Source organism: Zalophus californianus, chromosome 10 (assembly GCF_009762305.2).
Source record: "Zalophus californianus isolate mZalCal1 chromosome 10, mZalCal1.pri.v2, whole genome shotgun sequence".
Taxonomy (NCBI): domain Eukaryota; kingdom Metazoa; phylum Chordata; class Mammalia; order Carnivora; family Otariidae; genus Zalophus; species Zalophus californianus.
The window spans coordinates 88,108,949-88,611,427 of NC_045604.1; the positions used below are offsets into that span (position 1 = coordinate 88,108,949).

Below are 502,479 nucleotides of genomic sequence, written 5' to 3' on the forward strand. Positions count from 1 at the left end.
TTATTTGACAGAGAGATAAAGGGAGAGCACAAGTAGGCAGAGAGGCACGAAGAGGAAGAGGGAGAAGCAGGCTCCCCGCTGAGCAGAGAGCCCGATGCGGGGCTCAATCCCAGGACCCTGGGATCATGACCTGAGCTGAAGGCAACCGCTTAACCGACTGAGGCACCCAGGCGCCCCATTTGTCTGGGTTTTTTAACAGTGTAAGTCCTGCATCCTGGAAACCCCCTCAGTCCTAGGCAAAGTGGGATGGCTTGGTCACCCGATGCAAGAGGCACTCCACAGATGTTGTGGCTAACGTAATCCTTATTATAAATGCAGAAACACACACACACTCCCACACATGTGTACTGACGGTTACAATATTAGCTGCTGCCCAAATATTCAAAGCACGTGTTACTTGGTTGCTTTCAAAGTTCTCTCAAAACCAAGTTAGACTTACTGAGTTCTTTTGGGGTGCCATGCTTGCGTATCTGTCATTTCATTCAATTTTCCCCCAAACTCCATGTTGTTCCCATTTTGTGGACAAGAAAATCAAAACTGAGCAAGATACGTAAACTTCCCAAGTTGATGCGACTCCTAAGAAACAACGATCCAAGTCGAAGCCAGTCCTCATGACCCGAGTCCAGTGCTCTTTCCACAAAGGACCTGACCTGAACACAAACATTTCTGAGATCCTACCATGAGCACTTGCATGGCACCAAGTACCTCCCTTGCTCCTTTTTCTTACTTCTCCCTCAAAGTTGGGCACTCCATACTTTCAAAATAACCTTGTGGTTGCTCATCTCTTATTTGTACTCTCTATCATTGGGCATATAGGCAGGGGCCACTTTTAGGCAAACAGGCTTGAGCAATGGAATGTAGGTAGGGCCCACAGCCACCCCCTGGCTGAATACAGAGAGGCCCATCAGATGACCCACCTCAAAATATCCATAGGCCCTAACTAACCAATGGGCTACTTACAACCAGGCACTGTTACCAAAAAGGGGAGAATTCTGTATGTTCCCACACCTCCCTATCTTTGCCTTTAAAAACAGCCCCCACCTGCTACTTCCTCTGCACTCCCACCCATCCCTGCCTTGCGGTGTATTCAGTAAACTTCTGTCTCCTTTGTTCTGCCTCAGGTAAATCCTTTTAACCTCTGTGCCACCAGCTTCCAGCTGATCCTCACCCCACATTTGGGGGCTCCTAACCAATCAGACATATACCACATTTAGACACCATACTATATACAGTTTCAAAAAGTATCTGGAATAAATGAATTAGAGACAGGGTTTGAGACTTTGGTTTAGACAGCAATGGGGTTATTACCAGGCCTCCTATAATGGGGCATGAAACCCAATGTCCCACAAAAACCAGCAGCTGTAACTGAACAAAGTGAGTAAGTAGAAAGGGACTGGTAGGATGCTAATGAGCCTCATGACCCCATGGGTGAGTAGGAGACATGTCTCCATCTGAAAGTTAGTGTACTTTAAGTCTACCTGTGTTCAAAAATATCAAAACAATGATTATGGCTTTCAAGTACTGAGCTATATGTATCTGCTGGTACTGTGCTAAGCACTTAATGAGCATCATTTCTAAATCTACTCAACAACCCAGAAAATAAATACAATTATTATCTCAAGTTTTATAACTGCAGAAACTGAGACACAGAGAGGTTAAGTAACCTACCCCTAGTCACTCAGCTAGGTTGGTAGCAAAGTTGGGATTTGAACCTGACTATGGAATCTGCTCCCCAGCTTTAACCAAAAACCTACATATGGTCTGAAGAAAGATAGAAAATAAATAAAATATCTACTAAGGAGAATGAAAATGCTATGTTCCCCGCCCCCCATCCAAGCCCTGGCCACTTCATCTGCACCAGAATTATCTGACTTAACTTTCTGTTTGATCATTCCCAAGACAGATGCAGGCTTCAAGTCCCTCAATCCCTCAATTCCAAGTACACAGGGTTGCCAGATAAAACACAGGACACCCAGTAAAATTAGAATTTCAGGTAAATAATTTTTTAGTGTGAGTATTCAATATTTGGGACATACTTACATTAAAAAAGTTACCTTCACTTTGAACTGGGTGTCCTGGATTTTTATTTGCTAAGACTGGCAATTTGGGGGAGAAGAAGTCAGCTAGAATCTGGGTGTTCTCTCTCTGTGTGATATTAACACCTTAGGGTCTCAATGTGTTGCTGGGAAATTTTCACACATTTCTTATTCAGAGCGCAGTGCTCCTGGTAGGTCTTTCCTAAGACCTGAAATGGTTGCTTAGCCAGAGAAAGTAACCTTTGAAAAGCATAGAAGAGGCTGCACATAGCTTTATTTTATTGAGCCATCAATGGTCGTCATGAGCTGAGTCCTGATGATATGGAGAAAGCTAAGATCCTAGCCATCAGGGAACCCATCATATGGTGGAAAAGGCAGCCAACACACAAGAAAAAAGCAAAACCTGGCTGTCCCTGCAATGACAGAGGTGGGGTGGGGGGTAGTAGAGAATTCACAAAGGCACCCCTAGATGGCACCCTTGAACAAAAATTCTGGGGAAGGCCCCAGTTCAGCTTTCCAAAGCAATGCCTACCAGGGAATGACAGTTGTAATGTTTTGTTCTAAAGGGAAAAAAAACCCACAACATTTTAGGTGGGGCACCCATCATACTGCAGCAGAATAAAATGCATGAAGCCACACAGGGCTGCCCGAAACTTAAGAATTTAGGGGCATTTATCTGTCCATGTCCTATCTCCACCATTAGCTCCCCTTTTGTGGGCTGTTGTGGAATTGGACGGGATCCCTTAACTTCATTATTATTGTCCCCAAGCTTATTTCTTTATCCACCAGCCTGTTTATTTCTAGAGATATTAGTGGGTAGAAGACTGTACCATCAAATCTTTTTGAGTCCCTCCTATACTCCAGATAGGTACTAACTTCTTTACAGCTATTTTTGCATCGGTCCTCACTAAAACCCCATGACTGTTTCCCAGGCTGCTATGGACGTAGGTCACAGAGGAAAGGTAGGTCCACCGAGGTCCTTGGATGGAAAATGCCTGAGAACTATGCAGTAGCAGGCCAGTGCTGAGGCCTGTCATTTTACAGATGAAACCCAGGCCCAGAGTGTTAACTCACCCAAGGTCACAGAGTAAAAGTCAGCCCTGAGATCAGGGCCCAGGACTGTTGGGACCGCAGGACCCCCGGACCCCCCAGCCCATCGTCTTTACCAGTAGCTCTATGACAGTATATATATATGTGTGTGTGTGTGTGTGTGTGTGTGTGTGTGTGTGTGTGTGTGTGTGTGTGTATACATATAAGATTTATTTATTTAAGAGAGAGAGTGTGCGCGGGGAGGGGGAAAGGGAGAGGAAGCAGACCCTCCCCCTCCCCAAGCAGGGAGCCAGAGGCGGGGCTCGATCCCAGCACCCTGGGATCACTACCAGAGCCAAAGGCAGATGCTTAACCAACTGCACCACCCAGGCACCCCTATGGTTCTTAACAGGAACAGTGGTTCTTAACAAGAAGATTGTGCCCCCTCACAGGGCATTTGGCAGTGTTTGGGGACATTTTTGGTTGTCACAACTGGGAGGGAGGGAATGACTACTGGCATCTAGTGGGTCGAGGTCAGGGACGCTGCTAAACATTCTACAAAACACAGGGTCATCCCCTCAAAACAAAATTTTCCCGCCCAAAATGTCAATAGAGCTGCCATTGAGAAACCCTACTCTATGGGCTGGATTTGGGACCAGGGAACATGTGTCCGGCTCTGACGTGGAACTGAGGGACTTGGGTTTAGACTTTTTCAATTATAAAAAAATGGAGAAAATAACCTCACCCATCTTTAAGAGTCTCGCTGGCTCATGATATCTGCGTGAGAAGTAATGGCTAAAACCTGCCGGTCAAGGCCGTACCTCATCCTTGGATGTCCTGGGCTCCAGGAATGTTTCCAGAAGAGGTGGTTCAGGTGTAGGTATTTAGGCAGGGGAAGCCCTAAGACGCTGCGCAATCCCGTGCTCAGAGGCCAGTCCACCTGTCTCGGCGGTGGCCTGGGCACTCTCACTTCAAGCCAAGGGTGTAGGACGGGCCTCAGTTTTCTCATTTGTAAACTATTCAGGGCCTGTCAGGGTGGCTCCAAGATGCCGGGGGGGGGGGGGGAGGGGCGGGGGGAGAGTGCGCTTCGCGGAGCGCGCGGCCACAGGCCTCTGTGCGCCCTCGCCGGCTCCCTCCAGCCGTGGGCGGGGAGAGCCGAGCCCAGCCCAGCTGTAAGAGACGCGGGCAGGCGAGGGGCGGAGTAAGGGGCGGGGCGAAGGAAGGGGGGGAGGCGGAGGCGGGGGAAGGCGGCAGCCTGGGCGGGGCAGGAAACAGGGTCCCGCTCCCGCCCTTGCCCACGAGAGTTCTTCCCTTCTCTTCCTCCTCCCCCTGCCTCCCTCCTCTCCGCCTGCAGACCCTGGTGAGCGCGGCAGCCAGGACCGGTGAGCTCGCAGCTTGGTTGCTTGGGTACAGCATGCCCGGGCTGGCTAGACCCCCTCACAAGGGAGGGGCAAATGGAGGGGCGCCGGGCGTAGGTTGAGCAGGCAATGGGTGTCCTGCGCTGTGGCCCTCTGTCCGCAGTTTAGTATAAAGGGAAGTCTTACCCCTTCGAGTCCTCAAGACGGGCTGGGAGCGCACGCACGCTCTCACACACCCTCACACCCACCATTAGATTTGGTAAAAGGGTTGCCAGCCCCATCCCACCCCGGAGACCCTGACCCTTTTTGGAAAACTTGGCGGGGGAGTCTCCAAACCCTCTCCCCAGGATTAATGAAAATGGGTACACTCCTTCCCACAGGTCTCTCTTCTATACCGAGGGAACCCCTTTCACTGCAGAGTGGGGCGCTCCAAGTAACAAAGGTGGACGCTTCTCCCCAAATTAATGACTCCACTCCCGCGTGAACCCCCCTTTCTCAGCCTCCGTGCGCGGAACCTCCTCTCCACCTGCCTCCCTTCCTCTTCCCCTCTACCCATGGATCCCTAAGCTGGGCGTCTGGAGGCTCCCCTTCGCGTTTTCGAAGGCCGAGAGACTGGAAGCAGATGGGGAGGGGGCGGCCTGGGTAGGCCCGAGCCGCGGAGCATTCCTTTCCCCCAACAAGTGTTGCGCCGCCTCTCCCTTCCAGCAGGAACGGTCGGGGTGGCCGTTAGTCCCGGGAGCGGCGAGTTGGCCAGTGATCTTGGGGATCAGCCTGGAGGGAGCGGAGAAGGCGGGGAACTTGCGGGCCGCGCGGGGTTTAAGGGGTTGCTGCCTCCCCTCCAGAGACTTCTCAGTTCCTGGGGAGACCTCCTCTGTAGAGTGAGTGACAAGGGGGTCTGGGGATTGGTAGGCAGGTGGATGTATTTGACGGCTGTGGCCCATGGCATTCTACCCAGGTTCGTTCCCATCGGACTCCCCAAACCGGTCTGGGTGGCCCTTGGGTTCCCTAGGCCTCTGAAGACCTGTAAGGGGAGCTGGGCTTGTATCTGCTTGCTGCAGAGATGAGATTAGGGGAGCTATATCCTGGGAACGTCCCAAATCCAAGATCTGTGCCAGTTGCAGCTTCAAAGACAGAATATGGCTGTGGAGGGGTTAGTTCTTTCCTGTCCAAAGGGTTCCTGTTTGACAGAGGGGGTTGTAGCAGAGGCTCTCTAGCTGGGGTGATGAAAATGTACTTTAATCTGCGTTCTAGACCCTATAGGGTCTAGTTAGTAAAAACTCCTCCCCCTTAACTCACATAATTACCATGTGGTATAGTCAACATGGTAAACAGATGTCAACATCACTCAGTTAATTTTGGCCACTGTGACAGGATCTCTGAGGCTTTTTTATTATCAGTAGTCAGGTCATTTCTAAGGGAGAAATTGTGTTCAACCCTACAGTTCTGGGAAATATAAAATAAGAACGATATATTCGTTTATATGAAAATCCAACAGGGGTTAAAAAATATCTTATTGAACAAATTGGTTTTTAACATGAACTTAGGACAGTCCTGGAAATTAAAGGCTTTTGAGTCACAGAGTATAACTGTGGCTTAGTCCGCCCTTGAGACACCTAACCCATTAAGTGGAGACTTACAGGAAAATAGAGAATGATTTATGTGGTTGGAAGCCAACCTGTTTAGTGTGGGTAGTAAATAAAGAAATTGGCCACCATCACTATTTAAGAAAGGCTTTCTGGGGGGAAAAAAGGCAATGGGACTTGAAATGGTGTATTCAGCTTTCTACTCTGTTCTTTTTTTTTTTTTTTTTTAAGAAGTTCTACCATATTCTTTGCAGCAGTTTGTCAGGCTAAAAAAATAAACATAAGTCCCCAGAGATAATACCATTAACATTTTGGTATTAAATGATCTATATATATATCCTTCTAGGTCTTTTACTATGGAATATAAACATAAAATACATTTATGTAACCATATGGGATATCTTATAATTTTTTTCACTTATGGACATGTTCATGTCACTAACTAGATGTCTACATTATCATTTTAATGACTATGCGATACTCCATTTTATGAATTTATCGTTAACCAATTTCCTACTAATGGACCGTTAGCTTCTTTCCAGTGTTTTGCTGTTTATTATATTCTATACATAGAATTGCACTGCACATCCTTTTTGTATGTTTTGATATACCTATTTGATTATTTCCTTCAGATTCCTAGAAAATAAGTTGTTGGATGAAGGCGTGTGCACTTAGAAATTCTGATAGATATTGCCAATCCACCCTCCACCTATTGTGTGAGGATACTAGAAGCTTTTGTTGAACTAGCTGGGTGAATACTACTAATGGTTCAGGGTACTTTCTGTTTCACCAGTGACAGCAAGAGACTGGGTGACATGAGAGATTCGACTGCGCCCTGCCCTGGACAGCTTAATGGTAGAAGCATTAATCCCTAAAGAGACCGGAGTGGGTTTCAGGATGGCAAAAGAGGAGCCCCCGAGTACCTCAAAGGACTTGCAGGAGCTGCAGAAGAAGCTGTCTTTGCTGATAGAATCCATCCAGAATAACTCAAAGGTCAGTTTCCAATCAGGCTATGTAATGGAAAATCCCAAAATAACAGCAGCTTAAACACCATAGAAGGTTATTTCTCTCTGAAGTGGGAGAAATTTGGTCAGGAATCTTTGTAATTCACCACCCTGCCATGGTGTCTAAATTGTGATCTTCAAACTCATTATCCAAGATGGCTGCTAAAGCATCAGCCATTGTATTCACATTCCAGGTAATAAGGATGGAGGAGGAAAAGGGAGAAAGACTTACAAGCCACCTCTAATTTAAGGTGACTTCCTGGAAGTCACACACAGCACTTCCAATTACATCTCGTAGACTAGAATTTAGTTGCATGTCTACCCTCGGGGTAGATGTAGTTCTTTAGCTGGATATAGAGGGTGGGTCTCAGTCTGTACCACAGATACCATACTTTTTTGTTTTGTTTTCTTGTGAATTTTGCCCTGTTACCTGAGACTGAGGGGCTAAAGCCAACTTTAGAATTTGAGTCCAGTTTTCCACTAGAACCTCAGCGTCCAATAGAAGTATGATATGAACCACATATGTAATTTAAAATTTTCTAGTAGCCACATTTGAAATGTAAAAAGTGGGTAAAATTTATTTAGCCAAATATATCTAAATATCATTTCAATATGTAATCATAAAGTTATTAATGAAAAAAGTTATTGAGATGTTCTGTATTCTTTTTTGTAATAAGTCTTCAAAATCCAGTGAATATTTTACACTTAACGACACATTTCCATTTGAATTAGCCATTTTTCAGGTGTTTAGTAGCCATTCTGGGGCAATGGGGCTTGAGATAGCATATTCTACTTTCTCAAATTTTTATCTTTCTTTCTTCTATATGTCATTAAGCATTTTGTCAGGGGAAAAAAACAGCTCTCAGAGATAATACTAACATTTTGTTGTATTTCCCTCTAGACGTTTTTTTCCTATACAAAATACCCATAAAATACGTAAGTGCGTGTAACAAAATGAACTGGTTTGTGATCTATTTTTTTGTATTGGACAGCATGGTTCCCCTCGGGTCTATTTGAAGAGACGGGACTTTGCAGTCTAGAGAAATATACTCTATAGAGATCTTTCCTGGACTTGTCCCAAAATGCCTCTGGCCCTCTTTGTAGTGTTAGCAAGCTATTTTTAAATTGGCCAAGCAGCTTTCTAGTCAGCAGGCTGAGACTCTTGTTACTAAAAGTTAGCTTAGTAAGAAAGGTCCTGCTTATCTGCATGTGCGTTTGGTTCTCATTATATGTGTTAGTTATGTTCTCTGGGGGCACCTCAAACAACTGCTGAATAATGTCTCCTAGGGGAATACAGGATTAGGGACTGGCAAATTTCTGGTCACAACATTTTCATCAACTGGTAAGTATATACACTGTTGTATGTGTATTTCTGTTTAAAAACAACTTATTTAGTATATGTTGTTGATTCATTAACGTTAAACTCATGGCCAATAGCGCTATAGCTCTTGCCTGAACAAAGCTTATCTAACACACCTATTTCCTCTTAAGGCGGATCACACCCTTATGAAGGGTGAAGAACACAAGATAGTACTTCTGCTATTTTAAATGGTTAAATGACCAACAAAAAATATAAGATACGAGAAAAGGTGGCACTAAATATACCTTGGAAAGCATAGTTGTTTAAAGAGCTGAAATAAGAGCATTGCCTAGTTGACCTCAGCTGAGAACATGTGTTTCAGGTGACTTAAATTTTCCCATGCTCTGTACATGTTCTTGAAAGCACCACAAATATTGATTTTGGAGCTTCAAATAAATTTTGGTGAGTAGGTGAATTTGCAAATATAGAATCTGCAAGTAATAGGGATTGACGGTAGATTGATGAACCCTGATTGAGCACTTACTATATGCCAAGCACTGTGTTAGGCATTTGGTACATCTTATTTAATATTCATGTCTACATTCTGAAGTAGACATTTCAAAGCATATGAACTTGGGTTTCTTGGCATTTCTTTACTTCGTTGTTGTAGATCCTCAGTCATGGTCATTGGAATAGATTTGGGCTGGATAACTTCTAGGCCAGCCAACTCCCAGAGTGATGGGACAGATTATCAGCTAAGCCCTGATGTTCTTTGGATAGTCCTAAGGTAGAGTAGTTTCTTTTAAAATTTTGTATTATGTTAATTAATGTGAGTTGTGTTAACTCAGTAATATTGAGGAAAAAGGAAAGCAAATCACCTGTAAACCCATCAGTAACAAATCCATTGATGGTGATTATTAGTAGTAGTAGGCCCCTTCAGTATGTAATGGTTGTAATTATGGCAGATATAGTCCTGTATTTTTATTTTTGTTTAATATTGCATATTGGTGTTTTTCTATATTGAATCTTAGGTCTTCCGAACAGTTGCTTGGTAGTAGAACCTTCCATCAGATTGACATAACCATAATTTACATAAACATCCCCTTGTTTCTGGGATATTTAGGTACTTTCTTTCCCCCAGATAATTTTTAACCTTTCCTCAGAGTTAATAGGCCCTTGAAATTCCAGAAAAGACCAGATGGGCTTCTACATGGAGTGTTTGTGAAACAACTCCATAATTTCTTCTAGGAAGCCTCTGGAATGTCAAGTCTTCATTGACATAGGCTGAGAGAGTCAGAAACCCGCTCGAAATAGCTTAAGCAGACGAATACTGAGACCTGCCGGGACTTTGGGGAAATGGGAGACTATCTTAGAAAACACAGGCTAAAATTAATTTTAGCAATATATTTTATATAACACAGTATATCCAGAACAATATAACTTCAACATGTAATAATATTAAAAATTAGCAATGAGATAGTTTACATTTTTTAATAGATTTAGTGCAAGTCTCAATTCAGATACTAAATTTCCATTGAAAATACTTTCTCTCTCTTCAGATTTCATAAAACTTACATTTGAAAAACTTATTTGAAACATACCTAATTTGAAATGTAATTCAAAACATTCCAGTGACTGAAGCATCTCTCAGTTTTTAAATAGAAATTAAAGTGAAAAATCCAGTTCATCGGTGACACTAGCCACATTTTAGGTGTGCAGTAGCCACATGTGGTTGTTATGCTGGGGGGTCCGGGTGTAAATTCATAAGCCTGGCCTTCGAGTGTTCCAGCCTCATCTGCTCCCCACTGTGGTTACTGGGTCTCTTGATGGTAAGGACCAGAGAGAACAGTTCAGTCTGTCAGAGGATGCCTGGGTGGTTTTACTAAGAATACATGCGGACTTTAGAGCCAGAAAGCAATCAAGACTTAGGACAGCTCCAGGGACCAGCCCCGCTCCCGTGACCCCTCCTTGCTCACCTTCAGCTGCCTTAACAGGAGAGTCTCATTGGGTTCTGATTATCTGAGCCAGGCATTCCTAGTATAGTCATCTCTGGCTAGAGAAGTTGAATAGCCAAGTCTGGTAGCTTTTCTCAGGAGTAGCTAGAGGCAGTATAGCTGGTGGGCATTGTGCCACGTTTTGTTTTGTTTTGTTTCATTTTTGTGGCCTGATTGGAAGTGAAATTTGTCAGGCCTAGAGATTCTCCTAAGGAGGCAATGCTGAAGCCCCAAGGCCGATGGCAGTGGCTTCTTGGAACAACAGCCTTTTCTACTTAAGCAGCATGAACCCTGCACTTTGATCACCATCACCTTGAACTACAAAACCCTCATGTCTTCCAGCTGGCCCCCAGATTCCCACCATTGGAGTCACCAGGAGGCACGTGTGTTTTGGGTAGTGGTACCCGTGATCGCCATAGCTTGAATTTCCTCTTCATTTCAGCTGCTATAAGGCCTTAAGGAATGAGACCTGGGAAGTATTTTTTTTTTATGATGTTATGTTAATCACCATACATTACATCATTAGTTTTTGATGTAGTGTTCCATGATTCATTGTTCGTGCATTACACCCAGTGCTCCATGTAGAACGTGCCCTCTTTAATACCCATCACCAGGCTAACCCATCCCCCCACCCCCCTCCGCTCTAGAACTCTCAGTTTGCTTTTCAGAGTCCATAGTCTCTCATGGTTCTTCTCCCCCTCCGATTCCCCCCCTTCATTCTTCCCCTCCTGCTATCTTCTTTTTTTTTTTATTTTAACATATAATGTATTATTTGTTTCAGAAGTACAGGTCTGTGATTCAACAGTCTTGCACAATTCCCAGCGCTCACCATAGCACATACCCTCCCCAATGTCTATGAAGGTTTTGATGGGGAAAAGTTCTGGAATGATGGAACCTTTAAGACAACAGGAGCTAACGTGTCAGTAGTGAGGAGAGAAACGGAATGGGGCTTAAGAAGACGGGGGGAGGCCATCCTTGTGGATTTTCTAGGGCCAGCTCTGCGTAAAGCAGCCCTCCCCCACTGAGCCAGATCAACAAACTCTCTTGCCTAATGAAGGAAGATAGCTTGTTCATTAAGCCTGCAGTAGTCATCAGGCTGTGGCCTCACTGTGGTATCCACGTTGACGACATGCAAGCATTTTTTCCTAACAAGGTGGCAGCCATTGCAAGCATTTGACGTTTAGAGTGAAAAAATTCATCTTTGAGGGCCTAGATTTTGCCACCTGGAAGCTGTGTGACTCTAGGCAAGTCCCATTCCTTTCTCAGACTTTCATGTGTATACAGGTCACCTGGGGCTCATTAAAAATCACCTGATTTAGCAGGTCTGGGGCAGAGCTTGAGATGTTGAGCTTATAACAAGCTCCCAGGTGATGCCAAGTAGCGAGGACTTAACCTCTATGTGCCTCGGTGGCCGTGGCTCTGAAACCTCAGCATGCAGTAGGAGATAAATCGTGTGGACGTTACACCCATGTGCACACGTGCCGAGGGCCCCTTGGGAGGGTGTGTGTGAAGTGTTAGAAACATGACCAGGGTCTTTCCTCCTTTCACAAGACTTGAGGTTGGGTGGGACCCACAAACTTGCTATCTGTCTACCGCTGCCTTAAGTTGTTGCCAGGGTGACTCATGCCATGGGAGAATTGTTAGTGTTGACTTGTTATGTTCCTTACGAGCCCTCCAACTTTCTAGCCTCTAGTTATACTTCCTGTAGCCCAGGTGGATCCATCAGCCTGGGGTTCAGACATGGTGTTCAGTCCTGGCTCTTTCTCCCTTGCCTGCAGGTGGTTGCCTTCATGAAGTCTCCGATGGGGCAGTACCTGGACAGGCACCCTTTCATGGCCCTCACCGTGCTGGTGTTTGTGGTCATGTCAGCCATTCCTGTCGGGTTCTTCCTGCTCGTCGTGGTGCTTACCTCCCTGGCTGCTTTTGTGGGAGTCATTTTACTGGAAGGTATCCTGCTCATCTGTTCAGCATCTTTGGAAAATGATTCAGCTAGGGGCACGGGTATTTATTGGGTAGCTGCCACTCTCATCCAATGTTCCTGTTCCTGAAAAGGTCACAGTGACCGAGGTGGATTGTCAGAGTAGTTACAAGATGGGCACTTTGGAGTCCACATTAGAATCCTACCTCCACCAGTGTGCTTTTGGACAAATTACTTACCCTCTCTGAACCTCAAACTCCTCATATGTAAACTGGGGAAATAATAATACTGTCTCAAAGAGTTGTGGTAGGGATTGAAAGTTAGAGTCCCATAAAATGTTTAGCAGAGCCCATGGTACAACAGAGTGGTTTCAGCACAAATGGTAACAGTCCAATTTATTCCACACCTTGTTATTGAACATGTGTTGCATGCCAGGTGTCTTGCTAGGCACTAATGTTCCCCCTTCTCCACCTTTCCTCCTGAGGTCACACTGCCAACTGTCACCTTCTCCCTTTGTTGCCAAGGTAAAATTACTGAGAAGGCAGATCTGATTGGCTCAGTTTGCTTTTTCGTGTCAGATCACAAACCACAAGATGCTGGCCGTAGAGCTGGTTGCCATTGGGTCATTGGTTTATCCTAGGGCTTCCCAGAGCTAAGAGCACCCAGAGTTGTTTCCCTGCCCAAGGGACTGTGGATAAGGCAATTTACCCCTGAAGGAGAAGGTGGGCATCGTCGACGGATGGGCAAAATACAGCCTGGCAGAGAAGCTGCTGAGTCAATAGTGACGGGTAGATGGACGGATGAATGAATGGGCGGAGGAGTGAAAGAGGATTGTAGCAAAAGCAAATTTAGGAGAAGGGAGCCACTTTTGGTCCTGTTGTGCAAAGCTCTACAGAGGACAGGATTTAAAGACATGTAACAACTTTTGTTTCCTTTGGGGAAGAAAAGACTTTCTAAACAGGAATAGCACATACAAAGCCTTTAGAAAAGTAATCTAGAACTTGAGTGTGTGTAAGTTTACTTGTTTTTTGAAAATGCAGACTTCCAGGCCTCATCCAGAGATGGTTATTTAGTAGTTCTGGAGTGGGGTCCAGAAATCAGAATTTTACACAAGCCTTCCTGAGGCATCTAATTCTGATACAGTGGTTGTCCACCACACTTTGAAAAACACAGATCGAGGATTTTGTAAATCTTTGTGAAAAAGCAGCACATCTATTTATATTCTCTGACTTCCTTCCCTTTCAGGGTCCGTCCCTGAAATTGTATCACTGTAGCCATGAGGTTGGAGTTCTGAGCTCTTTGACCCCTCCCAAGGCAAGGAAAAGGGTGTTTGCCTTGCAGTGAGGCCCCCTCGGGTAGTTAGGTTACCTCCTTTTTAAGTGATGCTGGAAATCTGATTTTTATGAGAAATCTCCTCACTTAAAAAATCTGATTAACTATCATAAACACCAGTGGCTTGGGATTTGGCAGCTTTCAGTTTGTTTTAGCTGAATGCTTCTAACTGTGCTCTCCTCTAGGACTGGTCATCTCTGTGGGCGGCCTCTCACTGCTTTGTGTCCTCTGTGGCTTGAGCTTCGTATCACTCGCCATGTCGGGGACAATCATAGTGTCCTATGTCATGGTCTCCAGCCTTGTCAACTACTGGTTTCCTCCCAGGTAAATACATGTTAATGCAGTAATTTAATCTTTACCATTTGGGAGATTTTCACAAATACTACCCTAACCCTAGTTGGATGTCTAGAAGTCAAATTGTGAGAGGCCGGTGTTCTGTATAGTTTTCCATACACATCAGACACCAAATGAGAATTGACAATGGAGTTTCAAACAAACAAACAAAAATACTGTCATCATCCACCACACACAATTACTCATTTTGTTGTTGTGGCAACGCTATGTGAAGTAACTGTTATTGATTCCTTTTAAAAGACGCCATTAAATTTACAAAACTTCAAAATAAGGTGTTTTTTTGCGGGGGGCTACAAGAATAATGAGCCACCATTCCACTCACCGTGCATATATCTCAGGATGATACAGGGGGCTGTGAATCTGCTGTTCCCAATGTCTATCTTCATTCTCTGCTCTTCAGAATGTGAGTGTGTCACCATACTGAGTTTGATCTTGTGTTTGATGGTATGGATTTTGTTCCTACATTATGGCTCCTAAACGCCAGCTACCCTTCATCTGGAGCCTCAGCTGAAGGAACAGTGATCTATTTAAATACTGGAGGGAAAACCAGCTATGCTGGAATTACTGTAAGACAGTCAGTTTGTGTATAATGGGCCACCCTCCTGAGCGATTTTCAGAGATGATTTTTTTTAATGCTTGATTTTTATCTTTTTATCTTTGTTGAATGTAGAATCTAAGTTTCAGGTAGGATGTGACTCCATTGTGCTTCCTTTAAGCTCTTGCTTAATTGATGATAGTGGCTAATACCCATCAAGTACTTGCTCCGGCCAGGGACTCTGTTATGCACTTTCCAGGCCTTAGCTCATATAATCCTCCAGCCACCCTGTGAGGCAGGTTCTAGCTCCATCCTATGACCAGGGAAATGAAACCAAATCCCAAAGCAAAGTGTAACAGAGAAGGGACTTAAATGCAGGTCAGTTAATTCCAAAACCTCTTAACCAAGATTCCAAGTGATTCCAAAACAGGAGTCAGCAGACAATCTCTGTAAGGGGCCAGATGATAAATATTTTAGGCTTTGCGGGCCATGTGGTCCGTATTGCAACTCCTTAACTCTGCTGCTGTAGCCAAAAAGCAACATAGTCAATAAGAAAACAAGTGAGCATGGCTGTGTTCCAATAAAACTTTTATTTACAAAGACAGGCAGCAGGCTGGATTTGGCCCAAGAATTTGCCAACCCTTGCGCTAAAAGAACCAATATCCTGAATTTTGTTTTTCTATAGAGTAGCCCTTGAACTTTTTTTTAATAATTTTTTATTGTTATGTTAATCACCATACATTACATCATTAGTTTTTGATGTAGTGTTCCATGATTCATTGTTTGTGCATAACACCCAGTGCTCCACGCAGAATGTGCCCTCTTTAATAGCCATCACCAGGCTAACCCATCCCCCCACCCCCCTCCCCTCTAGAACCCTCAGTTTGTTTTTCAGAGTCCATCGTCTCTAATGGTTCGTCTCCCCCTCCGACTTACTCCCCTTCATTCTTCCCCTCCTGCCATCTTCTTTTTTTTTTCTTAACATATATTGCATTATTAGTTTCAGAAGTACAGATCCGTGATTCAACAGTCTTGTACAATTCACAGTGCTCACCATAGCACATACCCTCCCCAATGTCTATCACCCAGCCACCCCATCCCTCCCACCCCCCACCACTCCAGCAACCAGCCCTTGAACTTCTTACCAAAATGTTATCCTGTTGTTACTCAGGTTAGAAAATAAAATGTGAAGTGGGTATAATTTAAACTAGCTCAGGGCTGGTTGTCACAGGATTGCCTGGTTGATATCCCTGGAATTACATCCAGCTCCTTATAAATTGTTTTGATCACTCTCAGTCTTAAAGGGGTTAAAAGGAGAAATAATTGGCTTAAATTTGGCTTATTGAAGCTGATGCTTCTGAGCCAAAAATCTCTCCCTGCCTCTGAACCCCGCTCTGCTATACCACAAGGAGTAACAAAATCTGAATACCACCTGTTTGTCAATGAAGAGATTAAAAAGATTTCCAAGCTTTGTCCTTGATCTCCTTACGCTCACCTCGTCCTCCCAACTGAGGCACCTGGACCCATTGTTTTAACCTGGGTGGTGGTTCTCAAGCTTTTCGTTCTCGACACATTTTGCCTTCTTAAAATTACTGAGTCTTCCCAAGGTTTTGTTCATGTGGTTTAAATGGACCAATAATTACTGTAGTAGAAATTAACAAATTTGAAAAATACTCATTTAAAAGGGATATAAATAACATCTCTATGAAAAGTAACTATATTTTCCAATATAGAATGAAATGACTGAGTTTTACGTTTCACAAATAGCTTTTTTTTTTAATTTAAGATTTTATTCATTTGTTAGAGAGAGAGAGAAAGTGCACACAAGCCCGGGGCTGGAGAGGGAGAGGGAGAGGGAGAGGGAGAAGCAGGCTCCCCGCTGGGCAGGGATTCCCCAGTTGGGGCTCAAGCCCAGGACTCTGGGATCATGACCTGAGTTGAAGGCAGATGATTAACCAACTGAGTCACTCAGGTGCTCCTATCTTTCACAAATATCTTTAATGTCTGCCTTAATAGACGTCAGCTGGGTTTTGAAGACCCAGCCTCACAAATGTGTGGCTGGCAAAGGGAGGTAAAGCTTTTTCAGAGCACTATGGATGTTCTTCTTTGATAGTACACCAAAACTCAATAAGTGGTAGTTTCTTAAAGGTTAATTGAAATGTGACCTTTTTTACTTTGTTGTATTAAAATCCCCTTGTCTGTCTTGTACTTTTTTTTAGATCTTTTACCGTGCATGTTTTTGTAACTTCATGCACTGCTCATTTGCAATACCCAAATTAGAATAGGGGGAAGGGGCATAATCCCTACCCCTGACTCAGTCTGCCCTGAGTTTCCTCATCTATAAAATAGGTATAGCCTTAAATCTGGTGTGGTTGCAAGAAGCAGCTAAAAATAAACCAACAAAGAATACCATATATTCAGCTTTGTGCACTCTCAATTAAAGCTCTTCAAAGAGGCCCTAGAGCTAACCATTTCCTCTTGTTACCAAACAGACCTCTGACACGACAAAACTCCAGTGGCGACTGTCAGCTGGCTATGAAGTCCGCAGACTTAGAAGGGCTCTACCAGGAATGACCGGCCCAGCGGAGCCAGAGCTTTTTCTAAGCACTTCTCGAAGGCTGTGGATCATACTCAGCCCTTGGGATTATGACTCAGAAGGGGGCTGGGTGGTCAAGCACTCCTTGGAAGTGGCCTCTGGCTTTTTCATGTATTCCTAGGATCCCACAAGGGCCACTTTGGGGGTCTTGTTGCTCTTGCATGAGTCCTGTGGTTCTGTTGGCTGACCCACGCTCACATGAGAATTAGCAGAGAACTGCAGTGGCTCAGCACTTCCTTGCCTTTTGCCCTTCCTCCCCAATGTGCAGACTTGACCTTGGCCCAGTCCTGAGCCTCTACAGCCTGGCAGCTTGACCCCAAAGACTCAGTCTTGTGTCCAAGGGCCCAGTTTGGGGCAACTGTGGATTTTTTTTTTCTTTTTTTCAAAAATGAGAGAGGCTGTTTATATCTTCACTTATTTGAAACAAGGTGGGGAAAGAGCAAAACAGATCAAGCTCTTCTGCCTTATTAGCTTTTTATCAGAAAAATCAGCAACATTTGGCAATAATGGCTTCTCAGGCAGAGCTGGGTAAAAAATAGAGTCCAAAGTTAACTTTATGGCCAAGGGCACTTTTGAAGAAAATCTAAAGAGTTTCCATGTTGAGTACTGTTAAGTGCCGTTACTCTTTAAAATATTTGCACTTGATACTTTTGTATTGTTTGAAAGAACTTGGCTTGTTAAGCCATTTCTGTAAAAAGTCCTATGAAAATGCTAAAGGACTAAACAAGCTTTTAAAATCCTGCGGGATTTCTTCTTCAGTGGTCTGCTGTGGCATTTTATTAAATATTTATGTAGATGAGCTTTTTTTCTTTACTCTTTATTTCACCCCCTAGACATCAGACCCCCCCCTTATTCCTTCTCCGTTGATTTCATGGCAGATCCTGGGTAACAGGGCTCGTGATAGACACTCCACCCAAAGTGGCATTAAGCGGGGTCGGGGGGTGGGGGGGATGGGAGTGGGGGGGCGGGCAGAAGGCGGGAGTTCCTTTCACTGAACTAAAAAGCCAGGGGGTAGATTTTCAGGCACTGCTGGATCCAGGGGTTCAAGCGGCATCTTGAGGCATCTCTCTCCCTTCATCCCTCAGCATTGCTTTCCTCGTGTGAGCTGCTTTTCCAGTCAGGCCCTGCATACGTGGAGGTCCCAACAGCTCTGGCTTTATATGTCAGCTTCTGGGTTTGGCTCTGATTGGACGGACTTGGGTCATGTGAGCAATCCTGAACAATCACAGTGGTCAGGAGGGTGGACCTTGCAGATGGGGCAGGGCCACGCCATAGGTTCATGCCGGAGCCAGGGGATGGTTTACGTCAGCCCCAATGGTTTTGCATAGGGTGGGGTGCATACTCCCAAAGGAATATGAGACGGAGAGGAAATATTTGCTGGGCAGATGAAATAAAAAGCCTGCTACTTGTCCTACTTACAGGACATAAAAGCCTTAATCTGGAAACTTCTGAATCCCATGACAGCCACGCCTGTCCCTAAAGGTGGCTTTACCTCTTAGAGAAAAAGAACTGCGTACTCCTGCCAGCACATGGAGTATTAATAATTGGTGTTTATTAAATTTTTCTTTTCTTCATGCAAGTGTCTGCTCTCATCTGTCTATGCCATCTACCCAGCTGGGCAGTAATGAAAAATGAAAAGGCCCCTGGCCTCCAGTGGTTTACTTCCTAACACAAGAGTCGCTTAACAAGTGTATTAACGGTTGCTGTAGAACAGTTTACGACAAACTATAGACTTAAAAGAACATATGTTATCTCACATTTTCAGGGTGTTAGGAGTCCTGCCTTAGCTGGGTCCTTTGCAAGACTACAAGCGCAGTGTTGCCAGGGCTGGGTTCTCATTTGAGGTTCAACCGGGGAAGGATCCACATCCAAGCCCACATGGTCATTGGCAGCATCCAGTTCTTTTCAGGCTATAGGGCACCTCACACATGGCAGCTTGCATCTTTGAAGCCACCAAGAGATTCTCTTAGCAAGGCAGGCATTACATTCTTATATAGCATAATCACGTATGTGTAATCACATGTATCTTGTCACTTTCACGATATTCTGTGGGTTAGAAGCAATCACGGGTCCCAACCATGCTCGAGAGGGGAATCACACAAAGGCATGTGTACCAGAGGTCAGGATCACAGATTCCACCCTAGGTCTACCTGCTACAACCAGTAAACAAAATATTAGATTGTGTTAAGTGTATCGGAAGAAAGTAAAAGGGTGACAACCAGGGGAGGCCACTTTGATCACGGCAAGCAAGGATTTTCTCTCTGAACCAAAGAATGAGAAGTTACTGCCATGCCAAGAGCTGGGGGTGGATGTTCCCAGCAGAGGGCACAGGGACACAAAGGCCCAAAGACTGGAAAAGAAATGATGTCAGTGTGGCTGGGCCTGGTGAGCAAAGGGCAAATGAAAGAGAGCCAGGAGCCCATCATGCAGGGCCCCATAGAATAAGAAATTTACATCAAAGAGCAAAGGGAAGACCATGCATTTTAAAGGGACACAATCAGACTTGGATTTTTAAAGATAACTCCATGGTCAGTGGATCAGGAGTTGAAGGCCAGTTAGGTCTGCAGAGGATGGTTGTGGTGCCACACGGGGATGGAGGTGATGGAGACCTTCCTAATTTGGAGAACCGGCAGCATTTGGTGATGGATTGCATGTGGGTGATGAAGGAAGGGAGGACATAGGATGGCACCTATGTTTTTTAACTTGAGCCAGTGGGTAGATAGAGACACTTTTCTGAGATGGGGGCTGGGTGAATATTCAAAATCTCCTTTGCTCATATTAAGTTAGGCCTTTTTAACATGAATAGGGTGTGTGAGGTAGACAGCTTAGAGTGTAGGTCTGGGCTGGGGATACAAGATTTGGAAGTGTTTTCAGTGCTGAGGGCTTTACACAGCCATCTTATGGAATGCTTTCCTAGAAGTAGCCAAGAGATCGTTTTAAAACATATTTCTGATTACGTGAACATCCTTGCTTCAAACTCTGCAAAGTGCAGGGTGCACTTGGGTAAGAACCATCACAAGCTGCCCCTGCTGGCTTCTCTTTTTTTTTATATCCATCAGCCTCTGGATTTTAGAGGTGAAACTAAGATTTAGAGCAGAACTGACTCACTAATTTGGCCAGGAAATGTGGCATCTAAATCATGGCTTTACAGTTCAGGCTTTCCATCACATTGCCTGGAGCCCAAGGCCTTTGCTGATCAAAGTAAAATAACGTACAGAACCCAGCAGAGTGCCTGCCCCAGAATAGAACCATAAAGCATAGTTGTCAAAACACACAGTGCACCATCATTTAAAACTTAGTGGAACAGGAACATGTGAAAGGCCTATTGTTAGCCAAGCTTGGAGGAATGTTAGGACTCCCCGATTATTCAAAAGGTGCCTGCCTTTTAGGCATTGTTCAATGTGTGACTCATTTGGAAAGGTAATTTATCCTTAGAGCATGAAAACCGTGACTTTATACAGCCAGAATGTTAATTTATCAGTTTGTCCAGGAGCCTGTTTTTGCCATGTGTTGGGCACTATCTTAAACCCTCTACAAATCAATACACATTTTCAGTCAGTCCTCACTACCACCCATTTTAGAGATGAAAAACCTGGAAGACTGAGAGGTTAAGTTGTCAAGGGTACTCAGAAACAAGTGGGATTCAAGCCCAGTTTGCCTGACTGCAAAACCCACCCTTGTAGCCAGCATGTGGTTCAATGTCAACTCCACCACCTGCCTTTGTGTCCTTCTGGGATTTGGACTCATGCCCTAATATATGCTGTCTCTAACAGTACCCATATCTTCGCTGCTGTGTCAAAGAACTCCAGGGATTGCCAGTTTCATAAAATGGAATGTGAATGGTTGGCTCCCCCTAGAGTTGTCCCCGTAGACAATGGTCCCCCAAGACCATTTCAACTAGCACCTGTGCATGACTTCTATTGTCTGCTTTGCTTAGAGGATTCAGGGGTGCTGGCTGGCTCAGTCGGTAGAGTGTGCAACTCTGGATCTTGGGGTTGTGAGTTTGAGCCCCACATTGGGTACAGAGATTAGTTAAAAAAATAAAATGTTTAAAAAGACCCAGGAGATTCAGCGCACAGTTGCAACACTCTGGCAAAGGCATGATCAGGTGTGAGTTGTCACGAGAAGGTTGAGTACTTTCACGTAGGTTTTGCTGTGCTTCCTTGAGCAGGAGAGAAAAGGTGGAGATAGAGGGGGTAGAATTTGAGAATAACCTGCATTCCCTTACCTATGCCATGGTACCCCCAAAACACATGTGCATGCGTGCATACACATATCATGAGTGATTAAATAGGCATGCACACACACACACACACACACACACACACACATCCTGAGTGATTGGTAAGAGTTGTGACAATTATGAATTAATGAAGTGCTTTCTTTGCCTTCTTGGGGGAAAGGTGTGGGGATTATATATAAATCTGGTGTGCCTCTTGAGTATGTCGTTATGGTGGATAGTATCCACATGTGTGGCAGAAAAGTTCAAAATCAATGATGTTGGAGCATCCCCCTTCCAAACCTCCCACTTCAAAAGATTTCCACCTTCCACAGCCCAGCTCCAGGTTCATACCTCCGTGAAGTCATGTCTTGCTATGTACATTCTCTTTATACTTACAGCCCTTGTGGAACAGGCATGGTGAACAAATGACAACCTCTCTGTGCATTGACTTCCTTAGTCTGTAAAGAGAATGCCGCCCAACAGGAGTCTTTGGGAGACTGAGGCAAGTGATCTCTAGATTATAAAACTGCTACAACACCGTGGAATAATTATACCCTTGCTCGACTAAATTGTCTCTTGTTTGCTGCTATTCTCTTTTATTTGTCCTTCCTTCTATCCTCCCTACCTGCGCCCTCTCCACCAGTGCTCTGGGGATGGAAACAATGTCTGCATATTCATTTTGGGTAGCCTAGAACTTTATACATAGAAACCCCTGAACATCATTTTCCACTGACCAGAAAAGACCAAGAAGCGTGAATCCAGAGCCTATTTCCCGGGACATTTGGCAGCATGTGGAGGCATTTTTGCTTGTCATGACTGTGTGTGTGTGTGTTTGGGAGAGGGACTGCTGCTGGTTTCTGGGGACTTGAGGCCAGGGATGCTGCTAACCATCCTACAATGCACATGACAGCCCCTTACAAAAATAATTATCTGGGCCCAAATGTCAGTGCCGAGGCTGAGAAATCTTGATGGAGACAAACAAGAATTAAGAACGTTAGGCTCGGTGTTGGGAAAATTGGACAGCCACATGCAGAAGAGTGAAACTGGACCATTTCCTTACACCACACACAAAAATAGACTCCAAATGGTTGAAAGACCTAAATGTGAGACAGGAGTCCATCCAAATCCTAAAGGAGAACACAGGCAGCAACCTCTTCAACCTCAGCCGCAGCAACTTCTTCCTAGAAACATCGCCAAAGGCAAGGGAAGCAAGGGCAAAAATGAACTATTGAGACCTCATCAAGATAAAAAGCTTTTGCACAGCAAAAGAAACAGTCCACAAAACCAAAAGACAACAGACAGAATGGGAGAAGATATTTGCAAATGACATATCAGATAAAGGGCTAGTATCCAAAATGTATAAAGAACTTATCAAACTCAACACCCAAAGAACAAATAATCCAATCAAGAAATGGGCAGAAGACATGAACAGACATTTTTCCAAAGAAGACATCCAAATGGCCAACAGACACATGAAAAAGTGCTCAACATTGCTCGGCATCAGGGAAATCCAAATCAACACCTCCATGAGATACCACCTCACACCAGTCAGAATGGCTAAAATTAACAAGTCAGGAAACGACAGATGTTGGCGGGGATGCGGAGAAAGGGGAACCCTCCTACACTGTTGGTGGGAATGCACACTGGTGCAGCCACTCTGGAAAACAGTATGGAGGTTCCTCAAACGGTTGAAAATAGAGCTACCATACGATCCAGCAATTGCACTACTGGGTATTTACCCCAAAGATACAAATGTAGGGATCCGAAGGGATACGTGCACCCCGATGTTTATAGCAGCAATGTCCACAATAGCCAAACTGTGGGAAGAGCCAAGATGTCCATCGACAAATGAATGGATAAAGAAGAGGTGGTATATATATACAATGGAATATTATGCAGCCATCAAAAAGAATGAGATCTTGCCATTTGCAATGACTTGGATGGAACTGGAGGGTGTTATGCTGAGTGAGATAAGTCAATCAAAAAAGACGTGTATCATATGACCTCACTGATATGAGGAATTCTTAATCTCAGGAAACAAACTGAGGGTTGCTGCAGTGGAGGGGAGTGGGAGGGATGGGGTGGCTGAGTGATAGACATTGGGAAGGGTATGTGCTATGGTGAGCACTATGAATTGTGCAAGACTTAAATCATAGATTTGTACCTCTGAAGCAAATAATACATTATATGTTAAAAAAAAAAAAAGCAGGAGGGGAAGAATGAAGGGGAGAAGTCGGAGGGGGAGATGAACCATGAGAGACGATGGACTCTGGAAAACAAGCTGGGGGTTCTGGAGGGGAGGGGGGTGGGAGGATGTGTTGGCCTGGTGATGGGTATTAAAGAGGGCACGTTCTGCATGGAGCGCTGGGTGTTATATGCAAACAATGAATCATGGAACACTACATCAAAAACTAATGATGTATGGTGATCAATATAACATAATAATAAAAAAAAAGTGTTAGGCTCAGTAGCAGCTGAGCTCGTCTGGATGAGGCTGGAATCGGCCAGGTCTGCACTAAAGCAGTTACAGTAATGGCATCAGGAAAACACCTTCACATTTGTGAAGGATGTCAGTTTTCCAAAGATGTTTCATACCCATTACCATTTTTGACCTTTCACAACAGTTTTGCAAGTTCCCTCTGTTCCATCTTCCTGCCATACTCATCAACTGGCAGGAGAGGAAACTGGGCCAACAGATAAACCATTTGCCAAAGGTCTCAGAGCTGGCTGGTGACTGTGCCACAAGAATGCCATCATTGGCTGCCGGCTCAGGCTCATTTTGCTCCCCTCTCCCTGCTTTTTTGTTAAAGCAGAAGTGACAAGGATGAGACACAGGGAAGCTGGACTACTTGGCAGGTGGGAATTGGAGAGCCATCTAGGTTAGAGAGGGCAGTGGGTGTCGTTTGGCTTTCCAAAACTTGGGAGGAGACTCAAGGCCCCATACACATGCGTAGGAGACCTTATGCCCCTGTGTAGGTGCTGGAGCTTCAAGCCCCATTTGAAACCCTTAAAACAAAAAACAAAACAAAACAAACAAAACAAAATAAAAACAGCAGGTGGAAATGGAACGTGTTTCCTAAAGAAAGTGCTTAATTGTTGAGCCAGAAGAGGGAGCTCATATCCAGCAATCTGAAGCTGGCTCAGCAGAGAACAGCACTGAGAACTGGAAGAAATTTTGGACTTGTGCATCATAAACGTAAATGTGCATTCGTACAAGGGTCCTGCTAAAAGGCAGATCCTGAGTCTGTAGGTCTGGAGCAGGACCTGAGTTTCTGCATTGCTTACCAGCTCCCAAGGTGAAGCCTTTCACAGACCACGTCTTGGGTAGCAAGGTCATAGAAGCCTTCTTTAATCCTGTCTTCCTGAAGATGGCACACCTGAGGCCAGAGACGGGCCACTGCTTTACTCACGGCCACTGTTAGTCTGAAGTGCCTGGGCTGGAACCCATGTTTCCTGCATCCAGGGCTTGCTTCACGGCATCTTTCCTGCTCCTCTGACCCTAACAGCATTAAGGGGGGGAGGACCCATCCCTAGGTATGGAAGTGAAGAGACCATACTGTCTGCTTTGAATGCTCAACCTCAAAAATAGACACTGACGATTATTTTACCAGCAGAAGATGCATTTATTTGGGAATAAAAGAGAATTGCAATCTTTGACAAACAAGCTGCAGCAAAACTGTAGGCAAGTCCAGGAAATAAAGGAGAGACAGGTTCATTTATTTATTTATTTATTTGAGAGAGAGAGAGAACAAGAGTGCATGAGTGGGAGGGGCAGAAGGAGAGGGAGAGAGAGACTCTCAAGCAAGACTCCACGCTGAGTGCAGAGCCCGATGTGGGGCTTGATTTCATGACCCTGAGATCATGACCTGAGCCAAAATCAAGAGTCGGACACTTAACCCATGGCACCACCCAGGCGCCCCAAGGCTCGCTTTTTTAAGGAGAGAAGGGGTAAGTTGGGAAGACTGTTATGAACTAAAAGTCCATTAGAGGAACTGGGAGTTGGAAGTATAGTGGCTTCTCATTGGCTGTTGCCTGGTGGGTGGGGTGGGGAATGAGGAAAGTAACTCTTCCTCTGGCTGAAGTAGAAGAGTGGTATCTATGTTCACAGTCACGTCAGTCTCTTCCTGTTGGGTCTGCAATTGAGTTGGAGTGGTAGGGCATGGGAGCTTCCCCTGCCAAAATGTCCTGACTTCATTTAGTGGGGTTTCCCTTTACTAATTTTCACAGAATCGAACTTCTTTGTACTATATTTTTGGTCAAATCACTTCCCTCCCATAAGGACCAATGGGAATACAAAGATCAATAGAATAAGACTCTGGTCCTCTTGTGCCTTGAGGGAGCCAAAGCAAAGTAAATTTGTTAACAGAAGGTATTCTTATTTGTGGTTTATGCAAATTTGGCTATTAATCCAAAAGAAAGCTTACATGTAACTTGGTGTGTTCCTATAGATGCAAATTACAGCCATAATCATCCTTCTAAAAATAAAGCTTCTTTAATCCTGAATCATTTTGAATACTTTTACCTACAAGAAACAAACTGCCTCCCTTAACAAAATAGGAATCCTTAGCATCTCACTAAACATGAAAGATTGTTGAAGAACAAAATTTCAACTGAGTAAACTTGAAGATCTAATTGGTTTTTTGAAGCGAGTCATGAATCCCATCTAGCATGTAGAGGGGAGCTCCGAGGAGTTGTAGAAAATGGAAGGTTTTTAAATAGGAAGGAGGGTGGAGCAAAGGTGTTATTAGCAAAAGAAAAGATTGCTTTAGGCAACGTCACTTTCCCTTAGGGGGAAGGGCTGGGTGACCTCATCTTCCTTTGGGGAATGGAGAGGGCCCATGTGACAGATTACCTCATTGGTGCTGACTAGAAAAGGCCTGACTGACCAGTTAAGACTTCATTTCTGGGGGCGCCTGGGTGGCTCAGTCGTTAAGCGTCTGCCTTCAGCTCAGGTCATGATCCCAGGGTCTTGGGATCGAGCCCCGCATCGGGCTCCCTGCTCAGCGGGAAGCCTGCTTCTCCCTCTCCCACTCCCCCCGGCTTGTGTTCCCTCTTTCGCTGTGTCTCTCTCTGTCAAATAAATAAAAAAAAAAATCTTAAAAAAAAAAAAAAAAGACTTCATTTCTGGGGGAGGTTAAAACTGCAATGAGATTAGATATTAAGCTCTGGTTTGGTGACTTGGCCTAGCACGAGTTCCTCCTTTGGGGGGTCTGTGGCTTTCTTTTTAACAAGATACAAGTGATTGCAGGGTTGATTCAGGAAACACAATGAATTAATCAGGAATTGAGGTTTTCCATGTTTTTATTCCACCATTCTCAGATAGTGTCATTAGGCTTGTTTCCTCATGGTCACAAGATGGCTGCCACAGCTCAAAGAATCACAATGTCACACAACCACATCCACAGACAGGAAGAGAAGGGGCTAGCCTTACATACCTTTTTTTTTTTTTAAACAAGTAAGAAAAAGACAGATGCCTCCCTTCTAATATCCCTTTAAATCTCATCGAACAGAACCATATGGCTGCTGGTAGCTGATCTGCAAGGGGAATGAGACTTTATCTTGATTATTTAGCACCATCAGGGTATATCCCCTGGGGATATACTATGCCATTCCAGAACAGAGTCAAAGTTCTCTTATTAGGGAAGAAGGGGATTCTGGGACCCAATTCAATGCATATGGGGGTTTCCCCACACCACCAAGCAATTCTCTGGTGCCATTTGGGTGTCCTACAATTCAACTCAATTCTGTCACTATCTACCTGGAGATAGCAGCAGATCCCACACATTAAGGGCTCAGTCCTACAAGACTGTCCCTACCCACCCCACCTGGCTTCGGATGCCAGCACAAGTCCAGGTGGTTACCTGTGTTTCTGATGGTCTGGCTACAGATGGGAGGTTCTGATGTCACCCTCCTTGGGTTTGATTGATTTGCTGGAGTGTCCCACAGAACTCAGAGAAACAGTTTACTTACTAGATTACTGGTTTATTATTAAAGGATGTAACTCAGGAACAGCCAGATGGAAGAGATGCATAGGGATGGAGAAAGGACAAGGAACTTCCATGTCCTCTCTGAAAGCACCATTCTCCCCAAATCTCCATGTGTTCTCCAACCTGGAAGCTCTTTGAATCCTCTGCTTTGGGGGGTTTTAATGGAAGCTTCATTATATAGGTGTGATCAGTTAAGTCACTGGCCAGTCCCAGAAATCAAGGGGGTAAGACTGAAAGTTTCTACCCTCTATTCAAGATTGGTTTCCCTGGCAACCACCCCCTTCTCTAGGTTATCTAGGGGCTTTCCCAAAGTTATCTATTAATGTAACAAAAGGCTCCTTAACTGCTCTCAACACTTAGGAAATTCAAAGTATTTTAGGAGCTCTGTGCTACATGGGGACAAAGACCAAATATATATTTCTTACTATAAATCACGATATCACAGGAAAAGAAAGGGGGAAGGAAACCCTTTCTGATTAAGCAGCCTACAGTATCAGTCCCGGCACACTCATGAGTGTTTTAGTTGTGTTTATTCACAAAGCAAGATTCCTGGGGTGTTGTGTGATCAAAGGTTGGGACCAAGGAGAGGTTAGCCAGAACTCTAACCTCTGGCAGGGAAATCTCTCAAGAGAAGAAGTGGTACTTTATGCTACCTAATAGCCCAGCCTACACACACTGGAGTCCATCAACTCATCAGGGGGAAGCTGCTACAGATATGCCAGGCACTGCATGTTCTACCTTCTGCGGACCCCTGTCCTGCCCACAGTGAGGTAGCTTCCCACCCCACGCACCACCACCTTCAAGCCAAAAGGAATGTAACCCCATGGATTTCCTGCTTATCGGCACAGCAGAGAGCGCCATAAAAGGTAATTCTCATTCTGGTACCTCAGTGGGTTATGACTTCAGTTCCCATCTCAGGATGGACTTGCGTCCTCAGCAATTCTTCAATTCCACCAGGATATACTATAGTTTAGAAATGAAGCCGGTTGCAACTTGAATCTGCCAAGTCCTTGAAACAATAAACTGCTCCTGTGTTCTTAATCCCTGTGTGTGAGCAACAATGTGAGTTTGTAACACGTTGTCTGTGACAAAGTTTGCCAGCCTCTGCCTTTGTCTGATACAGTGATTCTTACCCAGGGGTGTATGTCAGAATCACTAGAGGAGCTTGTATTAGTTTCCTCTTGCTTCTGTAACAAATTACCACAGGGCCAGTGGCTTAAAAATAACCAATTTACTCTGGAGGTCAGAAGTTTAAAATCAGTTTCATTGGGCTAAAGTCAAGGTGCCAGTGAGGCAGGTTCCTTCTAGAGGCTCCAGAGGAAAGCCCTTTTCCTGAACTCCTTTAGCTGAAGAGCTGTTCACCTGTTTTCCTCAGCTGGTAGCCCCTCCCTCGTACTCATGGTGCATCACTGCAGTCCCTGCTTCCATCATCACATTGCCTTTTCCTTCCTGTCATCAGATCTCACCCTGCCTCTCTCTTATAGGGATCCCTCTGATTGCAGTTAGAACCCACCTGGATGATCCAGATAATCTCCCCATCCGGGACCCTTAAATGAATCGTGTGCATAGAGTCCCTTTTCCCAAGGAAGGGAACATTCACAGGTTTCTGAGTTTAGGACATGGATATTTTGGGGCCATTATTTGGCCTCCCACAGAGTCCAAACATGCTTAGACCCCCCTCCTTGAAGATTCTAGTTTAGTAGGTGGGGTCAGGACATGTATATTCTTCAAAATATGTGCCTGATTAGGAATCTCTCATCTAGCACATAGCTTTTTCCAAGTGCCAGTTGCTTATAATTTTATCTCTGTGGTTTTATTTAGTCGGCTCCAATGCTGACTGGGCAGCACATACGCCAAGACTTTGACTACTGACTATCTCACTGAACCCTCACATGCTTTCAAAGTAGGTTTTGTTTTTTTGTTTTTAAGATTTTGTGTGATCTCTACACCCAACATGGGGCTTGGACCGACAACCCCAAGATCGAGTCACATGTCCTACTGACTGAGCCATCCAGGTACCCCCAAAATAGGTTTTTTGATTTTTGTCTCGTTTTTACCAAAATAGGTTTTATTATCATTTTACAGATGTGGAAATAGGCTCAGAGATTGTTCCACCTGCCTAAGGCCGCACAGGAAGAGAGACATAGATCCAGAACCCAAGCCCAGCTCTTATTCAGAACCCGACAAATTTCATAAAACTGCCTGAGTCAGCAGAACAGGGCAGGGAAGGAAAGTTCAACATTAGAGGGGACTTCCCAAGGCATGCGGGTCCATTCCCAGCCCCTGTAACCTCTACTATCCGAACTGTCTGGTAAAGTGTTAGACTACACATGCCCCTCATCTACCTCCTGGGACCTGTGTGACAATTACGGCTCATCCCTATTGCATAGGAGGGATTGCCAACATGAGCCTGGGTGAAGGAGCAGCCTCCTGCGATTTGAGCTCACTCTTCCCCACAGCGCTAGGCTGCCTCCCCCATGTACGGTAGGATGTGAACCTTCAGAAGTTGAGAACATAACTTGAATCAATCACTCATTGTATTTGTTCCAGGCTACCATGGCAACAAGTGTTCATCCCAGCAGCTGCTCCCCAGCGAGCTTTGCTTTTCTCTGAGTTTGCTCCAGCATTTGTGGCAAACATCAGAACCTGCTGTGGGGGCAGCCTAGAGGCCAGGTCACCATGATCCTGACCTGTGACACTACACAAACAGACCAACTTGGAGAAGAGAGGCTCCAGCTCCTTCATCAAGATAGTATATCTTGGACAAGCTACTCTAGGGCCCAAGTTGCTCTTCTGTAAAATGTGTGCATTTCTAGCAAAGTATTGTTGGTAGGGACTCATTATGTATTTGTTTCCTATTGCTGTTGCAACAAATTAATACAAACTTAGTAGCATAAAATACTGGTGATTTTACAACTCTGGAATTCGGAAGTCCAAAATGGGGCAGCAGGGCTGTGTTCCTTGAGGCTCTAGTGGAGATCAATTTCCTTGCCATCCCCAGCTAATATTGGCTGCCCACATTCTGTGGCTTGCTGATTTCTGCTTCCATTGGGACGTCTTCTGACTCTGATCCTTTTGCCCTTTTTATAAGGATCTGTGTGATGGGGCCTTATTAGATAATAACCCCGTGTCAGGACCCTTAGCCTCATCTGCAAAGTCCCTTTGGGACCATGTAGAGAATATTCAGATTCTGGGGAGTAGGAGGTGGACCTGTTGGGATGTCATTATTCAGCCTACCACTGGGGAACAGGAAACCCCTGAAGTGGCCAACTTTTAAATGCCATTTAAAAAAGTACAGCACATGCAAGGTTTCTGGTTCTAATGTGTAACACTTCACCTTGTCAGTCACAGAAAACCTTGACTCCAAGACCATTTACCAGTAGCAGATTAAGGCCTTATTCCCTTTGAAAGCTCTATCCAAAGAAGGGCTTTGATGAGATAACTTGAACTGTTGACCCTTGTTACTCTAGAAAGACCAGATCTCTCACACAGATCTTCCCCACACCAGGGCTGAGTTCTACCATATAAATCTCAAAGGATTTAGAATGAAAAGGTATATTGGAAGAAAAGGAGGAATCCACCATTAAAGAACTGCAGTATATGTAATATTCTTTCCTCAAGAAGGTTTTTAAAAAGTCAGAATTACTACTCCCAATTGAGGGTTGAAAAAGTTCGCAACACACCAAAGACTTTCACCTCCCAGCCCTGTACAGACATTTAAAAGCTTTATGACTTTTTCCCTAGCAAAAGTTCTTGTTCAGATCTGGGTTTTTCTAGTTGAAGGATACAATCGAGTTCATTTCTGTATTCGTTATCTTGAAGATAGTCTGTTAGAGCTACAGTGTGAAGCAAACACTAGTTCTATTGATATAATTGCAGTGTAGAAGCTGGGGGGACCCTCAAGGGAAAAAGGCTCAGGAGGAGGGAATAATCAAGTGTAGGTAGTGGGAAAGCAGCTCTCCAGGCTCAGCTAAGGGGCTGTTGTACAGCTGTGGAGGCTTAATGAGACTAGGAATGTTGTAATTGCCCCTAAGAAAACCAGAACCTTATATTCTTTCCTGTCCTCCAAGGGAGATTGCTGCTCTCAAATTGCATGATGAATACAGGGAACAATAACTGAATACCTTCAAGTTCTCAGGGAAAGTTTCTTTCAAAGAGTAATTTGAGTTAGGAAATAGTGAAGCAAACACTAAATTAATTCCTTGGGAACACCTGGTTACTCTGCCCTTCTAGTGACTAAGGGTGACCTCTTGTCTCCACATCTTGCATATATGAATGGAGGGGTGAAAGACTAGTCGTCTAAAGGCAGCCCCAGAGCTGGACTGTAGCTAAGACCCATGCTGGTTGAGTTTTCTGGCACTGCCAGTTTTGGGAGGGGAGGTCAGAGAAAGCTGAAGGACAGGAAGCAATTAAGTCCTGAATTTCCTTATTCGCATCTACACAGCCAAAGCCCATTAGGATTGTGGAAAGATTCTACCTTCCCTCTACAAGTGTGACCGTAAGAAGCCATCCTTGAACTCCATGTAAGTTTAATGAGGTAAAAGCAGGCAGCTTACTTCAACCACTTTATTTGAAAATCCTTAGTGATTTAACATCATGGTTCTTTTCTTGTGCAGGTAGCTAATGAGGCCTAGAGTTGCCACCAGGCCTGCTAAGCCACCCACAGCCACCACAGTCTTAAAAGCAACATATCCGGCAGCCCAGTGCCCTTTCGAGTCCACAGCATCTGGGAAGGAAGCAGACATTCAAGTCTTAAGATCATTTAAATCAAAAGGCCTAAGTCAAAGCCTGAGGCTCCCCAGAGAAGGGAGATTAAGCCTCAAAGGACTCATTTGGAAAGCTTACAACCAGGAATATAGTCTACTCTTTGAGCCAAACTCCTCCTCTCTGCTCTGCTCCCGCGGCTGTTCCCACTTCCTACTTGCTTTTATTAATCTACAATCAGATGAGTCAACAGCAGGAAAGAACCCGTTTCAGCCTATTTAACATTATGGCACTCATAGAGATGGTCCCAAGTGCATGACTTCTTGCAGGTTGTTAGGGATTTAAGACAGCTTACTTTCAAATTGTAGGCCTATAATTAAGACCATCTGGGATGAAGATATGGGATATTAACAGGAACACAATCTAGTACAGACTAAAGTTTGGCAGTAGTAAGGCACATGCCCTCTGACCTAATAGTTTCACTTCTAGAAAGATATCTCCTGGAAGCGCCTGCGTGTTTCAGTTGGTTAAGTGTCTGACTCTTGGTTTTGGCTCAGGTTGTGATCTCAGGGTCTTGAGTTAGAGCCCACAAGTTGGGCTCTGTGCTCAGCCAAAGTCTGCTTGAGATTCTCTCCCCCCAGTCTCCCTGCCCCTCCAGTTTGTGTTCTAAAATCTTAAAAAAAAAAAAAAAAATCCCAAATTTGTGTAGTAGGCTAAGATTTAAGAGCATTCTACTATGGCATTAGTGACAAAACTGGAAGTAAACTAGATACCCAAGAATGAGGACTGTGGCTAAGATAGAGCCATGTAGATGGAATCTGATATAGCTATTAGCAGTGAGGTAGTTCTCCATACAGATTAAGTGGTTCTAACAAGTTAAAAAAACATACAGCAAGTAGGTAGAACATATGAGGATTCCACTTGTGTTAAAAGATCTTTTTTTTAAAGGGGGATTTTTGGACAAGGACACAAGAGACTTAAAGGTATGGCTAGGAAGACAGACTCATTGTTTTATTACTTAGGATTACTGTAAGCATGTATTATTTGTGCATAGTTAAATTTAAATATAAATCTAAGAACTTGAGTCCAGGAAGTACCCTAGGCTTTAAATCCATACCTCTGAGTGAAGAGCCATCTGACAACAGGAGGATGGGTCCTGGGAGACTTACTATCATTTTCTCTTCAGTGGTGCCCGTGGCTGGGGACAGAAAATGGAGTTAGTGTCTGACCTCTGGAATAGTGACCAGTAGAGAGAGGTGTGCCGATGGATTTCTTAGAGCACATCTCCGCCGAGTCCCCGGCTCTATGTGGGTTTTCCCCACCTTTGCAGGAGAGGGCATATACTTTCCTGTAAAAACAGGATAAACTCTCCAAGAATAGCCCAAGAAGACTAAGTTCCCAGTCCACCTAGACTCCACAACAGTAACTTTTCAGAGTCATCTCTGCAAAAGATCAGGCTCCAGTCCATGTGCAAAACCAAACTTGCCCAAAGTCTGATCAAGAACTTGCCATCTCAGCCTTATCATATGGGCAGGGTGGACTGGGCTGAGAAGGTTTCTTGGAATACGTGAAGAGTCCTAACGAAGCCCTCAATTTTTTCCTTTATTTTATGTGAACTCTACACCACACATGGGGCTCAAACCTACCAGTCCAAGATCAAGAGTCATAGGCTCTACTGACTGAGCCAGCCAGGTACCCCACAGCCCTCATTCTTAAAGCTTCCAATTCTGAAAGGATAAGGCTTGCTTTGAGGACTCACAGTAACAAGGACTTGAAATTTTTACCTCGTCGCTGTCTGGATGAGACAGGGCAAGTCACAGAACACAGAGGGGAATCAGGAGAGAGTTGATTGCAGATTAACGCACTGCAGTGGAAGTAGACCTGGAAATAGAACAAGAGTGAAGTAGAACCGATGCACTAACATTCAACCTGTCCCGGGTGACTTAATCGCTTACCAGGCTAGAGAGCACTTGGGCCTGTGATACAAAGGCAAAGGTCTTCACATCAAACCTCTGATAGTGATTAGGATATGTCACGGAGGAACCAACTGGATGGAAGGTGGTTCTGTAATTGTCCAGGTTGTATTCACAGCTGGGAGGCACACACCAAGGAAGAACATCAGCCACATTATCCAACCCACCCCCTGGCCCCCCTGCCCCAAGTTTGACTCAACACTTGCCCAAATTCATCCACATATATTCTAACACCATTCAAACTGTTCTACCTTCTATCTGTGCCTTTAATATACTTTCTGACGTGGCCTATCCAACAATATCAAGTCATGGGTTATACATGCCAGTTCTATTTTTCTAGCCTACAGTGATACAATTTAAGTACCTATTTGTTTGCCAGCTAAACCTATCAGGAGCTACAAGTGTTGTATGTAGTTCTTCTCACTGGTTTAATTTTTCCTACTCATCTGAGTGCCTAGTATGTCCCAGGCAGTTAGTATAGGTCCGTGACAAAGATAGAGAACTCCTGCTACTTTATCTCTTTGATGGCAGTTGATGATAGCTGTAAGGAAAATTGCATGTAAGGTGGGGCTACACATAATCCTGGCACAGCCGTGTACCTGGAGTTCAAGTGCTTAGCAACAGATTACAACAGCTTCAAGGAAGGTAATGTGCAGTTTCCATCCAGGTGCAGATGCCTGCAGGCAGAGCTCCCAGGACAAATACCAATTCATGAGTGTGTGTAGTTACAACTTAATAGCATTATGGTCTTCAGGCTAGAGTCAGATAGGCTTTCAAATCCCACCATTTACTAAATATTACTTTGGGCTAGTTATTTAAGCAGCAAGCATGGGTTTCTTCATGAAGTGAGGTGGCTAGTATATTTCACAGAGTGGTGAGGTTCAAATAATGCATGTGGAGTACATAGCACCACACGGGGCATGTGGTAGAATAGGAACTGGAGATCTAGTCTCTCCAGATCAAGAGTGTTAGAGCCAGACATCCTTGGGGAGGATCCGATTCTTTTAAATTCAAAGGTAAGAGGAAAGCATGAATCATGCTATTGGACTAGGGACTGGTTACTAATGAACACAAAGATCAGGGCCTTTGTTACAGAGTGCTCTTCTGAAACCCAAGAGGGTTTTATCTCTTCATGTCAATTTTGTTTCTAAAAGTTTGTTGTTTTGTTTGTTTTTTTGGTTTTGTTTTTTTGTTTTTTTGTTTGTTGTTTTAAATAATCCTTACCCCCAACATGGGGCTTGAACTTACAACCAGGATCAGGAGTCACATGCTCTGCTGACTAAGACAGCCAGATGCCCCTTCACTGACAATTTTTGATTAGCTGAGCTACCTTATGGGTTGAGAATACCTACCCATCTGTGATTATATTCCACTGGGGGAGGGAGTCTGGGTCCATGGTGGATGTTGCCCAGCAATCATCTAAGACCAGCTTGATGTTGGGATCAGACCTATTAAGGACTCTTAGTTCCAGGTAAATTGGTTGGCGGAGGTATCTCACCACAGGGTACTCCCTGTCCCCATAAGGTCGAAGGTAGGATTTATCTGAAATGGAATGGAAACATCCTCAGTACTCAAGCTGTTGATGGTGGCAGTAGGAGCTAAAGCATCACTAGTGCTCCATTAGTCTGGCAGCATCAGAAAGTCCAGGCAAGATTTCCCTGAAAGTCTTTAAGCAGGACTTCTTAGGTTGTGAGGTCTCACCTGGGTAGGTTTGCAGGCTCAAGGCAAGTGGACCTGGCCTCACTGAGGCCATTGGAGGAGGAAGACTTTGGACATCGGTCTTTATTAGCAGGTCATCTCTGCTGTAATGGCACCTCACAGTCATTCTGTAACAAATGGGGGGAGGGGTGAGGTGGTAAGATGAATTTTAGGTTAGAAGATGGCTTTAACTTAATGTGGAGCTTAAGTAGCAATTGCATCACACCTGAATTCACTATCTCTGGAAATTGTGCGTGGAGGGAGATCCGCCCAGAGAGCATGTATTTCATTTTCATAAATGACTTTGTCATCCTTGAACTTAAAATTAGAGAAAGGTTAGAAGTGGGTGACCAGTGATCTTACAGTCCAGTCTTAACACCTCATAATCTGCTGGCACTCACCTTATATCTTGTTCCGCATCCATTCAGGGGGATGTGAAACAGTGTCAGCCCTTGAGATGGAACCTTGAAGGTAGGTCGGCAGGACGAGTCTCCCACCCTGAGGGTATTCAAGTTTAGAGCTGGTTTTGTTTGGTGGCTGTAGACCTTGACATCCATAAACCCATCCTGGGTGCACAGGTCACCTATAACTAGATAAGAATTTAAAGAAACATGTTTGCCATGTTAATGGTCATCTACTAACCTTCAAGTGTGGATGAAGAGACCTGTGAGAAAACCTTGAGGGGCTAAAGTGAGTTGAGGGTCAGATTATGGCTTCAAGTGTAATGTCTTGTGTCATTATGTCCCTTCTTACAAGACTCACAAATCCTGATTGGTTTGGGGAAGGGAATGCAGGGTGGGAGGGTAGTTGATGAAGGAGCTAGTTTTTCCCATTGGCTTGACTGGATACAGGTTAAGTAAGAGAAGCACAGGGGCAGAGCCAATACTGAACAAAAAAATACCTACTCCACGTCCTTGAGGAATCTGTAGGCATTTGGGGGCAGTCTTTTAAACTTTTGTAGGCCTTCTAGTTACAGGTTGGAATCAATCTTATTTAGGTGGTGGGCTCAGGCTCCTAATGCAGAACATATCCAGGCTACTTAAACATGGATCCGTTACAGCGAGATCTACCCGTATGTATATTTTGAAGGTGTTTTCTTCAGGCTCTGTTATAGCAGCTACACTGAGATTTCTGATCTGATCAGTTTCCTCAGAGTATAAGCAATACAGTGTCTGAAACTGTTTTCCCATATACACAAGAGCTAAGGGACAAAATGTTTCGTACCTATAGAAACCGGTGACTCACAGACACACTCGGGATAAACCACCATGGACACAGTCTCCACTTTAAAGGCAAAGGTCAGCTTGAGTGAAGCTAAGTAGAACTGATTGGGTAGGCATTTTTCAGAGGACTGAAATGAGACAAGAATTTTGATTAGCAGCCACAGCCCTGGGGGCCCAGAATAGCCCACAGTGAGGCAGGTAGTACACTGTATACCTGTAGGGCACACTCCAGAATTAATCGGGTTTCCCTTTAAACCAGAAGAGAGCCTATCACTTCTCCAGATCAGGATGACTTCCTAGGCAGAAAATTTATTGCTTTGAACTCATGCCCTGAAATACCCAGCTCAGCATGCTCTTTGTACTAGACACTAAAGCCTGAATTAACAGATCCGATTGCAAAGAGCCGAGTCCTCTGCCAAGCCAGGTCTGAGTAAAAAGGACTCTACAAATGTTGTCAGATGTTATTGCAAAACACACATACCCCGACATAAGATTACTCTCTGCTGTCCCTGGCAATTGCATCTGTCAAGAATGGCCTCAGTGAGAACAGTTGAGGACGCTTTTGTTTGGATCAAGCTGTCCTATTTTTAATAGGGCGTTAAGAGGGTCATCATTAACGACTTAAAAGCAGTTCAATGAACTGAGGGAAAAAAAAAGAAAACTTTCATTGCAGTGGTTCAAAGAAGCTTGGTGTTTGAGAGTGATTTTCAGTTACTTGATAATTCACTTAGGCAAAGTGATCAACTGAGGCCTTTCCGAGTTTGAATCCATTATATGGACAGTTAGAATTTATGGTCATCAGCTGTATCCTAAAGACTGTGCTTCAAGCCAGGCTTCCATAAAGCTCAGTGGTTCATGATAAGAACATACTTTCATTTTGAGAAGAGTTTTGCTGAAGTGCAATCTCAAGCCCTTGGATTTTTCCTTCTCGATCCCATGGTCATGCAGCTGGCTTACAGCAAAGTTCCTGTTTTCAAAGCTCACAGATGTTAGCTTCCCAGGAAACTCTGGTATGGTGAGCGTCACATGTGTGGCATTACAGGTCACGGGATCTAGAAGGAATGGCCGACACAATGCCTATGATCAGCTTTAGTCCCCATAACAGTGTCTCCCACAACTGGAATTGCCCTTTCCTAGGGCCTTACCTGACAAACAAAGCATTTGTGTTGTTAAGATGAGCTTCTGCCCAAGAGATTCTTGTATCAATTTCACAGGTGCTGTGTAGAGGTGACTGTTACCTTGCTGAGGGTGGGGTGGAGGGAGAAACATTTTTAAAGACATCCGTTTACTTGAATTTCTAACCAATGCTAGAAGAATCATCAGGGCAAACATATTCTCAAGTATAGGGCACTATTTTGGCCCGAGTAGAATTTAAGCATTTTGTCCAGGTACTGTTCATCAGGTGTTATGATTACAAGATTTTAAAACTAGAACACCTGTCAAGTTAGTGTTGTCTAATGGTAGGACCTGTAGGTGATTTCTAGGCAGATGTGAGCAAAAGCTGATTTTATGGTAACAGCACTCAGAAAAGGTTTACAGGACTCTGCGTGCAGTTTATACTCAATGTGTAACAGGACTGTTCTTGTTAAAATGGCTGACATGTAAGTGCTTGCTTAGGTGCCAGGACCTGTTCATTAACTCATTAACTTCATGTCTTGATTGTTGGCCCCAAAAGCACCAATTCCTACAGTAGAACCATATTATAGGAAAAGGATAAAACAGAACACCTTAATTCATAGAAGACTTAATACCACCCTCTATCACATTATAGAACGATTATACATCTATGGGAAGAACAGGTCTGTTTTGTTCACCCTTGTATCTTTAGTCCTCAGTGCAGGGCTTAGCACATGGCAGGCATTAAGATACCTGTGAAATCAATTGTATTCTCAGTTCATTTGAAGACATGGTTGAGAGGACACTTGGACTTAGAAATACTGGTCTATGCTTGGGTGGTGGTACAAGAAGATTCACACCTACCACGTAGTGAGTCACTCCAGTGGCATTGAATGACATTTGGATGCTTAGCTTGTTCTTATCAAAGAAGAAATTATATCCTTGTGTCATGGCCTCCTTAAAAGTCAGAGTTTGGACTTTTACACCATCACTAACCTCCATGATCCATCTCAGAGTCTTGGGTTTCTAAAGACAGAAGTTTCATTTAGAGGGCTGGTGCTCACCTTAACCCTAAGACTATTTGTCATTTTTTATTTATTTTTAATATTTTGTCAGAGAGAGAGAACACACACACAAGCAGGGGGAACCGCAGGCAGAGGGAGGAGGCGGCTCCCCACTGAGCAAGGAGCCCGATGCGGGACTCAATCCCAGAACTCTGGGATCATGACCTGAGCCAAAGGCAGACGCTTAACCAACTGAGCCACCCAGACATCCCATATTCAATATTTTAAGTCAGGATTGAAGTTAGGTTACCTTTACTATAAACTAAAGGTTACTTAGGTCTGTAATTTAAAAAGTTACTTCCATACCGCATTTTCATCAGCCATGCCAGGAACAACATTAAAGGTAAACTGGAAGAAAAGAAACCATGATGTGAGGCTTTGAATTGGAGGAGCAAGTTTCTGAAATCACGCTACCTGACACTATGTGCAAAACGCCCAGAGGAACTGCTGTGTAGTTACACCAAGAGGCCTGGTTGTGGCACATACTAAGAAAAGGCACACGCCCAGTCAAGAAAACTAGCTGTGCCCTCAGGTATCATTTCATCTCTGAGCTTCTGATGCCGTAAGGCAATTGGAAGATCTAAGCTCCCTTCCAGTTTTAAGTTAAGACAATGGATTCTTAGATGCACATTTTTTACCTTTGTCCATAGGAATCAAGATTTAGGTCAAGCCATGCAGTTCTATCATTGTTATAACAAAGTATGAATATATTTTTTGTCCATTATCAATATTAGTTATGTTAGACTATAAAATTCCTGAATATGTAAATGGAATGTTTTGCTTTTTTACTATATGCTATCATCTGGCATAGAACCTGGGGCATGACAGCTATTCAGTTTGTCAAATGATTATTAATGTGATTGCAGCTACCAATGGAATCTTTTCTACTGCTAGGTATGGTGTGCTGAGCACTGTATATACCCTCTAAATTCTCAGTGCCACATATAAGATATTTTTTAATTTTTAAAATTTTTTTATTGTTATACCACCTATATTATTGTCCCCTATTTTGGACTTGGAAACAAAGGCTCAGTGTGGTTAAGAAATCAATCCAAAGCCACTCAACAAATTAGTAGTGAATACAGGATTGTAATCCTGATCCTGTTCCTAACCCCAGCTCTGTGTGGACCACCACATTTCCCTTATAGTAGCCATGAGAAGCGGTCAGCCTGCTTCACTCACAGACATGGAATCCTTTGTGCAGATAGTGGATCCTGCATGCTCATGGGTTTCTTCTGCTTGCACAACTGGACAGCTGATCGGATATATGAAAGCCATATGTCTTGAAGTAGTACTGTTGTCTGTGAGACTGATGGTCACCTGGTGCTGGCCAAACTGTGTAAATGGCATGGTAAGAAGAGTTAAGTGCTGGGACCTCTGCGGGGAAAGGCAATTCCATAATACCATTGGACCCAGCTGAGTGGCAAAATTCTTGAGGTTACCAGTACCACAGGCTCTGGAAGGTACCTCATTCCTCTATCAACAGACTCTAGAGCTAACCCTTTTAGATATCCCAGGAATACTCCTGTCTTGGCAGCAAATAGCTCCTTGAGCTTCAGGGATTGGAGTTCTATTTGAGTTCTTCTTGCCATTTACCTTTGTCTGAATATCATGGTTCTAGCTAATTTGGGGCCTCTACCCAAGTCATTCAAACATGTATTGAGTACCTATGTAGCAGCCATTGTTCTGGGTGCTGGGCAGAGCCAACTTTGGTATTTCCCCTGGTTTAGGGAACTTATAGTTTCAAGGGACAGCCACCCTTTCTCTAACATATTAATATCTTAGGCTTTTTTTAGGCCACATTATTTCTAGCATATATTTATTTTAAGTCCTTTAAAACCTAACCATTCTTAGCTCAAGGACCATTACACACATGCACATGTGCATACCATGGGCTACATGTGGCCATCCACAGGTTTTAGTTTGCAGACCACTGTTCTACAGGAAAGCAACTCTAAGCTCTCTAAAAGTTGGTAAGGGCTATTCGAGAAAGGAAAAAATTACCAAAGATATGCACCATGGAATTAGATTAAGTGGCCAGTTAAACAGATTTCTACCATGTACCTCAGACCTAAGTCATGAGCTAAATAAACTAAGTCTATACCTTCCAAATTCCCCAAGTGATTCTTTGTGCACTACAAGCTTGAGAACTGCTTGGCGGGTTTCTTTTTACTGCTCCCAATAACCCTGATTAGGCAGTACCGTTGCTTGGCAATAGAGAAAACCCTATTGCTCAGCTGCTGCTTGCCTTCCCACACCTGTTTTTATAGCATAGCAGTTCTGTTTGCCAGCACCAAAATAGCCTTCCATTTCCCATGGAGGTTACAGATCAAAATAGCTCATTTTGAGCATTTGTTGTATCTTGTTGCTGTGACAAGTTCTTCATCTGCATCTTATCATTCATCTTTAGATACCCTTTGGAGAGGGTACGATAATCCCCCTTTTCCAACGAACAAGCAAAGGCTTAGAAAGGTTAGCTCTCTTGCTAGAGATCTCAACTAGATAGTGGTAAGGCCAAGACTCGCACCAAGGCCCCAACTTCAGGGTTTCTCAACCTCAGCATTATTGGCATTTAAAGGGGGCCACCCTTTACAATGTAGGCTATTTAGCAGCAGCTTCAGCTTGTATAGACAGCCCCCCACTCCAGCTGTGGCAGACCAAAAAGGTCTTTAAAAGGTCTCCAAACATTGCCAAATATCCCCTGGGCAGACAAAACAGAAAGCAAAAACAAAACAAAAAGGAAAAAAAAACAACAAAAAACAACCAACTACCACCACCAGGCACATTAACCACCCCTGGTTGAGAATAAATGCTCTACCCTCAAGCCTATATCCTTAGCTAGTAGGGTTACTAGTAGTAACTACTAGGATACTACCTCCCAAATCACTCCTCAAAGCGATTACTTACTACTCTCCTGGCACAGGTCTCAAACGGGGCCTTCAGGGTGAGTTTTTCTGGGTCCAGGATAGAAGTGCAGTTCAACAATTCAAAACTAAAGGGATCTACAGAAGCCAGAGCAAAGGGCCAAAAAGTACATTTCAGTGACAAAGTAAACCAAAGCTACATAGCCAAGACTGCCAATCCATTTCTAAGCTACTTTAAATCACTTCCCTTTTTATTGTCCCATGTGGGTGATATAACCCAAGCTTTGAGAGATGCTGTGATTTGCAACTAAAAATTTCCCAGGGGATTCTGAGATAAGACAAGTTTCTAAGGAAAGACAAGGTCTTCCACTCTTGGTGACATCATGCAAATCAGGGACCCCTAGGGTATCATGGGAATTGGATGCGAGTTGCTCCCAACTATGTATTCTGTTCACCTGAAAAATGGGGCTAGCCTTGAGCCAAGGGCTTTCTACTAAGACTAAGATAAGAATATACACATTACCTACCCACCACAGATGCATGCCATTTTTTGGTGCCCAGATTCCTTGGAAATTCCACTTCCATTCTATTTTCATAGCAAATGACAGTACCTGAAGAGCAAAGGAAGCATTTAGGGTATCTCTGAGCTGCAGGAGGCAGGATTCCTACAGAAGTGTATGGAGGCACCTCTTCTCCAATAGGCATCAAGGAAGGATACCATTTGAGAGAGGCAAAGCTTGACCCCCACCCTCAAGGAGCTCACAGATTGGTGGAAAAAGATATAACTATCGTGCAAGAAGCTGTAAGAAAGGCCCCAGTTAAATGCCTGGGGCTTTCTGAAGTTCTAGTCTAGGTTTAACCATGCATACAGGGACCAGGCTAGAACCTTGACAGTGAAGCTGATGGAGGTGGGGATGGTAGGTCTGTGAAGAATTGGAGAACAAATGTTCTGTCTAAAGACTTTTCAACTTGAAGTTTAAAAAAAATGTCCTAAGTGGAGCACCTGGCTGGCTCAGTCGGAAGAGCATGAGAGACTCTTGATCTTAGGGTCATGAGTTCGAGCCCCGCGTTGAGTGTAGAGATTACTTAAACCTCAAATAAAATGCCCCACATAAGCCAAAGGACCCTTTTTAAAGGCTAAATTCTACCTATAATCTGCTACTCTACATCCTCCCGCTCAGGTGAAAGTTTGAAAAGCTCTTATAAGTGGAACAGCTCCAATTTTGTCTGTTATGCTGATGCTTTCCTTAAGCAGGAGTTTGTATTTGAAAATGATTGCTCCTGAAGATGGGCGCTTAGCATTGTGTTTTGCTGTTCTTTGGATACCATACAGCTTGAGCAATGAGGGAGTAAAAAGTAGTACAGGTGTTTTGCAAGATCTTTTGTTTAGCTAGTATAGCAAGCGCTAGGTAAGCAATGGAAAAATTTATTGACTTGGTCAAGGTAAGAAAGGGGGTGAGTGGAGATTATCTGAGCCACGTTTAGGTTTCCTGGCTATCTAGTTGCAACCTGTTTTAGAGATGCTAAGGGCATTTCCCCTCCCCCAACAGGCATACCTGGGAAGGCAGGATTCCCCAGTTGAATAACACCTACTGAGTTCACTGAAGTCACAAGGATGAAGAATAAAGAAAGTGACCTGTAGGTGCTAAAAGGAGATTTGGAGAGAGTTAAGGAGGAATGAATTTCAGCAGATAAAGCCATTGTGTCCCCTCCCTCTGCTGCCAGGATTACTCACCTCCAATCCGCACTAAACCAGCTTGAGGGACTCCCACCATCTCCTTTCTGTCTGCACGCCATGGCCAAATATATCACCAAATCAACCAGGTAGGTGGGTGGGCTCCTCTGTGCTTTTTTTTTTTTATAGCAGAAAACAGGATGTGACCCTGCCCTCTCCCATTGGAGACACCTGAGTCTTCTCCAGCCCTCCCAGCTGAGAGGGAGGGATTTGGGACAGGTGAGACTTTCTGGAAGGCCTGAAGGAAGCATAGTTCTGCCTTTTCTGACACTTGGGTTTCGGTTATTCTACCAGGTGCTCCGCGGACCTGCCATGAAACCAGAGTTCCCTGAAATTGGCTCCAGGTGAATGAATTGGTGTTTTTTTCCATAACACTGGGCAAAATTAGTTTCTCTGGGCAAAGTATTTATAACTCCAATGTAGAGAGAAAGAAGACGGTGGGTTTTATTGAGGAAAGAATATCTCTTGTTCATATCACCTTTCCTTTATGTAACCCCTAGCCTTCTGGCTATGGTGGACATTACTCTGGCAACGTGCATGCAGTACCTTTACAGAAAATAGATGATATATTATTTCCCCCAAGTATAAATTTTAAGCATACTGCAAAAAATTCAGACAATTATAGAAGGATATAGAGAAAAGGAAAAAGTCACCTGTAATCTTGCCACTGCTAATATTTAGATATGTAACTTTATGGACTTTTTATACAAACACCACACACACTTAAAACCAATAATGTGGGATCAAAGTTTAAGTTCTGTTTCATAACCTGCTTTTACTATTTTACATGTCATGGACATTTTCTATATCAAACATAAAGATCTCCATTACCATTTTTAAGGTTGCATCATGTTCAATGTCTAGATAAATCAGTGTTTAACTGTTCCTAATGATAGACATTACAAAAGTTTCCAATTTTTCATCATCATAAACCATAATATGATGGACATTCTTGTATATTTCCCTGCTTAACCCTTGGGATGAATTCCTGGAGGTAGAAATTCTGGGTCAAAGAGCATAGTGATCTAAATAAGAATGTCATATTGTGTACCAGTTGGGAGTTTACACATGGGGAAACTGAGGCAAAGCAACTTACCCCAGCCTGTTGACAACTGACTGTCAGAGCCATGTTGAGAACTCAGATTTTCTAAGGCCCAATCAACATATCTTTTCAGCATCTCTCACTGCAATTTGAGACACCTAGATGTCTGCAACCCATGTTTTTTTAAATTTTATTTTATTATATTATGTTAGTAACCATACAATACATCATTAGTTTTTGATGTAGTGATCCATGATTCATTGTTTTCATATAACACCCAGTGCTCCATGCAGTACGTGCCCTCCTTAATACCCATGTTCTATTAATAGGTGATTAGTGTTCAAATTCTGTGCAAGTCATGGGGTCACATTTGCAATTATTGATTTATGTGTTGTCTTTGTGGTGTAACCTTAGGAGTAATTTCCACTCCCTGTTATAGGTGTCTGAAATACAATTGTAGGTTAGAGTAGTATTTCCCCAAATTCCTTGATTAAAACATCACATGGGGTTCTCATTAACAGCACAAATTCCTGGGTCTCACCCAAAAGCTGTGGAATCAGGCTCTCCAGGGGAGGGTCCTGGGTGGATGTATTGTTTAACAAGCACCACAGGTGAGTCTTAAGATCAAGGAAATTTGGCAAATACCTGGAGGGAGGGAGGCAAGAAAATGAGTGGTTGCTAGCAGTTAACTTCTTCGTGGGAATTAACCCATTATGTTATATGGAATTGGGGAGCTGGAGCAAAAGTCAGGACAAACAAGTCTCTGGGAGTAGAGATGGTGACAGGATTTAGATTCTGAGCAGAGGCACGATAGCATTAGTTACTCCTTTCCTCTGAAGTACAGTTTCCAAAAAGTGACACCTTTTCTGCAGATGTGAAGGTATTCCACCATGATGGGTTAAGGCTGTGATGGGAAGGCAGGAGAGCATGGAGTGTGGGGGGAAGATTCAGAGAGACCTGGTAAGAAGGTGGTGAGAGAGGCAATAGGCTGATGTGTTGCTCCACCTTCTGAGGCCCCGCCCCCAAGTTCTCTTCCCCCCTGGCCCCCATACTGTGCTTTTTCTCTAGAGTGTTAGGTCTTGCTTTAGAAAGGGCAGCTCTGGTCTCAGCCCCAAACTGGGGGTTCTGTGAGACTAAGGGGCAGCACAAAAGCCCTGAGCAGGAAGCATGGAGAGGAGGACCACTGTGGGCGCTGGTGAAGGTGGTGAACACACCAGAGACTAATTTCATTAGCACACTTTGCTAATCACTACAAGGTATTCCCTTTCTCTGAGTGGGTCTCTCCCAGAGGGTCCTTGAGGTGACTTACCGCTTGCTAATCACCAGGCATTTCTTGAATTTTAGGTTGTTATGCATAAGAACAAGGCAGTGTTGTTGTCTTATTTGGGCAGGTGCCCTCCTTACTTCTGAAAACAGTTCTTATAAGCAACAGTTTACAATTCTTAAATTCCAAGCTTCTTATTTTCTACAATATAAACATATTAATTGAAGACAACCTAAATGTTATCATCAGAAGATGGTTAGATAAACTGAATATCTTCAGATACTGAAATGAATCTGTGGATTCAGGTGGATCTGTGGATGCTGATACTGAAGATGTCCACAATGAAATTGGAGTTTTAGAGGTGTATAATTAGTATGTTTTCATATTTTACTTAAAAAAAAGAAAAAAACTACGTGTATGTCTGTATATTTATGTGTCTGTGCATGGGTATATAAACGTGTATTTGCATTGAAAATCCAGGAAGGCATTTCCAGAGAGCTAACCATGTTACCCAGGGGAGGAGACCGTGCAGGTAATCAGGCAGTCCAGCCCAGTCAGGCTATGCTCGCCATTTACAACTGTTGTCGTGATTGGTTTGTGCTCTCTTTCTACTACTGGTTGTAAATATATGTACTATATCATCCATAGGAATAAGGAGGTGGGAAACTCCTGTTTTTCTGACTTATTTTTTTCTGTATTGATTGAATTGTCTTGGTGATAATATAACAATTAAAATAAAGTGATAACAGCAGTAACAGTAGATCTGAGTTGTATTTAAGTGATCAGTGGAAGCCATAGGATCAAAGGCTCATGGGTTCACACTTCCTAGTATAAAGGTATTAACACCCAAGTGAGTGGATTTGGCTCATGAGGCTTCTAAAGTCCATATCCCTATTGTAAAATGAAGAAATGATGCCTAAGAGGTTTGGTAACTTGCTCAAGATCATCTAGAAAGTTAGCAGCAGAGCTCCAGTGATAAAGTAGGTCCTGATGTCCATTCCCAAGCTCTTTCTAATTCGTTATGATTTTCTCTTTCTCTTTTTGTCTCTTTCTGTGTGTGTGTGTGTATGAGGGGGTGTTTTAAAACTCCGTGCTTCTCTTGCAGTTTCAGTTAGCTTTAGAAGAACAAGATGGCATTAATTAGAATTTAGCAGTGTAAGATAAATAAGAAGTCTAGAAACTTCTACCAACTATGCTAATACAGCTTAAAATAGCTTTCAAATGTCAGATATGAATTTAACTTGAGAAAATAAATTAGATTGTGTCAATGAGAATGTTCTTGAACATCATATGGTAGTTCCTTTAACAGTGTAACTATACAGTGTTAATGTCATTTTCCCCTCTGGTTCTTTAGACAGATCCAAGTTGAATAAGCCTCCTGATAGTCATGGGCTCAGAAAGAACTGGGACAAAGGCATACGAAGCTTCATCGACCTGTAAATATAAAGATAGGGACGCTTAGGGAAATGGAGGACAGAAAAGGCTCAGAAGTTCTAAATAAAAACCCATTTGCTAAAAGTATAAACACAGATTACTTCATAGGTAGAAGCTAGGGCAGTTGTTCCCACAGAAATAGAGAAAAGATCTCCTTAGCAATGCAGCATATTCCTTTTAGTTGATATTAAAATTCTGAAGCTGATGTGGAGATCTGTTGGAAAAGTCACAATCTTCCACCTCTACCTCTACTCCCATCTCTTAACAATATGTTTTGAGGTCAGCTTATTTTTTTTAATTTTTATTATTATTTTATTTATTTTTAATTTTTATTTATTTTTTTAAAGATTTTATTTATTTATTTGACAGAGAGACAGTGAGAGAGGGAACACAAGCAGGGGGATTGGGAGAGGGAGAAGCAGGCTTCCCGCCGAGCAGGGAGCCCGATGCGGGGCTCGATCCCAGGACCCTGGGATCATGACCTGAGCTGAAGGCAGACGCTTAACGACTGAGCCACCCAGGTGCCCCTTGAGGGTAGCTTCTTCCCTGTGCCCTTCATTCCCCCTTGAATCTGGCTGGTTTGACCAACTGAATGTGGTGGAAAGCCTTGCTCTTTTTGTATTTAGAGGTAGAGCCTCTAATTTAACTGAAACTGAGATCATTAGGGTGGGCCCTAATGCAGTATGACTGGTGTCCTTAGAAGGAGAGGAAATTTGGACAGAGGCCTACACCGAGGAAAGACAATGTGAAGACACAGGGAGGAGATAGCCATCTACAAGGTGAGGAGAGCTGCCCAGAACAGTCCCCCACAGCCCTCAGAAGGACCCAACCCTGCTGACACTTTGATTTCAGATTTCTAACTTCCAGAATTATAGGAAAAAAATTCTGTTGGCTCAGCCACCCAGCTTGAGGCACTTTGTTGTGGTAGCCCACTAGAAGACAAATACATATTCTCAGATTGAAATACAACTCTGTGTGACTATAAAATATGTACTCTTTTTACTGTACCATGGTAAGGGATAGGACCAAAAAACCCAAGTCCTAGTTGTTGATGTTACTGAAGAGAAAAATGCGGAGGAAAGAGAAGTTTCAAGAAAATGCAGTAATTATACATCTATGATTGACCTAAAGAAGGCTCCCCCTACTACTGCTTCTACTCTACTTCTGCTTCTATTTCCAGTAGGATGACTACTAATTTACATTCATTGAGTAATGATTACACACCACACCACCATGTGAAGTATTTTACAATTACTAACTCTAGTTACTTGCAACAACCCTGTAAATAATCTGTAAATAATATTACTTGCAATACTCTGTGGAGTTTTCTCTTCATTTTACTGGTGAGGAAATTGAAGCTCAGAAGTAATCTGCCAAAATTAGTGATGGAATCTAATTTCTGGTTTAGTGTCCATCAGTCTCTAACCTAAGAATCTATGTTCTTAACCACTACTGTATTAGAGTTTTGTTTCAACACAATGCACGGTGTTCACATTTGCCTGGTTTCCCATCCAACTATCAGCTTTGAGAGAGTTGAATGGTTTTGATGGTATTTGATGATCTGCTAATGGGTGCTATAACATACCTCCCTTGTGGTAAATTCTGCCATCTTGAAACAAAATGGCAGCTGACACAGGTTTTCCAGTGATCATTGTTCTTGCAATTTTTATAAGAACTTAAGCTTTGGGTAAGGATTCAGGTCATATGATTTTATTGATTGATGTCTTCAATTCACAGAGCCAGTAATTAATAGAGAGGGGAAAGGGCAAAAAGAGAAAGAAAATTTGTCTAGCTAACAGAGCCAGTTGATTGGAGTGTAGAATTTAAATTCATGGGCCCTGCTTAGACTATCCAGCATTCACATTTTAAAGAATTTGTTTTTGGAAACCTTTATAAAACTCTCCACTGTTACAATGTAATGCCATCTGGGATTTAGCATTTATAAAATGTGCAGTTAAGAGATGCCAAGAGATTCCTCATGCAAACCAGATGGTACAATAACAGCTCTGTTTTTCTGGCAGAGAAACAGGGCTTCGAATGGCTTGAAACTTATGTGAATAAATTAAGCCCAATCAATACTTCAGGAACATTACAATTTCAATAGTCGACTTACCCACCTAAATATTTTCATAAATGTTTTCATTTGGAGAAGAAAAAAAAACAAAAGGGCAGACAATGGTTCCTTTGATCGCCTCATGTTTGTATTTAACAATGTTTCTAAGAAAAATACCACCAATGACCTTGAACGTGGGAAAGAAAGTTTCTCTGTATTTTAAGAGTGATGTATGTGTTTAAATGAGAAGCAGGGTTGTTCAATCTCTTTTGAATAGGAAAAATCCACATCAAATGTGTTGAAGAGTTTTATTGCTGTGCTGAAGAGGAAAAAAATACATGTGTAAGTGACATTTTCTGGATAATGGACTTGAAAATGTCTTTACCTCAACAGGTAGGTTTCTCACAAACCCAAGTTCAGAACATAAAGTCGTGTATTAATGATGCCTCTTATGACCTTGCTTAATTCCTTTAAGTTTTCTGTGTAACAACAGGACTTTTGTAATCCCTTTTAATTTTTTTCACTTTCTGTTATTGCTTTTATTTTCATTAAAATTCATAATAAGATGCTCATTAGCTGAAGTAATCTTGTTAAAAGCAAACGTTTTGCTTAGATCTTTTCTTTTTCCTTATTAGGTGAAAATGTGCTTCCCTACCATACAAGTGAATTTCCTCTGTAATTAGGCATAAATAGCTTTGGAGAACAAATACAGGCTGCTTTTGTGAAAACCAGATCTCTTGAGGTTTAGGGGGCAATCTCATTAATAAAAATATGTGTTTCTGGATTGCACAAGCCATTGAATTTCTTTCCCAATTAGCAGTGAATGGTTTTTCAGAACAAAGGAGAAGTTGGTTTCCACTTTGCTGGCATTGGTTTTCCTTGGGGTAGACTGGAGGTACCAACTACCACTAATATTTGTTCCTTCCATCTCTCTCCCTGGGCAAAGGAACACACAGGACTCTGTTTTATAGATAAGTCAGAATCCTAGGTAAATTCTCCATTCAAGGGCTACTTCCTCTCAGCCAGGATTGGACTACAGGGTAGATAGGACAACTGTTTATAATACTCAGCTGTCAGGTAGCTGGGCGGTGGCAGGAGAGGCTGTAAAATTATAAACACAACAATGAAGAGTGGACAATGCCTTTGCTTTGCATGGAGGAGGAGATCCATTAGTGAGAGACTCTCCAAGTGCTTTCCCTCGGGGCCCAATTATCCCTGTTTTCTGTGGGTCATTGGCAAAATGAAGTGTTTGGGTCTACGGGCCTCTCAAAAGTGAAATAGTTAAATGCTTGAAATGTCAGGTAATAAGTGAGTTTTTAAGAAAACAAAGGAGGAAAGCAAGCCTACTCCCTTTGAACCTAAGTGGCAGCCAGAGGGACATAGAAGTCCCTAGCTGGATGTTTCTCTAAAGTTATACTAATACGGCAGGAGTATAGGCAGGTGGGGGAAGGGCAGGTTTGGTTAGAGAAAGTTGATGAGGGCCTTGACTTGCTTGGTAATAGAACAATTGAGGAGAAGGTCATGGACATTTAAGTCTGGCCCTTAAGTCTCTCCACCAGTGTGTAGGGCAGATATTCTTCTCTGACCTTCAGAGAGCCCAGCAGCATACTGTTGGAACAGACTCACCTACTTATTTCCACAGGCCAATTACTATCAAAACATAAACTCAAGCCACAGTTGCCCCACAATTCTCCAGACCCCTCATGAGCAGTTAGTGTCTAAATTATATGCAAATCTGTCTTATTTTCATTAGTCTCTGCCCTCACCATCTTCTACCAATTTTGTTTCCTTCGTACTTTGAGAAGTACAGTAGAAAATAAAAATTACTAAGCTTTACTTCTCTCTCTGCTCCCTTAGCCACAATCACATGGCTTCTTTCCATTTGTAAAACCATACTTTACAGTTTGTAAGGAATTTTAGCTCATTTCACCTTTACTATTATAAGCTTAGATGATGATATGATCATGAGCAATATTCCCTGATTTTATCCACAAAGAAATACAGATTCAAGTAGATGCTGTAAGTTCTTCTAGATCATATGGACTTCAGGTCTTCTAGGTCCAACCCTCTTTTGTCAACCTCATCTTGAGGGAATGGGTTAAGGAGGCTCTTAAAGTTTGGGATTTATTTCTGCTTTACCTCCCCTTCCCAACCCATTCTTTTTTTTTTCTTTTTTTATTATGTTATGTTAATCACCATACATCACATCATTAGTTTCTGATGTAGTGTTCCATGATTCATTGTTTGTTCATACCACCCAGTGCTCCACGCAGAATGTGCCCTCTTTAATACCCATCACCAGGCTAACCCATCCCCCGACCCCCTCCCCTCTAGAACCCTCGGTTTGTTTTTCAGAGTCCATCGTCTCTCGTGGTTCGTCTCCCCCTCCGATTTCCGCCCCCTTCCTTCTTTCCCTCCTGCCAACCCGTTGTTTTGAAGAAGAAGTTTTTCCAAGGAAATGCCAAAGTGTGCCAGGAGATTTACCATAAAAAAAAAAAAAAAAGCTCAGATGTCTTACCATTTCACAGAAGAGTTTAAGTCCAAGTCATGAGTACTACTGGAGTTGAGAAACTCTTCCTTCTCCTCCATTTTCAACTCTTCTTCTTCTTGTCTGTAATTGCTCTGTCCTCCTTTATCTTTGCTTCCATTCTCATCCTTATTCTCCTTCTTCCCACCATTGTTATCATCATCATCATCTTCATCTCGTAATGGACTCCTTGTTTAATGGCACTTAGCATTCTACTACAAATAATCCATCTTTGAGAAGCCCTCTCTCAGGTTACATATGATTTTCTATTTTAGAGTGCATTAATGAATGCAGTTATGTTTAAAGTGGCTCATGCCAAAATTAGTTGAGGAACATTACCTTGTTCTCAAAGTATCCACAATCATGTTTGAATATTTCACTCTCCCTGGGCTAAAAAAAAAAAAAATATTTTCCCCCTTTTCAAATAAATAATGCTGCTGCCCTCCACGTTGCTTATACAGCTTCTACTGGTGTTCTCATAGAAACCACAAAAAGGAACAAACATTGACCCTTGGAGCTAATTATTGTGAGGGGCTTGCAGATGAAAGCGTTGTACTTTCTCAAAGCGAACAGATACTTTATCTTGGAATAAAGGCTTAGACAAAAAGAGATAAGAAGAATAAACGTTACAGACTTTGAAAATAGGTCTTCCTCACTTCAATTACATGGACTATTATCCAAACATATTAAAGATTTTTGTGGGTGCCTGAGTGGCTCAGTCATGAGCCTGCCTTCAGCTCAGGTCACGATCCCAGTATCCTGGGATCGAGCTCTGCATCGGGCTCCCTGCTGGGCAGGGAGCCTGCTTCTCCCTCTCCCTCTGCTGCTCCCCCTGCTTGTTCTCTCTCTCTCTGTCAAATAAATAAATAAATAAAATATTTTTTAAAAAAGATTTTATTTATTTATTTGACAGAGAGAGACACAGCAAGAGAGGGAACACAAGCAGGGAGGAGTGGGAGAGGGAGAAGCAGGCTTCCCTTGGAGCAGGAAGCCTGATGTGGGGCTCGATCCCAGGACCCTGGGACCACGACCTGAGTCGAAGGCAGATGCTTAACAACTGAGCCACCCAGGCGCCCCAAATAAATAAAATCTTTTTAAAAAAGATTTTGTAACAATATGGGAAATAACTTATGGTGGATTAAAGAGAGGAAAAGACAATGCAAAATGGTATGTATTGGATGGTAAAAACTATGTAAAATATATACCACAAGAGAATATATAAATAGTTCATCGGCTATGTAGGTTGATGGGTTCTAATTTTGTTGTTGTGTCTTCAGAGGACAGAGTCTACGTTGAAACCTATCATCTGATATTTATTGAGGCCTGCACTTGTTCTATTAGGTGGGCAGTTTTTATAAATATTTTCTGTGTGCTTGAAAAGAACATGTATTTTCTATTGAGTATAGAGTTCTGCATAGGATTGTTAAGTCAAGCTTTTTCATTGTGTTCAGATCTTTTGTATTTTTACTGATCTTTAGTCTGATTGATATATAACATTTAGAGAGTGTATTAAAACCTCCTACTGTGATTGTGGATTTGTTCTTTCTCTTCCAATTCTATTAATTTTTGTTTTTTCTATTTGGGGGCTATGTTATTATGTACATACAAGTTTAGGACTATCATATTTTCTTGATGAATTGTTCCTTTTATCATTACATATTATCTATCTTTATCCCTAGCAATTTTTTTGGCTTAAACTATATTTTGTCTGATGTAAATATAGCTATACCATTTTTGTCAGCATTTTCCTTTTTTAAAAAGATTGTATTTATTTATTGAGAACAAGAGAGAGAGTGCACATGCATGCGTGTGGGGGATAGGGGCAGAGGGAGAGGGAAAGAGAGAATTTCAAGCAGACTCCCTGACAGGTGCAGAACCCAAAGCAGGGCTCGATCTCACCATCCTGAAATCATGACCTGAGAGGAAATCAAGAGTTGGACACTTAACCAGCTGAGCTACCCAGGTGCCCCTGTCAGCATTTTCTTGATAAAACTTTTCCATTTTTTGCTTTCAATTTTTCTGCAATTTTATATTTTAGCTGTGTCTACTGTAAATAAGATATGTCTGGGTCTTCTGACTGATGAATTTGATCCACTTACATTTATTTTTATTACAGATAGATTTGGACCATGTTTTTGGTCTCATATTGTGCTCTTTATTTACACTAATTTTTCTATTGTTTCCTCCTTTCCTTAGGGTGGAAGCTTAAATTATTGATTTATTTCTCCTTTTCTGAATCAGGTATAAAAACTGCTCATTTCTTCCCCAAGCTCTGTTTTAACTGTATCCTATAAATTTTGAGATGTTGTGTTCTCATTTTCATTCAGTTCAAAATAAATCTAATAAAGGATTTTTGTCCAAAATCTATAAAGAACTTTTATAACTCATTAATAAGGTAATATCCCAAAGAGAAAAATGGGCAAAGAATTTAAATATAAGATGTAAGAATGGCTAGTAAACACATGAAGATGTGCTCAACATCATTATTCATTAGGAAATGTAAATTAAAACCAGAATGATACCACTTCACACCCACTAAGGATAGCCATAAACAAAAAGACAATAGAAGCTGCAAGGATATGGAAGAATCCTCACCATCCATTGCTGGTGGGAATGTAAAACAGTATGGTCACACTGAAAAACAGTTTGGCAATTTCTGAAAAAGTTAAATATAAATTGCCATATGACCCAGCCATTCCACTCTTTGGTATAAACATGAGACATAAAATGAGACATAAAAATATATGTCTACACATACTTGTGTGAATGCTCATAGCAGCATTATTCATAAAACCAAAAAGAGGAAGCAATCTAAATGTCCATCAGCTACTGGATGAATAATGAAAATTTGGTATATTGGTATAATGGAATATTATTCAGCAATAAAAAGGAAGTATTGTTACATACTAAAAAATGAATGAATCTCAAAAAATTATGTGAAGCTAAAAAAAAACCCTAGACACAAAGACTATATATTTTATGATTCCATTTATATGAAATGCCCATATAAAGCAAATCTATAGAGATAGGACACAGATTAATGATTTCTTGGGGTTGGGAACGGGACTGGGGATCGACTACAAATGAGTGTGAGGGATATTTTGAGAGTGATAGATATGTTCTAAAATTGGATTATGATGATACTTGCACCACTCTGTAAATTTGCTAACAATCATTGAATTAAACACTTAAAATGGGTGAATTTCATAGTATAAAAATTATACCTCAATAAAACAGTTTTAAACAATAGACCTCCCCCGTGAACTAGACTAGTACATTCTGTGCCTAGATGACCAGTATTACATTGCTAACGGATATAAAGAAATTAAATGTGCCTTACAACACTCAAGATGAACACAGCAGTCCTTAATACTCAATGTCATGGCCATGCCAGAAACGAAAGGTCCAAGTTCAGTGCCATGAACCTTTCTGGCTGACTTCCATGGAGGGAGGCTGGAATGAGCTTTGTCCTGGGGTGACACTCTTTCTTGTCACTGATTAACCAGCTTTGTAGGAAGGCTGCTGCACTGACAACCTGCTCTGCCTGGAGAGTGATACCTGGCCAGACTTTGGTGAGCAGAAAAAATGTCTACTCGCTACCACCAAGCTGCTAGTGATAGCTACCTGGAACTTTTGAAAGAGGCTACCAAGAGAGATCTGAATCTTGCTGATGAAGATGGCATGACTCCCACACTCCTGGCAGCCTACCATGGGAATCTGGAAGCCCTAGAAATCATCTGCAGCCGAGGGTAAGTTCAACCTGCTAGTTTTGATTGGAGACGGTGCTTCTGATAGGATTTTGCAGACAGCAGCAAGAGACAGGGAAGTCAGTGAAAACTCTGTCCTTTATAGACTGTCTAAATAATTGTCTTTTTAGAGAAAGAGAGAAAACTGCCTAGAGGTGCTCTTTTCACACTAAGAACTGGCACCATGGGGATGGCTCATCCCTTATGAGCCACACATGGAAAGGTTCTGAACTTTAAGGTTTTATTATCTGCCTTGGAGGTGGGAGATATATTTTAATTCTGTGCTTTTAAAAATCTTTTCCATGAAATGTAAATGGTTGACTCTTTAAAAATGAATCACTATTCTACTTGACTTTTTTTTTTTAGATTTTATTTTATTTATTTGACAGAGAGAGGCACAGCGAGAGAGGGAACACAAGCAGGGGGAGTGGGAGAGGGAGAAGCAGGCTTCCCACTGAGCAGAAAGCCCAATGCGGGGCTTGATCCCAGGACTCTGGGATCATGACCTGAGCCGAAGGCAAACGCTTAACAACTGAGCCACCCAGGTGCCCTCTACTTAACTTTAAGATATCAATCTTGATTGGAACAAATGATGTGTTTTTATTTTATTTTATTTTTTGTCTGTGCCATTATAATCCCACAGCCTTTTATTAATATTCAATCCTAATGCAAGCCCATGATTCTTAGATGAAGTAGTTGACTTTAAAACTATAAAAGGGAACCTCAGCCTGTCTGAACTTTATTATCTCTCTACTATTAGATATATACACATGCCCACTGCCCCCCCCCCCAATTCTAATGCAGGAATTAGCTAGCTCTTTTCTTCTGCTTGTTACCAGAGGGGCTAGGCAGTGTTGGCAACTATAACCCAACAGGAGTAAAGAAAGGAAAAAAAGAAAATGTTAATAAAGGAGCTAAGTGAATTAATTTCAATTTCGTACATATTTATTTATATATATCTGCAATGTGCCAGCCATTTTACTGGCGACTGGAGATGCTGTGATCAACGAGAGAGACACCATTCCTCTCCTTATGGTGATCAGATTTAAGAGAGGAAGATGGAAATTAAGTAAGTCATGTATGTTACAAAGGGGGAAAGAGACAGCACCAAATAAATAACACAGGCAGCTATCCAATCCAGACAATGAGGGTAGGCTTTCCAGAGCCTTGAAGCTGGGACTTGAAAGGTGAGAAGAAGCTGGCCAGAAGATGGAAGGAAGAATGCTTCCCCCAAATGGGAGCACTGTGTATTCAAGGCACTGAAGCTGAACATGGCTGGATGTGGCTTTAATGGGGAGAGGCCAAGTTATAAGGGGAGAAACCAGATCACAAGAGCCTTGTAAACGCTGCTGGGGAGTTGAACTTTGTCCTAAAGCCAGGGGAAGCCATTGTCAGGTTTACGCAGGGTAGCCAACCTGGCAGATTTGTGTTTACAAAACTTGCTCAGGCAGCTGTATAGTAGTCACAGAAAATGTTCAGGGGCTGTTTTAATGGTTGACATGAGAGACAAATTGGACGAGGGCAGTGGCAGTGGGATGGGGAGACAGGGATGGATTTGAGCGGCAGTTTGGATGCAGAATCAATTACAGTTGACTGGATGTTGTGGTGGGTGGAGGAAGAGGAAGGTAAGGCCCCTTTGTTCTGTTGTGTTAAGTTGCCCTGGTGCACATAGGCTGAAAAAAAATGTCTTGTACAGGTTTTCTTAGGTTCCCATATTGACCATAGCTTAGGAACTGTGTGAGATCAATTTGTCAATTAGATTTAAGGAGGTTAGAAAGGGAAACATTAAAAATTGAATTTAGAAGTTAATCAGTCATTGATCATTAACAGTGGATCACGTGGTAACCATTAATATCCAATATCTGGCTTTGGTAAAAATTAAAAAGAATAATCTCTCTTTTTAAAATTTAAAGATGAAAAGCAATAACTACATATATTATCTTATACTTGGAAGATGGCCCCAATTAACAAAATTTCATTTTGCCTATAAAGTGTACATGAATTTTTTGTTTTGTTTCATTTTCTAATGGAAGCAAGTTATCTTCTTCCCTGATTCTTTTTTAGATTTTATTTATTTATTTATTTATTTGACAGGGAAAGAGAGAGAGAGCACAAGCAGAGGGGGTGATAGGTATGTTCTGCTGAGCAGGGAGCCTGATGTGGGGCTCGATCCCAGGACCCCAGGATAATGACCTGAGCCAAAGGTAGATGCTTAACTGACTGAGCCACCCAGGCACGCCTTCCTCCCTGATTCTTAAAGGACACACAATTATTGCAAATTTTTGCATCATATTAGAAAGCCATATTTAATAAAGTAAAAATCAAACCAATTTTCACAGTCATTAACATTTGGGCATAAATCCTTCCAGATTTTTTCCTTTGAGAACATGTACACACAAGAATATTTTTCCCCCTTATAAAAGGCAATCATATTATACAAACTATTCTGAAACCTGCTTCCAATTATTTAACAACAGATTACGGACGGTTTGCACTTTTTTTTTTCATTTGTAACCTTAAAGGAGAAATCTGTGCCACTGTTTTTTTTTTTATTTTTTTATTATGTTAATCACCATACATTACATCATTAGTTCTTGATGTAGTGTTCCATGATTCATTGTTTGTGCATAACACCCAGTGCTCCATGCAGAACGTGCCCTCCTTAATACCCATCACCAGGCTAACCCATCCCCCCACACCCCTCCCCTCTAGAACCCTCAGTTTGTTTTTCAGAGTACATCGTCTCTCATGGTTCGTCTCCCCCTCCGACTTACTCCCCTTCATGCTTCCCCTCCTGCTATCTTCTTCTTTTTCTTTTTTCTTAACATATCTTGCATTATTTGTTTCAGAAGTACAGATCTGTGATTCAACAGTCTTGCACAATTCACAGTGCTCACCATAGCACATACCCTCCCCAATGTCTATCACCCAGCCACCCCATCTCTCCCACCCCCCACCACTCAGCAACCCTCAGTTTGTTTCCTGAGATTAAGAATTCCTCATATCAGTGAGGTCATGTGATACATGTCTTTCTCTGATTGACTTATTTCACTCAGCATAACACCCTCCAGTTCCAACCACGTCGTTGCAAATGGCAAGATCTCATTCCTTTTGATGGCTGCATAATATTCCATTGTGTATATATACCACCTCTTCTTTATCCATTCATCTGTTGATGGACATCTTGGCTCTTCCCGCCGTTTGGCTATTGTGGACATTGCTCCTATAAACATCGGGGTGCACGTACCCCTTCGGATCCCTACATTTGTATCTTTGTGGTAAATACCCAGTAGTGCAATTGCTAGATCGTATGGTAGCTCTATTTTCAACTATTTGGGGAACCTGCATACTGTTTTCCAGAGTAGTTGCACCAGCTTGCATTCCCACCAACAATGTAGGAGGGTTCCCCTTTCTCCACATCCCCGCCAGCATCTGTCCTTTCCTGACTTGTTAATTTTAGCCATTCTGACTGGTGTGAGGTAGTATCTCATGGAGGTTTTGATTTGGATTTCCCTGATGCCGAGCGATGTTGAGCACTTTTTCATGTGTCTGTTGGCCATTTGGATGTCTTCTTTGGAAAAATGTCTGTTCATGTCTTCTGCCCATTTCTTGATTGGATTATTTGTTCTTTGGGTGTTGAGTTTGATAAGTTCTTTATACATTTTGGATACTAGCCCTTTATCTGATATGTCATTTGCAAATATTTTCTCCCATTCTGTTGGTTGTCTTTTGGTTTTGTGGACTGTTTCTTTTGCTGTGCAAAAGCTTTTTATCTTGATGAAATCCCAATAGTTCATTTTTGCCCTGGCTTCCCTTGCTTTTGGCGATGTTTCTAGGAAGAAGTTGCTGCTGCTGAGGTCGAAGAGGTTGCTGCCTGTGTTCTCCTTTAGGATTTTGATGGACTCCTGTCTCACGTTTAGGTCTTTCAACCATTTGGAGTCTATTTTTGTGTGTGGTATAAGGAAATGGTCCAGTTTCATTCTTCTGCATGTGGCTGTCCAATTTTCCCAACACTGTTTGTTGAAGAGACTGTCTTTTTTCCATTGGACATTCTTTCCTGCTTTGTCAAAGATGAGTTGACCATAGAGTTGAGGGTCCATTTCTGGGCTCTCGCTTCTGTTCCATTGATCTATGTGTCTGTTTTTGTGCCAGTACCATACTGTCTTGATGATGACAGCTTTGTAATAGAGCTGGAAGTTCGGAGTTGTGATGACGCCAGCTTTGCTTTTCTTTTTCAATATTCCTCTGGCTATTCGGGGTCTCTTCTGGTTTCATACAAATTTTAGGATTATTTGTTCCATTTCTTTGAAAAAAGTGGATGGTATTTTGATGGGGATTGTATTGAATGTGTAGATTGCTCTAGGTAGCATTGACATCTTCACAATGTTTGTTCTTCCAATCCATGAGCATGGCACGTTTTTCCATTTCTTTGTGTCTTCTTCAATTTCTTTCATGAGTATTTTATAGTTTTCTGAGTACAGATCCTTTGCCTCTTTGGTTAAATTTATTCCTCGGTATCTTATGCTTTTGGGTGCAATTGTAAATGGGATCGACTCCTTGATTTGTCTCTCTTCTGTCTTGTTGTTGGTGTATAGGAATGCCACTGATTTCTGTGCATTGATTTTATAGCCTGCTACTTGACTGAATTCCTGTATGAGTTCTAGCCGTTTTGGGGTGGAGTCTTTTGGGTTTTCCACATACAGTATCATATCATCTGCAAAGAGTGAGAGTTTGACTTCCTCTTTGCCGATTTGGATGCCTTTGATTTCTTTTTGTTGTCTGATTGCTGTGGCTAGGACTTCTAATACTATGTTGAATAGCAGTGGTGAGAGTGGACATCCTTGCTGCGTTCCTGACCTTAGGGGAAAAGCTCTCAGCTTTTCCCCATTGAGAATGATATTTGCTGTAGGTTTTTCATAGATGGCTTTTATGATATTGAGGTATGTACCCTCTATCCCTATACTCTGAAGAGTTTTGATCAAAAAAGGATGCTGTACTTTGTCAAATGCTTTTTCTGCATCTATTGAGAGGATCATATGATTCTTGTTCTTTCTTTTGTTAATGTATTGTATCCCGTTGATTGATTTGAGGATGTTGAACCAGCCTTGCAGCCCAGGGATAAATCCCACTTGGTCATGGTGAATAATCCTTTTAATGTACTGTTGGATCCTATTGGCTAGTATTTTGGTGAGAATTTTTGCATCCATGTTCATCAAAGATATTGGTCTGTAGTTCTCCTTTTTGATGGGGTCTTTGTCTGGTTTTGGGATCAAGGTAATGGTGGCCTCATACAATGAGTTTGGAAGTTTTCCTTCCATTTCTATTTTTTGGAACGGTTTCAGGAGAATAGGTATTAATTCTTCTTTAAATGTCTGATAGAATTCCCCTGGGAAGCCATCTGGCCCTGGGCTTTTGTTTCTTGGGAGGTTTTTGATGACTGCTTCAATTTCCTTAGTGGTTATAGGTCTGTTCAGGTTTTCTATTTCTTCCTGGTTCAATTTTGGTAGTTGATACATCTCTAGGAATGCACCCATTTCTTCCAGGTTATCTAATTTGCTGGCGTAGAGTTGCTCATAATATGTTCTTATCATTGTTTGTATTTCTTTGGTGTTGGTTGTGATCTCTCCTCTTTCATCCATGATTTTGTTGATTTGGGTCATTTCTCTTTTCTTTTTGATAAGTCTGGCCAGGGGTTTATCAATCTTGTTAATTCTTTCAAAGAACCAGCTCCTAGTTTCGTTGATCTGTTCTACTGTTCTTTGGGTTTCTATTTCATTGATTTCTGCTCTGATCTTTATGATTTCTCTTCTCCTGCTGGGTTTAGGCTTTCTTTGCTGTTCTTTCTCCAGCTCCTTTAGGTGTAGGGTTAGGTTGTGTATTTGAGACCTTTCTTGTTTCTTGAGAAAGGCTTGTATTGCTATATACTTTCCTCTCAGGACTGCCTTTGCTGTATCCCAAAGATTTTGAACAGTTGTGTTTTCATTTTCATTCGTTTCCATGAATTTTTTTAATTCTTTAATTTCCTGGTTGACCCATTCATTCTTTAGTAGGATGCTCTTTAGCCTCCATGTTTTTGAGTTCTTTCCAACTTTCCTCTTGTGATTGAGTTCTAGTTTCAAAGCATTGTGGTCTGAAAATATGCAGGGAATAATCCCAATCTTTTGGTACCGGTTGAGACCTGATTTGTGACCTAGGATGTGATCAGTTCTGGAGAATGTTCCATGGGCACTAGAGAAGAATGTGTATTCTGTTGCTTTGGGATGGAATGTTCTGAATATGTCTGTGAAGTCCATTTGGTCCAGTGTGTCATTTAAAGTCTTTATTTCCTTGTTGATCTTTTGCTTAGATGATCTGTCCATTTCAGTCAGGGGGGTGTTAAAGTCCCCCACTATTACTGTATTGCTGTCAATGTGTTTCTTCGCTTTTATTATTAATTGCCTTATATAATTGGCTGCTCCCATGTTTGGGGCATAGATATGTACAATTGTTAGATCTTCTTGTTGGATAGAGCCTTTAAGTAGGATATAGTGTCCTTCTTCATCTCTTATTACAGTCTTTGTTTTAAAATCTAATTTGTCTGATATAAGGCTTGCCACCCCAGCTTTCTTTTGGTGTCCATTAGCATGTAAATGGTTTTCCACCCCCTCACTTTCAATCTGGGGGTGTCTTTGGGTCTAAAATGAGTCTCTTGCAGACAGCATATTGATGGGTCTTGTTTTTTAATCCAATCTGATAGCCTGTGTCTTTTGATTGGGGCATTGAGCCCATTTACATTCAGGGTAACTATTGAAAGGTATGAATTTAGTGCCATTGTATTGCCTGTAAGGTGACTATTACTGTATATTGTCTGTGTTCCTTTCTGATCTATGCTGCTTTTAGGCTCTCTCTTTGCTTAGAGGACCCCTTTCAATATTTCTTGGAGGGCTGGTTTCGTGTTTGCAAATTCCTTTAGTTTTTGTTTGTCCTGGAAGCTTTTTATCTCTCCTTCAATTTTCAATGAGAGCCTAGCTGGATATAGTATTCTTGGCTGCATATTTTTCTCCTTTAGTGCTCTGAAGATATCATGCCAGTCCTTTCTGGCCTGCCAGGTCTCTGTGGATAGGTCTGTTGCCAATCTAATGTTTCTACCGTTGTAGGTTACATATCTCTTCTCCCGAGCTGCTTTCAGGGTTTTCTCTTTGTCTCTGAGACTCGTAAGTTTTACTATTAGATGTTGGGGTGTTGACCTATTTTTATTGATTTTGAGAGGGGTTCTCTGTGCCTCCTGGATTTTGATGCCTGTTTCCTTCCCCACATTAGGGAAGTTCTCTGCTATTATTTGCTCCAATATACCTTCTGCCCCTCTCTCTCTTTCTTCTTCTTCTGGGATCCCAATTATTCTAATGTTGTTTTGTCTTATCGTATCGCTTATCTCTCGAATTCTGCCCTTGTGATCCTGTAGTTGTTTCTCTCTCTTTTTCTCAGCCTCTTTATTTTCCATCATTTGGTCTTCTATATCGCTGATTCTCTCTTCTGCCTCATTTATCCTAGCAGTTAGTGCCCCCATTTTTGATTGCACCTCATCAATAGCCTTTTTGGTTTCGACTTGGTTAGATTTTAGTTCTTTTATTTCTCCAGAAAGGGTTTCTCTAATAACTTCCAGGCTTTTTCCAAGCCCAGCTAGTATCTTTAAAGTCATGATTCTGAACTCTAGGTCCAACATCGTACTAATGTCGGTATTGAGTAGGTCCCTGGCTCACAGTACTATCTCTTGTTCTTTTTGCTAAGGTGATTTTTTTCATCTTGTCATTTTGTCTAGAGGAGAATAGGTGAATGAGAGAACAAAATGCCATCAGGTTAACAATGTCCCCAGCAAATATACTCTATACAAATCAGAAAAGACCTGAAACCAGGGGAAAAGAAAGGGAAAGAAAGAAAAAAGAAAGAGAAAAGAAAGAAAGAAAAAAAAAGCAAAAAGAAAAAGATTAAAAACAAAAACAGATCAATACAAAAAAAAACGAATATGATCAAATATGATCAGGCTAGTGCATAGATCAGTGCCACACACTAGATTTTGGACGTATTTTGGTCTGTTAGAAAAAAGTGCCTCCTAAAATTTTAAAGGAAGAAAGACTTATATATGTACAAAATAAGCGTTGATACAATGAAGGGATGGAAGATGACTGTAAAGATGAAAATTATGAAAGATTTTGTAAAAGGAATTGATACAATAAGAAGTTGTTTGAAAAAAGAAAGAAGAAGATTTAAAAAAAAAAAGGGAGAGAATGTGATCAGGTAGGAGACTAGAACAAAGCCATACACTAGTGATTTAGGGTATATTTTGATCTGTTAGAAGAAACTGTATCTCAAAATTTTAAAGAGAGAACAACTTATATATATATGCCAAAAATAAGGGTAACTACTATGAAGGGATAAAATATGACTCCAAAAATGAAAAATAAAAAATGTTTTTTTTAAAAAAAAGGGATTGATAAGATGTTGGTTGAAAAAGGGAAAAAGAGAAATTAAAAAAACAGTTAAAAAATAAACTTTGAAAAACTAATGAATCATGGTAAAAGAAAGCCATGAATTCTATGTGCAGTATTCCCCTAGCGCTGGAGTTCTCCCGTTCTCCTTGATCGGTAAACTTGGTCTTGGCTTGTTGGCCCTTCGTGCTGATCTTCTGGGGGAGGGGCCTGTTGCCATGGTTCCCAAATGTCTTTGCCGGAGGCGGAATTGCCCGGCCCTTGTGGGTCCCTGCTAAGCAAGCTGCTTGGGTTTGCTCTCAGGAGCTTTTGTTCCCTGCAAGCTTTCCCTTCGGCTTTGGAGGACGGCAGTGAAAATGGTGGCTTCCTAATCTCTGCCCCAGAGGAGGCAAGAACTCGGGGCTCCACTCCTCAGTGCGCCCCCAGAGAAAAGCAGCCAGTCACTCCCGTGTCCCCGGTCTCCAGCCGCACTCCGTGCTCACCTGGCCTGTGACCAATCGTTTCTATCTCTGGCACCAGACCCGTGTGGAGTCTCCAAACCCAGCAGTTCCCTGTGGTGCGCTCCCGCGCCGCTCCTCCCGGGGGAGGAAGGGGAGTCTCCCTGGATCTGCCGCTTGTTGGGTCCCTGCTGGAGGAGCAGTGGCCCGACTGGGCCACGGATCACAGTTTATGACAACCCCGAGCTGAGAGCCCGCGCCTCGGCTCCATCTCTGCAGCCGGCTTCCCCGCTCCAATACCTGGGAGCTCTGCTGCACTCAGGCACCCCCGGTCTTTCTGTGACCCAGAGGGTCCTGAGACCACACCGTCCCGTGAGGGTTCCACCCCCCGCTTCGCCACTGGAGCGACGTCCCTCCGCGGACCCGGCTTCTAAAAGTTCCAATTTTGTGCTCTGCAGCTCTTTCACTTGCCAGAAGCGGCCGGCGGAGGCCCCTCCTCCGCCGTCTATCCTCCCGAATATCGCTTCAGATTCACTTCTCCGCACGTCCTACCTTCCAGAAAGTGGTCGCTTCTCTGTTCAGAGAGTTGTTGCTACTCTCCTCTTGGATCTCCTGTTGAGTTCGTAGGTGTTCAGTATGGTTTGGTCCCTATTCAGCTGAATTCCTGAGACCAGACGAAATCCAGGTCTCCTACTCCTCCACCATCTTGCTCAGCCCCCTGTGCCACTGTTTTTTAATGACTACATGGTATTCTGTTTTATGGTTTCATCATAATTTATCTAATCAGTTGCTTGTTTATGACATTTAAATTTGAATCCTGTCTTTTAACTTATAAATAAGTTGAAATGAACATCCTTGCTTATTCATCTTTGTACAAAGCTCTAATAGTTCCTTAGGATAAATTCTTAAAGGCAGAATTATTGACTCAAGAGGCTGCTATGTTTTAGAATCTTTTGGCATACATTGTGCCAGGAAATTTGAACCACTTTACAATTCCTCCATCATTGTTCATTTTCCCATACTCTTGTCAAAACTGAGTAGTACTATTCTTTTTAATCCTTGCCTAGCTGATGGGCAAGAAAATCATAGTACATTGTTTTCATTTACATTTCTTTGATTATTAAGTCCAAATATTCTTTATGTAGAAAAACAGTTTTGAAAGACTGATTTTTTTTTCCTGAGAACAGCTTCACGAAAAAAAAATCAAATTAACTCCAAAAGAAAAAATTGAAATGAACCCGATGCTCAGAGTAAGTTAATATAAGCAAATTGCCTATTTAGTGACAATACCAATCCAGCTTTAAAAATTATTGCCCAAATGCACTGACCTACCAAAAAGCAAGGACAAAATATGGATTATTTTAAAATCTCTTCAGTGAGTTTCACCTTTGGGGGGATAAAATGGAAAAGAAATCAATGCTAGACTGAATTTAGCCCAGGCAAACCACACAGCATCAATATAGGACTCAGATCATCAAATGAGGGGGGACCAGTTCATGAATACCTGGGCAGGTATGTGTAATGGTTCTATCAAGAAGTATGAAAGACACCAAGGATTGAAAGACAAAGATTGAATTTAGAAGGTCCTCATGAAACTTGTCAGAAAATATTTTGATTTAAGTTATACACGAACTTGGAAAGTTGCCTTTAAGTAGAATTTTTGCAAGTGGAAATAGCTTAAAAGTATGAGGGAAACTCCTGAATCATCTTACCAACAGTTTCATCTATAAATTTGGAATTTTGCATTTGAAATTTTCTTAAAATGAGACCCATTTTGGGGGTCATCTCAAGGTTTTCTTCATGTTCTTCCTCCCATCTTGAAAGGATCATTTAAGTTCTCTTGAGAAAGGAAAATTCCACTACTTTATATGTCCCAAAGCATGTAGATTTAACCTAAAGTTCTTAATACCCTTAACATCCCCACCATAGCTCACTCCTCTCAGTAATTTCTTTTTTAAGTTACCCAATCCAACAATAATTTCAGGCAAATTTAACCAGTATGTTTTTGTTTAGGTTTTATACTACCATCTTGGATGTTTTTACAATCCTTCTTTGATGTCTAGCATACTTAAGGAGTCTTTTGAATATGGTGCTTGGTTAAAATAAATAAAAAGTAAAACTACATCTTTGGGGGTGAGGCACTATGCCCCCCTAAGGTACACAACTGTGCTTAGGCTGAAAGAGATTTCCTTGGATCCAAAACAATTAAATCAGGAGTACTGACCAGACCTCTTGGAAGCGGCTGCCCAACAGAACTATCTTATTTAATATTTGCTTTCCTTAGGTTAAATTTCATTTTCTTACCTTCCTCTTTGCCCGGATTTCTCTTGCCCCATCTCCATGCACTCTGGTCACGCTGAAAGGTACTCCTGGTTCCCCAGATATGCCGTGTTTAACATCACCCATATGTGCATCTGTTCTTGCTGTTCTCCACTCAGAAGGAAGTCGCCAACTGACAGTTTATGGGCTGGATCTCGTCCACAAATATGTTTTATTTGGACTTCACTATATTTTTCTTTGAAACTGGAGCCAACATTTAAAAATCAAAAAATCCCACATGAAATTCTGGATTTCTGGCTCTGTTTGGAAAATGGAAGCTCTGGCTATATTGTGTCTGCTTTTATTTGAGGTGGCAGGCAGCTGCTGCTGACCTACAGCTGTCCTTTCTTGTTGGAGCTTGCACTCAGCTATGACTTTGTCGAAAGAAGAAACCTGGCTCCATTCAGTTACTTACATTACCTGCTTGGTTTCTTTAGGTTGAGTCTGAGACTTCTACTAGGAGATATGATACAAAGGAGAGAAAGACACAGGCTTGGCCCTCTGAGGCATATTATCTAATTAGGGAGATGGGTGCATAAATGTTGGACAAATTAAGTAAGATTTCAAGTGTTAAAAAGTTGCAGGAGCGGGAGACGAACCATGAGAGATGATGGACTCTGAAAAACAAACTGAGGGTTCTAGAGGGGAGGGGGGTAGGGGGATGGGTTAGCCTGGTGATGGGTATTGAGGAGGGCACGTTCTGCATGGAGCACTGGGTGTTATGAACAAACAATGAATCATGGAACACTGCACCAAAAACTAATGATGTAATATATGGTGATTAACATAACAATAAAAAATTAAAAAAAAAAAGTTGCAGGAGCAACTATAGTGCTATGGGATTTTATTAGATGGGTATGAGAAAAAAATAAATATATGAAGTTAAGGATTATGAGTGTAGAGACAAGGGAAATGATAATAACGTTTATTGAAGATTCACCATGTACCAAGCACTTTTCTAATGATTTATGTTAATTTATTAATGTAACAACTCCATGAAAATTATCCTCATTCTCATCCAGGTGAGGACACTGAGTGCTATAGAAGCTCAGCTTGAGACCTCGTAGCTGGTGTAAGTAGAGAAAGCGAGGTGTGTTAAGGTTGGACTGTGTTGTGTTGGAGACCATTAGGCTTGGAGGGAGGCCTGATCCCAAGGGTGCTGCCTGTGTAACACCAGACAAATGAGCTAGGCACTCAGAGCCCTATTTTACCCCTCTGATAATTATCCTGGTCTTTCTCTAAGAAGGAGATGGTGACAGTTTTTGGTGGTGATGGCACTGAATGTGTAGATGCTCATAACTGAAGAGTGGGAGGAGATCAGGGTTCCCACGGAGGAGTTACAAATCTGATTCATCAAATTGCAGGACACCAGTTGGGCAACTCTTCTCAATCTGCAGTGAGCCTATATATCATATCACCTTGGGATCTTGTTAAACTTCAGATTCTGACGCAGGAAGTCTGGGCTGGGGTCCAAGCTCCCGCATTTGTAGCAAACTAGCAGCTGCCACCACTACTACTAATCCAGGGACCAAACTTTGAGTAGCACAGAATACTGGAAGGGTCACAGAGCGTTGATGCTGCAGTTGCAAGGGCACAGATCGTCTCTCCTGTTCCAGATCCTACTCACCAAGAAAGTCAAGAGGCCTTCTCAGACCCTCTTTCCTGTCCTCCCATGGGGCCAGCCTGGGGGAAGTTTAGTGAGATCCAGATTTGGGGGTCTAGTCTAGGGTGAGGGAAGATGCCATTTAGAACCTGTATTACCAGAGTTCTCAGCAGGGGCTTGGGCTTGAAGCCAGAGCCATATTTACAATAAGTTACTACTTAATTTACTTTCTGTTTGTGCCTGTTTGTAACTCACCATCTCATAGGAGGGGGGCGGTTGTAGCCTGGGGCAAGATTCCATTAGGCAATCAATCATTCATCTCAGAAATGTTGACTGAGCATCGACCAGGTGCCTGTTTCTATGCTGGCATGGGGCCTCTGGCCATCTAACAGTGCCCCCAATTCTACCACAAACTGTTGCAAAACTATTCACATATAGGACACTGTAATTACAGGGAAGTAAGTTGGGGAATCAATGGAGATGTTCTACCCTTTTTATGAATAATGGTTATAGCAGACATGGTTTGCTACCTACCCAACATCCATTCTACTCTTCTTTTTTGCTGATGGGATCCCAGTTTTGTTCAATTATGTATTTTCCTACTTGTGACTCTGGTGGGGTAACACTGTTAGAGTGGGAACCAGCTCTTACCAGCTCATGAGAGATGATTGCTAAATTTTCAGAAGTCTGAGAGTCTGTTAAACAGTCATTATTAAAAAATAAAGGTATTTAAACTTATAATTTAACAAACTATATTTTTAAATACTCAAAACTTAACACTTCCTAATTATTTGAGTACATTCCATAATCTATGCTCTTAAGATTTTGCATGTCTATTATATCTACATATATGGTGGGAATAATTTATAAAGGTGTGCTACTATACATCTCTTCCAAACTCCATGTCCAGTAATATCACATTAGTAGCTTGGATTTTGCCATGGTGGGTGTATTTATAACCAAAAATTGGCACATGTTATAGATCAGGGCTTTGATCTTTTTCCCTGGGTAAACCAGTTGTTAAACATTTACCAGCACACCACTGGGTAATCTTATCCCTAGCTGTTGGGGGTGGGGTGGATTTTAATGGACTTAAGTTGAAAATGGTAGCTCTATTTCTCTTCCTATAGGCATGTGACCCAATTGTGGACAACAAGGCATGAAAGTTGCTTTTTTGGGAGAGTTTTTGGAAAGCTTTCCTTGCTTCTAGAAAGGAGATGAAAGGTAGAGATGAGCTCTTTCTGTTTCTGGTCATGTGATGTCTAGATGTGACATAGGTGACTTTCAGAATGCTAAGGCAGGATTAACATGTATTTTGTTCATTTTTGTTTTATTTTTATTTTTTTGGACCTCAGTTCTAAGAAAAAATATTTTTTATATGTATTTTTGATATTTTCTCTTCTAGAGGGGACCCCGATAGATGCGACATCTGGGGAAATACTCCTCTGCATTCTGCAGCCTCCAATGGTCATACCCACTGTGTTTCATTCCTGGTCAACTTTGGTGCCAACATCTTTGCCCTGGACAACAACTTACAGTCTCCACTGGATGCTGCTGCCAGCAGAGAGCAAAATGAGTGTGTTGCTCTCCTGGATAAGGCTGCCACTGCCCAGAATATCATGAACCCCAAGAAAGTTATCAGGCTGAAGGAGCAGGCTCAAAAGAATGCTAGGAGGCAGATCAAAGAATGTGAGAAGGTCCAGGAGAAGCACCAAAATAAGATGGCTCGCAACTATAGCAAGGAGGAATCTGGGACTCTTTCTTCTTCCAAGGGCACTTTCTCCACGTCATCCCTTTCAAATGCTTCTGCTTCTGGTACATTTGGGTCACTGTCTAAGGGCATTAAAGACACCTTCAAGATAAAGTTCAAGAAGAACAAAGATACAGCAGAGCAGGTAGGAAAGGAGAGCAGAAGTGGGCAGAGGAATGTGATGGAAGTATTCAGAGAAGAGAAAGAAGACGCATTCTCAGGGGACTTCCAAGATAAGCTCCAGTGCTCAGAAGAGGAGGATGGATGTGTGCAACATGAATCCATTCTCAACCGTCCAGGTCTAGGACATATTGTTTTTAGAAGGAACAAAATATCAAGTTCCGAAGACATCTCAGACAGCAAGAGGGAGTTAGGGTTTAAAATGAGCAGTGAATTGCTACAGAGACTAGGAGCAGCAGACACTGATGAAGCTGAGGCTGATAAAGAGGAAGAGGACCACAGCCATGAAGATGAGATGCCATGGGATGAGGATGAAGTGGAGTGGGAGGAAGATGTGGTTGATGCTACTCCTCTGGAAGTATTTTTGCAGTCTCATCATCTGGGCGAATTCATTCCCATTTTCATGAGAGAGCAAATTGATCTAGAAGCTCTGTTGCTTTGCTCTGATGAGGACCTTCAGAGTATACAGATGCAGCTTGGTCCCAGGAAGAAAGTTCTTAATGCCATAAACAGAAGGAAGCAGGTGCTACAACAGCCTGGGCAACTGGTCGACACCAGCCTCTGATGGAATGTTGGGGTCCACAGGGTGAGCCTGCAGCAATGGAGTGATGCTGCGGTCCACTGGAAACACTCAGGCAACACCCCCTCTGCCCAATGTCAGACCACCAGGAATGGTTTCTAGGGTTTCAGAGATACCCTCCTAAGAAAGAGGCCCAAACTGTACTCTGAGAAATACTCTATACCTGTGTACTCTGACCACCAGTGAGAAACTCAAGGAGACCTGGAAATAAGAAAATGGTGTTTCTCTTCAATTATCTTTTTGATATTTTTGTATATAGAAAGGGTTAAATGGATGACAGAGAAAGGAAAAACTTCCTTTACTTTTCCAGCTCTGGACTTAAAAATTATAATCTCTCATCACGCAAGTGTGCTGCGTACTTCTGATTCTCAAATCCTGGGGACACCCAACTCCAGTTCTGTCCTTAGCTCTATGACTTTGTCTGTTGGTGGAGACTTGAGTTCCTCCATTGGCCTGAGGCTTCATGCCCAACTTAAATGTGCCTAACCCCTTAACAGATGTTTACATGTTTACAAGTAATGGACACGGGTCTATAATACTCCTGCCTGGGGAACCGAGATAGAGTGGCAAGTAGGGAGAGTGAAGAAAGAAATAGAATATGGGGTACCTTTTATATTAATATGAATTGTATCTCCCCCAAGTTCATATGTTGAAACCTTAAGCCCCAACATAACTGTATTTGGAGGTAGGACCTTTAAAGAGGTGATGAAGGTTAAATGATGTTGTAAGGGTCATAAGGGACACAAATGGATGGTGTCCTTGTAAGAGGAAGAGTCACCGGGGATGCACATGCACAGAGAAAAGGTCATGTGAGGATACAGCAAGAAGACAGCCACCTGCAAGCCAAAGAGAGAGGCTTCAGGAAAAACCAAACCTTCCAACACCTTGATCTTGCACTTCCAGCCTTCAGAGCTGTAAGAAAATAAATTTCTGTTGTTTAAGCCCCCCAGTCTCTGGTATTTTGTTATGGCAGTCTTAGCAGTCTAACATAGTGCTGAAGCAAGAGGGTAAAGTAAGAATGGAGAGAAAAGGGGCGCCTGGATGGCTCAGTCATTAGGCATCTGACTTTCAGCTCAGGTCATGATCCCAGGGTCCTGGGATCGAGCCCCACATCACGCTCCCTGCTCCGCGGGAAGCCTGCTTCTCCCTCTCCCACTCCCCCTGCTTGTGTTCCCTCTCTCGCTGTGTCTCTCTCTGTCAAATAAATAAAATCTTAAAAAAAAAAGAGAGAGAGAGAGAAAAGAAGGATAGTGAAAAAAGTCTGGCCTACTTGATAATTTTTCTAAAAGTAAGTGGCTTCTGAAATTTCAAAAAGGGGGGAAAATCTAGGCCATTTGTAGGAGAAAGGTGATGGTAAAAGGAAATTTTACATTTTCACACTCATTATGTGCATATCTTTTATTTACTGTTGTCTGCCACCATCACCACATGTCTGAATACAAGGAAGTTCTAAAATAAAAATTGGCAGCATTGCTGCTGACATTTTTGAATGGCAATCCCACATCCAAATTGAAGCCCTACTGAATAGCTAAGCTTTACTGGATTTGTATAGCCAGGACTTACATCAGGTGGAATTTACCATTGATTGTGTATATAATATAGAAACAGCCATTCATCTTCAGCATGGTTCCCATGTACAGCTGTTTGGGTTACTTCAAGAGGCACCATGGAGAGGATAAGCTTAAGGAGGATACAGATGTTTACATCTGATGAACAATTGGCTCATTCTTCCTCAATAGATTGATTCAGGAAGATTGTCAGTCATGGAATAAATATGTTGCCCTAGGGGATGATTATGTTTACAAATACCACATTTTGTTGGTCTGGAATAAACTGAGGTTGTGTTTGCTTTCAAAAAATGTGCACAAAAGCATTTGGCATATAGAAGACACCCAGAAAAAGTTTGTTATGTCTGAGCCTGCCTGTATCATACTTCATTATTTTAGACGCCAGGATCCTCTCTCCACATGTTTCCCAGAATCTGCCTAATAAGATCCTGGTTCCTAGGATATAGGAGAAGTAGAAGCCACCAGGGGAGTGCTGCCGTTAACAAAAAGGATGCTTTCTGTTAGTGTTTTGTACATCATTGTCAGAGGTAAAAGTAATATAGAAAGCCTCGTGATGCATTCTGGTACAAAGAATTTTGAGCTGGAAACCAACATTGCTGTGTGGAGGATAGAATATCACGTTATGGAAGTGGAAAGATACCTCTCTGGGAGAATGAGAAAAGACAGGCCCGTGGAAATGTTGCTGGATCTTAGCTTTAAAGGATTTAGTAATAAGTGCTTCATTTCTAGTTGGAATTTTCCATGCTGTCCTACTGGAGGGGGCCTGCATTTGGCTCAGAAAATACAGGAAGGGGGACGTTTGTTTGTTCAGTAGAACTGGAAGCTCTCACCATGACCACCCCCTTGGCCTTCATGTCAATTTTGTAATGAGAGAAAGGGATTTGTATTTGAAGGACATGGATTGTAAAAAATCACCTAAAAATTCCATCAAAAATTGCTGGATTATAAAGAAGGGGACAAAGCATCTTTCCTTTACGTTATCATAATGAATAACCATAAACCTTTCTGAGGCCAGAATGGGTTGTCAGAGCTGTATTTTTTTTCAACAGCTGAATTTTATTTTTATTAAGGTAACCCAGCTTCTAGACTCGATTGGCCCATCTACCATTCCCCAAACATCTCCTGTTGCTTCATTTAAGGGGTAAACACCATATCTGCAATTGTCACAAAAATTGGCTCAAAATATATGAATGAAACAGTGAGAGAGAAGAAGCTAGAGCAATATAAACACCTTGTCTAGAGACAGTGATTAGAGGATTATAAGCCCGGATGAGGTTAAATATTCACTGAACTCAGACCTCCATCCCTTAAACTAGATGCTTAGTTTAGCTCAGTCCAGTGCTGTCAAACTCCCCATCCCCCTTGCTTCTCTCTCTCTCTCTCCCTCCCTCTCTCTCTGTAGTCTAACATAAAAGTCAATGAGAAAGAGAAGAAATAACATTTCACTGAAGGAGTTTGAGAAGTTACAGTGTGCAAATGCATATCATGCTTATGTGTCAGGCCATCCTGTTATACAGGTTAGTTGTATGCTTGCAGTTCCTAAATCTGAGTCACCAGCCCAGACCATTGTTTTCGGCTCCAAATCCACAAGCCCGAGTGCTTATCTGACATCTTCCCTAGAATGTCTCACAGTTACCTCAAACTCAATATGCCCAGAAGTAAACCCATCTTCTCCCAAGTCAGTGGTTCTTAACTGAGATGATTTTGCCCCAGGGACATCTGGCAATGTTGGGAGACATTTTTCATTATCATGAGTTGGGGGCAGGGGGGTTGTTACAGGTATATAGTGGGTAGAAACAAGGGATGCTAAACATCCTACAGTGCATAGGACAGCCCGCCTCAACAAATGTCGGTAGTGCAGAGACTGAGTGAGAAGCCCAGCGCTGTATCTACTCCTCCTCTGCTGGTGAACGGCAAGTTTCACTTAACAAGCCTCTGATCTCATCGGCCCTTCCTCTCTCTGTCCCCTAATTACAGCCTCACCAGTTTTCTTGTAGCTTCCTGAATATAGCATACCTCTCGTATGCCTGTGCCTCTGCACACCATCATCCGTCTTCCTGTATGTCACCCTGACTGTATGTTCCTGTTAACACTGAAGCATGGTACTGTAATCGTCTAATTTTACATCTCTGTTTTCCTAGACTGTGTGCTTTTCATGATGAGGACTGTTTTTTTTTTAATTAATGTATACTTGACATATAATATAAGTTTCAGGTGCACAACATAGTAATTTGACAATTATATACTTTATGAAATGTGCAACCATGATGAGTGTCGTCACCCTCTGTCACTGTACAACTTTATTACAATATTATTGACTATATTCCCTATGCTGTACTTTTCATCCCTATGACTTACTTATGTTTATAACTAGAAGTTTGTACCTCTTAATTATCTTTATGGGGACTGTTTCCTTTCTGTTATAGCTTGGTGGCCTAGAACAGAGTTATTGTGGGGGCTCTTCAGAAAGAACAAAAGAAGATATCTATGAATTAAGGCACTTTTAAAAAATTTTAATTCCAGTATAGTTAATGTACAGTGTTATATTAGTTTCAGGCATACAATATAGTGACTAAACAATTCTATACATTATTCAGTGCTCGTCAGGATAAGTGTATTCTTAATCCCCTTCACCTCTTTCATCCATCCTCCTGCTCACCTCCCCTCTGGTAACCACCAGTTTGTTCTCTATAGTTAAGAGTCTGGTTTTTTTGGTTTCTTCCTTTCTTTCTTTTCTTTTTTGTTTTTAACTCTGTTCATTTGTTTCTTAAATTCCACATATGAGTGAAGTTATATGGTATTTGTTTTTGACTGACTTCACTTAGCATTTCATCCCTATGACTTACTTATGAAGTCAGTTTTTGACTGACTTCACTTAGCATTTCATCCCTATGACTTACTTATGAAGTCAGTTTTTGACTGACTTCACTTAGCATTTCATCCCTATGACTTACTTATGTTTATAACTAGAAGTTATAGAGACCCCTTCCCTTCTATCAACTCATGTGGTCAGGTGGGCTAAGTCTACTCTTGACTTTTTTGTTTTTAACTCTGTTCATTTGTTTCTTAAATTCCACATATGAGTGAAGTTATATGGTATTTGTTTTTGACTGACTTCACTTAGCATTGTATCTTCTAGATCCATCCATGTTGTTGCAAATGGCAAGATGTCATTCTTTTTTTATAGCTGAGTGATATTCCATTAAATACTGTATCCATTTATCTATTGATGGATACTTGCACTGCTTCCATAATTTGGCTATTCTAAATAATGCTACAATAAACACAGGGGTGCATATGTCTTTTTGAATTAGTGTTTTCATTTTCCTTGGGTCAATACCCAGTAGTGGAATTACTGGATCATATGGTAGTGCTATTTTTAATTTTTTTTCTATTTTTAATTTTTTGAGGAACCTCCATACTCTTCCACAGTGGCTGCACCAGTTTGCATTCCCACCAACAGTACACAATGGTTCCTTTTTCTCCACATCCTCAGCAACACTTGTTGTTTCTTGTGTTTTTTATTCTAGCCATTCTGACAGGTGTGAGGTGATACCTCATTGTGGTTTTGATTTGCATTTCTCTGATGATTGGTGATGTTGAGCATCCTTTCGTGTGTCTGTTGGCCACCTGTATGTCATCTTGGGAGAAATGTCTGTTCAGGTCTTCTGCCCATTTTTTTAACTGGATTGTTTGTTTTTCTGGTGTTGCGTTGTGTAAGTTTTTTATATATTTTGGATCCTAACCCTTTATTAAATATGTCATTTGTAAATATCTTCTCCCATTCTGTAGGTTGTCATTTAGTTTTGTTGGTTGTTTCAGTTGTTGTGCAGAAGCTCTTTATTTTTATGTTGTCTCAATAGTTTATTCTTGCTTTTGTTTCCCTTGCCTCAGGAGACATATCTAGAAAGAGGTTGCTATGGCCAGTGTCAGAGAAATTACTGTAATCAAGTCAATTTTAATAATCCCATTATCATACACCCTTCTCTACACATGCCTTAGGGTTGTGACCATTAAGTTCCCCAGAAAGACTTCATAGTCACTTGCGATGTGCAGAAGCAGATCACATGGATATTTTATTCCAGCGCAAAGGCCCCCATCCAGACAGCCTGGCAAACATGATAAATTTGGGGCTAGGTCACCTAGAGCATGAAAAAAGGACGTGTTAGGAGGAATTTGGGTAGGAAAACAAAGGAATAGAAAATCCTTTTCTTTGCTGCTGACTTATCTGATCACCAGCCTAGGAATGGGGGTGGATTTGGAGGGGGTCTTTGACAGGCCAAGGGCCACACAACTCTGCTAGTGATTCAGGGGAGCTAGGGAAAACACACCTCAGTTTCCCCATCTGTAAGTTGAGGAGGTTGGACTAGATGATTCCTAATGACCCTCTCAACACTGATACTTTAGTGGACATCTGTAGATTTGCCTACCCAATACCCATTTCTCCCTCTTTTTGCTAAGAGACCCCTTCCCTTCTATCAACTCATGTGGTCAGGTGGGCTAAGTCTACTCTTGACTTCAAGAGGGGGGCGTGTGATCCAGGCCTAGATCATAGGGATATCAGATTCCCCTGGATGGTGTTTCTTCAGGGATAGAATGAACATGGCACCGGCCTGGGCCAGAGTATTCCATCTCATTTAGCCACAATGCTAGGCACAGAAATGGGCACATGACTTTCATGGTCCCCTGAGTCTCAGTTCTGGGATAATCTCCATTTCTGCTAGGGTTGCTGAAGAGAACAGCCAGAGGAAAACGTATTTAGTAATGGAGCCAACACTGAAGAAAACAGAGCTGAGGGATGGAGAGAGTAAGACTGGGTCCTGCGGACACTTGGAGCCCTGGATACAGCTGGAGCTGTGTTCTTCTTAATTACAAGAGCCAATACATTCCATTCCTCATTCATCCATTCTGCCTAAGGTAGTTTGAGTTGTAGTCTCTACCACTTGTGACCAAAGGAGTCTTGACCAATACAGAAGCTCCACTGTTCCTTGAGATTTAAATTATAAGAAGCCAGAAACAAAAGTCCACATAATGTATGATTCCATTTATGTGATATGTCCAGAAGGGGCAAGTCCATAAAGATAGAAAGTAGATCAGTGGCTGGCAGGGGCTGGGAAGAAAGGAGAAAGGGGAGTGACTGCTAATGAGTACCAGGGTTCTTTCTGGGGGTGATGAAATGTTCTGGAACTACAGAGTGGTAATGGTTGCACCCTGTAAACATGCTAAAAAGCACTGAATTGTGTACTTTAAACTCGTAAATTTTATGGTACATGAATAGTATGCTAATAAAAAAAATAGAAATAAATTTAATTATAGTCATTGAAACTCCCCCAGGGAGTGAATGGAAGCACATGCTCCCCTCACTTTCTTTGCCATGAAGCACAGAAATGACCACAGCAAGAACTGCAGAATTGGAAAATGCTTTATTTCAAGGAATTACAAAATGCAGTGAAATACAGGGGAAAGGGAGTATTACTATAATCAGGTGAAACAGAAGAAATGGCCACCTAGTTTTGCTTTCCAACTACACACACAAATGGGGATCTCATTGTTGAAGGTAAGACACAATAAGCTCAAAACTATAGCTCACTAGGCACTGGGCTCCCTCATTTGATCTAGAAATCACAAGACAGCTGGTAACAACATCCCTTGAGCTGTAGCTTCTACCTCAATGCAAAGTTCCTTCGTTTTATTTACCAGATGACCAGGAATCATACACTAGTTTGGCTGCAACCATGTCTTCCACCGCCATTCCTGGAATGGACAGAAATGTGGCTCACTTTTTGTCAGAACAACTTTTCCTGGAACAGCCCAGGCCCTGTGACTGGCAGTCTCCCAATACAAGGTCCGTGCTGCTAATGCTCATGGGGGTAACACGGACTGATATCCAGAGGTGAGCTTAGGCTTGGAAGGGCTGTCAAGGGAGAGGGTGAGGCAGGGAAAAGATGCTAAGTGAGCAATGCCCACCAAACACATTTTTTTAAGTGTCCTTCAAAGTTTAGTTCTGGGGTCAGAAAAATTTCTGTAAAGGGCCAGATGGTAAATATTTAGGCTTTGCAGGCCGTCTGGTCTCTTGCAATTAACTCTGCCATTGTACTGCAAAAGCAGTCCTACATGATAGGTAAACAAATGATCCTGGCCATGTTCCAATAAAATTTTCTTTATGGACACTGAAGTTTGAATTTTATATAATTTTCATCTGTCATAAAATATTCTTATTCTTTTGTTTTTTTTCCCCAGTCATTTCATTAGAAACCATTCCTAGTTTGAAGGCAGGACAAAAAAAGGTGGTGGGGTTAGTATGGCCCACAGGCTATCGTTTGTGGACCCTTGGTCTAGTCCAAACTGTGCATCCTTCAGCAACCCCACTTGTCTTGTTTGGGATACATAACTTAACCTCAAGTGGGTGTATGTTCTCAAAGGACAGGGGCTGATTTTTATTAATTTTCGTAGCCACCACCACACCCAGTACAGAGTCTGATACATAATAGGTGTTTAATATGCATCTGCTAGATGAAAAGATGTGCCAATAAAACAATCCCCAAAGCAAGAAAACAAACATTGCTCAAAAAAGGTAGAGCAGACCTGTAGTGTTGTCTCCTGAAGGGGTTGCTGACTTCTGATCTGCTCTGAACTCTGAAACTTTCTGTCACAACTGGATCAGTATAATGTCTTTGAACCAGGCACTGGGTAAATTTTATACTGCTTTTGCCTGTCTCTCTGTGCATGAGAGATTTTTAAAATATTTAAAAGCCGGCAAGGCATGGATACTGACTGACTGACATGGATGCTAGGGGGCCAGAGCACTCTTAATGTTCTGCCAAGCATTAAAGCTTTGTGTGCTTGATCATAGGAAATAGGGAAGATCTTAAGAGCGGGGCAGAAGACATTTCTGAGGGGCTCAGGGAAGCAACTATTTATCAACCAGCTTGGGAGAATTTCAATATTTTAGGTGTAACAGCTGTCTATCAGCTCGTTACCATGTGTGTCCATTTCCTTAGATCTGGTGGGGCTGAGGGGCAGACCGGCCACTGGGAGCCCGTCCTTGGTTGGGCTTCTGCCTGCACAACTCTGGTGGCAAGAGGGCTCCCCATGGCAGCCCTTCTCAAATCAGCAAGTAGGAGGGTGGGGAAGGAAGGAAAAAAGGAGGTCTCGGGTTGTACTCTCTGCGTGGGTCTCTTCCAGTGGGTCTCCCTTCCATTTCCCTTAAGCTCCCTGTCTTGTAACAACTTTATCCCCCACCCCCACCTCTGAAGGATACCTTCTGACTTTCATTTATTTTATTATTATTTTTTTGGTTTTATTTAAATTCAAATTAGTTAACACCTAGTGTATTATTAATTTCAGTAGAGTTTAGTGATTCATCAGTCTTATCTAACACCCAGCACTCATTAGACCAGATGCCCTCCTTAATGCCCATCACTAAGTTACCCCATCCCCCCCACCCCTCCAGCAACCCTCAGTGTGTTTCTTATGATTAAGAGTCTCTAATGGTTTGTCTCCCTCTCTCTTTTTAATCTTATTTGATTTTTCTGCCTTTCATTTAGATCTAAGTCTAAATGGTTTACTGCTGACAGTTGCTATGTGCAAATCCTTTTACACACACATCACTGAATTCTCATAAACACTGGAGGTAACAGGCAGTGAAGAGACCGTGGCTTAGACAGCTGAGGTCCCTTGCCCAAGGATGCATGTCCAGGAGTAGCAGAGAAGGAGAGCCAGTCCAGGACCGCCCAGTTCCAGAGTTCACGGGCTTACCCACTATTCTAAGACATGTAAATAACTGACCCAAATGACGGATTTCATGACTCAGGTATGGAGTCGGGTGACTCATTCCTCTTTCTACCAATGGGCAAACCTGCGCTGTGCTCTGGCTGGATGTATGCTCTGGGAGCTGGAGTCCTTACCCAAAGACTTGAACACCGTGGTCTTGTCACAGTGTGCTGGCTTCACTCCCTTCACCACTTCTCCCAGCTCAGCGAAGATCTCGGCCTGTGAAATGAACACACACTGACCCAGGCCATGGAGCCAATGTCCACTCCAGCCAGCTTCTGAGGGAGGGCAGGGAGGGCACCCACAACTGGGTAAGGGAGAAACTTGACAAAAAGACCATGTGTAAACTGGCTACCCCATTAAAAAAAAAACATATATATATGTATATATATACATATATATATATTTTTTTTGCATAGCATCTGCCTTTATGATACCATGAATGTAGAGATATAAGTTTGTGGCTGGCAGAATGTCTAGCCAAGACAGTGTGTCAGTGAGAAAATCAGCATGTTCTTATCTAAACACTCATTTTGGCAGCCCTCTTCTTGCTCCCATGTTCTGATTACAAAAGAATAAGGCCAGAAAGTGGCCAACCCCAGTCCTATCTTGTTGGCCACATTGCAAAGGTATCCAGGCACTTATCTCCCAATCTTACTGCCTTATAGGACGGCTCAGTCTGACGGAAAAGTCCATCATGCTGCTCTCTCCAGGCAAAGGGGACAGGAAAACACATGTCAATACCATAATGGCCACATTACTTCAGAAGGGGATTAGAAAGGGTTGGGAGATGTTTTAGGAGCTGGCACCCCCCCAATGAGGTGGGGGTGACCGAGGTCTGGAGCAGTCCAGTGGAAGGGGAGGTTAATGAAACCCTGGGATCCCTGTGAGGCCAGCTGGACAGCATCCTGCCAGGAAGAGGCGCTCACCCCTGACAACAGGACATCTCCAGACTCTTTCAGGGCGGCCTCCTGGGAGTCCACATAAAGCACAGCCTGTTTCATCAGTTCGTCGTCCAGCTCTCTCCAGTCGGGTCTGCTGGCTCCGATGGCTAAGAGACAGCAAAACAGACCGTGAGCCCAGAAACAGTGGCAAGGGACACTACACATGCCAAAGAATGGAAGAGGGGTGGGGGAAAGGAGGTGACCTAGGACACATGGGAACATTCAGATTTGGGATGCCCCCATTTCCCCATGCCAACCCCTTCCAATCAGCAAGAATGAACACTCATCAGTAAGAATGCCTGCCTTCTTTTTTTTTTTTTTTTTTTTTGCATTTCATATCACGATCTTTCTAAAAGATTTCGAGGCAACTTAGCATTCATTTATTGGTTGCCTACTAGCTGTGGGATGTTTCACACATATTATTTATAGTCCTCACAAGTACGCTTCGTGTCTGATTCTCACTTAAAAGATGCACACACAGAGGTTCAAAGAAGTGAAGGTGCTTGCCATGGTTCTGTATCTGATATGTGCACCTAATGGCTCAGAGGGAGCCCTGCCTTTCACACCTCTTCCATTTATCCGGGGCAGCGACTTCTTTACAAGAACCCTGAAACAGAGACATCACCTACAGCTTATTCCTACCCCATGCTCCTCCATCTTCTGCCAATCTGCTTGCTCTTGAATCATTCTCATTCCTCACCCCCAACCATTCATTTCTCTGTTAACTCATGACAGAAGAGCCCAGCACCAGGGTCATGGAGAAGCCCTGATAAAGAGGAAACTGGCTCCATCCTGGCCCCGAGATTTCACATCCTTTGCAGAGAGCTCAGGGGCATAATGATGAATCCAAGGAATCATGCCTCCTGGCACAAAAGATAAGGTAGAGGCTGCCACCAAATGCCTGCAGGGCCCGGAAGGTAATGGACAGGGGCAAAGCTGGTCAGAGGGACTGCATTGGAAATGGTGGAGACCTAAGTTCACAGAAGAAAGCAGGCCCTTGTCAAGAAGGCAATCATCCTTCAGCTCTGGCTAATTGTGGCCATGTGAGAATGCAGGGCTGCCGTTAGTCTCCCCTTCCTCCTTTTTTTTTTTTTTTTTTAAGAGAAGCAGGAAATCTATTTGCATGTGTTATTTCTTGATTTTTAGAGCACACTATGGTCCAAACAAAACACATCTGCTGGTTGGATCCAGCCATGGCCAGCTAGTCTTTGGAAACCGCTATAAAGCCTTATGCCAACATAAGGCAGCATTTATGTGCCTTCTCACACTGTGTCCAGTTTTCTCTGCTTGTTCCCGCTCCCACTGTTGTCCCTCACTCTAATTTTCAAAGAGAGGGGTGTAAAAATGTCCTTCTTGAAGGTCATTTGTGTGGGGAGTTCTATAGAACAAAAGCATGAACTAAATGAAGCTCGTAAATAAATCATAAGCTGGTGGGAAAAACCCTAGCTTCTCAAGCCACCTCTTCTCATCGCCCTTATGTCTCCCTGCAAACCCTCCCTGCCCCAGTTCTTCTGAGCAGGGCGAGTTCTCAAAGGGTTGTTGTGAGGCCACTTGGGCAGATGGAGGTGGGCCAGGCAGCAAAGGGAGGGGCCTGATTTAGACTGGGCCCTGGCCTTGCTTCAGGGGAGCTAGAATGGGCGAGGGTCAGACCCTGGCTGGGGAAGGGGGGGTGCGGGGGCAGGATGAGGGAAATGCGAGCAAGGGTGGAATTGGGCCTATCTCTTAGCCAAGTTGCAAAGTAAGTAAAATCTGTTGTTGGTGTTTCCCTGTCAGCCGCACTGGTAACATACTTTCCTGAAGTATATTTGATGCCTCTGTAAACACATAAACCAATTTTGTCTTTAGGCTAGGGAAACAGAAGAGATGCCTTGACTCACAATCAAGGCAGCTCTTCCTGGAGATTCACAGTGTGAGAGAGATTCCCTGTTGTTGGCTTTGAAGACGGAGCATCCACATTACAAGGAACGTGGGCGGCCTCTGGGAGCTGAGAGCCACCCCCAGGAAACGGGCACTCTTATCCTACAATGTAAAGAATCTGCCACAACCACCTGAGCCCGGAAGAGGTTCTCTGGGCTCTAGATGAGACCGAAGCTTGGACAACACCTTGATTTCCCTCTTGTGTGAGCAGAGGACCCAGCTGAACCCTGCCCAGGCTCCCCAAACCACAGAAACTGCAAGATAATAAATACATGCTGCTTTAGGCTGAAAAAAAAAATCAAGTCTGTCTTGCTGAAGATTCAGCTCTCGTCTGTTTCACCAAGAACTGGTTTCTCATGATTTCCAATGACCTTCCACAAATGGTATTACTGTCCAGAAAACCAGAACTGACCCATCTCTTGCCTACTTACCCCTGGATTCACATCATAACACCAGTCCCACGTGGGCTGAGACCGTCACTTCATTTTGGCCCATTCCAGGGACATGCCACACTTTTGTCTCCTCCACAGAACTTGATCTTTAGCTGGAACCATCAGTTCATCTATTCGTTTACCTATTTTTTACTTATTTCCCCTCCCTAGAATGTAAGTACCAGGAAAGAAATGACCTGGAGTGGAGTGCTGGCTTATTTTGGTCTGCCCAGCACCTAGAACAGTGCCTGGCACATGGTAGGAATTCAGTACACATTTGTGATTAGATGCATAATCATGACACTTGGCTCCTGCCTGCTCATCTGCCAGTGTGTACAGAATTCTTAGCTTTTGAGATCACATCATATGCTTGTCACTAAAACATAGGGCACCAATAACATGTTTAAATCCCTAGTATTTGCCTCCTTACACACCAGATTCCAGTTTTCTTACTGTAAGATAATATAGAACATAATTTAAGAGCTTGGGCTCTGAGGGTAAGATCGCCCCAGTTCAAATCCCAGCTCTACCACTAAGAACCTCTGACTTTGGGCAAGTTACTTAATCTCTCCATGCCTTGGTTTGCCCACCTATAAAATGAGGGTCATGATAATAATAGCTCCTACCTCATAAGGTTGTTGTAAGGACTGAATGATAGAATACAAATAAAGAATTTAGAACAGCACCTGCAATGGTAAGTATTTAATATAGACCAGTTCTTGCTGTAAACTCCAGAGCCATTTGAGAATCTTCAGAAGCCCCAGGAACTCTTATGTTTGGATTCCCGCCTGTCTGAGCACACATACTAAGGAGCATCTACAAGTCACATTAAATATCTTTTGTGCCGTAATTAAAAAACTCTTTTGGGGGGGTTAATTCTAAGTATTGTTAAGAAAGAATGAATCATTTGGCTTTCGTGATTTAAATTTCATTACATTTAAGAACTTAGCTGTGACTGACCACTTGCCATAATGTTACATTTTATAGAGCTTTAATTAAATTTATTATAAGTTTCAGGCTTGTGACTTTTGTTTCATATTTTTGAGTGAATATTGTTTTTCAAGGCTCACATGTTTCTGAGGACCTTAAAAAGTTTGGTCATTTTGCATGGGTAAAACAGCTCTGCAGATGCACCCACTTGGTCCAGCCTAGGGACAACTCTGGCCACCACCTACCCATGCTCATGGAGCCACTCTACTTACCATTGATGTGAGCCCCTGGCTTCACCCATTCACCAAACAAAATGGGCTCTGTTGCCATGGTGACTGTGATGATCACATCTGCCCCTGTCACAGCCTCCTGGACTGAGGAACACACCTGTACCTCTCCTTGAACCGTGTCCGCAAACTTCTCTGCATTTTCTTTGGTGCGGTTCCATATCCTCACCTTCATTGGGGGGTAACAAGAGGGACATTGGTGCCATGATTGTTTGGCTGTTTAAGTTTCATCAAGCCCAGGGGTACCAGGGGAAAGTTGAGCCTCTCTAGGGTAAGGGCTGTGGTTATTTAAATCATCTCCTATGGAGAAAGAACATTTGATCAAGGGCACAGCATTAATCGGGGCAGACACCTGACCAAATTATTTGAAAATTAATTTTTTCAAAAATTAAAATAAAATCAAAAATCAAATCAAAATCAAAAATTAAAATCAAAAATTGTTTGAAAATGACCTTTCTCTACTCCTTTCTCCTTGCAAGAAGCGGGGGCAGTTTTTCAGTTCTAGCCAGGGATACCCAGCCTCCATAGCTTAATAGCTACTACATAACTTAAAAATTAGCAGGGCAAGTTCTGGAGCTCGACAGGCTTGGAATCAATCCTCACTCTATCACATACCGCTCACTCCTGAAATGACTTAACCTCACGCAGCCTAAGTTTTATGTCCACGAAACGTACATAGTAAGTGGGCACAGTCAGCATCAAGCTCCCACTTCGTGTTCGAGACTCTGTAAAGGAGTCCTAGCGGATGTGGGATTCTATGGCAGCGCTCTGCATGGAATAACTTGATCTCTGAAAGGTATGTGGGGGGTTGAAGATCAGAAGGGTTTGAGGAGTGAATAGTGCAGGGGATGAAAAAGTCAAAAGTAGTAGCTACAGTTAGAATCCTGGCCGATGCTGGCGGGAGCCGGGTCATTAGCCTCACCAGGAGGTGGGGACTCGCTAGCTTGCTTAGCAGACTTCCATGTGTGGAGTGGGGGTTGTCAAGCCTCAACAGAAAACAAGGCCTAAAGAATCTCTCATAAGGAAACGTAAGAAATACAGAAGTAAATGTTATGCCTAAGTTCATCAACCAAGGTAAAAAACAATACAGTATGCCCTATCAAAGGAGAATGGTTACCCAGAGCACCCTTCTTGATAAAAAATTATGCAAACAGATACAAAAAATGGGTAATCTGAAAAGTGATGGTGTTAGAACATCTCATGAAAAGATAGGATATACAACTGGGTATATCTAACATGATGGAAACCACTTTATGAAAAGCTAATGAGAAGACTGGAAAGTGTTAACTGCTTATCTTTGAAAACAGATAAAAGGCATTTTTCTTTGTTCTTCCTTAGAGTTTATATTTGCCAAAGCAGAGGTATTATTTTTAATCATTAAAAAGTCGTATTTTAAGGGGTGCCTGGGTGGCTCAGTCCGTTGAGCCGCCAACTCCTGATTTCGGCTCAGGTCATGATCTCAGGGTTGTGGGATTGAGCCCTGTGTGGGGAAATCCTTGCTCAGCGGGGAGTGTGCTTGAGATTCTCTCTCTCTCCGTCTCCCTTTGCCCCTCCCTACCCCATGTTCTCTCTCTCTCTCTAAAATGAGTAAATCTTTTTTTTTTAAATGTCATATTGGGGCGCCTGGGTGGCTCAGTCTGTTAAGCAACTGCCTTTGGCTCAGGTCCTGATCCCAGGATTCTGGGATCGAGCCCTGTGTGGGGATCCTTGCTCAGAGGGGAGTCTGCTTCTCCCTCTTCATCTGCCCCTTCTCCCACTTGTGCTCTCTCTCGCTCTCAAATAACTAAAATCTTAAAAAAAAATAAAATAAAAAATATCGTATTTTAAATCTGCCCTATCCCTTTCACACACGTACAAAAATAAAAGTAACATCAAACGTTCCCATAAGAAGTGGGAGGCATGACTGAGGAAAAGTGGACCAACATCTGGGCTGTGGAAGCAGGGTGCTGTGGTCTCTTGCCCTCTAGGCCTCATTCTCAGTTTGTGGGCCCATACCCATGAATACCTAAAGACTCCTAGATTCTCCTCAGAGAAGCACAGAGAGGGACCAAAAGGAAAACTGAATGTATATAATGGATATAATATAATCCTTTAACCATGTGGGTTTGCTGTATCCTCTGGCATACCCTAGGAATGGAGAAACTGGAGACAAGTGATTCAGGTCTCTTCGCCTCCAACAGGACTTCCGGGCAAGTCATTAAAAGAGTGGTCTAGATCAGACTCTCGACCTAACTATTTCAGAATAGCCCGAGTCGCAGTGAAGGAGAAGAGAGAAAGGCCCCGACTGCTCCCTCCCCTCTTCTCCCGCAACCTTCCCTGGACTTACCTCCTTAAAGGAGAACTGCTCTGTGAAGACCTCGTAGTGGCTGTAGGCCTGGACCCCAGCCCCAAGGATGCACAACACCTCACTGCTGGGTGGTTTCAAAAACTATTGGAGAGAAGTGAGGTGGTGAAGGTCAAGGGAGAAGCAATGGCCAGGTGAAGGACAGACACAGTTTGAATATCAGGAGCCTTCCGCCCTATCTTCAGCTCCCTCACTGTCTCTTGGGCATTGAAGGAGATGGCATTTTGTGTTTCAATTTTCCCTCTATGGAGTGTGGAAAGGAGAAAGGAGCCTTCACTGAGCACCTCATATATGCCAATGCTTTACCCTCATGATCACATTTAGAGCAGCCAATGACCCTGTGAGCTAGGCACTCCGACTTTTATCATCTTCCTCCAGATGAAGAAATTGGGGTCCAGAGAGGTTAAGTAACTTGCTCAGAGGCCTACAACTATGAAATGGCACCTTGGGGCTCCAAACCGTATCTCTCATTCTCCAAAGCCCACATTCTTTCTCCTGTGTTTGGGAGTGGGGTTTATGATCAACAGCTATCAAGTGTCGCCTCTCCAGTGAAGTCATTCTGACCTCCCTGGGACAAGTCACCACTTGACAGCGCTTATTTGTTTACAGATTCATTTTCTTGTCCCGGTCTGCAAGCCCATGAGGACAGAGAGAGTCTTATGTGCACAGATTTGGCACATATCTACTATTACATATAAGAAATAAAGTGAGGTTCCTAAACCTCAGCACAACTGACATTTGGGCTGGATAATTCTTTGTTGGCCGGGGTGGGTGGGTGGGTTGTCCTGTGCATTACAGGATGTTTAGCAGCATCCCCTGGCCTCTATCCATTAGATGCAGCATCCCCTACCTCCCCTAGTTGTGACAACCAAAAATGTCTCCCATGCCTAAATGTCCTTGAGGCAGGAGGCAAAATGATTCTGCGTTGAGAACCACTGGTATAGAGGATATCACTTGCCCCTCAAGCCATCCATATTAAATAAGACCCTCTTTTGCCTTTTCTCTATTTCATTTAGTAAAATTTGAGTTCCTTGGGCCTACTCTTTCTTACAATGTTAATTATAGCATTTCTGGAATGTAATCTTAAAAGTGAAAGTCTCTTGAATTATTAATTACTAGCAAAACGGAGTCTCAGAAATGTGAGCAGATGTTCATCTCTCCTTTAGCTGCAGAAGGAGAGATACCATCTTGTGCCATAAAATATCGTTTAAAGTTATCTGACTTGAAAAGTTTTCGGAATTACAATATCCACACAACTCTCAGTCTTATGCTCTTACGCAACAAGGAGAATTAGATGATTTTTCCTTAACTAAATCAGTTTGTTTTTCTGTTCTCAGTTAATATGAATCTATTCTTAGAAGTATACGTGGGTTCCAGAAATGGCTGCAGTGTCCTGTAAAAGTAATCTTCAGCTTCTGAAACTAAATCTCTAATTCTGATTGGTTGTCTTGATAATTTATTGCCTTGGTAATAAGGTTACCATTGACATCCCTTTCTCTAAATAGTATAACATTTATAAGATTCATTTAAAAAAATAACAGCACCAGTGGCACTTCACTCTTTTCCCATTGCAGATAATTAAAAACATGTATATGAATCTGCTAGGTTTCTTACGGTAAAGTTTGAAAGTGTGTGTTTCATCTGCATTTGCTAATGAATAGCACTGCATCAGTCTAGCCTTGCCATCTCTCCAGCCCCCTCTCAGGCCATGCTCCCCTGCTCCCCTGCATTTCTTGTCCTTCAGCCTCTCATCTTCTTTGCAGATTCCCAAGCACATGTGCTTCTATCAACCATAGGGCCTTTGGACAGGTTCTTTCCCCTTCACAGAATACTTTCCTTTCTGTCCTGCACAAATAATTCCTACTAACCTTCAAATTTCTGCTCAGATATTTTTTACACAGGAAAAGCCTTCCCAAATCCCAAAGGCCCCCTGTTATACACTCTCATAGCACTTCATCTCTTGCATTCAATGTATTTGTCAGTGTTGCGGTTTCACATTTATTGGTATGATCTTTGGGTTAATATTTGTTTCCCCAAATAGACTCTGTGTTCCACGACGGCAGGTACTGTTATCTGGTTTTGCTCACCATTCTATGCCCCAGGCTGAGCACTGGGCCTGGCTCCTGATGGGCACTCAAATATTTGTTGAATAAATGCATGCCAGGGATAAACCCTCATATATATTGTCACCTTGAGAAAGCATGTCAGAGTCCTCAACCCAGGTTATGTGCAACCCAAATGCAAAGAAGTTACAGTGACTGCCAGGCCTGAAAACTTCCTATACATCTCATCTTCCTTCCTGAAGCGCTAAATGAAAGAGAAGTGGTAGAAAAGAAAACATTCTCTGTTCCAGGGCAAAAAAGTATAACAGACCCTTTGTTCCTTATTGAAATAACCCATCTGCATCCCTGGGCATAAAGCTGTGACATTTCAGCCTAAGCTCTGAAGCATCAACTCAATGAATCTCAACTCTTGTGGGAGTGCAGATTTTTATCAATGCAAAAAAGTACAGTGTAACTGGATGCTATAAGAGTTTCGTCTCCGCAGGGCGCCCGGATGGCTCAGTTGATTAAGCATCTGCCTTTGGCTCAGGTCATGATCCTGGAGTCCCCGGATTGAGCCTGGCTTTGGGCTCCCTGCTCAGTGGGAAGCCTGTTTCCCCCCCTGTGCCTCACCTCACTCATGCTCTCTCTCTCTCTCTCAAATAAATATATTTTTAAAATATTTTAAAATAAAAGAGTTTGATTTCCAAAACTGGTTGATATTGAAAAAAATAACTAGTGTCTTGGGCCTCCCCCCACAGTGATTTCAGATCCATGGTTTGGGGATCTGAATTTTTAAAAATATTCTCCAGGTGATGCTGCTGCCAAGCTTGGGATGAAAACCACAGACCTGGGCCAAGAAGACCAGGCGGCCTCGGAAGACCCTGCAGCTGTGTGACTTTGGGGAAGCACTAGCCTCCATCTCCTCCCACAACAAATGAGGTCAATAATGCTTTCTTTGCCTTCCTCACAGAAACCCAGAGACATGTCAAGACAATGGGTTGGAAATTATTTTGACAAGACCTTTACAAACAAATGTAAGGCAGTACTGTACCAGTGAACATATATACCTCAAGGAGTCCTTTGATCATTTCAGTCTGAGTTGGGTCTGGACATAATTCAAAAAACCAGTTAGTCGAGCTCTGTACTGTAGTCTGCCCCCTTTCTACACAGTTACCAGATTAATCCTCACATTCTTCCCTCCCCATCCTGTGTTTAGAAGATCTTAACACTCTCACGATCTGAACACCTGGTCTTTGCTGCTCCCCACGTCCCACACTTCCTTTATGCTCAGGCGTCATAAACCAGCATCAGCAGACCTTGGACTTCTCCATTTCATGTGAAGACACCCGGTTTTCCAAGCTTCCTCTTCTTAACCCTAACCTCTAAAAATACTGTTTTTCTTGTAGGATGCCCTGACACTGCTTGGGAACCTCACCACCCCCTTCACTTGCTTTCTCTTCCGCCTGGAGAGTGTCCCCCTCCCCTCTTCACTCACTCAATTCCTTCAGTCTTTCCTCAAATGTCACCTTCTGGGTGGGTGAGGTCCTTCCTGGATAATTTGGGATGTCACCCCTCCCCAATATTCTCGATTCTGCTTTATTGTCATCCAGCACACTGTCTGTTTTCTGCTGGTAGTGGGTTTTTTTTTTTTTAAGCAAATCCTAGTATATTACTAAACTCAAAAGGGATTTGTTGTTGGTTAATTATTTTCTTGGCAAATCAAACTTTTCATCTTGTTTATTGTCTCACCTCTCATGTCTGTTTTGTACACTGCCATATCCCTGATGTTTAGAACAGGGCCCAACACATGGTAGGATCTCAGGCAGTACTAGCTGAATGAATACATGAGTCTGCTCAGATCTCTTCAGCTCCCCCTCGGCTTCTTGGCTTTGGCCTATGGGGCAACCACACTGTGTATCACAGTGTAGTACGGGGACCGCAAAGCAGTCCTGGGAGTCATAGACGTCAAATTTTAAAGTCTTGCTCTGCCACTTAGTAGCTGTGTGATCTTGGGCAACTCACCTAACCTCTCTGAGCCACATTTGCTAAGCCTGGCAAATGGAGATAATCATATCTACTTTGCAAGGTTGATGTGAAGATCGGGAATATTTTATGTAGGGTACCTAGAGTCTAGTAGTGCTCATTAAATGGTAGCTAATAATTTCATGAATCACTGTGCTCACCTGACATCCCATATTTGCCATATGGAGTTCCAGCTATGTCCCAAGGAACACCGAAATAAGTTCCTCACATCTCCCTTAGGCTTTCGAGCTGTAGACACCCAATCCTACTCTCCAGCAAACCTTCACAGTACAGCCTGGCCCTAGTCTTACCTTGGTGGCGATGGCAGAAACCGCGGCTGTTCTCTTTGCAGTTATGATATTTCCATCCATGACCTTGGAGGAAAAGAGAGACAGTGAGCAAGGGGCACTCCTAACCACTACTGAAGTGTAATGTATACAGCCAGATTCCCTGGGGAGCCTGAAATTCAGGGGAGGAGGATTTAAAGATCCAGAGGAGGTTTGCGTGGAATGAAGGAGATCGTTCCTGATAACAACTCAACTGCCTGGTGTCAGAGCCAGCTTGCAGGGTAGAGGGCACAGAGCACATGAATAAAGAGTACAACTTCCATAGTCAGCCAGGTCTAGCAATGGTTCCCTAGGCCTTTCACGAACCAGCTGTGTGACCTCAAGCAAAGTGGCTCAACTACTCTGAGCCTCAGGGACCTCAACAGAAATTGGGAGGGGGGTGTGTGTGAATTAAAAACTCCCATAGAGGAATGTTGTCATAACTGAGATCAATTTCTCTTCCTTGGCACATGGTAAGTGCTCAGTAAGTGGCAGTTAGAAAGGTAGTAGACATAGTCTCCGGAGAGCATGGACTTGGGCTGAGTAGGTCTGAAATCCAGCCATGCCACTTATTAGTTATATAAACCTGGGTAAGATGGGCATCGTTGCTCTATGACTCAGCTTCCTCATCTATAAAATGGGGGCAAGTTCTACTACTTACCTCATAGAGTGGTTCTAAGTATTAAGAGAGTTAATACATGTCAAGTGTTCAGAACCATTCCTGACACATACAAAGTGCTCCCTAAATGGGCTACTGCTCTATTTTGATACTATCATTAAATGTTAAAAGAGGTTACTGTGTATCTCTCAGGGAAGACTCCCAGGGATTACAGGACACTCCTTTTCTTCCACATTATAGAGATTCACTAAATAAATGTTGCCTTGGCTACTGAGTTTGATCAAACTGTATATTGGAGTAACTGGTGCAGGACAAGAGCATCTACAAGAATGATGAGATTATGACTTCCACACTGTCTGTCACATACTTGAAGCAGCAGTGGGCTCTGGTGCTGGATTATGCATCTTCAGGCAGTCCTAGAAACAGATTACATGGTCACAGATAACCTCTACCATTGCTGGTATCCAGAGACATCACATCACTCAGACAGAGGCACGTGTGGTCACAATCAAAAACTCCACCCAGCTCTCTCAGAGAACTAACTTCTGAGGCTAGTTCTGGGCCCAGGGGCCCCATTTCACCCCAGGGCAGGGAGTTTGCTCACCGCCAGAAGGGAGCCATTGCTGGGCTCAAAGAGCAGCACAGTGGCCTGGTGGGAGGGGACCATGGAGGCGGTGCTGTGGCCCTCGTAGAAGGTGACCAACTTGGTGGTCAGGGCGTCCTCTGCAGCACTGTAGGCCGGCATGACCCCTAGGAAGCTACAAGGAGAGAGGGAGTAGCTTCAACTCCTTCCTACCAATACTGGGGTGTCCTGTCAAGTCCCCGTATACCTTCCTTTCTCTTTCCTCTGTCACTGCCCTACTGTTCTCCCTCCCCCCATTCCTCTGCCCTTCCTTTAGACAGTATGCAGAGCAGGTTCAAGAGTCTGGCTCTGGATGAGAAAAACCATCCTAGTTCTGCCACTAACTAGCTATGTCACCTAGGGTAAGTCACTTAACCTCTCTGAGTCTCAATTGTCCCCATCAGTAAAACGACTGCATCAGTACCTACCTATCTGGAGAATGTATTGAATTAAACAAGATAAATCCCTGTAAAGCGTCCACTTGACGCAGTGGCTAGCGCAAATATTAGGTGGCAGCTGTAACCAGCAATGATTAGGCAAGCCCTCTCTTCCTTTCTCCTGCCACTTCCCTTCGCATGCCTCCCCTTCCATCTTTCCAGTTTCTCCAGCCCCTAGCCCCGGCCTTCCTCACTCACCCCCTGTGCTTGGCCACCGGCACCACGGTGCGCACCGGCTGCATGACCCCTCCGTCGGGGCCGCTGGAGAAGTTGGCCAGAGCCGCCTCCAGCGGCGGGATGAGGAGGCTGGAGCTGCGAAGGTGCTCCTGCACCTCGGCTGCGCTCAGGAACGCTGGCGCCCGGCTCATCTCGCCACCGACCTTCTAATTTCAGCTAGGGCACAGCACTCCGAGTTCCCGGGGCTGCTCCCTATATGAGCGCGCAGCGCTGCGGAGCCACCTACTGGTCACCGCCCAGCTTCGGGGGCGGAGCAACGCGGGTCTCCGCCAACCGCGCCCCCCGCCCCGCCCCACCTCTGGCCTCGGTAGGTAGAGCTGGGTCCCCTCCAGCTATGGATTCCCCAGAATCGCAGTGCAGGCGGTGGGTTGGGAGTTAGTATTCTTGGGTCCACTTTCACAATTCCTATAATTAGCTGTAGTCACGTTCCTTGCAAAGGGCTTAGGCGCCCCCACCCTCACTCTCCCCCCACCCCCAAGTCGTCCTCTTCGGGAAAGAGGAGGCGGAGGGCAAATGGTGGCGGAGGCTCCCTTTTTCTTAAATTATTACCTGCTGCTAGGAGATCTTAGATGAAAGGAGATAGTGATTTAAAAAATCATTTCTTTTCGGTTCTGTCCCTACCTGGAGTCCCTTATCCCAACCTCCCTCCTACTCCCACTCCCACCTCCAGATCCCAGACTATTGACTGCTTTAAGTGCACAATTTTCTTTTGGGCTAACTCAACTAACCTTCACCTTTTAAAAAGGGGGAAGTTCCCAGGACAAGATGTCATGGCCTCAGTCACACCAAGAGCCAAAATGTCTAAGAATGCATAAGACGACTTAGGTCTTTTCATCAAAGAGCTTATTCTAGAGAGGAGGAAATAAGACAGTATGTGCACAGGAAGGTAGCCAACAATGCAGAGCAGTAAATTCTAGCTGTCAAATCAGTGACAGGAAAAATAAATGTGTTTGATAATTCAAAGAAAAGAGATCATTTTGACGTTGATTGCTTAGATGAAGGTTTTATGAAGGATGGGGAATAAATCAAGGCCCCAAATAAAATTAATGGTAACAGCAACAACAACAATGATAACAGGGACAGGTTATTGATCTTTATTATATACCAGGTCCCGCACCATGCATTTTATGTGCATCATCTCACTGAATTACACAACAACCTCTGTGGTAGGTAGGTGTTTTTAGCTGTGCTATCCATTTGAGGCTCTGAGAGGTGAAGGGCTTTGTCCAAGGTCACCCAGCATATCAGCAGAGGAGTTGGGATCTGCCCTTGTAGTCAGTCTCCAGAACTCTATTCCTAATGGTTAACACTACATCGGCAGAAAGAAGAAGAGGGCACTTCAGGCCAGGTGAAGCCTCTGGGTGGAAGGAATGTTGTCTAGTCCTTGGGAACAGTGTCTTGCCAGACAGAGTTGGGTTGGAACAAGGGTGTGTGTGTTGGGGTGGGAACTAATGTCTGGGAGCACCAGAAGATAAAACTGGGAATGCTTCTTGGAATCAGGAGGCTAAGAAGTGTGATTCTTTGAAAAGAAATAATACACTCCAAAAAAATTGACTGTTTAAAAAGATGATTCTTGCACCGATGTATAGGATGAAACAGATGAGTGAAAGTGTAGTCTGGGAGACAGATCAGGTTGGGAGCTGTGTAGGGCATATTTTAGGAAATAGTCACATTGCAATAAAGGACAGTGCATGGGGAAGTGTCAAAATATTTACCAGTGAAATAAATTGTATGTCATGTACTTAGCACAGGTCTTGGCACAATAAACTATATGTCATGTACTTAGCACAGGTCTGGGATTACAGAAACATTTATGGGCCATTATTTGTGTTGTTATTATTATGTCATATTTATTGGGTTTAAAAAATATAGAGGTATGGGGTGCCTGGGTGGCTCAGTCTGTTAAGCGTCTGCCTTTGGCTTAGGTCATGATCTCAGGCCCTGGGATCCGGCCCTGCATCTGGCTCCCTGCCCAGCGGGGATTCTGCTTCTCCCTCTGCCTCTGCCCCTCCCCCTGCTTGTGCTCTCTCAAATAAATAAATAAAATCTTTTAAAAAAATATAGAGGTATAAAGAAAGTAAGGAGTTTGGTCTGTTATTCTCCAGGGGAAAAGAAGGAAAACCAAACACTCACTAACCAAAAGAGACATGAAATAGGAGAGCCAGATGTTTATTTGCTTCCATTGTTAATTAAATTACTGAGCTTTGGTTAAGTAGAAAGATCCTGTATTTGTTTCTAGAAAATCCTGTAGGAATAAGACTAGTCTGCAAATCATCTCAAATCATTTTCCTTACAAAGCTTTGGGTATCATCACCCAGGTCCTCAGTAAAGTAGCACTGGGAAAATTGGTCATGATGGAATTAATTCTGTTGGGGCCAATGACACAGAGTAGTTACTGGTCCTGAAGCTCCAGAACCTCTTCTTTTCTTTTCTTGTTTTTTAGGATTTTATTTATTTGAGAGAGTGAGAGAGAAATTGAGAGCACACAAGCAGGGGCAGAGGGAGAGGGAGAAGCACACTCCCTGCTGAGCAGGGAGGCCACCATGGGGCTTGATCTCAGGACCCTGGGATCATGACCCGAGCCAAAGGCAGACGCTTAACTAACTGAGCCACCCAGGTGCCCCTCCAGAACCTTTTCAAAATGAAAGTTATGCAATATCTCTGGCTGGGATCAGGAGTTGTATAACCTGGCAGGTAGAAGGGAATTTTTAGGTGACCACATATACTAGAAGTCCAACTGCCAGGTTCTGTGGAGGCTCTAATACTTCATGACATCTCTTTTATCATTTACTTAATATATTTTGTTAAAAATTATAATACCTTCTTTAGCTTTAGTAGAAGCAAAATTAGGATACGATTGGAGATTAATGTGCTGTTTTAATCATTTTTAATTTGCATTAAAATAAATGCATAACTATTTAAAAGACAGGGTTTGGGAATTACCTAAAATCATCTTCCTTACATGGCTTTGGGTAAGGTCACACAGGTCCTTAGTAAAATTTTAGTTGCCAAACATGAAGTTCTGGTTTTACCACCTTTGGAAGAAGTCCTCCTAAAAGGGTAGGGCAGCCTTCTTCCTCCTCTGCAGATTGGTGGTAGCAGCAGTGGTTTTAGGGAGGCTGGTTGGTTCTGAATTCCAGGTGACCAGCACAAGTCTGATGTCCAACTATAGAACATGATCCAGAATCTAGATTAGAAGCTGGTTTTGCAGGTATGGACTGAAAGTAGACCATCCAGTTGTACAACAAACACCCTCCTGCCCCAGATGTTCCAGAGGGAGAGGGGGTCACTGAAGTCGTGGTGTCGTATCACTTGGCTGAGGCTGTGGGGGGGTATAGCATGCTTTTGAGTGACATAGAAATAAACACCCTTTTATGCCTACTTTAGAAAGAGCTTTCATCTGGAATGGTTAAGAGTTTTATATACATTTTGGGATTTATGGAAGTGATTACAATCAACCCTTGAACAACAGGGGGGTTAGGAGCACTAACACATCCCCTCAAAAATCCACACATATCTTTTGACTCCCCAAAACTTAACTAATGTTGACCAAGAAGCCTTACTGATAACATAAGCATAACATAAACATACCAATGAACACATAATTTGTATTTAGTATTATATACTGTATTCTTAAGCTAGAGAAAAGAAAATGTTATTAAGAAAATCATAAGGAAGAGAAAATACATTTATAATACTGTACTGTATTTATAAAAAAATCTGAAGTAGACCTGTGTAATTCAAACATGTATTGCTCAAGTACCAACTATATAATGTTTTCCTAGTTTAACTCATTGATGTAATGCATTGTAACAGATGTCCTCATATTCCATTTTGTTTCTAAAGTTTTAATTGGCATTCTAATGCCTTTCTTGATGAAATCCCCACCAAATCACTCACAGGTAGAGGATTAGGAGCTTCTTGATTAGTGATTCCCAAGAAAGGGCTCTGAGATCAGCTAGTGTGGATTTGGATGCTGGTTTTACCACTTGTGCATTCTGGATGTACAAGAGACTTTACCACCTTGACCCTGTTTCTTTATCTGTAAAATCAGATAATATTAGAACCAACCTCCCAGAATTGTGATGAGGCATAAATGAAATCATTTTGTTGTGTTTAGCAGGTTGGTGTATTATTAACAAGTATTATATTAGTATTATTAGGTGTTATTGATGTTTTTTTACTTTATTATTAAAATGATGAAAGTACTCTTAGTAATAATGACTTATTAGAAAGAATATTAATAAACTTATTAGTAATGTAGGGGCCGGTAAACAGGTCACAGGTGTAACTCTCCCTTCCCTGTCCTCCCCTGAGGCTTTGTCCTGGGACAAGGCAAGCCTGCTTCTGGAATTATGGAAGTTCCATTCTATCCCCTCCAACCGCCTGCCCCCCAGCCCTGCCCCTTGTACTTCTCTAGATTTTCTGCCACTACCATACTGAAGGTGACAGTAGGGCAGAGCGGTCACTAGCATGAGGAGAACACAGTGGCTAAGGTACTCACTTCCAGCGCCAAATTTAAGGGACATATTCAGAACTCAAAATACACAGTACTGAAGATTTTTTTAAATCTGTTTTGAATGATGCAATATTGAAAAAAATTAAAACACCAAAAAAAATCCATGATGAACAAAATATTAAAATTTTAATAAAAACAGGGTCAGGATTCCTGATTTTTCCCTTTTGCTTTAGCCTCCCATGTAGCACCTCATGACATTTTTATATTTAATTTATTTGGAAATTAAAACGTAATTAAAATATTTATCTTGATTACTGAGTTGGCGTCCCCTTAAATGTTGCAGCCAAGGTGAGCATCTCACTCCCCTCCTAGTCTCTGTAGTTGGAGAGTTTCGGAACTGTGGAGTAGGCCAGAAGGAGGAAGCAGTGAAACAGTTGGGAAATCGGGGAAGTTGGACTGGCCACCTCGGCGTTAGGTGGGTGGTGAGAAGGGACAGGCCTGGGTGGGTGGGGGCTCTTGGGCACGTGGGCGCATGCGCGGGCGTTGGAGCCCGGGGCTGCGCGCTCTGGGTCCTCTCGCCAGCGGGGAAGCGCGCAGAGGTGTCAAGACCCTCGAGGCGGACAACGGGCTGCGCTGCGGCTGCGGGGCGGTTGGGGAGGGCGTTCGGAGGTGGTTGTCTCGGAGGACAAAGCGCGCACACTTGAGCAGCGAAGGCGGACGGGGAGGCGCAGGTGTGGCGGTCTTGAGGCCTTTGTGGTGAGTGTTGGACCGCCCCAGCATCCTCCCAGCGCCGGCTGGTCCTCCCCAAGTGCCCAGGCTGGGGCAGAGGGTGCTCCCCGGACTCCCCCATAGGTCAACCCCGCTGTCCGCACTCAATCCCCAAAATCCATGCCTCCACACTGCCCCAAAACAAATACAAACACGAAAACCCACTGGAGACTTAGGGTTGAATTTTAACTGTTTTAATTAATTAATTCATTATTATTTTTTTTATGTTGGTTGTAGCTTAGTGATTAGAAAGAAGGTTTTAGGGAACAACCGGTGGCTCAATCGGTTGAACAGCCTAGTCTTGGTTTCTGCTAGGGTTGCGGTCTGGGGATTGTGAGATGGAGCCCCACTTCACCCTCAGTGGGGAGTCAGCTTGGGATTCTCTCCCTCTCCCGGGCCCCTCCCCCCCGCTTGTGTGCTCTCTCTCTCTAAAAGAAATCAATCTTTTTTTTAAGATTTATTTTAGAGAGAGAGAGAGCACGGTGGAGAGGGGCAGAGGGAGAAGGAGAGAGAATCTCAAGCAGATTCCCTGCTGAGCGTGAGCTCGAGGGGGTCCTCCATCCATCTCAGAGCCCTGAAATCATGACCTGAGGGGAAACCAAACGCCCAAAGCTTAACAGACTGCGCCACTCAGGGGTGCCATAAATAAATAAATAAATCTTTTTTTTTTTTTAAAGAAATAGGATTTTGGAAGGTGCCCCAGCTTTGGTTTTAATTTGAATTTAGGGAAGTGAGTTGACCTTTGCGAATCTCAGCTATAATGTAGGACTATCCTCTTACCATCTCATGGGGTTTTTCTTTTTTTACACTGAGGAAAAAATGATTTCTATAATTTTATTTTTTATTTTTTTCATTTCTACCATTTAAAATATTAGAACTCAGTGGCTTTTTTTACATTCGCATTGTGTTGCCACCATTACCACTGTCTAATTCCAGAACGTTTTAGTTTGTTTAGAACATTTTTTTAACTTTTTTTTTTAAAAGATTTTTATTTATTTATTTGACAGAGACAGTGAGAGAGGGAACGCAAGCAGGGAGAGTTGGGAGAGGGAGAGGCAGCCTTTCCGCTGAGCAGTGAGCCTGATGTGGGGCTCGATCCCAGGATCCTGGGATCATGACCTGAGCTGAAGGCAGATGCTTAATGACTGAGCCACCCAGGCACCCCTGTTTAGAACATTTTTTATCGTCCTTAAAATAAACCCTGTACTCACTGAACAGTCACTTGCTATTGCTTCATATCTCCACTCCCTGGCTACCACTAATCTTTCTGTCTCTATGGATTTGCCAATTCTGGGTATTTCACATAAATAGAATCATATAATATGTGGTCTTTTGTGTTTGGCTTCTTTTACTTAGCATAATGTTTTCAGGTTCTTGAGTGTTGTTATGTACCTCATTCTGCTTTTGGATATACCACATTTGTTTATCCTTTCATCAGTTGATGAACTTTTGGGTTTCTACTTTTTGACTATCACCAATAATGCTGCTGTGAACTTTAGTGTACATATTTTTGCATGGACATGTTTTCTATTATGTTGGGTATATACCTAGGAGTGGAATTGCAGGGTCATAAGGTAATTATATGTTTAACTTTTTCAGGAACTGCCAAACTTTTTCACAGCAGCTGTACCATTTTACATTCCTACCAACAGTGTGTGAGGGTTCCAGTTTTCCAAATTCTTGACAACACTTGTTTTTTTTCTGTTAAAAGTTTTTTTTCTTTGTTTTGTTTTTTTTTTGTTTTTTTGTTTTTTTTTTTTTTAAAGATTTTATTTATTTATTCATGAGAGAGAGAGAGAGAGGCAGAGGGAGAAGCAGGCTCCCAAGGAGCAGGGAGCCCGATGTGGGACTCGATCCCAGGACCCCGGGATCATGACCTGAGCCGAAGGCAGACGCTCAACCATCTGAGCCACCCAGGCGCCCCTGTTTTGTTTTTTAATTATAGCCATTCTAGCGGGTAACTGGTATCTCATGGTAGTTTCGATTTGCATTTCCATAACGACTAGTGATGTTGAGCATCTTTTTATGTCCTTCTTGGCCATTTGTATAATTTCTTTGGAGAAATGTCCATTTAGATCTTTTTGCTCATTATTTAATTGGTTTGTCACGTTGTTGTTGAGTTGTAAGAGTGCTTTATATATATTCAGTATATGAAACCCTTATCAGATACATAATTTGAAAATCTTTTATTCCATTCATGAGTTGTCTTTTTGTGTACTTCAGTACTCAGAAGGTTTTGATTTTGATGAAGCCAAACTTATCTATATTTTTATTTGATGTCCTAAGAATGCATTGCTACATCCAGGTTATGAAGATTTACTCCAGTATTTTCTTCTAATATTGTTTTAGCTCTTATATTTGTCTGTTTGATCCATTTTGAATTAATATTTGTATGTGGTATAAGGCAAGAGTTCAACTGTATTCTTTTGCATGTTGCCTATGCACTATTTGTTTGAAAGACTGTTATTTTGGGGTGCCTGGGCGGCTCAGTTGCTAAGCGTCTGCCTTTGGCTCAGGTCATGATCCCAGGGTCCTGGGATCGAGCCCCGCATCGGGCTCCCTGCTCGGCGGGAAGCTGCTTCTCCCTCTCCCACTCCCCCTGCTTGTGTTCCCTCTCTTGCTGTGTCTCTGTCAAATAAATAAATAAAATCTTAAAAAAAAAGACTGTTATATCCTCATTGAATGAACTTGGCACACTTACTGAAAATCAGTTTACCATAGATGAATGGGTTTATATCTAGACTCCCAATTCTGTTCCCTTGATTTTTATATCTGTGCTATGTCAGTACCATACTGTTTTGATTATTGTCACTTTGTAGGAACTATTGAAATTAGTAAGTGTGAGACCTCAAACTTTGTTGTTCTTTAAGATTCTTTCGGCTATGCAGGGTTCCTTGCCATTGCATTTGAATTTTGGAATTAGTGTGTTCATTTCTGAAAAAAGGCAGTTGGGGATTGATTGATTCTATAGATCAATTTGGGGAGTGCTGCCATCTCAACAATATTAAATCTTTTAGTCCATGAACATGGGATGTCTTTTAATTAGATGTTCTTTAATTTCTTATTTTTCCCAGCTTTATTGAGGTATAATTGATAAATAAAATTGTAGTATATTTAAAGTGTACAACATGATGATTTGCTGTACGTATACAGTGTGAAAGAATCCCCTCATTCAAGTTGACTAGCACATCAGTCACCTCACATAGTTGCCCTTTTGTGTGTGTGAGAGAGAACACTTAAGATCTACTGTCATAGCAAACTTTAATTGTACAATACAGTATTATCAAATATAGTCATATTATACATTAGATCCTCAGAATTTGTTCCTCTTGTAACTGAAAGTGTGTACTCTTTTACCAGTCTCTCCCTACTTCCCTCTACCTCTCAGCCCTTGACAACCTGGAGATTACATAAAATCTCTAGATGGCTTTAGGCAGTATGGACATTTTAGCAATAATGAACTCAGGATAGCTTTTCCGTTTATTTATGTATTCAGTTTCTTTCATCAATGTCTTACAGTTTTCAGTGAATGTATCTTTCATTTCCTTATTTAAATTTATTCCTAAGTGTTTTATTATTTTTGATGCTATTGTGACTAGGGTTGTTTTCTGTCTCTTTGTTGAACTTCTCGTTTTGTTCTTATATTGTTGTTCTAATTCATTAGATTGTTTATCTGTATTCTCTGGAGATCTTGAGCATCTTTAGAACATTTATTCTGAATTCTTTCTTGGACAATTTTATTATCTCTGTTTGGGATCAGTTCCTGAAAGTTTACTGTGTTCCTTTGGTGGTGTCATGTTTCTCCTATTCTTTGTGACTCTAGTAGCCTTGCATATGAGTCTGCATATTGGAAGAGGCAGTCACCTTTTCCAGACTTTATGGATCAGCTTTGGTAATGAAAGACCTTCACTTGTTGGTGGGAGCATGCTGGAGTGTGTTGTGACACCGGGTCTAGTGATACAAGGTGCCAGGTACATATGGCTGCTCTGGATCTGAGGGAACAGGATGTCTTTTTGGGGGTCCACAACATTGGGGGTCAGCACTGCTGGAGTCCACAGCATTGACAACTGTGTAGCCTTTGGTGAGCACCATGGGGGCTCACTTTTACTGCAAAGACTGCTGGGGTCCTCAGAGGCACTTCCTGATCTGAGGCTATGGGCCAGGACAGGCTTCAGTGGTGGCTGGAGCTCATAGTGTGTACATTCTTAGCTCGGGGGCCAGCTGCTGGTACCCATGCAGTGGCAGGGGTTGGTCGCAGACACACACACGGTGGGGACCGGAGCCAACTGAGGATGCACTGACAGGTCCGGGTTCCCTGACTGTTGGCATGCCCTCAGTGGCTAGGATCTCATGTCAAGTACTTACTGCAGTGGAGGCTGGTGACACAAGTCTGGCTGTCTGGGTGCAGGTGTACAGCTGGTGGGGCTAGCTTCAGGTAAGCCCAATGGTGCAGGCCAGTGACAGGAAACAAGACTGGAGCTGGGCCCACAAGAAGCTCTGGGGGTCCTGGCTGTCAGGGTGCACTATTGTGGCTGCAGCATCTCCACAGCAGTGGAGGCCAGTGTTAAGAGTCAGGCTAGGGATGTGCAGGCACACAGCTGAAGGAGCTAGCTGCAGATGAACCCAGTGGTGCTGGCCAAATCTGGACCCACAAGCAGCCGTGGAGGCTTTGGCCGTTGGTGCACACTTCTGTGGCTGTAGACTCTTGGCCACAGGTATGCACACTTCAGTAAAGTCTGGTGATGGGAAATCAGGCTGGTGGCAGGCAGGTGCACAGCTGGAGGGGATAGCCTCAGGTGTACACAGTGGTGGGGGTTAGTCACACGGGACAGGTTGGCATCTTGTACTTATGCAGCTACAGAAGCCTGGGGCTGGCTGCCAGTGTGGATCCTGGGATTTGGTGGGGATAGGGAGCCAGGGAGGGACTCGGGCATCTGGTGTTTATAAATGCAAATACCTGTGGGAGGAGAACTAGTGAAATCTGCAGGGGATCTGCAGTTGGTTGTGCTGGCCAATGTTTTCTTCAATGGTGAAAGGTGCTGAGTTCCTTTGCAGATCAGGTCACTGAGAACCAGGGTCGCTCCTACTACTTGGCTGATACTGGTAGCCCCTGCCTTTCTTCCTTATTGCTAGCCACCTCTCTATGTGTCAGCTTTGCTGATCTCTGGATGGGGTGAAACATATTCAGGTCCTTTGTGTGGTGCACCAAAAGACTTGGGAAGCCTTTTGCTCACCTTGATCTCCCTTTCCATGGAGGGGAACTGTTTCTGGATGGGGTACTGCCTCTTCGTACTGAGCAGTGCCAGCCTGGGGGATCAGGATAACGCAGACAAAATGAATCTGTTCTTCCTTCTCTTTTTCTATGGTTATTCTCCAGTTTTTTGTTCCATTGTGTTCTTGAAATTTCTTAAGTAGACCCGGGAGCAATCCCAGAGCTATTTTTTGTTCATGGATAGTTGTCTAATTCTTGATGTTGTGAGGGAATGGAGATGCTAGGGTTTCCTATGTTGCCATCTTGGTGATGTCATTCCCTTTTTTCCTTTTTTCTTAATGTGGGCATTCATTACTATCAACTGACCTCTTAGAACTGCTTTTGTTGCATCCTATAAGTTTTGGTGTGTTGTGTTTCCATTTTAATTTGTTTCAGGATTTTTTTTTTTTAATTGGAGCCCAACGTGGAGCCTGGACCCATGACCCTGAGATCAAGAATGTATATTCTTTTTATTTTTTTCTCTATAATGGTGTATTGACCATACCTAAGTTTATGCTAATGAGGTGACTCTTCACAGGCCCCTAGCCAACTTCGAGATGGGGGCTGGTCACAGGGGAATCACCTATGTGATTAGAGGGTCAGAACCCCCCAGGAGGGTAGGGGGCTGGAGAGTAAGTTCATCAATGGACATTGTGTCAGTCAATTATTACTTAATGGATCCTCAATAAAACTCTTGAACAATGAGGTCTGGAGAACTGAGTTTGTGAAGACAATGTAGCATGCTGAGGAGGGCCTGGAAGCACTGTGCCTCCAATCTCTTGCCCTATATACTTCTTCATCTGGCTATTCATTTGCAATGAACTATGATTTTTTAATTTTTTTATTATTTTTTCATTTTATTTTTTTAAATTTTATTTAAATTCAATTAACATATAAAGTATTATTAGTTTTGGAGGTAGAGGTCAGTGATTCATCAATCTTATATAATACCCAGTGCTCATTACATCATGTGCCCTCCTTAATGTCCATCACCTAGTTACACTATCCCTCTACCTCGTTCTCTCCAGCAACCCTCAGTTTTTTTCCTATGTTTAAAAGTCTCTTATGGTTTGTCTCCCTCTCTGATTTCATCTGATTTTATTTTTTCTTCTCTTCCCCTATGCTCCTCCATTTTGTTTCTTAAATTCCACGTATGAGTGAGATCATATGATGATTGTCTTTCTCTGACTTATTTTGCCTAACATAATACCCTCTAGTTCTATCCACATCGTTTCACGTGGCAAGATTTCATTTTTTGAAGGCTGAGTAGTATTCCATTTTTTAGATTTATATATATAAAACATATTCCTTATCCATTCATCTGTCATTGGACATCTGGACTTTTTGCATAGTTTGGCTATTGTGGACATTGCTGCTGTGAACATTGGGATGCAGGTGCCCCTTTGGATCAATACATTTGTATCTTTGTGGTAAATACCCAGTAGTGCAATTGCTGGGTCATAGGGTAGCTCTATTTTCAACTTTTTGAGGAACCTCCATACTGTTTTCCAGAGTGGCTGCACCAGTTTGCATTCCCACCAACAGTGTAGGAGGGTTCCCCTTTCTCCACATCCTTGACAACATCTGTCATTTCCTGACTTGTTAATTTTAGCCATTCTGACTGGTGTGAAGTGGTATCTCACTGAGGTTTTTATTTGTATTTCCCTGATGCCGAGTGATGTTGAGCATGTTTTCATGTGTCTGTTGGCCATTTGGGTGTCTTCTTTGGAGAAATGTCTGTTCATGTCTTCTGCCCATTTCTCAATTGGATTATTTGTTCTTTGGGTGTTGAGTTTGATAAGTTCTTTATAGATTTTGGATACTAGCCCTTTATCTGATACATTTGCAAATATCTTGTCCCATTCTGTCAGTTGTCTTTTGGTTTTCTTGACTCTTTCCTTTGCTGTGAAAAACCTTTTTATCTTGATGAAGTCCCAATAGTTCATTTTTGCCTTTGTTTCCCTTGCTTTTGGAGATGTGTCTAGCAAGAAGTTGCTGTGGCCGAGGTCACAAAGGTTGCTGTCTGTTTTCTCCTCTAGGATTTTGATGGATTGCTGTCTCACATTGAGGTCTTTCATCCATTTTGAGTCTATTTTTGTGTGTGGTGGAAGGAAATGGTCCAGTTTCATTCTTCTGCATGTGGCTGTCCAATTTTCCCAGCACCATTTATTGAAGAGACTTTTTTCCATTGGATATTCTTTTCTGCTTTGTCAAAGATTTGTTGAACATAGAGCTGAGGGTCCATTTCTGGGCTCTCTATTCTGTTTCATTGATCCATGTGTCTGTTTTTGTGCCAGAACCATACTGTCTTGATGATTACAGTTTTGTAATTAAGCTTGAAGTCCAGAATTGTGATGCCACCAGCTTTGATTTTCTTTTTCAACATTCCTTTGGCCATTTGGGGTCTTTTCTGGTTCCATACAAAGTTTAGGATTATTTGTTCCAGCTTTGTGAAAAAAGTTGATGGTATTTTGATAGGGATTGCATTGAATGTATAGATTGCTCTAGGTAGCATAGACATTTTAACTATTTCTTCTTCCAGTCCATGAGCATGGAAAGTTTTCCCATTTCTTTGTGCCTTCTTCAATTTATTTCATGAGTGCTCTATAGTTTTCTGAGTACAGATCCTTTTCCTCTTTTGTTAGGTTTATTCCTAGGTATCTTATCGTTTTGGGTGCAATTGTAGATGGGATCAACTCCTTATTTTCTCTTTTTTCTGTCTCATTGTTAGTGTATAGAGATGCAACTGATTTCTGTGCATTAATTTCATATCCTGCCACTTTGCTGAATTCCTGTATGACTTCTAGTAATTTTGGGGTGGAGTCTTTGGGTTTTCCATATAGAGTATCATGTCATCTATGAAGAGTGAGAGTTTGACTTCTTTGCTGATTCGGATGCCTTTTATTTCTTTTTTCTTGTCTGATTGCTTAGGCTAGGACTTTTAGTACTGTGCTGAACAACAATAGTGATAGTGGACATCCCTGCTGTGTTTCTGACCTTAGGGGAAAATCTCAGTTTTTCCCCATTGTGAATGATATTCACTGTGGGCTTTTCAATATGGCTTTTATGATATTGAGGTATGTTCCCTCTATCCCCACACTGTGAAGAGTTTTAATCAAGAAAGGATGCTGTACTTTGTCAAATGCTTTTTCTGCACTATTTAGGGGATCATATGGTTCTTATCCTTTCTTTTATTAATGTAGTATATCACATTGATTGATTTGAAGATGTGCAACCGCCCTGGCAGCCCAGGAATAAATCCCACTTGTTCATGGTGAATAATCCTTATAATGTACCATTGGATCCTATTAGTATCATGTTGAGGATTTTGGATCCATGTTCATCAGGGATATTGGTCTGTAATTCTCCTTTTTGGTGGGGTCTTTGTCTGATTTTGGGATTGAGGTAATGCTGGCCTATAGAAAGAGTTTGGAAGTTTTCCTTCTATTTCTATTTTTTGAAACAACTTCAGAAGAATACGTATTAATTCTTCTTTAAATGTTTGGTAGAATTCCCCTGGGAAGCCATCTAGCCCTGGACTCTTGTTTGTTGGGAGATTTTTGTTGTTGTTGTTGGGAGATTTAAAAAAAAAGATTTTATTTATTTATTTGACAGAGAGAGAGAGCACGCACAAGCAGGGAAAGTGGGAGAGGGAGGAGAAGCAGGCTCCCCACCGAGCAGGGAGCCTGACTCAGGGCTTGAACCTAGGACCTAGGATCATGACCTGAGCCAAAGGCAGATGCTTAACTGACATAGCCACCCAGGAGCCCCTGTTGGGAGATTTTTTATTACTTCTTCAATTTCCTTGCTGGTTATGGGTCTGTTCAGGTTTTCTATTTCTTTCTGGTTCAGTTTTGGTAGTTTATACATCTCCAGGAATGCATCCATTTCTTCCAGATTGCCTAATTTGTTGGCATATAGTTGCTCATAATATGTTCTTATAATTGCTCGTATTTGTTTGGTGTTGGGTGTGATCTCTCCTCTTCCATTCATGATTTTATTTATTTGGATTCTTTCTCTTTTCTTTTATAAGTCTGGCCAGGGGTTTAACAATCTTACTAATTCTTTCAAAGAATCAGGTCCTAGTTTTGTTTTTTTGTTTTTTTTAATCTGTTCTACTGTTCTTTTGATTTCTCTTTCATTCATTTCTGCTCTAATCTTTATTAATTTTTTTCTCTTGCTGGGCTTAGCCTTTATTTGCTGTTCTTTCTCCAGCTCCTTTAGGTTTATGGTTAGGTTGTGTATTTGAGACCTTTCTTGTTTCTTGAGAAAGCCTTTATTGCTGTATACTTCCCTCTTAGGACTGCATTGCTGCATCCCAAAGGTTTTGAACAGTTGTGTTTTAATTTTCGTTTGTTTCCATGAATTTTTTTAGTTCTTCTTTAATTTCTTGGTTGACCCCTTCATTCTTTAGTAGGATGCTCTTTAGCTTCCATGTATTTGAGTTCTTTCTAAATTTCCTCTTGTGACTGAGTTTGAGTTTCAAAGCATTGTCGTCTAAAAATATGCAGGGAATGATCCCAATCTTTTGGTACTGGTTGAACCTGATTTGTGACCCAGTACATGATATATTCTGGAGAATGTTCCATGTGCACTCAATAAGAATATGCATTCTCTTGGTTTAGGATGGAATGCTTTGAATATATCTGTGAAGTTCATCTGGTCAAGTGTGTCATTCAAAGCCCTTGTTTCCTTGTTGACCTTCTGCTAAGATGATCTCTCCATTGCAGTGAGGGGGCTGTTAAGGTCCCCTACTATCATTGTATTATTATTGATGTGTTTCTTTAATTTTGTTATTAATTGGTTTATGTAATTGGCTGCTCCCATGTTAGGGGCATAAATATTTATAAGTGTTAGATCTTCTTGTTGGATAGACCCTTTAATTATGAAATAGTGTCCTTCTTCATCTATTACAGTCTTTGGTTTAAAATCTAATTTGTCTAATATAAGGATTGCCACCCCAGCTTTCTTTTGATGTCCATTAGCAGGTGTCTTTGTGTCTAAAATGAGTCTCTTGCAGACAGCATATGGATGGGTCTTGCTTTTTTTTTAATTTTATTTTATTATGTTATGTTAGTCACCATACATTACATCATTAGTTTTGATGTAGTGTTCCATGATTCATTGTTTGAGGGGGTTTCTCTGTGACTCCTGGACTTGAATGCCTGTTTCCTTCCCCAGATTAGGGAAGCTCTCTGGTATAATTTGCTCCAATATATCTTCTGCCCCTCTCTCTCTCTTTCTCTCTCTCCTCTTCTTCTGCATCCCAAAATTGTAAGGAAAGAAAAACTTACATGTATACAAAAATAAAACTAAATACAATGGAAGGAGAGAATGTAACTGTAAAAATGAAAATTTACAAAGATGAAAAAAGAGTTGATAAAATAAGAAATTGGTTGAAAAAGAAAAGAAAAAAAATTAAAATGGAAAGACTAAAAAATCATGGGGAAAAAAACCATGAATTCCATTTCCCCTAGTGCTGGAGTTTTGCAGTTCTCTCTGATGGATAAACTTGGTCTTAGCTGGATGTTCTTGCAATCTTCTGGGGGTGGGCCTGTTGCGTTGATTCTCAGGTGTCTTTGCCTGGGTTGGAATTGCACCACCCTTGCCGGGGGCCAGGCTAAGGAAGTGGCTCTGGATTGCTCTATGTGGCTTTTGTTCCCTGAAGGCTTTCCATACCATTTTAGAGGATGAGAATGAAAATGGTGGCCTATCAGTCTCCAGCCCTGGAGCCAAGAGCTTGGAGCCCCACTCCTCAGTCGCCCTCAGGGAAAAGCAGTCAATCACTCCTGTCTCCTTGGTCTCCATCTGTACTCCGTGCTCACCTAACCTGTCACCGAGCATTTCTATCTCAGGCACATGACCCCATTAAAGTCTCCAAACCCTGCAGACTCCTGCAGTGTGCCCCCACACAGTTCCTCCTGGGGGAGAAGGGGGGGTTCTCGCCAGGGTTCTGCCTCTCGCTGGGCCCCAGCTCTGAGAGCAGTCACCTGACCATGCTTTGGTTCATAGTATATGGCAACCCTGAGCTGAGATCCTACTCCTGGACTTGCTGATTGTAGCCAGCTTACCCCCTCTGATGCCTGGGAACTCTGCCACACTCAGGCACCCCCAGTCTTCCTGTAACCCCGAGGATCCTGAGACCACACTGTCCCACCTATGATTCTGCCCCAGTCTGCCACCTGAGTACCTTTCAGGCAGAGAAGTCCCTTGCTGGAGCAGACTTCTAACTAAAAGTTCTGATTTTGTGCTCCACTGCTGTATCACTTTCTGGTGCTGGCTTATGGAGTCTTCCCCCCCCGCCCCCCGCAGTTTATCTTCTGATATATCACCTTGGGTTCACATCTCTGTACCTCCTACCTTGCAGAAAGTGGTCGTTTTTCTATTTGTAGAGTTGCAGCTATTCTTTTCTTTGATCTCTGGTTGAGTTCACAGATGTTCAGAATCTAGCTGAATTCCTGGGACCAGACAAAACTAAGGTCTTCTACTCCTCTGCCATATAGGACTAGCTTCCCCTCAATGAACTATAATTTTAAGTATAGCATATTCCTGCATTGTGTGAGTCATTCTAGTAAATTACTGAACTTGAGGAAGATTGTAGGAACCCCTGAGTTTGTAGGTAGCCTATATGAAGACCCTATTTGAGGCTAGTATCTAAAGTAGGGACAGGCAGTCTTGTGAGACTGGGCTTTTAACCTGTGGGCTCTGTGCTAACTCTGGGTAATTTAGTGTCAGAACTGAACTGAATTATAGAACACCCATTTTGGGTGTGAAAGAATTGGGGAATTGGTTGTTGTTTGAAGAAACAAACAGAAGGATTGGTGTAAATCATTTTTTAGATGTTTGGTAGAATTCACTATTGAAGTCATCTGATCCTGGCCTTTTCTTTGCTGGCAGGTTTTTGATTACTGATTCAATCTTTTACTATAAGTCTATTTATATTTTCTACTTGTTCTTGAGTTGAATTGGTAGTTTGTGTGTTTTGAGTTTGTCATTTCATCTAGGTTATGAAATTTGTTGCCTATAATTGTTTATAGTATTCTTTTATCATCCTTTTTATTTTTGTAAGATTGGTAGTAGTATTCTTACTTTCTTTCCTTACTTTAGTAAGTTGAGTCTTTTTTTCTTATTTTGGTCAGTTAAGATGAAGGTTTGTCCATTTTGTTACTCTTAAGGAACCAGTGGTTGGTTTCTTTGATTCTCTTGTTTTTATATTCTCTATTTTATTTACCCACATTTTAATATTTATAATACCCTGCCTTTTGTCATCTGTGGTTTTAGTTTGCTCTGCTTGTTCTAGTTCTTTAAGTTGGAAGGCTAGGTTATTGATTTGAAATCATTATTGATTTGAAATGTGGGAGTTTATAGTTAAACTGCTTTCACTGCATCACATAAGTTTTAATATGTTTTATCTTTGTTTTCATTCATCTCAAAGTATTTTCTAACTTTCCTTGCGATTTCGTCTTTGACCCATTGGTTGTTTAATAATGTGTTGTTTATTTTCCACATATTTCGAATTTTCCAGATTTCCTTCTTTTACAGATCTCTAATTTCATTTCAGTGTGGTCACGTTCATGGGAGATTGGAAGATACTTTGTATAATTTCAGTCTTTTTAAATTTATTCAGACTTGTTTTTTTAGGGGGGTGGGTAGGGACAGAGTGAGAGGAAGAGAGAGAATCTTAAGCAGGTTCCATGCTCAGTACAGGGGTCTATCTCATGACCCTGAGATCATGACCTGAGCTGAAATCAAGAGTCAGACACTCAACTGACTGAGCCACCCAGGTGCCCCTATTGAGATTTCTTTTGTGTCCTAATGGTCTGTTCTGGAAAATGTTCCTTGTGAACTTGAGAACAATATGTATTCTGTTATTATTGGGTAGATTTTTCTATATGTTAGTTCCAGATGGTTCATAGTGTTGTTTATGACTTCCATTTCATTACTGATCTTCTTCCTTGTTGTTCTATTCGTTATTGAAAGTGGGGCATTGAAGTCTCCAACTATTATTTTTGAGTTTTCTATTTCTTGCTTAATTCAATTCAGTCAATTTTTGCTTGATATGTTTTGGGGGCTCTGTTGTTAGTTTTGTATATGTTTCTAATTTTATGTCTTGATGAGATGATCTTTTAATCTGTATAAAATACACTTCTTTGTCTCTTTTCAAAAATTTTATCTTAATGTATGTTTTGTCTTTTATTAGTACAGTCATTCCTACTCTTCTTTTGCTTACTGTTTTCATGGAATATCTTTTCCTGTCCTCTAACTTTCAATTAATGTATGCCTTTGGATCTAAAATGAGTCTCTTGTAGACAGCATATAGTTGAATCATGCTTTTATATCCATTCTACCAATCTCTGCCTTTTAAATGGAGAATTCAATCCATTTACATTTGATGTAATTAATGATAAGGTAAGACTTTAGACATTTTTCTCTTCGTTTTCTTTATGTCTTATATCATTTTTGTTCCTCAATGACTCCATTACTGTCTTCTTGTTTGTAAGATATTTTCTAGTGTAACATTTTGATTCCTTTCTTGTTTCTTCTGCAATACATAGTTTAGTGATTTTTCTAGTGGTTGTCCTCTTGATTATATTTAACATCTTAGCTTCTAATAATCTAGATGAATTAATACTCACTTAATTTTAGCAGTATACAACAATTATGCTATTTATTGCTGCTCATCCCTTTATTATTGTCACAGATTGCATCTTTATACATTGTTTGCCAAAAAATATGAATTTGTATATTTTTATGCAGTTTTTTAAATTATATAAGAAAAATGAGCTACAGATCATTAATACTGGCTTTATATTTACATTGTAATCATTACTGGTTCTTTATTTCTCCATGTGAATTTAACTCAGTGTCTAGTGTCTTTTCTATTATATTTTATCCATTGCAATTTTGTATAATGTTTTAGTTGTTGCACTAGAGATTACAAAACACTTCTAGTCTATTTAGAATCAATATTTTATCAATTAAATTAGAATGTAGTTTTATGACCATATTGGTACTTTTATTACCTTTCCCCCTTCATACTCTTTTTGTCTCATATATTATGTCTTCCTTTATTGAACACTTCATCAACTCACCATATTCTTTGTTTTCAACAATCAAAATATTCTGAAGACTCAGGAAGAGAAAAATAACCTGTTTTGATTTGTCCAGATGTTTACCACTTCTGTTCCTCTTTCTTCATTTCTTATGTTCCAAGTTTCCTTCTGTTCTCATTTCCCTTCTCTCTGAAGAGCTTCCTTTCCTTATAGATCAGACTATCTGTCAGTGGAGGCACTTAGTTTTCCTTCATTTGTGAATGTCTTTATTTCAACCTGCATTTCTGAAGAATTTCTTTGCTAAACATCGAATTACACCTTTTCTCTGCATTTTAAAAATGTTGGTCACTTCCTTCTGGCTTCCCTGATGGCAATCCGTTTTTCAGATCTTTGTCTCCTTATAGGTGATGTGTTGTTTTCCTCTGACTTTTTTTCAGGAGTTTTTTATTTGTCTTAAGTTTTTATCATTTTGATTTTTTATGATGTGTATTTGCTCAACTTTTTATATCCACAGGCTTGTGTCTTTTGCCACATTTGGGAGTTTGTAACCATTATTTCTTTAAATATGTTTTCAGCATCACACTCTTCTGTCTTTTGAGACTCTGATGAATTGTATGTTAGACCTTATGTTTGTTCTCCCACATAATCCCGAGGCTGTGTTCATTTTTTTCAATCTCCTCCTCCCCTGTTTTGTTCATATTAGATAATTTCTACTGATCATGTTCACTGACTCTTTCCTCTGTCATCTTCATTCTGCTATTGAGTCTATCCAGTGAGTGTTTTATTTTGGTTACTTTCTTTTTTTTTTTTTATTGTGTTATGTTAGTCAACATACAGTACATCATTAGTTTTTGATGTAGTGTTCCATGATTCATTGTTTTGGTTACTTTAAATTCTAAAATTCCTCTTTGATTTTTCCTTATATCTTCTATTTCTTTACTGATAGTTTTTACTTTAAATTTTGTTTCAAGACTGTAATTGCTCTCTTGAGCATTATAATAGTAGCTGCTTTAAAGGCTTTTTTTCAGGTAGTTCCAACATCTATGCCATGTCACCATTGCTATCTGTTGATTGTCTTTTCCTGTGCAACCTGAGACTTGTGGTTTCTTGTATGCTGAATAATTTTGGATTACATTCTGGACTTTTGTGTATTGAACTATGAGACTCTGGGTTCTGTTTTAAATCCTATGGGGAATATTGATAGTTTGGTTTAGCAGGCAACTGACCTGTTACAGGGTTGCCAGATTTAGCAAATAAAATACAGAACACCCAGTTAAATATGAATTTCAGATAAAGTATGGATATTTTAGTATAAGTATGTCCCCCCAATATATTTGTTATTTGTCTGAAATTCAAATTTAATTGAACATCTTGTATTTTATCTGGCAACCCTACTTGGTTAGGTTTAAACTGCAAGTTCCAACCTACCTCTGTGGGCTGTGGTTGCAACGTCAATTCAGTTTTCTTTAATTTGTTATTTTTTATTTGAAATAATTGACAGTGGTTTCAGGCACAGGAACAATATAAGTAATGTTTCTTAGGACATGTTAAACCGTACTATAAGACTTTGGGATATGATGCAAGTTTTATTTATTTATTTATTTATTTATTTATTTATTTATTTATTATTGAAGTGTAGTTGATACACAATGTTACATTAGTTTCAGGTGTACAACATAGTGATTCAACAACACTGTGCTCACTATAAGCATAGTTATCACTTGTCAGTATATAACACTATTACAATGCCATTGGCTGTTCCCCATGTTGTTCCTTTCATCCCTGTGACTTATTTATTCCATAACTGGAAACCTGTACCTCCCACTCCCCATCACCCACTTTTGCCCATTTCCCCAGCCTCCTCCCCTCTGGCAAGCATCAATTTGTTCTCCATATTTATGGGTCTGTTTCTGCTTTGTTTTGTTTTTTCGATTCCACATACAAGTGAAATCACATGGTATTTGTCTTTCTCTTTCTGACAGACACATTCCACTTAGCATAATTTCCTCTAGGTCCATCCGTGTTGTCACCGTCAGTTCAGTTTTTTTTAAAACTGTGCTGTTCTATCGGGATCTCCCTGGATCTCAGTCTTACAGCTCACTGATCAAAGTGATTAGCATGCTAACTGGGATGAGATCAATTTATGCTCAGACCAAGGCTGAGCTCCTCCTATTCCTCTGTCTCTCCTATACCTTTAGGTTCTCTGAGGCAGTCTTCATCTTGGTCTTCTGGCCAGAAACTACCCTTTACCATGGGTGCTTGCCACTCAAAGTTCAGAAGCACTTGAGGTGCTCCTCCTTACTGCATTCCCTGGTTACTCTTTATGGTTCACTCACTGAAAGGACATGACACCTCTTAGTACTAATGCAATACACACCACATCCTTCTCTCCCCTTAGTATGTCTTGAAGTCCAGTTCTGATTTTGAAAGCCCTATGAGACTGTTAAAAGTGGTGCATACAAAAGAAATTCTGGTGCATGCTGCAATATGGGTAAACTTTGAAGATATTTTATGCTGAGTGAAATAAGCCAGTCACAAAAGGACAAATACTGTCACAATGAAGTGACACCTATATGAGGTACCCAAAGGAGTCAAAGTCGTAGATACAGAAAGTGGAGTGGTGGTTGCCAGTGACTGGGGGGAGGAAGGAATAGAGAGTGATTGTTTAATGGCCATGGATTTTTAGCTTGGGAAGATGAAAAAACTTCTGGGGATGGATAATGGTGATGGTTGCACAACAGCATGAATGTGATTGGTGCCACTGAACTGTACAACTAAAAATGGTTAAAGTGGCAAATTTTATGTTGTTATATTTTATCACAATTTTGCCACCCTCTCCATAGTAGTAGCAAATCACCCCAGGGAATACCTTGTTAGGTAAGTACTGTGATTTTTCTGATTTTACAGATGATAAGGAGCTATAGGTTAATTATTTTGCTCAAAATTTTACAGCTTGTGAGAGTGTTAGGATTTGAACTCAAACAGCCCTACTTTAGATGCTGGGTTTCTCAATTACTATAATCTACTGTTTACACCATGAGGAAAGGATTACAGTCATTTTGAATACTCCTAATGCCTAGCATAGAATATGGCACAGAGTAGATATTAAATAGGAAATTTTCAGAATTATAATTTGTAGGAATTTATCTGAGAGCCTATGAGAATAATAATTGACATTCCAGATTTACAGTTTACATCTTTCTTTGCAAATGTGGGGCTGCAACCTATTACATTTTGCATCTCTATCATCTAATACTTTCATACATATTAGAAGACCATCAGATGTGGATATAATGAATTAATATAAAAATAAGAGAAGACAAGTATTTATTTCAAGTAGTTATCTTTCAGGATTGATAAAAAGAGTAAAACAATGAAGTAATCCTTTCACTTGACTAAATTTAACATTTTTGCCAGGTGATGTAAGTTTTTGAAATGTTTACTTCCTTCTTAGAGCTGAAATTCCATTCCTTGCGATAAAATGGATTTGTTGTGGCTCAACCAATTTGCGGTCCTCCTCTGGAAAAATTTCGTTTTAAAGGTAAGTGGAGGTGTCTGTGGGAAATGGTTGTAAAGGCTAATGAACCTGAAGGGGAGAACTTTAAATAGCTTTTTCCCTCATTTTAGTGTATGGGTTTTTGTTTTGTTTTGTTTTGTTTTTGTCCCTTTCATTCTGTGGCTTAAGGGAGCAATTCTAACTCTGAAGAGTACCCATGGGATAAATCAAGAGAATAGATAATGAAACGTGGCAAAAGGTGAAAACGACAGGCTAGTGAGCCATTCGTATTGTAGAACGGAGCTGAATAATATGTTTAAATTGTATACATGTGTATGCACTCGTAGATTCACACACACACACATATACACAGACTCTTAATTATCACAGTCACTTTGTTTCTTTGCAGAAAAGGAAGATAATTTCTTTAATTGTGGAAATCTTCATGACGGTCTTCTTCTCTCTACTGATTTTGCTTCATCGCAGAAATATAAAGAAGACGTTTCAGAATGTTACTATTTTCAGGCCTGTTCCTTTGATGACCCTGCCTGATTTCTTCTTTAATAGGAGCTATGTATATGAATTAGCTTATGTGCCTTCTAAAAGTGTTGTGGTAAAAAATATTACTGAGATGGTGAAAGAGACGTTAAATACCAATTTTTCAGGTTAGAAATTGTGATGTCTAAAATGTTTTTTGTAGGGCGCCTGGGTGGCTCAGTTGGTTAGGCGGCTGCCTTTGGCTCAGGTCATGATCCCAGGGTCCTGAGATCAAGCCCTGCATCAGGCTCCCTGCTCAGCGGGGAGCCTGCTTCTCTCTTTTCCTCTGCTGCTCCCCCTGCTGGTGCGCTCTCTCTCTCTCTCTCTCTCTCTCTCTCTCTCTCTCTGTCAGATAAATAAATAAAAATCTAAAAAAAAAAAATTTTTTTTTGTCGCATAATTATTAGTTTGTTTTTGAAGAGACATACTTCAGTGACCATAAACTTGTGTATTAATCTCCTGAATGTAACATTATGAGCTCTGTAACATAATATCAAACATATTCTTGGCATAATCATAAACAAAATACACTACTTAAAATTAGATGATGGAATTATGTAATTGTAAATCCTCTTTGTCTCTGACTGTGTTCTTAAATTAGGGTGAGCACCTGATAGCGTGCCAAAGGGACACAGAACCTCAGGATGACTTGAGTAGTTTCTTTTTGGATGCATGCATAAACTCTACCTCGAGATCATTAATTTTAAACATTGTAGTGAAAATATTAAGTGTGATATATGAATGCATTTGAAAAGAAGAGTAAAGCAGCGTAGAATTATACCAAAACAATCCTTATCTCCTTATACTCGCCTGCCTCTGCATCCACTTTCTCTTCTCTGTCTCCAATGTTAAAAACACTGTCAGAATTTTGGTAAGCATCTCTCCCATCTTGTCTCATGCTTTTACACATGTGTGTGGGTTTGTTCTGTTATATACTCATACAGTCATGTTTTTTTCCCCTCATTTTAAGGGCAGGGCTTTGAGATGGGAGGGTAGGCTAGATGCTATCTATTTACTTTGCCATCTTAAAAACCATCATTAAAAAACAAAATGTTACATTGTATAACTTAATGCAAAATTCATAGAAACCACGAATCTCCAAAGAACATTAGTGCTTGTGATGGGCTGAAAGTTACCTTTTAAGTATCCCTTTATGTGGAGGTGGAGGACAGAGGACTGTTATGGGAAAGTCTAAGAAGCATTGTTATTTTGTCCTATTGCAAGCCCTCATGAGAAAGTGTGTCTGAAGACTGCAGTAGAGATCTGATGGGTTGAAAGTCTATGGCGGCATTTGTTAATGTCTAATACAGTAAAGTGCTCATTTAAAGGGAAGGAAGCTGAGAGATTTTCCTTCTCTTGATTGGGCCTGATTACCTTGTTATAGTTTCTGTGGAACCAACTCTAGCAAAATAGCTCAGTGGATATGAGAGGATATGTGTAAAAGCCTTCATTTGGAAAGCTCCCATATTCAGATTTTAGTGCTAGTCTGAAGACTTTTTTAAAGTCTAACTTTTTTAAAACAACTATTCACTAGAAGCTTTTATTTCTTTTTTATTTTTTTAGGATTGTATTTATTTATTTGAGAGAGAGGGAGAGAGCATTCATGGGCAAGTAGGGGGAGGGGCAGAGGGAGAAGCAGACTCCCAGGACCCCAGGATCGTGACCTGAGCCGAAGGCAGACACTTAACTGACTGAGCCACCCAGGTGCCTCTAGAAGCTTTAATATACCACCAATTCAAGTTCAGATAGTATAGTATCTGAATAGCATAGTATAGTGTATCTACTATTAGTATAATTGTGATTAGAAAGCTGGTGTTCGGTAAGACTTTGATGTTGGTGTTTGATAGCTTGGTTTAATCAATACATAGTAATAATGTCTGTTAAAATCTGTGGTAAAGAATTCTTCAGGATTATATAGTGCTGTACTTTGAGCACAATGATCTGGAAGGGCCCCTATCCACACACACATAGTTGATTTTGAAAAATTTCAAACCTATGGAGAAAATGCAAATATGCTACAATTTACCAAGTAACATTTGCCACATTTACTTTTTTATTCACCCTCTATACACACACATATATATGCACATATATAATATGTATGTTAAGTATGTAAAACTAAAAGAATGTATATAAAATTACTGGATTTTTTTTTTGGCTGAACCATTGAGAATAAGTTGCATTCATCGTGACACATCACCTTCAAATGCTACATGTATCTCCTAATAAGGACATTCTCCAATATAACCTTTACAATTATTATATCCAAGAATTTTAAAATTGATACAATGATGTTATCTAATATACAGTCAATATTTATATTTTCCTAATTGTCCTAATGAGGTTCTTTAGAGCTTTTTTTTTTTCTTTTTTGTAATCCAGGAGCCAGTTAGAGATTTTTTTTAAGATTTGTTTATATATTTATTTATTTATTTAGAGAGCATGCACCAGTGAGTGTAGTTGGGGGAGGAACAGAGGGAAAGAGAGAATCTCAAGCTGATTCCACTTCTCAAGTGCAGAGCCTGACTCGGGGCCTGATCCCAGGACTCTGAGATCATGACCTGAGCTGAAACCAAGAGTTTGACACCCAACTGACTGAGCTACGCAGGCACCCCCCAGTTAGAGATTTTTAAATATTCATTGGGGTTGACAAACTTCTTTGTAAAGGGCCAGATAGTAAATATATTAGGTTTTATGGGCTATATAAGTTTCTATCAAATATCCCTTTTTTTTTTTTTAAGAGCACTTTAGAGATGTAAAGAACATCCATAGCTCATAGGCCCATACCAAAACAGACTGTGGGGTAGATTTGACCTGCACAGGACCATAATTTGCTGACCTCTGGCTTAGGATACTTTCTTAGGCTGCTTTTTTTTTTTATTACGTTAATCACCATACATTACATCTCAGACTGCTTTTGTTTTTGTTGTTTTGTCTTTAATAACATTGATAGTTTTAAAAGATTAGGCCAATTATTTTGCACAAGGCTTCTTAATTTGTATTTGTATGATTGTTTCCTTACATTTAGTTTCAATTTGATCATTTGTGTTGAAAATATTACATCTTTCTTATAAGATCTTCTTAGTGAATCACTTTTGGAAGCATATTACCAGTTTGTTCCTCAATTGGTGATATCATGCTTGCTCATTTTAGTCAGATGGATTTCCACCAGACTTTCTATTGTCAAGGCAGTTTTCCTCTTTGTAGTTTATAAGGAATCTGTCATTCTAAGAGCACTTTCAGCACCCTAGAAGCTTCCTTTGTGCCACGTGGCAGTTATGACTCCCCCAAATTTAACTACTATTTTAACATCTAACACCATAGTTAGTTTTGCCTGCTTTTCACCTTATGTAAATGGAGCTATTCACTATTGTCCCATTATAGCATTCTGGGTTATATACGGTACATATTATATAGTTTTTATGTGTGTGTTTTACTTAGCATTATATTTGTAAGAGTCATCCAAATTGTTGTATGAGGTCATAAATCGCTAATTTTCTTTATAGTATCCCATTATATTAATATTATGCAATCTGTTTATCTGTTTGTTTTTGATGAACATTTGGGTAGATTCCAGATTTTAGCTATTATGAGTAGTGTTGTTATGAACATTTTTATAAGAACCTTTTGATGAACATATATACACCTTTCTGTTTGGTATATAGCTAGGAGTGAAATTGTTGGGTCATGAGGGATGTAACTATTTAGATTTACAGAGACGTATGAGAGTTTCAGTTCCATATCTTCACCAACACTTGATATGTTCTATCTTTTGACAGGAAGTAACTGATAAAGGCATTCTTGTCTTGTTCCCTGTCTCTGGAGAAAATTTTTCAATATTTTGCCATTGAGCAACATATTTATTATATGTTGTTTGTAGATGTTCTTTATCAGGTTTAGATAGCTTCTTTCTATTCTTAGTTTGCTAAGAATTTTTTTAAAACCAGGAATTAGTGTTAAATTTTGTCAAATGCCTTTTCTCTATCTATTGAGACGGTGATTTTTCTTATTTTTGTTAATATAATGATTTTTCAACTATTAAATCATCCATCCATTTACTTGGGTTTATTCTATGGATTTTATTTGCTAACATTTTGTTAAGAAATTTTACATGCATGTTTAAAACTTTATTTTTAAAATTTTATTTATTTATTTGAGAGAGAGAGAGCAAGAGAGAGACAGCATGAATGGGATGAGGGGCAGAGGTTGAGAAGCAGACTCTCCCCTGAGCAGGGAGCCTGATGTGGGACTCGAACCCAGGACTCCAGGATCGTGACCTGAGCCAAAGGCAGACACTTAACCAACTGAGCCACCCAGGCAGCTCAAGACATTAGTCTATTTTGTGTTCTTTGTTCCATGAGTTGTTGAGAGTATACTGCCTAATTTCCATGCAATTGGAATTTTTCTAGTTATATTTTTGTTATTGGATTTAGCTTGATTGCATTGTGTAGAGAACATATTCTGAGTGATGTAATCATTTGATGATGATGATTTTTGATCCTAAAATTGTCCCAGACTTAGCCAGTGGGTTTTTTTTTTTTTTAAAGCAATGTCCTTTTGATGTATGTTTGTCAGCTTTTGAGCACTTTCACTTTCTAACAGAACTAGCTGTTCAGGCTGAACACATTGTACTTTCTCTGCCCCAGAACTAGATTCAACCAATGGAGCTGTCTTAATTCCTCTTTTTTTAGGGATGGTATTAAGAAACTAAGAGGTGGGAAAAATAAGACACAGAGAGAGAGAGAAACAAAACCCTTCCCTTGCTACCAGTTTCCCTTCCTGAAGGCACCAGTAGGGAGGTCACCACTTAACCCTCCACTTATAAGTGGGTCAGAATTGGCCTCCTGTTTCCTTCTCCCCTCAGGGCCTGATGGATCTTCGTAAATGTGCTCAGGGTGTCTGTCTCCCCACAATAAAACATAGGGAAAAACAAGTACTAGGTGTACCTATTACTACTGGGGTGTCTTTGCGTCTAGACTCTTTTAGTAGGATTTTTTTTAAATCATGATTTTATGTTGATACTCTCAATGCCAGCCCAACAATATAGGCCTCTTGTTTTTCTTCTCCCATTGTATATTTGTACCTCCTTTCTCTCTCAGAGCCCTAGATCTTAGCAGCATCAATGTACTCATTTGCCCAATCCTATAGAAAAGTATTTCTGAATTACTTACATTATGTACTACTGGCCTAACACACTTAACACCATTTCTTTGCCATTCTTTTTCTTCCTAGACTATATTCAACTAGGGGTATATGTCAACATACTGTGCCTAAAATTCACTTGGGTTAATTCTTTTTCTTCTTGTGGTTGTTATTAATTTAATATCTATTTAGGATTCACTTATGTTCTTATTAAGTTTTAGTAATTATACCCCTCTGTGTTGATTTAATTTTTTTTGAGTATGTAAAAGATCAACAATAAACAAAAGTCAAACCTGTATTAAAATGTATAATTAGATAACTGACATTGCCTCCACAATCACTTCTAACCTGTTCTCATCCACCCTCCCACCCATAGGTAACCAATACTGTTAGTGCCTGATTTATTCTTTTTGTGTTTCTTTTGGTATAAATACTGTTTCTACATGTATGCATGTATTTCTGGGTATGTGTGTGAATCTGTGTGTGTGTGTCTATATATTTTTCTCTATATATTTCTTATACTCCTTTCTTAGACAAGAGCATACTATATACACTCTTCTATAGTTTGGTTTTTCTTTCTGGTAATACAGTGGGATGAAACTCATCTTTTTTTTTAAAGTAGGCTCCTCACCCAGAGTGGAGCACATGCAGGGCTTGAACTCACAACCCGAGATCAGGACCTAAGCTGAGATCAAGAGTCGGACGCTTAACCAGCTGAGCCACCCAGATGCCCCAAAAGCTCATCTTTTAATACACCTTGTTATTCACCCATTGTGTTTCCACATAAATTTTAGAATTGGCTTGTAATTTTTCATAAAAATTGTTTGGATTTTTTTGAAATATTTTATGTTATTAGCCAGTTTTATTTTTATTTTATTTATGATTGACATAAAAACTGTGTATATTTAGGTCATATCAAATGGTGTTTTGATATACATATACCTTGATTATCACAACCAAGCTAATTAACATATCCATCAGCTCACATAGTTACCAGTTTTTGTGGTGAGAACTCTTGAGATCTATTCTAGAAGATTGATATTTTATTATGTTTTGTTTTATTTAAATCCAAGTTAGTTAACAAATGTTTGGATTTTTACTAGAATTACATCGACTCTTATGTAGTCAATTTTTACAGAAGAGACATCTTTACAGTACAGCTCTTTGCACATGTTATGTAACTTTGTTTTAAAAATCTTATTTCTCGGGGCACCTGGGTGGCTCAGTCGTTAAGCGTCTGCCTTCGCCTCAGGTCATGATCCCAGGGTCCTGGAATCGAGCCCCACATCCAGCTCCCTGCTCCGCAGGAGGCCTGCTTCTCCCTCTCCCACTCCCCCTGCTTGTGTTCCCTCTCTCACTGTGTCTCTCTGTCAAATAAATAAAATCTTTAAAAAAAAATTCTACAGTTGTTTTCTAGAATACAATTTATTCTGCAATTATTTTTTGAAATATACCTTCGACAGAAATAATTTTGACACTTATTTCCTTCCACATTTTTTTAATCACTAGGTTTCAAACTACAATTGAAAAGTTCCCTTGTCACAGTTAACCTTAATATACAGTTATTGTGATGATTAAATATTGTTTATAATGTGTTCCAACTTTTATAAAACACAAGAATTTTTGTGTACCCCAGATATCCATTAGGTCAGCTGTAATGTCAGTGTTTGAGTAATAATGTTTTAAAATGTTCTGTGTTATGACAGGATTATGGTATTCATGGTACAGATAGGGATAATCATTAGACATTTTCCATTTATGTGTTGACTTACTGAGATTTTTCTCTCTGCAGTTCAAGGCTTTTCTTCAGAAGCACAGTTTGAAAAGTACATTATGTATGAAAAGAAGCCTATGGTTCATGTGCTGGCTGCTATTGTATTTGATCATGACTTCAAAAACAGCGATGACGGTTTGCCACTTAAAGTAAGAAATTTTTGTCTAAAGGCTTTATATGTTAGGTTTCAGAGATTTAATGAGATATAGGTAACCTCCCCATTTTATAAATGGGAATAATTGTAAGTTGCCCAAGATCCTAACTACTAGTATATAAAGAACAGGGATTTGAATCTTGTGCCAACTTATTTTAAAAATATTTATTTATTTGTCAGAGAGAGAACATAAGCAGAAGCAGCAGCCGACAGAGGGAGAGGGAGCCTCCCACTGAGCAAGGAGCCCGATGCGGGACTCGATCCCGGGACCCTGGGATCAGGATCTGAGCTGAAGGCAGCTGCTTAACCGACTGAGCCACCCAGGCATCCCTGTGCCAACTTATTTTAATACCTGTGCTTTTAATCATTACATTATACTGATGTGTACTGGTGAATAATGTGAGGAGAAAACTGTTATCTGCTACCTTATGGTATATATTCAGAAAATAGAGTAACAGGAACTTTAGTAAGGATATTCACTTTACTAATCTTCCTGGCCAGGCAGATGCTTCCAGTCTTGCAAATGGTGGTTAAGAAAATAACAGTGTAGCTAGGTAAAAAAGATGGGTATCAATGTCTGTTCCCTGTTTAAATACCTTCTGGAATTTCAGATAGTGCATATCTGTAATATGATATTTAAACTTTTTAATGAGCTAATTTTAAGTGTAATTGCCATTCTAACTTTGTATCTGAAGTGACTTTTATAACAAAGCTATTATTACATGAAAGTTAAAAGCAAAAACACCTCACAAGGAGTTTTTATGATGCCCTCTTATTAGAACAGGCCACCTGCTGCTTATTTTTGCTTTGGTGAATGCCTCCTTTTTTGTACTTTGTATCATGTTTTAATGTATTTGTTTTATGTCTCCAAAGAGGTAATTGGAGGTAATCTTTAACTTTCAGAATTCTTGATTATCACTGGTGGTGTGAATGGAAGCTTCTGTAACCCCACCAGTAACTCATTTGGAGTTCCTTGAAATGTTAAAGTTTGGCCTTTCAATAAAAGGCATATATATATATATATACACCAACAGAGGTCCCAATGTGAAAGACTTCTTTCTTTTGTGTGAATTGCCTAATTTCTCTTCTAAATCTCTAGTATCAGCTTTTAGGGTTTTCCAGGTTGCGTCAGAATTAGGACAGACCCCAAGGAAGACTCAGATAACATTCCTCAAGGAGAGAAAATGGATAGTGTTGGCACTTTGGTAACTTGGTGTATCTCTTTAGCACATGTTAGAGATGAGCCGCCTAGAGTTGAGGGAAATGATCAAACTATAGTATTTATGCACAGAGCCCAATCCTATTGAGGATCCAAGTGTTTGCTAATAGAAGGAAGGAAAGAGAAAGGAAAATCACTGGCAGGACAGTAGGTCACCTTTCTTTCTCTTCCGTCCTCTCTTCACTTTCCCCAGCTATGCCTACTTTACACTAATTACTGCCTCAAAAGCATATGCTGATGGTGATACAGGTTCATTGGTATATGTAGAGCCTCTGGCTCAAATGTCAAATAACTTTGGTGTAGTACAAGCTTTGTTTTTGTTGACAGTTCACTGTGTCTAGCATTAGAATGGATACCTGACAAGATTTTCCCCAGGTGCCTGTTCTCTTTTTCCACAATTTATCAAACGAAATTTCTTACCTGTTTTGTGAGTCCATGACCGCCTGTACTCTCCCTGCACCAAAACCAACTCTTCTGGAACTTAGCTGATTTTCCTGGGCAAGACCTATCTCTACCATAGATAGCACAGTGATCCACTAGGAATGCAGAAAAGACCATGTCACTGTGCTGCATAAAAAGTTCCAGGGATTCTCCATGAACAGGTCATCAGTGACCTGTTTTCTGAAGAGCCCTTCAGCCTCGTGTTGCCTCTTCTTTCTTCGAACTTCATGCTCTAGCAATCTCAAACCAGTAGTAGTTGTATGTCCTGTGTGGTCTCTTGCTTCTCTGCCTTTGATCTCTTGCTTCTCTTTCCTTTTGATGCTCTGCCTGTCCTTTTTCTGGGGTAACTCTTACTAGTAATTTCTATAAAACTCTTGCTGTAACTACCTATGCAAAGTCTTCCCTTCTCTCTTCTGTGCTCCCTGAACACCTCGTTAGTTCCTCGAATTCAAGAATTGTATATTAATAATACTTAAGCATGCTGTAGCTACTTAAAATGTTGCTTTTGAATTACTGAATTATGTGAATGTTTGCCCAGACATGGTGCACCTGCCTGTTGCTTCTCACCCCACTGACTTCTCTTTTCTGCCTCTACTGACCTTGGGCAACTGTAGCCTCTTGCTTTGTCAGGCTACTCAGATCTACCATAACTTACCCTGAAGTTGGCTCAGCTCTCTAGATACATCATTTTCTTTTCATGTAATATCTAAAATATGCAGCATTCTACATTTAAATTTTATTATCGCTACTCTTATTATATCTGGGCTTTTTCCTTTTCTGTTATTCACTTTTTGAAGAGGGAGACAATCTTTACCATAATTGGCTAACATAATAGGAAAGAAAAGTAATAGAACTGTTTGAGGTCTCACCGAGTTAGACAAGCCAGTTGTGGAGATAGAAAAATACATTTGTAATGATCAAGGTAGCACTGTTGGCGTCTTTGTAACTCAGAGACAAAATGCCTGAAGATGATAGAACAGAGATGTAAATTTAATTGATTTCTAACTTTGACTATGATTATGGCACATGAGGCTTGCTGCTTGTCCCTTGTGTCAGTGGTACTGTCATTTCTTATCATTTAGAATCCTGAATTGCTCACTCTGTCCTCCAAACACAAATTTTAGCTTTGTATTTTCTTTTCCTTTCACTGCTCTTACTTGCTTTTTATTTATTTTATTTTATTTTTTTAGAAGATTTTATTTATTCATGAGAGAGAGAGAGAGAGAGAGGCAGAGGGAGAAGCAGGCTCCCAAGGAGCAGGGAGCCTGATGCGGGACTCGATCCCAGGACTCTGGGACCATGACCTGAGCCGAAGGCGGACGCTTAACCATCTGAGCCACCCAGGCGCCCTCTTACTTGCTTTTTAGTGTTCATTGGTCTTACATGTTTGTTTTCTATTGTTTATTCTAGGTAAAATATCATCTGCGTTTTGGTGCAGGTACTGAGAAATCTTCAAATTTACTAAGCTCCTTAAAAGATACTGGATGGAATACACATCTTCTCTTTCCAGAGATACCTTCTCTAGGACCCAGGAACCTAGTTGATGATGATGGAGGAGATCCTGGTGAGCAGTCCTCCAGCCTACTTACATTAATATTTTGGTTGCAAGCTAGTAGTCATATCAACATGTATGGATCATTTTTTTCTATGAGTGAAAAGTTTATTCATTGTGGCAGTACCTTTTTAAATTTGAGTTTTTATTGTAGAAACAAGCATATAGAAAACCTTATGCATTTGAAAAATATCTTCCTTAAAACTGTAGATCATTTCCTGAACGTTATCAGTGTGTATCCTTGCATTTATATAGTCTTAGATAGTAAAAGTTGGCTCTGCTGACTTAATAGACACATTTTCATAAACTAACATTGCCTACATATTTATGGTTCTAAATTGTTTTTTTTTTTTAATTTAAATTTTGGTTAGTTAACAGAGTGCAATATTGGTTTCTGGAGTAGAATTCAGTGATTCATCACTTACATACAATACCCAGTGCTCATCACAGCACGTGCCTTCTTTAATACCCATTACCCATCTAGCTCATCCCCCACTCACCTCCTTCCATTTGTTCTCTATCCTTAAGAGTCTTATATGGCTTGTTTCCCTCTCTCTTTTTTTTCTTTTCCCCCTTCCCATATGTTCATCTGTTTTCTTTCTTAAATTCCACATGTGTGAGATCTTATGGTATTTATCTTTCTTTGACTGACTTACTTCACTTAGCATAATATACACTAGCTCCCATCCATGTCATTGCAAAAAGCAAGATTTCATTCTTTTTGATGGCTGGGTAATATTATATATACCACATCTTCTTTATCCATTCATCAGTCCATGGACATTTGGGCTCTCTCCATAGTTTGGCTATTGTTGATAATGCTTCTATAAACATCTGGGTGCATGTACCCCTTCAATCTGTATTTTTTTATCTTTTGGGTAAATGCCTACTAGTGCAATTGCTGGATCATAGAGTAGTTCTGTTTTTAACTTTTTGAGGAACTTCCGAACTGTTCTCCAGAGTGGCCACACCAGTTTGCATTCCCACCAACAATGCAAGAGGGTCCCTCTTTCTCCCTATTCTCGCCAACAGCAGTTGTTTATTGCATTGTTAATTTTAGCCCTCCTGAAGGTGTGAGGTGATATCCCATTGTGGTTTTGATTTGCATTTCCCTGATGCTGAATAGACGTTGAGCATCTTTTCATGTGCCTGTTAGCCATCTGGATGTCTTCCTTGGAAAAGTGTCCATTCATGTCTTCTGCCCATTTCCTAACTGGATTATTTGGGTTTTTTGGGTGTTGAGTTTGGGAAGTTCTTTATAGATTTTGGATACTAACCCTTTATCTGATATGTCATTTGCAATATCTTCTCCCATTTTGTAGGCTGCTTTTAGTTTTAGTTGATAAAAAGCAAAAGCTTTTTATCCTGATGAAGTCCCAATAGTTCATTTTTGCTTTTGTTTCCCTTCCTCCAGCAATGTGTTTAATAATAAATTGCTACTGCCGAGGTCTAAGAGGTTTCTGCCCATGTTCTCCTCTAGGATTTTGATGGTCTCCTATCTCACATTGAAGTCTTTGATCCATTTTGAATTTATTTTTGTGTATTGTGTAAGAAAGTGGTCCGGTTTCATTCTTCTGCATGTTGTCCAGTTTTCCCAACCCTATTTGTTGAAGACACTTTCTTTTTTCCACTGGATATTCTTTCCTGCTTTGTCAAAGATTAGTTAACCAGAGAGCTGAGGGTCCATTTCTGGGTTCTCTATTCTGTTCCATTGATCTTTGTATCTGTTTTTGTGCCAGTACCATATTGTCTTGATGACTACAGCTTTGTAAGACAGCTTGAAATCCAGAATCCTGGTACCTCCAGTTTTTTTTTTTAAAGATTTTATTCATTTATTTGACAAAGAGAGACACAGCGAGAGAAGGGAACACAAGCAGGGGGAGTGGGAGAGGGAGAAGCAGGCTTCCCGCTGAGCAGGGAGCCCGATGCGGAGCTCGATCCCAGGACCCTGGGACCATGACCTGAGCCAAAGGCAGACGCTCAACAACTGAGCCACCCAGGCGCCCCCTGATACCTCCAGTTTTGTTTTTCTTTTTCACAATTGCTTTGACTATTTGGGGTCTTTTGTGGTTCCATACAAATTTTAGGATTGTTCTAGGTCTGTGAAAAATGCTGGTGGTATTTTGATAGGGATTGCATTAAAATGTATAGATTGCTTTGGGTAGTATAGACATTTTAACAATATGTGTTCTTCTAGTCCATGAGCATGGAATGCTTTTCCATTTCTTTGTGTTCTCTTCAATTTCTTTCATAAGTGTTTTGTAGTTTTCAGAGTACAGATCTTTTACTTCTTTAGTTAGATTCATTCCTAGGTATTTTATTGTTTTTGGTGCAATTATAAATGGGATAAATTCCTTGATTTCTTTTTCTGCTGCTTCATTATTGACGTACAGAAATGCAACAGATTTCTGCACATTGATTTTATATCCTGCAACTTTGCTGAATTCTTGTATGAGTTCTAGTTTTTGGTGGAGTCTTTTGGGTTTTCTACATGGAGTATGATGTCGTCTGTAAACAGTGAAAGTTTGACTTCTTCCTTGCCCATTTGGATGCTTTTTATTTCTTTTTGTTGTCTAATCAGACAGGCTAAGACTTCCAGTACTGTGTTAAATAACAGTATGAGAGTAGACATCCTTGTCTTGTTCTTGACTTTAGGGGAAAGGCTCTCAGTTTTTCCCCATTGAGGATGATATTAGTTGTTGGCCTTTCATATATGGCCTTTATGATGTTGAGGTATGTTCCATCTATCCCTACTTTGTTGAGGGTTTTTATCAAGAAAGGATGCTGTGTTTTGTCAAATGCTTTTTCTTCATCTATTGACAGGATCATATGGTTCCTATCCTTTCTTTAATAAATATGGTATATCGCATTGATTGATTTGCAGGTGTTGATTGCAGCCCAGGAATAAATCCCACTTACTCATGGTGAATAAAATAATTCATCAAATGTACTGTTGAATTCAATTTGCTAGTATTTTTTTGCATCCATGTTCATCAGGGATATTGGCCTGTAATTCTCCTTTTTAGTGGATCTTTATCTGGTTTTGAAATCAAGGTAATGCTGGCCTTATAGAATGAATTTGGAGGTTTTCCTTCCATTTCTACTTTTTGGAACAGTTTGAGGAGAATAGGTATTAACTCTTCTTTCAGTGTCTGGTAGAATTCCACTGGGAATCTATATGGCCCTGAACTTTGGTTTGTTGGGAGATTTCTGATTACTGATTCAATTTCTTTGCTGGTTATGGGTCTGTTCAAATTTTCTATTTCTTCCTGTTTCAGTTTTGGTAGTTTGTAGGTTTCTAGGAATTTGTCCATTTCTTCCTGGTTGCCCAGTTTGTTGGCATATAATTTTTCATAGTATTCACTTATGATTGTATTTCTGTGATGTTAGTTGTGATATGTCCTCTTTCATTCATGATTTTATCTATTTGGGTCCTTTTATCTTTTTGATAAATCTAGCTATGGGTTTATCAATTTTATTAATTCTTTTGAAGAATAAATTCTTTGAAAAATGAGCTCTTAGTTTCATTAAATTGAAATCTCTCAATTTTTTGTTTCTATATCATTTATTTCTCCTCTAATCTTTATTATTTCCTTTCTTCTGCTCGCCTGAGGCTTTATTTGCTGTTCATTTTCTAGCTCCTTTAGGTGTAAGTGTAGGTTGTGTATTTGAGACTTTTCTTGCTTCTTGAATTAGGCTTGTATTGCAATATACTTCCCTTTAGGACTGCCTTTACTGCATCACAAAGATTTTAGACTGTTGTGTTTTCATTTTTATTTGCTCCCATGTATTTTTTATTTCTTTTTTTTATGTAATGACTGTATATTTATTTATTTATTTCAGTTCAGTTAGCCAGCATATAGTACATCATTAGTTTTTGATGTAGTGTTCAATGATTCATTAGTTGTGTATAACACCCAGTGCTCATCACAACACGTGCCCTCCTTAATACCCATCACTTGGTTACCCCATGCCTCCTCCTTTCTGTAACCTTCAGTTTGTTTCTTGGAGTCCAGAGTCTCCAGTGGTGTCTCCCTCTCTGATTTCTTCCCATTCAGTTTTCCCTCCCTTCCCCTGTGGTCCTCCATGCTATTTTTTTATTTCTTCTTTCTTTAATTATCTAGTTAACCCATTCATTTTCTTTAATTTTTTTTTAATTTTTAATTTTTTAATTTAAATTCAGTTAGCCACCATATAGCACTGCATGGTGACTAACAACATAATAAAATAAAATTTAAAAAATAAATAAAGAAAAAAGAAAAAAATAAATCCAATTAGCCCCATTCATTCCTTTTTTTTAAGTATTTTATTTATTTATTTGAGAGAGCAAGAATGAGAGAGAGAGAGAGAGCACATGAGATGGGGGAGGATCAGAGGGAGAAGCAGACTCCCCACCGAGCAGGGAGCCAGATGCAGGACTCGATCTCAGGGCTCCAGGACCATGACCCGAGCCGAAGGCAGTTGCCCAACCAACTGAGCCACCCAGGCGCCCCCCATTCATTCTTTAGGAGGATGTTCTTTAACCTCCATGTATTTGTGGTCTTTCCAAATTTTTTTTTGTGGTTGAATTCCAAGTTTCATAGTGTTGGATTAAATTATTCTTTTTGGTTGATGAATGAGTTTTAATTATGCAATGGTAATTTAAAATTCTTTTTTAATTGTATAGAGTACCTTGAAGGAAAAAAATAAACAGCAAGAGCTTTGAACTAACTAACAATTCTGAGAAGTTAGCTTTAGGAAGTCATTCAACAGCAGACAAAAGCTATGTGCAATTTAACCATTATCAATGAAAATTGGCAACACTCAAAACAGTGTGTAATAAGTACATAGTCAAGAATATGAGGATATGTCAGCTTGACAACTATTGTGTAGTGGTTAAAAATAATTCTTATCAGGCCTAATAAATAGAGAACCATATAATTAGAATCATAGCTATGAAAAGTATGTATGAACCTATACAAAGATTGGGATGGCTGTCCAAAAACGAAAATAGTTAAACTAGAATGGTGGTATTGATTGTGTGTTGTTTTGTCATCTTATCAAAATCATTTTGAATATTTTTCCAAGCAAAAGTTAAAAAAGAGTCTGGCCTTTCTTATAATTAATCTACTGCCACCTAAATGTAATTTGTTAGAGTAAGTTAATTGAAAATAGCATGATCTTGGTAGAAAAAGAGTAGTTTAAAACCAGAAAGAAGAGTTGGTCACATAAAAATATTTAAATAGAGTGTTACTTCTGGAAGGAGGTGTTTCCTTAAAAAGACCATGTTCTATAAAACAAGACAGAAGATAATTAGGCAAACTTCAACTATTGAATGACACTGCATAGCAAATTAACATTAAAAAATTGATATGAGGGGACACTCTTGGATTAAAGTGTGGTGACTTGATGTTTTTTGTTCAGACTTTATTAATCAGTAGCTTTATGATCCTAAACATTCTAGATAAAGTTTCTTCATCTGAAAAATGAATGTTTGGACTAAGCCACCCTTTAGGTCCCTTTTGACATGAAGATTCTATGATATTAATTATTAGGACTTTAGCCAATTAAATCAGCTGAGGATAGGTGGTGGAAGAGAAGATCAGAATTAGTTCAGTGAAATTTAAAAGTGTGATTTTTAAAATTGTAATAAGAACACTTAACATGAGATATACCTTCTTCACTTTTCAAGTGCCCAATACAACATTGTTAATTATAGCCATGTTGTTGTGCAGCAGATCTTTAAAACTTTTAATATTGCAAACCTGAAATGCTATCCATTAAATACTTCCTAATGTTTCCCTCCCTCCAGCCCCTGGAAACCAAGATTCTACTTTCTGTTTCTGTGAATGTAGGTCAAATGCCCAATATAAGTGGAATCATGCATTACTTGTCTTTTTGTGCATAATGTCCTCAGGGTGTGTCCATGTTGTAGCATAGGACAGAATTTCTCTCTTTTTAAAGGCTGAATGATATTCCACTGTATGTATATGGTGCATTTTGTTTATCCATTCATCTGTGGAGGGACATAGGTTGCTTTCACCTCTTGGCCATTGTGAATAATGCTGTGGTGAACATGAGTGTGTTATCTCTTTGAGATCCTTTCTTTGGTTCTTTTGGATATATGCCATGAAGTGGGATTGCTGGATCATATGGTAGTTATTTTTTAGTATTTTGAGAAACCTCCATACTGTGCACCATTTTATATTCCTACCAAGAGAGCACAAGGATTCCGATTTCTTTACATCCTCATTAACTCTTGTTCTTTTCTGTTCTTTTGGTAGTGATATCTCATTGTGATTTGGATATGCATTTCTCTGATGATTAATGAAGTTGAATGTTTTTTCATGTGTTTTTTGACCATTTGTGTGTTTTCTTTGGAGAAATGTCTGTTCAAGTTCTTTGCCGATTTTTTAATTGGCTTATTTTTGTTGAGTTAGAGGAGTTCTTTATATATTCTTTTTTAAAGATTTGTTTATTTTTATTTTACTTTTTATTTTTTAATTTAAATTCAATTAGCCAAGTTATAGTACATCATTAGTTTTTGATATAATGTTCAATGACTCATTAGTCAAGTATAATACCCAGTGCTCATCACATCATATGCCCTCCTTAATGCCCATCACCCAGTTACCCCATCTCCCCACCCACCTCCCTTTCGGCAACCCTCTGTTTCCCAGAGTCAAGAGTCTCCTATGGTTTGTCTCCCTCTCTGATTTCCTCCCACTCAGTTTTCCCTCCCTTCCCCTATTGTCCTCTGCACTATTCCTTATGTTCCACATATGAATGAAACCACATGATCATTGTGTTTCTCTGATTGACTTATTTCACTTAGCATAATCCCCTCCAGCTCCATCCATGTTGATATAAATGGTAGATATTCATCCTTTCTGATGGCTGAGTAATATTCCATTGCATATATGTATACTTTTTATTTTTTTAAAAGATTTATTTATTTATTTATTTGAGATAGAGAGAGAGAAGAGTGAGCATGAGCAGAGAGGCAGAGGGAAAGGGTGAAGCAAACTCCCTGCTGAGCAGGGAGCCCAACACAGAGCTCGATCCCAGGACCCTGAGATCATGACCTGAGCAGAAGGCAGATGCTTAACCGACTGAGCCACCCAGGTGCCCCGAGATTTACTTATTTATTTGAGAGAGAGAGTGCGTGTGTGGGCAGTGGGAGGGGCTGAGAGAGAGGGAGAGAGAGAATCCTCAAGTAGACTCCCTGCTTGAGTTCAGAGCCCCTCACAGGGCTCGATCCCAGGACCCTGAGATCATGACCTGAACCAAAATCAAGAGTCTGATGCCTAATCAACTGAGCCACTCAAGCACCCTCTTTATATATTCTGGATATTAACTCTTTATCAGTTATATGGTTTGTGAATATTTCTTCCCATTCCATAGGTTGCCTTTTTACTCTGTTGTTTCCATCCTGTGTAGAAGCTTTTGAGTTTGAAGTCATCTGTTTTCTGCTTTTGTCACCTGTGCTTTTGGTGTCATAGCCACGTCGTTGTGAAATCTAATGTCACAAAACTTTTGCCCTATATGTTTTCTTCTAGAGTTTTGTAATTTCAGGTGTTATATTTAGGTCTTTAATCTCTTTTGATTTAACTTTTGCATGCAGTTTTGGATAATAATCCAACTTCATTCTTTTGCATGTGGATATCCAGTTTATCTAGCACCATTTGTTTCGAAGAGAGTGTCTTTTCTCCTGGTGGCCTTGTTAAAGGTCATCTGACCATATATGGGAGAATTTATTTCTGGGCCATCTGTTCTGTTGGTCTCTATTTCAGTCTTTATGCTGCTACTATACCAATACTCTTTTGATTACTGTAATTTTGCATTATATTTTGAAATCAGTTAGTGCGAGGCCACCAGCTCACAAGAGCAGGTGCTCTCTTTGCTTACGATTGTTTTGGCTATTCGAGGTTCTGTGCAATTTTATATGGATTTTAGGATTGTTTTTTCTGTTTCTGCAAAAAATTACACTGGAATTTTTTTAAGTTTTTATTTAAATTCCAGTTAGTTAACATACAGTGTAATATTAGTTTGGGGTATACAATTTAGTGATTCAGGACTTCCATACATACACCTGTGCTCATCACAAGGATTTTGATAGAGGTTGCATTGAATCTGGAGATCATTCTGGGTAGTATGGATATTTTAACAACAGTAAATCTTCCAATCCAGGAACAAGGAATGTCTTTCCATTTACTTGTGTCATCTTTAATTTCTTTCAGCAGTGTTTTGTAGTTTTCAGTGTGTAAGTCTTTCACCTCCTCAGTTAAGTTTATTCCTATGTATTTTATTCTTTTTGATGCTATTGTAAATGGGATTGTATCACATCTTGTTTTGAGCATCACTTCTATTTATATGTCTGGTATTGAATTCTCAATTTATTTTGGCTGCTAAAATTACATAAAGCAACTGTATCATTTTCATGTAGTATTTTAGTTTTGGGAAGAGAGTAATACAATTCCATGTTATTTATTGTTTGTTTGTGTCCCAAATTACTGTAGGTTTTGGGAAACTGTTTTGTTCTTTGAGTTAAAAGTTTTGAATTATGCAAATTGCCTTCTTTGTTTGCCTGGTTGCTTCTTGGTATACTGAACTTGACCATCTTTGTTTTCTCATTTAGGGTACATCAGAGAAGGGTTCCTGCTTTTGCAGCATGTCGTAGATCGGGCCATCATGACATACCATAACGGCAGAGCTGCAGAACAAGTGTTTAGTGATGTCTTAATTTTTCTTAGGCGGTTTCCATTCCCTGCTTATTATATTGATACTTTTTTGTGGATTTTTATAAGTATCTTCCCTTTGGTAGTTTTACTTGTATTTTCTCTAACTGAACTTACCCTCATCAGGACCATTGTTTCGGAAAAGGAAAAGAGATTAAAGGTAACTTCACTTTCTTTGTAGCATTTTGGGCCTGTGGAACAGATTTTGTGTTCTGTACATTTGGCATTGGTGAACAGTTATACTGCAATAGCAATATACAAATATACAAATTTTCTGAAGTTCTACTTTTATTTAAACTCTTGATTTGGCCTGTAGCTTTATTGACTGAATGACTATTTAACATGGAAATTATGGAGAGATGTCATATATTAAATGTCCTGAATCTTTTTTGGAATAAAATGGGCAACAAAGAAATAATCATATGAGCTCTTGAGTTAGACTAATTTAAGATACACTTCAATTTCAAGATTTGAGATGCATTTCAGTGTTGTGAAATTAAGACCATATTGTTAAAAACAGTGGCTCTAAAGTCAGAAAACCATTGATTGATCCATCTTAATCAATTAATTTGTTCATCTATTTATTAATTACCTACTTTTTGTCAGGAATATTTTTTTAATTTTTTATTGTTATGTTAATCACCATACATTACATCATTAGTTCTTGATGTAGTGTTCCATGATTCATTGTTTGTGCATAACACCCAGTGCTCCACGCAGAACGTGCCCTCCTTAATACCCATCACCAGGCTAACCCATCCCCCCACGCTCCTCCCATCTAGAACCCTCAGTTTGTTTTTCTGAGTCCATCGTCTCTCATGGTTCGTCTCCCCCTCCGACTTACTCCCCTTCATTCTTCCCCTCCTGCTATCTTCTTTTTCTTTTTTCTTAACATATCTTGCATTATTTGTTTCAGAAGTACAGATCTGTGATTCAACAGTCTTGCACAATTCACAGCGTTCACCATAGCACATACCCTACCCAATGTCTATCACCCAGCCACCCCATCCCTCCCACCAGCCTCCACTCAGCAACACTCAGTTTGTTTCCTGAGATTAAGAATTCCTCATATCAGTGAGGTCATATGATACATGTCTTTCTCTGATCGACTTATTTCACTCAGCATAACACCCTCCAGTTCCATCCACGTCGTTGCAAATGGCAAGATCTCATTCCTTTTGATGGCTGCATAATATTCCATTGTGTATATATACCACCTCTTCTTTATCCATTCATCTGTCGATGGACATCTTGGCTCTTCCCACAGCTTGGCTATTGTGGACATTGCTGCTATAAACATTGGAGTGCACGTACCCCTTTGGCTCCCTACATTTGTATCGTTGGGGTAAATACCCAGTAGTGCAATTGCTGGATCGTATGGTAGCTCTATTTTCAACTGTTTGAGGAACCTCCATACTGTTCTCCAGAGTGGCTCCACCAGCTTGCATTCCCACCAACAGTGTAGAAAGGTTCCCCTTTCTCCACATCCCCGCCAACATCTGTCGTTTCCTGACTTGTTAATTTTAGCCATTCTGACTGGTGTGAGGTGGTATCTCATGGAGGTTTTGATTTGGATTTCCCTGATGCCAAGCGATGTTGAGCACTTTTTCATGTGTCTGTTAGCCATTTGGATGTCTTCTTTGGAAAAATGTCTGTTCATGTCTTCTGCCCATTTCTTGATTGGATTATTTGTTCTTTGGGTGTTGAGTTTGATAAGTTCTTTATAGATTTTGGATACTAGCCCTTTATCTGATATGTCATTTGCAAATATTTTCTCCCATTCTGTCAGTTGTCTTTTGGTTTTGTGGACTGTTTCTTTTGCTGTGCAAAAGCTCTTTATCCTGATGAAATCCCAACAGTTCATTTTTGCCCTTGCTTCCCTTGCCTTTGGCGATGTTTCTAGGAAGAAGTTGCTGTGGCTGAGGTCGAAGAGGTTGCTACCTGTGTTCTCCTTTAGGATTCTGAGGGACTCCTGTCTCACGTTTAGGTCTTTCAACCATTTGGAGTCTATTTTTGTGTGTGGTGTAAGGAAATGGTCCAGTTTCATTCTTCTGCATGTGGCTGTCCAATTTTCCCAACACCGTTTGTTGAAGAGACTGTCTTTTTTCCATTGGACATTCTTTCCTGCTTTGTCAAAGATGAGTTGACCATAGAGTTGAGGGTCCATTTCTGGGCTCTCGATTCTGTTCCATTGATCTATGTGTCTGTTTTTGTGCCAGTACCATACTGTCTTGATGATGACAGCTTTGTAATAGAGCTGGAAGTCCGGAATTGTGATGCCGCCAGCTTTGCTTTTCTTTTTCAAGATTCCTCTGGCTATTCGGGGGTCTCTTCTGGTTCCATACAAATTTTAGGATTATTTGTTCCATTTCTTTGAAAAAAGTGGATGGTATTTTGATGGGGATTGCATTGAATGTGTAGATTGCTCTAGGTAGCATTGACATCTTCACAATGTTTATTCTCCCAATCCATGAGCATGGAATGTTTTTCCATTTCTTTGTGTCTTCTTCAATTTCTTTCATGAGTATTTTATAGTTTTCTGAGTACAGATCCTTTGCCTATTTGGTTAAATTTATTCCTAGGTATCTTATGGTTTTGGGTGCAATTGTAAATGGGATCGACTCCTTAATTTCTCTCCCTTCTGTCTTGTTGGTGTATAGGAATGCCACTGATTTCTTTGTATTGATTTTATATCCTGCTACTTGACTGAATTCCTGTATGAGTTCTAGCAGTTTTGGGGTGGAGTCTTTTGGGTTTTCCACATACAGTATCATATCATCTGCAAAGAGAGAGTTTGACTTCCTCTTTGCCGATTTGGATGCCTTTGATTGCTTTTTGTTGTCTGATTGCTGTGGCTAGGACTTCTAATACTATGTTGAATAGCAGTGGTGAGAGTGGACATCCCTGCCGCGTTCCTGACCTTAGGGGAAAACCATGAGAATGATATTCACTGTAGGTTTTTCATAGATGACTTTTATGATATTGAGGTATGTACCCTCTATCCCTATACTCTGAAGAGTTTTGATCAAGAAAGGATGCTGTACTTTGTCAAATGCTTTTTCTGCATCTATTGAGAGGATCATATGATTCTTGTTCTTTCTTTTGTTAATGTATTGTATCACGTGGATTGATTTGCGGATGTTGAACTAGCCTTGCAGCCCAGGGATAAATCCCACTTGGTCATGGTGAATAATCCTTTTAATGTAATGTTGGACCCTATTGGCTAGTATTTTGGTGAGAATTTTTGCATCCATGTTCATCAAGGATATTGGTCTGTAGTTCTCCTTTTTGATGGGGTCTTTGTCTGGTTTTGGGATCAAGGTAATGCTGGCCTCATAAAATGAGTTTGGAAATTTTCTTTCCATTTCTATTTTTTGGAACAGTTTCAGGAGAATAGGTATTAATTCTTCTTTAAATGTCTGATAGAATTCCCTGGGAAGCCATCTGGCCCCGGGCTTTTGTTTCTTGGGAGATTTTTGATGACTGCTTCAATTTCCTTAGTGGTTATAGGTCTGTTCAGGTTTTCTATTTCTTCCTGGTTCAATTTTGGTAGTTGATACATCTCCAGGAATGCACCCATTTCTTCCAGGTTATCTAATTTGCTGGCATAGAGTTGCTCATAATATGTTCTTATCATTGTTTGTATTTCTTTGGTGTTGGTTGTGATCTCTCCTCTTTCATTCATGCTTTTGTTGATTTGGATCATTTCTCTTTTGTTTTGATAAGTCTGGCCAGGGGTTTATCAATCTTGTTAATTCTTTCAAAGAACCAGCTCCTAGTTTCGTTGATCTGTTCTACTGTTCTTTTGGTGTCTAGTTCATCAATTTCTGCTCTGATCTTTATTATTTCTCTTCTCCTGCTGGGTTTAGGCTTTATTTGCTGTTCTTTCCCCAGCTCCTTTAGGTGTAGGGTTAGGTTGTGTATTTGAGACCTTTGTTGTTTCTTGAGAAAGGCTTCTATTGCTATATATCGCTGATTCTCTCTTCTGCCTCATTTATCCTAGCAGTTAGTGCCCCCATTTTTGATTGCACCTCATCAATAGCCTTTTTGATTTCGACTTGGTTAGATTTTAGTTCTTTTATTTCTCCAGAAAGGGTTTCTCTAATAACTTCCGTGCTTTTTTCAAGCCCAGCTAGTATCTTTAAAGTCATGATTCAGAACTCTAGGTCCGACATCGTACTAATGTCCGTATTGAGTAGGTCCCTGGCTGACGGTAGTATCTCTTATTCCTTTTGCTGAGGTGATTTTTTTCGTCTTGTCCTTTTGTCCAGAGGAGAATAGATGAATGAGAGAACAAAATGCTAACAGGTTAACAACGTCCCCAGCAAATATACTCTATACAAATCAGAAAAGACCTGAAACCGGGGGAAAAGAAAGGGAAAGAGGGTGCCTGGGTGGCTCAGTCGGTTAAGCAACTGCCTTCGGCTCAGGTCATGATCCTGGAGTCCCGGGATTGAGTCCCGCATCGGGCTCCCTGCTCAGCAGGGAGTCTGCCTCTCCCTCTGACCTTCTTCCCTCTCATGCTTTCTCTCTACCATTCTCTCTCTCTCTCAATAAATAAATAAAAATCTTAAAAAAAAAGAAAGGGAAAGAAAGAGAAAAGAAAGAAAGAAAAAAAACAAAAAGAAAAAGATTAAAAACAAAAACAGAACAATACAAAAAAAACGAATATGATCAAATATGATCAGGCTAGTGCATAGATCAGTGCCACACACTAGATTTTGAGCATATTTTGGTCTGTTAGAAAAAAGTGTCACCTAAAATTTTAAAGGAAGAAAGACTTATATATGTACAAAATAAGGGTTGATACAATGAAGGGATGGAAGATGACTGTAAAGATGAAAATTATAAAAGATCTTATAAAAGGAATTGATATGATAAGAAGTTGTTTGAGAAAAGAAAGAAGAAGATTTAAAAAAAAAAGGGGGGAGAGAATGTGATCAGGCAGGAGACTAGAACAAAGCCATACACTAGTGATTTAGGGTATATTTTGATCTGTTAGAAAAAACTGTATCTCAAAATTTTAAAGAGAGAACAACTTATATATATATGCCAAAATAAGGGTAACTACTATGAAGGGATAAAATATGACTCTAAAAATGAAAAATAAAAAATGCTTTTTTTAAAAAAGGGGGATTGATAAGATGTTGGTTGAAAAAGGGAAAAAGAGAAATTAAAAAAACAGTTAAAAAATTAACTTTGAAAAACCAATGAATCATGGTAAAAAAAAAAAAGCCATGAATTCTATGTGCAGTATTCCCCTAGGGCTGGAGTTCTCCCGTTCTCCTTGATGGGTAAACTTGGTCTTGGCTTGCTGGCTGTTCATGCTGATCTTCTGAGGGAGGGGCCTGTTGCCGTGGTTCCCAAATGTCTTTGCCGGAGGCGGAATTGCCCCACCCTTGTCGGTCCCAGCTAAGGAAGTTGCTCCGGTTTGCTCTCAGGAGCTTTTTTTCCCTGCAAGCTTTCCGTTCGGCTTTGGAGGACTACAGTGAAAATGGCGGCCTCCCAATCTCCACCCCAGAGGAGGCAAGAACTCGGGGCCCCGCTCCTCAGTGCGCCCCCAGAGAAAAGCAGCCAGTCACTCCTGTCTCCCTGGTCTCTGGCCCTACTCCGTGCTCACCCGGCCTGTGATCGAGCGTTGCTATCTCTGGCACCCGACCCCGTGTGGAGTCTCCAAACCCAGCAGATCCCTGCAGTGCGCTCCCGCGCCGCTCCTCCCAGGGGAGGAAGGGGAGTCTCCCCAGCTCTGCCGCTTGTTGGGTCCCTGCTGGAGGAGCAGTGGCCCGACTGGGCCACGGATCACAGTTTATGGCAACCCTGAGCTGAGAGCCCGCGCCTCGGCTCCGTCTCTGCAGCCGGCTTCCCCGCTTCGATACCTGGGAGCTCTGCCGCACTCAGGCACCCCCGGTCTTTCTGTGACCCTGAAGGTTCTGAGACCACAATGTCCCATGAGGGTTCCATCCCCCGCTTAGCCACTGGAGCGATGTCCCTCAGCGGAGCCGACTTCTAAAAGTTCCGATTTTGTGCTCCGCGGCTCTATCACTTGCCAGAAGCGGCCGATGGAGGCCCCCTCCCCCACCATCTATCCTCCCGAATATCGCCTCGGATTCACTTCTCCGCACGCCCTACCTTCCAGTAAGTGGTCGCTTCTCTGTTCAGAGAGTTGTTGCTACTCTCCTCTTCGATCTCCTGTTGAGTTCGTAGGTGTTCAGAATGGTTTGATCCCTATTCAGCTGAATTCCTGAGACCAGATGAAATCCAGGTCTCCTACTCCTCCGTCATCTTGCTCCGCCCATTGTCAGTGACTTTGATACAGAGTTTAGCTTTAAATCTTGGCTCCACCAATAATTAACTCTGTGATCATAGCCTGTTTCTTAAGATGTAAATTGAAGATAATACCAAATTTCTAGGCCTATCAGGGGGATTAAGTAACATTTTATTTTAAAAAAAGTATCTAGGTATTCTCTCACCTATAGTAAGCACTCAACAAATGGCAGTTAAAAAGAGAGGACACAATTTCTACCTACTAGTTGTTAAAGGTTTAGTTGAGGAGATAGTAGTAAACTGAGTTACTTTTATAACATTAAGTACCTACAGGTGTGAAAAAAGTTGTTCTTAAAGTACTGAGGGTGTGATGCTTGGTCTGTGCAATGGGGAGACAGCCTCAGAGGATGGGCTTTGAGACTATCAGTATCCTGTCAGCGTTCCTACCAGTGCTGCTGGGAGAAGAATGACTCTGGAAAGGAATGTGGGGAGAGCATGGTTTAGAGTAAGGGTTGGCAAGCTTTTTTTGGAAAGCACAGAATAGTAAATTTTTTAGGCTTGTGGGCCACATGCACCTCTGTTACAAATCCTTTTCTTTTTCTGCTCCTCCTCTTCTTCTTCTTCTCCTTCCTCTTCAACCATTTAGAAATGCAAAAATTGTTCTTAGCTCACAGGACATACAGAAGTAGTTTGTGGGCTAGATTTGGCCCATAGGCTGTAGTTCGCTCACATAAAGTTTGGCTGTGATATGAAGACTAACAGAGCAGGAGAAAAGCAGGGAGGGCCTAAGTCAGGGTGGTTTAGTATAAAGGAGGGAAGAATTTAAGAAATATTTGGGTGGTAGAAATCAGTGGAAATGGATACGTACATAATTAACTTCATATTCTGGAATTTTGCCCACACTTCTTTCAGCAGCTTGCTTTTCCACGTATCAGGTTGTTCTTAAGGTAGTTTGATCTTGTTGTATTGGGGTGAGGAAATATGCTGTGTTTCCTGAAGGGACAGTGATGCTTGGGGTCAATGAAGACAGAACAATATGGAAAGAGAAATCATTCTTTTCTGAGGCAAGGGATTGTCCCTCCTTCCAGGTTGCCTGGATATGCTAATGAAATTATCATTCCCCAAATCACCCAGGCTTGAAACCTCAATCTTATCAGTATAGTATAGTATAGTATAGTATAGTATAGTATAGTATAGTATAGTATAGTATATATAGTATTTAGAATGCTGCCATTTCCTGCCTCTATAACTTTTAGGTAGGTTTCTTAACCGCTCTGTGCCTTGACTGTAAAATGGAGGTAAAAATACTCCTACCACATAAGGTTATGGCAATGATTGGAGAGATACTGGCTGTAGTAATAGGAAATGTTATGTAGATGTACCGTAGTTATCTGTTTTCTAAATTCTGTTTCTTTCCCTCCATGTGTAGAAATGTCATTTCCAGTTCAAGCTCTTACTGATTTTTTTTTACCATCCAGCTATTTCAGAAATCCTCTCATTGGTTTCCCTATCCTCCGTTTCTCTTTAGTCTTACTTCGCATTAAACCCTTTCCTTCCACCCCAAATAGTTCATTTTGTGCCATTCTTATTTTTGTTTCTCTGAGCAGCATGTCTTTTTCTCTCTTTTCTAACTGGTGAGTAATCTCTTTGAAATCTATTTTCAACTACAATTTACTAGTTTTCTCTTTGTGTCTCCAGGTCATGTTACACAAACTTCAATCAGGTAGTTTAAATTTCTATTTACTTTTTCATTTTAAAGTTTCTAATTGAAATATAAAATATGTACATATAAAATATACATACCTATGTGTACAGATCACTGAACGTGAACACACCCATATAACAACTATTCCAGTCAAGAAATAGAATGATGCCCACAATCCAGAAATTCCTCACATTCCATCCAAATCACTACACCATCCCTCTTCCATAAGCACTGGGTGTTATACACAACTAAAATTGTTGAACAATACATCAAAAACTAATAATGTACTATATGTTGGCTAATTGAACATAAAAAAAAGATAATCACTAACTTCTAAAACCCTATGTTAATGTTACCTGGTTTTAAACTTTATTTAAATAGAATTGTACAATAGCTATCCTTTTTTTTAAATTTTTTTTAAAGATTTTATTCACTTTGAGAGAGAGAAAGACAGTGAGAGAGGGAACACAAGCAGGGGGAGTGGGAGAGGGAGAAGCAGGCCTCCCGCTGAGCAGGGAGCCCGATGTGGGACTCGATCCCAGGACCCTGGGACCATGACCTGAGCTGAAGGCAGACGCTTAACTGACTGAGCCACCCAGGCACCCCTCCAATGGCTATCCTTTTGTGTTCTTCTGTGTAGCTACAATTTGGCATTTTCATTCCTGTGTACTATTACATTTAATGAATATAGCACAATTTATCACTCTTCTCTTAATGGATGCTTGGTTGTTCAAGTATTGGGCTATTACAGTAAGCTATTGTGAATATTTTAGTGCACATGTGCACATTTTTCTGTTGGGTTTATACCTAGGATTGAGGTTGATGGAGTATACAGTATACATATTTTCAGCCCTGTTAAAGAAGGCCAAACGTTTTTCCAAAATGTTTGTGCCAATTTTCTCGTTATCGGTAATATATGGGAGTTAACTCTTGCTCTATAAGTATGCCAACACTTGGTGCTGTTAGTCTTTTTAAATTTTAACCATTCTGGAAGGCATATAGTGGTATCTCATTGTGGTTTTATTTTATTTTTTTTTAATTTAAATTCAATTAGCGAAGGTATAGTATAGTCATCGTGGTTTTAATTTGATTTTCCTTGTTCACTAATGTTGTTGAGCACCTTTTCATATGCTTATTGGCCACATGGATATCCTCCTTTGTGAAGTGTCAGTTCAAATGTCTTTTCTGCATTTTTCTTAGGGTTGGGTGTCTTTTTTCATAGATTTACAAGCGTTCTTTATATATTTTGAATACTAGTTTTTTGGGTGATGTATGTATTGCAAGTATTTACTCCCAGTCTGTAGCTTGTCTTAATGGTGTTTTTGGATTTGTAAAAGTTATTAATTTTAATGTAATGAAGTCTTTACCTTTCTGATTAGTGCTTTCTGTGTCCAGCCTATGCTGGCTGAGTTCTCCCCAGGTCTTTAGATATTCTTCTTTTCTAATCTTTGTATTTAAGCCTCTAAATTTACCTCTAGTCATAACTTTAGTTGCAGTCTACAAATTGAAGTATAGTATTTTCTTTATTATATAATTCAAAAGTTTCTAATTTTCATTGTGGATTTTTTCTTTGACCCATAAGATAACTCGAAAAGCATTTAAAAATTTTCAAACATATTAGGAGCCAGTATTTGAGTTTAGTTTTTTGAAATTTTGATGGCACTAGTTTTGTGGTCTAGACTGTAGCCAATTTTAGCAAATGTTCTACATGCATGTGTGTACTAGGAACAATGTGTACTGTGTGTTCAATGGGTGCAGTTTTCTGTGCATGTTATAATAACTATTAGTCATGTTCTTCATATTTTTTTTAGAGCGAGAGAGAGGTGGGGGAGGTGCAGAGGAAGAAGGAGACTGAGTTTTTTTCTTCTTTTTTTCTTTTTTTTATTATGTTATGTTGATCACCATACATTACATCATTAGTTTTTGATGTAGTAATCCATGATTCATTGTTTGTGCATAACACCCAGTGCTCCACGCAGAACGTGCCCCCTTTAATACCCATCACCAGGCTAACCCATCCCCCCACCCTCCTCCCCTCTAGAACTGTCAGTTTGTTTCTCAGAGTCCATAGTCTTTCATGGTTTGTCTCCCCCTCTGATTTCCCCCCCCTTCATTTTTCCCTTCCTGCTATCTTCTTCTTCTTTTTTTTTTTTTTAACATATAATGTATTATTTGTTTCAGAGGTACAGGTCTGTGATTCAACAGTCTCACGCAATTCACAGCGCTCACCGTAGCACATACCCTCCCCAATATCTGTCACCCAGCCACCCCATCCCTCCCACCCCCCACCACTCCAGCAACCCTCAGTTTGTTTCCTGAGATTACAAATTCCTCATATCAGTGAGGTCATATGATACATGTCTTTCTCTGATTGACTTATTTCGCTCAGCGTAATACCCTCCAGTTCCATCCACGTCATTGCAAATGACAAGATTTCATTCCTTTGGATGGCTGCATAATATTCCATTGTATATATATACCACATCTTCTTTCTCCATTCATGAGATTTTTTTTTAAAAGTTTTTATTTATTTATTTGACAGACAGAGAGAGTATGATGAGGGGGCACGTCAGAGGGAGAGAGAGAAGCAGGTTCCCTGCTGAGCCTGATGTGGGGCTTGATCCCAGGACCCTGGGATCATAACTGGAGCTGAAGCAGCCACTCAACCGACTGAGCCACCCAGGTGCCCCGGAGAGCAAGAATCTTAAGTAGGCTCTATGCCCATTGTGGAGCCTGATGCAGGGCTGGATCTCACAACCCTGAGATCATGACCTGAACCAAAATCAAGAGTCAGACACTTAACCAACTGAACCACCCAGGCATCCCTATATTGTTCATATCTTTTTTTTAAAAAAGACTTATTTATTTATTTTGAGAAAGGGAGCAAGAGAGAGCACTCATGAGCATGAACGGGAGGGGCAGAGGGAGAGAGAATTCCAAGAAGACTCTGAGCTGAGCACGGAACCCAACACCAGCTCTATCCCAGGACCTTGAGATCACACCTGACCTGAAACCAAGAGTTGGATGCTCAACTGACTGTACCACCCAGGCGACCCCCTTGTTCATATATTTTTAAAACTTTTTATTATTATTATTTTTTTAAGTAATCTTTACACCCAGTGTGGGGGTTGAACTCACAACCCTGAGATCAAGAGTCACATCATGCTCCACTGACTGAGCCAGGCAGAGCTCCCCTGTTGTTCATATCTTTTTTTTTTAAGATTTTATTTATTTATTTGAGACAGAGAGAGAGAGAGAGAGAGAGAGAGCTCACATGTGCTAGGGGAGGGACAGAGGGAGAGGGACAAGTAGATTCTCTGCTGAGCAGGGAGCCCAACGCGGGGCTCGATCCCAGGACCCCACGATCATGACCTGAGCCAAAGGCAGATGCTTAACCGACTGAGCCACCCAGGTGCCCCTGTTTATATCTTTAACATGGATTTTGTGTCAGTCTTATCAGTTATGGAGAGAAGTATGTTAAAAATTTCCCTCTATTATTATTGATATTGAGTTGTCAGTGTTCATGACTGATTATTATTAGAGCACTTTTTTTAATGATAGCTGCTTTAAAGTCATTATTAGATAATTCTAATATCTATGTCATCTTGATTTGGCATCTGAGGATTTTCTTTTTGTTTTTAGAGTTTAAATTTTCCTTATCTTGGTTTGTTGAGTAATTTGGGGTTGTATGCTGAATATTTTGAATATTGTGTTATAAATCCCTTGTTCCTTTTGAAAATTTTCCATTTCAGTATGTAGTTAATCTCCTTAGACTTAGAATACACATCCTTGCAAATAGGAAGATCCCATTCTTTTTCATGGCTGAGTAATATTTCATTATATATATACCGCATCTTCCTAATTCATCTATTGATAGACATTTGAGTTGCTTGCGTATCTTGGCTACTATAAATAATGCTGCAATAAACATTGGGTTGCATATATCTTTTGGAATTAGTGTTTTCATTTTCTTTGGGTAAATATCCAGTAGTGGAATTACTAGATCATATGGTAATTCTATTTTTAATTTTTTGAGGAATCTCCATACCGTTTTCTGCAGTAGCTACATCCATTTGCATTCCCACCAACAGTGTGAGAGGGTTCCTTTTTCTTCATATCCTCACCAATACTTAGTTCTTGTCTTTCTGATTCTAGCCATTCTGGCAGGTATAAGGTGTTATCTCATTGTGGTTTTGATTTGCATTTCCTGATGATTAGTAATGTTGAACATCTTTTTATGTGTCTATTGATTATCTGTATATCTTCTTTGGAAAAAGGTCTATTCAGGGCCTCTCCCTATTTTTTAAGTGGATTATTTGTTTTTTGGGTGTTGAGTTGTGTAAGTTCTTTTTAAAAATTTAATTTAACTTAATTTTATTATGCTATGTGAGTTGTATAAGTTATTAGTATATTTTGCAATGTTAACCCCTTATTGGATATATCATTTACAAATATCTTCTCCCATTCAGTAGCTTGTCTTATTTTTGTTGATTGTTTCCTTTAATGTGCAGAAGCTTTTTATTTTGATGTTGCCCCAATAGTTTATATTTGCTTTTGTTTCTAGACATATTTACAAGAATGTTCCTATGGCTGATGTCAAAGAGGTGACTGCCTGTGTTCTCCTCTAGGATTTTAATGGCTTACTGTCTCATATGTAGGTCTTTAATCCATTTTGAATCTTTGTGTATGTTATAAGAAAATGGTCCAGTTTCATTCTTTTGCATGTTGCTGTCCAGTTTTCCTAACACTGTTTGTTGAAGAGAATTTTTCCATTGCATGTGCATTCCTTCTTTGTTGAAGATTAATTGACCATATAGTTGAAGGTTCATTTCTGGATTTTCTATTCTGTTCCATTGATCTATGTGTCTGTTTTTGTGCCAGTGCCATACTGTTTTGATCACTACAGCTTTGTACTATAACTTGAAATCTGGAATTCTGATACCTCCAGTTTTTTCTTTCTTTCATTTTTTAAAATTTTATTATGTTACGCTAGTCACCATACAATACATCATTAGTTTTTGATGTGGTGATCCACAATCCATTGTTTTCGTATAACACCCAGTGCTCCATGCAGTACGAGCCCTCCTTAATACCCATCACTGGGCTAACCAATCCCACCTCCCCACTCCCTTCTAAAACCCTCAGTTTCTCAGAGTCCATAGTCACTCATGGTTCTTCTCTCCCTCTGATTCCCCCCCTTCATTTTTCCCTTCCTTCTCCTAATGTCCTCCATGCTATTCCTTATGTTCCACAAATAAGTGAAGCCATATGATAATTGACTTTCTCTGCTTGACTTACTTCACTTAGCATAATCTCCTCCAGTCCCATCCATGTTGATATAAAAGTTGGATATTCATCCTTTCTGATGGCTGAGTAATATTCCATTGTATATATGGACCACATCTTCTTTATCCATTCATCTGTTGAAGGGCATCTCAGCTCTTTCCACAGTTTGGCTATTGCAAACGTTGCTGCTCTGAACATTGGGGTGCATATGGCCCTTCTTTTCACTACATCTGTGTCTTTGGGGTAAATACCCAGGAGTGCAATTGCTGGGTCATAAGGTAGCTCTATTTTTAACTTTCTGAGGCACCTCCACACTGTTTTCCAAAGTGGCTGTACCAACTTGCATTCCTACCAACAGTGTAAGAGGGTTCCCCTTTCTCCACAGCCTCTCCACTATTTGTTGTTTCTTGCCTTGTCAATGTTTGCCATTCTAACTGGTATAAGGTGGTATCTCAATGTGGTTTTGATTTGAATTCCCTGATGGATAATGATGATGAACATTTTTTCATCTGTCTGTTAGCCAATTGTGTGTCTTCTTCAGAGAAGTGTCTTTTCATATCTTCTGCCCACTTTTTGACTTGATTATTTGTTTTTTGGGTGTTGAGATTGAGAAGTTCTTTCTAGATCTTGGATACCAGCCCTTTATCTGTGTGTCATTTGCAAATATCTTCTCCCATTCTGTGGGTTGCCTCTTTGTTTTGTTGACTGTTTCCATTGCTGTGCAGAAGCTTTTTATCTTGATGAAGTCCCAAAAGTTCATTTTTGCTTTTGTTTCACTAGCCTCTGGAGATTTATCTTGAAAGAAGTTGCTGTGGCCAATGTCAAAGAGGTTACTGCCTATGTTCTTCTCTAGGATTTTGATGGATTCCTGTCTCACATTGATGTCTTTCATCCATTTTGAGTTTATCTTTGTGTATGGTGTTAGAGAATGGTTGAGTTTCATTCTTCTTCATGTGGCTGTCCAATTTTCCCAGCACATTTATTGAAGAGATTGTCTTTTTTCCATTGCATGTTTTTTCCTGCTTTGTCAAATATTATTTGACCATAGAGTTGAGGGTCCATATCTGGGTTCTCTATTCTGTTCCATTGGTCTATATGTCTATTTTTGTGCCAGTACCATGCTGTCTTGGTGATCACAGCTTTGTCATATAGCTTGAAATCAGGCAACGTGATGCCCCCAGCTTTGTTTTTCATTTTCAACATTTCCTTGGCGATTCGGAGTCTTTTCTGATTCCATACAAATTTTAGGATTGTTTGTTCCAGCACTTTGAGAAATGTCATTGGAATTTTGATTAGGATGGCATTGAAGGTAAAGATTGCTCTGGGTAGCATAGACATTTTAACAATATTTATTCTTCTGATCCATGAGCATGGAATATTTTTCCATCTTTTTGTGTCTTCTTCAATTTCTTTCATGAGTGTTCTGTAGTTCCTAGAGTATAGATCCTTTACCTCTTTGGTTAGGTTTATTCCGAGGTATCTTATGGTTTTTGGTGCTGTTGTAAATGGAATCGTTTCTCTAATTTCTCTTTCTACAGTTGCGTTGTTACTGTATAAGAAAGCAACTGATTTCTGTGCATTGATTTTGTATCCTGCCACATTACCGAATTGCTGTATGAGTTCTAGTAATTTGGTGGTGGGGTCTTTTGGGTTTTCCACATAAAGTATCATGTCATCTGCGAAAAGAGAGTTTGACTTCTTCTTTGCCAATTTGAATACGTTTTATTTCTTTTTGTTGTCTGATTGCTGTTGCTAGGACTTCTAGTACTATGTTGAACAATAGTGGCAAGAGTGGGCATCCTGGACGTGTTCCTGATCTTAAGGGAAAGGCTCTCAGCTTTTCCCCATTGAAGATGATATTAGCTGTAGGTTCTTCATAGATGGATTTTATGAACTTGAGGAATGTTCCCTCTATCCCTATACTCTGAAGAGTTTTAATCAGGAAAGGATGTTGTATTTTGTCAAATGCTTTTTCTGTATCAATTGAGAGGACTATATGGTTCTTCTCCCTCCTCTTATTAATGTGTTCTGTCACATTGATTGATTTGCAAAAGTTGAACCACCCTTGCATTTCGGGGATAAATCCCACTTGGTCGTGGTGGATGATCCTTTTAATGTATTGTTGGATCCTATTAGCTAGGATTTTGGAATCCATATTCATCAGGGATATTGGTCTGAAATTCTCCTTTTTGATGGGGTCTTTGCCTGGTTTGTAGATTAAGGTAATCCTGGCCTCATAGAATGAGTTTGGAAGTTTTCCTTCTGTTTCTATTTTTTTGAAACAGCTTCAGTAGAATAGGTATTATTTCTTCTTTGAATGTTTGGTAGAATTCCCCAGGGAATCCATCAGGTCCTGGACTCTTGTTTTTTGGGAGGTTTTTGATCAGTGCTTCTATCTTGTTCCTGGTTATTGGCCTATTCAGGTTGTCAGTTTCTTCCTGTTTCAGTCTTGGTAGCTTACAGGTTTCCAGGAAGGCTTCCATTTCATCCATATTGCTCAGTTTATTGGCATATACTTGTTGATAATAATTTCTAATAATTGTTTCTATTTCCTTGGTGTTAGTCGTGATCTCTCTCCTTTCATTGATAATTTTATTAATTTGGGTCCTTTCTCTTTTCTTTTGGATAAGTCTGGCCAATGGTTTATCGATCTTATTAATTCTTTCAAAGAACCAACTTCTAGTTTCGTTGATCTGATCTACTGTGTTTCTGGTTTCTAATTCATTGATCTCTGCTCTGATCTTAATTATTTCTCTTCTAATGCGTGGCTTAGGCATTGTTTGTTGCTTTTTCTCTAGTTCTTTAAGGTGTAGAGTTAGTTGGTACACTCGGGATTTTTCGGTTTTTTTGAGTGAGGCTTGGATGGCTATGTATTTCCCCCTTAGGACCACCTTTGCAGTATCCTATAGGTTTTGGACCGATGTGTTTTCATTCTCATTGATTTCCATGAATTGTTTAAGTTCTTCTTCGATTTCCTGGTTGACCCAAACATTCTTGAGCTGAGTGGTCTTTAGCTTCCAAGTGTTTGAATTTCTGCCAAATTTTTCTTGTGAATGAGTTCCAGTTTTAAAAGCATTGTGGTCTGAGAATATGCAGGGAATAATCTCAATCTTTTGGTATCGGTTGAGACCTAATTTGTGACCCAGTATGTGGTCTATTCTGGAGAAAGTTCCATGTGCGCTCGAGAAGAATGAGTATTCTGTTGTTTTAGGGTGGAATGTTCTGTATATACCTATGAGGTCCATCTGGTGCAGTGTATCATTCAAAGCTCTTGTTTCCTTGTTGATTTTCTGCTTAGATGATCTGTCCATTGCTGAGAGTGGAGTATTGAGGTCTCCTACAATTAATGTATTGTTATCAATATGACTCTTGATTTTGGTTAACAGTTGGCTTGTGTAGATGGCTGCTCCCATTATGGGGGCATAGATATTTACAATTGTCAGATCTTCTTGTTGGATAGACCCTTTAAGAATGATATAGTGTCCTTCTGTGTCTCTAACTACAGACTTTAGTTTAAAATCTAATTTGTCTGATATAAGAATTGCTACCCCAGCTTTCTTTTGAGGTCCGCTGGCATGGAAGATGGATCTCCATCCCTTCACTTTCAGTCTGGATGTATCTTTAGGTTCAAAATTAGTCTCTTGTAGACAGCATATGGATGGGTCCTGTCTTTTTATCCAGTCTGCCACCCTGTGCCATTTTAGGGGAGCATTTAGGCCATTCACGTTGCGAGCGATTATTGAAAGATATGAATTAATTGTCATCATGTTGCCTGTGAAGACGTTGTTTTTATAGATTGTCCCTGTCAATTTCTGTTGTATATCACTCTTGGGGTCTTTCTCCTTTTATAGAACCCCCCCTTAATATTTCTTGCAGGGCTGGCTTAGTGGTCACATATTCTTTCAGTTTCTGCCAGGGTGTTGGCCTATTTTCCTTGATCTTGGGAGGGGTCCTCTAGGACACGAATGTTTGTTTCATTCCCCAGATTAGGGAAGTTCTCAGCTACAATTTGCTCAAATATATCTTCTAGTCCTCCCTCTCTCTCCACTCCCTCTGGGATCCCAATAATTCTGACATTGGAACACTTCATGGTGTCACTTATTTCTCTGATTCTATTTTCATGGATTCTTAGTTGTTTTTCCCTGGCCTCCTCTTTTCCCTTTTTATCTAAATTGTCTTCCAGGTCACTTATTCGTTCTTTTGCCTCACTTACCCTAGCTGTTAGATTATGTAGATTAGATTGGATCTCATTGATAGCATTTTTAAGTTCTGCCAATTCAGCTTTCATTTCTGCCCTTAGAGACTCTATGTTGCCATTAATTGATTTCTCCATTCTAGCTATTGTCTTCACAATTGCTAGCCTGAATTCCATCTCCGACATCTTGGTTATATCTGCATCCATTTGTAAATCTGCTGCATAAGTCATAATGTCTGAGTCTTTTCTATTTTGGGGGTTCCTCCTCCTAGTCATTCTGTTGATGGGTGGTTGAGGGAATGTATAGAGTCCAAATTATTCACCAGAACCCAAGCAAGATGCACCTGTTTTCTGGGGACCTTAGGGTTGCTGGCCTCTTGTTTTCCCAGCCTGTGTTCTAGGGGAGGTGTCTGCTGTGCTGTTACTCAGGCAACCCTATTTGGGCAGAGTTGCCCTGCCCCCCTGTGGCGAGGGATGGTTTCAGTGGGAACCAGTTTTGGGGGGCTTTTGTTCTCTGGAGGCTTTCCCTGGTGGCGTTCTGCATCTCTTCTGTGAGTCAGAGCAGAAGAGACCGTTTCCAACCCTCTGCTTCAGAGCAGAGAGATTGCAGTCTCTTCTTCAGTGAGCTCTCCAGGCCACACTATCTCCGTTTCTGTCTGTGCTGCTATAAACTGCAGTGTCCTGGGTTGTGCGCCACTCCACAGCACTCCCAGTCCTGCCTCCAGGTTGGGGCATGTCTCTGCCCTTTGTGCTTCTAAAACTGCCAGCCGCCCCCCAACCCTGCCGCTCCGGGTTTCCGTCCCAGGCACTGCCCTAAAGTCCTTTCCCCGCCACTACCAGTCTTCGAGTCTGTGCCCCGTCCCCAAGAGAGCGAGGCTGTCGCTCACTGGCGGTGTAGGATCCCCATGGCCAGGCTCCCTCACGCTGCTGTTTATCCACCGATATCTGCCCACGGAATCATGGCTCCCCACTTCATACTTGGAAACCAACCGCCCGCGATATTCTGTTTGTAGAGATCCAGATCTATTTTCATATATCTCAGGCTGATTTCATGGGTGCTCAGAGTGGTCTGGTAGATATCCAGCTCAATTCCGGGGACCAGTTGGAATAGGGTCCCCTACTCCTCCACCATCTTTCCCCTGCTCCCCTCCAGTTTTTTCTTTTCAAGATTACTTTGGTTATTTAGGGTCTTTTGTGGTTCCATGTAAATTCTAGGATTGTTTGTTCTAGATCTGTAAAAAATGCTGGTGGTATTTTGACAGGGATTTCATTAAATCTGTAGATTGCTTTGGGTAGTATAGACCTTTTAACACTATGTGTTCTTCCAATTCATGAGCGTGGAATTTCTTTCCATTTGTGTCATCTTTAGTTTCTTTCAATGATATTTTATAGTTTCAGAGTACAGGTCTGTCAGTTCTCCAGTTAAATTTATTACTAGGGTTTGTTTTTTTGTTCCCACATCCTTACCAACAGCATTGTTTATTATGTTTTTGATTTTAGCCATTCTGAAAGATGTGAGGTGATATCTCATTCTGATTTGCATTTCCCTGATGATAAGTGATGATGAGCATCTTTTCATGTGTCTTGGCTGTCTGTATGTCTTCTTTGGAGAAATGTGTGTTCATGTCTTCTGACCATTTTTTAATTGGATTATTTGGTTTTTGGGTGTTGAATTTTATAAGTTCTTTACATATTTTGGATACTGTGCTGAATTGTAGTTCATGAAGCTCACTACTAAAACTCTGCGAACTTGCTCAAAAATACAGAGGCAGCATGATGGAGGGGGAAGAGCCCAGAACAGAGAGCTCCTTCTGTGCAACTTTGTAGAAACAATTCACCCTCTTTGAGTCTGGCTTTATGATCTATAAAATTAGAAGGGTTTGTGTAAATTAGGGAATGGCAAACTTTACCTGTAAACAAAACCAGATAATATATATTTTAGGCTTTGCAGGCCATATTACAGCTATCAGCTCTATTATAGGGTGAATGCAGCCACAGTACAGAAATGAGTGAACATGGCTGTGTGCCAATAAAGCTTTATTTATAAAAGTATGAGGCAGCCTGGATTTAGCCCATAGGCTATAGTTTGCCTGTCCCTGCTTTAAACTATAAGGGAATTAAAGCTTATATACCTTCCTTTAATACTTCCTGGAGGTAGAACGTAATAAAAAGAAAGGTGGTCTTATTTTTTGTGTTTTAAATTTTTAATTATTTCTTGTCTTAGAACTGCAACTGGTAAGTTATCAGGGAGAAGATCTGGACTCGAAATTCTGAGTTGGCATCGTTGCTCTGCCACTCATTAGGTTGATGGTTTTGATCAGGTCACTTGACTATTCTGAGACTTGATTTCTCTGTAAAATGAGAAAGATAATACTTAACCTATGTAAGTTTTTATGGGAAATAAGTCAGATAATATTTATGAATGCATTTTGAAAACTATGAATTGTTTTTCATGACATTTGTTTTGTGTTTCCTCTCCTACAGGAGTACCAGCTCATGATAGGACTCAGTAATGCTATGCTCTGGGCTTCCAATTTTGTCTCATTCTTTCTGATGTTTTTAATTATTGTCTGTTTACTGTGCGTGATTTTATTTGTCAAGGCAAGTATGTATTTGAATGCAGCACACTGCATCTACATTTTGAGAGGGATAAAATAACTGTGGGGATGGACTGAGTGGGTTTTAGGTTGCAAAAGAATATGTACATTTTTCATTGAGTCCCCTAGGGAATTCAGAAGGTGCTCAGCTATCAGCACACAAAACCCTAGACCTAGATGGGCAGCCCTTCCACAAGAAAAGAGTTTTTTAGCTAACTCTGCATCTCTCTGAGCAGTGATCCGTTTCACTAGGGCTACTTGACTGGTAAGGGTATTTTCTTTGGCCTCCCTTGTTTATCTACGACACCTCCTACTAGGACTAAACTGGCATCCTGGTTGTTTTGTTAGATCGTACCTGATGTAGTCCTCCGGTACAGTGACCCATCTCTCATCTTTGTGTTTTTCCTGTGCTTTGTCATCGCCTCTATATCCTTCGGCTTTCTGATTTCCACATTCTTCGATACAGGTGAGTCTAAGACTCCTCCCTTGACAGATTCTCAGCATTTCTGTTGACTTTAAAGAGGATTTCATTTGGGAGCTCGTTCTAAACTTCAACTGCCACCTCATATCCAGCCTCTGCTTATTACATTTTAACAAGAAAAACAGATATCATATGCACATAAAATGATTTGAGAAGAAGGGCAAAGATCAGGAAACCAATACAGCAGAGGATGTCCGTAAAAAGAGGATAAAAACCGACATAAGGTCACATGTGACAATAAGGTGTCAACTAAAATAGGGTCATATGGAAATATTCATTCATTCACTCACTTGCTCTTTAAAGTCTTTGACTCACTCATCACATGCCTGGAACCATGTTGAATATGCAAAAATCACATGAGAATCGACTTCCTACCCTTTGTGTTCTCACATATGAGAGGAATATGTGACTGGATAAATTCAGACTAGGCTAAGTTAGGGAATTTGTACAATTACTTCTCCAGTGGTCATTTTCTGTTATAATTTATTTTAAAAAAATAAGTATATCTTCTTTTTCAGACAACAAATATTCACCATTACACTTTTATATCTTTCACATATGCTGAGTAATTAGAGTATTACCTTCTCTTGGTCATTTAAGGTACAAGTACTATAAAACAAATTGCTTTATGGTAAAATTTACATTTCATAGGTATTTTTATTGTTTTCAGCAATAACACTGCTACCAGTTGGTTGGTTCGTACAAAGCAGAGAGTCATACCTACCATCTATCATGAAGTCTAGTAAAACTATGAGTGCAGAGAATCATTCTGTCAAAGTCAGGCTGAAGGTGATTTGCCGAAGAGCAGGGTAAAGTGTACAAATGCCAAGGAGCAACTCATTGGCCAAAACAACTATGATACTGATTAAATATTTAAAAACATTCCTTCTGTTTATAAACATTGCCGAGGTGACACAAAGTCCAAAATTAGGTGGGAGGTGATTGAAAGCCAAAGATAGCTTTTGTGTTGGGATTTTCTGTTGAGCACCAGAGATTTTGGTGTTTTCTTCCGACAGCAATTCAGGGAGCTAAGGTAAGTCTGGAGAACCTGCCAAAGGTGGACTATTTAAGAGGACACCTCAAATAAAGGTAAAATCTCAAAGAGCCTCTCTTGCTGTGCAGGTGAATGAGAAACCAAGGTGCCACACAGAAGGAACAGCAAATTCTTGCTTTGCTTAAATTCACCAAGGTATTAAGATTGTGGTTTATGTGAGAAGGACATCAGTGAATGCAATCAGCAGATAACAATTCCAAGTTTTAATAGCAGAAGATTAGTGAGTTATATAAAATTTTATATTTTGGAAGTTATGGAAGTGCTTCTTTTTTTTTTTTTTAAGATTTTATTTGACAGAGACACAGCGAGAGTGGAAACACAAGCAAGGGGAATGGGAGAGGTAGAAGCAGGCCTCCCGCTGACCAGGGACCCCGATGCGGGGCTCGATCCCAGGACCCTGGGAACATGACCTGAGCCCAAGGCAGCCCCTTAACGACTGAGCCACCCAGGCTCCCCTATGGACGTGCTTCTTTATCCCTTTTGCCATCTACTTACATATCTGAAGTTTTTTGGTTGTTTGTTTTTTTGTGATTCCTGTTTTAGTTGTCTTTTTGACTAAATAAAACTACAGGTATTCTGTAGGGAATGATCTATATATGAAGTGGTATCATTCTATTATTTTTCTACTGATGCTTTTCCATATCTTTTTTTAAATTATAAGTCCTTTAAGTTTTAACGGCATGAAATAGATAACAAATGCAAGAGTGTATATACGGTGTACATAATAATAAAATGAACACCCAGGTGCTCACCCAAGTAGTCAACATACCACATTGGAAAACAGAAATTGCTAGGATCTAAGGAATACTTTGGGTGCTCCTTTCTGATAATAACCACTATTCTGATTGACTTTTTTTTTTTTTACAGCTTTTTCACTTATATATCTATCACTAGCTAATGTATTGCTTCGTTTTATTAATGAAATTACACCATATGATTTGGATGCAACATGGTGTTATCTATATGGTTGTGATTTCATTTTTACTGCCATATAGTGTTCTCTTGTACAGTTAACAGTTTTACACATGATAGGTATTTGGGTTGTTTCTGGTTAGTTATTGTTAGGAATAATGTTGATGTGAACATTCTTGTATATCAGCTGGTAGAGATGTACAAGATTTTTTCTGGGACACATAATTAGGAGTGGAATTTCTTACTCAGGTAGGATATGTGAGCATGTTACCTTACTAGGTCATGTCAAACTGTTTCCAAAGTGGTACAATTTCAAATTCCTCCTAGCAGTAGATAAGTATCTCTATTGTTTCAGACTTTTAAAATTTGTATCAAATTTTGAGGTGTGAAAGGTATCTCATAGTACTTTTATTTGTAATTTCCTGGTAATTATTGATGCTGATCATATTTTTAGGTTAATAAGAACCATGTGTGTTTTTCTTTATAAAATGCCTGTTTATATCTTTTGACCACATATTTTTACAGCTTTATAAAAGTATAATATATATACCATAAAATTCACCCACTAGTAAATTTTTCAAGTTATGCAGCCATCACCAAATATCATTTTAGAAATTTTCCATCACTCCTAAAATTTCCTTTAAGCTAATTTTCAGTCAGTCCTCATTCTTATCTCTCTGGTACAAGGCAACAACTTATCTGCTTTCTCTCTACATAAATTTGGCTTATCTAGACATTTGGTGTATATGGATAAAGTATGAAGTCTTTTCTTCTTCTAAAATATCTAGTCTAGTTTCTTTTACTTAACATAATGATTTTGAAATCCATTCATGTTTTAGCATGTATCAGTATTTCCTTTCTGTTAATTGCTGAATAATATTTCCTTATATGGACATACAACATTTTGTTTATCCATCCCAGGGTTAAAGGACATTTATATTGTTCACAGTATTTTTGGCCATTATGAATAACACTGCTATGGCTATTTACATACAAGTCTTTATGTGGACATATGTTTTTGCTTCTCCTGGAAATGGGATTGTTGGATTATGAAGATAAATCTATATTTAACTTTTAAAGAACTTCCCCAATTTTTTCCAGTGTGATTATAAATTTTATATTTATCCCCACCAGCAGTGGATAAGGGTTCCTGTTTCACCACATCCTGGCCTTATATAATTTAATTGAATTTAAAATTCCAGTATAGTTAGTATACAGTGTTCTGTTAGTTTCAGGTGTACAATATAGTGATCAACATTTCCATACAATACACAGTGCTCATCACAACAAGTGTACTCCCTAATCCCCATCACCTATTTAACTCCTCCCCGCCCCAACCTCCCTTATGGTAACCATCAGTTTGCTCTCTCTAGTTAGTCTGTTTCTTGGTTTGCCTCTCTCTCTCTCTTTTTCCCCTTAGCTCATTTGTTTTGTTTGTTTGTGTGTTTGTTTAAGTAGACTCCACCCTGGGCAGGTAGAGTTGGATGCTCAACCACTGAGCCACCCAGGTGTCCCTCATTTGTTTTGTTTCTTAAGTCCACAAATGAGTGAAATCATACAGTATTTGACTTCCTCTGACTGACATACTTCATTTAGCATAATACTCTGTAGCTTGGAAGTTCCTCAGAAAGTTAAAAAAGAACTACCCTATGTCCCAGTAATTGCACTACTAGGTATTTACCCAAAGAATACAAAAATATTAATTCAAAAGGATATATGTACCCTGATGTTTATAGCAGCATTATTCTACAATAGCCAAGTTATGGAAACAGCCCAAATGTCCATTTACTGATGAATGGATAAAGAAGATGTGGTACACACACACACACACACACACACACACACACACACACAGGAATATTACTTAGCCATAAAGAGGAATGGAATCTTGGGGAGTGTTTTTAACACTCACACAGCACTGTCCCAGAGGATGACCTGACCTCATATTAACCTAATCATCCTTTAAAAAAAAAAAAAAAAGGCCCTGTCTCTAAATACAGCACATTCTGAGGTACTGGAGGTTAGGGCTTCAACATGTGAATATTGGGGTGGTGGACACAATTCAACCTATAACACCTGGTATTCCTAGTAATTTATTTAATGTAAAACATTGCATATAAAAATTATAGAAATTATTTGAGTCTTTGGATAACTTTTTTTCCTGCGTAGAGGATTTACTTTTAAATCCATCAGTCATTTAGGTGTGGGGCTCTAGCACTCCTAGATGAGGGGTTTGATAATAATCCAATAAGGATTTGAGATGATTGAAAATGATCTGTTTCTGGTACACCTGTGCATTAGATGTAGCCTTTCAGGGCCCTAAGTAAAACTTCGAGGTATTAATTATGACATCTTTTCTTTAGCATGTCTTAATTTCTGTACGCCTTTGACACTGTCAAAAACTCTGCTCAGTCCCTCAGATTCTAAGCCATAGTTTAGGTTTTACAAATGCTTCAAGGTGAAAATTAGCACCAAATTTTAGACTTAACCTCTCTTGAGTTCTCTTCTTACCTTGATTTTGACCCTATATATTGTCCTTGCCTGGTAGCTCTCTGTCACTTAACATACCTAAAAAGTAATACTCTAACATACAAATAAATAAATATACTTAAAAAATAATTTGTCTAGATTTTTCTGTCATTAAAAGAGTGGGTCTGAAATAATGCAATCCTCATGATGCATAGCATCCTAATCCAGAGGCTTCTCTGTCACACTGACTTTTTTCTCTGTCTTTTTAATGTACTGTTTTATAAAGTATTATTTATAAATAGGTGTTCAAAGTATCATAAATAAGACTGGAAACATATTGTTGTCAACTTTTTCAGTTTTCATCTTCCAAAATTCCAAAATAAATGTAAACCGTGTAGGTGCATTCATATGATGTGATTAGTGGTGGTGTAATCTAGAGATTGCTAGGCTGAGTAGTCATGAATAAAAATGAAAAAGGAAGTTTTCATAAACATAAGGGCAAATCCTTTTTTAGATGAGTAAATATCCACAATCATAGCATTAGAAGGAGGATCAATTCCAGAAAAGTTTGTTCTCTGTACCATTTATTCATTCATTTAAGCAAAAATATTTATTGAGCACCTGTCTATGTTCAGCACTGTTCTAGATGCTCGTGATATGGTGGTGACCAAGACAGTTTCCCTTCTTTGTAGGGTCTACATTTTAGAGCTCTTTTGTAATAAGATGAGGATATTTCTACATCAAGCTTTTGTAGTTTTGAACTAACTCTGTATTTTCCTTCTTACTTTTCAGCTACTTTGGCTGTTTCTGTTGGAGGTTTCCTCTATTTTGTCACCTTCTTTCCATACGTATTCGTGAGCACCATGTATACACAGATGACCCTCACCGAGAAGCTGGCTTTCTGTGTCTTTTCGAATGTTGCAGTAGCTTTGGGGGTTGATTTTATAAGCAAGATGGAAATGAAGCGTGAGTCTTTCCTTTGAAAAATTGACTTTGATGATTTGATTCTGAGGAAGAAAAGGCATATGATCTGGGGTTGCCAATGGAGTGGGTGGAACAGTGGGTGAGAGATGATTGTAGTGTTTCTTAAATATTTTTTTCTGGATTGTAGTATTTTTTTATCATAAAAGTGATACCTCTGTACTATATATAGTATATATATATATATACACAGTGTATATGTATACCTGTGTACATGAATATATATATGCAAATTATGTATGTATCTATTTACATGTCTATATTGGTGGGCTCCTCTTGGGGGGCAGTTTTGCCATGTAGGGGATATTGGCAATGCCTAGAGATATTTTTGGTTTTTGATTATCATGTCTAGTGGAAGACCACTACTGATATCTAGTGTGTAGAAGCCAGAGATGCTACTAAATATCTTAGAAAATATAGGACATTCCCTGAAACAGAAGTATCTAGGTTCAAATGTCAGTAGTGTCAAGGTTGAGACACCCAGCTAATATCCATATTTTAACACTATATTTTAGAAATAATTCCCTATGGGGCGCCTGGGTGGCTCAGTCGTTAGGCGTCTGCCTTCGGCTCAGGTCATGATCCCGGGGTCCTGGGATCGAGTCCCACATCGGACTCCCTCCTCGGTGGGAAGCCTGCGTCTCCCTCTCCCACTCCTGCTGCTTGTGTTCCTGCTCTCGCTATCTCTCTCTGTCAGATAAATAAATAAAATCTTAAAAAAAAAAAAGAAATAATGCCCTATGAGCTTACAGATATATCTTCATTAGTTTTTACAGATACATTGTATGGGTGTGGCAAAGTTCATTCAACCTATCTATGAGCATTTAGGAGCTTTATAGTATTTTTCAATTGAAATAAACCTGAAATGAATTATACATTTGTAGTTTTATGTTATTGGATTATGTGGCATAAGGGTAAATTACCATAAGTGGCCTGGAGTAGGGTTTTGATTACAAATTTAATTCTTCAATAGTTGTAGAAATATTCAGATTATCCATTTTCCTTGAATAAGCTTTAGTATCTTATATCTTGTATAGAATTTTTCTATTATATTTTAGTGGCCAAAATTCTGAACATAAAGTTGTTCTTCATATTCCTTTATTATCTTTTTTTCTGGGCCTTTTAAAATATTATTAAACTTTACATTCAATAAAATTACCCTTTTTGGGGGTGTACAATCCTGTGAGTCCCAACACATGTGTATATTAATTTAACCTCCACAGCAATCAGAAAACAGAACTGTTTCTTCCTAACAAAAAAATTCCCTTATGTTGCCCTTTCCCTTCAGCCCCTAACACCTAGCAATCATTGATCTGTTCCTCTTGGCAGTTTTGCCTTAAACCGAATCCATGCAAATGGAATTATACAGTTTTGACACTGGCTTCTTCCACTTAGCCTAAGACATTTGTTCTTCACCCACGCTGTTACCTGTATCAGTAGTTCAGTTCTGTATATTGGAAATAGTCAACTGATTAGGGATCCTAATTACATACGAAAACCCCCTCACCTTTGCTATATAACATGTGTCTGTTCTGTTTTTTTTTTTTTAAGGGAATATTTTATTTTTTTTAACGGTTTCGATATTTATTTATTTAAAAAATTTTTTTAAAGATTTTATTTATTTGACAGAGAGAGAGCAAGAGAGGAACACAAGCAGGGGGAGTGGGAGAGGTAGAAGCAGGCCTCCCGCCGAGCAGGGAGCCCAAGGCGGGGCTTGATCCCAGGACGCTGGGATCATGACCTGAGCCAAAGGCAGACGCTTAACGACTGAGCCACCCAGGCGCCCCTTATTTTTTAAATTTTATTATATGTTCTGTTTTTTTTAAATAATTTATGTTTCTCTTCATTTGAGGTTGTATTTTCTCTTTCTCTTTTTTTTTAATATTCTCATCCTGGTGGGTATGAAGTGGTATGTTATCATGGCTTTGGTTTGTATTTCTCTAATGACTAATGATATTAAGCATCTTTTCATGTGCTTGTTGGACATTTGTACAACTTCTTTGAAGAAATATCTCTGCAAGTCCTTTGCCTATTTTTAAATTGGGTTGTTTGTCTTGTGTTGTTAAGTAGTAAGAGTTCTTTATATATTCTAGATACAAGCCCTTTATTATATGATATTCTCTTCTATTCTGTAGGTTGTGTTTTTAACTCTCTTGATAGTTCCCTTTTATGTACAAAAGTTTTAAATTTTTATCACATCCAATTTATTATTTTATTGCTTGTGTTTTGGTGTCATATATTTGCCAAATCCAAAGTCATGAATATTTGCCTCCATGTTTTTTCTAAGAGTTTTTTTAAAAAAGTATTTGTGGCTATTTAGGTTTTTGATCCATTTTAAAAAGTTAATACTTGTATGTATTGTATGGGAAGAGTCCAACTTTATTTGTTTGCATGTGCATATCCAGTTATCTCAACATCGCTTGTAGAAATTAGTCTTTTTTTGTTTTGTCTTGTTTTTTCTTAAAGATTTTATTTATTTATTTGACAGAGAGATACACAGTGAGAGAGGGAATACAAGCAGGGGGAGTGGGAGAGGGAGAAGTAGGCTTCCCGCAGAGCAGGGAGCCTAATGCGGCGCTCGATCCCAGGACCCTGGGATCATGACCTGAGCCGAAGACAGAAGGCAGAAGTGGTATGTTATCATGGCTTAATGACTGAGCCACCCAGGTGCCCCGAAATTAGTCTTTTTTAATCTAATGTAATTATCTTGGAGTCCTTACCAAAAGCTAGTAGCCATTACTCACAGTTGTGTTACTTTGATCTATATGTCTGTCTTTCACCAGTACCAGTTTGATTACTGTAGCTTGGTAGTACTGAAATCAGAAAGTGTGTCTTTCAGCTTAGTTCTTCTTTTATTAAGATTCTTTTGGCTATTCTGGTTCTCTTGAAGTTCCGTATAAATTTTTTAACAATTGGATTTTAACTTTTTATTTTATTTAAAAAAGTTTTTTTTTAAATTCTAGTTAGTTAACATACAGTATAATAGTTTCAGGTGTACAATATACTAATTCAACACTTGCATACAACAGCTGGTGCTCATCAAAGCAAGTGCCCTCCTTAATCCCCATCACCTGTTTAACCCATCCCTCCCACCTACCTCCCCTCTGATAACCATCAGTTTGTTCTTTATAGTTAAAAGTCAGTTTCTTGGTTTGCCTCTCTCTCTCTTTTTCTCTATACTTGTTGTTCTGTTTCTTAAATTCCACATAGTGAAATCATGTGGTATTTGTCTTTCTCTGACTGACTGATTTTGCTTAGCATAATACTCTATCTCCATTCACATCATTGCAAATGGCAAGATTTCATTATTTTCTATGACAGTAATATTCCATTGTATATATATATACCACATCTTCTTTTTCCATTCATCAATTGGTGGACACTTGGGCTCTTTCCATAATCTGGCTATTGTGAATAATTCTGCCATAAACATAGAGGTACATGTATCCTTTGAAGTTGCATATATAATTATAGTTCAGGGGCACCTGGGTGGCTCCATTGGTTAAGCGTCTGACTTGTGATTTGGGCTGAGGTCATGATTTCAGGGTCATAAGATTGAGTCCCCTGTCTGGCTGCATGCTCAGCGTGGAGTCTGCTTGTGATTTTTCTCTCCCTCTCCCTCTGCCCCTCTCCCTGCTCATGCTTTCTCTTTCTACTCTCTTTCAAAAATAAATAATAAATAAATAATAAATAAATCTTAAAAAAATTTATGGTTCAGCTTTTTCATTTCTCAAAGGGCTGTTGAGATGTTAATAAGTGTTGTCTTGAATCTATAGATTGCTTTGGGTACTATTGCCATCTTAATAATACAGACTTCTAATTTATGAACACAGGAAGTTTTCCCACTTATTTAAGTCTTCTTTAATTTCTTTCAGTGATATTTTGTAATAGCATACAAGTCTTGCAGCTCTTGTTTAAATTTATTCATAAGCATTTCATTCTGTTGATGCTGTTGTAAATGGAATTATCTTAAAATCCTTTTTAGTTGTTCATTACTAGTAGATGTACTACTGATTATTGTACGTTGACCTTGTATCCTGCAACTTTGCTGAATTCTTTTATTAGCTTTAACATTCTTTTTGGCAGAGTCTTTAAGATTTTCTATACATGATTATATCATCTGTGAGTAAGAATAGTTTTAGTTCTTCCTACCTAATTTGCCTTATCTCTTTATCTTGCTTAATTTCTATGGATATAACTTTACATATGTACAGTGTTGAATAGAAGTGGGAAAGTGAACATGTTTATTTTGTTCCTGGTCTTCTGAAGAAAGCTTTCTGTCTTTTACCTTTGATTATTATTTTAGTTGTGGGTTTTTCATAGGTGACCTTTATCCAATTAAGAAAGTGCTTTCTCTTTCCATTTTTAAATGTTTTGTTATTATTATGAAAGAGTATTGATATTGTCAACTACTCTTTCTGCATCAATTGAAATGAACATGTAACTTTATTTTCCTTCTTTTTTCCCAGCTTTATTGAGGTATGGCTCATAAAAAATGTATATATTTAGGTTTTGCAGTGTGATTTTTTTTAAAGGTGTGCAGTGATACAAGATAATTTAATATACAACATATATACTGTGAAATGGTGATCACAATCAAGTTAACACATCCATTACTTTAGATACTATTTGTGTGTGTGTTTGTGTGGTGACAACATTTAAGGTCAATTTCTTAGGAAATTTCAAGTATACAACAAATTATTATTAACTGTAATTACCATGTTGTACATCAGATCCACAGAATTTATTCATCTAATAACTGAAAGCTTATACCCGTTGACTAACATCTCCCAATTTTTCCCAACCCACAGTCCCTGGAAATCATTCTTTTACTCTCTGGTTCCATGAGCTTTTTAGATAAAATATATAAGTGAGATCATACATTATTTGTCTTTCTGTGTCTGGCTAGTTTCACTTAGCATAGTGTCTTCCAGATTCATCCATGTTGTTGCAAATATCAGGATTTCCTTCTTTTTTATGGTCAAATAATATTCCAGTATTGTGTGTGTGTGTGTGTGTGTGTGTGTGTGTGTATACACACACAGTTGACCCTTGAACAATATGGGGGTTAGGGCACTGACTGCCCATATAGTTGAAAATCTGTATATAACTTTTGACTCCCTAAAAACTTAGTATAGTCTAGTGTTGGCTGGAAGTCTTACCAATAACATAAACAGTTGCTTAATTCATATTTTGTATGTTATATGTATTATATACTATATAAAAATAAGCTCAAAAAAGAAAATGTTATCAAGAAAATCATAAGGAAGACAAAATACATTTACAGTATTGTACATATATATTTTTTAAGATTTTATTTTTATTAATTTAATTATTTATCTGAGAGAGAGTGAGAGAGAGAGAGCATGCACCGGAGGAGGGGGCAGAAGAAGAGGGAGAGAGAGAATCTCTCAATCAGACTCTGCGCTGAGTTCAGAGCCTAACATGGGGCTCAATCTCACAACCTTGAGATCATGACATCAGCCTAAACCAAGAGTCAGACACTTAACTGACTGGGCCACCCAGGTGCCCCTGTACATATATTTATTGGGAAAAAAAATCATGTATAATTGGACCCACAGTTCAAACCCATGTTGTTCGTGGGTCAACTGTGTATTATATCACATAGTTTCTTGGATAACGGAATGGGTATTTTCCTTATCCATTCATCTGTTGATGGATACTTAGGTTGTTTTCATACCTCAGCTGTTTGAATAACGGTGCAGTGAATTTGGGGGTACAGCTATCTTTTCAAGATCCTGCTTGCATTTCTCTTTTTTTTTTCTGTTTTCATTTCTTTTGGATATATACCTAGGAGAGGGGTTGCTGGATCATATGTTTTAAATTTTTGAGGAACCTCCATACTGTTTTCTATAGTGGCTGTACCAGTTTATAATCCCATTAACAGTGCATCTAGGTCAAGAAAAGAATCTGTAGGAAAGGGAGGTTATTTTAACATAAACAGTAAAATGGACTAAAATGGAAAGTTTGTCTACATTAAACTTAGAGTGCAATTCATATATCTTGATATAATTAAACCATGTAAGTAGGAACTAATAGTTCTATATACATTTCCATTATTTCCCTTGGGGCTCATTCTAAATGCAAGTGTACATAGTGTAAGAAAATACAGAGGCTGCTTCTCTGGTGTCATTGCCTAGTAAAAGAGTAAATAGCAACCACCAACAAAATAGTTTAAAAGCTGCCTCCAAAATTAACATGAAAGGGGTTTTCAGGGAAATCACTATATAGTATGTTTTGTCTTTCACTATATGTTTAACCGCCAAATTCAAAAGGAGTTCATATACAATACAAAATTTTAAAAGAACCCACAAAAACACCCCCAGAAAAACCCAAACTACCCTATAACACACAGATCTAACAAAGTATATATGGTCAGAGATTCCATAAAGTGTTTATAGATGTTACTTATCTTCTGTTTTTTGTATCTAAAGTGTTTTGAGAGGCCATTGCTTAGTGTATACATTTTTTTAAAATATTTTATTTATTTATTTGACAGAGAGAGACACAGCGAAAGAGGGAACACAAGCAGGGGGAGTGGGAGAGGGAGAAGCAGGCTTCCCGCGGAGCAGGGAACCTGATGCGGGGCTCGATCCCAGGACCCTGGGATCATGACCTGAGCCGAAGGCAGACACTTAACAACTGAGCCACCCAGGCGCCCCTACTGTATACATTTTGATCTATACAGATAGTATAGTATTAATAAGAAATCCTGTATTCAATTCAATTCAAATTGGATTTTGCAAGTTAGTAACTTAAGTGCTTTGACAAAGTTATAAAAAGTGCATTTTCTTATTTTCTATTTTCATACAATGTAATTTTTTTCATATTTATATCTTTTAAAAGTTAAAATCAGTCAAATGTTAAGCAATATGTACACTAAAAGTTTGGGTGGTAGTTTGTATTTTAAGAGAAACAATTTCCTTATGATTTGCCTCAAGGAAGTAGCATTACCAGCTAATAATAAAAACTGAGAAAAGCACATTCAAAATACTGATTTAATTTGGCAGCAAATGGTTATTCTTTGGAGACTAATGAAGGTAGACATGACCCATCAAGATGAAGTGGGCTCTTTGAAATACTCAATAGTCTACATAAATTTTTTAAAAATATTTTTAAAGAAGCATCTGTAGCCACTGATAACAAGGCAATACCTAGTTTATGATGACTTGAAGCAAAACAAATGCTCATAAGGAAAAAAGAGCTGTGTTTTAATATTATCTAAATTTACTTTTAACATTATCTAAATAGCCCAGTAACGTTTTCCTTTCAGTACAATACTCTTTCTGTATAAGGCAGTTCCTGGGAGCCAGACAGTTTAGATAATGAGGGAGTTAAGTTAGGGAGTAATTGCTTGCAGTTTATTTTTTTAAAAAGATTTTGTCAGAGAGAGAGCATGAGCACAAGAAGGGAGAGCGGCAGGCAGAGGGAAAAGCAGACTCCCTGCTGAGTAGGGAGCCCGATGTGGGACTCGATCCCGGGACTCTGGGATCATGACCTGAGGTAAAGGCAGATGCTTAACCGCCTGAGTCACCCAGGCCTCCCTACTTGCAGTTTAAACAGCAACTTTTTGCTTCCCACTCAGCTCTTATTTATGTCTAACAAAAAAAGCAGTTCTTAAAAAGGTACCATTTCTGATTTCTTCATTATATGTAACCTTTGTAAATGAATCGTGTAAAACTATAAAATTAGCAAATGTCTTGAAATCTGTACATAAAACATACATTATCTCTAATTTCAAATTCATGTATTTGCGTAGCACTCAACCTTTACAAAGAAAAGCGGCTCCAAAGATAGTCTTATACACAGGAAACTGTTCCTTTTTCACTTTGTATCCACCTCACACCCTGATTTTAATTGTCTTGGTCATGGACCTTTTCAAGAAGAGATTTTATATTTCAGTACCGTAGCTGGTTGTCAGAAAACCCTGCTTTCCTCTGTTGAAGGAGTTAGGTCCTTCTGATGTTGGTGTATGCCTTCTAATATTTTCACAGCTTCAGGAAGCATGTCCTCTGGTTCCCTGTCTTCATGTTCATTTAAAGCTGCTGCCATTGAAAGGTTTGTGGAGCAAGAATTGGAAGTCTCTTTAGTTTGGGTGTACTTGATCCAAGTTGGATGAATATGGCCAGTGCTTTCTTTCTTTGTCATCTGACTCCCATACCCGTACTTGGAGGTCTGTATAGGCTCTGTTTAGAGGTCTGCAGCTTCTCATTCAGCTGGTCACTTCTCAATGCTGTGACTGGAACTTTCCCCTGTTACTCCATAGGCTGTAGTTAGCTGTGGCTTCTCAGACATCTCTCTCCCACCTTCCTGTCCATCATTGTCGCTGACACACCAAGGACTCTGGCATTTCTCTTTTATTCTTTCTTAGAATTTCCATCTCTCTGCATGGTGTATACTTCTTCCATTAAAGAACTTACCATGTTAATCACAGTTTTTTAAAATTCCTGGTCTGATAATCCTCACATCTTTGTCTTATCAAAGTCTAATTCGGATGCTTGTTCACTCTCTTCAAACTGTGTTCTTTGCCCTTCAGTATGCCTTGTGACTTTTTGTCAACAGATGGGTATGAGGGGCACCTGGGTGGCTCATTTAAGTGTCCAACTCTTGATTTCAGCTCCGGTCATGATCTTGGGGTCCTGAGATTGAGCTCCCTGTCAGGCTCCGTGCTTGGCAGGGAGTCTGCTTGGGATTCTCTCTCTCCCTCTCCCTCTGCCCTTCCCACTTGTGTTCTTTCTTTCTTTCTTTCTCTCTCAAATAAAATTAAACAAACAAATAAATAAAATCTTTAAAAAAAAAAGGTGGATATGAGGTATTGGGTAAATGGAACCACAGTAATTAGGCCTTTAGTGATGGAGAGGTAAGGTGCGTAGTCCTATGACTAAGCCTCAGTCACTTGATAAGCTTGTACCCTTGGGCTCCCATCAGTGCTTCTCAGTTTTTTGCCCTGCTTAGATGGGACAGGGTGGCTAGAGGGGGCTAGAGTTAGGTATTTCGCTTCCCCTAGGTAAGTTAGGGTCTGGTAAAATAGTCTCTCATGAAGGAATGCCTGATTAGGAACGGAATGCACAGGCACATTTCAAAATGGCTTTTTCCTTCTCCCTCCTAGTAGTATGAGGGGACTTCTCTCTGATATTCACTGTGAAGAACTGGCAGGGCTCCTGAAGGTAAAACTCACAAAAGCTTGGGGATTCCTCAATGACTTGATCCCCTAGAGTTTTTAACCCTCAGACTTGTCTACCCTGGGCCTTGACAATTCATCATAGTTCAGGTTTTCCTACTCCAGTTCTGGTTCCCTTGGAAGTTTCTGCTCGTGGTTTCTGTTTCATTAAATTCTCTGTGCCTGCCTGTCTGTCTCTCCAATTGTGGGGGCAGTGGTTTGCCCTGTGACCTCACATCTCTGACAGATCTAAGAAGAATGGGTGATTTTCCAGTTTACCTTTTTATTTCTTGTTAGGATGGAGTGGTGACTTCTGAGCTCCTTACACACCAGACCAGAAACTAGAAGCCAAACCTTATTTTTATATTGATGAATGTATTTACAAATTTATATATCTTGCTGGTTATTTCAGTGGAGATTCACATGAAAGAGAATAGAGGAATAGGGCCACCATCCCAACCAGTAGGTCTGTTTATGGCTTTAAAGCTTACTTTATGGACTTTTTATGACTGTTTATTTTTGTCTCAGTCGCTACTAACTTTTAGTTGAGTTTGGCTGTAGGAAGAGGCAAGTTGTATCATTACTTACTTTATTATCCTCTCGGACAGTCTGAATTTCAAAGTATCAGCAAATATCAAATAGTACCTGTCTCCATAGAATACCAGTGCATTCTTGTTGTTTAATGATGAAGCAGCTGGATAACTTTGTTCTAGTCACAGTTGGGCACCTCAACTAACTGTCTGCTACTATGTTTCAGAGTATGGTGTCCAGTGGAATAACATGCTGTCACCAGTGAACCCAGATGATGACCTTAGTTTTGCTCACATTATGGGAATGCTTTTATTTGATGCTTTCTTGTTTGGCCTTATGACCTGGTATATAGATGCTGTCTTTCCAGGGAAGTATGGTGTGCCCAAGCCATGGTATTTCTTTGTGCAGGTAAGTTCTAACGATTCTATTATTGAGAGAAGCCCCAGTTCTTTTGTATTTAGTTTGTCAAACAGTGAACATTATTACCTTGAACACCTTCCCTATTGTGCTCCTATCTTCTGATACTAATACAGTTTTTATTCTTTCTGAACTAAAGCCATTACAAGTTAACGTTGTGCCATGTATAATAGAATCAAATGGCTTTTCTACAGAAAAAAGAAAAACCTCCATCTGAATGAATATGTGGTGGGGTCCTTAGATCCTAGTGAGGAGGAGATGAATTGTGTCTCATATCTGGTTTATCACCATCTGCTTTTTTCCATTATTAGCCCAAATTACTTAGAATCAAAGCCATAGCAAAGTGGAGAGCATCTCTCTCTTTTTTTCAGTCCCCTTCTTTATTGTTCTATGGTTCAAAGCAAGTGGTTCCCAAACTCTTGTCTCAGAAATCCTTTATACTCCTAAGAATTATTGAGCACCCCAAAGAGCTGTGGTTAATATGGGTTTTATCTATCAGTATTAACCATATTTGGATATTAAAACAGAAATCTTAAAGATATTTATCAACTCGTTTAAATATATCACTAATAAACCCATTGCATGTTGAAGTCAACATTTTGGTGATAAATAGCTTTTTTTCAAAATTTAAAAATATTAGAAGAGTGGCCTGTTTTATATTTCTTTCAAATATCTTTTATATTTACTTAATAAAAGATGACTAAATTCTCATTGGAGAGTGTATATCTGGCTCTGCATTTAATCTTTTGCATGATGTGTTTTTGTTTAAAATATATGGAGAAAATACAGCCTCATGCAAATACGTAGTTGAAAAATGGAGGAGTATTTCAGTAGCCTTTTAAACAAATTTGGGTATTCTTTTGTACTTCACCAAAACTCAACTAATGGTAATTTTCCTGCAGTTAGTTGAAGTTTGGAATCTGAAAACACATTAACAAACATTTCTTATTCTGTTTCATAATAATATTCATTGGTGTATCCTGTGATTTGAATAGATCTTTAACCATGCATAAATGGTTAACATCATATTTTGGTTATTTGAAAAATATTGGTTCACTGCTACATACCTTCCAAGTGATGACACATTTCATCATACATTATCAAAGCATCACATATATTAATATCAACATGATGTTATCATGATAGTTTTTAAAAATTGTAAATTTGTCACACAGTAGTGGATATCAGTTTTTCAAAATTCTAATTTTCACTTGAAAGTCCCAGTTTTATCATTAGCAGCAAATGTTGTCAGTTCTTTTCTTTGAAATAATAATACCTCTTCATTAAGTTTCAAGAAAATGTCTGCTAGATGTCCAGGTCTAAAGAAACATAATTTTTATGTCTGTCATTCTTTCCAAAAAAAGTGATAATCCATGAAACAAGTGGCTAGTTCACAACTCAAACAATGACACAAGTAATTTTCTCAGAGCTTCCATTATATTTTCATTTGCTATAGAGATACTTTATTCGTATTTTCCATTTTATCACACAGACTATTTTAAAAAATCATATTCAAGGAATGAGACTTAAGTGATTTTTACTTTTTCATAAAAGACACAATTAAGTGAAATAGATTTATGTACTTATTTTATTTATTTATTTTTTTTTTATTGTGTCTGGTGGTGAAGAAGATGGTGACTGTTTATTACAGTTTTATGCTACTAATTTGATTTATGTTAAAGCACCAGGCATTTTATTCAACATTGATTTTACACCACCAATGAAAATATCAATGCAGTAGAAAGACAAATGTATTTTTAAAAGTATTTTTATGAAAAAGAATTTTGAACTCAGACTCATTGAAAATGTGTTAGGAATCTCCAGGGATCTGGCTGTATATTGCATGACCAAATAAAGACACTTGACTTAGAGTGATAGAATGCTTTTCACTGATCCGTTTTAAAGTAGATTTTATTTTGTCTTTCTTCTTGGACAGTGAGATTTTAAATAACAGGTTCTGTGCTTATTGTGTTGAAGTTCACATTCTAGGCAGTTTGCTTCCAAATTTTGTTTCAATTTATGTGCCTCAACCCATCTCGAAACCAAAGTGAAATGAGCCAAAGTGTTAAGAGCATTTCATTTTTCACTGATATCATGATGACTATGGTTTTGGTCTTTTCTTAGAAATCCTACTGGTTTGGTAAAGCTTTAAGCATTAAGAAGAAAGAAGATAAGCAAATTATTGATATAACTAGAAGTGACTATTTTGAAGATGAGCCTGTTGATTTGGCAGCTGGTATCAGGATTCAACATCTGTACAAGGTACTGTGTTTTCTTTTTTTAAGATTTTATAATTGAACATAATTAAAAAAAATAAAAAAATAAAACAATTTAAAAATGAAGATTTTGTTTATTTATTTGAGAGAGAGAAAGCAAGAGACAGCACAAGTGGGGAGGAGAGGGAGAAGCAGACTCTCCGAGGGGAGGGAGATCCTGCTGTGGGGCTCGATCCCAGGACCCTGGGATAATGACCTGAGCCAAAGGCAGACGCTTAACGACTGAGCCACTCAGGCACCTCATGTACAAGGTACTGTTTTATGAGTCTATTTTTCCCAGTGCAGCTGAAAGTTAATTTATAGTGTATAGTAAATGTTTTCACTGGCCATGGCCCTAACCCCCACCATAAGATGTTAATAAAAGTTGTATTCAGCATATTAATTATTTAACAAAATGAAAATGAAAGATGTGCAAATAAAATAAAAATCCATATGTTTCTTTCTCATTTCTTCAGAATGGAATCCAGTTTTGTATTATGATAATGGTGTCTTTTACATTACTCCCACTATAAGAGCTAATGTCTAGCTTGAACTGTGATGGTTTGATGTGTAAATATTAATTTATGTTTACAGTTGTGGTTTTACTTATTCTACCAGTTATGCATTAGACTATTTGGCTGAATTCTTCTTTGTCCAAACTTTTGGTGAGGAGGTGTTCCTGGGTATATTAGTTTATTTGGATCAATTAAGTGCCCCTATGTAGGCCTTTTAAAGTAATTACTGATAGAGGGGCACCTGGGTGACTCAGTTGGTTAAGCATCTGCCGTTGGCTCAGGTCATGATCCCAGGTTCTTGGAATCAAGCCCCCCATCAGGCTCCCTGCTCAGCAGGGAGTCTGCTTCTCCCTCTCCCACTGCCCCACCCTCCGCTCTTGTTCTCTGTGTGTGTCTCTCTCAAACAAATTTTAAAAATCTTTAAAAAAAAAAGTGGACTATTGATGTCTCCTACTGTTATTGTATTGCTGCCTATTTCTTCCTTCAGATATGTTGATATTTGCTTTATATATTTAGGTGGCTTGATGTTGGGTGCACATATAATTGCAATATCTCTGGTTGAATTGATCCTTCTATGTTTATATAATCACCCTCTTTGTTTTTTGTGACTGTTTTTGACTTAAAGTCTATTTTATCTGATAGAAGTATAGCCACCTCTTCTTTCTTTTGGTTACCATGTGTATGATATATATTTTTCTATCCCTTCACTTTCAGCCCATGTGTGTCCTTAAATATATGTGAATCTCTCATAGACAGGATTTAGTTGGGTCTTTTTTTTTTTTTTTTAAATCCATTCAGTCATTCCAGGTCTTTTGATTGGTGAGTTCAGTCCATTTACATTTAAAGTAACCCATTGATAAGTCAGGTTTTACTACTGCCACTTTGTTCTTTTCTGACTGTTTTATGGTTCTCTTGTCCTCTCTTCTTTTGCTGTCTACTTTTTTTTTGGTTTGATGGATTTTTTTCGTAGTGATATGCTTTGTTTTTCTTTTCTTTTGTGTGCCTATTATAAGTTTTTCTTTGTTGTTACCATGAAGCTGCATTGAACCATATAATTATGACATCTATTTTAAGCTGATAACACCTTAACCTTAATTGTATCCAACAGTTCTACACTTTTATTCCTTCTCCACACTTTTTTTTTATTGTTCTTTTTGTTTTTATTTTATTTTTAAGTAAACCCTACACCCACCGTGGGGCTCCATACTTTGTTTTTAATGTCAGTGTTTACTTCTTTCTGTATTGTGTGTGTATCCACTAACAAATTTTGCAATTATAATTACTGTTAATCATTTTGTGTTTGTTCACTTTTATACTGTTTAAAAGTGATTATGTACCACTGTTACAGTATTATTATATTCGTTTGTCTGTATATTTACCTTTACCAATGATATTTGTATTTTCCTATCCTTTCGTGTTGCTCTTTAACATTGATTCATCTCAACGTGAAGAATTTCCCCTATCACCTCTTGTAAGGAAAGTCTAGTGGTGATGAACTTGCTCAGCTTTTGTTTAACAAAGTCTTTACCTCTCCTTTATTTTTGAAGGACAGATTTGCTAAGTAGAGTATTGTTGGTTTGTAGTTTTTTCCTTCAGTACTTTGAATATATACCATCCTATTGTCTCCTAGCCTGCAGGATTTCTTATCAGAAATCCACTGATAGTCTTATGTGGGTTCCCTTGTATATGATGACTTAGTTTTCTTTTAGAGCTTTGAAAATTCTCTTTGTCTTTGACTTGTGACAATGTCATTCTTTTTTTGATGTCTGATCTTATTTATTTGTCACTCTTAGAAAATCTCATTTTTGACTGGACTCAGACTTAGAGGTAGAAGCTCTCAGAGAGGACAGCCTCTGTCTCTTGACAATCTGTTCCTGGCATTTTTCTTTGGCCTCCTTCACTCTCTTGGCCAAAAGTTTAGCATATTCTGCAGCCTCAGCCTTATTTTTCTCAGTGTGCCACTTCTTTAAAGCAATATGCCGATGTTTGTGCTGGAGGACACGTGGAGTAACAAGATGCTGAATCTTAGGCACTTTGGTTCTAGGTTTCTTACCTTCTTTGTTTAGGGGCTTTCTCACAACATACTGGCAGACATCATCTTCTTTAGAGAGATTGAAAAGTTTGCGGGTTCTGCTGGCTCTTTCGGGCCCCAGGCGACGAGGCACAGTAGTATCAGTGAGTCCAGGAATATCCTCCCCTTTTTTTTCAATGACCAAGTTGAGAACATTGAGATTGACATCCACAGTGCAACCCCAAACAGATTTGCGCTTTCTCTCTCCAGTCTTCCTTGGTCTGTAGCAGGAATGCCCCTTACTCAGCAGCAGGAGGACACGGCCATGGGTCAAGACACCCTGCTTCATGGGGAAGCCTTGCTTGTCATTGCCACCACTGATTCGGACCACATAACCCTTCCATTCTTCACTCAGAGCATCAGCAGCAGCAGCAGCAGCCCCTCCAGCAATCCTGTGGGATTGCAGAGGCCAGGCAGCCCTCCAGAGCATCAGCAGCAACTTCTGTGGCCATACGCTTCTCATAAAAGGTACGAAGTTTACATTCTTCGTCCACTTCAGTGAGTTTCTGGCAGCCAGTAGCTGGGAAAGAGATGTTCAGCTTCATCCTGAAACAGGCTACCTCCTCTGAGGCGCCAGGAAAAAGAGCTGACAATGTAATTTTAATGTGTCTTTATGTAGACTTCTTTGGTTGAAACTATTTGGGCATTTTTAAGCTTTATGAATCTAGATGTTCATTTCTATCCCCAGAGCTGGGAAATTTTCAGCCAGTTTTCTTCAAATAAACTTTCTACCCCTTTCTCTATCTCTTCTATTTCCATGACTCTCTTAATGAATATGTCGTTTCTTTTCATGGTGTCTTATATGTCCCGTAGTATTTCTTCATTATTTTTCATTTGCTTTTTTGCTTCTCTGACTGGATAATTTCAAATGACCTGTATTTGAATTTACTAAGTCTTTCTTCAGCTTGACTGAGTCTGCTGTTGAAGCTTTCTGTTGATTTTTTTTTTTCAATTCAGTCATTGTATTCTTCAGCTGTAGGATTTTTGTTTTTTCATGGCTTTTCTCTTCGCTGAACTTCTCATTTGTTGATGTATTGTTTTTGGTTAGTTGTATATCTGGGTTCTCCTGTAGTCCACTAATCTTCTTTCTTTTGTATGATTATTTTTGAATTTTTTGTCAGGCAGTTCATAATCTCTATTTCTTTAGGCTTGGCTACTGGAGCTTTATTAGTGGTATCACATTTCCTTGATCTTTCATGATCCCTGTAACTTTGCCTTGGTATCTGCACATTTAAGAAGAAGTTATCTCGATTCTTCACTGACTGCCTTTGGCAAGAAAAGCCATTTGCCAGTCAGCCTAGCCTGGGATTCTGGGTGGGCCAGTTTGTGGGGCCCATAGGCAGATGTGGCTTACTGTTGCAGCTCATGGGGTGTACCGTTTTATGAGAACTGCAGGGTCTGTGGTCAGGCAGGGCCCATTGCTGGTGGTCTGCAGCCTAGTGGGACTGTAGTCTAGTGGGGCTTTCTGGCCATGGAGGGCTGCCCGGCCTTTGCAATCCCACAGGATTGCTGGAAGGGGCTCTGTTGTTTGACAGGATTGGCTGGTGGGCCTCTGTTTCCAGGAGGATCTACCAGCGAGACTTTGTGGCTAGGCAGGGCTATCCGATGGGAACCGTGGAGCTACCACTGAGATCCAGCAGTACCACCACCTGAGAGCCTTTGCCCTTTCTCTTTGGTCCCAGCTCTTGCCTGGTGGTCTAGCTGTGTCAGTTGCCCTGGCATTCCATGTGAGGCAAGATAGAAGTGGGAAAGACAGAAACCTGGGGAAGTTGGATGTCTACCTCTTTCTCCCTTTCTGCTACTGGAGAAATTGTGGGCTGAAGGGATCTTTCTTGATGCTGTTCTGTGTTGACTTGGAGGAGAGGCAACGTGGACAGAGTGAAACTGCTTCTTTTTCCCTCAGTTTCTGTGCTCCACCAGGGTGCTGGAACCTTACCTCTGAGCTCCACAAATCTCACAGTGCTGTTCTTGTCCATGGTAGTTGCTAAATCTGTTTATGTGTGGTGGGGGGAGGAGAGCGGAGGACATTTTATTCTACTGTCTTGCTGACATCATTCTGGTAATGCCTCTCCTTGTCTCTGATAATTTTCCTTGTTCTGAAGTCTGTTTTGTCTAAAATTAATATAGGTACTCCATATCTTTTATTAGTGCACCATAATATATCTCTCTCCATCCCTTTAATTTTAATCTTTCTATGTCTTTGTATTTTAAGTGGATTTCTTGTAGGTAATATATAATTGCATCTTTTTAAAAAATCTACCTTGTCAAGTCTCTTTTAATTGGTGTATTTAGTCCATTATTGTGTAAAGTGATTATTAATATGGTTGAATAAATGTCTATAGTATTACAACTGTCTTACATTTGTTGCCTTTGTTCTTTGTTGCTTGTTTTATCTGTCCCTCCTTTTTTGCCCATCTAGAGTAGTCTAGTCTACTTTTATCTATATTGCTCAATAAGTAAGGTTCTTGACACTCCCACCCCCTGATGCTTTCAAAATCTTTGTTTTTAAAGATTTTTATTACTTAGTCTTTGGTAGTTTAAATATGATATGTCCAGGTCTGGGTTTTTTAACATTAGTACTGCTTAGTGTTCCCTGAGTTTCCTAGATCTGTAATTTGATGTCTACCATTAGTTCAGAAAATTCTCAGTCATATTGTTTCAGATATTTCTGCTCCTTTCTTTCTTCTTCTAACAATCCATGTATGCTTGCTACCCTTGTGTATTTTTCCCACAGTTCTTGGATATTCTGTTCTGGTTATTTTCATTCTTTTTTTTTTCTTTTTATTTCAGTTTGGAATGTTTCTATTAGTGTATCTTCAAGCTTACTGATTCTTTCCAGTTCACTGATGAGCTCGTCAATGGTATTTTTCATTTCTGTTATGATATTTTTGATTTCTGACATTTCCTTTTGATTCTCTATTAGGGTTTTCATCTCTCTGCTTAAATTACACATTTGTTCTTCATTTCGTCTGAGACCTCTGCATATTAAACATAGTTATTTTATATTACCAGTCTGGTAGTTTCAAAATCTCTGCAATATATATAGCTGGCTGTTCCCTACATTCCATTCAGACTGTGTTTTCCCTTGCCTTTTAATTTTTTAACAAAAACCAGACATCATGTATCGGTTAATAGAACTTATGTAATTATTCTTTAAGTATGAGCTTTCATTTTTGTCTGGTTAGGAATTAGTCTGTGTTTACTGTTTACTTAAGTTTTATAGTTGTTAGAGGCTTTAGTTTCCTCTAGTGTACTTGTTTTTTCTTGCCCTCTCTTGTCTTTGCGTTTTCCTAGAGACCCCTTAAATAGTTTGAGCCTTGTGGTTCTTTCTTCTCTAGTCCCATTATTATATATAAGCCCTACTGATGAGGTAGTGAGGTGAAAAGTGGTGAGGAGGAAAAGTGTTCTGTAATCCTCAGACTACGTCTCAGTCTTTTTAGTATGCCTGTGCCCCTGGGCTCTGACCTTCCCCAGAGCTCATCAGTTCTCATGCACCTCCTTAGTTGAGACAGGAAGGTTACAGGGATGGAGTTGGGTATTTCACTTTCCCACATGTCTGTGAGGCTTTAATAAAGGAGCTTCCCTTGAGGACAGGCCGTTGTTGCTGAGAACAGACAGTTGGACATATTGAAAAGTTGTTTATTTTCCCCTGAGATATTTCAAAATTGCTACTTCCCCCCATGTCCCCTTCCTGGAAGCCCAAGGATGTTTTCCTCTAATCTTCACCATGAAAACCTGGTGAGGCTCCTGGAAGATAAACTCTTAAAGTCTGCAGACTTCCTAAAACTTGTTTTCCAGGAGTTTTTTACTTTCACACTAGCCCACATTCACCCATCAGGAATTTGTCAGTCACCATTTAAGTGGTCTTACAAGTTGCTGGCTCCAGTGGCTTCTGCTCCCCATGAGATGTGATTTGCCAGCATCCCAATTTTTTTTTAAATTTTTTATTGTTATGTTAATCACCATATATTACATCATTAGTTTTTGATGTAGTGTTCCATGATTCATTGTTTGTTCATAACACCCAGTGCTCCATGCAGAATGTGCCCTCTTTAATACCCATCACCAGGCTAACCCATCCCCCTACCCTCCTCCCCTCTAGAACCCTCAGTTTGTTTTTCAGAGTCCATCATCTCTCATGGTTCGTCTCCCCCTCTGACTTACTCCCCTTCATTCTTCCTCTCCTGTTATCTTCTTCTTTTACTTTTTTCTTAAAATATGTTCCGTTATTTGTTTCAGAAGTACAGATCTGTGATTCAACAGTCTTGCACAATTCACAGAGCTCACCGTAGCACATACCCTCCCCAATGTCTATCACACAGCCACCCCATCCCTCCCACCCCCAACCACTCCAGTAACACTCAGTTTGTTCCTGAGATTAAGAATTCCTCATATCAGTGAGGTCATATGATACATGTCTTTCTCTGATTGACTTATTTCACTAAGCATTACACCCTCCAGTTCCATCCACGTCGTTGCAAATGGCAAGATCTCATTCCTTTTGATGGCTGCATAATATTCCATTGTGTATATATACCACCTCTTCTTTATCCATTCATCTGTCGATGGACACCTTGGCTCTTTCCACAGTTTGGCTATTGTGGACATTGCTGCTATAAACATTGGGGTGCACGTACCCCTTCGGGTCCCTACATTTGTATCTTTGGGGTAAATACCCAGTAGTGCAATTGCTGGATCGAATGGTAGCTCTAATTTCAACTGTTTGAGGAACCTCCATACTGTTTTCCAGAGTGGTTGCACCAGCTTGCATTCCCACCAACAGTGTAGGAGGGTTCCCGTTTCTCCACATCCCCGCCAACATCTGTCGTTCCCTGACTTGTTAATTTTAGCCATTCTGATGGGTGTGAGGTGGTATCTCATTGAGGTTTTGATTTGGATTTCCCTGATGCTGAGCGAGCCAGCATCCCAATTTTTGAGGCATTGGTTTCTCCTGTGACCTCAGCTCCAATGGATCTAAGAATTACTCTTTTCAGTTTATTCAGCACTTTTGTCAGAGAATGAGACTTTGAACTTCTAAGAACTTTTTAAAAGAATTTATTTATTTATTTGAAAGAGAGAGAGAGAGAGAGAGAGGATGAGAGGGGCAGGGGAAGAGGGAGAAGCAAACTCCCTGCTGAGCATGGAGCCCGAAGCAGGACTTGATCCCAGGACCCCGAGATCATGACCTGAGCTGAAGTCAGATGCTTAACCGACTGAACCACCCACTCGCCTCTAACTTCCAAGATCTTTTCATGTTGGAGAAGACTGTATTTTTATTAGCTCCTTGAGCATGCTAAATTTCAGTTTGTAGCTTAAAAACTTTATGACTTCAGAGAAGAGTTAAGATGGTGGAGGAGTAGGGGACCCTAAATTCATCTGGTTCCTGGAATTCAGCTAGATAATTATCAAATCATTTTGAACACCTGTGAAATCAATTGGAGATCTGAGAAAAGAAATGCTGCAATTCTACAAATAGAAAAGCGACCACTTTTTGGAAGGTAGGAGATGCAGAGACTTTAATCAGGGAAGATATATCAGAGGATAATGTGAGGGGAGGGAGCCTCTTTAAGGAGGCTACCAAAAGTATTATAAGCAGCAAAATGCAAAAGTGGAACTTTTAGAAGTCTGCTACAGTAAGGGTTGTCCCTGGCTCAGAGGTGCTCAGGTGACGAAGTGGGGCATAATCCCACATGGGACAGTGTGGGCTGAGGCTGCCTGGGGTCCAAGAATTACAGGAGGTGCCTTAGTGTCGCAGAGTTCCCCGGCAAAGGAACAGGGAAGCCAGCTGAAAACAGCCAGTCTAGGAGCCAGCTTTCTGCTCAGTGTTGCCATAAACTGTGAACTGCTGCACTGTTGCATGACCACTCTCTGGACAGGGGCCCAGCAAAAGGGAGAAGCATGGAAAGGTACCCCTCTCTCCCCACCTCCCCTGGGAGGAACAGCACCAGTCCATGCCACAGGAGTCTGTAAAATTTGGCGACTTGAAATTTAGTCGTGTGCCTGAGATAAAAATGATCAGTCATGGGCTGAGTGAACACAGATTCGGATGCAAACCAGGGAGACAAAAGTGATTGATTGTTTTTCTGTGAGGGCTCACTGAAGAGTGGGGGCACGAACTTTCAGCTCTGGGCCTAGAGAGTGGGGTGCCGCCATTTGCATCTCCCCATTGGTGCTTAGAGCCTTCAGGGAACAAACCAGTGCCACATAATCAAATCTGGAGCTGCTTACACTGAGCTCGGCCTCCTGGCAAGGGAGATACAAGTCAATCAGGGCAAGGGCACTTGATAATCAGCACAACAGACCCCTCCCCCAGGAGACGAGCAGGAACAACCATCTAGTACACAAGTTTACGGATTACAGAGAACTGCAAAACTCAAAACTTAAGCTCTTGGGGAAAACAGTATATAGCATTCACAGTTTTTTAAATTATTCTTTAGTCTTTCAGGTTTTTTTTCATTTATTTTCTTTTCCAATTCTTTTTTATTTTTTATTTTTATATATGTTATACATAAGTTCTAATATATCTACATATATAAATGTAGATATTTTCTTTGGTTTCTGTTCATTGTATTTTATTTTATTTTATTTTTGCATATATGTGTTTTTCTTTCTTTCCTGTTTTGGGATCTAGTTTCTTTTAACAAGCAGAACAAAATATACCCAGGATCGAGTATTTTGTTCCATTTTGTTTCTGGTTTGATTTTTTTTTCTTATTTTGTCTTCTTTGTGTTTTCTATGGGTTTGTTTTATTTTTTTCTGTTGTTGGTGGTGGTGGTATGTTGTCTTTTCTCTCTCTTTCTTCTTCTTTTCTAGACATAATGATCAGATGGAGAAATTCACCGCAAAAGAAAGAACAGGAGGTGGTACTCACTGCCAGGGATTTAATCAATATGGATATAAGATGTCTGAACTAGAATTTGAAACAATGATTATAAACATACTAGCTGGGCTTGAAAAAAAGCATAGAAGACAATAGAGAATCCCTTCCTATAGAAATAGAAGAACTAAAATCCAATTAGGACAAAATTAAAAATGCTATTACTGAAATGCAGTCAAAAATGGAGGCTCTAACAGCAAGCACAAATGAGGCAGAAGAGAGACTCAGTGATTTGGAGACAAAAAGATGGAAAATAAAGATGCTGAGAAGAAGAGAGAAAGACAAATACAGGGTCACGAAGGAAGACTTTGAGAAATCAGCGATTCCATAAAGCAAATAATATCTGTATAATAGGGGTCCTTCCTGGAAGATAGAGAGGGCAGGGGCAGAAGGTTTATTTGAACAAATTGAAGCTGAGGACTTCTCTAACCTGGGGAAGGAAAAAGTCATTCAAGTCCAGGAGTCACAGAGAACCCCCAAAATCAATAAAAATAGATCAACACCTCAACATATAATAGTGAAGCTTACAAATTTCAGAGATAAAGAGAAAATCCTGAGAGCAGCACAGGACATGAGGTCTTTAACCTACAAGGATAGAAACATAACACTAGCAGCAGACCTGTCCACAGAGACCTGGCAGGCCCAAAAGTACTGGCATGATATATTTAACCTATTAAATGAGCAAAATATGCAGCCAAGAATACTTTATCCAGCAAGGCTGTCATTTAAAATAGAAAGATAAAAAGCTTCCAGAACAAACAGAAACTAAAGGAATTTGTGAGCACTAAACCATCCTGGCAAGAAATATTAAAAGGAATCCTTTGAGCAAAGAGAGAGCCCAAAAGTAACATAGACCAGAAAGGAACAGAGACAATCTATAGAAACAGCAACTTTACAGGTAATACAATGGCACTAAATTCTTATCTATCAATAATTACTCTGAATGTAAATGGACTAAACACTCCAATCAAAAGACACAGGGTATCAGATTGAATAAAAAAACAAGACCCATCAATAAGCTGTCTACAAGAGACATATTTTACTCCCAAAGACACCTCCAAATTGAAAGTGAGGGGTGGAGAACCATTTATCAAGCTAATGGACATCAACAGAAAGCTGAGGTAGCAATCATTCTATCAGACAAACTCAATTTTAAACCAAAGACTGTAATAAGAGATGAGGAAGGACACACTATCATAATAAAAGGGTCTATCCAACAAGAAGATCTAACAGTTGTAAATATTTATTCCCCTAACTTGGGAGCAGCCAAATACATAAACCAATTAATAACAAAATTAAACAAACACATTAATAATAATACAATAATAGTAGGAGACCTTATCACCCCATTCACAGCACTGGACAGATCATCTAAGTAGACAATCAACAAGAAACAAGGGCTTTGAGTGACACACTGGACCAGATGGACTTCACAGATATATTCAGAGCATTCCATCCTAAAGCAACAGAATACACATTTATCTCTAGTGCACATGGAACATTGTCTAGAATAGATCACATACAGCCTCACAAATCAGGTCTCAACTGATACAAAAAGATTGAGATTATACCATGCATATTTTCAGACCACAGTGCTTTAAAACTTGAATGCAATCACAAGAGAAAATTTGGAAGGAACACAAATACATGGAGGTAAAAGAGCATTCTACTGAAGAATGAATGGGTCAACCAGGAAATTAAAGGAATTAAAAAAAATGGAAACAAATGAAAATGAAAACAGGACAGTTCAGAACCTTTGTGATGCAGCAAAGCAGGTATTAGGAGGGAAGTGTATAGCAATACAGGCCTTTCTCAAGAAACAAGAAAAGCCTCAAATGCACAATCTAACCTTACACCTAAAGGAGCTGGAGAAAGAACAGCAAATAAAGCCTAAATCCAGCAGGAGAAGAGAAATAATAAAGATTAGAGCAGAAATCCAATGATATAGAATTAAAAAAAAAATTAGAACAGATCAATGAATCTAGGAGCTGGTTCTTTGACAAAATTAATAAGATCAAACCCCTAGCCAGATTTATCAAAAAGAAAAGAGAAAGGACCCTAATAAATAAAATCATGAATGAAAGAAGAGAGATCACAAGTAACACTGAAGAAATACACACAATTATAAGAACATATTATGAGCAATTATATGCAAACAAATTAGGCAATCTGGAAGAAATGGAGACATTCCTTCAAACATATAGACTACCAAAACTGAAACAGGAAAAAATAGAAAGCCTGAACAGACCCATAACCAACAAAGAAATGGAATCAGTAATCAAAAATCTCCCAACAAACAAAAGTCCAGGGCCAGATAGCCTCCCAGTGGAATTCTACCAAACATTTAAAGAAGAATTAATACATGTTCTTCTGAAGCTGTTTCAAAAAAATAGAAATGGAAATAAAACTTCCAAACTCTATGAGGCCAGCATTACCTTGATCCCAAAACCAGACAAAGACCCTACCAAAAAGAATTACAGACCAATATCCCTGATGAGCATGGATGCAAAAATTCTCAACAAAATACTAGCTAATGGTATCCAATGGGCACCTTACAAGGATTATTTACCGCAACAAAGAGGGATTTATTCCTGGGCTGTGAGGGTGGTTCAACATCTGCAAATCAATCAATATGATACACCACATTAATAAAAGAAAGGACAAGAACCATATGATCCTGTCAATAGATGCAGAAAAATCATTTGACAAAATACAGCATCCTTTCTTGATAAAAAACTTTCTGCAGTGTAGGGATAGAAGGTACATACCTCAATATCCTAAAAGCCATCTATGAAAAACCCACTGTGGATATCATCCTCAATGGAGAAAAATCGAGAGCTTTCCCCCTAAAGTCAGGAGCATGATGGGAATGTCCACTCTCACCACCATTGTTCAACATAGTATAGGAAGTCCTAGCCTCAGCAATCAGACAACAAAAACAAAAATAAAAAGCATCCAAATTGGCAAGGAAGAAGTCAAACTCTCACTCTTTGCCAACAACGTGATACTCTATGTTGAAAACCTAAAAGACTCCACCCCAAAATTGCTAGAACTGATACAGGAATTCAGCAAAGTCACAGGATATAAATCAATGCACAGCAGTTAGTTGCATTTCTATACACTAACAATGAGGCAGAAGAAAGAGAAATCAAGGAATTGGTCCCATTTACAGTTGCACCAAAAACAGTAAGATACCTATGAATAAACCTAACCAAACAGGTAAAATATCTGTACTCTGAAAACTAGAGAACACTTATGAAATAAATTAAGGAAGACACAAAAAATGGAAAAGCATTCCATGCTCATGGATTGGAGGAACACATATTGTTACAATGTCTGTGCTACCCAAAGCAACCTACACATTCAATGCAATCCCTATCAAAATACCATTAGCGTTTCTTCACAGAGCTAGAACAAACAATCCTAAAATTTGTATGGAACCACAAAAGACCCCAAACGGTCAAAGCAATCTTGAAAAGCAAAGCTGGAGGCATCAAATTCTGGACTTCAAGCTGTATTACAAGGCTGCAGTCATCAAGACAGTATGGTACTGGCACAAAAACAGACACACAAATTAATGGAACAGAATAGAGAGCCCAGAAATTGACCCTTAGCTCTATGGCTAACTAATCGTTGACAAAGCAGGAAAGGATATCCAATGGAAAGAAGACAGTCTCTTCAACAAATAGTGTTTGGAAAATTGGACACCACATGCAGAAGAATGAAACTGGACCACTTCCTTACACCATACATAAAAATAAACTCAAAATGGATGAAAGACCTAAATATGAGACAGGAATCCATCAAAATTCTAGCAGAGAACACAGGCAGCAACCTCTTTTAACTCAGCTGCAGAATCTTCTTGTTAGACACATCCCCAAAGGCAAGGGAAACATAAGCAAAAATGAGCTGATCATAATAAAAATTTTTAAAAAATAGAGACTTAAAAAAATGAACTATTGGGACTTCATCAGGATAAAAAGCTTTTGCACAGCAAAGGAAACAGTTAACAAAACTAAAAGGTGGGGCGCCTGGGTGGCTCAGATGGTTAAGTGTCTGCCTTCGGCTCAGATCATGATCTCAGGGTCCTGGGATCGAGCCCCACATCGGGCTCCCTGCTTGTCCCTCTCTCTCTACTGTTCCCCCTGCTTGAGCTCTCTCGCTCTGTCAAATAAATAAATGAAATCTTAAAAAACTAAAAGGCAAAATAGATGTGGTATGTATATATATACATATGTATATGTACACACACACACACACACACACACACACTGGAATTTTACTCAGCCATGTAAAAGAATGAAATCCTGCCATTTGCAATGTCATGGATGGAACTAGAGGGTATTATGCTAAGTGAAATAAGTCAGAGTAAAACAAATACCATATGATGTCACTCATATGTGGAATTTAAGAAACAAAACGATAACATAGAGGAAGATAAGGAAAAATAAGATGAAGATTGAGAGGGAGGCAAACCATAAGAGATGCTGAACTCTAGGAAACAAACTGGGGTCTGCTGGAGGGGAGGTGGGATAATTGAGTGATGGGCATTTATGAGGGCACTTGATATAATGAGCACTGGGTGTTATATGCAGCTGATGAATCCCTAAATTATACCTCTGAAACTAATAAAAAAACTTTAAGACTTCACTTGACTATCTTATATAAAGTAGCACCATCTACCAATGTTACTGCAATAGGTAATCATTTACAGGTTTTTGCTTTTTGTGTGTTTCTCCTACTGGAATTTTTCTCTCATGAGAGCAGGAGCTGTTTTGGTCTTGTTCATTAATGTATTAGTAATACCTTATACAATGTATGCCACATAGTACAGGCCCTCAATAAATATTTTTTGAATAAATGGATTGATTAGCAGTGATTAGTTTTAGTAGATGAGGCAGAGGGAAATGTGTAAGGTAAGTCAGTCTCAGGTTTCTGTCTGTACATCTGTGTGGGTTGTGGTAAGGAATGTGGCATGAGGAATACATTTTCAGATATGCTAATGAGTTGGGAGTGCCTCAAGGAAACCTAGTATAATGGGTGTCCAGCATGAAGTTCTGGAACTTAGCAGGAAGACATTGATTGGGGCAGACTGTGGCATTATCAACCTCAAGACAGTAGCTGGAATGAAGTGGGACTGGATGAGATGGTTCAGTAGGAGTTTTGTACACCTACTTTTAAGGTCTCTGCATATATTGCCTTTAAATATTGTTTATTTTTCACAGTTTTATGTTTTCTATGCTTTCACTTTTTCTCCTTTGAGATTAATGTTCTGTCATTTGTTCTTTTTTCCTGGATAGTTGATGGACATGCCTGTCCTTTATAAGGAGTAATAATAGACATAAAGGTAGTATTTGTTTTTTTATTTTCATAGGAATTCACAATGGAGAAGGATACCATCATGGCAGTAAAAAACTTATCTTTCAATGTATATAAGGGGCAAATTACTGTTCTTCTGGGACCTAATGGGACAGGAAAGACTACCACCTTATCAATTCTCACAGGTAAGTTTTCAGGGTCACCCTGATCACAGATACTGTGCATCAAACTCTGAAGCTTCTGTGTACCCTCTTAACATTGACATCATTGTTATTTAAGTTATACACACAGTTGTTGATTAATTCACACTTTTTAAAAATTTTATTTTATTATGTTATGTTAATCACCATACATTACATCATTAGTTTGTGATGTAGTGTTCCATGATTCATTGTTTGCATATAACACCCAGTGCCCCATTCAATACGTGCCCTCTTTAATACCCCATCACCAGGTTAACCCATCCCCTCACCCCCCTCCCCTCTAGAACCCTCAGTTTGCTTCTCAGAGTCCATAGTCAATTCACACTCTTCTTAAAGTACAAATCATTTGTTGTAAAGTTTAAAAATCAGTATTTATTTTTGCATCTCACATGCATCTTCTTCATAATATACTGTTCTCATTGGTGAATGCAAAGAGCCTCTTCTTTTTAATTTTTATTCCTTTATTTTCTTTTGTCTTACTTTCCCTTTTATTCCCCTGCCCCTTCATAGGAAACCCATTCTAATTCAAGTTACATAGTTTTCATTGTAAAATGTATAATATATATTCTTATGAATGGATTTTTATATTTATTTAAAAAATTTCAATTAACAAAACTAAAAGGCAACGCTACGGAATGGAAGAAGATATTTGGAAATGACATTACAGATAAAGGGCTGGTATCCAAGATCTATAAAGAACTTCTCAAACTCAACACCCAAAAAACAAATAATCCAGTCAAGAAATGGGCAGAAGACATGAACAGACACTTCTCCAAAGACATACAAATGGCCAACAGACACATAAAAAAATGTTCAACATCACGTGCCATCAGGGAAATACAAATCAAAACCACAATGAGATACCACCTTACACCAGTCAGAATGGCTAAAATTAACAAGACAGGGAACAACAAATGTTGGTGAGGATGTGGAGGAAGGGAAACCCTCTTACACTGTTGCTGGGAATGCAAGTTGGTACAGCCACTCTGGAAAACATTATGGAGGTTCCTCAGAATGTTAAAAATAGAGCTACACTATGACCCAGCAGTTGCACTCCTGGGTATTTACCCCAAAGATACAGATGTAATGAAAAGAAGGGGCACATGCATGCCGATGTTCATAGTAGCAATATCCACAATAGCCAAACTGTGGGAGGAAGCTGGGATACCCTTCGAAAGATGAATGGATAAAAACGTGGCCCATATATACAATGGAATATTACTCAGCCATCAGAAAGGATGAATATCTACCATTTACATTGACATGGATAGAACTGGAGAGTATTATGCTAAGTTGAAATAATCAGAGAAACACAATTATCATATGGTTTCACTCATATGTGGAACATAAGGAATAGTGTAGAGGACAATGGGATAGGGGGAAAACTGGGAAGAAATCAGAGAGGGAGACAAACCATATGAGACTCTTGACTCTGGGAAACAAACTGAGGGTTGCAGAAAGGGAGGTGGGTGGGGATAACTGCCTGATGGGCATTAAGGAGGGCATGTGATGTGATGAGCACTGGGTGTTATCCTGAACTGATGAATCATTGACCATTATATCAAACACCAATGATGTACTATACCTTGGCTAATTGAATTTAAATTAAAAAATTTCAAACATTCATCCAGGATGAAAGATTTTATACCCTTACACCTACCATCTAGATTCTACTATTTTAATATTTTACTGCACTTGTCACATATCTATTGATCCCATTTTTAGGCATCTCAAAATTAATTTTAGATGTTAGTATGCTTTTTACTAAACAATTTGATATGAATATTTTAACTAAATTTTTCTTTTGGTGTAAAATTTTATTATGATGAAACACTTAAATTTTAAGTGTTTATTTGCTGAATTTTGACATGCATACATCTCTGTAATCCAATTGCCTGTTAAGCTGGAGAAATTCACTACAATCCCAGAAAATTCTCACTCTACTCAAGTTATCCACTTGTAATTCATAGCAACCAGTACATTTCAGATGAGGCAATAATAACTTCATTCATATCATCAATGTATACTGATAAGCCAGATATTTGTTTTTTTTAATAAGGATTTAAGGTATTATCTATTTATTTATTTATTTATTTATTAATGTTTCAAGTTTTATTTAAATTCCACTTAGTTAACCTATAGTGCAATACTAGATTCAGGAATAGAATTTAATGATTCATTATGTACATAAAACACCCAGTGCTCATCACAGCAAATGACCTCCTAAACCCATCACCCACTTAGCACATCCCCAGCCTACCTCCCCTCCAGCTACCCTCAGTTTGTTCTGTATAGTTAAAGAGTTTCTTATGATAGGCTTCCCTCTCTTTTATTTCCCTTCCCATATGTTCATCAGTTTTGTTTCTTAAATTTCACATAAGTGAAATCATTTGGTATTTGTTTTTCTCTGACTCACTTATTTCACTTATAATGGTACACACTAGCTCCATCCTCGTCATTACACATGGCAAAATTTCATTCTTTTTGGTGACAGAATAATATTCTATTGTATATATATGCCACATCTTCTTTACCCATTCATCGGTTGATTGGCAATTGGGCTCTTTCCATAGTTTGGCTATTGCTGATAATGCTGCTATAAACATCAGGGTACATGTATCCCTTTAAATCAGTATTTTTGTATCATTTAGGTAAATACCTAGTAGTGCAATTGCTGGGTCATAAGGTAGTTCTATTTTTAACTTTTTGAGGCACCTCCATATTGTTTTCCAGAGTGTCTGCACCAGTTTGTATTCCCACCAACAGTGTAAAAGTGTTCCCCTTTGCATCCTCACCAAAATCAGTTGTTTCTTATGTTGTTAATTTTAGCCATTCTGACAGGTGTGAGGTGGTACCTCATCATGGTTTTGATTTGTATTTCCCTGATGGCCAGGTGATGTTGAGCATGTTTTCATGTATCTGTTAGCCATCTGGATGTCTTCTTTGGAAAAGTGTCTATTCATGTCTTCTGCCCATTTCTTAACTGGATTATGTTTTTTCGGTTTTGAGTTTGAGAAGTTCTTTATAGATTTTGGATACTAACCCTTTATCAGATATATCATTGAGAATATTTTTTCCCATTCCAAAGTTTGCCTTTTAGCTTTGTTGATTGTTTCCTTTGCTGTGCAGAAGCTTTTTATCCTAAGGAAGTCCCAGCAGTTGATATTTGCTTTTGTTTCCTTTGTCTCTGGAGACATCTCTAGTAAGTTGCTATGGCTGATGTCAAAGAGGTTGCTGCCTTTGTTCTCCTCTAGGATTTTAATGTTTCCTGTCTCACATTTAGATCTTTCATCCATTTTGAGTTTATTTTTTGTATGCTGTAAGAAAGTGGTCCATTTCATTCTTCTGCATGTTGCTCTCCAGTTTTCCCAACCCCGTTTGTTATAGAGACTGTCTTTTTTCTGTTGGATAGCCTTTCATACTTTGTCGAAGATTAGTTGACCATGCAGTTGTGGGTCCATTTCTGGGTTCTCTATTCTGTTTCATTGATCTGTGTCTGCTTTAGTGCCAGTATCATACTATCTTGACGACTACAGCTTTGTAATACAGCTTGAAGTCTGAAATTTGATGCCTCCAGCTTTTCTTTTTTTTTTCTTTTCTATTTCTTTATTTTTTTATTATGTTAAGTTAGCCACCATATGGAACATCATTAGTTTTTGATGTAGTGTTCAATGATTATGTTGGCTATTTGGGGTCTTTTGTGGTTCCATACAAATTTTTGGATTGTTTGTTCTAGCTCTCTGAGAAATGGTAATGGTGTTTTGATAGGAATTGCATTAAATGTGTAGATTGCTTTGGGTAGTATAGACATTTCAACAATATGTGTTCTTTCAATCCATTAGCATAGAATGTTTTTCCATTTCTTTGTGTCCTCTTCAATTTCTTTCATAAGTGTTCTCTAGTTTTCAATTCCTTGATTTCTCTTTCTTCTGCTTCATTATTCATCTATAGAAACTCAACAGATTTCTGTATGTTGATTTTGTATCGTGTGACTTTACTGAATTCCTGTGTCAGTTCTAGCAACTTTTTGGTGGAATCTTTTGTGTTTTCTACATAGAGATCATGTCATCTGTGAATAGTAAAAGTTTGACTTCTTCCTTGCCAGTTTGGATGCCTTGTATTTCTTTTTGTTGTCTGATTGCTGAGGCTAGGACTTCCAGTGCTATGTTAAGTAACAGTGGTGAGAATGGACATCCTTGTCTTGCTCCTGACCACAGAGGAAAATCTCTCAGTTTTTCCCCATTGAGGATGATATTCACTGTGGATCTTTCATATATGGCCTTTATGATGTTAAGTTCCCTCTATCCCTACTTTGTTCAGGGTTTTTATCAAGAATGGGTGCTACACTTTGTCAAATGCTTTTTTCTGCATCTATTGAGAGGATCTTTTGGTTCTTTTCCTTTCTTTTATTAATGCATAATATCGTTTTGATTGATTTATCAGTGAATATTGAACCACCCTTGCAGCCCAGGAATAAATCCCACTTGATTATGGTGAATGATTCTTTTAATGAACTGTTGGATTTGATTTGCTGGTATCTTGTTGAGAATTTTTGCATCCATGTTCATCAGGAACATTGGCCTGTAATTCTCCTTTTTAGTGGGGTCTTTGTTTGGTGTTGGAATCAAGGTAATGTTATCCTTGTATAATGAGTTTGGAAGTTTTCCTTCCATTTCGATTTTTTGGAACAGTTTGAGAAGAATAGCTGTTAATTCTTCTTTAAATGTTTGGTAGAATTTCCCAGGAAGCCATCTGGCCTTCGACTTTTGTTTGCTGGGAGGGTTTTTTTTTTTTTTAAGTTTATTTATAACCCCGTGTGGGCCTTGAACTCACGACCCTGAGAGCATACTCTACTAACTGAGCTAGCCAGGTTCCCCTGTTGGGAGATTTTTGATTATTGATTCAATTTCTTTGCTGGTTATAGGTCTGTTCAAATTTTCTATTTCTTCCTGTTTCAGTTTTAGTAGTTTATAGGTTTCTAAGATTGTATCCCTTTCTTCCTGGTTGTCCAGTTTGTTGGCATATAATTTTTCATAATATTCTCTTATGATTGTATGTATTTCTCTGCTTTTGCTTGTGATCTCTCCTTTATTATTTGTTATTTTATTCATTTGGGCCCTTTCTCTCTTCTTTTTGATAAGTCTGGCAAGCGGTTTATTGATCTTATTAATTCTTTCAAAGAACCAGCTCCTAGTTCTACTGGGCTTTTTGTTTGTTTTTTTCTTTCTTTTTTTTAAGATTTCATTTATTTATTTGATGGAGAGAGAGAGAGAGCAAGCACAAGCAGATGGGGGAGTGGCAGAGGGAGAAGCAGGCTCCCCACTGAGCAGGGAGCCCGACATGGGGCTCGATCCCAGGGCCCTGGGACACAACCCGAGCAGAAGGCAGACACTTAACCGACTGAGCCACCCAGGTGCCTCCCCCACTTTTTTTTGTTTCTATATCATTTATTTTTGCTCTGATCTTTATTATTTCCCTTCTTCTGCTGGCTTTAGGCTTTATTTTTCTAGCTCCTTTGGGTATAAGGTTAGGTTCTGTATTTGAGATTTTTCTTGCTACTTGAGACGGGCCTGTACTGCTATATACTTCCCTCTTAGGACTGCTCTTGCTGCATCCCAAAGGTTTGGAAACATATTTTCATTTGTTTGCATGTATTTTGTTTTTTCTTCTTTAATTTTCTGGTTAACCTATTCATTCTTTAGTAGGATGTTCTTTAACCTCCATATATCTGTGGTCTTTCCAAATTTTTTTTCTTGTGGTTGACTTCAGGATTCATAGTGTTGTGGTCTGAAAATATGCATGGTATGATCTCGGTCTTTTTTTACCTGTTGAGGGTTGATCTGTGACCCAGTATGTGATCTATTCTGGAGAATGCTCCATATGCACTCAAAAAGAATGTGTATTCTGCTGCTTTAAAATGAAATGCATCTGTTAAGTCCATCTGGTCTAGTATATCATTCAAAGCCATGTTTCCTGTTCATTTTCTGGTTAGATGATCTGTCCATTGCTGGAAGTGGGGTGCTAAAGTCCCTTGCTTTTTTGTATTATTATCAGCAAGTTTCTTTATGTTTGTTATTAAATGATCGATATGTGTGCTCACAAGTTGGGGGCATAAATATTTACAATTGTTAGATCTTGTTATTGGATAGACCCCTTTATGATAATATAGTGGTGCCCTTCTTCATCTCTTGTTACAGTCTTTGGTTTAAAATCTAGTGTGTCTGACATAAATATAGCTACCCTGGCTTTCTTTTAATATCCATTAGCATGATAAATGGTTCTCTATCCCCTCACTTTATAAAGATTTTATTTATTTATTTGAGAGAGAGAGAGAGCGAGAGAGAGTGAGAGAGAGCATGTGTTGGGGGGGCAAAGGGAGAGGGAGAAGCAGGCTCCCCACTGATCAGGGAGCCCAAAGTGGGTCTCAATCCCAGGGCCCTGGGATCATGATGCAAGCCAAAGGCATTCACTTAAATGATAGAGCCATCCAGGTGCCCCCCATCCCCTCACTTTCAATCTGCATGTGTATTTAGGTCTAAAATGATTCTCTTGTAGCCAGCATATTGGTGGGTCTTATTATTTTATTCATTCTGATACCCTATGTCTTTTGATTGGGACATTAAGTCCATTTACATTCAGTGTGATTATTGATAGATATGAATTTAGTGCCATTGTATTACCTGTGGTGTCATCTTTCTTTTTTTTTTTTAAATTCTAGTCACTTTTTTTTTTTTAGATTTTATTTATTTTTGACAGAGAGAGTGTACAAGCAGGGGGAGCAGCAGTCAGAGGTAGAGGGAGAAGCAGGCTCCCTGCCCAGCAGGGAGCCTGATGTGGGGCTTGATCCCAGGACCCTGGGATCATGACCTGAGCCAAAGGCAGATGCTTAACAGTCTGAGCCACCCAGGTGCCCCTGGAGATTTTTCTGTTCCTTTCTAGTCTTTGTCACATTTGGTCTTTCTTTTCCACTCATGAGTCCCCTTTAATATTTCTTGCAGGGCTGTCTTAATGCTCATCTACTCCTTTAGTTATTGTTTGGGAAACTATCTCTCCTTCTGTCCTGAATTAACAGCCTTGCTGGATAAAATATTCTTGGCTCCATGTTTTTCCCATTCAGCATGTTGAATATATCATGCTACTTTCTTCTGGCTTGCCAAGTTTCTGTGGACAGATCAGCTTCTAACTTTGTTTTCCGTTGTAAGTTAAGGATTTCTTTTCCCTTGCTGCTTTTAGGATTTTTTTTTCCTTATCTCTGTTTTTTGCGAATTTTACCTCGATGTGTCTTGGCGTTGGCCTGCTTTTGTTGATTTTGATTTTGGACATCTGTTTCTTTTCCCAGATTAGGGAAGTTTTCAGCTTTAATGTGCTCAAATAAACCCTCTCCCCCTTCCACCCCCTCTTCTTCTGGGACTCCTGTGATATGAATGTTATTACACTTTATGGAGTTGCTGAATTCCCTAAGTATATATTCATGATCCCGTATTTTTTTCCCTCTTCTTTTCAGCATTGTATTCCATAATTTTGTCTTCTGTATCACTTATTCGTTACTCTGTTTCTTGCATTCTTGTGGTCATTATATCCAGTTGGTTTTGCATCTCAGTTATAGCAGTTTTTATTTTGGCCTGACTAGTTTTAGGTCTTTTATCTCTGCCCTAAGGGACTCCCTGGGTCTACTATGCTTTTCTTAAGCCCAGGTAGTATCCTTATGCTTGTTTTTAAATTCTAGATCAGGCATATTCTCATATCTGTTTTGATTATATCCCTGGCTGTGACCTTTTCTTGTTCTTTCTTTTGGGATTAATTCCTCCACCCTGACATTTTGTCTAGGTCTCTGTCTTCTTCTGTGTGTTAGGAAAGCCTCTTATGTTTTCCACTCCTGAGAGTAATGGCTCTGAGAGGTCATATATTGTCCAGGGCCTGGTGCTTCAGGAAATGTTTCTGGTGTATGTTGTGTGCACTCTACTGCTGTGTTTTGGCTGTGTTAACTGTTCATAGCCTCAGTCATCCTATCCCATTTTATTGTACGAGGGAGTTCCTGTATAATTTTCTTGAAATGGATGTGTTGGTGACATTGTGTCAGAAAACACTGGTACTGTTCCTCTTTCAGACACCATGCATTAAAGTGTGATAACTCTATTTATTGTACATGTGTCTCACCTACCACTAGACAAAATAATGCCAGAAGTCAGATATACAAAGTTAGGGGCATTCCAACCCACTCTCTGCCCCATCTTATGTTAATATCATTAATAATGACACTTCGTTAAAAATGAAAAATCTGGGACAAATGTTAAATGGATTAGAGGGCCTAGCAACAAGAGCAAAGGAGAACGTTTAATTACCCTAAATGTAATGGACAATCTTGAATACATTTTTCCTTTTCCGAGTGTTTTTTAAATTTTTTTACATTATTATTATTTGTTCAGAGCATCGTGGGGGAGGGGCAGAGGGAGAAAGAGAATCTCAAGCAAACTATGGGCTAGGCTCAGGGCCTCACATGGGGCTCAGTCTCACAATCCTGAGATCATGACCTGAGCTGAAATCAAGAGTTGGATGCTTAACTGAGCCACCCAGGTGCCCCTCAGAGTGTACTTTTTAAAGTAGAATTATTTTTTTAAAGATTTATTTTATTTATTTTAGAGAGAGAGAATGCAGTGGGGTTGGGGAGGAGATAGAAACACAAGCAGACTCCACACTGAGCAGGGATCCCAACACAGGGCTTGATCCCATGACCCTGAGAGCAGATCTGAGCCAAAACCAAGAGTCCAATGCTCAACCAACTGCCCACCCAAGTGCCCATTAAAGTAGAATTATTGAGTTGTGGAACTTAAGAAGTTTTGTAACTATATTTAGTATGTTATCAACTGTTTCACCGGAAAACTGGCCCAGTTGCCATCTATGCATAAATGTTATGCAAACATTTTTAGACTATTACATGTGATTACGTTTTATCTTCCAACAAAATTTTAACTTCTAGAGGGTAGGGGTTCCACATTCTGAATTTTTCATTAAAAAAAAATCAACCACAGTGTTCATAATGCTGTGCTCAGATCATAGTATGGCTCACATATGTTGTCAAATGGCAGACAGCAGTACTAGAATATTGGAACAACAAATTCTTCAAAACATTTTATATTACTCAGGTAATTAATATTATTTTGTACTCATTGAAAACTAGAATATATGGATAAGCAAAAAATAAAGGAAAAATTATTTCTTTCCCCATCACCAGACCATTTATATTTACCAGACTATTACTTCTATAGAAGACTCTGATAACTTCTTTTAGTAATCCTTACGTAGACTGAAGTTTAGGTGCTAATGGACAGTGTGTTGTCAGGTTCTCTCACAGAGGCTAAGCTTCTGTCATGTCTTCTGCTTAATTCCAGGTTTGACTCTTCCTACAAGTGGAAAGGTGTATATTAGTGGATATGATATCTCAAAAGACATGGTTCACATCAGGAATAACTTGGGCTTTTGCCCCCAGGATGACATATTGTTTTCAGAATTGACAGTATCAGAACATCTCTATTTCTACTGTGTGGTGAGTCAGAGAGATGTTCTTTTCCTCCACTCTTCATATGCTTCAGGCAGTGTGACCAAGGATCAACATCCTTACCCTAATTTAGTGGAAGGTTTTTTGGCATTGTTCTTTTAAAACCATAAAGGAAGGCAAAAGGAAGAAGAATTGTCTTGTATATAGATAAATGTGTAAAAGAAGTTCTGATGTAAGAATTTTTTTAAGTATAAAGTTGGAAGCACCATGTAAACACTGGCCCTATCTTTCTAGATAAAAGGAGTACCTCCAGAGATACGTCTCACAGAAGCTAATAAAATGCTGACTTCTTTTGGCCTGCTGGAAAAGCATGATGCACTTGCAAAGTCACTGAGTGGAGGAATGAAGCGCAAACTCTCCATCATTATAGCACTTATAGGAGGTTCCAAGGTAAAGAATGGTTAACATGAGTCCCTGCTCCAGCTGATAAGTGAAACTCACCTGACACAAACCTAAGAGCTGATACGAATCTAACTTTCTAAAAGGAAGTTCCAAAATGATAATCAGAGGGGATTCCCATTATTGACCAGGTGGTGTAATGTGGTTATGGGGTTTAAAATTACTATTAATTTTGCAGAGTTCTTAATATAATGTAGTGTAAATTATGTATCTTAACTTAAATATGGCCCCCATAAATAGTAAGTTATCCCATAAGGGACACAGCATGGATCATGGAATTGTTCTTCTGGTCTTTAGGTGGTGATACTTGATGAGCCAACATCTGGCATGGACCCAGTCTCAAGGAGATTCACCTGGAATGTCCTTCAGCAGTATAAACATGATCGTACCATCTTACTGACCACCCACCACATGGATGAAGCTGATGTCCTGGGTGACCGTATAGCCATCATGGTGAAGGGATCCCTGCAGTGTTGTGGCTCTTCAATTTTCCTGAAAAGAATATATGGTCTCTCCTTTTGATCATTGTTTGGATGCTAATGGCTTAATAATATTATTTTAACATGATTATTATTTGTGTCACTCTACACAGGTCTTCAAAAGCTTCCTGTGTCCTATTATGTTAGATCTAAACTATTGAAATCAACTCTTTGTAATTTAGACAGTTCCTGTCTATTTAATTACTTCTGATTATTACTTAATAAGTATATTTTAACTTGGAAAATATTCTTTGTTGACTCCACAAAAGTCATGTTTATTTCTTTCATGTAGCTTCTACTGAAGTGTTAAACTTGTTGCAGGAGTAAAATAATGCTTCTGAGGGATTTGGTACATAGATTCATGGCTTGGAGAGGAGAAAAATCAGTGACTAGAAATTTCTGACCGTTTTCAATCAAATCAATATCAAACTTCTAGTGTAATGAGTTAAATGCTTTCAAGTTTATTTTCATGAATATTCCTGAGATGTGGCACTTGATCAACAAGAATTTATTGAACAGAAAATGACCAAACTGTGGACTAAAATTGTCTTGACTTTGATAAATATATAGTCTGGTTAGTCAGTAAAACTGGTACATTGAAAATGAACAATACAAAAATCTATATAATTGGTTCTGAAATTAACATGGCTCAAAGCAGTGAGTGCTTCAAAATTGGGAGGAGACAAATTAATGAGAATAGTTAAACATGATACCATTCCATTAATCATGAATTCAGTATTTGAATTCATTCACCCAACTCACATTTATTACAGGTGAGTTATTCACGTTTACACACATAACCTCATCTAATCTTTATGACATCACCATTTTTATGAAGCAGAACACTGGGGCTCATATTAAGTAATGTATTCAAACCATGGGAGTAACTGGACCTGGGTCCCTCTGACACCACGGCCCATGCTTTGCATTCTCATATGCTACCACTTCCCCATCAAAGAGGATGTTGGGTTTTAAATAGTCAATTTGGTGAATGTCAGAAAGAGAGGGACTCATATTATTGAATGCTTTTGCACTTACATATGAGGATATAGAAATTGATATTTCCATAGTAGGTTAGTTGTAGACACAAAAGTATTACTCAAATATATTAATTATCCATAGAGTGTCTTCAGTTGTAGGCTTTATAAAGGCAATGGAGAAAAGAACACAGATTTTAAGGAAATTGGATAAGTAAGTAAGAGCAAGAGGATAAAAATGGGCCTTTTTTACCCCTGGAACAATGAGGAAGTCAGCCTGGATCAGAAGGTTTTTTGGGAGGATCAATAAGAAATTAAATTTGATGATCAGGGGTAGAAAATGGAAGGGCACTAAAAAAAACAAGAGTGGTTTTCATTAGATGGACAAATGTACATAGAGGAAGAAGTTAGAAATAGTGGATTCAAAGGCTCCATTCTAGTATATAACAGTAAACCACCTTAAAATGATGAATGATAAAATAAGAGCAACAAGACCAGAAAGATAAGTACGTGTGTATACTTACACACAGATGTGTGCACAAACATGCACATGAACATGTGCATGTGTATAAAATCCTGAACAGATCAGGCAGACTTGGCATCGGAAGTCCACACAGCCTGTATGACAAAGTAAAGACTTCCTAGTAGGTGAGGTGAAATTTTACAGTTTTCATTCATTAATATAGTGAAGTAAAAGTTTCTACTTTTGACGTGTCTGAAATGTGGTGAGTAAGCATTAAGTATTTAAAGAATGATGGAAGGAAGAAAATCCAAAAAAGATATAAAAAATTAAAACTTTAACAAGTTTAAATTCTGGTCAGAATATGAAACCTATACATCGAAAGGTTAAAGAGGGGCGCCTGGGTGGCTCAGTTGGTTAAGCGACTGCCTTCGGCTCAGGTCATGATCCTGGAGTCCCGGGATCGAGTCCCGCATCGGGCTCCCTGCTCGGCAGGGAGTCTGCTTCTCCCTCTGACCCTCTTCCCTCTTGTGCTCTCTCTCTCTCATTCTCTCTCTCAAATAAATAAATAAAATCTTTAAAAAAAAAAAAAAGAAAGGTTAAAGAGTCAGGAACTGACTAAGAGGAATGACTTGAAGGTAATTTGAAATCCATTTGCTCCTAAGCACAAACATGATTCCTCTTATCAAATTAAAAATCAGGTCACATTTTCCCTTTGTGTAGTCTCCATTGTTTTTGTCATTAATCACTGAAGAAAAGAGTATTTGTTTTCTTGTGTATTTGTTATATGGGAAATATATTTTTCCTTAGTTTACATAAGAAAATGTCAGAATGGAAGCTATAATAAATAACACTGAGAAACTAAAAAAAAAAATGAAATTTTTAACAGGCAAGAGACTGTTGTTAGGGGGAGGGAGTGTTTAATTTGGAAGGTTACATTTTTAAAATTTTTATTTTTAAATGGATGTTTTCAGGTGTGGGATACCACATAATTATGGTGAAGGAGCCTCATTGTAATGTTGAAGAAATTATTCGAGTGGTTGATCAACATGTACCTGAAGCCAGATTGGAGAACAATGTTGCAGCTGAATTATCATTTATCCTACCCAAAGAATACACACACAGGTATGGATCCAGAGAATGTTAGATAAATGGTTTTTGGTTACCAGAAATAACTATTATTTTTCCAGATTTCCTTGGGCTTGGCAAGTAGATTCTTTCTGGTTGCCACTTGACTAATTATAGTCAAAAATTTACCTTCCAAGGCAGCCAGTGAGAGAGGCTGTTACTAGTCTGCGGCTCCGGTGTGATTTAGGCCTTGAAGCCCCAGAGGTTTCAGCATTGTGAGCTCAGTCGGGGCAGGGTATGACCTGTCAGCCTCTACATTCTGGCCTGATGGAAGAGTTTTTCAAGTTGTATATGCTATGAAGGCTGTGGAAAATAGTAGTACAGCTATTGGAATCAGATGTAAAAATGGCATTGTCTTTGGGGTAGAAAAACTAATCCTTTCTAAGCTTTACAAAGAGGGTTCCAACAAATGACTTTTTAATGTTGATTGGCTTTTGGAATGGCACTAGTAGGTTTGTTGGCAGATGCTCATTCTTTAGCAGACATTGCAAAAGAAGCTTCCAACTTTTTCCATTAAAATGTCTTGCAGAGAGAGTGGCCATGTATATACATGCATATACACTGTACAGTGCTGTTAGACCTTTGGGCTCTGGCTTCATGTTAGGGTCTTACAGTGTGACAGTGCACAGCTCTACATCAGGGTTTCATATGGCAGTTGGGGCTGTGCCATTGGCAAAGCCAGGCAAACTGCAAAACACAGAAACTAAGGGAAGAGGAAATTTATCATAAACTTCCAGGGACTGTGCCAACTTCATCTTCTTGCAAGATGTAATTACTAGCTTCATATTCCCTTAAAGCAAGCTTGTTGGCATTCTCAAAAGAAGATAAATAGAGGGGAACTTCTTCAACTGGGTAAGGAATATCTACAAAAAGCCTATAGCTAACATCATATCAGTGGTGAGAAACTCTAAATTTCCCATTAGTATCAGGAACATAGGGAGGAAGTCCCTTCTCACCACAGCTTTCCAACATTATGCTGAAAGTCCCAGCTAATGTAATAAGAAAAGACAAGGAAATGTATGTAGATTGGGAAGGAAGAAATAAATCTTTGTTTACAGATGACACAATCATCTTATACAAAATGTCTGAAAGAATTGACCAAAAAACCCTCCTGGAATTAATAAGTGATTATAGCAAAGATGCAGTATCCAAAGTTAATATGCAAAAGTAAATCACTTTCCTATATATGGTCAATGAACAAATGTATTTCGAAATTATAAACACACTTCTAAAATTTAACACCTCCAAAAATGAAATGCTTAGGTATTAAGTCTACCAAATATATGCAAGTTCTATATGAGGAAAACTACCAAAGTTGGATGAATGAAATAGAAAAACTAAAAAATGAGATATTTTATGTTTATGAATAGGAAGACTCAGTATTGTTAGGTGTCAGTTTTTCCCAACTTGCTCTATAGATTCAATGCAATCCTTTTTTTTTTTTTTTTTCAAATAGGCTCCATGCCCAGCATGGGGCTCAAACTCACAGTCCTGAGATCAAATCCTGAGCTGAGATCAAGAGTCAGACCCTCAACCGACTGAACCACCAGGCACTCCTTGATTCAATGCAATCCTAATCAAATTCCCAATAAGTTACTTGATGGATATCAACAAATTGATTCTAAAGTTTATATGGAGAGGCAAAAGACCCAAAATAGGCAACACAGTATTGAAGGAGAACAATGTTGGAGGACTGACACTAACCAATTTCAAGACTTGCTGTAAATCTTCCATAATCATGACAGTGTGATATTAGTGAAAGAATAGAAAAATAGATCAGTGGAACAGAACAGCATGTCCAGAAATTGACCAACATAAATATAGTCAACTGATCTTTGTCAAAGGAGCAAAGGCAATACAATGGAGAAAAGATAGTCTCTTCAACAAATGGTGCTAGAACATCCATACACAAAAAAATCTAGACACATATCTTACACCCTTCACAAAAATTAACTCAAAATGGATCGTAGGTCTAAATGTAAAATGAAAAACTATAAAATGGCTAGAAGATAATCTAGGAGAAAACATAGATGCCCTTCGGTATGGCAATGAGTTTTTAGATACAACACCAACAGCATGATCTCTGAAAGAAATCATTGAAAAGCTAGACTTTATTAAAATGAAAAACTTGCTCTGTGATGGGCATCCACAGAATTAGAAGATAAGCCACAGATTGGGAAAAATTTGCAGAAGACATATCTGATAAAGGGCTGTTATCCAAAATATTCGGAGAACTCTTAGAACACAACAATAAGAAAACATGCAACCCAACTTAAAAATGCGCCAAAGACTTTTTTAAAAAGATTTATTTATTTTAGAGAGAGAGAGAGAGAGAGAAAGAGAGCATGCAGGGGAGAGGGGCAGCAGGAGAGGAAGACAGAGAATCCCAAGCAGACTATGCACTGAGTCCAGAGCCCAACACAGGGCTCAATCTCATGACCCATGAGATCACAACCTGAGCCAAAACCAAGAGTCTGATGCTTAACTGACTGAGCCCTAAAAATGGGCCAAAGACTTTAACAGACACCTCACCAAAGAAGACATAGGGGTGGCAGATAAATATATGAAAAGATGTTCACCTCATATCAAGTAAATGCAAATTAAAACAATAATTAGATACCACTACACACTGATTAGAACAGCCAAAATCTGGAACACTGACAACACCAAATACTGACAAGGATGTGGATTCAACAAGGACTCATTTATTGCTTGACAGAATGTAAAATGGCACAACCACTTTGGAAGACAATTTGGTGGTTTTCTACAAAACTAAACATACCCTTACCATTTGATTCAGCAATCACATGCCTTGGTATGTATCCAAAGTAGGTAAAAACTTACATAAAAAACCTGCACATGGATATTTATAGCAGCTTTATTCATAATTGCCAAGACTTGGAAGCAAACAAGATGTCCTCAGTATGTGAGTGGATAAACTATGGTTCATCCTGACAATGGAATATTATTCAGCATTTCACAGAAATGAGCTATCAAACTGAGGAGACATGGAGAAACCTTAAATGCATATTATTAAGTGAAAGAAGCCAATCTGAAAAGGCTACATATACTAGATGATTTCAACTGTATGACATTCTGAAAAAGGCAAAACTAGAGAAACAATGAAAAGATCAGTGGTTGCCAAGGGTGTAGGTGGGGTGAGATAAATAGGCACAGATATTTAGGGCAGTGAAAAAACTCTGTAATAAAATGATAGGATATATGCCATTATACATTTGTCCAAACCATTGAATATATAGCACCAAGAGTAAACCTTTGAGTAAACTGTGGTTGTTAGGTGATTATGATATGTCAATGAAGGCTCATTTTTGGTGAAAAAAAATGTAACATTCTGGTGAGTGATAATGATAGTGGGGGTGGCTATGTATGTCAGAGCAGGGGTTATATGGTAAATCTCTGTACCTTTTAATTTTATTGTAAACCTAAAACTACTTTAAAAATAAAGTATTAAAAATGACTAAAGAAAAAATTAAGAATCTGATTAGATCTCTAGCAAGTAGAGATTGAATTAGGAATCAGAATCTTTCACAGTGAAAATACCAGGGTCAGGTGGCTTCAGTGGTGAATCTACCAAATGTTTAGGTAAAAATGAATAGTCTTTCACAAACTGTTCCAAAATAGAAGAGGAAACCCAATTCCATTCTATGAGGCCAGTATAACCATATAATAAGACTAGACAAAGAAGAGAAAACTATAGAATATCACTTTTAGAATATTGAGGCAAAAAAACAAAAAACAAAACAAAAAAACCAAAAACCTAACTCAACCCAAACACAAAATACTAGCAAAACCAATCCACAAGCACTTAAAAAGGATTATACACCTTGACCTAGGCAGATTTGTCTCAGGAATATAAGGTTGGTTCACATGCAAAAATTATCAGTGTAAAACACCACATTAATAGAATAAAGGACAACAATTACATGATTATCTCAAAAAATGAATCTATACTCATTCATAATAAAAGCACTCAATAAATTAGGAATAGAAGGCAAGTTTCTCAGCTTGCTAAAAGGCATCTGTGAAAAACCCACAGCTAGCATCATATTTATGGTGAAAGGATAAAAGCTTTCCCTATAAGATAAGGAACAAGCTAAGACATCTGTTTTGCCATTTGTATTAAACATCGTACCAGACACAATTCAAGAAGAAAAATAAAAGGAATACAAATTAGAAAGAAAGGAGTGAAACTATCTATATTCATAGATAACATGTTCGTGTATATAGAAAATTATAAAGAACCAACTTTAAAAATGTATTAGGACTAATTCAGTGAAGTTGCAAGATATAAATGTAATATTAAGGAATTACTTATATTATCTATATGCTTTCAATGAGCAATCCAAAAATGAAATTAAAGTAATTCCATTTACAGTACCATAGAAACAATAAAATAGCAAAAATTTAACAAAAGAACTATATGACATATAACTTTTTGAAAACTATAAAAAAATCATTGAAAGAATTAAAGAAGACCCAAGGAAATGGAAAGACATCCTGTATTCATGGATTAATATTAAGATGGCATACTCCGTACAGAATCAACACAATGCCTATAAAAAATTCCAACTGCCTTTTTTTTTCTTTTGCAGAAATTGACAGGCTGATCCTAAAATTAATATGGAATGGAAGGGTTGCTAAATAACCAAAACAATCTTGAAAAAGAGGAAAGTTGGAGGATTCATATTTCCTGATTTCAAAACTTACTATAAAACCATAGAAATCAAACTCTGTGGTACTAGAATAAGGATAAACATGCACAGAAATGAAGTAAATCAGAATTCAAGATTAAGCTTTTATAGAAAATTGATTTTCTGAAGCATTCAGAAACAATTCAACTGGGGAAAGAATAGTCTTTTTAGCAAATGATTCTGGGACATTTGGTATTCACATGCAAAACAATGAAGCTGGATCCTTAATCTCATACCATAGACAAAAAATTAAGTCAAATGGAGCAAAGGCCTAAATATAAGAGTGAAGCTTTTAGAAGAAAATAAAGGCATAAATCTTAGTGACCTTGGATTAGGCAATTTTTCTTAGCTGTGACATGAAAAAATATAAGCAACCAAGAAATAGAGTTAGATAAATTGACTTCACGAAAATTAAATATGTTTCACCTTCAACTACACTATCAAGAAAAAGACAACCCAAATAATGGGAAAAAATGTAAATCACATATATCTGATAAAGGACTAGTATGCAGAATATATAAAGTACCTTTTCACCTCACTCTTAAAAGACAAATCATTTAATTTAGAAATGGGCAAAAAATTTGAATAGATGTTTTTTGAAAAAATATGTATAAATGGCCAAGAAGCACATGAGAAGATGCTCAATATCATTAGTCATTATAGAAACAGAAAGTAATAACCACAATGAGATACTGCTTCACACCCAGTAGGATGGGATAATATATATATATTTTAAAGAAAATACAAGTTTGAGTTTGGATATGGAGAAGTCAGAACCCTTATACATTGCTGGTAGGCATATAGAATAGTGTAGCCATTTCGGAAAATTATTTGGGAATTCCTCAAAAAGTTAAACATTGAGTTACCATTTGATACAGCAATTCCACATCTAGATATATACCCAGGAGTTTTGAAAAATTATGTCCACAAAAAAGTTTACAGCAGCATTATTGATAATAGTAAAAAAGTAGAAGTTATCCAAATGTCCATTGATTCATGTATGGACAAATAAAATGTGGTATATCCATATAATGGAATGTTATTCAACTATAAAAAGGACTGAAATGTTATACATGCTACAACATGGATGAACTTTGAAGTCATTAAGACAAGTGAAAGAAGCTAGACACAAAAGGCCACATATTGTATAATTCCATTTATATGACATGTTCAGAATAGGCAAATCCAAATGGGATTTTTGTGTGTATTTTTTTCTTTTCATGGTTGCTTGATGTAGATTCAGTGTTCTCTTTAATCTTAACTGAGATAATGAAGAAAGTTTCCAAATTTTTAAAATTTATGTAGTTCTATATTGTGCAATGGATACAGGGATGAATAGTAACCATTACTCTGGATGAAAGAGAGGAAAGGTTGATAAACTGCTTGACATTATATTATTCATTTATTTGTTTATTGTTTTGTCTTACACTAAAATGTTGAATCAGGGACATAGCTTTGTTCACTTCTCTGTCTCCTGGACCCATAACATTGCCTAGCACATAGTTGGCACTACCTAAATACTTGATGGATGGGTGAAATAATCATTGATGAATCACAATTATAAAAAGTTATTTATGGAAGTGTAAGGTGCTCTTATATTGGAATCCTCAGGAAAAGTGAGCAACATGTAAGCCAATATCCAAATGATGAATAAAATTTAGGTAGGAGAGGAGGTGGGTTAGAAACAATTTTTGGAGGAAAAAATATCGGAAACAAAAAGGGACATGTCACATTTGAGAGCCTAGACAAAGGCCGGTGTGGCTGGAGCATGGAGGGAAAAGTGCACAGATATGACTGTTGTTGCGCTGGAATATCTTTTTCAATCCCTTCACTTTCATTTTTTAGCACTGAATTTTCTTTGTTTTTCCTTCTTCCTTCTTTCCTTCCTTCATTCCCTCACTCCCTCCTTCCCTCCCTCCTCCATCTATCTTTCTTTCTTTCTTTCTTTTTCTTTGTTTCTTTGTTTCTTTCTTTCTCTTTCTCTTTTCTTTTCTTTTCTTTCTTTCTTTTCTTTCTTTTCTTTTCTTTTCTTTTCTTTTCTTTTTCTTTTCTTTTCTCTTCTTTTCTTTCCAGAGAGAGAGAGAAAGAGTGCATGTGAGCAGGGGAGGGGCAGAGAGAATCTCAAGCAGGCTCCACACCCAGTGCGGCAGAGCCCAATGCAGGGCTCAATCTCATGATCCTGAGATCATGACCTGAGTCAAAATCTAGAGTCAGATGTTTAACTGACTGAGCACCCAGGCACCCCATCCCTTCACTTTCCATCTGCATGTGTCTTAAGGTCTGAAGAGAGTCTCTTGTAGGCAGCATATAGATGGGTCTTGTTTTTTTATCCATTCAGTCACCCTGTGTCTTTTGATTGGAGCATTTGTCCCCTTACATTTAAAGTAATTATTGATAGGCATGTACTTACTGCAATTTTGTTGTTACCTGGTTGTTTTTGTAGTTCTTTGTTCCTTCCTTCCTTCTCTTTCTGTCTTCCCTTGTGGTTTGATGGCTTTCTTTAGTGTTATGCTTAAACTCCTTTCTTTTTGTTTTTTGTGTATATATTACAGGTTTTTGATTTGTGGTTACCATGGGGTTCATATATAGCATCTTAACGTGTGCAGCTGTGTATCTTAAGTTGATGATTACTTAAGTTTGAACACGGTTTAAAAGCAGTAAATTTTTACTTCCTCTTGCATGTTTTATGTATGTGATGTCATTTTCATCTTTTTATTTTGTGTATCTCTTGACTAAATTTGTAGATAGAATTTTTATTACTTTTGTGATTTAACCTCAATACTGGCATTATAAGTCATTAATCTACTACCTTTACCATATGTTCACTTTTACCTGTGAGATGTTTTTCCTTTCATAATTTTCTTACAGATAGTTATCGCCTTTTCTTTTCACTTAAATCCCTTTAGCATCTTGTAAGGCTGGTATAGGGGTAATGAACTCCTTTAACTTTTTTTTGTCTGGGAAAGTCTTTATCTCTTCTTTAGTTCTGAATGATATCCTTCCTGGATAGAGTATTCTTGGTTGTAGCTTTTTTCCTTTCATCACTTTGAATATATCCTTGCCACTTTCTTCTAGCCTACAAAGTTTCTGCTGAAAAATCAGCTGGTTACCTTTTGGGGTTTCCCCTTTATGTAACTTTTCTCTTGCTGTTTTTAAGATTCTCTATCATTAATTTTTGCCATTTTAATTACTATATGTCTTGGTGTGAGCCTTCTTGGCTTCATCTTATTGTGCTTACCGTGCTTCCTGGACCTTACCTAGATTAGGGAAGTTTTTAGCTACTATTTCTTCAAATAATTTTTCTCCCCCTGCTTTCTCTTTCTGGGATCCCTATAATGCAAATGTTATTATGGTTGATATCACAGAGGTCCCTTAATCTTTTCTAATTTTTATTATTTTTTTCTTTCTGCTGTTCATCTTGGTTGCTTTCCATTACTCTATCTTCAGGATTGTTGATCCATTCATCTTTCTGCATCATCTAATTGGCTGTTCATTCCTTCTAGTGTATTTTTCATTTCAGTTATCAAATTCTTCAGTTCTGACTGGTTCTTTTAATATTTCTATCTCTTTGTTGAAGTTTTACTGAATTCCGCTCTTTCCTCAAGTGCAGCAAGTAACTTTTTTTAAAAGATTATTTATTTATTTATTTGAGAGAGCGAGAATGAGAGAGAGAGAGAGAGAGAGAGCACATGAGAGGGGGGAGGGTCAGAGGGAGAAGCAGACTCCCTGCTGAGCAGCAGGGAGCCCGATGCGGGACTCGATCCCGGGACTCCAGGATCATGACCTGAGCCGAAGGCAGTCGCTTAACCAACTGAGCCACCCAGGCGCCCAAGTGCAGCAAGTATCTTTATGACCATTACTTTATGACCATTACTTGAATTCTTGAGCAGTCATATAGCCCATCTGTATTTCATTTAGCTCTTTTACTGTGATTTTGGCTTGTTCTTTTATTTGGGACATATGCCTCTGTCATTTTGTCTGACTCTCTTTGTTTGTTTCCATGTATTAGGCAGGTCAATTACATCTCCTGGTGTTGAAAGAAGTGGCCTTGTGTAGAAAGCATACTGTGGTGCCAGGTAGTGCAATCTTCCCTGGTCACTAGAATTAGGTGTGCCAAGGGTGTCCCTTGTGTGGGCTACATGCTCCTTCCTGTTGTGGTTGAGTTGTGATTGCTGTAGGCATGCTGATAAGTTGGGGCTGGCCTTCAGTGCTATGACTGCCACAGCCTGCCTCACCTGCTGCTGGGGCACTGGGCAGGGTTTGCTCTCTATGCTGTGAGAGGCCCAGTTTTAGCTACCATCAGATTGCTCATGGGCATGGCCAGCCTGGCCCTCTGCAGTTAGCCACTGTGACATCTGCAGGCACATTCAAGGGCAGGGCTTGTTCCCTGTGCAGACAGCTAAGAGGCCTGGCAGCAGGAACTGTGGGTGTGCTGTTGTGCAGGGTTATCTCCCCACTCTCCCCAGAGCATGAGTCACTTTGCAGGAGCATCTTATGAGGCAGTCGGGTTAAGTGGTGTGGATCTGCAAGGGAATGTTGGGGTGGACCTCACCGTTCTAACAAGGTAGATAAAGAGTGTTAGAACTGGCTTCTGTAAGCTTTCTGGCTATGTAGGTTGAGAGAAGGCAGGAAAAATGATGCCTTGTAAGCACTTTTGTTCCTGGAGAAATCTGCAGATCCCTGCCTTCTACCTCCGACATATGTCCTAAAATTAGTCAATAAATCTTCACGTATACCCATGGCACCTTTCAAACTGCTACATCTGTGCTATTTCTCTGGCCATGATATTTAGTATGCTGGCTCTTTAAGAATAGGGACTCAGTTTCCTGTTGCCCTCTGATTCTTCAGGAGGTAAGCCTGATAATTTTTAAAGCTTCCAGAGTCAAGCCTCACTCATTTTCAAAGCCAGATGTTATGGGGACTCATCTTTCCAGTGTGGGTCCCCAGGGCCAGGGGTGTCTGGTGTGAGGTTCAATCTTCTTGGTTCCTCACTACATCTTCACTTCTCCCTCCCTTCTTGATGTGGTCTTCATTCTATGTTTTTAGCTGTGGAAGATCTGTGCTACCAGTCTTCAGGTTGCTTTCAGAATTAATAATTGTTGCCTTGGTGTGCATGGGACGAGGTGAGTTCAGGATCCTCCTCCTCTGTCATCCTCCTATATTTGTACATTTTTATTTATAGTTTCTAAATGTTCTATAGTTAAACATTACTTTTGTATCAAGAAAATTAGTATTTAAATTGTATCAAGAAAAATAGTATTTTCATTAAAATATATGGAAATTTTCTATATATATAGAACATTCTTCTAAATCACTAGTAATACTAGAAGAACAAATTTAAGCTAGACTTTATTAGAATTTTTATTTTTTTGCTTTTAGAGGAAGAAAAACTTTTTTAAGATTTTGTTTATTTGAGAGAGAGTGAGCGAGCAAGAAAGAGAGAGAAGGAGCAGAGGGAGGGGCAGAGGGAGAAGCAGACCCCCTGCTGAGCAGGGAGCCCAACATGGGGCTCAATCCCCAGGACTCCAGGATCATGACCTGACACTTAACCAACTGGGCCACCCAGGTGCCCCAAGGAAGAAAAACTTCTGAAATGATAATGGTAAACATTGATAATGATTTTGTGAAATTTCCTCTTTATATACTGGTAGTGGGAAACCCTTAAAAATATTCACAAAGTTTGACCCAACAATTCCAGGACATAATTGTTTTCTAAGGAAACATCTAAAAACATCTAAATTCCCAACAATAAAGGAAACTTAATTCAATTATAAAACATTCATAGAATGGAATATGAATCAATCTTTGGAATTTATATTTTCATAGAAAAACATGCATAACATTAAATTTAAGAGTTGGGTATAGAATCCTATAATGTAGGATACCAATATGCAAAATAAGGAAATAAAAGTTAAAAAATAGATAGTATATCTGGTTTTTTTCTGGGTAGTAAAGCTTTTTATTTTCTTCTTTAAATATATTATCCACATTTTCTGTATTTCCTACTTTTTTCATCAGAAAAAAGAATAATAATGCTTGAGGATTCATTAAAATTTTTTGTTTTGTTTTCTGATTTCACCAGCCCTAGAGAGGCCAGAGTCTGCTGTTTAACCAACATGTATACACAAAAACACAATTACTACTAAAGTTTCTCATTACAGCAATGAAAGAATTAAAAAGTCCAAAGGATCCCATAATCCTTCTCCTTAGAAATAGTTACTCTTAAGATCTGAGTTTGTTGTATATTGCTTAAGATTTTTTTATGCAGAAAATAGTATGGAGATTATTCAAAAAAATTAAAAATAGAGCTACCATATGATTCAGCAATCCCACTTCTGGGTATTTATCAAAAGGAATTGAAATCAGGATCTCAAAGAGACACACTTGCTCTCTCATGTTTATTGCAGCATTATTCACAGTAACCAAGATATGGAAACAAACTAAATGTCCATCTATGGATGAATAGATAAAGAAAATTGGTATATACATACCATGAAATATTATTCAGTCTTAAAGAAAAAGGAAATCCTGCCACTTGTGACAATATGAATGGACAGATCTAGAAGACATTATGCTAAGTGATATAAACCAGACACAAAGGGACAAATACTGTATGATTTCCCTTATATGTGGAATCAAAAATAGTCAAACTCATAGAAGTAGGGAGTAGAATCATGGTTTCCAGGAGCTGTGGGGAGAGAAAAATGGGGAGGAGATTGTGAAGGATCCAAAGTTTCAGGTTTTTTTAATAACTTTAAGTTCTGGAGATTCACTAAACAGCATAATGCATATAACTAACAATGTTGTATTGTGTGCTTAAAATTTTCCACAAGGGTAGATCTTACATTGTGTTCTTACTATAAAAAAGAATGGATGAATGAAAGAATGAGTGGATGAAATAGGAAATTTTGGGAGGTGATGAATCTGTCTATGGCCTTGATGGTGTATATTGGATATGTACAGCTTATATGTATGTATGTATGTAAATCATGCCTCAATAAAGCGGTTCAGAGTTTTTTTTAAATTTTAGAAGATTTTGCTGTGCATATACTGATATACATGTGTGCATATTTATTATTATCTTGATAAGCATGTCAGAGTAATATTCTGAAGCTTACTTTTCCCACTAATTATGAGATAGAGTGAATTGAATCTAATGTTTGGCTCAAAAAATAGAGAAAATTTTGATAGAATTTTCCAAAATGGAGAATTTTCAGTCTCCTTTTTGTGGTCATGTTCACTCCTTAAAGAAAACATAGTAGAGATAAGTTCAACAACTGACTAGGTTTCTGGAGTGGATGATCTTCTAAAGTAGAGAAACATAAATCTTGGAAAAAAACCTATTCTTCAGAAACCTTCATGACACTCCATTACATCTTCCTGAAATGGCACAAAACTTACTGGTAATGTGAGGAAACGATTCTCTTCCAGCCCCTGCTTTCTGTTATTTTTACTTCATTTTCTGTGTTAAGTTTCTTCTTCTTCTTAATAATTTGAAAACATTTTTCCTTTTTGATTTGGTATTTTATAGGAACTATAGCATATATTAAGTAAATTAAATCTTAGAGACAAATGTTAATATGTAGAGAAAGTCAGTTGATAATTTTATCAGAAAATGAGGAAGCAGTTTATGATAGCAGTTTGGTAGTTTTTTCCCTTTATATGTTCCACATTTCTGATTCATCAGAGCTATGGGAACTGTAACAAGCATTGCAGTGAAGGATGAGCTACATTTTTCCCACTGCTGAAGGAAATTAATTAGCAATAAATAATAATATGAAAGTAAGCTGTTTGGGTGGTAGCCTTCTCTCTTCTCCTTCTTCTAGGTTTAAAGACCTGCTTACTGATCTGGAAAACAGACAGAAAGAGCTGGGCATTGGTAGCTTTGGTGTCTCAATCACTACCATGGAAGAAGTTTTCCTTAGGTGAGTAATGATGTTTTTTTGGGGGCGGGGGGGCAGGAGAGAGGAAAAATCTTTTCCTCTATAATCAGATTTCTTTTTGAAATCAAACCCCATCCTGTATGGGGCTGGAGTAATTGAAGAAATAGTATTAGATTGTTAGGTATGATAATCTTCTATGAATGCCAACAGACCAGTGTATGTCCCTTGCTCCTCTGATGGGCTGAGGCTACTATGAGTCATGGGACTTGGGTGAGAACAGCAGTTCAGTGAGCTGAGGAGACAGGATCTTCCCTGCAAATCATGAGGCTATGGAACTATGGATAACAACTAAACCCAGGTACTAAATACCTAGGGTAGAGTATTATGTGGGAAGGTTATTTATGAAACTTTCGGGTTTGTGTTTGAGTGCCAGTGCCTTTTGGGAATAGGGGGTTAGGATTGGCCTAGAGCAAAGAGAATTTATGTGGTCACAGCGGAAGTCCAGTATCTAAATTGGAGGTCTTACTGAGAATGACTAAAATCTTGAATCTAATCATGTCTCTGTAACCTACTTAAATTGTCCATGGTTTATGGTCTGAGATTACCTTGCACTGTGTGAAAACTCAAAGAGAAGGTGCCCAGGGATTTCAGGATACTGCTAAGAAAAGGCTGACTGGTTAGCAGTCAAAAGACCTCACAAAAAGTCTTTTCTGGATTTTCTAGACTTCATTTCCTCAAGCTTAGAAACAATCTTGTCAGTCTCACTGCTTCATGGAGTAGTGACCAAGGGAAGTATTTTGCAATACAGGCCTACCTCAAGAAGTAAGAAAAGTCTCAAATACACAACCTAACTTACACCTAAAAGAGCTAGAAAAGGAACAGCAAATAAAGCCTAAAGCCAGAAGAAAAAGGAAAATAATAAAGAATAGAGGAGAAATAAATGATATAGAAGCAACAACAACAACAACAAAAGCACCAGTAGAACAGATCAATAAAACTAAGAGCTGGTTCTTTGAAAGAATTAATAACATTGATAAACCCCTAGCCAGACTTATCAAAAAGAAAAGAGAAAGAACCCAAATAAATAAAAACATGAATGAAGGAGGAGAGATCACAACCAATACCACAGAAGTACAATTATAAGAGAATATTATGAAAAATTATATGTTAACAAGCTGGGCAATCTGGAAGAAATGGATAAATTCCTAGAAACCTACAAACTACCAAAACTGAAACAGGAAGAAATAGAAATTTGAACAGACCCATAAACAGCAAAGAAATTGAATCAGTATAATAAAAAATCTCCTAACAAACCAAAGTCCAGGGCCAGATGGTTTCCCAGGGGAATTCTACCAGACATTTAAAGAAGAGTTAATACCTATTTTCAAACTGTTCCAAAAAATAGAAACGGAAGGAAAACTTCCAAACTCATTCTATGAGGCCAGCATTACTTTGATTCCAAAACCAGACAAAGACCCCACTAAAAAGGAGGATTATAGGCCAGTGTCCCTGAGGAACATGTATGCAAAAATTATCAATATACTAGCAAATCAAATTTAACAGTACATTAAAAGAATTATTCACCTTAATCAGGTGGGATTTATTCCTGGGCTGCAAGGGTGGTTCAATATTCACAAATCAACATGATACACTACATTAATAAAAGAAAGAGTAAGAACCATACGATCCTCTCAATAGATGCTGAAAAAGCATTTGACAAAGTACAGTATTCATTCTTGATAAAAACCCTCAACAAAGTAGGGATAGATGGAACATACCACAACATCATGAAGGCCATATATGAAAGGCCCACAGCTGATATCATCCTCAATGGGGAAAAGCTGAGGATGGTCAGGAACAAGACAGGGATGTCCACTCTCACCATTACTGTTCAACTTAGTACTAGAAGTCATAGCCTCAGCAGTCAGACAACAAAAAGAAAATAAAAGGCATCCATATCAGCAAGGAAGAAGTCAAACATTAATTATTCACTGATGACATGATACTCTATGTAGAAAACCTGCAAAACTCCACCAAAAAGACTCCACTGCTAAACAAATTCAGCAAAGTCACAGGATGCAAAATCAATGTACAGAAATCTGTTGCATTTCTATACCAATAATGAAGCAGCAGAAAGAGAAATCAAGGAATCAATCCCATTTACAATTGCACCAAAAACTGGGGTTCCTGGCTGACTTGTTAGAGGAGCATGTGACTCTTGATGTCAGGTTTTGAGTTTGAGCCCATGTTGGGTATAGAGATTACTTAAAAACAAAAGCAAACAAACAAACAAAAAACAATAGTACCAAAACCCCTAAGATATCTAGTAATAAACCTAACCAAAGAGGTAAAAGATCTGTACTCTGAAAACTATAGAACATGTATGAAAGAAATTGAAGAGGACACAAAGAGATGGAATAACATTCCATGCTCATGGATTGGAATAACAAATAATGTTAAAATGTCTATACTACCTAAAGCAATCTACACACTTAATGTGTCAAAATAACAACAGCATTTTTCACAGAGCTAGAACAATTAATCCTAAGGGGAGCCTCAGTGGCTCAGTCGGTTAAGCGTCCAGCTCTTGATTTCTGCTCAGGTTATGATCTCAGGGCCTGGAATTGAGCCCCGTGTCAGCCCCGTGAGCCCCACTCAGCAAAGCAGGGAGTCTACTTGAGGATTCTCTCTCTTCCTCTCCCCCTCCACCAACTTGCACTTGAACTCTCTCTCCCTCTCTCTCTCTCAAATAAATAAATCTTCAACAATCCTAAAATTTGTATGGAACCACAAAAGATCTTTACTAGCCAAAGCAATCTTGAAAAAGAAAAGCAAAGCTGGAGGTATCACAATTCTGAATTTCAAGCTATATTACAAAGCTGTAATCATCAGAACAATATGATACTGGCACAAAAACAGACACATAGATCAATGGAACATAATAGAAAACCCAGAAATGGGCCTACAACTGTATGGTCAACTAATCCTCGACAAAGCAGGAAAGAATATCCAATGGAAAAATGACAGTCTTTTCAACAAATGGAGTTGGGAAAACTGGACAGCACTGTAGAAGAATGAAACTGGGCCACTTTCTTACACCATACACAAAAATAAATTCAAAATCGATGAGAGACCTCACTGTGAGACAGGGAACCAACAATAGGAAAACAGAGGCAGCAACCTCTTTGACCTTGGCTGTAGCAACTTCTTACTAGACACATCACTGGAGGCAAGGGAAACAAAAGCAAAAACGAACTATTGGGACTTCATCAAGATAAAAAGCTTCTGTCCAGCAAAGGAAACTGTCAACAAAACTAAAAGTCAACCTATGTAATGGGAGAAGATATTTGCAAATGACATGTCTGATGAAGGGTTTGTATCAAAAATCTGTAAAGAACTTATCAAACTCAATACCCAAAAAACATTACTTGTTTAAGAAATGGGCACATTGTTGCAGGATTGCAGGGTTCTTGTCTCATGGAGTTGAAGAATGAATCTCGTGGACACAAAAGGGTGAAGTGAGGTGTAAGTTTATTAAGTGAAGGTGAGAACAGAAAGGAAAGAAAAAGATCTCTAGATTGAGAGAAGACCTGAATGGGTTGCCACTGAGGGTTTTTAGGGCTGGTCTTTTATTGAAAACTTGGCCAGAAAGCTTGTGGCCTTGAGATTCTTATGCTGTCTTGATTTGAGAAAGTACTACTGCTAACATCTTTAATTACTTACTTACTTTGAGTTCTGGTCATTTTCTGTGATTACAATGTAGCTGCCAAAGAAAAATACTCCCTAACATCCAGGAATAGGTGGTCAGGTTTATTCCCTTATCTCTTGTTCACTCTTTCTTAGTGCTTCTGCCTGCTAGGAATAGTTTCAGAGCCTAGTCAAGGGCCCCCTATTTCTCCCTGCCTGTACATTAACCCTTTCTTTACTCAAATAGACAGTTTCCAAAGAGGACATCAAGATGGCTAACAGACACATGAAAAGATGCTCAACATCACTTATCGTCAGGGAAATACAAATCAAAATCACTATAAGATACCATCTCATACAGAATGGCTAAAATGAACAACACAGGAAACAACAGATGTTGGTGTGGATGCGGAGAAGGGGAAACCTTTTACACTGTTGGTGGGAATGCAAACTGGTGCAGCCACTCTGGAAAACAGTATGAAGTTTCCTCAAAGAGTTAAAAATAGAAATACCCTACAACCCAGCAACTGCACTACTAGGTATTTATCCAAAGGATACAAACATAGTGATCCCAAGGGGCACATGCACCCCAATATTTATAGCAGCAATGTCCACAATAGCCAAGATATAGAAAGACCCTAGATGTCCATCAGCAGATGATTGAATAAAGAAGATGTGGTATACACACACACACACTCACACACACACACTGGAATATTACTCAGCCATCAAAAAGAATGAAATCTTGCCATTGCAACAATGTGGATGGAACTAGAGAATATCATGCTAAGTCAGTCAGAGACATGTCAGTCAGAGAAATAAGTCAGTCAGAGAAAGACACCATATGATTTCAGTCATAAGTGGAATTTAAGAATTAAAACAGATGAACATAGGGGAAGGGAAGGAAAAATAAAATAAGATGAAAACAAAGAGGGAGGCAAACCACAAGAGACTTTTAACTCTAGGAAACAAACTCAGAGTTGTGGGAGGGGAGTGGGGGGGATGGGGTAATTGGGTGATGGGCATTAAGGAGGGCACTTGATGTAATGAGCACTGGGTGTTATATGCAACTGATGAATCACTAAATTCTACTCCAGAAACTAATAATATAGTATATGTTAATTTAAATTAAAATTTTAAATTATGTTTATGTTTAACATTTAAAAAATGTTAAATTAAAAATTTAAAAAAATAAGTAAGATTATTTACATTCATTTTAGTATCTATATACTTCTAGCATCATTTCTAATGATTATTGAATTTCATTTTACTGTACAGATGTGCCAGTGTCTTGGCCAATTATTTAGATTGCTTTAACTTTTTATTATTACAAACAATGCTGTGATGAACACGATTCCACATATATCACTACCTATAAAGAATAAAATTGCAGATGTCATTTTTCAAAGTGCTGGAACAAATAATCCTAAAATTTGTATGGAATCAGAAAAGACCCCGAATTGCCAAGGAAATGTTGAAAAAGAAAAACAAAGCTGGGGACATCACGTTGCCCAATTTCAAGCTATATTACAAAGCAGTGATCACCAAGACAGCATGGTACTGGCACAGAAACAGACATACAGACCAATGGAACAGAATAGAGAGCCCAGATATGGACCCTCAACTCTATGGTCAAATAATCTTCAACAAAGCAGGAAAAAATATGCAGTGGAAAAAAGACAGTCTCTTCAATAAATGGTGCTGGGAAAATTGGACAGCTATATACAGAAGAATGAAACTTGACCATTCTCTAACACCATACACCATACTCAAAATAGGTGAAAGACCTCAATGTGAGACAGGAATCCATCAAAATCCTAGAGGAGAACATAGGCAGTAACCTCTTGGACATTGGCCACAGCAACTTCTTTCAAGATACATCTCCAAAGACTAGTGAAACAAAAGCAAAAATGAACTTTTGGGACCTCATCAAGATAAAAAGCTTCTGCACAGCAAAGGAAACATCAACAAAACAAAGAGGCAACCCACAGAATGGGAGAAGATATTTGCAAATGACACTACAGATAAAGGGCTGGTATCCAAGATCTAGAAAGAACTTCTCAAACTCAACACCCAAAAAACAAATAATCAAATCAAAAAATGGGCAGAAGACATGAACAGACACTTCTCCAAAGAAGACATACAATTGGCTAACAGACAGATGAAAAAATGTTCATCATCATTAGCCATCAGGGAAATTCAAATCAAAACCACATTGAGATACCACCTTATACCAGTTAGAATGGCAAACATTGACAAGGCAAGAAACAACAAATAGTGGAGAGGTTGTGGAGAAAGGGGAACCCTCTTACACTGTTGGTGGGAATGCAAGTTGGTACAGCCACTTTGGAAAACAGTGTGGAGGTGCCTCAGAAAATTAAAACTAGAGCTACCCTATGACCCAGCAATTGCATTCCTGGGTATTTACCACAAAGACACAGATGTAGTGAAAAGAAGGGCCATATGCACCCCAATGTTCATAGCTGCAATGTCCGCAATAGCTAAACTGTGGAAAGAGCCGAGATGCCCTTCAACAGACGAATGGATAAAGATGTGGTCCATATATACAATAGAGTGTTAGTCAGCCATCACAAAGGATGAATACCCAACTTTTACATCAACATGGCTGGGACTGGAGGAGATTATGCTAAGTGAAGTAAGTCAAGCAGAGAAAGTCAATTATCATATGGTTTCACTTATTTGTGGAACATAACGAATAGCTTGGAGGACATTAGGGGGAAGGAAGGGAAAAATGAAAGGGGGGAAATCGGAGGGAGAGATGAACCATAGAGACTATGGACTCTGAGAAACTGAGGGTTTTAGAGGGGAGGGGCGGGCATGGGTTAGCCCGGTGATGGGTATTAAGGAGGGCACGTACTGCATGGAGTACTGGGTGTTAAACGAAAACAATGAATCGTGGGTCACTACATCAAAAACTAATGATTTATTGTATGGTGAGTAACATAACATAATAAAATAAAAATTTGTTAAAAATTGCAGGTGTAGAATATTCACATTTTATAACTTATCTTGTCAAATTGCCCTTCAGAAGGAAGTATACTAACATATCCATGTCAGTTTATAAGACCTTCCTATTTCTACCACATTTTCACCAAAACAGTATTTTTTTATGATTGGCTGTTTTATTTTTAATTCATTTGAATTAATTTGATCATTTATTGTTATTCTTTTGTGAATTATTTTTTATCACTTGTCTAATTTCATATTGTGTTTTCATATTTTCCTTTTGGATTTAGAAGATATTCCTAGTTATTATAATTAATCTGTGTCATTGTCTTTTAAATTTGTTGAAGTATTCTCTGATACACGAGATGTTTAGATTTTATTTAGCCAAACATTTTCCTTTAAAGTTTCTGTACAGAAAAAGAGTAAATGTAAGAAAACACCCACTTCCCCAACTCAGGAAATTTTAACATTTTGTTAGTTTGAACCAATTATAAAAATATATTACAAAGAAATTTAAATCACCTATGAACAAAATTGTCAATCCCATTTCCTCCCACCTCTTCCATCAAGTCAACTATGTATGTTGGTATGTAATCTTCCAGATACTTTTTAAATAAACTTTTTTTTATAGTTTAATGTATTTAAATATCAAACTTACAGGAACAGCACAGAAGACCAACAACATTAAAAACATGTACTTGCATGAGGGACAACTCAGAAAAGTATAGCAAGTGATGGATCTACTGTATGATAAAAATGCTACAAACTTTTAATGATAGAATAGCTTTAGATTTACAGAAAAGTAGCAAAGATAATACAGAGATCCAGTACACCCCTCACACAGTTTCCCTGTTGTTAACATCCTTCATTACCATGGTACATTTGTCATGACTAAGAAACCAACGTTGGCAAATTGCTATTAATTAAACTCCACATTTTATTCACATTTCACTAGTTTTTCCACTAAAGTCCATTTTCTGTTCCAGGATCCCATCCAGCATATGTTATATTTAGCCATTATATCTCTTTAGTCTCCTTTGGTTTGTGAGAGTTTCTTACATCTTCCTTGTTTTTCATAACCTTGGACATTCTGATCAGGTGTTTTGTATTATGTTCCTCAGTTTGGGTTTGTCTTATGTTTTTCTCATGGTTAGAATGGGGTTATGGCTTTTTGGGAAAAATATTGCAGAGATGAAGTGCCCTCTTCCTCTTATCATATCAAGGGGGGGTACATGATATTAACGTGACATATCACTGTGATGGAACTATTACTTTGATACCTGGCCAAGGTAGTATTACATGCATCCATACTGATATAAATAGAGGACTGAATGAATAAATGGAGAAGAGAAGAGAGACAAATCTTCCTTGTAGAATTCCAGATAATGTTATAGATACTACTCCCTCCAGGAGGTGTATTCAGTCCCTCCTCCCCTTGAGTATGATCTGTGTCTAATGACATGCTTCTAAAGAACAGAGTACAAAATGGGGAGAAAGGGTAATTTTACAGTGGAGAAATTATATATATTTTAATATTATTGTATATACATCCATAAACATGTATAGTCTTATTTAACAGTCCTGCAAAATGCTTTTTTTCCTCTAAAAGATTAGACATTTTATATCTCTCCACGTTGACATTTGTATAAAGAGAGATTTAGTTCATTCCTTCCAATTGAGATATATCATATTTTATTATTCCATTGTATTACTTATTCCAGTATTTTGCTATTACACACTTCAATGAATATCTCTGTATCTGTCTTCTGGGCAAATATGTGAGATTTCTATAGAGTGTATATCTAACAGTGGACTTTCTAGATTGTGGGAGGTGGGTATTTTCAACTCACTGGTTGTTGCCATGTATTCACCAATTGCAGTAGAACCAGCTCACTATATAATTGGCAGGACTTGAGAGTTCTTCTTTCCTTTTCATCAGCACAATACTGGATAAATACATTGACAAGGTTATTTTGCCCATTCTAAGTCCTTTTTACTGAGTCAGAAATCTTCGAATCAGCTGATCAATTGTTACAAAAACTTCTCGCATGCTGGTTGATCTGGCTGGAATTGATCTGGTTGGAAACCATGGATCAATTTGGAGAGAATTTATATCTTTAAAATATTGAGTCTTCTAACTGAACATAGTATAGTATATCTGCATTTATTTTAGTCTTCTTTAATTTTTCTCAGTAATGCTTTACTGCATAGATTTTATACATCTTTTGTCAGATTCATCACTCAGTATTTTTCATTTTTAGATGCTATTGAAAATGGCATTTTTTGTTAAAATTTCAATTTCAGACTGTTCCTTAGTAGTATATAGAAAACAATTGACTTTTGGATGTTTCATTTTCTTACCCTGCTGCAATGGGAGTAAAATCTTGAATGGAAGTAGTTAAGAATATCACTTTGTTTCTGAACTTAAAGAGAAAACATTCAGTTTTTCATAAGTAAGTATGATGCAAGCTGTAGGTTTTTTGTAGATGCCCTTTATCAGTTTGAGAAAGATCTCTTCCATTCCTATATTGAGAGTTTTTATCAGGAATGAATGTTGGATTTTGTCAAATGTTTTTTCTGCATCTAATGAGATGATTAAGTGCCTTTTCTTTTTTAGTTTCATAAAATGGCAAATTACATAAACAAATTTTTTAATGTTAAAACATTAAACCAACCCTTATATTATTGGAATAAACCCTATTTAGTTATGATGTATCATTAATTTTATTTTATTATCATATTGTTAAGTCTGAGCTAAAATTTTGTTCAGAGCATGAGATACTGGTTTGTGATTTTCTTTTTTTTAAACATTGAATTAACTTTTCTTTCTTTTTTTTTTTGTTACAAGTTTTTATTTAAATTCTAGTTAGTTGGGGCACCTGGGTGGCTCAGTCAGTTAAGCGGAAGTTAAGCAGAAGTCAGACTTCTGCTCTGATCTTGGGATTGTGAGATTGAGCCCCGTATCAGGCTTTGCACTGGTTGTGGAGCCTGCATGGGATTCTAGCTCTTCCTCTTCCTCTGCCCCTCCCACATACTGCCCACTCTCTCTCCCTCTCTCTCTCTCTCAAAAAAAAAATTCTAGTTAGTTAACATGTAGTATAATATTGGTTTCAGTAGTAGAATTTAGTGGTTCATCACTTACATATAACACCCAGGTCTCACCATAAGAGAGTTCCTCTTTCTCTGCATCCCCGCCAACATCTGTTTTTTACTGTGTTGTTCATTTTAGCCGTTCTGACTGGTGTGAGTTGGTATCTTATAGTGGTTTTGATTTGTATTTCCCTGACGCTGAGTGATGTTGAGCATTTTTTCATGTGTCTGTTGGCCATTTGTAGGTCTTCTTTGCAGAAATGTCTTTTCATGTCTTCTGTCCATTTCTTGATGGAATTTTTTTGGGGGGGTGTTGAATTTGATAAGTTCTTTGTTGGTTTTGGATACTAGCCTTTTATCTGACATTTCATTTGCAAATATCTTCTCCCATTCTGTAGATTGCCTTTTAGTTTTGTTGACTGTTTCCTTACCTGTGCAAAAGCTTTTTATCCTGATGAAGTCCCAATAGTTCATTTTTGCTTTTGTTTCCCTTGTCTCTGAAGATGTGTCTAGCAAGAAGTTGCTGCATCTGAGGTCAGAGAGGTTGCTGCCTGTGTTCTCCTCTAGGATTTTGATGGATTCCTGTCTCACATTTAGGTCTTTCATCCATTTTGAGTTTATTGTGGTCCAGTTTCATTCTTCTGCATGTGGCTGTCCAATTTTCCCAACACCTAAAATGAATGTAAATAATTTTAGAAGCATGTTGCCTAACAATGTAGTTATTATAGCATAATCTGAATTTTGCATTTTATGTATGTGTATACATACATTCATGCCTGTGCATATGTAGATATAGAAAAATGTCATTTGCGTCTGCCTGAGTCATAAGATCTTGAGTATTTTTTTCCTTTGGCTTATTGTAATTTTTAAAGCTTTTCCCATTGAATATGTCTTATAAGTATATAAAAATTAATAAAAACCTAATAAAGGAGTTAGAGAAAAAAGTCAAGGTAAAAACCATACTTGTCTTCAGTGTTATCTATTACTATAGTATCACAGTGACCAGGCATAGCACAAATACTACCTTGAATTTAGAATGAAAAATTTATCTCCTCAAATTATGAGATTTCATCACAGGTTTCAGAATGCCCATGGGTAGACCTCAGATCTCCCATCATAGTATGGTTTTCATGATTCTGTTTATCATTTTCTCCTACATCCTAAAATTAAATAAAAATGTCTGTTTCTCCCATGGAGTCATGAGCTCTTGGAGGATAACTGAACTATTGTGCTCATTTGCTCTGTAAACCATTACAGATGTTTAGATTGCCTGGAGCAGAACATTGAGAAAACAAATCTGTTAGACTGGCATACGTTTAGAAACGTTACAAAAATAAAACCCTGCTAGAATTAGTATCATTCTTTAAAATAAAAGAAATTTAACAACTCTCTCTTCTAAAAAATGATACTGTCTTATACCTTTAACTTGATTAAGTTCAGTTTATTTTATCCAGTATTAATGTTAACATTATATAATTGTGTTTGCTTTTAAAAATTTTTGTCATCAACTGTGAAAATCTTGCAATGAAACTACTGTTCTGGTTAAAATGAATGTTTGCTTGTGTATAGGGTCAGTAGAGAGGATGATGAAGCTTTCCAGACCCCATCCCTAAAGGACAAAAACAGAAGAGAAAACATGAACCAGAATATGAATGTGCCCAGAAGTTTTGAGAGATCATACTCTCCCACTGCAAGTGAACCCTCTAATATTAAGTTTAATAGTGGGGTGAGCATCTTCACTAAGAATGTAATGCTAGTGGTATAAAAAGATAAATTTTTATTTTAATGTTTGATTTCAAAGGAGACTTCAGAGTTCTTAGCCAGGGAAGGCCAAGTAAGGAAGAGTCTGTAAAACAATGCAATTAATTTTCTAATTCAGAAGTTTAAAATGATAGTTAAAAATCAGATTTTACTCTCAGCTTTGTTATTTTTAGTCACTTATCTCAGCTTTTAAAATTGTTAGTTCATTCACAGTTGAAAAAGGGCCCTAACAAAAGTTATCACTATTTACACATATATAAAAGCCATTTAAAAACATTTTTTTAATTTAAATTCAATTAGCCACCATATAGTACATACTTACTTTCATATGTAGTGTTCAATAATTTATCAGTTGCGTATAACACCCAGTGCATGAAAGCCACTTAAATTTATGAATTGGAATGCATTGGCACTTCCTAAGGGACTGTTCCCCAACCGTTCCCTCATTAGCATGGGAAAATTCACTGGATTGCCAAGAATTTCTTTCATTGTTCTCCTGATTGTCTATTCCCTACAGTTTTCCTAATGAAGACTAGGGATTCTGAGATGATCAGCATTTCTCAGAGTTGCCCACAAACATGCCTTCACTGAGGGGCTTATGAGTCAGTTGTGAAGCAGAGTGGGTGTTGTACAACCAGAGTGCAGAATTTTGAGCCAACTGGAACTGGAATTCCTGTTCTATATTTTACTGGCTATTTGACTTTGACCAAGATATTTAACATATTTGTGCTTCAGTTTCATTCTCCATGAGACTGTTTTAATGAGTTAATACTAGTAAAATGTGAGTTGAATATGTTTGGGGTGAATCAGTTACAAAATGTCATTTTTTTCCTCTCCTTGGTTGCCCATTTCTCCTGCTCTATCACTCTTCCCTATTTCCCTCTCTTATGAAGATGCAGAAGAAGGAAGATTTGCAGACCAGGGTAGAAAAGTTGATTCTTACATTTGCATATTCTTTCACTCTAGAAATATATCTAATAAGCCATCTTGTAAAAGTCAGAACATGAGAAAAAAATTTTCCTTCTAAACTTTACCTTATTTCTGGCCAGTGACAACATCCAAATGCTGATTGTTTCATTCAGATAATATTGGTTGATTGACTAGAGATATTTTTTTCATGATGAATTATGGGGTGTCCAAAATGTTGGGAACTACAGGGTGAGCATATTGTTAAACTATTGGTTACATATTCCAAGTAATACGCTCTCTATGCTTTTCTTTAATATTCAGACTACCTTTTCAGGGGAAGTCTCTACATTTAAAGCAACAGGTTTTGTTGTTAATCTGAGAAAATATATAATCAACTATAGATGGGCCAAAAAGCCTGAAAAAATAAAATAGTATATTTAGGTACATTTTTTCAAATTAACAATTAGACACATTGTTTTGAATTTAGAAGTTGAAGAGAAAGTGCTGAGAACATTATTGCAGTTTAAAAATAAATTCATTTTCTGTTTCCTGACTATCCACTATCACATGGATTAAAACCTAGCAATGGAAACTTGTTACATATGGACATTATGGGAATGCTTCACTTATCAAATAGAGGTAGGATTGAAGAATCATGATTTAATGTTGACGAAGACTGATGTCATGTTATTCTGCTCAGAGATGCTATGAATATGTTAGTGATAAAAATCATCCTTTTGAGGTTTTCAGTATAATTTGATTAGAAGCCAAGCATCAACGTATTACCCAGAAAGGAAGTTTTGCTTGTTACCCGTGTGCTAACCATGGCTGTGTTCTACTCAAGGGTATATTGATAGAATGTGTACATACATCTACCATGTGATTCAGAAAATTAATGTCAATGAATTTCATTAAGGTTTGTAACCATTGTAATGCTGTCTTTCTCTCTTCTTGTCAGTGGTCTCTTAACTGCCAGCAGTTTTGTGCCATGTTCTTAAAGAGGGCTATGTTCTCTTGGCGCAACTGGAATTTGATGTTGATGCAGATACTGGGACTTCTGGGCATTGTTTATTTTCTCATGAGAGGAATGGAAATTTCAAGAAATAGAGTTGAAAATGCCAGGGAAATGGATTTGGAACAATATGGTCAAACCATTGTGCCTTTCTCAGATGATGACCGTTCTGATTTTTCTCAGAATTTAACAAAAATTCTTGAGACGATGCTAAAGGCTAAGAAACAAAAATTTCAGGAAGTGAAAGGTAAGGCTCTTTCAAAAAGAAAAAGACTGCTAATGGATGAAACCTGCTTGTATCACTTCCAAAGAGAGGTCCTGACTGGAATATTTAGCTGTTGCTCTTTACTTTCTTGATACTCACCAATCTCATAAAGGCAGCCAAATCAGAGACAAGAATCATCCTTCACGGAGACTGGCCCCAGAAGTTAATTATTAATGGAGGCACTTTGACTGTAGGTCATCTGCCAGCTATTTGCTACATCTTCTAGGGAATGAATTGAAGTACTAAAATATTTTGTTTTGTAAAATTTAGCACAAAATCTCACATAAAACCAGGCTCACAATGTGGTACTAAATCCCGAACGTCTTCAGACAAGTCTCAAGATTAGCCATATTTTAAAACAGGTTAGGTTGAAGACTTTATGGGCAGGCTACTCTGAACTTACTTATTTGGAAGGTAGTAATAATAATTGATTACATGTACGGAACACTACTTTTGGCAAGAATTTTTCTAAATATTTCAATTATCTCAATTTCTATACTGATTATATTTGCTTGAGGCTTGGCGATGTTAACTAAGTTGCCCCAAATAGTGCATCTAGTATGTATTAGAGTAGGCACTATGTTTTAGGACTGTTTAGTGGGAGTCTGCAATATTAACCCACTCACTATACTAAATCATCTCTAAGGAGCAAGTCTGTCGTCTTTCAAGGCTGATCATTTCCTTCCAGGTATTTCCTTTGCATTTCCTTCAGCTGCTGCCTCATTGAGAGTATTGGTTTAGGTTAGCATAGAGCCTGTGCAGTTTGGCAGGTTGTTTCTCCTTTATCCTTTACGTTCCATTGTGGGAGATGAAAATGCACTGGGAAATGTTGGTTATTACTTCTATCAATATTCTGATTTTACAACATATACATTATAGGCTGGGTGGCATAAAAGCTGTCATTAAATCACATATTCCTTTTCCTCCTCCATGACAGGAGTACTAGACGAACGCTTATTGTCAAAGATCACATAGTTTAACAGAGAAGAGGGAGAAATGAATTTCCCTGATTCATAATGTGGTCCCTTTTCCACTATATTATATTGTTTATACAAAAATAAAAACACTATACCTCACAGATCTATCAATAGTAATGTTGTTTCAAATGGCAAGATTGCATTCTTTTTTCATGCTGAGTAATATGCGTGTGTGTATCTAACATATGTATGTATATATGTGTGTATATATATCCATTCTTTAACTGTTCATCTATCACCAGATACTTGGGTTGCTTCCATACTTTGGCAATTGTAAATAATTCTGCAGTAAACATAGGGGTGCATATATCTTTTCAAATTAGTGTTTTTGTTTTCCTTGGGTCCATACCCAGTAGTGGAATCACTGGATCATATGGTATTTCTATTTTCAATGTTTTGGGGAGCCTCCATACTGTTTTCCACCGTGGCTGCACCAGTTTGCATTCCCACCAGCAGTGCACAAGTGCACTGTTCTCCACATCCTCATCAATAGCTACACTGACCCATGTGAGGTAGTATCTCATTGTGGTTTTGATTTAAATTTCCTGGTGGACTATATTTTCTCAGTGAAATTAAGCTGAAAGGTATGAGGTTTGTGTGGATTATTAATAGAGTTCTTGAGTTGAATGGTCAAAATGTATCAGAGCTGTTGTGAGACACTGGAAATACAAAAAATATCAGGCAAGTGAAATTATTGGGTTCTCCCTCTCCAAAATGCATACCAAGTGATCTGTATTGCATGCTGAGCCTGTGGTCATTTATTGTTTTCTCATTCCAGGTGGCTTAATGAAATACTTGCAGGAAAGTCAAGAATGCATTTACTCATGCATTATTGCACTTTCCTTTCACGTTGTTGGAAATAAAAAAATAGTTACACTTTGGTTCAACAACAAGGCATACCACTCACCACCATTATCCCTGGCAGTATTAGACAATCTTATTTTTATGGCACTTTCTGGCCCTGATGCTTCAATTACGGTCTCCAACAAACCTCAGCCTCAAAATATTGTGTCTAAAAAACTTGAGGGAAGGTAGGTATGCTTTTTTATTGGGATTGAGCTTGGTATTTAAATATAGTCCTTCTTCCCTATCTGAACACATTCTTAATAAAAAGTTAATTTTAAAAGTGAATAAAATAATAAAATAAATAATAAAAATATAATTTATAATAAATAAAAAGTTATTTTTAGAAACTAATATTTTCTACTTTGTTATCTTACCAATGTGTCCTCTTTACTCATTCTTTTGTAGAAAAATACCAGGAATGCAGGTAGCCTTGAATTTGTTTTTTGGTGTGAGTATTTTTGTCAGTGGCTTTTGTCTTCTGACAGTGACTGAGAGAATCACTAAGGCAAAGCACATCCAGTTTGTGAGTGGGGTCTCTGCCATTAATTTCTGGCTCTCTGCTCTGCTGTGGGACTTCATCATCTTCTTCATTGCCTGCTGCTTACTAATGGTGAGTGTTAGACAAAGTCTTTTGTGGGGCTTATTTTCTGGTACATCCCAGAAAATTCTACTTGGCTAATATTAACCTAAATCTAAATTTCTCAAGAAAGAAAGAAATACTTTGGCTCATTATGTCAGGGAATACATTGTGGAATATGCCTCAGTGAAAATCTTTTCCTTTATATTCTTTTAAAACAAAATGTTCTTGTTTGAAGAAACAGAAATATGTCTTTTAATCTACCTTCCAGATATGCTTGCTCTCTAATGTGTATTGGCCCCAAGGCTTCTACAAATATGTAAGGATATGACCTGTTATACTACAACATCAGTCCCATGTTAAACAAAGACAAATATATTTTTTTAAGATTTTATTTATTTATTTAACAGAGAGAGACAGCGAGAGAGGGAACACAAGCAGGGGGAGTGGGAGAGGGAGAAGCAGGCTTCCCGCTGAGCAGGGAGCCCGATGCGGGGCTCGATCCCAGGACCCTGGGATCATGACCTGAGCCGAAAGCAGACGCTTAATGACTGAGCCACCCAGGCGCCCCAAAAGACAAATATTTTTATAAATACTTTTCTCCTGCCTCTAGTCATCTGATTGCCTCAAGAGCAAGAATAGTAGTGGAATCACTGGATCATATGTATTTCTATTTTCAATGTTTTGGGGAACTTCCATACTGTTTTCCACCGTGGCTGCACCAGTTTGCATTCCCACCAGCAGTGCACAAGGGTTATCTGTTCTCCACATCCTCATCAATAGCTACACTGACCCATGTGAGGTAGTATCTCACTGTGGTTTTGATTTGTATTTCCTGGTGGACTATATTTTCTCAGTGAAATTAAGCTAAAAGGTATGAGGTTTGTGTGGATTATTAATAGAATAGAGTTCTTGAGTTGAATGGTCAAGGTGTTTGATTTTGTGCCACAGACCATTCAAATTTTGTGCATGTGTGAGAGCATTTGAACATTTGAATATTGAATAGATAATGAAGAATTATTGAAACTCTTATTGAAAGCAAAGTCAGGAGAATGTGGTCTGTTTATACTTGTCACTTTCCTTATCTTTCCGACATCTGGCATCTCCAGAGCCATCCTTCTGTCAGAAGGTCCAGTGAGATACTGCTGTGAAAGTTAAAGCAAACCCATTTGTTATAAATGAGAGGTAGGGCATATAACACCCAGTGCTCATCACAACACCTGCCCTCCTTAATACCCATTTCATTGGTGTGCTCCCTCTTTGGCTCTGTGAATGAATCATTGAACACTACATCAAAAACTGATGAAGTACTATACAGTGGCTAACTGAACATAATAAACAAAAAAGTATTAAAAATAAAAATAAATGAGATGTAGGGCTTGGAGGCCAGTTTCACTGGCTCCCATGCCATTAGAAAACTTAGGATCATTGTCCATGGTGCTCTAGGGTTGGAAGGTTGTAACTTTTGGTTCTGAGGAAGAGCAACGAGCGTACACAAACTAGAACAGATAAAGGAGATTAGAGGCTGGAAGTGGTGGGGAGAGAACTTCATGAATACAGAAAGCTCCAGGGTAGAAAGAACAACATGACACTCCTTCTCTGCCGCCCTGTGCAGTATTGTAGACAAGGTGCTCAGTGCTGTTCTCTTCTCACAACTTACCAGACAGCCACTTAGCACAGTAAGGGCAAACCACTAACTTTGTGAGGGTCACTAATCATTTCTGTCATCATGGGAACTAACTGGGAGAGCTACTACATTATGCACACAAACCGAAAACCCCAAAACTTTACATTATCTCATCACTTAAGCTGCATCCCACAGGTTTGATATTCATTATCACTAATTCATAAATATTTCCTAATTTCTAAAATATTTTTGAACCATGATGTTTACTAGAAATGTATTATTTGATTTCTAAGCACTTTGAAAATGTATTCATAGGTTAATAGCTCTTTGCTCAGAGAACATACTGTGAATGATTTCAGTCATTTTAAATACATTGTCATATGTTATGAACCAACATGTGGTCAATTTTGGTAAATATTTTATGTGTACTTGTTAAGAATGTGTCTCCTGTTGTTATTGGAGACTTTGTTTATGTCTGTCATAGACTCAGTTTTGTTTAGAGCTACTCATCTCTGTTGTTACTGATATGTTGCCTATTTGTTTTCTTTTCTGTGAAATTTTTATATAGTTTGAAATTTTGCTTCATATAGTTTGCTTTATACCTACAGTTTATATATTCTTCGGTGCATATGTATTTATAATTGTATTTTTCTGATGGATTGACCCCTTTATCACAATGTTGTTTCTCCCTTTTATCCCTAATGATGCTTCTAGCCTTAAAATATGCTCTTTCTAGAAATAGCATAGGTACTTTGAATACTCTTTCCTTGGTAAATGTTTTTTCATCTTTTTGCATTTAGACTTTCTGGGCCTTCATATTTAAAAAAAAAATTTTTTTTAAACAGTGTATAGTTGTGTTAGTTTTTTTCCAGGCTAGCAAGCTGGCCTTATAATTGCAGTATCCAAAGAAATACTGATATGTTTGGGTTTATTCTTTTCTTATTTGAATTGTTTTATTTCCTATTTCTCCTTCTGCTCGCTATTAAATTTATGTTAAATATTCTTTCAGTGACCATTCTAAAAATTAACATGCACATTTAGGGTTTTTTTTGTTTTTTTATTTAAAATTTTTAAGGAGGGCACATGATGTGATGAGCACTGGTATTATATTGAACTGATGAATCATTGAACATTATATCAAAAACCAATGATGTACTATACCTTCGCTAATTAAATTTAAATAAAAATAAAAGTAAAATATATATAAAAAATTTTTAAAGATTTTATTTTTTTACTTGAGAGAGAGAGAGCAAGTGGGGGAGAAGTGCAGAGGGAGAGGGAGCAGTAGAGTCCCCGCTGAACAGGGAGCCTGACCTAGGGCTCAATCCCAGGACCCTGGGACCATGACCTGAGCTGAAGGCAGATGCTTAAATAACTGAGCCACCCAGGTGCCCCAAACATGCACATTTGATTAATTACTGTCAGTGCAAGTTTTGCTTTTACCACTTCCCTGACAATGCTAAGACCTTACAGCCTTGTCATTCCAGTGATGCCCTCCAACTTCTTGCATTATTGTGATAAGGCATTTTAATTTTACATTATTTATCATCCAAAACCTACTGTTATTTTTGTTACAGTAAATATTCACTTGTACTTATTCACTCATATTCATTTCTGTAGTTTTATCTGGGATCATTTTTCTCTTCCTGAAGAACTTCCTATGATACTTCTTTTAGGAAAGTTTTAACTGCAAAAAAAAAAAAATCTTGTAGACTTTGATTGGAAATAATTTCATTTTTCTTATCCTTTGAAGAATATTTTGTTGGTCTCCCCCCACCCTCCCCCCCACTCTTTAGTGATGCTGTTCTGTTGTCATGGCTTGCTTTTTCATTTTTCAATAAGGAGTCAGCTGTCAGACTTCTTACAATTCCTTGGAAAGTAATATGTCTTTTTTGCATGTTTTCTTTTACTATTCTTTCTTTGAGGTAGGTTTTTAGCATTCTTACAGTATTGTGCTTAGGTTTCTTTGCATTTACCCTGCTTGGTGTATTCAAAGCTTCCCGAATCTGAAGGTTGGTATCTGTTACCAGTTTTGTAAATTTCTTGGTAATTCTCTTGCTTTGCCTCTTACTTTTGCCTCTTGTTCTCTGTCTGCATGTGTATTGTTTCTTTTCACTGTGTCATGGATGTCTCAAACACTGTTCTCTTTATTTTCCTTTTTTTTCCCCCACTGTGTATTTCTTGGTATATTTTCTATTGACTTCTTTTCCAATTTATCAATCATTATCTGCCTGTATCTACTCAACTGTTAAACCTATCTAATCAGTTCTTAATTTCAGATTTGTGTTCCTCAGATATAAAATTTGCAGTTAATTATTTTCAAAAATTTAAATTATCTTCTTCATCTGTAAACCTATGCTCTACACCTTTTTATTTTCTCAGACATAGTCAACATAGTTCTTTTAATGTTCTTATGCGTAACTTCGTATCTGGATCATATTCTATGTATAATTCTCTAGCAGTAAAACTAGGACAGTTAAAGAAAATAGAAAAAAGAGAAAGAGGTTATAACTGGTGTATCATAAAAGAAGATATCCAAGTGGCCTATAAACATATGGAAAAGCATTCAATTGCATTAATTATTGAGAAAATACTTAGCAGAAACAGAATGGTAAATGTGGTCAACAAGATAGCATAGTAGTAAGTCCCAAGTCCTTTCTCCCCCGTGAAGGAAAAAAGAAAACAAGCAGAAACTCAACTGGTTTCTAGGAACTCTGGAAAACAGTCATAGGTCTGTGCCCCAAACAAGAAAATGTCACATTCAAAATGATAGGAAATTTCATAGCATATTTATGGGCTCTTGACTGAGCCTTTCCCTAGCATAGCAGTCTCGGTCTGGAGGCTATGGCAGTCCAGTTTCCAGCTCTCTCCTGAAGAGGAAGAGGTAGAACAGACCTTCCTTACTTCCAACCTTCTGACTTGTCTAGAGGCTGCAAGAAGACTGCTCTCTTTCTTGTCTAACTTGGATTTGGGGTAGGGAAAAGCAGTACTAGCCACAGCTTGTGAACCTGCAGGAAGATGCCTGGAGGAAGAAATGACAAGTTGAGACATAGACTGTCTAAGGCTTCAACGAGCCCCTAGTGTAAGGCCCTGGGAAATTAAGGCATTTCAAAGCAGCTCTGTATGTCAGGAAGGGAATTGAAAAAGCAATACCTAGGCCAAGATAGTGCATATGCTCATAAAGACATGAGAAGATTTTAATCTTGATGGGATAGGAGTCATCCCTAGTCTCAGAACAAACCCCACTAATTAATGATGAACTGCCCTGACACAGAGTCAGTCTGCAAGGGTTGGAGGAGGTGGCTGATATTTTAAATACCCAAGTTTCTACAACAACATCATAAGGCCTGCAAATAAACAGGAAAACATGGTCTATTCAAAGGAAGAAAATTAAATGACAGCAACCATCCCTGAAGAAGTACAAACAGCAGAGCTGCTAGACAAAGACTTTAAAACAACTGTCTTAAATAAGCTGAGGAAGTTAATTAGTGCTAAACCTACCCCACAAGAAATGCTAAGGAATTCCTTCAGGTTGAAATGAAAGAATGCTGGACAGTAACTCAAATAATGTAAAGTCTCCAATAAAGGAAATACAAAAACCAGTTGTCTTAGTCCACTCTGACTGCTATAACAAAATAGATATGGTGGATTACGTAGCAGAAATTTATTTTCTCACAGTTCCAAAGGCCAGGAAGTCCAAGATCAAGGGGCATTTGCTTTGGTTTTTCCAGTGAGGGCTCTCTTCCAGGGTTTGCAGATGACTCTCTGCTCACTATGTCCATACATGGCAGAGAGAGCGAGCAAGAGTGAGAGCTCAAGAGCGTGCTTTCATCTTTCTTCTAAGGACACTATCCCATCACGGGGCCCCACCCTCATGACCTCATCTTAACCTGATTACCTCCCAAAGGCCACACCTCCAGATACCATCACAGTGGAGATTAGAGCTCAAAAATACTAAGCTTCTGACTTTAAAGATAAAGGAAGTTGCCATGAGCTGAGTAATGCAAACAACTCTGGAAAGCTTGAAAAGGCAAGAAACTGAATTTCTCCTAGAGCCTCCAGAAGGAATACAATCTTGCAGACTTTTTTTTTTTTATCTTAGTCTAGTGAAAACCATTCCAAAACTATAAGATAAATTTGGGTTGTTTTAGCCACTAATTTATGAATTTGTTACAGCAGCAATAGGAAACAAATACATAGACTATACATACCTATCAGAATAGCTAAAATCTAGAAAGCTAAAATACCAAATATGGATAAGAATTTAATGCAGTGGAAGCTGCAGTTACTATTGATGGGAACATAAATTGGTCCAGTTACTTTGGTAAACAATTTGGCATTTTCTTCTAAAACTTTGAAGGTTTGTGAAAAAATATAAATCTCCGATGCATATATATGTGCAGCAGGAGACATATACAAGAAGGTTCTTAAGAATGTTATTCATAATAAGAAACAATACACATGGCAAACAGCTGAAATATTTATCAAATATAACAGATGAGTAAAAGTGATACAATAATACACTGGAATACTAAAGAGCAATGAAAATGAACTACCACACTAGGCAACAGTGGGGATGGATTTCACAAATACCATGTTAGCAAAAGAAGCCAGGTAGGAAGAAGTAAATACTACATAACTCCATGTATAGTTGAAAAATACAAGTAGTATTTAGGGATGTTTTTGTTAAAACTGTAAAGAAAAGAAGGGAAGTGATTATTGTAAAGGTCAGTGTAGTGTTTACCTTCACAGAGGAGGGAGATATTGTGTCTTGAGTGGCATTAGTATCCTTGGTAATTTCACAGCAGTGTTTGTTTTGTAATAATTCAGTGATCTGCTTATCTATATTTTGTGTATTTTTGAATGTGTTACATTTCAAAATAAAATTTAAAATATTCAACTAAATATCTTATGGATATTTTTGTTTATAGACTAATTTGGGGAATATCTGCATTTTTACAATGTTGAATCTTCCTACCCAAAAATGTACATTTTATAATTAATGAAATCCCTAAACATTATACCTCTTTCAACAAAAAAATACCTAGGTCACCCCAAATTCTATCTAAGTATTTACATGCACTGCATTTCTCTTGAGACTGGAAGTCTGTGATGACAGAAGCAAAGTAGCCATGCCCATAATACCCAAATATTTTCATCTATGCTATGTTTATTTCTTTGTTGCTTTGTCTACTACCACTGAGAACCTGCTTTCAATCATTAGTAGCTATTCTCAGCTTATCCCTACCAACCACTTCTCAAGGATCTTGCTACATAATCATTTAATAGCTCAAAATAAATAATTCTGGAATATTTGTGGAGAAACCACAGTTTTAACAACTTATAAGATGTCAATTTCTGGAAATTTATTTTCTATAACAACTCTATAGGTTCTGTGTTCCCTTACTTAGATCCCCTCTAACTTTGAGTTTCCCTGTGTGCTTCTCAACTGAGTGGCTGATGGAGGGAAAGGAGGAGTAGGAAAACAGAGTAGAGTCAATAGGCAGAATCTAAAAATGGAGAGCCATGAAAGGTAGGTCCTTAGCATTACAGTTTACAGCGGTCAGAATGTAAATCTTAAAAAAAAAAAAAAAGTTTTTCTACTAGGTGATCTCATTTCTGGAAATATTGAGAATTTGGCTTATTTGGGGTTGGAAGAAGGAGAAGAAAAAATATACTTTGGTCTTGTTCAAGGAGAACAAAATGAAACTTTTTCAAGTAGATGTAGACAAGTAGGCAAATAGAGGGGATGTGCTCACTTAAGGGAGAAGTGGAAGAACCTCATAGCCACGCTCACAGACAAAATTATTTGATTAATAAATACTTATGTGGGGGCGCCTGGGTGGCTCAGCGGTTAAGCGTCTGCCTTTGGCGCAGGTCATGATCCCAGGGTCCTGGGATTGAGCCCCGCATCGGGCTCCCTGCTCGGCGGGAAGCCTGCTTCTCCTTCTCCCACTCCCCCTGCTTGTGTTCCTGCTCTCACTATCTCTCTCTCTCTCTGTCAAATAAATAAATAAAATATTTTTTAAAATAAATAAATACTTATGTGTTCTAACAAAGGAAGATTTTCTAAGTTATTAGACAGAATTCTTAGGCATTGCATAGTTTTCTCCACTTTGAATTGACTTGTGTACTCTGTCTCAGGTGGTGTTCCTATTATCTGGATTGGATGCACTGACCAAGAATTACTGCTTTCTGGACACATTGGTCATCTTCATGCTGTTTGGCTGGTCTGTCATTCCCTTCACATACCTGATAAGTTTCCTTTTTTCTAGTCATACCAGTGCCTACATCAAGCTCGTTATGTTAAACTACTGTGCAGGAGTTTTCAGTATAGTAATGGATATAATAATAACCACAACATCAGGTAAGGACATCACACCATTTCCCCCATAAATAAAGAAATATGGTCTTGGAGACAAGAACAGTACAAAGTTATTTTGTTCTGGATTTCTGGGAATATTTACCCTACTTTTAAGTTAATAACCTTTTATTAAGTGTCACAAATATTATAGCCATTATGTTGGGTACAATGCAAGACAAATTAAGGCACTTACATTTTCACTAACCCAGTCCTTCAGGCCATTAGCCCAGGCTCTGTACAATATTTATTCTTTCATTTTCCTCCTTTGAGATTATGGAGAGATTGATTGGACTGGCAATCATGGCAAAGAGAAGTTTCTTAGAACATAAATGCTGCCACTCCTTTATTAAATTACTCTGTAAACATTAATTGGATCTTTTTTAAGTAATTTAGCCATACCGGGTCTTGCGGAGACTGAGATTGATAGGCTTCTAACCCATTTACTGACCTTAGGCCTTCCCTCCCACAAAAGAATTCCCTGATTCCCTGAGTTAGTTGGAAACCTATTTTAATATTCCTTGCACAACTCTTCAATGAGTAATATTAAGCCACATGAAGAAGAATTGATCTCTGAATAACAGACTAAGAAACATGTAGAAGGATTTATACTGTGCTGCTCCTTTACTGAGTTAGTCCCAAAACTAACGCAGTCAGTTAGTCTGTGTTAGTTTTCTATTGCTGTGGTAGCAAATTGCTGCAAATTTAGTAAATTATACAAATGTATTATCCTACAGCTCTGTAGATCAGAAGTCTATCACAGGGCTTATTGCGCTAAAATCAAGCTGGCTGCAAGGCTGCATCCCTCTCGGAGGTCTTTTTATTTTTTTTAATTTTTTTAATTTTTTTATTGTTATGTTAATCACCATATATTACATCATTAGTTTTTGATGTAGTGTTCCATGATTCATTGTTTGTGCATAACACCCAGTGCTCCATGCAGAATGTGCCCTCTTTAATACCCATCACCACGCTAATCCATCCCCCTACCCTCCTCCCCTCTAGAACCCTCAGTTTGTTTTTCAGAGTCCATCGTCTCTCATGGTTCATCTTCCCCTCTGACTTAATCCCCTTCATTCTTCCCCTCCTGCTATCTTCTTCTTTTTCTTTTTTCTTAACATATGTTGCATTATTTTTTTCAGAAGTACAGATCTGTGATTCAACAGTCTTGCACAATTCACTGCACTCCCCATAGCACATACCCTCCCCAATGTCTATCACCCAGCCTCCCCATCCCTCCCACCCCCCACCACACCAGCAAAACTCAGTTTGTTTCCTAAGATTAAGAATTACTCATATCAGTGAGGTCATATGACACATGTCTTTCTCTGATTGACTTATTTCACTCAGCATAACACCCTCCAGTTCCATCCATGTCATTGCAAATGGTAAGATCTCATTCCTTTGGATGGCTGCATAATATTCCATTGTGTATATACACCACATCTTTATCCATTCCTCTGTCGGTGGACATCTTGGCTCTTTCCACAGTTTGGCTATTGTAGACATTACTGCTATAAACATTGAGGTGCACGTACCCCTTCGGATCCCTACATTTGTATCCTTGGGGTAAATACCCAGTAGTGCAATTGCTGGATCGTATGGTAGCTCTATTTTCAACTGTTTGAGGAACCTCCATACTGTTTTCCAGAGTAGTTGCACCAGGATGCATTCCCACCAACAGTGTAGGAGGGTTCTCCTTTCTCCACATCCCCGCCAACATCTGTTGTTTCCTGACTTGTTAATTCTAGCCATTCTGACGGGTGTGAGGTGGTATCTCATGGAGGTTTTGATTTGGATTTCCCTGATGCGGAGAGATGTTGAGCACTTTTTCATGTGTCTCTTGGCCATTTAGATGTCTTCTTTGGAAAGGTCTGTTCATGTTTTCTGCCCATTTCTTGATTGGATTATTTGTTCTTTGGGTGTTGAGTTTGATAAGTTCTTTATAGATTTTGGATACTAGCCCTTTATCTGATATGTCAATTGCAAATATTTTCTCCCATTCTGTTGGTTGTTTTTTGGTTTTGTGGACTGTTTCTTTTGCTGTGCAAAAGCTTTTTATCTTGATGAAATCCCAATAGTTCATTTTTGCCCTTGCTTCCCTTGCCTTTGGCGATGTTTCTAGGAAGAAGTTGCTGCGGCTGAGGTGGAAGAGGTTGCTGCCTGTGTTCTCCTTTAGGGTTTTGATGGACTCCTGTCTCACGTTTAGGTCTTTCAACCATTTGGAGTCTATTTTTGTGTGTGGTGTAAGGAAATGGTCCAGTTTCATTCTTCTGCATGTGGCTGTCCAATATTCCCAACACCATTTGTTGAAGAGACTCTTTTTGCCATTGGACATTCTTTCCTGCTTTGTCAAAGATAAGTTGACCATAGAGTTGAGGGTCCATTTCTGGGCTCTCGATTCTGTTCCATTGATCTCCGTGTCTGTTTTTGTGCCAGTACCATACTGTCTTGATGACAGCTTTGTAATAGAGCTGGAAGTCCGGAATTGTCATGCCGCCAGGTTTGCTTTTCTTTTCAACATTCCTCTGGCTATTCGGGGTCTCTTCTGGTTCCATACAAATTTTAGGATTATTTGTTCCATTTCTTTGAAAAAGTGGATGGTATTTTGATGGGGATTGCATTGAATGTGTAGATTGCTCTAGGTAGCATGGACATCTTCACAATGTTGGTTCTCCCAATCCATGAGCATGGAACGTTTTCCATTTCTTTGTGTCTTCTTCAATTTCTTTCAGGAGTATTTTATAGTTTTCTGAGTACAGCTCCTTTGCCTCTTTGGTTAAATTTATTCCTAGGAATCTTATGGTTTTGGGTGCAATTGTAAATGGGATCGACTCCTTGATTTGTCTCTCTTCTGTCTTGTTGTTGGTGTATAGGAATGCCACTGATTTCTGTGCATTGATATTATATCCTGCTACTTTACTGAATTCCTGTATGAGTTCTAGCAGTTTTAGGGTGGAGTCTTTTGGGTTTTCCACATACAGTATCATATCATCTGCAAAGAGTGAGAGTTTGACTTCCTCTTTGCCGATTTGGATGCCTTTGATTTCTTTTTGTTGTCTGATTGCTGTGGCTAGGACTTCTAATATTATGTTGAATAGCAGTGGTGATAGTGGACATCCCTGCTGCATTCCTGACCTTAGGGGAAAAGCTCTCAGCTTTTTCCCATTGAGAATGATATTCAATGATATCAAGGTAATGCTGGCCTCATAAAACGAGTTTGGAAGTTTTCCTTCCATTTCTATTTTTTGGAACAGTTTCAGGAGAATAGGTATTAATTCTTCTTTAAATGTTTGATAGAATTCCCCTGGGAAGCCATCTGGCCCTGGGCTTTTGTTTCTTGGGAGATTTTTGATGACTGCTTCAATTTCCTTAGTGGCTATAGGTCTGTTTAGGTTTTCTATTTTTTCTTGGTTCAATTTTAGTAGTTGATACATCTCTAGGAATGCACTCATTTCTTCCAGGTTATCTAATTTGCTGGCATAGAGTTGCTCATAATATGTTCTTATAATTGTTTGTATTTCTTTGGTGTTGGTTGTGATCTCTCCTCTTTCATTCATGATTTTGTTGATTTGGGTCATTTCTCATTTCTTTTTGATCAGTCTGGCCAGGGGTTTATCAATCTTGTTAATTCTTTCAAAGAACCAGCTCCTAGTTTCGTTGATCTGTTCTACTGTTCTTTGGGTTTCTATTCATTGATTTCTGCTCTGATATTTATTATTTCTCTTCTCCTGCTGGGTTTAGGCTTTCTTTGCTGTTCTTTCTCCAGCTCCTTTAGGTGTAGGGTTAGGTTGTGTATTTGAGACCTTTCTTGTTTCTTGAGAAAGGCTTGTATTGCTATATACTTTCCTCTCAGGACTGCCTTTGCTGTATCCCAAAGATTTTGAACAGTTGTGTTGTCATTTTCATTCGTTTCCATGAATTTTTTAAATTCTTCTTTAATTTCCTGGTTGACCCATTCATTCCTTAGTAGGATGCTCTTTAGCCTCCATGTAGTTGAGTTCTTTCCAACTTTCTTCTTGTGATTGAGTTCTAGTTTCAAAGCATTGTGGTCTGAAAATATGCAGGGAATAATCCCAGTCTTTTGGTACCGGTTGAGACCTGATTTGTGACCTAGGATGTGATCAATTCTGGAGAATGTTCCACGGACACTAGAGAAGAATGTGTATTCCACTGCTTTGGGATGGAATGTTCTGAATATATCTGTGAAGTCCATTTGGTCCAGTGTTTCATTTAAAGTCTTTATTTCCTTGTTGATCTTTTGCTTAGATGATCTGTCCGTTTCAGTCAGGGGGGTGTTAAAGTCCCCCACTATTATTTATTGTTGTCAATGTGTTTCTTCGCTTTTGTTATTAATTGCCTTATATAATTGGCTGCTCCCATGTTCGGGGCATACATATTTACAATTGTTAGATCTTCTTGTTGGATAGACCCTTTAAGTAGGATATAGTGTCCTTCCTCATCTCTTATTACAGTCTTTGATTTAAAATCTAATTTGTCTGATATAAGGATTGCCACCCCAGCTTTCTTTTGGTGTCCATTAGCATGGTAAATTGTTTTCCACCCCCTCACTTTCAATGTGGGTGTGTCTTTGGGTCTAAAATGAGTCTCTTGCAGACAGCATATTGATGGGTTTTGTTTTTTAATCCAATCTGATAGCCTGTGTCTTTTGATCGGGGCATTTAGCCCATTTACATTCAGGGTAACTATTGAAAGGTATGAATTTAGTACCATTGTATTGCCTGTAAGGTGACTGTTACTGTATATTGTCTGTGTTCCTTTCTGATCTGTGCTGCTTTTAGGCTCTCTCTTTGCTTAGAGGACCCCTTTCAATATTTCTTGGAGGGCTGGTTTCGTGTTTGCAAATTCCTTTAGTTTTTGTTTGTTCTTTTTATCTCTCCTTCTATTTTCAATGACAGCCTAGCTGGATATAGTATTCTTGGCTGCATATTTTTCTCATTTAGTGCTCTGAAGATATCTTGCCAGTCCTTTCTGGCCTGCCAGGTCTCTGTGGATAGGTCTGTTGCCAATCTAATATTTCTACCATTGTAGGTTACATATCTCTTCTCCTGAGCTGCTTTCAGGATTTTCTCTTTGTCTCTGAGACTCGTAAGTTTTAGATGTCGGGGTGTTGACCTATTTTTATTGATTTTGAGAGGGGTTCTCTGTGCCCCCTGGAATTTGATGCCTGTTTCCTTCCTCACATTAGGGAAGTTCTCTGCTATTATTTGCTCCAATATACCTTCAGCCCCTCTCTCTCTTTCTTCTTCTTCTGGGATCCCAATTATTCTAATGTTCTTTCGTCTTATCGTATCACTTATCTCTCGAATTCTGCCCTCGTGATCCAGTAGTTGTTTCTCTCTCTTTTTCTCAGCCTCTTTATTTTCCATCATTTGGTCTTCTATGTCGCTGATTCTCTCTTCTGCCTCATTTATCCTAGCAGTTAGTGCCCCCATTTTTGATTGCACCTCATCAATAGCCTTTTTGATTTTGACTTGGTTAGATTTTATTCTTTTTTTTCTCCAGAAAGCGTTTCTCTAATAACTTCCAGGCTTTTTTCAAGCCCAGCTAGTATCTTTAAAGTCATGATTCTGAACTCTAGGTCCGACATCGTACTAATGCCTGTATTGAGTAGGTCCCTGGCAGACGGTACTACCTCTTGTTCTTTTTGCTGAGGTGATTTTTTCGTCTTGTCATTTTGTCCAGAGGAGAATAGATGAATGGGAGAACATAATGCTAACAGGTTAACAACGTCCCCAGCAAATATACTGTATACAAATCAGAAAAGACCTGAAACCAGGGGAAAAGAAAGGGAAAGGAAGAAAATAGAAAGAGAAAAAAAAAGATAAAAACAAAAACAGAACAATACAAAAAAAGCAGAATATGATCAAATATGATCAGGCTAGTGCATAGATCAGTACCACACACTAGATTTTGGGCGTATTTTAGTCTGTTAGAAAAAAGTGCCTCCTAAAATTTTAAAGGAAGAAAGACATGTATGTACAAAATAAGGGTTGATACAATGAAGGGATGGAAGATGATTGTAAAGATGAAAATTATGAAAGATTTTATAAAAGGAATTGATAAGTTGTTTGAAAAAAGAAAGAAGATTTAAAAAAAAAAAAGTAAAAAGGGAGAGAATGTGATCAGGCAGGAGACTAGAAAAAAGCCATACACTAGTGATGTAGGGTATATTTTGATCTGTTAGAATTTATATCTTAAGGGTGCCTGGGTGGCTCAGTCATTAAGCGTCTGCCTTCAGCTCAGGTCATGATCCCAGGGCCCTGGAATCGAGCCCTGCATCGGGCTCCCTGCTCGGCGGGAAGCCTGCTTCTCCCTCTCCCACTCCCCCTGCTTGTGTTCCCTCTCTCACTGTGTCTTTCTCTGTCAAATAAATAAATAAAATCTTTAAAAAAAAAAAAGAAAATTTATATCTTAGGAACTTCATTCATTCCTTGTATCCTTGGTTGGCCACCTCTCTTTTGTCAAAGTGTCTTACAAATATGTTTTTTGTTCAGGCATATCATTTTATATTTATTACCAATAATCTGAGCTCAGTCTTGAAGTCCTACAATGACCATTCATAACCTTAACCTATAATCATGTTTCATACTCCTTCATATATATTCAACTATTATACACATTATTTTAATATTAGAGAAACCTCAGCGAGCTTTAAGCTTGGTTCTCTGAAGATGTATCTCTCTGAAGATGTATCTCCTTTCAACTGATAAAATATTTATCTCTTTCCCACTGTTGTCATATGCTAAATTTCCTACCACAACTTTGTTTATTCATCCATGTAAGATAAGAAGAAGGAGAAATCATCAGCATTCATTTCCTGTTCACATCAGGTGACAGAGACAGGTTATATGGGTACCAACTTTGCAGAGGATTTTCCAGTGCTGTAATTATCAACATAAACTATGGTACAAAATATATACTTAGTGGCAAGAAATGAGAGTTTCTTGAGGATAATAATATGGCTTTGTAATTTTCTACATTTAATTTGGGGAGATTTTGTTTTCCTGGGACAATTCATTTTGTATAAAGCATGCTGATGTCATCTTTTTTTTTTTTTGATGTTATCTTTTAAATCACAGACAAAGGATCTGCTTCTGAAAGCCTCCTACTTAATTCAATGATGGTGTTACCCATGCATAACTTTGGGATGAGCATCAGCAAATATTATGATAACCAAGAGACAAAGATTCTGTGTTCCTCAACAGATGTTCCTGCCTTCATAAACTGTAGTAAAGCAAGTGAGTATCTGGGACTCATCAGGTACCACTGGCCTATTACTTATTGGATGTAAATAGCTCTACCTATATTATTTTGAATCTTCACAATAACCATCAAGTTATGTGTTGTTATACTCACTTTGAGGAAACTAAAGTTTATACAAAATTGAATAACTTACTCTATCACACAACTTGTACAAGTTAGAGCTAAGTTTCAAAACTTTAGCATAATGCATTTTCTTATGGGATGGAATCTCTGCAGATGAATGGATAAAGAAAATGTGATATATATTTATGCATATATGCATATATATATACATATATACACAATGGAATATTATTCAGTCATAAAAAAGAAGGCAATCTTGCCATTTGTGACAACATGGATAGACCTTGAGGTCATTATGCTAAGTGAAATAAGTCAGACAGAGAAAGACAAATACCATATGATCTCACTTATATGTGGAATCTAAAAAGAAAAACTGAACTCCTAGAGAACAGATTGGTGGTGGCCAGAGACAGGGGACTGGGGATGGGTGAAATGGATGAAGGGGATCAAAAGGTACAAACTACCAGTTATAAAATGAATTAGTGATGGGGATGTAATATACAGCATGGTGACTATAGTTAATACTGTATTGTATATTTGCAAGTTGCTAAAAGAGTGTATCTTAAGAGTTCTCATCACAAGAAAAAACATACCAATATCGAATCATTATGTTATATACTCAAAACTAATATAATGTCTATATGTCAATTATATCTCAATTTAAAGAGACATAATAAAAAACAAACATAAAAAGATATAAACCTACAGATTAAAGAAACTGAATAAACTCCAAATAGGTTAAAACCAAATAAGTCCTGCCAAGAGACATCATCATCAAACCTTAAAAACCAAAAATAACAAAAACGTCTTGAACATAATAAAATTAAATTAAATTTAAAAAAAGAAAAACATCTTGAAAGCAGATACAGAAAAATAATACATTATCTATAAAGGAGAAACAATTCCCCTAAATTATAGATTTCTCATCAGAAACCATGAAGGCCAGAGCAGTAGCACAACATCATTTTCAAGTGCTGAAATAAAAAAGCTGCCTACTCAAAATTCTATATACCTAGAAAATTCTATATCTTTCTGGATGAAGGGGAAATAATGACATTTTTAAGTGAAGCAAATCTACAGGAATTTGTCACCAGTAGAAAAGGATGGCTAACAAAAGTTCTGTAAACATAAGTGAAATGATAAAAGAGGAATTTTGGAACACCAAGCAAGCAGAAAGAACAACAGAGAGTAATAATATGAATGGATACAATATATTGTCTCCTCTTGAGTTTTCTTGACTTTGACAGTTAAAGCAAAAATAATAACATTGTCTGATAATGTTCTCAATGTCTATAGAGGAAATATTTAAGACAATTATAAATGGGGATGTTAAAGAAATATAAATCATAGAAAATCCTCTATCCTTCACTCAAACTGTTAAAAGGAAGACACCACGACTGGGGTAAGTAGAATAATGTAATACCTATAGCTATCCCTATAAAAGGCACACAAGGTGATACAATAAAGAAAGATAAAATACATGTGGTTGAATTTTAAAGCTGAACAAAATATATTGCTGCCTAGGTAGGTACTTCTTTAGAGATTTTATTTATTTGAGAGAGAGAGAGAAACAGCATGAGAGGGGAGAGGGTCAGAGGGAGAAGCAGACTCCTGCCAAGCCTGGAGCCTGATGTGGGACTCGATCCCAGAACTCCAGGATCATGACCTGAGCTAAAGGCAGTCGCCCAACCAACTGAGCCACCCAGGTGCCACTACGTAGGTATTTTTAATTTGTAAAAATTTATTGAGTCCTACACCTGGGTGAATTTCTATATACGTATGTAGTATGTAAAAAAAGTATGTGAATTTCTATATTAGTACATAGTATATTAATAAAAATTTTTTATTTTATTTTATTTTATTTTATTTTTTATTGTTAGGTTAATCACCATACATTACATCATTACTTTTTGATGTAGTGTTCCATGATTCATTGTTTGTGCATACCACCCAGTGCTCCAAGCAGAACGTACCCTCTTTAATACCCATCACCAGGCCAACGCATGCCCCCACCCCCTCCCATCTAGAAACCCCAGTTTGTTTTTCAGAGTACATCGTCTTTCATGCTTCGTCTCCCCCTCCGACTTACTCCCCTTCATTCTTCCCCTCCTGCTATCTTCTTCTTCTTCTTTTTTTCTTAACATATATTGCATTATTTGTTTCAGAAGTACAGATCTGTGATTCAACAGTCTTGCACAATTCACAGCGCTCACCATAGCACATACCCTCCCCAATGTCTACCACCCAGCCACCCCATGCCTCCCACCCCCCAACCACTCCAGCAACCCTCAGTTTGTTTCCTGAGGTTAAAAATTCCTCATATCAGCGAGGTCATATGATACATGTTTTTCTCTGATTGACTTATTTCACTCAGCATAACACCCTCCAGTTCCATCCACGTCGTTGCAAATGGTAAGATCTCATTCCTTTGGATGCCTGCATAATATTCCATTGTGTATATACACCACATCTTCTTTATCCATTCATCTGTCGATGGACATCTTGGCTCTTTCCACATTGGCTATTGTGGACATTGCTGCTATAAACATTGGGGTGCACGTACCCCTTCGGATCCCTACATTTGTATCTTTGGGGTAAATACCCAGTAGTGCAATTGCTGGATCATATGGAAGCTCTATTTTCAACTGTTTGAGGAACCTCCATACTGTTTTCCAGAGTGGTTGCACCAGCTTGCATTCCCACCAACAGTGTAGGAGGGTTCCCCTTTCTCCGCATCCCCGCCAACATCAGTCGTTTCCTGAATTATTGATTCTAGCCATTCTGACTGGTGTGAGGTGGTATCTCATTGAGGTTTTGGTTTGGATTTCCCTGATGCCGAGCGATGTTGAGCACTTTTTCATATGTCTGTTGGCCATTTGGATGTCTTCTTTGGAAAAATGTCTGTTCATGTCCTCTGCCCATTTCTTGATTGGATTATTTGTTCTTTGGGTGTTGAGTTTGATAAGTTCTTTATAGATTTTTGATACTAGCCCTTTATCTGATATGTCATTTGCAAATATTTTCTCCCATTGTGTCAGTTGTCTTTTGGTTTTGTGGACTGTTTCTTTTGCTGGGCAAAGCTTTTTATCTTGATGAAATCCCAATAGTTCATTTTTGCCCTTGCTTCCCGTGCCTTTGGCGATGTTTCTAGGAAGAAGTTGCTGTGGCTGAGGTCGAAGAGGTTGCTACCTGTGTTCTCCTTTAGGATTTGGATGGACTCCTGTCTCACGTTTAGGTCTTTCAACCATTTGGAGTCTATTTTTGTGTGTGGTGTAAGGAAATTGTCCAGTTTCATTCTTTTGCATGTGGCTGTCCAATTTTCCCAACACCATTTGTTGAAGAGACTGTCTTTTTTCCATTGGACATTCTTTCCTGCTTTGTCAAAGATAAGTTGACCGTAGAGTTGAGGGTCCATTTCTGGGCTCTCGATTCTGTTCCATTGATCTATGTGTCTGTTTTTGTGCCAGTACGATACTGTCTTGATGTAGACAGCTTTGTAATAGAGCTGGAAGTCCAGAATTGTGATGCCGCCAGGTTTGCTTTCCTTTTCAACATTCCTCTGGCTATTCGGGGTCTCTTCTGGTTCCACACAAATTTTAGGATTATTTGTTCCATTTCTTTGAAAAAAGTGGATGGTATTTTGATGGGGATTGCATTGAATGTGTAGATTGCTCTAGGGAGCATGGACATCTTCACAATGTTGGTTCTTCCAATCCATGAGCATGGAACGTTTTCCATTTCTTTGTGTCTTCTTCAATTTCTTTCCTGAGTATTTTATAGTTTTCTGAGTACAGATCCTTTGCCTCTTTAGTTAAATTTATTCCTAGGTATCTTATGGTTTTGGGTGCAATTGTAAATGGGATCGACTCCTTGATTTGTCTCTCTTCTGTCTTGTTGGTGGTGTATAGGAATGCCACCGATTTCTGTGCATTGATTTTATATCCTGCTACTTGACTGAATTCCTGTATGAGTTCTAGCAGTTTTGGGGTGGAGTCTTTTGGGTTTTCCACATATAGTATCATATCATCTGCAAAGAGTGAGAGTTTGACTTCTTCTTTGCCGATTTGAATGCCTTTGATTTCTTTTTGTTGTCTGATTGCTGTGGCTAGGACTTCTAATACTGTGTTGAATAGCAGTGGTGATAGTGGACATCCCTGCCGCGTTCCTGACCTTAGGGGAAAAGGTCTCAACTTTTCCCCATTGAGAATGATATTCGCTGTAGGTTTTTCATAGATGGCTTTTATGATATTGAGGTATGTACCCTCTATATCGCTACACTCTGAAGAGTTTTGACCAAGAAAGGATGCTGCACTTTGTCAAATGCTTTTTCTGCATCTATTGAGAGGATCATATGATTCTTGTTCTTTCTTTTGTTAATGCATTGTTTCACGTTGATTGATTTGCAGATGTTGGACCAACCTTGCAGCCCAGGGATAAATTCCACTTGGTCATGGTGAATAATCCTTTTAATGTACTTTTGGATCCTATTGGCTAGTATTTTGGTGAGAATTTTGCATCCATGTTCATCAAGGATACTGGTTTGTAATTCTCCTTTGTGATGGGGTCTTTCTCTGGTTTGGGGATCAAGGTAATGGTGGCCTCATAAAACGAGTTTGGAAGTTTTCCTTCCATTTCTATTTTCTGGAACAGTTTCAGGAGAATAGGTATTAATTCTTCTTTAAATGTTTGATAGAATTCCCCTGGGAAGCCATCTGGCCCTGGGCTTTTGTTTCTTGGGAGATTTTTGATGACTACTTCAATTTCCTTAGGGGTTATAGGTCTGTTCAGGTTTTCTATTTCTTCCTGGTTCAATTTTAGTAGTTGATACATCTCTAGGAATGCTCCCATTTCTTCCAGGTTATCTAATTTGCTGGCATAGAGTTGCTCATAATATGTTCTTATAATTGTTTGTATTTCTTTGGTGTTGGTTGTGATCTCTCCTCTTTCATTCATGATTTTGTTGATTTGGGTCATTTCTCTTTTCTTTTTGATCAGTCTGGCCAGGGGTTTATCAATCTTGTTAATTCTTTCAAAGAAACAGCTCCTAGTTTCGTTGATCTGTTCTACTGTTCTTTGGGTTTCTATTCATTGATTTCTGCTCTGATCTTTATTATTTCTCTTCTCCTGCTGGGTTTAGGCTTTCTTTGCTGTTTTCTCTCTAGCTCCTTTAGGTGTAGGGTTAGGTTGTGTATTTGAGACCTTTCTTGTTTCTTGAGAAAGGCTTGTATTGCTATATACTTTCCTCTCAGGACTGCCTTTGCTTGTATCCCAAAGATTTTGAACAGTTGTGTTTTCATTTTCATTGGTTTCCATGAATTTTTTTAATTCTTCTTTAATTTCCTGGTTGACCCATTCATTCCTTAGTAGGATGCTCTTTAGCCTCCATGTAGTTGAGTTCTTTCTGACTTTCCTCTTGTGATTGAGTTCCAGTTTCAAAGCACTGTGGTCTGAAAATATGCAGGGAATAATCCAACCTTTTAGTATCAGTTGAGACCTGATTTGTGACCTAGGATGTGATCAATTCTGGAGAATGTTCCATGGGCACTAAAGAAGAATGTGTATTCCATTGCTTTGGGATGGAATGTTCTGAATATGTCTGTGAAGTCCATTTGGTCCAGTGTTTCATTTAAAGTCTTTATTTCCTTGTTGATCTTTTGCTTAGATGATCTGTCCATTTCAGTCAGGCGGGTGTTAAAGTCCCCCACTAGTATTGTGTTGTTGTCAATGTGTTTCTTTGCTTTTGTTATTAACTGCCTTATATAATTGGCTGCTCCCATGTTCGGGGCATAGACATTTACAATTGTTAGATCTTCTTGTTGGATAGACTGTTTAAGTAAGATATAGTGTCCTTCTTCATCTCTTATTACAGTCTTTGTTTTAAAATCTAATTTGTCTGATATAAGAATTGCCACCCCAGCTTTCTTTTGGTGTCCATTAGCATGGTAAATGGTTTTCCACCCTCACTTTCAATCTGAGGGTGTCTTTGGGTCTAAAATGAGTCTCTTGCAGACAGCATATTGATGGGTCTTGTTTTTTAATCCAATCTGATAGCCTGTGTCTTTTGATCGGGGCATTTAGCCCATTTACATTCAGGGTAACTATTGAAAGGTATGAATTTAGTGCCATTGTATTGCCTGTAAGGGGACTGTTACTGTATATTGTCTGTGTTCCTTTCTGATGTATGCTGCTTTTAGGCTCTCTCTTTGCTTAGAGGACCCCTTTCAATATTTCTTGGAGGGCTGGTTTTGTGTTTGCAAATTCCTTTAGTTTTTTTTTGTCCTGGAAGCTTTTTATCTCTCCTTCAATTTTCAATGACAGCCTAGCTGGATATAGTATTCTTGGCTGCATTTTTTTCTCGTTTAGTGTTCTGAAGATAATCATGCCAGTCCTTTCTGGCCTGCCAGGTCTCTGTGGATAGGTCTGTTGCCAATCTAATGTTTCTACCATTGTAGGTTACATATCTCCTCCCGAGCTGCTTTCAAGATTTTCTCTTTGTCTCTGAGACTCGTAAGTTTTACCATTCGATGTTGTGTTGTTGACCTATTTTTATTGATTTTGAGAGGGGTTCTCTGTGCCTCCTGGAATTTGATCCCTATTTCTTTCCCCACATTAGGGAAGTTCTCTGCTATAATTTGCTCCAATATACCTTCTGCCCCTCTCTCTCTTTCTTCTTCTTCTGGGATCCCAATTATTCTAATGTTGTTTTGTCTTATGGTATCGCTTATCTCTTGAATTCTACCCTCGTTATCCAGTAGTTGTTTCTCTCTCTTTTTCTCAGCCTCTTTATTTTCCATCATTTGGTTTTCTATATCGCTGATTCTCTCTTCTGCCTCATTTATCCTAGCAGTTAGTGCCCCCATTTTTGATTGCACCTCATCAATAGCCTTTTTGATTTCGACTTGGTTAGATTTTAGTTCTTTTATTTCTCCAGAAAGGGTTTCTCTAATAACTTCCACGCTTTTCTCAAGCCCAGCTAGTATCTTTAAAGTCATGATTCTGAACTCTAGGTCCGACATCGTACTAATGCCCATATTGAGTAGGTCCCTGGCAGACGGTACTACCTCTTGTTCTTTTTGCTGAGGTGATTTTTTTCGTCTCTTCATTTTGTCCAGAGGAGAATAGATGAATGAGAGAACAAAATGCTAACAGGTTAACCACATTCCCAGAAAATATACTCTAAACAAATCAGAAAAGACCTGGAACCAGGGGAAAAGAAAGGGAAAGAAAGAAAAAAGAAAGAGAAAAAAAAGATAAAGATAAAGATAAAAACAAACAAAACAAAACAAAAAAAGACAGAATATAATCAAATATGATCAGGCAAGTGCATAGCTTAGTGCCACACACTAGATTTGGGGCATATTTTGGTCTGTTAGAAGAAAGTGCCTCCTAAAATTGTAAAGGAAGAAAGTCATATATGTACAAAATAAGGGTTGATACAATGAAGGGATGGAAAATGACTGTAAAGATGAAAATTATAAAAGGTTTTATAAACGGAATAGATAAGATAAGAAGTTGTTTGAAAGAAGAAAGAAGATTTAAAAAAAAAAGAAAAAAAAGGGAGAGACTGTGATTAGGTAGGAGACTAGAACAAAGCCATACACTAGTGATTTAGGGTATATTTTGATCTTTTAGATGAAACTGTATCTCAAAATTTTAAAGAGAGAAGAACTTATACATATATGCCAAAAATAAGGGTAACTACTATGAAGGGATAAAATATGACTCTAAAAATGAAAAAGAAAAAATATTTTTTAAAAAAGGGATTGATAAGATGTTGGTTGAAAAAGGGAAAGAGAAAAATTTAAAAAAAAGTTAAAAAAATTAACTTTGAAAAACTAATGAATCATGGTAAAAAAAAAAAACCCATGAATTCTATGTGCAGTATTCCCCTAGCGCTGGAGTTCTCCCATTCTCCTTGATCCGTAAACTTGGTCTTGGCTTGCTGGCTGTTTGTGCTGATCTTCTGGGGGAGGGGCCTGTTGCCGTGGTTCCCAAATGTCTTTGCGGAGGCAGAGTTGCCCCGCCCTTGTTGGTCGGGGCTAAGCAAGTTGCTCGGGTTTGCTCTCAAGAGCTTTCGTTCCCTGCAAGCTCTCAATACAGCTTTGGAGGACCAGGATGAAAATGGTGGCCTCCCACTCTCTGCCCAGAGGAGCTGAGAACTCGGGGCCCCGCTCCTCAGTGCGCCCCTTTCAGTAAGTGGTCGCTTCTCTGTTCAGAGAGTTGTTGCTACTCTCTTCGATCTCCTGTTGAGTTTGTAGGTGTTCAGAATGGTTTGATCCCTATTCAGCTGAATTCCTTAGACCAGACGAAATCCAGGTCTCCTACTCCTCTGCCATCTTGCTCCACGCCTCCCCTTAATAAAAAGTTTTTTAACAGTGAAAAAGGGAGAGTTGATCATCTTCACCTTCCTGATGAACCTACTATTTTCATAACCATGAATTTAGAACCTTGTAATTATTACCTTTTTCACATAAGTGATTGAAAAAATGTCAGCTGTTGAGCACTTCCAACTTAGTTTAAATGTTAGTATTCCCTTATAGGTGAGAGTGTTTGCATATGTAGCATATTCCAAGTGATTCTACTGCCACTGCTCCACACTTTCAGAACCACCATCTGAAGTATTTTCAAAGGAAGCATATTTGGGGACAAGGGGAGCCTCTGTTGCTACCCAGTACTCTGATTAGTGTGAACAGGCATTCACTCAAAGGTTCTGGCTATATGGTACCGTGTTGGTAATGGATGCCTAGAACTATAGCAAGACAAAATTCATGGAATTAAAGGATCTTAAAGGATCTTGAAGATATCTTGCATGACATACAAAGTCATCAAACATACCATTAAATATAGTATTTTGCCCTTATTTGATAACCATTCTATTTGATTCTATAGTACTTCCAGTTTGTTGACTTCTTAGAGTTTTCTCATTGAATTAATTTTTAAAGTAAACCTATATCTTTTTCTTTGTCATTGACATCAGTAACTCAGATGAATGTATATAGTTTGGAAAAAGATGCAATAGGAAGATTTTTAGTTGCAATGGCTGTTACGGGATTTATTTTCTTCCTCTTGATTTTCCTTATGGAGACCACCTCATGGAAAGTGAGAACCTTTGTGTTTCGCTATATTTTCTTTGGTATCTACAAGAAATTTAATAAGGTAAGTAGCTGGCTATGGCTCTTAGAGTTATCTCTAAGACCAAAAATATGTCTCCAGAAATGCCTAACTCCATTATTGAATATAGGAATATAAATCAATCTATGTTGATTAAGATCCATGTGAATCAGAGATCTTCATCGTAATTTGAACTTTGTAGTTTCTAAACATTATGGCCTCCACCAGTCAAAATACGATATTTTTCATGTAGTGTTCCATGATTCATTGTTTTCATGTAGCACCAGTGCTCCATGAAATACGTGCTCTTCTTAATACCCATCACCGGGGACAAAAAATACTGATGTGCTACTGTATGGTGACTAACATAACATATAAAATAAAATAAAATAAAAATAAAATAAAATACAAACACAAAAGTAATTAAAGTAATTTTCAGTTAAAAAAACAAAAAAACACGATATTTTTTATAGTTTGATTATAATAGAAAGCTTTCTTTTGAACATCTCTTGTATCAGAAGGCCATTCCTTTCCCAAAGTGCTCATGCACCCTAATTTGGCCCCTGGATATTTAACAAACTCCCAGGTGGTATTGATTCTGCCAGCCCACAGAATGCACATTTAGTAGTAAGGCTCTATAGCAGTTGCTCTCAAAATCTGGCATTTACCAGATTCTCCTGGAAATCTTCTTAAAATACAAGTTGCTGGTGTCTGTCCCATGAGTTGCTGATTTTGTGGACCTTAGGTAGGGCCTGAACTTGCATATGTAATACATCTTAAGTGATGCTTCTGCTGCTCCTTCATGCTTTGAGAACCACTGTATGAAGTATTTTCGGAAGAAAGAATATTTTGAGGCAAAAGGAGCCTCTCTGTTACCAAAATAGATGAAATTACATGACTCTCCCATAAGCTTAGACTTCCAGTCCAAATTCTTACCATGCCAATCTGGTCTTTCTTCACATTTCTCAGTACAGGTCTGACTCCATAGGTAATCAAGATAATGTGCATGAGTAAGGTGTGAATGATAGCACTAACGGAGGCATGAAAGTCAGGGAGTATCCAAGATGTGCCTCCAGAAGTGGGGAAGATGCTGAGCAAAGGCCCAGCTCTGGCGTCATCAGTAGAGCCAGCACCTGGTGTCCAGAACTTATGATTGTCTCCTATTCAGCTGAGCTATTAGTCTGCAAGATTATGTAGGGAATTTCTCAATGGAACTGGAGGGTTAGGTCAAATGAGCAAGAAAACAGCTGGTTAGCACCAGCAAAGTCCAACACCCAAGGCTGAGGTCATACATTCTGAAGATATGTCTCAGGCACCTGCTGTGTACCTGGTATCACACTAGATTTTGGACAGGACTCAGATTCCTGGGAGGGGTCCAGGAGGAACAAACAGATTCCCAGACTTGGAAGAGAGGGTAAATGAGACCTCCATAGAGATGCAAGAGAAAGGGTTCCGGGACAGGGAACAAATCAGAGCTCAGACAGATACAATCCAAAAAATATGTGCTCTAATAAACAGAAACTCAAAATGCTAGAAATGCATCTAGGTGTCACCAAACCAAGCTTTAGGCATTGGGTGACACTCGAGAAAGTGAGTCCAAGGCATAGAGGTCAACTTATGTACAGACAAGGAGTTGGAAAACATTCAAGGAGCTATTCAGCATGTCTGGAGCCAAGTTCAGGTGTTGGCAGGCAGGGTAAAATGACTGCAAAAAGTGATAGGAGCCAAGGCAGGAAAGGCCTCCAAAGTATCATGCTAAGGATCCTGAACTTCATTCTGATGGCAATCAAGAGTTGTGGGAATGAGGAATTCAATGGCAAAATTATATGGATTTGGGATTTTCTTTGGGGTAAAGTTTGTAATAAGAGTTTCAAATTATATGACATTGGAGTCTGCAGGTTTTCTATTATTTCTATTTCTATTTCTATTTCTATTTTTTTATTATTTTGTACTTTTCAAGGAATGTGCCAGTTTCGTCTAAACCACCAAATGTATTGACAAAAATCTGTTCACAATATCCTTTTGTTTTGTTCTTAATATCTGTTGGTAGTTTGTGGTTTTTCTGCCCCCCTCAAACCTTGTTTTCTTGATTACTCTTGCTAGGGATTTAACCAGTTTTATTCATCTCTTTCAAGAACCAACTTTTGAATTTTTTACTTCTCTGTTATATGTTTTGTTTTCGATTTCATTGATTTATTTTCTTACCTTTATTTTTCTGTCCTGCTGTCTTGTGAGGCCATAATAACATTGAGAATAATAGCTATAAATAAGGTTACAAAACAGAAAAATTACAGATGAATCATTCTTATGGACATAGATGCAAAAATCCTTCACAAAAATGTTAGTTTGAATTCATCACCTGGTAAGTTTTATTATAGGAATGTAAGGATAGTGTAACACTTTATTTTTTTAATTTTTTATTTAAATTCAATTTAGTTAACAAATAGTGTAACACTTTAAAATCAATCACCATACTAATAAAACATAATTCACTATATTAATAAGAAAAATCAGAAAAACAATTATAATCCTGAGAAATTCAGAAAAAAAGATTTGATAAAATTAAATTTCTTATAAAATTCTTCAGCAAACCAAAAACAGAAAGGAACTTCCTTAATATGGTAAAAAGTAACACAAAAAAAACTACATCAAATAACATGATTATTTTTTTAAGATTTTATTTATGTGACAGAGAGAGAGAGCACAAGCAGGTGGAGTGGCAGGCAGAGGGAGAGGGAGAATCAGGCTTTCCACTGAGCAGGGAGCCCGATGCAGGGCTCAATCCCAGCACCTGGGATCATGACCCAAGTTGAAGGCAGATGCTTAACCGACTGAGCCACCCAGGTGCCCCCAAATAACATAATTAATGCAAATTCTTGAAAGCTTTCCTTCTGAGTTCTCAAATAAGACAAGAATGCCTGCTAGTACCATTTTTTTAAATTGAGGTATAGTTGGCACAAATGTTACATTAGTTTCAAGTGTCAACATGGTAATTTGACAAGTTTATATGTTATGCTCTGCCTTCCATAACTGTAGCTACCATCTGTCACCATACAACACTATTGCAATACCATTAACTGTATTCCCTATGCTATACCTTTTATTCCCTTTTTCAATTCCATTTTTATACAACAGTTTACTACAGGTCTTAGTGCAATAGGACAAGAAAAAGAAATGATAGGCATAAAATTGTAAAAAAATTTAAAATTCATTATTTACAAATGACAGGATTGTGTACATAGATAAAGGAATGAAATGTTAAAATTAATATTGCTAAATAAAAAGTCTGTATAGAAAAATCAGTTATATAGCTGTATATAAGCCACAAACAAGTGAAATGTAAAATGATGCTATTTGAATAACATAAAAAGAAAAAATATCTAGGAATAAATCTAACAGAATTTATGCAAGACCTTTATATGGAAAAGTACAAAACAGTATTGAGAGATTAAAGAAGACATATAAATGAAGGAATATACCATGTTCTTGCTTTGGAAAACCCAATATTGGGAAAATGACAGTTTTCTCCCAAATTGATCCAAAGAATCAAAGCAATTCCAATCAAAATGCTAGTGGGTATTTTTATGCATGCATGTTTGTGTGTGGAAAATGATCAGCTGATTCTAAAGTTTGCATGGAAATGCAAAATGCCAAGGATAGCCAAGGAAATGTTGAAGAAGAATAAAAGTGGTGCACTAATACTACCATATGTAGGTATTTTTTAATAAACTGTAGCAACTAAGACAGACAAAAAAAGTATTAGAAAAAAATAATTTTCCTTAAAGTGTGGTTATTTGTAGTAGCTTGGAATTTTTTTTTTTGAAATGCAAGTTCTTGGGCCCCACCCCAGATCTACTGAATCAGAAGCTTTTGGGTTGGAACCCAACATTTTGTGTTTTATAAGCCATCCTGCTGATTCTGGTACATGCTAAAATTTGAGAACAAATGGAATAGAATGTCTAGAAATAGATGCACAAATATGTGGTCACCTGATATATGACAACATTGACACATAATGCAGTGGAGAAAGGATGTTCTTTTCAATTAATGGTGCTGATCCAGTTGGATATCCACATGGAGAATAATGAACTTGACTCCTGTCTTACTCCATTTGTAGATTTACAACTTTTCTGTAGACCTAAATGTGAAAGGCAAAATAATAAAGCTTTTAGAACAAAAACAGCAAATACCTTCATGATGGTGAGTGCATCATTATCAAAAGACATCAAGTGAGTGAAAAGGCAAGTCACCAAGTGGAAAAAAGATTTTTGAATTGCAAATCAGTAAGAAAAAGACAGACAACCCAATTTGAAAATGGGCAAAAGACTTGGGACACTGACTTTACAAAAAAGAATATCCAAATATCTAATAAATATATGTAAAAATTCACAACATTGGTAGTCATCAGTAAATGCAAGTTAAAGCCACTGAAGGACACCACAACATACTCATAAAAATACTAAGTGCTGAGGCTGCAGAATGACTGGAAGTCTCAAACACTGGTGTTGGGAATATAAACTGATAACCCTTTAGAAAACTACCTGGCATTACCTTCTAAAGTATTATCTTCATATGCTTATGAAAATGAGCACACACTGAGACCCAGAAGCTCCCATTCTAGGTATAAATCCAATAGAAATGCTCGCTCATGTTCACCAAAAGACATTTACAAGAATGTTAACACAGCATTATTCATAATAGAGCCCATTAAAAAAAGAGAAAGAAGCAGACCACATGTCTGTCAGTCATGTAATGGACATTAGGGGAAGGAAGGGAAAATTGAAGGGGGGGAATCAGAGGGGAAGACAAACCATGAGAGACTATGGACTCTGGGAAACAATCTGAGAGGGGTAGGGGGTGTGGGGATGGGTTAACCCAGTGATGGGTATTAAGGAGGGCACGTGTTGTAATGAGTACTGGGTGTTATATGCAAATAATGAATCATGGAACACTACATCAAAAACTAATGATGTACTGTTTGGTGACTAACATAACATAATAAAAGAAATGTCTGTTCTCACAATAGAATATAGCAATGAGAAGAAATAGGCTATAATTCGTATGCAACAGCATGGAATAAAAACACAAATATAATATGTCCCAAAGAAGCCAGACACAGAAAAGTATATAAAGTAGAATTTCGTTAAGAGAGAGAGAAAGAAAGAGGCGGTTACACAAATATGTTCACCTTGTGAAAAGTCATTAAGATGCAGATTTATGATTTATGTACTTCTCTAGATATATGTTATGCTTTAAAAGTTTAGACTAAAAGTGGCATTAAAATTATTCAACATATTTTGCACTAAACTACAGTAAAATCTGTAGTTCCTAGAATTGAACCAATGTCAATTTCTTTATCTTGATCAGTGCACCATGACTAAGTAAGGTGTTAACATTAGAAGGCTAAAATGCATACTGGAGTTATCCTGTGCTTACACTTGTTTATAAATAAATTTTTTTTCAAAACAGTTTAAAATTTAAAAAGTGATGGACAAGTCTTAAAAGTATTCTTTCATATTCTTTCCCCCATGTGGAAAGCCCTGCCCTGTTTTCTCCCTCCCCCATTATAAGTCTCCTGATTAACTCCTATTTATTTTTTTAAATTGTTTATTTACTATGAAATGGTCCCTGGATTCCACTCTTCCTCTCAGAAGAGAAAGAGTTAATCTTCCCTATTCTTAGCTCTATTGGTATCTTATAAAATAAATATTATTAGCAAATAATATTTGGCTATAATTTATAGTGTTTGTTGTGATTCCAGTTTTTGTGAAATATCCATTTTGATAGGAACAAGCTACTTGCTCATGGATAGGAGTATAGTTTTTAAACTTTGAAAATAGAGGATGTTTATAAATGACAATGTGATATGTATGTAGGAAGTCTTTTGGGAATGATTTGAACTTTCCCGTCTTGACATCTTTGAGATTATCCCCCAGTTAAGCCTTCCTGAAGCCAACCAGTTATCTAGACCGGATGTCTAAGGGATATCCATCTATCTGATGCTGTTTTTGAAAATATAGGATATAGTATCCACAGAATTATCTGGGGAATCTGAAGATGATGATGTACAATATGAGAGAAACAGAATCCTGGAGCAGCCTCAGGAATTGCTGAATTTCACAGTACTTATTAAGGAACTCACAAAGGTAATATTATTCAATGGCCAACTTATGATTTCATTCCTATTAAAGAGCATATCATTAGTATCAAGGACTCACTGTGGTCTTCTGAATCTATGTGTATTATTCCAATAGAGTAGAAGAGTTTTTGTGAAGCTCTCTGAGGTCCATAGTGGTCCATAGGGGTCTGATGTACTTTTTGAATTTAACCTATAAACATCCTTTGCTATATTGTGTTTTCTGTATTTTTTAAGATATATTTTACATGTCCAGCTGTTTTGGCTGTCAGAAATATCTCCCTTGGAATCCAAAAGGAGGAATGTTTTGGACTGCTTGGATTAAATGGAGCTGGAAAAACTACTACCTTCGAAATATTGACAGGAGAGGAGACTGCTACCTCTGGGGATGTGTTCATTGAGAATTTAAGTATCACCAAAAATCTTCTAGAGGTAAGACACGATTAGTATCTGAGATGTGAGTAGCATGATTACTTGGGGGAGAAGTAAGAGGCAAGTAATGGAAGGTGATGGGTAGGAATCCTGACAGGTATTGATATTGATACTGTTGATTCAGCCAGTGGATTTCAGAGAGAGAAATACATTTTTGAGGGGACGTGATAGGATAATAAGAGCAGCCTTACCCTGAGAATCTAAGACAAGAGTGTCTTTACTGTTCTTTGAAAGTACTGGAGAGCAAGATGGTGGAATAGGAGGCTCCTGACTTTCCCTCCTTCTATGGATGCCTGAATCAACAGTTACGCAAGGATCATTTCCCTCAGAGAAATCCAGAAATGAATTGGGAGATTCCTACACATCATACAATTGAGGAACTACATCAAAAAGGGTAGGGTAAGCTGGAACACATTCACTCTGTAAACCCCGCCCACAACACAGTGTCTTACATTCAGGAGGGACTCCCCAACTCCCAGCTTCTTTGGGAGCACTGAAAGGTTTAAACCATACATATAGCTCCTCAATTTTTATGGCTGCCACCCAAGGGACTGGTTCCCAAATCTCCTAGCTCTGGGGGCTGACGAGATGGCTCAGCACAAAGCAAGTAGGCCAACATACCCTCCTCCCAGTTTCTTGCCAGAAGGGGCTAGACTACATATCTAACATTCCAACAAAAGTTGAACTTCAAACTAATCTGCATTTGGGAACTAATGGGGCAGGCAATTAGTAATCTTCCAGGAGCCTGAATGGGCTTGTGGGCACTTCCTCAGCTTTCAGGGCACTGGTGGAATTTGACACACCCTAATCTCCTAGGATCACTAACATAAGTGATTGTTTGGACAAGCACAAAGTTTTAAGAGGTTTGGAGAATCCCTAGCCAGATGATTTCTTCTTCTACATGAGGCCAACTTGTCTAGGCTGGGAGAGTTGGCTTTTTTATTTAATGTGCATAAACCAATATAGAGAGTCAGGAAAAATGAAGAGACAGTGAAATATATTCTAAACAAAAGAGTAAGGTAAATCTCTAGAAAAAGACCCTAATGAGATAGGTGATTTATCTGACAGAGAATTCAAAGCAATGATTGTAAGTATGCTAACCAAGTTCAGGAGAGCAATGCATGAACTAAATGAGAATTTCAACAAAGAGAAAATGCATAAAAGTATCAAACAGAAATCATATATCTGAAGGATCCAACAACTGAACTGAAAAATTCAATAGAGGAATTCAACCGTGGACTTCATCAAGCAGAAGAAAGGGTGAGAACCTCAAAGACAGGGCAGTGGAAATCCTCTAATCAGAGAAAAAGGAAAAGGAATGAAAAAAGCAAAGACAGCATAAGAATCATAAGGGACACTATCAGGAAGACAAATATATGCATTATGGAAATCTAAGAAAGAAGAGAGAGAGAAAGGAGCAGAAAGCTTAATAAAAAAAAATGGATAAAAACTGCAAAACTGGGGAAAGACATAGACATCAGATATAGAAGATCAAAAGCAGTAAAAAAATAAAAGGTGCATCCAAAGAAACCCACACTGAGACATGTAATCAAATTATAAAAAGTTAAAGACACATAATCAAATTATAAAGTTAAAGACACATAATCAAATTATAAATAGTTAAAGACAAAGAGATAATTTTGCGAGTAGCAAGAGAAAAGTGACTTGTTACATAGAAGAGAACTCCCATTAATGATCAGAAAATTGTTCAGCAGAAACAGGCTAGAAGTGGGATGATATAGTCAAAGGGCTGAAAGACAAAAATTGCCAACCAAGAGTACTATACCCAGCAAATGTGTACTTCAAGAATATAGGGGAGATAAAGACTTTCTGAGGGAGTTTATCACCACTAGAACAGTCTTACCAAAAAAATGCTAAAAGGAGTTTGTCAAGTTAAATGAAAGGACACTGCACAATATGAGAGCCTAACAAAATATGAAGCTCCCTGATAAACATAAATTTATAGACAAAACCAGAAATGTTTTACTGTATTGGTGGTGGGTAAATTACTTTTAATTGTACTATGAAAGTTAAAAGAAAAAAGTATTTAAACAACTATAACTAAATTATGTTAATGGATGTATAATACGAGATAGATATAAATTGTGACATAAATAGCATATAATATGGAAGAAAAAGAGAGAAAAGCAGAGAATTTAAGTTGTTAAAAAGAACTTAAAAGAGACTGTTATAAAACATTTTGTGTAAGCCCATTGGTATCCACAAAGAAAATAAGAAGTTACATTAAAGAAAAGGAAAAGGAATCAATCAATCAATCAGTCAATCAGAAAGCAACAACAATGACACACAAAGGAATACAGCAAGAGAGAAAAAGAGGGACAAAAGAACTATAAGACAAACAAAAAACAGTTAACAAAATGGCAATAATAAATCCTTCCCTATCAGTAAATCTCAGCAGACCAAACTCTTCCCAAGAAAAGAAACAGGCTGAATGGATAAATAATTAAGATCCAACTATGATCTTATTAATTCTTTCAAAGAACCAGCTTCTAGTTTCATTGATATGTTTCACTGTTTTTCTTGTTTCTACTTCATTGATTTCTGTTCTAATCTTTATTTTTTCTCCTCTCCTGCTTGGTTTAGGCTTTATTTGCTGTTCTTTCTCTAGGTCCTTTAGGTGTAAGATTAGCTCGTGCATTTGGAATTTTTTGAGAGAGACTTGGATGGCTATGTATTTTCCTCTTAGGACCATCTCACTCATATGTAGAACATAAGGAATAGTGCAGAGGACAATAGGGAAAGGGAGGGAAAACTGAATGGGAAAAAATCAGAGACAGAGACAAACCATATGAGACTCTTGACTCTGGGAAATAAATTTAGGGTTGTGGAAAGGGAGGTGGGTGGGGGATGGGGCAATTGGGTTATTGGAATTAAAGAGGGCACATGATATGATGAGCACTGGGTGTTATATTCAACTAATGAATCATTGAACAATATATCAAAAACTAACTATACCTTGGCTAATTGAATTTAAATTTTTTTAAAAAAAGGAAAAAAGAGAAAATGGAAAAAAAAGATCCAGCTCTGATGTGTCTACAAAAAAACTCATTTTAGATTCAAGGATACACATTGGCTGAAAGTGAAGTTATGGAAACATATTTTATACAAATGGTAAGCAAAAGAAAGCAGGGATGACTACACTTTATCAGACAAAGTAAACTAATTAAAACTGTCAGGAGACACTAATGATAAAAAGTGTCAATTCAATAGGAGGATATAACAATTGAAAATATATATGCACCTAACATCAGAACACCTAAGTATATAAGCAAATATCAACAGATCTGAAAGAACAAACTGATACAATAATAACAGGAAACTTCAATAATGGATAGAACATCCAGACAGAAAATCAATAAAGAGTGAATTTGACCAGCACTATATATCAAATGGACCTAACAAACAGAAATTTTAACCTAACAGCAGAAGAATATACATTTTATTCAAGCACACAAGGAATATGTTAGATGACATGTTCGGATGACATGTTAGGTCACAAAACAAGTCTTAACAATTTAGAAAAGATACTGATGTGGTAAACCCTATATCAGTGCCCCCCAAAATAGAATTATCTTATGCTCTAGAAATTCCACTTCTGGCTATATAAAATCTGAACCAGACCAATAATGATTAAGGAAATTGTAGTAGTAATCGAACCTTCTCTAAGAAATAAAAAGCCCAGGACCAGATGATTTCAGTGGTGAATTCTACCAAATACTTAAAGAATTAATGCCAATTATTCCCAAAATCTGCCAAAAAATTGAAGAGAACACTTTCAAACTCATTTTGCAAAGTCAACGTTATTCTCATACCAAAGCCCAGAGAGGGACACTACAATAAAAGGAAACTACAGGCCAATATCATTGATGAATATAGATGCAAATATTCTCAACAAAGTACTACCAAACTGAATTCAACAGTGCAGTTCAAGCATCATACACCCATATCAAGTGGGATTCATCCTTGAGATGCAAGGAGAGTTCAACAAATATAAATCAATAAATGTGATCTACTACCTTAATAGAATAAAAGGTTAAAATCACATGATCATTTCAAAAGGTGCTGAGAAAGCATCTCATGATGAATGCAAAGTGGTATTTCATTGTGGTTTTGATTTGCATCTTTTCTTGCTTATTGGCCATTTGTTTACATTCTTCTAAGAAATGTCTATTCAAGTCCTTTACCCATTTTTGAATCAGGCTATTGTTTTTGTTGTTGAATTTTAGATGTTCTCTATAAGTCCCAGATATTAATGTCTTATGGGATATATAATTTGTAGTTTCTTTCTCCCATTCTGTGTGTTGCATTTTTACTTTGTTGATGGTGTTTTTTTGAGGCACAGATTTTTAAATTTTCATGAAGTCCAATTTGTTTATTTTTTCTTTTTTTTGCTTTTGGTTTCATATTTAAGAAATCACTGCCAAATCCAATGTTGTGAAGCATTGGACCTTTCCGTCCCCCCCCCCTTAGTCTGTTTAGCTAGAGGTTTGTCAATTTTGTTGATCTTTTCGAAGAACCAACTTTTGGGTTCATTGATGTTCTTCATTGTTTTTCTCTTCTCTATTTCATTTATCTCTGTTTTGCTCTATTATTTCCTTCCTTCTGCTAGCTGTGTGTTTAGTTTCTTTTTCTGTTTCCTTGAGTTGTAAAGTTAGATTATGGATTCGATATATTATTTTTTAGTGTAAGTGTTTAAAGCTATAATTTGCCCCTTAAGCAATGCTTTCACTGAGCCATATAAGTTTTGGTATGTTTTGTTTTCATTTTCATTCATCTCTATGTATTTTCTAACATTCTTTGTGATTTCTTCTTTGATCCCTTGTTTAAAAAGGTGTTGTTAAATTTCTATAAATCTATGAATTTTCTAGTTTTATTTTTGTAATTCATTTTTAACTTCACACTGTGGTTGAATAGTATTGAGTATGATATCTTTTTAAATACATGGAGACAATTTATGGCCTACCATATGTTCAATCCTGGAAAATGTCCCATGTGCACTTACTACATCAAAAACTAATGATGTACTATATGTTGGCTAACTGAACATAATAAAAAATAAATAAAATAAAAAAGGAAAGAATATATATGCTGTTGTTGTTGGGTAGAGTGTTCTGTATGTTTGCTAAATCTAGTTGGTTGGTTGTGTTTTCAAGTCCTCAATTTACTTACTTATCTTCCATCCACTTTTCTATCAGTCACTAAGAGTGGGTATTGAGGTATTGAACTATTATTGTAGAACTATTTCTCCCTTCAATTCTATCAATTTTTTGCACCATATATTTTATGATATGTTATTAGATGCATAGATATTTATAATTGTACTTTTTTTTGCTGCATTGAAACTTATACCAGTATATCATGTCCTTCCTTGTATTTTTTTAAGTCTATTTAGTCTGATATTAGTATACCTAGCCTGCCCTTTTGGTTACTATTTGCATGGGATATCTTTTTCCATTCTTTTACTTTCAATGTATTTGTATCCTTGGATCTAAAGTGAGTACCTTGTAGACAGCACATAGTTGGATCACTTGTATTTTTTTTTTTTTAGAGGGACAGTGCGAGTTGGGGGAGGGGACAGGGTGAGGGAAAGAGAATCTCAAGCAGGCTCCATGCCCAGTGTGAAGCCCAGTGCGGGGCTCAATCCCACGACCCTGAGCTCATGACCTGAGCTGAAATCAAGAGCCAGACACTTAACAGACTGAGCCACCCAGATGTTCCTGGATCATGTGTATTTAATAATTCTGCCAATCTTTGTCTTTTGATTGGAGACTTTAATCATATACATTTGAAGTAATTCCTAATAAGAAGGGACTGACTTCTTTCCTTTTCCTGTTTTCTATATGCCCTATTGCTGTTTCGTCCCTCATTTCTTGCATTACAGTCTTCTTTTGCATTTAGTTGATTTTTTTACAGTGAAATGTTTAAATTCCTTTCTCATATCCTTTTGTCCATGTTCTATACACATTTATGTTGGTTACCATGGTGATTATATTTAACATCTTAAATGTGTAACACTCTAATTTGTATTTATACCAGCATAACTTGAATAACACAAAAACTGCTCCTTTATAGCTCTGTCCCTACCCCTTTTGTTTGTTGATGTCACAAAATTATATCTTTATACATTGTATGGACAAAAACATGAACTAATAATTCTTTCAAATGAATTAGTTTCTTCAATTATGTAGAGAATAAAATGTGGAGTAAAAAAACCCAAAGTTATAATAATATGTGTATTATTTTCTTAAATCATTTAGAAAAAATCAAGTTACAAACTTTTGTTACAATAATATTTGCTCTTACTAATAATAATTGCCCATATATTTTCCTTAATTGAGATCTTTATTTCTTCATAGTGCTTTGAGTTATACACTACTGTCCTTTTATTTCACCCTGCAGGACTCTCTTTAGCATAACTTGTAGGGCAGATCTAGTATTAATGAACTCTCTTAAATTTTGCACTTAGCAAAAACTTAGCACTTTTAATATTTTGGCCTACTGCTTTCTTCTTCTTCTTCTTCTTTTAAGATTTTATTTATTTGAGGGGGAGAGAGAGAGCATGAGTTGAGGGGGGAGGGGGAGAGGGGAGAGGGAGAAGCAGACTCCCCACTGAACAGGGAGCCCAATGCAGGGGCTTAATCCCAGGACCCTGGGATCATGACCTGACCTGAAGGCAGACGCTTAACTGACTGAGCCACCCAGGCACTCCTGGCCCACTACTTCTGACCTACAAGGTTTGTAATGAGAAATCTGCTTATGATCTTATTGAGGATCCCATGTCTCTTCTTTAAGATTCTCTCTTTGTCTTTGGTTTTGGAAAGTTTGATTTTAATGCATCTTGGTGTGGGTCTCTGAGTTCATCTTGTTTGGAGTTCATTGGACTTCTCGATTGTTCGTATGCATGTCTTTCATTGAATTTGGGAAGTTTTAGTCATCATTTCTTCAACTATTCTCTCTGTTCTTTTGTGACTCTATTTTTTTTTTGAGACCCTAACAATGCATGTTCATCCACTTGATAGTGTCCCATAGGTTTCACAGACTCCATCCACTTTTCTTTAATCTTTTTTCTTTCTGTTTCATGGGCTCAGTAATTTCCATTATACTATCTTTTTGTTTCCTGATTCTTTCTTCTGCCTACTCAAAATTGCCTTTGAATCCCTCCAGTGAATTTTTCACTTCAGTTATTATATTTAATAGTTCTAGAATTTCTTTTAGTTTCTCTTTATATTTTCTACCTCTTTACTGATAATTTCCATTATGTTTATACATTGTTTTCTTGACTTTCTCCATGTCTTCCTTTAGTTCTTTGACCATCTTTAAGAAAGTAGTTTTAAATTCTTTGTGTAACAGATCTATCATCAGGTCTTACTCAGGGACAGTATCTATTGACTTATTTTCCTCTTTGGGGTCTACTTTCCTGTTTGTGAAAGAAGCAGCAATAAGCAATCAGAATACAGGTGCCCAATATTTGGAGGACAGGATTCCTTTAGCCCAGCCAGTTCCCCCAGGAACATGTGCACAGATGCTACAATAGTGCTAGGAATAGAGGATGGTAGGTGCTAGTGTGCTAAAAGCTGGAATTGATTAAAATTAACCACAATTTACAGTTCAAATCTTCCCTTGGAATTTCCAAGCTTTCAATAGACTCCAGGGTTCCAAAATCAGAATCAGTCAGATTCTGCCAGTATAATTGTTGTCTAGGTGGGGAGATAAATTGGAGCTTCCTACTCCGCCACCTTCCCAGAATCTGCTGAATCTGTGTTTTTTTTATATTGTTATGAGTTAACTTCTAATTATTCATTTTAAATTTTTTTATTTAAGAAATTTTTTTTCTCTGTTCAGTTAGCCAACATATAGTACATCATTAGTTTTTGATGTAGTTGTGTATCATTAGTTGTGTATAACACTGAGTGCTCACTGCAACACGTGCCCTTCTCGGTACCCATCACCCAGTTACCCCATCCTCCCACCCCCCTCCCTTCTGTAACCCTCAGTTTGTTTCCCAGAGTTCAGAGTATCTCATGGTTTTTCTCCTCTCTGATTTCTTCCTGTTCAGTTTCCCCGCCCCCCTTCCCCTGTGGTCCTCTGCACTATTCCTTATGTTCCACATATGAATGAAACCATATGATAATTGTCTTTCTCTACTTGACTTATTTCACCTAGCATAATCCCCTCCAGTTCTGTCCATGTCAATGCAAATGGTAAGTATTCATCCTTTCTGATGGCTAAGTAATATTCCATTGTATTTGTGAGCCACATCTTCTTTATCCATTCAGCCATTGAAGGACATCTCAGCTCCTTCCACAGTTTGGCTATTGTGGACATTGCTGCAATGAACATCCGGGTGCGTGTGCCCCTTCTTTTCACTACATCTGTATCTTTGGGATAAATACCTAGTAGTGCAATTGCTGGGTCATAGGGTAGCTTTATTTTTAACTTCTTGAGGAACCTCCATATTGTTTTCCAGAGTGGTTGTACCAGCTTGCATTCCCACCAGCAGTGTAAGAGGGTTCTCCTTTCTCCACATCCTCGCCAACACTTGTTTCCTGTCTTGTTAATTTTTGACATTCTAACTGGTGTAAGGTGGTATCTCATTGTGAGCTTTTCCCTTAAGGTCAGGAACATGACAGGGATGCCCACTCTCACCATTATTGTTCAACATAGTACTAGAAGTCCTAGCCTCAGCAATCAGACAACAAAAAGAAATAAAAGGCATTAAAATTGGCAAAGAAGAAGTCAAAATCTCTCTCTTCACAGATGATATGATACTTTATGTGGAAAACCCAAAATACTCCACTCCCAAATTACTAGAACTCATACAGCAATTCAGCAACATGGCAGGATACAAAATCAGTGCACAGAAATTAGTTGAATTTCTATCACTAACAATGTAACTGAAGAAAGAGAAATTAAGGAATCAATTCCATTTACAATAGCATCAAAAACCATAAGATACCTAGGAACAAACCTAACCAAAGAGGTAAAGGATCTGTAATCTAGAAACTACAAAATACTTATGAAGGAAATGGAGGAAGACACAAAGAGATGGGAAAATATTCCATGCTCATGGACTGGAAGAATAAACATTGTGAAAATGTCTATGCTGCCCAGAGCAATCTACACTTTCAATACAATCCCTATCAAAATACCACTGACAGGGGGCACCTGGGTGGCTCAGTTGGTTAAGCAACTGCCTTCGGCTCAGGTCATGATCCTGGAGTCCCGGGACCGAGTCCTGCATCCGGCTCCCTGCTCAGCAGGGAGTCTGATCTCCCTCTGACCCTCCTCCATCTCATGCTCTCTGTCTCTCATTCTCTCTTTCTCAAATAAATAAATAAAATCTTAAAAACAAACAAAACAAAATACCACTGACATTTTTCACAGAACTGGAACAAACAATCTAAAATTTGTATGGAACCAGAAAAGTCCCCTAATTGCCAGGGGAATGTTGAAAAGGAAAACCAAAGCTGGGGGCATCACAATGCCTGCCTTCAAGCTATATTACAAAGTTGTGATCATCAGAACAGCATGGTATTGGCACAAAAACAGACACATAGACCAATGGAACAGAATAGAGACTCCAGAAATGGACTCTCAACTCTATGGTCAACTAATCTTTGAAAAAGCAGGAAAGAATATCCAATGGAAAAAAGACAGTCTCTTCAATAAATGGTGCTGGGAAAACTGGACAGCCACATGTGGAAGAATGAAACTGGACCATTCACTTACACCATACACAAAGATAAACTCAAAATGGGTGAAAGACCTCAATGTGAGACAGGAATCCATCAAAATCCTAGAGGAGAACATAGGCAGCAACCTCTTCGACATTGGCCACGGCAACAGACAAAACATGTCTCCAAACGCAAGGGAAACAAAAGCAAAAATGAACATTTGGGACTTCATCAAGATAAAAAAGTTTCTGCACAGCAAAGGAAACAGTCAACAAAACTGAGAGGCAACCTACGGAATGGGGGAAGATATTTGCAAATGACATTTCTGATAAAGGGCTGGTATCCAAGATCTAGAAAGAACTTCTCAAACTCAACACCCAGAAAACAATAATCAAGTCAAAAAATGGGCAGAAGACATGAACAGACACTTCTCCAAAGAAGACATACAATGACTAAGAGATACATGAAAAAGTGTTCAACATCACTAGCCATCAGGGAAATAAAAATTATTTAGTTAACTAATAACCTTTCATTGTTTAAAGTGGCCTTCTCACTGCCTCAAAATATTTGTTGTTCAAAATATTGCAAGATGGGTGATTTAGGCAAGATGGTGGAGGAGTAGGAGACTTGGATTTCATCTGGTCTCAAGAATTCAGCTGAATAGAGATCAAACCATTCTGAACACCTACGAATTCAACAGGAGATCGAAGAAAAGAATAGCAACAACTCTGAACAGAAAAGCAACCACTTACTGGAAGGTAGGACTTGCGGAGAAGTGAATCCGAGGCAATATTTGGGAGGATAGATGGCGGGGGAGGGGGCCTCCGTTGGCCGCTACTAGCAAGTGATAGAGCAGCAGAGCACAAAATTGGAACTTTTAGAAGTCGGCTCCACTGAGGGACATCGCTCCAGTGGCTAAGCTGGGGGTGGAACCCTCATGGGACAATGTGGTCCTGAGGGACCCTCGGGGTCACAGAAAGACTGGGGGTACCTGAGTGTGGCAGAGCTCCCAGGTATCGGAGCGGGGAAGCCGGCTGCAGAGATGGAGCCGAGGCACGGGCTCTCAGCTCGGGGTTGCCATAAACTGTGATCGATGACAGTCAGGCCACTGCTCCTCCAGCAGGGACCCAACAAGTGGCAGATCCAGGGAGATTCCCCTTCCTCCCCTGGGAGGAGCAGCGCGGGAGCGCACTGCAGAGATCTGCTGGGTTTGGAGACTCCACACGGGGTCGGGTGCCAGAGATAGAAACGCTCGGTCACAGGCCGGGTGAACACGGAGTGTGGCCGGAGACCAGGGAGATGGGAGTGATTGATTGCTTTTCTCTGGGGGCGCACTGAGGAGTGGGGCCCCGAGTTCTCAGCTCCTCCGGGTGGAGATTGGGAGGCCACCATTTTCACTCTGGTCCTCCAAAGCTGTCCCGAGAGCTTGCAGGGAACAAAAGCTCCCGAGAGCAAACCCGAGCAGCTTGCTTAGCCCGGACCGACAAGGGCGGGGCAATACCGCCTCCAGCAAAGACATTTGGGAACCACGGCAACAGACCCCTCCCCCAGAAGATCAGCCAGCCAAGACCAAGACCAAGTTTACCGATCAAGGAGAACGGGAGAACTCCAGTGCTAGGGGAATACTGCACATAGAATTCATGGCTTTTTTACCATGATTCATTAGTTTTTCAAAGTTAATTTTTTTAACTGATTTTTTTTTATTTTTCTTTTTCCTTTTTTCAACCAACATCTTATCAATCCCTTTTTGAAAAAAAAATTTTATTTTTCATTTTTAGAGTCATATTCTATCCCTTCATAGTAGATACCCTTATTTTTGGCATATATATATAAGTTGTTCTCTCTTTAAAATTTTGAGATACAGTTTCTTCTAACAGATCAAAATATACCCTAAATTCCTAGTGTATGGCTTTGTTCTAGTCTCCTGCCTGATCACATTCACTCCCTTTTTTTCTCTTTTTTTAAAAATCTTCTTCTTTCTTTTTTCAAACAACTACTTATCAATTCCTTTTATAAAATCTTTTATAATTTTCATCTTTACAGTCATCTTCCATCCCTTCATTGTTTCAACCCTTATTTTGTACAGATATAAGTCTTTCTTTCTTTAAAATTTTAGGAGGCAGGCACCTGGGTGGCTCAGTTGGTTAAGCGACTGCCTTCAGGTCAGGTCATGATCCTGGAGTCTCGGAATTGAGTCCTGCATCAGGTTCCCTGCTCGGCAGGGAGTCTGCTTCTCCCTCTGACCCTCTTCCCTCTTGTGCTCTCTATCTCTCATTCTCTCTCTCTCAAATAAATAAATAAAATCTTTAAAAAAAATAAAAATAAAAACAAAATTTTAGGAGGCACTTTCTTCTAACAGACCAAAATACACCCAAAATCTAGTGTGTGGCACTGATCTATGCACTAGCCTGATCATATTTGATCATATTCTGTCTTTTTTTGTTTTGTTTTGTTCTGTTATTGTTTGTTTTTATCTTTATCTTTTTTCTCTCTTTCTTTTATCTTTCTTTCCCTTTCTTTTCCCCTGGTTCCAGGTCTTTTCTGATTTGTTTAGAGTATATTTGCTGGGGACGTGGTTAACCTGTTAGCATTTTGTTCTCTCATTCATTTATTCTCCTCTGGACAACATGAAGAGACGAAAAAAATCACCTCAGCAAAAAGAACAAGAGGTAGTACCGTCTGCCAGGGACCTACTCAATAGGGACGTTAGTACGATGTTGGACCTAGAGTTCAGAATCATGATTTTAAAGATACTAGCTGGGATAGAAAAAAGCAGAGAAGTTATTAGAGACACCCTTCCTGGAGAAATAAAAGAACTAAAATCTAACAAAATTGAAATCAAAAAGGCTATTAATGAGGTGCACTCAAAAATGGGGGCACTAACTGCTAGGATAAATGAGGCAGAAGAGAGAATCAGTGATGTAGAAGACCAAATGATGGAAAATAAAGAGGCTGAGAAAAAGAGAGAGAAACAACTACTGGATCACGAGGGCAGAATTCGAGAGATAAGCGATACCATAAGACGAAACTTTAGAATAATTGGGATCCCAGAAGAAGAAGAAAGAGAGAGAGGGACAGAAGGTATATTGGAGCAAATTATAGCAGAGAACTTCCCTAATGTGGGGAAGGAAACAGGCATCAAAATCCAGGAGGCACAGAGAACCCCTCTCAAAATCAATAAAAATAGGTCAACACCCCGACATCTAATAGTAAAACTTAAGAGTCTCAGAGACAAACAGAAAATCTTGAAAGCAGCTCGGGAGAAGAGATATGTAAACTATAATGGTAGAAACATTAGATTGGCAACAGACCTATCCACAGAGACCTGGCAGGCCAGAAAGGACTGGCATGATATCTTCAGAGCACTGAATGAGGAAAATATGCAGCCAAGAATACTATAGCCAGCTAGGCTCTCATTGAAAATTGAAGGAGAGATAAAAAGCTTCCAGGACAAACAAAAAGTAAAGGAATTTGCAAACACAAAACTGGCCCTCCAAGAAATATTGAAAGGCATCCTCTGAGCAAAGAGAGAGCCTAAAAGTAACATAGACCAGAAAGGAATACAGACAATATACAGTAACAGTCACATTACAGGCAATACAATGGCACTAAATACATACCTTTCAATAGTTACCCTGAATGTAATGGGCTCAATGCCCCAATCAAAAGACACAGGCTATCAGATTAGATTAAAAACAAGACCCATCAATATGCTGTCTGCAAGAGACTCATTTTAGACCCAAACACACCCCCAGATTGAAAGTGAGGGGATGGAAAACCATTTACCATGCTAATGGACACCAAAAGGAAGCTGGGGCGGCAATCCTTATATCAGACAAATTAGACTTTAAAACAAAGACTGTAATAAGAGATGAGGAAGGACACTATATCCTACTTAAAGGGTCTATCCAACAAGAAGATCTAACAATTGTAAATATCTATGCCCCGAACATGGGAGCAGCCAATTACATAAGCCAATTAATAACAAAAGCAAAGAAACACATGGACAACAATACAATAATAGTGGGGGACTTCAACACCCCCCTGACTGAAATGGACAGGTCATCTAAGCAAAAGATCAACAAGGAAATAAAGATTTTAAATGACACACTGGACCAAATGTACTTCACAGACGTATTCAGAACATCCCATCCCAAAGCAATGGAATACACATTCTTCTCTAGTGCCCATGGAACATTCTCCAGAATTGATCACATCCTAGGTCACAAATCAGGTCTCAACCGGTACCAAAAGATTGGGATTATTCCCTGCATATTTTCAGACCACAGTGCTTTGAAACTGGAACTCAATCACAAGAGGAAAGTCGGAAAGAACACACATACATGGAGGATAAAGAGCATCCTACTAAAGAATGAATGGGTCAACCAGGAAATTAGAGAATTTTAAAAAATTCATGGAAACCAATGAAAATGAAAACACAACTGTTCAAAATCTTTGGGATACAGCAAAGGCAGTCCTGAGAGGAAAGTATATAGCAATACAAGCCTTTCTCAAGAAACAAGAAAGGTCTCAAATACACAACCTAACCCTACACCTAAAGGAGCTAGAGAGAAAACAGCAAAGAAAGCCTAAACCCAGCAGAAGAGAAATAATAAAGATCAGAGCAGAAATCAATGAATAGAAACCAAAAGAACAGTAGAACAGATCAACGAAACTAGGAGCTGGTTCTTTGAAAGAATTAACAAGATTGATAAACCCCTGGCCAGACTTATCGAAAAGAAACGAGAAATGACCCAAATCAACAAAATCATGAATGAAAGAGGAGAGATCACAACCAACACCAAAGAAATACAAACAATTATGAGAACATATTATGAGCAACTCTATGCCAGCAAATTAGATAACCTGGAAGAAATGGATACATTCCTAGAGATGTATCACCTACCAAAATTGAACCAGGAAGAAATAGAAAACCTGAACAGACCTATAACCCCTAAGGAAATTGAAGTAGTCATCAAAAATCTCCCAAGAAACAAAAGCCCAGGGCCAGATGGCTTCCCAGGGGAAGTCTACCAAACATTTAAAGAAGAATTGATACCTATTCTCCTGAAGCTGTTCCAAAAAATAGAAATGGAAGGAAAACTTCCAAACTCATTTTAGGAGGCCACCATTACCTTGATCCCCAAACCAGACAAAGACCCCATCAAAAAGGAGAATTAGAAACCAATATCCTTGATGAACACGGATGCAAAAATTCTCACCAATATGCTAGCCAATAGGATCCAACAGTACATTAAAGGATTATTCACCATGACCAAGTGGGATTTATCCCTAGGTTGCAAGGTTGGTTCAACATCCGCAAATCAATCAACATGATACAATACATTACCAAAAGAAAGAACAAGAATCATGATCCTCTCAATAGATGCAGAAAAAGCATTTGACAAAGTACAGCATCCTTTCTTGGTCAAAACTCTTCAGAGTGTAGGGATAGAGGGTACATACCTCAATATCATAAAAGCCACCTATGAAAAACCTACAGCGAATATCATTCTCAATGGGGAAAAGCTGAGTGCTTTTCCCCTAAGGTCAGGAACATGGCAGGGATGTCCACTATCACCACTGCTATTCAACATAGTATTAGAAGTCCTAGCCACAGCAATCAGACAACCAAAAGAAATCAAAGGCATCCAAATCGGCAAAGAGGAAGTCAAACTCTCACTCTTTGCAGATGATATGATACTGTATGTGGAAAACCCAAACGACTCCACCCCAAAACTGCTAGAACTCATACAGGAACTCAGGAAAGTAGCAGGATATAAAATCAATGCACAGAAATCAGTGGCATTCCTATACACCAACAACAAGACAGAAGAGAGAGAAATTAAGGAGTCAATCCCATTTACAAATGCACCCAAAACCATAATATACCTAGGAATAAATCTAACCAAAGAGGCAAAGCATCTGTACTCAGAAAACTATAAAATACTCATGAAAGAAATTGAAGAAGACACAAAGAAATGGAAAAACGTTCCATGCTCATGGATTGGAAGAACCAACATTGTGAAGATGTCCATGCTACCTAGAGCAATCTACACATTCAATGCAATCCCCATCAAAATACCATCCACTTTTTTCAAAGAAATGGAACAAATAATCCTAAAATTTGTATAGAACCAGAAGAGACCCCAAATAGCCAGAGGAATATTGAAAAAGAAAAGCAAAGCGGGCAGCATCACAATTCCGGACTTCCAGCTCTACTACAAAGCTGTAATCATCAAGACATTATGGTACTTGCACAAAACAGACACATAGATCAATGGAACAGAATAGAGAGCCCAGAAATGGACCCTCAACTCTATGGTCAACTCATCTTTGACAAAGCAGGAAAGAATGTCCAATGGAAAAAAGGCAGTCTCCTCCACAAATGGTGTTGGGAAAATTGGACAGCCACATGCAGAAGAATGAGCCTGGACCATTTCCTTACACCACACACAAAAATAGACTCCAAATGGTTGAAAGACCTAAACGTGAGACAGGAGTCCATCAAAATCCTAAAGGAGAACACAGGCAGCAACCTCTTCCACCTCAGCGGCTGCAACTTTTTCCTAGAAACATCACCAAAGGCAAGGGAAGCAAGGGCAAAAATGAACTATTGGGATTTCATCAAGATAAAAAGCTTTTGCACAGCAAAAGAAACAGTCCACAAAATCAAAAGACAGCCGACAGAATGGGAGAAGATATTTGCAAATGACATATCAGATAAAGGGCTAGTATCAAAAATCTATAAAGAACTTATCAAACTCAACACCCAAAGAACAAATAATCCAATCAAGAAATAGGCAGAAGACATGAACTGACATTTTTCCAAAGAAGACATCCAAATGGCCAAGAGACACATGAAAAAGTGCTCAACATCGCTCGGCATCAGGGAAATCCAAACCAAAACCTCCATGAAATACCACCTCACACCAGTCAGAATGGCTAAAATTAACAAGTCAGGAATCGACAGATGTTGGTGGGGATGCGGAGAAAGGGGAACCCTCCTACACAGTTGGTGGGCATGCAAGTTGGTGCAACCACTCTGTAAAACAGTATGGAGGTTCCTCAAACAGTTGAAAATAGAGCTACCATACGATCCAGCAATTGCACTACTGGGCATTTACCACAAAGATACAAATGTAAGGATCCGAAGGGGTACGTGCACCCTGATGTTTATAGCAGCAATGTCCACAATAGCCAAACTGTGGAAAGAGTCAAGATGTCCATCGGCAGATGAATGGATAAAGAAGAGGTGGTATATATACACAATGGAATATTATGCGGCCATCAAAAGGAATGAGATCTTGCCATTTTCAATGACGTGGATGGAACTGGAGGGTGTTATGGTGAGTGAAATAAGTCAATCAGAAAAATACATGTATCATATGACTTCACTGATAGGAGGAATTCTTAATCTCAGAAAACAAACTGAGGGTTGCTGGAGTGGTGGGGGGGTGGGAGGGATGGGGTGGCTGGGTGATAGACATTGGGGAGGATATGTGCTATGGTGAGCACTGTGAGTTGTGTAAGACTGTTGAATCACAGATCTGTACTTCTGAAACAAATAATGCAATATATGTTAAGAAAAAAAAGAAGAAGAAGATAGCAGGAGGGGAAGAATGAAGGGGAGCTAGTCGGAGGGGGAGACAAACCATTAGAGATGATGCACTCTGAAAAACAAACTGAGGGTTCTAGAGGGGAGGGGGGTGGGGGGATGGGTTAGCCTGGTGATGGGTATTAAAGAGGGCACATTCTGCGTGGAGCATTGGGTGTTATGCACAAACAATGAATCATGGAACACTACATCTAAAACTAATGATGTAATGTATGGTGATTAACATAACAATAAAAAAATTTAAAAAATATTGCAAGGTGCATTGAGTTCTCTTAACACCTGAGTTAAGAGTGTAGTCTTAGAAATTTGTTTTAAAATTTGTAAAGTATAGAGGTTTTTTAAAATATTCATTGTTGTTATTGATTTTAACTTAAATTTTAGTCAGATATTTTGTCTAAATATTATAAAATTTTTATAATATGTTGTCTTCTTTTACCATCAATATGACTGAAATAAGAGCTAGGATCCCAGTTCTACTCACCTACATTTTAAACAATGGTCATAAAGTTATATTGCATATAAAAGAGCTATGAAGACCCTAGTTATTGCCCAACTATCTACTACCACTACCAAAAAGTAGGATGTCACTGAGTTGAACCTAGATATTATTGTCGAACCTCTCCTTCTAGACAGTCTTTGGTTATGATATCCTAGCATCCCTTGAGACTAAACCAATGAAGACATATAAGAGAAAATAAGGTACCAAATTTCAAAAATATCCACCCAGTTATTAACACTATACATCACACTGGTGATCTAGATCTCTTACTTTTTAGGGTCATCAGAATTTCCTGTAGGCTTACAACGAATAAAGTTTGAGCCAATGGTAAACTAACCTCTTTCTATCTCATTCTGCTTCTTCAGGTGAATATACTTATGTAAATAGGTGCACTGTTATTTTAAGATTATTTTCCATTTATTTAATCAATTGATTTTGGCCATATATAGGGAGATAACATTATGATAGAAAAATCCGTACTTTTGCACACTTGTGTTCCAATACATGATAATGGCTTCCAGATGCAATGATTCTATAATCACTGGAGAAGAAATTCTTTGGAAAAACTCTGTGGGTTCTAACCTTTTTAGAGGCATGGGCTGGAGAACTACAGGTCTTCTATGTTATCCGTATTTAGTATTATGCTCAGTAAGATAGTTGAATTGTGTCCATTTTTATTCTCTTATTTCAGGTAAGGTCAAAAATTGGCTATTGTCCACAGTTTGATGCTTTGCTGGATTACATGACTGCTCGGGAAATTTTGGTCATGTATGCCAGGTTGTGGGGTGTTCCTGAGACCCAGATTACACAATATGTGAATCAACTATTGCAATCACTAAATCTGGAACCCTATGCTGACAAGTTTATTTATACTTACAGGTGAGATATTATACTGGTGCTCTCGTTGCGCTAATATTGATCAGTCTCTTGTGTTTCTGCTCTTTGGAATGGGTGCCTACTGTTTAACCAAAGTTCCACTGACAAACAGAGGCAACAACTATGAAGCAATCTCATGCCCTGCCAGTGTTTAGATGCCAGCAGTAAAGCAGACCTAGACAGTATCATATCTTCCCTTTGCAGAGATGGAACTCAAAATCTTGGTGTTATTAGAATTGTAGCCATTGAATTACAAAAGAGACCATTTTTCTACCTCTATAGTTCTGTGTCTCTCAGATAAAAAAAAAGTAAGATTCTTTGTATTAGCCTGGCCACTATGTTGCTTATGTATCTAGGAATCCCAAGAAATCTCAAGAATAATATAAATTTCACTGATAACATGGCTAAAATTGATTTTGTAAACAAAAGTCACTTTTCTACATTTCAAATGAAAATGATTTGATTTATTGCAGGTGTTTTTGGGTCTGGTGCCTTGGTTGAGCTGCATGTAATCAGCATTTTTAGTACTTCTGCTTGTTCCCTGACTCAGCATTTTGGAAATACGCAAATTGTTTTCTGTAAAAGATGACATGTATTAAATAGATGTTTGATGTATTAAATTACTGTAATGTAATTTAATCTCTGCTTCTTCTTTCTTGACCATGAAGTGGAGGAAACAAACGTAGACTGAGTAATGCCATTGCCCTAATGGGAAAGCCCTCAGTCATCTTCCTGGATGAGCCATCAACTGGCATGGACCCAGGGGCCCGGCGCCTGCTTTGGAACACAGTAACAAGGGCACGTGAAAGTGGCAAAATCATCATCATTACCTCTCACAGGTGTGGTTTATTGGGAGGCTTGATTAAGTGTTGGAAGTGTTTTCATGGCTATGGGAGAGCAGTATTTGGGGCTTGCAATATAGGACAGTAAACAAGCCTAAGTATGAGCTCCTCCGGAATCCTAGTGAAAGAAATGGCCAAGAATTCTCACTGAGAGGAGAGGGCAGAAAATTTATGATCTGTTCCATTTGAGAATTTGGTTCTCAACTACTTTGAACTTGAAAGTATCTCCACTTTCCATGATGTTGATGATGGGCAAATGCGACTTCCATTTTAAAGAGTTACAAAATACTAGAAAGTTGAACTACAGAATATCTTCCAAAGGAGGTCTTTTCAGCCTTACATCATTCTGGTGTCTTGTTTTGCTAGTATGGAGGAATGTGATGCCCTCTGTACCAGGCTGGCCATCATGGTGAAGGGAAAATTCATTTGCCTGGGCAGCCCTCAGCACCTCAAGAACAAGTTTGGCAATGTTTACATCCTGAAGGCTAAGTTCAAGATGGATACAGATGAGAAAGAATTAGAGAATTTTAAAAAATATATTGCAACGGTTTTCCCAGGTAAATTAGATTGGTTAGGCTAACTTCATTAGAGATGTATTAAATCATATTAGTTGTTCTCACCACCCAGATAGCATGTGTCTCCAATAACTATTTCTTGTGAGGTATTGATATTTATTGATCTTCCATAATTGAGATCCTTTTTATTTTTTAAAATTTTTAAAATTATTTTTAGAGAGAGAGAGTGCAAAAGCCAGGGCAGGGAGGGATAGAGAGAGAGAGAGAGAATCTTAAGCAGGCCCTCACGCTGAGTGTGGAGCCCATTGTGGGGCTCGATCTCACAACCTGAGCCAAAATTATGAGTTGGATGCTTAACAAACTGAGCCATCCAGGTGCCCTTGGAGATCCTTTTTAATATTTGTTCTTATAAAATCCTTGTGCCTGGTTGTGTTAAGAAGTTTTCACAGAAAGAAATCCACAAACAAACAGAAATACAGTTGACCCTTGAACGACATGGAATTGAATGACATGGGTCAACTTATACATGGATTTTTTTTTTTTGGTAAGTACAGTACTGTAAATGAATTTTCTCTTCCTTATAATTTTCTTCATACCATTTTCTTTTCTCTAGCTTACTGTATTGTAATAATACAGCATATAATACATATACCATATATAATATATGTTAATCAGCCGTCAGTAAGACTTCTGGTCAACAGTAGGCTATCAGTAGTTAAGTTTGGAGGGAGTTGAAAGTTATATAGTACTCCCTGTATTGCTCAAAGATCAATAGTATTCACCAACCTTTTGTATATTAACTAGTAGGGCAGTTGTAGATTAGGACTATCTGTATGATTTATATATCTAAAGTCATATGTTTGAACATAATTCTCAATTATTTGCACATATAATCTGTATAAGTCTGCTAGGGCTACTATAATAAAATACCACAGACTAGGGGGCTTAAACAACAGATATTTATTTTCTCACAGTTCCTTGGCTAGAAGTCCAATATCAAGGTTTCAGCAGGTCTGGTTTCCCCTGAGGCCTCTCTCTTTGGCTTACTGATGGCTGCCTTCTTGCTGTGTCCTCACACAGCCTTAATTCTGTGTGCACATCCCTGGTGTCTCTTCCTCTTCTTATAAGGACACCAGTTGTAGTGGATTGAGGCCCCATCCTTACAACCTCATTTAACATTAATTACCTCCTTAAAGGCCCTTTGTCCAAACACAATCACATTTGGGATTAGGACTTTAGCATATGAATTTGGGGGGAAACAATTCAGTCCATAATATCATTCATCAAAACTTTAAAGGTTTTTTTTCCTTGCACTAATAATGTAACTCTGGTCTCTTTCTGTCAGAGCCAGGATATGGAATTGAGATTCAAATAAGAATCAGTAAGCTTTTCTCTCCTTTCAAAAGTAGCATGCTTCTACATGCCAAATTCAATAAGCATCTCTCTGCCTATACGGTACAATACCAGAGAAAGCAACTATTTTTTTCTGTCCTTTACTTCTCTTTCCTAAATATAAAGTAGGGACATGTCAAGACTTAATAATTCTGATTTTTACCTTAGTTTCCACCCTGCTATGCTGAGCAAAATATCATAGAAGTCTATTTTGTATCAGGCAGGGGAGTCAGACTTCTAAACAATAGAAAATAGCATGATGGATTATGCAATAAGAATGGAGATCAGAAAGTAGAAAGAAATGGATTGTAGTGTACATGTGGAGAACATATGTGTGGGAAATAGACTTTCTTTAGTGCATAGTCCATTAGGAAGTTCAATATTCACTTATGCATTCATTTGGCAAATATTTGTGAGTACTTGTATCAGAGTTCTAATTGATGTGGTCCCTAAATCACCACAAAGAAAAGCTGTGACTAGAAAAATCTCACTTTGTGCTACCCTAGCAACTTGCTCTACTTGAAGAAGGGACACTAAACACTGACCCAAAAGCTATCCCCAAGGATGTGGACACAAGAACTTTAATGGGAATGTGGGTTTGAGACACTTTTTCACCTGTCAGGTGGTTGTTGCCCCATTCTTCCTCACATTATTTTGAGCAAATAGCTATTCAAATATGACAGAACTGAAAAGGAACCGACATGGAACTCGTATGTAAATATTAGCCTTTAAAAAGATTAAATAAATATTACAAGCAAAGATAGCTAGAATGTCCACTTCTATAATGGGCTTACCAAAGGAATGATAAATATTTAGAATAAATGGTTGCATGAAAAGAAAATACTAAATCACAATAGGAAGGCTAAGAAATTAGATGACTAGACAACAAAAAGATATAGAAAGACAACTGATAGCATTTTTTAAAGTAAACAATTCAGTGGTGTCTGGGTGGTTCAGTCGATTAAGTGTCTGCTTTCATATGGTCATGATCTCAGGGTCCTGGGATGGAGCCACACATCGGGCTCCCTGTTCAGTGGGGAGTCTGCTTCTCCCTCTCCCTCTGCCCCTCCCCCCGCTTTGCACCTCTCTCTCGCTCTCTCTTTTTCAAATAAATAAATAAATAAAATCTTTAAAAAAATAAAGTAAGCCCTTCAAAAAATAATTAAGTACCAGGAACAAATAGACAGTATAGGAACTATAAGGGAAATGGAGATTGGATTGGAGAAAAAGAGGAAAACATTAAACAAAAAGATAAACAATCATTTGAGAGAAAGTAAGAAAGAAGGAAGGGAATGTTAATACAACACAATCATAAAAATAGTCTACAAAGAAAAAATGTCACAGAATGGAATAAATACTAAATACTATCAAGAAAATTTCCTAAAATAAAAGAAAACAAAACCTAACTGAAAAGGCAAATCAGACACCTCCCCAAAAAACTGACCTCAAATCATTAATGCCGATGAATATTCTAATATAACTATTGCACTTTGATAATAAAGCAAGGGTGAAACTTTGGCTTTGCAGACAAAAAGACATATCTAAAGGAAACAAAATCAGATTGAGCACATGCAGATCAACTAAGAAATGGTTGGAGAAGCTTCTGCATAAGAACTAATGGACATTGAATAAATGTAACTGTAGAACTAGGGCTAAATGCAGGGTATTTGTGTGATAAAATATCACATACTTGGTATATATTTTAGACATACATGTATAATACAATTATCAAAAACAGGGAGAGAAGGCAAAGAATATATGGAAAGTTAAATATGATTATTGACTATATATTATGTATTAGCTGTTAATGATAGAACATTGCTTTAAATTGCATGTTGGTAGAGGGAACTAAGAGATTACTAGCACAGAGAATGCTGTTCATAAATGGAACCAAAAGAGTATCTCAAAAAGATGGGATTATGGACATTAGTATAAAGATATTAATATGAAGTTGTTCATTAGAACAAAAATACAAACCTTTGTATATTACAAATATAACAGGAAGTAGAAACAACCACCATACTGGGAGTGTTTGTGCATGCGTGTGTGTGTGTGTGTTCATTTATGTGTGTACATAGATCTATGCATTTCCATTTCCATGTAAATATAGAACAAGATAGGGGAACTGCTACAGAACATATTGGTACTATCAATCAATAAATAAATTAAAAGGCTTAGCTCCAACTAAATGAAAAAGTATTTTTTCAGATTGACTAACAAGCAAATTCCAACTCTCTGCTGTATATAAAAAAACATTACAAATGCAAACTGAATAAGAGAGATTAAAAACAAAAATATGGTCTTCATGATTTTATGCTAGCTCCAATATTCAACTTTTAGCAAAATATTAAAATTTTAGAAAATCTTCTTACTATATGGCGGCCATCAATGCCTGCCTTATATAAGCAAATACTCTCTTCCTGTTTCTCCCTGCAGGTGCCTGTCTCTCCCCACATACCATGTTAGTTGTTTGTCCAGTGTTTGCCTAATCACAGAACTGATGAGTTAAAGAAAAGACATGAATTTGCAATGTATCCACCCTTTTCTTTTTTGAAGTGTGGGAGTGACCCTCTTTCCCACTTTCCACACCTCTGAGGTGAAACCAAAGTTGGTACAACAAATTATAAAAAGAGCAATGGCCCAAAAATTCCATCTTCAGGTATACCTTAGATACTTGCATCTACCTGTCCTATGAGATAAGTAAAATAATATTTGAATCAGTGATAGTCACAATATTCAGACACTAGAAGCACCCCATAATCTATCAGCATGGAAAATAAATTATGAAATAATCATATACCAGATTACTATACAGAAAGGAAAAAAATGAGTGAATTATAACTATATGAAACAACACGAATGAAACATACTATTGAGTGATGTCATCAAGATGATAACATAGGTCATTCCTGACTTCAGTCCCAGTCACAAGAACAACAACTAGCAATTATCCATAGATGAGACACCATTGTGAAAACCCCAGAACATGAGAGTGAGGCTAAAGCAGCCTCCTGGACAACAGAGACTGAGAAGGATCACATTAGAAGGGTAAGAGGAGCAGCTACATACCAACTGCATCACCCTTTTCCCCAGGCTGGCACATTGAGAATGCCCTCCTAAGCCAATGGTTTCTCCAATGGGAAAAAGAGAGCCAAAGGTGAACATCAGGTTCTCCAGTATTGCTGGACACTTTCTGGGAGACCCACTTGGGTCTCACCTTACGGGGATCACTGAGGAGCTTTACCACCGGGGATCACATAGGAACAGAGAAGGTGGGTAGTACTTAAAGCAACCAGCAGTCAGATCATGGCAGATCACATTCCTGCTTGTACTGGCATTGGAGCAGAGATCCCAGTCAGTGGCTCTGCCCATCTGCAGAGCTGAGCTGGTACTATGACTGGCCTGGGAGCCGGAGGGTACTTCTGCCTAATTTGGGTCCCTAGCCAACAAGGTGTGCCAGGTGTGGAGCCCATTCTACAGATGCACTGCCCAGAGAAGCAAATGCAAAGTCCTGACCAACTGCTGAGTATAGCCTACAATCCTACCCAACAAGGAAGTCTGGCCAGAGAAATCAGAAAGCCAAGGAGCCCATCCTACAGCTGCACTTTCATCACTGTCTTGTCAGAGATTCTAGCCAATAGCTCTGCCCAGCTGCACAGCAGAGCCGTTGACCCCATCTGACCAGTGAACTCAGTGGGCAGTCTGCCTTATTTGGGTTCCCTGCCAACAAGTTGTACCAGCCGTGGAGCTTGTTCTATAGCCCTACCTGGAGAGAGAAGCAAATTTGCAGCCACACTCAACTGCTGAGTATAGCCTATGACCCACCTGATCAGGAAGCCTGATCAATGAGTCCAGGAAGCTATGGAATTCATTGTACAGTCAGCTTGGACTGGGAACCAAACCAACAATCCTGTCCTCCTGTTAAGTATAGTCTCTGGCCCCACATAACCAGGAAGCATGCAGAGTGATCTTGGACAGCCTAGGCACCTAGCCTATGGTACTGCTCACCAGCAGATCCTAGACTGTGACCTTGCCCAGTCGCTGAACAAAGCCTATGGAGTCGCCCAGGCAAGAAGCCCAGGCAGTGGACCCCACATAATCATGGAGCATAGCCCATGGCCCCATCTGAACACAGAACCCAGACAGTGACCCTGCCCAACTGTGGAGCACAGTCTCTAGCTCCATGTAACTATGGGAGACAGCTGGAGGCCCCCCTAAGAAGTAGCCCAGCCTGTGACTTTACCCAACAGTGAAACACAGCCAGCAGCTTACTAGATTGTAAAGGCCAGCCAGCAGTCCTGCCCAGGTTTGGGACACAGTCATAGCCCCTGCATAATTTTAGAGCACAACCTAGGCCTTATCTGACTCTTAGCCTTGCCTGTGGCTCCACTAGGACACAGAGACCAGATGGTAGCACCATCCAGTTGGAGAGCACAGCCTGAGGCCTCCCCCAAACAAAAGCAATGGTGCTTAGTCCCTAGCCCTACCCAATTGTGGAGTCCAAACCCCTATTGGCACCACCCTGGTAAGGAACACAGCCTGTACCTCATCTGGCCAGAAGTGATTAAAGAATCCAGATAAGGGCACCACTAGACTGTGGAACACAGCCTGTAGCCCTGCTTGAATGCAGAGTTCAGTTAGTAGGATAATCAAACCATAGAACACATAGCAACCCCTCTTCCCCCCCACCTCAGAGCACAAGCATTGACCCACCCAAACCAAGACCCTGATAACAAGCATTGCCTACGCATGGAAGCTACCACATAAATAGTCCAGTACCTCTAGCTGATGGGTGAAGATCTGTCCCTGCTGAAGTGAACCTATAAAGTCTAGGAGACTCAAATGTGCAGGTACAAAGACAAGGAATCAAGGACCACAGGCTCTGCCTCCACCTTTATTGTGAATGTGATCAATACAACAAGGGAAGAAGAAAAACAAGAAGGAATGTAAAGCTGTAATAATCAGGACAGTGGTCTAGGGAGTTTTGTGTGAATAGAACAAGCTGTGCTCATGATGGGCATGCAGATGGAGAGCATGGAGTGGGTGACCTCCTAAGATAAATGTTTCTCCTAAATTGAGCATTTACTCCCTGGATGAGTGCATTGAGCTGCAACAAGAATCTGTTTTCAGCCCAGATATCTTAAAGGGGCCCAATTTTCCAGACACTCCTTCTTTGCTTTTCAACTAGTCTCATCCAGGGAGGCATGTGTTTATTAAATCTCTAGCCAGGCACTATGAATTCCCACAATCTTCAGGCACAATGTGAAAGTAGTGTGTACAAAGGGCTCAGTGAGTACCTATGCCTGTTTGCTCTTTGCTCCCAGGGCTATTGGGTGGGAGGGTACTTTTGGACCCTGATTCTGACACCAGACCTGTTAAAAGATAAACTGGTGCAAATTACAATTTTCAAGAGTTTATTAACACATATATCAATTCTAATTGGGCAGCACCACACTAACAGTGATGAGGACTCCACAAACAGGAGCTAAGGGAGAGGCTTATATAGAAAAGACATGTGGGTAAGCAAGGGCATATTTGGTTTGCTATAGCTTAAGCAGTTGTCTAATTTGCAAAAACCTAGTTGGCTATTTGTAGTTCTCTGTTCTTGAGTTTCATTTTCTCAGATTCAAGTGCATTTTACTCTGGTTTAGGTTTTGCTTTACTTATAGGCTACCAAGGTATTAGACCCGCCTCATTCTTTTTTTTTTTTTTTTTAGATTTTATTTATTTATTTGAGAGAGAGAGAGAGAGACAGAGATAGTGAGAGAGAGCACAAGTGGGGAGGAGAGGGAGAAGCAGGCTCCCCACAGAGCAAGGAGCCCGATGTGGGACTTGATCCCAGGACTCTGGGATCATGACCTGAGCTGAAGGCAGATGCTTAACTGACTGAGCCACCCAGGCGCCCGGACCCACTTCATTCTCATGACTTCTTTGATTACTTTAACATATATTTTAAAACAATTTTAACCCCAATTAATTTAATTAGTAATAATTTTCAAATATGCAATGATAAGTAGAAACACATCTATCTGTTCTGAATTTGAAATGGATACCCCCCCTTCCCTCTCATTCCACCAGTGGATTCTTATTCACCTGTAAAAGAAATAAGAACGCAGCCTGACTTTGGGGATTTATATTTGTGATTTCCTCTTTCACAGGGCATGTGAAGAATAGTAAGCCTTGCCGAGCTCTACTCCCCAGCAAACACACTGTACATGCATACACAACCAGAATGAAAATCCTGCCAGTTCATATTCTCAAAACTTGGTTTGTAGTAACAATAGCATTTTAGAAGTCTCAAGTTTTTTACATTGTGCATATAAGCTAACAATTTTTTTGTGACTAAAGCCTGCTGAAAGAATTAACCATGTCACATATACTAAAGAGGTAGGCTTTTAGATGATGTCCCTCTTTTATTTGCCACATTTATTCATCCCTTTATTGTGTATAATTAAGCTGATGTAGCAATATTTTGGAACTTTAAAATGAAATCTGTAAGATTATTCATCTATCTTTCCTTTCCTAGGTAGTGAATTAAAACATGAGAATCAAGGGATCCTTAACTACTACATTCCCAGCAAGGACAATGGCTGGGGAAAGGTAATTGTAGCAACCATGCTCTTCTAATGTTACATGTTAAGAAAGCACTAATGATGGGGAAGTGTTTGGGACTGTCCTGTGGAATGGGAGCCTAATGTTATAGAAGGAGCAGAGACTTTAGGTTACTTTTCAATAGTTCCTAGAGTTTAATTGCTTCAGAATTCCATCTCTAAATCTCATGTTTTTGTCCCCCTCAAGAAAATGGGGACAGAGAACTGCTTCCTCGTGGATTCTCAATGATCTATTCTGTCATTTTCTCATCTCCCCCATCTGTGCTTTTTGTCATCAAACAATAACTTGGTAGGAGTTGGAGGAAGTGGTAGAGAGGCTCATCTGGGTTGGGCGCCGGAAGTGATGGCTGCAATGGTAACTGCACTTTTTTTTATTGTTGTCATTGCTAAAGGTATTTGGTATTTTGGAGGAAGCTAAAGAGCAATTGAATTTAGAAGACTATTCCATCAGTCAGATAACGCTGGAACAAGTCTTCCTGACCTTTGCTACCCCAGAGAACACAGAAGGGGACTGAAAAAAAAAAAAAGGTGCAATGAGATTCACTTCTAACTACTGACACTATGTCTTCCTTAGTACTCTCTACTATACCTGGATACATAGAGGGGCATTTCTGTGTGTGTATATCTTGAAATATATATATATATATATATATATATATGTATGTATGTATTTATGTAATAAAGAGTCCCCCAAAGGAGACCATATGTCAGTTCTTTGTAGATTTACATGGATGGCTTGTGCAAATCTAAAATTCCTGTTTTCTATGCTAGAAACATGTAAGAGCAGCATTTATCAGGGTGGGGACAAAGACTTATTCCTGAGTATTGTGAATGAACAGAAACATCCAGAAATGATGGGGCTGTCAGATGGGACAGCCTGAAGACCAAAAGCTTTATGTTTTAGCAACTAAATTATATGTAAGAAGATCATAAAGCCTGGGGGGAAAAATCATCTTTCCCATGAATATGCATGTGCACACACCCACACCAATTTTATAACAAAAGAGTCGAATTAAAATCAATGTCAAAGTTTATGGGGATAAGTTGGACTATTTCCAAAATTCAAAACAAGATTCTACATTTGTCTACATTTATAAGAGAACTTTTGCTCCAAGAATATTTAGAGTCCAAGAAAGGAAGCAAAAACATTCTTTAAAAATAGTGTGTTTACTTTTCTACTCTTGCCCAATTCTCTGATTAAAACAAAGGAGAAAAAAGGTATAGAGGGAGACAGTTCTTCTGACTCTTGTTTGGGCCCATGGAGTCCCCCATAAAAAAACATGAGAAATCTAATCACCTCCCTAGATTCATGGGCAGATAAGCAGACAAGGAGGATGATCCTCCTGAAATTACAAGATGGAAAGAGTCACTGAAGCTGTTCTATTTTGGGGTGGTTTGGGGGTGATGGTTTTTATATCAATTGGATATTGTAATAAAATGATATCCAGAAACTATTGTTTTATTGTTTTTAGCTGTAATATAACTTTCTGTGCGTTCCAACCAATATTACCCATAGATCTCTGCCATGTGATTTCAGTAACTGCAAAATTTGTTTCCCAGGCTGGCCATCTCTAAAAAAGGAGAGAAATTTCATTTTATTAATTTAAATTTATTTTATTATTTTATTTAGTTGCATCTCATCACCACTTGGCTTTATTACTAATCCTAAAAAAATTCCTTTAGTCAGGTAGTCTTTTTCACTGGCCCTCCCTATTTCTCAACCCACCTCTTATCTTCTCACAAGAAACAACAACAAAGGGTACATTCCTCTACTAAGCACTTTACTGCATTGCATCATTTAATCCTACTACAAACCTCTAGGCTAGGTAGTGCCGCTATTATCCTCATTGCACTTGGAGGCTCAGAGGGGTAAAGGGATTTACCCAGGGTCACCCAGCAAGCAAGCAGGAACATCTGTCAATATCCCCATTAGGAGCCAGGAAACCACACAGCAATTTGAACAGGGAAAGTTAAAAGAATTATTAACTATAACAGGGGGTTAGCCATAAGAAAGTACAGAGAATGCTCAAGAATACACTATGGCTGAGAGAAATTACCCAAGGAAGAAACAAACTTGGAAGAGGACTCCTCCCCAAGGCTGGGATTCAGATCATCTTGGAGAAGGTGAAGTTGGTGGGAAGTTCCTTGGCCTTGGGTCAAGGCTGTTCGACACCTGCTGAGCAAGCAGGAAATGCCCTATAGGGTACAGGCTGCTGACGCTGGCCAACGAGGAACTGGCTGGATCTAGCAAGCAGGAAACTTTTCTGTGATTGTTGGCAGGCTGGTGCTAGGAAGGGGCACCTGCGAGAGTCACTGAGCATCGACGGTTAATGAGCGTGGGGGTGTAGGGTGAATGCCGCGAAATGTCCTCCACACCTGCTGCTGGCAGAAGAAAAATCAAGAGAAAACACCCGAATCTGGGCCAGCAGCCCTTGGTCCTGCAGGGTCCATCCAGCACACTCTCCTGACAAAGCTTAACCTGACAGTTCAAGAGCCCAGCTCCATTTAGCCCTGAGAGGCCCGAACCCGATACCTGGTCCAGTAGGGAAGAGATTTGCCCTCTGACAGAATCCAGAACCTGGGCTTCCAACCATTAAGCTACACTGGAGGTGCGTATTGGCTGGGGCGGGGGTCCGCCAAGAGAAGCGACCATCAGTGAATTGCAGCAGCATGAGAGAGGTCCGGGGGTGAGGCCCACTGAGTGCTGGCGGGTCAGGGCAGCGCGTGCAGAGGACGCAGTGGGGGTCTCCACGCGCTGAGCGCCCACGGGCAGAGGCGGCGCATGCCACCGGGGCGAGGCGCGTGGACGGCGCGCCCTAGGCCGGGTCGCCGCGCGTCTGGGGCTTTGAGTGGCCCCCGGAGCAGGGTTGCGGGCCCCTGTGCCTGCGCCTCTGCAAGTTATCTGTTGACCCCCACAGACCGTGGAGGGCGGCGGCCACTGAATCTCCTCCCACTTCCTGCCACCAGCTACTGGCCCGCTGAGGGTGACCAGGACACATGAGGGAGAGGGGAGCCAGCGACAGATGGAGGATGGTCGGGTCGTCCAGTGGGGTGCAGAGGCAAAGAGCCTGGGAGCAAGCGAACGGGCCCGAGGTAGGGCCCTCAGGGTGGTGGGGCCCCGGGGCAGTACGCGAGGGAAGAGTTTAGTGAGGCCTCACGCTCTGGGGTGTCCCGGGAGGGTCCAGTGCGCCCGGGGTTGGGGGGGGACCGCGGATAGTGACGCGGGGGGGATAGTGAGATGCGTGCTGGGAAGGTGGTGAAGCCTGAGCGCGCGAGGGCTGCGGGGAGCGAGGGGCGGGTGGGGCCTGGGCGCGTGTGCGCATGCGCGAGGAAGGGGCCCGCGGTGGCTGGGCGGTTGGGGAAGGCGTTGGCAGGAGGCACCGCGCCGCGGGTGACGCTTGTCCCTCACAGGTGGAGGTGGAGGTGTGGCCGTGGCGGTTACGAGGCCTGAGCGGTGAGTGTGGGACGTCCCCGCCCTGGTGTCTTCTCCCCAGATTCCCCCGGGGCGGCGGAGGGTGCTCCCTGGAGTGCCCCCGGGAGGCCGACCCGCCGGCCGCACTCTGAGCGCAGAGCCCGAAAGTGCGAACCCCACACAAGACCCCCAAGCCCCCAAATACACTGGAACCCACCACAGCCCTCTCTGCTCCCCCCAAAACGATACCCAAACCCCCTTGGAAGTGATACACATATAATATTACCTGTACCTCACTGTCGACTGTCAGGGGCCGCCACACCCAGTGTTGACCCTCCCTCCTGTTTTGCGTGTCCCTCGCTGGACCTCACTCCCATCCTTTTTCTCTCCGGGTCCCCCTGCTCTGGGGAATGCATCCAGGGCTTCCCAGGGAGGAGAAAGTGCCCTCCCCCTCAAAAACACCAAAACAAACACAGGAAGTAAAAGACACTTCTCTGGACCCCGAAACACACACAGAAGCTAACGAGAACAAATTCAACAAAATTTTATTTGGGCTGTACCAAGTATTTGAAAGCCAGGGCTCTGGAGGCACGTGTTGTGGGTCTAGGCCTGCGGAGTCCAGAATTTATTTGCTGTGTGACTGTCCCAGTCAGCTGGGGCTGCCCTAACAGAATACTGTAGGCTGGGTGACTTAAAACAACCAATGTATTTCTCACAGTTCTGGAGGCTGGGAAGTCTTCCGTCAAAGCTCCATGCAGATTCAGTGTGTGGTGAGAGCCTGATTTCTGATTCACAGACAGGCATCTTCTCAACGTGTCCTTCACATGGTGGAGGGAGCAAGGGAGCTCTCTGGGGGCTGTGTCATAAGGGCACTAATCCCATTCATCAGGGCTCCATCCTCATGAGCTCGTCACATGCTGCGTGTCCCTCATGGTGATACCATCACACTGGGGTTAGGATTTCAACATACGAATCTGGGGAGAAGAGGAGGACACAGACATTCAGATTATCGCAATGACCTAATGTAAATTGCTTGATTTCACTAAGCCTCAGTATCCTCCTGTAAAAGAAGCTGGATACTATTTGTACCCATCTCTGCGGGTGATTAGAATATTTCAACTGACAGGAGGTAGTAAACGTTCAAGAAATAGAGGAAGGGGTATGGAAGTTAAGTGTTGCAGGAAGCTCAAGTGTCTTTGTTCTCCTCTGCCAAAGCGGAAATTGCACTGAACTACGTTAAACAGGCAAGGAAGACTTTATGCACGGCTCTAGGAACTGGGAACACAGGCCAGAACTCAGTCTGAGCTCAGTTCTGCTCAGACAAGGGATGGGAGGGTGTTTGAGGGCTGAGTGAGACAGTGGGAATGTGCTGGAGGACTGTAGAGGGGAGGTTGACCAGGAGAACACATTGAGTAACTTCCTGAAGTTTTCTCTGTGGTTCTCTGTGATTAGGCCATGTGTGTTTGCTGTTGGTGCCTCTTAGAAGCTAGCTCCTACCCTCCCACAGAGACTGGGAATAGGGGTGCTATCTTCCTTGAGGATTACATTTCAAAGGATGGCTCCCAGGCCCTTCAGAAAGAGAGTTTGGGGTTGTAAAACAGAAAAGAGGCTTGTAAAAAGAGTTATATATGTTTTAAACAGAGAAGGGATGTTTAATTAAAGGTTTTCTAAAGCAGATGCCCAGAGAAAAGGGTGGTCAGGACCTAGAACCAGGGAGAGCCATATGTATAGTATTAGTCCAGCCCAGAGGAACATTCAAGCCATCTTGGTCCCCTCATTTTATGTAAAGTAGGCAGAAGATTTAAAAGGAAAGATAACCTCTGTTTAAGGAGAAGAAAGCTGCTGTGTTTCATTCAGAACAGCTCAGTGCTTTTCAGAAAAGGAAATAAATTGTAGTGAGTATAAGTCTCATTCTAAGAATTTAGGACTGTAAGCAATGTAATGGCTTAATTTTCAGTAACTTCATTTAATTGTTTTTTGAGAGCCCACACATCAATAGGTTGCCCTAAAGTTTTTTAGACACACCAGGTTCATGTCCCTTCAACTTCCTCCTCCTTTCCCTCCCACCTCAGTGTTGCATCCAAGTTTGGGATGGACAGGAGTGGCAGTGCATTTAGTATTTAGGGTGTTAAAAGTTCAGAAACAGTAAAGGTAAAACCAATGAATCACCTAAGCAGTAATTACTAAAGTTTTGTGCGTACACCAAAAAGACAGTTCATGAACTATGAGCACTCAAAGCAAAACATGGAATGATTGGATTTATTGTCATAAAGCAGCTTATAGTGTGAGAAGGCAGTGACTGTTTATTCTTCATAGTAATTTGTTGTGGTATTAGATTATTTTAAATGATAGGGAATGGCTAGTGGATATCTCATAACAATTTTGGGAAACAGTTTTAAGTTTTGCTTATGATTTCCAGAGGCATAAGCAAGAAATGAGTGAGGTTGAGTTAGCCTAGCTAAATTAAGCTTTGTATGTTTAAACTGTTTTTGTCTGCTCAGGGAATTTCTAAGGCTGGCCTCTGATTGTTTTTCATTTTAACAAGGGACAGGATATTGAGGGTAAGTTGATTTCCTCACTAGGCTCTTTTGGTGTCAGACCTCTTCTGCCCTAAGATTCTTCCATATGTATCTGGGGAATAGTGAAGGAGGTGGGTTGACAGGACACTGGGAAACTGCTTTTCCTCTTTGTGCATAACTTCATATCTGTTGTTTTACCCTAGAAAGGATAAAGGGAAAGAACTGGCCTCTGTCTTTTTAGGCTTAGGTGTTGTTCTGTAGTCCTTGGAGCAAGAGAAAAAAGTTCTTGGACCATTAGGTATTTTATTGTCTTTGGTGCAATTGTAAATTGTTGAGAGTTTTTTGATTACTGATTCACTTTCATTGCTGGCAATTGGTTCAAATTGGTTCTGTTTTTTTCTTAATTCAGTTTGGGAGGTTATATGTTTTTAGGTATATCCCTTTCTTTTAGGTTGTCCAGTTTGTTGACATATAATTTTTCTTGATATTTTCTTATAATTCTTTGTATTTTTGTAGTGTCGGTTCTTTCTCTCTTAATTTTATTTATTTGGGCCCTTTTTCTTGTCTTATTGTTAAGTCTGGCTAGATGTTTATCAATTTTGTAGACAAATTAAACTAGATGGATACCTAGATACCTAGAAATAAACCTAATCAAAGAGGTGAAAGACCTGCACTCTGAAAACTGTGAGACACTAAATGAAAGAATTGAAGAGAACACAAAGAAATGAAAAGACATTCCCTGCTCATGGATTGGAAGAACAACTATTGTTAAAATGTCCATACTACCAAAAGCAGTCTACAGATTTAATAAAATCCCTATCAAAATACCAACAGGATCTTTCACAACTAGACCAAAAAGCCCAAACAGCCAAAGCTGTTTTGAAAAAGAAAAAGCAAAGCTGGAGATACCACAATTCCAGACTTCAAATTATATTGCAAAGCTATCATGAAACAGTATGGTACTGGCACAAAAATAGACACATAGATCAATGAAACAGAATAGAGAGCCCAGAAAGAAACCCACCACTATATGGTGAATTAATCTTTGAAGAAGGAGGGAAGACTATCCAATGAGAAAAAGACAGTCTCTTCAACAAATGTTGTTGGAAAAACTGGTCAGCTACATGTAAAAGAATGAAACTGGAACATGGTCTTTCACCACACGCAAAAATAAATTCAAAATCTAATAAAGACCTAAATGTGAGACCTGAAGCCATAAATATCCTAGAAGAGAGCACAGACAGTAAGTTCTCTAACATTGGCTGCCAACAACACTTTTATAGGTGTCTCCTAAGGCATGGGAAATAAAAGCAAAAATAAACTATTGGGACTACATCAAAATATAAAGCTTCTGCACAGTGAAGGAAACAATAAAACTAAAAGGTAATTTATGGAATGGGAGAGCATATTTGCAAATATCAAAATCAGTAAAGGGTTAGTATCCAAAATATATAAAGAACTGATACAACTCGACACCCAAAAAACAATCTGATTGAAAAATGGGCAGAAGACATGAACAGACATTTCTCCAGAGAAGACATCTAGTTTGCCCACAGACATATGAAAAGATGCTCGACATCACTCATCATCAGGGAAATGCAAATCAAAACTACGATGAGATATCACCTCACACCTGTCGGAATGGCTAAAATCAACCACACAAGAAACAATAGGTATTGGTGAGGATGTGGAGAAAGGGGAATCCTCTTGCACTGTTAGTGGGAATGTAAACTGGTGCAGCCACACTGGAAACAGTATGGAGGTGACTCAGAAAGTCAAAAATAGAACTGTCCTTTGATCCATCAATTGTACTACTAAGTATTTACCCAAAGGGCACAAGAGTACTAATTCAAAGGGATACATGCACCCTGATGTTTACAACAGCATTATCTACAATAGCCAAACTATAGACAGAGCCAAAATGTTCATCAACTGATGAATGGATGAAGAAGTGGTATGTGTACACACACACACACACACACACACACACACACACACACACACACACTGGTATATTACTCAGCCATAAAAAAGAATGAAGTCTAGCCATTTGCAATGATATGGTTGGAGGTAGAGAGTATTATGCTAAGTAAAATAAGTCAGAGAAAGACAAATACCATATCTCTTAGAGAGAGAGAGAGAGAGTGTGGGTGGGGGGTGAAGAGCAGAGGGAAAGGGACAAGTAGACTCCATGCTGAGCCCAACACAGGGCTCAATTCTCAGGATCCTGAGATCATGACTCGAGCCCAAACCAAGAGTTGGATGCTCAACTGACTGAGCCACCCAGGCCCCCCCACTCATATGTGAAATTTAAGAAAAAACAAATAAGCAAAGGGGAAAAGAGAGGCAAACCAAGAAACAGACTCTTAACTATAGAGAACAAACTGAGGGTTACTGGAGGGGAGGTGGACGGGGGGATGGGTTAAATAGGTGATGGGGATTAAGGAGTGCAATTGTTGTGATGATCACTGGGTGTTGTATACAACTGTTGAATCACTATTGTACACCTGAAGCTAATATTATACTGTATCTTAACTAACTGGAATTTAAATTAAAACTTAAAAAAATAAAAATGGAATTATCATAATGATCCAGTAATTCCACTACTGGGTATTTATTCAAAGAAAATGAAAACATTAATTTGGAAAGATATATGCACCCATGTTTACTGCAGCATTATTTGCCATAGCCAACTTCTCAGATGTTATGTGTTGTCAGTCTTTTTAGTGTGTATGTTGAGGTATCTCATTTTGGTTTTATTTGTACTTCACTGATGACTTACGATGTTGAGAAGTTTTTCCTGTGCTTTTTTGTTAAAATTTTACTTTTTTAAAGAGCAGTTTTAGGTTCACAGTGAAATTGAGGAAAGGTGGAGCGATTTCCCATATACCCACAACCCGCATGCATGTGTAGCTTCCCTCACACCACTCCCTCACCAGGGTGTAATGTTTGTTAAAATTGATGAATTTTACACCTACACATCATTACATTAGGGTTCACTTTTGCTGTTATACATTCTATGGATTGTATATAATGACATGTATCCACTGGTATAGTGTCTATATAGAATAATTTCACTTCCCTAAAAATTCTTTGGGCTCCATCTATTCATTCCTGTTCCCTCCACCCCCAAGCCCTAGGAACCACTGATCTTTTTATCCTGTGTCTATAGTATTGCTTTTTCTTGAATGTCATATAGTTGGAATCATATAGTATGTAGCCTTTCCAGATTGGCTTCTTTCATTCAGCATTATGCATTTAAGGTTTTTCCATGCCTTTTCATGGCTTGATACCTCATTTCTTTTTAGCACTGAATAATATTCTGTTGTCTGGGTGTACTACAGTATATTTATCCATTCATCTACTGAAAGATATCTTGGTTGCTTATAAGTTTTGTAAATTATGAGTAAAGCTGCTATAAGCATCTCTGTGAAAGTTTTTGTATGGACATACGTTTTTCAACTCCTTTGTGTAAATACCAAGGACTGTAATTTCTGGACTGTATGGTAAGAGTATGTTGAGTTTTGTAGAAAACTGCCAAATTCTCTTCCATTCCAAAGTGGTTACATATTTAACATTCCCACTAGCAATGAATGAGAGTTTCTCTTGCCCTATATACTTTTCATATTTGGTATCATTAGTGCTATGGATTTTGGTTCTGATAGATGTGTAGTGGTATCTCATTGTTATTTTAATTTACATTTACTGAATGATATATGACATGGAACTTTTTTTCATATGCTTTTTTTTAAATTTTTATTTTATTTTATTATGTTATGTTAGTCCCCGTACAGTACATCATTAGTTTTTGATGTAGTGTTCCATGATTCTTTGTTTTCATGTAACACCCAGTGCTCCATGCAGTATGGTGCCCTCCTTAATACCGTCACCGGGCTAACCCATCCCCCACGCCCCTCCCCTCTGAAACCCTCAGTTTGTTTCTCAGAGTCCATCGTCTCTCATGGTTCATCTCCCTTCATATGCTTGTCATCTGTATGCCTTCTATGGTGAGCTGTATGTTAAGGACTTTGGTCCATTTTTAAATCAGTTTTCTGTGCTTTTTGGCAATATATACATCTTCCCCTCTCCAGATTTAATATATATAATTGACATAAAACATTGTGTAAATTTAAGGTATACAGTGTGATGATTTGACATATGTTTATATTGTAAATGATTACCACAATAAACTTAGTTAACACATACATCACCTCACATAGTTACAGTTTTTTTGTGTGTTGTGAGAACTTTTAGATTTATTCTGTCAGCAACTTTCAAATATATAATACAATATTATGAACTATAGTCACCATCCCCAGAATTTACTCATTTTATAACTGGAAGTTTGTACTTTTTGACCATTTTCACCTATTTCCCTCACTCCCATCCCTTGTGTAAGCACTCACCAATCTAAATTCTACTTTTTCAGATTCCACATATAAGTGAGATCATACAGTATTTGTATTTCTGTCGCTTAGGTATTTTACTTACCCTAATGCCCTCAAATGTTATCCATATTGTTGATATCATTATTGTATTTCCTTTTTATGGCTGAATCATATTCCATTGCATATACATATCATATTTTCTTTTTTTGAAGATAGAGTGTTTTTACATATCATATTTTCTTTATCCATTCATCTGTTGATGGACACTTAGATTGTTTCCATGGCTTTTGTGAATATTGTTGCGATGAACATGGCAGTACAGATGTGTTTCTGAGATAGTCATTTCATTTCCTTTGGATAAATACCCAGAAGTGGAATTGTAGTGTCGTATGGTAGATCTATTTTTAATTATTTGAGAAATTTCATACTGCATTCCATAGTGGCTGAACCAGTTTGCTTCCTTTCATGGACGGGGTCATAGGATAGGCTCCATGGCCAGTAGGGCTCATTAGCTTTGGATCCGAATCAAATAGAACTGTCCACTGGGCTCTCCGGCCAGATGGGGCCACCCACACAGGTCAGCCTGGTTCTGGGGTTTTCATAATGGTGTCTCATCAATGGATAGTTACTAGCTGGTCTTCTTGAAGGAAGAATGATGTTGAGAATGACTTAGGTCACCGTCTTGATGTCTCATTTTTTTTTAAAGATTTTATTTATTTATTTGAGACAGAGAGAATGAGAGAGAGAGAGCACATGAGAAGGGGGAGGGTCAGAGGGAGAAGCAGACTCCCCGCTGAGCGGGGAGCCCGATGCAGGACTCGATCCAGGGACTCCAGGATCATGACCTGAGCCGAAGGCAGTCGCTTAACCAACTGAGCCACCCAGGCTCATTTTTTTTTGTCTCATTTTTTTTTAAATGTCTTTCTAAAGTCTTCCCAATTTTTAAAAATTTGGGTTGTCATATTTTTATTATTGGCTTGTGGCAATGCTTTATATATTCTGGATATGTCTTTTATTAGGTAAATGTGTTAGAAATGTTTTATTCCCTTCTGCGGCTTTCCTTCTTATTTTCACGATGGTATTTTTTGATTAGCAGAAATGTAAATGTTGATGAAGCCCTTTTTCTATGGCTTGTGACTTTTTTATTCACTTTAGGAAATTTCTGTGTGTCCAAGGCCACAAAGATATTCTCCTATCTATTTTCTTGTATTTTATGGTTTAGCTTTTATGCTTAGGTCTAGGAGACCTTCTTCCTCCACCCTTTGAGATCCTAATCTAATGTCCTTTTGTGGAATTTCTAAACCTTCTATGTTTTTTGCCTTGAAAATGGTAAGCATAGTTATTTTAAATTTTGGTCCAGATAACTCCACCCCCAGATGTAAGGAGTGCCAGATATTACATGCAGAAAAATTGTTTGGAGGAATAGCTAACTCTCCAGGATATTATTTCTTTTCAGAGAGGATTTATTTTCTTATATTAGGCACCTGTAGGCATTTGTAATATGGGATACCTTCATCTGGTATCAAAGACTGAAATGTGAAATTGGCCTGCAGTTCCTGGGAAGGCCAGTCTCCTTCACTATCATCATTATTTATAAGGTAAGGTCCTAAAATAATGTCTCCCCTTCCAGGCCCTGAATTGTAGCTCTCTCCCTGGTAGCTGCAAGAATTTAAGTCAAGTTTTCAAGATCACACAGATAGTGGTAGAGCTGGGAATCAGCCTAGATGGTTCAACTTCAGCTCCTGGGTTATTAATAGCCTGCTGTGACACCCACACCATGAAGGAAGGGTTTTATTTGTTGTTTCCCATTATACACCTACACTTAACATATCACTTATCTATCTTATCTTAACATATCTATTAAATATTCAGCAAATATTTGTGAAATACAAGAATGAATCTGTTCCCATTAGCAATGTTATTAAATGGAGGTACTTTCAATCTTGCTAATTGTTGAGTGGCATTTTGGGGTTATAGCTGTGATGTGATTTTACATACCATTTTGTCTTTTTGCTGATGGTGATGATTTTTTTGTATTATTTCTTAATTAGTATTTTGGTAAAGGTACTGGTCAAATTTACCTGGAAACTTGCATCAGTAACTTACTGATCTTTGTTTTGTGCTTGAAGTTTTATAAATATTGGAAATTCAGAAGATACTGAGTAAGGATGTGGGATAAAAAGCTTCTCAAATATTTCAAATGCTTATTGTTTCTTTTTGTCATCCTCTAAGCTTGATTAGAAAATGAAGCAATTCAAATTTAAGTAATTTATTTGTCTAAAATTTACATTTTGTTATATAATCTTAATTTCTTTTTGTAAAATCTTTACTCCCTCCATAGAGTTGAAAAATGCATTTCTTATGGTTTTACAAATTTATGGGTCTTCTGTGGAAGAATTTTATTTTAAAGGTAAGTTGGACTATCTATAGGATTTTTGCAACAGCTAAGAGACCACAATGGGAAAATTCTTACAGCCTGATCACTGCATTTCAGTTTATATTGTATTTTTCTCAGTTCTAGGGCTGGGGGTGTCTCTTCCAAATATGAAGAGTCCTCACAGAGTGAAATAGTAGCAGAATGACATGTAGAAAGGAGAGAAAAAAATGGTTCAGGAAACTAATGCTATATTATAGAGTGAAGCTGTTCATTTTTTGCCATCTATGTATCTTCTTTTAAGAAGTGTGTGTTGATATAAAACATTTAGGCATTTGCAGAGGTAATGGACTCATACGACACTTACCATAATCTTTTTTTTTTTTCTATCTCCTAGAGACGGCGATTAGTGGTGTTATTTGTGGAATTCATCCTAACAGTGCTATTTGCTAGTACACTTTTGTTAACACACAGGTTTTTGATTATAAAGAAGTCTGGGCCTTTCAATTACTCTCTTCAGCCTGTTGATGAGTTGCCTGCATTCCTTGGAATGGCCGTCACTTCTGGTCATTGGGAACTGGCTTTCCTGCCTTCCAAAAGTGTTGTGGTAAAGGGCATCATTGAACTCGTGAAAAGGGATTTGCATTATAATTTCTCAGGTTAGAAATTAAAGGTTTTGAAAAAAAAATGTATTATTAAATTGGGTTTCAGTGAAGACACTTGTATAACCTTTTAACTGGGCATTAATCTCCTAAGTAAGACATTGTAGGATATATCCTCATAACCAGATAGTAACCTCCTAGGTATAATATTACACACTTTGTTATACTTGAGAGTTAAATTCATATAAAATATTTTCTCCTAGAGCCCCAAACAAATACTAATATTTAAAAATTAGATAATCAGTTTATATTATTTTAGGTTACTCTCCAATTCTGTGATATCGTCTTCCTTGTTTCTGGTTGTGCTTCTTAAAAGCTCGGTAAGTGTGACCCCAGGGCTACGATGGTGTGCCAGAGGAACACAGAGGCACAGCATAAGCATGAGCCCTCATTCTAGATGCGTGCTCAGTGGTCAGTTATTTCAAATTTTGTTCATGTAAAAATGTTACACAAGACATAAATGAATGCGTTAGAGAAGACTCAAGCTCCATACAGTTATCTTAAAAGCCCCCCAGTGAGCTTCCCCTCACATTCCCAGGGAGAAACGCTATCAGAAGTTTGGTGAGCATCCCTCTAGTGCCCCTTGCTTTAAACACATACGTGTACTCAGTAATATTATTTTTTCAACTTTTTGTTGTCTCTCAAGAATTTGAGGGTCCTTGAGAGTAGATGCCATCTCAAAACATAACTTATTAAAAAAACAGTGAGGCAGAAGACTGCAAAATTCCCAATAATTTTTAAAGTATATAATCACAAATATCCCAATAAATGTAGTCCTGGAGGCCACTTTGGGTTACCTAAAATATTTCGTAATTTCCATTCTGATATCTTATTTGATGTGTGGGATTCTTAGAAATATATTACTTTACTTCAACACATTTGGAATTTGTTGTTCTCTTTCTATTTTTTTTTCATTTCTATTTTAATTTCCTTGAATCAGAGTATACTCTAGGATTTCAGTTCTTTGAAATTCTGAGAAATTTTTATGCCCATGTTAAGGTATATTTTGAAAAATGTACTATGTACATTTGTAAAGACTGTGTATTCTGTAGGTTTTGGTTATAGTGTTGTATAAATGCCACCCAGGTGAAGTTGTCGAGTTGGTGAGTCATAGTGCTTTTCAAATATGTATTTAAGAATACTATTTTTATTTGCTTATTCTCTCAGTTATTGAGAGAGATACTACATTTTCAGTTAGGTGTTGTTAGTATTAAATAAGTTGTGTGTGTGTGTGTGTGTGTGTGTATGTATGTTAAAATTTCTTTTTGCTTATATATTTTGAAACAGGTCATGTGATCTTTCTGTTGAATTGTTTTTAAAAGTATTTCTCTGTTCTGGAATTTCCATTTGTCCTGTTTTTAATAGATTTCAGGTCTCTAGAGAAATGTTCTAACTTTATTAACCCTATTAATCATAGTTACTTTAAAGTTCCTGCCAGAAAGTTCTGATATCTAGATACTTGTGTATATTTTTTTCTCTTCAGTCATTGAGTTCTGTTTTATAGCATATTTTGTATATTTTTATTGAATGGCAGATGTTGTGGATGAAAAATATTAGAGGCTCTTGAGGATACTTTTTTATCCAAAGAGGGTTAAGTTTTCTTCTGGATGGTTGTTTAAATACTGACAGAGTGACTTGATCCCATCAAAATCTGGTTTTGGGCTTTGTAAGGAGTGCTCTATTTCAGTTTTGTCTTTACTCCTGCAGCTATCCCTTGTCCTAGGGTATGGCTCTTCTAGGGTGTGATCTGGAAGCTGGAATATTTATGAAGGCTCCTCTACCTTTGTGGGGCTTGAACTCTATTTCTGGTTCATCAACATTGCCTACCTGCTGAAATCCCTGCTCAGCAGTGTAGCCTGCCACCTGCTGTTATCTTCTTGGTTTCATGGTCTGAACTTAGGCATCCTCAGTTAAGGGGTTGACTGGTGACTTCAGGGGAATTTACAAGCCAATTTTTCACTTCTCTGCTCTTTTCTTCTCTTTGCAAGTTTGTCTCTCAAGTTCCAACCATTTTGGCAGCCTCAACTCTCACCTCTTTTCTTCAGCTCAGTAAGTCTGCAGCTTTCTGCAAATGCTTTCAGGGAAAATACCAGGGTGAATATGGCCCTCACCCTGTGCATCTCCCTTTTTCAAGGTATGTAAGTTCATAATTATTCATTGCAGCATTATTTACAAGGTATAGAAGCAAACAACATGTCTATCAACAGATGGCTGCATAGAGAAAATGTAATTATTCAGCCACAAAAAGGAAGGAAATCCTGTCATTTGTAACAGTATGTTGGTTTGGAGGTCATTATGCTAAGTGAAATAAGCTGGACACAGAAAGACAAATATGGTATTATCTTACTTATATGTGTGTTATCTAAAAATGTTGAGCTCACAGAAGCAGAGAGTAGAATCATGGTTTCAGAAAAAAATAATCATGGTTGCATGGTTTCTGGACGTGAGGGTAGGTAGAGAAAATGGGGAGATGTCGGTCAAGTCTTATGAACTTTCAGTTATAAAGATAAATAAGTCCTGGCAATCTAATGTACATGGTGACTATAGTTAACAATACTGTATAATGTATATGAAATTTATTCGGAGAGTAGATCTTGTAGTGTTCTCCTCACAAAAAAGGATGGTAACTATGTAAGGCAATAGGTGTGTTAATTAACCTGGTTTTGGTAATTATTTCACAATGTATGCAGATATTAAAACATCACTTTGTATACCTTAAAATCACGTTATACAACCTATATATATACAATTTTAATTTATCAGCAATACCTCAATAACCCTGGGCAGAAAATTTTAAAAATAAAATAAGGGGTAACTGTGTGGTCATGGATATATTAATTAGCTTGATTGTGGCAGTCATTTCACAGTGTAGACATACATTGTCATCATCTTTTGCACTGTAAGTACACACAATTTTTAGTAAAGCTGGGGGAAAAATAAAGCCACCCGAGGTAATAAATGAAAATAAATAAGAAATAAATTTCCCTCCAGTTCTATTTTCTGAGAAATCGAGGCAAAGTCATGTCTTAACCTCATCAAGTACTCAAAGCTCTCTCTCCCTCCCGTTCTTTCTCATACTCCTGCTTGAGCAGGTAATACCTTCCTTGAAGCTCAGTTAAATTAATGAAAACTTAACCCTCTTTGGATAAAAAAGTATCTTCAAGAGCCTCTAATATTTTTCATCCACAACATCTGCCATTCAATAAAAATATACAAAATATGCTATAAAACAGAACTCGGTGACTGAAGAGAAAAAAATATACACAAGTATCTAGATATCAGAACTTTCTGGCAGGAACTTTAAAGTAACTATGATTAATAGGATTAATGAAGCTAGAACATTTCTCTAGAGACCTGAAATCTATTAAAAACAGGACAAATGGAAATTCCAGAACAGAGAAATACTTTTAAAAACAATTCAACAGAAAGATCTGATAACCTGTCCTCAGGCCCTTGCACCATGGCCAGGCAGTTAGAAAGAATTGTGGCTACTCAGTGGTGAAGGCAAAGGGATGGGAGGTTCCCGGCACATAAAAGATGCCTGGGTGAGATGCATGACAGTGGTTAGGCTCAGATGCAGAAGTAGAGGCTACGTGCCCCAAAGTGTGCCTCACTACCCGCTTGTACACACTTCACTTTGTTCACAGTGGACTTTCGATATTAGATTCTATTTCTAGCTGTGTTCCTATGTTGTTTTGTTTTGTTTAACTTAGTGGACTTTTGTTTTTCCAGCTTTAATCATTTGAATTCTCTGAGGACTTTGTTTCATCCTGCTTCTGGTCACCTTGTGTAGGTGCCAATCTGATTCCGGTCCCCGAGATCCTACTTACAGCTTTGGGATTTATATCCCAGCTGTACTTAGCCTGAGAAGAGTGTGGCATCCTTGGCACTTCCCAACTATACAAAAAATAATGATTATGACACATAATCACCTCAAATATTAAAATTGTGAAGTTGTTTCATTCTTCAACTTCTGAGTTATTTTTTAATCAGATATTATAGATTCCCATCTTCTAGGACTTTGAATAGATTGCATGAGTCAATTTTGTTATTTCCTTCCAAGGTGGAAATTTCAAAACACATTGGAAATATCCCTCTTCCTTACCTTATTTCACTACACAATTATTATAATGATTAATTATATTTTAAACTTGTGATAAAACTTTTAAAACTGTTTTTTTTTAAGATTTTATTTGAGAGAAAGTGAAAGCACAGGTCGGGGGGAGGGGCAGAGGGAGAGGGAAAAGCAGACTCCCCACTGAGCAGGGAGCCCAATGCGGGGCTCGATCCCAGGACCCTGAGCCAAAGGCAGACGCTTAACCAACTAAGCCACCCAGGTGCCCAAAACTCTTAAAACTCTTAAAAAATTTTATGCACTCCTAATATCCATTAGTTTGTTATGCCAGTGTTTGAGCAGCAATGTTTTGAAATTTATATTTTGATAGTCTTTCATCCATGTAAAGCATTTTCCCATCTTATAGATAGAAAAAGCAGTCAGATAGTTTGCCTTTATGTGGGCAACTCACATATTCGACTTTTTTCTCTCTACAGTTCAAGGCTTTTCTTCAGAAAGAGATTTTGAAGAGTATGTTAAGCAAGAGAGTAACTCTAAAAAAGTGTTGGTTGCTATTATTTTTGACCATGAGTTCCAAAATAGGAATGATTCCCTGCCATTTAAGGTAAGAGATTTTTAATGTAGAAACCTCATAAGTATTCTTCCAGTTTCTGAGGCTTAATGAAGTAGAGGCATAATTATTTCATTTATTAAGTGGGGAGACTGCAACTTACCCAAAATCATACTGCTTGTACATAGTAGAGCAAAGATTTAAATCCAAATCTAATTTCTGTGTCTGTGCCTTTATTTAGCCAGAGCTTTATGTTGATGGGGGAAGAATCAAGTTTACCACATACTAGGTTTTCTCCTTATAAATCAGAATCATAGGAGATGTCGACCTTGACCACTGTATCAGATTATGGCAGCTGTCTCCAGTTCTGTGCATGATGGTGAAGTAAATGCACATTTCCCAGGTCAAGACCTGAGATGTTAAAGCATGTTAAAATACAACATGAACATGTTCCTCTTTCTTTTGACTGAATCTCATCATTTTTCTCCAAAATCTAAATCTGGAAAACAGTGTTAAGCCTTAGTCAAGCAGAAACAGAATTAGGACATAGGCAGACTCTGAGAAAGATTCTGATAACAACTTTGAAGAAGGAGAGACGAGGACTATGCTTTGAACTTGGTGTCCCTGGTGTTGAGGGAAATAACCGAAGTATGGTACAGATGTATGCATGGAGCTATAATTCTACATTTAAGATACAGATGGCTGTCAATGGCATGAAAAAGTAAGGAAAACCACTGGGTTGTAAGTAGAGTTGTAGGTATCTTCCGTTCTGTCCATCATTCCCTCATTCCTTTCATGTGTATAAAATTCCCTCAAGTTGCTGATTCAGTGTACGTGATGCTGATGTGGACTCATCAGTGGAAACACAGAGTGTGGTCAGAATGTTTTTGGTACAGTTTCAAACTTCACCTTGTATGGTCTCCCGACTGCCCAGGCCACTTGGCTCACTCTTACCCTTAGCATTGCTACTGTGACTCACAGTACAGTGACTCTCCTAACCACACCCATCCCTTTCCTCCTTCATTCTCCCATAAATGCCCTGTACATATTACTATCACTGAATTTACTATAATGTAAATATATATGTTGTCTCAACTAGAATTTGAGCTCCTTGAGGAAGAGGTGCTATGTCTTAATCCTTGAACATGCAATAAGTGTCTAAAGCTTTTGTCTTGATAACTGAGTATATTAATATTTACCTAGGTTTATGATATGTGTCTGCCCCATCTGGTGTTACTGATTTCTCTGGTCTGACCCCTGACTTTAGGCAACTGCTGGACCATTTCCCGTCTTGTAAAGCTACTTAGACCCAGCATGATCTACCTTGAAATTTTTACTTAGTTCTTTAGAATTAGAATTATCTTTTCACTTAATAATGAAATTACGCAGTATTCCACATTTATACTTTCACATTTCTCCTCTGTCTTCATGTGGGATTCTTAAGTTATAATCACTTTTAGAGGAGGAAGAGATTTTCCTCTTGGAACACTTGGCTGACATAATGGGAAGAGAAATTAGCAACACCTTTTGGTATGTTTCATTTCAGTATGCATGCCAGGTGTCTATTTTGGGAAAGAGACATTGGCAATTGTGTGCAAGTTGCCACTGTTTGCTTACCACAAACCCACAGTAGCCACACAACAAGTCTGCTCCATTGGCTGATGTTCAGAATCTACTTAGTGCTTGACACTCTGCCTCAGAATCGCACGTGTGCAGTTTTTCTTTAACTTCCTTTTGTTTCTCATTCTTAATTATTTTTTTCATTTACAGATATTGTTTCTTTTTGCTCCTTATAGGTAAAATATTTTCTGCGTTTCAGTAGTTTTCAGAGGAACAAGTATGTGGGTTTTCTCCGAACTGAAGGCTGGGAAACAGGTGTTCTCTTTCCACCTTTTCCTTCTTTGGGACCCAGAAGTGAACGCAACTCAAATGGGGGGCCTCCTGGTGGGCAGATCTTTAGTCATACTTATTTTAATATCAAGTCATATGGTAAGAGCTATCACATGTTTATATCTACATTTCTTCAATCTTATGATAGAAATTGTTTATTTTTAACTTGTTGTACTGCTGGTGATTTCTTTAAAATTTTCAGTGTCCAAAAACTTGTGTAAAATTTCTGTACGTTGGAACGATGTATTTTTATCCAGGTTCAGCTCAACTCAACTAAACTCTTGGAATTTAGATGGTCAGCTCCTCGCTTTAGCTGTATGACAAAGGAAGGAGCTAACGTCTTTAAGAAAACAGAACAATTATATACTTTAGTGTCCACTGTTCCTTTCACCACAATTTCTGGCATAAGATCCAAAATTATAGGATATGCAAACAAGCAGGAAAATGTTACCTAAAATTAAAAGAAAAAAACCAGTCAATATAAGTGGACAGATAAGCTATATACTGGAATTGGCAGACAAGGAATTTAAAATAATTTTGAGTATTTTGATGTCATGTTGATAGCAAATATTCTCTGATATAATGTGATGGAGAGGGCATTTTACCTCTGTAAAACTTGTAACTCTATTAGTGAAAAAACATCATGCAAATCCAAACTACAGAACCATGTATTCCAAAATACATGCCCAGTATTCTCGAAAACTCTCAAGGTCGTGAAAAACAAGAAAGGATAATAAAGTTTCATAGATCAGAGGAGACTATGGAGACATGACAACTAAATGCAATGTGGTATCCTAAGTGGGAACAGAAAAAAAATGATACTGGGGAAAAACTGGTGAAATTCAAACAAGTTTGTATAAATTAGAAATTGTTTTGTGCCAATATTAATTTCTTAGTTTTGACAAATGTACCATGGTAATGTAAGATGTCATATTCGGGAAGCTGGGTGCAGGGTATAAGTAATATTTCTCAATTTTTTTTCATTATTGCCCTTCTAGGGAATCCTTTTGGACATATTTTCCCTAAGTGTGTTCCCCTTGTGAAATTTTAATACCACAGATATACTACAGATCTGTTTTATGTGCTATGGCTTGAAGCTCTATAACTCTGTTGAGAATGCATGGTATTTAGGAATGCATGGTATGTAGTCTTTCTGTAAGACTGTATTTTTTTCCAAAATAAAAAAGTATATTTTAAAAAGCTCTCCAAGCCAAAGTAGAAATAAAAGTGAAAAAAATGAAATTTCTGAATCTGATAAAGTACATGTGTAAGAAATTTGTATCATCCTAGTGAAATATTGAACATTTCTCCTCTAATAATCAGGAACGAAGCCAAGATGTTTGCTCTCATCAGTTCTTTTCAGCAGTTTACTGGAAGTCCTAGCTTGTATCAGAAAAAGGCAATGAAATAAAAGGTATAGATTTTGGAAAGGAAGGAGTAAAATTATCTTTATGTGAAGTTGACAGAATCATGTTATGTAGGTGATTGTGAAGAGATCCACAAGAAAGTACTACATATAATGTATTAATTGAGCAAATACCCAAGATAGACAGTATATGATAATAAATTATAAATCTACACCAAAGACAATAAAACATTCCTGAGAGAAAACTTTAAACAAATGATGAGATATCTAAATTTCATTGCTTGGGTGACTCAAAATTGTTAGGATGTAGCTTCTCCCTAAGTTGATCTATAATAGCAATATAGTGACAGTCAGAATCCTAGCAGTCTTTTTGGAAAAAAAATACAAAGCTTATTCTAAAAATATATGGAAATACAAAGGGTCTAGATTAGTTTTTAAAAAAATCTTGAAAAGGAATGTCAATGTTAAAGAACATTCAAGACTTATTATAAATCTATATAATTAAGACATTGCCATATAGGTGTAAGGATGAACAAATACATATAAAAAGAATGAGGTGTCTGGAAATAGACTCATATACATACAGTCATTTAATTTTTCCATGAAGGCACCAGTATAATTCACTGGGAAAAGGAAATCTTTTGAACAAATTGTGATGGAATAACATGGTATGTGGATGGAAAGAATGAATCTTGATCACTAATCCGTATCTACATATAATTAGTTAAATAACATGATGATCATAAACCTAAATGTAAAAACTAAAATTATAAAGCTTCCACAACAAAATTTATGAGAATATCTTCATGAATTTGGGGCCAGCAGTGATTCATTAAGACAGAAAAGGTATTATTATAAAAGAAAAAAATTGACAGATTGAACGTCATTAAAATTGATTATTCCAGCCTGTGTGAAAGACCCTATTAAAACAGTAAGGTGAGATCCAGAAGGGAGAAAATGTGACAGAGATTCACATTGAAAATCTATAAAGAACTTGTATAGATGAACAGAAAATTCAGTTTTTAGATATCATGGCATTGCCAAATTTTAATAAAAGTTTTTAAGTGTTTGCTCATTTTTATACTAAACTTATATAACAGTAAGAAGCTATTTGCATATTGCCAAGATCCAAGGACCACACACTGAGTAGCTCTGCTTTAGTGGACATCAGTTCATATAACTCACTCAATATGAACTTCCCTTAATTTCTGAAATATCAAGGGTACTGAATTAAAATCTTGACCTATGCAGTAGTTTATTCAGTTCTCATTCAGTTGATTGAAATTGCAGAAAGCAGCTCTGTAATTTTGCACAATATTTTACTTTCTGGGAAGCTGGGAATTAGGATCCTTTTAAAAAGAATCTAAAAAAGCCCACAAATGAATAAACAAAAGGCAGAATCAGATCTACAAATACAGAGAACAAACTGATGATTGCCAGAGAGGAGGGAGGGGTGGGCAAAATGGGTGAAGGGGAATGGGAGATACAGGCTTCCAGTTAAGGAGTAAATAAGTCACGGGAATAAAAGGCACAGCAAAGGAATATAGCTGATGATACTGTAATAGCACTGTATGCTGACAGATGGTGGCTACACTCGTGAGCACAGCATAATGTATAAATCACGACATTGTACACCTGAAACTAATGTAACCTGGTGCATCAACCATACTCAAGTAAATAAAAATTTAAATAATAAAAAAGTATTTATTATGTATTTGCGTGGGGAAACCATAATAGCTGTGAAATTTAGACTATAACAAGAGCCTCTTTACAATAATTAACTTTGTTGTTTTTGACATACCTTTAATTACCTTTTCCTTTGTTCATTTCAGCTATTTCTTGTCTGTTGTACTTAGCAATCCTTGTTTTCTCATTTAGGGTACATCACTGAAGGGTTCCTGGTTATACAGCATGCCTTGGATCAGGCCATCATGAAATATTTTAACCACACAGCTACACAAAAGCTATTTCAAGATGTCACTGTCTTTGTTCAGAGATTTCCATATCCAGAATATTCTCGTGATTACTTCTTCACCTTTTTTGGTATTTTCATTCCTTTAGTAATCTTATTTATCTTCTCTATGAACCATCTTACCCTCATTCAGTCTATTATGTGGGAAAAGGAAAAGCGATGGAAGGTAACTCTACTTTTCTTGAGGTAAATAGAGCTTCTATAGAAAAATTTGGGTCTGTAGCATAAATTTCTGTGGAGGCTGGATTATTTCTACCCACTCAGCACTGGTAGATGGTCATGTTTCAGTAGCAACCAGAAAATGAACGCTTATTTCTCTTGGCAATTTTCTAGAATTTTGTTTTTATTGGAATCTTTTAATTTTATTTCTAGAAGACTACTTCACAAGATCATTACAAATAGAATTTAAATGCCAAATGCTCTAAAATCTCTCTGGAATAGGTGGGTTGCAAAGAATTAATCACCTGGGCTTGTGGAACTGTCTTGATGAATTTAAATACAAGTAAATTTCAAGATTCTATGATTCTATAATTAGTTTTTCTGAGTATTTTTTTCTCAATGACCACTTATAGTCCCCTTCAGAATTTCTGTGTTTCTGTAGAGACCATGTTGTGTTATGGCCAGAGGCTTTGCAGTTCAAAAATAACCAATTTAACCAATTATTAATTTACAATTCATATATAATTATTAATATATAATTATAATTAATATGTAATTATTATGTATTTAACATATTATATATAATATACAATAATATTATAATATATCCTATAAAGAGAGAGGAAGAGATGATTTATATAATTATATATATAATTGATTTATTACCTAATTTGTTTCTGATAAATCATAGATTTGAATCCTATCTCTATTATTTATTGACTCTGACATAGTCATATAACTTTTCTAGCCTTTTTTCTCAGATATAAATTGAGTATAATAATAATAACTAACTTGGAAGGCTGTCATGATATTAAGCTAGATATTATGTGAAAAATTATCACTGTCAAATCACCTGGACCTGCTGTTGTGCGGTGTAAAGGAGGAAACAGGTGGTGAGTGTTTGGTACATTGTCAGGCACCTAGTGGGTGCTCCATAGCTGTTAGATGTGGCTGTTAACATCAGCTGTCTCTCCATTTCATTTATGCTTGTGTAATCTTGAATCCTGTCATTTTTCTCTCTTTCCTTAGTGGCCACACCACTTCACACATCAGCCTCACGTTGTTTCTCACCACCCACCTCTTCTCACTCAGGGCACTTCGCACATATCTCCTCACCCCTCAGCTCTCCTCTGAATCTACCTTGCACATTGTTGCCAGGGTAATTGTCCTGTAACACAGATGGCTAGAAATAAATTTTAAGGTTGTATTTGTCTTTGTTCTCTGCTGAATAAATTCCACTTAAGCATTTTCTAATATTTGGCCCCTACCTACTCCTCATTTTGTTATCATTGTTGTTTATGGATATAATTTAAATGCCAAATGCCCTCCAACATCTCTGGAATAAGGAGAGCTACAAAGAAATAATCTACTGGATTTGTGGAGTTGTGTCTAGATGAATTTAGATACAAATCAATTCCAAGATTCTATGATTCTGTGATTTAAGAAGGAATTTTTATGGAAGTATTGTTGACACACAGTATTACATCAGTTTCAGCTGTACAGCATAGTGATTGGACGAGTTCGCCCATTATGCTCTGCTCAGCACAGGGGGAACTACGGTCTGTCAATATGCAACGCTATTACAATACCTCTGACTATATTCCTTATGCTGTACCACTCATCCCCATTACTTAGTCATTCCATAACTGGAAGACTGTACCTCCCACTCCCCTGCACCCTTTTGCCCATCCCCCCACTCCCTTCTCTGGCAACTATCAGTGTGTTCTCTGTATTTATAGATATGTCTTTGTTTTGTTCATTTGTTTGTTGTCCATCTATAGATGAATGAATAAAGAAGATGTTGTATATAGATACAATGGAATATTACTCAGCCATAAAAAATGAGATCTCACCATTTGCAACAGCATGGATGGACCTAGAGGGATTATGCTAAGTGAAATAAGTCAGAGAAAAGACAAATACCATATGATTTCACTTATATGTAGAATCTAAAAAAAAAGAAAAGAAAAAAACATATTGTAATTTTTTAACCAATTTCTGATTGCTGAAAAAAAAGTTTTAAATGACCTCCTGTAGTCCCCTCCAGAATTGTGTTTCACTGAGAGCGAAAAAAACATAGATACCTTTCCTTCCAGCCAAAACGAATGACTTTTTTTGAAACTTCCTTTATGTTTATGTTTCCTCTAACTGTAATGCTTTCCTCTTTTCTGATTGGCGAACACACAGTTAACTTACTTGTCTCAGGTGTTGTAGCTGCCATCTCCTTGTTGATTATCTCTCTTTAATTCTCAATTATAATTTAACACTTTTTTTGAGCCCCCAGAACATGATACACAAACATCAACATTATGACTTATATTTATATTTCATTTATTTTTTTACATTTTTTCTTATTAAGCTCAATTAGCCAACATACAGTACATCATTAGTTTTTGATGTAATGTTCAGTGATTCATTAGTTGTGTATAACAACCAGTGCTCATCAGATCACATGCCCTCCTTAATGCCCATCACCCAGTTATCCCATCCCCCACCCCCCTCCCTTCTGCAACCATCAATTTGTTTCCCGGAGTCCAGAGTCTCTCATGGTATGTCTCCCTCTCTGATTACTTCCCATTCAGTTTCCCCTCCCTTCCCCTATGGTCCTCTGCACCATTCCTTATATTCCACATGTTAGTGAAACCATATGATAATTGTCTTTCTCTGCTTGACTTATTTCACTTAGCATAATCCCCTCCAGTTCCATCCATGTCGATGCAAATGGTAGATATTCATCCTTTCTGATGGCTGATGTCTATTGTATATATGAACCACATCTTCTTTATCCATCCATTTGTTGAAGGGCATCTCGGCTCCTCCCACAGTTTGGCTATTGCGGACATTGCTGCTATGAGCATTGGGGTGCATGTGCCCCTTCTTTTCATTACATCTGATATCTTTGGGGTAAATACCCAGTAGTGCAATTGCTGGGTCATAGGGTAGCTCTACTTTTAACGTCTTGAAGAACCTCCATGCTGTTTTCCAAAGTGGCTGTACCAACTTGCATTCCCACCAACAGTGTAAGAGGGTTCCCCTTTCTCCACAACCTCTCCAACACTTGTTTCCTGCCTTGTTAATTTTTGCCATTCTAACTGGTGTAAGGTGGTATCTTATTGTGGTTTTGATTTGCACTTCCCTGACAGCAAGTAATATGGAGCATTTTTCATGTGTCTGTTAGCCATTTGTATGTCTTCTTTGGAGAAGTGTCTGTTCATGTCTTCTGCCCATTTTTTGACTGGGTTATTTGTTTTTTAGGTGTTGAGTTTGAGAAGTTCTTTATAGATCTTGGATATCAGCCCTTTATCTGTTATGTCATTTGCAAATATCTTCTCCCATTCTGTAGGTTGCCTTTTAGTTTTATTGACTGTTTCCTTTGCTGTGTAGAACCTTTTTCTCTTGATGAAGTGCCAAAAGTTCATTTTTTTCTTTTGGTTCCCTTGCCTTTAGAGGTGTGTCTTGGAAGAAGTTGCTGTGGCCAAGGTCCAAGAGGTTGCTGCCTATGTTCTCTAGGATTTTGATGGATTCCTGTCTCACACTGAGGTCTTTCATCCATTTTGAGTTTATCTTTGTGTATGGTATAAGAGAATTGTCCAATTTCATTCTTCTGGACTTGGCCGTCCAGTTTTCCCAGCACCATTTATTGAAGAGACTGTCTTTTTTCTATTGGATGTTCTTTCCTGCTTTGTCAAAGATTAGTTGACCATAGAGTTGAGGGTCCATTTCTGGGCTCTCTATTCTGTTCCATTGCTCCATGTGTCTGTTTTTGTGCCAGAACCGTACTGTCTTGATGATTACAGCTTTGTAATTGAGCTTGAAGTCCAGAATTGTGATGCCTCCAGCTTTGGTTTTCTTTTTCAACATTCCCCCAGCAATTTGGGGTCTTTTCTGGTTCCATACAAATTTTAGGATTGTTTGTTCCAACTCCTTGAAAAATGTCGATGTTATTTTGTTAGGGATTGCATTGAATGTATAGATTGCTCTGGGCAGCATAGACATTTTAACAATATCTATTCAGCAACATGGCAGGATACAAAATTAATGCACAGAAATCAGTTGCATTTCTATACACTAGCAGTGTGTCTGAAGAAAGAGAAATTAAGGAATCAATCCCATTTACAACTGCACCAAAAACTGTAAGATACCTAGGGATAAACCTAACCAAGGAGGTAAAGAATCTGTACTCTAGAAACTACAGAACACATATATTTCTTTTTTTAATTTTATTTTATTATGTTAGTCACCATACAATACATCATTAGTTTTTGATGTAGTGTTCCACGATTCACTGTTTGCGTATAACACCCAGTGCTCCATGCAGTACGTGCCCTCCTTAATACCCATCATCAGGCTAACCCATTCCCCCACCCCCTCCCCTTTAAAATCCTCAGTTTGTTTCTCAGAGTCTCTCATGGTTTGTCTCTCCCTCCGATTTCCCCCCTTATATTTCATTTTTAAATTACTTTCATTGAAGTATAACATACATACACACAGAAAAGTGCACAAGTCCAAAGTGTATATGTTTTAATCCATCCAGGCTACTGTAACAAAAATATCATAAACTATATAGCTTATAAAGCAAGAGAAATTTATTTCTCTCAGTTCTGCAACCTGGAAAGTCCAAGAGCAAGGTGCCAGCAGATTCAGAATGTCTGATGAGAATGCCCTCTGTGGTTCATAGATGGTACCTCATTCATCACTGTCTCCTCATATGACAGAAGAAATGTGAGCTCTCTGGGGTCTCCTTTATAAGGGTACTAATCTGATTCATGAGGGCTTAGCTCTCATCACCTAATTACCTCTCAGGGGCCCCAACTCAAAGTGCTGTCACACTGGGGACAAGGTTTTCTACTTAGGAATTTTGAGGAGACACTAACATTCAAATTATTGTAGTAGAGTTGAATAGGTTATCATGAAGAAAGTATGCCCATTTTATTGTGACCCCTGTAAGAAATAAAACACTGCCAACACTCTAGAAGATGGCTTGTGTACCCCTCAAAACATTTTCCCCGAAGTATACACTAACCTGACTTCTAATATTATGAGCTAGTTTTGTCTGCCTTGAACTTGATAAATGGAATCATGCACTGTATTATGTTGTGTCTGTGTGGTTCTTTCAGCTAAATATGTAGCTGTTGTTCATTTATATTCATTGAGTTATATGAGTTTTATGATTCCATAGTATGACTATCACAATTTATCTATTTTCCTTTAGTGTTTGGAGTTTGGGTATTATAAGTAATTCTTCTATGAATATTTTATACAATTTTTGCTGAATGTTAGATTATACATATTTAACTTTATTATATAGTGCCAAAGTTTGCCAATAAAATTTTACCAATTTTCACTTCCATTAGCAATGTATGAAAATTCTGTTTGCTGTACATTTCACCAAAAATTTTTCTAATTTTATCTAATTTTCTAATTTTTTTTAATTGCATGGGAGCATATTGGCCTCAAAAATGTAGCGATCTTTCACTTTTCATTGTTTTAATTGTACAAATCTTTCACCTCCTTGGTTAAGTTTACTCCTAAGTATTTTACTCTTTTTTTAAAAGATTTTATTTGAGAGAGAGAGAGAGAACATGAGCAGGGTGAGGGCAGAGGGAGAGGCAGACTCCCTGCTGAGCAGGGAGCCCCATGCAGGACTCGATCCTGGGGACTTGATCCTGGGACTCCTGGATCATGACCTGAGCCGAAGGCAGACGCTTAACTGACTGACCCACCCAGGCACCCCATATTTTACTCGTTTTGATGCTCTTGTAAGTGGAATTGTTTTCCTAATTTCCATTTTAGATTGTTCATTGGTAGTGTGTAGAAATTCAACTGATTTTTGTGTGTTGACTTTGTATTCTCCTACTTTAATGAGTCATTTATTCTTTTTTATGTGTGGAATCTGGTTTGCATGTAAGATTGTCTCATCTGCTTGGATGCCTTATATATATATAATTTTTTCTAAATTGTCCTTTTCCCATTGTGTATTTTTTACTTTTTTGGCATAAATTAATTGGCCATGTATGTGTGAGTTTATCTCTGTGCTCTCTCTTCTGTTGCATTGCTCTGTTGTCTGTTTTAATGACAGTACTGTACTTTTTTGATTACTATAGATTTGTAATATAGTTTGAAATCAGGAAGTAGAATGCTTCCAGCTTTTTTCTTCTTTCTGAAGATTGCTTTGCCTGTTTGGGGTCTTTTGTGGTTCCTTATAAATTTTGGGATTGTTCTATTTCTGTGAAAAATGACATTGGAATTTTGATGAGGATTGCATTGAATCTGTGTATTGCTTTGGGTAGTATGGACATTTTACCAATATTAATTTTTCCAGTCCACAAGCATGGTATATCTGTTTATTTGTTTGTGTTGTTTTCGTTTCTTTCTTCAGTATCTTAGAATTTTCAGTGTACAGGTCTTTCAGTTCCTTGGTTAAATTTCTTCCCATGTATCTTATTCTTTTTGATGCATTTGTAAATGGATTTTTTTTATGTCTCTTTCTAATAGTTCTTTATTAGTGAATAGGAATGCAACAGATTTTCGTATTTTGGTTTTGTATCCTCCAGCTTTACTGACATTGTTGATTAGTTCTAAGAGCTTTTTTGGTGGAATTGTTAGTGTGTCCTATGTATAATATCATGTCATATGCAAGTAATTCTGATTTGCATCCATTCTTTCTTTCTTGCCCAATTGCTGTGGCTAGAACTTCCAATAGTATGTTGAATTAATGGGTTATTAATGGGGTGTCTTTCCTACAGTTAGGTTTCCTTTAATTTCATTCAACAGTGTTTTAGTTTTCAGTGTAGAAATCTTACACTTCTTTTTTTTTAACATTTATGTATTTATTTTAGGGAGAGCAGTGGGAGGGGCAGGGGGAGATCCTGAAACAGACTCCCCACTGAGCAGGGAGCTGGATGAGGGGCACAATCCCCAAGGGCCCCAAGATCATGACCTAAGCTGAAACCAAGAGTTGGCCGCCCAACAGACTGAGCCACTCAGGCCCCCAGAAATCTTACACTTCTTTTGTTAAAAGTACTTTGTCATTTTTGTTGGTTATTAAAACTTGCTAAGAAAGTCTGGTTGTACCACTGATTGCTAGGAACCATTTATCCCTATTTCTGTCCCCTGCGCATAATAAAGTGGACCTGTGCCCATTTTTAAGAACTTTGGAAAGTATGCAAATTCCAAAATCCTCACATTCATTCATTTGGCCTTTCAACAAACATTTATTAAACTCTTTGTATGGGCCAGGCAGATACAGATAGGCAAACATGGTCTCTGCCCTCTACCCTAGAAGAGCTTAAAGTTACAGAATTTAATATTGGTCCATCAGTAAAATTCAATAGAAATATTTAAAATAGCCTGTGAAGACTCATACCACTCATTTGAATCTTATTGGTTTTCTACATTATATGCTTAGCTAAACTTTTTTGATGTTCTTTTGTTAACACTCGAAATAAAATATTTCTTTAATGAATATATTTCATAAAGATTATTTCTAAAACTGAATTTTCCCCCTTATTTTTTATCATAGTTTTAGTATTTGCTTCTATCTTTTGTAATTTAATTAAAATATATTTACATTCTTTAATACCTCCTAGAAAAGGGCATAATAAAAAGGGGATATTAATCTAAGCAGTTTATAGTTTTATTTAAGGGTTTTTCATACCTTACAATATCAGGTAAATTATTGGTGAGATCATCTCTAGGCTGATAAGCATCATAGTACTGCCACACACTAGCTGAATAATTTTAATCAAATCATTGATCTCCTCTTCTATAAATCGGGCATGATAATTCTTATTTCACCAGTTTTGATTGCGGTAGAAATAAATTAGATAATCTTTGTGAATGCATTTTATATAATTATATTATTTTACATGATGTTTGGTTTGTGTTAACTCTCCCACAGGAGTATCTGCTCATGATAGGACTCAGTAATTGGATGTTCTGGGGTGCCTATTTCTTCACATTCCTCTCTTTGTATTCAGTTATCATCCTTTTGATGTGCATGATTTTCTTTGCCAAGGCAAGTGTCTATTTCACTGTAGTATGCTATAGCTAACCTTTGAGAGGAAAAACATATAACATGGTATGGGCCTAATGGATTCAAGTTGTCAGGAAGTGAACACGTGCCTATTGTTGACTCCAATCTGGAAATGCAGGGGCTGCTTAGTCACTCAGCAAACTAAACTTTAAGTTTAGATGTGTGGACCTTTTGTAGTTAATGAATTGTTTACTCATCTCCCTGAGGTTTGTCATTAGTTTCACTAAGACTATTAAAATATTTAAAGATGTTTCACTTCTCCTCTATTGTTTTGCTGTGATGCCATTTAGAGTATAGCTCAACTGGCTTCCTGATTATTTTATTAGATAGAACCTGTGCCAGTCATCCAGTACAGTGACCCATCTCTTGTCTTTGTCTTTTTGCTGTGTTTTGCCATCGCCACAATATTCCTCAGCTTTATGGTCAGCACATTCTTCGATAAAGGTGAGTCTAAAACTCCTGGGAAAGATAATTAGTGACTCAATGGGGATTATATTCGGAGGCTTCTGTGACCTTCATTTGCCATCTCATCTGTAGCCTCTCTTTATAGTCTAACTAAAAAGACGAGTATTGTAAGTACATGAAATGATAAGAAAGGGAATGAAGGGAGCAGTGAAAATTAATATATAGTATACACGTGAAAAAAGGACAAAAACGAAAATAAGGTCATATTTGAGGATTCTTTTTAACCTTTACCTGCTGCTATGCATATGGCATCTATTTAACCATCCAGCAGGAATGGTAATGATTGAGATGGCTTCTGTATATTCTAGTGGAGGGAATAAAGTCTGTCAGTATCTGATGATGATCTGCAGTATGTGAAGAGAAAGAAAACAACAAAATTGCTTGCCTGAAAGAAAGGGTCCATGTACTTCGTTAATAGATCTTTATTGTGTGTTTGCTGTGTATTTGAAATACAGTGTCTATCCCATAGAGCTGACATTGACCTTGTGGACATGCATATCATATGCACAAAAAAATTATTTGATAGGACATGCAGAGAGCAATGAAAATTTATGAATCAGTATACATAGGAAAAAAGGATTAAAATAATCCCACTTCATATTGAGATAAACCTATGAATGCTTCTTATAGAGGTTAGTTTTTAAACATTTTTGAAAGACTAGAAGATTGGAATGGGAAGTCAAGTCAATGGATGCAAGTATCTAAAAGTCATTCATTGAGCTGGCCCGGTATATAATAAAACAAAGGCAAGCAAAAATTGTTTCCTTGCTTTTTGAGGGCTAACATGCCAATAGCAGTCATGACCAGTAACTCTATTTCATTATATTTTTATTTTTCTCAGTACATTATCATGAGTATTGTTAGTTAATGGGTCCTTACAAGGCACATGATCACATATACAACCTATAAGCAGCCAAAACAAACAAATAAAACCAGCCAACCCAGGAGGTAAAGAGAAGTGGTGTGTCAGTGTAAGGCAGAATGTGATAATATACCAAAGAGAAAAATGAGATAGTTAGAAAACAGATACTGTCATTTCCTATTTCTGGAATTATGGCAGACTAGATATTTAGAACATTTTTGTACGTGTCTTTAGTTTATATGTGTTAGACTTTCACTATGGTACATATGTAGAAAAGGAATTGCTGGGTCATAGGGTTTGTAAATGTCCAACCTGATTACCTGTGTCCAGCACTTCCAGAGTGGTTCTGTGCACTTACAACCCTACTGGAAGAAGATGAGAATTCCTATTATTCCATATCCCTGCCAAAATTTACTACATCAAACTCTAATTTGTGCCATACTGGAGATATGAAATCCTGTCTTATGGCAGTTCAGACCTGCATTTTCTCATTTACTGATGAAGCTGAGTGTTATTAATATTAATATGGGTCATGTGTTTCCTTTTCTGTAAAATCTGTGCATTCTTATCTATTATGATTATTGATTGTCAGGACTTATTTATATATTCCTGCTACCTAACTTTTGTTAGTTGCAAATGTGTTGCAAAACTTGTCCCAGTTTGGAGCTCTCAGCTTTTATTTATGCTGTCTTTTAATAGTTACTAATTTTAATGTAATCAATCTTTTCCTTTACCAATCTTTTCCTTCATAGTTTGTGATATTAAATATTTCAGTGAAAAAAATTCTCTACTCCAAAGTCATAAAATTATCTTGTAACGAATTGTTCTTCCAAGTGCATAGACAGTTGTCCTAGCAACATGTGATAAACAGTTCACCTTTTCCTCACTACTCTGCAATACCTGCTCTGCTATATGTCAAGTTCCCATTCATGTGTGCATTTCTTTGCAGGCAGTCCTTTCACTGAAAGAGAAATTAGGAAAATAACCCCGTTTACACTTGCACCAGAAATAATAAAATGCCTAGGAATAAATTTAACCACAGAGGTGAAGGACCTACATTCTGAAAACTATAAAACATTGATGAAAGAAATTAAAGAGGAGACACCATAGCCCATACCCTCCCCAATGTCTATCACCCAGCCACCCCATCCCTCCCACCCCCCACCACTCCAGCAACCCTCAGTTTGTTTCCCGAGATTAAGAATTCCTCATATCAGTGAGGTCATATGATACACGTCTTTCTCTGATTGGATGTCCTCTTTTTCTGTATCTCTATCTCTCTGGGAATTTCAGTGCAGTATTCTAATTATTTCTTCTTTGAATATCTGCTAGAAGTTGCTGAAAAAGCACTGGGAAGGATTTTAATTATTGATTCAATTTCTTTTATGACCTTAGGACATTCAGGTTTTCTAGTTCTTTCATTTTTGGTAAGTTGTATTTTCTTTAACTTATATTTTAATTTTGAAATTTATTGGTGCAGTATCATTAATTTAATATGGTTTCTGGTTTTTAATGTCTTTGCTAATGGCTGTCATGATATATACTCTTTTACTCTTTATACCAGTAATTTGTGCCTTCTCTTTTTTTTTCTTGATCAGTTTCACAACAGGTTAGTTAGCAGTATTAGTCTCTACAGAGAATAAGCTTTTGGCTTTGTTGATCCTCTTACCATTCCATAAACTTTGTATTTATTGCCATTTTTTAAAACTTGTGATAGTGTATGTTTGTCTTATTTCTTTTAATAAATAAATTTAAGGCTAGTCATTTCCTTTTTAATACTGGTTTGACTGCATGACACAAATTTTGATAAATAGGCTTTTTCCTGTTGTTACATTAAAATGTTTTATAATTTTCCTTATAATTTTCTTCTGTAATTATTCAAAGATGTGTGTCTTAAATTTCTCAACATACTGGGTTTTTATGGATATCTTCTGGTTATTGATTGCCAGTTTAATATAATTCCTTTGAAATTTGTTAGGATTTACTTTATGACCTAGTCAATGTCCAGTTTTTTAAAAATCAGTATTCCAAATATGTTTGAAAAAATGTATATTTTGGGGTGCCTGGGTGGCTCAGATGGTTAGGCGTCTGCCTCTGGCTCAGGTCATGATCCCAGGGTCCTGGGATCGAGCCCCGTGTCGGGCTTTTCCAAGCTTGGCAGAAAGCCTGCTTCTCCTTCTTCCACTCCCCCTGCTTGTGTTCCTGCTCTCGCTATCTCTCTGTCAAATAAATGAATTAAAAAATCTTTAAAAAAAAAAAAGAAGGTATATTTTGAGGTTGTTTGGGATAGTTGACATGTATTTTCATTAGGCCAAGTTTTTTAATTCTGAGAAAGATGGTTAAAATTTCCACTTTGATTGTACATTTGTATATTCTTAGAACTTCTATTATTTTTTGCATTATATATTTTGATGCTATTTTATCAGGTGTATCTAATATATTGTCTTTGTTATCTCTTATTTGTCCCCTCTCATTCTCTTTATAATTTTAATTTTGAAAAAGAATACACATTGATGAGTATATAAAACATAAGTGTTCTAGTTGGTCAATATGGAATGTAGAGTGAGATAAAGAGGGAAAGGGTGAATCATTCCTAATAGTGGAATAATATGTTGTACTTTATAATATACCATTTTTATTTAGATGCTGAATTTTAACTCCTGATGATGTTAATTGGTTTATTAACAGGAATTTTCTTTTTAGTGTTTTATCAGAGTCACATTTTTGGAACTTTTCATATTCCGAACCATATCTGCTTTTGAGACCAACTGTGTATTTCTGTTTATTCAAGTATCCTTCTTTTCCCCCAGTATCATGACATAGACTGAACCTCATAGTATCTGGAAATACAATCTAGATATTTTCTGATTATGTCAATAATAGTATTTACATTTATAATTTTTATGCTGAAAAATAAATATGTGAATTTCCATTAAGAGCTATAATATTTATAGTTACTGCACTATAGAATGATAAATTCCAGAAAAAATAGTTACTGAAATGTTTAATTTCAGCCTCTTATTCATTCAAAAAATACTTTTGAGCACCTATAAAGTGCCACGCATTGTATAATGATAAGCAAATGGTGAACAAAACAAATTTCTATTCTCACTGTGCTTATTTTATTACATTCTTCCAGTAACACAGATATTTGTAGTTTAGGTTTCTGCTTGTTGCTTAAATTGACCTTATAATTTCCTTCTTATTTCCAGCACATTTTGCTGTTTCTGTTGGAGGTTTCATTTATTTTGCTACCTACTTTCCACTTGTTACAGTCTCTACAAACTTTGCACAAATGACATTCTCCCAGAAGCTGGCTTCCTGTCTCAGCTCAAATATAGCAATGGGGCTGGGAACTAAATTCCTAGTCAAGGCAGAAATGGAGAGTGAGTATTTACCTTATAAATTTGACCATATTCTCATAAGATATTCACAGTTTTAAAATAGATTAATATTGTTAAACTGTCCTTCAAAAAATGATACCACTTCATACCACCACCTGTCGTACATGAGCGCTGCCACATTCTCTCCATAAATTTACTCAAGTCTGTTAGTAGCTTTCCCTGCTCATTTGGAGTTCCTGGCTGCTGTTTAGTGCTAGGACTGGAAGCAAAACAGGTCTGCTTTTAGTGACTCTTAGTCTTCCTTTTTTCATCAGTGCAATATCTACACAAAAATTCTGCTGGTCTTCTCTTCTATAGATAGTATTTATCCCTGCTTTTCAATGATTATGGTTTTCTAAAATTATATTTTCCAGTGAACATTTAGCTTGAGGAGGGGCGGAGAAGGAGGAGTCAGTGTCTTAACCCATAGATTTGCTTATTTTTCTTAAAGTTTATATTCCTGACTTAGTATATTCTGTTTTTGTTTCACTCATGATTGTTTCTGGCATGCTAGAAGGCATCTTATATGATTGCTTGCTCAGAAGTCCTAAATTCTAATGGTATAAGAAAGTGACTATAATGGGAATCTCTATAGAATATTAACACCTTTTTTCTTCACTCTTTAATTATGATGCAGATGGATAATTGTTTTAGTGTCAGTTGGCACCTAAATTAAATGTCAACTGTTATCTCTTAGAAATTGGAATTAAATGGAGTAACATCTGCTCACCACCCAAAATGGAGAACTTTGACTTTGCCCACATACTGGGAATGTTTTTATTTGATGCTTTCTTATATGGCCTTGTGGCCTGGTATATAGAAGCTGTCTTTCCAGGCGAGTATGGTGTGCCCAAGCCGTGGAACTTTTTCTTGCTGGTGAGTTCTAATGCCTCTGTTACTGAGAGAGGCCACAGTCCTTATGAACATATATTGTAATTTCTCTAAAAGCCACCATGAGCTAATTTTTGCACTGTCTGTAATTGATCCAACAGTTCGGGTGAAAGAATCATTTTAATGACTCTGCCCATTCATTGGCCTTTTCCTAATACATTTTAAAGCACCCAGTATATATAACCATAAATAATCTGTAGATGATGGCCTGTAACTCCAAACTTTAAAAATTCTGAGTATTCCATCACAGTTACAGGCAAGTATTTCATAAACGATTAAACTCGGGCATAAAGAAATTAATATAGTATGGGTCTTTTGGTGGTAAAAGAAGAGGTTTAGTTATGTCCCCTATCTGGGCACTCACCACCTGTTTTATATCCTTGTTTGGCACAGATGTCTTAGAGTCAGAGCCATAGCGTGATGGGAATCATGTATATCTTGCCCTCCTTTCTCAGTCTTTTCCCTCGTTCTTATTGGCTTATGTATTGGTAAGAGAAGATATGACAAGGAGTGATACAGTCATTTTCGCTATGACCTCATTTTGGAGCAGTTTTCATTTGTCCCTCTTGGACAGTTATGATTTTAATAGAATAGTCTGCTTTTATGTCTTGGGGATTCAAATTAAGCCACTTAGCTCCAAAATTTAATCCCAAGAAATTTTCAGCAATCCATCTCAGTACAAAAGGTAACAAGCTAAAGTATTTTCTATTGCATCATTTTTCAATACCATTGCAGTGATTTCACTTTTATCCCCGCCCTCCCCCCCCTTTTTAGCGCTCTCACTGGTTTGGGGAAACACCTGAGGAAAAAAAGGAAACAAGGCAATTTTATGAAACAAATGAAAGCAAGTGTTTTGAAGCAGAGCCTACTAATTTGGTGGCAGGTATCCAAATCAAACATTTGTGCAAGGTATTGTTTCACAGACTTTTTCTTCTTCTTGATGGAACTGAAATTTAGCTTATAGTGCATTGTAAATGATTATTACTGGAAATACCAAGAAAAAGATCACATGCTAATAAAAAGTCGTGGCCATCCTGTTTACTTCCTTTGAGAAAGATCAAAATTAATAATTTTCAGTATGTAATAAAAAGTCACACCTTTCTCCTTCCTCCAGAATACATTCAGGTTTTCTATAAACTATGTGGTGTCTTCCACAAATGCCCTCATTTTAAAAAGGAGAGTCTACTGGAGATGAATAATTTGAACGTATGAACATTAATTTCTGTTCGCAAATGTTTTGCATTTATCTGTTATGTAATCTCTTCTCTGTCAAGGAATTCATCAAGGGAGGACTTTTGAATCTCTTAATTTATCTGCACCAACTATAGGCATGTTGTATTCAGGTAACCTATATGTTGCCTGGCATTGCCTCTCAAAGGTCTACCTAAGCTTGGTTTGAGCTCCTAACCCCAAGCCTTGGGAAACCCAGAGCCCTGCCTGCAAATACAGCTAATTTTGGAGATGTGTATACAACCATCAACAAAACAAAACAGCCTACTGAATGGGAGAAGATATTTGCAAATGATATATCTGCTAAGGGGTTAATATCCAAAATATGTAAAAAAAAAAAAAAAAACCTCATACAACCCAACACCAAAAAAACAAATAATCTGATTTAAAAATGGGCAGAGGACCTGAATAGACATTTTTCCAAAGAAGATGGCCAACAGACACATGAAGAGATGCTCAACGTCAGTGATCATCAGGGAAATGCAAATCAAAACCACGATGAGATATCACCTCACACATCAGAATGGCTAAAATAAAAAACATAAGAAACAACAGTGTTGGCAAGGATGTAGAGAAAAAGGAACCCTCATGTACTGTTGGTGGGAATGTAAAGTGGTACATCCACTGTGGAAAACAGTATGGAGGTTCCTCAGAAAATTAAAAGTAGAATTATCATATGATCCAATATTTCCACTATTGGGTATTTACCCAGGGAAAATGAACACACTAACTGAAAAAGATATATGTACCTCAGTGTTTATTGCAACGTTATTTACTATAGCCAAAATGTGGAAGCAACGTAAGTGCCCATCAGCAGATGAATGGATAAGGAAAATGGGTGTGTGTGTGTGTGTGTGTGTGTGTGTGTGTGTGTGTGTGTGTGTAATGGACTATTACACAGTCATAAAAAAGGATGAGATTGTGCCATTTGACACAACATGGGTGGACCTGGAAAGTATTATGCTACATGAAATAAGTCAGACTAAAACAAATATGTGATTCCACTGATAAATGGAGGCTAAAAAGTGAATAAACAAAAAGTAGAACCAGAACTGTAAATACAGAGAATTGATGGTTCTAGAGGGCAGCAGGATGGGAGTTTGGGGAAAATGGGTGAAGATGAAAGAAAGATACAGGCCTCCAGTTATGGCATAAGTAAGTCAGGGGAATAAAAAGCAGAGCATAAGGAATATAGTCAATGATGTCATAATAGTGATGTAATGGAGCAGATGGTAGCTATACTTGTGGTGAACACAGCATAATGTATAAACTAAGTTGTACATCTGAAACTAATGTAACGTTGTGTGTCAACTATAACCAAAACTAAAAATATTGAGTAAAACCCTTGTTTTAGATGGAGAAATATCTAAGGTGGTGCCTCAGGGTGCCGTTCAGTCAAACAGTAGGGACAGTAACAACTTAGGGCCTTATTTGTCAGGAACCTCAACAGAAGCCAAAGGTAAAGAAAGATCATCTCAAATATATTTGTAGGAGTGGTTTTTGTGGTCTCATTGAGCAAAATTTAAATAAAATTGTGCTATAAGAAATATCCCTAACTTCTTTAAAAGGACTGAAATAGTAAGAAATGAATAGAGGCCTTTGAACTGCCAAACACCTACAAATAGAAAGCAGGCTAGAATAAAACAGCTGCAGCCATGGGATGCTTTTCATGGTGAAGGAAGGATGATTGAGAAGTCAGAGTCGAGAATAGAAAGTAGAGTCAAGACCTTGGAGAATTATTCTCTGGTCTTGAGTCCTAATCAGAGAACTGCCAACAATGCCAAATAGATTTCAGAATTTCATTTGACTGCCTTATGCTTCTTGCCTTCCACTTATTTCACCGAGAGTATGTGTAGTGGTTAATTTATGCATATCCCACTACTTTGTGTTAGGTTTGTGAGGATCCTGAGTGGAAGATGGTAGATTTCAAGTCCCTTTGGATCACAGGTCTTCTGTTCTAGAGTAATTGTACTCTAAGAGGTAATCTCAGGACCTAGACCAAAAGAGGCTCATTGACACCTGGACCTGATTTAGATGACAAGACCCTGGACTTTGAGCTGATGCTATAAATAGTTGAGACATTTGTAGCACTGAGAGCAGGTGAAGGTGTTTTTATGTGAGAACAAAATGAGTCATTGGAGGCAGAGGGTGGACTGTGGTTGCTGGCAGCCTTCATGATGGCCCCCGGGGATCCTCACTGATATTCACATTTTTGTACAGTCCCCTTCTGCAGTGAATAGGCTGACGTTGGAACCTGTATAATACTGTGCAAGTGAAGTATGGGACTTCCAAGGCTGGATCATAGAAGTCATTATGGCTTTAGGCTTGGTTGTGAATTGCTTGCTCTGAAGATAGCACCATGCCATTCAAGCTGCTCATATGGCAAGAACTGAATCTTCCCCAGACAATCAGTATGAACTTGAGTAGGCCTGCTAGGAAGTGGATACCCTGATCTTGGTCAGGTCTTCAGATGACCTTAGCCCAGGTTGTCACTTGATTGCAGCCTCAGAAAGACCCTGAACTAGTTTCGCCCAATTAATCTACTACATGACCATGCTTTTGCAGGTGGGCCCAGTCAAAGCAATAAATATACTAGTGAGAGGAATACCAGCCGCACTAATAAGGGCTGGCAGTAGGAGATACCTTAACAGAAATGGACTCACTAGTAGCAGTGGAGGTAACATGAGTCCAACATAACAGAGGATCGGTGGTGACACAGGTGGGAACAATTTTTCTAATAAAGTGTCAAGTATGGAGTGGCAGTCTGGGACACCTGGTCCACAAATGATGGTTAACAGAACATAGCTCTCTTGAGGCAAGATGGGAGGATACCTAGTGAGGATATTGCCCAACCTGTCCTACCGGAAGAAATAAAAGTTGTATCATCAGGAGCTAAGATGGCACCCGATATATAAATTCAGGGTGGTCTCCACAGTTTCCAGTGTTCAGAGCTCACACTCACTGACTGAAGGAGGGTCTGGATTGGCTAGGTAGAAGTGCTCTGCAACATCACAGCAAATGTACATGATAACGATTACCCAAGTCCTACAAAGGGACTTCTAGCAATTTACTTGGGTAACCATACTTGGAGATCCGAAGTACCATCTCGATCCTGTTGTTAGAGCGAGGCTATGTGCAGGCTAGGTAATAAATGTAATCTTGGCTTTTGATGATTTACAGTAGGCACACTGGGACTACAGTACCATCTAGTGGACATTTCTATAGTTGCCAAATGTATAATTAGAAATGACATACCTGACGATGTAAAAACCCGTATCTTGACTCTTTGGCCTCTGGGGACGAGCTGTCCTACTAGAAAAGCCAGGGGGAATCCTTTGAATCCTCCTCCTCCCGGTGGCCAAGATGGTAAATCAAAGGCAATATCACATTCTTGGGAAAGTGGCATAGATGCAAGCAGCATGGGTAGCAATTCCCCTTAACCCCATTTAACTCTCCACTCTGGTCCTTGCAAACCTGCAGAATGACAGTGGATCTACCACAAATTCAAATCGTTCACCTATTTGCCGCTTTTGTGTCAAGTGTGGTAATTTTCACTTGTGGTAAATTAACACAGCCTGAGAACATGATATAGGGCCACTGATCTCGCAAATTCATTTTTCCTGTACCATCAAAATGGGGATCAGAGATCTTTGTATTCATTTGAGTGGACAGCAACAGTATATATTTATTTGTCCAGGGCTATAGGCTCTTCAGCTCTCTGTCCTAATATAATCTGAAGGGAACTGGATTAGCTATACATTTTGCAGAGCATCATTCTGGCCCACTATATTGATAACTGGATCAGATAAGCAAGAAATGGCAAGTTTCTTGGAGGCCTTGGTCAGACATGTATTCTCAGGAGGGGACAGATAAAGCCTATAAAGATTCAGAGGCTCACTACATTGGTAAAATTTTTAGGAGTTAGTGATCTGGTATCTGCCAGTAATTCTTCCCAAAGTAAAGAATAATTTAGTGTATTGTATACCTCCCATCATGAAAAAGGAAAATAGTACCTGCTGGCTACTTCAGGTTTTGAAGCCAATATATTCTGTACCCGAGAATACTGTTTTTACTCCTATACTAAATGACACCAAAAACTGCCAACTTTGAGTGGAGTCTGGAGCGGGAAAGGACACTGCAGCAGGATGTAGTAGAAGCACTCCTGCTGCTTGGTCATCCCAACTCAGCAGACTTTATGGTATTTGTGGTGTCATACTGGGAAAGCATATCATGTTGATTTTATGGTAAGCCTCAGTGGGCATCTAGTGTTCTGGATCAAGGCCATGCCATCAGCAACTGAAAGAGAGAATTATATTTTTCAAAAAACAGTTCTGGCATGCTGTTGAGCCTTGGTAGAGATGAAGCAACTGATCATAGGATACCAAATAACTGTGTCCAGCAATGGCCATCATGAGCTGGGTTCCATCATGAGCTGAACCATCATATCAGTAGGGAGAGGCAAGACCAACAGCTACCCATCATAAGATGGAAGTGGTATATCAAAGATTGAACATGAGCAGAATCAGTGGACATCAGCAGTCTTTGTGAGCAGGGGATCTAAATCTTGATGTCATCCATGACTATTACTTTAGTACTTCTCCCTCTGTTCACACACGTGGCCATTCTGAGATGTATTAACCAACTCACACAGGAGGAAAAAGTTCCAAGGTTGCTTCACAGGTAGCTCAGCTTGGTACATGGGTGAAGGGAGCTACACTGAAGCCCCAAATAGGAATAACCTTGAAAGACAAAAGGGGAAAGAAATCCTCCTAAAGGACAGAACTTCAGGCTATTTTCCTGGTCCTCCACTTTGTGTCACAGGATTGACCCGAAACCACTGAACTGGGCGGTGGTGAATGATCTGGCAAATTAAGGGCCTACAGTGAGAAAGACTACACAAGAAATTCTAGGTTAGAGGCACATGGATGGAACTATAGGAATGAGAAAGTGGGAAGATCTTTGTAATGCATGTTAACATCCACCAGAGACCACATATCACAGAAGTACTACTAAATAACCATGTAGACAAATTGACTCGGGTGACATTAACCAGCCTCTGCCATCAGTAATCATACAAGGGGTACAGGAATAGAAATCTGCAGTGGCAGGAGTATAAGAAAAACTGAAATATGGGCCCTCACTCCCTAAGTTAACCTTGCTATTCTTTTTTTAAAGATTTTATTTAGTAATTTATTTGACAGAGACAGCGAGAGAAGGAACATAAGCAGGGGGAGTGGGAGAGGGAGAAGCAGGCTTCCCATGGAGCAGGGAGCCCGATGTGGGGCTTGATCCCAGGACCCTGGGATCATGACCTGAGCTAAAGGCAGATGCTTAATGACTGAGCCACCCAGGTGCCCCGAACCTTGCTGTTCTTATTGCCACATTTCTAGCATCTCCTCAACAAAGCTCACTTCTGAGGACCATTCCAAAAGGAGATCAGACATCTACTTGGTGTCTAGATGAGGTGTCTAGATGAGTACATTGGACCTCTTTCACACTGAAAGGTGCTTCATCTTATAGGAATCAACCCTTACTCTAGGCACGTTTTTGCCTATAGAGTCTCAGGCAAAATGACATCCCAGAGCTTGATTGTTTGGTCCACCAGTCTGGGATTCTACGTACTGTCACATCAAAGAATCCCACTTTCCAGCAAAGGAGGTACAGCAGTGAGCTCACAACACTGGGATGCACTGGTCTATTATATACATTCAGAAATCCCCATCTGAAGAGAATGTTGAAATAGCCTGCTGAAGGCATATTTGAGGCAACTGCATAAAGATGGTAACTTGTGGAAATGAGTTCCCATCCTTCCGGATGTAGTATTCACACTATAGCAAAGACCATTATGTGGTGCTATGTTGCCCAGATGTAGGAGACATGGTTAGAAACCGAGGGGTAGAAGCAGGAGTGGTCCTAGTTGCTAGAACTTCTAGTGATCCACTTGAGCAGTTGGTGCTTCCTGTCATCGCAACCATGGCCTCTGATCCCCAAGAGGAAGATACACTGAGAGTTCCTTTGGTTTTTGTTTGTTTTGTTTTTTAAGATTTTTATTTATTTATTTGAGAGGGAGTGTGAGCGAAAGAGAGGACAAGCCGGTGGGAGAGGGAGAGGGAGAAGCAAGACTCCCCGCTGAGGAGGGAGCCTGATGTGGGACTCGATCCCAGGACCCTGGGATCATGACCTGAGGCTGAAGGCAGATGCTTAACCTACTGAGCTACCCAGACGCCCCCTCAAGAGTTCCTTTGAACTATGAACTGGTTACTGCCAAGGCACTTAAAACCTTTTATGCCAAGAGACCAACAGACAAGAAGAGGATCACATTTATCACATTTCTGGCAAAGGGTGATTGACTCTAAACACCAGTAAGTAGGGTTGTTAGCTATTACACAGAACAGGGAGGAATATATTTGGTACTCACATGTTCCACTTGTATGTCTTTGTACTCTCCTACTCAATTTGATAGTAAATGAAGAAATACAGCAGTCATGGCCTGAGGAGTACACAGTAACTTAGATCATGAGCAGTGCTAGCCAAAGATGAGAGTAATCTAAAATGGATAGTAAATTATGAAGATAATATCAGTTGCAGTGTTAAGGTCAGGGGCACATAAGTTCCCCTGATGAAAAGAGTTTCACTGGAGTCCTGGAGGAGCTGCTACCAGAACTTGGTGAAGGAAGAGAATTCAGTGCAAGGAGTGGACCGGATAATATACTACACTCCCAGATGATACCCTTTGGACTGAAAGACTTGTTACCAGCTGTGGAAAAGAGCGTCATGTCACTGACAGCTTCAGCTAACAGCTCTCAGTGTCACCTTGTTTGAATATCTTTGGTGATAGAAGGTCACCTCACCTAAGCTCTTGCTCCTTGTCTTGGAGAAACCCAAATCCAATGACTATTCAATGTGGGGACACATAAGGACCCTGTCTCTCAACTTGGGATAACTTTAAATAGCCTTTCTAGCCTAAAAGCTCCTCATGGGATCACATGAGGCCTTAGAGATACTGAACTGTATTTTGTCTTCATCCTCTGTGCAGTTGCCATTCCAGCTCTCTCCTATACAGGTTTTGATCTTGAGAGCACTCCTTAATAAACTTACTACATTTTAATCTTCTAATCAAGGTTCCTTGGAACCTGGCTTGTAACAATGACATTAGAGCTGAGACTGGAATGATGAGAATGGGACTGATAGATGAAAAACTAGGTACAGATAATTCAAACAGAAAATTCAAAGCTCTGAGATGGAAAGGAGCTTCATTTGTTGAGGAACACAGATGAGATTAAAGTTGGAGTGAAGAAAGCAAAGAGAAAGAATGACATGAAATGAATTTGGTGGTATAGTCATAGTATAAACCACACAGGGGGCCTTGAAGGCCATGATAAAGCTTGGATTCCATTTTTTTAATATTAGGAAATAATTATCAGCCTTTATTATTTTTTCTCCCAAGTTTTTATTTAAATTCCAGTTGGTTAACATACAGTGTAACATTAGTTTCAGATGTGGAATTTAGTGATTTATGACTTAACATACAACACCCAGTGCTCATAACAAGTGCCCTCCTGAATATCCATCACCCATTTAACCTATCCCCCCACCTACCTCCCCTCCTGTGACCATGTTTGTTCTCCATAGTTTGTTTATAGTTGCCTTTTTGCCTGCCTATTTGCATTTTTAAATAGTTTGTTTCTTATTTGCCTCTTTTTCCTCCCTGTATTCATTTGTTTCTTAAATTCTAAATGTCTTTCTCTGGCCACTTTCCTTAGCATTACACTCTCTAGCTCCATCCACATCATTGCCTCACACCAGTCAGAATGGCTAAAATTAACACAGAAGGCAACAGGTGTTGGTGAGGATGTGGAGAAAGGGGAGCCCTCTTACACCATTGGCGGGAATGCAAATGGGTGCAGTCACTCTGGAAGACAATTTAGAGGTTCTTCAGAAAGTTAAAAGTAGAACTACCCTATGATACACCAATTGCACGACTAGGTATTTACCCAAAGAATATAAAAATACTAATCTGGAGGGATACATGCACCCCAATGTTTATAGCCAAACTATGGAAGGAACCCAAACGTACATCAACCAGTATTGACCTTTATTAAGTAGAGAGACATGATCTAATTTATTTTTCTATGAGAACACTCTGGCTGCTGTGAGGATTATGAGTGGAAGAAAGAAGACAAATTGGCGGCTTTTATAATAGCTTGGCTAAAATGTGGCAGTGTGGACTAGTCTTGTGGAGATAGAAGTATAGAGATTCAGAATATATCTGGGGTTAGAGCTGAAAAGATTTGCTCTCTGGTTGGATGTAAAATTGAAGGAAAAGGAGGAAACTAAAGTAGTTCGTTTTGTGCCTTGAGCAATGGATGGTTGGTGGAGCAATTTATGGATATTGGAGACATTGGGGGAGAATTTGAGGTTTGCTTGGTTAGTTGGTTTTAAAGTGAAACTTTGAGAAATTAAGAGCTTCATTTTGGATGTAAAACTTTACACACTTATCTGAGTAGAGATTTCAAATAAGCAGTTCATGAGCCTGATGCTTTGGTCTAGGGAAAAGAGAGGATGAGGACATCTAGGGAGAAAACATTTATTGCCATTTGGAGTAAAAGAGAAATAGCTTTTTTTGTTCCACAAGATTTGGTTGTGGTATTGCTTTATTCACCATCAGTGGGTAATACTGGAAGGAATATATGTTTAAAGTCTGAATGAAATGGGCTTGAATCCCAACTTTTTTATTTAGATATTGTAAAGTATTTTTACTTCATTTTCATTAAAAATTTAACCAAAATCTTTTTATTAGTTACATAGTGCCTGTGTCTCCTCCAGATAAGCAAATGTTTATATATCATCTCTCCTTAAAGGCATCTATTTTTTCTTAAATTTAAGGCTAATTGGTTGCCTGGAAAAGTCACTTCTCTGATGAGTTCAAGAAAATTTATGATTTTTTAGATTATTTAAACAAGTTTCTTGTTTTCTAGAGTGAGAGTGATGCTTTTTCCATATTTTTGCATCTTTTTAAAAAGAATTTTATTTATTTATTTGAGACAGTGTGTGAGCAGAAGAGGGAGAGAGACTCTGAAGTAGACTCTGCGCCCAGTGCACAGGGCTTGAGCTCATGACCAGGAGATCATGACCTGAGGTGAAACCAAGAGTTGGATGCTTAACGAACTGAGCCACTCAGGCACCCCTCCATATTTTTGCATCTTAAGCAGGAGCACTGCTAAACTACACATAAGAAATTTGAGATGCCTATAAAACATCTACATTTTAGATGTTCTATCCAGGTTTTGTATTGGCAGTTCTTCAAACCAGGACAAATGCATGGACTGAAGAAGATTATGGCATTATCAGCTTTAAGATGTTAATTGAATCAAGGCATAAATGGATATTACTGAGGGGATGTTTATAGATTTACTGTGAAATTTTACAGCTCATGTTATGCCTTCAGATATTTTTTTTCCAGTCACATTTTTATCCTTCTTAATTTTGGATTTTTTTCCTCATGAGATTGATTATGTGGTATGGTTTCTTGTATAGATACTTGATATGAGTGCTTGTCTTTCCAAAGTAATAGTGATAAAGTTAATATTTGTGGGTTTTCCTCAACAGGAAGTCCGAGTGCCAAATACTACCAAGATAGCTGTAAAAGACCTGTCTTTGAATTTATATGTGGGGCAGATCACTGTTCTTCTAGGACCCAATGGGGCAGGAAAATCCACTACTCTATCTATTCTCTCAGGTAAGTGTATATATCTGTCCAGAGTATCCTCACATAGACACTGTAGATCAAGCCTACAAGACTTTTGTGTATTCTTTTGATATTTACAATTTAGCCAGTTCAGTGATACATAAAATTGTTCAGTAATCTTTCTTTTTAAATTGTAAATAATTTCATGTGAGAGATAGCAGATAACAGGTTTTACAAAGATTTTACAAAGTGACCATTATGAATATTCTCAAAGAACTAAAGGAAACCATGATTAAAGAAGTAATGGAATGTATGAAAAGAGTATCAAATAGAAAATACCAATGAAAAGATAGAAATTATAAAAAGAAGAACCAGGTGGGAATTCTGGAGTTGAAAAGTACAATAAGCAAAGTGAAAAATTCATTAAAGGGGCTCAACAGTAGATTTCGTGAATTGTCACAAGAGAACACTCATGAACTTGAAGATAGATTGATAGAGATTTTAAAATGTGAATAAAACAAAGGAAAAAGAATGAAGGAAAATTAAGTTTCATAGCAATTTTTGATACCTTTAAATGCACCAGCATACATGTATTGGAATGTAGGAGAGGAGAAAGAGAACAAAGCCAAAAAGGTATTCTACAAAATAATGGCTGAAAACATTAATCTACACATTCAAGAAGCTCCAAAAACTTCAAATAGGGTACATGTGAAGAGATCATCACCCATAAATATTATAGTAAAAATTATTAAGGAGAAAATCTTGAAAGCAGGAAGCCAAAAATACTTTGTCACATTCAGTTGCACCCCAATAGGACCAGAAGCTGACTTCTAATTAGAAATAATGGGGGCCAGAAAGCAACAGGATGATATTTAATAAAAAGTATTGAAAATTTGAAATGATCAGTTACTAGTAATGAAATTTCATCAGTAATGAAAAAGCTGCCAATGACCAAAGTCCAGGAACAGATGTCTTCACAGGTGAATTTTATCAAACATTTAAAAGATTTAATGCTCATTCTTCTCAAAGTATTCCAAAAAAGAGAAGAGGAAGGAAAACTTCCAAATTCATTCTACAAGGTCAGCATTACCCTGATACCAAATCAAGCACCCTGCGTAAAACTACAGGTCAATATTTCTGATGAACATATATGTAAATCTCCTCAACAAAATGTTAGTGAAACAAATTCAACATACATTAAAAGGATTCATCATGACCATGTTGGATTTATGCCACAGATACAAGTGTGGTTCAATATTGGCAAATCAATCAATGTGGTACATCACATTAACAAGAGGAAGGAAAAAAAACATATGATCATTTCGGTAGATGCAGAAAAAAAAACATTTGACAAAAAACAACATCCATTCTTGATTAAAAACTCTCAATGTATGTTTGGAGGGAACTCCAAAAGTATGTTTAGAGGGAACATATTTCAATATAATTAAGGCCATATATGATAAACCTACAGCTAAAATCATACTCAATGGTGAAAAGCTGAAATCTTTTCTTTTAAGATCAGGAACAAGACAAAGATGTTTACTCCCCCCACTTTCATTCATCATAATAGTAGAAGTCCTAGTCACAGCCAACAGACAAGAAAAAGAAATAAAAGGCATTTAAATTGGTAAGGAAGACAATACTGTCACTATTTGCAGATGATATATGTAGAAAATGCTAAAGAAACCACCAAAAAACTACTAGAACTAATAAATGAATTCCATTAAGTTGTAGAACACAAAATTAATATGCAGGGGTAGTTTGGGAAGATGGCAGAGTAGGAGGACCCTGAGCTTATCCCATTCCATATTTACACCTAGATATCATCTATATCCAAATAAGTAAACTGGAGAGTGATCCAAAGACTAGCAGAATAAACTCTACAACTAAATATAGACAAGAAACTGCATCTGAAAGATTAGAAAGGTCAGAAAGGCAGAGGGAGGCTGCCTTCAGGAGGGAGGGAGTTGTACACAGAAAGGGCAGAGAAGTGGATCTTCGCACCAGGGAGCTCACATGGGGAAGACTGATCCCCATAATTTATGGCTTTGAAAATCAGAGGAGCTCAATTCTGTGAATTTGTATAACCAGTAGAACTTAGAGCCTGGAGTTTTAAAAGTCAGCTGATTCGGCACTGGACAAGCAGGGAAGGCTGGTGATAGCTGGGTCCCTGCCCTTGAAGAAACAGCAGCCCGCACAGAGAGGCAACATAAAAACAGCAGTTTACACAATGCCAGGGGCAAATGGGAGACAAATCTGTTCATAGTGATTTCAGAGCATGTTCGGGGATTCTCCAAAACTGAGGGAGTTGGCAGGCATCATTTCCCCCTTTCTCACTCCCACCCCCCAATTTCCTGGTCCCAGCATAAACACAGGGCCATCTGCAGGCAGCAGGACTGCACATACACTTGCTACCTAACCTGCTAGTAGTGCACAATGCCCATGAGTTCTCCTGAGGACTCACCCACTTTAAGCCTGCTAGCCTCAGTCCTGGGCTCAGGACAAATTTTCTTAAAGCCACACATGCACCCTGTCCTGCCATCGTGTGCCCTGTATGTCTGATGTGCTGCAACCAGCCATCCTTGTGCACCAAGCCCAGTCTCTGGCCCTCAGCCACTGCAGCCCTTCAGGGGATCCAGCATAAGACTAGTGGCCCAGAGCAAATTTGCTAACACTGCCACCACACCCCCAAGTTCCCCAGCAGGTACACCCCTTCAGAACTGTCCTGTCTGGGGGTGCCTGGGTGGCTCAGTTAAGCATCTGCCTTCTGCTCAGGTCATGATCCCAGAGTCCTGGGATCAAGCCCCAAGTCGAGCTCCCTGCTCAGCGAGGAGTTTGCTCCCTCTCCCTCTGTCCTGCTCACTTTCTCTCTCTCTCTCTCTCAAATAAATAAAATCTTAAAAAAAAAGAGAGAGCTGGCCTGCCTGGGTCCCACTAACACCACAGAGAACAAGGATTCCCACAAAAGTTGGAGAGTCACTGCAGATGACTTCACTGAGAGGAAACTTGACTCGGACACAACAGCAGGGCATAAACAACACACATTTCTAAAGTGCCAATTTCTGGTGAACAGGGGATGCTGCACTGCAGGGCACTCCAGGACCTCTTCTTCATAAAGTCACTACTTTCAAGAGCTGAAGACATAGCTGACTTTCCTAATACACAGAAACAGACACAGGCAGACAAAATGAGGAGACAGAGAAATTTATCCCAAATGTAAAAACAGGACAAGGCCACAGCCAGGGATCTAAGCAAAACAGATAAAAGCAACATGCCTGATAGAGAATTTAAAGCAGTGATCATAAGGATACTCAGTGGAATAGAGAAAAGAATGGAAGACATGAGTGGGGCCCTTAACACAGAAGTAAGGAACAACATAACAGAGATAAAGTGTTCAATAAACAAAATGAGAAACATGCCTGATGGAATGAATTGCAAGATGGGAGAAGTAGAAGAATGAATTACTGACCTAGAAGGCAGAGTAGTGGAAAGTAATCAAGCTGAACAAAAGAGAGAATAAAGAATTATGCAGAATGAGAATAGACTTAGGGAACTCCGACTCCATCAAATGTAATAACATTCATGTTATAGGAGTCCCGGAAGAAGAGAGAGAAAAGGGGACAGATAATTTATTTGAAGAAATAATGGCTAAAAGCATCCCTATCTGGGGAAGGAAACATATCCAGATCCAGGAGGCACATATAACCCCCATCAAAATCAACAAAAGCAGATCCACACTAAGATATTAATTAAAATTGGCAAAATATAATAATAAAGAAAAAAGTTTAAAAGCAGCAAGACAAAAGGAAACTGTAACTTACAAGGGAAAACCCATAAGACTAGCAGGAGATTTTTCAGCACAAATTTTCCAAACTAGAAGAATGCTGACTGGGAAAAATCTGCAGCCAAGAATACTTCTATCCAGCAAGGCTATCATTCAGAATAGAAGGAGAGAGAAAAAGATTCCCAGACACACAAAAAACTAAAGAATTTCATGACCGCTAAACCAACCCAGCAAGAAATATTAAAGGGGACTTTAAAAAGTGGAAAGGAAAGACCAAAAATGACAGTATGAAGGTAGGAAACACAAAGGCAGTAAAAATGAATATTTCTATAAAAAACCAGTCAAGGAACTCACAAAATAAAATAATATAGACTATAACAACATATTCCTAAAACATGGGGAGGAGAGGAAAAAAGAATGGTTTCAAATTTGGACAGTCATCAACTTAATATAAACTGCTATATCAGAAGTGGTTATATACAAGCCTAATGGTAACCATATATCAAAAACCACTCATAAATGTGCAAAGAATAGAAAGAAATCCATATGTATATCACTGAAAAAATCAGCAAACAAAAGAGAGACAGACTGAATGGGAGAGTATATTTGCAAATGATATATCCAATGAGGGGTTAATATCCAAAATATGACAAGAACTCCTACAACTCAACACCAAAAAAAGGAAACAATCTGATTAAAAAATGGGCAGAGGACCTAAATATATATTTTTCCAAAGACATATAGATGGCCAATAGACATATGAAAAGATGCTCAAGGGACATCTGGGTGGCTCAGTCAGCTAAGCATCTGCCTTCGGCTCAGGTCATGATCCCAGGGTCCTGGGATTGAGCCCTATGTTGGATTCCCTGCTCAGCAGGGAGTCTGCTTCTCCCATTGCTCCTCATCCCACTCTCATGCTCTCTCTCTCTCTAAAATAAATAAAATCTTTTTTTATAAAAAAAGAGATGCTCAACATCAGTCATTATCAGGTAAATGCAAATCAAAACCACAATGAGATATCACTGCACACCACTCAGAATGGTTAGTGTCAAAAGGACAAGAAATAACACATGTTAGGGAGAATGTGGGGAAAGGGAACCCTCATGCACTATTGGTGGGAATGTAAATTGGTGCAGCCACTGTGGAAAATAGTATGGAATTTCCTCAAAAAATTAAAAACAGAAATACCATATGATCCAGTAATTTCACTACTGGGAATTTACCCAAAGAAAATGAAAACAGTAATTCTAAAAGATACATGTACCTCTACATTTACTGAAGTATTATTTACAACAACTAAGAAATAGAAGCAACCCTAGTGTCCATCAACACATGAATGCATAAGGAAGATGTGATATATGTATATATAGTGTACATATATATGTATGTGGTATATATATGTGTTGTATGTATGTATGTGGTGTATATAGTGTGTATATATATGTGGGGTGTGTGTCTGTGTATTGTGTTGTCATTTGCAACAACATGGATATAACTAGAGGGTATTGTGCTATGTGAAATAGACAGAGAAAAGCAAATACTTTATGATTTCACTCATATGTTGACTTGAAGAAACAAAAACAAAGAAACACTCTAAACACAGAGAACAAAATGGTGGTTGCCAGAGAGAAGGTGGAGGGGGGCGGGGGGAGATGGGCAAAATCAGTGATGGAGATTAACAGGTACTAACTTCCAGTTACAAAAAAAATTTTTTTTAAAGAGCGAAGTGCTGAAAGAAAAAACTGTCAGCTGAGAGTCTCATGTCTCATCTCTAGGTATCAGAAATTAACATGAAATAACACATTCCCAGATAAACAAACCTGACAGAATTCATTCCTAACAGACCTACCTTTAAAAAGTTCTTTGGGCTAAAAGCAGTAAGCTGAGATGGAAATCTGAACACATGCGGGCATGCACACATAGATACACATATAACACAGATGACATATCATAGTTAATTATGTTCACCACGACCAAGTGGGATTTATTCCTGGGCTGCAGGATTGGTTCAACATCCACAAATCAGTGTGATATAATACATTAATAAAAGAAAGAACAAGAACCATATGATCCTCTCAATAGATGCAGAAAAATCATTTGACAAAGTACAGCATCATTTCTTGATCAAAACTCTTCAGAGTATAGGGATAGAGGTACATACCTCAATATCATAAAAGCCATCTATGAAAAACCCACAGCAAATATCATTCTCAATGGGGAAAAACAGAGATTTTCCATGTTTCCCCAGGAACACGGCAGGGATGTCCACTATCACCACTGCTATTTAACATAGTACTAGAAGTCCTAGCCTCAGCAATCAGACAACAAAAAGAAATCAAAGGCATCCGAATCGGCAAAGAAGAAGTCAAACTCTCACTCTTTGCAGATGATATGATGCTTTATGTGGAAAACCCAAAAGACTCCACTCCAAAACTGCTAGAACTCATACAGGAATTCAGTAAAGTGGCAGGATATAAAATCGGTCCACAGAAATCAGTGGCATTTGTATACACCAACAACAAGACAGAAGAAAGAGAAATTAAGGAGTTGATCCCATTTACAATTGCACCCAAAACTATAAGATACCTAGGAATAAATCTAACCAAAGAGGCAAAGAATCTGTACTCAGAAAACTCATGAAAGAAATTGAGGAAGATACAAAGAAATGGAAAAACGTTCCATGCTCATGGATTGGAAGAACAAATATTGTTAAAATGTCAATGCTACCTAGAGCAATCTACACATTTAATGCAATCCCTATCAAAACACCATCCACTTTTTTCAAAGAAATGGAAGAAATAATCCTAAAATTTGTATGGAACCAGAAAAGACCCCGAATAGCCAGAGGAATGTTGAAAAAGAAAAGCAAAGCTTGTGGCATCACAATTCCAGCCTGCAAGCTCTATTACAAAGCTGTAATCATCAAGACAGTATGGTACTGGCACCAAAACAAACATGTAGATCAATGAAACAGAACAGAGAGCCCAGAAATGGACCCTCAACAATATGGTCAAACTAATCTTCGACAAAGCAGGAAAGAATGTCCAATGGAAAAAAGTCTCTTCAACAAATGGTGTTGGGAAAATTGGACAGCCACATGCATAAGAATGAAACTGGACCATTTCCTTACACCACACACAAAAATAGACTCCAAATGGATGAAAGACCTAAATGTGAGACAGGAGTCCATCAACATCCTAGAGGAGAACACAGGCAGCAACCTCTTCGACCTCAGCCGCAGCAACTTCTTCCTAGACACACCGCCAAAGGCAAGGGAAGCAAGGGCAAAAATGAACTCTTGGGACATCATCAAGATAAAAAGCTTTTGCACAGCAAAGGAAACAGTCAACAAAACCAAAAGACAACCAACAGAATGGGAGAAGATATTTGCAAATGACACTACAGATAAAGGGCTGATATTCAAGATCTATAAAGAACTTATCAAACTCAACACCAAAAGAACAAATAATCCAATCGAGAAATGGGCAGAAGACTTGAACAGACATTTCTGCAAAGAAGACATCCAAATGGCCAAAAGACACATGAAAAAGTGCTCAACATCACTCGGCACCAGGGAAATCCAAATCAAAACCTTAATGAGATACCACCTCACACCAGTCAGAATGGCTAAAATTAACAAATCAGAAAACGACAGATGTTGGTGAGGATGCAGAGAAAGGGGAACCCTCCTACACTGTTGGTGGGAATGCAAGCTGGTGAAGCCACTCTAGAAAACAGTATGGAGGTTCTTCAAAAAGCTGAAAATAGAGCTACCCTACCACCCAGCAATTGCACTACTGGTTATATACCCCAAAGATACAAATGTAGTGATCCAAAGGGGTATGTGCACCCCAATGTTTATAGCAGCAATGTCCACAATAGCCAAACTGTGGAAAGAGCCTAGATGTCCATCAACAGACGAATGGATATGAGAAGATGTGGTACATATATATACAATGGAATATTATGCAGCCATCAAAAAAATGAAATCTTGCCATTTGCAATGACATGGTGGAACTAGAGGGTATTATGCTGAGTGAAATAAGTCAATCAGAGGAAGATAAGTATCATATGATCTCACTGATATGAGGATTTGAGAAACAAAACAGAGGATCATAGGGGAAGGGAGGGAAAAAATAAAACAAGACAAAACCAGAGAGGGAGACAAACCATAAGAGACTCTTAATCTCAGGAGACAATTTGAGGGTTGCTGGAGGGATGGGGTGGCTAGGTGATGGACATTGGGGAGGGTATGTACTATGGTGAGCTCTGTGAATTGTGTAAGACTGATGAATCACAGATCTGTACCCCTGAAACAAATAATACATTATATGTTAATAAAAAAAATTTTAAGTTAATTATGTAATTATAAGAGACAGTATCAATACATATCACTTTTTCTTTTAACTAATTTCAAAAGAAATTGTATAAAACTATTTATATAATTGCAATGTTGGGCCTGTAATACAGAAAAGTAATAAATCTGACAATAATAGCATAAAGGAAGTGGATGGGAGCAAAGTTGTAATAGAGTAAGGAAATGATACTAGATGGGAACGCAAATCCATATGAACAAATGAAGAGGACCAAAAATGCTAAATAAGAAGTTTAACAAACTATAATTACATGCTTGCTCTCCTTTATCCACTTCTGTAATAGGTGTAAAATTATATAAGTATTAATTATAACAGTGTACTTTTGGAATCGTAACACATGTAGATAAAATGTGTATAACAATAGTAGCACAAAAATAGAGAAGAGGGAACAAAACTATATCAGCTCTCTAGAATTAAGTTAATATAAATCTGAAGTTGACCTGGTAATTAAATTGTGTATAGTAAGGCTTGGAGCAACTACTAAGAAAATAAGTCAAAAATATATATAATGAAAAAATCATTAAAGGAATTTAAATGTTACACTAGAAAATAGTCAATGCAAAAGAAAGCAATAAATAGAGTAACAAAAATTACATGAGGCATCAACAAAAAACCAAAATGGCAAACATAAACCCGGCTATATTGATAATAATATTGTTAGTGGATTAAACAACCCATAGAAAAGGCAGATTGTCAGATGTATTAAAATAAGATATCCAGCTCTATGCTCTGTACAGGAGACACATTTTAGATTCAAAGATACAAATAGTTTGAAAGTAAAAAGACGTAAAGAATACACAAAATGCAACCAAAGTAAAGCTGCAGTAGCTATGCAAATATCAGACAAAATAGACTTTAAAACAAAGTGTTGCTAGAAATAGAGAAGGATATTTTATAATGATAAAGGGGTCAATTTAGTATGAAGTTGTAACAATTATAAATATATATGCACCTAACAACAAAGTTCCCGCATATGTGAAGCAAAAGCTGTCAGAATTTAAGGCAGAAATAGACAATGGAAAAATAATAATTGTAGATTTCGGTATCCCACTTTCAATGAAAGATATAGCAAGTAGGCAGAATATCAACAGATAAATAGATGACTTGAAAAATATTACACACAATAGATCTCATAAGTATCTATACACATTTCATCTAATAGCAAAATCTATGTTCTTCTCAACCACATGTAGAATATTCTCTATGATGGAGTATACATTAGGCCACAAAAAAAGCCCGAATGAATTTAAAAGATTCAAATTACACAGTGTAGTTTCTGATTACAATGGAGTGAAATTATAAATTTACAATAGGAAGAAATGAGAAATTCACATATTTGTGGAAATTAAACAACATACTTCTAAATACTAATGGTGAAAGAAAAAATCACAAAGAAAATTAGGAAATATTTGACATGAATGAAAATGACATAACACACAAAACTAATGAGATGCAGCTAAAGCAGTGCTTAGAGGGAAATTTATAGCTGTAAATTCCTACATTAAAAAGTTCTCAGATAAACAATCTGTCTACCTAAGACAGCCAGCTAAATCCAAAGAAAGAAGGAAATAAGGGAATTAATGAAACCAAACGTTAGTTCTTTGAAAAGATCAATGAAAGTGACAAACCTTTAGCTATACTGACCAAGAAAAAAAAAAAACAGAGAAGATTCAAATCACTAAAATCAGAAAGGAAAGATCCACTACAGAAATAAGAAGTCAAAGGGGGTGATCAGCTAAACAGTCTCATTTCAATGCATTTAAATTAGATTACATTGTTAAAAATAAAAACCTCTGGGGGGGAGACGAACCAGGAGAGATGATGGACTCTGAAAAACAAACTGAGGTTTCTAGAGGGGAGGAGGGTAGGGGGATGGGTTAGCCTGGTGATGGGTATTAAAGAGGGCACATTCTGCATGGAGCACTGGGTGTTATGAACAAACAATGAATCATGGAACACTACACCAAAACAAATTATGTAATATATGGTGATTAACATAACAATAAAAATTTTAAAAAAATGAAAACCTCTGTAATAAACATCATGATGGAGGGGACTGCAGCACAACAGGGATAATTTGAGACATGTTGGATATTTGTGAACACACTTATCCTCTTGGTCATGTTTTCTTTTTTTATAATATTGAAGTATACCTGATATACAATGTTATATTAGTTTCAGGTATACAACATAGGGATTTTGCAATTCTATACAATACTCAATGCTTACCACAGCAAGTGTAAAGTAGGATTAATGAGTTACTGGATTTAAATGATAGTTTCTTCTTTAAACTTAACCAATAATTATGAGAGCTATGGATAAAAATTATATAAATATTTTGAAACTATTTTAGGTTACTATGTGTTACCTCCCCTGACTAGAATTTAAATTCTTCAAGGATAACAGATTTATTATCTGGGTTTTCAAGTTTTAATTAAAAGTTTACCACAGTCTAGGTCAGTGTACAATTCATAACATAATTCATATATATATAATGCAATATTACTCAGCCATTAGAAAGGATGAATACCCAACTTTTACATCAACATGGATGGGACTGGAAGGGATTATGCTAAGTGAAATAAGTCAAGCAGAGAAAGTCAATTATAATATGGTTTCACTTATTTGTGGGACATATGGAATAGCATGGAGGACATTAGGAGAAGGAAGGGCAAAATGAAGGGGGAGATGAACCATGAGAGACTATGGACTCTGAGAAATAAACTGAAGGTTTTTTGGGAGGTGGGGGGATGGGTTAGCCCAGTGATGGGTATTAAAGAGGGCACGTATTGCATGGAGCACTGGGTGTTACACGAAAACAATGAATCATGGAGCACTACATCAAAAACTAATGATGTACTGTATGGTGACTAACATAACATAATAAAATAAAATAAAATAAATTTTTTTGAAAAAATAACATAATTCATAAATGTTGTCAAGTGGCTGATGGCAATGCTGTTAAGTTCTAATATAACAAACTCTTTAGTGTTTTTATATAGCTGAGTGATTTGTACTCATTCATACTCATTGAATATTAGAACATGCAGTTAATCAAATAAAAAAATTATTTTTAATCTCATCACCTCAAAATATAACAACTGGTATTTTTTGGAATTTTCTTCTGAGAGATATTGCTAATTCTAATGAATAATCCATATATAGATTTCAAATTTAAGGTTTTAATGAAAAGTTTGTTGTCATGTTCCCTCATGAAAGCTAAGGTATTGTTACATCTTCTGCTTGATCCCTAGGTCTCTATCCTGCTCCCAGTGGTGAGGCCTGTATTAATGGATATGACATCTCACAGCAGATGGTCCAGATCACGAAAAGCTTGGGCTTGTGTCTCCAACAAAATTTGTTGTTTAATTACTTGACCGTGTCAGAACACCTTTATTTCTATTGTGTGGTAAGCCAAAAAAGATATGTTCCTTTTTCCCACTCTATTGATGTACTTCAGGTAGATTACCAAATATCAATATCCTTATTCTTAGAAAGTTCAAAAACTGATTTTTGATGAATTCTCCTTTAAACGTAAAGACAGGCTAAGGGAAGAAGACACTATAGAAAACATATAAGAAAAGGCTTGTTTAAAGTGTTTCTAAGGAAAAAGCTGGAAGCACCATGTAAACTGGTTTCTCTTTCTAGGTAAAAGCAATACCTCAAAAGACACGTCTTAATGGAAACTGATCATATGCTGGCTGCTTTTAGCCTGCTAAATAAGCGTAATGAATTTTCATGTTCACTGAGTGGAGGAATGAAGCGCAGACTCTCCATGATCATAGCACTTATAGGGGGCTCTAAGGTAAAAAAAAAAAAGGGGGGGACACTAAAAATGGATCCCCACCAAAGCTGGTCTAAAAAGATCAGCCAACAGAAACCTGAGAGCTGATAAGGATCTAACACTGTAAAAAGAAGCTTACAAATTAATCCCATATGGAATTTACATTATCAAATTATTGTAATAAATTTGTCAAGGTTTGGAATTATTCTAGCATTCCTAATTCAGTTTTAGTCTAAACTTGTTAGCTTAACTGAACAAGTGGCTGAAAAAGCAAAACCAGAGTAAGCCCCATAAGTGACACTTAGTGACCTTAGTGACACTAGTACATAATGCTTAATGGTTATAAAATTGTTCTTCTGGACTTTAGGTGGTGATACTTGATGAACCAACATCTGGCATGGACCCAGCCTCAAGGAGGGCCACCTGGGATGTCCTTCAGCAGTATAAACAGGATCATACCATCTTATTGACCACCCACTACATGGATGAAGCTGACTTCCTGGGTGACCGCATAGCCATCATGGTCAACGGATCCCTGCGGTGCTGTGGCTCTTCAGTTTTCCTGAAAAAAATATATGGTCTCTCCCTTTGATTATTTTTTGGATATTGATATCTTAATATTCTTCAAACATAATCTTCATGGATATTGATGTCTTAGGAATACTATTCTAATATAATTTCCATAATTTTTTGTCTATCTCCCCAAAACTTCTGTGATTTCCTCTATCCTTTTATTTGGGGCTCAGCTATGAGCCCTTTGAAGTAATGGTCATAGTTTATTTATTTTTAATATGGAAGTGTAATTGACATACACTGTCCTATTATTTTCAGGTGTACATCCTAGTGATTCAGTGTTTTATACATTACAAAATGATCCCCATGATAAGTCTCGGTACCATCTGTAACCATACAAAGTTATTACAATATTATTGACTGTATTCCCCATGCTGCATATTATATCCTTATTGCTTATTTATTTTGTAACCAGAAGTTTATTCCTCTTAATCCCCTTTGCCTATTTGCTTGACCTCCAACCCCTTCTGTTTCTGGTAACTGACAGTTTGTTCCTTGTATCTTTGAGTCTGTTTTGTCTACTTTTTTTGTTTTTTAGATTCTACATGTAAGTGAAATTATTTGGTATTTGTCTTTGTCTGATTCATTTCACTTAGCATGACACCCTCTAGGTCCATCCATGTTGTTACAAATGGCAAGATTTCATTTTTTATGGCTAAGTAATATTCCATTGTATATATTTACCACATCGTCTTTATTTTTTCATCAGTGGGTGGACACTTAGGTTGCTTCCATAACTTGGCTCTGGTAAATAATGCTGCAATAGACATAGGGGTGCATATATCTTTTTGAATTGGCATGGTTGTGTTCTTTGAGTAAATGCCCAGTAGCAGAATTATTGGATCATATAGTAGTTCTATTTTTAATTTTTTGAGGAACCTCCACACTGCTTTCCACAGTAGTAGCATCAGTTTCCATTTCTACCAACAGTGCAAGAGGGTTCTTTTTTCTCCATATCCTCACCATCACCTGTTGTTTCTTGTATTACTGGTTTTAGCCATTCTTTTTTATTATTATTATTATTGTTATGTTCAGTTAGCCACTATATAGTACATCATTAGTTTTTGATGTAGTGTTCAATGATTCATTAGTTACATATAACGCAGTGCTCATCACAAAACGTGCCCTCCTTAATACCCATCACCCTGTTACTCCCCCAGCCCACCTTCTCTCCTTTGAAACCCTCAGTTTTTTTTCCCAGGGTCCATGTCTCTCATGGTTCATCTCCCTCTCTGATTTCCCTCCCTTCACCTATGGTCCTCTGTGCTATTGCTTATGTTCCACATATGAGTGAAACCATATGATAATTGTCTTTTTCTGCTTGACTTCTTTCACTTAGCATAATCCCCTCCAGTTCCACCCATGTTGATGCAAATGGTGGATATTCATCCTTTCTGATGGCTGAATAATATTCCGTTGTATATACGTACTGCAGAGGAACTAGTCAACAAAATTAAGAGGCAACCTACGAAATGAGAGAAGATATTTGTAAATGACATTGCAGATAAAGGGCTGGTATCCAAAATCTATAAAGAACTTCTCAAACTCAACATGAAAAACAAACAACCCAGTCAATATATGGGCAGAAGACACAAACAGACACTTCTCCAGAGAAGACATACAAATGGCTAACAGACACGTAAAAAGTGTTCAACATCACTAGCCATCAGGGAAATTCAAATCAAAACCACAATGAGATACCACCTTACACCAGTTAGAATGACAAAAATTAACAAGACAGGAAAAAACAAATGTTGGCGAGGATGTGGAGAAAGGGAAACCCTCTTACACTGTTGGTGGGAATGCAAGCTGGTACCATCACTCTGGAAAACAGTATGTAGATTCCTCAAGAAGTTAAAAATAGAGCTACCCCATGACCCAGCAATTACACTACCAGGTATTTACCTCAAAGATACAGATGTAGTGAAAAGAAGGGGCACATGCACCCCAGTGTTCATAGCAGCAATGTCCACAATAGCCAAACTGTGGAAGGAGCCAAGGTGCCCTTCAAAAGATGAATGGATAAAGAAGATGTGGTTTTAGCCGTTCTGATAGGTGTGAGGTGATATCTCCTTGTGGTTTTGATTTCTATTTCCCTGATGATGAGTAATGTTGAGCATCTTTTCATGTGTCAATTAGCCATCTATATGTCTTTGGAGAAATGTCTTTTCAAGTCTTCTGCCCGTTTTTAAATTGAATATTTGTTTTTTGGTGTTGAGTTGTATAATTTATTTGTATATTGTGGATATTAACTCTTTATTGGATATCATTTGCAAATATCTTCTCCCACTCATGATGCTTTTTGTTTTGTTGACATTTCCTTCACTGCGCAAAAGCTAGTATTGATGTAGTCTCAATAGTTTAATTTTGCTTTTGTTTCCCTTGCCAGGAGACCTATCTAGAAAAATGTTTCTATAGTCAATGTCAAAGAGATTACTTCCTGTGTTTTCTCCTAGGAATTTTTGGTTTGCAAGCATTTTCTTTTATTCTGTAGGTTGCCTTTCCATTTTGTTGATTGTTTCCTTTGCCATTCAGAATATTTTTATTTTTTAATTTCTTTTTTTTAGTTTTATTTTATTTTATTATGTTATGTTGGTCACCATACAATACATCATTAGTTTCTGATGTAGTGATCCAAAAAGATTTATTGATTTATTTTAGAGAGTGAGAGAGAGAGCTAGTGAATGGAGGGAGGTGCAGAGGGAGAGAATCTTCAAACAGACTCTCCACTGAGCACAGAGCCTGACTCAGGGCTCAGTCCCACGACCATGAGCTCCCGACCTAAGCCGAAACCAAGAGTTGGATGCTTAACTAACTAAGCCACCCAGGCGCCCCCAGAATCTTTTTAGTTTGTTGTGGTCACACTTGTCTATTTTTTATTTTCTTTGCTGTGCTTTTGGTTTCATATCCAAAAAACATCATATCAAGAAGCTTTTACCTAGTGTTTTCTTATAGGAGTGGATCTTACTTTTTATTTTTCCATCTATTCAGTTCTGTCTTTTGATTGAAGAGTTTGTTTATATTTAATACAGATTTTGATAGGGAAATACTACTTTGTTACTCATGTTCTGTTTGTCTTATACTTCTTGTGTCCCTCTTTTCCTGTCTTGCTGTCTTCATTTCCTTTTTACTGATTTTTTGTATTGATATGCTTTGATTTCTTTCTTTTGTGTTAATTTCTAGACATATTTTCTTTGTGGTTGTCATGGGACTCAAATAAAATATATCTATAACTATATTATAAGCTGATAAACTCCATTGTATACAAAAAAACTGTTCTCTTTACCCCACAACACTTTAGTTATTGATGCCACATTTATGTATATTTGTATTGTTTATTTATCTTTATTTTTAGTTGCATGTTTTAGTAATAATATAACACATTTTAGTTATTTTTTTAATACTTTTATATTTGTATATATTTTATATATTGTATATATATTTTTTAATACTTTTAACTTTTATAGTAGGATTAAAAGCTTACCCACCATCATTACAATATACATTATTCTGTATTTGTGTATTTACCATTATCTGTGAGATTTATACTTTCATATGATTTTATATTACCAGTTAACATCCTTTTTTCTTTTTAACCATACTTTCCAATTTGAAGAACTCCCTTTGGCATTTCTTAGAATGCAGGTCTAGTAGTAATGAATTTTCTCAGCTTTTGTTTATCTAAGAAAGTCTTTCTCCTTCATTTTGCCAGGTAGAATATTCTTGGTTGGTAACTTTTTCCTTCAGCACTTTGAATATATCTCATCATTTCCTCTAGCCTTCAAGGTTTCTGCTGAAAAATCAGCTAGTTGTCTGGTGAGTATTCCCATGTATGTAACAACTTGCTTTTCTTGGCTGCTTTCAAAATCTTCTCTTTGTCTTTGACTTTTTACTATTTGATTATAATGTGCTTTATTGTAGATATCTTTGGATTCATCTTGTTTAGATCCTTTGTATTTGTGACTCTGAATGTCCATTTCCTTTCCTTGGTTGGGAAGTTTTCAGCCATTATTTCTTTGAATAAACTTTCTAGTTCCTCCTCCTCCTCCTCTTCCTCCTCCTTCCCCTTCTCTCTCTCTCCATCTCTCTCCCTCCCTTATGGGACTCCCATATTGTATATATTGCTCTACTTAGTGATACCATAAGTCTCTTGGGCTTTATTTACTCTTTTTCATTTTTTTCTTTTTGTTCTTCTGAGTGAATAATTTCCAGTGACTTGACTCTGAGGTCACCTATCCTTTTGTCCACTTTATGTAGTCCACTTTTGAACCCCTCTAATGAATTTTTCATTTTAGTTATTGTATTCTTCAGCTCTGCAACTTCTTTTTGGTACTTCTTAAACTTTGTTTCTTTGTTGAAATTCTAACTTTGTTAATGTGTTGGTATCCTGACCTTGGTGAGCATCTTTATGATGTTATTTTAAATTCTGTCAGGTAAAGTATGTAGATCTCCATTTAATAGAGTCATATTCTGGAGATATACTTTTCCTTTGTTTGGAAAACATTTCTGTGTCTGCTTCTCAATTGTTTCCATCACACTTAGCATTATATTTTCTAGTTTCCTTGCATGTTTTGTTATGCTTTATTTTATTTTTTATGATTAAATTTTGAATAAAATAATAGTGGAGACTAAAGTAGTTGATATTATCCCCAGAAAATGGTATACCCTGGTCTCTTAGGCTACTGTTATGGAAGACTAAGTCTATAACCTATATTTGAGCAAATACTGGGATGTATTACACCTTTGTTTAGATTCTCCCCATCACTGTCTTCAAATGTTTTAGTAATAGAATCAGAATTTTAGTCTTAGCGGAGGTTGGAATCTGTACATGAATGAGACCATGGAGATCTCTTTAAGCTTTAGTCCAGTTCCCAGCTTTTTGTATCTGACAAATGCTCTTTGATTTCCATTTCTGCACTATTTTCTTCACCTTAAAGGTTTTCTGTCTACCCTGCTGCCTTCTCTCTAACCTTCAAAGGGCCATTGCAGTGAAGGACTGATGTACCCCAGAAGTGTTTCTCTCAGCTCTTTTGTCCTGCCCAGAGCTATCAGAGTACCACTGCAATGTTTTCCACAAAGTTCTATAGTGCCCTGGAGGCATTTTTTTCTCCTCCCTACCCTTTCCTCCAGCTTTGCAAGACTAGTATAGTGCAGCTGATGGAGGTGGAGAGCACTTTGGAAAGATTTCTCAGATCTCTGAAGGAAGGGCCTTTTATCTGATTAATTTACTGCCTTACCTATAATAAGGACCAAATATATATCTGTTTAATGAACATTAACTTTGTCTTCTCAGATTTCAGTGTCAATAGAACAAGAGGCCATATAAGAGAGGTTTTATTTCCATCTCTGTTCTATCAGTCCCTAAGAAAATGAATAAAATTACAAAAGAAGTATTTAGTAGACTTCTTAGACTTATAGTCATATGATTAACATGCCTTATCTTCTAGCTCACCCAAACTATGGAAAGCCAACTATGGTCTCCCAAGAATATTGGAAATACAAACTTGTTTTATTTGTTCTTCTAAATGGATTTTCTCAGGTGTGGGATACCACATTGTCATGGTGAAGGAAGCTCACTGTAATGTTGAAGAAATCTGCAAATTGCTTCAGTATCATATACCAACAGCCACTTTGGAGAAGAATGTTAATGATGAAGTATCTTTTATTCTACCCAAAGAGTACACACACAGGTATGAGTCCAGAGAATGTAAAATGATTGATGTTTAGATAACCAGATGTAATTATTGCTTTTCCTGGTTTCTTCAGGCTTAGCAAATAGAGTTTATTTAACAAGCCAAAATTCCAGTCATTGCTGTCACTTGCACTGAAAAGAAGGATGCCACACTTGGCTATAGCTTCCTGGTTTTAATTGGTTATAACTGGTGGTATGTTTTGGTAAAGTCAGAATTGGTGAGTGGAGTAAATGGAAATATAATGAGATGAAAATGACGTTAGTGGTGTCTCTTGAAGCCAAGGTGACAGGAACTCAGAGTAAATAGGCAGTTTGACTGCACTCACTAGCCAAGTTTTTCCTCAAAGGCAGTCACGAAGAATAATAACTCTACCTGAGATAATCATCCTAATAAAGGGAAATGGAAACTAAGTGTAGTCATCAGTGACTTTCAGAGTATGATATTTTTATCTTCTTCTAATATATAAGTAAGTAGTTGCTGTACCATTTCCTAAAGTCAAGCCAGTTGTCATATTCCAGAAGAATATGAAGGACTTTAATGCCCCCTTTTCTAGGAAAAAGAGGGATGTGTCAAAAGGAGAAAAAGGAGGAAAAGGAACTGCATCATGACAACATTGTTTATTTAGTAAATCTGAAAGTTCTTGAGAAGTAGCAGCATGGAATAGTGTGATCAGGCAACAGAATGGAACCAAGATTCTAGCCATAAGCTGGAATGAGAGAATTAAATATCATAGAGAATTAGAAATAAAATTCTAGATATATATCCTCAGAGATCCATGGTGGTTGACTCATTCAGAAAAGTGGGGAACCAGATGGGTGCTTTGGCCCATTGTGATAGTTGTGATTTATGTGAAGCTGCACAGTCTCTCTGAAGGAGACATAAAGGTAAAGCACTTGCTTAAACTTATCACACTATCTGCCTATCCTCATTCATATGGACACAAATGACATTCTCAAATAATGTCTAAAACAAGAAATGAAAGTATTCTGAAGCAGATGACATCTTTTATCATATCTTCATAGTTATAGTATCTTCATATTTTATCATATTTTCATATTTGGAAGCAGAAGATGTTTACCATATATTCTTACTAATCCCTTGGGCTTAGAGAACAGAAAAAAGAAGAAGATCCAAGAGGTGAACAACTAATTGTAGATTACTGGGCCATATAATGATGCACAGACTACAGAATAAACTTGAAAGTCATGAAATGAGGGAAGAATGTTTTTTTCTAACAGGGAGAGGTTTTATTTAAAAAAAAAAGTTGGGTTTTTTTTTTAAGTAGGCTCCACAGCATGGAGCCCAACACAGGGTTTGAACTCACAACCCTGAGATCAAGACCTGAGCTGAGATTAAGAGTTGGATACTTAACTGACTGAGCCACCCAGGTACTCCAATAGGGAGATATTTTAAACTAAGAAATGGAAAAAAGAATTTTAAGAAAAAGAAATAGCTATGGATCTATTTTTTTTCAGAATATAATATGAAAAAAATGAAATGATGGTTGAATTCTTAGTGATCTTCATTCCAGCTAAGATTTTCAGAGCTACTAGTAATTGAACACTGACTTTTTGCAAGATATTGTTCTCATATGGATTTATTTACAAATCTGAATAAATAATGAGGCAGAAAAGAATTATTTTAATTACATATACCTGTATTCTGATTCACTGAATGTATCTCACAAGGAAAGTACTCTTGAAATTTTAAAATGGTAATGTAACTTGCTGTAAAACAATGCTGAGACTTGTTGGAATGAAGCTTTAGTTTAGAATGTTGCATGGCGAGTGGAGTGAATGGAAGTGATATGCAGAGACATAAAAGAGTTACCAGAATAGTGCTACATATCAGGAAATATTTATATGCTTAAAATTCATAAATAAGAGGCTGTAAATATAAAGGGAAACCAGTGGGTGACAATAGAAGAAAGAAACAAATATCATTTTGTGAAACTCCTACAAATTAAAAGGAGGAAATGTATTATTCCTGGTACAAAGTTTAAGCAAGATAACATGGTAAAGAGAGTAATTCAAGTATAGACACGTAACAAATATTTCATTTACCTCAAAGCAGGTATCCTGATGGGTCTCTGAGGTTTGTGGCAACAATTACCTTTTAGAAAGACAGGGGGTCGGGGAGAGGGGGAAAAAGACGGGGGAAATTAAAACAAACTAATACTGTAAACCTAAATCTGATAATCAAGAAAATGTTGGTTGAAGGGAAAAAAAAGTCAGATATTTTATGGGAAATTTACCACATCATGGGGAACTTCATGGCAGGAAAGAAGAAAGGATCTTGGTAGATTTAGACACAGGCCAACATTATATAGAATATATATAAGATATATAGAAAAGCAAATTTCTGTAACATAACCTCAAGATTGTTTGGAAGTTTCAAAAATGAAATTCTGACAACAGATCCAAAAGATGAAAAAATAGAATGACAGCTAAAATTCAATAAACAAGGATAAATAATAGAGCTGATACAGAATATCATCAGGAATTTTATCACCCCAATCTGTTGTTCTAAGGAAGTTTAAAAAGTAGTTCATTTAATATTAATTTGGGGTGTCTTGAGCAGGTTTAGCTCCTAAGCAGCAAAGTTGGAAAGATGTATGAGGGTTACAAGAACCTATTTTGTAGAGAAGGAGAGCTAATATTTGAGATAAGTTCCAGCAGATTAGCCAGGAAGAAAAAGAAGGGAAATTAAATGTGTACATGATAGATCCAGATAATTGTTATGCAAGGCCTCTCTGGAAGTATCCTGATAACCTTCCTCTAGTCTGGCCTTGACTTGTCTTAAAGGCATGAGATTTTGAGGTTGGGATCTGGAAATGAGAAAAAGAAAAGACTAAAATATTGTCACCAAGAATGTCAAGGAAAAGAAGCTTCAGTGCTGGCATCAAGGAAAGGAAATTTTTCAAATCCTGTTTTGATTCCATCTTTCAATCAAAGAGAATGATCTTTTAGTTTAAAATACAAGAACAAACAAAAAGGGAAAAATTTTCAGTGTATTTCTCAGAGCTATAAATAAGTTCAAGTCTCCAAGCTGTAATGAAGTGCCTATGAGACACTCACATCACTATGAAGTGATTGCAGAGGAATAAATGTTAGTTCAAGTGAAATAACTTTGCAACAAATAAGGGAAGAAAATAAAGTGTACTTAATTTTACCTCTTTCCAAGTGACCCTTTTTACAAAATGACTCTTAAGTTGAGAAAGATTATACCAAATAGTAAGATTAAATCAATAGTAAATCAAGAGAGATTAAATCAAATAGTAATGGTGATACAGTTGGATTAAAACGCAAGCCAGTTTATCTACAAAGGCTTATGTTCTCCCATCAACACCCACAGTGTTAGAAAACTGGAGATGTGCCAATCTCATTCTAATTTAAACTTCAAAAATTGACACCAATGATCCCATGGTTGATTCAAAGCAAAACACATACACACACACCAAAACCTAGAATGATAACTAAGAAACAACTAAATCATGCAAAAACTCATCTTAGTCTTGGACAGAATTTCCCCCACATGTTTTATATGATTATAAGTCAGTCCTGGATAAATATCAATCATTTCATAAGAATGAAAGGGAAAAAGAATGGGCTGTAGAAAGGATACTGAATTTTGAAATATAAGCACCAATTTAAGAAATCATAAGAAATGCCTACTTTGAAAATAATTTCCAAAAATGGGAAACTTCAGAAATTCTCTGCTTTATAGTCTCAATCAAATTAAAGAGGACACTGTGAATCTAGAACAGTTTGGAGGAGAGAAAATGAGATAAAATGATGTGAAATCCTGATTGATTAATAAAGATCTGACCAATACTTATGGCAGAAAAGAGAACTACTGAAAGAGAACACCATGTCAAGAATTCTTCCCAGAATTAAGAGGCCAGGTACTTTGTGATCTTCAGAGATGGAGTTCACTCAATGTTTCTGCATGTCATGTCAACACCAGAGAATGGGCCTATGGAAGTATTCTTTTCCCCAAACTCTCACTTAGCTCAAAATTCAAAGAGATGTATTTCTTTGAGTACCAATGTTTTGTAAAAAAAAAAAAACCTACAGAATTTTTAAGATTCTCTTGTTTTTCTTCTTCCAGATTTTAAAACTTAACTAAAAAAAAATCAGTCACCTTGCTTTAGGAAGGTCTTGCTGCAAACCTATCAGCCCTACCTCACAAAATAAAGTTTAGTAAAACATTAAAAAATATGAATAAGTAAAGGAATCTGATGAATAGAAAAAAAAGAATTCTTCCCAGAACTATGAGGAAACCTGCAAAAAATAAAGAGACCAACCAGTACATTACCACTACACACCCACAAGAATGGCTAAAATTAAAAAGACAGACTATAGCATATGAATATGATAAATGGATCTCTTTGCTAACAGAAGTATAAAATGGTAAAACTGCTTTGGAAAATGAGTGGCCATTTTTACTAAGCTAAATATGTGCTTATCCTATGACCCTGCAATTATTCCTAGTATATACCTTAAAGACAAATGTCCATCAGAACAGATGTAAGAGAGTGTTTATATTTGTAGACACTATTCGTAATAGCTCCAAACCAAAGCCACCAAAATGTCCATCAACAGGAAAATGGAAGAATATAGCAATAAAAAAGAATAAACTAATGGTATATATGGCATGAATGAATCTCACAGACATTGAAACATTGGATAAAAAAAGTACAAGCTGTAGGATTCCATTTATATGAAGTTCAAGAAAAGAAAAAATCTTTATGTAATTCTAAAATTAAAATTACCTCTATAACAGGGGTGTCTGGCTGGCTCAGTCAGTAGAGCATGGGACTCTTGATCTCGGGGTTGTGAGTTTGAGCCCCACATTAGGTATAGAGATTACTTAAAATCTTTTTTAAAAATAATAAAAATTACCATAAGATGCATAGGTAGGGGTGTGTGTGTGTGTGTGTGTGCGTGTGCGTGGTGTGTGTATGCACACACACATGTGCGTGTATGGACACTGGGAAAGAAGTTAGGGACTAAGAAAGGACCTGTTAGAATCTCCCTGTGGGATTCTGGAAATGTTCTCTATCTTATCTGGATGGTTATCCATGTATGTACTATATGTACTTATGTGAAAATTCATTTACAAGTAGTATACTTTGTTATGCCTCAGTAAAAAAAAAATAAATATTTAAAAATATATGTAATGGAAAAAACTTTGTAATGGATAGAAGTAAGTACATCAAATGTTAACAGTGGTATACTTTAGGTGGTCACATTTTTTTTGTTTTTATACTTTTCTGTATTCTCATCTTAAGTAGACAATATATTGTCTTTATAACATCTATATATTAAATATATATGTATTATATATATAAAACAAATAAAACATAATGGGAAAAACAGCTATACTCAAGGTGGTCAAATTTTTTTCTTTTTAATATTTTTGTGTTCCTCTCAAGTATAATATATATAATTATACAATATTTATATTTGTTAAATATATATTTTTATATTATATATAAAAAACATATTAGAAAAATATGTTTTTTGCATAATGATTGGCTCATAGAATTTTTTAATTTATTTATCTATTACTATCTTTTTTCTTTACTGAATATCACTAAGGAGCCTAGGGTGTGCTAATCAACATGTGATTGCATTATGACCAAATCAAGAAACTTATTTAGTTCTGGAGTATATGAATTAGAAAGTGAAAGTCTGGAGGGCGGAGCAAGATGGCGGAGGAGTAGGAGACCTAGATTTTGTCTGGTCTCAGGAATTCAGCTGAATAGGGATCAAACCATTCTGAACACCTACGAACTCAACAGGAGATCGAACAGGAGAGTAGCAACAACTCTCTGAACAGAGAAGCGACCACTTACTGGAAGGTAGGACGTGCGGAGAAGTGAATCCGAGGCGATATTCGGGAGGATAAACGGCGGGGGAGGGGCCTCCGCCGGCCGCTTCTGGCAAGTGCTAGAGCCGCGGAGCACAAAATCGGACCTTTTAAAAGTTGGCTCGGCGGAGGGACGTCGCTGCAGTGGCTAAGCCGGGGGGGGTGGAATCCTCCCGGGACAGTGTGGTCTCAGGACCCTTGGGGTCACAGAGAGACCGGGGGTGCCTGAGTGCGGCAGAGCTCCCAGGTGTCGGGGCGGGGAAGCCGGCTGCAGATACGGAGCAGAGTCGCGGGCTCTCAGCTCGGGGTTGCCATAAACTGTGATCTGCGGCCCAGTCGGGGCACGGCTCCCCCAGCAAGGACCCAACAAGCAGCAGATCCGGGGAGACTCCCCTTCCTTCCCGGGGAGGAGCGGTGCGGGAACGCACTGCAGGGATCTGCTGGATTTGGAGACTCTGAGCGGGGTCGGGTGCCAGAGATAGCAACGCTCGATCACAGGCCGGGTGAGCATGGAGAGCGGCCGGAGACCGGGGACACGGGAGTGACTGCTTTTCTCTGGGGGCGCACTGAGGAGTGGGGCCCTGAGTTCTCGGCTCCTCCGGGCGGAGACTGGGAGGCCGCCATTTTCGCCCTGGTCCTCCAAAGCTGTGCCGAGAGCTTGCAGGGAACAAAAGCTCCTGAGAGCAAACTGGAGCAGCTTCCTTAGCCCGGACCGACAAGGGCGGGGCAATTCCGCCTCCGGCAAAGACATTTGGAAACCACAGCAACAGGCCCCTCCCCCAGAAGATCAACACAAACAGCCAGCAAGCCAAGACCAAGTTGATCGATCAAGGAGAATAGGAGAACTCCAGCGCTAGGGGAATACTGCACATAGATTCATGGCTTCTTTTTTTTTTTTTTTTTTTTTTTTTTTTTTACCATGATTCATTATTTCATCAAAGTTAATTTTTGTTGACTTTTTTTTATTTTTCTTTTTCCCTTTTTCAACCAACATCTTATAAATCCCTTTTTTTTAAAAAAAAAAAATTTTTTTTTTTCATTTTTAGAGTCATATTTTATCCCTTCATAGTAGTTATCCTTGTTTTTGGCATATATATATAAGTTGTTCTCTCTTTAAAATTTTGAGGTACAGTCTCTTCTAACAGATCAAAATATACCCTAAATCACTAGTGTATGGCTTTGTTCTAGTCTCCTGCCTGATCACATTCTCTCCCTTTTTCCTTTTTTTTTTTTTTTTCCTTAAATCTTCTTTCTTTTTTCAAACAACTTATCTTACCAAGTCCTTTTATAAAATCTTTTATAATTTTCATCTTTACAGTCATCTTCCATCCCTTCATTGTATCAACCCTTATTTTGTACATATATGTCTTTCTTCCTTTAAAATTTTAGGAGGCACTTTTTTCTAACAGACCAAAATACGCCCAAAATCTAGTGTGTGGCACTGATCTATGCACTAGCCTGATCATATTTGATCATATTCTGCCTTTTTTGAATTGTTTTGTTTTTGTTTTTATCTTTTTTTCTTTTTTTTTTCTTTTTCTCTTTCTTTTTTCTTTCTTTCCCTTTCTTTTCCCCTGGTTTCAGGTCTTTTCTGATTTGTATACAGTATATTTGCTGGGGACGTAGTAAACCTGTTAGCCTTTTGTTCTCTCATTCATCTATTCTCCTCTGGACAAAATGACAAGACGAAAGAAATCACCTCAGCAAAAAGAACAAGAGGTAGTACCGTCAGCCAGGGACCTACTCAATACGGACATTAGTACGATGTCGGACCTAGAGTTCAGAATCATGACTTTAAAGATACTAGCTGGGCTTGAAAAAAGCGTGGAAGTTATTAGAGAAACCCTTTCTGGAGAAATAAAAGAACTAAAATCTAACCAAATCGAAATCAAAAAGGCTATTGATGAGGTGCAATCAAAAATGGGGGCACTAAATGCTAGGATAAATGAGGCAGAAGAGAGAATCAGCGATATAGAAGACCAAATGATAGAAAATAAAGAGGCTGAGAAAAAGAGAGAGAAACAACTACAGGATCACGAGGGCAGAATTCGAGAGATAAGTGATGCGATAAGACGAAACAACATTAGAATAATTGGGATCCCAGAAGAAGAAGAGAGAGAGAGAGGGGCAGAAGGTATATTGGAGCAAATTATAGCAGAGAACTTCCCTAATGTGAGGAAGGAAACAGGCATTAAAATCCAGGAGGCACAGAGAACCCCTCTCAAAATCAATAAAAATAGGTCAACACCCCGACATCTAATAGTAAAACTTACGAGTCTCAGAGACAAAGAGAAAATCCTGAAAGCAGCTCGGGAGAAGAGATATGTAACCTACAATGGTAGAAACATTAGATTGGCAACAGACCTATCCACAGAGACCTGGCAGGCCAGAAAGGACTGGCAAGATATCTTCAGAGCACTAAACGAGAAAAATATGCAGCCAAGAATACTATATCCAGCTAGGCTATCATTGAAAATAGAAGGAGAGATCAAAAGCTTCCAGAACAAACAAAAACTAAAAGAATTTGCAAACACGAAACCAGCCCTCCAAGAAATATTGAGAGGGGTCCTCTAAGCAAAGAGAGAACCTAAAAGCAGCAAAGAGCAGAAACGAACACAGACAACAGACAGTTAACAGTCACCTTACAGGTAATACAATGGCAGTAAATTCATACCTTTCAATAGTTACCCTGAATGTAAATGGGCTAAATGCCCCAATCAAAAGACACAGGCTATCAGATTGGATTAAAAAACAAGACCCATCAATATGCTGTCTGCAAGAGACTCATTTTACACCCAAAGACACCCCCAGATTGAAAGTGAGGGGGTGGAAAACCATTTACCATGCTAATGGACACCAAAAGAAAGCTGGGGTGGCAATCCTTATATCAGACAAACTAGATTTTAAAACAAAGACTGTAATAAGAGATGAGGAAGGACACTATATCCTACTTAAAGGGTCTATCCAACAAGAAGATCTAACAATTGTAAATATCTATGCCCCGAACATGGGAGCAGCCAATTATATAAGCCAATTAATAACAAAAGCAAAGAAACACATTGACAACAATACAATAATAGTGGGGGATTTTAACACCCCCCTGACTGAAATGGACAGATCATCTAAGCAAAAGATCAACAAGGAAATAAAGATGTTAAATGACACACTGGACCAAATGGACTTCACAGACATATTCAGAACATTCCATCCCAAAGCAACGGAATACACATTCTTCTCTAGTGCCCATGGAACATTCTCCAGAATTGATCACATCCTAGGTCACAAATCAGGTCTCAATCGGTACCAAAAGATTGGGATCATTCCCTGCATATTTTCAGACCACAATGCTTTGAAACTAGAACTCAACCACAAGAGGAAAGTCGGAAAGAACTCAAATACATGGAGGCTAAAGAGCATCCTACTAAAGAATGAATGGGTCAACCAAGAAATTAAAGAAGAATTAAAAAAATTCATGGAAACCAATGAAAATGAAAACACAACTGTTCAAAATCTTTGGGATACAGCAAAGGCAGTCCTGAGAGGAAAGTATATAGCAATACAAGCCTTTCTCAAGAAACAAGAAAGGTCTCAAATACACAACCTAACCCTACATCTAAAGGAGCTGGAGAAAGAACAGCAAAGAAAGCCTAAACCCAGCAGGAGAAGAGAAATCATAAAGATCAGAGCAGAAATCAATGAACTAGAAACCAAAAGAACAGTAGAACAGATCAACGAAACTAGGAGCTGGTTCTTTGAAAGAATTAACAAGATTGATAAACCCCTGGCCAGACTGATCAAAAAGAAAAGAGAAATGACCCAAATCAACAAAATCATGAATGAAAGAGGAGAGATCACAAGCAACACCAAAGAAATACAAACAATTATAAGAACATATTATGAGCAACTCTATGCCAGCAAATTAGATAACCTGGAAGAAATGGGTGCATTCCTAGAGATGTATCAACTACCAAAATTGAACCAGGAAGAAATAGAAAACCTGAACAGACCTATAACCACTACGGAAATTGAAACAGTCATCAAAAATCTCCCAAGAAACAAAAGCCCAGGGCCAGATGGCTTCCCAGGGGAATTCTATCAGACATTTCAAGAAGAATTAATACCTATTCTCCTGAAACTGTTCCAAAAAATAGAAATGGAAGGGAAACTTCCAAACTCATTTTATGAGGCCAGCATTACCTTGATCCCAAAACCAGACAAAGACCCCATCAAAAAAGAGAATTACAGACCAATATCCTTGATGAACATGGATGCAAAAATTCTCACCAAAATACTAGCCAATAGGATCCAACAGTACATTAAAAGGATTATTCACCACGACCAAGTGGGATTTATTCCTGGGCTGCAAGGCTGGTTCAACATCCGCAAATCAATCAACGTGATACAATACATTAACAAAAGAAAGAACAAGAATCATATGATCCTCTCAATAGATGCAGAAAAAGCATTTGACAAAGTACAACATCCTTTCTTGATCAAAACTCTTCAGAGTATAGGGATAGAGGGTACATACCTCAATATCATAAAAGCCATCTACGAAAAACCTACAGCGAATATCATTCTCAATGGGGAAAGGCTGAGAGCTTTTCCCCTAAGGTCAGGAACGCGGCAGGGATGTCCACTCTCACCACTGCTATTCAACATAGTATTAGAAGTCCTAGCCACAGCAATCAGACAACAAAAAGAAATCAAAGGCATCCAAATCGGCAAAGAGGAAGTCAAACTCTCACTCTTTGCAGATGATATGATACTGTATGTGGAAAACCCAAAAGACTCCACCCCAAAACTGCTAGAACTCATACAGGAATTCAGTAAAGTAGCAGGATATAAAATCAATGCACAGAAATCAGTGGCATTCCTATACACCAACAACAAGACAGAAGAGAGACAAATCAAGGAGTCTATCCCATTTACAATTGCACCCAAAACCATTAGATACCTAGGAATAAATCTAACCAAAGAGGCAAAGGATCTGTACTCAGAAAACTATAAAATACTCAGGAAAGAAATTGAAGAAGACACAAAGAAATGGAAAAACGTTCCATGCTCATGGATTGGGAGAATCAACATTGTGAAGATGTCAATGCTACCTAGAGCAATCTACACATTCAATGCAATCCCCATCAAAATACCATCCACTTTTTTCAAAGAAATGGAACAAATAATCCTAAAATTTGTATGGAACCAGAAGAGACCCAGAATAGCCAGAGGAATACTGAAAAAGAAAAGCAAAGCTGGTGGCATCACAATTCCGGATTTCCAGCTCTATTACAAAGCTGTCATCATCAAGACAGTATGGTACTGGCACAAAAACAGACACATAGATCAATGGAACAGAATCGAGAGCCCAGAAATGGACCCTCAACTCTATGGTCAACTTATTTTTGACAAAGCAGGAAAGAATGTCCAATGGCAAAAAGACAGTCTCTTCAACAAATGGTGTTGGGAAAATTGGACAGCCACATGCAGAAGAATGAAACTGGACCATTTCCTTACACCACACACAAAAATAGACTCCAAATGGTTGAAAGACTTAAACGTGAGACAGGAGTCCATCCAAATCCTAAAGGAGAACACAGGTAGCAACCTTTTCGACCTTAGCCGCAGCAACTTCTTCCTAGAAACATCGCCAAAGGCACGGGAAGCCAGGGCAAAAATGAACTATTGGGATTTCATCAAGATAAAAAGCTTCTGCACAGCAAAAGAAACAGTCCACAAAACCAAAAGACAACCGACAGAATGGGAGAAAATATTTGCAAATGACGTATCAGATAAAGGGCTAGTATCCAAAATCTATAAAGAACTTATCAAACTCAACACTCAAAGAACAAATAATCCAATCAAGAAATGGGCAGAAGACATGAACAGACATTTCTCCAAAGAAGACATCCAAATGGCCAACAGGCACATGAAAAAGTGCTCAACATCGCTTGGCATCAGGGAAATCCAAATCAAAACCTCAATGAGATACCACCTCACACCCGTCAGAATGGCTAAAATTAACAAGTCAGGGAACGACAGATGTTGGCGGGGATGTGGAGAAAGGGGAACCCTCCTACACTGTTGGTGGGAATGCAAGCTGGTGCAACCCCTCTGGAAAACAGTATGGAGGTTCCTCAAACAGTTGAAATTAGAGCTACCGTTCGATCCAGCAATTGCACTACTGGGTATTTACCACAAAGATACAAATGTAGGGACCCGAAGGGGTACATGTACCCCAATGTTTATAGCAGCAATGTCCACCATAGCCAAACTGTGGAAAGAGCCAAGATGCCCATCGACAGATGAATGGATAAAGAAGATGTGGTATATATACACAATGGAATATTATGCAGCCATCAAAAGGAATGAGATCTTGCCATTTGCAACGACGTGGATGGAACTGGAGGGTGTTATGCTGAGTGAAATAAGTCAATCAGAGAAAGACATGTATCACATGACCTCACTGATATGAGGAATTCTTAATCTCAGGAAAGAAACTGAGTGTTACTGGAGTGGTTGGGGGTGGGAGGGATGGGGTGGCTGGATGATAGATATTGGGGAGGGTATGTGCTACGGTGAGCGCTGTGAATTGTGCAAGACTGTTGAATCACAGATCTGTACTTCTGAAACAAATAATGCAACATATTTTAAGAAAAAAGAAAAAGAAGAAGATAACAGGAGAGGAAGAAAAGGGGAGTATGTCAGAGGGGGAGACGAACCATGAGAGATGATGGACTCTGAAAAACAAACTGAGGGTTCTAGAGGGGAGGGGGGTAGGGGGATGGGTTAGCCTGGTGATGGGTATTGAGGAGGGCACGTTCTGCATGGAGCACTGGGTGTTATGAACAAACAATGAATCATGGAACACTGCACCAAAAACAAATGATGTAATATATGGTGATTAACATAACAATAAAAAATTAAAAAAAAAAAAAAAAGTGAAAGTCTCCCATAATCACTTCCTATGGGAATAATCACTGGGAAATTTTCTGTGTATATTTCTCAGGATCATTAAATGCCTATACTGACATGAGTATAATATGTTGTACATCACATACATACATTGATATGGATACAATAATAATTAGTTTTATGATTTAACAGAAATGAAATCCTATCATTATAATGTTCTGAATCTTGTTTTGTTTACTTACCTGCATTTTTGGTCAACTGTTTATGGTAGGACTTTTAAGACTTCCCATTTTTAAGATAACCAAGGAGAAATCTACACTTTACTTAGATCTTATTCTTTCATAATATCATACCAGAATGTATTCATTAAGCTGTTAAGGAATATTTATCTCTACTTAGTGCTCTATTTGTACATTTTAAAGCCTCATACAGTTTAATTTTGTCATATATGGTATAAAGCCAAAGGAAACAAAAATAAATAATATGCCAAAATATTAGTGTATTAACAGTGGATATCTATGGGGCATGATATTGTGATATTTATATTTTTGTACATTCCTTTCTAAATTTTATATGATGCACACATTAATTTCTTACCTAAAACCAAAGAAAAAGAAGAAAATGTGAATCCTGGTTGAAAAGCCAAGCATTGGGAATGAAGAAGCACCAGAGGAAATGGACTTAAAACATGTGAAGGGCTATCATGTGGGTAGATTAGACCTGTTCTATATAATTAATGGTGTAAATTTAGAACCAATGTGCAAAACTAAATAGAATTAAATGGAAAATAATTTAAGTTTGAATATGGAGGAAATTTTGATAGATCTTCCAAAAGAGGGAATTTTGAGTTCCTCCAACACTGAGAGTATGCATATAATGCTCCTCATTGAAAATACATTTGATGGTTTTGAGACCTAGAGGTTTTTGGAAAAGATCATCTTATAAATGTGAAGTACTATAAAATCTTCGCAGGAAAACTATTCTTTGAAAGTCTTGATGTCTCTACATTGCATCTGGCTCAAATTCCATGGCTTTTCTTGACTATTGAATCACTTGGTTCTGTCCATGTCTCCTATTTCTATTGCACCTACTCCATTATCTATGTGAGTGGCTTTTTTCTCCTGTTAATTTGAATAATTTTTTTAAAAAACTTACTGAATAATAAGAACCATAGCATTTATATGTGTGTGATAAGTTAATTCATGTGAACTAGCTAGAGTTACTAGCATTTATAGAGTCTCATGGTAGTTTATTAGAAGACCAAAATTATGTGTTTTCAAGAATTAAATAGAGTGGGAAACAATGTGCTAGAGCAGTTTACTAGTTTCTATTATAAGTACTGAAGTGAAGAATGAGCTACATTTTCCCCACTGCTGAAGGGAAATCAGTTCAGAATAAAAATATATAAATATGAAAATCTTCTGATTTGGTACTAACTTTTATTCCTCCCTTCCCTTCCCCCTTTTCCTTCCCCTTATTTTTTTCCTAATTCATATCCTAGCTTTGAAGCTCTATTTACTGCTCTGGAAAAGAGACGATACGAGTTAAGGATTGCTAGCTTCAGTGCCTCTATTACTACCATGGAAGAAGTCTTTTTTAGGTGAGCGAGGATGCATAAGGAAAATAAAAACAAAAACCACCGGGGAGGAAGAACCACATCTTGGTCCCTTTTGTAAACTCACCAAACTCAGAGTCACACATTAGAAAGTAAAGAGATGAGGAGAGGAGAGAACAGACATGATTTTTTTTTTTACGGTAATAACCCCCAAAAAACACCACTATCACTTTTTTTATTATGTTACGTTAATCAGCATACATCACAACGATTAGTTTTTGATGTAGTGTTCCATGATTCATTGTTTGCATATAACACCCAGTGCTCCATTCAATACTGCCCTCCTTAATACCCATCACCGGGCTAACCCATCCCCCCACCCCCTCCCCTCACACCACTATCATTTTTAAAAAGAGCAGATATTTTGATTCATCCAAAGTATGAATTAGATGTTAATTTTTAACTTGAATGGGTTCAATTTAATGCAACACTCAATACCTTGCCCTAATTTTCCTAGCCTTACTATGGTCTGCCAGCAGTCCTGTGACTGGGGTTTGGGAACCACTCTTCTACCAGAGTTTACCCTGTTGCTTCCATATAATGCCCCTGCCAAGTCAGTAAGCAAACCCAGGAGCCTTCTTTTTTTTTTAATTTAAAATTTTTTAAAGATTTTATTTATTTATTTGAAAGAGAGAAACACAGCGAGAGAGGGAACATAGGCAGGGGGAGAGGGAGAAGCTGGCTTCCCGCAGAGCGGGGAGCCCGATGCGGGACTCGATCCCAGCACTCTGGGATCATGACCTGAGCCAAGGCAGATGCTTACAGACTGAGCCACCCAGGCGCCCCACCCAGGAGCCTTCTGAGTTGAATGTTGTAACTCACATTCTCCAAACAAGATATGGGGTAGAGTTGAATGCTTTGTTACTTTTTTTTTTTTTTGTGTAGAGTCAGTAATCTGGAAGATTCACAAACAGATATCCAAGCTATCCAAACTCCACCTCCCGCTGTGATGAATGAAGTATCAGTTAAGAACCAGAATAGGAATATGTCAAGCAATTGTTCTACCATGAACGAAAGCCCTGCTATTATGTTTAATACTGGGGTAAGCACCTTTGCTAAGAAACCTGATGTATATTTATTTGATTAGGGTACAAGAGGTACATTTTTGTTTCCTATTTGAACGAAGGTAGTGTGGAGTTCTTAACCACTGCATCCTACCAGACAGGGAGCAGTCTGTACCACAATCTAATTAATTTCCTAATGCAGAAGCAAAAAGGTCTAGGTAAAAATCACAGCTCTCACTCACACCATTGCTATTCCTCAGTTCTTTTTTATGTCTTAGAATTCTTTTTTTTTTTTTTTCAAATTGCTAACCCAGAAATTTGGTAGTTCACTGAAGCTGGAGTACACTGGAAAGAGCATGATTTTTAGTAATCAAACATGCCCAATATTGTAAGTTTTTGCAATGGGAATTGATAATGCATAAGGGATGTTTCCCTAATCGGTGCAGTTCTCAGTATGGGAAGTCCTTGTGAGTTGCCCAGCATTTCTTTCCTTCTCCTTCTAATTATCTCTTCCTCCTATAAAGAAGCCTGGTTTTCTTGACTGTTAAAAGAGTCTGGGGAAAATCATCCTGTTGAGATTTCAAGTGTGTTATATGAAAATTCAGACCTTACACACTGTATTTAACACCTTACAATAGAGGTCAGCAAACTTACACAAGGGAATAATCGATATGTAAGGCGGGGTTGGCCACATGGTCTCTCTTGCAGTCGTCCCATCCTGTCCTTGTAGCACAAACACAACCATAGACAACACAGAAATGAACAGATGTAGCTGTGTTCCAGGAAAACTTGATTTACAACACAGATCATAATTTGTTGACTCCTGCCTTATGAAGAAAAGACTGATCATTCTCTTATGTAGTATCATACTGTGCTTCGATTCTATTCTCAGTATTTATTTAGATAAATTTTATGTGTCTTCTACCCTAAAATTCCAGAGTGTTCATTCATCTTAATGAATTTCATCAGGAATGATCTGTTTGGGTCCGTGAATATTGTAATATTATGTTTCTTTTTTCCTTCTTTAGTATTCCCCTCTATCATCAGCAGTTCTGTGCCTTGTTCATAAAGAGGGCGATGTTCAGTTGGCGGAACTGGAAACTGATTTTGCTACAGATACTGGCACTTCTAGTTTCCTTTACTTTTCTCTCAGAGGCTAATAAGTTTTTACATACTAAAGATGAAAAGGCCAGACAAATGGATTTGGATCAATATGGTCGAACAATTGTGCCTTTATCTATTTCTGGGAATTCTAATTTGACCCTGATTTTCCTAAAACATCTTAGGAGTATGCTAGAGTCTCACAAACACTTCATTTAAGGAAGTCCAGTAATTTGCACCAAATCAGACATGTAGTAAAAATACAGAGACGTGAATTTAACCTGTCCTACCTGATGTCTGCAAACCACTCACTACATGACATTACTTCTCTGATCATAAAGTTTATTCTCTTTCAAGTCATCAGTTCCTCCCAGATACTATATTTTTTTTTAACTGCCACCTGATGAACAGTGTTCTTCTGAGTTAGCAAACAGCCTGCAGTATTGGCAAACCTGTGTGGTTCTTTTATTTCTCTCATTGAGGTTCTGTTGTGAAAATACATTTCAGAGATGATTGTTCCTTATAATACGGATTCTACAACCTACAAGTAATAGATTGGCTGACTACAAATAATTGTGCCTATTATTCCTCCGCTATAAGTAGTAAGTAAGCATTTGTTAACCAAGGTCACACATGAGGACAGAGGGTGAAGGATAAAATAATTATTTTTTTAAAAATTACAGTATACTGCTTATGTTAAAAAAGTAAAATGATTAACTGAATATACTTGTTATATTGATAATGAGACTAAATACAATAGAATAATACAGTAGCCCCACTGATATCCAGTTTCAATTGTTATTGTTTTATTCATTAGCTAGAAATTATCTGGGCATAGAGAGATAATATTTAGGCTTAACCAGTCCCACTTTGTTTTAAGAAACTTACATGTACTTTTCTAAGTTGTGCTCTCATTCTCTTAGCCACAGAACCTTGTATAAGTGAATTCTACTAATTCTATATGGTTTCTCTTCCAACCTGCATGCCTTTTCTAACTGAATTTTTTAGTATAAAGATAGAGCAAGAAATCCTTTATAACTTGCTCTCTCTTTTCCCCAAACTATAAGAAAATGTTTTAGGGGGCACCGATGTGGCACAGTGGGTTGAGCATCCACACTTGGTTTTGGCTCAGATTGTGATCTCACGGTTGTGTGGGGTTCCATACTCAGTGTGGAGTCTGCTTAAGCTCTTTCCCTCTCCCTCTGTCCCTCTCACTCGTGCACACACACACTCTCTCTCTCAAATAAATCTTTAAAAAAGAATGTTTATTAATGAGGAAATAGATTTCTAGATAATTTCTCATCTGTAGCTTTCTTCTCAAATAATACATGCATTAACACTGGGGAAATCACTGCTAACTTTTTAAGCAGAGCCATAAAATAAGTGGGTATGTGCTTTAGAAAGGATATGAGCTTATAATAACTGAAAAATGTCACCTGCCCTCCCAAACAAAAGTTTACATTTCCTCTCCTTCCACAATTTAGATGAATGCCTCTTTTTTGGAATTTATCTCACTGAATTACAGTAGAACATTTTTCATGCTTCTCTCAAACTAATTATGGAGAGGCCACAACTTCTTTTATATCTCTAGAACCTAACCCAATTCCTGGCACACAATCAGTGTAAAATTGAAATAGTCTTATCAAATTGAATTAAATGTGAGGAAATGATTCAAAAGGGGACAGATCCAATGTCAATGAAGTCAGCTGGGATATAATTGTGATAATCGAGGCAAGAGAGATTAAGGCTGTGAAAGAAGGAAAGAAAGATAGATTTGAAAGATATCTGAAGAGCACTAAAGTAGATTTTGTTTTCTCTTTAGAAGTGGAGGAGAGAAGAACCATTAACACTGAATTTGATACAAAATAAAATTTTGTGAGATAATTGTCAATTTACTGTTGTGAAAAATAATACTGAGAGATCTTGTGTACCAATGGTAACATCTTGCAAAACTATACTACAATATCCCCACCAGGATTTTGACATTAATACAGAACATTTGCTTAACCACAAGGATCACTACTGTTGCTCTCTTCATTCCCTCTCTACTCCGGCAATCACTAATCTGTTCTCCATTTGTATAGTTTAATCATTTTGGAATGACAAAAAAATGGAATAATCATATAATATGTACACTTCTGGGATTGGCATTTCACTCAACATAATTCTCTGGTGTTCTATCATTCATTCCATCATATGCTATGAGCCATTCCATCATGGGGTTGTACCACAGTTTGTTTAACCATTCACCATCAAAGGACACCTCATTTCCCCCCTCTCCCAGGTTTTGTCTTTATGAATAAAGCTGTTATGAAATTTCATGTACAGGTTTTTGTGTGAATCTATATCTTCAGTTCTATGGGATAAATGCCTGGGATTGTAATTTTAATTGTTGACTCGTATGGTAGTTGCATGTTTGATTTTTTGAAGAAACTATAAAACAGAGTGACTGTACCCTTTTACATTCCCACCAACAACAAATGAGTGATCCAGTTCCTCAGCATCTTCCCCAGCATTTGTGTTGTCACTATTTTTATGTTTATTTTTCATTCTGATAGGTATGTAGTGATATTTCATTGTTGTTTTCATTTGCCTTTGACATCCTTTTTGTGCTTATTGACATCTGTGTATTATCTTCACTGAAATGTGTATTCATGTGTTTCAGTCATTTTCTAAGTGGATGGTGTTTTGTTTTTTTTTACTCTTGAGTCTTGAGAGTTCTTTATATAGTTTCTCTCATAATGTTTATTATCTTTTCATTGTCTTAATGGGATTTGTAGGATAAAAGTTTTTTATTTGGATAAAGTCCAATATATCCATTTTTTTATGGATTATATATTTGGTGTCAAGTCTAAAACTCATTACCTAACCCTAGATCCTGAACATTTTATCTTAAATGTTTATAGTTTTCTAAAAGTTTTAGCTTTATACTTAACATCTAAATTCATGATCCATATGGCATTAATCTTAATAATAAATGTGAGTTGTGGGTCAAGGTTAAATTTTGTGCTTGTGGCTGTCCAATTGCTCCAGCAGCATTTGTTAAATTATGATATCCATTAAAAGTTTTTTGCTCCTTTATCAAAAATCAGTTGGGTGTGTGTGAGTCAGTTTTGGGATTCCTTTTTATACTCCATTAATCTGTGTGTCTGTTCCATCACCAATATCATGCTTGAAATCTGGTAGACCAATTCCTCCCACTCTTTTCTTGTTTTCTAAAGTTGCTTAGTTCCTTTGCTTTCCATTTAAATTTTAGAATAAGCTTGTCTATAAATACAAAAACTTTTTGTTGGAATTTTGATAAGATCTTATTAAATCTGTATATCAATCTGGGGAGAAGTGACATCTTTACTGTGTTATATATTCTGATCCATGAACACAACTGATTTATTTAGAATTCCACTTATTAAGAACTTTTTTGTTTCTTTCATCAGTGTTGAGTACTTTTCATCACACATGTCCTGTACATGTTTTGTTAAATTTACACCTAAGTATTTCTTTTTTGAGTAAATGTAAATGGTATTGTAGTCTTAATTTTGGTGTCCATATGGTTATTCTAGTGCATAGAAAATAATTGATTTTTGTATGTTTATTTTGTAACTTGCAACCTTGAACTCATGTATTAGTTTAAAAAAAGTTTTGTGAATTCCTTTGGATTTTCTACATAGACAGTCATGTCACCTGCAAATAAAAGCAGTTTCATTTCTTCTTTTATTATCTGTATGCCTGTTATTCCCTATTTATGCTTTACTGCACTGGGTAGAACCTCTAGCACAGTGCTAAATCAGGGTGGTGAGAATGGGCATTCTTGTTCCCAGTTTTAGGAGGAAAGTATGCAGTCTTTCATCAAAAATATAATCTTAGCTGTAGAGATTTTTTAGATGTTCTATATAAAGGTGAGGAAGTTTAGCTCTATAACCTTTTTTCAGAGTTTTCTCATGAATGATTACTGAGTTTTGTCAAAATTTTTTCTGCATAATTTGATATGATTATTAATGGTTTTTCTACTTCAGCCTAAAATATGGTGAATAACACTGGTTGAGTTTTAAATATTGAACCAGCCTTGAATCCCTGGAATAGACCCCATTTGACCATAGTTGTAATTCTTTTTATATATTGATGAATTTTATTTGCTAGTATTTTGTTAAGGGGTGTTACATTATATTTGTGAAAGATATTGGTCTGTAATTTTCCTTTTTCTTGGTACTGTCTTTTATGATTTTTCTATCAGGGTAATACTAAGTTGATAAAATGAATTCAGAAATGTTCCCTCCTCCTGTATTTTCTGAAAGATATTGTGTATAATTAGTGTTGACTCTTCCTTAAATATTTTGTAGAATTTTCCAGTGAAAACATCTAGACCCAATCGCTTCTTGGCCTTTTGGCTAAGATCAAGTGAAAACATCTAGACCTAGAGATTTCTTTTGGGAGGAATTTTTAATTTATGAGTTAAATTTCCTTAAAAATTATAATTATTCAAATTACCTATATCATATTGGAAGAACTGTTGTAGTTTGTGTGTTTTGAGGAAGGGTTCTATTTCATCTAAAATGTCAAATTATATGTGTAGAGTTGTTCACAGTATTCCTTTATTAACCTTTTGATGTCTACAGGATCTGTAGTGATTTCCCCTATGTCATTTCTAATATTGGTAATTTATGTTTTATTTTTGTTTCCCATTCTCTTTCTCACTGTGCTTTTAGCTGAGTATTTTCTAATCAACCTGTCTTCCAGTTTCCTGTCTACTCTTCATTTGTGTCCAACCTGCTATTTATTAATTGTAGTTGATTTTTTTTGACTCTAAAATCAATATTTGATATTTCCTATGGACTTCAGTTCTCTCATAAATATTCTGTCTCTAATGTCTAGTTTATATGTGGATGTATTTCTATTATCTGTGCTTTTTTTGGTTCTGTTTTTTGGTATACCTAGTAATTTTTTAATTGAATGCCAGATATTGTGTATGAAAATTACATAGACTCTACTTGAGATTATCTTCTCCAGAGGAGGCTTAATTTAATTTCTGAAAGTCAGTGAGATTAAGAGAAGATCTAAATCCAGTCAGGGATTTAAGTGATTTAAGACTGGGTTGAAATTTTTATAAGAACTGATCTATACTTTCCTGTTACTCTTAGGGTATAGCCCTTCAGGAGCCCCACTGAAAGCTTGAGGATTTACCAATGCATTCCATAACTTATAAATCTAAAATGCCTTAAAGGGAAAAGGGGTATGGAGTGTTTGGTTCAATTCAGTGCATTTCCATCCTTCTAGGGGCTTATCCCACAAATGTTGTTGCTTTTTTAGGTATCTAATACCTTCAAAGAGGTGATTTCTTATTTATTTAATCCAGTTTTTTTTTTTTTATTTTCACAGAGGAAGGTTTTTTTCTGCTTTAAGCAATAAAATATGTAAGTGGAAATATTTATGGATCTCTTTAAGATAGATTAGGGGTAGCTCGGTGGCTCAGTCGGTTAAGCATCTGCCTTTGGCTGAGGTCATGATCCCAGGGTCCTGGGCAAGGAGACTGCTTCTCCCTCTCCTCCCCATTCATGCTTTCTCTTGCTATCTCTTTCTCTCTCTCTCAAATAAATAATTAAAATCTTTAAAAACAAAAGAAAGATAAGAAAATCTATACTATGTTGCCTGTGTTTTCTCAGTGAAGTACAAATCTATGTCACAGACTCTGAAGTGAGAGAGCTTGGAATTGAATGATAGAATAGAGTGCTTAAAGAGAATGACAAATGTTTGAAATAATCATTATAAGAAATTTGAAAGGGATGAGAACCAAGTAAAATTATTTGTTCCTTTTCCCAATATATGTTGTAGATGATTTCTTTTGTGGATAAACTGACCAAAGCTATTTCCTCATCCTAGGTGACCTACTGAAATACTTAATGGAAAATGAAGATTGTATTCACTTATGCATTGTTGCCTTTTCTATTGAGGTGAAGACAAATAGAATAATTCTTACTGGTCTTTTCAATGATCAAGCCTATCATTCACCATCTCTGACCCTGGCAATATTAGACAACATTCTTCTCAGGACAATTGCTGGCTCTAATGCTTCCATAACAGTCTTCAATAAACCTCAGCCACACTCTAAGTATAAAAAACAAAGTGGAACATATGTTATTCTTTTAATTAAAATTTGATTTTTTTATTTTTAATTAACATATGTATTATTTGTTTCAGGGGTACTGGTCTGTGATTCAGTCTTACACAATTCACAGCACTCACCATAGTACCTACCATCCCCAATGTCCATCCCATCCTCACCCCATCCCTCCCGCCCCCCTCCCCTCCAGCAACCCTCAGTTTGTTTCTTGAATTTAAGAGTCTCTTATGATTTTTCTCCCTCTCTGGTTTCTTCTTGTTCCATTTTTCCCTCCCTTCCCCTATGATCCTCTGTCTTGTTTCTCAAACTCCTCATATCAGTGAGATCATATGATACTTGTCTTTCTCTGGCTGAATTATTTCGCTTAGCATAATACCCTCTAGTTCCATCCACGTTGTTGCAAATGGCAAGATTTCTTTTTTTGATGGCTACATAATATTCCATTGTATATATATACCACTTCTTCTTTATCCATTCATCTGTTGATGGATATCTAGCTTTCCATAGTTTGGCTATTGTGGACACTGCTGCTATAAACATTGGGGTGCATGTGCCCCTTTGGATCACTACATTTGTATCTTTGAGATAAATGTCAAGTAGTGCAATTGCTGGATCATAAGGTACCTCTGTTTTCAACTTTTTGAGGAACCTCCATACTGTTTTCCAGAGTGGCTGCATCAGCTTACATTCCCACCAACAGTGTAGGAGGGTTCCCATCCTCACCAACATCTGTCGTTTCCTGACTTTTTATAAAATTTGACATTTTTTAAAGATTTATTTGAGAGAGAGAGAGAGCAAGAACAGAAGCAAGGGGAAGGGTCAGGGGAGAGAGAGAAGCAGACTCCCTGCCTCAGGGCTAGATCCCAGGACCCCAGGATCATGACCTGAGCAGATGTTTAACCAACTGAACCACCTAGGTACCCCTAAAATTTTATATTTTAAATGCATCTCTCCTATCCTATATGATTATATTTACATGATTAAAAATAGCTATTGATAGAAATTTATGTTTTCTGCTGTATTGATTTCCTGATATATCTACTTTTGTTCCTTCTTCTGTAGATTATCGGATGGATTCCAGGTGGCCTTATATATACATTTTGGCATGGCTTTTTTAATCAGTGGCTTTTGTCTCCTGACGGTGACTGAACGAGTCACTAAAGCAAAGCACATCCAATTTCTGAGTGGAGTTTTTGTCCCTGTGTACTGGCTTTCTGCTCTACTGTGGGATTTCATCATCTTCTTCATTACCTGCTGCTTACTACTCGTAAGTGTTAGATACAGTTTGTTGAGGGCTCATTTTCCTTCTGTATCCCCTGGAAAACTCCTATTTTCTTATTATGTAACTCAAAATATAACTGTACTTGGAAATAGGGCCTTGAAAGAGGTGGTTAAGTTAAAATGAGGTAGTTAGGGTAGGCCCGAATCCATTCTGACTGGTATGCCTTTTAAGAAGAGGATATTTGAACGTACAAAAAGATACAAGGAGTATGCATACACATGGTAAAGACCATGCAAGGACACAGCCAAAAGGTGGACATTTGCAAGCCAAGGAGAGAAACCTTAGAAAAACCAACCCTAAGAGAAGATGGTGGCAGGGTAGGAGGATGCTAGGCTCATCTCCTCCCAAGAACACAACTAGATAACTATCAAATAATTCTAAATACTCCAGAAATCAACCTGAAGACTGACAGAACAAACTCCACAACTAAAGGGAGAGAAGTGGTTTAGGGCAGAAACAGACCACTAATGCAGTGGAGGGGAGGGAGTTGTGGTCACAGAGAAGGGTGAGAGAGTAGAGGATAAGGGAATGCACAAGGGGAGCATTTCCCCAAAGCCACTGCTGGGAAAATGAGAGGGTATGATTTTTTGAGTTCCTACAACCATTAGGGCCTAAAGCCTGGAGTTTTAAAGGTCAGCAGGTTTGGCTAAGATAGAGCTGTGGAGGTACTATGCTGCTCCTGGAAAGAAGACGGGCAAACAATCCAGAGGCAGACAGCATGGAAACCGTGATCTGAAAAACACCTGGGACACACAGGGAGCAGATTATTTGTTCTTCTCAGAGTGCTTCCCTGAAAGGCAGCATTCACAGAGACACCTCTCTGGGAGACAAACGAGCTGGCTGGTATTATTTCACCCCCCTGCCCCTCATCAAAAATACACAACCACCTTCAGGAAGCAGTGCAGCACCTACACAGGGTGCCTAACTTGCTTACAATAAGTCCCACACCCCTGTGCTGTGGTGGGACTGCCCTTCTCAGTCAAGCATGTCTCAGTCCCAAGGCAGTGGGCCCTTTGCCCAGAAGACTAGCAAAAACCCCTGACCACACTACATCTCCCAACCAAAGAATTCTGCTGGGCTTCAGTTCTAGTGGAAGTAATATCAGGTCGCATTTAATAAGCAGACTAAAGCACACCTAGTTAAAAATATCCACATTCTGGCCAAGGACCAAATACTACCCACTGCAGACAAGGAGAGCTTCTGCAGACAACTGGCCTGAAGGATAGAGCCAGCAAAATACAATAACAGAACACACAGAGCACACACCAGAGACATTGAAGTACCAGGTTCTGGACACTACATGACTTCTTCTTCATAAAACCATTTACTCTCTGGAGCAGGAAACATAACTGGCTTTTCTAACACAAAGAGAAAGGCAATGACTTAGACAAAAGGCCAAGATGGAGGAATTCATCCCAAATGAAAGAACAAGATAAGAGATCACAGTCAGATATCTAAGTGAAACAGATATAAGTAACATGCCTGATGGAGGATTTAAAGCAACAATCAACTTGGTTAGATTTTAGTTCTTTTATTTCTCCAGAAAGGGATTCTTTAGTGTCTTCTATGATTTTTTTTCAAACCCAGCTAATAGCTTTATAAATCATTATTCTGAACTCTAGTTCCAACATCTTACTAATGTCCGTACTGATTAGGTCCCTGACAGTCAGTATTGCCTCTCGTTCTCTCTTTTGAGGTGAGTTTTTCCATCTTGTCATTCTGTCCAGAGTAATAGATGAATGAGAGAGCAAAATACTAAAATGGCAACAACAATCCCAAAGAAATATACACTAAACAAATCAGAAGAGATCTGAAACCGGGGAGGGGGGTGTGAGAGAGAGAGAATATAATCAGACGGTGAGCGAATAGAGCAATACACTATCTCCTGAGTGTATTTTGGTCAGTTTGTTAGAGGAAACTACATCTCAAAATTGTAAAGAAAGAAAAACTTACATATGTACAAAAATAAAATTAAATGCAATGAAAGGATAGAATGTAACTGTGAAGATGAAAATTAAAAAAGACTTTAACAAAACAAAACAAAAAAAGAGAATATGATCAGGTGGGTGAACAGAACAGAGTCATACACTAGATTTTGGGTGTATTTTGGTCTGGTAGAAGAAATTGTATCCCAAAATTTTAAAGAAAGAAAAACTTAGGTATATACAAAAATAAGATTAAATATAATGAAGGGATAGAATGTGACTATAAAAATGAAAATTAAAAAAAGATTTTAAAAAGAGTTGATAAAATAAGTTGGTTGAAAAAGGAAAGAAGAAAATTTTTAAAAAAATAAAATGAAAAAAGTTGAAAGACTAAAGAATCATGGGAAAAAAGACATGAGTTCTGTGTGTGTATTCCCCTACTGCTGGAGTTTTGCAGTTCCCTTTGATGGGTGAACTTGGTCTTGGCTGGATGTGCTTGCTGATCTTCTGCGGGGAGGGGCCTATTGCATTGATTCTCAAATGTTTTTGCATCAGGCAGAATTGCACCACCCTTGCCAGGGGGCCAGGCTAAGTAATCTACTCCGGTTTGCTCTATGTGGCTTTTGTTTTCTGAAGGCTTTCCGCACAGCTTTAGAGGATGAGAATGAAAATGGTGGCCTCCAAATCTCTGGCCCTGTGGAAATTCACAGTGCCTGGATAGATAAAACCTGACTTAGATATGCCTACCTGGATGAGACTAATTTGAAAAGCAAAGGAGGAGTGCCCAGAACACTGAGCCTCCTCTGAAGTTTCTTGGCTGAACTCGGCCAGATTCTTACTGCAGCTCAATTAGTCTCGTCTTGGAGCAGGGGCCCAACTGTGCCACAGATCATGGTTTATGGCAACCCCAAGCTGAGAGCCCACTCCTGGGCTCACTTGTTGCAGCCGGCTTCCCTGATCCAATATCTGGGAGCTCTGCCCCCAATCAAAAGACACAGGGTATCAGATTGGATAAAAAAGCAAGACCCATCAATATGCTGTCTGCAAGAGACTCATTTTAGACCCAAAGACACCTCCAGATTTAAAGTGAGGGAATGGAAAACCATTTATCATATTAATGGACATCATAAGAAAGCTGGGGTGGCAATCCTTATATCAGACAAATTAGATCTTAAAACGAAGACTGTAATAAGAGATGAGGAAGGACACTATATCATAATTAAATGGTCAACCAAACAAGTAGATCTAAAAATTGTAAATATCTATGCCCCTAACATGGGAGCAGCCAATTATATAAACCATTAGTAATAAAATCAAAGAAACACAACGATAATAATACAATAACAGTAGGGGACTTTAACACCCCCCTCACTGCAATGGACAGATCATCTAAACAAAAGATCAACAAGGAAATAAAGACTTTAAATGACACACTGGACCAGATGGACTTCACAGATATATTCAGAACATTCCATCCCAAAGCAACAGATTATACATTCTTCTCTAGTGCACATGGAACATTCTCCAGAATAGATCAGATCCTGGGTCACAAATCAGGTCTCAACTGGTACCAAAAGACTGGGATCATCCCCTCCATATTTTCAGATGACAATGCTTTCAAACTGGAACTCAATCACAAGAGGAAAGTTGGAAAGAACTCAAATAGTTGGAGGCTAAAGAGCATCCTACTAAAGAATGAATGGGTCAACCAAGAAATTAAAGAAGAATTTAAAAAAATTCATGGAGACAAATGAAAATGAAAACACAACTGTTCAAAACCTTTGGGATACAGCAAAAGTGGTCCTAAGAGGGAAGTATATACCACTACAAGCCATTCTGAAGAAAGAAGAAAGGTCTCAAATACACAACCTAACCCTACACCCAAAGGAGCCGGAGAAAGAACAACAAATAAAGCCTAAACCCAGCAGGAGAAGAGAAATAACAAAGATTAGAGAAGAAATCAATGAAATAGAAACCTAAAGAACAGTAGAACAGATCAACGAAACCAGGACTGGGTTCTTTGAAAGAATTAATAAGATCGATAAGTCAGACTTATCAAAAAGAAAAGAGAAAGGACCAAATAAATAAAATCATGAATGAAAAAGGAGAGGTCACAACCAAAACCAAAGAAATACAAACAATTATGAGAACATATTATGAGCAACTATATGCCAACAAATGAGACAATCTGGAAGAAATGGATGCATTCCTAGAGACATATAAACTACCAAAACTGAACCAGGAAGAAATAGAAAACCTGAACAGACCCATAACCAGCTAGGAAGTTGAAGCAGTAATCAAAAATCTCCCAACAAACAAGAGCCCAGGGCCAGATGGCTTCCCAGGGGAATTCTACAAAACAGTTAAAGAAGAATTAATCAAAGTTCTTCTGAAGCTGTTTCAAAAAAATAGAAATGGAAGGAAAACTTCCAAACTCTTTTTCTGAAGCCAGCATTACCTTGATCCCAAAACCAAATAAAGACCAGACCAAAAAAGGAGAATTACAGAGCAATATCTCTGATGAACATGGATACCAAAATTCTCACCAAGATACTAGCCAATAGGATCCAACACTGCATTAAAAGGATTATTCACTACGACCAAGTGGTATTTATTCCTGGGCTTCCAGGGTGGTTGAATATCTGCAAATCAGTTAATGTGATAAATAAAAGGAAGGACAAGAACCATATGATGCAGAAAAATCATTTGACAAAGTACCACATCCTTTCTTGATTAAAACTCTTCACAGTGTAATGACAGAGGGTACATACCTCAATATCATAAAAGTCATCTATGAAAAACCCACAGAGAATATCATTCTCAATGGGGAAAAACTGAGAGCTTTTCCCCTAAGGTCAGGAACATGGCAGGGATGTTCACTGTCACCAATGCTATTCAACATAGTACTAGAAGTTCTAGCATCAGCAATCAGACAACAAAAAGAAATAAAAAGCATCTGAATCAGCAAAGAAAAACTCAAACTCTCACTCTTTGCAGATGACATGATACTCTATATGGAAAACCCTAAAGACTCCACCCCAAAATTGCTAGAACTCATATGGAATTTGGTAAAGTGGCAAGTTATAGAGTCAATCCACATAAATCAGTTGCATTTCTACACACCAACAATGAGACAGAAGAAAGAGAAATTAAGGAGCCAACCCCATTTACAATTACACCCAAAACCATAAGCTACCTAGGAATAAATCTAATCAAAGAGGCAAAGGATCTGTACTCAGAAAACTATAGAGCAATCATGAAAGAAATTGAGGAAGACACAAAGAAATAGAAAAACATTCCACGTTCATGGATTGGAAGAACAAATATTGTGAAAATGTCTATGCTACTTAGAGCAATCTACACATTCAATGCAATCCCTATCAAAATACCATGAAGTTTTTCCACAGAACTGGAGCAAGCAATCCTAAAATTTGTATGGAACCAGAAAAGACCCTGAATAGCCAAAGGAATGTTGAAAAAGTAAACCAAAGCTGGTGGTATCACAATCCCGGATTTCAAGCTCTATGACAAAGCTGTAATCATCAAGAGAGTATGGTACTGGCATAAAAACAGACATATAGATCTATGGAACAGAATAGAGAACCCAGAAATGGACCCTCAACTCTATAGTCAACTAATCTTTGACAAAGCAGGAAAGAATATCCAATGGAAAAAGGACAGTCTCTTCAACAAATGGTGTTGGGAAAATTGGACAGCCACATGCAGAAGAATAAAACGACCATTTCCTTACACTGTACACAAAAATAGACTCAAAATGGATGAAAGACCTGTCTCCAAGGGCAAGGGGAAAAAAAGGCAAAATGAACTATTGGGACTTCATCAAGATAAAAAGCTTTTGCACAGCAAAGGAAACAGTTGACAAAACCAAGACAATTGACAGAATGGGAGAAGATATTTGCCAAAGACATATCAGATAAAGGGCTAGTATCCAAAACCTATAAAGAACTAACCAAACTCAACACCCAAAGAACAAATAATCCAATCAAGAAATGGAAGGAAGACATGAACACACATTTCTGCAAAAAAGACATCTAAATGGCCAACAGACACATGAAAAAGTGCTCAACATCACTAGCCATCAGGGAAATACAAATCAAAACCACAATGAGATACCACCTTACACCAGTTAGAATGGTAAAAATTAACAAGACAGGAAACAACAAATGTTGGCGAGGATGTGGAGAAAGAGAAACCCTCTTACACTGTTGTGGGAGTGCAAGCTGGTGCAGCCACTCTGGAAAACAGTAAGGGTGTTCCTCAAAAAGTTGAAAATAGAGCTACCCTACGATCCAGGAATTGCACTACTGGGTATTTACCCCTAAGATACAATTGTAGTGATCCAAAGGGGCACCTGCACCCCAATGTTTATAGCAGCAATGTCCACAATAGCCAAACTATGGAAAGAGCCTAGATGTCCATCAACAGATGAATGGATATAAGATGTGGTATACACACACACACACACACACACACACACACACACACACACACACACACACAATGGAATATTATGCAGCCATCAAAAGGAATGAGATCTTGCCATTTGCAACGACGTGGATGGAACTGGAGGGTGTTATGCTGAGTGAAATAGGCCATTATTATCTTTAAAAGTGTTCCCCCTTGATGTTATGGCAGTTTGTAGTGAGGTGAAGAGAGGGAAGAGTGGAGGAGAATCTTGAGTTCTTGGGAGAGGCTGACAGTTTTGTTCAAGGAAGGTTTTATGGTGTGGCTTTTCTTCCCTAATTCAATGAAAAGGCACAAGATCATGAGCACCCTAACAAGATTTTCCAGGAAGAAAATCTCTATATGCATCTGACATACATATAATTAAGCCAGTTTTCCTCCCTTCCAGGACCAGTTTCTACAGTATTCTTGAATTTGTATTTCCTCATTTTCCTTCTTTGATTTTGAGACTTGGGACGATCATCACTGAAATGGCCACTGTTGTAAATGGAGTTGTCGATTCACCCTCTAATGTGCATTTCAGTTGGCCTCAGCCCTTTCCCACATCCTCCCTTTCTGTTGTTGCTCCACAAACGCTGGCTTCTGCCTTGTTCCCTTTGCCCTTCCCTGGTCACAAAAGAATAGTTCGTAATTTCACATGCATAAGACTTAAGCTTACGCACAGCAGGTGAAAAAGATATGTCTTAGCACTCATTCTCACAAAGGGATATCCAAATTATGGAAAGCAAATGTTTGTATATTTTTGCACATTTGTCCGAAGAGTACTAGTTTGTGATGTGAGGAAGACTCACCTGTAAGCATTTGAGTCTGTGAGCCCTAATCTAAAAGGAAATGATCATTTAAGGGACTGGAGAGAAATAGTTGTTTCAGAGTAAGAATAGGAATAAATTACTGTTTTAGAAAGTTTTTGAAAGACTTCTTTAGAAGGACTATGTTGCAAAGAGTAATGCAGAATAGGATGAGAACAAAAAGGAAGCCAAAGACTTGGCAATTAGAAAACAAAGGAGACTTCCACTTTTGAGCAGCAGAACAAACACTATGATACTGTGCCAAAAATAATGAACTGAGGAGAAGGTATAGAATTGGCAGAGGCCAACAATAAAGTGAAAGCAAGTGTCCTTTAAGATAAGCAAGCATCAAAGGTAGCTTTGATTTGAGGTTATTGACAGCATCTGTTGACCTTAATTTTCCATTTTATAAGTTGTGAGGAACATAGAGGTCAAAATAAAAAGCATAAAGGTACAACAAAGGTTTAATATCTTCCTCTTTAAAATTAGAAGTTCAAAGGGTTATGTCTTCATTATAAGGGTGAACAAAACAAGTGCCACAATAGGACACAGAAAGGAAATTTGTAAGGGTTGAATTTGGCACTGAAATGAGGGATAATAATTTCCCTTTGGAATTTGTGAACACTGTTCGTACTGGCTTGTGTCCTGCAATCATAGAACATAGTATGTAAGCTAAAAAACATAACTTGATAATTTATTTTAAATAATCTCGGTTGTGCTCTCAGGTGAGTGGCAAAGGGGTACATAATTCCTCTACTTCAAAGCATTCCCATAGTTAAATTTGCTAGAGAACTTGAAATCAAATAAAAGAACAAAGAAAGAAAAAAGAGGAAAAAAACAAGGTCTTAAGAGCAAGCGCTAGCAGAAACCACAAATTGTAGAATCAGAATCAGACCTGCAAAATTAAGATTTGGGGATTTTTAGAAGGATATAAAATATGTATGTTTGTTTAAAATATTTAAATTGTAACAGAGTCTTAGGAATATGAGCAAATAATAGAATATAAATAATAGAACATGTATCCATGTATGTTATATATATGCATATAATATAAATATATATGTTTAAATTATTAATATATATAATGTGCATTTAATATGCATAAATATGTATGTTTAATATATTTAAATTGTAATAGAGTGTCTCAGGAACATAAGCAAATAATGGAATATAATAATAGAATATATAATAAATAATAGAACATATATGCATATGCTACATATATGTACATGTATGTATATATATGCATAATATATATAGACAGAGAGAGAACAAGTAGATTTGAAAAAGATCCAAACAGAATCCTGAGAAATGTTAAGATTTAGTAATAATTTAAATTAAGAACTCAATATACATAGAAGTATCACCATATAGATGGGCATTGTTTTTTTTCTTTTTTATTATTATGTTAATCACCATACATTACATCATTAGTTTTTGATGTAGTGTTGCATGATTCATTGTTTGTGCATAACACCCAGTGCTCCATGCAGAATGTGCCCTCTTTAAGACCCATCACCAGGTTAACCCATCCCCCCACCATCCTCCCCTCTAGAATGATGGGCATTGTTTTTAATTCATTCCATCACCCTATGTTTTTTGACTGGAGCATTTGGCCCATTTACATTCAAAGTAATTATTGAAAGATATGTATTTGTTGCCATTTTATTACTTGCTTTATTGTTGTTTCCGAAGATTTTCTGATCTTTTCTTGTCTTTCATGTTTTGTTGATTTTCTTTAGTGATATATTTAGAGTTCTTTCTTTCCATTCTTTACATATTTATTAGTGGTTTTCAATTTGTGGTTACCATTAGATTTGTATATAACCTGTCCTGCATATAGCAGTCTATATTAAGTTGATGGTCATTTAAGTTTGAACTCCTTCTTTTCTCCTCTCCTCCCCAGGTTTTAGGTATATATTATTATATTTTATGCCTTTTTTGTGAAATTAAATGCAATTTAAAATTTAGTTCCACAGCCACACTAGCCACATTTCAAGTGCTCAGCAGTCAGATGTGTGTACCTGGTGCAGCTATAGAGCTATTCCATATTCATAAAAAGATAGTGCTGGTGTATATTGTGCCCTTTTTGGCATCTGTTCATTTGGCCAATAGCCTGAATTTTTCAATCTGGATCAATTACTTGTCTCTTTATCAGTTTAAAATCTACACTGGACAGAATCACCATGGCTTGGACACTTGAAGTTTCACTTCTTGGCCATCTCTCTTTGCCCAAAGTGTCTTATATGAAATTTCTGTTTAGACTAGCCTTTTATCTTCTTTCTAAAAAACTGAATTCATGATCAGAATTCTATAATGTCAATTTCATAAATTAAGCATGTTCATATCTCCAGGAATTTAGTCTCTAATAACTGTTCATATTTAATGCATTCTTGAGAAAGAGTAGCTATCAGCTGGTTCCCTTGAAGATTTTTCTACTCTCAAACATGTCATAATTTCCCTATCTGTTCCCTACTTTTCAATTCTAGGCTATATCTCCAACCTCTACTTTACTCCCTTACTTGATCAATTAAGATTAGAAATAAAAAAAAATAGTAGTGGTTTCCTATCCGTATCAGGTGCCAGGAAGTCTTATCCCATGGACACCCACTTCACCAGAGAGACTTTTCAGAACTCTGCAATTATCAACACAAAGTGTGTCACTGGATGTCAATTGGAACAAACTTATTGGGAAGTAATTAGTGTTCTTCAAATATAATAATTTTAATTATTATTTTTAATAATTCTCTGAACTTGGTTTGACCATCCTTGGGGGATTTGTTGTCCTGGAGATAGTTCATTTCCTATAATGAAATCTAATCTTATCATCTTTTTTAGAAGTTCAACATAAGATGTCAAAAACCACCAGAGCCTTCATACTTAACTCATTACTGTTCTTTCCCAATTACAACCTTGCAAAGTGTATCAGTGACTATTTTACTTTCTACCAGATAAAGAAATGGTGCTCTGGAAATAAGCCTCCTATCTACCTAAATTGTAGTAAAGAAAGTAAGTATTATTAACCTTAAACATAAAACTGCCAGTAATTTTTCCAGCAAAAATGGATTAATTGGGGAATGACAGAGAATTGCAATGCAGAACAAGCAAGTTACAGCAAACTAGGCAAATCTCACAAACATTATTTTAGAGAGGAACATTATTTAGGAGGAGGGAGGAAGATGAGAGGGACTGTTTGAACAAAACTCCATTAGAGAGAAGCAAAAGTTCGGGGTGATGACTGTTTCCCATTGGCTGAGGTGCAGGGGTAGTCAATTTCTTATAGGAGATGCAATGTACATTTTTGTTGTTGTTTTTGGGGTCTGTAATCATGATTCTTTCCTGTTGAGGATTCTTTTTTTGGATCTATAATTGACAATTCTTGTCACTGACAACTGGTAGGGTGTGAGAGTTCCCCCTGCTGGCCTCCTGACTCCACTTTAGTGAGGCTTCCCTTTACTAATTTTCACAGTATTCTTGGGGTCCCTAAGCCTAAGAAATTAGTTTCGGGCTTAGCCCATGAGACACGTGGGGAATCAGCCCTTATTTCAAAAGAAAGAGTCAGGACACATGTTCAGTACATACATCATTTTGTAAGGCTGGAGGAAAACCTTTGTAAATATAATAAAACCTCAAAAACAAAGCCAAGGTAACTTTAAAGTAGTCGTCAGATATAAAAATAAGAGCTACTAATAATCAACCACCTAGTAACTACTTACATTATTTTAAATGTTCACAACCTCAAGTTCTCAGTTTTTATACTCATTTCGAGGAAGATGACTCTGTGCCCTATGCCACACAGATTTTATGGTCCAGAACTGGGATTCACAGCTTATGTTCCCTCGTTGCATAATGCATTTCATCTTTGGAAAAGAACCTCCAGGGGAAAAAGTTGTATGATATTTAGTTTTGTTATCTCCCACCACCTTCACCACTCATAATCCCCCAAACTCACCTGCCCACAACATTTTTGAAGGAATGGGCGAAATCCATCCTCCAGCGTTTAATGTAGTATCTGCATATAGAGGAACTCAACTGTTTTGTGTGTTTTGTTTTGTTTTGTTTTAGATAATTAAGTGATGGTCAGGATATGGTGATTTGGGTGGTAAAGAGCCATACAATAGAGAAAAGAGCCAGAAAGGAAAGTAAGAGAAAGGCACCCAGTACTGCAGTTTTGTTGAAAGGAGTAAACATTCATTTTAACTTTAGAAATCCTCCTAGTGGCACTGTATCACTTATTAGGTAGTTTTGAAAATATCTTACTTTGGTGAGAGTGGGCAGAGTGAGAAGGAATACTTAGTAAGCCAGATCTGACCTAGAACTGTAGTCGATGACCTCAGAGGGAAGCTCAGTGTTCAGAACTATAAACTCTATGACAATAAATTTTAGGGGATGAGCTGAGGTAGAAAAAAATGGAAGAGAAACATTTCAGGTAAAATATAGTGACATGGAAAATTAGATATTGAGTCTCCATAGAAACAGGGAATATTTTGTATGGCAATGTAGAAGGGTTCCAGTTTCTTTATATCCGCTCCAACAATTGTTATTTTCCATTTTTTTTTAAATTATATAGCCTTTCTAGTAGGTATGACGTTGTATCACATTATTGTTTCAATTTGCATTTCTCTAATGTTACCAGTGATGTTGAGCATCTTTTCATGTACCTGTTGTCCATTTGTATATCTTCATAGAAATGTCTATCCCCCCCCGCCCCCACCAGCAGCAGGCAAAGGGAGAAGCAGGCTCCCTGCTGAGCAGGGAGCCCAATGCCAAACTCTGGGATCATGACCTGAGCCAAAGGCAGATGCTTAATCAACTGAGCCACCCAGGCATCCCAGAAGGACATTTATTAAAGAAATTATATTTCACTTTGCCAGCAGAAATTCTTTCATAAGCTAAGCAACCAAGTAATCAGCCGAAACTTTTCATCACCACTCCATAAAATTGTTGTTTTGATGGTTCATGAAAATTCACAATTCACAACAGAGATAGCCAACGTTCATACAAAGTTAGTATGGCAAGGAGACAAAAATAAAAATAACACATACAAGAAAATAATCTTTTAAAAACCACAGAGTTAACTTAATTAAAAATAGACACATAGTGGGCAACATGTGGGGAGCAAATATGGCTAAACATTAATGTAGTTGATACTAGGTGGAGGAGATGGTCTTTATTTTACTATTATTTCAATTTTACTTTATATTTGAAAAAAATTTAAATGATAACATGGAGGGAAACAGGCTCCTGTAGACTATATAGAGCATGATACTATTTCTATAACATTCAAATTTAAAAATTAAACAAAATATTATTTATTATATATAACACATATATTTCATATATATATTTATATTTATATGGTCCACTTGTAATTAAAATAGGAATGCAGAATACATTTCATCATAGCAGTTACCTCTGGAGGGTGGAAAAGTGAAGGAGCATATAAGTATTGTATTTTAAAATTATTTGTAAACTCTTAATTTGGAGCCTAGGTCATAGATTCCATTATGATACAATGCTTTAAATCTATACATACGTAGCATATATTCTGTATAAGTCAAGTATTTTAAAACTATAGTATAATTCTAAAATATGAGGACTGGAAAAGTTGAAATAATACTAGATTTGGTGGTCTACCCAGGAATCTCAAAGGATCCTCTGATAAAATATTAAGCTTTTTAAGAATATCTTGTGGTTGATTAATGTGAAATAAATGCAAGCAAAACATTTGATTGCATTTCTATACATAAACTGCAAACACTTGTAAAATATTATTCTTAAAAATGACAAAGTCCAATGGCATAGCTAGAACAATTTCAGCAACAAAAGAAGGTAATATTGGATTTGTAACTGAAAGTATAAATTGATCATATGAATCTATTTTGATATAAACAAATGACCAAATAAAAAATGATGGATAAGAGAAAAGTCTCCAATAGAGTTCCGATCAATTTATGTAGCTATTCCAACCTCAAGGAGGTAGAGGGTAACTTCACTCTCCCACATATAAAGTGGGATGTACATTTTGACTTCCTTCCAGAGAATATTATAGAGTATGGACAGAGAGGGAAGGGAGTAACTTTACAGCAGAGACACCTGACAAACACAAGATCAACCAAGTGATCGAGGTCACCCTGGTAGTGTGTGCCTTTTGTTGTTGCAATAAAAATGTCACTTTATCTCTGTGATCTTCCTCCCAAAACCCCATAATCCCATTCTAATCATAAAGAAGAAAAAAAAGAAAAAATCGAATAGATCCCTGCTGAGGGAAGTCCTACAAAATACCTGACCAGTACTCCTCAAAACTGTCAATGTCACAAAAAATAAGGAAAATCTGAGAAATTGTCACAGCTAAGAGGAACTTCAGGAAACACAACTACAAAATGTAATATAGGATTCTGGACTGGTTCACAGAACAAAAAAGGAAAAGGAAGGAAGGAAGGAAGGAAGAAAACTACATTAAAAAAAGGAAACCTGAATAAATCAGGAACTTTAGTTAAGGATAATATTTGATATTTGTTAGTGATAATATTTATTCATTATTGTAACATGTACCGTACTAATGTATGTTGTTAATAATTAGGGAAAGCGTGTGCAGAGTATATGGAATTCTCCATACTGTCTTTGTAATTTTTCTGTAAATCTAAAACCATTCTAAAAGATAAACTTTTTTTAAAAGGAAGGAGAGTATATAATTTTCTTATAAGAGAAATTCTATACTTTTTATTCAACTTTCTTCTCAAGAAAGCTCAAGAAGTATCACTAATGGTCATTTTTACCTTTTTAAAGCAAAGTGTTATGTTTTGTAAGAGTATTTGCACTTTAATACTTTCTTCTAAGTATCAATTTAAGATTTCACACTTCTGAAAGGATTTGGGGCATATTTTTCATGGCATGCAATAATTAACAGGCATATCAGTAAATATATTAATATTCATATGCTTACTTGATTAGTATATATTATATTCATGAAATTAGTCTTCAAAATTCATTGTCGAAAAGATATTTGTGTAGCAGGATAATCACTTTTCACATTCCAAATAGTTTACTTGTCTCAATTTAGCCTAATACTTCATTTCATCCTATATTTCTTATTTATTGTTTTCTTAGTCCTTGTTCATGGTGTCAGTGTTCTCTATTACGATCTCTCTCTATCTCCCCCTCTCTCTCTCTCTCTCTCTGTCATTCTCAGATACTGCAAAGAATTTTTATTCTTTGGAAGAGAAAATGATTGGAAAGTACATGATTATAATGAGTATCACAGGCTTTATTTGCCTTCTCTTCATTTTCTTTTTGGACACTACTTTGTGGAAGCTAAGAACATTTTTCAATCAATATATTTACTTTGGTATCTATAAGACACTCAAGAAGGTGAGTAATTAAGCATGAGCCTTAACTCCAAGCAAAATCTTAAAAAAAAAAAAAAAAAAAAGGTGGGAGTGGTGCCTGGGTGGCTCAGTTGGTTAAGCCCCTGCCTTGGCTTAGGTCATGATCTCAGAGTCCTGGGATCAAGCCCCTTATTGGGCTTCCTGCTAGCAGAGAGTCTGTGTCTCCCTCCCCGTCTCCCTCTGCCTCTCCCTGGCTTGTGCTCGCACTCTCTCTTGCTCACGGTCTCTCAAATAAATAAATAAAATCTTAAGAAAAATAAGTCCAGGCAAATGCCTAAAAATCATGTATCTGTACATGACTATCACAGTTACTGGTAAAAAAAAATCTGTGTTCACAGAAATATATTTTCTTTTTTTAAAGATTTGTTTATTTATTTTAGGGAGGGAGAGAGAGTGAGCTGGGGAGATGGGGGCAGAGAGAGAGAGAGACTCCTGAAGCACAATCCCTGCTGAGCACAGAGCACAAGCCCAGCAAGGAGCTGGCTCCATCCCAGGAGCCTGAGATCATGACCTGAGCTGAAACCAAGAGTGGCTGCTTAACTGAGCCACCCAGGTGCCCCAGAAATGTATTTTCTTAAATAAAATCTATTGAGGTAATTTACCTACAAAAAACTGCATTTGTTTTTATTGATTATTTCAAATAACCAAATTTTGTGTTTACTAATTTCCTTTATTGTTGACTGTTTTCTTTTTCACTGATATTTTTGGTCTTTAAAATTTTTTCTTCCTGCTGCTTGCTTTTGGGTTACTTCCCTCCTAGCTTCTTTATGGAAAGACTGAAACTACAGGTTTTAGGGCTTTCTTCTGTAATAATATAAACATTTAAAGCAAAACAGTCCTCTAGCTGTACCCTGAAAAAATTTGATTTCTTCTATTTTCATTATCATTCAAATATTTAAGTATTTTTTAAATTTCCTCTGATTTCTTCTTTTGATGTATGGATTACTTAAAAGTCTGTAAATAAATTTAAAAATATTTGGGAAGTTTCTAGATATATTAATTGTTACTGATTTCTACTTTCATTCCTTTGTGGTCAAAAAACATACTCTATGGTCAATCCTTTTAAATTAATTGATAATTGCTGTATGGCTCAGCATATGACCTATCTTGGTGATATGCCATGTGCATGTGAAATAAATGTGTATTTGGTATCTGTTAGTTGTAATGTTCTGTAAATATCAATTAGGTTATGATGGTTGATTAAGGGTTGCTTACATCACCCAGTCTCTAACTGATATTTTTGTTAGATTTATCTTTCAGTTGCTGAGAAAATAGTGTAAAATCTCCAATCCTAGTTATAGGTTTATTTCTCCCTTTAATTTTGTCATTTTTAAAAATATATTTTGAATCATTAAGCCAATAAACATTTACTATTATATGTTTTTCTGATTAATTGAATTATAGAGTATCACTGGTAATGACATATATCTCTGGTAATATTCTTTGCCTTAAAGTCTATTTCCTGTGACATTAGTGTGGCACCTTCACTCTTGTACATAGTTTCTCATGGTATGCCATTTTATATACATTTATTTTCAAACTTCTGTCTTTACATTTCAAGTGGCTCACTGTAAACACCATGTAATTGGGTCCTGACTTTTTATCCATTCTGATCATCTCTGACTTTTCAATTGGAGCATTTAGCCCTGCATTGATAAATTTGTATTTCCATCTCCCACATATATTATTTGTCTTCTGTTTGTCCTTTCAGTTTTTTGTTTCACTCTTTTCACATTTCTGCCTTAACTTGGATTAATTGAACATACTGGAATTCCATTTTAATTTTTCAATTCACTCTAGCAATACTTTTATATTTATCTTTAGCTGTCAATGCAGGGTTTACAAAATATATAGTTAATTTTTCATAGTCTCTTTATAGTTAATATTGTAAAATGTCGTAAATGTGAAACTGTAAACGTCCATCTCTATCCCTCATTGTTTTTAATGCTGTAGTTGGCATATGTCTCACATCTATATATGACATTATGTTATTAACCATGAAAAATAATATATTTTGCTTTAATACACTATGTATTTCAAAGTAACCAATAGGAAAATGATTTTGTATTTACCTAGATATTTAGCATCTCTGGTGCTATTCATTCTTTCCTGAAGAGATGAGTTTCCTTCTGCTGTGGTTTTCCTTTAGACTGAAAACTTATTTAAGGATTTATTTTAGTTAAGAACTAGAGAAGAACTATGTTAGTCTTCTTTTATCTGAGAATATCTTTATTTACCTTCACTCTTGGAGTGTATTTTTGCTTTCTTTAGAAGCCTAGGTTGATAGTTGGGTTTTTTCTTGGCCCTCTATGATGTCATTTCACTATCTTCTGGCTTCTTTTAATTCATATGTGAAGATGCCTGTCAAATTGTTTTCTCTTGTAGGTAATGCATTGCTTTTCTTTGGCTGTCTTTGAGTTTATCATTATCTTTGGTTTCCATCAGTCTGACTATGATGTACCAAGGCATGATGCCAACTTGGCTAAGCCAGAACCTTATCTGCCAGAATCTTCTTCCCTGTATTATTCCAATTTAGAGTTGGTAAGGAAAGAAGTGCACATGAGATTTGGAAGGCAGAACTGAAGCAGGCTTATTAGCCTCAGTCTTATAGCAGTGCGTCTGTCTCCTTAACTTAACCACTCCAAACTGTACTAGCAGCTGTGTATAATGCCACTAAAAAGAATATCATCCAACATAAATCAAGCCACAGTTGTTTACTTAGGATAGATCAGGGAATGGCATTGTCATTTCCCATAATTTTATTCTTTTTTTTAATACTTGTTCATTATATTGCTGTGTTTGATAAAGTAATGAATATCTAGCAATTCATTTTACTGCATTTTTCCTGTACATATGTTTATATCTTATTTATTTCTTACTAAGTTTTTAATTTTAATTCCAGTAGAATTAACATATAGTGTTATATTAGTTTCAGGTATACAATATAGTGATTCCAAAATCATATGCCTTACTGAGTGCTCATCATGATAAGTGTACTCTTAATCCCCTTCACCGACTTCACTTACCCCCCCATCCACCTCCTTTCTGGTAACCACCAGTTTGTTCTCTATAGTTTAGAGTCAGCTTCTTGGTTTGTCTCTTTCTCTTTTTTCCTTTGTCTTGTTTCTTAAATTCCACATATGAGTGAAATCATATGGTATTTATCGTTCTCTGACTTATTATTCTTAGCATTATTCTCTCTAGCTCCATCCATATTGTTGCAAACGGCAAGATTCCATTTTTATGGCTGAGTAATATTCTCCTATATATATATGTATCATTTCTTCTTTATCCATTCAATCGACATTTGGACTACTTCTATAATTTGGCTATTGTAGATAATGCTACAATAAACACAGTGGTGCATGTGTCCCTTTGAACCAATGTTTTTGTATTCTTTGGGCAAATAGCCGAAGTGCAATTGCTATTTTTAGCATTTTGAGGAACCTCCATACTGTTTTCCACAGTGGCTGTGCCAGTTTCCATTCCCCTCCATACAGTGGTCCTTTTTCTCCACATGCCAGCCAACAGCTGTTGTTTCTTGCGCTGTTGATTTTAGCCATTCTGACAGGGGTGAGGTGATATTTCATTGTAGTTTTGATTTGCATTTCCCTGATGATGAGTGATGTTGAGCATCTCTTCATGTGCCTGTTAGCCATCTGGATGTGTTCTTTAGAAAAATGTCTGTTCGATGTCTTCTGCCCATTTTGTAATTGGAGTATTTGTTTTTTGGATGTTGAGTTGTATAAGTTCTTTACATATTTTGGATACTAGCCCTTTATTGTATATCTCATTTGCAAATATCTTCTCCCATTCAGTAGGTTGTCTTTTAGTTTTGATTGTTTCCTTCACTATGCGGAAGCTTTTTATTTTGATGTAGTCCCAATAGTTTATTTTTGCTTTTGTTTCTCTTGCCTCAGAAAATGTATCTTGAGAAAAGTTGCTATGGCTGATATCAAAGAGGTCACTACTGTGTTCTCTTTTAGAATTTTAACGGTTTCAGGTCTCACATTTAGGTCTTTAATCCATTTCAAATTTATTTTTGTGTGTACAGTGAAAAGAAGCAGCCCAGTTTCTTTCTTTTGCATATTGCTTTCCAGTTTTCCCAACACCATTTGTTGAAGAGACTGTGCTTTTCCCATTCGATATTCTTTCCTGCTTTGTCAAAGATTAATTGACCATATAACTGTGGGTTGATTTTGTATCCTGCAACCTTATGAACTCATGTATCTGTTCTAGCAGTTTTTTGGTGGAGTCTTTCGGGTTTTCTATATAGTATCATGTCATCTGCAAATAGTGAAAATTTCTTCCTAACCAACTTGAATGCCTTTTATTGATTCTTGTTGTCTGATTGCTGTAGCTAGGACTTCCAGCACTATGTTGAATAAAAGTGGTGAGAGTGGACATCCTTGCCTGTAGTTGTCTTTTTTTAGTGGCATCTTTATCTGGTTTTGGTATCAGGATAATGCTGCTCTCATAAAATGAATTTGGAACTTTTTCTTCTTTTTCTATTTTCTGAAAAAGTTTGAGAAGAATAGGTATTAACTCTTCTTAAATGTTTGGTAGAGGGACACCTGGGTGGCTCAGTCATTAAGCATCTGCCTTTGGCTCAGGTCATGATCCCAGGGTCCTGGGATTGAGCCCCACATCGGGCTCCCTGCTCAGCGGGAAGCCTGCTTCTCCCTCTCCTGCTCCCCCTGCTTGTGTTCCCTCTCTCGCTATATCTCTCTCTTTCTCTGTCAAATAAATAAAATCTTTTAAAAAATAATAAATGTTTGGTAGAATTTGCCTGTGAAGCCATCTGGTCCTGGACTTTTGTTTGTTGGGAGTTTGTGATTACTGACTCCAATTTCATTGCTGGCTATCAGCCTGTTCAAGTTTTCTATTTCTTCTTGTTTCAGCTTTGGTAGTTTGTATGTTTCTAGGAATTTATCTATTTCTTCTAGGTTACCAGTTTGTTGGCATACAGTTTTTCATAATGTTCTCTTATGATTGTGTTTCTGTGGTGTTGGTTTTAGGCAGCATATAGTTGGGTATTGTTTTTGTTTTTGTTTTTATCCACTCTGTCACCCTGTGTTTTTTTATTGGAGCATTTAGTCCATTTACATTCAAAGTAATGATTGAAAGATATGTATTTATTACCATTTTATTACTTGCTTTGTGGTTATTTCTGAAGTTTTTCTGATCCTTTCTTGTCTTTCTCTCTTTCATGTTTTGCTGATTTTCTTTAGTGATGTATTTGGACTTATTTCTCTTCATTCTTTACCTATTTATTAGTGGTTTTTGATTTGTGGTTACCGTTAGGTTTTTACATAATTTCTTTTGCACATAGCAATCTATATTAAGTTTATGGTTGTTTAAGTTTAAACCCATTATTTTCCCCTCTCCTCCCCACATTATATATATGTGGTGCCATATTTCATTTCCTTTTATTTCATTAATTCCTTGACTGAATTTTTACTGCTTTTGTGTTTCCCACCTTTATACTGTCATTTTTGGTCTTTCTACTCTAAAGTCCCCTTTAATATTTCTTGCAGGGTTGGTTTAGCGATCATGAACTTCTTTAGTTTTTTTGTGTGTCTGGGAATCTCTTTACCTCTCCTTCTATTCTGAATGATGGCCTTGCTGGCTAGAAGTATTCTTGGCTACAGATTTTTCCCAATCAGCACTTTGAATATATCATGCCACTCTCTTCTGGCTTGCAAAGTTTCTGCTTAAAAATCTCATGGTAGGGGCGCCTGGGTGGCTCAGTCATTAGGCGTCTGCTTTTGGCTCAGGTCATGATCCCAGGGTCCTGGGATTGAGCACTGCATCGGGCTCCCTGCTCCACAGGAGGCCTGCTTCTCCCTCTCCCACTCCCCCTGCTTGTGTTCCCTCTCTCGCTGTGTCTTTCTCTGTCAAATAAATAATCTTGTGCTAGCCTTGTGGGTTTTCCCTTGCAAGTTATGGTTTCCTTTTGTCATCCTGATTTTACATTTTTTTGTTTTCACTATATTTTGCCAATTTAATTATAATATGTCTTGCTATGGGTCTGCTTCTCTGTGCCTCCTGTATCTGGATATCTTTTTCCTTCCTCAGATAGGGATGTTTTTAGCTATTATTTCTTCAAATAAATTTTCTGCCCCCTTTTCTCTCTTTTTCTTCTGGAACTGCTATAATATGAATGTTATTACATTTGATGGAGTCACTGAGTTCCCTAAGTCTGTTCTCATTTTGTATGATTGTACAATCATTGTACAATGATTTTGTACATTCTTTTGTACAAAATTAATTCATTAATTTTGGGTCATTATTTGGGTCAAATAAGGTCATTAATTCGTTCCTCTGCTTCTTCCATCCTGCATTTCATTCCATCAAGCATGCTTCTCATTTTGTTTATTGAGCCCTTTATCTATGCTATGTTCTTTCTTATCTCTATGATAAGGGTCTCACTCATATCTTCCACTCTTTTCTTAAGTCCAGTGAGTATCCTTATGATCACTGCTTTAAATTCTGTATTAGGCATGTTACTTATATCTGTTTCTTTTAGATCTCTGGCCTTGTCCCGTTCTTTCATTGGGGATAAATTTCAAAGTCAGCTCTTTCTTCTGCTCTTAAAAGTAGTGACTTTATGAAGAAGAGGTCCTGTACTGCCCTGCAGTGCAATGTCCCCTGCTCAGCAGAACCTGACACTTTAGGAGGGTATCCTATGTGTGTTGCTTTTACCCTGCTGTCGTCTCTGAGTCACTTATCATTTCACTGCAGTCATCTGCACTCTCTGCCTGTTGTGGGCTGTGCTCACTCTCTGTGGTATTAGTGGGATCCAGGCAGGCCAGCTCTAAGGGGGCGTGCCTGCCAGGGAATGTGGGAGTGAAGCAGGGGTGTTAGCAAAATTTGAGCTGGGCTACTAGTCCTATACCAGATCCCCTAAAGCACTGTGACAGCTGAGGGCTCTAGACCATGGCAGCTGGTGGGGGAGGCTGAGCTAGCAATGGCTGGACACAGTTGGGTCTAATGCCTGAAGGTGGCTCAGGGAGTATAGCTCAGTGACAAGTTGGATGTGCACAGTGCAGTGCCGCACTTGTGCACCAGGCAGCTGTGTAGGGGCACACGTGTTAACAAAATTTGCCCTGAGCCCAGAGCCAAGGCTAGCAGACTCCGAGTCAGTGAGTCCTCAGGAGAACTCATGGGCTTAGTGCAGTGCCAGCCCATTAGGTAGCAAATGTCTGTTCAGCACCACCTCCTGCAAATAGCTTTGTGTTTATGCTGGAGGCTGGGGGAGGAAAATGGAATGTGCCAGCTCCCTTGTTTTCAGAGAAGTCCTCCAACACACTCTGAAATCAGTATGCATAGATCTGTCTCTTTTAAAAACTCATGGAATTCAGCCCCTCTGGTTTTTAAAGCCAAATATTATGGGGATTAGTCTTCCTTGTTTAAGCTCCCTGGTGCAAGGGCCTGTTTCTCTGCTCATGCCTAGCTCCCTCCCTCTTATGGGCAGCCTCCCTCTACCTTTCTGACCTTTGTAACCTTTCAGATGCAGCTTCTTCTCTACATTTAGCTGTGGAGTTTGTTCTGCCAATCTTCAGATTGCTCTCCGTTTATTTACTTGGATGTGGATGATACCTAGTTATAAACATGGGATGGGGAGAGCTCAGTGTCCTCCTACTCCACCATCTTCCCAAGCTCTGTCCTATACCACTTCTTTATCCATTAATCATCTATTAATGGACACTTGGGCTGCTTCCATAACTTGGCTATTGTAATAATGCTGCTATAAACATAGGGGTGCATGTATGCCTTTGAATTAGTGTTTTGCATCTTGGGATTATATACCAGTAGTGAAATTGCTGGATATAGTGTAGTTCTATTTTTAAATTTTTGAGGAAACTCCATACTGATTTCCAGAGTAGCTGCACCGTTTCCATTCCCACCAACAGTGCACCAGGATTCCTTTATCTTCACATCCTCACCAACACTCACTGTTTCTTGTGTTGTTGATTTTAGCCATCCTGACAGGTGATATGTCATTGTAGTTTTGATTTGCATTTCCCTGATGATGAGTGATGTTGAGCATCTTCTCATGTGTCTGTTGGCCATCTGGATGTCTTCTTTCAAAAAATGTCTGTTCATGTCTTCTGCTCATTTTGTAATTGGATTATTTGTTTTTTGGGTATTGAGTTATATAAGTTCCTTATATATTTTGGATAATAACCCTTTATTGAATATGTCATTTGCAAATATCTTCTCCCATTTCATAGGTTGCCTTTTAGTTTTGTTGATTGTTTCCTTCACTGTACAGAAGTTTTGTTTTGATTTAGTCCCAAGAGTTAAATATTTTTACTTTTATTTCCCTTGTCTCAGGAGACATATCTAGAAAAATCTTGCTGTAGCCAATGTCAAAGAAATTATTGCCTATGTTCTCTTCTAGGAATTTTATGGTTTAGGTCTCACATTTAGATCTGTAATCCATTTTACATTTATTTTTGTGTATGGTATAAGAAAGCGGTCCAGTTTCGTTCTTTTGCACGTTTGCTCTGCAGTTTTCCCTACACCATTTGTTGAAGAGACTGTATTTTTCCCATTGTATATTCTTGCCTCCTTTGTTGAAGATTCATTGACCATATAACTGTGGCTTTATTTCTGAGTTTTCTATTCTGTTCTATTGATCTATGTGTCTGTTATTGTTCCAGTACCATATTGTTTTGATTAGTACAGCTTTGTATATAACTTGAAGTCTGGAATTGTGATATCCTGTCTTGTTTCATTTCATTTTTAAGATTCTTTTGACTACTTAGAGTCTTTGCAGTTACTTGCAAATATTGGGATTATTTGTTCTAGTTCTCTGTTAAAAACTCTGTTGGTAATTTGATAGGGATTGCATTAAATGTGTAGATTGCTTTGGGTACAATAGACAGTTTAACAATATTTGTCCTTCCAATTAATGAGCATAGAATGTCTTTCCTTTTTGTGTCATCTTTAACTTTTTCATCAGTGTTTTATAGCTTTCAGAGTACAGATCTCCCATGATTCAATTCTTATAACATTTATAATTCTTAGAGTTGCAGTTAAATAGCATTGGTGTTTTTTCCAATTTCTGTTTACCAATAAAGATTATATTTTAGGGGTGCCTTGGTGGCTCAGTTAGTTAAGCATCCAACTCTTGATTTTGGCTCAGGTCATGGTCCCAGTGTCATGGGATCAAGCCCTGCGTTGGGCTCTGCACTCAGTGCAGAGTCTTCTTGTCCCTCTCTCTTTGTTCCTCCTCCTAGTCTCCCTCTCTCTCTAAAATAAATAAATAAAATCTTTTTAAAAAAAGATTATATTTTGACCCATACCTTAACCTTGTGTTAGCATTTGGCACTCTTTATGAGTTGGTGAAAACAAAGGAATAATTCCAGTCATATTTTAAAATTGAGAATTTTTAACTAAGAGGTAATTTTTTATTTTAATTTTAATAAAATTAAAAGTAAAGATGAATCCTACCTTGGGGTGTCTTACACAGACTGTCAGAGTCTCAGCAACCTCTCAACTCCTTCTCTCTTCAGAACTTATTTTTTTCTTGTCTGGATGGCAATATGTTGGGTTTTTTTTTTCTCCTTTGCCCATAAATTTTTGTAACTTCACCAACATATATCATAGGGTGTATTTCAGTATTCTTTTTCTTGGGACATGATTTCTTTAATTTCAAAGTTAGTCATCTAAGTTTTACCATCTTTGAATTTTTACAAATATTTATAGGTGCAAAACCATTACAGTCTCATCATAATCGAAATATAGAAAATTTCCCTCATATCAGAAATTTTCCTTTGCAAGGAGCTCTTAGGTTCACTCAGTATTCTTCTGAGGTTCAGAGTATCTGTGGTAATGTCCCATTATTCATTCTTTATGTTGGTAATTTTTTTTTTTTTTACTGATCAGTTAAACTAAAGGTTATTGAATTTTGTAGATATTTTAAATAACCCACTTTTGGTTTCATTGAGTTTTTTTCTTCTATGATTTGTATTTCCGATATCACTGAGTTCACTCTTGTCATTATTATATCTTTCTGCTTATTAGGGATTTACTTGTATTATTTGAACTTTATTTCTAGTTTCTTCTGGTAGAAGTTTGGACCACTGAGACTTTATTCTTTTTTCAAAACTTTATTCTTTTTAATATAAATATTTAATGATATAAATCTCTCTAATCACTGCTTTAGCTGCATCTCACAAATTTTGAAAGATCGTGTTTTCATTTCATTCTCTTCAAAACATATTCTAATATCTTTCATGATTCTTTTTTTGATGCATGAGTTATTTGTAAAGAGTGTTGTTTAATTTCTAAATATTTCAGAATCTTATAGATATTGTTCTGTTGATTTCTAATTTTCTTATTATTGCTGGAGTACATATTCTTCTGTCTTCATAAATTTATGAAGTTGTTTCATGGCCCAAAATATGCCCTATCTTGGCGAATGTTCCTTGTGTACTTGAAAAAAGGCATATTCTACTTTTATTGGTGCAGTGTTCTTTAACTGTTAACTAGATAAAGTTGTTTAATAATGTTGTTCAATTTTTCTGTATTCTGTTTTTTTCATCAACATGTTGTACCAACCGTCAAGAGATTAGTGTTAAAGACTCTAAGCATGGCAGTGGATTTGCCTATTTCTCTTTCTTTCTTCTTTCCTTTTTTCTTTCCTTTTTTCTTTCTTTCTTTCTTTCTTTCTCATTTCTTGGTTTTGGTCTTATCTAATATTTTAGAGTCTAAAATATTAGGTGCACATACACTTAGGATTTTTATATCCTCTTGATGAATTGACCCTTTATCATTATGTAATTGCTTTTTTAAAAAATCTCTGGTGATATTCCTTGTTCTATAATATACTCTGCCTGATGTTACTCTGCCAATTTTTTCATGTATACATTTTGCATGATTTATCTTTTTTTATCATTTGACCTTTAACCTGTGTATATTATCTTATAGATAGCATATTTTACTTTGTTTTAAAGATTATTTATTTATTTGACAGAGAGAGAGACAACAAGAAAGGGAACGCAAGCAGGGGGAGTGGGAGAAAGAGAAGCAGACTTCCCACTGAGCAGGGAGCCTGATGCGGGGCTCGATGTGGGGCCCCATCCCAGGACCCTGGGATCATGACCTGAGCTGAAGGCAGATGCTTAATGACTGAGCCACCCAGGCACCCCTAGTTTACTTTCTTTTTATTCAATCTGATAATCTCTACATTTTAATAGAATTTAGACTATTCCTAATGTGATTGTTTATATGGTTGGGCTTAAATTTATCATCGGCTTTTTATTTTCTTTCACATCTATACTTTATTTTTCTCTTTTCATGTCTTCTTTTTTTTAAAAGCTTCTTTTTTTAATTTTATTTATTTATTTGACAGAGAGAGACACAGTGAGAGAGGGAACACAAGTGGGGAGTAGTGGGAGAGGGAGAAGGAGGCTTCCCGCAGAGCAGGGAGCCCGATGGGGGGCTCGATCCCAGGACCCTGGGATCATGACCTGAGCCAAAGGCAAATGCTTAATGACTGAGCAACCCAGGCACCCCTTCGTGTCTTCTTTTGGATTAGCAGTATTTTTATGATTCATTTGCATCTCCACTACTAATTGATTAGCTGAGCCTCTTGTTTGTAACAATATAAACTCTTCCAATCCATGTGCACAGAATATCTTTTCCTTTGTGTCTTTTAAAATTTCTTTCATTGTTTTGTAGTTCTCCATGTACAGGAATTTCACCTACATGATTAAATTTATTCCTAGGTATTTTATTCTTTCTAATGCAGTTGTAAATGGGATTATTTTTTTAATTTCTCTTTCTGATAGATCATTATTAGTGTACAGAAATGCAACAGATTTTTGTACATTGATTTTGTAAACTGCAACTTCACTAAATTCATTAATTCTCTTTCTTATGATTTTATCACCTTTTGAATTTCTCTTAGGTTCACATATTGTTTTCCTAATTTCATTAAATTGTCTATTTGTGTTCTCTTATAGCTCACTGAACTTCCTTAAAATAATTATCTTGAATTATTTTGTCAGGTAATTTTAAAATCTACAATTCTTTGGGATAAGTTACATGAAATTCATTGTGTTTCTTTAGTGGTATCATGTTTTGTATTCAAAAAATTTTTTGGTTGTTTCTTGATTTTTTTGTGTGTTCTTTGTAGCCTTTACATATGTCTATGCATTTGTAGGAACACTCACCTCTTCCAGACTTTATAGACTGGCTTTGGTTGGGAAAGACCTTTACCTACATGTGGGTGTGAAGGCACCAGGAGGGTTGAGTGTGTCACCTCTGGCTCTGGTTTCAGTGGAGTATAGCAGCTTCTCTGGCTCAAGGTGTTGGGGTGAACAGTGGAATAAACTATGGGCTATTCTATCAGCTGAGTTTAGCATTATTGAAGGTTGCAAGGGTCTTTGGCAGTAAAGGCTTTAGTGTCTCTAGCAGCAGTGAGGGCTGCTGGTGTCCTTAATGACAATGGCTTCTTGGATCTTCTTGCTCTACTTTTCTCTCAAGAAGAGAGATTGTGAACACAGAGATTCTTCTTGGTACCAAGCTGTGTGAAGTTGAGGAATGGGTTGATTTGGGTAAAATGCATCATCTACTTTTCTATTTGGCCATCTCTGGATTTTCTCCTCCACCAGGTTGCTGCAGCCTCTTTAGATGTTCTTCAGAGCTCTCCCAGGGTTATTTTCTCTTTGGTATTTGTTAAATCATTGATTTGGAGAGGGGCAGCAAGCACTGGGCTCTCCTAATCCACCAGCATGCTATCACTCTCCATTGTTTTTTGTAAAAACTCGGGTGTTGGGGGGGCGGAGCAAGATGGCAGAGAAGTAAGAGACCTGGATTTCATCTGGTCTCAGGAATTCACCTGAATAGGGATCAAACCATTCTGAACACCTACGAACTCAACAGGAGATCAAAGAGAAGAATAGCAACAACTCTCTGAACAGAAAAGCGACCACTTTCTGGAAGGTAGGATGTGCAGAGAAGTGAATCCGAGGCGATATTCGGGAGGATAGACGGCGGGGGAGGGAGCCTCCGTTGGCTGCTTCTGGCAAGTGCTAGAGCCGCGGAGCACAAAATCAGAACTTTTAGAACTCAGCTCCGCTGAGGGATGTCGCTCCAGTGGCTAAGCTGGGGGTGGAACCCTCGCGGGACAGTGTGGTCTCAGGACCCTCGGGCTCGCAGAAAGACCGGGGGTGCCTGAGTGCGGCAGTGCGCTCCCAGGTATTGGAGCGGGGAAGCCGGCTACAGAGAGGGAGCCAAGGCGTGGGCTCTCAGCTCGGGGTGGCCATAAACTGTGATCCGTGGCCCAATCGGGCCACTGCTCCTCCAGCAGGGACCCAACAAGCGGCAGAGCCGGGGAGACTCCCCTTCCTCCCCGGGGAGGAGAGGCACGGGAGTGCACCGCAGGGATCTGCTGGGTTTGGAGACTCCACACGGGGTCGGGTGCCAGAGATAGAAATGCTCGGTCACAGGCCGGGTGAGCACGGAGTGTGGCCAGAGACTGGGGAGACGGGAGTGACTGACTGCTTTTCTCTAGGGGCGCACTAAGGAGCGAGGCCCCGAGTTATTGGCTCCTCTGGGGCGGAGAATGGGAGGCTGCCATTTTCACTGTCGTCCTCCAAAGCTATACGGAAAGCTTGCAGGAAACACAAGCTCCTGAGAGCAACCCGAGCAGATTGCTTAGCCCGGACAGACAAGAGCAGGGCAATTCCGCCTCGGCAAAGACATTTGGAAACCATGGCAACAGGCCCCTCCCCCAGAAGATCTGCATGAACAGCCAGCCAAAACCAAGTTTACTGATCAATGAGAAGGGCAGAACTCCAGCACTAGGGGAACACTGCACATAGAATTCATGGCTTTTTTACCATGATTCATTAGTCTTTCAAAGTTAATTTTTTTAACTGTTTTTTTCTTTTGAATTTTTCTTTCTCCATTTTTCAACCAACATCTTATCAATCCCTTTTTTTAAAAAACATTTTTATTTTTCATTCTTAGAGTCATATTCTATCCCTTCATAGTAGTTACCCTTATTTTTGGCAGATATGTATATAAGTTGTTCTCCCTTTAAAATTTTGAGATACAGTTTCTTCTAACATATCAAAATATACCCTAAATCTCTAGTGTATGGCTTTGTTCTAGTCTCCTGCTTGATCACATTCTCTCCCCCTTTTTTATCTTTCTTTCTTTCCTTTTTTTTAATCCTCTTCTTTATTTTTTCAAACATCTTCTTATCAATTCCTTTTTTAAAATTTTTTATAATTTTCATCTTTACATTCATATTCCATCCCTTCATCGTATCAACCCTTATTTTGTACATATATGTCTTTCTTTCTTTAAAATTTTAGGAGGCACTTTCTTCTAAAAGACTAAAATACACCCAAAATCTACTGTGTGGCACTGATCTATGCACCAGCCTCATCATATTTGATCATATTCTCTTTTTTTTGTTGTTGTTTTGCACTGTTTTTGTTTGTTTTTATCTTTTTCTTTTTCTTTTTTCTTCTCTCTTTCTTTTTTCTTTCTTTCCCTTTCTTTTCCCCTGGTTTCAGGTCTTTTCTGATTTGATTAGAGTATATTTTCTGGGGACGTTGTTAACCTGTTAGCATTTTGTTCTCTCATTCATCTATTCTCCTCTGGACAAAATGACAAGACGAAAAAAATCACCTCAACAAAAAGAACAAGAGGTAGAACTGTCTGCCAGGGACCTACTCAATAGGGACATTAGTGTGATGTCAGACCTAGAGTTCAGAATCATGACTTTAAAGATACTAGGTGGGCTTGAAAAAACCATGGAAGTTATTAGAGAAACCCTTTCTGGAGAAATAAAAGAACTAAAATCTAACCAAGTCAAAATCAAAAAGAATGTTAATGAGGTGGAATCAAAAATGGGGGCAGTAACTGCTAGAATAAATGAGGCAGAAGAGAGAATCAGCGACATAGAAGAACAAATGATGGAAAATAAAGAAGCTGAGAAAAAGAGAGATAAACAACTACTGGATCACGAGGGCGGAATTCGAGAGATAAGCGATATGATAAGACAAAACAACATTAGAATAATTGGAATCCCAGAAGAAAAAGAAAGAGAGAGAGGGGCAGAAGGTATATTGGAGCAAATTATAGCAGAGAACTTCCCTAATGTGGGGAAGGAAACAGGTATCAAAATCCAGGAGGCACAGAGAACCCCTCTCAAAATGAATAAAAATAGGTCAACACCCCGACATCTAATAGTAAAACTTACGAGTCTCAGAGACAAAGAGAAAATCTTGAAAGCAGGTCGGGGGAAGAGATATGTAACCTATAATGGTAGAAACATTAGATTGGCAACAGACCTATCCACAGAGACCTGGCAGGCCAGAAAGGACTGGCATGATATATTCAGAGCACTAAACAAGAAAAATATGCAGCCAAGAATACTATATCCAGCTAGGCTCTCATTGAAAATTGAAGGAGAGATAAAAATCTTCCAGGACAAACAAAAACTAAAGAAATTTGCAAACACGAAACCAGCCATACAAGAAATATTGAAAGGGGTCCTCTAAGCAAAGAGAGAGCCTAAAAGCAGCATGGACCAGAAAGGAATACAGACAATATACAGTCACAGTCACTTTGCAGGCAATACAATGGCACTAAATTCCTATCTTTCAATAGTTACCCTGAATGTAAATGGGCTAAATGCCCCAATAAAAAGACACAGGCTATCAGATTGGATTGAAAAACAAGACCCATCAACATGCTGTCTGCAAGAGACTCATTTTTGACCCAAAGACACCCCCAGATTGAAAGTGAAGGGGTGGAAAACCATTTACCATGCTATGGACACCAAAAGAAAGCTGGGGTGGCAATCCTTATACGAGACAAATTAGATTTTAAAACGAAGAGTGTAATAAGAAATGAGGAAGGATACTATATCCTATTTAAAGGGTCTATCCAACAAGAAGATCTAACAATTGTAAATATCTATGCCCCTAACATGGGAGCAGCCCATATAAGACAATTAATAACAAAAGCAACGAAACACATTGACAACAATACAATAATAGTGGCGACTTTAACACCCCCTCACGGAAGTGGACAGATCATCTAAGCAACAGATCAACAAGGAAATAAAGACTTTAAATGACACACTGGACCAAATGGACTTTACAGACATATTCAGAACATTCCATCCCAAAGCAACAGAATACACATTCTTCTCTTGTGCCCATGGAACATTCCCCACAATAGATCACGTCCTAGGTCACAAATCAGGTCTCAACCGGTACCAAAAGATTGGGATTATTCCCTGCATATTTTCAGGCCACAGTGCTTTGAAACTAGAACTCAATCACAAGAGGAAAGTCGGAAAGAACTCAAATACATGGAGGCTAAAGAGCATCTTACTAAAGAATGAATTGGTCAACCAGGAAATTAAAGAAGAATTAAAAAATTCATGGAAACTGATGAAAATGAAAACACAACTGTTCAAAATCTCTGGGATGCAGCAAAGGCAGTCCTGAGAGGAAGGTATATAGCAATACAATCCTTTCTCAAGAAACAAGAAAGGTCTCATACACAACCTAACCCTACACCTAAAAGAGATAGAGAAAAAACAGCAAATAAAGCCTAATCCCAGCAGGAGAAGAGAAATAATAACAATCAGAGCAGAAATCAATGAAATAGAAACCAAAAGAACAGTAGAACAGATCAACAAAACTAGGAGCTGGTTGTTTGAAAGAATTAACAAGATAGATAAACCCCTGGCCAGACTTATCAAAAAGAAAAGAGAAATGGCCCAAATCAACAAAATCATGAATGAAAGAGGAGAGATCACAATGAACACCAAAGAAATATAAACAATTATAAGAATATATTATGAGCAACTCTATGCCAGCAAATTAGATAAAAGAAATGGATGCGTTCCTAGAGATGTATCAACTACCAAAATTGAACCAGGAAGAAATAGAAAACCTGAACAGACCTATAACCACTAAGGAAATTGAAGCAGTCATCAAAAATCTCCCAACAAACAAAAGCCCAGGGCCAGATGGCTTCCCAGGGGGATTCTATCAGACATTTAAAGAAGAATTAATACCTATTCTCCTGAAACTGTTCCAAAAAATAGAAATGGAAGGAAAACTTCCAAATGCATCCTTTCTTGATCAAAACTCTTCAAAGTATAGGGATAGAGGGTACATACCTCCATATCATAAAAGCCATCTATGAAAAACCTACAGCGAATATCATTCTCAATGGGGAAAAACTGAGAGCTTTCCCCCTAAGGTCAGGAACGTGGCAGGGATGTCCACTATCACCACTGCTATTCAACATAGTATTAGAAGTTGTAGCCGCAGCAATCAGACAACAAAAAGAAAGCAAAGACATCCAAATCGGCAGGGAGGAAGTCAAACTCTCACGCTTTGCAGATGATATGATACTTTATGTGGAAAACCCAAAAGACTCCACCCCAAAACTGCTAGAACTCATACAGGAATTCGGTCAAGTGGCAGGATATAAAATCAATGCACAGAAATCAGTGGCATTCCTATACACCAACAACAAAACAGAAGAGAGAGAAATTAAGGAGTCGATCCCGTTTGCACTTGCACCCAAAACCATAAGATACCTAGGAATAAATCTCACCATAGAGGCAAAGGATCTGTACTCAGAAAACTATAAAATACTCATGAAAGAAATTGAGGAAGACACAAAGAAATGGAAAAACGTTCCATGCTCATGGATTGGAAGAACCAACATTGTGAAGATGTCCAAGCTACCTAGAGCAAGCTACACATTCAGTGCAATCCCCATCAAAATACCATCCACTTTTTTCAAAGAAATGGAACAAATAATCCTAAAATTTGTATGGAACCAGAAAAGACCCCGAATAGCCAGAGGAATGTTGACAAAGAAAAGCAAAGCTGGCGGCATCACAATTCCGGACTTCCAGCTCTATTACAAAGCTGTTATCATCAAGACAGTATGGTACTGGCACAAAAACAGACACATAGATCAATGGAACAGAATAGAGAGCCCAGATATGGACCCTCAACTCTGTGGTCAACTCATCTTTGACAAAGCAGGAAAGAATGTCCGATGGAAAAAAGACAGTCTCTTCAACAAATGGTGTTGGGAAAATTGGACAGCCACATGCAGAATAATGAAACTGGACCATTTCCTTACACCACACACAAAAATAGACTCCAAATGGTTGAAAGACCTAAATGTGAGACAGGAGTCCATCAATATCCTAAAGGAGAACACAGGCAGCAACCTCTTCGACCTCAGCTGCAGCAACTTCTTCCTAGAAACATCGCCAAAAGCAAGGGAAGCAAGGGCAAAAATGAACTATTGGGATTTCATCAAGATAAAAAGCTTTTGCACAGCAAAAGAAACAGTCCACAAAACCAAAAGACAACCGACAGAATGGGAGAAAATATTTGCAAATGACATATCAGATAAAAGGCTAGTATCCAAAATTTATAAAGAACTTATCAAACTCAACACCCAAAGAACAAATAGTCCAATCAAGAAATGGGCAGTTCAAAAACTAATGATGTAATGTATGGTGATTAACATAACAATAAAAAATTTAAAAAAAAGAAATGGGCAGAAGACATGAGCAGACATTTTTCCAAAGAAGACATCCAAATGGTCAACAGACACATGAAAAAGTGCTCAACATCGCTCGGCTTCAGGGAAATCCAAATCAAAACCTCAATGAGATACCACCTCACACCAGTCAGAATGGCTAAAATTAACAAGTCAGGAAATGACAGATGTTGGCGGGGATGCAGAGAAAGGGGAACCCTCCTCCACTGTTGGTGGGAATGCAAGCTGGTGCAACCTCTCTGGAAAACAGTATGCAGGTTCCTCAAAAAGTTGAAAATAGAGCTACCATACAATCCAGCCATTGCACTACTGGGTATTTACCCCAAAGATACAAATGTAGGGATCCGAAGGGGTACGTGCACCCCAATGTTTATAGCAGCAATGTCCACAATAGTCAAACTGTGGAAAGAGCCAAGATGTCCATCAACAGATGAATGGATCAAGAAGAGGTGGTATATATGTTATGCTGAGTGAAATAAGTCAATCAGAGAAAGACATGTATCATATGACCTCACTGATATGAGGAATTCCTAATCTCAGGAACAAACTGAGGGTTGCTGGAGTGGTTGGGGTGGGAGGGATGGGGTGGCTGGGTGATGGACATTGGGGAAGATATGTGCTACGGTGAGCGCTGTGAGTTGTGTAAGACTGTTGAATCACAGATCTGTACTTCTGAAACAAATAACGCAACATATTTTAAGAAAAAAGAAAAAGAAGAAGATAGCAGGAGAGGAAGAATGAAGGGGAGTAAGTCAGAGGGGGAGACGAACCAGGAGAGATGATGGACCCTGAAAAACAAACTGAGGTTTCTGAAGGGGAGGAGGGTGGGGGGATGGGTTAGCCTGGTGATGGGTATTGAGGAGGGCACATTCTGCATGGAGCACTGGGTGTTATGAACAAACAATGAATCATGGAACAGTACACCAAAACAAATTATGTAATATATGGTGATTAACATAACAATAAAAAATTAAAAAAAAAGAAGAGGTGGTATATATACAGAATGGAATATTATGCAGCCATCAAAAGGAACGAGATCTTGCCATTTGCAGCAACGTGGATGGAACTGGAGGGTGTTATGCTGAGTGAAATAAGTCAATCAGAGAAAGACATGTATCATACGACCTCACTGATATGAGGAATTCTTAATCTCAGGAAACAAACTGAGGGTTGCTGGAGTGGTGGGGGTGGGATGGAGGGGGTGGCTGGGTGATAGACATTGGAGAGGGTATGTGCTATGGTGAGCGTTGTGAATTGTGCAGGACTGTTGAATCACAGATCTATATCTCTGAAACAAATAATGCAATGTATGTTAAGAAAAAAAAAAGAAGAAGATAGCAGGAGTGGAAGAAGGAGGGGGGAATCGGAGGGGGAGACGAACCATGAGAGAAGATGGACTCTGAAAAACAAACTGAGGGTTCTAGAGGGGAGGGGGGTGTGGGGATGGGTTAGCCTGGTGATGGGTATTAAAGAGGGCACGTTCTGCGTGGAGCACTGGGTATTATGCACAAACAATGAACCATGGAACACTATATTAAAAACTAATGATGTAAAAAAAAAAGTCGGGTGTTACTCTTGTTGGGAATCTCTTATAAGCGATAAGTATTTATCTCTCCCTATTGCAAGATTTTATCCTTGCCTTTGGCATTCAGCTTTTTTTCTGTCTGTACAGATCTATTTGTATTTATCATACTTGATATTCACTAAGCTATGGAGATGCAGATTAATGTTTTTCATGAAATTTGGGAAGTTCCAGCTATTTCTTTAGATATTTTTCTGCATACTTCTCTCTTTTCCATTTGACTTTCCCATTATGCATATATTGATGCACTAAATGGTATCCCACATTTCTCTGAAGATTTGTTCATTTTTCTTGATTTTCTCTCCATTCTTCGGGTTTCACACTCCCTTTGTATCTATTTAAGTTTTCTGATTCTTTTTTTCTGCCAGTTCAAGTTTGTTATTGAACGCTTCTAGTGAGTTTTTCATTTTAGTTATTATACTTTTCAACTCCAGAACTTCCATTGGATTCTTTCTTTTATAATTTCTATCTTGTTATTAGTAATCTTTATTTGATAAAACATTGTCATCATACCTCCCTTTATTCCTTCAGGCATGGTTTCTTTTATTTTGAAAATAGTTATAATGACTACTTTGAAGTCTTTGTCTATTAAATCTGACATCTGGTCATTTAATCACAGGCAGTTACTGTTGCTTGCTTTTTTTTCCTGTGTATGGGACACAGTTTCCTGTTTCTTTTATATCATTTTTTTCCTGAACTCTGGATATTTAAAATATGTATTGGTTCTGTGGGTATTGCCCTTTCCCAAGGAAGTTTTGTTGTTTGCTAGTTTGTTTAAGTAACTGGCTGGGATGTTTCTGTGAAGTCTATTTTCCTTGTGGTGTAAAGCCTCTGGTATTGTTCTTCAGAGGATGCAGACCTGGGCATGGGTGCAGTAACCCTGGAATGACAGTGGTTTGAAGGTCTCTCTTTGTCTCTTTCCATGTCCACACCCAACTGTTAAGCTCCACTAACTGCTGGCTGATTTTTGTATTTCTTTTTTTTTAAGATTTTATTTATTTATTTAACAGAGAGAGACACAGCGAGAGAGGGAACGCAAGCAGGGGGAGTGGGAGAGAGAGAAGCAGGCCTCCCACTGAGCAGGGAGCCTGATGTGGGGCTCGATCCCAGAACCCTGGGATCATGACCTGAGCCGAAGGCAGATGCATAACCGACTGAGCCACCCAGGCGCCCCTGATTTTTGTATTTCTTTCATCAATGCCATAATACATAAATTGCTCCATTGAGGTAACCATTCAATTTGAACTTCTCTGCAGAAATAGTTTGAGGTCAGTGTTAAAGATTAGTTTCATCACAGGAGGGCTCTTCATAGCTGTCTCTTTCCCTGGTTCTTTCTAGTAAAGTAGCTATCCTATGGTTAATTTATATTTCTAATGAAGCTACCATTCATTTCTTAATTGCTTTACACAAAAACTTCCATTGTTTTGAGAGGACCTTTAGGCTTGAATTTCCCTATACTATTTCAAATAAAGACAGTTTCTTTTATAAAAGAAAGTTTATTCTTCGGCCTTTCAGTGTTTAACATACTGTAATTGTAATAAGTCACACTTGATTGATCTCAGTTGTGGCTGTAGTGTTTCCTGAGGTGTCCATTTCTGGAAAAACAACACATTATGTAATCCTAATTTTTTAATTTGTGGAAATAAAAATCAATCTGTTCTGAACTGATTGGACAGAACAGTCTTCAAAATTATGCCAAATTTCTGTTCTACCATCTAGAGATCAGTTTCCTGAAGCTACTTGGTCTAGTCAAGAGTAATAAAAAGCATTATTATCTTGTAATATTTATCTTGAAAATATAGGCCAATGAGTTTCTTGGGAAAAATCTAGTTAAACCTTGATGATTTTCTTGACTTCTATTCCTGATTTATCCTGGAAAAAAAGTTATTATTAAGTATTCATGACTATTTTTTCGAGTTTTCCTACCCTCCTGGGATGATTTCCTTCTTAAAGATCCAAGTGATAAAATCCATTTCTATGAATGCTTTATATTCTGTCTTTTAAACAAATAGCATGATTTCATTCATATGTGGAATTTAAAAAATAACATGAATGAACGAGGAGCGGGGGAGATAGAAAGAGGCAAACCAAGAAACAGACTCTGAACTATAGAGAACAAACTGATGGTTATCAGAGGGGAGGTAGGTGAGGGGATGGGTGAAATAGGTGGTAGGGATTAAGGAGTGCACTTGTGATGAGCACCAGATGTTGAATGGAAGTACTGAATCACTATCTTGTACACCTGAAACTAATATTACACTGTATGTTAACTAACAGGAATTTAAATACAAACTTAAATAAGTAAATAAGTAAATTTAAAGTACACATTGTAGCATGTTAATTCACACTCTTTCTACTATGTTGAATGACTTTTTCTTCTCCTCTTGACTCCACAATCATTCTTCAGATGAACCATTTATTAGTCAAAACTTAGTCAAGTTGTACATGATGCTGAGGTGATATTCAGATACTTCATGGAATGACTAAAATCTTCTTTTTTAATGTCTTTGAGATTATCCCCCAGTTTAGCTTTCATGAAACCACCCACTCTAGACCAGACACCTAAACAGCGTTCACTTTTATGGTTCTTGTTTTGAAAATATATGGAAAAGTGTCAAAAGAACTATCTGGAGAATCTGATGATGAAGATGTACAAAATGAAAGACAGAGAATCCTGGGGCAGCCTCAGGGGTTGCTGGATTCCACAGTGCTTATTAAGGAACTCACAAAGGTAACATCATTCACTGGCCAATATACACCGGCTTCAATTATCCCCAAGAGCATGTCACTGGTGTCCAGAGCACACTGTGGTTCTTCAGAATCTATGTGTATTTTTCCAGTGTAATAGGAGAGTTCTTGTGAAACTGTCTGAAGTTGTGGTCCATAGGGTCTGAGGTATTTATTTATTTGGTCTTCAAATACTCTTTACTAAGTAGTGTTTTCTGGATTTTTTTCAGATATATTTTAAGTATCCAGTCATTCTAGCTGTGAAAAATATATCTGTTACAATCCAAAGGGGGGAGTGCTTTGGATTGCTTGGATTCAATGGAGCTGGAAAAACTACTACCTTCAAAATTTTGACTGGAGAAGAAACTGTTACCTCTGGGGATGTGTTCATTGAGCACTTTAGCATCACTAAAAGTCTCCAAAAGGTAAGACACAATTACAGTCTAAGATATGAGAAGCTTGATGTCTTGGGGGTACAGGAAACAGGCAGGCGTTGAAGATAACAGACGGCAGTCATGGTAGACATTGATATTGATACTACTGATCGACTCAGTAGATTCTGGAGAAAGAAATTTTTGAGTAGAGAGAGACAACAAGAATAGAATCTAAGACAGGATTATCTTTTGTGTTCTTTGAAACTGCAAGAGTAAAAGTCAAGTTCTCTCAACAGTACATCTAACATATATGCAAGACAAGGTACTGTAAGGAAGGAAAGACTGGGCAGAAGATGTAGTTCACTTATAAGTGCAGTTCGCTTGTAACTGAGGTCTTCATACACCTTAGAGCTCCAGAACATCATGGCCTTTCAGAATGGTCCCAAATCAAGGCAAGGTAGCTGTCTTTTATATCCCTGAATCAGTCAGCCATTGGGTGCACATTCCATCCGGGGGAGAGTGCATTAACTTGGGGAAAGCTAAGTGGGAACAAAAATTCAAGAAGAAATGGTCAGTGGTGTCAGATTCCAGGAAATCTCAGGCAATGTAAAGCCTGAATACAGTGTATTGGATTTAGCAACTAAAACTTCACTGATGCAGTTAGCAAGAACTATTGTACTGTGGTTAGTTGAGTGGTAGTAATGGGAGCCTAAATGGTGCATTTCTTTCCTCTTTAGTTCATGGCACATTGTCATTATGACATCAGGAAGATGGGGTTGTGGGAGCCTGCATACTCTAGGATGAACAGTATTCTCGTAATGGAGGTGAAGCTAAGAATTTGGGTTATACTCTGAAGAAAGTTAGCTTTGAAGCAAAGGGGAACATTAGAATTGACCCAAAGTTGTGAGAATGAGACAGGGGATATTTTATACATTAAACAACTTGACCACATTTATACTAGAAGGGAAAAAATTGAAATAGAGGAAGAAGTGTTGCATGATGAAAAGAGGTGAATGGGTTCTTCCAGATGGTTCTTGGAGTCAGAGATTCCAAAATTCCCAGCAGGCACTGTGGAGGTTCCTCAAAAAATTTAAAAATAGAAATATCATACGATCTGGAAATTTCACTACTGCATATTTACCCAAAGAAAACAAAAACACTAATTCAAAAAGATATATGCACCCCAATGTTCATTGCAGAATTATTTACAGTAGCCAAGATATGGAAGCAACCTAAGTGTCCATTGATAGGTGAAGGGATAAAGAAGATGTGGTATATACAATGGAATATCACTTAGCCATAATAAAGAATGATACCTTGCCATTTGCAACAACATGGATAGATCTAGATGGTATTATGCTAAGTGAAATAAGTCAGACAGAGAAAGACAAATACCATGTGACTTTACTTATATGTGGAATCTAAAAAACAAATGATTTTATGAATTTGGATCCTTTCTCTTTTCTTTTGGATAAGTCTGGCCAGAGGTTTACCAATCTTATTAGTTCTTTCAAAGAACCAGATCCTAGTTTCATTTATCTGTTCTACTGTTCTAGTTTCTATTTCATTGATTTCTGCTTATTATATCTCTTCTCCTGCTGGGTTAAGGCTTTATTTGCTGCTCTTTCTCCAGATCCTTTAGATGTAAGGGTGGCTTGTCATTTGGGATTTTTCTAATTTTTTGAGAGAGGCTTGGATGGCTATATATTTCCTTGTAAGGACCACCTTTGCAGTATCCCATAGGTTCTGAACCAATGTGTTTTCATATTCTTTGGTTTGCATGAACTGTTCAAGTTCCTCTTTAATTTCCTGGTTGACCCATTCATCCTTTAGCAGGATGCTTTTTAACCTCCAAGGGTTGCGTTCCTTCGAAATTTTTCCCTGTGGTTGAGTTCCAGTTTCAATGCACTGTAGTCTGAATATATGCAGGGAAAATCTCAGTCTTTTGGTATTGGTTGAGACCTGATTTGTGACCCAGTATGTAGTCTATTCAGGAGCAAGTTCCATGTGCACCCAAGAAGAATGAGTATTCTGTTGTTTTAGGATGGAGTGTTCTGTATGTATCTACAAAGTCCATCTGGTCCAATGTGTCCTTCAAAGCTCTTGTTTCTTTGTTGATATTCTGCTTAGATGATCTGTCTATTGCTGAAGTCTACTATTAATGTATTATTATCAATATGATTCTTTATTTTGGTTAATAGTTGGGTGCTCCCATGTTGGGGGCAGAGATATTTACAATTGTTAGATTTTCTTGTTGGATAGACCTTTTAAGTATGATATAGTGTCCCTCTACATCTTTACTACAGTCTTTGGTTTAAAATCTAATTTGTCTGATATGAGAATTGCTACCCCAGCTTTCTTTTGAGGTCCATTGGCATGATAAATCATTCTCCATCCCCTCACTTTCAGTCTGGAGGTGACTTTAGGTTCAAAATGAGTCTCTTGTAGACAGCATATGGATGGATTCTGCTTTTTTATCCAATCTGAAACCCTCTGCCATTTGATGGGAGCATTCAGCCTGTTCACGCTGAGAGTTAACTATTGAAAGATATGAATGAAAGGGGAGGAATCATGACCAATACCAAGGAAATAGAGGCAATTATTAGAACTTATTACCAGCAGCTATAGGCTAACAAACTAGGCAAACTAGAAGAAATGGATGCATTCCTGGACACTGATAAACTACCAAGACTGAAACAGGAAGAAATAGACAATCTGAATAGACCAATAGCTAGCAGGGAAATTGAAACAGTAATCAAAAACCTCCCCAAAAAACAAGAGTCCAGGGCCAGATGGCTCCCCAGGGGAATTCTACCAAATATTTAAAGAAGAAATCATACCTATTATACTGAAGCTATTCTAAAAAATAGAAACGGAAGGAAAATTTCCAAACTCTTTCTATGAGGCCAGCATTACCTTGATCTCCAAACCAGACAAAGACCCCATCAAAAAGGAGAATTACAGAGCAATATCCTTGATGAACATGGATGCCAAAATTCTCAAGACTACATTGAAAAGATTATTCACCAGGACCAGGTGGGATTTATTCCTGTGATGCCAGGGTGGTTCCACATTTGCAAATCAATCAACGTGATAGATCACATTAATAAAGAAGAGAAGGAACCATATGATCCTTTCAACTGATGCAGAAAAAGCATTTGACAAAATATAGCATCGTTTCTTGATTAAAGGTCTTCAAAATATAGGGATAGAGGGAACATACCTCAATGTCATAAAAGCCATCTATGAATAGCCCACAGTGACTATCATTCTCAATGGGGAAAAACTGAGAACTTTTCCCTTAAGGTCAGGAACACGACAGGGATGCCCACTCTCACCACTGCCGTTCAACATAGTACTAGAAGTCCTAGCTTCAGCAATCAGACAAATAAATAAATAAACAAACAAATAAATAAATGTCATTCAAATTGGCAAAGAAAAAGTCAAACTCTCACTCTTCAAAGATGGCATAATACTCCATGTGGAAAACCCAAAAGACTCCACCCCCAAATTAGTAGAACTTATACAGCAATTCACCAACGTAGCAGGATAAAAAAAATCAATGCACAGAAATCAGCTGTATTTCTATACACTAACAATGTGACTGAAGAAAGAGAAATGAAGGAATTGATCCCATTTATAATTGCACAAAGACCTGTAAGATACCTCGGAATAAACCTAGCCAAAGAGGTAAAGGATCTATACTCTAGAAACTACTGAACACTTATGAAAGAAATGGAGGAAGACACAAAGAGATGGAAAAACATTACATGCTTATGGATTGGAAGAATAAGCATTGTGAAAATGTCTATGCTGCCCAGAACAATCTACACATTCAATGCAATCCCTATCAAAACACCATAGACATTTTTCACAGAGCTGGAACAAACAATCTAAAATTTGTATGGAACCAGACAAGACTCTGAGTTGCCAGGGGATTGTTGAAAAAGAAAACCAAACCTGGGGACATCACAATGCTTGACTTCAAGCTATATTACAAAGCTGAGATCATCAAGACAGCATGGTACTGGCACAAAAACAGACACATAGATCAATGGAACAGAATAGAGACCCAGATATGGACCCTCAATTCTATGGTCAAATAATCTTTGACAAAGCAGGAAAGAATTGATCTAATGGAAAAAAGACAGTCTCTTCAATAAATGGTGCTGGGAAAATTGGTAGGCCACATGCAGAAGAATGAAACTGGACCACTCTCTTACACCATACACAAAGATAAACTCAAAATGGGTGCAAGATCTCAATGTGAGACAGGAATCCATCAAAATCCTACAGGAGAATATAAGCAGTAATTGGCCACAGCGATTTGACTTCTTTCAAGACATGTCTCTAAAGGCAAGGGAAACAAAAGCAAAAATGAACTTTTGGGAATTCATCAAGATAAAAGTTTTTGCACAGCAAAGGGAAACAGTCAACAAACTAAGAGGCAACCCACAGAATGGGAGAAGATATTTGCAAATGACTTAACAGATAAAGGGCTGGTATCCAAGATCTATAAAGAACTTCTCAAACTCAACACCCAAAAAACCAATAATCCAGTTAATAAATGGGCAGAAGACATGAACAGACACTTCTCCAAAAGAAGACATACAAATGGCTAACAGACACATGAAAAAATGTTCAACATCACTAGCCATCAGGGAAATACAAATCAAAACCACAATGAGATACCACCTTACACCAGTTAGAATGGCACAAGTTAACAAGACAGGAAACAACAAGTGTTGGCAAGGATGTGAAGAAAGGTGAAACCTCTTACACTGTTGGTGGGAATTCAAGGTGGTACAGCCGCTCTGGAAAACAGTATGGAGGTTCCTCAAGATGTTAAGAATAGAGCTACCCTACAACCCAGCAACTGCACTACTAGGTATGTACCCCAAAGATACAGACATAGTGAAAAAAGGAGCACATGCACCCCAATGCTCATAGCAGTGATGTCCACAATAGGGAAATTGTGGAAGGAGCCAAGATGTCCTTCAACAGATGAATGGATAAGGAAGCTGTGGTTCATATATACAATGGAATATTACTCAGCCATCAGAAAGGATGAATATCCACCATTCACACTGACATGGCTGGAACTGGAGGGGATTATACTAAGTCAAATAAGTGAAGCAGAGAAAGACAATTATCGTATGGTTTCACTCATATATGGAACATAAGGAATAGTGCAGAGGACCACAGGGGAAGGGAGGGAAAACTGAGTGGGAAGAAATCAGAGAGGGAGACAAACCATGAAGAACTCTGGACTCTGGGAAACAAACTGAGGATTACAGAAGGGAGGGGTTAACAGGGTGATGGGATTAAGGAGGGCACGTGTTTTGATGAACACTGGGTGTTATATGCAACTAATGAGTTGTTGAACACTACATCAACAACTAATGATGTATTATATGTTGGCTAATTGAACATTAAAAATATTTTTAAATCAAAATTTTAAAAAATTAAAAAAAAACAAATGAACAAACAAAAACAGAAACAGACTCTAGATACAGAGAACAAACTGGGAGTTTCCAAGAGGGAGGGGATGGGGATAGACAAAATAGGTGAAGGGGATTAAGAGGTACAAACTTCCAGTTATAAAATAAATAAGTCATGGGGATGATAAATACAGTATAGGGGATATAGTCAGTAATATTATAATAACATTGTTTAGTGACAGATGGTAACTACCCTTATCATGGTGAGCATTGCATAATGTATAGAATTGAATTACTATGTGGTACATCTGAAACTAATAAAACATAGTATGCCAACTATACTTCCATAATAAAATTTAAAGAAAATAAGTAAAAGTGGGGTATTGAAGTCTCCAACTGATATTTTTCAGCTGCTTACTTTTCCCTTCAAATCTATTATTGCTTTCTTCATATACTTTGTAGCTCTGATATTTGGTGCATATATATGTATAACTGTTCTATATTCATGGTAAATTGATCCTTTCATCAATATATAATACTGTATTTGTCATTGTCATAGTTATTGACTTCAGGTCTATTTTTTCTACTAATAGTACAGCCACCCAGCTCTTTTGGGCATTATCTGCATGAAATTTTTTTCCTGTCCTTTTACTCTCAACCTATTTGTGTCCTTTCTTTTTTCTTTTTTTTTTTTTAGATTTTATTTATTTATTTATTTGACAGAGAGAGAGAGAGTGAGAGAGGGAACACAAGCAGGGGGAGTGGGAGAGGGAGAAGTAGGACTCCCGCGGAGCAGGGAGCCCAATGTGGGGCTCGATCCCAAGACCACAGGATCATGACCTGAGCCGAAGGCAGACACTCAATGACTGAGCCCCCCAGGCGCCCCTCAACCTATTTGTGTCCTTAAACATAAGTGAATCTAACTAGATAGTGGATATTTGGATCATGTTTGTTTTCTTAAATTCATTTTGCCAATCTATGCCTTTTGAGTGGGGAATTAAATCCATTTACATTTAAAGTAATTACTGATAGAGGGGCACCTGGGTGACTCAACTGGTTACGTGTCTGCCTTTGGCTCAGGTCATGATCCTGGGTCCTGGGATCCAGCCCTGCTTTAGGCTCTCCGATCACCTGGGAGTGTTCCTCTCCCTCTCCTGCTCCTCCCCACTACTTGTGGTCTCTCATTCTCTCAAATAAATAAATAACATCTTTAAAAAAAATTGCTAATAGGGAAGGACTTACTTTTGCCATTTCTTGTTTTCTGTATCTCTTATTTAGATTTTTTTGCCCCTAATTTCCTCCATTACTGCCTTATATTGTATTTAGCTGATTTTTTTGTAGTTACATTTCCTTTTGTGTATATATACAGATATTTTATTTGTGATTACCATTGGGATTTCATCTAACATCCTAAAGTTGTAACCATCTCTTTTGAATTGATACCAGCTGAAATTTAATCACACAAAAAACTCTACTTCTATACACCTCTGTTCCCATGTCCACACTTTGTCATTGTTATCACAAAATACATCTTCATACTTTGTGTACCATTAAATATTATTTTATGCATTTACCTTTCAAATACTGTATAAAATAAATAGTTGAATCATAAATCAAAATTATAACAATTCTGGTTTTCATAGGAGCTAGTGTATTTAGCTTTACCAGAGATGTTTATCTCTTCATATGGCTTTAATTTACTGTCTAGTGTCCATTAATTTCAATGTAAAAGAGTGTTTTTAGCATTTATTGTAGGGTAGATTTGATGGTAATGAACTCCCTCATCTTTTGTTTATTGGGGAATTTCTTATTTTCTCCTTATTTTTGAAGGACAGTTTTGTTGGTATAGATGTTTTTTTCTCACTTTAAATATATCATTCCACTACATTCTAGCCTCAAAAATTTCTACTGAGGAGCTCCTGGGTGGCTCAGTCAGTTAAGCATCCAACTCTTGATTTTGGCTAAGACCATGATCTCTTGGTCCTGGGATAAAGCCCCGGATTGGGGGGGGTCCAAGCTCAGTGGGGAGTCTGCTTGAGGATTTTCTCTCTCCCTCTATCTCTGCCCCTCCCCCTGCTCGTGATCTCTCTCAAAAAAATAAATAAATCTTTTTTAAAAAATTAAACTAAAATTAAATTATAGATGAATTGAGGAATTAGCTTATCTTTGCATAAAAATCCTGGGATTTTAAGTGGGATTCCAGAAGATTGACATACTTGTAGTGAACATATCTTTCCATGTGTTGGATCTCATTAAATGTCTCAGAATAATGGTTTTAAAGTTGTATAGGAATTTTACACTAAACAGAGAATTCAGCTTCTTTGGATATAAGATCAAGAAGCAATAATACTGTGTGCAATTTATTTCTATATATATTATGTTTTAATATTTAAATGATTTTATATTTTTATGTCCTGGTGGTCTATTGAATGCAACTGATTTTTTTAAAAGATTTATTTGTTTATTTTAGAGTGTGTGTGTGAGCAAGGGGAGAGGCAGAGAGAGAGGGAGAGAAGCAGACTCCCCACTGAGCACAGAGCCCAACGTGGGGCTGGATCCCAGGACCCTGAGATCATCACTTGAGATGAAATCAAGAACCTAATGCTTGGGGGGCGGAGCAAGATGGCGGAGGAGTAGGAGACCTAGATTTCGTCTGGTCTCAGGAATTCAACTGAATAGGGATCAAACCATTCTGAACACCTACGAACTCAACAGGAGATCGAACAGGAGAGTAGCAACAACTCTCTGAACAGAGAAGCGACCACTTACTGGAAGGTAGGACGTGCGGAGAAGTGAATCCGAGGCGATATTCGGGAGGATAGACGGCGGGGGAGGGGCCTCCGCCGGCCGCTTCTGGCAAGTGCTAGAGCCGCGGAGCACAAAATCGGACCTTTTAAAAGTTGGCTCGGCGGAGGGACATCGCTGCAGTGGCTAAGCGGGGGGTGGAATCCTCCCGGGACAGTGTGGTCTCAGGACCCTTGGGGTCACAGAGAGACCGGGGGTGCCTGAGTGCGGCAGAGCTCCCAGGTGTCGGGGCGGGGAAGCCAGCTGCAGAGACGGAGCAGAGTCGCGGGCTCTCAGCTCGGGGTTGCCATAAACTGTGATCTGCGGCCCAGTCGGGGCACGGCTCCCCCAGCAGGGACCCAACAAGCAGCAGATCCGGGGAGACTCCCCTTCCTTCCCGGGGAGGAGCGGTGCGGGAACGCACTGCAGGGATCTGCTGGATTTGGAGACTCCGAGCGGGGTCGGGTGCCAGAGATAGCAACGCTCGATCACAGGCCGGGTGAGCACGGAGTGCGGCCAGAGACCGGGGACACGGGAGTGACTGCTTTTCTCTGGGGGCGCACTGAGGAGTGGGGCCCCGAGTTCTCGGCTCCTCCGGGCAGAGACTGGGAGGCCGCCATTTTCGCCCTGCTCCTCCAAAGCTGTACCGAGAGCTTGCAGGGAACAAAAGCTCCTGAGAGCAAACTGGAGCAGCTTCCTTAGCCCGGACCGACAAGGGCGGGGCAATTCTGCCTCCGGCAAAGACATTTGGAAACCACAGCAACAGGCCCCTCCCCCAGAAGATCAACACAAACAGCCAGCAAGCCAAGACCAAGTTGATCGATCAAGGAGAATAGGAGAACTCCAGCGCTAGGGGAATACTGCACATAGATTCATGGCTTCTTTTTTTTTTTTTTTTTTTTTTTTTTACCATGACTCATTATTTCATCAAAGTTAATTTTTGTTGACTTTTTTTTATTTTTCTTTTTCCCTTTTTCAACCAACACCTTATAAATCCCTTTTTTTAAAAAAAAAAAACATTTTTTATTTTTTTTTCATTTTTAGAGTCATATTTTATCCCTTCATAGTAGTTATCCTTGTTTTTGGCATATATATATAAGTTGTTCTCTCTTTAAAATTTTGAGGTACAGTTTCTTCTAACAGATCAAAATATACCCTAAACCACTAGTGTATGGCTTTGTTCTAGTCTCCTGCCTGATCACATTCTCTCCCTTTTTCCTTTTTTTTTTTTTTTCCTTAAATCTCCTTTCTTTTTTCAAACAACTTATCTTACCAAGTCCTTTTATAAAATCTTTTATAATTTTCATCTTTACAGTCATCTTCCATCCCTTCATTGTATCAACCCTTATTTTGTACATATATGTCTTTCTTCCTTTAAAATTTTAGGAGGCACTTTTTTCTAACAGACCAAAATACGCCCAAAATCTAGTGTGTGGCACTGATCTATGCACTAGCCTGATCATATTTGATCATATTCTGCCTTTTTTGAATTGTTTTGTTTTTGTTTTTATCTTTTTTTCTTTTTTTTTTCTTTTTCTCTTTCTTTTTTCTTTCTTTCCCTTTCTTTTCCCCTGGTTTCAGGTCTTTTCTGATTTGTATACAGTATATTTGCTGGGGACTTTGTAAACCGTTAGCCTTTTGTTCTCTCATTCATCTATTCTCCTCTGGACAAAATGACAAGACGAAAGAAATCACCTCAGCAAAAAGAACAAGAGGTAGTACCGTCAGCCAGGGACCTACTCAATACGGACATTAGTACGATGTCGGACCTAGAGTTCAGAATCATGACTTTAAAGATACTAGCTGGGCTTGAAAAAAGCGTGGAAGTTATTAGAGAAACCCTTTCTGGAGAAATAAAAGAACTAAAATCTAACCAAATCGAAATCAAAAAGGCTATTGATGAGGTGCAATCAAAAATGGGGGCACTAAATGCTAGGATAAATGAGGCAGAAGAGAGAATCAGCGATATAGAAGACCAAATGATAGAAAATAAAGAGGCTGAGAAAAAGAGAGAGAAACAACTACAGGATCACGAGGGCAGAATTCGAGAGATAAGTGATACAATAAGACGAAACAACATTAGAATAATTGGGATCCCAGAAGAAGAAGAGAGAGAGAGAGGGGCAGAAGGTATATTGGAACAAATTATAGCAGAGAACTTCCCTAATGTGAGGAAGGAAACAGGCATTAAAATCCAGGAGGCACAGAGAACCCCTCTCAAAATCAATAAAAATAGGTCAACACCCCGACATCTAATAGTAAAACTTACGAGTCTCAGAGACAAAGAGAAAATCCTGAAAGCAGCTCGGGAGAAGAGATATGTAACCTACAATGGTAGAAACATTAGATTGGCAACAGACCTATCCACAGAGACCTGGCAGGCCAGAAAGGACTGGCAAGATATCTTCAGAGCACTAAACGAGAAAAATATACAGCCAAGAATACTATATCCAGCTAGGCTATCATTGAAAATAGAAGGAGAGATCAAAAGCTTCCAGAACAAACAAAAACTAAAGGAATTTGCAAACACGAAACCAGCCCTCCAAGAAATATTGAGAGGGGTCCTCTAAGCAAAGAGAGAACCTAAAAGCAGCAAAGAGCAGAAACGAACACAGACAACAGACAGTTAACAGTCACCTTACAGGTAATACAATGGCACTAAATTCATACCTTTCAATAGTTACCCTGAATGTAAATGGGCTAAATGCCCCAATCAAAAGACACAGGCTATCAGATTGGATTAAAAAACAAGACCCATCCATATGCTGTCTGCAAGAGACTCATTTTAGACCCAAAGACACCCCCAGATTGAAAGTGAGGGGGTGGAAAACCATTTACCATGCTAATGGACACCAAAAGAAAGCTGGGGTGGCAATCCTTATATCAGACAAACTAGATTTTAAAACAAAGACTGTAATAAGAGATGAGGAAGGACACTATATCCTACTTAAAGGGTCTATCCAACAAGAAGATCTAACAATTGTAAATATCTATGCCCCGAACATGGGAGCAGCCAATTATATAAGGCAATTAATAACAAAAGCAAAGAAACACATTGACAACAATACAATAATAGTGGGGGACTTTAACACCCCCCTGACTGAAATGGACAGATCATCTAAGCAAAAGATCAACAAGGAAATAAAGACTTTAAATGACACACTGGACCAAATGGACTTCACAGACATATTCAGAACATTCCATCCCAAAGCAACGGAATACACATTCTTCTCTAGTGCCCATGGAACATTCTCCAGAATTGATCACATCCTAGGTCACAAATCAGGTCTCAATCGGTACCAAAAGATTGGGATCATTCCCTGCATATTTTCAGACCACAATGCTTTGAAACTAGAACTCAACCACAAGAGGAAAGTCGGAAAGAACTCAAATACATGGAGGCTAAAGAGCATCCTACTAAAGAATGAATGGGTCAACCAAGAAATTAAAGAAGAATTAAAAAAATTCATGGAAACCAATGAAAATGAAAACACAACTGTTCAAAATCTTTGGGATACAGCAAAGGCAGTCCTGAGAGGAAAGTATATAGCAATACAAGCCTTTCTCAAGAAACAAGAAAGGTCTCAAATACACAACCTAACCCTACACCTAAAGGAGCTGGAGAAAGAACAGCAAAGAAAGCCTAAACCCAGCAGGAGAAGAGAAATCATAAAGATCAGAGCAGAAATCAATGAACTAGAAACCAAAAGAACAGTAGAACAGATCAACGAAACTAGGAGCTGGTTCTTTGAAAGAATTAACAAGATTGATAAACCCCTGGCCAGACTGATCAAAAAGAAAAGAGAAATGACCCAAATCAACAAAATCATGAATGAAAGAGGAGAGATCACAAGCAACACCAAAGAAATACAAACAATTATAAGAACATATTATGAGCAACTCTATGCCAGCAAATTAGATAACCTGGAAGAAATGGGTGCATTCCTAGAGATGTATCAACTACCAAAATTGAACCAGGAAGAAATAGAAAACCTGAACAGACCTATAACCACTAAGGAAATTGAAACAGTCATCAAAAATCTCCCAAGAAACAAAAGCCCAGGGCCAGATGGCTTCCCAGGGGAATTCTATCAGACATTTCAAGAAGAATTAATACCTATTCTCCTGAAACTGTTCCAAAAAATAGAAATGGAAGGGAAACTTCCAAACTCATTTTATGAGGCCAGCATTACCTTGATCCCAAAACCAGACAAAGACCCCATCAAAAAAGAGAATTACAGACCAATATCCTTGATGAACATGGATGCAAAAATTCTCACCAAAATACTAGCCAATAGGATCCAACAGTACATTAAAAGGATTATTCACCACGACCAAGTGGGATTTATCCCTGGGCTGCAAGGCTGGTTCAACATCCGCAAATCAATCAACGTGATACAATACATTAACAAAAGAAAGAACAAGAATCATATGATCCTCTCAATAGATGCAGAAAAAGCATTTGACAAAGTACAACATCCTTTCTTGATCAAAACTCTTCAGAGTATAGGGATAGAGGGTACATACCTCAATATCATAAAAGCCATCTACGAAAAACCTACAGCGAATATCATTCTCAATGGGGAAAGGCTGAGAGCTTTTCCCCTAAGGTCAGGAACGCGGCAGGGATGTCCACTCTCACCACTGCTATTCAACATAGTATTAGAAGTCCTAGCCACAGCAATCAGACAACAAAAAGAAATCAAAGGCATCCAAATCGGCAAAGAGGAAGTCAAACTCTCACTCTTTGCAGATGATATGATACTGTATGTGGAAAACCCAAAAGACTCCACCCCAAAACTGCTAGAAATCATACAGGAATTCAGTAAAGTAGCAGGATATAAAATCAATGCACAGAAATCAGTGGCATTCCTATACACCAACAACAAGACAGAAGAGAGACAAATCAAGGAGTCTATCCCATTTACAATTGCACCCAAAACCATTAGATACCTAGGAATAAATCTAACCAAAGAGGCAAAGGATCTGTACTCAGAAAACTATAAAATACTCATGAAAGAAATTGAAGAAGACACAAAGAAATGGAAAAACGTTCCATGCTCATGGATTGGGAGAATCAACATTGTGAAGATGTCAATGTTACCTAGAGCAATCTACACATTCAATGCAATCCCCATCAAAATACCATCCACTTTTTTCAAAGAAATGGAACAAATAATCCTAAAATTTGTATGGAACCAGAAGAGACCCAGAATAGCCAGAGGAATACTGAAAAAGAAAAGCAAAGCTGGCGGCATCACAATTCCGGACTTCCAGCTCTATTACAAAGCTGTCATCATCAAGACAGTATGGTACTGGCACAAAAACAGACACATAGATCAATGGAACAGAATCGAGAGCCCAGAAATGGACCCTCAACTCTATGGTCAACTTATTTTTGACAAAGCAGGAAAGAATGTCCAATGGCAAAAAGACAGTCTCTTCAACAAATGGTGTTGGGAAAATTGGACAGCCACATGCAGAAGAATGAAACTGGACCATTTCCTTACACCACACACAAAAATAGACTCCACATGGTTGAAAGACCTAAACGTGAGACAGGAGTCCATCCAAATCCTAAAGGAGAACACAGGTAGCAACCTTTTCGACCTTAGCCGCAGCAACTTCTTCCTAGAAACATCGCCAAAGGCACGGGAAGCCAGGGCAAAAATGAACTATTGGGATTTCATCAAGATAAAAAGCTTCTGCACAGCAAAAGAAACAGTCCACAAAACCAAAAGACAACCGACAGAATGGGAGAAAATATTTGCAAATGACATATCAGATAAAGGGCTAGTATCCAAAATCTATAAAGAACTTATCAAACTCAACACCCAAAGAACAAATAATCCAATCAAGAAATGGGCAGAAGACATGAACAGACATTTCTCCAAAGAAGACATCGAAATGGCCAACAGGCACATGAAAAAGTGCTCAACATCGCTTGGCATCAGGGAAATCCAAATCAAAACCTCAATGAGATACCACCTCACACCCGTCAGAATGGCTAAAATTAACAAGTCAGGGAACGACAGATGTTGGCGGGGATGTGGAGAAAGGGGAACCCTCCTACACTGTTGGTGGGAATGCAAGCTGGTGCAACCCCTCTGGAAAACAGTATGGAGGTTCCTCAAACAGTTGAAATTAGAGCTACCGTTCGATCCAGCAATTGCACTACTGGGTATTTACCACAAAGATACAAATGTAGGGACCCGAAGGGGTACGTGTACCCCAATGTTTATAGCAGCAATGTCCACCATAGCCAAACTGTGGAAAGAGCCAAGATGCCCATCGACAGACGAATGGATAAAGAAGATGTGGTTTATATACACAATGGAATATTATGCAGCCATCAAAAGGAATGAGATCTTGCCATTTGCAACGACGTGGATGGAACTGGAGGGTGTTATGCTGAGTGAAATAAGTCAATCAGAGAAAGACATGTATCACATGACCTCACTGATATGAGGAATTCTTAATCTCAGGAAAGAAACTGAGTGTTACTGGAGTGGTTGGGGGTGGGAGGGATGGGGTGGTTGGGTGATAGATATTGGGGAGGGTATGTGCTACGGTGAGCGCTGTGAATTGTGCAAGACTGTTGAATCACAGATCTGTACTTCTGAAACAAATAATGCAACATATTTTGAGAAAAAAGAAAAAGAAGAAGATAACAGGAGAGGAAGAAAAGGGGAGTATGTCAGAGGGGGAGAGGAACCATGAGAGATGATGGACTCTGAAAAACAAACTGAGGGTTCTAGAGGGGAGGGGGGTAGGGGGATGGGTTAGCCTGGTGATGGGCATTGAGGAGGGCACGTTCTGCATGGAGCACTGGGTGTTATGAACAAACAATGAATCATGGAACACTGCACCAAAAACTAATGATGTAATATATGGTGATTAACATAACAATAAAAAAATCAAGTAGAAAAAAAAAATAAAAAATAAAAAAATAAAAAATAAATAAATAAATAAATAAATAAATTAAAAAAAAAAAAAAAAAAAAAGAACCTAATGCTTAACCAACTGAGCCAGCCAGGAACCCTGAGTGCAATTGATTTTTAAATATTGAACTTGTATTGAACAAAATTACTAAATTCTCTTAATTCTAATATTTATCTATAAATTATATTGGAATGTTTACTTATAAATCATTGACTGCTCCAGATAACAAAGGTTTATTTTCCTTTCCAACCCTATGCTTTTTTTTTTCTTACCTTATTACAATGGCTAGAACCTCTCCTCAGCATGGAATAGAAATGGCAGTTGCAGATTCTCAATCTGAAACTCACAGGCAAATTTTCTTATTCATGTTTTGTTTTTACCTGTAAATACCTCTTATTTACCCTCATTGACAAAAGATATTTTCGTTGTTTATAGAATTTGAGGTTTGCCATTATTTTTCTTTAGCAAATTGAGCTGTTATTTCACCATCTCTAGTTTCCATCTACTTTTGAGAAATTAGCTCAGTCTGATATTCCTTTATAGATAATCTTTCTTTTCTCTGTAGCTGCCTTTTATATATTCTTTGTTTTACATAAGCTTCAATATGAAATATTTAGATATGAATCTTTTAAAATTTTGTCCTGCTTGGAATGTGTTGACATTCTTCAATTTATCAGTTGGTATCTTTAATTGGTTCTGGATCATTTTCACTTACGATTTCCTCAACTATTTCTCCTGTTCCTTTCTTTCTCTCCTTCTGCAAGTTCAGCTATCCAGATATTTCCAATGTATCTCTGACTTTCATGATTCCCCATTTTTGTTAATTTTTGTGCTGCATCCTAGGTGCTTTCTTATTACCTAATCTCCAGGCTAAGTTAATTTCTTCCATTGTCATTAAATTGCTGTCAAATGCATTCACAAAGTTTGTAACATGCTTTATTTATTATTTATTTTTAGTTTTTAGGTGTTATATATGGTTCATTCCCAAAATATCCAAGTGACTTTATACTTTTCTTTTTCATAAAGATTTTTTAAATTTTATAAAGTTTTTAATTTTAATTCTAGTATGGTTAGCATACAGTATAATATCAGTTTCAGGTGGACAATATAGTGATGCAGCAATTCCATACATAATTCAATGCTCATCATGATAAGTGTACTTTTCATTGCCATCATCTATTTCACCCATCCCCCACCTACCTCCCCTCTGATAACCATCAATTTGTCCTCTATAGTTAAGAGTCTGTTTCTTGGTTTGTTTCTCTCCCTCTTTTCCCTTTTGTTTGTTTGTTTCTTAAGTTCTGCATATGAAATGAAATCATATGGTATTTGTCTTTCTCTGACTTGTTTCACTTAGCATTATACTCTCTAGATCCATCCATGTTGTTGCAAATGGCAAGATTTCATTCTTTTTTATGACTGAGTAATATTCCATTGTATATATATGTATATACCACTTCTTTATCCATTCATCAGTCAATGGACAGTTGGGCTGCCTCCATAATTTGGCTATTGTAAATAATGCTACAATAAACATTGGGGTGCATTTATCCATTTGAATTGTGTTTTTCTCTCTTTGGGGTAAATACCCAATGGTGGAATTACTGGATCAATCATAGGGTAGTTCTATTTTTAATTTTTTGAGGAAACTCCATACTGTTTTCCACAGTGGCTGTACCAGTTTCCATTCTCACCAACAGTGCAGGAGGGTTTTCCTTTCTCCACACCCTCTTCAGCACCTGTTGTTTCTTGTGTGGTTTATTTTAACCATTCTGACAGGTGTGAGATGATACCTCACTATAGTTTTGATTTGCATTTCCCTGATGATGAGTGATGTTAAGCATCTTTTCATGTGCCTGTTGGCCATCTGGATGTTTTCTTTGGAGAAATGTCTTGTTCATGTCTTCTGCCCATTTTTTATTGGATTATTTGGTTTCTGGGTGTTGAGTTGTATAAGTTCTTTACATATTTTGTTCTTTTTTACATATTTTGGATACTAACCCTTTATTGTATATGTCATTTGCAAATATCTTCTCACATTCAGTAGGTTGTCTTTTAGTTTTGTTGTTTCCTTCACTGTGCAGAAGCTTTCTATTTTAATGTGGTCCCAATATTATATTTTTGCTATTATTTCCCTTGTCTCAGGAGACATATCTAGAAAAATCTTGCTGTGGCCAATGTCAAAGAAATTATTGCCTGTGTTCTCTTCTAAGAATTTTATGGTTTTGGGTCTCACATTTAGGTCTTTAATCCATTTTGATTTTATTTTTGTGTGTGGTGAAAGAAAGTAGTCCATTTTCATTCTTTTGCATGTAGCTGTCCAGTTTTCCCAACACCATTTGTTGAAGAGACTGGAGACTGTTTTTGTCCCATTGCATATTCTTGTCTCTTTTGTCAAAGATTAATTGACCATATAATCATGGGTTTGTTTCTGGGCTTCTATCCTGTTCCATTTATCTATGTGTCTGTTTTTGTGCCAGTATCACAGTGTTTTGATTACTACAGCTTTGTAGTACAACTTGAAATCTGGAATTGTGATACCTCCAGCTTCATTTTTTTATTAATATATTTTTAAGTTTTAAAAATGTATCATTTGCACAATCATTGCACATTTGATCTGATAATCCCAATATCTGAAGTCATTTCAAATATGTTTCTCGTGAGTATTGTTTCTACTGATGGCATTCATGGTTATCTTTTTCTTTGTTCATTGAGTTATGGTTGTATGAAGCTCATTTACTTTCAAAATTAGATGGGAGAATAATTTTATACCTAGAATAGAAGAAAGGGTTTATTTTGATTTCTGGCAAGAGATTAGGGGTGTAAACAACCTGGGATTACTGTAAATTAATTAATAAAATCTCAGAGGAAAAGGTATGAATTTTAAGTATTTAGAATAATTTTAACTATTTTTAATTTTAATTAATTTTAATAAAATGATGTTATATTTTTCTCTTGTCTGTGTGCCTCTGAATGCAAATCCATTAAAGGGTTGGTTATTGGGAAAACAACACTCATTGCATTCTCCTGTTTGTGGGAGTGGGGAAAGGCTTTGCTTCTGGTTCAGCCTTACTGTGAAACAAGTTCTACAAATGTGTAAGTTGTACCCAGTGCAAAAAACTTCCATGGTGGCCATGTCCTTTAGAGTTTCTTATTAATGAGGAGAGAATCTCATATTCTAATACTCCTACAAATTCAGTGGGCTCCGGGATTTTAACTTTTTCATTCCTAAGATCATTAAAAGTGAATTGAGGAACCTGTTATTCCAACTTATTACAATAGATCCAGCAGCCATCACTGTGTAGGCTTTAGAAAATAAAAATTCTTGGTAAGACTCTTAGAGACATGGCCTGGAGGACTGTGGTCTTCTATCTCATCCAGGGATGCTCAGCGGGATAGATGACTTGGGTCCTTATTAAGGCAATTCTCATAATCAGGTGAAGTCAAGAGTTGGCTATTGTCCTCAATCTGATGCATTGCTGGAATACATGACTGGTCGGGAAATAATGATCATGTGTGCCAGATTATGGGGAGTCTCTGAGCCCCAAATTCAGCTGTATGTGAATAGATGGTTGAGTTCAGTGCAACTGGAACCCCATGCTGACAAGCTTATCAGAACCTACAGGTGAGTCATTTCATTATGATGATCTTTTTGTTGCTGCCATTAATGTTGACATGCTTCCCTATGTTTCTGATGTTTGAAATAAATGAGCACAGCTCCACCCAGGTCCCTCTGTCACACAATTATCTAATTGTAAAACTATCTCACAAGTTGCTAGGTTTCAGGTAATAGTAATAAGACAGATCAATGTAGTTCCATGTATTTCCTTTGCAGAGATGGAACTAAATATCCCAGTTCTATTTGAACTGTAGCCTCTAAATCTCAAAAGAGATTATATTATTCTTCCAAGTGTCCATCTGGTTGTCTCCCAAGAAAGGAGGAATCTAGGTCCCTTGAATTATGGTAGATTTTTATACTTGGGAAATCATGGTACCCTAAGCACAAGTAAATAAATGTCCCTGACAGTGTACCTAAAATCAGTTACATAAAATCATTCATCTACAGGGGCACCTGGGTGGCTCAGATGGTTAAGTGTCTGCCTTCGGCTCAGGTCATGATCCCAGGGTCCTGGGATCAAGCCCCCATCGGGCTCCTGGCTCAGCAGGGAGCTTGCTTCTCCCTCTCCCTCTGCCTCTCCCCCTGCTCATGCTCTCTCTCTCTCTGTATCTCTGTGTCTCAAATGAATTTTAAAAAAAAGTCACTCATCTACATTTCAAATGAAATGGACTCTGAGAAACAAACTGAGGGTTTTAGAGGGGAGGGGGGTGGGGGATGGGTTAGCCCGGTGATGGGTATTAAGGAGGGCATGTACTGCATGCAGCACTGGGTGTTATATGAAAACAATGAATCGTGGATCACTACATCAAAAACTAATGATGTACTGTATGGTAACTAACATAACATAATAAAATTAAATTAAATTTAAAAAAGAAAGAAAATTAATTGGTATATACACCTGTACTGGGTTTGCTAACTTATTGAAGTACAACTAATCAGCATTGTGGAATTCTATATTACATGTTTGTGGATATGTTTGTGCTCTTTCCTATAAGTTACTAATTTGTATAACTTCCCTTTCCCCTAAATTTTCTCTCCTTCTATGACCATAAAGTGGAGGAACCAAACGTAGGCTGAGTACTGCTATTGCCCTAATGGGAAAGACCTCAGTCATTTTGCTGGACGAGCCATCAACTGGCATGGACCCTGTAGCCCGACACCTGCTCTGGGATGCTGTGACACGGACACGTGAAAGTGGCAAAGCCATCATTATAACTTCCCATAGGTGTGACTCATTTGGATGCTTGAATGAGGGTTGGCAAGTATGATAGTGGCTTATACGCAAGAATTATTTGGGGTTAGGAATATTGACAGTAAATTTGCATAGGTATGTGATTTCCACCTTAGTACTAATGAATGGAATGACCACAAATCTTTGTTGAGTTAAATAATTAAGAATGGGGAAAGAGCAAGAAGTTTGGGAGCTGTTGTGTCTGGGGATTAGTACTCTACTACTAATTGTTTGAAAGCTTTTCATTTTCCAACTATGATCTTTATGATTAGCAAATTCCATTTCACACTGAAAAGAGAGTCACAACATCCTGGCTCCCTTTGAACCACAGAATGTCCTCCAAACCAGAACTTTCTATGCTATCATGTTTTGCTAGAATGGAGGGATGTGATGCCTTCTGTACCAGGCTGGCCATCATGGTGCAGGGAAAGTTCCTGTGCCTGGGTAGCCCTCAGCACCTCAAAAACAAGTTTGGCAACATTTACATCCTGAAGGTCAAGGTCAAGATCGATGCACAGGAGGATAAACGGGATCCTCTAAAGTATTTCATCACACTGACATTCCCAGGTAAATTAGGTTGAACTAACTTTTATAGAGATGTGTTAAATCATGGGTTTTTTTTGTTTCACCATCCATATGTTTTATGTCTTCAATAAATTTCCTATGGGTTATTGATATTTATTGATCTTCCATAGTAAATTCCTTTTGGGAATCCTTCTTCCTATAGTTTCTTAGCATAATAAGGCATATGTTTTCCACACATACAAAGGTTCTCACTCAGCTCTTGTATCACTTTAATAAGGCAGCTTTGGATTCAAGCTGTCAATATAAATTATATCACTAAAGTCATATTTTTTAGTACAATTCTCAATTATTTTCACATATTACCCATGCAAAGTTTAAAGGCTTTTTCCTCCAACTAAGCATGTATCCCTAGTCTCTTGATGTCTCAGCCAGGCTGCTTCTCCCTCTTCCTCTGCCCCTACCAGCCCCTTGTGCTCTCACTCTCGGGCTCTCGCTCTCTCTCAATTAACTAAATAAAATCTTTTAAAAGAAAAAAGGACATACAAGTCCAAAGTCTTTCAGTATTTTTTCGGTTCTGGAGGTGACATATTCCTTGTTTATAAATTTTACATAAGCCCGTTTAGGCTGTTACTGGTCCATGAGCCCAGGTTGGGTGGGGCGCCCCTCAACCAAAGGCTCTAGGATCTGTCCAAGTTAAAATCGCCTGTTGGGGGGTGACTGGGTGGCTCAATCGGTGAAGCGTCTCCCTTTGGCTCAGGTCATGATCTCAGGGTCCTGAGATGAAGCGCAGCGTGGGGCTCCCTGCTCAGTGGGGAGGCTGCTTCTCCCTCTGCCTTTGACCCCCTCCTCCAGCTCCAGCTCTCTCTCAAGTACATAAATAAAATCTTTTTAAAAAATATCACCCATTATTTCCCTAAGTGAAAAGGCTTTAGCAAGCACCTCTCTAGTTTCCTGGAATCCCTGGAATTGTCCATGGGCTCCTGATGCAAGAAACAGCCCTCCTTGGCCCTGGGTTATAGACCATGAAAGGAGCAATTGTTGGCCGTGCACTAGGCTCTCCTGGAAACAGTCTCTCACAGACTCTGAGCCTTCATAACCCGCTGTCTGTTACTCCGCAGGTCATGGTACCCCACCAGCTTAATGTAGTTACCAAGACCTTCTTGCTACAGACTGAACCAGTCTGCATATCCAACCTGCAGGTGGGGGCGGCTGCTTGGGTCCACAGTCCTTGTCAGATTCCGCGGCGTGCGGGACGTCAGCCTTGCTTTCTGTCCCTTGGCTACTTCAGGATTCCCTTGGGATCAACTGAGTGACCATCAATGGCAGTTGACACATTTTGGTTTTGACGCCATCTCTCCTTCCTGGTCAGGTGCCAGCCACACTTCCTAGAGAAGCACTTGTCCTAGTCCTTAAAAGTCTCAGCCCCAGGCTGAAAATGATGTGGACATACCAGAGTCCACTGGGATGGAGAGCGTGAGATTAAGATTCCATAGGAAGTGTTGTCTTGGCATCGGGGAACATCAGAGGGCCTCCAATGGCCTTACTCTAAGTTCCCTTCGCCCTCTGCTCCCACGGATTGGGTCTCCTGGCCAAACAGCCCTCCTTATCCCAGGGACCAGGCACAGTTTCTCCTCAAGTCGTAAGGTCCAGTTCCCTGACAGCCTGTGGAATTATCCAGCAAGCCAGCCATGCCCTCCTGCAGGAAGTAGGGCTCACCTTCACTCTCTTGTTACTCCAAGGTCTGACCCCCCACAGCCCTTGTTCTTTCTGCTCCCAGGTGCACCCCCCTGTGGCCCTGCACGGTATGGGCCAAAAGTACACGTGGGTTATAAATTACTGTCGAGCTCATCTGTTCAGCACCCGGGCATCCCATTACATTAGGGTGGGAAACACTCCCCCACCAATGGGTGAAGAGGAGAAAAATTAAATCCTTCTGCTGCTCTGTACCTTTGTCAAAGCACAATGATGAGTCTCATGGACTTGAATTTATATGGATAATAATCTATTTGGGGCTTGTAAGAATTCACCTCTGGCTAAAGGGCGGCCTGTATGTGAATGATGAGCAGGAGGGAAGGCTGCAAAAGCAAGGGCTTGGAAGGTCTCTTAAAGGTCGAACTCCAGGGAATGGGGAACCCTCAAATAATTACAGCAGGGAAGTAATATCAGATTTTCATCTCACTTCGTCCTAACAGCAGCATGGAGAATGGATGCAAGGGAGGCGGAGAGTGGAACCAGCAAGATCAGCGGGCAGTCTACTGCACTAGTCTGTGCAAGAGACAGGAATGGGTGAACCAGAACACTGGCAACAGAAAGGGAGGGACGGATTCCCCCCGTTACAGAGTCATGTGCTGCTGCTCCTGTCGCCACCGCTGTCGCTGCCCGTGGTGCCCCGGCTCCTCCGCTGCACTTCGAGGTGGCAGCCGCGGGCGGGGCCTCGGACGCAGGATCCAGGGCACCGTGCGCCTTCGCTGCCCTGGCAAGTCCGGGTGCAGCCGCCGCCCGCCGCAGGTGATGCCGCCACCTCCCGCCTCAGCATAAGCCGTGGCTTGGCGGCCAAGCTGCCCGGGCTGCCCCTCAAGGAAGTGCACGCCTGTCTGTAACGTGCCGCCGGGTCTCAGGATGGAGGAGTGAAGCCTCCGTCGCCGCAGGTTCCAGCCTTTGGAGCCCCCCCCTGAAGCCGAGTCCCTGGAGAGCGCCCGGAGGGAGCAGCGTGGCCGCCTGGTCCAGGAATGTTTACCCTTGCAGAAGTTGCTTCACTTAATGACATTCAACCAACTTACCAAATCCTGAAACCATGGTGGGACGTGTTTATGGATTACCTGGCTGTCGTTATGTTGATGGTAGCCATCTTTGCAGGAACCATGCAACTTACCAAAGATCAGGTGGTCTGCTTGCCAGTATTGCCATCTCCTGTAAATTCAAAGGCACACACGCCCCCGGGATATGGCGCCATCACCACCAATATCCCCAAGATGGAAGCAGCCACTGACCAAGACCAAGACGGGCGGGTGGCAAGTGACATTTCCTTTGGCACATCTGCTGTGACACCTGACATACCTCTCAGAGCCACATATCCTCACACCGATTCGACAGTTCCAAATCAGGAGACAAAGAAAGAGAAGAAAGATCCAACAGGCCGAAAGACAAACCTGGATTTTCAGCAATATGTATTTATTAATCAGATGTGTTACCATCCGGCCCTTCCGTGGTATTCTAAGTACTTTCCATACCTTGCTCTCATACATACTATTATTCTCATGGTCAGTAACAACTTTTGGTTCAAATATCCCAAAACATGCTCAAAAGTAGAACATTTTGTTTCAATATTAGGAAAGTGCTTTGAATCTCCTTGGACTACTAAAGCGTTGTCTGAGACAGCGTGTGAAGACTTGGAGGAAAACAAGCAGAGAATAACAGGTGCCCAGACTCTACCAAAGCATGTGTCTACCAGCAGTGATGAAGGGAGCCCTAGTGCCAGTACCCCAATGATCAACAAAACAGGCTTCAAATCCTCAGCCGAGAAGCCTGTGATTGAAGTCCCCAGCATGACCATCCTGGATAAAAAAGATGGGGAACAGGCCAAAGCCCTGTTTGAGAAAGTAAGGAAGTTCCATGCTCACGTGGAAGACAGTGACTTGATCTACAAGCTCTACGTGGTCCAAACATTTATCAAAACAGCCAAATTCATTTTCAGCCTCTGCTATACTGCAAACTTCGTCAACGCCATCAGCTTTGAACATGTCTGCAAGCCCAAAGTGGAGCACCTGACTGGTTATGAGGTATTCGAGTGCACCCACAACATGGCTTAACATGCTGAAAAAGCTTCTCATCAGTTATATATCCATTATTTGTGTTTATGGTTTTATCTGCTTCTACACTCGCTTCTGGTTGTTCAGGATACCTTTGAAGGAATATTCTTTCGAAAAAGTCAAAGAAGAGAGCAGTTTCAGTGACATTCCAGATGTCAAAAACGATTTTATGTTCCTCCTGCACATGGTAGACCAGTACGACCAGCTGTATTCAAAGCGCTTTGGTGTGTTCCTGTCAGAAGTCAGTGAAAATAAACTTAGGGAAATTAGTTTGAACCACGAGTGGACATTTGAAAAACTTCGGCAGCACGTGTCCCGCAACGCCCAGGACAAGCAGGAGCTCCATCCGTTCATGCTGTCCGGTGTGCCTGACGCCATCTTTGACCTCAGAGACCTGGATGTGCTAAAACTTGAACTGATTCCGGAAGCTAAAATTCCCGCTAAGATTTCTCAGATGACTAACCTCCAAGAGCTTCACCTCTGCCACTGCCCTGCAAAAGTGGAACAGACTGCTTTTAGCTTCCTCCGAGATCACTTGAGATGCCTTCACGTGAAGTTCACTGACGTTGCTGAAATCCCTGCCTGGGTGTACCTGCTCAAAAACCTTTGAGAGTTGTACTTGATAGGCAATTTGAACTCTGAGAACAATAGGATGATCGGACTCGAATCTCTCCGAGAGTTGCGCCACCTTAAGATTCTCCACATGAAGAGTAATTTGACCAAAGTTCCCTCCAACATTACAGATGTGGCTCCACATCTTACAAAGTTAGTCATTCATAATGACGGCACTAAACTCTTGGTACTGAACAGCCTTAAGAAAATGATGAATGTTGCCGAGCTCGAACTTCAGAACTGTGAGCTGGAGAGAATCCCCCATGCTATTTTCAGCCTCTCAAATCTGCAGGAACTGGACTTAAAATCAAATAACATCCACACAATTGAGGAGATCATCAGTTTCCAGCATTGAAAATGACTGACGTGCTTAAAATTATGGCATAATAAAATCGCTACCATTCCTCCCTCCATCACCCATGTCAGAAACTTGGAGTCACTTTATTTCTCTAACAACAAGCTCGAATCCTTACCCGTGGCAGTGTTCAGTTTACAGAAACTCAGATGCTTAGAGGTAAGCTACAACATTTCAGTGATTCCGATAGAAATAGGATTGCTTCAGAACCTACAGTATTTGCATATCACTGGGAACAAAGTGGACATTCTGCCAAAACAGTTGTTCAAATGCGTGAAGTTGAGGACTTTGAATCTGGGGCAAAACTGCATCACCTTCCTCCCGGAGAAGATTGGTCAGCTCTCCCAGCTCACTCAGCTGGAGCTGAAGGGGAACTGCTTGGACCGCCTGCCAGCCCAGCTGGGCCAGTGTCGCCTGCTCAAGAAAAGCGGACTTGTCATGGAAGATCACCTTTTTGACACCCTGCCACTCGAAGTCAAAGAAGCATTGAATCAAGACATAAATATTCCCTTTGCGAGTGGGATTTAAACTGAGATGATCCATGCACATCCGTGCGCAGGAACAACTTCCTAGATTGCAAACACTCACATACAAGTTATTGCAAGATAATGCATTTTAGGAGTAGATACATCTTTAAAAATAAAACACAGAGAGGATGCATAGAAGGCTGATAGAAGATGTAACTGAATGTTCCCTGTTTGTAGTGTTTTCAGTCATTCATTTCCAAATCTTTTTTTCTTTTTTTCTTTTGGGGAAAGGGAAGGAACAATTATAATCACTAATCTTGGTTTCTTTTTAAATCGTTTGTAACTTGGATGCTGCCGCTACTGAATGTTTACAAATTGCTTGCCTGCTAAAGTAAATGATCAAATTGACATTTTTCTTACTATAAAAAAAAAAAGAAAGAAAGGGAGAGACGGATTTAAGATATTTGGCAGGCTGAAGATACAGCAGAATGGAAAATTAATGGAATGGAATGAGGTCTTTAAAGAAGTCTGAATGGGGGGCCACCTGGGTGGCTCAGTCGGTTTAGCATCTTCCTTTGGCTCAGGTCATGCTCTCAGGGACCCAGGAATTAAGCACCAAATCAGGTTCCCTGCTCACCAGGGGGGCCTGCTTCTCCCTCGCCCTCTGCCACCGCTCCCCCCGCCTGTGCTCTCCTGCTCTCTCTGTCAAATAAATAAATAAAAGTTAAAAAAAAAAAAAGAAGAAGAAGAAGAAAAGAAGTCTGAACGGATTGTTTCCAGAATACAGTGGAGTAATTAGCCTGGAACTGCAAATGAAGATTTGGAGTGGCTTTTGAGGAAATGAACAAGGGAGTTGACCATGGACATTTGAAGTAAAAACCCATCAAATACTGATCAACAGGAGCTACTTAAGTAATTTAGGGTATATCCAATAATGCCTGCATTTCCTTTTAAAGAAGAAATTGGAATTCATTCACATTTGTAAAGATCTCGAAGGCAGAGTGATTTTTTTTTTTAAAAAAGCAAGTCAGGGAATACTATATGCCTAAATAGACAAATACACATATATTTCTAAAGGCCTGAGAGAAATCAGGTTACCCATGAAGTGGATTCCTAGGCAACATAAAATGAAATGGAAAAAACAATTAAAAATAAAAAAAAGGAGAAAGAGAAATGGGATGTAGATGGGAAAATCAAACTTGCACTTTTTGAAAAAATGTATTCCTCTTAAACGTTCATGCTATACACCTACTTTCTCAAACAAGACGTGGGCGCTCGTGTAATCAATAAGTTTGGAACATTAAAACAAGGTGATGTTTTCCTTACCGAAGGTATATGTAGATACCTGCTCCTTATGAAAACATCAAAGGATTACAGACAATACTGGAAGTACCATTGACCACAGCCTCCAACCCCACCAATGTCTACTCTCATAAGAAATAAGCACCATTTTCAGTTTGGTGAATACCTCTGCAGTCACCAAAAGACGCTTTTTCTGTTAACGCATAAAAGAATATTTTTATTAAGCTGAAAGCAAAACTTCAAATAGTACGTTTTGCAAAAGGACATTTTGGGATAAGGTAAACACATAGAGTGACTTGGGGTCTTCCGAGCGCTGTCTCGTCTCTGGCTTGAGGATCCTCTATTTCTTGGAGAGGCCTTTGGCCACCATTCCAACCTTCTTGGCAGGTGACAGTGTTTGGGGCGTGTACGTGGGCAAAGCATCAGTGACAGCATTTAGAATAAGGTGCTCCGATCCATCTGTTTCCGGTCCAGGTGGGGTAACAAGAGACACAGCTGTGGTGCGGGGCTTCACATCTTTTTTCCAGGGTGTGGACCCTAGAGTAGTGTTCAGACATGGTAGGCCTTGTTTCATAGCCAGTTTTCCCCTTCCTCCGGAATCTGGGGGCTTCATGTCATGAGCAGAGGGTTTTGGAGGTGGCAAAGCTGAATGAGATTCCACTTCTAGAAACTGGACGAAAAGTCCTGAAAAAGAATTCTCGGCCATAGGTCCGTGATCTGGCTTCACACGTGTGTTGGGGGCGCTTTTGGGTCCAAGCCCCCGAGTCATCCAGCTGGTAACACCACCTGGCCCTTCACTGAAGAGCTGCCACATCTGGTCTTCTCCGATCCCCAGCATGCTTCCCATCAACCTTAACGCTTCCTGCCATTCGGCATCAGGTGCTTGGAAAGATCCCAGGAAGAGTCTCCTTAGGAGGGTTTTGTCCACCATTCCTTCGGACTTACTGACTAAGTTCATCAGTTTCTTCTGTGTGTCCTCCAGGATTTCCTGCTGGACCTCATTCTGTTTCTTGAATTATTGGAGTTGGACTTCCTTTAGCTCCAAGTCAGCATTTGTTTTATGGAATTGTCCCTGCAATGACTTCAGTTTTCCTTCCAGGCTGTCTGCCTTTTCCATCCATTCGGCGAGTTCCAACTTGAGGTCAGCTAGGATGTGACCATACCGCTTTCCTTCTTCCTGGGAGGCAGCGAGCTGGAGCGCGGTGTCCTCTTTCTGCTGGGTCACCACGTGCAGTTGCTCCTGCAGCGACTCTACCTGCAGACTGGCTCCTCGGCTGGCATTTTCCATGGCAGTGGAAGACACAACGAGTTTTCCCTGCAAGACCGTCACTTCCTTCCTGAGTTGAGCCACTTTGTCTTCTGAGGCCAGAGCTTCCCGGCGATGAGCGTCTTCGGCTTCTAGAGCCAGGTGTCGCCGTCTCTCCAGCTCCTGGGTTAGGCGTAATTCGCTCTCACATAAATGCTGAACCTCCTTCTGGAGGGCACAGGTTTCCATTTGTTTCTGTTTCAGGGCCAACAGGACTTCATCTCTCTCACAAGGCAGCCTATGTGTCTCTTGCAATGCCTGATTTCCCACTTCCTTTTCTCTAGAGGTTTTCACGACTTTTGCATTTTCCTCTTTCAGTTGAAACACATCCATTTCAAACCCTACTATTCTCTCCCTCAGATTGGTGACCGTCTGCCTCAAAAGCTCATTTTCACTCACTTGGCTACTGAAGTTCTCCTGTAAAGAAAGCAATTCCTCACTTTTCGCTTGGATTCGGAGCTCCTGATCCTGAATGAAGTTTTGTAGAACAGCCTGTTTCTCCTTCAGCTGCTCGATGTCAGAATCCCTGTGTTCCTGCCGTTGGCCTTCTCCTTCTCCTTCTCGTGGCAGCCACTGAATCAATCCATCTCTGCTTATCTTCCTGGAGGGTTCGAATCATTGTATCTTTTTCTTGCATTGATTTTGGTAGCTCTTCTACCTCCTCTTGGAGCAACTGAGAAGCCTCACTCCTCTGTCAGATTTCATGGCCTCCAGAGAGTCCGCTGACTCCGAGGAGTCGGTGGAGGGCTGGAGGAAAATCACGTCCAGTTTCCCTAGAAGGAGATCCTTGGCATTGCAAAGCTCCCCGATGCTGAGCTGCATTTGTGCCAGTTCCTTCTCTAAATGTTGTAAATGTATTTCATTGCCTTTGTACGGTTCGATCAGGTCACTGGAGGTCGTCTGGAGTTCACAATCCTTCTCGCTGCTGGTGAAAGCCCGCGCCTGGAGTTGTGCCAGATCTCTCTGAAGCTGGGGTGACTTAAGCTTCATATTTAGGACTGTGGTCATCACCTGCTGTTTCCACTCTTCCATGATCTTCACTCGCTGTTTTAATGTGTCCCGTTCCTGGAGAAGCTGCTTCAACTGATCCATATTAGTTCCTCGAACCTCCTTACCAGTGCTGGATGGTTGCAGGAGTGTCAATAAAGTCTGACATTTCTGACTTAACGCATCCACTTCGAGGTCTTTTTCTCGAATAATGTGTGATAAATTCTGAATCCTTTCTCTAATTATCTCCTGACCACTACTCTCAATTCTAGTGGACAGTTTTTGATTTTCCTCTTGCATTCTCTGGAGGTCTGCTCCTGTGACAGTAATGCTATCTGCCATTTTGTCATATTCTGTCTTCAGATCGCTGTTCTCCCTCGTTTTCTCGTTTAAGGCAGCCAAGACCTGTTCGCTTTTCCCAGCATACTCTTGCAATTGCCGCTGAAGTCGCTCCACGTCCCCGTTCTGGCTGTGAGAAGCCGCAGAGATCCTGCTGGAAAGACCCTGAATCTCCAAATCTTTCTGCTGGATGATCTGAGTTAGTTTACCAATCTCCTCTTTGGAGAGCCGATCGATCTGTTCCGTCAGTCGGATGTTCTGTTCAGTTAGAAACTTCATCTCCAGTTTGTGTTCTTTGATTCCTAGGACGAATCTTTGAGTTTCGGCTTCAGATGAATCAAGCTTTTCACTTCCGTTTTCTCTAGGAAGAGGCTGACTTCTTGTGACTTCCACATCATCACAGTCTTCTGTTGGAATGTGCTGGCTTTTGTCAGGCAGCCGGGCTTTCATCTGTTCTATCGTGTCCTGCAAATTCTGAGTCTCCTCGTCTTTTGCTGAAAGGAGCTGAGCGTGTTCAATAGTCATCTGCTCCTGCCGGTATTGGAGATGGTCCACTTTCTGCTTCTGCTCTTGTGAAGAATGAAGCAGTCCTATCTTCCCCTGCTGCTGGTTGTGAATGATCTTCTGTTGCTCTCTGATTTCCCCCTCAGATCATCTTTTAATTCCTGGAGTTGAAACACCTCACACTCTAGTTCTATGATCTTGTCCAGGATTTTAGGGTCGACCGCAGGTACAGAGTGACTCTGTTGTCTTGGGCTCTCCAGTTCTTCTCTCAGATGATGATTTTCGTCTGTCACGGATGGGAGACACCTGTCTTTGTCCTCCACGGATGGCTGGAAAATGTCATTGCCTCTGAAGGTTTGGGTAGACTGACCGAATTCCTCCTGAAGCTCTGGACTTCCTGTACGTTCTTCAATATACATCTCTTTCTCTTTAATGAGTTGTGTCAATCGCTTCTGCTCCTCCAAAGCAGAGGACAGCATTTCCTTCGTTCCTTTGTGGTCGGCGTCCATCTGCTCGATCCTCTTTTTGAGGTGTACTATTTCCAGGTCTTTCTCTTGACTGTGTTGAATGAAATGCACATGCTCTAAAGGGGACCATTCTTTGATAGTTTGCTCATACTTGTTCATTTCCTCCAACAGCTTCTTTTCCACCCGAGACAATTTTGCTATTAACCGTCCTTTTTCTCTTTTTAAAGCCCTCACAGCAGTGTTGTTTTCCAGAGAATCCTCATTGTTCCGGCGAATAGATTCTTCCAGCTGATGTCTTACATCCTGGAGCGCCAAAACCAACTTTTGGTTTTCTGCTCTGAGATCAGAAGCAACGTTGTTTAAATTGTCATTCAGCCGCTCCATTTCTGCAAGTTGTTGCTTCAACCTTCTAAGCTCAGTTTCCCTTTCTTGAAGTAAGTCATCTTTCCCATGACCAGCAGAGTATTGATCTTGCAGGTCTTCTATCCGTTTTGCATACTCGAGGAGTTGTTTGTGGTGCCTGTCCCCGACGTCAGCCAGTTTTTCTTGATGGACACTGAGCAGTGTCGCAACTCCGAGTTGATGTTCCTCAATCTCTCTCATCCGCCGCTCTTCTAGGTCCCTGATGGTGCTCTTCAGTTTCCAGGTGGCATTGGAGTCTGAGCTATTCGGTCCCTTGGACAAACGTTTCCAAAGTGAAAGCTCAGCCCTCCAGTGTTTCAATCTCATTGAGGAGTCTATTGATTTGTGTCTGAGATGATATGACATCAGCAAAGTCCATCGTGAGATCCGAGTTGTAGCCGGTGAAGGAAGTCTCACTGCCATCCCCTCCCCGCTGGGAATGGCCTAGGCCAGAGCCCAGGCCACCAACCCAGGAGCACATCTTCGCGGTCATACAACTGTCGTGGTCTGCTGTGGAAAAGCGTCCAGCGCAGTCGGACTACCCCGCCAAGTGTCCCAGGACCCCTGCCTGCGCCAGGCTATAAATCCGAAGACAATGGGCGTTTCTAGGCAACACCTGCGCGGGCCCGGGCCCCGCCTCCCCTGCGCAGGCCAGGTTGCTAGCAAATGCCAAGGCCTTGGGCCTTCCCAAGGCCGACTATGGCCACTGGTCCCGGTCCCAGCCGCTCAGCCCCACGACTTCCCAGCCAGGGCTGGGCCCCTTCCCCTTCTCCCCCTGCTTCCTGTCTGTCCTGGGGGGGCCCCTAGCGAGTGCTCCTGCCTGACTGCCCCCAGGTGCCCGCTCACAGAAAATGCATCTGGCCCTGGACTTTCCCCTTAAGGTACACAAACTCCTGCTGCTTGTGCTTTCCACACAACAGTATCTTTTTAATCGAGGTGACTAGTACACAGTCACATGCATCCATTCACCTAGGAGAGCAGATCCGAGGTGCATTTGACAAATATCTACACCTGCGCAGAGGCCCGGCCCTCCAGGAGACTTTGGGCATTTCCAGCCTCCCGAGGCTCCAGAGTCTTCTGTCCCTCCGTGCCCTGCCACCCCTGCGGGGACGGTGTGTCACAGACCCGGGTCTGACGGTTCACCGGAGGCTCCGGGCGCTGGGCGCCTCCGCAGCCTAGCGCAGGTGTGCGGCCTAGACCGCGCAGGGGGTCGCAGGCGGCGGCGATGGCGATGCTGGAGAGGGGACCTCCGGGCCTGCACAAGGCGGCCCCGGGGTTCCCGCCACGGGTGGAGGAGGGGCTGGGAACCGCGTCCCAGGTCTGGCCCCCCTAAGGCCCCGACCTGCCACGCCACTGGATGAGAGGCGGCGAGGGCGGGGCGCTGGCTCCAGAGCCGCTTCCACTGCCGCCTCGGATGGACGTGAAGCGATGTCGCCCTCCCCCTCCCGCCCCCGGCCCGGGCGATTCCTCAGCTGCCCGGCCCTGGCCCTGCTGGCCGCCGCCGCCGCTAGAAAGAAGCGATCCAACTGCATGAAGCAGCTGACCAACCAGACCGTGGGCAGGCGAGTGCGTCGATCCCGGTCGGCAGGAGCCTGGACCAGGGTCTGGCGCTGGAAGGCCGGCTGCTCTCTTGGTGACGCGCTCCGGTCCCTTGCGGCGCCCCGCATCAGGCCTCGGGGTCCGGGCCCAGGGCTCCGCCACGCGGAGACCTGAAGCCTGGCTCGGTGCCGCTGCCCGAGACCCCGGGGAGCAGCGGGGTTGGTCGCCGCCTGTCCCCGTCGCCCTCTGTCCAGGCCCCGCCCACCATCGCCCTGGGGGGACTGGACCCGAGCCTTCCCTACCCTCCCCCCGGGATTTGCCCTGGGCGAAAACTCGGGTAACCAGTGAGCCCCAGGCCAAACAGACGCTGTGCTCTGCGGGCAAAGATCTCAGGCTTTCCGGGTCACCCCACTCTGCAGACCCTCCCACCTCCCAGCGCCTGAGGGCACTAAATGAGTAAGGGGCTATCAGAGCCCATCGGATACGCCTAGGAGGTTCGGGCATCCATCCAGGGACTGTACAGGTGCCGCCGTCTCCAAACCCGGGCCCCTATGGACCGGACTGCCCAAGATCTTGACATTGAGAAATTGGGAACTGGGAGGAAAGAATTGTGGAAACCCCTTGGGACGACTTTTAGGTTGTTTTTTTAATAGCTTTTAAAAAAAAAAAAAAACCCTTTCTCCCTGTGGATTTGGAAGCCGATTCTTCTCCAGGTTTCGTTGGGACTGCTTTAATGCTTGACAGGAAACATTATCAATTCTGAAATGACAGAATAGACCGGAATTTGTAGACCATCAGGCTGTTGCAACAGGAACGATTGGTGGTTTTGAGAGCTCCTGCAGGTGACTGTCATGTGCCCAGTTATCTGGGGCACATCTTTCAACGTCTTTTAGGGCAGTTGGCTCTACTGGACCTACTGTTTATTCTGGGAGAGATATGAAAGTGTGAGTTTTCCACAGCTTTTGCTTCTTTTTTCCAGTAGTTGGGTCAAAGGGGGAGCTTGGTTTGACCAAAGCACATGGGGATAGTTCTTTTTGTGTGTGTACCAAAATGCTTTTACTTCCCCTCCCCTTGTCTAAATTTGCTTTTTAGCGTTTGGTTCCGCCCCACCCCCCCCATAATGTTTTGCTTAGTGGCTTAGTTTTGTTGTCTAGTTTTGTTGCTACCCCACCCTATTATCTTACTGTGCATTTATCGTGTTTCCAGAGTTGATGCCTGTCCCCTAAAGCCTAGCGGTGCCTACTTTTCTGTCATTTGCAGGAAATGATAGAAATAATGCCAAGAGGGAGGTAGACAGGGTAGTAGTGATGTAGTTTTGGAATGTAGGTGAGGTTTAGTGGGGTGAGGTCTGGAGCCGACAAAGAAAAAACAATTCTTGAGACGTCTTTCGTGCAAAATGGTGGTTTATTAAAGCACCGGGACAGGACCGTGGGTAGAAAGAGCTGCTGCACCAGGGATGTGGGGGGCATCTGATTATATAATTGGGAGTTGGGGGATGTAAGGAAAAGGCAGGGCTTCAAAAGAACTTTCCTATGCTAAAGAGAACCTACAAGATCCTGGAGACCTTGTCATTGTCAAGTAAGGTGGTTTTCCCTTCTAGCAAGGCATTGACATTAAGACAGTTGGAAGTTTCCTGGAGGAATGTCACACATATCCCACCCAGGAGTAGGGGGTGGGGGATTGCAGGGTGTCAGCTTGTGCTTTGTCCTCAATTAGTCTTCGGCTCCCTCATCAATCAGGAGTGGGGGCCAATGTTTCAAAGGAGAATCTGTAAATGAATCCAAAGTAATTCCTTGGGAGTTTTCTTACCTCCGCCCCCTTTTGCCTTCTTAGTAACATTCCCTGTGAAATCAATATTCAGTGAGTGTCAAGACAGATCTGTCACAGTGTCATTCTGGCCTGTTTATACACTGTGTCAGTAAAAGGGAGTTTGCTCTTTTGGTGCAAACTTCTGAGCCTTTTCAAGCTACCAAGCCTGGCAGGGTCTCTTTGGCCCCAGTTCCTCTATAGCAGCTTCTCTCCTCAAACTTGGATTCCGGCCATAGGTGCCCCACTTTTAGTTCCCAGGGCAGGCCGAGGCTTCTTACCCGTGAGCCTCTACCTGCAATTCTCCGGAGCCCCTTTCACTGCACCAGCCCTGTTGCTGCCTTCTACTCATTCTTCAGCTCTCCACGCAAAGGTGTCTGCCTCTAAGAGGCCTTCCCTGATGCTCCAACACAGACTGGATGGCCCCAGCCCGGGGAACATTCAGAAGTCCACCCAGCACCTCGTTTTCTACAATGCAGTGGCCATTTTCCTTGTTATTGTTCTCCAGTAAACGAAACGCCTTGAGAGAGCCCTTACTGTCTTTCTCTTTCATTTCCCAGCGTCTGCTGTGGTGCCTTGCATAGGGCAGAAACTCCACAAAGATTGTCACATCCAGTGTGAATCTAGTTCTTCCCAGATGGCCCTGGCGGTGTGAGCCCAAGTATGGGAAAATGAAAACTGGATAGAGTCAATGGTGATTCCTACTGGGACAGTAATTCCGGCCCTGACCTTTGACTCTGTTTGAGAATCTTTATTGCTCGATGCCAGTGGAAGCCGAGGCTATTCCAGAGCTGTGAAGGGTGTGACAGTTATGCTTCCCAAATCAAAGCTTTTTCTGGGGAAGCTTTTGGTTCAGTGCTGTCAATTTCCTCAATACATTTGTATTGCTTCCACTCAAGTCATTATAAAAGCCTCGGGAGGGAACGTGGAGGCAGGAGAGAGCCTAGAATTGTGATTTTGTGTTATCGTGCTATTGCTAGACATCAGAAGCAGGATTCTGGGTGCATTCAACACAAGAGGAAGCCTAGAGGGCAAAGAAGGTCCCCTGCACCCACGAGTGAAGTCATGTGTGTGAACGGCACTCCCATCCTGTGTGTTACCCATTCATAGAGCATTGCAAGGCCACGTTCTCATCCCAAGATCGAGGACCTTGTGAGCAACCCCACAGTGAGGTTCCGTGGGACGAACATGGGGGAGAATCAGGAATGGCTGGAAGGAGGGAGTCCTCATGATGCGATGTATTTCCAGTGGGAGGGTGGGTGTGTTTCAGCAGACGTTTTGTGTATCACAGGCACCACGCTAATGTGGTGGTCTCATGACAGGGGTGTCCCAGAGAAGAGAATTGCGATGGTTGATTGATTCATCAAGGGGCACTTGTTGAGCCCACACTGTGTGCCACTGTTCAAGGTATTAAAGATTCAAAAGTGAACACAACCCAGTTTCAGCCCTGAAGGGGCTCAGTACATTTGTGGGAGAGATAGAAAAACAAGAAATAATTATAGACCATGAGATAAGTGCTTAGAGACGGATCGCTAATACAGTGAGCAACACTCCACTCTCAGTGCATGGAGAGAGGTACCAAACCCACACCAGCAAACCAGGAGAAAATTGGAGAAGAGCCTTTCCCCCCAACTGTAAGCACTTCTTTCAACTTTCTCTCCTATTGATTAGGTCTCTTTTGCTTGTAAGAGAACCCAACCCAGATTGCCTTAAGCCGAGATGGGAATTTCATTAGCTCATATGTGACCCACAGAGTCCAAAAGGAGTATGGCTGCAGCCAGGGCTGGATCCAGGGGTTCCACTCTCTACATAGGCTGTGTCCCAAGGGGACACCCCCACCCCCAGCCAGTTTTCCCTCCTCCTCTGTTCAAGTTCCAGAGGGACAGAGACTAATTTTCACTGTGGCCAGAGCCCCAGGGTTGACTCTGAATGTGTCCAGCTGGGTCCCATGCCTTGCCCTGGAAATGGGAATGGAGTCAGCCCCACCCAAACCACAGGGACTGGGAATGGGGGACTGCTGGCCCCCCAGAGAACACTGGGTGCTGTTACCAGCAGGAGGGAAGAAGCACTGCTGGTCAGGATACGGTAAGTAGCCGCCCTGTCTTTTGTAGTCCTGCTCTAAAAAGAAAGATGCATTTTGAAAATCCCCAGTGCAGATAGATAATCCATCAGATGCAGGTGGTACTTTTGGGGGAGGTGATAGCCTCAGTGGAGGAAGGTGTATACCAAGGTGAGGAAACCCAGGAACGTTGAGTTGTGAGGCAGAAGTGTCAAGGAGCAAAAGAATCTGAGCCACCACCTAAGAGAGATGATGACCTAGGTGAGGCTCTGGAAGGGAGTGTCTCTTTGGGTGTCGGTTTGTGCCAAGGTTGAAGTACTACTCCCTGCAGGTCCGAATACTTTCCTACATAGTAGCCTTTAGAGAAGTCAAGGTTACAGACTCCAGGCTAGTGAAAGCAGAGTGACTTAGAACAGCTGAGGGCCAAGGGGGACCTCGCCAGTGTTTGTCTCAACAAGGGGCATGTGGGAATATGGGCCCAGTGTGGCCTGAGCTTTGGAGTTTTTGAAAAAGGCCTGAAATCTGGACTTTCATGAAAATCAGGTGGCATTTAATGCAAATTAAACCACCACCATGACACGATGTGGGGTTCAACAGAATCTGTCCGTGGCCAGACCTGGTCTGTGTGTGGGTCACCAGTTGGCACTTGCGTGTGTAAAAGGATCGGGAGGTGAAGGATTCCTGTTACAATTTTCCTTTTCTCTCCTGTACCTTACCCTGATATGACTGCACTCTCGGTTCTTGGATTCATGGAAGAGCTTTTTCTGTCCTCTTCAGAAATCTTTCAAAGATCTGATAGTCATACTCATCAGTACTTCTCTAGTGGGTTAGTTTCCCAAGTGCTGTCCCAGAGCACCTGGCTTGGTTCTCGCCTACTGGTGCTTATCATGTCTAGGTTATGAGGAAGGAAAAATGGCTTGCCCAGTATGCCCAGCTACTCAGTGGCCGAGGCAGAACTCGGGGCCAGGGCTTCGGACTTTGCATCCTACGTGTTTCTGAGGACACACCCTGTCCGGCTGCCTTTTCACCTGATTCACCAGGGAAGGGTTAATGTGCATTCAGTGCCCTTGGTGCTGGCTGAGCTGCTGGGCTAGAGGCTTTGCGTCAATGATCTCACTGCCTTCTCCACAGCAAGTCCCAGAGGTGATGTTATTTATTCCTGGTTGAATGATGAGGAAGGGAGGACTCAAAAGAGGTCATCGGGCTAGTTCATGGCAGAGCTGTCATGAACCAGAAACCAGGTCTGGGATTCCAAATCAGCTGTAAGTCCGCACTTCACGTGGGCAACTCTTCTTGGAGAAACCCCATTTTGGAGTTGTGTGGGACGCTCTCATAAAATCCTGGAAGCTCAGAGTTGGATGTTGCTCTAGTCTAGTAGCTCCTACCAGGGATGGTCCCCCAGGGGCATGTGGCTATGTCCGGAGACATGTTTGTTGGGAGGACTTGGGTTGGAGGGCAGGGTACTCCAGCACCTGCTGAGAGAGGCCAGGGATACTGCTGACCATCCTACCATGCCCAGGACCGCCTCACCACACAGAATGATCTGGTCCTAAATGTCAAGAGTGTTGTGGTTGGGAAACCCTGGTCTAGTCCTTTTACATTCTCGATATGGGAATGGTCAAAACCAAAGATCTACGCTGTTTGCTTGCAGGGCATCGAGGTGTTCTGTTTGGTAGATTGCTTATATCTGAGAATCTAATTTACTCCTTCTGACTTACTTTTTCCTGTGTGCCCATTTATATACTTTGAATTTTATACCCCGTGCATAGTTCAGCTTTAAATAGTATCAATTCAAAAGATGCATATTTTTTTTCCACTTTAACATTCCTGAAATGAGGACACATCGAACAGTCAAGAACACACCACTTAATTTGCCAGCAAGTAGTCTTTCCTAATGATAAGAAAATAGTGGTGAATCTTACAATCACAGCCTCATAGGTTTGATGAAGGAGGGCAATGTTTCAATGGAATTTTGCCAGATTTAAGATCACCTATCACTTTTCTCAGGTCTTCATTCACCTTTTTATTGCCCTTGTTTTGATTCGAATTCCCCTTTCTCGATATGCCCGCAAGTTCAAAAACTAAAAGCACAGGACCAGAAAATGTGCCTACATGAGACACAAACACACAGTTCAAAATCAAGTGAAAGACTAAGAAAAAATCTGCCCAAAAGTAGCTGACAAGGGATTTTTATCGAAGAATGTACCTTTATGTTCTAAAGGATTCCTAGCAATTGATGAGAAAATGAAACATTTCCAATGGACATTTACAAAGAAATCCTGCAGGCCAAAAAAGGAAGGAAGATACTCCATCACATTAGCAGTTTCAAAGTTAATTTAAAAATTTTAGATTAATAGGTTTGGCAGATTGGCAGAAATTTTTTTTAAATGGTAATAGCCAGTGCTAGTGAGGCTGTAGGGAAAAAGAACCCTCATCTACTCTCATGAAAAGACAAATTAGTGAAGAAGGTCTCGAAGAACAGTTTGGCAGTAGCTATTAGAATTCATAAGGGACAATCCCTTGAACCAGCAATTCCTGCAAATATGCATGTGTACCTGTGCTTTCTACAACACTGTTTAATAGAAAACCATAAAAAACGCAGCTATCTAAAGGACCATCAGTACTGAATACATTAAATAAAATGGAATTTCCATGTCAAGGAGAACGAGAAAGCCATCAGAAATAATGAGGCAGACGTATATATGATGACACAAAGACAGCCACGAGTCACTAAGGATGCAGAAAGAGCGAGTTACAAAACAGGATGTGTAAATTATTCACTTTATTAAATTTACACATAGATCAATTTATTTTGAGAACTACAGATGCACTCATTCAACAGATACATATTAACTACAACCTATGTATTTATTCAATGTGTATATACATTCTTTCAACAAAAATTTATCGAACCTTCTAGGTGCCAGGCACTGGATTCTATTTTTGTGTGTGTTTTCTCATGTGTGATATTGATCCGTCTCCAGGTGCACTGTTCCTTCACAGGAGAAAAAACTCTGAACGCTGGTTATCTTGATGGGGGCAGAGACTGTGGAGGGTCTTTACTTTCTACTTCATACATTTGTGTACTGATGGATCAAAGGTAATGCCAAGTGTTAGCTCTTTCATTACAGGTAATCATTCTGACACAAGTACTCACCGAATATATAGAAAACCAGGGTAGCTACAGTGTGGAGAAAACAGCTAGGCCAGCACATGGCAAAGCCTGCACAGGTTCGACTTATAATTTGTAGGAGGAAACAGAGGATGGGGAAGATGTTCTACCTGGAGGAGTTTCTTCACGAGGAGCATGACTATGGCACTGTGGTTGCACAGAGGCCTGTCTAGTTGTCCGATGTTTCCTGTGTGATCTGTGTCCACCATCCAAGAAGGCCATCCTTCTGGGCAGGTCTTCTGACCTGAATTATCAATAAGTCCCTTGAACTACTCTGCCAGACACAGACTGGAAACGATGGAACATTCTGAAAGAGGCTTCCCTTGGTTCAAAAGGCTTAGAACTGAGCAGAGAGTTGCTGGAAACACTCATAATTAAAACGCGGAGGAAAACCTGAGCACAGGGGCCAAGGAGGTGACCTAATAGGTGGAGCAGGTCAGGTACATACAGCGGGAAGCAGTGGGGGTGAGACTGGAGGGTGACTGCCCCCCTCCATTAGGCAGCCATGTAGGAGGGAGGGTCTGATGTTGCCGGACTGGATGTTCCCAAAGAAAGCTGGAAAGGGAGAAATTCCAGAAAAAATCTATTTTTGCACCATTTGCAAATCACTGAAACACACTTGTAAAGATTTAACAATGGGGACCTATGGACATCTGCTCGAAATTGCTTCACGGTAAATGCGATACAGCGTAAATGTATCAGCAGAAGTACATGCTGTGTGACATCATGGGTGCACACACACATTCTCACACACACACACACACACACACACACACACACACACACCATTAAAAAGGAAAAGGGCAAAAAAGCAAAGAGAGTTCTATAGTCCATGCTGTACCACATAGGATAAGGGTACTTGCCGATTTGAAGTGGGCCCTCTGACTGTAATTCTATAATGGGTTGTGATAAGAAAGGCTTGACTCTGTGGGAAGATGGGAAAGAGAGAGAAATGAGTCCAGGAGCTCAGTTTCAGCAAAACCGCAAACACCCACTCCAGAAACGGCAAATACATCTTGCAAGGGCCATCACTGCACAGGGCCTTCTGCTTCATGACATCTGGCCGTCGGCACACGCACTCACACTTCAGTGGATCGGGGCTCAGGCGAGGTCACTAAGCAGGACACTCAATATCGGATGTCCACTCACAATCTGACCATCAAATACTGAAGACTCAGAACTCGACCAAGATAGGTCAGCAACAATTTTCCCAAGGTTGCAGTGTTTTCTGAGCCATCTCTAGTCTCCTGTCTCTTCTCCAACACAATGTTTAACACAGTGCGTATTGCTCACAGTTAACTGAAAAACGGACTCCTATTCAGACCTGAAGTCAGTAACATTTATGTGATGAGTCCCCTCCTTCACAATATGCAAAAAATCAGACCTCAGAGAGCCAAATCCTCTATCACAACAACCATACACAAAGGCCAATTTATTTTTCAGCCCAGAAGCCACCTCTGGGCTTAAGTGAGAGCCCACTTACTCTTTTTCACTCGGGGTTCCAAGAAGCTAGGATGTCCTCTGCAGATGCACAGCCTCAGATGCCAGACGGCAACTAAAAAGCACATTTACTATAACAGAATCTCGTATTTAGAAAGGGTGAAAACCTTGTTTTTATAGGTTAAGTAGAACAACCTCATACTTGAAAATTATTTCCAGATGATGAGAATCAGACATCTGTGAGGGACAAGCTGAAACTTTTAGGTTCACTAAAAATTTTTTTCATGTAAGACTTGACATTTTATTGAAATCACTCATTTAAAAAGAGGGAAGGGAGTACAGGTAAAACCACTGAGAAACCTTGAACTGAGGCCAGGGTTTAGATCTCAGCCCCACCCCTTCATCCACAGGTGCCCTGACGGAAATTCGATTCACTGGTTTGAGCCTCGGTTTCCCCCCCAGAATTCACGAGTCTGCTCTGAGCACTGAATGATGATCCAACTGAAGCATTTAACGTGGTGCTACAAAAAGTCCCAGCAGAGATTCACAAACTCATCCTCTACAAGTCTGCAAACTTTTTAAAACCTGGCCTCAGGGTCGCCCCCGGAATATCTCACGTATGGTAAATGACTAAGTTCAGCCTCCTCGTCATTCACACGAACAATATTTACTTGGCATCTGCTCTGGGCCTGGCACCTCTCTATGCCCTGGAGATATCCAAGTACACAAAAGACACAGAACAATTCCAACGATTAAACTATTGTAGGTCATTTCTTTTTAAGGTTCAGAGAAATGACGTTCATGGACAGAACAGTCCCAACGGAGGGTGTCTACTGCATTTGGAAGACTGCTCGACAGGTTAGAATGAGGATCCCAGGGCCAGCAAGAAAGCGGTGTGGGGGTGCAAGGAGAGCCCCCTAAAATGAGGTCTCCAGCATGCAGACCGGCCCCCTACTGACCGCTGCCTCTGAATCCAGAGGCTCTGTCCTCTGCTCCAAGCCACACTTACTTGAGGCTGTGCAGCTTTCTCGTGACTATCATTGGAAAGCCGACCTCAGGATACTTACTTGGGAGATCCTCATCCTGAGGAACAATACACAGTGAGTTTTCTAATTCTGTATTCCCTCATACACTGACTGACCATCTTCACGTACTGAACACTAGGCCCCAAATAGCAAAGGCGTACTTAGCGCCTTAAATTAGGAACGATATGGTCAGAAATGTATTGTTTAGGTGACTTTGGTCTCCGCATGAAGAACGGATGGAGGACAAAAGTTAGGAGGATCTCACAGCTGTCCAGGAAGAAGGTCCGGGGAAGAAGTCACGGGGAGCCTGAACTGGGGGGGGGGGGGGGGGGGGGGCGCCACTGGGATGGACGTGGGGAGGCACTGAGAGGTGCTGGGGAAGTAGGACCTAACAGACTTTTCCAAAACCCAGACTGAGACAGATTAGGGAGGGTCAGGAACCCAATGTGGGGGGGGGGGGTTGGGACCAGCATTTAGGGGATCAAATAGGATACAACAGCTAATATCACAAAGCATCCTGCACGGTGAGGGTGAGCACTGTGTTGTGGTACACCTACTTTTAGTGTGAGAGGAGAGCACGGTGCGGGGGGAAAGGGCCGGCACTCTGGAGCCAGGGAATGGGCTTCAGATTCCAGCTCCACCACGTGTCTGCTGTGAGGCGCTAGAAGTCACTAAACTCCCTGGGCCAAGCGTTCCTCATCTGCACAGTAGAGAAAGTGACAGCACTTCACGGGGTTGTGAGGATTCCTGAGGAAATAAACGCACGAGAGACTCTCCCAGCAGGACCTGCCCTAGTAAGTGCCGTGGGTGTGCCTTTATGACTTATGACACGGTACACAGACGTGGGGCCTGAGGTACAGACGCACCACAAATCGACAGACTGCAAAGACCCCCCTGAACAAGCACAGCGCTCTGTATATAGAACAGGGAAGGAACCTGGACTTGCAGGAGCTGCAGTCCATATTGTCCTGGTTCTGCCACTAACCAGACCCATCGCATTTCCTGTGAATGAGAGCAGTTACATACACCTGTTCTTGCCCCCTAACAGAGCAGGTGAGGGACCAAATCAGGGAAGAGCTACAAAAGGCCTTTGTTTCATATCACCATCACCCAGCCTTGCACATCCCCAAACTCTACCAAGGACACTGTCATGATGACAATAAAATCTTCGTTATCCGACGTGGATGGAACTGGAGGGTGTTATGCTGAGCGAAATAAGTCAATCAGAGAAAGACATGTATCCTATGACCTCACTGACATGAGGAATTCTTAATCTCAGGAACAAACTGAGGGTTGCTGGAGTGGTGGGGGGTGGGAGGGATTGGGTTGCTGGGTGATAGGCATTGGGGAGGGTATGTGCTATGGTGAGCGCTGTGAATTGTACAAGACTGATGAATCACGGATCTGTACTTCTGAAACAAATAATACATTAGATGTTAAAAAAAAAAAAAAAAGAAGACAGCAGGAGGGGAAGAATGAAGGGGCGGCAATTGGAGGGGAAGACGAACCATGAGAGACTATGGACTCTGAAAAACAAACTGAGGGTTCTAGAGGGGAGGGGGGTGGGGGGATGGGTTAGCCTGGTGATGGGTATTAAAGAGGGCACGTTCTGCGTGGAGCACTGGGTGTTATGCACAAACAATGAATCATGGAACACTACATCCAAAACTAATGATGTCATGTATGGTGATTAACATAACAAAATAAAAAAAACTCTTCGTTATCGTCAATATGGCAGATGCAGGGGCTCAGGGTCTCACAATTCCACTGTCAGCATTCTTCCACACGTGCAGAGGACATGTCTACAAGGATTTTTATCATAACCCCTGTTTTAACAGCACAGGATGAGAAGCCAGGCACCTCTGCTTCACCGAGGCCCTGGTGACATCACGTATGTGGCTGATGGTGGCAGCAGGTCCAAGCAGCTAGGGACAGGGGCACGAGACAGGCAATCACTGCATTCTTTCTGAATATATATATATTTTTAAAGATTTTATTTATTTATTCATGAGAGAGAGAGAGAGAGAGAGAGGCAGAGGGAGAAGCAGGCTCCCCGCAGAGCAGGGAGCCCGATGCGGGACTCGATCCCAGGACCCTGGGATTATGACCTGAGCCGAAGGCAGAAATTTAACCGACTGAGCCACCCAGGCGTCCCCCTTCTGAATATATTTTTAACATTTCTGAACCAGGCGGGCACCTTCACAGACGAAACAATGTGGGAAAGTAGAAGGGGAATTTTCATTTACCTTTAATCTTCAGAAGGTGGTATCCATCCCAGCCCCAAGACTCAGAATCTGACAATGACATTCTGTCTTCCGTAGAAATGCCTTTAGCAGCTGACTGACGCCATGGACTCGAGCAAAATATCCTGAGAGACAGACAGAGACAAGCTATCGCTCAGTGAGGTCGGAAATCATCCCTGCAGAGCCCACCCCAGGAGAAGAACAAATGAGGACTCTTCTGCTCTTCTTCGGGGTCAGCGGTTTATCTGTGGACTTCATGGGGGAGAGAGTGACTTTCACATTCTCTTGTTTTTTGCTTTAGGTTATGTTAATCACCATACAGTACTTCCGTAGTTTTTGATAATAGCGTTCCATGATTCATTGTTTGCGTATAACACCCAGGTTTTTTTTTTTTTTTTAAAGCTGTTTGAACTCAAGTAAGTACAATCTACTTGATGGTGGAATTAACCACCTTAAAAAAAAAAAAAAAGTCCCATAATTTTACATATGAAAGCCAAGGGTTTTACATAAAACATCAGGTCTAAATGTTCCTCTTGGAAAAATACTTTCTCTCGGTTAGGTGTAAGCCTCTCAGGACTCTGTGAAAACTCAACAATGCGAGATCATGACGAAAATAAGATTCTGGGGTCAGGAAATGGGACAGATAAATGTCAAAGCAAAAAGAAAAAAGAAAAGCCGTATTTCCACTATGTTCCCTTCCTCTCCATCCCGTGTGGGTAAGGGCCTCTGTTTATAAAGTGGCCTCATAGACCGTCTGTGGGAGGGGAAGGCACGAGCAAACGTTGCCGAATAAATGGCCTGGTTCAGCTCTGGGGTGGGGAGCTGGAGCAAAGGCGATGAGAAATAAAAGAGGGGGAAATGGAAAATAATATCTGTTCTAAGAGGGGGAAATGGAAGATAATATCTGTTCTAAAGCCCTGTTGCTTAAAGCACAACTACTTTTAAGAACAAAATTTCAGTAGCATTTAGACACTTACTGCAATGTGACATAGAAATTCTATGTCTATTGATTCTCCTAATAAACAACTTCAGCTTCTATTTTATGTGACTCTTGTATTTTATTTTTCTAGGAAATCATTTTTCATGTATGTCACAGAATATCGTCCACAACAGACTGGGTATTGGAACAAAACTTTAAAGATGCTCACCACATGTTGTTAGGGAAGCACTCTCCTAGTGGGCCCCAGTCTGGAGATGCCAGCCCAGGCAGAGGAAGAAGGAAGGAAGGCCGGCTGACACGCCCCCTAGGGCACCCAGCCCCCGGGGCCCCAAGGTGGGTTCCCACCTCTGCAGCACTGGTTAGGAAAGCTGCTTCAGGAGACCAGGAAGGAAGATTTCAGGCCTCTTAGCCAGGCCTGGACCCAGCTCCCCAGTGCCTGGGTTCACCCTCAGCTCCAAGTAAGGTCCATGTCCTTATTCTCAGGAACCACCACTTTGCACTTTCTTTACATTTCTTATAGAATCTACCCATAGGATCCATCTTTAGGGTGAGGATTCCCTGCATGCCCAAGGACTAGGGTCATTTGGTCAATTTCTCAGTCTGACTGAGACTGAGTCACCCTCCCATCTCAAATCCCTTCACTGCCTTGATAGAAAGGCCTTCAGAGCCTAATAGTGTTACTATCATTTTACTAAGGTCAAGAAAGTAATTCCTTACTTGACCAGTTTACAGTAAAAGATAATATAAATGGCTCTTAAACATATAAAAATGATCAACTTCACCCCCAAAATAAGAGGAACATAAAATAAAATTACTGGGGCACCTGGGTGGCTCAGCCATTAAGCCTCTGCCTTTGGCTCAGGTCATGATCCCAGGGTCCTGGGTTCGAGCCCCACTTCGGGCTCCCTGCTCCTCGGGAAGCCTGCTTCTGTTCCCTGTGTCTCTATCAAATAAAGAAATAAAATCGTTAAAAAAATTATACAATAAAATTACTGAAGACACCATCTTTCACATATCAGATTAACCACGATGAAAAGGTTTCTGATACACTGTGTTGGTGAGGATGTTGGGAAATGAGCACTTCCATTCGCCACTGGAGAGAGGGAACACTGGAACTCTGGAACTCTCTCTTTTGAAGAATGAATCCCTAAAAGCTCATCTACCTCAAAAGGCCAATAGAGGTACGTCTGGTGCTCCATTACAAATGTCGGCAGACTCAGCCATCCATCTTGGTGCTCACTGTCCCCATGGCAGCCATTTCTTCCCTCTCTTTACTCATGCGCCTACCTCCTTCCCCAAGACCGTAGAGAGCACAGAACCTCACCTCATCCCTCACCTAGAAGACCTGCCACCACTTATTCCCTCAGCAAACCCACTGGCGAGAGCCAGTCAGAGAACTCTGCTCGACCAGAAGTTCTGCGTCCATAGGAAAGGAGATCCAGGGTTGTTTCGGAAAACTCATGAATGACCACCTAAGTATTTCCCCCGGCTCTGTATTAGGAACCAGTCCTTCCATACCCTTTATGCAAGTCATAGTGGGAAAACCAGGAACAAAGAAACACAACAGCTACAACCTAGAAAATGCTATAGTGGCTTGCACTCTCTGGTCTACACAACCTGGAAGATGCTAGGGTAGCCTGAATTCTCCCCAGTCTACACCACAAGGACTCAAAGTTTTAGTGTTCTAAACCAGGGAGCTGAAGCCCAGATTACCACTGAAGGGCTTCTGACAACCATGAGGGAACCAGCCTTAGGACAAGCAGAAGTAGTGGAAGGAGACTGGATCCCTAAAACCATGCCAAGCCGTTGTGGGCCTATAGCCTGCTCTGTCCCTCATCGGATACCTTGTGAATTAATAAATGTCTTTACCATTTCAACCCAATGGAGGGGCACCTGGGTGGCTCAGTCAGTTGAACGGCCAACTCTTGGTTTAGGCTCAGGTCATAATCTCAGGGTCCTGGGATCGAGCCCCTTGTCGGACTCTGCACTCAGCGGGGAGTCTGCTTGCTTCAGGATTTTCTCTCCCTCTGCCCCTCCCCCAACTCACTCTCTAAAATAAATAAATCTTTAAAAAAATAGGAATAAATTGAGGGAGGGAGGCAAGATGGTGGAACAGTAGGGGAGCTCGTTTCATATGGTCCCTTGAATTCAGCTAGATAACTATCAAATCATTCTGGACACCTATAAATTCAAACTGAGATGTAAGGAAAGAATTGCTGGAATTCTACGAATAGAAAAGTGACCACTTTTTGCAAAGTAGGAGGTGTGGTGAAGTGAATCTGCAGGAATATATGGGAAGATCATCTGCGGAGAGAGAGAGCCTGCATAAGCCGGCCACAGGAAAGTGATATAGCCCCAGAGCGCAAAATCGGAACCTTTAGAAATCTTCTCCACTGAGAGATGTCCCTGCCTGAAAGGTGCTCAGGTGGCAAAGTGGGGCAGAATCCCAGGTGGGACAGTGTGACCTCAGGATCCCTGGGGTCACAGGAAGAACAGGGGTGCCTGACCTGGCAGAGTTCCCAGGCATTGGAGTGGGGAAACTGGTTAGGGTCAGGAAGCAGGGGGGTTCTCAACTCAGTTTGCCATAAACCACAAACCACGGCTCATCTGGGTGACAGCTATTGTATGGGGCTCCTGCATAGGGCAGAAAAAGAGGCGACCTTCTGCCTTCTCCCAGGAGGATTGGTGCAGGCTCACACCACAGGAGCCTGCAGAGTTTGGCACACACAAAAGTGAAGACTGCTTATCCTTGATGGTTTACTGAAGAAAGGGGACCGTGATCTTTCAGCTCCGGGTCTAGAAATCGGGGCGTGGCCATTTTTATTTTCATCCTCTAAAGTGGCCCAGAAAGCCTTCAGGGAATATAATCACATAGAGCAACTACAAGCAGTTTACACTGAGCCTGGCCCCCTGGCAAGGGGTGGTACAACTCCCCCCAGGCAAAGACACCGGAGAGTCAGCACAGCAGGCCACTCCCCCAGAAAACCAGCTGGAAGAACAGGTGAACAAGTTCAGGAGCACAGAGGAGTGCAAAACTCCAGCACTAGGGGAAAACAGTCAATTGAATTCAAAGGTTATTTCATGATTCGTTTATCGTTCAGTTTAAAATTTTCCTTTTCTTTTTTTCTTCCCAACTAGTTTCCTATTTTATCAACTCTTTCATTTAGTCTTTTTTGATTTTCATTTTCTACATTTACATTTTTTAGAAATATTCTTCATTTTTGCTTCCTTTCACTATATTCAATTTTATGTTTGTATATATGTAACCTTGGTGATTTTACACTTTTGGGATTTAGTGTCTTTTAACAAACAGGCCAAAATACACCCAGGATTTCATGGAGGTTTGACCACCTGGGAGATTATATTCTCTCTTCTCCCATCCCCCAGCCACCCCCCACATTTCTTTTTCCTTTTCTTTTTTGGTTTCTGATCTCTTCGGATTTGACTAGTGTGTATTTTGCTTGGGTCGTGGTTGATATTTTTTATTTTGCTCTCTTGTTCATCCATTCTTCTCTGGGCAAAAGGAATAGAAGGAGGAATTCACAACAAAAGAAGATTTTAAACCAAAGACTGTAGTAAGGGATGAAGAAGGATGCTATATCATACTTAAAGGGTCTACCCAACAAAAAGATCTAACAATTATAAATATATATGCTCCTAACTTGAGCAGCCAATTATATAAACCAATTAATTACCAAATTAAGGAAACACAATGATAATAATACAATAACCATAGGGGACTTCAACACCCCACTCACGGCAATGCACAGATCATCTAAGCAGATGATCAACAAGGAAACAAGGGCTCTGAATGACACACTGGACCAGATGGACTTCAGAGATATATCACAGCATTCCATCCTAAAGCAACAGAATACATATTCTTCTACAGGGCACATGGAACATTCTCCAGAAGAGATCCCATACCAGGGCACAAATCAGGTCTCAACCGATACCAAAAGATTGGGATTATTCCCTGCATATTTTCAGACCACTATGCTTTGAAACAGGAACTCAATCACAACAGGAAATACAGAAGGAACTCAAACACTCGGAGGCTAAAGAGCATCCTACTAAAGGATGAATGCGTCAACCAGGAAATTAAAGAAGAATTAAAAAATTTCATGGAAACGAATGAAAATGAAAACACAGCTGTTCAAAACCTTTTGGATACAGCAAAGGCGGTCCTAAGAGGAAAGTACATAGCAATACAAGCTTTCCTCAAAAAATTAGACAGTCTCCAATACACAAGCTAACCTTATGCCTAAAGGAGCCGGAGAATGAACAGCAAATAAAGCCTAAACCAAGCAGGAGAAGAGAAATTATAGAGATTAGAGCAGAAAACAATGAAATAGAAACCAGAAGAACAGTAGAACAATCAATGAAACTAGGAGCTGGTTCTTCGAAATTATTAATAAGCTTGATGAACCTCAAGCCACATGTATCCAAAAGAAAGGCGAAAGGACCCAAAATAATAATGTCATGAATGAAAGAGATCACAACCAACACCAAGGAAATACAAACAATCTTAAGAACACACACAGCAACTATATGACAACAAATTAGGCCTTCTGAAAGAAATGGATGCATTCCTGGAAACTTATGAACTACCAAAACTGAATCAGGAAGAAATAGAAAACCTGAACAGACCCATAACCAGCAAGGAAACTGAAGCAGTGATCAAAAAATCTACCAACACACAAGAGTCCGGGGCCAGATGGCTTCCCAGGGGAACTCCACCAACCATTCAAAGGAAAACTAATACCTATTCTTCTGAGGCTGTTTCAAAAAATAGAAATGGAAGGAAAACTTGCAAACTTGTTCTATAAGGCCAGCATGACCTTGATCCCAAAACCAGACAAAGACCCCATGGATGCAAAAATTCTCACCACAATACCAGTGCATAGGATCCAACAGTGCGGTAAAAGGATTATTCACCACAACGAAGTGGGATTTATTCCTGGGCTGTAAGGGTGGTTCAACATTCGCAAATCAAATCAATGTGATACTTCATATTAATAAAAGAAAGGTCAAGATCCATATGATCCTCTCAAGTGATGCAGAAAAAGAACTGGACAAAATGCATCATCCTTTCTTGATTAAAACTCTCCACAGTATAGGGATAGAGGGGATATACCTCAATAACATAAAAGCCATCTACGAAAAGCCCACAGCAAATATTATTCTCAATGCGGAAAAACTGAGACCTTTTCCTCTAAGGTCAGGAACACGACAGGGATGCCCACTCTCACCACAGTTTTTCAACGAGAGGAGTCCTAGCCTCAGCAATCAGACAACAACAAAAAATAAATAAAAGGCATCTGACTGAGCAAAGAAGAAGTCAAACTCTCACTCTTTGCAGATGACATGATACTTTATGTGGAAAACCCAAAAAATTCCACCCCAAAATTGCTAGAACTCATAAAAGAATTCAGCAGGATATAAAATCAATGCACAGAAATGAGTTGCATTTCTATACACTAACAATGAGACAGAAGAAAGAGAAATGAAGGAATCGATTCCATTTACAAATGCACTGAAACCCATATGATACCTAAGAATAAACCTAACCAAAGAGGTAAAGGATCTGTACTCCAAAAACTACACAACACTTATGAAAGAAATTGAGGAAGATGCAAAGAAATGAAAAAACGTTCCATGCTCATGGATTGGAAAACATTGTAAAAATGTCTACACACAGTAATCTAACCATTCGATGAAATCCCCATCAAAATACCATCGACTTTTTTCACAGAGTGTAACAAATAATCCTAAAATTTGTATGGAACCAGAAAAGACCCCGAATAGCCAGAGGAATGTTGAAAAAGAAAACCAAAGCTGGTGGCATCGCAATGCCAGACTTCAAGCTATAGTACAAAGCTGTAATCATCAAGACAGTATGGTTCTGGCACAAACACAGACACATGGATCAATGGAACAGAAGAGAGAACCCAGAAATGGACCCTCAACTCTATGGTCAACTAATCTTCAACAAAGCAGGAAAGAATATCCAGTGGAAAAAGGACAGTCTCTTCAATAAATGGTGCTGGAAAAACTGGACAGCCACATGTAGAAGAATAAAACTGGACCATTTTTTTGCACCATACACAAAGATAAACTCAAGATGGATGGAAGACCTTACTGTGAGACAGGAATCCATCAAAATCCTAGAGGAAAACACAGGCAGGAGGTTCTTCGACCTCAACCACAGCAACTTCTTGCTAGATACGTCTCCAAAGGCAAGGGAGCAAAAGCAAAAATGAACTATTGCAACTTCATCAAGATAAAAAGGTTCTGCACAGCAAAGGAAAAGGTCAGCAAAACTAGAAAAGGCAACCTACAGAATGGGAGAAGATATTTGCAGATGTCTTAGCAGATAAAGGGCTAGTATCCAGGATCTATAAAGAACTTACCAAACTCAACACTCAAAAAATAATTAGTCCAGTCAAGAAATGGGCAGAAGACATGGACAGACATTTCTCCAAAGAACACATACAAATGGCCAACAAACACATGAAAAACTCCACTTCATTCGGCATCAGGGAAATACAAATCAAAACCACAATGAGATACCACCTCATACAAGTCAGAATGGCTAAAATGAACAAGATGGGAAATAACAAATGTTGGCGAGGATGTGGAGAAAGGGGAACCCTCTTACACTGTTGGTGGGAAGGCAAGCTGGTGCAGCCACTCTGGAAAACAGTATGGAGGTTCCTCAAGAAGTTAAAGATAGAGCTACCTTGGGGCACCTGGGTGGCTCAGTCAGTTGAGCGTCTGCCTTTGGCTCAGGTCATGATCCCAGGGTCCTGGGATCAAGTCCCGCATCAGGTTCCTTTCTCAGTGGGGAGCCTGCTTCTCCCTCTGCCTGCCGCTCCCCCTGCTTATGTTCTATCTCTGACAAATAAATAAAATCTTTTAAAAAAAAGATAGAGCTACCCTACAACCCAGCAACTTCACTACTAGGTATTTACCCCAAAGATACAAATGTAGTGATCCGAAGGGCCATGTGTACCCCAATGTTCACAGGAGCAATGTCCATAATAGCGAAACTGTGCAAAGAGCTGAGATGTCCATCGACAGATGAATGGATAAAGAAGATGTGGTGTGTATAGACACACACACACACACACACACACAATGGACTATTACCCAGCCAACAGTCAAGATGAATACTTACCATTTACATCCACATGGATGGAACTGGAGGGTATTATGCTGAGCGAAATAAGTCAATCAGAGAAAGTCAATTATCAAATGGTTTCACTCATATGTGGACTATAAGAAACAGAGCAGAGGACTGTAGGGGAAGGGAGGGAAAACAGAATGGGAAGTCATCAGAAATGGAGAAAAACCGTAAGAGACTCTTAACTCTAGCAAACAAACTGAGGGTTGCTGGAGGGGTGGTGGGTGGGTGGATGGAGTAATTCGGTGATGGGCACTAAGGAGGGCATGTGATGTGATGAACACTGGGTGTTAGATGAAACTGACAAACTACTGAACACTACATCTGAATCTAATGATGTACTGTAAGTTGGCTAATTAAATTTACATTTTAAAAAGTAATAAACCAAATGGAGTTGGTCTTCTGTTACACCCTGAAACATCCTAAGTGGTATTCTGAGCGCATTAGCTCATTTCCATTTGCTTGATGAGTAAGCTGCAAGTCAGGGTAGGGTGTGTGCGTGCGTGCGTGTGTGTATGTGATGTCACCCAGCTGCGTTCCGAGCTCCCAGAAGCAGACAGATAATATACCTTCTCTTCATATCCACTGACAAGGCTTACTGCTGCCTTGACTACAGTAGGTGCTAATCCTGTACAAACATGTCCCCCGCCATCTCCCAAGTCCATGTTCCCACATCCATAGACACCCCTAAGGAAGCACATACCTACCACTACTCAAGGCAGCAACTCAACACAGAAACACACCAAGTACGCACTAAGGGACACAATTTGCTACAGCCCAGACTGTCAAGGAAAACTGACCCACAGAGTTTTACAATGCTGAACAGGCTGCGTTGTCTAAAACAGTGCTTTTCAAACAGTGAATTGTGACCCATCCTTGTCATAAAATCAATGTAATAGTTTGCAAATCCCCGTCTTAGAAAATGCAGTCAACTAGAGTAAACTAGAAAAAAACAGTATGCATTACATACTGTAAGAGTTAAAGACTGTTTTGTGAAGTTGTTGTTGAAGTGTGTGTTTGGGGTATAAGTGCCATGAAAAATCTGTTCTCTACAAAAACAAAAAAAATAAACCCTTAAACACAGAAAACAAACTGATGGTTTCCAGAGGGAAAGGTCGGGGGAGGTGAAATTGGTGAAGGGGATTTAGAGTTACAAACTTCCACTTATATAAATAACTCACAAAGATGAAAAGTACAACAGCCGGAATACAGTCAAATAATATTGTCATAACAACTGTACCCTGACAGATGGGGACTATACGTAATCGTGGTGAGTGCTGAGTAATGAACAAACTCATCGAATCACTATGGTGCACACCTGAAACTGACATAACATTGTACAGATCAACGATACTTCTATAATGAAAGAGAAAATTGTGTTCTCACTGTTGGTGGTTTGATGAGCACTGTCCTCAAAGCCATCATCTAGTGCCACCTATTGGTAACAGCCCTATCTGCAGTTGAGAAAGAACCACAGACCAGTGACAAGAGTCTGCAAACATGGATGTCTGGTTGGAAGGGGCCTTCCAAATGACCTGGTCAACCCTGACATCCAGGGCAAGCACCCTTCAACAACACCGAGCCACTGCCTGAGCACACCCCACAAAGAAGGCACTCGCTCCCACGCTGAGCGGCTCTACCTGCTCATAAGCTGACCAAGCTGCCTTCCTCTAGGAGCTCCTCCTGGTACTTCCTACTGCCCTCTCCTGGATGACACGGAGCAGCTTCTGTACCCGCCCTCAGTTTAACACTCCTGATCCAGTCAAGCGATACTTGTTGAGTGTCCGCTAAGTGCCAGGCACTGGGGATACAGTGGGGAACCCGGGAAGACACAGAGACAGAGACAAAGAGAAGTAAGAGCTTATGCCAGATGAAGGACAACAGCATGGGGGCAGGAAGTGCCTCGGAATGTTCCAGTAGCAGAAGGTAGGCAGGCAGGCTGACAAACAGCAGAGAAACAGGAGAAACCTCAGAGATTTCGGGGGTGTATGTGTTTTAATTTCTCTCTGCTTTATAATTTTTCTACACTAACCATATGCCGTATTTCATTCTAAGACACCATCAATTGTTAAGACTGAAAAAAGAAAGAAGAAACACTGCCAGTTAGTCCATGTTTTTCTTACTGCTTAGAATTCTAATTTTATGTTTATGAAAAAGCCCTTTTAAACTTTTTGAACAGAACAAAAGGGGAAGGATGAGTGACATGAGTTGGTTAAGTCTTCCCTTTCAGGAGATCTGTGAGTTTCCACACAACATTGACCTTCGAGCCGCCAAGGGCACTGGCGAGGCTGAGTTTCTGAAGAGATCGCAATCATCGCCTCTGAGATTTCCTTCCAAGCTCCCGACCCTCCAGGTGTAGGCTGTGTTCCTGAGTCTTTCTTGATCTCGTCAGAAGGTATCAATGGATGGTTCTGGAAGAGCAATTGGGATTTGTGCTCCTTCTTCAAATGGCCCTTAAATGGTACATGGACTGAAGCAGCCAGGGGCTGCGGGTGCAGCGGTCCAGCCACGCCAGGAAGAAGACTGAACACGTCCACGTGCACAGATAATGACAACTCTAACACGACGCACAGTGACTGTAGGACAAATCAAGAGTGAATGGGGGTGCGCCTGGGTGGCTCAGTTGGTTAAGCGACTGCCTTCGGCTCAGGTCATGATCCCGGAGTCCCGGGATCGAGTCCCGCATCAGGCTCCCTGCTCGGCAGGGAGTCTGCTCCTCCCTCTGACCCTCTTCCTCTCGTGCTCTCTCTCATTCTCTCTCTCTCAAATAAATAAATAAAATCTTTAAAAAAAAAAAAAAAGAGTGAATGGGGCGCCTGGGTGGCGCAGTCTGTTGGGCAACCAACTCCTGGCTGAGACTCAGGTTGGGATCTCAGAGTCTTGAGATGGAGCCCCACGTCTGGCTCTGCACTGGGCATGGAGCCTGCTTGGGATCTTTCCTCTCCCCTCCCCTCCCTACCACTGTTCACATGTGTTCTCGCTCTCAAAAAGTTAAATAAATGAATAATCAAATAAAACCCAAAGAATCAAAGATCTCATATTTATTTATTCTTTTTTATTATTTTAGTCACCATACAGTACATCCGTAGTTTTTGATGTAGTGTTCCACGATTCATTGTTTGTGTATAACACCCAGGGCTCCACGTAATATGTGCCTTCCTTAATACCCATCACCAGGCTAACCCATGGCCCCAAACCCCTCCCCTCTAAAACCCTCTGTTTGTTTCTCGGAGTCCACAGTCTCTCATGGTTAGTCTCCCCCTCTGATTCCGCCCCCCCTTCATTTGTCCCTTCCTTCTCCTAATGTCCTCCATGCTATTCCTTATGGTCCACAAATAAGTGAAACCATATGATAATTGACTTTCTCTGCTTGACTTAAGATGTCATATTTCGGGGCGCCTGCGTGGCTTAGTCGTTAAGTGTCTGCCTTCGACTCAGGTCATGATCCCAGGGTCCTGGGATCGAGCCCCGCGACGAGCTCCCTGCTCAGCGGGAAGCCTGCTTCTTCCTCTCCCACTCCCCCTACTTGTGTTCCCTCTCTCACCGTCTCTCTGTCAAAATGAATAAATAAAATCTTTAAAGAAGGAAAAAAAAAGATCCCATATTTAGACAAACCTTTTCTGTGTTTATTCAATCCACTATTGCCCTGAAATTTTCATGACGTTCACATACCACCTGCTGCATTTAATATTCCTTTATATTTTTTTAAAGATTTTATGTATTTATTTGAGAGAGAGAGAAAGCGAAGGAGAGAGCCCAAGCAGGGGGAGTGGCAGAGGGAGATGGAAAGGGAGAAGCAGGGCAGATACCCCAAGATCATAACCCGAGCCAAAGGCAGACGCTCAACTGACTGAGCCACCGAGACGCCCCTTAATATTCCTTTAAATCAACTCACTTCTTTTTAGTACCCAGGTCTGACGTGCTACCTAATATTTTCTTCTAACATACTCTGTAATAAATACCTATTAAAATGTAAAACTTCTATCCGGGTGCCACCTCAAGTCATCTCACATTCTTCCCATGGGAAACACTGATCTGCTCCAGCCACCTGTTCATTCAAGAAGCACTGACTGACTTGGCCCCTTTGGCAGGAGCGTCACGTGCAACGGTGGGAACTTGCCAGGAAAGCTGTGACATGCCCTCCACCGGGTATTTCTCCATCGGAGGGAATGGGAAGGGGCCCTCCCCGCTCTCCCAGCCAGTGAGGGTTGAGGCTGGGGCTGCTTCATTTCACTTCTAATCAACACTCATGAGTGCTGGCTACAAAGCAAGGCATTATTCCACATGCTGAACAAATAGGAACATGTACAGCCCTCAGAAACACCCTCTGTGGAAGGCACCGCTTTACAGACAGAGGTCAAGGTTGTTTCCTCAAGCTGTGCAACCTCGGAGGAAACTTAATTCCATTGCTTTTCCAAACCTACTTACCCACTTGGACTTCCATCCCTCCCCCAACACTTCAGTTGCTGACATGGTGTCTGTGTGTATGTGTATCTGCGTCTGTTGGCATATACGGTGCACTGTATGTACATATATACGTACCTACAATGTATGTATCTGCAATTGCAAAAGTCAATCCAATACTCTTAGCATCAGTTTTCAAGTTGGGAATTTTAACTGCGTGCTGCATACTGGCCTTTAAGATATGCTCTACCTCTCATTTTTAATTTTATCGTTGTTCTTTTACATCCTTTAGTCTCATTTTTTTGGTTTCTATTTCCTGTTGGTTTTATTCTTGGTTATAAATGGAAGGCAGGAAGCAAAGCCTTAAGGGCAACAGACTTTGTACCTACACAGACTTTGAGTTTGTTTCCCTTCTTGTGAGCTCTGTTGCTTTCCTCAGCAGATCCACAAGGCCTAAAGTGTTTAATCACCTAAGGAAAACAAAACAGAAACAAAAGACAAAAAACACGAAAAGCAGGGGCGCCTGGGCGGCTCAGGCGTTTAAGTGTCTGACTCTCGATTCGGCTCAGGTCATGATCTCAGCTTCCTGAGATCGAACCCCGTGTTCAGGCTCCACGCTCAGTGCAGACTCTGCTTGTCCCTCTCCCCCTGCCCCCCTCCACTCTGTCTCTCTCTCTCTCAAATAAATAAATAAATAAAATCTAAAACAAAAAACAAAAAACAACACTGGGCTTCAATTAACTAAGACTCATAGGCTATCATTTCCTCCCAAAGGAAGCTACTGGTATTGCTTTCTGGCTTCATCTAATTGCCAGTTACTTCACAAGGATCAATAGGATCTAAAATCTACTGTCTCTACTGCTGAACACTGGGCAAGACAACGGAAAAGGAACCAACATTCACCAGAGGGTGAATAAGGAGGAGAAGCCAATCAGAAATTTCCCATGGTACAATGTCTCATATCTGACTTAAACAAACAATAAAAAAAACAGTTAATAAAGAATAGAATAATAAGATACCATGGATCTGAATAATGCTAAAGTACTTTTGGAAAAAATAAAACATTTAAGAACACGTATTCTGAATATTTTCTCCCAGTCTGTCTTGCCTGTTCATTTGCTTAATGTATCTCTTTTTCCTTTCTAACTAGAGCTTTTTGTGTTCTGTATACAAAACATTTGTCTACCTCAAGGCTGTCAAGATATTTTCCCATGTTTTCATACAAAAGTTTTATGGTTCTAGCTTTTTTCTTTTTTAAGATTTATTTATTTGAGAGAGAGCGTGCCCAGGGGGAGCAGTAGAAGGAAAGAATCTCAAGCTGACTCCTCGCTGAGCGTGGAGCCTGACACAGGACTTTACACGGAGCTCAATCTCATGACCCTGAGATCATGACCTCAACCAAAATCAAGATTGGACTCAAGCGACTGAGCCACCCAGGCGCCCCTGGTTCTAGCTTTTATATTTAGGCTTATGATCCATCCCAAATTAATGTGTGTATGTCAGAATGAGGGAGGGGTCAAGGTCCATTTTCTTTCCCCCTGAATATCCAGGTCACAAAGAATTATTCATTAAAAAGACTTCCCTTTCCACCACGGAACTGACTTGACACTCTGGGCCAAAAGTGGTCGACAGTATTGTGTTTGGTCTATTTTTTGGACTCTCTATTCTGTTCATTGATCTATCTTTATGGCAAAGACTTTGATTACCGTGGCTTTGCTATAAGTCTTAAAATTAAGCAAGAACAAGTAGTGTAAGTTCATCAATTGTATTCTTCTTTTGAAGACTTATTTGGCTATTCCAGACCCTTTGCATTTCCATATACATTTTAGAATCAACTCGTTCATTTCTTCTAAAAAACATGGCTAGGATTTAACTGGGATTGTATTGTTTGCATGAATCAAGGTGTGGAGAACAGAAATCTCCATGACATCAAATCTTCCCCAATGCATGAACAAAACATATCTCCCATTTATTTCAGTCTTCTTGAATCCCTCTCAACAAGGTTTTTTATTTTTCTGTGTACAGGTGTTTCATATCTTCCATGAGACTTAGTCTGAGCCAGTTTGGGGTTTTCTTTTGTTGTTGTTTTTGTTTTCTAAGTAGGCTCCACACCCAGCATGGAGCCCAGCATGGAGCCTAATGCAGGGCTTGAACTCACACCCCTGAGTTTAAGACCTGAGCTGAGATCAAAAGACCGATGGTTCATCAACTGAGCCACCCAGTCACTCCAACCAGTTTACGTTTTTTGATGCTATTGTATTTAAAATTTTTATTTTCCTATACATGTATTTTTAAAATACATCTATATGACAAAGAATTCCTATTCAGAATATATAATAAACTCCAGTAAGTCAAAACCAAAAACATTAATAACAAAAATGGGCAAAAGACTTGAACAGACAGTTCACAAAAGATGTAGGAATGCCCAATAAACACATGAAAAGGTGCCTAAGATCATTCTTCACCAGGGAAATGCAATGTGAAACCATAATGAGATGCTATTTCACCCTCACTGACAACACAGAATGTTAACGAGGATGCTGAGCAACTGGAGTGTTACTATATTGCTGGTGGGAAGTGTAAACTGATAAACCACTTTGGAAATTAGTCTAGCAGTTCAATATATCCCTTCCCTGTGACTAAGCAATTCCACTAAGCAATTTCGAGAGAAATTTAAGACTGCTATAGAATGTTTATTGTAGCCTATTCACAATGACCAAAAAATTGGATACAACAAAATGTCTAATCATCAGATGAAAGATGAACAAATTGTGGTATAGGCACACCACATACAAAGGACCAAACTATTTTACACTCACAAAGACTCTCTCCTTAACCAAATGCTAGCCTGACTCCTCTGAGCCCTCTACTCCAAGGGGCCTCAACCTTGGCTTATCATATGCAGACTCGCCCAAACACTAACATAGTTTCTAACAGCTCAAGACCCCACCCCCAGGACGACTCCAGTCACCCTTAGGCCCTGCTGAGAAAACTCAAGGTATGTATGGTTTGTTCAGCCAACAATGAAAAGTCTGGCCCCTGTCTCCCAGTGAGTAAATCCAGGTGGTTTCACATTTCCCACTTTTTGTAATCTTTTACTTCTCTGACTTTATTCACCTCTGGCATTACTCCCTCATTCTCTCTTTATAATGCCCTCTGTGGGGTGCCTCGGTGGCTCAGTTGTTAAGCCTTTGCCTTTGGCTCAGGTCATGATCCCAGGGTCCTGGGATTGAGCCCCACATCAGGCTCCCTGCTCCACAGGAAGCCTGCTTCTCCCTCCTCCCACTCCCCCTGCTTGTGTTCCCTCTCTAGCTGTCTCTCTCTCTGTGTCAAAAAATAAATAAAATCTTTAAAAAATAAAATGCCCTCTGTACAAATCAAGGTTGAGTTTCATTCATGCTGGACTCTTTTCCTGACTGCAATAGTTATTACTGATTAAAATCTGTCCTCACCACTTAAAATAGGATCTGGCTTTGTGTATCTTTGATAAGTGCACACAACATGGATAAATCACAAAGAACACACTGAGTGAAAGAAGATAAAAGGATACATACTGCTTGATTCCATTTACACGACGTACAAGAAAAGGCAAATATAATCTATCATAGATTCTGAAATCAGAGAATGACCACTGGAGGTAAGGAGATTAACTAGAAAGAGATACAAAGGAAACTTCTGGAGTTTCAGATACAGTTGTCAGGGGTGGTGCACAGATATACAGTTGGCCCTTGATCAACCCAGGGGTTAGGGGCATTGACCCCTGTGCAGTCAAAAATTTTCATTTAACTTTCTCGTAACTCCCTGAAAACTTCCCTGCTAATTGCCTACTGATGACCAGAAGCCCTAATGATAACATAAACAGTTGATTAACATATATGTTGTATGTTAGATTTATTATACATTGTATTCCTTCAATAAAGTACACTAAAGAACATATTCAGAAAATCATAAAGAAAATATGTTTACGGTACTGTACTTTATCAAAAAATCTGCATATAAGTGGACCCATGCAGTTCAAACCCATGTTGTTCAAGAGTCAACTGTATACATTTCTTAATGCTCATCAAGCTGAACAATAAGACCTGAGCATTTTATTTTACAAATTATCTCCTTTTCTCCCCTGCCGTCCCACCTCTGTCACTTAAGAATACCTGAGGAGATTCTTGTCTTTTTTTCTTTTTTTTTTAATAGGCCACACACCCGGCATGGAGCCCAATGTGGGGCTTGAACTCACAACCCTGAGATCGAGACCCGAGCTGAGATCAACAGTCAGACGTTCAACCTGACTGAACCACCCAGGCACCCCTACCTGGGGAAATTCTAAAGGAAAGAAAAAAAGATGAGAGATGTAGCTGACCCACCAAGTTCCCCTTTCTTTTTTTTTTTTTTTTTTAGATTTTATTTATTTATTTGACAGAGAGAGAGAGACAGCGAGAGAGGGAACACAGCAGGGGGAGTGGGAGAGGGAGAAGAAGGCTTCCCGCTGAGCAGGGAGCCTGATGCGGGGCTCAATCCCAGGACCCTGGGATCATGACCTGAGCTGAAGGCAGACGCTTAACGACTGAGCCACCCAGGCGCCCCAATCCAAGTTCCCCTTTCAATATCCACTTACCCCTGCTTCCTTACTAAGAGGGCCCCAATTTTGTTCAAGGTATTAATCTGCCCTGTGAGAAATTCTCCCCTCCCCTACGTCCCTGCAGCTAGGGGTAGGGCCACATGACTACTTCCAGCCAATGACACGTATGTTGACGTCTACACGGTAGGACTACCTAAAAAGCTATTGCTTTCACAGGCTTAGATACATGCTTTTTGTCAGTGTCCCTTTCTTTTCTTCCTTCCTGGAGTACAGCTGCTCAAATGAACTAAGAAAAGGGTGCTATTCCCTGGTACCAACCTATTCTTACTCTAGAAGCAAGCTATAGGAGCGCTCAATCAATTCACAAATAAGTTATATCGCAAGTCAAAATGTTCAGGCATCAAAATGAAAAAAGCAATTCCAACTGGAAGTGAAGAATGATATACCCATGGCTACGTTAAAGTCTATATAAGAATTTAGTAGCTAAGTGCTGTTTCAAATCCATGGGGGTATAGACCATCACTAGATGGTGTAGGGACAAAAACTGCTACCTTATACAAAATAATAAAGATAGATGAATGGTCTGAGCAACAGAAGCCCAAACCATAAAAGGGCTAAAAGAAAATGGAGTGATTGAAATGGTCTTTTTAAGCATCATCCAAAGCCACAAGCTATAAAGTTAGACTATGAGATTTGGCACCATAGAGATTCAGAATGAAATGTATCATGAAATGTATGGTACAAGGTAAACCGAAAGACAAACAATAGTTTGAGACAAAATACTGCAACAAGTACACAGGCAAAGGACTACTATCCTACCTATAAAAAGTTCCTACAAATCAATAATAAAAATATAAACACCCAAACAAAAAGACAACAACCCAGCAGGAAAATGATAAGGAGCGAGGATTCATGTAAAAAAGTATCAGTGATAGTGACCAACTAAAAATGCTCAGTATTACTAGTGAATTATAAAAATAAAAATTTAAGGGGCACTTGGCTGGCTCAATCGGTTAAGCATCCGACTCTTGATTTTGGCTCAGGTCATGGTCTTAGGGTTGTGGGATCCAGCCCCAGTCAGGCTCTGTACTCAGCAGGCAATCTGCTTGAGATTCTCTCTCTTCCTCTCCCTCTGCCCCTCCCCCATGTTCGCTCTCAAATAAATCTTTAAAAATATATGTGTATATGTATAAATATATATAGCTACATGTATAAATTTAAATATACATAAAATGAATACATATTTAAATTTAAATATAATACATAAATTTATATATATATAACAGGCATTCTTTTCTCCCTGCCAGTTGACAAAAAAGTTAAAATTTGACTGAGAAATATTCTGTGGTTAGCATCTCATTTACCATGGGTGAGAACCGAAAATGACATAACCACTCCTGAGGATCATTTTGCAGAAGTTTTTACCCTGAAATCTATCTCGCTGGAAAACTCAAACACACATGCAAAGATGTTCATCACAGCCCTATCTTTTTTTTTTTCAGTTTTTTAATTTTTTATTGTTATGTTAATCACCATATATTACATCATTAGTTTTTGGTGCAGTGTTCCATGAGTCATTGTTCATAACACCCAGTGCTCCACGCAGAACGTGCCCTCCTCAATACCCATCACCAGGCTAACCCATCCCCCTACCCCCCTCCCCTCTAGAACCCTCAGTTTGTTTTTCAGAGTCCATCATCTCTCATGGTTCGTCTCCCCCTCTGACATACTCCCCTTTTCTTCTTCTCCTGTTATCTTCTTCTTTTCCTTTTTTCTTAAAATATGTTGCATTATTTGTTTCAGAAGTACAGATCTGTGATTCAACAGTCTTGCACAATTCACAGCACTCACCGTAGCACATACCCTCCCCAATGTCTATCACCCAGCCACCCCATCCCTCCCACCCCCAACCACTCCAGTAACACTCAGTTTGTTTCCTGAGATTAAGAATTCCTCATATCAGTGAGGTCATGTGATACATGTCTTTCTCTGATTGACTTATTTCACTCAGCATAACACCCTCCAGTTCCATCCACGTCATTGCAAATGGCAAGATCTCATTCCTTTTGATGGCTGCATAATATTCCATCATCACAGCCCTATCTTAAGAGCAAAATCATAGCCACCCAAATAACAAAGAGAATCGTCATGTAAAGTACAACCACACTGTGGAAAAGCATTCAGACATTAAAAAACACATGAAAAATTGTATGCACAGTATATTCAAATTAGGCTGCCTGGGAGAAATGTATTCACTTTTGTCATTTAAAAAGTTAATCCCAAAGGGGCCCCTTGCTGGCTTAGTTGGAAGAGCATGTGACTCTTGATCTGGGTGTTATGAGATCCAGCCCCAAGTGAGGTTCAGAGACCCCTTAAAAATAAAACCTTTAAAAAAAATTAACCATAAAAGAAAAATAATTAGTATTCTAAATCTGAGACCACTGTTTTTCACAGATATTTTCAAAAATTTAATTTGTTCCCTTTTGGAAAAAATGGGGGGGAGGCAGTGAAAATCCAGTAAAGCCATTATTTATTCGACTTTCCTGATGGGCAAATTTGGCAGCTAATTTATCCTCACCAGAATATTCTCATTCTAAAGTGACATGTCTTCTCTGGGGAGGGAAAGCAGCAGCCCCCACCTTCAGAATATTTCAGATCAAAATCTCAGCCCTGCACTCTGGATAGAGCCGGGAAGATGCCATCAGTGAGCTGGAAGGCCTAGGCCCTCCAGAAAATGCTGCCTCTCCCAAGAGGTGATCCTCTGACCCACTTGCACGTCAAGGGGGACGTTTTAAGATGCAGTTGACATCAGAAAAACTTCTGGAATTCTCACAATAGAATTTCCGTCTTCTAGCCCTTGGCCTGGTCTCTAAAACACACAGACCACTCAAAACCAGTGAAATAGAACATGGGAATTTGGAGACCTCATCAGGAAATAGAACCTTGAGCATCTACATTCAGTTCCTCATCACTCTGCTAGCTCTGAAATACTTACTAGGGGTCTACGAGGCACATGGCACTGAGACACACATGGTCCCTCTCGGCACCATTATTCCCACGGGGGAGACAAACATTAAATGACATGTCTGCATTGCAATGGGACTGACTGCCACAAAGGAGATGCACAGAGAACAGATAATGGGCTGGACCTTGTCTGCAGGTGTCAGGGGCCTCCGGGGGGAGCCGCATCTGACATGAACCAGAAGGCTGGGCACCTTCTTTGACTCATCTGCCTCAGACACACCCAGTCTGTCAGTACATCCCATCAGCTCTCCCTTCAACATGTACCCAGAATCTGGATCGAATCTCAACACTTCCACCCCTACCATCCTGATCCAAGCCAGCAGCATCTCTGACTTGGAATATTCCAGTAGCCTACTAACTGATCTCCCTGCTTCCACCCTCGCTTTTCTCAACAGAGAAGCTGAAGTGATCCCATTAAAACCCAAGTCAGGTCACCTCATTCTTCACTTCAAAATCCCCCAGTGGCCACCACCCCAGGTCCCTAACACCCCATCTGCTACTCTTCCCCTTCTCCCTCACTCTGGCCTTGTCATTCCTGGAATAAGTCAGGCCAGCTCCCTCCACAGAGGCCTTCCTACTCCCCCTTCTCTCTGCCTGGGACACTGTTCCCACAGACAGGCACAGGGCTCACTCCCTCACCTCCTGCAAGGCTTTCCCCACCCTTGTCCTCACGGGGCCTTCCCTGGCCATCCCAGCTCAGATGACAACCCCTTCCAACGCTCCTACAGCATCCAGCAGCCCTGACACGCCAGATTCCTTGGCTCTGTGTTTCCTGGCTGATTCTCTCCCTGGAAGAAAGGCTCCCTAACAGCTCCACCAAGGTCTGTTTGGGTCACATCTGGAAGCACAGGAGAACCGAGCCTCTGGCAACTGAGTAAGCATTCAATAAAGAATGTGGAGTGACTGCATTCTTCTGAGGGAAGATGAGAGCTCATGAGGCAAGGGGGTGGGGGAAAAAGCAACTTGGGCAGAAGGAGCAGCCGAGCCACCCCAAGGCTGGCGGGCACAGGGCACATTGGAAGGAATGATCGGACCATGTAGGGCAGGGAAGGCGAGCGGGGAGCCAGACTGGAGAAGGACGGAGCAGCCGTGCACACACAGAAGGACCATTGGGGTGTATCTCAAACGGCAACAAGAAGCCAGGAAACTAGGCAGTGGCATGAACGAATGGGCTTTCCACAAACCTCTGGCTTCACGGGGAGATAGGGATTTGGAGGTGGTAGAAGCACCTGGAAGCTCAGTAAGCAGACTAGCACCATGGCTCAGACCACAAATGACCTTAACTCGGAATGAGAGGGCAAAAGCAGAGGTGGAGAAAAGGAGGTAGATTCCAGAAGCATTTAGCAGAAAAAATCACAGATCTGGGAGAATGATCACATAAGGGGGTAAGGAAGTAAAAGCAAGAGTTCCAAAATGACTCCTCCCTTTTGCATGTGGGACCTGAAGGACACAGGGGCCTGATTCACTGAGTTGGGAGGGGGTGGGGGTGGCAAGGAGGAAAATACAGGAAGGGGATCTTGAGCAGTTTTGGAAAGAATGGATTTGCAATAATTCTGAGACATCGAAATACAGATTTCCAGTTGGCAGCTGGAGACCCAGGGAACCGTGAGAGGATCAGGAAAAGCAAAGTGAGTCACCCCACGCAGTGCAGATTCGCACCTTGTGGCTGATGGGGAATCAAAACCTTTTGAGGAACGCAGTAACAGAAGATGTGGGATTCCAAAAAAAATCACCCTGGCCAGAGACTTATCAAAAAGAAAAGAGAAATGACCCAAATCAACAAAATCATGAATGAAAGAGGAGTGATCACAACCAACACCAAAGAAATACAAACAAGTATAAGAACATATTATTAGCAACTCTATGCCAGCAAATTAGATAACCTGGAAGAAATGGGTGCATTCCTAGAGATGTATCCACTACCAAAATTGAACCAGGAAGAAATAGAAAACCTGAACAGACCTATAACCACTAAGGAAATTGAAGCAGTCATCAAAAATCTCCCAACAAAAGCCCAGGGCCAGATGGCTTCCCAGGGGAATTCTATCAGACATTTAAAGAAGAATTAATACCTATTCTCCTGAAACTGTTCCAAAAAATAGAAATGGAAGGAAAACTTCCAAACTCATTTTAGGAGGCCACCATTACCTTGATCCCAAAACCAGACAAAGACCCCATCAAAAAGGAGAACTACAGACCAATATCCTTGATGAACATGGATGCAAAAATTCTCACCAAAATACTAGCCAATAGGATCCAACAGTACATTAAAAGGATTATTCACCATGACCAAGTGGGATTTATCCCTGGGCTGCAAGGCTGGTTCAACATCTGCAAATCAATCAACATGATACAATACATTAACAAAAGAAAGAACAAGAATCATAGGATCCTCTCAATAGATGCAGAAAAAGCATTTGACAAAGTACAGCATCCTTTCTTGATCAAAACTCTTCAGAGTATAGGGATAGAGGGTACCTACCTCAATATCATGAAAGCCATCTATGAAAAACCTACAGCAAATATCATTCTCAATGGGGAAAAGCTGGGAGCTTTTCCCCTAAGGTCAGGAACGCGGCAGGGATGTCCACTCTCACCACTGCTATTCAACATAGTATTAGAAGTCCTAGCCACAGCAATCAGACAACAAAAAGAAATCAAAGGCATCCAAACTGGCAAGGAGGAAGTCAAACTCTCACTCTTTGCAGATGATATGATACTGTATGTGGAAAACCCAAAAGACTCCACCCCAAAACTGCTAGAACTCATACATGAATTTAGTAAAGTAGCAGGATATAAAATCAATGCACAGAAACCAGTGGCATTCCTATACACCAACAACAAGACAGAAGAGAGACAAATCAAGGAGTCGATCCCATTTACAATTGCACCCCAAACCATAAGATACTTAGGAATAAATTTAACCAAAGAGGCAAAGCATCTGTACTCAGAAAACTATAAAATACTCATGAAAGAAATTGAAGAAGACACAAAGAAATGGAAAAACGTTCCATGCTCATGGATTGGAAGAACCAACATTGTGAAGATATCAATGCTACCTAGAGCAATCTACACATTCAATGCAATCCCCATCAAAATACCATCCACTTTTTTCAAAGAAATGGAACAAATAATCCTAAAATTTGTATGGAACCAGAAAAGACCCCGAATAGCCAGAGGAATCTTGAAAAAGAAAGGCAAAGCTGGCGGCATCACAATTCCGGACTTCCAGCTCTATTACAAAGCTGTCATCATCAAGACAGTATGGTACTGGCACAAAAACAGACGCATAGATCAATGGAACAGAATCGAGAGCCCAGAAATGGACCCTCAACTCCATGGTCAACTCGTCTTTGACAAAGCAGGAAAGAATGTCCGATGGAAACAAGACAGTCTCTTCAACAAATGGTGTTGGGAAAATTGGACAGCCACATGCAGAAGAAAGAAACTGGACCATTTCCTTACACCACACACAAAAATAGACTCCAAATGGTTGAAAGACCTAAACGTGAGACAGGAGTCCATCAAAATCCTAAAGGAGAACACAGGCAGCAACCTCTTCAACCTCAGCCGCAGCAACTTCTTCCTAGAAACATCGCCAAAGGCAAGGGAAGCAAGGGCAAAAATGAACTATTGGGATTTCATCAAGATAAAAAGCTTTTGCACAGCAAAAGAAACAGTCCACAAAACCAAAGACAACCGACAGAATGGGAGAAAATATTTGCAAATGACATATCAGATAAAGGGCTAGTATCCAAAATCTATAAAGAACTTATCAAACTCAACACCCAAAGAACAAATAATCCAATCAAGAAAGGGGCAGAAGACATGAACAGACATTTTTCCAAAGAAGACATCCAAATGGCCAACAGACACATGAAAAAGTGCTCAACATCACTCGGCATCAGGAAAATCCAAATCAAAACCTCAATGAGGTACCTCCTGACACCAGTCAGAGTGGCTAAAATTAACAAGTCAGGAAACGACAGATGTTGGCAGGGATGCGGAGAAAGGGGAACCCTCCTACACTGTTGGTGGGAATGCAAGCTGGTGCAACCCCTCTGGAAAACAGTATGGAGGTTCCTCAAACAGTTGAAAATAGAGCTACCATACGATCCAGCAATTGCACTACTGGGTATTTACCACAAAAATACAAAGGTAGGGATCCGAAGGGGTACGTGCACCCCAAAGTTTATAGCAGCAATGTCCACCTTAGCCAAACTGTGGAAAGAGTCAAGATGTCCATCGACAGATGAATGGATAAAGAAGAGGTGGTATATATACACAATGGAATATTATGCAGCCATCAAAAGGAATGAGCTCTTGCCATTTGCAACGACATGGATGGAACTGGAGGGTGTTATGCTGAGTGAAATAAGTCAATCAGAGAAAGACATGTATCATATGACCTCACTGATATGAGGAATTCTTAATCTCAGGAAACAAACTGAGGGTTGCTGGAGGAGGGGAGGGTGGGAGGGATGGGTGGCTGGGTGATAGACATTGGGTAGGGTATGTGCTATGGTGAGTGCTGTGAATTGTGCAAGACTGTTGAATCACAGATCTGTACTTCTGAAACAAATAATGCAACGTATGTTAAGAAAAAAGAAAAAGAAGAAGATAGCAGGAGGGGAAGAATGAAGGGGAGTAAGTCGGAAGGGGAGACGAACCATGAGAGACAATGGACTCTGAAAAACAAACTGAGGGTTCTAGAGGGGATGGGGGTGGGGGGATGGGTTAGCCTGGTGATGGGTATTAAGGAAGGCACATTCTGCATGGAGCACTGGGTGTTATGAACAAACAATGAATCATGGAACACTACATCACAAACTAATGATGTAATGTATGGTGATTAACATAACAATAAAAAATTTTAAAAAAAATCACCCTGGCCAGAGCAGGACCACGTGGATGGGAGAGGGAGCTGGACGAGAAGCAGGCAGAACGAGAAGGACTTGTTGCAAAAGAGCAGGTAAGAGAAGGCATCTGAGTCAGGGGTGGGGCACCAGGGAAGGAAAGGGGAACAGACCTGCTCTTTGTCACCAAAGCATCTCCCACGAGGCTCCGGGGGACCGTCCGAAAACCCGGAGCACGTCAGCTCCCGCACTTGACCCCTTGGTCCTCCCGCGTACCATTCTCTGACAACCTCTCCATAATTCTCTCTTGTCCTCGCTCCCCGGCCCAATGTCAGGTGCCGCTGACACAGCCCTGTGCTTCCATGGCCAGGCTAGTTTCTTCTGCCCCGCAAACACCTATTTGCCTTTTGAAGGCTTCCCCCCTCCACGGGGAAAGAAGGAAGAGCAGTGCTAACATCGAGGAGGCGGCCTGGCACCATGAGCCGGGCTGCACGGCTGGTCGCAGCGGGCCTGGCGCTCAAGGAGAGGCCACATCGTTCTCCTGTTGGACACAAACGACCTCGCAGACCAGCAGCTCGAGGTGCCGTGGCCCCGGTGATGAAGGGACACAAAATAGTAGGACCACTTGCTCTTTTGTCCAAACAGACAAAAACCAGCTTGTCGTGCCTGCCCCAAAGCGCCAATCATCCTCTCCTCCGGCTGATAGGAGCGAGTGCCTCCCTTCTGAATGGCACCGATCATCATGCTCTTCACATCTCTTTCTAGAAAAGGCTGACGAAGCTACCCGATCCCAGAACTGTCTCGCCTCGCCTCAGCACCCAGTCCAGGCAACACCCCTGCTTCCTTGAACACTCCCAAAAACATCCGCCCAAAGCCCAAATCCTGTAAGTTCTTTCTAACACCCTCTTTCTTACGGATCAGCCCCACAGTCCCCATGATGTGGGTTCTCCCTCAGGATAAGTAACGAAGCCACTGTGTTTAACGACAGGTGTGCTCCCAGTGGCCTTTGTGGAGGACGCTGACCCCTGTCACGGGAGGAAGGGATGGTTCCCTTTCTTGGAGGGAATCATAGGTGTCCTGGGGGCTAACTGGCTTTCTTAATGTGATTTTAGGGGCTTTATGGCTGTAACCTAGGGCAGCAGGAACCAGCCTAACCCACAGCTAGGACATAGTACTGGAACCAAATAATATTCAGAATGGAGAGAAATCAAGAGCCGCCTCAGTGGCCCAGTTGGTTCAGCGTCTGACTCCTGATTTCAGGTCAGGTCATGATCTGAGGGTGCCGAGACTGAGCTCCAAGTTGGGTTCCACACTCAGTGTGGATTCTGCTTGACATTCTTTCCCCCTCCCTTTCCCTCCTCTTCTGGCCCCACGCCAGGGGCATGCACTCTCTCTCTAAAATAAATAAGTAAATAAAATCTGTAAAATAAGTAATGGAGGGAAAACAAAAGAAGTAATAATAATTTATGGAAGGCTTCACTCTGTGCCAGATCCTGTGCTAACCGGATCTATTTCTCATTTAATCCTTACATCCCAAAGGTGGGTTACCATTCTTATCCCCATTCCAAACAGAGGACTGAGGCACAAAGTGATCTGCCCGTGATTCATGCAAGGAATCTCTATGTTATTAATCACATGACTTTCTGACAAAGTTTAAGGGTTTAACACACTACAGTGAAGATGCAAATCATGATATCACAGAACTTGAAGGACAGAGCCCTGCAAAAAGTCTTCAAACATTAACTTATGGATTCTCCCAATCTTCTTGCATGTTGTTCAGATGAAGGAAAGCCCAGTGCAAAAAAAGCTTTCATGAAATGCAACCAGATGACAAATATACGTGGTCTTTATAGCCCGGGAACTATCCCAGAAGATTCTGACTCAGGGAGTCTAGAGGAGGACGTGAACAGCTGTGTTTTCTTTAAATAGCCCCACAGGCTCTGCTGATGTGCACTTTGGGCTGGGTACCACTGTAGTCTCTGCAATTCCAAACCCAAACTTCCCCTACAATGTTTAGATGGCTGCAGACACAGGGGGGCATCGAAAACTGAGGCAAAGAAGAACAAAGAAATTATAAAAACTACTCCATTGAGAGTCAAGAAAAGGAAAGCTCTAGTTATATTACTCCTCTGTCCTTTGGCTGTGTCTGAATTACTCTACAGTTAACTTACTTTTTTTTAAGTAGGCAAGTTTGCTAAAACATTTACCAACAAATATTAAATAATCAATACTATCAATAAATTTTAAATAAAAGTAATTATAATATGTTACTGAAAAGTATTTTCTCTCTGATTATTTCGATGGCACTTCAGAGTCTCTTAGCAAGTAGCAGTCGATATGCAAAAATTATTTCTAATTCAACAGTTCTACACATGTGCTCAACAGCACCTGAAAACTGGAGAAGAAATGAAGTTGGGTGGAAGGCATTTAGGTTCACAAATTTCACCACACACTACCTTCAAGTCTTCAATACTTATGTATGTATTTACCTATTTATTTAATCAACCACCACTAACACCCACTACATGTCAGACATGGCTCTCTGTTTCATTAATGTTTAGTATCATTTATCTTTACAATCATCTATGAAGTGGGATTACTGTCATCCCCATTTCTCACAACTGGAAACTGAGAATGGTTTAGGAACACAGCTCATAAGGGGCAGAGCTACGATCAGCTTGGCTCTGGACTCCATGCTTTAAATCACTATGCTTAGTCTCCAGGAACCTGTAAAAAGTGCAAGTCTTAACCCCAAACCTTGGCTTTCCCCACCCTCCCGTCCCTAGGTGGCCCTAGCTTCCAGGGGCATTCTCTCAATTCCTTTACCAGTTCACACTCCTTCCCTGCTCTAAGTGAACACCCTCCCACATCCCCGTTTTGTTCTTAGCCTTCTGTTCTCAGGTTAACCCTACTGCCTAAATTACAAACTCCAGTGCTCCCTGCATTTCTCAGCACTCAAAGCAAAACTGTAATTATGTATTTCATGGGTAATTATCTGCTTCCAGTCTTTTCCAACCAGGTGGTGATATGTCAGACACCGTATCTGTCCTATTTATCGTGTGTTCCCAATCGCTGAATACCCACCACCCACCCAAATGAAAGGGCCTACCACAAAGTACACTCTCAACAATTTCTGTTGAATGAACGAATGACTGAAGTACACTCCAGCCTCAGGCTTTCCAATACGGAACACCTATCTGTGCTCACAACGCTGTCCCCACTACAGCCCTAGAATGTAGACTCCTGTGGCATACACGCAGGAGCTCTGGAAAGTACTGGCTCTGCACACCGGTACTACGTGGTCCTGAGCAGGCCATCACCCCCCCGCCCAAACACACCTTGACTGACCTGATCTCCGGTGCACAATGGGGACCCTGACATCCCCAGTGGAATGTAACCTATTCAAGAGGGAGAACCTGAACTCCTCCTCCCCTATCCACACTAGACTTACTTGCTTCTCCTCGGTCTTCCATAAAGACTTTAGCCCCAAGGAGGCCAAGACCCCGTCTGCCTGGTTCAGGCCGGATTCCCAGTCACGCTCTCCCCAGGCCTGGCGCACAGCACAAGTGAGATAATTATCGGCTCCATCAATGAAGCCCCACCCTGGGCACTTCACAGGTGCCAAAGGAGGGTCGCACGAGGTAACGACTACCTTTTGGCGAACAAGCGTGTTCCGGAGACACAGGCCCGCCTCCCACCCAGGCCCCAGGCCCCGGAGACGCCGGCCCCTGACCCCGCGCCCCGCAGGCACCTCTGCACAGAGAAGCATCTTCGCAAGTGCCGGGCACTCCCTCGTCATCTGTGTCTGTGGAGGAGGAAGAGCAGGAGCTGAAAGAGGGCGTCCTCAGGCTACTGGCCAAGGCAGTGGAGGTACCGGTGTACTGCGCTAACCAAGAACAGCGAAACGGGGTCCACAGCCAGCCTCCGAGAAGGAAGGACGGCTTGGTTCCACCGCGCTCAGCTGGCGCCGCTCAGAGACGTCGCCCACGTCAGCTGCCCTAACAACCTTCCCTTCTCATTGGCGCCTCTGCCCAGGCGCTCACTGGAAAATTTCGCAGTCCCCTGGCACCGCGGCGGGGTCCCTGGATAAAAAATGTAGCCCCGCCCCCCTATACCCGGAAGGCGGCGGCGGGGGGTGGGGGGGAGGTGGCTGAAGTAAACTGAAATGGACGCAAAGGCCCGCCGCAATGCATTCGGGGAATTGTAGTCATGGGTGCGCGGGGAGTGCACCGGGTTTCTTCTTGTGGTCGGAATATTTTCCAACTGTCATTCAAGGGGAGGAAGAGCTACAAGATCTTCAGCATTAGGGCGAAGCGCAGAGAATCCAGCTGGAGGAAACAACTGTTAGTGTTAACAGTTACTCGGGGCTCAGTCTCAACCACTGAGCAAATGTTAATGGAGCGCTGACTCTGCTCCAGGAGTTGTGCTAAGTAAGGGCTTTGCGCACATAATCGCCTTTCAAATGTGGAGGAAGGAATGTGCAGAAAACTGGTACAATGCAAAACTGTGTAGTAGTGAAAGCCAACTAGAGCTGCCAGTTACAAGCATCAATGGCTGAAGTTAAGAAACATACTATTCAGTGAAAGAAGGGAATAGAACATTTTTATAGAGTTCAAACCAAGCAAAACGAATGTTTACAGAAAGGCACATATATGATAAAATACTGTACAGTAGAAGAAAGGAATGGAAGGGGGAAACAAGAAGCACCACATTGTGACCTTCAGGGAATGGGGAGGGTAAGGATTGCAGAGGCACCTCAAGCATTTCTCAAGTTGGGGTGCTTCACACGTGTTTCATTATTATGCATATTTAAGATGCTCCTTATATATATATATATATATATTTTGTACTGCACTTCTTAGAAAACATTTTCTAGAAAAATAAAGAAGTGTATTTGTATGTTCCATTTCTCTGCCTGGAGCACTGAATGGATCTACTCAAACGTTAAGAAGCTTGGATCACACACACACACACACACACACACACACACACACACAAGCACAATAACAATAAAAAGCCAGTGTACGTATCTTAGAGCAAGATCAGATATCAAAAGCTTACTTAGTATTTTATGGAGGGACAAGAGCTCATTGACAGCCAAAATAGAAATGACAGTGGGGAGGCTGAGGTGAGGGAGACTTGCCAGGGGGAGTGGTGAGATCAAATACAGCGCTTTCATTGAGTGGTCCTCTGCCAAGAGGGTGGTGCAAACCACTGAATTAGCACAGTCTCCCAGCTTGACAGTGCACACATCCCATGGATGTTAGTCAGTAGTAAGTGTCAAGGGCTAGTAGTATAAGGTGTCAATCCCCTAGGTGTGGATTGTGAGGCTGAGGGTAACTGGAGGAAGGTGGAGGCAGATATACTGATCCGCCTCTGTCATTTTCTTTTTTTTTATACTCAATCAATAGATGTTTTATTTATTTTTTTTAAAGATTTTATTTATTTATTTGACAGAGAGAGAGACACAGCGAGAGAGGGAACACAAGCAGGGGGAGTGGGAGAGGGAGAAGCAGGTTTCCCGCAGAGCAGGCAGCCCAATGCGAGGCTCGATCCCAGGACCCTGGAATCATGACCTGAGCCAAAGGCAGACGCCCAACGACTGTGCCACCCAGGCACCCCTCTGTCATTTTCTAAGCAAAGGACACCTCTGTTCTTTGCTGAGCTTTGATTCAGAAGTGACAATCACAACCTGGGAGGGAACTGGCAAACCCTGGCCAGCTTGTGTGTTAGCTCATATTCTCTTAGCTCAAATGGAGATCGCCATCCGTTTCCAAACTAATGTCCCATCCTTGCCAACAAGGTGAGAACGGATGTGAATTGACTGCATCTAGGAAGGAGATGCCATCAGTGTGACCTCCATCTGGCCTGGATTGGTCTCCAAGGCTGCCCCCTGAGGTCCACAACCACACAACCTGCTGACTGGTGTGCTTGAGTTCCACTGACTGGGTGTTGGGTCAGTGCTTGGGGCAGACAGACAGATCCTGGTGGGGAGAGCGCACCCCACGCACCGTCCTGGGGACGACCCTCTGTGTTGTGGGTGGAAAGGAAGGAGGCCACGACCCCAGGGAGATGGAAAAATGGCTCCCTGGCTGCCTCCTGAATCACTGTGGTTCAGGCAACAGGAGTAGCCTTACCCGAATCCCAAGCTGCCACTCCTCTCCCTGTTACCATGTGTCCTCCGGAGCCCTCAGGGTTTGGAGGCGCACATCCATGGCAGACCAGGGCTCAGGAGCTGATGAGAAACACAAAAGAGGAGGGAGGGCCGTTTGGTGCTCCACTTCTCTCCCAGTACAAAACCCCTCCTCTACACACTTGCTTTCTCTTAGTGTTGTTGCTTCCGGCACGTCCAGGGACTCATCTCGGGATCCAGGCACTTGAGGCTCCCACTCCGGCCATGGACAAAATGATCTTCCTGGCAGAATCAAAAACAGAGAAAGACGAGCAGGGTAAAAAGACCCTCCTCCACCCCACAAGTATATCCAGGAACAAACAAATCGAAAAAAAAGGAGGAATGGAAGAAAGGAAACTGGATACAAGAGGAGGAACCCTCCCCCCCCCAAATTAATTGACCATAGGTTCACAATTTGACCCAACTGGAAAACCAAGAGTTACTTAAATAATTTATATGACAAAAGATAAAAGGAGGCTGATTGGCCTTTGTGCCTCTACAACATAGGTTCTGAATTAACTTTAATGTCTGCTAAGATGCACCAGGTGGCTAACCTTCAGAAACTTAATACGAGGGCTCAAATTATGGTTATACCTAGTAAAATAACCATATTTTCTAGCTTCTGTATTTAATGCTTTGACATCTCAGGCCTTGCTGACTTTGGAGGGACTGTCCCTGGCTGGCTTAGTTAATTCGTAGAGATGATCAACAGCTTGCCTGGGAGCACACCTTTCACATGTAAACCAACTGATACAGAGCCTTTACCCCCAAGCACCTCCTCTAAGAAGCTCTTACACTCAGGCCACTATCCCCTTGCCTAATCACCCCAGGGGCAGGGACAGACTACTCCAGACACCACTATGGCCTGGAGCCCACTGAAATTATTCAAACTAGCCAGTCTTAAGTCTGCTTACCCTGCCTCACCTGCCCCTTCCCATGGAAACCACAAGAAAGGGTCTTGCCCACATTTTCCCTTCACTCCCTCTTTCTGCTGACCAACCCGGGTGCTTCCCTGGGCAGCCCTCCATGGCTCTCAGGACCTCCTTTCTTGGGATCTGTGAGTCTACAAAACTTCTTCCATTGTGACAGTTATTTCTATATCTTCCTGGTTCCCTTCAAACATCTGAGACCCCTACGGTTGCCTGGGTGGCTCAGTCGGTTAAGCTTTTGGCTCAGGTCATGATCTCAGGATCAAGGGTCAAGCCTCCTGTGGGGCTCCTTGTGCAGGGTGCTGTTGGCTTGAGATTCTCTCTCCCTCTGCCCCTTCCCTCCCCTGCCCCTGCTTGCGCTCTTTCTTTCTCTCTCTTGAAAACAAATAAATAAAACCTTTAAAAAAATAAACCACCCTGAATCCCAACAAATTTAAAAATGGTGAATATTTTGCAATTATAGATTTTCCAATATGTTCTGTTTAGTGCCTATTTCAACATCTTCTCAGTCACATGTGCCTTGACCTTGAAGGGGACATGTTTTACCTCATTATGCACAGGGCACACAAACCTCTCTGCTATCACTTGCAATCTTTGCAGGCAGGATCTTACTGCACCCATCTTTCTCCAAGAACAAAGGTATGACATCACATTATGACATCCTACTGTGAGGACATTTGTTTGACACATTTCTTAAGGACATACAAGTTCAGGGGCACCTGGGTGGCTCTCTTGGTTAAGTGTCTGCCCTGGCTCAGGTTGTGATCCCAGGGTCCTGGGATCCAGTCCTACCTCGGATCCCTGCTCAGTGGGAAGCCTGCTTCTCCCTCTCCCTCTGCCCCTACCAGCCCCTTGTGCTCTCACTCTTGGGCTCTTGCTCTCTCTCAAGTAACTAAATAAAATCTTTTAAAAGAAAAAGGGACATGCAAGTCCTACATCTTTCAGTATTTTTTCGGTTCTGGAGGTGACATATTCCTTGTTTATAAATTTTACATAAGCCCGTTTAGGCTGTTACTGGTCCATGAGCCCAGGTTGGGTGGGGCGCCCCTCAACCAAAGGCTCTAGGATCTGTCCAAGTTAAAATCGCCTGTTGGGGGGTGACTGGGTGGCTCAATCGGTGAAGCGTCTCCCTTTGGCTCAGGTCATGATCTCAGGGTCCTGAGATGAAGCGCAGCGTGGGGCTCCCTGCTCAGTGGGGAGGCTGCTTCTCCCTCTGCCTTTGACCCCCTCCTCCAGCTCCAGCTCTCTCTCAAGTACATAAATAAAATCTTTTTAAAAAATATCACCCATTATTTCCCTAAGTGAAAAGGCTTTAGCAAGCACCTCTCCAGTTTCCTTGAATCCCTGGAATTGTCCATGGACTCCCAATGCAAGAAACGGCCCTCCTTGGCCCTGGGTTATAGACCATGAAAGGAGCAATTGTTGGCCGTGCACTGGGCTCTCCTGGAAACAGAGTCTCTCACAGACTCTGAGCCTTCATAACCCGCTGTCTGTTACTCCGTGGGTCATGGCACCCCACCAGCTTAATGTAGTTACCAAGACCTTCTTGCTACAGACTGAACCAGTCTGCATATCCAACCTGCAGGTGGGGGCGGCTGCTTGGGTCCACAGTCCTTGTCAGATTCCGCGGCGTGGGGGACGTCAGCCTTGCCTTCTGTCCCTTGGCTACTTCGGGATTCCCTTGCGATCAACTGAGTGACCATCAATGGCAGTTGACACATTTTGGTTTTGACACCATCTCTCCTTCCTGGTCAGGTGCCAGCCACACTTCCTAGAGAAGCACTTGTCCTATTCCTTAAAAGTCTCAGCCCCAGGCTGAAAATGATGTGGACATACCAGAGTCCACTGGGATGGAGAGCGTGAGATTAAGATTCCATAGGAAGTGTTGTCTTGGCATCGGGGAACATCAGAGGGCCTCTAGTGGCCTTACTCTCAGTTCTCTTCGCCCTCTGCTCCCACAGATCGGTTCTCCTGGCCAAACAGCCCTCCTTATCCCAGGGACCAGGCACAGTTTCTCCTCAAGTCGTAAGGTCCAGTTCCCTGACAGCCTGTGGAATTATCCAGCAAGCCAGCCATGCCCTCCTGCAGGAAGTAGGGCTCACCTTCACTCTCTTGTTACTCCAAGGTCTGACCCCCCACAGTCCTTGTTCTTTCTGCTCCCAGGTGCAACCTGGCCCTGCACGGTATGGGCCATAAGTACACGTAGGTTATAAATTACTGTCGAGCTCATCTGTTCAGCATCCGGGCATCCCATTACATTAGGGTGGGAATCACTCCCCCACCAATGGGTGAAGAGGAGAAAAATGAAATCCTTCTGCTCTGTACCTTTGTCAAAGCACAATGATGAGGCTCATGGACTTGGGAGTTATTTGGGTAATAATGTATTTGGGGCTTGTAAGAATTCACTGGGGCTAACGGGTGGCCTGTATGTGAATGATGAGCAGGAGGGAAGGCAGCAAAAGCAAGGGCTTGGAAGGTCTCTTAAAGGTCGAGCTCCAAGCAATGAGGGAACCCTCAAATAATTACAACAGGGAAGTAACACCAGATTTTCATCTCAGTTTGCCCTGACAGCAGCGTGGAGAATGGATTCAAGGGAGGCCGAGAGTGGAACCAGCAAGATCGGTACGCAGTCTACTGCAATAGTCTGTGCAAGAGACAGGAATAGGTGAAACAGAGCACTGGCAACAGAAAGGGAGGGAAGGAATGAGGTCTTTAAAGAAGTCTCAATGGGGGGCACTGTGGCTCAGTCGGTGTAACGTCTGCCTTCTGCTTGGGTCATGATCCCAGGGTCCCGGGAATTAAGCATCACATCGGACTCCCTGCTCAGCAGGGGGCCTGCTTCTCCTCCCTCTGCCACCGGGCCAGCCTGTGCTCTCCTGCTCTCTGTGTCAAATAAATAAAATCTTTTTTAAAAAGAAGAAGAAGAAGTCTGAATGAATTCTTTCCATAGTACAATGGAGCAATTAGCCTTGAACTGCAAATGAAGATTTGGAGTGGTTTTTGAGGAAATGAACAAGGGAGTTGACCATGGACATTTTGGGTAAAAACTGCTTAAATGTTAATCAATAGGAGCTAGTTAAATAATTTAAGGTAGATCCATAAACTTTGGGTTTTCATTTAAAGAATTAGATGGAATTCATTCACATTTCTAAAGATCTCTAAAGCAGAGTGAATTAAAAAAAAAAAAGCAAGTCACAGGATCCTATACTCCCAAATAGACAAATATACATGTATTTCTAAAAGGCCAGAGAGAAATCAGGTTACCCATAGAGTGGTTTCCCAGACAACAGAAAAGGAAATGGCAAAAATATATATATATAAAATAAAAAATAAAAAAAAGAGGAATGCGACTTAGCTGGGAAAACCAACTTGCATTTTTTTAAAAATTATATTCTTGTACAGTCATGCTATTCATCTCATTTCTCATACAAGGAGTGTGTGCTCCTGTAATTGATAAGTTTGGAACATTAAAACAAGTTGATGTGTTCCTTACCCAAGATATATGTAGATACCTGCTCCTTGTAAAAACATTAAAGCAATACAAACAATATTTTAAGTATCCTTTGACCACAGCCTCCGACCTCACCAATGTCTACTCTCATAAGAAGTTACCACTGTTGGGGCACCTAGGTGGCTGAGTCATTTAAGCATCTGCCTTTGGCTCAGGTCATGATCCCAGGATCCTGGGAATGGGTCCCACGTCAGGCTCCCTGCTCAGTGGAGAGCCTGCTTCTCTCTCTCCCTTTCTGCTCCCCCTGCTTGTGTGTTCTCTCTGTCAAATAAATAAATAAACTCTTAAAAGAAAAAGAAGAAGAAGACACCACTGTTTTCATTTTGGTGAATACCTCTGTAGTCATTAAAAGACCCCTCTTTCTGTTAAGTCATAAAAGAATATTTTTATTAAGCTGAAAGCAAAACTTCAAATATATTATGTTTTGCAAAAGGACATTTTGGGATAAGGTAAACACAGAGAGTGACTTGGGGTCTTCCGAGCGCTGTCTCGTCTCTGGCTTGAGAATCCTCTATTTCTTGGAGAGGCCTTTGGCCGCCATTCCAACCTTCTTGGCAGGTGACAGTATTTGGGGCATGTACGTGGGCAAAGCATCAGTGACAGCATTTAGAAGAAGGTGCTCCGATCCATCTGTTTCCGGTCCAGGTGGGGTAACAAGAGACACAGCTGTGGTGCGGGGCTTCACATCTTTTTTCCAGGGTGTGGACCCTAGAGTAGTGTTCAGACATGGTGGGCCTTGTTTCATAGCCAGTTTTCCCCTTCCTCTGGAATCTGGGGGCTTCATGTCATGAGCAGAGGGTTTTGGAGGTGGCAAAGCTGAATGAGATTCCGCTTCTAGAAACTGGACGAAAAGTCCTGAAAAAGAATTCTCGGCCATAGGTCCGTGATCTGGCTTCACACGTGTGTTGGGGGCGCTTTTGGGTCCAGGCCCCCGAGTCATCCAGCTGGTAACACCACCTGGCCCTTCAGTGAAGAGCTGCCACATCTGGTCTTCTCCGATCCCCAGCATGCTTCCCATCAACCTTAACGCTTCCTGCCGTTCGGCATCAGGTGCTTGGAAAGATCCCAGGAAGAGTCTCCTTAGGAGGGTTTTGTCCACCATTCCTTCGGACTTACTGACTAAGTTCATCAGTTTCTTCGGTGTGTCCTCCAGGATTCCCTGCTGGACCTCATTCTGTTTCTTGAATTCTTGGAGTTGGTCTTCCTTTAGCTCCAAGTCAGCATTTGTTTTATGGCATCGTCCCTGCAATGACTTCAGTTTTCCTTCCAGACTGTCTGCCTTTTCCATCCGTTCGGTGAGTTCCAACTTGAGGTCAGCTAGGATGTGACCATACCGCTTTCCTTCTTCCTGGGAGGCAGCGAGCTGGAGCGCGGTGTCCTCTTTCTGCTGGGTCACCACGTGCAGTTGCTCCTGCAGCGACTCTACCTGCAGACTGGCTCCTCGGCTGGCATTTTCCATGGCAGTGGAAGACACAACGAGTTTTCCCTGCAAGACCGTCACTTCCTTCCTGAGTTGAGCCACTTTGTCTTCTGAGGCCAGAGCTTCCCGGCGATGAGCGTCTTCGGCTTCTAGAGCCAGGTGTCGCCGTCTCTCCAGCTCCTGGGTTAGGCGTAATTCGCTCTCACGTAAATGCTGAACCTCCTGGAGGGCACAGGTTTCCATTTCTTTCTGTTTCAGGGCCAACAGGACTTCATCTCTCTCCTGTTGGCACAGAACTGTCTTTTCCTGCATTGATGTAACTGCACTGACAAGCCGATTCACTTCCCTGGTCTCGTGCTCTTCTCTCTCTTGCAATAGTTGCTCCAAAGCAAGTCCCTTCTCTTTCATCGCAGCACCCTGGGATTCCTCCTCTCTCCGCATCACTGAAAGCAGCCTATCTGTCTCTTGCAATGCCTGATTTCCCACTTCCTTTTCTCTAGAGGTTGCCACGACTTTTGCATTTTCCTCTTTCAGTTGACACACATCCATTTCAAACTCTGCTATTCTCTCCTTCAGATTGGTAACCGTCTGCTTCAAAAGTTCATTTTCACTCACTTGGCTACTGAAGTTCTCCTGTAAAGAAAGCAATTCCTCACTTTTCACATGGATTCGGAGCTCCTGATCCTGAATGAAGTTATGTAGAATGACCTGTTTCTCCTTCAGCTGCTCGATGTCAGAATCCCTGTGTTCCTGCCGTTGGCCTTCTCCTTCCCTCGTGGCAGCCACTGAATCAATCCATCTCTGCTTATCTTCCTGGAGGGTTCGAATCATTGTATCTTTTCCTTGCATTGATTTTCGTAGCTCTTCTACCTCCTCTTGGAGCAACTGAGAAGCCTCACTCACTCTTTCAGATTTCATGGCCTCCAGAGAGTCCGCTGACTCCAAGGAGTCGGTGGAGGGCTGGAGGAAAATCACGTCCAGTTTCCCTAGAAGGAGATCCTTGGCATTGCAAAGCTCCCCGTTGCTGAGCTGCATTTGTGCCAGTTCCTTCTCTAAATGTTGTAATTTTATTTCATTGCCTTTGTACGTTTGGATCAGGTCACGAGAGGTCGTCTGGAGTTCACAATCCTTCTCGCTGCTAGTGAAAGCCCGCGCCTGGAGTTGTGCCAGATCTCTCTGAAGCTGGGGTGACTCATGCCTCATATTTTGGACTCTGGTGATCACCTGCTGTTTCCACTCTTCCATGATCTTCACTCGCTGTTTTAATGTGTCCCGTTCCTGGAGAAGCTGCTTCAACTGATCCATATTAGTTCCTCGAACCTCCTTACCAGTGCTGGATGGTTGCAGGAGTGTCAATAAAGTCTGACATTTCTGACTTAACGCATCCACTTCGAGGTCTTTTTCTCGAATAATGTGTGATAAATTCTGAATCCTTTCTCTAATTATCTCCTGACCACTACTCTCAATTCTAGTGGACAGTTTTTGATTTTCCTCTTGCATTCTCTGGAGGTCTGCTCCTGTGACAGTAATTCTATCTGCCATTTTGTCATATTCTGTCTTCAGATCGCTGTTCTCCCTCGTTTTCTCGTTTAAGGCAGCCAAGACCTGTTCGCTTTTCCCAGCATACTCTTGCAATTGCCGCTGAAGTCGCTCCACGTCCCCGTTCTGGCTGTGAGAAGCCGCAGAGATCCTGCTGGAAAGACCCTGAATCTCCAAATCTTTCTGCTGGATGATCTGAGTTAGTTTACCAATCTCCTCTTTGGAGAGCCGATCGATCTGTTCCGTCAGTCGGATGTTCTGTTCAGTTAGAAACTTCATCTCCAGTTTGTGTTCTTTGATTCCTAGGACGAATCTTTGAGTTTCGGCTTCAGATGAATCAAGCTTTTCACTTCCGTTTTCTCTAGGAAGAGGCTGACTTCTTGTGACTTCCACATCATCACAGTCTTCTGTTGGAATGTGCTGGCTTTTGTCAGGCAGCCGGGCTTTCATCTGTTCTATCGTGTCCTGCAAATTCTGAATCTCCTCGTCTTTTGCTGAAAGGAGCTGAGCGTGTTCAATAGTCATCTGCTCCTGCCGGTATTGGAGATGGTCCACTTTCTGCTTCTGCTCTTGTGAAGAATGAAGCAGTCCTATCTTCCCCTGCTGCTGGTTGTGAATGATCTTCTGTTGCTCTCTGATTTCCCCCTCAGATCATCTTTTAACTCCTGGAGTTGAAACACCTCACACTCTAGTTCTATGATCTCGTCTAGGATTTTAGGGTCGACCGCAGGTACAGAGCGACTCTGTTGTCTTGGGCTCTCCAGTTCTTCTCTCAGATGATGATTTTCATCTGTCACGGATGGGAGACACCTGTCTTTGTCCTCCACGGATGGCTGGAAAATGTCATTGCCTCTGAAGGTTTGGATAGACTGACCGAATTCCTCCTGAAGCTCTGGACTTCCTGTACGTTCTTCAATATACATCTCTTTCTCTTTAATGAGTTGTGTCAATCGCTTCTGCTCCTCCAAAGCAGAGGACAGCATTTCCTTCGTTCCTTTGCGGTCTGTGTCCATCTGCTCGATCCTCTTTTTGAGGTGTACTATTTCCAGGTCTTTCTCTTGACTGTGTTGAATGAAATGCATATGCTCTAAAGGGGACCATTCTTTGATAGTTTGCTCATACTTGTTTGTTTCCTCCAACAGCTTCTTTTCCACCCAAGACAATTTTGCTATTAACCATCCTTTTTCTAATTTTAAAGCCCTCACAGCGGTGTTGTTTTCCAGAGAATCCTCGTTGTTCCGGAGAATAGATTCTTCCAGCTGATGTCTTACCTCCTGGAGCGCCAAAACCAACTTTTGGTTTTCTGCTCTGAGATCAGAAGCAACGTTGTTTAAATTGTCATTCAGCCTCTCCATTTCTGCAAGTTGTTGCTTCAACCTTCTAAGCTCAGTTTCCCTTTCTTGAAGTAAGTCATCTTTCCCATGACCAGCAGAGTATTGATCTTGCAGGTCTTCTATCCGTTTTTCATACTCAAGAATTTGTTCGCAGTGCTCGTCAATGATGTCGGC

The 502,479-nt window shown here is 39.5% G+C and overlaps 8 protein-coding genes and 1 pseudogene across 14 annotated transcripts; 6 read left to right on the top strand and 3 right to left on the bottom strand.

Annotated features, from left to right (window-relative positions):
* Positions 1–4,311: 4,311 nt before the first annotated feature.
* TMEM159 (transmembrane protein 159) lies at positions 4,312–17,972 on the top strand. 4 transcript variants are annotated; one of them, XM_027612171.1, is made up of 5 exons: positions 4,312–4,447; positions 6,800–6,999; positions 12,083–12,251; positions 13,740–13,878; positions 16,936–17,972. In XM_027612171.1, the coding sequence occupies exons 2-5, from the start codon at positions 6,859–6,861 to the stop codon at positions 17,015–17,017; spliced, it is 531 nt and encodes a 176-aa protein (XP_027467972.1). In that variant the 5' UTR covers positions 4,312–4,447; positions 6,800–6,858; the 3' UTR covers positions 17,018–17,972. The 4 variants fall into 4 exon arrangements, with proteins under 4 accessions (XP_027467972.1, XP_027467975.1, XP_027467974.1 ...); XM_027612173.1 differs by lacking the exon at positions 4,312–4,447 and adding an exon at positions 5,180–5,301; XM_027612172.1 differs by lacking the exon at positions 4,312–4,447 and adding an exon at positions 5,223–5,378.
* A 13,828-nt stretch (positions 17,973–31,800) lies between these two features.
* On the bottom strand, positions 31,801–67,025 carry ZP2 (zona pellucida glycoprotein 2). 4 transcript variants are annotated; one of them, XM_027612145.1, is made up of 20 exons: positions 66,898–67,006; positions 45,977–47,365; positions 43,626–43,932; positions 43,447–43,535; positions 42,418–42,501; positions 41,934–42,028; positions 40,209–40,361; positions 39,333–39,374; positions 38,827–38,988; positions 37,992–38,088; positions 37,717–37,898; positions 36,848–36,974; positions 36,025–36,212; positions 35,850–35,941; positions 35,627–35,751; positions 35,278–35,467; positions 33,908–34,043; positions 33,737–33,833; positions 33,070–33,150; positions 31,801–31,974 (listed from the first exon to the last, which is right to left on the bottom strand). In XM_027612145.1, exons 3-20 carry the CDS (start codon positions 43,874–43,876, stop codon positions 31,829–31,831), a joined length of 2,337 nt encoding a protein of 778 aa, XP_027467946.1. In that variant the 5' UTR covers positions 43,877–43,932; positions 45,977–47,365; positions 66,898–67,006; the 3' UTR covers positions 31,801–31,828. The 4 variants fall into 4 exon arrangements, with proteins under 4 accessions (XP_027467946.1, XP_027467947.1, XP_027467948.1 ...); XM_027612146.1 differs by lacking the exon at positions 45,977–47,365 and having other exon boundaries at positions 66,898–67,025; XM_027612147.1 differs by lacking the exon at positions 43,626–43,932.
* ANKS4B (ankyrin repeat and sterile alpha motif domain containing 4B) lies at positions 53,214–71,967 on the top strand. The gene is made up of 4 exons (XM_027612161.2): positions 53,214–53,286; positions 54,142–54,186; positions 55,452–55,694; positions 69,921–71,967. The coding sequence occupies exons 3-4, from the start codon at positions 55,531–55,533 to the stop codon at positions 71,008–71,010; spliced, it is 1,254 nt and encodes a 417-aa protein (XP_027467962.1). The 5' UTR covers positions 53,214–53,286; positions 54,142–54,186; positions 55,452–55,530; the 3' UTR covers positions 71,011–71,967.
* Positions 71,968–77,997: 6,030 nt separating this feature from the next.
* On the bottom strand, positions 77,998–93,734 carry CRYM (crystallin mu). Its single transcript, XM_027612164.2, has 8 exons — positions 93,489–93,734; positions 92,836–92,989; positions 91,598–91,660; positions 87,202–87,303; positions 84,861–85,044; positions 81,296–81,417; positions 80,501–80,585; positions 77,998–78,347 (listed from the first exon to the last, which is right to left on the bottom strand). Exons 1-8 carry the CDS (start codon positions 93,656–93,658, stop codon positions 78,283–78,285), a joined length of 945 nt encoding a protein of 314 aa, XP_027467965.1. The 5' UTR covers positions 93,659–93,734; the 3' UTR covers positions 77,998–78,282.
* A 4,906-nt stretch (positions 93,735–98,640) lies between these two features.
* Positions 98,641–290,786, top strand: LOC113932779 (ATP-binding cassette sub-family A member 3-like). The gene is made up of 31 exons (XM_027612191.2): positions 98,641–98,742; positions 116,513–116,599; positions 116,964–117,219; positions 124,026–124,156; positions 127,232–127,385; positions 135,991–136,250; positions 156,025–156,141; positions 156,486–156,603; positions 161,846–162,019; positions 171,973–172,154; positions 174,288–174,425; positions 189,256–189,385; positions 198,793–198,947; positions 199,194–199,349; positions 199,656–199,866; positions 202,249–202,399; positions 214,941–215,039; positions 226,311–226,467; positions 228,370–228,670; positions 230,444–230,696; positions 230,917–231,121; positions 238,860–239,082; positions 246,180–246,338; positions 255,404–255,582; positions 261,558–261,683; positions 261,911–262,105; positions 280,609–280,796; positions 281,462–281,632; positions 282,002–282,192; positions 290,069–290,142; positions 290,546–290,786. Exons 2-31 carry the CDS (start codon positions 116,540–116,542, stop codon positions 290,666–290,668), a joined length of 5,037 nt encoding a protein of 1,678 aa, XP_027467992.2. The 5' UTR covers positions 98,641–98,742; positions 116,513–116,539; the 3' UTR covers positions 290,669–290,786.
* On the top strand, positions 202,415–203,109 carry LOC113931981 (annotated as a pseudogene).
* Positions 290,787–293,143: 2,357 nt separating the features above from the next.
* LOC113932774 (ATP-binding cassette sub-family A member 3-like) lies at positions 293,144–438,636 on the top strand. The gene is given in 28 exon segments (XM_035722218.1): positions 293,144–293,246; positions 293,565–293,607; positions 303,321–303,505; positions 308,060–308,187; positions 309,930–310,077; positions 313,268–313,527; positions 321,421–321,537; positions 321,882–321,999; positions 326,095–326,268; positions 326,963–327,141; positions 327,931–328,070; positions 330,082–330,086; positions 338,006–338,125; positions 349,489–349,643; positions 349,883–349,915; positions 349,917–350,039; positions 350,386–350,596; positions 356,131–356,281; positions 370,572–370,670; positions 371,571–371,732; positions 372,724–372,977; positions 390,224–390,394; positions 394,578–394,760; positions 417,550–417,668; positions 417,895–418,089; positions 436,643–436,830; positions 437,879–438,049; positions 438,432–438,636. Coding segments are annotated over 28 exon segments (4,107 nt in total). The 5' UTR covers positions 293,144–293,176.
* A 2,435-nt stretch (positions 438,637–441,071) lies between these two features.
* LOC113933498 (volume-regulated anion channel subunit LRRC8D-like) lies at positions 441,072–443,884 on the top strand. The gene is given in 3 exon segments (XM_027613671.2): positions 441,072–441,088; positions 441,308–442,386; positions 442,388–443,884. Coding segments are annotated over 2 exon segments (2,574 nt in total). The 5' UTR covers positions 441,072–441,088; positions 441,308–441,309.
* Positions 443,885–448,347: 4,463 nt separating this feature from the next.
* On the bottom strand, positions 448,348–450,797 carry LOC118356021 (thyroid receptor-interacting protein 11-like). Its single transcript, XM_035722219.1, has 4 exons — positions 450,679–450,797; positions 450,473–450,637; positions 450,256–450,385; positions 448,348–449,403 (listed from the first exon to the last, which is right to left on the bottom strand). Exons 1-4 carry the CDS (start codon positions 450,795–450,797, stop codon positions 448,348–448,350), a joined length of 1,470 nt encoding a protein of 489 aa, XP_035578112.1.
* Positions 450,798–502,479: the final 51,682 nt, after the last annotated feature.

What these genes read in the sequence shown, in the direction of transcription:
- TMEM159 (XM_027612171.1), top strand. Translation starts at nt 6,859, where the DNA reads ATGGTAGAAGCATTAATCCCTAAAGAGACCGGAGTGGGTTTCAGGATG. An exon ending in CCATCCAGAATAACTCAAAG is followed by an intron (nt 7,000 to 12,082) that starts GTCAGTTTCCAA and finishes CCTTGCCTGCAG; the next exon opens with GTGGTTGCCTTCATGAAGTC. An exon ending in GGGAGTCATTTTACTGGAAG is followed by an intron (nt 12,252 to 13,739) that starts GTATCCTGCTCA and finishes GCTCTCCTCTAG; the next exon opens with GACTGGTCATCTCTGTGGGC.
- ZP2 (XM_027612146.1), bottom strand. Translation starts at nt 43,876, where the DNA reads ATGCTTCCTTCAGGCCTTCCAGAAAGTCTCACCTGTCCCAAATCCCTC. An exon ending in GGGGAATCCTGCCTTCCCAG is followed by an intron (nt 42,502 to 43,446) that starts GTATGCCTGTTG and finishes TTTGCTCTTCAG; the next exon opens with GTACTGTCATTTGCTATGAA. An exon ending in GATGCGGAACAAGATATAAG is followed by an intron (nt 35,942 to 36,024) that starts GTGAGTGCCAGC and finishes TCTAATTTTAAG; the next exon opens with TTCAAGGATGACAAAGTCAT.
- ANKS4B (XM_027612161.2), top strand. Translation starts at nt 55,531, where the DNA reads ATGTCTACTCGCTACCACCAAGCTGCTAGTGATAGCTACCTGGAACTT. An exon ending in GAAATCATCTGCAGCCGAGG is followed by an intron (nt 55,695 to 69,920) that starts GTAAGTTCAACC and finishes TTTCTCTTCTAG; the next exon opens with AGGGGACCCCGATAGATGCG.
- CRYM (XM_027612164.2), bottom strand. Translation starts at nt 93,658, where the DNA reads ATGAGCCGGGCGCCAGCGTTCCTGAGCGCAGCCGAGGTGCAGGAGCAC. An exon ending in TTTCTGCCATCGCCACCAAG is followed by an intron (nt 87,304 to 91,597) that starts GTAAGACTAGGG and finishes TCTCTCCAATAG; the next exon opens with TTTTTGAAACCACCCAGCAG. An exon ending in AGCAGTTCTCCTTTAAGGAG is followed by an intron (nt 85,045 to 87,201) that starts GTAAGTCCAGGG and finishes CCCCCAATGAAG; the next exon opens with GTGAGGATATGGAACCGCAC.
- LOC113932779 (XM_027612191.2), top strand. Translation starts at nt 116,540, where the DNA reads ATGGATTTGTTGTGGCTCAACCAATTTGCGGTCCTCCTCTGGAAAAAT. An exon ending in TGATGATGGAGGAGATCCTG is followed by an intron (nt 127,386 to 135,990) that starts GTGAGCAGTCCT and finishes TTTCTCATTTAG; the next exon opens with GGTACATCAGAGAAGGGTTC. An exon ending in AGGACAATGGCTGGGGAAAG is followed by an intron (nt 290,143 to 290,545) that starts GTAATTGTAGCA and finishes TCATTGCTAAAG; the next exon opens with GTATTTGGTATTTTGGAGGA.
- LOC118356021 (XM_035722219.1), bottom strand. Translation starts at nt 450,797, where the DNA reads ATGCGGGGCGCCGCAAGGGACCGGAGCGCGTCACCAAGAGAGCAGCCG. An exon ending in CTCATCCAGTGGCGTGGCAG is followed by an intron (nt 450,386 to 450,472) that starts GTCGGGGCCTTA and finishes CGCCTTGTGCAG; the next exon opens with GCCCGGAGGTCCCCTCTCCA. An exon ending in CGGTGAACCGTCAGACCCGG is followed by an intron (nt 449,404 to 450,255) that starts GTCTGTGACACA and finishes CGTTTGTCCAAG; the next exon opens with GGACCGAATAGCTCAGACTC.